Source organism: Aquarana catesbeiana, linkage group LG12, assembly GCF_042186555.1.
Source record: "Aquarana catesbeiana isolate 2022-GZ linkage group LG12, ASM4218655v1, whole genome shotgun sequence".
Taxonomy (NCBI): domain Eukaryota; kingdom Metazoa; phylum Chordata; class Amphibia; order Anura; family Ranidae; genus Aquarana; species Aquarana catesbeiana.
In genome coordinates this window covers 127872388-128449103 of record NC_133335.1, presented here as the reverse complement: position 1 = coordinate 128449103, position 576716 = coordinate 127872388, and the positions used below count along the sequence as shown (strand labels likewise).

Below are 576716 nucleotides of genomic sequence, written 5' to 3'. Positions count from 1 at the left end.
CTTGTAGCTTATTTAGCTGCCTACGATAGTGATAGGATCAGGAAAACACCACCAACCTTCTACAGGTAGTTTTAGCTGAACAGTGTGCAGAGCTCGCCAAAAAAAACCTGCAGCTTATTTAGCTGCTTGTGGTAGTGATAGGATCAGGAAAACACCACCAACCTTCTACAGGTAGCTTTACGTGAACACGGTGCAGAGCTCGCAAAAAACTAACTTTTAGCTTATTTAGCTGCCTGCGGTAGTGATAGGATCAGTAAAACACCTCCAACCTTCTACAGGTAGCTTTAGGTAAACACTGTGCAGAGCTCGCAAAAAGCTAACTTGTAGCTTATTTAGCTGCCTGCGGTAGTGATAGGATCAGGAAAACACCACCAACCTTCTACAGGTAGCTTTAGCTGAACAGTGTGCAGAGCTCGCAAAAAAATAACTTGCAGCTTATTCAGCTGCTTGCGGTAGTGATAGGATCAGGAAAACACCACCAACCTTCTACAGGTAGATTTAGGTGAACACTGTGCAGAGCTTGCAAAAAACTAACCTGTAGCTTATTTAGCTGCCTGCGTTAACGATAGGATCAGGAAACACCACCAACCTTCTACAGTTAGCTTTAGGTGAACACTGTGCAGAGCTTCCAAAAAACTAACTTGTAGCTTATTTAGCTGTCTGCGGTAGTGATAGGATCAGGAAAACAGCACCAACCTTCTACAGGTAGCTTTAGGTGAACACTGTGCAGAGCTTGCAAAAAATAACTTGTAGCTTATTTAGCTGCCTGCGGTAGTGATAGGAACAGGAAAACACCACCAACCTTCTACAGGTAGCTTTAGGTGAACACTGTGCAGAGCTCGCAAAAAAATAACTTGTAGCTTATTTAGCTGCCTGCGGTAGTGATAGGATCAGGAAAACACCACCAACCTTCTACAGGTAGCTTTAGCTTAACAGTGTGCAGAGCTCGCAAAAAAATAACTTGCAGCTTATTTAGCTGCTTGCGGTAGTGATAGAATCAGGAAAACACCACCAAACTTCTACAGGTAGATTTAGGTGAACACTGTGAAGAGCTCGCAAAAAACTAACTTGTATCTTATTTAGCTGCCTGCGGTAGTGATAGGATCAGGAAAACACCACCAACCATCTACAGGTAGCTTTAGGTGAACACTGTGCTGAGCTCGCAAAAAACTTACTTGTAGCTTATTTAGCTGCCTGCGGTAGTGATAGGATCAGGAAAACACCACCAACCTTCTACAGGTAGCTTTAGCTGAACAGTGTGCAGAGCTCGCAAAAAAATAACTTGCAGCTTATTTAGCTGCTTGCGGTAGTGATAGGATCAGGAAAACACCACCAACCTTCTACAGGTAGATTTAGGTGAACACTGTGCAGAGCTCGCAAAAAACTAACCTGTAGCTTATTTAGCTGCCTGCGTTAACGATAGGATCAGGAAAAAACCACCAACCTTCTACAGTTAGCTTTAGGTGAACACTGTGCAGAGCTTGCTAAAAACTAACTTGTAGCTTATTTAGCTGCCTGCGGTAGTGATAGGATCAGGAAAACACCACCAACCTTCTACAGGTAGCTTTAGGTGAACACTGTGCAGAGCTTGCAAAAAATAAATTGTAGCTTATTTAGCTGCCTGCGGTAGTGATAGGAAAAGGAAAACACCACCAACCTTCTACAGGTAGCTTTAGGTGAACACTGTGCAGAGCTCGCAAAAAAATAACTTGTAGCTTATTTAGCTGCCTGCGGTAGTGATAGGATCAGGAAAACACCACCAACCGTCTACAGGTAGCTTTAGCTGAACACTGTCCAGAGCTTGCACTACACTAACTTGTAGTTTTAGCTGAACACTGTGCAGAGCTCGTAAAAAACTAACTTGTACCTTATTTAGCTGCCTGCCCTTACTGATAGGATAAGGAAAACACCACCAAACTTCTACAGGTAGCTTTAGGTGAACACTGTGCAGAGCTCGCAAAAAGCTAACTTGTAGCTTATTTAGCTGCCTGCGGTAGTGATAGGATCAGGAAAACACCACCAACCTTCTACAGGTAGCTTTAGCTTAACAGTGTGCAGAGCTCGCAAAAAAATAACTTGCAGCTTATTTAGCTGCTTGCGGTAGTGATAGGATCAGGAAAACACCACCAAACTTCTACAGGTAGATTTAGGTGAACACTGTGCAGAGCTCGCAAAAAACTAACCTGTAGCTTATTTAGCTGCCTGCGGTAACGATAGGATCAGGAAAACACCACCAACCTTCTACAGGTAGCTTTAGGTGAACACTGTGCAGAGCTTGCAAAAAACTAACTTGTAGCTTATTTAGCTGCCTACGATAGTGATAGGATCAGGAAAACACCACCAACCTTCTACAGGTAGTTTTAGCTGAACAGTGTGCAGAGCTCGCAAAAAAAAACCTGCAGCTTATTTAGCTGCTTGCGGTAGTGATAGGATCAGGAAAACACCACCAACCTTCTACAGGTAGCTTTACGTGAACACGGTGCAGAGCTCGCAAAAAACTAACTTTTAGCTTATTTAGCTGCCTGCGGTAGTGATAGGATCAGTAAAACACCTCCAACCTTCTACAGGTAGCTTTAGGTAAACACTGTGCAGAGCTCGCAAAAAGCTAACTTGTAGCTTATTTAGCTGCCTGCGGTAGTGATAGGATCAGGAAAACACCACCAACCTTCTACAGGTAGCTTTAGCTGAACAGTGTGCAGAGCTCGCAAAAAAATAACTTGCAGCTTATTCAGCTGCTTGCGGTAGTGATAGGATCAGGAAAACACCACCAACCTTCTACAGGTAGATTTAGGTGAACACTGTGCAGAGCTCGCAAAAAACTAACCTGTAGCTTATTTAGCTGCCTGCGTTAACGATAGGATCAGGAAACACCACCAACCTTCTACAGTTAGCTTTAGGTAAACACTGTGCAGAGCTTCCAAAAAACTAACTTGTAGCTTATTTAGCTGTCTGCGGTAGTGATAGGATCAGGAAAACAGCACCAACCTTCTACAGGTAGCTTTAGGTGAACACTGTGCAGAGCTTGCAAAAAATAACTTGTAGCTTATTTAGCTGCCTGCGGTAGTGATAGGAACAGGAAAACACCACCAACCTTCTACAGGTAGCTTTAGGTGAACACTGTGCAGAGCTCGCAAAAAAATAACTTGTAGCTTATTTAGCTGCCTGCGGTAGTGATAGGATCAGGAAAACACCACCAACCATCTACAGGTAGCTTTAGCTGAACACTGTCCAGAGCTTGCACTACACTAACTTGTAGTTTTAGCTGAACACTGTGCAGAGCTTGTAAAAAACTAACTTGTACCTTATTTAGCTGCCTGCCCTTCCTGATAGGATCAGGAAAACACCACCAAACTTCTACAGGTAGCTTTAGGTGAACACTGTGCAGAGCTCGCAAAAAGCTAACTTGTAGCTTATTTAGCTGCCTGCGGTAGTGATAGGATCAGGAAAACACCACCAACCTTCTACAGGTAGCTTTAGCTTAACAGTGTGCAGAGCTCGCAAAAAAATAACTTGCAGCTTATTTAGCTGCTTGCGGTAGTGATAGAATCAGGAAAACACCACCAAACTTCTACAGGTAGATTTAGGTGAACACTGTGAAGAGCTCGCAAAAAACTAACTTGTATCTTATTTAGCTGCCTGCGGTAGTGATAAGAGCAGGAAAACACCACCAACCATCTACAGGTAGCTTTAGCTGAACACTGTCCAGAGCTTGCACTACACTAACTTGTAGTTTTAGCTGAACACTGTGCAGAGCTTGTAAAAAACTAACTTGTACCTTATTTAGCTGCCTGCCCTTCCTGATAGGATCAGGAAAACACCACCAAACTTCTACAGGTAGCTTTAGGTGAACACTGTGCAGAGCTCGCAAAAAGCTAACTTGTAGCTTACTTAGCTGCCTGCGGTAGTGATAGGGTCAGGAAAACAACACCAACCTTCTACAGGTAGCTTTAGCTTAACAGTGTGCAGAGCTCGCAAAAAATATAACTTGCAGCTTATTTAGCTGCTTGTGGTAGTGATAGGATCAGGAAAACACCACCAAACTTCTACAGGTAGATTTAGGTGAACACTGTGCAGAGCTCGCAAAAAACTAACCTGTAGCTTATTTAGCTGCCTGCGGTAAGGATAGGATCAGGAAAATACCACCAACCTTCTACAGGTAGCTTTAGGTGAACACTGTGCAGAGCTTGCAAAAAACTAACTTGTAGCTTATTTAGCTGCCTACGATAGTGATAGGATCAGGAAAACACCACCAACCTTCTACAGGTAGTTTTAGCTAAACAGTGTGCAGAGCTCGCAAAAAAATAACATGCAGCTTATTTAGCTGCTTGCGGCAGTGATAGGATCAGGAAAACACCACCAACCTTCTACAGGTAGCTTTAGGTGAACACTGTGCAGAGCTCGCAAAAAACTAACTTTTAGCTTATTTAGCTGCCTGCGGTAGTGATAGGATCAGTAAAACACCTCCAACCTTCTACAGGTAGCTTTAGCTGAACACTGTCCAGAGCTTGCACTACACTAACTTGTAGTTTTAGCTGAACACTGTGCAGAGCTCGTAAAAAACTAACTTGTACCTTATTTAGCTGCCTGCCCTTACTAATAGGATCAGGAAAACACCACCAAACTTCTACAGGTAGCTTTAGGTGAACACTGTGCTGAGCTCGCAAAAAACTTACTTGTAGCTTATTTAGCTGCCTGCGGTAGTGATAGGATCAGGAAAACATCACCAACCTTCTACAGGTAGCTTTAGCTGAACAGTGTGCAGAGCTCGCAAAAAAATAACTTGCAGCTTATTTAGCTGCTTGCGGTAGTGATAGGATCAGGAAAACACCACCAACCTTCTACAGGTAGATTTAGGTGAACACTGTGCAGAGCTCGCAAAAAACTAACCTGTAGCTTATTTAGCTGCCTGCGTTAACGATAGGATCAGGAAAAAACCACCAACCTTCTACAGTTAGCTTTAGGTGAACACTGTGCAGAGCTTGCTAAAAACTAACTTGTAGCTTATTTAGCTGCCTGCGGTAGTGATAGGATCAGGAAAACACCACCAACCTTCTACAGGTAGCTTTAGGTGAACACTGTGCAGAGCTTGCAAAAAATAAATTGTAGCTTATTTAGCTGCCTGCGGTAGTGATAGGAAAAGGAAAACACCACCAACCTTCTACAGGTAGCTTTAGGTGAACACTGTGCAGAGCTCGCAAAAAAATAACTTGTAGCTTATTTAGCTGCCTGCGGTAGTGATAGGATCAGGAAAACACCACCAACCGTCTACAGGTAGCTTTAGCTGAACACTGTCCAGAGCTTGCACTACACTAACTTGTAGTTTTAGCTGAACACTGTGCAGAGCTCGTAAAAAACTAACTTGTACCTTATTTAGCTGCCTGCCCTTACTGATAGGATAAGGAAAACACCACCAAACTTCTACAGGTAGCTTTAGGTGAACACTGTGCAGAGCTCGCAAAAAGCTAACTTGTAGCTTATTTAGCTGCCTGCGGTAGTGATAGGATCAGGAAAACACCACCAACCTTCTACAGGTAGCTTTAGCTTAACAGTGTGCAGAGCTCGCAAAAAAATAACTTGCAGCTTATTTAGCTGCTTGCGGTAGTGATAGGATCTGGAAAACACCACCAAACTTCTACAGGTAGATTTAGGTGAACACTGTGCAGAGCTTGCAAAAAACTAACCTGTAGCTTATTTAGCTGCCTGCGGTAACGATAGGATCAGGAAAACACCACCAACCTTCTACAGGTAGCTTTAGGTGAACACTGTGCAGAGCTTGCAAAAAACTAACTTGTAGCTTATTTAGCTGCCTACGATAGTGATAGGATCAGGAAAACACCACCAACCTTCTACAGGTAGTTTTAGCTGAACAGTGTGCAGAGCTCGCAAAAAAAAACCTGCAGCTTATTTAGCTGCTTGCGGTAGTGATAGGATCAGGAAAACACCACCAACCTTCTACAGGTAGCTTTACGTGAACACGGTGCAGAGCTCGCAAAAAACTAACTTTTAGCTTATTTAGCTGCCTGCGGTAGTGATAGGATCAGTAAAACACCTCCAACCTTCTACAGGTAGCTTTAGGTAAACACTGTGCAGAGCTCGCAAAAAGCTAACTTGTAGCTTATTTAGCTGCCTGCGGTAGTGATAGGATCAGGAAAACACCACCAACCTTCTACAGGTAGCTTTAGCTTAACAGTGTGCAGAGCTCGCAAAAAAATAACTTGCAGCTTATTTAGCTGCTTGCGGTAGTGAAAGGATCAGGAAAACACCACCAACTTTCTACAGGTAGCTTTAGCTGAACACTGTGCAGAGCTCGCACTACACTAACTTGTAGTTTTAGCTGACCACTGTGTAGAGTTCGCAAAAAACTAACTTGTAGTTTATTTAGCTGCCTGCGGTAATGATAGGATCAGGAAAACACCACCAACCTTCTACAGGTAGCTTTAGGTGAACTCTGTGCAGAGCTCACAAAAAACGAACTTGTAGCTTACTTAGCTGCCTGCGGTAGTGATAGGATCAGGAAAACACCACCAACCTTCTACAAGTAGCTTTAGCTGAACACTGTGCAGAGCTTGCAAAAAAATAACTTGCAGCTTATTTAGCTGCTTGCGGTAGTGATAGGATCAGGAAAACACCACCAACCTTCTACAGGTAGCTTTAGGTGAACACTGTGTAGAGCTGGCAAAAAAATAACTTGTAGCTTATTTAGCTGCCTGCGGTACTGATAGGATCACGAAAACACCACCAACCTTCTACAGGTAGCTTTAGCTGAACACTCTGCAGAGCTCGCAAAAAACTAACCTGTAGCTTATTTAGCTGCCTGCAGTAGTGATAGGAACAAGAAAACACTACCAACTTTCTACAGGTAGCTTTAGGTGAACACTGCAGAGCTCGCAAAAAAATAACTTGTAGCTTATTTAGCTGCCTGCGGTACTGATAGGATCACGAAAACACCACCAACCTTCTACAGGTAGCTTTAGCTGAACACTGTGCAGCGCTTGCAAAAAACTAACCTGTAGCTTATTTAGCTGCCTGCAGTAGTGATAGGATCAGGAAAACACCACCAACCTTCTACAGGTAGCTTTAGGTGAACACTGTGCAGAGCTCGGAAAAAACTAACCTGTAGCTTATTTAGCTGCCTGCAGTAGTGATAGGATCAGGAAAACACCACCAACCTTCTACAGGTAGCTTTAGATGAACACTGTGCAGAGCTTGCAAAAAATAACTTGTAGCTTATTTAGCTGCCTGCGGTAGTGATAGGATCAGGAAAACACCACCAACCTTCTACAGGTATCTTTAGATGAACACTGTGCTGAGCTCGCACTACACTAGCTTGTAGTTTTAGCTAAATACTGTGCAGAGCTTGCAAAAAACTAACTTGTAGTTTATTTAGCTGCCTGCGGTACTGATAGGATCAGGAAAACACCACCAACCTTCTACAGGTAGCTTTAGGTGAACACTGTGCAGAGCTCGCAAAAAACTAACTTGTAGCTTATTTAGCTGCCTGCGGTAGTGATAGGATCAGGAAAACACCACCAACCTTCTACAGGTAGCTTTAGCTGAGCACTGTGCAGAGCTCGCAAAAAAATACCTTGCAGCTTATTTAGCTGCTTGCGGTAGTGATAGGATCAGGAAAACACCTCCAACCTTCTACAGGTAGCTTTAGCTGAACACTGTCCAGAGCTTGCACTACACTAACTTGTAGTTTTAGCTGAACACTGTGCAGAGCTCGTAAAAAACTAACTTGTACCTTATTTAGCTGCCTGCCCTTACTGATAGGATCAGGAAAACAACACCAAACTTCTACAGGTAGCTTTAGGTGAACACTGTGCTGAGCTCGCAAAAAACTAACTTGTAGCTTATTTAGCTGCCTGCGGTAGTGATAGGATCAGGAAAACACCACCAACCTTCTACAGGTAGCTTTAGCTGAACAGTGTGCATAGCTCGCAAAAAAATAACTTGCAGCTTATTTAGCTGCTTGCGGTAGTGATAGGATCAGGAAAACACCACCAACCTTCTACAGGTAGATTTAGGTGAACACTGTGCAGAGCTCGCAAAAAACTAACCTGTAGCTTATTTAGCTGCCTGCGTTAACGATATGATCAGGAAAACACCACCAACCTTCTACAGTTAGCTTTAGGTGAACACTGTGCAGAGCTTGCAAAAAACTAACTTGTAGCTTATTTTGCTGCCTGCGGTAGTGATAGGATCAGGAAAACACCACCAACCTTCTACAGGTAGCTTTAGGTGAACACTGTGCAGAGCTTGCGAAAAATAACTTGTAGCTTATTTAGCTGCCTGCGGTAGTGATAGGAACAGGAAAACACCTCCAACATTCTACAGGTAGATTTAGGTGAACACTGTGCAGAGCTCGCAAAAAAATAACTTGTAGCTTATTTAGCTGCCTGCGGTAGTGATAGGATCAGGAAAACACCACCAGCCGTCTACAGGTAGCTTTAGCTGAACACTGTCCAGAGCTTGCACTACACTAACTTGTAGTTTTAGCTGAACACTGTGCAGAGCTCGCAAAAAAATAACTTGTACCTTATTTAGCTGCCTGCGGTACTGATAGGATCAGGAAAACACCACCAACCTTCCACAGGTAGCTCAGGTGAAAACTGTGCAGAGCTCGCAAAAAACTAACTTGTAGCTTATTTAGCTGCCTGCGGTAGTGATAGGATCAGGAAAACACCACCAACCTTCTACAGGTAGCTTTAGCTGAACAGTGTGCAGAGCTCGCAATAAACTAACTTGTAGCTTATTTAGCTGCCTGCGGTAGTGATAGGATCAGGAAAACACCACTAACCTTCTACAGGTAGCTTTAGGTGAACACTGTGCAGAGCTCCCAAAAAACTAACTTGCAGCTTATTTAGCTGCCTGCGCTACTGAAAGGATCTGGAAAACACCACCAACCTTCTACAAGTAGCTTTAACTGAACACTGTGCAGAGCTCGCACTACACTAACTTGTATTTTTAGCTGAACACTGTGCAGAGCTCGAAAAAACTTACTTGATGCTTATTTAGCTGCCTGCGGTAGTGATAGGATCAGGAAAACACCACCAACCTTCTACAGGTAGCTTTAGGTGAACACTGTGCAGAGCTCGCAAAAAAATTACTTGCAGCTTATTTAGCTGCCTGCGGTAGTGATAGGATCAGGAAGACACCACCAACCTTCTACAGGTAGCTTTAGGTGAACACTGTGCAGAGCTCCCAAAAAATTAACTTATAGCTTATTTAGCTGCCTGCAGTAGTGATAGGATCAGGAAAACACCACCAACCTTCTACAGGTAGCTTTAGCTGAACACTGTGCAGAGCTCGCACTACACTAACTTGTAGTTTTAGCTGAACACTGTGAAGAGCTCGCAAAAAACGAACTAGTAGCTTATTTAGCTGCCTGCGGTAGTGATAGAATCAGGAAAACACCACCAACCTTCTACAGGTAGCTTTAGCTGAACACTGTGCCAAGCTCGCAAAAAAATAGCTTACAGCTTATTTAGCTGCCTGCGGTAGTGATAGGATCAGGAAAACACCACCAACCTTCTACAGGTAACTTTAGGTGAACACTGTGCCGAGCTCGCAAAAAAATAACTTGCAGCTTATTTAGCTGCCTGCGGTAGTGATAGGATCAGGAAAACACCACCAACCTTCTACAGGTAGCTTTAGGTGAACACTGTGCAGAGCTCCCAAAAAACTAACTTGTAGCTTATTTAGCTGCCTGCGGTAGTAATAAGATCAGGAAAACACCACCAACCTTCTACAGGTAGCTTTAGCTGAACACTGTGCAGATCTCGCACTACACTAACTTGTAATTTTAGCTGAACACTGTGCAGAGCTCGCAAAAAACTAACTAGTAGCTTATTTAGCTGCCTGCGGTAGTGATAGGATCAGGAAAACACCACCAACCTTCTACAGGTATCTTTAGGTGAACACTGTGCAGAGCTCACAAAAATCTAACTTGTAGCTTATTTAGCTGCCTGCGGTAGTGATAGGATCAGGAAAACACCACCAACCTTCTACAGGTAGCTTTAGGTGAACACTGTGCAGAGCTCCCAAAAAATTAACTTGTAGCTTATTTAGCTGCCTGCGGTAGTGATAGGATCAGGAAAACACCACCAACCTTCTACAGGTAGCTTTAGCTGAACAATGTGCAGAGCTCGCACTACACTAATTTGTAGTTTTAGCTGAACACTGTGCAGAGCTCGCAAAAAACTAACTAGTAGCTTATTTAGCTGCCTGCGGTAGTGATAGGATCAGGAAAACACCACCAACCTTCTACAGGTAGCTTTAGGTGAACACTGTGCAGAGCTCGCAAAAAAATAACTTGCAGCTTATTTAGCTGCCTGCGGTAGTGATGGGATCAGGAAAACACCACCAACCTTCTACAGGTAGCTTTAGGTGAACACTGTGCAGAGCTCCCAAAAAACTAACTTGCAGCTTATTTAGCTGCCTGCGCTACTGAAAGGATCTGGAAAACACCACCAACCTTCTACAGGTAGCTTTAACTGAACACTGTGCAGAGCTCGCACTACACTAACTTGTAGTTTTAGCTGAACACTGTGCAGAGCTCGAAAAAACTTACTTGATGCTTATTTAGCTGCCTGCGGTAGTGATAGGATCAGGAAAACACCACCAACCTTCTACAGGTAGCTTTAGGTGAACACTGTGCAGAGCTCGCAAAAAAATTACTTGCAGCTTATTTAGCTGCCTGCGGTAGTGATAGGATCAGGAAGACACCACCAACCTTCTACAGGTAGCTTTAGGTGAACACTGTGCAGAGCTCCCAAAAAATTAACTTATAGCTTATTTAGCTGCCTGCAGTAGTGATAGGATCAGGAAAACACCACCAACCTTCTACAGGTAGCTTTAGCTGAACACTGTGCAGAGCTCGCACTACACTAACTTGTAGTTTTAGCTGAACACTGTGAAGAGCTCGCAAAAAACGAACTAGTAGCTTATTTAGCTGCCTGCGGTAGTGATAGAATCAGGAAAACACCACCAACCTTCTACAGGTAGCTTTAGCTGAACACTGTGCCAAGCTCGCAAAAAAATAGCTTACAGCTTATTTAGCTGCCTGCGGTAGTGATAGGATCAGGAAAACACCACCAACCTTCTACAGGTAGCTTTAGGTGAACACTGTGCCGAGCTCGCAAAAAAATAACTTGCAGCTTATTTAGCTGCCTGCGGTAGTGATAGGATCAGGAAAACACCACCAACCTTCTACAGGTAGCTTTAGGTGAACACTGTGCAGAGCTCCCAAAAAACTAACTTGTAGCTTATTTAGCTGCCTGCGGTAGTAATAAGATCAGGAAAACACCACCAACCTTCTACAGGTAGCTTTAGCTGAACACTGTGCAGATCTCGCACTACACTAACTTGTAATTTTAGCTGAACACTGTGCAGAGCTCGCAAAAAACTAACTAGTAGCTTATTTAGCTGCCTGCGGTAGTGATAGGATCAGGAAAACACCACCAACCTTCTACAGGTATCTTTAGGTGAACACTGTGCAGAGCTCACAAAAATCTAACTTGTAGCTTATTTAGCTGCCTGCGGTAGTGATAGGATCAGGAAAACACCACCAACCTTCTACAGGTAGCTTTAGGTGAACACTGTGCAGAGCTCCCAAAAAATTAACTTGTAGCTTATTTAGCTGCCTGCGGTAGTGATAGGATCAGGAAAACACCACCAACCTTCTACAGGTAGCTTTAGCTGAACAATGTGCAGAGCTCGCACTACACTAATTTGTAGTTTTAGCTGAACACTGTGCAGAGCTCGCAAAAAACTAACTAGTAGCTTATTTAGCTGCCTGCGGTAGTGATAGGATCAGGAAAACACCACCAACCTTCTACAGGTAGCTTTAGGTGAACACTGTGCAGAGCTCGCAAAAAAATAACTTGCAGCTTATTTAGCTGCCTGCGGTAGTGATGGGATCAGGAAAACACCACCAACCTTCTACAGGTAGCTTTAGGTGAACACTGTGCAGAGCTCCCAAAAAACTAACTTGCAGCTTATTTAGCTGCCTGCGCTACTGAAAGGATCTGGAAAACACCACCAACCTTCTACAGGTAGCTTTAACTGAACACTGTGCAGAGCTCGCACTACACTAACTTGTAGTTTTAGCTGAACACTGTGCAGAGCTCGAAAAAACTTACTTGATGCTTATTTAGCTGCCTGCGGTAGTGATAGGATCAGGAAAACACCACCAACCTTCTACAGGTAGCTTTAGGTGAACACTGTGCAGAGCTCGCAAAAAAATTACTTGCAGCTTATTTAGCTGCCTGCGGTAGTGATAGGATCAGGAAGACACCACCAACCTTCTACAGGTAGCTTTAGGTGAACACTGTGCAGAGCTCCCAAAAAATTAACTTATAGCTTATTTAGCTGCCTGCAGTAGTGATAGGATCAGGAAAACACCACCAACCTTCTACAGGTAGCTTTAGCTGAACACTGTGCAGAGCTCGCACTACACTAACTTGTAGTTTTAGCTGAACACTGTGAAGAGCTCGCAAAAAACGAACTAGTAGCTTATTTAGCTGCCTGCGGTAGTGATAGAATCAGGAAAACACCACCAACCTTCTACAGGTAGCTTTAGCTGAACACTGTGCCAAGCTCGCAAAAAAATAGCTTACAGCTTATTTAGCTGCCTGCGGTAGTGATAGGATCAGGAAAACACCACCAACCTTCTACAGGTAGCTTTAGGTGAACACTGTGCCGAGCTCGCAAAAAAATAACTTGCAGCTTATTTAGCTGCCTGCGGTAGTGATAGGATCAGGAAAACACCACCAACCTTCTACAGGTAGCTTTAGGTGAACACTGTGCAGAGCTCCCAAAAAACTAACTTGTAGCTTATTTAGCTGCCTGCGGTAGTAATAAGATCAGGAAAACACCACCAACCTTCTACAGGTAGCTTTAGCTGAACACTGTGCAGATCTCGCACTACACTAACTTGTAATTTTAGCTGAACACTGTGCAGAGCTCGCAAAAAACTAACTAGTAGCTTATTTAGCTGCCTGCGGTAGTGATAGGATCAGGAAAACACCACCAACCTTCTACAGGTATCTTTAGGTGAACACTGTGCAGAGCTCACAAAAATCTAACTTGTAGCTTATTTAGCTGCCTGCGGTAGTGATAGGATCAGGAAAACACCACCAACCTTCTACAGGTAGCTTTAGGTGAACACTGTGCAGAGCTCCCAAAAAATTAACTTGTAGCTTATTTAGCTGCCTGCGGTAGTGATAGGATCAGGAAAACACCACCAACCTTCTACAGGTAGCTTTAGCTGAACAATGTGCAGAGCTCGCACTACACTAATTTGTAGTTTTAGCTGAACACTGTGCAGAGCTCGCAAAAAACTAACTAGTAGCTTATTTAGCTGCCTGCGGTAGTGATAGGATCAGGAAAACACCACCAACCTTCTACAGGTAGCTTTAGGTGAACACTGTGCAGAGCTCGCAAAAAAATAACTTGCAGCTTATTTAGCTGCCTGCGGTAGTGATGGGATCAGGAAAACACCACCAACCTTCTACAGGTAGCTTTAGGTGAACACTGTGCAGAGCTCCCAAAAAACTAACTTGCAGCTTATTTAGCTGCCTGCGGTAGTGATAGGATCAGGAAAACACCACCAACCTTCTACAGGTAGCTTTAGCTGAACACTGTGCAGAGCTCGCACTACACTAACTTTTAGTTTTAGCTGAACACTGTGCAGAGCTCGCAAAAAACTAACTAGTAGCTTATTTAGCAGCCTGCGGTAGTGATAGGATCAGGAAAACACCACCAACCTTCTACAGGTAGCTTTAGGTGAACACTGTGCAGAGTTCCCAAAAAACTAACTTGCAGCTTATTTAGCTGCCTGCTTTAGTGACAGGATTAGGAAAACACCACCAACCTTCTACAGGTAGCTTTAGCTGAACAATGTGCAGAGCTCGCACTACACTAATTTGTAGTTTTAGCTGAACACTGTGCAGAGCTCGCAAAAAACTAACTAGTAGCTTATTTAGCTGCCTGCGGTAGTGATAGGATCAGGAAAACACCACCAACCTTCTACAGGTAGCTTTAGGTGAACACTATGCAGAGCTCGCAAAAAAATAACTTGCAGCTTATTTAGCTGCCTGCGGTAGTGATGGGATCAGGAAAACACCACCAACCTTCTACAGGTAGCTTTAGGTGAACACTGTGCAGAGCTCCCAAAAAACTAACTTGCAGCTTATTTAGCTGCCTGCGGTAGTGATAGGATCAGGAAAACACCACCAACCTTCTACAGGTAGCTTTAGCTGAACACTGTGCAGAGCTCGCACTACACTAACTTTTAGTTTTAGCTGAACACTGTGCAGAGCTCGCAAAAAACCAACTAGTAGCTTATTTAGCAGCCTGCGGTAGTGATAGGATCAGGAAAACACCACCAACCTTCTACAGATAGCTTTAGGTGAACACTGTGCAGAGCTCCCAAAAAACGAACTTGCAGCTTATTTAGCTGCCTGCGGTAGTGAAAGGATCAGGAAAACACCACCAACCTTCTACAGCTAGCTTTAACTGAACACTGTGCAGAGCTCGCACTACACTAACTTGTAGTTTTAGCTGAACACTGTGCAGAGCTCGCAAAGAACTTACTTGTAGCTTATTTAGCTGCCTGCGGTAGTGATAGGATCAGGAAAACACCACCAACCTTCTACAGGTAGCTTTAGGTGAACACTGTGCCGAGCTCGCAAAAAAATAACTTGCAGCTTATTTAGCTGCCTGCGGTAGTGATAGGATGAGGAAAACACCACCAACCTTCTACAGGTAGCTTTAGCTGAACACTGTGCAGATCTCGCACTACACTAACTTTTAGTTTTAGCTGAACACTGTGCAGAGCTCGCAAAAAACGAACTAGTAGCTTATTTAGCAGCCTGCGGTAGTGATAGGATCAGGAAAACACCACCAACCTTCTACAGGTAGCTGTAGGTGAACACTGTGCAGAGCTCCCAAAAAACTAACTTGCAGCTTATTTAGCTGCCTGCGGTAGTGAAAGGATCAGGAAAACACCACCAACCTTGTACAGGTAGCTTTAACTGAACACTGTGCAGAGCTCGCACTACACTAACTTGTAGTTTTAGCTGAACACTGTGCAGAGCTCGCAAAAAACTTACTTGTAGCTTATTTAGCTGCCTGCGGTAGTGATAGGATCAGGAAAACACCACCAACCTTCTACAGGTAGCTTTAGGTGAACACTGTGCCGAGCTCGCAAAAAAATAACTTGCAGCTTATTTAGCTGCCTGCGGTAGTGATAGGATATGAGGAAAACACCACCAACCTTCTACAGGTAGCTTTAGCTGACCACTGTGCAGATCTCGCACTACACTAACTTGTAGTTTTAGCTGAACACTGTGCAGAGCTCGCAAAGAACTTACTTGTAGCTTATTTAGCTGCCTGCGGTAGTGATAGGATCAGGAAAACACCACCAACCTTCTACAGGTAGCTTTAGGTGAACACTGTGCCGAGCTCGCAAAAAAATAACTTGCAGCTTATTTAGCTGCCTGCGGTAGTGATAGGATGAGGAAAACACCACCAACCTTCTACAGGTAGCTTTAGCTGAACACTGTGCAGATCTCGCACTACACTAACTTTTAGTTTTAGCTGAACACTGTGCAGAGCTCGCAAAAAACGAACTAGTAGCTTATTTAGCAGCCTGCGGTAGTGATAGGATCAGGAAAACACCACCAACCTTCTACAGGTAGCTGTAGGTGAACACTGTGCAGAGCTCCCAAAAAACTAACTTGCAGCTTATTTAGCTGCCTGCGGTAGTGAAAGGATCAGGAAAACACCACCAACCTTGTACAGGTAGCTTTAACTGAACACTGTGCAGAGCTCGCACTACACTAACTTGTAGTTTTAGCTGAACACTGTGCAGAGCTCGCAAAAAACTTACTTGTAGCTTATTTAGCTGCCTGCGGTAGTGATAGGATCAGGAAAACACCACCAACCTTCTACAGGTAGCTTTAGGTGAACACTGTGCCGAGCTCGCAAAAAAATAACTTGCAGCTTATTTAGCTGCCTGCGGTAGTGATAGGATATGAGGAAAACACCACCAACCTTCTACAGGTAGCTTTAGCTGACCACTGTGCAGATCTCGCACTACACTAACTTGTAGTTTTAGCTGAACACTGTGCAGAGCTCGCAAAAAACTAACTTGTAGCTTATTTAGCTGCCTGCAGTAGTGATAGGATAAGGAAAACACCACCAACCTTTTACAGGTAGCTTTAGCTGAACAGTGTGCAGAGCTCGCAAAAAAATAACTTGCAGCTTATTTAGCTGCTTGCGGTAGTGATAGGATCAGGAAAACACCACCAACCTTCTACAGGTAGCTTTAGGTGAACACTGTGCAGAGCTCGCAAAAAACTAACTTGTAGCTTATTTAGCTTCCTGCAGTCGTGATAGGATCATGAAAACACCACCAACCTTCTACAGGTAGCTTTAGCTGAACACTGTGCAGAGCTTGCACTACACTAACTTGTAGTTTTAGCTGAACACTGTGAAGAGCTTGCAAAAAAGAACTAGTAGCTTATTTAGCTGCCTGCGGTAGTGATAGAATCAGGAAAACACCACCAACTTTCTACAGGTAGCTTTAGCTGAACACTGTGCCGAGCTCGCAAAAAAATAACTTGCAGCTTATTTAGCTGCCTGCGGTATTGATAGGATCAGGAAAACACCACCAACCTTCTACAGATAGCTTTAGGTGAACACTGTGCCGAGCTCGCAAAAAAATAACTTGCAGATTATTTAGCTGCCTGCGGTAGTGATAGGATCAGGAAAACACCACCAACCTTCTACAGGTAGCTTTAGGTGAACACTGTGAAGAGCTCCCAAAAAACTAACTTGTAGCTTATTTAGCTGCCTGCGGTAGTGATAGGATCAGGAAAACACCACCAACCTTCTACAGGTAGCTTTAGCTGAACACTGTGAAGATCTCGCACTACACTAACTTGTAGTTTTAGCTTAACACTGTGCAGAGCTCGCAAAAAACTAACTAGTAGCTTATTTAGCTGCCTGCGGTAGTGATAGGATCAGGAAAACACCACCAACCATCCATAGGTATCTTTTGGTGAACACTGTGCAGAGCTCGCAAAAAACTAACTTGTAGCTTATTTAGCTGCCTGCGGTAGTGATAGGATCAGGAAAACACCACCAACCTTCTACACGTAGCTTTAGCTGAACACTGTGAGGAACTCGCACTACACTAACTTGTAGTTTTAGCTGAACACTGTGCAGAGCTCGCAAAAAACTAACTTGTACCTTATTTAGCTGCCTGCGGTACTGATAGGATCAGGAAAACACCACCAAGCTTCTACAGGTAGCTTTAGGTGAACACTGTGCAGAGCTTGCAAAAAAACTAACTTGTAGCTTATTTAGCTGCCTGCGGTAGTGATAGGATCAGGAAAACACCACCAACCTTTTACAGGTAGCTTTAGCTGAACAGTGTGCAGAGCTCGCAAAAAAATAACTTGCAGCTTATTTTGCTGCTTGCGGTAGTGATAGGATCAGGAAAACACCACCAACCTTCTACAGGTAGCTTTAGCTGAACACTGTGCAGAGCTTGCACTACACTAACTTGTAGTTTTAGCTGAACACTGTGCATAGCTCGCAAAAAACTAACTTGTAGCTTATTTAGCTGCCTGCGGTAGTGATAGGATCACGAAAACACCACCAACCTTCTACAGGTAGCTTTAGCTGAACACTGTGCAGCGTTAGCAAAAAACTAACTTGTAGTTTTAGCTAAACACTGTGAGGAGGACGCCAGAGGCGGCTCTTTAATTAGGCAAATTAGGCGATCGCTTAAGGCCTTGCGCTTACAGGGGCCTCGCGACTGCCTAATTTGCCTTCTGAAGGAAGGGGAGCACTAGCGTAATGTGGGCGGTGGACCCGCGCTGTCCCTGGGTCCGATGCCACAGCCAGCTGCGGGAGTCCGGAAACTACTGGCAGATGTTGCCTGCCTGCACTGAACAGTGAGGGGGATCGCTGCAGCAGGGAATAATTACAGGAACCGTGCCCTGCTGTATCTGTGTCCGTCCAGCAGCTGTAAGCTCTAAGACCCGCCCCCCCTGCCCGTTGGACGCTGGTCGGAGACAGATACAAGGCACCATGGTTCCTGAATTGCTCCCCGGCAGCCTCGTCTTGTGTCCGGCGGAGTTTTCTTCTCTGCCCGACACATCACATCAAGTGCTGTTGATAAAGAGAACAAGACCTGCAGGCTGGGGTAGCAGGACTCTGGAGCCCTGGAAGAAGTACACGCACGGTGAGTAGAGGGCTGTGTGTGATAGAGGCTGGGCGGGACTACGGAACTACAATCTAGAGCAATGTCTATGGAGGAGGAGCACCTATTTGTTAGGCTGGAGGTGAAAGTATGGTATATGAGTCCCACTTGCAGTGTAGGTGAGATCACATGTGTCTGGATGGCAGGAGGAGGAGCTCAGAACACCCTGATATTTATCTGCAATTAGTGGTGGCTGGTGTTTTCTTTGGGGGGGTGGTGGCAAACAATCCACCCCCGCCAGCCTCCCGTCAGTCAGGTTAGTCAGTTAGGGCCAGCACTTACCCCATCTAGCAAGCATCTCATCACTCTGTTCCCCAGTGTCTCCTCCCTCCTCCTCCTGGCGGCCAATCGGATCTCATCTCTGTTCGGCCAATTGAGTGATGGGTCTCATATCCTGCTTCCTGATTGGCCGGGAGGAGGATCAGTGTGAGAATAGTGAATATTCATTCACTATTCTCACACAACTGGGTGGGCTTGGAGCGCAATGCTCTGCTCCCCAAGACCACCTTTTCTTGAAGCCTATTAGAGCCTCCAGCTCTAATCGTGCTTCAAAAAAAACACCCCCCATTGGAATTCATGCATTCAGCTCCCTGTATGTAGATCATGGGGCCGGGCACATAGTTGGGGGGGCGGCGCCCGTGAGCCCCTAATGGACGGGGCTCACGGACTGAGTGGGCTGCCACTGTCTATGATCCTTCAGTGGTACAACACTGCCCACCTATCGTAATTATCATGTCAGCCCCTCCCCTTTTCTCCTTCTACCTATACTCCCCTCTATCCCCCCTCCCTCTGCCCTCTAACCCACCTATCCCTCTCCCCCCCATATTATTTCCATCACCCCTCCCTTTCTCTTTTCTCTTCCCTCCCCCCATCCTCTCTCTCCCCCTCCCTGTCTCTATCATTCCCCCCATGTCCTCTCTCCTCCCTCCCCGTTTTCTTCCCCTCTGTCCTTTCTGCCTCCCTCCCTCTATTCACTCTCTCCTCTCCCCCTCCCTCTCTTCTCTCCCCTCTTCCTCTCTAGCTATCCCCTCCCCCCTCCCTCTGTCCACACTCTCCTCTGCCCCCCTCCATCCTCTTTCCCTTCCCTCCCTCTCTTTGTCCCCCCATTCTCTCTCTACCCTTTCTCCCTCCCTCTCTCCTTCCCCTTTGTCCTTTCTCCCCCCCTCCCTCTGTCCACTCTCTTCTCCCCCCTCTCTCTATCCTGTCCCCCCTCTATCTTCCCTCCCCCTCCCTCTCTCTGTCCTCTCTCTTTCTCTCTCTGCCCCCCCCCCATTCTCTCCCCCCTCCCTCTCTGTCCTCTCTCCCTCCCTTCTCTGCCCCCTCCCCTGCTCTCTCCCTGTCCTTTCTCCCCATTCCCTCTCTATGTTCTCTCTCCCCCTCCTTCTGTCTTCTTTTCCCTAACCATATCCTGTCTACTCCCCTTCCTCTGTCCTCTCCCCCTCCCTCCTCCTCCTCCTCCAGGGTCATGAATTGTGTAAAGACCACAGACCTTTACACCGGAAGCATGGGGTCTCATGGGCACTATGAACAGCGAGGTCCAGAGGGGTGGCCAGGATACTTGGAGTTAGTTCAGCTTTTCATTTTTTGTGAAAAGGTGAACTTACCCTTTAAGCCTTCCAAACTATCTCAGGGCATAAAAGAGGCCCTATAGGTGCTGCATTCCTCTTACCTACCTGGTAGGAACATTCAGGAGACCTAAGTCCCCAAAAACTCTATCATATACAGATCTAGGCCAGCCAGAGGAAGTGGTAAGGCTCCAATGGTTGTTATTGGCTTATACTTGTAAAAGTGATTCCGCACTACAGTGTATTAAAAAAAAATATATTCACTCAGTAAAGTAAATTAATAAAATGTCAAACTCATTAAATAATTGAAAACAGTGTAAACAGGTGTACACAATAAAAAATTCTCATATATTCATAAAAAACCCAGGGCAAATGATTTAAAATATTATTAGTCTCCTAATCACATTATCCAAAAAGAAATTGTCCATAAGGGGGTTAAAACTTGTAAAGAAGGAGCTCCAATATACGATTCGATGGACAAGGAGGAGTTAAAAATACCATAAAATATGCTCACAGAGCCATCACCTTCATAAACTGTTTATAACAGCATATAATGATGATCTGAGGTCCGTTGCCTGACGTTGTTCAAACTTCTACCACCAGGGGGTCCTCCGTGCCATCATATGTGAGATTGCAATTATCTGAAGTATCAGCATATAGCCATAAATACAAGTAATATCCGCTATAATGATCTCCACCACCAGGGGGTCCTTTTCTTCATCCACCCGATCTTCCAGATATCCCTGCACATCAATGCCTTCTTATAACCTTGTATCCTCCGCCAAATGGGGGGGCGGAGGATGGAAGTGAACAAGGGTGGGAGAGAGAGAGAAAAAGCCCCAATAGTGTAGTAGGTTAAAGTACACAATTTTTATTAAAAAAGGTTAAAAAATGGACTCTTACAATGGTAAATAAAAGGCAAGCATATAGAATTGCTAAGGCGTCTGAACGCCGCTCTCACATCACTTCCTGGTATCGCTCAGTCTCCGGCTAATCCCTACGCGTTACGTCCTCATGTGACTTCTTCTTGTTATTGGCTTATAACTTTGACGGATGGCCTCCTTTACCAGTAGGTTGGAGAGGGCAGGCCCAAGCATTCTACAACAGTGGCTGGTAAAGATTTGCATAATGAAGCGCCCAAGGTTTAGGGGTTCAGAGGTATGTGACCTTAAAAACCGCCAACAACAGATGGGACATGGGAACCTGTGGGTGATGTCACCGCTCCAGGCTTTACCATCCATTGCCAAGCGCTCTCTCCTCTCCCCTGCAGCCACCGATGACTGACACAGGGGATCATGTGTCCAGACCAGAGCTAAAAGTCCACGGGTTAGGGGGGGCGCAAATTACTTGCCTTGCCCCAGGCGCTGACAACCCATGCTATGCCACTGGTGGGGAGAGCCCAGCATCGGGAAGAAGGATGGCGCTGCCACCTTGAGCTGTCAATGTTATCTCTTTGTGCCGCTCACAAATGGCGATCTGCTGACAAGACACACCCAGCGGACAGCAGAGCACAGCCTGGGAAAGAGAGGGACGGTCTGGATGAGCTCGCTGGTGTGATATGATCCAATACCATACTGGAATCCTTGAGGAATGGCCATGGATGGATTGCCATCAGTTTTTTTTATACTGTACATTGCAATGTAGTATTACATTTTTATTGCTTTAATTATTCTTCCCATTATGGGCATGAGAGGGCCTCATGTCTAATTTTTGCCTAAGGCCTCACAAAGCCTAGAGCCGCCTCTGGAGGACGCACTACCCTAACTTGTAGCTTTAGCTGAACACTGTTCAGAGGACGCACTACACTAACTTGTAGCTTTAGCTGAACACTGTGCAGAGGTCGCACTACACTAACTTGTAGTTTTAGCTGAACACTGTGAGGAGGACGCACTACACTAACTTGTAGCTTTAGCTGAACACTGTGAGGAGGACGCACTACCCTAACTTGTAGCTTTAGCTGAACACTGTGCAGAGGTCACACTAAACTAACTTGTAGCTTTAGCTGAACACTGTGAGGAGGACGCACTACACTAACTTGTAGCTTTAGCTGAACACTGTGCAGAGGTTGCACTATACTAACTTGTAGTTTTAGCTGAACACTGTGAAGAGGACGCACTACACTAACTTGTAGCTTTAGCTGAACACTGTGCAGAGGTCGCACTACACTAACTTGTAGTTTTAGCTGAACACTGTTTAGAGGACGCACTACACTAACTTGTAGCTTTAGCTGAACACTGTGCAGAGGTCGCACTACACTAACTTGTAGTTTTAGCTGAACACTGTTCAGAGGATGTACTACACTAACTTGTAGCTTTAGCTGAACATTGTGCAGAGGTCGCACTACACTAACTTGTAGTTTTAGCTGAACACTGTTCAGAAGACGCACTTCACTAACTTGTAGCTTTAGTTGAACACTGTGCAGAGGTCTCACTACACTAACTTGTAGCTTTAGCTGAACACTGTGAGGAGGAAAGCACTACCCTAACTTGTAGCTTTAGCTGAACACTGTGCAGAGGTCACACTAAACTAACTTGTAGCTTTAGCTAAACACTGTGAGGAGGACGCACTATACTAACTTGTAGTTTTAGCTGAACACTGCGCAGAGGTCACACTAAACTAACTTGTAGCTTTAACTGAACACTGTGAGGAGGACGCACTACACTAACTGTAAATAGTCTAGCTGCCTGACTGTTGTACTAATAGGATCAAAAGAACACCAGCAATTTTCTTCAGGTAGCTGTAAATACTGTAACAAGACAAGCCTGCCTGTCAGTAGGAAGATAACAGGAACAGATCTAGCTAAACTGAATACAGTGTATATATATATATATATATATATATATATATATATATATATACAACACCTGGGATGCATATATATACACAATACACTGCAAGTGCAGCTAACTCACTGACTGTCCTGCCTAATCTAGCTAACTCAAATGAAATGACACTGTCTCTCTCTCTCTCTAAGCACGCAGGAACACACTACTCAGGGCCACCATGCAGGCGGCCTTATATAGTGTGGAGCGTGTTCTAAACCCCCTGAGCCATAATTGGCCAAAGCCACCCTGGCTTTGGCCAATTACAGCTCTCTCTACTGACGGCGGTGTGATTGGCCAAGCATGCGGGTCATAGTGCATGCTTGGCCAATCATCAACCAGCAATGCACTGCGATGCCGCAATGAATTATGGCCCATGACACGCCACACGAATTTGGTTTTGATTTTGATTTACTGCTTGTGTTTCTTTTAGCTGTCTCCTAGGTTCTCCTAGTGCACTTGTAGTGCCAAGTGGTTTTTCCATTATTAAATAACCCCCATTGTCACTGTAAACACCAACTTAATATAAAAACTGGTATTAAGCATTGAAAGTAGAAGCCACACATTGTTGAGTATAAAACCTTTTACTCTGTGCACATGCATTTTGGGTAAAAAAAACAACATCTTGGTTTTAGAAAGTTTTACCTTAAAATTTTTTTTTTAGTACATAAACAGGCATGTTTCAAAACATAACATACACAACTCAGGAACTTACAAAGTTCAACATTGAAAAACTGAAGGCAATATCAGACATTATAGTGTCAAAAATGTGTTGATCTTGCCTTCATCAGATGGGGTGTTGTCACCCGTGTAAAAGCCAAATTTTGAAGATGCACACAAATTGGAAATCAAACTGGGGATTTCCCTCCTGATCCCATGCCTAATGTCAAAGTATGCTATCTCCCATCATGGGGGATCAATGGACTTGTTTTGGGGGTGCAACCACTTCCTCTAACCTACTTGAGTTGCGAGGAAGGGGTTGCACCCACAAAACGCGTACATTGATATCCCCTGATGGCAGATAGCACATGTTGACACACTGTGTGCATCTTCAAAATTTGGCTTTTAAAATGCGACCAAAATTTTTCAAAATTGGTCCAAAATAATCTAAAATGGTGGCATTTTGTTGTTATTTAGATTCTCCCTAAGATATCAATCATGTTCTTCAGTTTTTGTTCAACCTCATTGGTTTTTTGCTTTATGGTGTCTAAATCCCGACTACACACCATTATCTTCTGGAGCTTGTTCTTCCACAACATGCACATCACCTAAAAGAAAAAATACACACCATGTATTATAAATATGCAGGCATACCTCTATTACATGAATCTGTGGTGTCAGACACTGACCTGTTGTGGTGACAATTTCAACCACGTCATCCACCTCTCCTCCCTCCACATCCTGAGGTTGTGGTGTCCTCTGTTCCCCTACTTTATGAGCTGGGGGGTCCCTGGTGTCCTCAGACGTCCTGAGTCTTTTCTCCCCTATGAGAATGAAACAAAAGGTATACTTAGCACACAAATATTTGAGGCCAGAAATAGGAATATGAAACATTACTTGGAAGTGGGGTACAATTATCTGTTTTGGCAGAGTTCCAAGCTGAAGACATGATTTTTTCCTTTACCAAAGCTGGAATACTTACCTTTTTTGGGCAAGTTTCACACATTGAGACACCCCAAGTATCCACTGGAGTACCTGTGTGGGACACCCTAAAAAGTTTGTTCTGGTGTCCCACACTAGTGCTCCTGAGTCCAGATGTGTAAACAGCTGCTGAGTGTCCTCTCCTTACATTACACTGAATCAAGTTTGCAATTCATTCTAGTTTCAAACACATCTAGACAACAATGTCCTAAACTTCTTTTAATAAAAATTAGCATTACCAAATGTAGTTAACCCTGTATCTGCCAAAAACATTGTATTTAGTTGGCAAACTAACAATGTTTACTGCAACCGATTACTGTGCCCACGAACATGAAAGTAGCCATTTAAAACGGTACAACAGTAAAGAAAAGCACATGGGAGCAGCATGCAAGTAATAATAATAATAGTAATAGTAACAGTAATAATAGTGACACACGACAAATACTTACTTTTTAGAAGCAGTTTCTTGATCCTTCTGTACTGATCCTGCTCCCTCAATTTCAGGTCTGACCAGTGTTTCCTCAATTGCTCCTTGGATCATCGTACCCCAAAATTCCTGTGAAGACTTCTCACTACTTTAGTCATGATCTTGGCCTTTCTCACATTTGGGTTTAGGTAAGGTCCATACTTCCCATCATAGTTGGCCCTCTTCAAGATGTCCACTATCTTCACCATCTCTACAAAGGCCATATTTGAAGCCTTAAATCTCCTGCGGGATCATGATGTTTCTGGCTCTGGGCTTTCCTCCTCGTTACTGCTATTACGCACCTGCTGTGTCTCCACCATGTTCCTCTCCCACTGCGACGAAAGAGAAGGGGCGGGGAATATTCAAGAAAGAAGATCAGGGGCGGGAAACGCAGGTGGAGTTTCACACATGCGCAGTGTATATAAAGCTAACACGCATATGTCGTCCCCCCCGCGTGAAATGGTAAGGGGGTACAAAAGTGCCCCTACCATCTCACTAAAAAACTGTCAAAAATGTTAAAAATGACAAGAGACAGTTTTTGACAATTCCTTTATTTAAATACTTCTTCTTTCTTCTATCTTCCTTCATCTTCTGGTTCTTCTGGTTCTTCTGGCTCTTCTGGTTCTTCCTCCGGCGTTCTCGTCCAGCATCTCCTCCGCGGCATCTTCTATCTTCTTCTCTTCGGGCCGCTCCGCACCCATGGCATGGGGGGAGGCTCCCGCTCTTCTCTTCTTCATCTTCTTTTCTTCTTCTCTTCTTCTTTTCTTCTCTTCTTCATTTTCTTCTCCGGGCCGCTCCGCACCCATGCTGGCATGGAGGGAGGCTCCCGCTGTGTGACGGCGCTCCTCGTCTGACAGTTCTTAAATAACAGGGGGCGGGGCCACCCGGTGACCCCGCCCCCCTCTGACGCACGGTGACTTGACGGGACTTCCTTGTGACGTCACGGGGAATGCCACAGGGAAGTCCCGTCATGTCCCGTGCGTCAGAGGGGGGCGGGGTCACCGGGTGGCCCCGCCCCCCGTTATTTAAGAACTGTCAGACGAGGAGCGCCGTCACACAGCTGGAGCCTCCCTCCATGCCAGCATGGGTGCGGAGCGGCCTGGAGAAGAAAATGAAGAAGAGAAGAAGAGAAGAAAAGAAGAAGAGAAGAAGATGAAGAAGATGAAGAGAAGAGCGGGAGCCTCCCCCCCATGCCATGGGTGCGGAGCGGCCCGAGGAGAAGAAGATAGAAGACGCCGCGGAGGAGATGCTGGACGAGAACGCCGGAGGAAGAACCAGAAGAACCAGAAGATGAAGGAAGATAGAAGAAAGAAGAAGTATTTAAATAAAGGAATTGTCAAAAACTGTCTCTTGTCATTTTTAACATTTTTGACAGTTTTTTAGTGAAATGGTAACCCCCTTACCATTTCACACAGGGGGGGGCCGGGATCTGGGGGTCCCCTTGTTAAAGGGGGCTTCCAGATTCCGATAAGCCCCCCGCCCGCAGACCCCCACAACCACCGGCCAGGGTTGTGGGGATGAGGCCCTTGTCCTCATCAACATGGGGACAAGGTGTTTTGGGGGGCTACCCCAAAGCATCCTCCCAATGTTGAGGGCATGTGGCCTGGTACGGTTCAGGAGGGGGGGGCCGCACTCTCGTCCCCCCCTCTTTTCCTGCGGCCTGCCAGGTTGCGTGCTCGGATAAGGGTCTGGTATGGATTTTTGGGGGGACCCCACGCCGTTTTTTTTTTTTTTTTGGCGCGGGGTTCCCCTTAAAATCCATACCAGACCTGAAGGGTCTGGTATGGAATTTAGGGGGAACCCCACGTCATTTTTTTTTTTTTATTTTGGCCGGGGTTCCCCTTAATATCCATACCAGACCTGAAGGGCCTGGTATGGAATTTAGGGGGACTCCCACGTCATTTTTTTTTTAATTTTGGTTTGGGGTTCCCCTTTGGGGAATTCCCATGCCGTTTTTATCAATGAACTTCTATGTGTATTGTCGGCAATGCAATAGCCGCGGGTAGTTTTAAATGAGTTTTTTCCTTCAAAATGTCATTTTGCTGTCAGACTGTTCTAAACACAGGAAACATGCGCCCCTTTACAGGCATACTATAGACACCCCCCAGGTACGAAATTTAAAGGGATATTACACTTTTATTGTTTGACTTTAAGCATTATTAAAATCACTGCTCCTGAAAAAATGGCCGTTTTTAAAACTTTTTTTTGCATTGATCCATGTCCCCTGGGGCAGGACCCAGGTCCCCAAACACTTTTTATGACAATAACTTGCATATTAGCCTTTAAAATTAGCACTTTTGATTATTCATGTTCGTGTCCCATAGACTTTAACGGTGTTCGCGTGTTCGAACGAACTTTTTTCCTGTTCCCATGTTCTGGTGCGAACCGAACAGGGGGGTGTTCGGCTCATCCCTAGTTATGAGAAATTTGTGGGAGGTGAAAAACCCCTTATATCGAAAGAAAACAGCTAGGAACGCATCGCTGGAGAAATTTTCTTAGTTTGTGGATAAGAAAATTGGTAGCTTGAGAAACACGTATAGGAAGGAGCTTAATAAGGTCCAGAATTCCATGAAATCAGGAGCAGCAGCAAAGGATGTGTATGTACCCAGTCTGTGGTACTACAACAGGATGGAAGACCAGTTTGAAGCCAGGGAATCACTTTCTACACTTCCGGCCCCCCTTCCAGCCACCCTTCCCTCAACCCCGGCTGAGACTTCTGAGGACCAACCTGGGCCTTCCATCCTAGAAGAAGTTGAGGAGCCCAGCTGGAGCCAGGTATAGTATTTTTTAACATATTTATTGTCCAAAAATTATTGTTGTTAACTAAATGTTATTATTGATAACAAATAAATGATTTTACATATCAATAGACAGTAGGAGCCAAAAATGATTGTGACAAGAATTAAAAATGCTGGGCTCAGAATGATAGTCTTTTCTATTTATAAACATTCAATTTGCAACTGTCATGAGCTGAAAAATTGTGAGTGATTGATGAACCAAAAACTAAAACTATGTCCCTTTTTCATACACAGGAAGACCTCAGCCAGGACGAGGCTCTGGAATGTGGCAGACAGGAGGGAGGCGGGGGAAAGTGTCAGCCAGGAGGTGCGGGTAAGTGTCAGCCAGGAGGTGGCCAGGCCCAGTAGCCTCACCCAATCCCAGGTCCCTTTCTTCCGCCTTACAACAAAAAGGGCCAGGAAGGGGAGTAACATGGAGGAGGCAGCACTGGGTCTCATTAAGGAGGCTTTCGGCCCTGAAAACACCCCCACGCTGAAGAGGCCTATGGCTGCTATGTAGCTGCAAAATTGCAGCAAATGGAGGAGGGCCAACACCTCATCTGTGAGAAGATTATTTTTCAGGCCCTTCATAAGGGGTTGAGGGGCCAAATGACTGATATGTGCGTTCGTCCTCCTGCCACAAGTCCACCTCCAGAGCCACAACCTCCAAGGAAGGCTGCAGGGAAGGCTGCAGGGAAGACATGAAAGTGATGGCTTAGGTTCAGTCTGGTCTGACAGAAGATGCAGGCTGTGGTAGTACCACAGCCTGGGGACATATATATCATCTGCTGCTGTTCCTGATCTATGGAAGTCCTGGATCAGATTGTGCTCCCTATTATATGGACTTCTCAGGCTACCAATTTTTATTTACAAAGAGTTGATGTGTGCCCTGGGGTACAAAGGCTTTGCAAATTCAAGCAGTTTCTCCAGTGTTGCCTTCCTCTTTATTTTGTTATGAGCCAGAATAAATGGAGATTTGTTTATATGAAAATACTTGCCTATGTGTTTTTCTTCAAATAGGACAGTTTGTTTGTGAGTAGGCAGGTACATTTCAAAAATACAATGTCAAATTAACAAAGGACACCAACCAACCTCCTTGAGCTTTAAAAATACATGATAATAATGTTGTTGTGGAAACTTGACACACAAAAATAAAAAAATTATGGAGATCACTAGAAATTTTTTTTAAAATAATCAAAAAAAGGGAGATCTTGATTTAAAAAAAAAAAAGATGACTATAAAAAATAATTCTAAACATTATTATGGAGATCTGGCCTTAAAAACAGATACGTTTATTCAGGAGATCACGAGAAATAATAAAGAAATATGTTTGTCAGAACTCTCTGTGAATATCAGCAGCAAAACAACTTCATTCTTCTAGCATTATAAAGAACAAAAGAATGTGCTGCATTAAAAGATCCAAAAATTTACAGCGTGATGAATGTGCTATCTCCATTACATACTCTAGTTTTACCAGACCGAGCGGTTCCGTCTCATACTTGATTCTGAGCATGGGTCGTTTTTTGCGCGTCGAAATTGCATACAAACGGATGGAATACCCGATGGGAAAATAGAGAACCTGCTCTCAATCCTTTGCTGGCAAGAATTCCACCAGCAAAAGTACAATGGAGCATACACACGGTCGGAATTTCCGACCAAAACCTCACATCCGACTTTTGCTGTCGGAATTTCTGATCCTGTGTACAGGGCATTAGGCTTACCATACATAACCAGTTGGTTGAGTGAAAAAAGTTTGATGCACTGATAGCCAATGCATACGCTGAGGCAATGATTGATAAAGATATCTATGAGGCCCTTAAGGTTCCCCGCCCTAGAATCCCATCATTTTATGCATTGCCCAAAACCCACAAAAATATAGTTAAGCCACTCGGTAGACATATCATCTCGGGGATTGGAGCAAAAACTGAGAAAGCTAGTCATTTGGTGGATGCATTTTTGCGTCCCCATGTCCAAGGTCTTCCTTCCTATATCCAGAACACCTTGGATCTACTTAGGAAATTGGACAATATTACAATACCATCTGATTGTCTTTTGGTATCTATTGATGTAGAGGCTTTGTACTGTAGTATCCCCCATGATTTGGGGGTTGCTATAGTTTTGAAATTTTTGGATGAGAGAGAGACAGCTGCACAGCCCTTTAATGTGTTTATTTTGAAATTGTTCAAGCATATTTTGAGCAAGTATGTTTTTATTTTTGACACCTCCCACTACCTCCTGCCTAAAGGTGCAGGGGGTGGCAATGGCAATCATCGCGCCGCGGGAGGCTTACACAGATCTCGCAGATGAACATCAGGGAGAAATGGGCATATCAGAGCTCCCCCTGTCCCCCACACAAGGCACAGAGACAGATCCCCTTACTAATAGCCCAGCCAAGGCCCATATGAGGATGGATGCACCGCTCCCACAGCAGCCCCAAGCAGTAACTACAGCCAAGGCCTTCAATCCGCTTCAGTCTAACCAGACCCTGCACAGCTCCATGGCTTCCTTCCCCACCTCAGGGCAGCCAGTTATGGATACTACTCTGAAAGACATGCTCATGTCCCTGCAAACATCTTTGATGACAGATCTCTTCTCTCTGTTTCATAAAATCAATACGGATATGAGTGTGATAGATCAGAGGGTTACTACCATAGAAAAGGGCATGGCAGAATGTACAACCACTGTAAATGATCTGATTGACACAAATGAGGAGATGAAGGATGAGCAGGAATGGGTCCGGCCCAAGTTGGCCGATTTAGAGGACCGCTCCAGACGTAACAACGTGAAGCTAAGGGGGGTCCCTGAGAATATACCACCAGCAGACCTGCCAAAATACGTCAGAGATCTTTTACACACCATTCTACCAGATGCTTCGCCCAGAGACATTACCATTGACAGGATTCACAGAATAGCGAAGCCCTCCCACTTAGCGGCAATAGTGCCACGGGACGTACTCATGCGAGTACACTTCTTTCACATAAAAGAGAGATTGATGTATGAAGCAAGGAATACATTGCCGTTGCCCTGCCCATATGATGGAGTTCAGATATTCCCAGACCTCTCCAAGTACAGGCTTCAGCTCAGGAGGAATCTGAATCCTATTACCAAGGGCCTCCACAATCACAAAATCTTGAACAAGTGGCGATATCCTGTGAACCTCCTCATCACGAAAAATGGTGCCACTCACATTGTCAGTGATCTGCAGAAAGGAATGCATCTATTACACGAATGTGGCATAATCCTAGAACCCCCGGCCAATACAGCACCTCCTCTATCACAGCGCAAGACGCCGCAACCTCGTCGCTACCAATGAACCAAAGGATATCAGTCCCGGATTACTACCTGATCATGACAGGCTGACATCACCAATGATAAATCTCCCTCACTGCTCACTGTTCACTGTTGAACACCTAGTTCTTTTAACTTACTAACTGTTTCCTCCTACAGCGGCCTAGCTGATTTCAGCTTGTTTATAGGTTCACTCACGCCGCATCTATTCCTGTACTGTCCAAGTTACGCCTAACAGGAAAGTTTTCAGTGGTACACCTGTTTTCTCTTTTTTTTTTTTCTGTTTTTGCAGCAATTCTGACCTTTTGTCTTTTTATCAGTTCCTGCTCTAAGCTCGCATCACTATAGATCACTATAGATACCCCCACTTCGTGGGATCAACATCTCTGTATAAGTGAAATCTCTCTACAGCTCGCCTACCACCACCTAACTGTAAATGTGTTTACCATTTCATTTCCCACTTCACAAACCACTGAAATCCAGTAATGCCACTTAACATTCTGTCACTCAACGCAAAGGGACTTAATCATCCAGCTAAAAGGCATTCCCTATGGCTCACTGCGGAAAAACTCCATAGTGACATTATCTGTGTCCAAGAGACACACTTACTGCCCAAATCAACATCCCTCTGTTCTAATAAAAAATACTCCAATATCTACCATTCTACATACACGTAGAAGAAAAGAGGAGTCCTCATAGCTATTAAAAACAACATAGACTTCCACTTGACACAGGAGATTTCTGACCCCCAAGGTAGATTCTTAATTTTGCTCTGCACAATCAACAATGTCAAATATACTTTGTTAAATGTATATGCTCCCAACACCCAACAGATGTCATTTATATGGAAGACCATGCGCAGAGCACAAGAAGCTAAACAAGGCCACCTACTTATATGCGGTGACTTTAACCTGGTAGTTGTTATACATATGGACACTACTTCTGCAGCAAAAAAGGAGAGCCTCCTCCCTGAAGCAATTCCTCACATCACAAGATTTATTTGTTGTCTGGAGATGCCATCACGAGTCTGAAAAAGACTACACATACTTCTCTCCACACCACAAATCTTATTCGAGAATAGATATGTTTCTTATGGATAAATGGCTATTACAAAAAATCAGTGCATCTGTAATCCACACCATGACGTGGTCGCACCACGCTCCCATAACAATCTCTGACAATGTCCGCCAGCGGAATACATTTCTCTGGCGTGCTAACAATTACGTATTGCAACATCCAACCTACTCCTGTGACATTAAAGAGCTTTTAAAAGAATACTTTGAACTTAACAGCGGATCGTTGGGGGACACCAACATGGTGTGGAAAGCACATAAAGCTGTCGTTCGAGGTATCATAATGAAAATAAGCCACCTTTGTAAAAAAAAAGAGGACGCAGCTTGTTGACAATCTGACTTCTCTAATTGCCCAAGCTGAGACCCTACATAAAACTGACCCAAATCCAACAAGACTGGCTCAACTGCTGTCACTGCGACAGGAGTTGAGGATGCTACTCCTCAACTCCTTTGAACAAGTACAAAGAAAAATTAGAGCCACATTCTACTCTACCTCCAATAAAGTGGGGAAAAAATTGGCACAGCGTTTGAAAGGGAGAAGGTAACTCACATGACTCATCCGCACACTAAGCAGACACTGACTAATCCGCAAGACATAGCCAATGCGTTTAGCGACTACTATAGTGATCTTTATAATATCAACAGAGACTCATCCACTTCACAACCCTTCCATGATGATATTAACGCATTTTTACAACATATTACACTCCCCAAATTGTCGGACGCGCAATTGGCCTTTCTGAATGAACCCTTCACTAAACAGGAAATTCTAGCAATGATAAATTCGCTTCCTCCTGGGAAAGCCCCTGGACTGGATGGACTAACAGGGGAGTATTATCAGCAATACTCCAGTCAACTACTCCCATACCTAACACAATTTTGCAATAACGCTGCCTCCTCTTCTAAGCTTCCTAAGGAAACGTTGAATGCTATTATTGTAACACTCCCGAAACCAGGGAAGGAACCAACCTCCCCTCAAAACTTCCGTCCCATATCCCTTTTAAACTTGGATGTGAAAATTTATGCTAAAACTATAACTAGGCGCCTCCTAGAGATAATGCCAGAACTCATACATTTGGATCAGTCAGGTTTCACCAAAGGCAGACAGGCCCCTGTTACCACAAGACGTATGATCAATTTAATACATCATGCTGAGTCCAGCGGAATGCCTTCTCTGCTGCTTTCTATAGACTCAGAGAAGGCGTTCAACAGGGTTCATTGGTGATATCTCCAAAAAGTACTCCTCAAATTTGGATTCAAAGACCATATCTATAGGGCCATTATGGCACTTTACACCAACCCATCTGCACAAGTTTACTCCGCAGACATGCTGTCCCAACCGTTCAATATAACAAATGGTGCACGTCAAGGATGCCCCTTGTCACCACTGATATTCAACTTACTAATGGAACCCCTGGCAGAACACGTACGTTTGAACCCCCTAATCACAGGTCTGACGATAGGCAAAACCTCACATAAAATAAGTCTTTTCGTGGACGATGTCATCTTGATCCTGTCTAATCCAACAACCTCTTTAGCAGAAGCGCACAAATTACTAGATTGGTTCGGAAAGGTCTCCTATTATAAACTAAATGCATCCAAATCACACAGTTTAGATCTCAAACTTGACGCCACAACAAAAAATTTGCTACAGACTCTATACCCGTTCTCCTGGCCAGACAGATGTATCTCCTATCAGGGGATCCACCTTACTAGATCGGTCAAACACCTTTTCTCGCATATCTACAAACCTCTCCTTGCCAAACTACATTCAGACACCTAATCCATAATTAAACAGGAACTATCGTGGTCTGAGAGACTTGCAGCTTTTAAAATGCTCCATTTACCACAAATCCTCTACCTATTCAGAACCCTCCCTATCTCCATACCCAAATACTTCTTTAAATCTCCCAAACTTTATTCAATAAATGTATATGGAAAGGGTCTAAACCCAGGTGTGCACACTCTAAACTTCTGAAACATAAATCAGCGGGTGGTTCAGGAACTATAGATTTTGAGGACTATTACACTGCTTCATTGCTAGATCAACTCACTGAATGGTTCCGTCCATATCCTACTAAGTTATGGAGTAACATAGAAAATTTGTTGTTGGTCGGTCCAAATTTAAAGAGTGGTTAATGAGCATTCCCTTGGGAAATAAAATTCCTTCGGCACTACCCCCCACCATGTTAGCTTCGGCTAAAGCATGGACAACCTTGATCCATGAAAACGCCAAACACTCTACCAGGGATACCGATCCCTATAGAATCTTTTCATCATCTATCACCAGACTTACCCCTGTTACACATCCATAATCTTCTCAGAGAATCCCATGTAAAATCCTTTCAACTCCTCCAAAGAGAATTTAAACTGCCTTCCAATGATTTTTTTACTTACATCAGAGTCAAACATTACCATGAAAAGATCCAGTTACCTCTCTACACGGTCCACCTAAAAGCTTGGGAACAACTAAACAACACCTCTCACAAACCTAAAGGAATATCTCTTTTTTATAACGTACCACACCAGAAACTCCAAGTCGTCAAGTCATCTCCCCACAGTCATTGGGAGAATGACTTGGGGAAAACATACACAAACTACCAATGACAACAAGCACTACGGTCTATTTACAAAGCCACTCAATGCTCTACACTCTGGGAAATAACCCAAAAACTGTCCCTTAGATGGTATCTAACCCCATCAAAATTGGCATCGTTCAACCCAAACACTAACGACACCTGTTGGAGGTGCAACTCGGCCAAAGGTGATATATTCCACATAATGTGGGAATGCAATTCTATCCAAACATATTGGAAAACTACCTTTCAAATTCTATCGGACATATCCAATCACCACATACCCCCTACACCTGACTTAGCGATTTTAAACCTAACCATAGACTAGATACCCCAGCCTGCCAGACACGTGGTTACACACATTCTATTAGCAGCTAGATTGAGCATAACCAGACTATGGAAAACAACCAGGGCCCCAACCATAGAGAACACCTTAGACTTGGTAAACCTACACTATGGATACGAAATGACCATGGCATCTAGTGGTGACTACTTGATTAAGAATAAAATCAAGTGGACACCATGGGAAAGGTGGGCAGGAGCCACAAAATTTCTTTCATGGAGTTGTAACTCAGTTGGTTAAGGCATGATAGGATAACAAGTTAGACTTCAATTGTATACTCACTGTTGGAATGTAGGTTATATACGATTAAACCATAGCATTGCCCTCAGGCAACAAAAGAGATCCCATTGGGGGATCCTGGGGGTAATTACAATATATCTATGTGAAAACCTATATTTACTGCATAAGTCTTAATATAAAATATTCCTGTTAGCAGTTCCACTTCTATGTTCATTAATTAATATGCGATCTCTAATGATCACGTAAAATGTATACATTGTCTTTATTTGTACTTGATATAAAACAATAAATATCTATTGAATGAAAAAAAAAAGGCGTACAAAAGAGCGAAATGTCAAGACAGACGTCATCTGCTGTTTAAAAATAGGCAAGAGAAATTTATGGACATGGTCAGAATTATTACTACATTCTCAGGTCAGCGCCAATCAATTAGAAATGCCATACAAAATAATTTATTGAGAAGTGACCCTATAGTTCGGAACTAGGTTAAAGACTACCCACAAATAACTTATATGAAAGCTAGGTCACTAAAAGATCAGCTGGTTAGGAGTCACTTTGAGGAAACACCCTTAGCAACGGAATGTAGAAGAGGACATATAAATGTGGATCTTGTGATTGCGGTCAATGGATTTTGGAGGGACCATCTTTTATGCTGCCAAATGGGGTGGTACATACAGCAAGGCACCTTGTGGACTATCAGACAAGGGGTGTAATTTATATTATGTTTTGTAAATGCAGTGCCTTTTATGTCGGTAAGACAAAATGACATTTCTGGAGAAGCATCTACAATCATATTTACTATATTCGTAAAAAACGATATACTATATATACCTATAAGCAGTCATGTAGGCCTCAAACACAGCCATGATTCCACTATGATTTGCTTTACTGCACTGGAGAAGGTGTTTGAGTATTCTCGAGTGGGTGATTTTGATAAGAAGCTGTTATAAAGGGAGGCAAGATGGATATACACCCTAAAAGCCAACTTTCCTTCTTGTCTAAATGAGGCACTAAGCTTCAAGCCTTTTCTTTAATATGATTAAAGAGAAACAATTTTTCAATCTGTGCACAATAGTTAATACAATGGATGTGAACAAATGATATATGAAGGCTGCCAGCCAATTGCGCAATTCACAAAAGATGATTATGAATACAAAAAAGGGGGGAACGGCGCCAATTATAAACAAATAAAATAGTGAATGCCAGAGCTGCTCCTAAAATTTGTGAATAACTAATAAATAATGAAAAAAGATGGTACTATTTCCTTGCTCTTATATAGACCTTGGAGTCCTGGAGATTTTGGGCAATAGAACATTATATGTACTTATTCATTTTATTTTTAGCTTTATCATGGATATTTTGTGCAGTATGCATATTTTGAGCCACTTAATCCATCTGTGACACCACAATTTGATTGGTTTTAAGAGATATGTGTTTACAATGCAGTCTCCGTTTTTTTAGATACAATTCATATTTGTTTTTAGCGATTTTCACAGGCGCAGCTCATGGATGGCATGTAGAAATATTTTTAATTCGATCTGTCAAACTTTTTTGGAACAAATTCTGTGTTTTTGTGCGAATACAAGCTAAAAGTTTCACCAATAGATTTTGACCAATGGCGTTTGGCTTACCATTATTTAAGGCCCCGGTAAAATGGCATCAGCCCCACTTCCTGATGACGCGCACACCGCGTGAAATTCATAGAAGAGAGGCTTGAAACGCAAACATACAGGAGCTCCTCACTTCCGCCGGGTCGTTGAAATGCACGCCGCTAGTCAGACAGTGGTAAGGGATTGGTTTCACAGACCCCAGAGCTGCTAATGTGCCGAACTTTTATCACATTGTACACATGTAAGTTCAGCTATTTTTTTTTTAATAAAAACAATATTACACTTTTACCTGCTTTCTGTAGCTCATTTCATGGAGCCAATTTCACAGAGCCTTTGATGGGAAAAGGAGACAGGAACCGACTATTGTGGAGGATTTATACCTATTTGGGGAGTTTGAGTTACAAACTCACACTTCCTGGTTATTTGCCGGCCTTATTCATCCATATATCATAAGAGGAGAAGAGGCAGATGGTGAATATGGTGGCGATTGACCCAGGAATGGATTGAAGTTGTATTTATATTATTCAAGCTTTATGGTCACTTGTTGGCCGGATCTATCTGGTGAGAGCAATTCATATCTCACTTTGGGTGGAGCACTGTTGTATTTAGATTATTGGAGCACCTTTATTCACAGGATCACGGTGTTGGAGAATTAATCAATTGTGCACATTATATTATATCATATTATATTATATATAGATTTTCATGAATGTATTGTTTATTATTTTGATTCACTTTTCACTCGATTGATCAGTTAGCGCCCTTTTGATCTTTTTTCATTATTTATTAGTTATTCACTAATTTTAGGAGCAGCACTGGCATTCGCTATTGTATTAGTTTATAATTGGCGCCGTTCCCCCCTTTTTTTGTATTCATAATCATCTTTTGTGCATTGCACAATTGGGTGGCAGCCTTCATATATAATTTGATTAAAGAGATACCTTGAGCTCCATGGGGCCTTGTGCTGTCTGTCCTACTTAGTGCCCTGCTATTATCCATCATGCCGTTGGTTTGCCCCATTCAGGGGTATCCAGATATGGGCGAAGCATAAAATATATGGTTTGTTTAGTCCATTTTCCTTTTCTTTTTTGGTTTGTCTTTTTTTGTTTTTCTTTTGTTTTGATTGAGATACAAAATACAATATTTGTCAAATAGTTATCTGTGCTTGGAGATTGTAACACATCTCTTCTTTTGAGTGGATTGGCTGGGTGGCTGGTGGTGTATGTTGTGCCCTTTAGAGTGGCCATCAGACTATCATGTGTTTATTTATATTAAAGTGATGGTATGTAGGGAGCCTTTGGCCAGGGATGTTCATCTGGATGGCTGTCCCCTATTGGTTATCTTTGGCTTTGGGTTTAATTGGCTGGAGCGATTCTGATGTATGTTACGTGTCTGACCCTGTGCACTACTATGTGTGAACTCACAAAATTGCAATAACCATACAAGTGTTCTATATCATGGGGTTAGCTGCTTAACACCTATATGTGTTCCCGCATAGACCCAAATGTGAATAATAAAACAATAATGAAGTGCTAGCCCTCTAGTATTGAAAAAAATCAAATCAAAATAAGAGTGTAAAGATACTGGAAACTACTGTGACTGCAAATACACATAATACAATCCAACAATAAACCATGGTGGTGACCCCCAAATTCCAAACGATAAAATAACACTCAATAAAAAGTGCAAATAAATGACATGAAATCATAAAAATATCCAATATGTGACAATGAAATAAAAAAATAAGAACAGGGTGATGGTGATACCTCTTAGTGATAACACGCAGTGTAACAGATGCTCTGAAGACAAAATAAGTCCTCAAAATAAACACACTTCTGTGAGTGCTGTGTTCTCCATAGGTAAATGACTTGTGCCCCTCCACCATTCAAAATATGCGCTCACCTCATATGCAGACCTTGTACAAGTCCACATAAGCCTTCCCCTTAGGGGTATAACTTTTCTTCTGAGCTAGGAACATTTGCTTCTGGTGTGCAGTAATCCTCATGCAGATGGTGCTCAGAGAATAAAAAAACTTATATAGTGCTCAACTGTTTAAAATCAGTGCTTTATTCAGTGCTTTATTAAAATTCTAAAATAACACGCACTTCCTTCAGTGCACTTGGGCAAATTCCTTGACACATTAGGGGTGCATGGCCCTCCCAATTAGACATGTGTGGTTCATTTAGAACCAAATCGAATTTAGGACACATTTTCTTTCTTCGGAAATTTGGATGTATCCGAATTTTCAAAATATAATAGTACCGAATTTAAACAAATCCGAAATAATGAAAAAAAAATTTGGATGAAATTTGAATTTGAATTGTTTTCGAAAGTTTTTTAATTCAAATAATTTTCAAATTCAAGTAGCTTTCGACTTCAAATAGTTTTTGAATTCAAATAGGTTTCGAATTTCCAAAGAGAATAAAATAGACTAGAAAATAAAGGAATAGAATAGAGAAAAAAATAATAGAAAATAATATAACAGAAAATAAAAGAATAGAATATAGTAGAGAAAAACAAAACAAAATAGAATAGAAAATAAAATAAAAGAACAGAATAGACTAGAATATAATAGAAACACATAGCATACAATAGAATAACATAGAAAGAATATAACTATCTTCTGAAATTCAAATTTCAAACAGAATACATTTGAATTCGAATACATAAAGAAGGAATAGAAAAGTATAGAAAAAAAAGAAAAGAATAGAACAGACTATAGTAGAATAGAAAAGAAAAAAACAAAAAAAAACAATAGACTAGAATGGAAGGCATATAACCATTTCCCAAAATTCAAACAGAATCAATTTGAATAGAATGGAAAAGAATAGATTAGAACAGAAAATAACAGAATAGAAAGAATATAACCATCTTCTGAAATTAGAATTTCGAATAGAATCAATTTGAATAGACAAGAATAGAATAGAATAAGAATAGAATAGATTAGAAAATAGAATACAAAAGAATACAATAGAATAAACAAATAGAAAAACAATACAATTAAAACAACAATAGAATTAAAATCTTTCTGGGTCCCCCAGGGTTGTGTGCTGGGACCAATCCTATTTAATTTGTTTATAAACGACTTGGAGGATGGGGTAAACAGTTCAATCTCAGTATTTGCAGACTATACTAAGCTAAGCAGGGCAATAACTTCTCCGCAGGATGTGGAAACCTTGCAAGAAGATCTGAAAAAATTAATGGGGTGGGCAACTACATGGCAAATGAGGTTTAATGTGGAAAAATGTAAAATAATGCATTTGGGTGGCAAAAATATGAATGCAATCTACTCACTGTGGTGAGAAACTCTGGTAGAATCAAGGATGGAAAAGGACCTGGCATGCAATTACCAAGCTGCTGCTAACAAAGCAAACAGAATATTGGCATGCATTAAAAAGGGGATTAACTCAAGAGATAAAGCGATAATTCTCCGACTCTACAAGACTCAGTCCACACCTAGAGTATGCTGTCCAGTTCTGGGCACCAGTCCTCAGGAAGGATGTACTGAAAATGGAGCGAGTACAGAGAAGGGCAACAAAGCTAATAAAGGGACTGGAGGATATTAGTTATGGAGAAATGTTGCGAGCACTGAACTTATCCTCTCTGGAGAAGAGACGCTTGAGAGGGGATATGATTACAATTCACAAATACCACACTGGTGACCCCACAATAGGGATATAACTTTTCCGCGGAAGGGAGTTTTTTTTTTTTAATTGTATTTATTCAACATTTTGAGTAACACATATAGTACAACGTACACAAAACTCTCTTCCCAACGTGCGTAAAATAGAGAAAGGGATATCTTGGTTCTTTGTGCTCTACACGTCACCATCTCCTCCACCAGGCCCAGCAAACAGACGGAGACCATTAGAGGGATGGGCAGCGACAGTAGGCCTTGTATGGTACGGGTAACCCCCATCCAGAACTCCCGTATCAGCTGGCAGTGCCAGAATCTATGGTCAAAATCAGCAGGATTGGTAGTGCATCGCCAGCATTCCGCAGCAGCTGTGCCGTAAATGCTGGCTATCCTTGTTGGAGTATAGTAGACCCTGTGTAGTATTTTAAATTGGATCCGCCGATCCCCAGCTGACACTGGAACGAGTGATCCCACATATCATCCCAGTCCCCCCCCCTCCCCAAAAAAAAAAATCAGGTATCAAAGCACTCCAGGAGTCCCTACATTTGTTGAGCATTTTTGGTCTTTCCACAAATAATTCTTTATACATTTCCGACAATGGTTTTTTAAGTGATCCATTGCATATTAAGAGCTCTGACAGAGAGGATCCAAGCTCTAATGTGTCTGTGCTTAACTGTGTCATGAATGCACGCCTCAGCTGAATAAATCGGAAGAAATACCAGTTTGGCAAATTGTACTTTTCTTTAAGTTGATCAAAAGTAAGTGTTGTAATATGTTGGCCGATTTATGTATAATGTTGTATCGGAGTGCCATGTTGACCAGAAATTCAGTTGAATTGTCCTTTATCTTAGTTATGAGGAAAGGTTGCGAGCACTGAACTTATTCTCTCTGGAGAAGAGACGCTTGAGAGGGGATATGATTTCAATTTACAAATACTGTACTGGTGACCCCACAATAGGGATAAAACTTTTTCGCAGAAGAGAGTTTAATAAGACTCGTGGCCACTCATTACAATTAGAAGAAAAGAGGTTTAACCTTAAACTACGTAGAGGGTTCTTTACTGTAAGAGCGGCAAGGATGTGGAATTCCCTTCCACAGGCGGTGATCTCAGCGGGGAGCATTGATAGCTTCAAGAAACTATTAGATAATCACCTGAATGACCGCAATATACAGGGATATGTAATGTAATACTGACACATAATCACACACATAGGTTGGACTTGATGGACTTGTGTCTTTTTTCAACCTCACCTACTATGTAACTAAGTCAACTGAATTTTGACATATCAAGGGGACAGCTGAAGACTGTTTGATGTGTTGATCTTATGCAAGTCTACCTAGGTGTGTGAGGTAAGGTATGGTCTGTAAACCTAATTGAACATTTCAAAGGGTACATTGTTTAAAGGACCATAGAAGAAGTATTTATTGATGGTAATTAGACTTGAGGGGGTAACAATAAGATCAAAGAGTATTTTGGGTTGACCTAGCAGAAACTCGCTCCTAGTGGACTAGTATTTCAGAGAGGACATTCAAGCTGGCATTTAGTTTTTTGGTATAGTTTTGTCTGTGTATGACTGTGAAGACACAGACCTAGGAAAATGGGACTCTGAATTATATCTACTCTGTCGGATTTTTTTTGTCATCTGTGGACTTTGGACTTTGTTCTGTGTTGGAAGTCAATAAAGTGCATCTCTCTGCAAGAATTGGGTTGCTGCGGAAGAGTACTTACTAATTAATTATCATACCCACGATACTACTTCACATATTCTTAAATCACTACATTGGTGCCGTTCAAGTGACCAGAAGAGCATTTTCAGACTTAGTAACAGAAGTCGGTGGTGACAACAATCCTGTGAGGTGGACAGAAGTCTGATGAAGAACCAAGAGCTGTGCTGTGACTCTAATGTCTGGTTGTGACATAAGAGAGTCTGATCTACAAATTCAAACAATTTGGGAACCCCAGAATTATCCTCTGGAGACTGGAAACAACAACAAAAAAAGGACTGTGTCGTGTACCAGAAGACCTGAACTGTAAGCTAAAGGAGTAACTAATACGGTGAGTAAAATATTTCCTTTTTTAATTATTAGTAATATAGTCAAAATGCTTACTCAGTGTGAAGCTAGTGTCAGTTCTAATAAAGTAACAGATGGGTATTAAAATGTATTAAGCGCCATGGCGGTCCATATGAAATTCCAGAAAAATTTAAGCAGATGTGGACTATGATGAAGGAATTTTTAGAGAAAAATGTTTTTGATAGCAAAATTTCAGAAAGTAAAAGAAAAGGTTGTATTATACAGGGCTTATTATCTTGCTGTTTAACAATGGAAAGTTCTTTGAAGGGTAAGGTTGAGGAAATTACCCAGTTACAGAGGGCAGTTGATAATAGCAACAATGTTTGTGAGAGGTTACAAAACCAATCAGACACCGAGACAGTAAATTTAAAATTGCATGCAGTTACCATTGGGGGAGCTTTGCTTGAGAAATCTAAACGTTGTGATGAATTATCAGAGGAAAATGAGAGATTAAAATTAAGAATTATGGAATTAGAGAAGAGATCTCAAGAATGCAGATATGCATCAAATCTTGGATTCCGCAGTCTGCAGCAAAATACAGACAAAAACTTTCTATCAAATGAAACAGAACCTCATATTAAATCTGATCAATCATTACCAGCTGCCCCCACTGTGACTACCACAGGTTACAACAATAATAATAATACAGGTGAAGTTCAGCTTGTAATGAAGCCTTTGAAACCAAAAGAATTAGACGCAATTCTTAAAGAAATAGGAATGGTTCCATACCATGATTTAAACAGATTTTTAAAATGGTTTTGTGACGTGCAGCAGGTCAGAGATATGTACAATCTCAACCCATCTGACTTAGAAAGAGTTTTGCAACATTCTTTAGGAAGTGGTCTTTGGATGAGAATTAAACAGATCTGTATTTAGCCTCTGAGGACAAGGGACATATTACTAGAATTATTATGTGTTTTGTATGGTGTACGTTCTGTTGTTACTATTCATGAGAAGATCCAACAGATGCAAAATGAATCTCCCTATGAATTGTCACACAGGATAGCAACTATTATGGAATTATTGGTCGGTAATAATCTTGCATTTGAGCGTGGGGGCTTGATACATATGAGTATGTTTCTAGATGCATTGCATGAAGATATCAAACAAAATATTTTATTAGTTACCCCAAATCCTCATGATTTAAAAGACATATTGTTGAGAACAGACCATTTATGGAGAAAGTCAAATGAGCAGGCTGTCAAAATTGATTTAGCCACATTGTTTAGGACAAATACTGAACATAAATATCAGAAGATAATATCCTATGATAACACCCAGAGAGGAGACACCAAACATAGGTGATATTAATATGAAAAACAGAGCTGACCAAAATAATAATAAGAAAAGGTCCAAAACCTGGATACCGTTTTCTCCGTTAAAACAGAAATATGACCCCCTGAAGATTGAGTATGACAAGATGAGAGGGGAACGTGATAAATTATTAGAGCAGTTGAAGGGGGTACAAGATGTACATTCTCCAGATCTGTTTTTGAATGCAAATGACACTTCTCTAGCAGTGGGGGTGAATTAGCTCCAAACTGTAAACGTGTAAATAGTGTTTTGTTTTAACTTCAAACAATGTTCAAGGACCTTGCTAATTAGTTTTGTTGGAGAGATTTTTTTGTCTTTCAGATATTGACATTTAAATGACAGTGAATAGCAGAAGCACAGTCTGAAATTGCTGGCTAGTGGGGGAGAATTATGGGAGAAATGCTGAATAGACAACAAGGAATTATAAAGCATTCATGGACTCTCTCGAAATTCATCAAGCAATGGACCTTTTTTTCTTTTTTCTTCAACGCCCTAATTTTTAATTTTTCTCCCTTTTCCTGATATATTTTGCTTTTTATTTTCTTTATGTTTTATTTCTTGAACTTTATCTTAAAACCAAAAAGAAGCATTTAAACCTAAAATAATTTTCATAACATCTGTACATATTACTTATTATTGATCAATATATTTGACATCTAAGGTGAGAAGCTGCACAATGGCTTGGCATAGCATAAATTATAGTATGTTGGGTGCTTTTCCTAAATTTATAAGAGGGGAGAGTGAAATTCATCACTCTAGTCATGATTTGAAACTTTGTTGATTCAGTTGTTTATAATATACTAAAGGTGATGAGATATATGGATGAAAAAGACCTTTCTACCTTTCATGGTGAAGATACTGGCAAGAATTTCCACTGCCGCTTTGTCTGGATAGAAGATCTGATAAACACTGATGACTCTATCTGAACCATCGTGTGGGGGTATATGTATATGTTGGTATACCATTCAGGTGTAATTGTTAATTGAATGATCCAAGTAACTGCTTTATTGAAGGCAATGAGGGGTCGGCCTACAGCAAATTACAAAAGCAAATTGTGGCTGGCAATCAACAAATTCTGGTACTTGACAGGTACACAACCTATAATCATTGCTCAAATAGGAAATAAGCAGATGTGAATTGTAAAATGCTTGCAAGATGGACTCACGAATGTCAAGTGCAAGAAAATAGTTTGCAGCACAGTTTTTACTGCCGTATCCAAACCTTTTGACCTTGAAAGTGAGTGCTGGTACATTGATGGTTCTTCTTACTATAAAGATGAAAGTAGAGTGTTTGCGTAAAAGCATCTTTAAAAATGAAAAACTTGAGCCTGGAGATGAGAGAATCCTGGACTTATGTGGATTGGAGCTCCCAGATCAGAGCATACCAAGTTTACTTTCAGTGAGATGGTGAGAGATGTGAGGAAGTCAGACCGAAGAATGGACTGTGACATCAGCTTGTCTTTGTGCAATATTCAAGATCTTGATGTGATATAATAAGGCCTAACAGCTATATGGGCCACTGATGTTTACCAAATCCTTTTCCAGTCATGGTCTAAAAGTTATATTATCTAATAACTGTTTCATGGGGATATTTTAGAGGCTGGTGAAGAGAGATGTAACCAGTTTCAACTTCATATTTTATATGAGCCATTGTAAAGCATTTAGTACCTTAAATTGTAATGATATTTTTTGTTGTTTGATTTATGGGTCAGTTCTAGTAGTTAGAACCGACCCAAGTGGGGGTATATGCTGTAATATGTTGGCCGATTTATGTATAATGTTGTATTGGAGTGCCATGTTGACCAGAAATTCAGTTGACTTGTCCAAGTCAACTGAATTTTGACATATCAAGGGGACAGCTGAAGACTCTTTGATGTGTTGATCTTATGCAAGTCTACCTAGGTGTGAGACGTGAGGTATGGTCTGTAAACCTAATTGAACATTTCAAAGGGTACATTGTTTAAAGGACCATAGAAGAAGTATTTATTGATGGTAATTAGACTTGAGGGGGTAACAATAAGATCAAAGAGTATTTTGGGTTGACCTAGCAGAAACTCCCTCCTAGTGGACTAGTATTTCAGAGAGGACATTCAAGCTGGCATTTAGTTTTTTGGTATAGTTTTGTCTGTGTATGTGTTTTATCCCTATTGTGGGGTCACCAGTACAGTATTTGTAAATTGAAATCATATCCCCTCTCAAGCGTCTTATTCTCTCTGGAGAAGAGACGCTTGAGAGGGGATATGATTTCAATTTACAAATACTGTACTGGTGACCCCACAATAGGGATAAAACTTTTTCGCAGAAGAGAGTTTAATAAGACTCGTGGCCACTCATTACAATTAGAAGAAAAGAGGTTTAACCTTAAACTACGTAGAGGGTTCTTTACTGTAATGCCCCGACACACGGTCGGACTTTGTTCGGACATTCCGACAACAAAATCCTAGGATTTTTTCCGACGGATGTTGGCTCAAACTTGTTTTGCCTACACATGGTCGCACAAAGTTGTCAGAATTTCCGATCGCCAACAATGCGGTGACGTACACCACGTACGACGAGACTAGAAAAGGCCGGTTCAGAACCAAGCGCGGCACCCTTTGGGCTCCTTTTGCTAATCTCGTGTTAGTAAAAGTTTGGTGAGAGACGATTCACGCTTTTTTAGACTCGTGGCTTTCAGATCGTTTTCTGCCGTTCAGTTTGTGCTTGTGGGTTTGTATCTGCTCTTCAGTGCGTGCAAGCAAGTTCCGCGTGACTTTAAGTAGTCATTGTATTCTTGTTCGTTCGTTACTGGTTTTCAGGTCGCTCTTCACAGGCCTTGCTGTTCTTCAGCGCGTTCTGTTACTTCGTTCTGAGCAGCCGACCGTTTTCTAGCCATGTTTCGTATGCGTACTCCTCGTAGAGTTCGTGCTGTGCGGGGACTTGGTGTTGGGGTCCTGACCTTGACACAAGTCCAGTCCATGAACAGGGTGGGGAGGAGTTCATGGACCAAGAATTGGTTGCTTCAGCGTGACCAGTTCTCTCATATGCCTTTGCTCCGTGAGATCCGTGAGAATAATCCTGACGATTTCAGGAACTTTCTCAGGATGACGGACCCGTATTTCACCGTTTGTTGGCTTCGCTGACCCCCTATATCAGCAGGCAGGATACCTGCAAGAGGCAAGCCATCACTCCGGAGCAGAGGTTGGTCGCTACCTTGCGGTATTTGGCCACAGGGAGAAGTCTGCAGGACTTAAAGTTCTCGACAGGCATCTCCCCCCAGGCTCTGGGGATCATTATCCCAGAGACCTGTTCTGCCATCATACAGGTCCTGCAGAAGGAGTATATGACGGTAAGATTTTTTTCCTTTTATATCATATTTTATTGTCTTTAATGTTTGATAATATATTGTATTTCTTCCCTCATTCCCTAATTACCATGATTGTAATATGCTGTGAATGTCCCCTTTGTCCTCATGCATGCTGGATTTTTATGTAATTATTATTTTATGTCCTTCATACATATTTGCCCTTCAATAACCTCTCCAGCATGGTGTCTCCTGCCCTATATTTACCTCATGTAGTCACTTAATGTATTTTATCAGCTCTATAGTAGTGCTTTACCCCAAACACCCCCTAAAATGTTAGGAAATGTGATTTTTGATTTCAATTCAGGCAGAGTGCCAGAGGCTTTTTTTTGTGGTGTCCCCCAATTTTTTTTAACCCTCCCTCCCCTAACTGCTAAGTCAGCTGATCCCAATTCTCTATCCTCAATCATCTATCTGCTGACTTTGCCAAACCCATACACACTATACCCATCTCTTTACTGGTCAGATGTATGGATGAATTCCCCAAAGCATGTAGTGCAAGGGCCTGCCTGTATACTTTCCAATGGTACTGTTTAAAGTTTTGTTATTGTATTATTATCTTGATAGGTAATAGCAGAATGTCCAAATGTCCTCAAATGTGTACAGTGTGTATTTATATCTTTGTATTCTGACACTTCTTACCTGTCCAGTGGGCTGCCAATAGTGTAACTAAGGAGGGTCTGTTACAAGTAATACCCTGTATTTAGGCATGCATCTCTCAATGAAGTGAAGAGGGTTACCTGTCCAAGAGTTCCCCCCCCTATAATGTTAGAAAAGGCCCATGAGAGGGGGGGAGGGGGAATATGATAGGTGTACCTTATACTTTGGCCTTGTTAAATTCCCCTTAGTAAATGCTATCTGGAGGTTGCCCCATAATGTTTGTGTCTAATCTGCTTGCCATGTATCTTTGAAAAAATAGTAATGTTTATTGTTTTTTCCTCAACAGTTTCCTTCAACGCCACAGGAATGGCAGACTGTGGCCTCCCACTTTGCCCAGCGGTGGGACTTTCCTAACTGCGGAGGGGCAATTAATGGGAAACACGTCCACATCGTCCCACCACCCAACTCGGGGTCGTACTATTATAATTACAAAGGGTTTAATAGTATAGTGATGTTGGCGGTGGTGTCGGCTAATTATGAGTTCTTGTATGTGGACGTGGGGAAGAATGGCCGGATGTCCGATGGTGGAGTGATCGCCCAGACGGAGTTCTACAGGCGTCTCCAGGATGGCAGCTTGGACTTGCCACCTCCAGAGGACAATGTTGAAGGTCTCCCATTTGTGTTCGTTGCTGATGAAGCATTTGCGCTGGGGGACCACCTGATGCGGCCATTCCCGATGAGGACCCTCACCCCGGAACAGAGGGTTTTTAATTACCGGCTGGCCAGAGCCCGAAGAGTGGTGGAGAACACATTTGGAATCCTGGCCAGCCGGTTCCGATTATTTCTGACACCCATCCATATGGCGCAGTATAAACTGAACCATATAATACTTGCCTGCTGTGTTCTCCATAATTTTTTAAGAAAACATTCAGCCAACTATGCTGGCTCAGTTGGGCCTGAGGCCGGAATCCCTAATCCATCAACACTGACGGCGCTTGAAAGTGGCCGTCCTGGCTTGCCCTCCCTGAATGCCCGTGATGTCCGGTTACGCTACCTGGAGTTCTTTGCGGGTAGGGGGGCTATCAATATGTCAGACAATCTGTGACACCTTTTTCAAATAAAAAACAACCAAAAGAAATTCTTTGTGGACATTTACTGCTTGTGTTTTTTTTAGCTGACCCTGACAGAAATGTGTTGAGTGCAGAAAATGTCGTGATTGGGTAACCTTATAAAAAACAGTGTTGGCTGGTACTTCCTAAATGCCAAAACACATTTCACTACAAGTGCACTTGCAACTGCACTGAACCTGCACTTGTAGTGCAAAGTGTATTTGCCCTTAGGAAATAACCCCCATTTTTGCATAAAACAGCAATTACATCACCCCAAAAGTGTTGTAGTGTTGAGACAATAATCCACACATTCTTGAGTAAGGCACTTTTTTATACCTGCACAATCACATGTGCATTTCCCAAAGGTTTTTAAAACAAACCAACATGTTTGTTGTATAACAATGTTTGCAGTAGCATTCTCAAAAATCGAAATATCCATTTCAGATAAAACAGGCCTGTGTAATCCAACAAGAAAGCCAAAAAACTTGAACTTACAAAGTTCACATATGGTAAAACCTGAAGGCTATATCAGACATGAGTATTTAGGAACTGTGTTTGATATAGCGTTCAGATGGGGGGAAATCACCCCTGGAAAAGCCAAATTTGGAAGATGCACACCAATTTACGAATGTCAACATGTGCTATCTGCCATCAGGGGGGATCAAGGGACGTGTTTTGGGGGAGCAAGCCCTTCCTCAATGCGACTTTATAATTGAGGAAGGGGTTGCACCCCCAAAACGTGTCCATTGATCTCCCGTGATGGCAGATAGCACATGTTGGCACACTGTGTGCATCCTCCAAATTTGGCTTTTCTAAACATTGTAAAAATTTTCCTAAGATAAAACAGGTGATTTTGTGGGGTTTAAATTCGCCCCAAAACATCAATGATGTTATTATTTTTTTTAATAACATCAGTGATTTGTTGCTGGATGTTTTGCAATTGGAGATTACACCCCATGATCTCCCCGATGAGTATCTGGGCACTTTCAGATGTAAAGCGTTCTGGATCACGATCACCTAAAAAGAGATAAAGAACAAAAAAAAAGTCTCAAAAATCTGCCACCATCCATCTCTTTTACCTGAGCCTGTGGTCGCAGACACTCACCTGTTGTGGTGCCAATCTCCACCACGTCTTCTTCTTCCTCCTGCTCTTCTTCTTGGGTTGGTATTTCCCCTTCCTCCAGAGGGGGGGGGGCTCTGGTCTCCTCGGATGAGGGGTGTCCTCCGAGTCTTTTCTCCCCTATGTAAAACAAAAATGGTATACTTAGCACACAGATATTTGATGGCAGAACTAGAAATATGAAACATTGCTTGGAAGTGGGGTAAAATTGTCTATTTTAGCAGAGTTCCAAGATGTATCTTTTTTGTGTCCTTTGTCAAGCTGCAATACTTTACCTGTTTGGTACAAGCTTCACAGATGGAGACCCCCCTATAGTATACACTGGAGCACCTGTGTGCCCCCCCCTAATAAAAAGGGTGTTCTTGTGTCCCACAGTAGTGCTCCAGTGTCCAGATGTGAAAACAGCTGCTCAGTGTCCTCTCCTTACACACAATCTAGTTTGCATTTCATTCTAGTAACAAATCCATCTACACAAACAAATATTTGGCACCCAAGTAGGCCCAAAAAAATGTGTGAAAATGCATATGGCCTAAACAATGGTGTTCTAGAGGCCGAAAGAAAAATGTTTGATACGAACGAATAATGGGCCCATGAACATTAAAGTTGACCTTTTTAAACGTTACAATTAATAAAAGCATATGGAGCAGAACGAACGGAATAAAGACAGAAAGAATAGGAACACAGCACAACTACTTACTTTTTTGCAGCACTCTCCGGATCTTTAGGTACTGCTCTGGCTCTCTCAACTTCAGGTCCGACCACTGCTTCCTGAGCTGATCTTTTGATCTTCGTACCCCGAAATTCCGCTCAAGACTCCTGACCACTTTCGCCATGATCTTGGCCTTTCGGATGTTCGGGTTGGGGTAAGGCCCATATTTTCCGTCATAGTCGGACTTCTTCATGATGTCGACCATCTCCAACATCTCCCCAAACGACATATTTGTGGCCTTAAAACATCTCCTTCTGAATCGGGACGTGCCTGGATCCGGGCTTTCCTCCTCCTCCTCCTCGTTGTTAGAATTAGCACGCACCAGCTGTAACTCCGCCATGTGCTCTTCACCCACTGCGCCGAACGAAAAGGGGCGGGGAATACACTAGAAAGAACGTCAGGGGCGGGCGGAGTTACACACATGCGCAGTGTGTATAAAGCGTAACACGCGTGCGTATTACGTACGATCTGTGAGCGGAGGAAGGAGCATTGGACGCGCCGATCATAAGAACGAAGGTAAGAGACAAACTTGTGCCTATACTGCTTCTAGATTGAGGCCTATATTGTAACAAGATTAGGAGAGTTTTGTCTGACATTAGGCTTTGTCTTGTGTTGTGTCTTGCAGTGAACATGGATATCTTAATGAAAGATAATGACTTCATGTCAGTATTCATAGATATGCTAAGTGAGCTGCCCTGTCTGTGGGAGATTACCCATCCCCATTTCAAGAACCAAGCAAAGAGGAAGGCAGCACTGGAGCAATTGTGTGAAATTGTGAAGCAGGTGATCCCCACGGCAGACATCACTTAATTAAAGATATTAATTGGTGGCCTGAGGAGCACATATCTGAGGGAGCGCAAGAAAGTCCTGGATTCACAGAGATCCGGAGCAGCAGATGACATCTATGTCCCCAGGATGTTGTACTACGACAGGCTGCACTTTCTGGCAGGCCAGACTGAACCCAGGCCATCCCTCTCCAGTCTTCCTTCCACGCTTCCTTCCCCCCTGGCTGAGGCTTCTGACGCCCAACCTGGGCCTTCCAGGCCACATGTGGAGGAGCCCAGATTGAGCCAGGTATAGCATTCCTCTAAATATTTCTGCTTGTCCAATCAATGATGTTAACTAGATGTTAGTTGGGAGTACTAATTTAGGATTGTGATTGATGATGCAAAAACTAAAACTATGTCCCTTTTTCATACACAGGGAAGTCTCAGCCAGGAGGTGGCCGGGCCGAGCCGGCTGGCTGATATCAAGGTCCCTCCACCCCCCCTGAAAAGAGAAAGTGACAGTAGGACGAGTACCCTAGAGGAGGCGGCTATAGCATTCTTTTGGAGGGCTACAGAGGTCCTGGGAGCACCACACACCATGCAGGAGAACATTGCTGCCTTCATAGCATATAAAATGCAGAGGATGGAGGAGGGCCAAAAAGTCTTGTGTGAGGCCCTCATATCGGAGGCTCTGGAGAAAGGTATGAGGGGCCAAATTACACCTCACACACATCTTTGGGATGGTCCTCCTCCTCCTCCTGCAGGTCCTCCTCCTCCTCCTCCTTCTCCTCCCAGGTCCTCCCAGTCCTCCTCCAGGTCCTCCCAGTCCTCCTCCTCCTGCAGGTCCTCCTCCTCCTCCTCCAGGTCCTACTCCTCCTCCTGCCACATCTCCAACTGCACAGCCACAGCCCGGAAGGAAGCGTGGAAGGAAGACCAGACAGTGATTGCCCTGGGTTCAGTCTGGTCGGCCAAAAGATGCAGCCTCTTGTGGTACCACAGCCTGGGGACACAGATGTCATCTGCTGCTTTCCAGATCTCTGCGAATCCCGGACCAGACTGCCCTCCCTTACATATGGACTCCTCAGGCCACCAATTTTGATGTTGAAGAATTGATGTCTGCCGTGGGGGTCCCAGGCTTCGCTAATTTCTCTTGTTGATCCAGTGTTGCCTTCCTCTTTGTTTGGTTCTGATCCCTTAATAAAGGATTTTTGTTTTGAATTATACTCTCCTATGTGTTTTACTTCAAAAATGACAGTTGGTTTGTGAGGATGTGAAATGAACAAGGGACACCAACAACAAACAATCTCCTGGAGATTAAATAATAAAAGATATCAATGGTGTTGGGGTAACTTGACACACAAAACACACCCAAAAATATTCTGGAGTAAAAATAAAAATAACATTGAACAAAGATCAGCCTTGGAAAAAATCCAAACATTAAAGAAAAAAAAGGCTTAAAATCCAAAATAAAAAAAAATAAAAAAATGTAAAACTGTCAGATGTGACAACTAATAACAATATATTCAGGGAATCCCACTAAAAAAACACAAATAAAAGTTTGTGAGAAGTGTGTGTGAATATGAGCAGCAAAACGACTTAATTCTTGTCACATTATAAAGAAGAAGAGAGTGCGCTGTATTAAACCATTTTTAACATTGCAGCGTGACGAAAATGCTGTATCCATTGCGAACGCTAAGTTTACCAGAACGAGCTGTCCTGTGTCGGAATTTCTTCTGAGCATGCGTGGCACTTTGTGCGTCGGAACAGGCCACACACAGTCGGAATTGACGCGATCGGATTTTGTTATCGGAAAATTTTATCTCCTGCTCTCCAACTTTGTGTGTCGGAAAATCCGATGGAAAATGTCCGATGGAGCCCACACACGGTCGGAATTTCCGACAACACGCTCCGATCGGACAATGTCAATCGGAAAATCCGACCGTTTGTACGGGGCATAAGAGCTGCAAGGACGTGGAATTCCCTTCCACAGGCGGTGGTCTCAGCGGGGAGCATTGATAGCTTCAAGTAACTATTAGATAATCACCTGAATGACCGCAATATACAGGGATATGTAATGTAATACTGACACATAATCACACACATAGGTTGGACTTGATGGACTTGTGTCTTTTTTCAACCTCACCTACTATGTAACTATGTAACTATGACTGTGAAGACACAGACCTAGGAAAATGGGACTCTGAATTATATCTACTCTGTCGGATTTTTTTGTCATCTGTGGACTTTGGACTTTGTTCTGTGTTGGAAGTCAATAAAGTGCATCTCTCTGGAAGAATTGGGTTGCTGCGGAAGAGTACTTACTGATTAATTATCATACCCACGATACTACTATACTACTACACATATTCTTAAATCACTACATTGGTGCCATTCTTAAATCACTAAAGTAAGTAGTTTCCTTCCCCCTACAATATGTTTAAGTTGTTTAATACCTTTCCTGGCCCATATGACTGGGTCCGGTATCGCACCAAAATGGGGCAGTCTAGGGTTGAACCACAGGGGAGTGTCCGGTGACCAAACCCCATCAGCAGTTTTCATCAACACCTGTGCCCTGTCCCATGCGCAGACAGTGACGCGCATCGAGCCAGTCAGGGGCATCACTGCCTGAGGTCCCCTATACACCAAATGGTACAAGCTCTCATAGGACCCAATAAGAGCTGCCTCTAACACTGTTGCCGCATCCCCATCATCTCTCATTAGCCAGCATCTAGCAAACACTATTTGCCCCTCTATAAAGTATTTAAAAAGGTCCAGTAAAGCCAGTCTACCCTGACCTAAGGGTTCCTGTAATGTGCAAAGACTAATTCTGGGGTGTGCTGTGGACCACAGGAAGGATCCAAACAGGCTGTTCACACGCCTAAAAAAAGATCAGGGGACCAAATAGGGGAGTTCAGTAGGAAGTACAGAAAAACTGGCAGGATCTTCATTTTAAGAACACTTACTCATCCAATCAGGGAGAGTGGCAAATGTCTTTAAGCATCCAGCTGTGTTTTAACCTTGATCAAAAGTGGGAGTAGATTAAGGGACATGAAATCGCTTAAATTCAGGTACCCAAGCAATGGGAACCGTTTTGGTCGCCAGGGCCTGGGCACCTGTGTCAATGGCCATCACATTGGATTTTTCCTAGTTCACTCGTAGGCCTAAGAACCGGGCAAAATTACCTAGGATCTCAAATGCCACTTCTAATGATGGTCCGGCGTCCTGTAAAAAGAGAAGAATGTTGTCTGTGTACAATGCAATGCATTCACGTATACCACCCTCCTCTAGTGCCTTCACATCAGGTGAATTCCGCAAAGCTATAGCCAGGGGGGGAAACCGACGTGCCAATCTTAATAGCCGCCTTGGGTTCACTATAAAGCAGGGAGATCCATGTCAGAAAAACATCCCCAAACCCCATATGACGCAGCACTGTCGACATATAATTCCAGTCCATGGAATCAAAGGTCCCGGGATTAGCATGGTCAATTTGTAGGTGTGCGAACAGCCTGTGCAGGTTGGTGTCTGTAGACTTCTGGGGGATGAATCCCGTCTGATCTATGTCCACCAAGGTAGCAATTACCTTTGACAACCTTGTGGCCAGTATCTTTGTCAGAATTTTGAGGTCCTGATTCAAGAGTGCTATAGGTCTATACAAGGAACAAGACAGAGGATCCTTACCCAGTTTAGGCAAAATAATCACCTGTGCCTCTAACATAGATTCAGGGAGATATTTATGCTCTAAGCAGAACAGAAACAGGTCCCTAAGTCTTGGGACCAGGGCCTCTAGATGTAGTCTATACCATTCAATGCAAAAGCCGCTCGGGCCCAAGGATTTGTGAGGGAGGAAGGTTCTGATAGCAGTTTTCGATCTCTTTTTCTGTTATTGCAGCCTCCAGACTATCCTTATCTGTCTCAGACAGAACAGGAATATTTAGAGACAACAGTAATGTTTCTAAGACCTGTTCTCTATAGGCTGGTATAGGGACATATAATGATCTGTAGTAGTCAACGAACATGTCCATAATGTCGGTTGGGTCTGTGAGGACATCCCCCTGGGTATTTTTAATGCACGGTATATTACATTATATAAGGCTGTGCAATGGAGGTGTTCTGTCAAAACAGCCAACTCGTCGAAATCTCCAAGCACGTCACTTCCGGTTACTGAGTGCGGGTCAGCTCAGCGGACATTTGGCTTGGGCGGGGATTGCCACCTTGAGGGGTGGGGGTGGTTAGTGGGCCGCTGGTCAAGTGTGTAGTGACATCTGCTTGTGCTTGGAGCCTTTCCAGCAAATTAGAAAGCATCTGCAAGGAGGAGGAACGGGGGAGAGTAGGACCATAATAACGGGCCCCGCAATTGGAGTAAAGGGCCCCAGACTTGGGTCGGGGGGCCCTTCATTGTTTTTTGCATGGGGGCTATGAAGGTTCTACTTACCCCTCTGCAGCATAACTTTAGTTTAGAGGTGACAGGACACCTTAACGCTACTGTGCGCAGGCAGCGTTAAGAGCCCTGTCACACTCTCCTCTCATGTAACCTAAGAGTTCTGGAGCTTATTTTTCCCATTATGGGCATGAATGGGGCCTCATGTCTAAGTTTTGCCTAAGGCCTCACAAAAGCTAGAGCTGCCTCTGAACGCTGATCCAGTAGAAAAATACGACAGGACAGGTGAACAGAAGTCAATCGGTAGCCAACCACAGTGACCACACATGGATTGAAATTTGGATAGTCCCTGGTAAAACCGGCTGAATTTCGATCCATGTACAGCCAGCTTTAGAGTCTCCATGTTGCAGCATTAATAGAAATGGATAAGTTAAGGGTGTATATGCCTGGAGGTAGCTCATTTCTCCTTAATAAGAAATACCAGAAGCTCAGTACAGCGCATCTGAGGATCAGTGTGTCACCATACCATATGACATGTTTGTTTTAAAGAAAGAATGCAAAGGGGGGATAACAGTTCCTTTGGGCCCACCTCCATTGAATTGTGGTGGTCATTTTTCTTCCTGTACTTTCGTTTCCCCTTCTTTTGCATTGTAGTTCTTTCATTTTAGGATGTAATCCCTTTAAAAATTCCTGGCAGCTTACCTGGCTCATGCCTTCTATATGTACCAGTCTGGAACGTTCTTTGGCTCCCCATAAGAGGATCTTCTTGGCGGCTCTGCGTAACTTGACAACACAGAGAGACCTCCCTTGCCATAGTACTTTGTATATCACTCCTTGTTTAAAGAAGGGAAATGATTTTAAGGAATTTATGTTTTTGTTTTACTATTTATGGCCATTAATTTTTTAGTTAAGCAATGTTAAATCAATAAAGTAGTGTCGTGGCCTTTAAATTCCAAGATCGGTGTTGTGTTTTGTTTTTTTTTGATAGTTGTATTATGTTGGTTTATTTGATGCCTGCATTTCCAGCAATGTTCAAAATGATGCATTCTTGCAAATCTATCCTATTTTTGCTTTATTATATATTGTTATATATGTGCCATGGACAGATTGGACACTTTTGACACTTTTTTGGGACCAGTGACATTTATACAGCAATCAGTGCTATAAAATTGCACTGATTACTGTATAAATGACACTGGCAGGAAATGGGTTAAAATCAGGGGCAATGTTCCCTAAGGGAGGTGCTTTCTAACTGTGGGGGGAGTGGACTTACAGGGAGTAGAGAGAGATCACTGTTCCTAATCACTAGGAACAGACAATCTCATTCTAATCCCCTGACAGAACAGGATCTGTTTGTTTACACTGGCAGATCCCCGTTATGGCTCTCTGTGGGTCCCCCGCTAGCGAATGGGTGCGTGCGCCCACAGATCGAAGTGTACACGCCCGACATACAATGACATTGATTCGTGCAGGAGAACCAACCTGTCACAGTACAACTGCTGCGGCTGGTCGGGAAGTGGTTAAGGAGGCTGTGAGAAGACTATTGTAATAATTGCATTTATCACTGATTATTTTATTGTTTTTACTTTGATGTTATTGTGTGGAAGTGCACAATCTTTTTGAGTTACAGTGCGGTGATTGAGTGGTATTGTACAGAGCTCTTCCCCACAAATTCCCCCCAACAGAGCTCACCCTTCACCCACAGAGGAGCAGCTACAACTTACATACATTGTATGGAGAGTCCCGACCAGTGTAGCTGGGCACATCCCCCGCCTCCTCCTCTCCTCCCATAGAGATGTACAGGGCAGTGCAGTTTGTGCACAAGCCACCGGGAGCACTGCACTGTTGTAAACACAGTGTAGAGCTCCCGTCTTGAAGCAGAGGGCCAGCCGGAGATGATAGGTTTCAGCACAAAAAGCCCTGATACTGAGTAACAGCATAATACAATGCACCTACCCCAGGCTCCCAGGCATAATCTCCCACCCAGCAATCAATGAAGTGATTTAGCAGCAACGGATGCAGCGCCGCTGCCAAAATATGATGGAATACCACATGTGTGCTGTGTATGACCGGGCATAGTGTGTTCCGCACACACTTGCACCCTATATGATACGGTAGGGGCGTGGAGCTGCAACTCCAATAGGCCTTATGTTATTCCAGCCCTGCTGACTGGTCAGTGTACAACATAAATAATACACCAACAAGCTTTTTTTTGTATGCTCACATTGAAAAAGCAACATTTTAAGAACGCTAAGGGACCCTTCCTCAGACATGTGAAAAAAGCTTGTTGGTGTGCTGGCAACATACCTTATTCATGCCCATCTCTGACACATTTCTGGAAAGGGAAAAAACAGTTGTGGTCCACAAAAAGAATGAAAAAAGCAGTGGTTTCCTCTTCCCCAAAATGAGAGCAGCTATGAAACTCCACAATAGGCTCTGTATTAAAATTGTCATTGTAGTCTTTAGATCAGCCACCAGGAATAAAAAAAAAAGGAAGGATTCCTCTATTCACACAAGCGAGGTAGATGGAGGCATCCTCTTCACTGGGATATTGTATTCTGACACCAGCACTCTAGCAATGAGAGACAGAAAAACAATCCAGAAAAATGTATTTATAAAAAGTTATAAATTGATTTGCATTTTAATGAGTGAAATAAGTATTTGACCCCTTTGCAAAACATGACTTAGTACTTGGTGGCAAAATCCTTGTTGGCAATCACAGAGGTCAGACGTTTCTTGTAGTTGGCCACCAGGTGTGCTCACATCCCAGGAGGGATTTTGTCCCACTCCTCCTTGCAGATCCTCTCCAAGTCATTAAGGTTTCGAGGCTGATGTTTGGTGACTTGAACCTTCATCTCCCTCTACATATTTTCTATGGGATTAAATGTCTGGAGACTGGCTAGGCCACTCCAGAACCCTAATGTTCTTCTTCTTGAGCTACTACTTTGTTGCCTTGCCCGTGTGTTTTGGGTCATTGTCATCCTGGAATACCCATCCATGACCCATTTTCAGTGCCCTGGCTGAGGGGAGGAAGTTCTCACCCAAGATTTGACGGTACATGACCCTCATCCATCATCCCTTTGATGCAGTGAAGTTGTCCTGTCCCCTTAGCAGAAAAACACCCCAAAGCATAATGTTTCCACCTCCATGTTTGATGTTGGGGATAGTGATCTGGGCAGTTATAGGCAGAATTCCTCCTCCTCCAAACACGGCGAGTTGAGTTGATGCCAAAGAGCTTGGTACGGGTCTCATCAGACCACAACATTTTCACCCAGTTCTCCTCTGAATCATTCAGATGCTCATTAGCAAACTTCAGACAGGCCCGTACATATGCTTTCTTTAGCAGGGGGACCTTGCGGATGCTAGTGTGTTACCAATTGTTTTCTTGGTCACAGCTGCCTTAAAAACATTGACAAGATTCTCTTGTGTAGTTCTGGGCTGATTCCTCACCATTCTCATGATCATTGAAACTCTGACAATTGACAGTTATTTTGTGTTTCTTCCATTTGCAAATCGCACCAACTGTTGTCACCCTCTCACCAAGCTGTTTGGTGATGGTTGTGTAGCCCATTCCAGCCTTCTGTAGGCCTACAATCTTGTCCATGACATCCTTGGATAGCTCTTTGGTCTTGGCCATGGTGAAGAGATTGGAATATGAATGATTGATTGCTTCTGTGGACAGATGTCTTTTACACAGGTAACAAGCTGAGATTAGGAGCACTCCCTTTAAGAGAGTGCTCCTAATCTCAGCTTGTTACCTGTATAGAAGACACCTAGAAGCCAGGTAATCTTGCTGATTGATAGGGGATCAAATACTTATTTCAATCATTAAAATGCAAATCAATTGATAACTTTTTTGAAAAGCATTTTTCTGGATATTTTTGTTGTTATTCTGTCTCTTGCTGTTAAAATAAACCTACCATTAAAATGATGGACTGATCATTTCTTTGTCAGTGGGCAAACGTACAAAATCAGCAGGGTATCAAATACTTTTTTCCCTCACTGTATGTATATATATATATATATATATATATATATATATACATACAAGGATACATACACTCTTGTACATAAATGTGAATAAACATTTTAAAAAATATTAAAACATAGACGGTGCCAGTAGGGCACTGGACAATGTCAGTAGAGCAGTAAATGTATCAGTGGACAGTGGATGGTGTCAGTCAGTAGAACAATTGATGTGTCAGTCAATAGAGCAGTGTCCAGTGTCAGTGGGGCAGGGATTGGTGTCAGTAGTTTTTCTTTTTTTTTTAAATATTATTTTTTACAATATTAATATTTACTTTTTTTTACAATTTTTCAAGATCCCAGTTTGGGGGCTTTGATGAAATATCAGGGGTCTAAACAGACCCCTGATGTCTCACGTTTGATATAGTGACTCAGGACAGAGATTCCCCAGTCCCTTTCTCTGCAGCCTCAGCTGCAGTGGACAGTGAATGAATGGGAAGTGCCCTGTGCTGTGCAGCTTCCTGTTCATTCACAAACTGAAGCATACTAAACACAGTTTCCTATGCTTCAGTTATGAATGAACACAGTGAGCATTCAGTACCAATGTCAGGTCACCTGAGGCCAGGTGACAGATTGTCATGGTTATGCAGTAATCTTTCTCTGTCTGCTTACCTCTCCTCATGTGTTCAGACTAAGAGGCCAGCCACTCTCACCTGGCTGTTTTTATAACCTCTCCTCTAAGCATGGCTCCACCCCAGGCCCTGTCACGGAACCCTATATTAACCTGTCCACTGCAAGCCAGTGGTGCTGATCAACCATTGTGTATTCATTGTGTGTTTGGCTTCCTGTTTTCTGCTTGCCGTGTGCTCTTCGTTTGTCTCTGTTATCGACCTTGGCATGTCCCTGACTATCCCTGTTTGCCTGTGACCCTGAATTTTTGATGTGTACTCTGTTGTTCCTGTCTGCTAGTCGCCTTGACCTCTGCCTTATCCCTTTACTATCCTTGTTGTTCCAGCCTGCTGCTTCCTTCTCCTGTAGTCTACCGTGAGCATGAGCTGTGAGACCCTGGGGGCCGCGACCTAGAGCCAGACTGCAGCGCAGTCCATCCTCACCACTAGAGGCTCTGGTGAACACCTGCTGGCTCTTAGACTACGCGCCTTGGGGAATCTATGCTCTAGCTCCCACTGGAATCTGTGTTAGTGATCCAGTAGACCTGCTTCCTGAACCTCCCTGGGTAGTCAGTCCTAGGGTCCACTATCTTAGCGGTGCACTTTCGACTCCTACGGAGTGCATCTGTCACCTGGTCTCAGGCGACCTAAAACAGATGCACACCGCTCGGAGCAGGAGCGCACTGCCAAGCTTGTGGATCCTTCGGCTGAGTGCTGCGGATGGTGCTCTGCGTGGTTCAGGAAAGCAACTCCACCTGAGCACCAACACGGATTGAACAGGGAGCTAGAGCATTAATTACCCTGGGCGCAGAGTCAGCAGGTTTTCACCAGAGCCTCTGATGGTGAGGATGGACTCCGCTGCAGCTGACTCCAGCTCGCTGACCCCAGATTCACGCAGCTCACGGCAGGCTCTGGTGGATGGAGAGGAAACAGCACGGCGGCAACGAATAGTCAGAAGGACAAGCCAAGGGTCGAGGTAACAAGCAGACAGGGATGGTCAGGAGAACACGCCAAAAGTCGGGGTAACAAGCAGACAGGGATAGTCAAAAGAACATGCCAAAGGTTGGGGTAACAAGCAGACAAGGATAGTCAGGAGAACAAGCCAAAGTCGGTACACAAATTCAAACATAGAGCACACGGCAGGATACACACAGGGGTGCCTAAGCACACTACGCTCGGCAAAGCTGGCTTGCAGTGCCCAGTGTTAAATAGTGTTTCCTGTTAGAGGTTTGGGTGGAGCCATGCTGAGAGAAGATTACTTGAACATGCAGGTGTGAGAGCGTGATCCCTAAGCTGATACACAGACCAGAGGTAAGCAGACAGACAGGGCATAAAACATTACTGCAGATTCATGGCAGTACCCCCCTCCCCTCTTATGAGGCATCCTCCTCCCTCGCTTGGGCCCAGACTTTGAGGGGAACCTTAAATGAAACCTCCTCAAAAGACGAGGTGCAAAGAATTTGACTAACCTCGTACTCCTGACTATCCTCAGAGACCGGAACTGAGGTAGGGACAGGACGACAGAACTTATTGAGGACTAAAGGCTTCAGAAGGGAAACATGAGGAGTTTGAGATCTTGAGACTTTTAGGGATCGTAAGTTTAAAACAAACCAGATTTAACTTAGAAATTATAGTGTACGTTCCAATGAATCTTGGGGCAAATTTCAGAGAAGGAAACCGGAGCTTGATGTTCCTGGTGGAAAGCCAGACTTTGTCTCCAGGCTGTAGAGAAGGTGGCTTACGCCTACGACGGTCGGCAAAACCTTTACATTTATCAGCAGCTGGGGGCGTGGCCTGGACTGCAATGTGAGAGGACGTGTGAGACCGGAGCTCCGCTTGTGGTGATCCTTCTACCCTCATCCTGCACCTAAAATCGGCCTAAAAACTCACCCAAACTCTGGGAACCGGCGGCGCAGACATACCGGAACATGTCCCCTCCAAAGAGAAATACCGCTGCCTCCTCTTCCCTGGATAGATACCGGAGGACGGAGCGGGACACAGAGGAGCAAGATGGCACCGCGCCAGCAACACACGCGGTACCACCCTCAGATCCAGCAGAAGACGGAACGGCTAAGGTACTGGAAGCTATTTCATTATGTCAGTCTACCCTGACGTCTAAAATTGAAGAAGTTAAGGTGGACATATCCCTTATTAGACATGACATGACTAAACTGAGGGAGAGGGTCACTGAGGCTGAGACCAGGATAGGGCGGGCGGAGGACATATTACACCCTTTGCAGCATTCCTATGAGGACTTGCAGAGACAGATGCAGCAACTTGCACAGAAACATGATGACCTTGAGAACCGGTCTCGTAGATCCAATCTGCGCTTCATTGGACTGCCTGAGGGTGCGGAAGGTGCAGACCCTGCCACCTTCCTTGAGAAAATTCTGATAAACGCATATGGCAGAGATACCTTCTCTACTACTTTTGTGGTGGAGCGCGCTCATCGCATGCCGGCACGCCGTCCACCTGAAGGAGCACCACCCCGTACCTTTATTGCAAAACTACTGAACTTTAAAGATCGTGACGCTGTACTTCGAATGGCCAGGCTTAAGGGCAACATCCCCTTTCAATCTGGATTCATTTCAGCATTCCCGGATTTCTCTGCTGAGGTGCAGAGACAGCGTGCACGATTCACAGAGGTCAAACGTCGCCTACGTGCACACCACATTAAATATGCAATGCTGTTCCCAGCTCGCCTCTGTGTAGTTGGAGAAGATCGAGTGCACTTCTTTGAGGATCCTACTATGGCCTCGGAATGGATAGATGAACAGGATGCTGCAAAAAATCGCCCAGCATGACAGCCCTATCGCCCTAATACTGATGTAAGTGCCTTCTTTTATTCTACCAGGATGTTTTTCTACCTCACCTATTACACCCACCGTCCTTTACCATATAAGACCCGCCTATACAACACCACCGCATGACCAGGAATACTTCGAATCTGCAATGACTAAGGCCCAACATCTACATGCTACTTAGTCCCTCTGCCCAAATTTGATTTGATTTGACTTCCGCCACCACGATATTCCATTTTTCAGAACGTCTGTTAGCCCATATTCAGGGCCGCCAAGTTAACTTCAGCAGATGGATTTTGTAGCGGTCATGTCGCAATTGATGACGCCACATAATCTGGAACATGGAACTGCTCATCTCTTCCCATCTCTAAACCACCAAAGCCAGACACAGTTTTTCAAGACCACACCAGAACCCTGGACTCCTCTCCCCCTTTTTTGGTGACAATATTTTAAGGTTTGATGCCACAGCGGAGCATAGGCTCAGGTTAATGCGACATACCCACGGTAGTAGGTCGCAGAGGTTACACGTTCTCCATTGCTGGATTTCTATCCAGAATCTGTTCGCACCCAAAGGTTGCTGGTTACACCGCCACTGGCGTTGCCAAATAGGCTCCTGCTGGTGGGGGTATGTTCAAAAGTGCATTACTTTAATTTCTTGATTGCTATATGCGATTAACCTTTTGTCACTGCACTAGTTCTGGGATGCATACCCCAGTCAAGTTTGGGAGACTGAGGGTAGGGAGGGGGGTAGAGGGCAATGTTAAGTTAAGAAACATGTTTGATGTTATTTCATGTCTCAAGGCACTAATACATAATCGTTTCCCTGCAGAAAAGGGGACAGAGTTATGTCTACCACGGTGCGGAGTGTGGTGGGGTGTATGCCCTCACAACGTTTCACGTTTATCTTTCCAATACTTGCCAATAGAGCATTATGGCTAACGTAAAATTTCTCTCCTGGAACGTCCGGGGGCTCCGGGATAAAATCAAACGCACAGCGATATTTAATATTCTTAAGTCATACAGAGCGGACATTATAGTCCTCGTAGAAACGCACGCTACAGGTCAACTTCAACAAGCGTTGAAGCGCCCCTGGATTGGCTGGGCGTTCCACTCCACCCACACTCCGCACTCCCGGGGAATTTCAATTCTCATAGCTAAAACTACCCCATTTGCCATAATATCGGTACGTACAGACCCACAGGGCAGGTATATTTTCTTACACTGCACACTAAACGGAATACAGTACTTACTAATGGCATTTTATATCCCTCCTCCATATAAGTCTACCTTAATCACAGAGGGATTATTATATATGGCACAACACCCCAAGATCCAAAGTATTTGGTTAGGGGACTTCAATATGGTACTTAACCCCCGCAAAGACAGACTACAAACACATCCAAATCCCCACTCTCCCGATACCACTAGATTTGGGCGTACACTAGCAGATTTTTCACTAACTGACACTTGGAGATACAAATATCCCAACACCACGATATACTCCTGCTTTTCGGCGACACACTCCACTATGTCCCGGATTGATCTCATCCTAATATCAGACACCCTAATTCCCCTACTAACTGACTCAGGCTACCACACGAGATCTCTTTCAGACCACGCCCCATGTTGGGCCACGTTAAAGCTAGCCCCGAATAGTGGCCCCCGTACCTGGCGCCTACACCCCTTTTGGCTAACTACATTAAAGGACCAAGAGAACATTCACAGAGAATGGAAATACTACTTTAATACCAATAGGGACACAGCCCCTGTGGGTATGGTATGGGAAACATTTAAACTCCATGCACGCACTATTTTATCTTTCCGGATAAATAGAGCCAAAACCTCTTCCAAAGCTATTTTGTGTCAGGCCTCTGACAAATTGGATTTGATCACTAGGGAGTTCCAAAATGATCCTTCGCAGGAAAGGGCGTCTGCACTCAAACTCCAAACCCGCCTTGTAGACCAGTTACACTTTGAAAAAGCTAAACAAAAACTTTTCTTTGTGAAGCAACGGATTTTTGAACAAGGAGAACGCGTGGGTAAACTATTAGCATACCTTGCTCGTCAAGATATGAGTCCACCAGTAGTGGTTACACTCCTTGGTCCAAACTCTGTCACATACTCAGACCCTCCAACAGTGGCAAAAGCTTTTCAAACATACTTTATGGACCTATACTCCTCGAAGGTACAAGTCACTACACAAGAGACCCAGACCTTTCTTAAAGACATCCCCTTTCCCCAATTATCAGAATCTCAAGTTACTGAGCTTGAGGCCCCCCTTAACTTGGATGAAATAGCACTCGCCATAGCATCCCTGGCACCAGCGAAAGCTCCTGGAGGTGATGGTTTACCACTTGACTTTTATGCAGCCTACTCGGAAATTCTTATCCCCAAATTATTACTGCTCTTTAATCATATATTCGAAACCGAGGCCCTACCTGAATCCCTTCGTCAAGCAGTAATCTTAGTGATTCCCAAACCAGGCAAGGACCCCCATCACCTAGAATCCTACCACCCAATCTCGCTCCTCCAAGCGCACATTAAAATACTAGCCAAAATTTTGTCCATGCGCCTTAACCAAAATATTCTCTCTTTAATAAACTCGGATCAAACGGGGTTCATGCCTGGCATGAACACAGCCATGAACTTACGTAGGTTATACATGAACATTCAAGCTGATCATGAGAACGTGGGAGATAGGGCGGTGGTGGCGTTAGACGCCGCAAAAGCTTTTGATTCGGTGGAATGGGGGTACCTGTGGGAATGCCTTAAGGGGTTTGGATTCGGGCCCAACTTTATTAAATGGGTAAAATTACTATACTACTCCCCCTCGGCTAGAGTGGTAGTTAATGGGCACACATCCGACCCCTTCTCCCTTCCCCCTGGGACGCGGAACCAGACAGGGATGCCCGTTGTCCCCTCTACTTTATGCCCTGGCTGTGGAACCCCTGGCCATTTCACTCAGGTTAAACCCAAATGTACGAGGACTGACCAAGGGACCCCTGACAGAAAAACTGATCTTATATGCCGACGATATGTTCCTATATCTAGAGGACACTGGCCCTTCTCTTCAAAGAGTTCTTGATATCATCGGGGAATTTGGGAAGCACTCAGGGTTAAGTATGAACTGGTCCAAATCACAGATTCTCCCCCTTGACCACTCACTTCCCTCCCATCATGCGGCCTCCCTTCCGCTACAAAGAGTGGCCTCTATTAAATATCTGGGCGTGACTATTACAAGAGATCTCCGTGAATTTATAGTCAATAATATTGAACCACTCTTCCCCCTTCTAAAATCTTGCATACAATCTTGGGCTAGGCTTCCCCTAGGAGTAATGGGGAGAATTAATTTATTTAAAATGGTACTCCTGCCAAAACTTTTGTACATATTTTGGAACTCCACAGTGCTAATCCCACTAGAGATCTTTAAAAAGATGGACCAAATCATCAACTCTTTCATATGGGGGTCTAATAGACACAAACTTGCTTGGAACACGATTAAAAACCCAACCTCGTCAGGAGGAGTGGCCATACCAGATCTACACACCTACTACATAGCTGCACAGCTTTCACATTTCTATCATATTCACAAGACTGATGAACTTAGATACCAAACATTGGTATGTGAAAGACCAAATAATGATATGCAATCCCCACTACAAGTCCTATTTAGGAATGAGAGCAGGAGATGAACAAGGTACAGCACCCACTGTTACACCAGCATTGTTATATATGGGGAAAAGCGATCAAAATGTCCAGTGCTGACTTTTTCCACTCACATACACCCTTATGGCATAACCCCCTTCTGAGGGAACTACTGATCCTACAGGGGGCCAACAGGTGGGCTGCTAAGGGCATAGTGTTCCTTTTCCAGGTTATCACTATATTTGGGGTAAGACACTTCCAAACACTCTGCGAAGAGTTTGACCTTCCCTCTAACATGCAATTTAGCTATTTGCAACTGAAACACGCGCTTCAGGCACAATTTGCAAACGGCTTTCCCAATCCACAAATGCTCCCACTAGTGGACATTATCACAGGTTCTTCTCCAGAAAAACTTATATCCAACTTGTGCACCGCACTACGCACTAGAACTACTGCCAGAATAGTAGATACAGCAAAATTCAAATGGGAGGCAGACCTTGGCCAAATAGATGACACTGATTGGGAAAATATACTCGAAAATGTACGGAAAACCTCACCTAAACTATCCGAACGTCTGACTCAACTGTACATTATTCATAAGTCTTATCTTACGCCCGCCAGAATAGCCAAATTCTCTCCAAGTCAAAATCTAAATTGCCCAAGATGTCTAGGCACTCCATGTTCCTTTTTCCACTTGATCTGGTCATGCCCAGCAATAACTGAATACTGGACACAGATTATAAAATTCCTCCATGACCATATGGGTTCACCACTACAACCGTGCTTACTGGGTCTACTCCCAGACACCATGTCTAGGCCTCTGGCTATACTCCTTAGTGAAACACTGTTTAGTGCTAGAAAACTAATTGCCAAGAACTGGATGAGAACCACTTCTCCTTCTATCCAGGACTGGTTGAGAGAGGTAAATGCGTCCCTGCCATATAAAAAAGTACTCTACATACATAGGGGTTGCCCTAAAAAGTACCATAAGATATGGAGCTCATGGCTAACCAACAACAATACCTGTACTACATGATCATTAATGTATAGCTGCAAGATTATGGAGGCTACGGTTTTCATTATCCTAAAAATGTATTTTGGGGAAATGTCTAGATTAATATGAATAATACAATGTAAATGGCTAACCTAGTTACATTGTCCAAGTTATGCACATACCTACATCTTCTTAGTCCGGTGCAAACAACGATGGAGAAGTACGCTAGAATATATGTAGTGCTTATAACCTTTTATGCTGTTGACATGACACGCAATTCATTTGTATGATGTTTTTTGACAACAATAAACATGTTTTTTCTTGGAAAAAAAAAAAATGTATCAGCAGCTGCCCAGAGGGAATCATGAACATCACCCCAAATTGAATTGAATGATTGTTGAACCGTAGCCAAAGCTGGAATGTCCGGAGAACAGGTCATAGGAAGAGGGAGCTAAGGGTGTCTTCCATAAACTGAGAAAGGGTGTCTTCTGAGAACTGATGTTATTAACATGATTGTTGTGGTGAGAATTCTTGCCCACGGGAGTAGAGAGGACCAATCGTCATGATGAGCAGAGACTAAAATGCGGAGAAAGACCTCTAAATCCTGACTAACCCTCTCAGTCTGTCCATTGGATTGAGGATGGTACAAAGAGGAAAAATCCAAGATAATATTGATGGATTTGCAAAAGGCTCTCCAAAAACGAAATGTGAACTGAACACCCCTGTCAGAAACAATATGGGAAGGAACCCCATGGAGGTGGAAGATCTCTTGAACAAAAATGGGAACCAAAGCAGGAGCAGAAGGGAGACCAGGAAGAGGAACAATATGAGCCATCTTGGAGAACTGATCGATTACCATCCAAATGACCGTATTATTCTCAGACGGTGAAAGATCGGTGATAAAGTCCATTGCTATGTGAGACCAGGGCTCCTCAGGAATGAGCAAGGGCATGAGAAGACCAGCAGGAACTTGCATGGAGAATTTAGACTGTGCACACATGACAAGCCTTAACGTAGTCTTTGACATCCGAACGGAAAGTAGACCACCAGTAGTGGTGACTGAGGAGGAGGGATCGGAGGAACCCAGCATGACCTGCCACCTTGGAATCATGTCCACAATGAAGGATCTTAGCTCAGTGGGGACAAAGGTCTTGCCAGGAGGAATTTTTGACTCCATGGTGGTAGAATGGGCAAAAATTCATGAGTTATGGATGATCGGCTCCGGTTCAGGGGTAGCCTCCTCATCCTGAATGTCAAAAGACCTAGAGAGTGCATCATCCCAACTGTTGCAGGAACCAGGTTTGTACGTAATGGTGAAATTTAAACAGGAAAAGAAAAAGACTCCATCTGGCCTGTCTGGGATTCCATTGTTTGGCATTCTGTAAGTACTGCAGATTCTTATGGTCAGTGAAAATTGTTATGGAATGTGGAAACCCTCCAAGAGATGACGCCACTCCTCCAACACCAATTTAATTGCAAGAAGTTTCCGATTACCAATAGCTCAATTCCTCTCTGCCTGAGAATTTTTTTGGGAGAAAAACACACATGGTTGACGTTTTCCTCAAAGGATTGAAGAAGCACAGCCCCAACCCTGGTCGAGGAAGCATCCACTTCAATAAAAAATGGATCACCAGGGTCAGGTCACCTCAACAAAGGTCCAGAAAAAAAAGGTCTGTTTCAAATCATGAAACGCAGAGACAGCTTCAGGGGGTCACTCCTTGGCATTCGCAGCCTTCTTGGTCAAGGCAATAATAGGCACAGCAATGGAAAAGTAATTCCTAATGAACTGCCTGTAATAATTAGTGAACCCAAGAAAGCGCTGTGTGATCTTGAGGCCGGCAGGAAGAGCCCAGTTGGTAATGGCCGAGACCTTTTCAGGATCCATATGAAGACAGAGACAAAGACAAAGCATCCCAGAAACAGGACCTCAGAACATTCAAAAGAACATATCTCCAGCCTGGCGTACAGATTATTTTCTCAAAGGCGCTGAAGTACAATCCAGACATGGTTTCTGTGAACAAACCGATTTTCCAAAAAGATGAGAATGTCATCCGGAAAGATGACAACAAATTGATAAAGCAGATCCCTGAAGACTTTGTTGACGAAGTTTTGGAACCCAGCTGGGGAGTTACACAAACCAAAGGGCATAACCAAGTATTCGTAATGCCCTTTTCTAGTGTTAAACCATTCATCACCCTCCCGTATTCGGATCAGATTGTATGCACCACTCAGATCCAACTTAGTAAAAATGGAGGCACCTTTCAATCTGTCGAATAGTTCAGATATTAATGGTAACGGATAACGGTAAGGGGTATCTATTTTTGATTATCACTGGGTTTATGCCTCGACAGTCAATGCAGGGTCTTAAAGTACCATCCTTTTTGCCAACAAAAAAGAACCCTGCTCCAACAGGCGTGAGGATTTCCAGATGAATCCTTTCTCTAGATTTTCCGCAACATACTCTGACATGGCCTGGGTCTCTGGGATGGATAGGGGGTTGGTACGACCCCTGGGCAGAGTTGCTCCAGCAACAAGGTCAATGGCACAGTCAAAGGATCTGTGAGGAGGAAGCACCTCAGCTGACTTTTTAACAGAATACATCCCAGAAATTACCATATGCAACGGGAAGAGCAGAAGATACTGAGGTGATACTGAGGTGGTGGCAACAGAAAGTCTCTCCTTAGGGGCAACCTTTAGTAGGCAGGATGAGAAACAGGAGGGATCCCAAGCCAGGATCTGCCCAGAAGTCCAGTCAACATGTGGAGAGTGTTATGGAAATTTGGTTGTACGCAGAGAAAGAAATTAGACAGGCTGGAAAGCACTGGATCATTCTTCTCCCACAGAGGGACAGCCCAGGCTAAAGCCTCGCCGGGCAGGAGGAAAATAATACCTTTGCCCGATTAGACCGGAAGTTTTGGGGCTGGAATTCAAAATGAATGGTACACTGGCTAAGGAACCCGCTGCAGGCCTCGGAGTCCCCAGAGTAACAGGACGGTACTGATAAATGCAAAGGGTTAGTGGCTGCGACTGTGACTGGAACAGATATGGAAGCAGATTGCAGTTGAGGTTGTCGAACCGGGGGTCCTAAGGAGGCCTGAAGCTGTTCAAAGTGGGAAGCCAAATCCTGAAGGAATCACATCACCTGGGTCTGATCAGATTCCTGGGTTTGAGTCTGCGGACTATGCCCTGCAGCTGATCATCGGCAGGTAGCGGCACATCAGCCGGGTCCATGGCCCGAGCAAACTGCCAGGTCACCTGAGGCCAGGTGACAGATGCACACCACTGGGGTCAGGAGCACACCACTAAGCTTATGGACCCTTCGGTGGAGTGCTGCGGATGGAGCTCTGGGTGGTTCAGCAAAGAAGCTCCACCTGAGCACTGACATGGATTGAACATGGAGCTAGGCATAGATTACCCAGGGCACAGAGTCTAAGAGCCAGCAGGTTTTCACCAGAGCCTCTGATGGTGAGGATGGACTTTTCTGCAGCTGACTAGGTCGTGGCCCCCAGGGTCTTGCAGCTCACGCCCACGGCAGGCTCTGGTTAATGGAGAGGAAACAGCAGTGCAGGACAATAAGGAATAGTCAGAAGGACAAGCCAAGGGTTGGGGTAACAAGCAGACAGGGTTGGCCAGGAGAACACACCAAAGCTCGGGGGAACAAGCAGACAGGGATAGTCAGGAGAACATGCCAAAGTCGGTACATGTAATCAAACGTAGAGCACGCGGCAAGAAACACACAGAGGAGCCTAAACACACTATTGCTCGGGCAAGGCTGGCTTGCAGTGCATGGTGTTAAATAGTGTTTCCTATTAGAGGCTTGGGTGGAGCCATGCTGAGAGAAGATTACTTGAACATGCAGGTGTGAGAGTGCGGTCCCTAAGCTGATACAAAGACCAGAGATATGCAGAGAGAGGGCATGAAACATTACTGCAGATTCGTGACAACCGATCACTCACTGTGTTCATTCAGAAAAGGAAGGGGCCAGTAAATTACACATTTACCGGCCTCTTCTCTACTCTCCATCCTGAAATGATGGGGGGGGGACCAGGGGAGCACACAGGGGGACCTGGGCAGCAGAAAGAAGAGTAACAGGGACAGGAGGGGTGGCGAGAGTGGCATATATTGGTACAGATCCCCCTGCATTTTCCTCCTGTGGCAGCTGAATGTCAGTGAGAGGGAGAGGAGGAGAAGCCTACTTTCAGCTGCTGCAGGAGGAAAATACAGATTGGTTTCACTAATTTCCATACCCACTGCCCCTCCTGTCCAGTTTATCCATCACCGACCTGATAATGGGTAAATTGTGATTAATGGGTTGCCAACCCCAGAATTAGGGTGTGCCCAGGCACACCTGGCACATTTCTTGCACATGCCTATGACTGCCAGAGTACAAAGGGCTGCAGCCTCTTACTAAGGCTTTTTCAACATTTCTGTTTGTCAAAAGTTGATCTGATGATCAACTTCTGTTGAATGGGGACAGACATAAATCGATCCAAATTGAGCTGCTCCCTGCTGAACCAGCTGAATTTTGATTAATCTATTGCCAGCTTTACTGTATAGCCTACTGCGTGTGTCCAGCTTCCTTAGCATTTTGGAGAGCAAAAAAATGATGTTATCCTCTACACTACAGAATGATGACTGTGAATGCAATTTGCAGAGTCTTAGTGCTGGTTCACACTGGGGTGACCTGTCAGGCGACTTAGCCGCCTGACAAGTCACACTCCATGCAGTGCAATGGAACCGTTCTAATCTGAGCAGACTCCGGCTTAGAAAAAGGTTCCTGTACTACTTGGGGGCAACTTTGGAGTGGCTTGCATTGACTTCTTTTAACCGCTTAAGCCCTGGAAGATTTTACCCCCTTACTGACCAGAGCACTTTTTACAATTTGGCACTGCGTTGCTTTAACTGACAATTGTGCAGTTGTGCGACGCTGTACCCAAATGAAATTTGCGTCCTTTTTTCCCACAAATAGAGCTTTCTTTTGGTGGTATTTGATCACCTCTGCGTTTTTTTATTTTTTTGCACTATAAACAAAAGAACAGGGACAATTTTGAAAAAAAAACTTTTACTTCTTGCTATAATAAATATCCCACATTTTTTTTCAAAAAAAGTAATTTTTTCCTCAGTTTAGATCAAGAAAGAAGGGGGAAGGGTAGGGCGATGGCTGCAGTTGCTGCTACTGCCAGCCGGCGTCCCCACCCCCCAACGAGGGAAAGAAGGGGACTATTACGGTACTGGGTATAGGGATACAATAAGGGTGAAGAGTAAAAAACAAAGATTGGAATATTTTATAAAAATACAATTTTAATAGAGACAATGTTTATAAAAATTGCAGTGCCGTATACAATTATGATCGTAGACGACAAAAGTAACAACATTACATATGACCATAAAAAGGGGGAAGATACCACATAGTCTGAACAAGTATATTCCGCACACTTTAGATGACAGATATGTGTACAACTTAATTCCTCGACCGGTTTTGCGGTTAACACCGCTTCTTCAGGAGAACCGTATCTGTAATGTGACATAGAGTAGTTTTAGCATATACAAACAAATCATCAAGTACATAAAGGGTTATGGCAGCAGGATTGTTAACAAAAATAACTAAACATTCCATACAAAACATGAACAATAAGGACAAGCTCACCCAGTTCAGGAAAACTCTGTGGGCATGCGGAACCCCATAAAATTCCCCCTGCGGCGGACACAGGGGATGACAGACAGCCTCTGATAAATAAATATTAGATTAATCAAATATACATATATCACCATACTGTGATATCATAAAGAGGAGAGGGGTGTAAGTGCCACCGCCACGTCCTTGAGATAGCCCAGGGTAGTGATGCAGTAGAGGGACAGTGTGAAAAAAAGAACCAAAACAAGCGAATGGGGGGAAAAAAAAGGGGAAAGAAAGGGGGGAGAGAAGGGGGGGAAAAGGGTAGGGATGGGAAGGGAGGGAAAGGGGAGGGGGAGGTGTGAGCGAGGATGGGGGAAGAATAGGCAGGGGAAAGGAGGGGGTGGTGGAAAAGGGGGGGGGAGGGGAAACGGGAGAGAAAGAGGGAGAGGGGGGAAGAAGGGGAAGGGGGGGAAAAAGGAAAGGAGGGAATGGAAATGAGGACAAGGAGGGGGGGGGGGGGAGGAGGAAGGAAAGAAAGGAGAAAGGGAAAGGGGGGAAGGGAAAGGAAAAGGAGGTGGGGGGAGGGCGGAAAGAGAAGGACAAGTGAGAAAGAGGGGGAGGGGAAGAGAGGGAAAGGGAGCCCAGGGAAGGAGAAGAAAGGGGGGGGGGTGGGGGAGGAGAGAAGCAGCCCAGGAAATCCCATACCGTGCACGGAAAATAAAAAGGTGGAAAAGTTGCACACTGCCAATAATAAGGCTGGCACTCACCGCCTCAAAATTGAAATAGTATGTGACGCATGAGCTGGGATGTAAGGAAACTTCCAGTTAGCAGGACCGTAGATCAAAAAGGTCATACAGGGCCATAAGAGATGTTCGCATATCAAGCATCCCTGAAACTGGGATCATGAATACGTAACAAGGCAGTCACAATGGCTAGAAGAAAATTTAATGTAAAGAAATTTAGAGAGTTGTTTTACAAGGATGATACTAAAAGTGATGGTAAAACAGCTGAGAACCATCGTGAACAATAGGGGTTAAACAGAGTTTAGGCCGATTTGTATGAACACACGATCAGTCTCTTCTCCCCTCAGAGAACCGTAATTTACACACACAGATCCCTATTCTTGCTGTGTCACGAGCGATCGCGGGAGCCCGTCACTTAGTGTCCATTCACACTTGTGTGACTTAACCACTTGACCTCTGGAAGATTTACCCCCCCCCCCCTCATTTTTTGCGATATGGCACTGCATTATTTTAACTGACATTTGCACAGTCGTGCGACACTTTACCCAAACAAAGTTTTTGTTTGAAGTCCTTTTTTTCCCACAAATAGAGCTTTCATTTGGTGGTAATTGATCGCCATTGAAAAGAAAACAATATTTTTTACTTTCTGCTATAAAACATATCCAATAAGAAAAATTTAAAAATCTAATTTCTTCATCAATTTAGACCAATATGTATTCTGCTACATATTTTTGGTAAAAAAAATCCTAATAAGCGTATATTGATTGGTTTTCGCAAAAGTTATGTTGTCTACAAACTATAAGATATATATATATATTTTTTCAAACTAGTAATGGCGTCGATCAGCAACTTATATGACTGTGATATTGCGGTGGACAGTCGGGACACTACTTGACACTTTTTGGGTACCAGAGACATTAATACAGTGATCAGTACTAAAAAAATATTCACCGTCACTGTACTACTAATAACACTGGCTGGGAAGGGGTAAAACATCAGGGGTGATCAAAGGGTTAACTGTGTGCCTAGCCAGTGTATGTGCACTGTGTGGGATGTACTTTTACTAGGGGAAGGCATGGATCCATGTTTCTGCTTTACAGGAACACCGGATCCATGCCTTCTATACTGACAGAACAGAGATCTGTCTTGTTTACATAGGCAGATCGCCGTTCTGGCTCTCTGCCTAATAAACAGCGGGTGCCAGCGGATAATGAGCTCTGCCCACCCCCCCAAAGCACCTTGTCCCCATGTTGATGGGGACAAAGTCCTCTTCCCCACAACCCTGGCTGGTAGTTGTGGGGGTCTGCAGGCAGGGGGGGTTATCAGAATCTGGAAGCCTCCTTTAACAAGCGGGCCCCCAGATTCTGCCTCCCCATGTGAATGAGTAGGGGTACATATTCCTAAAAAGTGTAAAAGTTAAATAAAAGCACAAGTTTTTGACAATTCCTTTACTAAAAAAATCTAAAATAAAAAACTGTTCCCCCCAATGTAGATCCATGGCGCCGGCTGCCACTGCTGACCCGAAAAAAAAAGAAACCTCCGGCCGACGAAGTCATCCGCCGCCTGACAGCTCTTAAATTACGAAGGGGCCACTCAGTGACGGGGTGGGTCACGCCACCGGTGGCCCCGCCCCTTAGTTGTTTGAGAGCTATCAGACGGCGGAAGCCTTCACTGGGAACGGGGGAAGTTTTTTTTTCTTTTTTCCGGTCAGCGTTGGCAGTGGGCTTTGTGATTGACGATGGACTTTTTTTTATTCTTTAAATAAAGGAATTGTCAAAAACAGCCTACTGTGATTTTTTTACACTACACTTTTTTGATGAAGGAGTAGGGGTACTATGTACATCAACATGGTGACAAGGTGCTTTTGGGGGGGGGGGTCGTTCGCTTGAGCCCCCCATTCCTGACCTGCTGGGCTGCATGCTTGGATAAGGGTCTGGTATGGATTTTGGGGTGGAGGGCACACTTCTTTATTTTTTTTTATTTTGGCATGGGGTTCCCCCTAAAATCCATAACAGACTGGAAGGAAGCTGTTTTTTTCATTGCTGGCATTCTTTTCACAAGTCGCACACAAGTCCCATGTATATCATGCAGGTGTGACTTTCATGCAACTTTTGAGGGTTTACATTGAAGTCTATGGCCCTCAAGTCGCATGAAAGTTGGACTACAGTAGTGCAGGAACTACTTTAAGTTGCAGAGATATGAACAATACTCATTGGGAAACATGGGATGCGACTCATGATGAGTAGAAAAATTTCACAGACTCACTCAGGGCTGCTGTTAGAAATCCTGGGACCCCCTATAGCCTACCTGACAGGGCCCTCCCCCTAGTTTGGAGGCTGCCATTAAGCTGGCCATAGACGGTTCAGCAGGGACCAGCCGAGATTCGAACTATTTATGGGCAGGCTGAATGTACCCAAGATGATCGATCTCTCAACTTGGGTACAACCAGCCTGTGGGATCTTAAATGCGATTATTGCTAGTGGCTATTATAGCCTCTAGCAGTAATCACTGTATTCTCCCAGTGAAGGTGGCTTCCCCCAGCTAGGAGAACACAATGGCTCTGCGGGAGGGATTCCCCTATCAACACAGCGTGATTTTCTGTGGCTGGCTTTAGAAATTACACAATTAGAGAGACACCTGGAGCACAGCTGCAGGTCCAAATTTGAAAGGTGTGTGGGCGGAGGTATATGTCCCCAAACAGTGTGCTTTGGGGCTGCTAACTTGCACCTACACACCTGTCAAATTAGGACCTGAGGATGTGTCCCCACAGCTGCTACAATGTAATTTTTTTAACAGCCCTATGGGTTTAAACAGACCACTGATATCTCAACTTCTGAAACAGAGAAAGTGATTGAGGACACAGATTCCTCAATCCTTTTCCCCACAGCCTCAGCTGCATTGTAGAATTAATAAACTGGAAAAGCTCTGTATGTATGCTGTCTGCTGCTGTATATAGGAGCATATTCACATATTAACCACTTGCGGACCAGCCGCCGTCATTATACTCATCTCCTATAGTCAGTTCCATCCCTCACAGTTAGAACACACACATAGGGAACACAGTTAACCCCTTGATCGCCCCGTAGTGTTAACCCCTTCCCTGCCAGTGACATTTACACAGTAATCAGTGCATTTTTTATAGCACTGATCGCTGTATAAATGCCAATAATCCCAAAAAATAAGTCAAAAGTGTCCGATATGTCCGCCATAATGTCGCAGTCCAAGAAAAAAAATGGCAGATCGCCGCCATTACTAGTAAAAGAAAAAAAAATAATAAAAATGCCATAAATCTATCCCCTATTTTGTAGATGCTATAACTTTTGCGTAAACCAATCAATACACACTTTTTGCTATTTTTATTACCAAAAATATTTAGAAGAATAGATATCAGTCCAAACTGAGGAAAAAAATAGCTTATTTAAAAAAAATTGGGGCTATTTATTACAGCAAAAAGTAAAAAATATTGTGTTTTTTTCAAATTTGTCGCTCGTTTTTTATTTATAGCACAAAAAAAATAAACCGCAGAGATGATCAAATACCACCAAAAGAAAGCTTTATTTGTGGGTAAAAAAGGATGTCAATTTTGTTTGGGTACAGCATCGCACAACCTTGCCTGGCCTGGTCATTGAGCAGCCAATTCTTCTGGGGCTGAAGTGGTTAAAAGGGAAGTGTTAAAGGCCTTTGACCTCTGAATTGCAGCCAGCAGATAAAGCCAAAGGGGTCACAGAGAATTCAAGGACCTGTTGCTGTGCCAGTACAGGGCATTAAATAAATATTGATACCACCACACTACTATCTTAAGTGAAACTTCGACTGAAAGGAAATTGAATAAGAAAATTGTATAATGTATGGCTGGCGTAAGCTTTATAGTGCGAAACCAAAATATGTATAAATTGATATTTCTATGTGATGGGCTTGCTGCTAGATGCTGTTATGTGTTACCATACCCAATAAAACCTATAAATGCAAAAAACTCAAATATCATGGGGCGTTGCTAGGTCTACAAAAGATCTGGGGCTAGAGCCCACAGCAACGAAGTAAAGAAAGTCACTTGGGCGGGCATACACATGTATAGAATATATATATATATATATATATATATATATATATATGTATATATACTGTATATTACATATATCATTACATCAGGGTTCCCAGAGAGCCCCTACTTACTTCAGAGTCCCCAGAAAGCTGCTCCTTACCTCAGAGTCCCCAGAGAGCAGCACCTTACCTCAGAGTCCCCAGAGAGCAGCTCCTTACATCAGGCTTACCAGAGACAGGACATGATCTCATCTCTCTGCTGCCTGCAGCTGCACAGTGAGGGCGGAACAGCGGTGATGCAGGGCAGGTGGTGAGAGATGATGTCATCACTCTGCTTTCTCGCCCGCCCAGCTCTCCCGTGCTGCCTGCCCGCTCTCTGGTGCTGCCCGCCGCACTCACGGCCTGGCTGCAGAGAGGCCACGGCCATCTCTGAGAGACTTGGGGCTATGGGCCCCAGATTCGGGGCTATAGCCCCAAAAGCCACCCCCTAGCAATGCCCCTGATCATTAGCAAAAATGTGCTATTTAAAAAAGTCCAACTATAAGTGAAATGTCCGTATCAAATAAAGTTCTTAATTTCAATCCACACCCGTAATGTTCTTAAATTGCGACACCTCGTGAACTCTACCACCAAACATACCACGTGCTCAGTGAGGAAAGTGCTTTCGCGCTACTATGGATGAGTGCAAAAAATGTTTATAAACAATTTAAAGTGAAAGTGTATAAATAAATGCTGCAAAATCTATTAGTGTGGCATGACCACTGATCAGATAAATCAAATAATAAGGTGATTTTGCGCAAATATTAAAATACTGCCAGATTAATAAATTTGCATGTTTCAGGAGAGTATCTAAATAATTTCCATAATAAATATACCCACGTGATATATATAAAAATCTAAAAAATATATATATACACAAATATTATAACTCTAATAGAAAATATTCAATAAATAATCTATATAGCAATGATAATGTCCGTATGTGAATCCTCAGTACTAGACATAAAATAGTGTCAATATTAAACAGAAAAACATAAAAAATTCCCAATCTATGATATATATATAAATGAACTATATTGAATCTATAATTGATGAATTGTACTTTGAATGTCTCTATAACAATGGTATGGAGCAATCTAGAGAGAGTCCAACAAATATAAAAATGGGTGGAGGATAATAAAGTTTTATAAGTACCTGATTCTACACTTATAAAACTTTATTAACTTTATCGAATTTATTAATCTGGCACTATTTTAATATTTGCGCAAAATCACCTTATTATTTGACATACCACGTGCTCACCTCTCACTTTGACCTACAGTGCCTTGCAAAAGTATTCACACCCCCCCCTCCCTCCCCAGCCTGGCATTTTTTGTGTTTTGTTGCCCCACAACCTGGAATTAACGTGGATTGTTTGAGGATTTACATCATTTAGTTTTTATTGTGAAGCAAACAACAAATAGGACAAAATAAAAGAAAAAGTCAATGTGCATAACTATTCACCCCCCTAAAGTAAATACTTTGTAGAGCCACCTTTTGCGGCTATCACAGCTCCAATTCGCTTTGGATAAGTCTCTATGAGCTTGCCACATCTTACCACTAAGATTTTTGCCCATTCCTCCTTGCAAAACTGCTCCAGCTCCTTCAAGTTGGATGGTTTGCTCTTGTGAACAGCAATCCTTAAGTCTGACCACAGATTTTCTATTGTATTGAGGTCTGGGCTTTGACTAGGCCATTCCAACACATTTACATGTTTCCCCTTAAACCACTCAAGTGTTGCTTTAGCAGTGTGTTTGGGGTCATGCCTACTGCCTACTGTGATTTTTTTACACTACAATTTTTTTTTGGTGAAGGAGTAGGGGTACTAGGTACATCAACATGGGGACAAGGTGCATGGGGACAAGGTCCTTTCCTGACCTGCTGGGCTGCATGCTTGGATCAGGGTCCGGTCATTGTCCTGCTGGAAGGTGAACCTCCGTCCTAGCCTCAAATCACACACAGAGTGGTACAGGTTTTGCTCAAGAATATCCCTGTATTTAGCACCATCCATCTTTCCCTCAACTCTGACCAGTTTCCCAGTCCCGACTGCTGAAAAACATCCCCACAGCATGATGCTGCCAACACCGTGTTTCACTGTGGGGATGGTGTGATTTGGGTGATGTGATGTGTTGGGTTTGCTCCAAACATAGCGTTTTCTTTGATGCCCAAAAAGTTCAATTTTAATCTCATCAGACCAGAGCACCTACATTTTGGGAGTCTCCCATATGTCTTTTCCTAAACTCAAAGCGTGCCATTTTGTTTTTTGCTGAAAGTAATGGCTTTCTTCTGGCCACTCTGCCATAAAGCCCAACTCTATGGAGCGTACAGCTTATTGTCTTCCTATGTACAGATACTCCAGTCTCTGCTGTGGAACTCTGCAGCTCCTCCAGGGTTACCTTAAGTCTATTTGCTGCCTCTCTGATTAATGCCTCTCTGATTAATGAGTTTTGGTGTGCGGCCGTCTCTTGGCAGGTTTGCTGTTGTGCCATGTTCTTTCCATTTGGTTATGATAGATTTGATGGTGCTCCTAGGGATCATCAAAGATTTGGATATTTTTTTATAACCTAACTAGGGATGAGCCGAACACCCCCCGGTTCGGTTCGCACCAGAACCTGCGAACGGACCGAAAGTTCGCACGAACATTAGAACCCCATTGACGTCTATGGGACTCGAACGTTCGAAATCAAAAGTGCTCATTTTAAAGGCTAATTTGCATGGTATTGTCCTAAAAAGGTTTTGGGGACCCGGGTCCTACCCCAGGGGACATGTATCAATGCAAAAAAAACTTTTAAAAACGGCCGTTTTTTCGGGAGCAGTGATTTTAATGATGCTTAAAGTAAAAAAAAAAAAAGTGAAATATTCCTTTAAATATTGTACCTGGGGTGTGTCTATAGTAGGCCTGTAAAGTGGCTCGTGTTTCCCGTGTTTAGAACAGTCCCTGCACCAAATGTCATTTTTAAAGGAAAAAATCTCATTTAAAACTGCTTGCGGGTTTAATGTCATGTCGGGTCATGGCAATATGGATGAAAATCAGTGAGACAAACGGCATGGGTACTCCCCAGTCCATTACCAGGCCCTTTGGGTCTTGTATGGATATTAAGGGGAACCCCGCACCCAAATTAAAATAAGGAAAGGCCCTATATACTCTGAACAGCAGTATACAGGCGGTGCAAACAAGACAGGGACTGTAGGTTTGTTGTTAAGTAGAATCTCTTTGTAATTTTGAACGGGTAAATTTTTAAAGCGTTTAGCTCCAGCCAAAAAATCTTTTTTAAGCTTTTTGGAAAACATAGGGAAGGGTTATCACCCCTGTGACATTTGTTTTGCTGTCTTTCCTCCTCTTCAGAAGATTTCACCTCACTTTTTGTCCCAATGAAAAATGTTTTTTGAAAATTTGGGTTTTTTGTGGAACAAGGATTGGAAAGCATCAGTGGAAAGGAGAAATTGTTTTCCCATATTAACTCTTACAGGAGAGAATTTCCCTTCCTAGGGGTAGATTTCATCTCACTTCCTGTTGTCTCCTTCCGTTTGCAAGTAGGAGTCGTTTGTAAGTTAGATGTTTGAAAGTAGGGTCCTGCCCTATATACTCAGCAGAAATTTGGGCCTTAGGTGTTGCTGTGGCCACAACACTGTAAGCCCTCACAGGGCCCTGCTGTGAAATATTAGATCAAGAATTGTAATTACATGCCCCTGTTGAACAGGAGCTGAAAAATTAGGCCTTAGGCACTGGTGCTGGTGCCACAACACTGCAACCCCTCACAGACACTCTAGTTGGAACGCAGGAACGAGCCCTGCTGCAAAGTATTGCATCAAAAATTGTAATTACACGCCCCTGTTAGACAGGCGCAGAAAAATTGGGCCTTAGGCACTGGTGCTGGTGCCACAACACTGCAACCCCTCACAGACACTCTAGTTGGAATGCAGGAACGAGCCCTGCTGCAAAGTATTACATCAAAAATTGTAATTAACACGCCCCTTTTAAACAGGGGCTGAAAAATTGTGCCTTAGGCACTGGTGGTGGCGCCCAGAACCAAAAATGTTCTTACAAGCTATCAGCGTGATGATTGAGGAGGAAGAGGATAATTACTCAGGGATAGTCACTCAGCATCAGCATAGGCAGTCTTTGAAGGGATCTGAGATTTCAAAAAAAATTATTCGGTTACATCAGCATCAGGTGCTTGGTAGCTGGTGATGATCCAAGACTCATTCATTTTTATGAAGGTCAGCCGATCGACCGAGTCGGTGGACAGACGCACCCTGTGATCGGTTACCACGCCTCCAGCAGCACTGAATGTGCGTTCCGAAAGAACGCTGGATGCAGGACAGGCCAGTAGCTCAATTGCATACTGTGCAAGCTCTGGCCAGTGATCCATCCTCAAGACCCAGTAACCCAGTAGAGGATTTTCGGTGGGAAAGGTGTCCAAGTCTGATCTTGCCCCTAGGTATTCCTGCACCATGTAAAACAGACGCTGGCGATGGTTGCTGGAACCGATCATACCTTGGGGCTGCGGACCAAAAAATTGTCTGAACGCATCGGTCAGACGGCCACCTTCTCCACCGCTCCTTCTTTGACTGACCGAAGCCTCAGCAACACGTTGTCCAGAAACAGGAGTTTGTAACCTCCCAGTCTCTGGGAACGCATTACACAGACCTTTCTGCAAGGCCTCCCGAAGATGTTTCATCCTCTGCTCCCTCTGCGATGGCAAGATAAGGTCCGCAACCTTACCCTTGTAACGTGGATCAAGGAGGGTTGCCAGCCAGTATTGGTCCTTCTCCTTGATACCACGAATACGAGGATCCTTACGCAGGCTTTGCAGGATCAGGGAGGCCATGCAGCGTAGGTTTGCTGAGGCATTCGGTCCGGAGTCCTCTGGGTCACTAAGGACGACAACGTCCGCAGCCACCTCCTCCCAGCCACGTACAAGTCCATGTGTTTCTTGGGACTGATCCCTTAAAGACTGCTGCTGATGCTGAGTGCCAGGCTCCACCTCCATACTGACACAATCTTCCTCCTCCTCCTCCTCCTCCTCGTCCTCTTCCTGTGTGATCGGCGGGCACGCAGGAACACTGTCTGGATAAAGGGGGCCTTGAGAGCTAAGGAAGTCCTCCTCTTCCTGCTTCTGTTCTGCCTCAAGTGCCCTGTCCATTATTCCACGCAGCGTGTGCTCCAACAGGTGGACAAGGGGGACAGTGTCACTGATGCATGCACTGTCACTGCTCACCATCCTCGTGGCCTTCTCGAATGGTGACAGGACAGTGCATGCATCCCTGATCATGGCCCACTGGCGTGGGGAAAAAAAACCAAGCTCCCCTGACCCTGTCCTGGTGCCATAGTCGCACAGGTACTCATTGATGGCCCTCTGCTGCGTGTGCAGCCGCTGCAGCATGGCCAACGTTGAGTTCCACCTGGTGGGCATGTCACAGATTAGGCGGTTCTTGGGCAGGTTAAACTCCTTTTGGAGGTCCGTCAGCCGAGCACTGGCATTATATGACCAGCAGAAATGCACACAGACTTTCCTGGCCTGCCTCAGGACATCCTGTAAGCCTGGGTACCTGCCCAAGAACCGCTGCACCACCAAGTTAAGGACGTGAGCCAAACAGGGCACATGGGTCATTTGTCCCTGTCGGAGGGCAGAGAGGAGGTTGGTGCCATTGTCGCAAACCACCATTCCTGCCTTAAGTTGGCATGGCGTCAACCACCTCTGAACCTGCCCCTGCAGAGCTGACAGAACCTCTGCCCCAGTGTGGCTCCTGTCCCCCAAGCACACCAGCTCAAGCACCGCATGGCATCTTTTGGCCTGCGTACTTGCGTAGCCCCTTGAACGACTACGGAGCACCGCTGGTTCCGAGGAAGAGGCCATGGAGGAAGAAGAAGAGGAAGGGGTGGAGGAGAGAGGTGTGTCACAATCAGCATTTTCGAGGCGTGGTGGCGGAACAACCTCCAACACTACTGCACCTTGTCCTGCATCCTTCCCAGCTGCCAGCAGAGTCACCCAATGTGCCGTGAAACTTAGGTAACGTCCCTGTCCATGCCTGCTGGACCATGAGTCAGCGGTAATATGCACCTTACCGCTGACCGCCCTGTCCAGCGAGGCATGGACATTGCCTTCCACATGCCGGTAGAGAGCCGGAATCGCCTTCCGTGAGAAAAAGTGGCGTTTGGGTACCTGCCACTGAGGAACCGCACATTCCACAAACTCACGGAAGGGGGCAGAGTCTACCAACTGAAAAGGCAGCAGTTGAAGTGCTAGCAATTTTGCCAAGCTAGCATTCAACCGCTGGGCATGTGGATGGCTGGGAGCAAACTTCTTTCGGCGGTGCAGCAGCTGGGGCAGGGAAATTTGCCTGGTACAATCTGACGTCGGTGTACCAAAAGCAGATTGCCCACAAGTACTTGGCTGTGACACACCTAATTCTACACCTTCATTCCTCTCACTGCAGGTCTCAGAGAGGACTGGAGGTCTAGTGGGGTTGGAAATCTCAGCTGATGAGGAGCAAGGAGAGATCCTCTTTGTTCTTTGGTGTGGGTCTTTTAGATACGCTTGCCAACGAACTGCATGGCAGGTCAACATATGTCTGGTCAAGCATGTGGTACCCAAGCGGGAGATGTTTTGGCCACGTGAGATACGCTTGAGACATATGTTGCAAATAGCAGCGGTGCGATCTGATGCACTCGTCTCAAAAAAGGCCCACACCAAAGAACTTTTTGAATAACGCGCAGAGACTGCAGCGCCCTGCACATGTGGAGCTTTGGGGTGTGATGCAGTCAATGTGCTGCCCTTAGGCTGGCCCCTGGAGGGCATCCTGCCTCGTTGGTGATGTGCCGCCTCCTCCTCCTCCTCCTCCTCCTCTCTCCTATCAGGCACCCACGTTGAGTCAGTGACCTCATCATCCCCTCCCTCCTCATCACTGGAGCAAACCTGGCAGTATGCTGCAGCAGGGGGAGCATGACTGCCAGATTGCTGTCCTTCTTGGGCACCCCCTCTGTCCGTGCTCATGTTACTGCCTTCATCGAGCTCAGTATCATCATCAGAGCCTTCCAAACGCTGGGCATCCTCCTGGAGCATGTACCCAACACTGTGGTCAAACAGTTCGAGGGAATCCTCATGAGGACATGGTGGAGCTAGGGAAGGAGTCACTGATGACATTGAGCTGAGGGAAGAGGCCGCTGCTTTGCCAGACAAAGCACCCTGGGCATGGGTGAGAGAGGATGAGGAGGATGAGGACGGCTTGGTCATCCACTCGACCAAGTCTTCCGCATGTTGCGGCTCAACACGGCCAGCTGCCGAAAAAAAGGCCCAGCGTGTCCCATGGCCACGTGCTGATGAGGATGCACCGTCTCCACGACCAGCACTAGACACAGAGCCTGCTTGCCCTCTCTTATTGGCTTGTGACTGTCTGCCTCTCCTTCTTGGCCTTCCAGACATACTAATGGCCTGTAGCTGCACTAAGCTGGGATAGAACACCAGTAATTTTCTTCAGGTAGCTTTATATACTGTAACCAGACAAGCCTGCCTGTCAGTAGGAAGATAACAGGAACGGATCTAGCTGAACACTGTGAGCAGGACGCACTGTACTAAATGTAAATAGTCTAGCTGCCTGACCGTGGTACTAATAGGATCAAATAGAACACCAGTAATTTTCTTCAGGTAGCTTTATATATTGTAACCAGACAAGCCTGCCTGTCAGTAGGAAGATAACAGGAACGGATCTAGCTGAACACTGTGAGCAGGACGCACTGTACTAAATGTAAATAGTCTAGCTGCCTGACCGTGGTACTAATAGGATCAAATAGAACACCAGTAATTTTCTTCAGGTAGCTTTATATACTGTAACCAGACAAGCCTGCCTGTCAGTAGGAAGATAACAGGAACGGATCTAGCTGAACACTGTGAGCAGGACGCACTGTACTAAATGTAAATAGTCTAGCTGCCTGACCGTGGTACTAATAGGATCAAATAGAACACCAGTAATTTTCTTCAGGTAGCTTTATATACTGTAACCAGACAAGCCTGCCTGTCAGTAGGAAGATAACAGGAACGGATCTAGCTGAACACTGTGAGCAGGACGCACTGTACTAAATGTAAATAGTCTAGCTGCCTGACCGTGGTACTAATAGGATCAAATAGAACACCAGTAATTTTCTTCAGGTAGCTTTATATACTGTAACCAGACAAGCCTGCCTGTCAGTAGGAAGATAACAGGAACGGATCTAGCTGAACACTGTGAGCAGGACGCACTGTACTAAATGTAAATAGTCTAGCTGCCTGACCGTGGTACTAATAGGATCAAATAGAACACCAGTAATTTTCTTCAGGTAGCTTTATATACTGTAACCAGACAAGCCTGCCTGTCAGTAGGAAGATAACAGGAACAGATCTAGCTGAACACTGTGAGCAGGACGCACTGTACTAAATGTAAATAGTCTAGCTGCCTGACCGTGGTACTAATAGGATCAAATAGAACACCAGTAATTTTCTTCAGGTAGCTTTATATACTGTAACCAGACAAGCCTGCCTGTCAGTAGGAAGATAACAGGAACGGATCTAGCTGAACACTGTGAGCAGGACGCACTGTACTAAATGTAAATAGTCTAGCTGCCTGACCGTGGTACTAATAGGATCAAATAGAACACCAGTAATTTTCTTCAGGTAGCTTTATATACTGTAACCAGACAAGCCTGCCTGTCAGTAGGAAGATAACAGGAACGGATCTAGCTGAACACTGTGAGCAGGACGCACTGCACTAAATGTAAATAGTCTAGAAGATAACAGGAACGGATCTAGCTAAACTGAATACAGTGTATATATATATATGCAACACCTGGGATGCATATATATACACAATACACTGTAAGTGCAGCTAACTGACTGACTGTTCTGCCTAATCTATCTAACTCAAATCAAATGACACTGTCTGTCTCTCTCTCTCTCTCAATGAACGCCGGAACACACACTACACAGGGCCGCCGTGCAGGCGGCCTTATATAGTGTGGGGCGTGTACTAAATCCCCTGAGCCATAATTGGCCAAAGCCTCCTTGGCTTTGGCCAATTATGGCTCTCTGTTCAGGCGGCGCTGTGATTGGCCAAGCATGCGGGTCATAGTGCATGCTTGGCCAATCATCAGCAAGCAATGCACTGCCATGCCGCAGTGAATTATGGGCCGTGACGTGCCACACGAATTTGGCGCGAACGGCCCATATCATTCGCAATTCGGCGAACGGGCGAACAGCCGATGTTCGAGTCGAACATGGGTTCGACTCGAACACGAAGCTCATCCCTAAACCTAACCCTGACTTGTACTTCTCAACAACATTTTCCCTTACTTGTTTGGAGAGTTCCTTGGTCTTTATGGCAGTGTTTGGTTAGTGGTGCCTCTTGCTTAGGTGTTGCAGCCTCTGGAGCCTTTCAAAAAGGTGTGTATATGTAAAGACAGATCATGTGACACTTAGATTGCACACAGGTGGACATCATTTAACTTATTATGTGACTTCTGAAGGTAATTGGTTGCACCAGAGCTTTTTATGGGCTTCATAACAAAGGGGGTGAATACATGCGCACATGCCAATTATTTTTTTATTTCTGAAAAATAGTTTTATGTATATGTTTTTCTAATTTTACTTCACCAACTTAGACTATTGTGTTCTGATCCATCACATATAATTTAGATTAAAAAAACATTGAACCAAAGGCTGTAATGTAACAAAATATGTAAAAAGTCAAGGGGGGTGAATACTTTTGCAAGGCACAGTACATATAAATAAGTCCCAAAGCGTCTTTCCTCACCGAGGGTCTCCAAATTCACCAACAACTCTCCTTATTGTAACCTTCAACTATGTATCAGCAGTTTTCAATGTTCCAGGATTAGCTGCAAATATTTTACACAAGGAGAGATGCAGGGCATCGGCTTCTTTCAGTCTGAAGGAAACCGAAGGAAGGTTTCCACATGATATTTGAGTTTTTACCTTAAGGGGTGTCCACCAGCATTCATAATTGCAGTTTTAACCACTTGCCCACTCGACACTTATGGGCCCTTCCTAATCAGGCCAATTTTCAGCTTTCAGCGCTCTCACATTTTGAATGACAATTACTCAGTCATGCAACACTGTACCCATATTACATTTTTGTCCTTTTTTTCAAACAACTAGAGCTTCTTTTTGGTGGTATTTAATCACCACTGTTTTTTTTTTTTTGCACTATAAATATAAAACGACCAAAAATTTTGTAAAAAAATGAATTTTTCTTCGTTTCAATTATAAACTTTAGCAAATTAGTTATTATAAATTTATACTGTTACATATCTTTGGTAAAAATATACCAAAATCAGTGTTTATTATTTTGGTCTTTATGAAAGTTATAGAGTTTACAAGCTATGGTGCCAATCACTGAAAATCGATTACACCTGATGTACTGACGGCCTCATCTCATTTCTTGAGACACTACCAAGCCAGGACAGTACAAATACCTCCCAAATTACCCCTTTTTGTAAAGTAGACATTCTAAGGTATTTAGTAAGAGGCATAGTGAGTTTTTCAAGTTGTAATTTTTTCCCACAATTTTTTGCAAAATGAAGATTTCTTTTTTCTTTTTTTCTTTTTTTCACAAAATTATCATATTAACAGGTTATTTCTCATGTGGCATATGCATACTTGCAACTGCACCACAAAACACATTCTGCTACTCCTGAGTATGGCGATACCACATGTGTGAGACTTTTTCACAGCCTGGCCAAATACAGAGGTTCAACATGCAGGGAGCACCATCAGGTGTTCAAGGGACAAAAATTACACATTTCATTTCTTGAAAAATGACCCCATTTTGGAAAGCAAAGACCCCAACACATAATCTAGGAGGCATAATGAGTCTTTTGAACATGTCATTTTTATAAGATTTTTCTAATACATAGCATGTACATAGCAAAAAGTACACCCCAAAATACATTCTGCTACTCCTCCTCAGAATGGCGATACCACATGTGTAAGACTTTTACACAGCCTGGTCACATACAGAAGCCTAACATGCAGGGAGCACTATCAGGTGTTCTAGGACATAAATTACACAACCAATTTTTTAACTACCTATTACACTTTTGTGAGGCACTGTAGGGCACTGATGAGCACTGTAGTGGCACAGATGGGCATTGTAGTGGCACTGATGGTCACTGATGTGGCATGGAGGAGCACTGATGTGGCATGGATGAGCACTGATGTGGCATGGATGTGGCACAGATGAGCAATGATGAGACACGGATGTCCACTGATGTAGCATGGATGAGCACTGATGTGGCATGGATGAGCACTGATGTGGCATGGATGTGGCACAGATGAGCAATGATGAGACACGGATGTCCACTGATGTAGCATGGATGAGCACTGATGGGGCACGGATGAGCACTGATGTGGCATGGATGAGGCATGGATAATCACTGATGTGCCATGGATAAGCACTGATGTGGCATGATGAGGCACAGATGAGCACTGATGTGGCATGGATGTGGCACGGATGAGCACTGGCACTGATAACACACCCAAGCTCATCTCTTTACCACACACAGCCACAAAGGCAAGAGAATTCTTGTTGGGTAGTGTATTAGTGCTCGGACGAATGCACTTAGACCAAATTTTAATGGTTAAAAAAATGTCAGGCAAAATGGTCAGCTCTCACGCATGTTCACTTCATCAAATCTGGCCCTCTTTGAAAAAAGTTTGGACACCCCTGCTTTAGAAGATCCTTTTTATAGGGAGCCAGAGTTACACAGGTAACACAAAAAAAATTATTTATGTTAATCCAGTATTTGGATTTACCCAGCTCTGCTACACAGCACAACCCTGTCTGTCAGGGGAGGGAACCTGATCTGTTTTTGCTGCAATTTCACTTTCACTTACAGACCTCATCCACTTCTATAGCCTGTGGCTGAACAGTGACAAGAGAATCAGCAAACTAATGAGCTTACCTCTCACTCTGCTTTCTTTTCCTAACAACATGCTCCTAGCACTGCAACACACTTTATACTTTTGCTGCTTCTCCCTCCCAGTGTGAACTCTACTTTACGCTATGTACCAGCCCAAAAAAAGGTAAATATGCTGCCTTACATCATACCTCCCAACCTTTGAATTTCAGAATGGGGGACACTTGAGGGAGAAAGCGACCAAAGGCGCGCTACGTGCACTGCGGCAAAAGTGGCTGTGGTCAAGCTCTTAACATTGGAAGGGGCCTAATGGGCGTGGTTAAACAAAATCCAGGTTTCCTTGTACCCATAAAATATGCTTTGATTGCTGTGCCAGAAGCAAGAGTCTCAGGGACACATACAAACCCCAACACAATCACTTTAAAAAAAAGACTAAAAAGTTTCCATTACAAATGGTTACAGAGTGCAGGGTTCAGGAATGCGTTACATACAGAGTACGGGGTTCAGGAATGCATTACATACAGAGTGCAGGGTTCAGGAATGCACTATGTACAGAGTACAGGGTTCAGGAATGCGCTATGTAGAGTGCAGGGTTCAGGAATGCGCTATGTACAGAGTGCAGGGTTCAGGAATGTGCTATGTACAGAGTGCAAGGTTCTAGAGTCTGATATGCACAAGGAGCAGGTTTTATATGCATAGTGCAGGGCTCAGGAGAGCACTAGGTACAGACTGCAGGTTTCTGGAGTGCCTTTTGCACAGGGAGCAGGTTTTGGAGTGCGGTAAGCACAGCAGGCAGGTTTCTCAAGGGTGCTAGATACAGAGTGCAGGATTCTGGAATGCATTATGCACAGGGTACAGGGTTCAGGAGAGTGCGAGGTACAGAGTCCAGGGTTCAGGAGAGTGCTAGGTACAGGGCACAGGGCTATGGAATGCATTATGTACAGGCAGGTGGGTTCTGGAGTGTGCTACGTACAAAGTGCAGTGTTCTGGAGTATATTATACACAGGATGCAGGGTTCAGTGTGCGTTATGCACAGGGTGCAAGAGAGTGCTAGGCACAGAGTGCAGGGTTCTGGAATGTGTTACATACAGAGTGCAGTATGTACAGGAAGGTGGGTTCTGGGGTGCGTTATGTACTGGGTTGTGGAGTGCGTTATGTACAGGAAGGTGGGTTCTGGAGTGCGTTATGTACAGAGTTCTGGAGTGTATGATGTACAGGTAGGTGGGTTCTGGAGTGCATTACGTACTGGGTTCTGGAGGAAGGTGGGTTCCGGAGTGTGTTATGTACAGGAAGGTGGGTTCTGGAGTGCGTTATGTACAGAGTTCTGGAGTGTGTTCTGTACAGGAAGCTGGGTTCTGGAGTACGTTATGTACAGAGTTCTGGAGTGTGTTATGTACAGGAAGGTGGGTTCTGGAGTGCGTTATGTACTGGGTTCTGGAGTGTGTTATGTACAGGAAGGTGGGTTCTGGAGTGTGTTATGTACTGATTTCTGGAGTGTGTTATGTACAGGAAGGTGGGTTCTTGAGTGCGTTATGTATTGGGCTCCGGAGTGATGAATGTACAGAAAGGTGGGTCCTGGAGTGCGTTATGTACTGGGTTGTGGAGTGGGTTATGTTCAGGAAGGTGGGTTCTGAAGTGCGTTATGTACTGGGTTCTGGAGGAAGGTGGGTTCTGGAGTGCATTATGTACTGAGTTCTGGAGTGTGTTATGTACAGGAAGGTGGGTTCTGGAGTGCATTATGTACTTGGTTCTGGAGTGCGTTATGTACTGGGTTGTGGAGTGGGTTATGTTCAAGGAGGTTACATAGTTACATAGTAGGTGAGGTTGAAAAAAGACACAAGTCCATCAAGTCCAACCTATGTGTGATTATGTGTCAGTATTACATTACATATCCCTGTATATTGCGGTAATTCAGGTGATTAATAGTTTCTTGAAGCTATCAATGCTCCCCGCTGAGACCACCGCCTGTGGAAGGGAATTCCACATCCTTGCCACTCTTACAGTAAAGAACCCTCTACGTAGTTTAAGGTTAAACCTCTTTTCTTCTGGGGGGCAGGAGGCGGAGCCTAGCGGAGCAGACATGCATTGTTAGAGCTCCACACCGCTGAGGAGAGAAGAGAAGGACAAAGCGGAGCCTGCAGGCTCAAAAGGTATCCATTTGAACCTTTTTGCCCCAGGGAACAAACTGTGAAAGTTTGGGCAGGAAATATGGTACTGGGAAGAAACCGTGGCAGAAATAAAAATCACCTAACAAAGAGCTCACAGGCACTCACTGCAGCTGAAGCAGCTCCAGTCACCTCACAAGATACAGCATCAGGGCGCTCTCACAGACAGAAAATGTCACAGCAAGACTCTCCATTTGAGTCAGATACAGAACAAATCCTCTCACAAACTTCTCCACAAGCCTCCTCAGTATCCCCAGTAATATTAGTACAATTTGAAAAGATGCTTCATAAGGCTTTAAAACAAACCTCAGACCAAATAACAAACAGCCTAACCAAAGAAATAAGAGAGCTGGGAAACCGCACCGCAGCCTTAGAAATAAAAATGGATGAAATTGAAATTACAACCCAAGAAAATATAACAGAATTGGAACAATTAAAAAAAGAGAATTTAATACTTCAAACTAAGCTCGAAGATTACGAAAATAGAGCCAGACGTTCAAACTTCCGCATAAGGGGAATACCTGAAACTGTGACAGACCTGCAATCTACTATTACTGCTCTATTACAAGAACTAAAGCCAGATATCCCTATTGAACGTTTAGAACTGGACAGAGTACACAGAGCCCTCACAGCCAAAAAGAAAGATGGACCCCCACGTGATATAATCACAAAATTTCATTATTACAGAATGAAAGAACAAATACTAATTGCTGCAAGAGAAAAAAAGGAACTTAATTTTCAAGGACACAATTATCAAATTTTTGCTGACCTATCCCAACTTACTATTACTAAAAGACGATCCATGAAACCCCAACTAATGGAACTGCAACGCCACAACATTATGTATCAATGGGGCTTCCCCTTTTCAGTCAGATTTAACTACCAAGGTACAATTTACAGAAGCAGATCAGCAGATGAACTACAACAAACCCTTTTATAATTAAATCTGACAGAACCCACAAGCAGCAACACTCCCACACGCAGAAGAATGGCATCATCTTCACCTTCAGGCAGCACCCAGAAAATTTCAGAACAAAATGGGAATCATCATTCTCACAAAAGAGGCCGTTATGCCACATCATCCATGGACCAAGAAGATTCAATGGACTGACATCCTAATTCCTGATATCTCTTCATTTATTATACTAAGAGATGGTTCTCTATAAAAAAAACTATATTTGTAACTGAATGTAACTGCATTCTGATAGTCACACACTGTGTGGGATCATGTTACATTCCAGTTATATTTCTTATTACTTCTGATTCATATAGCCTTAGAATATATAAGTGAAATAAGGAAATTCTTGTTCAGTTATATATTATCAGGTAATACCAATAGATTTATTACTTTTTAGGACAAATATGTTCAATAATCCAGAAGTAATGGAAGCTTTTTCTTTCTTTTCTTAAAACAAATATATTATTACCTAACTAGTTCCTAGAATTATGTTTTTGTTTATTCTAATCTGAAGCAATACAACCTCAATTTTATGAGTTAACATATCTAAACAGTTACATATGAATAAAATATGTAATTGTTTACTCTAAAAGGGTTAAAATCCCCAAATAATTCAAACTATCTTCATCAATACCAAAGTTATTAACAGTACCTTTCTAACTGAATTATTTAGCCTAGGGCAAGACTAACCATATACAACCACCCTGGAATAAATAATTTCAACAAAAACTATATTCTGCACTCCAATTAATGAAACATCATTTTGATGTCTTTTGACATAGCACTTCTCTCCTGTAAGCGGAAGATCCGTGTACCCCCATTAGCCCTCCTCATTCTCCCAACCATATTATGTGGGAGTGTGACAAAGGCACTTATTCCCCTGAGAGAGATATTTATTCTCTTTCACGGGTAAATTGTGATTACTTGCAAAAAATAATTTATACAATGTATCATTTAATCTCATATGTTTTTTGTTTACTCTTTACTCCAGAATTCACTGGTTTCTTTTCTATCTATTCATCTCTTCAGTCCACACAGGTTGATCTGCGCAGTCAGCTCTGCATAACAAAAAGTAAGTCAAAACTATTATCTATTGCCATGGCACCACTGAATATACTTTCCCTGAATGTTCAGGGAATAAATGTCCCTCAAAAAAGGACCAAAGCCTTCCGTACTTTCCATAACAAGAAGGCTCACATAGTATGCCTCCAAGAGACACACTTCACCAAAGATTCTACTCCAAAATATATTTCTCCTTTTTATCAACAAATTTACACGGCTTCTGCCTGTACCAAGCAAAGGGGAACTCTAATTGCATTTCACCGATCCACACCATTCACCTTATCATCAGAAATTAAAGACCCAGAAGGTAGATACCTGATACTCATGGGTTATATAATGGATACAGCAATCACGGTGATTTCCTACTACGCCCCTAACAAACAACCTACACCATTCCTCTCACATATACTACAAGTGATTAATACACACAAAATAGGAACAGTGATAATGTGTGGGGATTCGAACCAGGTCCTCCTCCCATTTCTAGATAAATCACCTTTTACACCATCCAAAATAACCTCTAGATTACCTTTTTCTCAACTTCTTTCCAAATACAATCTGGTAGATTCATGGAGAGAAAGTAACCCAATGAAAAAGAAATTCACTTATTTCTCGCATCCTCATCAAACCTTCACCAGAATAGATCATATTTTTCTAACAATAGGAATGATACCAGAAATTATTGCATCAGATATAATTCCGATTCCGTGGTCTGACCATAATGCAGTATACACTACTATAGCCTCAGCCATACCAAAAGCGCATGACCCAACGTGGTACTTACCGGACATAATGCTCAAACACCCACTACATCAGATGGCCATTGAACAAGCTTTAAAGGAATACATATCAATTAATAATACAACAGACATCTCCCCAATAACACTGTGGGAAGCTCATAAGCCTGTTCTGCGTGGTACAATACAAAGACAAATGGCACTATTTAAATGGGAACGCAAAAATCTAGCAAAAAAACTAGAACTCAATTTTAATGCAGCCTACATATCATTTCAAGATAATCCATCTCAGAGTACAAAATCTCATCTGGAAAAATCTAGATTGGAATACGATCTATTTCTCACTGAGTCAGTTGATAAATCCCTCAAACGCTCCAAACACAATTTCTACATGAATACAAACAAACCAGGTACATATTTGGCTCAGGCATTAAATTCAACTAACAAATCTTTCAAACCAATACGTTTGAAATTATCAAAAAATGTTTACACTTGTAATCCAGTTAAAATAGTCCATAAATTTCACTCACATCTCGCAACTTTATACAAGACAAACAATGAATTTAATCCTACAGAGGCTGAATCCTTCTTCTCAAAAATAACCTTACCTGAGTTATCTCAGAATCAAAAAAGCAGTTTGGATAAGCCTATAACTATAGATGAAGTTGCTAACGCCATAAAAGACCTAAAACTTAACAAAAGACCAGGCCCAGACGGCTACTCGGCTTTATACTATAAAACATTCTCAGAAATACTCTCTCCCATTCTCACTGAAACTTTTAACAAACTTCTAGATGGACATTCTTTTCGGCAAGAAACACTAATGGCAATTGTTTGTATGATCCCAAAACCCCTTTCTGATGATACTTCCTGTGTGAATTATCGGCCTATCTCTCTGTTAAACCTCGATATTAAATTATTAGCAAAAATAATAGCAAAACGCCTCAATAGCATTATAGGAAAATTAATACATAGAGATCAAGTAGGCTTCATGCCAAATAGACAGGCAGGTGATAATATACGCAGGGCAGTGTTATTGGCACATATTGCTAAAAAACGGAAAATCCCTTTATGTTTTCTATCTCTCGATATTAAGAGGGCATTTGACACAGTATCCTGGCAATATATGCAATATTCATTACAAAAATGGGGTTTTGGACCCCACTTTTTAACATGGATCAAAGCATTATATAATAAACCCAAAGCCTATATAAAATATGCTGGATACAAATCTGAAGCCTTTAATATCGAAAGAGGTACCCGACAGGGTTGCCCATTATCTCCCTTATTATTTGCCCTTATACTCGAACCCATGGCCCAATACATCAGAACAAACCAAACTATAACTGGCATTGAAGTAGGAGGTATTACACACAAATTATGTATATTTGCAGACGATATATTACTTTTTCTATCATCACCACAGGTCTCTGGTCCTAACTTAATACCAGCTCTTGATGGATTTGCAGCCCTATCCAGCCTTATGATTAATCCTAAGAAATGCCTAGTGCTTAATATTTCACTCACAAACATGGAATTGATCCCGGCTAGGGCTGCACTCCCATTCACATGGGCAGAAAAATCAATCCCATATCTTGGAATTTATTTAACAGCATCTCATTCTGACTTATTCTCAACCAATTATCCTCCTGTATTAAGACAGATCACAAATCTAATAAAACAATGGTCGCAACTTCCTTTATCCTGGATGGGGAAGATTAATGCAATCAAAATGACTATTCTACCCAAATTGCTTTATCTATTCAGAGTCCTCCCTATTCCAATTCCTTCCTATTTTTTGAGAATAGTACAAAAAAGAGCAACTTCGTTTATATGGGGCTCTTCTAAACCACGTATACCTATACACACACTACATCTTCCCAAAAATAAAGGAGGCCTAGGATACCCTAATTTTACTAACTACTACAGAGCAGCACATTTGGCCAGTCTGTCCAAATACCATGCAAAACAGGAAATCCCATTATGGGTATTTATAGAGGCTTCAGAAAATGACCCTCTATTAATATCAAATTTATTATGGCTTGATCCTAAAGACCGCTTTAAAATTCATAATCCCATAACTAAACACTTCTTATCTCTCTGGGATAAACTAAAAACCAAATATCAGTTACAATCTCCACACAATCCTCTCCTTTCTTTTATCAGAAATCCGGCCTTTTATCCGGCATGGATCTACCCAAATTCTTTTAAAGCTTGGACAACATCAGGCATTCAGACACTAAATGACTTCATAGCATCTAAATCATTCCTTTCATTCCCATCGCTTAGAGAAAAATATGATCTACCAAACTCTGAGATATTTAGATATCTCCAAATCAAAAATTTCTATACACCATTCCTAAAGGGGGATACATCATTATCCCAATTATCCATTTTTGAATCAATCTGTACAAAAGATCCATTTGCTAAAGGTACAATTTCATCACTTTATAATCAATTTTCCTGTCGCATCATGGCAGCATACACTTTGGGTTGTGACTCCGCCCCCACAACCTGATAGGACTACATAGCTATAAATTGTAGAGATGGCCCCTGCCCAGTATTCTCTTATTTTTCCTCACCTGAAGGACTGAACATATCAGAAGCACCCCCTTACCGAATTCGCCCCAGCCAGGTTCTAGCCTCTCCTGGGTGGAAGTCCTTACCTGTACAGCCTCTAAACGAGCTAGATGGAAGGAGCCCCGCTCTGGTGATCTCGGGGGTATGTTGCGGCTACATTATAAGCCTTAAACAGGCTTAGTTGTTGTGCAGCGGTCTCCATGCTACTTTGCTTCACTGGTGTTTTTTCTCCTTCCTTGCTGGGCTCTGTGGTCCCTCTGTGCCTCCCTACAGGCTTCCTGAGCGTCTCGGCGCTTCCGCGCATGCGCAGTGCGCACCATCAGGGCGTCCTTTTGATTTTGCCAGCTTCCAAGATGGCGCCGGGCGCCTCGCGCCGCTACTGCGCATGCGCAGGGGGGTCGTGACCTCGGCGGCCATGGCGGCAATTTTAAAAGCCCTGTTTTTCATTTCTGAGCTCTCCTCACTTCTGGAAGACTTCTGACTGCTGTGTTTTGACTTACTGCATTCTTAAAGTACCCCCCTCCTCTGGGTAAGTGTCTAATACTTATGCACTGTCTTTTTGGGGCCTGGTTGCATGATCTTACCTTCCTATACCCTTCTCAGGTATTCATCTTCCTCTCCTATGGAGGCCGCTGCCCCAGCAGATCACCATCAGCCTAATAGGTAAGGGGGGGGGATTCTAGTCTTAAGTAGAGAAGATTGAAAAAGAGAGCAGGACCGTACTAACGCTACCTAATTGGTCAGCCCTGTCAGGTCCGCAAGATCATCCAAGTCAGGACGAAGAGAATCTTCGCACAGGAGAAGCCGCTCCGGCCATAGGCGCAGCCGCTCACGCGGAAGAAGTCGCTCAGGCCGCAAGGGGAGCGTAGACGGAGTCGATCCCATTCAAGACATAGCCGTTCCTACCACAGAAGATCCCCTGCACGAGGACACCAATCCTCTACGCACCCTTCCCGCCCAGCCGGGAACGCTTGCTGGGTATGTGGGGCCACGGCCCTCCCAGACAAACTAGCCTGCCGCAAGTGCATAGATGAAGCCACCAGGGAGAAAGAGCCGGATTCCATAGAACCCACTGGAGTCTCTACTCCCCAGGTCTCAACTCCTGATGTGGAGTTTACGACCTATAGCACCTCACCCACCATTCCCAGTGCATCAAGAGATCAAGAACTCCCGTCGGATGATGAGGAGCTGGAAGCATCAGCTGGCTTTGATTTTGCGCTCATAGAACCGTTCATCAGATCGGTTAAAGAAGCGATTAACTGGGAGGAGCTTGAGGAGATACAGCCAAAACAGAGAAAGTATTTCCCAAACCTCAAGAAGGTTCCGGAGGCTTTCCCATTCATCGACGAATTAGATGAGCTGATCAAGGAGGAGTGGCAGAATCCAGAAAAGAAGTTCAGTCTGTCCAACAGACTTACCAAACTGTACCCACTCAAGGAACCCAAAGTATCCCCTTTACTTTCTCCTCCAGTGGTGGACGCATCTTTGATGCGTCTAGCCAGGCACGTGACGCTCCCCATCGAAGATGCAGTAACGTTCAGAGACGTGCTTGACAGGAAGGTGGATACAGACCTTAAGAGAGCTTACCTGTTCGCAGGAGGTGCCTGCAGGCCAGCGGTGGCATTAGCGGCGGTTGGAAAAGCTATCTCCAGCTGGTCATCAGCTACAGCGAGACTCGTCACTGAGGGCGCAGATCAAGAGCAGATCACCAAGGCCTTACAAGAACTTAGCCTTGCGGGAGATTTCGTGGCGGAAGCTTCCGTAGATACTATCAGATCCACATCAAGGTCCATGTTAGCCTCTGTAATGGCCAGAAGGGCGCTATGGCTCAAACCTTGGTCGGCTGACCCCGCCTCGAAATCAAACTGGTGCAGGATTCCGTATGACGGGGCGAACCTCTTTGGGGCGAAGCTGGATACCGCAATCTCTAAGGTGACAGGCGGGAAGTCGGGTCTCATACCATCGGACAGAAGGCCGAAACAACAAAGGCCACCTCCCTTTAAACGTAATCTTCCGGAGAGATACAGGGATGCAAAATCCTATAGACCCGGGAAGGAATATAGAAGGAGCTGGAAGAACCCCCAGACGTCCTTCCTCAAATTCCAGAAACCCAAGACCCCTGCCTCCAATGACCAGAAGTCCTTTTGAAGGTTCGCCCGCCCAAAAAGCGGTAGTGGGTGCCAGACTCACAAAGTTCAAGTTGGTCTGGGCGGGAATGATAAAGGAACGGTGTCCACCATTCATTTCGGACACAGGTGGGCATTCAGAGGTCGTCCTCCAAGAGACCAATTCTGCTCAACCAGACTTCCTCCTTCTCAAGAGAAAAGACTATCCCTAGTCCAGTATATCCAGGAGTTGCTCCAAAAACAAGCAATAGTGGAGGTACCGCTATCTCAAAGAGGCAAAGGCTTCTATTCCCCACTTTTCTTAGTGAAAAAGAAATCAGGGGACCTTCGTCCAGTCTTGGATCTAAAAAACCTCAACCGGTCGATACAGATAGAAACATTCAAGATGGAAAGCCTTCAATCAATCCTCCAAGCAATAAACTTGGGAGATTGGATGCTGTCAATCGACCTCCAGGACGCGTACTTGCATATCCCTATCCATTCCGAGTTCCAAAAGTTTCTCCGGTTTACCCTAGACCATCGGCACTTCCAATTCCGAAGCCTCCCGTTCGGGATCTCTACCGCACCCAGGACGTTTACAAAGGTCCTATTACCTGTAATAGCCCACCTGAGAGAAGGCGGGCTGAGGGTCCACCATTATCTGGACGACATCCTACTTCTCTCAGACAGCCAGGACTCTCTCGTCCTTCACAGGGAAATCCTGGTCTCCACGTTACAGTCTCTAGGGTGGCTGATAAATTGGAAGAAGAGCAACATCCATCCCACACAGAGAATGGTCTTTCTGGGAGCCGAACTGGACACAAGGGAGAACACAGTGGAACTTCCGGGGGAAAAAATCCCTCCTCTAATTCAAAAGGTGAAAAGGGCAATCTCTGCTACAATGCTCCCGGCCAGGACATGTCTCAGTATCCTGGGCTCTCTAGCTTCCACCATTCCCATGGTCCAATGGGCACAGTGGAACTCGAGGCCTCTCCAGATCTCCTTCCTGCGTCAGTGGAAGGGCACATCAATGTCCCAACCAATCTTCATCTCCCAGGAGGTAAAGCAATCATTGAAGTGGTGGGTACGACCTCACAACTTGGGAAGATGCAGGCATATAATCACTCCCTATCAAGAAATCGTGACCTCAGATGCCAGTCTACAGGGATGGGGAGCTCACTATCAGGACCTTGCGGCTCAGGGTCGTTGGCCTTTCAGGGCACAGGATACAGTGTCGAATATTCTGGAGATGAGAGCAGCGTTCCAGGCTCTCCTGGCCTTCAGTTTTCACTTGAGGGGGAAGCACGTTCTCCTAAGGATGGACAACAAGGTGGCTGTTGCCTACATCAACAGGCAGGGGGGCACCAGAAGCAGGTCCATGTTGCAGGAGGTCCGTCCTGTTCTGGAATGGGCACAGCTGAATCTACTGGACCTAAGGGCGGTTTATGTTCCGGGAGTCCAGAACACCTTAGCCGACTCGCTGAGCAGAAATTTTCCCTCCAACAACGAATGGTCTCTGAGTCCACAAGCCTATGCTCTCATATCTCGAACCTGGGGCTCCCCAGAGATAGACCTAGCAGCAACTCCGGAGAACACAAAATGCCAGAGATTCCTATCAAGGATACCGTTTCCTTCGGCAGACTGGACGGACTGCCTCCAACACCCCTGGAACTTTCACTTGGGGTACATTTTCCCCCCGACGCCTCTCATAGCGAGATTCCTCCTGAGGCTCAAGAAGTCAACAGCATTGGTGGTAGCAGTGATCCCTTTCTGGCCGAGGAGGCCATGGTTTACTACCCTCATGCAGCTGAACATGGCAGAGCCTCTGCCTCTCCCATTGACGACAGACCTACTCTCCCAGGGGCATCTTCTTCACCCGGACCCAGGGAAGCTACACTTGATGGCCTGGAGACTGAAAGGGCTAGGTACCTAGGGCAGGGCTGTTCCCAGAAGGTGGTGGATACCTTACTCCAGGCCAGAAGGCCTACTACCAACATCACGTACAGAAGAGTTTGGGAAAAATTTGTCTCCTTCTCCCAACAGCAAGGTTGGGACTCGTCCTCCCCGTCGGTGTCTCAGATCTTGGAATTCCTTCAATTAGGCCTAGAAAAAGGCCTTAGGTCAAGCACCCTGAAGGTCCAGGTATCGGCCCTGTCCGCCTTGACAGGAGTTAAATGGGCGCAAGAGCCTCTGGTGATTCAGTTTCAGAGGGCCTGTCTGAAGCTGAGGCCCCCCAGGAAACCGTCATTCCCGGTCTGGGATCTCTCAATTGTTCTGGAGGCATTATCCAAGGAACCCTTTTTTCCAACGCAGAGCATATCCCTCTGGGATCTAACGCTGAAAGTTTCATTTTTGATAGCCATAACATCGGCGAAGCGAGTGTCAGAGATGCAAGCTCTAATGGTTAGCGAACCATATTTGGTTGTTCTTCCAGACAGGCTAGTCCTAAGACCTTCGGATCGATTCATCCCCAAGGTATCCTCATCTTTCCATTTTAACCAGGAGATTAATCTTCCAGCACTCAGCACGGATCAGGGAGATCCTCATCCACTAGATGTTAAAGGTACCGTCATGGAGTATCTCTCGGCAACAAAATCCATCAGAAAGTCGGAGAGCCTCCTAATTATCCCACATGGTTTCAGGAGAGGTCAAGCGGCATCCTCACGTACCATTGCTTCATGGCTAGTAAAGACCATCAAGAGATCTTACTCACTGGGTAATCATCAAGTACCTGAGGGCTTAAGGGCACACTCCACCAGGGCAGTGGCAACCTCCTGGGCGGCATACTGTAGAGTCTCGGCAGAGACGATTTGCAGGGCGGCTACATGGTCCTCCAGGAACACCTTCATGTCTCATTACAAGGTGGATTCCGCCTGCTTATCCACGGTGGATTTCGGAAGATCCGTTATCCAGGCCAATTCCTCTATTATTTGATTAATAAACTTAGTTTGAATTCCCACCCAGTCTTTGCGAGTTACTCCCCAAAGTGTATGCTGCCATGATGCGACAGAAAAACGGAAAATTGTATACTCACCTTTCCGTAATTTTCCTTTCCTGTCGTATCTTCATGGCAGCATACAATCTCCCACCCGTCTAAGGTGATATATATACGGAGAATACTGGGCAGGGGCCATCTCTACAATTTATAGCTATGTAGTCCTATCAGGTTGTGGGGGCGGAGTCACAACCCAAAGTGTATGCTGCCATGAAGATACGACAGGAAAGGAAAATTACGGAAAGGTGAGTATACAATTTTCCGTTATATGGAGTAGAAAATCTTAATAGACCCTCTTACGTTCAGAGGTGGGAGGAGGACCTGGGACGAACTTTAGAAGACACGGACTGGTCTAACATATGGCTCACATCTAAGTCATCTTCACCCAACATCTTAGCACTGGAGACAAATTATAAAGTCCTAACTCGCTGGTACCTTGTACCCGCTAGAGTGGCAAAATATTCACCTAATACCTCAGCTCTTTGTTTTCGAGGATGCCCAGAAATAGGCACATATTTACACATATGGTGGACGTGCCCAGTAATCCAAACCTTCTGGAAGGAAGTCTTCGTGATTGCATCTAAAATATTTAAAAAAATAATACAACCAGATCCATATTTAACTTTACTTAATCTAAAACCGGAATGGTTAACACTCTCTCAATTCAAACTTATGATCCAACTAATAACGGCTGCAAAACAAACAGTGGCCAAGGCATGGAAATCTCCTACATTGGTACTAGCAGAAACAATTCACAGAATGAATAATACAATGTCCCATGCTAAGATGGTAGCCATCGATCAAAATCAAATTCCAAAATTTGAAAAACTTTGGCATCCTTGGATAAAACAACAGTTCCTGTCAAACTTCAATGACTCTGTCCTGTTGCCATGGTAACAGATTAAATGACTTACAGAGACACCCATTCTAAGGCTTCAAAGAGAACTAAAAAGAATAATAAACTGACGAGCGGGACAACCTTGTGGACCATACCTCTACCTTTCAACCCTTTTTCTTCTTTCTCTTTCCTTTTCTCCACCTTACGATTAAAGCTTATTATCAGAATTTATTTGACCTATATACACTCTACTTGTAAACAATATGTATAGTAGGTATAAATCATTTAAATACCTACAAAAGTAACTAAGGAAATGATATATATCTTGAATTTAGGTTTACGTGAACCCAATGTTTAATATTTGAAATTTCATGATATTTACCTATATAAACCCTACTGTAAAACAATGAGCTTACTTTATAGATCCTTGTAAACTTACTTTATGTATCTTTATAACATTGTATACTCAATAAACTTCTTTTGACAAGGAAACCTCTTTTCTTCTAATTGTAATGAGTGGCCACGAGTCTTATTAAACTCTCTTCTGCGAAAAAGTTTTATCCCTATTGTGGGGTCACCAGTACAGTATTTGTAAATTTAAATCATATCCCCTCTCAAGCGTCTCTTCTCCAGAGAGAATAAGTTCAGTGCTCGCAACCTTTCCTCATAACTAAGATCCTCCAGACCCTTTATTAGCTTTGTTGCCCTTCTTTGTACTCGCTCCATTTCCAGTACGTCCCTCCTGAGGACTGGTGCCCAGAACTGGACAGCATACTCCAGGTGCGGGCGGACCAGAGTCTTGTAGAGCGGGAGAATTATCGTTTTATCTCTGCAGTTGATCCCCCTTTTAATGCGTGCCAATATTCTGTTTGCTTTATTAGCAGCAGCTTGGCATTGCATGCCATTGCTGAGCCTATCATCCACTAGGACCCCAGGGTCCTTTTCCATCCTAGATTCCCCCAGAGGTTCTCCCCCCAGTGTATAGATTGCATTCATATTTTTGCCACCCAAATGCATTATTTTACATTTTTCTACATTGAACCTCATTTGCCATGTAGTCGCCCACCCCATTAATTTGTTCAGGTCTTTTTGCAAGATTTCCACATCCTGCGGAGAAGTTATTGCCCTGCTTAGCTTAGTATCCTCTGCAAATACAGAGATTGAACTGTTTATCCCATCCTCCAGGTCGTTTATGAACAAATTAAATAGGATTGGTCCCAGCACAGAACCCTGGGGAACCCCACTACCCACCCCTGACCATTCTGAGTACTCCCCATTTATCACCACCCTCTGAACACGCCCTTGTAGCCAGTTTTCAATCCATGTACTCACCCTATGGTCCATGCCAACGCACCTTATTTTGTACAGTAAACGTTTATGGGGAACTGTGTCAAATGCTTTTGCAAAATCCAGATACACCACGTCTACGGGCCTTCCTTTATCTAGATGGCAACTCACCTCCTCATAGAAGGTTAATAGATTGGTTTGGCAAGAACGATTCTTCATGAATCCATGCTGATTACTGCTAATGATATCATTCTTATTACTAAAATCTTGTATATAGTCCCTTATCATCCCCTCCAAGAGTTTACATACTATTGATGTTAGGCTAACTGGTCTGTAATTCCCAGGGATGTTTTTTGGGCCCTTTTTAAATATTGGTGCTACATTGGCTTTTCTCCAATCAGCTGGTACCATTCCAGTCAATAGACTGTCTGTAAAAATTAGGAACAACAGTCTGGCAATCACCTGACTGAGTTCCCTAAGTACCCTCGGATGCAAGCCATCTGGTCCCGGTGATTTATTAATGTTAAGTTTCTCAAGTTTAATTTTAATTCCGTCCTCTGTTAACCATGTAGGTGCTTCCTGTGTTGTGTCATGAGGATAAACACTGCAGTTTTGGTTACTGAAGCCCCCCAATTCACTCGTGAAGACTGAGGAGAAGAATAAATTCAATACCTTTGCCATCTCCCCATCCTTTGTAACCAGATGTCCTTCCTCATTCTTTATGGGGCCAATATGGTCTGTCCTCCCTTTTTTACTGTTTACATACTTAAAGAATTTCTTGGGATTTTTTTTGCTCTCCTCCGCTATGTGTCTTTCATGTTCTATCTTAGCCATCCTAATTGCACCCTTACATTTCTTATTGCATTCTTTATAAATTCTGAATGCTGAGGATGATCCCTCAACCTTGTATTTTTTGAAGGCCTTCTCCTTTGCTTTTATATGCATTTTTACATTGGAGTTAAGCCATCCAGGATGTTTGTTCGCTCTTTTAAATTTATTACCCAATGGGATACATTGGCTAATGCCCTTATTTAATATGCTCTTAAAGCAAACCCATCTCTCCTCCGTATTCTTTGTTCCTAATATTTTATCCCAGCTTATGCCTTTTAGCAAGGTTTGTAGTTTAGGGAAGTTGGCTCTTTTGAAATTCAGTGTCTTTGTGTTCCCTTCATGTTTCCTATTTGTGTGATTTATACTGAAACTAATTGACCTGTGATCGCTGTTACCTAAATTGCCCCGTATTTCCACATCTGTTATCAGGTCTGTATTGTTGGTAATCGGTAGATCTAGTAATGTTTTATTTCTAGTTGGTGCGTCTACCATCTGACCCATAAAATTGTCCTGCAAGACACTAAGGAACTGGCGAGCCTTAAATGAATGCGCGGTTCCCTCCGCCCAGTCTATGTCTGGATAATTAAAATCCCCCATTATGATAACACTTCCCATCCTTGCTGCTAATCCAATTTGTGATGGAAGATCCGTCTCCACTTCCTCCCTCAGGTTAGGGGGCCTATAGCATACTCCCAGTATTATTTTCCCCTTAGCTTCATCCCTTTGGAGCTCTACCCATAAAGATTCCACCTCCTCCCTAGCCCCCTCAGTGATGTCATCTCTCACATTCACTTGTACATTATTCTTGATATATAGGCATACCCCTCGCCCTTTTTTACCCTCTCTATCCTTGCGGTATAGGGTATACCCTTGAATGTTTGCCAGCCAATCATGAGAGCTGTTGAACCAGGTCTCTGAAATTCCCACAAAATACAAATCCTCCTTGTACAACAGTATCTCTAGTTCACCCATCTTGTCCGCCATGCTTCTGGCATTAGTGAACATGCCACATAGTTTAGACCGGTCGCATATTGTCCTCGTATTGGGTGTTTCAAGATTGCAACTAGGACTTGCTACTATACTCACCTTGTGTTTTTGTGCTTTGGTTAACCTACCACTAATGCCCCCAATACTACCCTCTGGAATATCTTCCGCGCTGGCTATCACTGTCTCTGGACCCTCCCCCCCATCGCCTAGTTTAAAAACCCCTCTAACTTTTTGGCCATCTTCATTCCCAGCAGATCTGCACCCTCCTCATTTAGGTGCAGTCCGTCCCTTCTATAGTACCGGTTACCGACTGAGAAGTCGGCCCAGTCCTCTAGGAACCCAAACCCCTCCTTACTACACCAGCTCTTAAGCCACTTGTTTACTTCCCTAATCTCCCTCTGCCTTTCTGGTGTGGCTCGATGTACCGGTAGTATTCCTGAGAACACTACCTTGGAGGTCCTTTTCCTCAATTTAGCTCCTAAGTCCCTAAAATCGTTCTTTAGGACACTCCATCTGCCTCTGACTTTGTCATTGGTGCCAACGTGCACCATGACAGCCGGGTCTTCCCCAGCCCCTCCCAGTAATCTGTCCACAAGATCCGTGATGTTCCGAACCCGAGTGCCCGGTAGACAACATACTGTTCGGCGCTTCAGGTCTTGGTTACAGATTGCCCTCTCTGTCCTTCTAAGAATTGAGTCCCCTACCACCAGAATCTGTCTTTCCTTTCCCTTTGCTGCCCCCCCACTCTCACTGGAGGAGTTCTTCCCCTGGCAGCTAGGAGAGTCCCTCATCTCCAGCAGTGCTGGTCCCTGACTGGTTTCACCAATGTCACTCAATGGAGCGTACTTATTGGGATGCTCCAGTCCTAGATCGGCCTCTCTGGCACTTCCCCCTCTACCCCTCCTGACTGTCACCCATCTACTCTTTGCTAGTGCTTGCACCTCTTTGTCTCCACCCGCCTCTGTGCTGGCCCCTGCCGGCACCTGCCGTGTACGTTCCTGGTTCACCTTTAGTATGGAGGGACTTCTCAGTGCTGACAGTTGCTTCCCCAGATTCAGAACCTGGGCTTCCAGGGAAACAATGTGCTTACATTTTGCACAGCAGTATTCGCCCTCGATCGGATGGTTAAGGAACGCATACATGCGGCAAGATGTACAAAGAGTCGCCTCTCCACACCCGCCGGGCATCGCACCTATTAAATTTAGTGAGGATTTGGGGATTTTACCCTGTCCAAATTACCTAACAGCTAGCTTCCTGGCACTAATACTCAAGACAATACACAGGTACACAACAAGACAATACACAGGTACTCACAGACCTACGTGCACTCGCAATACACAAGTATACAGTACACACTACACAAGTACTAACGATCCACACACACTACTCAGATAACACTCAGATACTCACACTACACAGGTACTATGACCCCTGTTATAACCTCCTGTTTTAAACTCTGGTTTTTAACTCCCACTTACACCAAGCTCCACAGCTTCAGACTGAGCACGCTCAGACTGAGTCCTACAACCAGTTAAATAGGCACCTGTGAGCAATTAACCACACCCCTTAATTGATAGACTGATGAAACCAGAGAGAAAAAAAAAACTATTTAAAAAGAGACAGCAAAAGGCAAATTAAAAACTAAAAGGAAAAGCCCCAAAAATGCAACCCAGCAAACAGACAGCAAACAGACAGCAAACAGAGATGGGTTCTGAAGTGCGTTATGTACTGGATTCTGGAGTGTGTTATGTACAGGAAGGTGGATTCTGAAGTGTGTTTTGTACAGGAAGGTGGGTTCTGGAGTACGTTATGCACAGGATTCAAAGAAGCCCTAGGTACAGAGTCCATGCAATCATCTACATCTCAATACTGCACCTCTCCTCAGCTGCTACAACCTCTGCAACACACACACACACCTCTCCCCTGCCCTCATCTCCCCTCCCCCTTCAGTGCACACTCAATGTGCAGAACAGGGAGGCTGTTGAAGGAGCCTGGGAGAGCTGCTCTACTTTCACTTTCAACTACAGATGACTGAAATGTGAATGGACAATTGATCCTGACCCTTGGCACCTTTTCTCCAACCAGCAATGTATACATGTTTATAAACTGTTTCTCTGTGCACTGGTTGCTTGACAAAAGGGGTGGGTATGGGCAGTAGTCCCGCCTATCCCCAACATAACAGGTTGGATTTGACACCTGCACTCATCGTGGTTGCACAGTGCACACCTAGCTAGCTTGCTTGCCAGTCCCTGGCTGTTCTGAATGTTCACACTGCTGCAGGTCCTATTGAGCTAGATGTTAACATATAATCAACAGAATTATGCAGGAAAAAGCCCCTGTACAGCAGGACAGCGAGACAGGGGTGTATGTGGGAAAGTCCTGCCCAATCTGGGACTGTTGGGAGGTATGCTTAATGTATGAATAATCACAGAGCTGTATCGATTTGTGTATTTTATATCTTTATAGAGTTCAGCTCTAGGTCCAACAGGCCCACAGTAGCTACTGAATGTGGACTACCATCTCAGTAGATTGAGGCCCATTCAGCTGCTGCAGGAATTTCAAAGGAGTATCATCCTATCTGTGGCAGGGTTGTCAACCAAGCGTGTCATTTACTGACAAATGCCTAAAAATATATGAGCACCCTGCCGAAATGCCTGGCTAATTAAAGGGGTTGTAAACCCTCAAGGTTTTTCACCGTAATGCATTCAATGCATTAAGGTAAAAAAAAACCTCCTGTGCTGCAGCTGCCCCCCAGAGCCCCCCTTTTACGTACCTGAACCCGGTCTTATCAGTGGCAGGGGTGAGCACACCAGCTCCAGCCAGTGTCTCTGGTCCTGATTGGATAGATTAATAGCAGCGCAGCCATTTGCTCCTGTTGCTGTCAATCAAACCCAATAACGCAGGGGCCGGGGGAGGGGCCGAGTCCTGCTGTCTGTGTCAATAGATGCAGCAGCAGGGCACGGGAGTGTGCCCGCATGAGAGCTCCGAGGGAGAGCAGCACTCGAGAACAGGAGGAGCCAGGAACGCCCCTGAGGGACCCCAGAAGGGGAGGATTGGGGCCACTCTGTGCAAAACCAACTGCACAGAGAAGGTAAGTATAACATGTTTGTTTTATTTTTTTTTTTAAACTGAACCTTTAGTTACCCTTTAAATATAAATGTGTTCAAATATCCAGTGTCTCCGGTGCTGCTCCCAACTACATGTTGGAATCCCACACTGTTACCTAAGATGAATAAAAAAAAAACACATGTACAACCAATGCACATGAGTAGAAGCTTCACTAAGATGACAATACCTAAAAAAGTATAACTAGTCAACATATAAATGTGTGTAGGAAACACAAGTGAGGCCTGGAACGGAGAAAAAAGAAAGAAAGTAGTGAAGGGCCGGGCATGATAACGGAGGAAAGTGAGACAACAAGAGGTTAAAGATGGAGAGGTTGTTAAGGGCCAGGATACTGAAAGGAAAAGAGTCTGAGTGGGAGGGGTGTTATTTAAGGGGGAGGCTGGACTTCTGGGAAACAGTCGGGGGAGAAAGACAGAAGGAGGCAGTTTTACACAGTGCTCCTCTGTCATGGTGGACAACAACGTTATATTGGCGCGGTTGCGAGCGGCTGCAGCAAGTAGGGGACCGGAATGGCTTCACAGCCAATTGTCCGCCCTTATTGAGGATCAGGCAGAGGGGTCTCAGGCACAGGGTGAGGTGTCACCGCACACTCGGAGGTCCCGGCCTCCGGAGCGTTTCTGGCCCGGCCCCTCCAGTAGAGCTTTGCGCCACCCCAGGAGTCCACTAGTGAACCTACCATCCGTGTTTGCCGGGGGGTCCGGGTGGAATCCTCAACGCCGGTGGAGCTTGGGGGTGGGGTTACGGGCTGTCATGGTGCCCATTCCCCGACCACGCGTCGCAGGAACTTGGAGATAGCGATCCCCCCTCCTCGACAGTGACAGACTGGGGGGTGATCCGGCAGGGGGGGAGCAGTGTTACAGCCGTCGAGCGGTCTACAGATGTGGTTGGCGGCTCCGAGGCTCGGCGGGGCCTGAGAGAGACAAGGACTGGAGGAGGACTGAGCGGAAACCCTACCAGGAGCTCTGTAGGAGGGGACATGTGCAAAAGTGTGGCTGCGAGTGGATCCACCGCGAGGAGGAGTCCCAGCGGGCGGCAGGGATCTACGGCCTCCAGGCCTGCTTCGCCCAGGGGGCTGCTCACACCGATGGTTCTAGCGCCAGAGGTGAGGTCGGAGGGAGAATTATTGTGTTCAGAGGAGGAGGAGCCACGAGTGGTCGCGCCATCAAGGGAAGCGGATGCAGTGGGTGTGGGGGATGGTCCCAGTCAGTCCAGTAAGTCTTGCACTGTGTCACCTGTTGAATTGAATGAGGTATTGTGTCAGTTGTTAGGTGTGGGGGGTCCACAGGGATGGGGGGGCTACGCCGCAGAAGAATGCAGAATCGGTGGCTGGCCCGTGGGTAGCGGGCGGTCCACCTGTCGCCTCTGGGACAGCTGGACAGATGCAGGAGCTGTTGGGGGACTTGTGGGAGTTAGTCCAGCGGTTCGCGGATGGGCAGAGATTGCCCCACCTTGGGTTGGCGGGAGTAATGGTCCGGCGGGGGGCGAGGGAGCTCCCGCTGCCACTTCGGAGTCACCTGCCGTTACCTCAGGGGTAATGGTAGGGAGTGTTCCAGCCGGGGAAAATGGAGGGCGCAAGTGGCCTTAAGTAGGGCGGATGTAGTTAGAATTGCGGATGCAGCAAAATGCGAAGTTTATGTCTGCTTTGAGGGGCCGCTGGGGGGGCTCATTTGAAGCAGGAAGTGCGAGACAAGATTGGTAAGGGTGAGTATGTGGAGATTTTCTCTTTGCTGCCCCTGGAGAAATTTAATTTGGATAGGGTCAAGCCCGACAACTACAATAAGGAGGATGACGGAAGGCGGAGGTACCATTTAATCCCACGGACGTTTGTGAATTGGCTGCAGGCGTTTGCCATCATGGCGAGCGTCATAGATGAGAAGAACCCTGAACATTGCTCGGCTGTAATCACATGGATGTCATCGGGGAAGCTCATAGGGTCTATGGGGGTCTGCGTGGCTGCAGTACGATGAGCAGTTTAGGCAGCATAGGGCAGTGCGTCTGTCTCTTTGGTGGAATCATAAGGACATCAGCCTCTGGATGCGCCTGATGTCCTCAGCGAGGGCCCTGAATCAGTTTTTTAGGTGGGGGGGCGGGGTTTCACCCACCTCTGGACTGCCGCCTGGAAAGAAATGGGGGGTGTGCGGGCAATATAACGAGGGATTTTGGGGGGTCCTGCCATTTCAAGCACGAGTGCTCCGGGTGCGGTGGGGCACATGCCTTGTCACGGTGCTTCAAAAAAGGGTAAGCATGCCAGCGAGTTTGCTAACAAAAGGGATGACTCCGGTGAGGGGGCGAAAGGATGCAGCCTTTCCTGAATAGGTACCCAGATCGGGAAGCGCCGAGGCCGTTGGCTTCCGGTTTTTGGAGGGTTTTAGGATACCGTGTTCCATGTCAGAGGTACCGCCTTTGGCACGGAATTTGCGGTCTGCCCCCAGAATCCGGGGGTGGTTTCTGAAAAATTGGGGAAGGAGGTTGAGCTGGGGCGCATGGAGGACCATTTGCGGAGAAAAACCATTGCAGGACTTGGTAGTTTCACCACTGGGGGTGTGCCTAAGAAGGAACTGAACATGTTTTGCCTTATTCACCACCTTTCTTTTCCTAAAGGGGGTTCAGTTAACGATTCCATGGACCCGAAGCCTGCATGGTGTCTTATATGTCTATTGACGCAGCTGTTGGGTGGGTTCGGTGCTATTGAAAGGGGGCTCTCATGGCAAAATCGGACATTGAATCGGCGCTCCGATTGCTCCTAGTACATCTGGATAGTTTGCGGCTGTTGTGGTGCTGTTGGCTTTAAGGATTTTATGTGTATCAATGTCTGCCCGTGGGTTGCTCCATTTCTTGCGCTATGTTTGAAATGTTTAGCTCATTCTTGGAGTGGGTGGTTAGGGATGTGTCGGGCCTGGATTCTGTCATCCATTATTTGGATCATTTTCTCTGCATGGGGCCACCTTCCTCGAATGTGGGTGCGATTCTCCTGTTCGTGTTGCAGCACATTGCGGGTAGGTTCGGCGTTTCGTTAGCGGCGGATAACACTGGAGGCCCAACTATGGAAATTAGTTTTCTAGGCATTGTAATTGACTTAGGGGCGATGGAATGTCGTTTGCTGGTGGATAAAGTGGAGGCGCTTAGGATTGAGATTCGGCGAATGATGGGTCAGCACAAAGTTCAGCTTCGGAGGTTGCAGTCTTTGTTGGGGAACTTTAACTTTGCCTGTTGCATCAAGTTCAAGCCCCGAACCATTTTATCCGGCTTACCAGGGAACTTAGGGAAGATCTGAAGATCTGGCACTGGAGTACGAAAGCTTGGCCGGGGACCCGGGTGGAGGCTGGGTTCCTTCGTAATTTGGTATTGCTGGAATTATTTCCGGTGGTACTGGCAATGGAATTGTGGGGTGAGGCATACAGGAACTTGAAGATTAGGATGAACTGTGACAATATGGGTGTGGTACAAGTTATCAACCGCATTTCAGCGCCATTGCCACCGTTGGTGCGCATGTGCGCCGTTTGGGTTGCATTGCTTGTAGTTAAACATTTTTCTGTATGCGGTACATATCCCGGGCATTGACAACACTTTGGCCGATTCCCTGTCTCGGTTTCAGTGGGACAAGTTCAGAGAGCTGGCCCCCTCTGTGGAGCAGGAAGGGGTTCCTTGCCCAGGTTGGCTGTGGGAGATTGCCTTGTAGTCGCCGCGGAATGGATCAAGAGGTCAGTGAGTGGGGCAACATGGGAGGCGTAATCCAAGGTATGGAAGGAATGGTTCGAGTTCGTACGGCTGGCTGGAGCTGAGCTGGTTGGTTCAGAGGTCAGGTTGTTGGTGGTGTACTTCATTTCCAGGCACATGGAGGGTGGGGGGTCAGTGTCCGCCACTGAGTGGAAGCTGGCGGGTTTGGCCTTTCTGTTCAAGCCACAGGGCTTGCCGGATTTTACAAAAGATTTTTACAACAAGCGGTGAAGGGGTATCAGAAGTGTCATAAACACGTGGACGTCAGGAGACCAGTATCTTTTTCGATTCTTCTGGCCATTTGCGAAAACTTGGGGGCGGTATCTTCATCGGGTTATGAGGTATTTTTGTTTACGGCTGCCTTTTCCTTAGCGTTTTTTGGAGCATTTTGCATGAGTGAGTTGGTGAGCTCCTCCAGGTGGGTAGCTGGGGGGGTTTATGGTTTGGGACGTGAGGATCGGGGTGGACAGGGTGGTGCTTCAGTTGCACAGATCTAAGACAGACCAGGCGGGTAGGGGGTGAGTGTGCTGCTGTTCACGCTGCCTGGTTCCCGGTTCTGCCTGGTGAGGACAGTGAGGGAGTTCTTGGGAATCCGCCCTGAAGGGGAAGGGCCATTACTGGTACATGGGGATGGGTCCTATTTGTTCAAGTTCCAGTTTGTGGCAGTTTTTTCGGAAGGTCCTTTGGGCAGCGGGGTTGGATGGCACACAATTTGCCTCACATTCCTTTTTCATCGGGGGGCCACGGAGGCTGCCAGGTGCAGGTTTGACGAGGCGGCGGTAATGAGGATTGGATGGTGGGAATCCAGGAAATTCCACTCTTACATTCACCCACAACTATTAATGGATTGATTGGGGGGTAGGTTATAGAGTGGGGGGGGGCTATTACCTTGTTGTTTGGCTTGCTTTGGATATGTGTTATGTGTTATGTGTTTGGCGTGAGTGCTACCCTTGTTTGTCCTTATTTCATTCCAGGTGGAGTGCAAATACGCCTTGTCTAGATTATGGGGCACTCATATGTCTTTTGGGGGGCCAGGAGAGCAGATGTTAGACAGGATGGCAGACAGCTGGGTATTTCTCGGAGGGAGGCATGTATTCGCTGGCTGGGGATCCCTGGGATGGTGTGGAGTAGGGTAATCCCGGAGGTACAATGTTACGCTAGGCTGGATCTTCCTCCAGATGTTTTAGTTCTCCAGGTGGGAGGCAACAACTTGGGGATCAGATCAATCAGGGGTTCACCTCTCTGCTGTAGGTATCGATCTGTGGGCACTGGGTCTTCAGGATGGGATTCAGCGGGCCCTTAAGGTGTCGGTGTCTTTGGTCTTTGATGGTGGCAGAAAACATACACGATGGAAGGGGTGGGGGGGCTCATCGGTAGTATGTGCCCCTCGGATGTATTCCAGTGGAACGGTTAGCTGGAATACGGTAATGGTTGCACTGCGGGAAGGGGGTTGTCTCCGAGCTGGTGATACGGCTGGAGGCCTGGTATGGTATGGTGAAAAAGGCCCGGCAGTGTGTTGGTGGAATGTGTTAAGTTTGGGGTGCTGTCAAAGACGAACAGACTGTGATTAAAAGTTAATTTGGAAATTATTTAATATTGGTTAATAAAAGGCTGCTATGGCCATTTATACTCCAAAATCTGGTGTGGTCTCATCATTGTAATGGGGGTTAAGAAAAGGGGTTATTGGGGTGTATGAGTGGTCAAGGGCAGTAAAAGAAGGTTGGGGATATCTGGACTACCTGGTCAAGTGAGGCCTGGAAAGGAGAAACAAGAAAGAAAGTAGTGAAGGGCCAAGCATGACCAAGGGGGAAAGTTAGCAACAAGAGGTTAAAGATGGGATAGGTTGTTAAGGGGGAGGATACTGAAAGGAAAAGTGTCTGAGTGGGAGGGGTGTTATTTAAGGGGGAGGCGGGTCTTCCGGGAAACAGCCGGGGTAGAAAGACAGAAAGAGGCAGTTTTCCCACCAACCCTCCCTGTGTTGTCTTGGTGTGTGTTGTTTGCTTGTTTTATGTGTTAATGTGTTAAGTTTGGGGTGCCGTCAAAGACCAACAGACTGTGATTAAAAGTTGTTGTTACAAAATGTTATTGGTAAATTTGGAAATTATTTAATATTGGTTAACCACTTCAGCCCCAGAAGGATTTACCCCCTTCCTGACCAGAGCACTTTTTCCAATTTGGCCCTGCGTCGCTTTAACTGCTAATTGCGCGGTCATGCAATGCTGTACCCAAACGAAATTTGCGTCCTTTTCTTCCCACAAATAGAGATTTCTTTTGATGGTATTTGATCACCTCTGCCGTTTTTATTTTTTGCGCTATACACGGAAAAAGACCGAAAATTTTGAAAAAAAATGATATTTTCTACTTTTTGTTTTAAAAAAAATCCAATAAACTCAATTTTAGTCATACATTTAGGCCAAAATGTATTTGGCCACATGTCTTTGGTAAAAAAAATGTCAATAAGTGTATATTTATTGGTTTGCACAAAAGTTATAGCGCCTACAAACTAGGGTACATTTTCTGGAATTTACACAGCCTTTAATTTATGACTGCCTATGTCGTTTCTTGAGGTGCTAAAATGGCAGGGCAGTACAAAACCCCCAAAAATGACCCCATTTTGGAAAGTAGACACCCCAAGGAAATTGCTGAGAGGCATGTTGAGCCCATTGAATATTCATTTTTTTTGTCCCAAGTGATTTAATAATGACAAAAAAAAAAAAATTACAAAAAGTTGTCACTAAATGATATATTGCTCACACAGGCCATGGGCATATGTGGAATTGCACCCCAAAATACATTTAGCTGCTTCTCCTGAGTATGGGGATACCACATGTGTGGGACTTTTTGGGAGCCTAGCCGCATACGGGGCCCCGAAAACCAATCACTGCCTTCAGGATTTCTAAGGGCGTACATTTTTGATTTTACTCCTCACTACCTATCACAGTTTTGAAGGCCATAAAATGCCCAGATGGCACAAACCCCCCCAAATGACCCCATTTTGGAAAGTAGACACCCCAAGCTATTTGCTGAGAGGCATGTTGAGTCCATGGAATATTTTATATTTTGACACAAGTTGCGGGAAAGTGACAATTTATTTATTTATTTATTTATTTTTTGCACAAAGTTGTCACTAAATGATATATTGCTCACACAGGTCATGGGCATATGTGGAATTGCACCCCAAAATACATTCTGCTGCTTCTCTTGAGTACGGGGATACCACATGTGTGGGACTTTTTAGGAGCCTAGCCGCGTACGGGACCCCGAAACCCAATCACCGCCTTCAGGATTTCTAAGGGTGTACATTTTTGATTTCACTCTTCACTGCCTATCACAGTTTCTGAGGTCATGGAATGCCCAGGTGGCACAAACCCCCCCAAATGACCCCATTTTGGAAAGTAGACACCCCAAGCTATTTGCTGAGAGGCATGGTGAGTATTTTGCAGCTCTCATTTGTTTTTGAAAATGAAGAAAGACAAAAAAAAAAATTTTTTTTTTCTTTTTTTAATTTTCAAAACTTTGTGACAAAAAGTGAGGTCTGCAAAATACTCACTATACCGCTCAGCAAATAGCTTTGGGTGTCTACTTTCCAAAATGGGGTCATTGGGGGGGTTTTGTGCCACCTGGGCATTCCATGGCCTCCGAGACTGTGATAGGCAGTGAAGAGTGAAATCAAAAATTTACGCCCTTAGAAAGCCTGAAGGCGGTGCTTGGTTTTCGGGGTCCCATACGCGGCTAGGCTCCCAAAAAGTCTCACACATGTGGTATCCCCGTACTCAGGAGAAGCAACAGAATGTATTTTGGGGTGTAATTTCACATATTCCCATGGCATGTTTGAGCAATATATCATTTAGTGACAACTTTGTGCAAAAAAAAAAAAAAAAAATGTGTCTCTTTCCTGCAACTTGTGTCACAATATAAAATATTCCATGGACTCGACATGCCTCTCAGCAAATAGCTTGGGGTGTCTACTTTCCAAAATGGGGTCATTTGGGGGGGGTTTGAACTGTCCTGGCATTTTATGCACAACATTTAGAAGCTTATGTCACACATCACCCACTCTTCTAACCACTTGAAGACAAAGCCCTTTCTGACACTTTTTGATTACATGAAAAAATTATTTTTTTTGCAAGAAAATTACTTTGAACCCCCACACATTATATATTTTTTTAAAGCAAATGCCCTACAGATTAAAATGGTGGGTGTTTCATTTTTTTTTTTTCACACAGTATTTGCGCAGCGATTTTTCAAACGCATTTTTTGGGGAAAAAACACACTTTTTTACATTTTAATGCACTAAAACACACTATATTGCCCAAATGTTTGATGAAATAAAAAAGATGATCTTAGGCCGAGTACATGGATACCAAACATGACATGCTTTACAATTGCGCACAAACGTGCAGTGGCAACAAAATAAATACATTTTTAAAAGCCTTTAAAAGCCTTTACAGGTTACCACTTTAGATTTACAGAGGAGGTCTACTGCTAAAATTACTGCCCTCGATCTGACCGTCGCGGTGATACCTCACATGCATGGTGCAATTGCTGTTTACATTTGACGCCAGACCGACGCTTGCGTTCGCCTTAGCGCGAGAGCAGGGGGGGCAGGGGTGCTTTCACATATTCCCATGGCATGTTTGAGCAATATATCATTTAGTGACAACTTTGTGCAAAAAAAAAAAAAAAAAAAAGTGTCTCTTTCCCGCAACTTGTGTCACAATATAAAATATTCCATGGACTCGACATGCCTCTCAGCAAATAGCTTGGGGTGTCTACTTTCCAAAATGGGGTCATTTGGGGGGGTTTGAACTGTCCTGGCATTTTATGCACAACATTTAGAAGCTTATGTCACACATCACCCACTCTTCTAACCACTTGAAGACAAAGCCCTTTCTGACACTTTTTGATTACATGAAAAAATTATTTTTTTTTGCAAGAAAATTACTTTGAACCCCAACACATTATATATTTTTTTAAAGCAAATGCCCTACAGATTAAAATGGTGGGTGTTTCATTTTTTTTTTCACACAGTATTTGCGCAGCGATTTTTCAAACGCATTTTTTGGGGAAAAAACACACTTTTTTACATTTTAATGCACTAAAACACACTATATTGCCCAAATGTTTGATGAAATAAAAAAGATGATCTTAGGCCGAGTACATGGATACCAAACATGACATGCTTTAAAATTGAGCACAAACGTGCAGTGGCAACAAAATAAATACATTTTTAAAAGCCTTTAAAAGCCTTTACAGGTTACCACTTTAGATTTACAGAGGAGGTCTACTGCTAAAATTACTGCCCTCGATCTGACCGTCGCGGTGATACCTCACATGCATGGTGCAATTGCTGTTTACATTTGACGCCAGACCGACGCTTGCGTTCGCCTTAGCGCGAGAGCAGGGGGGGCAGGGGTGCTTTCACATATTCCCATGGCATGTTTGAGCAATATATCATTTAGTGACAACTTTGTGCAAAAAAAAAAAAAAAAAAAAGTGTCTCTTTCCCGCAACTTGTGTCACAATATAAAATATTCCATGGACTCGACATGCCTCTCAGCAAATAGCTTGGGGTGTCTACTTTCCAAAATGGGGTCATTTGGGGGGGTTTGAACTGTCCTGGCATTTTATGCACAACATTTAGAAGCTTATGTCACACATCACCCACTCTTCTAACCACTTGAAGACAAAGCCCTTTCTGACACTTTTTGATTACATGAAAAAATTATTTTTTTTTGCAAGAAAATTACTTTGAACCCCCACACATTATATATTTTTTTAAAGCAAATGCCCTACAGATTAAAATGGTGGGTGTTTCATTTTTTTTTTTCACACAGTATTTGCGCAGCGATTTTTCAAACGCATTTTTTGGGGAAAAAACACACTTTTTTACATTTTAATGCACTAAAACACACTATATTGCCCAAATGTTTGATGAAATAAAAAAGATGATCTTAGGCCGAGTACATGGATACCAAACATGACATGCTTTACAATTGCGCACAAACGTGCAGTGGCAACAAAATAAATACATTTTTAAAAGCCTTTAAAAGCCTTTACAGGTTACCACTTTAGATTTACAGAGGAGGTCTACTGCTAAAATTACTGCCCTCGATCTGACCGTCGTGGTGATACCTCACATGCATGGTGCAATTGCTGTTTACATTTGACGCCAGACCGACGCTTGCGTTCGCCTTAGCGCGAGAGCAGGGGGGGCAGGGGTGCTTTTTTTTTTTTTCTTTATTATTTTTTTGCTTTTTTATCTTATTTTAAAACTGTTCCTTTCATTTTTTTTTTTTTTTTTATCATTTTTATTGTTATCTCAGGGAATGTAAATATCCCCTATGATAGCAATAGGTAGTGACAGGTACTCTTTTTTGAAAAAATTGGGGTCTATTAGACCCTAGATTTCTCCTCTGCCCTCAAAGCATCTGACCACACCAAGATCGGTGTGATAAAATGCTTCCCCAATTTCCCAATGGCGCTATTTACATCCGGCGAAATCTAAGTCATAAAATGCTCGTAGCTTCCGGTTTCTTAGGCCATAGAGATGTTTGAAGCCACTCTGGTCTCTGATCAGCTCTATGGTCAGCTGGCTGAATCACCGGCTGCATTCTCAGGTTCCCTGTTGAGACAGGAGAGCCAGAGAAAAACAAGGAAGACGGTGGGGGGGGGGGCATTCTCTCCCACTGCTTGTAAAAGCAGTCTGGAGGCTAATTAGCCGCTAGGATTGCTTTTACATGAAAGCCGACCGCTGGCTGAAAAGAATGATACCAAGATGATACCTAAACCTGCAAGCATCATTCTGGTATAACCACTCAAAGTCGTGAATGGTGTACCTGAAGACAAAAAAATGGTTAACAATAAAGCACAGTAAACGGTAAAGTATAAAAAATTGCATACCTGAAAAGCAAACATGATAAAACATAATAACAATAAAACATTGCAGAATAGAATACAGTAAAAAAGAGCAGAACAATAGAGAGAATAGAGAGAGAGAGAATAGAGAGAGAACAATAAAACAACAACTATTATTTTTTATTTTATATTTTTGTTTGTGTTTTTTTTTTTTTTTTACACTTTTTTTGTAACTGTAACTTTTATAACTGTAACCGGTTCCAGGTTCGGGTCTCTCAAAATGCGATGGCATCTTGGGAGACCCTGTGAAAGTGTGCCTAGTCTGTGCAATGCTGTACCCTACGCTAATACTCAACTAGTGAATGGCAGCGTTCAAAACATTCACCAATGCAAAGACCAGGATTGACAGGAGGGACAATAATAGCGGGTGTCACGCCTATATCCGCGCTTGCTGCAGACACAACATCTTTTTTGGGGGGGTTCGTTGGGTAGGGGTACTCGGGAGGACATAAAAATGCCTCTCATGCAGCCGACTGCATTTGGTTGGGGATGTGAATGGGGGAAGTACGGGCGCTGCAGAAGTGGTGGGTTCCCAATTAGGATTGGCGAATGCAGCAGGAAGGGCATTATGGGCACAACGGGCCTGTGTTTGTCTTTTTGGTGGCAGCGGGACACTATTTGTGCTTGCCACCTCACCAGCTTGAACTGCACTTATGGGACTCGCCACGTCACCAAGTGTTACTGCAGTGCTGGTTTGACTACGACCGGGGTGTACTAGGCCGCTGGCGCTTGCCAGTTCACCAAAACGCTACCAAAAAAACTGTTAACGATCGCAGGGATCAGGCCTGACTCTGCGAAAGCTGCAGTTATGCGTTTAGTGTTTTGTAAGTGACAGTGATCGATCGATACTGCACTTGGGTGGGCTGGGCTGGGCCGGGCGGAGGGGCAAAACGCAGGTGCTAGCAGGTATCTGGGCTGATCCCACTAACACTGCGTTTTTGGGAACCCTAAACTGCTGGGGACGCCAGTATAGATCTGATCGGATCAGATATTGATCAGTTCAGATACTATACCACTAAGGGAGGTGTACGGTGCGTGCGTGGGTGTTAGCGCTACTGGCACTAACCTGATGCTGCCTGGGGCTGGTGCTTGCCAGTTCACCAAAACGCTACCAAAAAAACTGTTAGCGATCGCAGGGATCAGGCCTGACTCTGCGAACGCTGCAGTTATGCGTTTAGTGTTTTGTAAGTGACAGTGATCGATCGATACTGCACTTGGGTGGGCTGGGCTGGGCCGGGCGGAGGGGCAAAACGCAGGTGCTAGCAGGTATCTGGGCTGATCCCGCTAACACTGCGTTTTTGGGAACCCTAAACTGCTGGGGACGCTAGTATAGATCTGAACGGATCAGATATTGATCCGATCAGATACTATACCACTAAGGGAGGCGTATGCTGCGTGCGTGGGTGTTAGCGGTACTGGCGCTAATCTGACGCTGCCTGGGGCGACGCATATCACCGCCGGGCGATCAGGGGGCTAAACCTTTATTCGGTAATAAACGGCGGGTGCCCTGACACTATAAAAAATAAACGAACTAACCAGCGTCACCCGTAACGGTTATACGGTGATCAGTGGTGAAAGGGTTAACTAGGGGGCAATCAAGGGGTTAAAACATTTATTAGATAGTATATGGGGGTCCCTGTCGCTATAAAACGCTGACGGCGAACCTAAATATTTACGTCCCTAACTAGCGTCACCAGCGACACTAATACAGCGATCAGAAAAATGAACGCTTAGCGACACTGGTGACGGGGGGTGATCAAGGGGTTAAAACTTTATTAGGGGGGGTTAGGGGGGTATCCTAGACCTAAAGGGGGCCTAACACTCACTGCCCTAACACTGTAACTGTCACAAACTGACACCAATACAGTAATCAGAAAAAAAAAAAAAAAACCTGCTTGGTGTCAGTTTGTGACAGGGGGGGGGGGGTGATTGGGGGGGGGTCAGGGGGCGATCGGGGGGGGGGGGATCGGGGTGTTTTGTGTGCCTGGCATGTTCTACTGTGTATGTGTGTGTTGGTGCACTCACATTACAGTCTTCTCTCCTCGGCCCGGAACGGAAAATACCGAGCCGAGGAGAGATGACATCATTTCCTCTGCCTCTGTGTACAATACAGAGGCAGGGAAATGATCCCATTGGCTGGGAGCGATCGCGAGGGGGGGGCCACGAATGGATGGCCTCCCCCTCACCACCGATCGCCGAGGGAGATTTGCCGACCGCCGCAGGCACCGGGGGGGGGTCCGATCGGACCCCCCACCCACGGGCAGGCAAGGACGTACATGTAAGCCCTTTTGCCTGCCCGTGCCGCTCTGTCGACGTACATCGTCGTGCGGCGGTCGGCAACTGGTTAACAAAAGGCTGCTATGGCCATTTATACTCCAAAATCTGATGTGGTCTCATCATTGGGATGGGGGTTAAGAAAAGGGGTTATTGGGGAGTATGAGTGGTCTAGAGCAGTAAAAGAAAGTTGGGAATATATGGACTACCTGGTTAAGTGAGGCCCGGAAAGGAGAAACAAGAAACGCATACAAATATTATTACCAACATGCACATACATACAGTATAATCCACATATGTTTAGTGCAAACTTTAGTGTTTTCAATTAAATAGTTCCATATTTAGTGTCCATGCACTCACAAGTGCTCTCTCCCCTCATAAAGGAAGTATCATATCCTGTGTTCCCAAAACTGAACTGTGGTCACCGCCGTGAAATTCACACTCCATACTCACCAGATACTTGGACCCTGATAGCTATTGGTCAATACGCGCTCAATAATAAATGCCACTCAGTAGGAAATGCCACTCCTTTTGGCTCTGCAAAATACCACTCCTCCTGGCTGACCATGTCTCGTAAAAAACGCATATCTGGTTTTTATTTCCTTTCCCTATGATTGCAGGCTGGCTCCAGAGATAGCAGGATAGCATATATTTCTGCTGTATTCTCTAGTGATGGTTGTGTGTCACTTTTAAATGTGTGTTTACTTGCTGTCCTTTTTGTTGCATTGAAATTATTATTATTACTATACAGGATTAATATAGTGCCAACAGTTTGCGCAGCACTTGCCAAAATGAAGGCAGACATTACAGTTACATTACAATTTGGTACAAGAGGAATCAGAGGGCCCTGCTCGTTAGAGCTTACAATCTAGGAGGGAGGGTCAATTGATAAAAAAGGTAATAGCTGTGGGGGATGAGCTGATGAAGAAAGTAAAACAGTGTATTAGAAGCAGGATAAGCTTCTTTAAAGAGAAGGGTTTTCAGGGATCGTCCAAATATGGATAGATTAGGGGAAAGTCAGACAGATTGGGGTAGGGTGTTCGAAAAAATGGGAGAAGCTCTGTAGAAATCCTGGAGGCGAGCATGGGACAAGGACAAGGGCACTAGAGAGCAGGAGGTCTTGGGAGGACCGAAGAGAGCGGCTTGTTTGGTATTTTGAGACTAGGTTAGTGATGTAGCTGAGGGCAGAGTTGTGGATGGCTTTGTAAATTATTGTTAGTACTTTGAATTTTATTCATTGGGTGAGTGGAAGCCAGTGCAGGGATTGGCAGAGAGGGGTGGAGGACACTGAACGGTTGGTAAGGTGGATGAGTCTTGCAGCAGCATTCATTATGGACTGAAGGGGGGATAGTGTATGTAAAGAGAGGCCTGGAGCGAGAGGAGTGCAAAAGAGCTAGCAGAGGGCCGGCATGACAGGGGTGATAAGGCTACAGCAAGGGTTAAAGGAAAGTTGTTAGGAAAGGTGGTGAGTGGGGGATTGGATAGAAAGTGTGGAGAGGGGAGGGGTTTTGTTTATTTAGGGGGCAGGAGGGGTGTCCCGGCAACATTGCAGGGAGAGTTTTGGGAAGAGAAGTTTACAGCACCGAGCAGCGTGTAATGGCCGAGAGCTTGATAGCCCAGCTACAGGCGGCCGCTGCCAACCATGGCCCTGAATGGCTCCACAGCCAGGTGTCTGCGCTCCTCGGAGACCAGGCAGGAGCGGAGGTAAGGGGACAGGACCTCCCACGCGCCCGGAGGTTGCAGCTTCCGGAGCGTTTTTCACCGGGAGCCTCCCCCAAAGCATCACACCATGTCAGGTGCCCCCCTGAGCGGGACCCGTCAGGCCTACTGGCGAAACGGCACCCAGTTTCCGCCGCAGTGGGACCTGGATGGAATCCTTGTCATTGGCAGAGCTCAGTGGGTGGGGCCTCGGCGCGAGCCAGCGTCTTCCCCCCGCTCGGCAAGGTCAGCGCGCGTCCACGGACATTCCCTCGGTTGCTTCTGCAGCCAGGGGGAGGTCTCAGCGCTGGAGATTGACATTAACGGCCGCCGGGCTTACCCCATCCTTGGCCGGCGGCTCGGAGGCCCAGAGATGCACCCCTTCCAGGAGTAGTGGGCAGCCCAGCGGCCATGTGTCCAGAGCGCCAGTTCAGAAGACAGTGAAATCGTGGGGGCGGAGCCAGTGATGGGAGGCGTTCCAGCGCGGTCAGGAGACAGCAGCGTCCAGGCCCTCATCTCCGGGGATGGATGACATGGAGCCCCTGGTGGCAGAAAACATACACGATGGAAGGGGTGGGGGGGCTCATCGGTAGTATGTGCCCCTCGGATGTATTCCAGTGGAACGGTTAGCTGGAATACGGTAATGGTTGCACTGCGGAAAGGGGATTGTCTCCGAGCTGGTGATATGGCTGGAGGCCTGGTATGGTATGGTGAAAAAGGCCCTGCAGTGTGTTGGTGGAATGTGTTAAGTTTGGGGTGCCGTCAAAGACGAACAGACTGTGATTAAAAGTTAATTTGGAAATTATTTAATATTGGTTAATAAAAGGCTGCTATGGCCATTTATACTCCAAAATCTGGTGTGGTCTCATCATTGGGATGGGGGTTAAGAAAAGGGGTTATTGGGGTGTATGAGTGGTCAAGGGCAGTAAAAGAAGGTTGGGGATATCTGGACTACCTGGTCAAGTGAGGCCTGGAAAGGAGAAACAAGAAAGAAAGTAGTGAAGGGCCAAGCATGACCAAGGGGGAAAGTTAGACAACAAGAGGTTAAAGATGGGATAGGTTGTTAAGGGGGAGGATACTGAAAGGAGAAGTGTCTGAGTGGGAGGGGTGTTATTTAAGGGGGAGGCGGGTCTTCCGGGAAACAGCCGGGGTAGAAAGACAGAAAGAGGCAGTTTTCCCACCAACCCTCCCTGTGTTGTCTTGGTGTGTGTTGTTTGCTTGTTTTCTTTTCTTTCAGGAAGCGGTCTTCATAGCAGCTGTGTAACGGCGGTGTCTTTGATCTTTGATGGTGGCAGAAAACATACGTGATGGAAGGGGTGGGGGGGGCTCATTGGTAGTGTGTGCCCCTCTGGTGTATTCCAGTGGAACGGTTAGCTGGAGTACGGTAATGGTTGCACTGCGGGAAGGGGGTTGTCTCCGAGCTGGTGATACGGCTGGAGGCCTGGTATGGTATGGTGAAAAAGGTCCCGCAGTGTATTGGTGGAATTTGTAAAGTTCGGGGTGCCGTCAAAGACCAACAGACTGTGATTAAATGTTGTTGTTACAAAATGTTATTGGTAAATTTGGAAATTATTTAATATTGGTTAACAAAAGGCTGCTATGGCCATTTATACTCCAAAATCTGATGTGGTCTCATCATTGGGATGGGGGTTAAGAAAAGGGGTTATTGGGGAGTATGAGTGGTCAAGAGCAGTAAAAAAAAGTTGGGAATATATGGACTACCTGGTTAAGTGAGGCCCGGAAAGGAGAAACAAGAAACGCATACAAATATTATCACCAACATGCACATACATACAGTATAATCCACATATGTTTAGTGCAAACTTTAGTGTTTTCAATTAAATAGTTCCATATTTAGTGTCCATGCACTCACAAGTGCTCTCTCCCCTCATAAAGGAAGTATCATATCCTGCGTTCCCAAAACTGAACTGTGGTCACCGCTGTGAAATTCACACTCCATACTCACCAGATACTTAGACCCTGATAGCTATTGGTCAATACGCGCTCAATAATAAATGCCACTCAGTAGGAAATGCCACTCCTTTTGGCTCTGCAAAATACCACTCCTCCTGGCTGACCATGTCTCGTAAAAAACGCATATCTGGTTTTTATTTCCTTTCCCTATGATTGCAGGCTGGCTCCAGAGATAGCAGGATAGCATATATTTCTGCTGTATTCTCTAGTGATGGTTGTGTGTCACTTTTAAATGTGTGTTTACTTGCTGTCCTTTTTGTCGCATTGAAATTATTATTATTACTATACAGGATTAATATAGTGCCAACAGTTTGCACAGCACTTGCCAAAATGAAGGCAGACATTACAGTTACATTACAATTTGGTACAAGAGGAATCAGAGGGCCCTGCTGTATTAAAGTGTATTAAAAGCAGGATAAGCTTCTTTAAAGAGAAGGGTTTTCAGGGATCGTCCAAATATGGATAGATTAGGGGAAAGTCAGACAGATTGGGGTAGGGTGTTCGAAAAAATGGGAGAAGCTCTGTAGAAATCCTGGAGGCGAGCATGGGACAAGGACAAGGGCACTAGAGAGCAGGAGGTCTTGGGAGGACCGAAGAGAGCGGCTTGTTTTTGTATTTTGAGACTAGGTTAGTGATGTAGCTGAGGGCAGAGTTGTGGATGGCTTTGTAAATTATTGTTAGTACTTTGAATTTTATTCATTGGGTGAGTGGAAGCCAGTGCAGGGATTGGCAGAGAGGGGTGGAGGACACTGAACGGTTGGTAAGGTGGATGAGTCTTGCAGCAGCATTCATTATGGACTGAAGGTGGAATAGTGTATGTAAAGAGAGGCCTGGAGCGAGAGGAGTGCAAAAGAGCTAGCAGAGGGCCGGCATGACAGGGGTGATAAGGGTACAGCAAGGGTTAAAGGACAGTTGTTAGGAAAGGTGGTGAGCGGGGGATTGGATAGAAAGTGTGGAGAGGGGAGGGGTTTTGTTTATTTAGGGGGCAGGAGGGGTGTCCCGGCAACATTGCAGGGAGAGTTTTGGGAAGAGAAGTTTACAGCCCCGAGCAGCGTGTAATGGCCGAGAGCTTGATAGCCCAGCTACAGGCGGCCGCTGCCAACCATGGCCCTGAATGGCTCCACAGCCAGGTGTCTGTGCTCCTCGGAGACCAGGCAGGAGCGGAGGTAAGGGGACAGGACCTCAAACGCGCCCGGAGGTTGCAGCCTCCGGAGCGTTTTTCACCAGGAGCCTCCCCCAAAGCATCATGCCATGTCAGGTGCCCCCCCGAGCGGGACCCGTCAGGCCTACTGGCGAAATGGCACCCGGTTTCCGCAGCAGTGGGACCTGGACGGAATCCTTGTCATTGGCGGAGCTCAGTGGGTGGGGCCTCGGCGCGAGCCAGCGTCTTCCCCCCGCTCGGCAAGGTCAGCGTGCGTCCATGGACACTCCCTCGGTTGCTTCTGCAGCCATGGGGAGGTCTCAGCGCGGGAGATTGACATTAACAGCCGCCGGGCTTACCCCATCCTTGGCCGGCGGCTCGGAGGCCCAGAGATGCACCCCTTCCAGGAGGAGTGGGCAGCCCAGCGACCATGTGTCCAGAGCGCCAGTTCAGAAGACGGCGAAATCGTGGGGGCAGAGCCAGTGATGGGAGGCGTTCCAGCGTGGTCAGGAGACAGCATTGTCCAGGCCCTCATCTCCGGGGATGGATGACACGGAGCCCCTGCAGTTGCCCGGTGATCGGTCTGAAGGAGAGCTGAGTGGATCGGAGGCAGACGAGATGCAGGAGCGTCCGGCGCCATCGGATTCGGGGGCAGCGGCGGCAGGGACAACACCTGGTCGGCCCAGTAAGTCACCTTCTGGGTCATCTATATCTCTCACAAATGCATTGCAGGGGTTTTTGGGGGTAACTGCTTGGGTGGGTCAGGGACCGCAATGGGTGGGCTGCAGTCTCTATTGGCCACAGTAGGCGACCCCTGGCCGGCAGGCCCGGTGCCCGCCTCTGGGGGGCCCGACGCGCAATTGCAGGCATTCTTGGGGGCTTGCGGGACCTGGAACAGCGGTTTGCACCGGGCACGAGCGGGCAAGCGCCGCAAACGTTAGTGTGGGTGCCGCCAGGTGTTGTATCGCCCTCGGGTGGGGGGTTGGGGAGGCGGGGTTGGCCCCCAGGTTGTTACGGTGGTGACAGGGCCCACGGGGATGGTGCCCCTGCCAGGGTCTTCCACATCTCCTATGGTGGCGACAGCGGCGGGAGAAAAGGCGGGCACATTGCGGATGCGGCCAAATGCGAGGTATACGTCTGCTTCGAAGGGCCGCTGGGGTCACACCTGAAGTCAGAGGTCCGGGAGAAGATCGTGAAGGGTGAGTACGTAGAGATTTTTTCCCTATTGCCTTTGGAGAAGTTTAACCTGGATAGGTTGAAGCCAGATGATAGCAAAAAGGAAGATGAGGAGAAACGGTGTTACAGGCTGATCCCGCGCACGTTTTCCAACTGGCTGCAAGTGTTTGCCATTATGGCGAGCGTGATAGGTGAGAGGAACCCCGAATATTGTTCGGCGCTCTTTTGCTACATGGACGCGATAGGGGAGGCCTACAGAGTGTACGGGGGTACGGCGTGGCTCAGGTACGATGAGCAGTTCCGGCAACGCAGGGCGGTACGTCCCTCCCTGTGCTGGGACCATAAGGATATTAGCCTCTGGATGAAGCTAATGTCCTTGGCGCGGGCCCCAAACCAGTTTTTTCCAGGGGGGGCCGGTGGTCCATCTTCCCCCGGACAGCTGGCCGCCAAAAAATGGGGCGTCTGCTGGCGATATAATGACGGAACGTGTAAGTTTGGAGGTGCCTGTCGCTTCAAACACGAGTGCTCAGAATGCGGTGGATCTCATTCTGGATCCCGCTGTTTTAAAAAGGGGAAGGGTCGCCCCGGAGAGCTTGGTAACAAAAGGGAGGACACCAGTGAGGGTGGAAAGGATGCCGCCTTTCCTTAATAGGTATCCGGACCGGGCGGCCGCTCGGCTTTTGCGGGAGGGATTCTTGGAGGGTTTCAGAATCCCTAGTTCACTGGCTGTCATCCCACCGGTTGCGAAGAATTTGTGATCGGCATTGCTTCACCCGGGGTGGTGGGGGAGAAATTGGGGAAGGAAGTGGCATTGGGTCGCATGGCCGGCCGTTTCAGGAGCGGCCTATGGCGAATTTGGTGGTTTCCCCTCTAGGAGTGGTTCCCAAAAAGGAGCCGAATAAGTTTTGGCTGATACACCTGTAGCACTAACTCTCGGTGGAGCTGCTAGTTTAAAGCGGGCTGTTACCTTCACTCTTGATAACTCTGTTTCACCGGCACCGGGTCTAGGGTCCCGTTGAGTTTACCTCTGGACGATATAAGCACCAAACACTTGAGTATATTTTCCAATGCTTTATTGAACAAGTAATAAAGGAAGTAGCAGGAAAGAGGCAGAAGGAAAGTTGCAAGAAAGCTCAAATACCTTTCCTTAGTATTCTTTAGAACATTCTTTGGAATTGAACACTTGTAGTTGAATGCACTCCCCTTGTGGGATTCAATCTTTGCCCACCAGGATAGGCCTCTCTCACTTGAATAGCAGCCAGTACGCAGCACGAACAAAAGTCTCTGCCACAGACTTGTTTGGAATAAAACCCATATGATCCTCTGCCACAGGATGTATTGGTTTGCGATGAATGTCAGACACAGTACTTGAACCTTTAAGCCAACCCGGGAGTACTATGCAGTATGATTACTTCAGGATACGTCCTCCAACCGAGTCACCAGGCCCCTCTCCAGACCAGCACTCTGCATGATCCTTCCATGACGTGTCCTCCCCTGGGATCTCCTCGGTTGTCCAGCTTCTTCACTCAGGATAGACAGCTCAGGACCATTCCTCTGCTGCTGTGGTAGGCCCCAGACAGGCTTTTGGGCCCACCCACACACGCCACAGCGACGTGGGCCTCCGGAACGGAGGACCACGAGGTGGTACTCTTAACGCATACCTGTCGGCCAGGAGGGCCAGCAGGTGGCTGAAAACAAACCCCTAAACATGGCATCTGTCTCATAAATACCCTCTCCCAGAATGCAACTCGGAGGACCACCTCCACCGCGTTGTCTCCGGGACAGAGGAGCACTCATGCGCTTCAACACGTTGCCTTTCCAACACCAGCCCATGGTGACAACGACACCCACCGGCACAGTGTGGAACTACACACAACTCAGCCAAGCTGAAACAGAGGCAAATCTAACTTCACCTAACAAGTAACCCACAAGATTTACCTATCAGCGGTAGATTAAAAATCTACCAGCGCTACACACCATTTATCATTCCCAAAGGGGGGATCGGTTAATGACGCGATCGACCCAGATGCCTGCACAGTGTCATACATGTCCTTTGATGTGGCGGTGGGATGGGTGTGCACCGCTGTGGTAAGGGCTCGCTGATGGCGAAAGCGGACATCGAATCGGCCTTCCGCCTGCTCCCTGTCCATCCTGACAGTTTTTGGTTGTTGAGGTGCTGCTGGCAGGGTGAGTCCTACGTCGACCGTTGCTTGCCTATGGGCTGCTCAATCTCATGCGCATTGTTTGAAACCTTCAGCTCCTTTGTGGAGTGGGTGGTCCAGGATGTATCGGGATTGAATACTATAATTCATTACCTGGACGACTTCCTCTGCATAGGACCCCCATCATCAAATGTGTATACGGTACTGTTATCCACCTTGCAGCATATGGCAGGTACATTTGGTATCCCGCTAGCAGACGATAAGACTGAGGGATCGACTACCGCTCTTAGCTTCTTGGGTATAGTCATCGATTCAGAAGCTATGGAGTGTTGATTACCGGACGATAAGTTGGTGGCTCTTAAGGGGGAGATTCGGGTGATCCTGGGGCTGCGCAAGATTCAGCTTAGGAATCTGCAGTCATTATTGGGAAAGCTGAATTTTGCATGTCGCATCATTCCCATGGACAGGGTGTTCTGCCAACGGCTGTCGGCAGCCACCGCGGGGGTCAGGTCTCCCAATCATTTCATTCGTATCACGCGGGAACATCGGGCAGACTTGAAGGTGTGGGATACTTTCTTGTGAAACTACAATGGTAAATCGTTGTGGATGGCCGGCCCAGTGAGTAACTGTGATTTGGATCTGTTCATGGATGCAGCCGGGTCTACAGGGTACGGGGCGTTCTATCAAGGGCAATGGAGCGCGCAGCCTTGGCCCAGGGAGTGGGAGGAGGTTGGCTTCTGTAAAAATCTGGTGCTGCTGGAGCTGTTTCCAGTGGTGCTGGCAGTCGAGATATGGGGTGAGTCGTTCAGGGATTCGAAGGTCAGATTGAATTGTGACAATCTGGGAGTGGTGCAAGTCATTAACGGCATCTCAGCGTCGTCACAACCTGTCGTTCGGCTGCTGCGGCACTTGGTGCTGCGTTGCCTACAGCTGAATATCCTTTTCTATGTGGTGCATTTCCCGGGGGTGGATAACACGTTGGTTGACACCTTGTCTTGTTTCCAGTGGGACAAATTTCGGGATTTGGCTCCGACAGCAGAACGGCAGGGTGTTCCGTGTTCCCGATGGTTGTGGTCGATCGCCTTTGGAGCCCTCGCAAGATGGATAAGGGGATCGGTGAGTGGGTCCATGTGGGGGGCTTACGAGAAGGTCTGGAACGAATGGTGGGAGCTGGTCAGGCAGGTCGGAGTGGATCCAGTGGCTGCGGAGGTAAGGTTGCTAGTCATCTATTTTTTTTCCAGGAATCTGGAGCAAGGGGAGTCGGTTTCAGCGATGGACCGCAAGCTCGCAGGTCTGGCATTTTTGTTCAAATTACAGGGTGGGGCGGATTATAAAAAAGGACTTTTGTGTTCGACAAGCAATGAAAGGCTACCGTCGGTCACGAAAATGTAGGGATGTCAGGAGGCCAGCGACTTTTGGCAACCTGCGAGTGTTATCGGATCAGTTGGGTACGGTATGCACGTCGGCATACAAGGTGTCCTTATTTCGGGCAGCGTTTTCACTGGCCTTTTTTGGTGCTTTCCGGATAAGCGAGCTGGTTAGCCCTTCTAGGAGGGTTCCGGGGGGTTTGAGAGCACAGGACGTGGCGTTCACAGGGGTTAGTGTTAAGGTATTGCTGAGACGGTCCAAGACGGATCAGGGTGGCAAGGGGGTGAAGGTGCGGCTATATCAGTTGCCGGACTCTCCGGTGTGCCTGGTGAGAGCGGTGAGGGACTTCCTGGGAGTTCGCCTGATAGTGGATGTAGTGTTGTTAATCCACAATGATGGGTCACCTTTGTCAAAATTGCAGTTCGTGGCAGTTTTCAGAAAATGCTTGAAGGCTGCGGGTCTGGATTGCACGCAGTATGCTTCGCACTCCTTCCGCATTGGAGCGGCCACAGAGGCTGCTCGATGTGGGTTGGACGAAGATGCTGTTAAGCGGATCGGCCCATGGGAGTCACAGAGATTTCGTACCTATGTTCGGCCGCAATTGGTGGCTAAGTAGAGAGCGGCCCACTGATTTGGAACTTGAAGAGGAGGATTGGTGATTAAGGGGATTGCTCAAAGGTCACGGGATGGGGTGGTTAGCTGTTATGTTACCTTGGTTATCTGTGGTATTTTCTTCCTCTCTTCAGATGGAATCCAGAGGGGTCTCGTCTGGATATTGGGCCACTCTTATGTGTTTTGGGGGGCAAGGCGGGCAGACATGAGACCTAATGGGAGGCAGTTGGGGATTTCCAGGGATGAGGCATGTATCCGCTGGATGGGAAGGCCAGGAATGCAGTGGGCTAGGGTATTGCCGGAGGTGCAGTACTTTGCGTGCCTGGACAGACCGCCTGATGTGTTGGTGCTTCACGTCGGTGGTAACGACCTGGGGGGTCGTCCCATACGGGAGCTCATCAAGGATGTTAAGATTGACTTCTTACGCTTGAGAACTTCCTTCCCTAAGATAATTTGGTCCGATATTGTGGCCAGGACAACTTGGAGGTTGGCAAGGTCTGTGGACCGCTTAAACAAGGCCTGTATTAAGGTAAACAAAAGGGTGGGCCAATTTGTGATCCGGAACGGAGGTTTTGTGGTCTGCCACTGGGAGTTGGAGAAGGATGTTGGGCTTTACCTGCGAGGGGGCGGGGTTCACCTGTCCGAGGTAGGAATTGATCTCTGGTCCCTGGGGTTGGAGGAGGGGATTCAGAGGGCACTGAGAGTGTGGAGGGGCTCCCAAGGGTAAGGGGGTCACCCTTGTTAGCTGTGGCGGTGGTGGTGGTCTTTGATGGTGGTAACTAACCCATGAGATGGAAGTGTGGGGAACTCTGTGGTGGTATGGGCCCCCTTGGTGTGTACAGTTAACACGGGTTAGCTGAAGATAGTAATGGTGACACTACTGGTAACGAGTTGTCTTAGGGCTGGTGTTATCACGGCCGTAGGCCTAGTACTGTAAAAGGCCCGCAGTGTAGAAGTAGAACAGAGTTATGTTGGGAAGTGCCGTCAAAGACCACCGAGGGGAGTAACTGATATTTGAGTTTTTGTTATGGTTAAAGTGTTTTATATATATATATATATATATATATATATTTTATATTTGTTAATAAAAAGGCTGCTATGGCCAGTTTTACTCCAACAAAGTGTGGTTTCGTCATTATAGGTAAGGTTAAGTGGGAGTTAAGGTTGGAGCATAATAAATGGCGGCAGTCATTAAAAGGGGAGGTGTGCATCTTATCTACACTGGTCAAGGTAATCCAATGAGAAGTGAGTTGCAGTAGTCGAGGCGAGCGCTAACCATGTAGTGAAGCTTGGTCGTGTCATTGGTTAAAAGGGGGCGTATTATAGAGATGTTGCGGAGGCTAAGGCAGCATGATTTGGACAGGGATTGGATGTGGGCCTGAAAGGACAGTTTAGAGCAGGGATATGCAATTAGTGGACCTCCAGCTGTTGCAAAACTACAAGTCCTATCATGCCTCTGACTCTTTGTGTCATGCTTGCGGCTGTCAGAGTCTTGCTATACCTCATGGGACCTGTAGTTCTGCAACAGCTAGAGGTCCGCTAATTGCATATCCCTGGTTTAGAGTCTAGGGTTAGCCCTAGCACTCTGGCATGTTATAGTTGATAGTTGACAGAGAAGTCAGGGGAAGGGGCACATGGGGGAGGAAATATTATGAGCTCGGTTTTAGATAGCTTCAGTTTGAGGAAGTGGTGTGACATCCAGCCTTATATGTCTGTTAGTAAATCAGTGATGTGTGAGGAGACTGATGGGGTAAGCTGAGGGGTAGAGAGATATATTTGGGTGTCATCGGCATATAAATGGTAGCGGAAGCCATGGGAGGCTATCAGCTGACCCAGGGAGGATGTGTACATTGAGAATAGTAGAGGTCCAAGGACAGAACCTTGGGGGAACCCAGCGGTAAGAGCTGTTGGTGAGGTGGAAGTGGATTTGTAGGTGACACTGAAGGTGTGGTGAAAACGGTAAGATTCGAACCAATGGAGAGCCAAGCCATGGATACCAAGAAAATTGAGTTTTTTTTTTTGAGGAGTGGGTGATCAACTGTGTCAAAGGCAGCAAAGAGGCCCAAGAGTAATGCCCCGTACACATGATCGGACTTTCCGACAACAAAACCGTGGAATTTTGTTTGAAGGTTGTTGGCTCCAACTTGTCTTGCATACACACGGTCACACAAATGTTGGCCAACAATTACGAACATAGTGACGTACTAGACGTACTACATGGTTTTTCAGCTCTTTAGCGCCACCCTTTGGGCTCCTTCTGCTAATTTCGTGTTAGTAGAAGCTTGGTGAGTGTTGATTCGCGCTTTTCTTTTTGCGTTTTTCATTTAGCGATATTATTATTATTATTATTCTTGATATCACTTGAAAAAAAAAGCCTTTGAAAATTTGCTTGCAATAACTTCATCAGTATCACCAGCAAAGCAGCTTCATTGTTATCCCATTAAAGAAGAAGAGAATTGTGCGCTGCATTTGGAGATCTCCTAATTTGCCATTTCACGAATGTTAATTCTCCACTACGAACGCTAGTTTACAAGACCGGCCGCTTCTGCTTCTGAGCATGCGTGGACTTTTGTCTGACGGACTTGTGTACACGCGAACGGAAAATTTGAGAACCTGCTAGCCAAGATTGGAAAGTCCGACAACAAATGTTCGATGGAGCATACACACGGTCAGACTTTCCACAAACAAGCTTACAACTAACATTTGTTGTCGGAAAATCCAATCGTGTGTTCGGGGCATAAGGGTATGGAATAATGACCATTGGTTTTAGCTGTTAGTAAGTCGTTTGTGAGTTTTAGGAGAGCAGTTTCTGTGGAGTGCTGTGGACTAAATCCAGACTGAAGGGGATCAGGAAGGTTATTCTCAATGAGGTGGTGGCTCAGTCGGTTGTAGATTAAACGTTCAAGGAGTTTGGAGGGAAAAGGGAGTAAGGAGATGGGTCTTAGGTTGTTAAGTTTGGTGGGGTTCAGTGAGGCCTTTTTTGATATGGGAGTAACTAGTGCATGTTTCAGAGAGGTAGAGGTTGAAGCAGTGGCAGCCTCTCCATAGGGGGAGCCCGGGTGCCGCTCCCCCCCCCCCCTTCAGGCAGTCACAAAAAAAAAACAGGGCATTGAAATTTTTAGCATTGTCTCCCCACAAATAGAGCTTTCTTTTGGTGGTATTTAACCATCTCTGCGTTTTTTTTTTGCACTATAAACAAAAGAAGACCTACAAGTTTGAAAAAAAACACAATATTTTTTACTTTTTGATAAATATCCCAATTTTTTTTTTAGTTTATGCCGATATGTATTCGTCTACATATTTTGGTAAATAAGTGTATATTGATTGGTTTGCGCAAAAGTTATAGTGTCTACAATATTGGGGATAGTTTTATGGCATTTTTTTTTTTATTTACTAGTAATGGTGGCGATCTGCAATTTTTATTGTGACTGTGACATTGCAGCGGCCATATTGGACACTTTTGACACCATTTTGGGACCATTCGCATTTATACAGCGATCAGTGCAATAAAAATGCATTGATTACTGTATAAATGTCACTGGCAGGGAAGGGGTTAACACCAGGGGGCGATCAAGGGGTTAAATGTGTTACCTAGGGAGTGATTCTAACTGTAGGGAGAGGGGACTCACAAGGGGAGGAGACCGATCAGTGTTCCTCTGTACCCGGCTCTGTTACCAGGCAATCGCGGGTGCCCAGTGGACATCCCGGCTGCCGGGCACGCGCATCGGCTCCTGACAGGGACACAGGGACTCCGCTGATGGGGACACAGATGTAAGGAGAGGCTCCACTGACGGGGACACAGATGTAAGGAGGGGCTCCACTGACGGGGACACAGATGTAAGGAGGGGCTCCACTGACGGGGACACAAATGTAAGGAGGGGCTCCACTGACAGGGACACAGATGTAAGGAGGGGCTCCGCTGATGGGGACAAAGATGTAAGGAGGGACTCTGCTGATGGGGACACAGATATAAGGAGGGACTCCGCTGATGAGGACACAGATGTAAGGAGGGACTCTGCTGATGGGGACACAGATGTAAGGAGTGTCTCTGCTGATGGGGACACAGATGTAAGGAGGGACTCCGCTGATGGGGACACAGATGTAAGGAGGGACTCCGCTTATGGGGACACAGATGTAAGGAGGGACTCTGCTGACGGGGACACAGATGTAAGGAGGGACTCCGCTGATGGGGACACAGATGTAAGGAGGGACTCTGCTGGGGGCACCTGATGTAAGGAGGGACTCTGCTGGGGACACCTGATGTAAGGACGGACTCTGATGGGGGCACCTGATGTAAGGAGGGACTCTGCTGGGAGCACCTGATGTAAGGAGGGACTCTGCTGGGGGCACCTGATGTAAGGAGGGACTCTGCTGGGGGCACCTGATGTAAGGAGGGACTCTGCTGGGGGCACCTGATGTAAGTAGGTACACTGATGGGGGCACCTGATGTAAGGAGGGACTCTGCTAGGGGCACCTGATGTAAGTAGGTACTCTGATGGGGGCACCTGATGTAAGGAGGGACTCTGCTGGGGGCACCTGATGTAAGGATGGACTCTGATGGGGGCACCTGATGTAAGGACGGACTCTGCTGGGGGCACCTGATGTAAGGATGGACTCTGCTGGGGGCACCTGATGTAAGGACGGACTCCGCTGGGGAAACCTGATGGCATCTGGTGGCAGGCGACACGCTCAGGGCTCCCACTGATTCTGCATTATGGTGAGTTGAATAATTTAATTTTACATTACAATGTAATAATAGAAATAATGCACTTCAATCATCTTGACACCATAACAACCATGGTGCCGGATATCCAAACAAGAAGACTCGCTGCTCCAGGTGAGGTTTTGAAAGCCTGATGATCTGGACAGGTGTCCGCCTCAGCTCACCTCCACATAATCAAAAAAAGAAATGGCGGCACTCTGTACTCAAACAAAATTCCTTTATTCAGAACATCCCAAAGTGTTGACAGAAAGCTGGTAGATGCATTTCACACACCCCAAGTGTGCTTAATCATTACACAGGAAGAGCAGCATAGATTTCCTTATAAAGCCCCACCTAGTTGTATAACAGGTGACACTAATCATTGAATTGCATGCTTCCTGTTATATGATACACATAGAAACTAAGAAAACAGAAAAACCTACAGCAACCCATAACAACGCACACACATATAAATATGTGTCGCATCGCATATGGATTAATGTAATGTAGAACAATCGTATAATGTGAAAAGACATTACTAAAAATGTGTACATATATTAGTAAATAGAGATGAACATACTCAAGAACACACACCATAAAATCATTGTAATCACCATATTGAATTAAAACAAGTCTGTGTAACCCATCATATACCATCCCTTAACGGGAGTATGCACACGCACAACACACATACACACATATATATATATATATATATATATATATATATATATATATATATATATATATAGATAGATATAGATATAGATATGTGTAAACGCATATGCACCCACCCGTAGAATATCTCCCTCCATCATAAAAACATTAATCAACATATATCACTATATATTGTACATAACTCTAGGGAGATAATTCAAAAAATCTTTCTCCATAGCTCCCAAAGGAACAACAGAGAAAGGGTGGGCAATAGAGGGCAGAGCAAAGGGGAAAAAAACACAAAGATAAAAAAAAGAGAGACAAAGAGACAAAAAATATTGAGCAGCAAGAGATGTGAGACTACATTAAAATTATGAATGAATATGTATCAATCTATATATACTCAGTAAAAACCGACATATATCAACCTATATCTCTATAAGCTCATAAAACACCAAATATGGCAAGACACATCAAGAGGACTGTGCGGAGAGAAGGACCAGGGCAGTAAATATAAGGCCCTCCATCCACTCAATGTGTATATATATGTCTATACCTGAAGGGTATGCAAATGCACATGCCTGTGTGCATGGTGCCGGGATGATTGAAGTGCTAACACCAGGTGTTTGGAGTATGGTTATCTGCTGATTGTTAAACTTTCTAGAATACACATGTTTCTATTGTTGTGTAGGATTTGGGCCTGCTGTCCTTCCTCTCTCCTTCCCTCTCCCTCCATCCCTCCATCCCTCCATCCCTCTTTCATCTCAGACGCTAACCACACCCCCTTAGAAATATACCCTTTAAGCCACGCCCACCATTTCACTGAAACCACACCCATTTCCACCAAGTAGGAGGGGTCAAAAAAGGAAGGGCGGGGTCTGGCGCCCCCCATCCTAAAACTTTACCAGCTGCTACTGGTACTCATTATTTTTTACTTTTTGCTATAATAAATATCCCCAAAAAATATATAAAAATGTTTTTTTCCTCGGTTTAGGCCGATACGTATTCTTCTACGTATTCTTCTATTCTTCTATTTTTGGTAAAAAAATTGCAATAAGTGTTTATTGATTGGTTTGCGCAAAAGTTATAGCGTCTACAAAATAGGGTTAGTTTTTATGGCATCTTTATTCATCTTTTTTTTTTTACTAGTAAAGGCAGCGATCTGCGATTTTTATCGTGACTGCGACATTATGGTGGACATATCGGGCAATTTCGACACATTTTTGGGACCATTGTTATTTTTAAAGCGATCAGTGCTATAAAATTGCACTGATTACTGTAAAAATGACACTGGCAGTGAAGGGGTTAACCACTAGCTGGCTAGTAAGGGGTTAAGTGTGTCCTAGGGAGTGATTCTAACTGTTGCTTACATTAGCATCTCCCCGTTCTTCAGCTCTGTGAGACGATTGCGGGTATCCCCGTGGACATCGAGTCCGCAGGACCCGTGATCCTACTCACAGAGCTTGTGGCAGGGTCTCGTGCGCGCCACCGGCGGCAAATTCAAAGGGACGTACAGGTAAGCCCATTTGCGCAGCCGTGCCATTCTGCCGACGTATATGTACATGCGGCAGTCGGCAAGTGGTTAATGAGAGTTATAAATGAGGTCTGTTTGACAGCGTGGAGGCAGGAATGGTATTTTTGGAGGGCAGAATTATATTGGCTGAAATCTTGTAGTGACTTAAGCTGGCCATACACCTATAGATTATCTGCAGATTTTCTATGGTTAGATGGAAAAAGTGCAACAGATTTCTCCATGTTCGCTAAACTGTGTGGATGGAGGAATCTCCCACTTTTTCCATCTAACCATAGAAAATCTGCAGATAATCTATAGGTGTATGGCCAGCTTTAGTCACGGCTCTTTTTTTTTTTTTTTTTTTTTTTGAGGCTTCTGGGATTGTAGTAGTTGGGGCCTGATTCTGTGCATAGTGAGGGGAGCCAAGGTATCTAGGGTGGATGACAGTGAACTGTTGTAGATAGAAGTGTCCAGGTTGGGGCAGGACAAGGATGAGATTTTGGTGTAGAGACAATCTGTAGCAGAAAAAAGAAGAGAAGGGTTAAGATGGCGAAGGTTTCTATGGGTAATTGTTTGGTAGTTACATAGTTACATAGTAGGTGAGGTTGAAAAAAGACACAAGTCCATCAAGTCAAACCTATGTGTGTGATTATATGTCAGTATTACATTGTATATCCCTGTATGTTGAGGTCGTTCAGATGCTTATCTAATAGTTTTTTGAAACTATCAATGCTCCCCGATGAGACCACCGCCTGTGGAAGGGAATTCCACATCCTTGCCGCTCTTACAGTAAAGAACCGTCTACGTAGTTTAAGATTAAACCTCTTTTCTTCTAATTTTAATGAGTGGCCATGTATCTTGTTAAACTCCCTTCCGCAAAAAAGTTTTATCCCTATTGTGGTGTCACCAGTACGGTATTTATAAATTGAAATCATATCCCCTCTCAAGCATCTCTTCTCCAGAGAGAATAGGTTCAGTGCTCGCAACCTTTCCTCATAACTAATATCCTCCAGACCCTTTATTAGCTTAGTTGCCCTTCTTTGTACTCGTTCCATTTCCAGTACATCCTTCCTGAGGACTGGTGCCCAGAACTGGACAGCATACTCTAGGTGCGGCTGGACCAGAGTCTTGTAAAGCAGGAGAATTATCATTTTATCTCTGGAGTTGATACCCTTTTTTATGCATGCCATTATTCTGTTTGCTTTGTTAGCAGCAGCTTGGCATTGCATGCCATTGCTGAGCCTATCATCTACTAGGAGCCCCAGGTCCTTTTCCATCCTAGATTCCCCCAGAGGTTCTCCCCCCCCCCCCCCCCGTGTATAGATTGCATTCATATTTTTGCCACCCAAATGCATTATTTTAGATTTTTCTACATTAAACCTCATTTGCCATGTAGTTGCCCACCCCATTAATTTGTTTAGATCTTTTTGCAAGGTTTCCACATCCTGCGGAGAAGTTATTGCCCTGCTTAGCATAGTATCATCCGCAAATACAGAAATTGAACTGTTTACCCCATCCTCCAGGTTGTTTATGAACAAAATAAATAGGATTGGTCCCAGCACAGAACCCTGGGGGACCCCACTACCCACCTCTGACCATTCCGAGTACTCCCCATTTATCACCTCCTTCTGAACTCGCCCTTGTAGCCAGTTTTCAATCTATGTACACACCCTATGGTCCATGCCAATGGACCTTATTTTGTACAATAAACGTTTATGGGGAACTGTGAAATGCTTTTGCAAAATCCAGATACACCACGTCTATGGGCCTTCCTTTATCTAGATGGCAGCTCACCTCCTCATAGAAGGTTAATAGATTGGTTTGGCAAGAATGATTTTTTCATGAATCCATGATGATTACCAGTGGCGTAACTAGAACCTTCAGGGCCCCGGTGCAAGAAACCATGATGGGCCCCCTCCTTCCATCCAAGCCCCGGGCTTCCAATTTTGGGAGGGTGTCCATTTACATCGTCCCAAAACCGTGCTTCCCGCATGCCCCCTCGGAGGTGCATCCAGCGCAATCACAGTGGCCCTTTACCATGTGATGTCAGCTGATCACATGTAAACAGACTTGCCGGTTATCCACAGCCCTTTCCTCCCACGCTGTGTCTGTGTTAGGAAAGGACTGCCATTAACTGTCAAGAATGTCAGAAAATTGTTTACACTGATAATCAATGCCCCAATCATCAGTGCCCATCAATGCCGCCTATCAGTGCCCATCAATGCCGCCTATCAGTGCCCATCAATGCCGCCTACAAGTGTTACCTATCAGTGCTCATTAATGCTGCCTATTAGTGCCCATCAAATCTGCCTATCAGCACCACCTATCAGTGCTCATTAATGCTGCCTAACAGCGTCCATCCGTGCCACCTATCAGTACTCTTCAATGCTGCCCATCAACACTGCCTGAGTTCTGCTTATCAGTGTTCTTCAGTGCTTATCAGTAAATCCTATCAGTGCCTCCCATTGGTGCCCCCTATCAGCGTCCCCTATCAGCACCTTCTATCAGTGTCCCCTATCAGTGTCCCCTATCAGCGTCCCCTATCAGTGCCCCCCATCAGTGCCTTCTATCAGCGCCCCCTATAAGTGCCTTATCAGTGCCCCCTATCAGTGCCCCCTAGTGCCTTCTCAATGCCCCCTATCAGTGTCCCCTAGTGCTTTCTCAGTGCCCCCTATCAGTGCCCCCTAGTGCCATCTCAGTGCCCCCTATCAGTGCCCCCTAGTGCCTTCTCAGTGTCCCCTATCAGTGCCTCCCTTCAGTGCTCATTAGTAAATCCTATGAGTGCCTCCCATCGGTGCCCCCTATCAGCGTCCCCTATCAGCACCTTCTATCAGTGTCCACTATCAGTGTCCCCTATCACGTCCCCTATCAGCGCCCCCTATAAGTGCCTTCTATCAATGCCCCCTATCAGTGCCCATCAGTGTCTTCTATCAGTGTCTTCTATCAGTGTCCCCTATAAGTGTCCCCTATCAGTGTCTTCTATCAGTGTCTTCTATCAGTGTCTTCTATCTGTGTCCCCTATAAGTGTCCCCTATCAGTGTCTTCTATCAGTATCCCCTATAAGTGCCATCTATCAGTGCGCCCTATCAGTGCCCATCAGTGAGTGTCTTCTATCAGTGTCCCCTATAAGTGTCCCCTATCAGTATCATCTATCAGTACCCCCTATCAGTGCCCCCCATCAATTTCCCCTATCAGCATCCCCTATAAGTGCCTATCAGTGCCCCTATCAGTGCCCATAAGTGTCCTCTATCAGTGCCCCCTATCAGTGCCCGTCAGTGTCCTCTATCAGTGTCCCTATCAGTGCCTCCTATCAGTGCCCATCAGTGTCCTCTATCAGTGTCTCCTATCAGTGCCCATCAGTGTCCTCTATCAGTGTCCCTATCAGTGCCTCCTATCAGTGCCCATCAGAGTCCTCTGTCTTCTCAGGACAGCATGGCCCTGAGCGGAGAGCTTGCCTCTCAGGTAACAGCAGCGCAGAGACACCAGCATTGACAGTTTTATATTCCTCTCTCCGACGGAGACCGTCCGGTCTGTCCTCTCTGGCACGGATGACACACAGCTGATCTCTCCCCCTTCTCCCCCCTCCCCTCTCCTGTGTGCTCCGCGGAAAATGTGAGCTCCGTAGCTTCACACTTGACTGCCCGCACACTGGAGAGGGGAAGGGGAAGAGATTAGCTGTGTGTCCTGTATCATACTGTGCGAGAGAGGACAGACCGGACGGTCTCCGTTGGAGAGGGATATAAAACTGTCAATGCCGGTGTCTCTGTGCTGCTGTTACCTGAGAGACACGCTCTCCACTTATAGCCCTGTGAATAGAAACCCCACTGGGCCCCCCACAGTGACAGAATGCCAGGGCCCAGTCGCAAGTGCGACTGTTGTGACCCTGGTAATTCTGCCACTGTTAATTACTGCTAATGATACCATTGGAAGGCAAGGAGGAGGAAGATAAGGAAAGAGTGAAACTTATAGGGGGTTATCAGAGAGAGGAAAAGGAATGCTGAAGAGGTTGCACGGAGGTAGGAGGTAGGTAGGAGAATAGGAGGTCAAGGCAGTTGCCAACAAAGTGAGTAGAAGCATTTATCCATTGTTTTAGGTTAAAAGAGGAGGTTAGGCTCTGAAATTTAGAAGTAGCGGGAGTGTTAAGATTAACAGGGATGTTGAAGTCACCAAGAATGATTGTTGGAATTTCAGAAGAGAGAAAGTAGGGTAGCTAGACAGTGAAGTCATCAAGGAAGCATGATGCTGGTCCAGGAGACCAATAGATCACAGCAATTCTGGAGAAAATAGACAAAGACAGTGAGCTTCAAATGAGGAGAGGGACAGAGAAGGGGGTGGATGAATATCCTGAAAAGTGCTTTGAGGGGATAGGAGGATTCCAACAACACCTCCTTTCCGTCCACTAGGCCTGGGAGAGTGAGTCCACAGAAGGCCACTAGGCCTGGGAGAGTGAGTCCACAGGAGGCCACCATGGGAGAGGGCAGTAGGAGAAGGAAAGTCAGATTCTTGAAGCCATGTCTCCGTAATTGCAAGTAGGTTGAAGGAGTTTGTGATAAATAGGTCATAAACGGTGGTAAGTTTGTTGCAAACAGAACAGGCATTCCAAAGGGTACAGATAAAGGGGAGGCTGGTTCTAGGCAAAAGAGGAATAGAAATTTGATTGTGAGGATTGCGGCTGCTGTCAGAGGATAGGGGGTGCTGGGTATGTTGGCCAAAAGTAAAAGATCCAGGATTTTGGGAAATATCTCCAGACGTTAGGAGAAGCAGAAGGGTGAGAGAGGTGTTATAGGAGTGTGACTTATGTGGGGGGACACTTCCAAGTGTCTTGGAGGTTTAATTGGTATGTGGGTTCAGAATTAGCAGGAGCTGATGAGTGCAGTAATACTGTGAAGACAGGAGTGAGGGTGATATATATAAGCTATGGGGTGTAGAAATAGGGTGAAGGAGAGAGAGTTTAAGAAGAGAGAATGCAACTGAAAGAAGGAAAAGTAGGGAGTGCATCAGGGGCGTAGCTATAGGGGTCTCAGGGGTCTCAATTGTGACCCGGCCCCATGCTTCAGGGGGCCCGCATGGGTCCCCTGTGCCAAATTCCATAGTGCCCAGCACGGTGCGAGGGAGGATCGTAGAGGGTGGGGTGGGAGGTGTAGAGTGAGAGAGTGTGGTAGCCCGGGAGAGGAGCAGACAGCGTCCCCCCTGGACAGTGACAGCATGGGGGGAACAGGCATGACTGGTATGTTAATTGTAACCCCGTGCCATGTCCCTGAGCCTGCTTTGCCCTTCTGTCCCTAAGCCATATACCAATCAGTGGGAGGGGGAAAGAGGACCTGTCATGGGGGAGAGGGATTAGAGACTGGTAACCATACCCCCCATCGCTGAGCCTGATCTGCCCTGCTGTCCCTGAAATTTTCACTGGCCAGTGGAAGGGGTAAAGAGGACCTGTCATTAGAGAAGGGATTACAGATTGGTAACCCCACCCCCATCACTGAGCCGGCCCTGCATTCCTGTTCCTGAGCCATACACCAGTCAGTGGGAGGGAGCAGAAGACCTGTCACGGGGGAAGGGGATCCAGAGAAGGCCGAACTATGAGTCCCAGAAGAGGGGGAGGGGCAGAGGAGCCCATGAGGGTCAACAAAGTATTAATTACACCCGACCACCTACTATGACTGGCCTAGGTCTTGCTGCCCATAGATAAAACAACAAAAATAAAAACTACTGACACCAGTGGTGGAACTGCCAGGGTAGGAAAAAGGTTGCCCTTGTGACTGGGCCCTGGCGTTATGCCACCAAGACAGCAGAAAGGGGGCCCACTGCAGAACATGTGAAAGGGCCCCGCTACGGGACCGTAATAAAGGGCCCTGCAATGGAAGTAAAAGGCCTTGGGCCCAGAGGGAAGGGCCCCAGCTGGGGGTCAGTGCTTGATACAGAGTGGTGAAACTGAGAAGCAGACTGGATGAGAGATGAACAAAATTCTATGAGGAATCAGGTCACCTGTAGTCTGTTTAATGTTTTGCAGTAGTCTGTTGTAGTTTTTCGCTTTGTGCATTCGCTGAAGTGCTGAGCCGAAGTGTAATACTTAATCCATGACAAATGTAGTCCAGATGTACCCCTATGTTACATCTTACTGCTATACCATTTTACTCCGACCCCCTTTTCCTCTCCTTCTTTATTTAACGAGACCACACCATGCTATTGGAGTATAAATGGCCATAACAGCCTTTTTATTAAACAATCTGTATAAAATCTCCAATATCAACTTAAATATATAAATAACATATAACCTCAGTGAAAACAACATGTTTTAACCCCAATCTGTTGGTCAATGACGGAGCCACTCCCTTCCATCACATATAACACAAGTACACTGCGGGAACCATTTTCAACCATATAGGCCTCCAGCTGTACCGCTCGGAGACAACCCGCAGTGCAATCATACCGGTATTCCGTCAATCATTTTCGGGAATACACCAGAGGGGCCATAATATCGATGACCCCCCCACCCCTTTTTCCACATTTGTTTACCGCTACCGTCAACGACCAACAGAAAAACACAGCCAACCCCCAGCTGTCATGACGACCAACCTCATCCGTTCCTGAAAAATAAACACACACATTAATAACACCAACAACAAGCTCTAACAGGGAGGGAGGGTGGGAAAATCTGCCTCCTTGTGTCTCTTCCTCGCACACTGTCCCAGCTCCGCCCCCTCTTTTTATGTGGCCACTCCCACCAACTTTCCTGCTGACTCCTCCCACCATTAACACCAAAACTTTAACCCTATGTGTGTCACTAGACACATTGTCATGCCCGGCCCTGCACTATGCATCTCTTCAATCTGTCGTTCCAGGCCTCACTATATGAATACTTTATCCAAGATGATAGTTGCCAATGCAATCCCTGCCTGTGCTCCCCTAGAGAAGGCCTAAATATATACTGAGTAGGGTGGGGGTATTATTGACAATTAACCTGCTCAGATCCGGGCCATTGCCAAATGACGGCAACAGCGCGGATCTGAAAAACCGGGACGACGTCCATTGACGTCCTCCCCTTTCCTCATTCCCAGCGCGCTCTCGTGAGCGCGCCTCGGGGAAAATCTGTGTTGGCCGTGTCCCTTGGACACAGCCAATCACAGATCGCTGTAAACGGCCAATCACAGCGGCCGTTTACAGCGCGATCGCCGCCTCCAATGAGAGATGATCTAAAAGGTAAACAATTGAGATCATCTCTCATTGCCGGCTCTCTCTCCTCACACAGAGACAGCGTGTGTGGAGAGAGAGATTCTGTGAGTAGTAAAACAGCAAAGTGTGCCCAAAAAGTGCCCAACAGTGCCCACAGTGACACCAATATAGTGCCATCTGTGCCCACCTGTGCACATCAGTGCCCACTTGTGCCATCAGTGCATCATCAGTGCCCATCTGTGCCCATCTGTGCCCGTCTGTGCCCATCAGTGCCCATCAGTGCCCGTCTGTGCCCATCAGTGCCCGTCTGTGTCCATCAGTGCCCGTCTGTGCCCATCAGTGCCCGTCTGTGCAGTGCGCATCTGTGCAATCAGTGCGCATCTGTGCCAACTCATCAGTGCCCATCTGTGCCAACTCATCAGTGCCCATCTGTGCCATCTCCTCAGTGCCCATCTGTGCCATCTCCTCAGTGCCCATCTGTGCCACCTCATCAGTGCCCATCTGTACCAATCAGTGCCCATCTGTCGCTTCAGTGCACATCTGTGCTGCCTTATCAGTGCCCATCTGTGCTGCCTTATCAGTGCCCATCTGTGCCGCTTCATCAGTGCCCATCTGTGCCGCTTCATCAGTGCCCATCTGTGCCACCTCACCTGTGCCACATCAGTGCATATCTGTGCCCACCTGTGCCGCCTCATTAGTGTAAATCTGTGCACATCTGTGCTGCTTCCTCAGTGCTCATCTGCTGCCTCAGTGCCCATTTGTGCCGCCTCATCAGTGCCCATCAGTGCCCATCTGTGCCGCCTCATCAGTGCCTATCTGTGCGATCAGTGCCCACCTGTGCCGCCTCATCAGTGCACATCTGTGCCATCAATTAGTGCCACCTCATCAGTGCAGGCTTAGCACACAGCTGTGCAATCTCATAAACCACCAGCAGCCATGTCCAAAAAAAGCTTTTCCGCCGAGGAGGCATACCAAATTCTTTCTACGGCCGACGAGAGCAACGCGGAGCTCTCTTTTTCAGATTCCCTCTCCAATTCGGATTCTGACGTAAATTACGAGCCAGTCCTCAGTAGTGAAACACTTACAGACTCGGAGGAAGAATCTCGGCCCACCAAACGAAGGCGTTCTAGTGAGGAGGCAGTGGCATCCACCAGCACCGCAGTGGCATCCGCCAGCACCGCAGTGGCATCCGCCAGCACCGCAGTGGCATCCGCCAGCACCGCAGTGGCATCCGCCAGCATCGCAGTGGCATCCACTAGCACTGCAGTGCCATCCACTAGCACCGCAGTGCCTCGGCAAGAAAGGCCAAGTACCAGTGGGGTGTCACCCCAGCCCCAAAGGGTTAGGTCCCATGCCAGCCTTCCCTTTGCACTTCAGAACCCCTTGTGGCTTCCTCCCAATTCAGGAGAAGCTAGCGTTCCCCCTTTCACGGCCCAGCCAGGAGTCCAGGTGGATACAGGGAATTTCACCCCAATTAATTTTTTTAATTTAATTTTTACGGAGGACATGTTGGCGTCAATTGTGGCCCAGTCCAACCTGTATGCACAGCAATTTATTTTGCAAAATCCCACATCATATTATGCCCGTCCCTTTGAGTGGAGAGACCTGACAGTGGAGGAGTTCAAGGTTTTTTTGGGCCTCACATTGAATATGGGGCTCACTCAAAAAAACTAATTCCGTTCCTATTGGTCAACCCACCCCCTCCACCACATGCCGCTCTTCTCCGCGGTAATGCCCAGAACCAGGTATCTGATGATAATGAGGTTCCTACATTTCAGCGACAATACCCAGTGCCCTCCCCGAACTGATCCAAATTTTGACAGGCTTTACAAAATTCGCCCAATATTAAATTATTTTTCCGAAGTATTCCCCCAGCTGTTCACCCCGGACCAACAAATATGTGTAGATGAGTCCCTTGTGAAATTTAGCGGCAGGCTTAAAATTAAGCAATATATCCCCAGCAAAAGGGCCCGCTATGGGGTGAAGGTGTACAAACTATGTGACCGAGCCACAGGGTACACATATTCCTTCAGGGTGTACGAAGGGAAGGACACCCAGCTGCAGCCTCCTAATTGCCCGGACTACTTGGGAACCAGCGGGAAAGTTGTTTGGGACCTCATATACCCCCTACTCGACAAAGGATACCACCTGTATGTAGATAACTTCTACACTTCTCTGCCCCTGTTCCACAACCTTCATCGGAAGAAGACGCCAGCATGTGGCACCGTGAAAAAAAATCGGAAGGGCTTTCCTCAAAGTCTTGTTAATAAGAAGTTGAGAAAAGGAGAAACGGCATGTCTGCGTAACAAAGAGATTCTGGCAGTGAAGTGGAGGGACAGAAGGGATGTGTATATGTTGTCTTCCATCCACAACAACACCTATGTGGAAATCCCCAGAAGGAATGGCCCCATCCAGAAACCCACATGCATCCATCAATACAATTTGTTTATGGGGGGAGTCGACTTTAACGATCAAATGTTGGAACCATATCTTGCCTCAAGAAGGACATACCACTGGTACAAAAAAGTAGTGATTTATTTTTTTCAATTGGCCATATACAACTCCTATATCATTTACTGCAAATCCACCCAAAACCCCCAACGCTTCCTTGGCTACCTGGAGGAAATTTACACTGCCCTTATATTCCCGAACGGCCCACCAGTAAACATCCGATCAGATGTTGTTAGTCGACTCTCCGAGCGCCACTTTCCAGATAAACTCCCTCCCAGACCAACAGGCCAAAGACGCCAAAAAAGATGTAAGGTGTGTACCAGAGCAGGAGTCAGAAGAGACACATCTTATTATTGTGCAGAATGTCCTTCCGAACCAGGCCTCTGTATAGGTGAATGCTTCCGCCGTTACCATACTTCACTAAATTATTAGTGAAGTATGGTAACCGTAATCCTCAGTTCCTGCCTTCACACCCCTTATGCCACTGCCTGCTCTGTAACTGACCCTGGCTTGTTATTTGACCACGCTTCTGCCTGCCGATTTTGTACATACCGCTGCCTCATCTGGAACTGACCCTGGACTGTTTTTTCGACCATGCTTCTGCCTAACGATTCTGTACATACCTCTGCCTGATATGGAACTGACCCTGGACTGTTATTCGACCATGCTTCTGCCTAACGATTCTGTACATACCTTTGCCTGATCTGGAACTGACCTTGGACTGTTTGACCATGCCTCTTGCCTGCCTCTTGGACTGATCTTGTACCCTGCAACTGGACTAGTGGGATTCAACACAGGGGTCTCACATATGTGAGGGGCTCCAGAATAGTTTTTCTGGATGAAGAAAACAATTTTCTTTGTTTTCTCATTCCTAGATTAGGGTCTGGAGACTCGGAGGTTTCAAAGAGATTTGGGTGGGAGAAGCCTCTACCCCTGTCCCCATTCTGTCCTGAACGAGGCCCTACTTCTGCCTGCTGCCTGTAGGAGTTACTGCTGTCATGCCTCTGTTTGTCGCACTGACCACAGCACATGGACCTTGTTTCTGCCTACTACCAAGACCAATATTTTGGCACTGCTGACAATCTCTGCCTGCACTGACCCTGCACTGCACTGACCTATGGACAGTATCCCTGCCTGCTGCCTGTACTGACTATGGACAGTATTTCTGCCTGCTGCCTGAAAAATTGTGTTCGCTGTTGCTGACCAAGTCCCTGCCTGCTGCCTGGACCAGTGCTATCCTCCTGGGGACAACTATACTACTAAAACCACAGGTAATCTTTTGTTTCTCTTTGCTCAGCATAATGTATTTTGGGGTGTAATTCTTGGTATATGCATGCTATGTGTCCCTGGAACACCTGATGGTGTTCCTTGCATGTTGGATCTCTGTATGTGGCCAGGCTGTGTAAAGGTCTCACACATGTGGTATTGCCATACTCAGAAGGAGTGCCACAGTGTATTTTGGGGTGTCATTTTTGCTATGTAAATGCTATGTGTTGGAAATATCCTATAAACGGACAACTTTGTGTAAAAAAAAAATGGGTTTTCATTTTTTTTCCACATATTCCAAAAACTTCTGGAAAAAAATGAACCATTCAAAAGACTCATTATGCCTCATAGATTATATGTTGGGGTGTTAGCTTTCCAAAATGGGGTCATTTTGTGGGCGTTTCCATTGTCCTGGTGCTCCAGGGCCTTCAAAAGTGTAATAGGTGGGTGAGAAATGAGATGTGTAATTTATGCTCCTAGAACACCTGAAGGTGCTACTTCAATGTTAGGCCTCTGTATGTGGTCAGGCTGTGTAAAAGTCTCACACATGTGGTATCGTTTTACTCAGGAGGAGTAGCAGAATGTATTTCGGGGTGTTATTTTTGCTATGTAAATGCTATGTGTTGGAAATATCTTATAAACGGACAACTTTGTGTAAAAAAAAAATGCGTTTTCATTTTTTTCCACATTTTCCAAAAACTTCTGGAAAAAAATGAACCGTTCAAAAGACTCATTATGCCTCATAGATTATACGTTGGGGTGTTAACTTTCCAAAATGGGGTCATTTTGTGGGCGTTTACATTGTCCTGGTGCTCCAGGACCTTCAAAAGTGTAATAGGTAGGTGAGAATCGAGATGTGTAATTTATGCTCCTAGAACACCTGAAGGTGCTACTTCTATGTTAGGCCTCTGTATGTGGTCAGGCTGTGTAAAAGTCTCACACATGTGGTATCGTTTTACTCAGGAGGAGTAGCAGAATGTATTTCGGGGTGTTATTTTTGCTATGTAAATGCTATGTGTTGGAAATATCTTATAAACGGACAACTTTGTGTAAAAAAAAAATGCGTTTTCATTTTTTTCCACATTTTCCAAAAACTTCTGGAAAAAATGAACCGTTCAAAAGACTCATTATGCCTCATAGATTATACGTTGGGGTGTTAGCTTTCCAAAATGGGGTCATTTTGTGGGCGTTTCCTTTGTCCTGGTGCTCCAGGGCCTTCAAAAGTGTAATAGGTGGGTGAGAAATGAGATGTGTAATTTATGCTCCTAGAACACCTGAAGGTGCTACTTCAATGTTAGGCCTCTGTATGTGGTCAGGCTGTGTAAAAGTCTCACACATGTGGTATCGTTTTACTCAGGAGGAGTAGCAGAATGTATTTCGGGGTGTTATTTTTGCTATGTAAATGCTATGTGTTGGAAATATCTTATAAACGGACAACTTTGTGTAAAAAAAAAATGCGTTTTCATTTTTTTCCACATTTTCCAAAAACTTCTGGAAAAAAATGAACCGTTCAAAAGACTCATTATGCCTCATAGATTATACGTTGGGGTGTTAGCTTTCCAAAATGGGGTCATTTTGTGGGCGTTTACATTGTCCTGGTGCTCCAGGACCTTCAAAAGTGTAATAGGTAGGTGAGAATCGAGATGTGTAATTTATGCTCCTAGAACACCTGAAGGTGCTACTTCTATGTTAGGCCTCTGTATGTGGTCAGGCTGTGTAAAAGTCTCACACATGTGGTATCGTTTTACTCAGGAGGAGTAGCAGAATGTATTTCGGGGTGTTATTTTTGCTATGTAAATGCTATGTGTTGGAAATATCTTATAAACGGACAACTTTGTGTAAAAAAAAAATGCGTTTTCATTTTTTTCCACATTTTCCAAAAACTTCTGGAAAAAATGAACCGTTCAAAAGACTCATTATGCCTCATAGATTATACGTTGGGGTGTTAGCTTTCCAAAATGGGGTCATTTTGTGGGCGTTTCCTTTGTCCTGGTGCTCCAGGGCCTTCAAAAGTGTAATAGGTGGGTGAGAAATGAGATGTGTAATTTATGCTCCTAGAACACCTGAAGGTGCTACTTCAATGTTAGGCCTCTGTATGTGGTCAGGCTGTGTAAAAGTCTCACACATGTGGTATCGTTTTACTCAGGAGGAGTAGCAAAATGTATTTCGGGGTGTTATTTTTGCTATGTAAATGCTATGTGTTGGAAATATCTTATAAACGGACAACTTTGTGTAAAAAAAAAATGCGTTTTCATTTTTTTCCACATTTTCCAAAAACTTCTGGAAAAAAATGAACCGTTCAAAAGACTCATTATGCCTCATAGATTATACGTTGGGGTGTTAGCTTTCCAAAATGGGGTCATTTTGTGGGCGTTTACATTGTCCTGGTGCTCCAGGACCTTCAAAAGTGTAATAGGTGGGTGAGAATCGAGATGTGTAATTTATGCTCCTAGAACACCTGAAGGTGCTACTTCAACGTTAGGCCTCTGTATGTGGTCAGGCTGTGTAAAAGTCTCACACATGTGGTATCAATTTACTCAGAAGGAGTAGCAGAATGTATTTCGGGGTGTTATTTTTGCTATGTAAATGCTATGTGTTGGAAATATCTTATAAACGGACAACTTTGTGTAAAAAAAAAATGCGTTTTCATTTTTTTCCACATTTTCCAAAAACTTCTGGAAAAAAATGAACCATTCAAAAGACTCATTATGCCTCATAGATTATACGTTGGGGTGTTAGCTTTCCAAAATGGGGTCATTTTGTGGGCGTTTACATTGTCCTGGTGCTCCAGGACCTTCAAAAGTGTAATAGGTGGGTGAGAATCGAGATGTGTAATTTATGCTCCTAGAACACCTGAAGGTGCTACTTCAACGTTAGGCCTCTGTATGTGGTCAGGCTGTGTAAAAGTCTCACACATGTGGTATCGTTTTACTCAGGAGGAGTAGCAGAATGTATTTCGGGGTGTTATTTTTGCTATGTAAATGCTATGTGTTGGAAATATCTTATAAACGGACAACTTTGTGTAAAAAAAAAATGCGTTTTCATTTTTTTCCACATTTTCCAAAAACTTCTGGAAAAAAATGAACCGTTCAAAAGACTCATTATGCCTCATAGATTATACGTTGGGGTGTTAGCTTTCCAAAATGGGGTCATTTTGTGGGCGTTTACATTGTCCTGGTGCTCCAGGACCTTCAAAAGTGTAATAGGTAGGTGAGAATCGAGATGTGTAATTTATGCTCCTAGAACACCTGAAGGTGCTACTTCTATGTTAGGCCTCTGTATGTGGTCAGGCTGTGTAAAAGTCTCACACATGTGGTATCGTTTTACTCAGGAGGAGTAGCAGAATGTATTTCGGGGTGTTATTTTTGCTATGTAAATGCTATGTGTTGGAAATATCTTATAAACGGACAACTTTGTGTAAAAAAAAAATGCGTTTTCATTTTTTTCCACATTTTCCAAAAACTTCTGGAAAAAATGAACCGTTCAAAAGACTCATTATGCCTCATAGATTATACGTTGGGGTGTTAGCTTTCCAAAATGGGGTCATTTTGTGGGCGTTTCCTTTGTCCTGGTGCTCCAGGGCCTTCAAAAGTGTAATAGGTGGGTGAGAAATGAGATGTGTAATTTATGCTCCTAGAACACCTGAAGGTGCTACTTCAATGTTAGGCCTCTGTATGTGGTCAGGCTGTGTAAAAGTCTCACACATGTGGTATCGTTTTACTCAGGAGGAGTAGCAAAATGTATTTCGGGGTGTTATTTTTGCTATGTAAATGCTATGTGTTGGAAATATCTTATAAACGGACAACTTTGTGTAAAAAAAAAATGCGTTTTCATTTTTTTCCACATTTTCCAAAAACTTCTGGAAAAAAATGAACCGTTCAAAAGACTCATTATGCCTCATAGATTATACGTTGGGGTGTTAGCTTTCCAAAATGGGGTCATTTTGTGGGCGTTTACATTGTCCTGGTGCTCCAGGACCTTCAAAAGTGTAATAGGTGGGTGAGAATCGAGATGTGTAATTTATGCTCCTAGAACACCTGAAGGTGCTACTTCAACGTTAGGCCTCTGTATGTGGTCAGGCTGTGTAAAAGTCTCACACATGTGGTATCGTTTTACTCAGAAGGAGTAGCAGAATGTATTTCGGGGTGTTATTTTTGCTATGTAAATGCTATGTGTTGGAAATATCTTATAAACGGACAACTTTGTGTAAAAAAAAATGCGTTTTCATATTTTTCCACATTTTCCAAAAACTTCTGGAAAAAAATGAACCATTCAAAAGACTCATTATGCCTCATAGATTATACGTTGGGGTGTTAGCTTTCCAAAATGGGGTCATTTTGTGGGCGTTTCCATTGTCCTGGTGCTCTAGGGCCTTCAAAATGTAATAGGTAGTCAACAAGTTAGATGGGTAATTTATGCTCCTTGAACACCTGATGATGCTCCCTGCATGTTGGGCCTCTGTATGTGGCCAGTTAGTGAAAAAGTCCCACACATGTGGTATTGTAATACTCAGGAGGAGTAGCCGAATGTATTTTGTGGTGTCATTTGTGGTATGCACATTCCATGTGAGAGAAATAAGCTATTACAATGACAATTTTCTGAAAAAAATATAAAAAATAAAAAAAAACCTTAATTTGCAAAGAATTGTGGGAAAAAATGACAACTTCAAATAACTCACCATGCCTCTTACTAAATACCCTGGAATGTCTACTTTCCAAAAAGGGGTCATTTGGGGGGCATTTGTACTTTCCTGGCTTGTTATGGTCTCAAGAAAGGAGATGGGCCTCAGTACATCAGGTGTGATCAGATGTGATCATTTTTTTATGATTTGTACCATAGCTTGTAGACTCTATAAATTTCACACAGACCACATAATATCCACTAATTTGGGTTATTTTTACCAAAGATATGTAGCAGTATAAATTGTGGCCAACATTTATGAATAAAAATTGCTAATTTGCAAAATTTTATCACAGAAACGAAGAAAAAAGCATTTTTTTTCAAAATTTTCGGTCTTTTTTCATTTATAGCGCAAAAATTAAAAAACCCAGAGGTGATCAAATACCACCAAATGAAAGCTCTATTTGTATGAAAAAAAGGACAAAAAAATTGTTTGGGTACAGTGTTGCATGACTGAGTAATTGTCATTCAAAGTGTGAGAGCACTGAAAGCTGAAAATTGGTCTGGGCAGGAGGGGGGTTTAAGTGCCCAGTAAGCAAGTAGTTAATCAGTCAGGATTGCATAGGAGGAACACATGGCTAACGGAACTAACTTCTCACACCAAAGGCAGACTACAAGACACAAAGAGCAGAAGGGCATGGCTATAAAGATAAGAACAGCTCATAATTTAGGTGTAAACAATAAGAAAATTAGATGTGGTGCACAATGAAGGCTCTCCTTTTTGCTTTGTGGTTCTTTGCATGTAAATGCAGAGGAGTTACAGGTATTTCACCAGGTGTCACAAAGCCAGGAGGAGTGGCATTTTGCAAAGCCAGGAGGAGTGGCATTTCCTACTAAGTGCCATTTTTTATTGAGCGTATATAGACCCATAGCTCTCGGGGTCCAAGTATCTGGTGAGTGCAGTGTAAATTTCACAGCAGTGACCACAGTTCAGTTTTGGAAACACAAGATATTGCACTTCCTTTATGAGGGGAGAGAGCATTTGTGATTATATGGACACTAAATATAGAACTTTTTAATTGAAAGCACTATAGTTTGCACCAGTGGCGGCTGGTGCTCTTTTTTTTTTTCTGGGGGGGGCGGCAAAAAAACCAATCACCCGACTATTCCCCCCATCACTCTGTCGGTCTGTATTGTCACACAACTGGGTGGGCGCAGTGCTCGGTGCCCTAAGCCCACCCTTTTTTTGAAGCCTCAGGCTCTAATCGTGTGCTTCCAAAAAAAAGAAAAGCCTATTGAAATCCATGCATCTGGCACCCTGCATGTAGATTAGGGGTCGGGCGCATGGGTTAGGAGGGTGTCGCCCCTGTGCCCCTAATGGAGCAGCCGCCACTGTTTTGCACTAAACATATGTGGACTATACTGTATGTAAATGCATGTTTGTTAATAATATCTGAGTGTGTTTTTCACATGTGTTCACTACACACATTTACATATTGACTAGTTATTTAAAAATAATATTTTAGGTACAGTCATAACAGTGCAGCTTCTACTCATGTGCACTGGCTGTGCATGTGTTTTTTTTTTTTATTCATCTTAGGTAATAGTGTGGGATTCCAGCACCTAGTTGAGAGCAGCAGCGGGGACACTGGGTATTTGAACACATTTATATTTCCTAGCACTGTTTTTTCACTTTAATACCCTGCCGAAATGGCATTAGAATGCTTATAATTGTTGTTTGGATGAATTTTTAATGTGATAATGTAGTATTACTAACCACAAAACTTCAGTGCTAAGTGTATAATACAACTTACAAATATGCATAAGTGTACACCATAAACCATAAATAAATAAAATTGTAAAGAAATTGAAATGTATCAATTGCTCCAACTTGAATGGAACAAATTAATATACAAAAGATGCTCCACCCAAAACGAAACGCCAAAAACTGATGCCCAAAGAACTTAGTCCAGGAAGAAGGGATCTCCAAACTACGGCCCTACAACTGTTGCGGAACTACACTTGACATTCACAGACATTCACTTTGACATTCACAGACTTTGACATTTTGAGATTTTTTTGACATTTTGCCAAAACTTTTTTATAATTTTTTTGGGCATTTTGACAAAACTTTGACATTCACAGACAGGCATTATGGGAACTGTAGTTCCTGAACAACTAGAGGTCCATAGTTTGGAGACCCCTAAATGTAGGGAAAATGATCCACCCCACATGATTTTGTGCATACACCATTAATCAATAGCAAGACACCCCAGATCTTGTATGGTGTGTGTATCAGAGATGTACAACACCATTGGTGGGCTGGCTCACGATAAAGGAAAAAGAAGCCAGCCAACAACTACACTATTTTTAAAAATGGCGGCACAGGATTTAAAGCCCAGGCAATTAGAACCTGTAGGAAAGAAGCATGTTTCCATTGTCAAATTTACTGGTTTCCTAAGTACTGTACACTAACTTATTGTGGGCTGTTTAAAAGTGGTGAGAAGATCTTCTTTAATACTTTTTGCCTTTGTTTTTGAAATTTCACAGTTGAGAGATTATACTGTATTACATTTCACTAAAGGTAACTTTCATACTTTACTGCCCATTTAAATTTGTTTACAGGGAAATAAATCCTACCTATAAACCATGTAACTTTTGGCAATCATTTATAGATGCACTTTTACAGATATAACTCTTTGTATTTGCAAGGTATACATAAGCTTGTTTTATATTTGCATTGACTGGCGATGTCCATCTCACCTATTGCTGATAAAAGGTCAACCTATCAACATGTGAGACTGTATACAGAGAGAGTGAACTTAGTCTGTTTGCGTTTGTATACATATAAACAGCTCCCACAGTGTGATGTCTCTTTTTGTGTATATGTATACACACACGCACAAAGAGCAGGGCTGTCCTATTCAGATCAGCCAATGATAACAGAGAGCAGGATATAAGCAGCCAATGGCGGAGCTTCTCATGACATCCACCTGCTGTATAAGAATAGTCTTGGCCTGGGTGTATTCGGTCCTCCTTAACTTACTGACATCTGGCTGCTTTGGAATTTTAAAGTGAACGTCACTGCAAGTCACCATGCTGCTTTGGCATAGCCAACCTGAACACTTCTGGCCTACTCCTGCTGAACATTATCAAAGCCCACCCAATGCATTCTACAGGTAAGAATATGGAAGCATGAGACTTATGCCTCGTAAACAGGGTCGGATTTTCCGACAGAAAATGTTCGATGGGAGCTTGTTGTCGGAAATTCCGAACGCGTGTAGGCTCCATCATACATTTTTCATCGGAATTTCTGTCACACAAAATTTGAGATCCGGGTCTCAAATTTTCCGAAAACAAAATTCCGATCGTGTGTACACAATTCCGCTGAACAAAGCTCCACGCATGCTCGGAATCAAGCAGAAGAGCCGCACTGGCTATTGAACTTCATTTTTCTTGGCTCGTCGTACGTGTTGTATATCACCGCGCTCGTGACGTTCGGAATTTCCGACAAGATTTGTGTGACCGTGTGTATGCAAGATAAATTTGAGCCAACAGGTGTACAGGGCATAACAGTTAAGGCTCTGTTCACATCTATGAAATGCAAGAATGTTTGTGATATTGTATGCGTTCCACATGAAAACACTATGGGGTTGATTCACTAAAAGTGGAGAGTGCAAAATCTGGTGCACCACTGCATACAGTTTTTTTGTCAAAGCTTAACTGAACAAGATAAAGTTAGAAGCTGATTGGTTACCCTACACAACTGCACCAGATTTTGCACCAGTTTTAGTAAATTAACCCCACTACATTCTGACAGGTGCAACATGGTGCCATTCATTTTTAATTGCACCATAAATGCACTGATTGTGCCATGCTTCTTTTGTGCAATTGTCGCCTGTAGAGCACTTCATTGAAATAGATGTAAATGAAATGGCTGCACTGGAAAATAGCGGTAATGTGGCCAGTTTTCACAATGGCAATAAGATCCACCCTCCTTTTTATCTTAGTGGAAATGTAGTTGCTCAAATGTATTGTTCCTTATCCTTATGGCAAAGGTAATGGCCCCACACTCGTGCTGTAGTTTTCTGCATTTTGAACAATATTTATAGCCAGTGCTACAGTCGGAATCTCTCATGTTGCGCCTACTACAATTGGATCAGTTACATTACTAGTAAAACCTGTTTGCCGAGTCTCTGTGATATATGCTTAAAAAGTAATTAAAGCATAGCTCCCAACTGTCCCTAATTTGGAGGGACTGTCCCTCTTTTGAAACAAAGTAGCTCTTTCTTCCTCAGCTGTCCCCTTGGTCTGTTAAAAGAGGGTCGGAAGGTCTTCTTTAATACTTTTTGCCTTTGTTTTTGAAATTTCACAGTTGAGAGATTATAATGTATTATATTTCACTAAAGGTAACATTCATACTTTACTGCCCATTTAAATTTGTTTACAGGGAAATAAATCCTGATCTGTAAAAATATATGCTATTGAAATAAATAACTAATTCTTTATTTTAAACTTTTTTTTATTAACGAATTATGAAAAGTGTTTTACTATACTAAAGCTTACATCTAACTTCAAAATTATTGCATTTGTTGATTTCAAAGGGTGGTGTACTAAGGAAAAGTATTAGTAGAAAAAAAAAAAAACACACTTGTGGGTTTAAAAAAATTGTGTTTTACTTCTCCATATTACGGGGGTACAGAGGCGTAACTATAGGGGTCGCAATTGCCACGTGCTCCCATGCTTCAGGGGGCCCGTGCGGCCCCCCTGTCACATCTGTCTCTATCTGGATGAGAGGAGCAGCAGGGTAGTGCCATCTTAAGAGCATTATAGGCCCCCGGGCAATACAGTGCACTGGGGCCCTGTCTACACAATCACGCACCCCAGGATTTATGGAAGGTAATAAAACACAGTATCTCAAGACCGGTAGAAGGTAAAAAAAAGTACCCCCTGGGACATGCAGAAGGTAAAGGAGCTCACAAAGGTAATAAAAAAAACAGTACCCTAGGACCTGTGAAATATAAAAAAAAAAGAAAAAACAGTGCCCCAGGTCCAGAATAACCATACAAATTATAATCTGAGCACAATCTACTTTAGACCTACTAACAACTATAGATCTATATAGGGCATGTTTGATACAGATTGATTGGTTAGTTTTCGCAGGCCCTCATAATTACATAGTTTTGATCAATCTAAAACTGTATAAAAACAGTACAGTCGGATGTATGGAGCATCCTATCAAAGTAATAAACCAATAGTGGGGATTGGGATGGAGAAGGAGGCTGCTGTGACCAGGAAGTTGTTTGCAGGAGAAAAGCGCACTAATATTCAGGGATCCTGGAGGCTGGATTACTGGGCAGAAGAACAGAAATGTCAAGTATCAGGTTTTTTTTTTTGTAATTTACCCACTCTTGCCACTGCCACACTATTTGCCCAGTAAAACAACTCCTTTACTTCTTGATTTACCTACCGTTTCCTGTGGCAGAGGCAGGCAAAATATCTGACCGCAGTGCGGCGGCGATGGGAGTTGTAGCACGCAGTAGGCTGGCTGCGCTGTTCTCCTCAGAGTGACTGATTCCACCCCCCGGGAGCAGGGAGCTTGAGCACCCAGCTGCTGCAGACTACAACTCCCATAAGAAACAGCGGCGGCCTTCTCACGCGACGTCACCTGACAGACTGACAGTCAGTCAATAGTGAGTCATGATTCAGCGGGCGGAAACTCGGACAGCTGTGGCGCCAGCCAGTCGCCATTGTTTTGGTTATACAAACAGACATGCTTGGCTGGGGTCGCTGGGCAGGTGGGGCCGCCCAGGCAAGTGGGGCCCCTGGGCAACTGCCCAGTGTACCCATGTGAAAAGACGGCCCTGCAGCAGGGGTAGCGGCATATAACGGAACTGATGCCCTGTAATTCATGTGTTTCTTTTTTTAAAGGATGAGGTGGCAGCCCTAGGGGCGGCGAATGGCGTAATCTATGCCCTGCATTTTGCCCCTGCAGCCGCTGAATGCCTGCTTCTCCTCCTCTCACTCCCGCAGGCATTCAGCGGCTGCAGGAGCAAAATGCAGGGCATAGATTACGCCATTCGCCGCCCCTAGGGCTGCCACCTCATCCTTTAAAAAAAGAAACACATGAATTACACAGGTTCTGTGGCTTTTTAAAGTGGTTGTATACCCATTTTTTAAATTTTACCTATGATAAGGCTTACCTGTAGGTAAAGTGAATATCGCCTAAACCTGTACGGTTATAGGTAGGAGATACTGAAGGTCTGGCAGACGCTGCCAGACCTTGCCAGGAAGAAGACTCAGGAGTTACGTCATCGCGGCTAAGGCCACTCACAGCGCTGGAGCCGTGAACCCAGAAGACACGCCGAGGGCAAAATGTCAACTCCCTCGGCGTGTACCGGGATTAGATACCGACGCTCGTTCTAAGGTAAGTATTTCATAATGAGCTAGTATGCAATTCATATGTGTTCAAGTTTAAAGGGAGGAGGTGGCAACCCTGCCGCCCTTCCTATCCAGCCTGGTGCTAGGTGTGTTGTCAGTCATCAGCTGCCAGGACCATGGGCCCCCGACTCCCGATTTTGCCTCTAGGCTACTCCTGCCGGGTAAGATAAGCCCAGCTACTGAGCATACTGTGTGCCCTACTGTAACCATGTCCCCTCCTGTCACACTACCCCCCTGTCATTCTGCCAACCTCTGTCACACTACCCCGTCATCATATTGCCCTCCTCTTGTTACACTGCTCCCCTTCTTTCATACTGTCCCCTCCTGTCACACTGCTCCTATTATACTGCCCCTTTTTGCCACACTGCCCCCCTCCTTTCATAGTACCCCCTTTATCACACTCCTCAGGTACCCTTCTCTTGTCGCATTGCTTCGTCACAATACCCCTTTGTCATACTGTGCCTCTTCCTGTCACACTCCCCCATCATACTGCTTCCCCATCACAGTGCCCCCCCCCCTTATATTCACCTCCTGTCACACTGTCCCTCTCCATCCCCCTCATTTTCTGAATGGACAGTGAGTGATTGGTACTGCACTCACTTTGTCCATTCATAACTGAAGCATAGTAAACTGTTTACTATGCTTAAGTTTGTTAATAAATGGGAAGCTCTGTACAGAGCTATTCCTGTCCATTCTGCTGAGGCTGCAGAGATGGAGATTGAGGACCCCGGGCTTGGAGGAAAGAATCCCTGCTAGAGTCGAGGGGCCCTTCAAGGTTCTAGTTACGCCTCTGCGGGGGTATGACAGTGGTGTGTAGTTGCATAATTTTGCTAATTGGTATCCCTCTTTCCCATCTCAGAAAGTTGGGAGGTATGATTAAACTGTATGTAAAGGGAACGTGTATGTAAAGTTTTCACTGTGGTCTGTGTCCTATTGGGAGATTAAAATGTATCTAATTCCAAGAACAAAAAATAAATATATATCAGTTTACCAGTCCTGTGTGGTGAACACATTGGTTTATTTTTATTTTTTTCAGTGTACATATATTTTTTTGCAAGGATAGGAAAATATGTGATAACGCTATCAGAAACCTTCCTTGCCTTAAACTTCCTGTGGACTGAACGGAAACCTCAAACAATAGCTTGTACAGCTATTTTCTGTGAACTACAATGCAACTCTACACAATGAGGGGGAAGTGTCCAAAAGTCCAAATCAGGAGAATTGCCTAGGGTGACAACACTACTACTCCTTAGATACAGTGCCATGAGCATGAGTTGTCACCCTAGTACAGGAAGTGTTATTGGCAGAATCCCCATGTGATAATAAAGTAAAAAAAGCATGAAAAAACAAATGCAGTTATCACATCTAAGGACTGGTAAGCTGCAAAATATTGTTTGTTTTTGGATTTAGATACACTTTAATCCCTCTATTTGTCCTGGTGACCATTGTACCTGAGACAGAAATCAAGGGAAAACCCTACATTTTGGAGTTGAGAGGAAATATTTTGATAGGGACAAATTGTAAGTAGTGCTACCCCTGCAGGAGCCACTTGGTAGACTGAGCTCTCTGTTCTTCTGTCCTGACCCTCACAACAACCTCACCCCCACTGACACACCAGGTTAAGAAAATAAATACTACAGTGCTACTGGGACCCTACACACAAGTAAGGTTCAGTATCCTCAGAACACGACTGCAGGCTTGTAGGAGGTTGATGAGCACACCTCAGTCTCCTCATAGCAAGAAGGAAATCTCTTGGTATTTAGCTTGTGAAAATACAGCTCTTTCTTTATACCCTGCTTGCATAGGCAAGTGTAGTCTTATGGTCTATTAACTGCCAAAGTAAAATTTATTTTCCAAACCTAATTTCCCATGATTCAATGCTGCCAACTGTCAAGTCTCCTGAGCTCCTTCAGTTCATCAGCTCCCCCTAGTGGATGGAGGAAAGGTAGTGTTAACTCATTCAGCTGAAGTCCATTGGGAGACACAGAAAGCACTGCAGCACAGTCCTGAATCACTCTCTGTCTCTAGCCAAGCACCTAGCTAAAGTTATTATGAAAATGTCTAAGATGGGAATACACCTCAGTGTGGATATTTATTCTCGCTTCCTATTGCGCATCTCCAATAAGGTACAGACAGCAAAAACACCTGATATGGGTTTTAATCCCTTCAGGTATTTGTTAGGAAATTAACTGACCAGGAAAATATCTTTTATACCAGGGGTCTCCAAACTTTCTAACCAAAGGGCCAGTTTACTATCCTTCAGACTTTAGAGGGGTCGGACTGTGGCCAATGGGAGTAGAAAATGTCCTGGTGTCGATAACCATGCCTCTTCATTGGTATCCATGAGAAGAATAGCACCCCATTATTGGTGTCAGAAAGAGGAATATTGTCACATCATTGGTCTCAGTGGGAATAGTGCCCCACTGTTGTCAGTGGCAGGAATTAACGGAAGTGAGAGAAGTAGTGCCCCAAGGGCTGGATAAAGGCAAGCAAAGGGACTCAGTTTATACAATCAAGATACAAATAATCTTTCAAAACAAATTCACAAGGATAAGGATCTTTTTTTCAGCCATGTGAGTGTAATGTAATTTTTTAAAAAAAATAAGGATCCTTACAGGTACCTTGGTATGTTAAGTGGAGCTGATTGTATATCACTGGACACTTACTGCTATTTAAAAAATGAATTTGCACACAACTGCCTTTGTTTTTTGACATGTCCCAATCTTACATATTGCATATCCTAAATGCTAATGTATCACAAGTGGCCTTTTGCATTTGATCTCTTATAGCATGGATATTTTTTTATAGTCCTCAAATAAAATATGACTAGGTTGTCTATTTTGGAAAGTCTGGCTGCGGTGATTGTCTTACAGAACAAATTTTAATACACTAATACTTATACATATATATATTTAATACACTTAATACTAATACACAGCAACCGCAAACCAAGTGTTTGGCTAATGGTTGTGGTGTGGCCCTATTGACTTGAATGAGCGAGTTTGAAAGGCAGCACTGCCTGTCAACTTGACACGCTGTGTTAAATTGGCCATGGCCAAGAAGTAAATCATTGATTGCAGTTGCAACATGTGCACAACCCCTTCAGGTGTATGTTAGGTTTTAGATCGGTGTCCTGTAAAGGTGATTATAATCTCTGTTCATTTTTTGGGTAGATTTCCACCGCATTCCCTGTTACATAGCCACAACAGTAAGTGAGAGGTGGGGGGAAAGCCCTGGTCCAGACCAGGGTCACCAGAACTAGTGTCCCCTTTATTCCAAGTCTGGTAACAATTTGGGATATTTGTTTCACTTTCACTCTTGGTTATAAAGAAAGGACCGGAACACAGCATGTAATGCATAGGTGGAAGGAGTACATGACTGTGGCAGCAGTGGAGTTAACACAGAGGGGGAGTGTATATTAGTTAACCGAGGGGGAGGCACTAGGAGGGTCTTTATAAGTTCATCCCGCCCTGGGGGGAGTAACAGTTTTCCTGAAGAAAGTTCCCTGAAGACCAGCATGGCAGACCTGGAGCGCCTGATGGAGCAGATGAGAGTAGAAGCAATGGTGAGAGGGGCAGCCTGGCTCCAGGACACCTTAGAGGAAGCAGTGAGGGGAACAGAGCCTGCATCTAGCAGGGGGGTAACGAGCGACACTAGGACTCGGCGGTCGCGGCCCCCAGAGAGGTTTTCCCCTGAACAGCGGCAGCCTGGGACTCACTCCGGTCCCTCAGCGGGCCTGCCGCCAAAGAGAGTGGCAAGCGAACGGGAGGGACGGGGGAGAACCGAGGGTGGACCGAATGGCGGTCAGCGGGATGGAGCGGGAGCGGCGCAGCGGCCTAGCACAGCCAGAGTGGAGAGAAGCGTTAGCCCCGCCCCCAGAGTGAGGGAGTCGGATGTGCGCAGCGGTGCACGAGGAGAGATCCCTGGGCCTTCTGGTTCCACGGCAGGGGATCGCAGAAGAAGCGAGAGAGGACGGCCGGGTAGAGCAGCGATAGTACCTGACGGCAGGACTGTGGTTTCCAACACCGGTCCGGGCAAGGTACAGCAAAAAACGACAGGCAGATGGGATACGTGGAGGCGGGGGTGTACGGCCGTGGTTTCCACGGCAACCTTGGTGTCCAGGCCGGGTGGGCATTCATCGGCTGAGGAGGAAGAAGGAGAGTGCATTGGGGAGGATGAGCGGTCCGGGTCAGAGGAAGAGGCGGCCCCCCCCTCCAGGAGGACAACAGCGGGGGAGAACAGAAGTCCGGCTGATGAGGCTACGCCTGTGCAGCCTGGTGAGTCTAATGTCATGATTTCTGTTGCAGGTCTGCCGAGTAGTGGGGGGCTGGGGGTTGCAGGTGTGAGTGAAGCTGGCAGAGTGAATGACACAAACGGGGGGGCCTCTGGCTTAGGGGGTTTTCTTGGCAGGCATAAAAGAGCTCTTACAGCGTTTTGAAGCGGCAGAAAAGGGTCGCACGGGCCCGGCGGCGGCATGGGTTCCGCCGGGGGTTGCAGGGGCGGTAGGGGCAACAGGTGGAGCAGAAAAAAGTGTAGGGCCGGTGGTGCAGGCCGCAGTCGCATTGCCCAGCCCAGCGGTGACAGTGAGTGGGGCCGCGGAAGGGACGGAAAAATCAGCGGAGGCAGCTGGCAGGCAGGACATAACAAGGTTGGCTGACGCGGCAAAATGCGAGGTCTATGTTTGCTATGAGGGACCGTTAGGGTCGCACTTAAAACAAGAAGTGCGTGAAAAACTGTGAAAAGGTGAGTAGGTGGAAATTTTTCACTGCTACCATTGAAAAAATTTAATCTTGATAGAGTTAAGCCGGATGGCTCTAAGAAGGAGGATGAGGAGAAGAGGAGATATCGTTTGATCCCTAGAACGTTTGCTAACTGGTTGCAAGCGTTTGCGATTATGGCAAGTGTGATAGGGGAAAAACAACCCGAGCATTGTTCGGCACTGTTTTGTTATCAAGATGCTATTTGGTGAGGCGTACAGAGTTTATGGGGGAACAGCATGGTTGAGGTATGACGAACAACTCCGACAACGGAGGGCGGTCAGGCCGGCTCTGCGTTGGGATCACAAGGACATCAGCCTCTGGATGAAATTGATGACGACGGCGAGGGCCCCCAATCAGTTTTTTCAGGGGGGGGGCGGTGGACCTTCGTCCCAGGGACATTCGGTCGGAAATAGAAAAGGGGTTTGTTGGCAATACAACACCGGGACATGCAGGTTTGGAGTCGCATGTAAGTATAAACACGAGTGTTCAGGGTGCGGGGGATCTCACCCCGGGTCCAGAGGTTCCAAGCAGGGAAAAGCACGTACAGGGGAGACTGCAAACAAAAGGGAGGACCCCAGTAAAGGTGGAAAGGATGCGACCGTTTCTAGGTAGGTATCCGGACAGGGCAGCAGCTCAATTGTTGGAGGTAGGTTTTTTTTTTTCGGTTGGCTTTAAGATCCCATGCGAATTGACGGTGATTCCACCGGTTCCACGCAATTTGCGGTCAGCAATGCAACATCCGGATGTGTTTTTGGAGAAGCTAAGGAAGGAAGTTGCATTGGGGCGGATGGGTGGCCCATTTCCAGCGGCGCCGTTTGACGATCTGGTGGTCTCGCCGCTGGGGGTGGTACCAAAAAAGGAACCAGGTAAATTTAGGCTAATTCATCACCTATCTTTCCCAAAAGGGGGGTCAGTGAACGATGCTATAGATCAGGGGGCGTGCTCCGTGACCTATACTTCATTCGACGCGGCAGTGGGATGGGTCCGTCGTTACGGTTAGGGGGCCCTGATGGCGAAAGCGGATGTGGAATCTGCTTTCAGACTACTGCCGGTGCACCCGGATAGTTTTAGGCTACTAAGTTGTCATTGGAACAATGAATTCTACGTGGACAATTGCTTACCCATGGGCTGCTCAATATCGTTCGCGATATTTGAACACTTTAGCTCCTTCGTGGAATGGGTTGTGCGGGATGTGTCGGGGGTGAATTCTGTTATTCGTTACCTAGACGATTTTTCTTTGTATAGGTCCGGCGGCCTCCAGGATTTGGGTGGTGCTGTTAGCCACGCTGGAGCACATCGCAGATAGATTTGGCATTCCATTGGCTGCTGATAAGACGGAGGGACCGTGAACGGTCATCCAGTTTTTTGGGCATTGTCATAGATTCGGACGCAATGGAATGCAGGCTGCCGGACGATAAGCTGGAAGATCTGAAGAGAGAAATTGCAGGGCTTTTAGGTTTAAAGAAAGTGCAGTTAAGGACACTACAGTCAGTATTGGACAAGCTGAATTTTGCATGCCGCATATTACCGATGGGGAGGGTGTTTTAGTCGCAGGCTTGCGTCTAGCACGAGTGGAATAAAATCACCGAGACATTTCGTGCGATTAAGAGAAACGCACAGGGCAGATTTGAGAGTGTGGTATATGTTTTTGGAAGCTTTTAACGGTAGGGCACTGTGGATGTCTGGTCCAGTCAGCAACTTTGACCTGGAACTATTCACGGATGCCGCAGGTTCCACAGGTTTTGGGGCATTTTTTCAGGGACAATGGAGTGCAGGACCATGGCCCCAAGCATGGGTGGAGGCAGGATTCACGAAGACTCTGGTGCTGCTGGAGTTGTTTCCGGTAGTGCTGGCAGTGGAGCTGTGGGGAGCATCATTCAGGGATCTGAAGGTGCGTTTCCATGGGGACAATTTGGGGGTGGTGCAAGTTATCAACGGGATTACGGCATCATCCACGCCAGTGATCAGGTTATTGCAACACTTAGTATTGCGCTGTCTGCAGTTGAATGTTTTCATTCATGCGGTACACTTACCAGGGGTGGAAAATGTGATAGCTGATGCGTTGTATCACTTTCAGTGGGACAGGTTTTCGGGAGTTGGCGCCGGAGGCGGAGCAGCAAGGAGTACCTTGTCCCGAATGGCTGTGGGGGATAGCATTGGCCTCATCGCGGGATGGATAAGGAAGTCGGTGAGTGGGTCTACATGGGCAGCGTACTCTAAAGTATGGAACGAATGGATGGGGTTTGTTCAAGGAATAGGGGAGGAGCCGGTGGGGCGAGAAGTGAGGTTGTTGTTGATTTATTACATTGCCAGAAAAATGGAGGAAGGCGTGTCTGCGTCGTGGTAAATAAGACGGTTGCGGGTTTGGCTTTTCTGTTGAAATTACAAGGACAGGTGGACTTTGCTAAGGATTTTTGGGTAAGGCAGGCTATGAAGGGCTATAGGAAGTCATGATCGAGGTATTAGTCAGCCCTTCTAGGAAAGTGAAAGGGGGGCTGGGTTATCATGATGTACAGTATGGAGCGGAGGGGTTAAAGTTGTGGTTACGGAAATCTAAGACCGATCAGCTGGGAAAAGGAAGACTGGTGCAAGTTTACCCAGTGAAGGGATCACAATTATGCCCGGTAGAAGCAGTTCGGGAATTTTTAAAAGTTCGTTCAGAACGACCGGGCCCCTTTTTGGTACATTTAAGTGGTGAATTTTTATCTAGATTTCAATTTGTGGCAGTCTTTACAAAATGCATACGGGGTTTGGGCCGGGATGAGAAGGATTTCTCGTCCTATTCGTTTAGGATAGGAGCAGCTACGGAAGCAGTCAAAAACGGTATGCATGCACCGTTATGGGATCTCTGTTATGGGATCACTGTTATGGTATCTCTGTTAGGGTATCTCTGTTATGGGATCACTGTTATGGGATCTCTGTTATGGGATCACTGTTATGGTATCTCTGTTATGGGATCACTGTTATGGGATCTCTGTTATGGGATCTCTGTTATGGGATCTCTGTTATGGGATCTCTGTTATGGGATCTCTGTTATGGGATCACTGTTATGGGGATGTGGTAAAGAAGGTGGAATATAGGAGTTTTTTATTGTTCGGTTGTGTTTCTTTTCTTCTGTTTCAGATTCGTTGCCGAGGATGGTCTGGATCATGGGCCATTCTTACGTGTCCTGGGGGGCATGGAGAGGTGATGCACGTTTTTGAGGGTAGGCAATTGGGTTTCAGCAAACGGGAGGCATGTATCAAGTGGTTGGGGTTCCCCGGCATGTTGTGGGGAAGGTTGGTTGCTGAGGTTCATCGGTATGCACAACGAGATAGGCCGCCGGACGTATTAGTTATTCATTTAGGCGGCAATGACTTGTGCGTTAGGGCCATGGTAGACATTAAACGGGACATAAAGTTGGACGTTTGGCAGTTGAAGGAAGCTTTTCCTAAGATGGTGATTGTCTGGTCCGACATGGTGGCGCAGACATCATGGAGGATGGCTAGGTCGGTAGAAGGTGTGAACAGGGCACGGAGAAAAATAAACAGAGAAGTGAGCAAGTTTGTGATTAATAATGGTGGTTTAGCGGTGAGACACCTTGAACTTGAGTTTGAAACCTGGAGGTATTTAAGGTCTGATGGGGTTCACTTGAACGAAGTGGGTATAGACTTGTGGGCCTTAGGTTTACAAGATGGCATACAGCGAGCACTTCGGGTGTGGAGGGGCACACAAGAATAAGGTTTTATTCTCGTGTGCTGTGGCGGGCGTTGGTCTGGGCAAGAGAAAAAAGATGGCAAAAAGTAAGAGTTTTTTTTGGGAGTCAGCGTTGATATGGCTCATGATGGTGGTTCCCGGTTAACGGAGGTTAACCGGGAAGTGATAATGGGGCTCTGCGGTCATTGGTAGTCTCTGAGCCAGCTTGTCGGCTTGAGGCCTATGTGACAAATTTGATGGGACTGCAGGGTAAGTTTTTGTTATTGGACACTGATGATTATGAAGATATTGCTCAGACCAACGCTTGAGAAATTAGACAGGTTGTTTAACAGATGTTGTTGTTTTGCTGTTTTATGTTGGATATGTTTTATATCCATAGTGTTGATATTCTAAGATATATTTGTTTAAATAAAATAGGCTGCTACGGCCTTTTATACTCCAATATCGGTGTGGTCTGAATTATTGGGGTAAGGGTTTATAGTGGTGGCAGAAGGGCATGTTAATTACATCTGTTATCCTACAGTCAAGAAAGGACCGGAACACAGCATGTAATGCATAGGTGGAGGGAGTACATGACTGTGGCAGCAGTGGAGTTAACACAGAGGGGGAGTGTATATTAGTTAACCGAGGGGGAGGCACTAGGAGGGTCTTTATAAGTTCATCCCGCCCTGGGGGGAGTAACAGTTTTCCTGAAGAAAGTTCCCGCCCACCCTCCCTTATATTGGTAAAGTATTGTTAGGATGTAGGGTATTGTATTGTTTCTTCTACAGGTGATGGTCGCAGATATGTCGTGGCAGGGGCGGGCGTTGGTCTGGGCAAGAGAAAAAAGATGGCAAAAAGTAAGAGTTTTTTTTGGGAGTCAGCGTTGATATGGCTCATGATGGTGGTTCCCGGTTAACAGAGGTTAACCGGGAAGTGATAATGGGGCTCTGCGGTCATTGGTAGTCTCTGAGCCAGCTTGTCGGCTTGAGGCCTATGTGACAAATTTGATGGGACCGCAGGGTAAGTTTTTGTTATTGGACACTGATGATTATGAAGATATTGCTCAGACCAACGCTTGAGAAATTAGACAGGTTGTTTAACAGATGTTGTTGTTTTGCTGTTTTATGTTGGATATGTTTTATATCCATAGTGTTGATATTCTAAGATATATTTGTTTAAATAAAATAGGCTGCTACGGCCTTTTATACTCCAATATCGGTGTGGTCTGAATTATTGGGGTAAGGGTTTATAGTGGTGGCAGAAGGGCATGTTAATTACATCTGTTATCCTACAGTCATGATCTCCAGGACAAGTAAAGAAGGTCAATTTCCCTAATGGATGTTCTAATCCCTCTCAACCCTGCCCAAACTATCTAACGTAAAATTAAACTGTACAAAGAGAATACGAAGGTTGCCATTGCTGACCTCTTCATCTGAAATTGATAGTTGCCTGGCAGTCCTGCAACATCAATTCTTTACCAAGCTCAGACCTTGAACAAGTATGCATATCAGGAGCACTGACTTCATTCAGACGTTCTAATCTGGATGCTTTTTTCAGGTTAGGGACTGTACTGAAACCAGGGAAAGCAAGGCAACTAGTATTCTCAGCCATGACACCCATTTCATTTATATAGATGAGGCAGGTTTATGTTTTTGCAGCCTATGGCATGTTACGGTGTACTTATGGCAGGATGGTCCAGGCTGGAGGCACAGGAAACAGATTTTTATGAAAAGTGTTGCAGAATTTACCATAAGAAGGCCTTTAAAGTAAGGAAATGAGGGTTACAAGCAAGGATTATTAGCATGGTTTTGACACAGCAGTCTTTCCAGGAGGTTTATAATAAAATCACTGTTCTAGTTTAAATGGGCCTCTGATAGCCAGCATTTTAAAATAAGCTTTTATGGGACTGTAGGCCGCAAACCCCCCACATACAAACACCAACCTTACTAATAATAAAGGAAAACACTTCACACAGGAAATTGGAATGGAAAGGCTGCGGTATATTTATTGGTTTACCAAAATAACACAAATTTATTTCAAGCAGATTTAAATTCATATCAAATAATACAATACAGATTCCACTTCATTGCCCAGTAATCAGAACTCGAGCATGAATATATATATATATATATATATATAATTATATATATATATATATATATATATATATATATATAATTATATATATATATATATATATATATATATATATATATATATATATATATATATATATATATATATATATTTATATATATATCCCGTATATACTCGAGTATAAGTCGAATTTTTCAGCCCCTTTTTTGGGGCTGAAAGTGCCCCCCTCGACTTATACTCGAGTCACCGCTGTCTGCCTACATGATCAGCGTGTCATGCAGGCAGACGGCGGCCAGCATGTGCTACATAGCACTCGGTAGCCTCTCACTGTTCAAAAGCCGCACCTCCTCGTCTGTGATAGGCAGTCAGTGTACAGCCTATCACGGACATTCTCTCATCCTCGTCCGTGGTATGAGGATGAGAGAATGTCTGTGATAGGCTGACCGCTGACTGCTAGGAAATGGAGTTTTCTGCCTATCATGGACGAGGAGGAGGCGCGGCTTTTGAACAGTAAATGGCCACCGCACACGCTGATCGGTGCAGAGCGGCACGCGGAGGATGCACAGGACACAGGTAGGATGCACACAGACACATGTACACATGACACATGCACACATACACAGGACACAGGTACATATACACATATAAACAGGTACATGACACATGCACATATACACAGGACACAGGTACATGACACAGGTACATATACACATGATACATGCACATATACACAGGATACAGGTACATGACACATGCACATATACACAGGACACAGGTACATGACACATGCACATATACACAGGACACAGGTACATGACACATGCACATATACACAGGACACATGACACATGCACATATACACAGGACACATGACACATGACACATTCACATATACACAGGACACATGACACATGCACATATACACAGGACACATGACACATGCACAGGACACATTCACAGGACACAGGGAGGTATACAGCTGCAGCAGGGCATTGTTGACCCTCTTTTTCCACTTACATTAAGCTGCTGCATTTCTCACCCTCGTCTTATACTCGGGTCAATACGTTTTTCCCATTTTTTTTTGGTAAATTAGGGCCTCGACTTATACTCGAGTATATACGGTATATATATATATATATATATATATATATATATATATATATATATATAATATATATATATATATATATATATATATATATATATATATATATATATATATATATATATAAACAACGCCCCCCTTGGATCCAGGGTGGCAGAGACCACATAAAGTACCACGACTACCTCCTTTTGCTTGAAGGTCAAAAGAGGACCAGAACCAGATTCAGCCGCCTTAAATACCTTTGGGCCAGCATTCCATAATAATCCCAGGTGTTCCCATTGGCTTTTATAGCCCACCTGGGATACCACTGAAATTCTTAAAGGACCATACACTTACTGCAAATTAATAGGGGGGGTAGCAGCCACATTCCCATTGAGGTGTGCTCAAAGAGTTGTGCCCCCCTTAACATTCTTTGCATCCTCCCCTGTACCCTAATAGACTAAGCTCTTCAGAATCTTTTTCTCTCCCTTATACTATCATAGGGCTTCTGTATTCTACTTTTTACCCTAATCAACTGTAAACTCTTCCAGCTTCTGTATCTCTCCCTTAGGCTCCATTCACACCTGAGCATATCGATTTAGGCCTGGTTCACACAATTTTAGTGCATTTTCAGTTTTGCAGAAACACACTACAGTCCATTTAACATTGTTTCTGTTGGGTCACGTTCGCATTTGTGCATTTTTTAAGCTTTACATTTTTTTTTGCAGCTTTTTACAAGCTTTTTAGAAGTGTATTACAAGCGTTTTACAGCTTAAGGCATATTTATTTAGCCAATAGTAAGCACTAGGGGGAGGAGAGGGAGAGGAAATTAGGGTTAGAGAGCTGCTATTTGAGCATTTTACATCTGTTTTTCTGCTCAAGTCAGGTATTTCTATTGAAGTTTATGGGGTCAAAAAGGCTTGTAATCTGCCAAAAAGAAGCTCATGTACTTTTTTGAGCTTCAGGCATTTTGTTTAATGCGACAGAGTGCTCATAGGTGATCAGGGGCCATTGAAATGAAGGGGATTTTGCTTGTTGAGCGTTTTACAATATGAAAAACTCTCTTAACAAACTGTAAGTGCTTCCTGTGTCTTTATTTGTCCCTTATACTATAAAAGATTATAAGCTCTTCCCCCTTCTGTATGCTCCCATATACCTAAAAGACTGTAAGCTCTTCCATCTTCTGTATCTTTCCCTTATACATTAATAGACTGTAAGCTCTTCCACCTACTATATCTCTTATATAGTCATTGACTAAACTCTTTTAACTTCTGTATTTTTCTCTTATACTATCATAGACATAGATTTATTCTTCTCCTCAGTCTTCACGAGGGAAACGGGGGGCTTCAGTAACCAAAACTGCAGTGTTTATCCTCATGACACATCACAGGAAGCATCCTCATGGCTAACAGAGGACAATTAGAAAAAGACTTGGAAAACATTAATAAGTCACCGGGACCAGGGGGCTTGCACCCGAGGGTCCTTGGGGAACTCAGTCAAGTAATTGCCAGACCATTGTTCCTAATTTTTACTGACAGTCCACTGACTGGAATGGTACCAGCTGATTGGAGAAAAGCCAATGTAGCACCAATATTTAAAAAAGGGCCCAAATTACAGACCAGTTAGCCTAACATCAATAGTATGCAAGCTCTTGGAGGGGATAATAAGGGACTAGATACAAGATTTTAGTAATGAAAAGGTATCATTAGCAGTAATCAGCATGGATTCATGAAGAATCGTTCTTGCCAAACCAATCTATTAACCTTCTATGAGGAGGTGAGCTGTCATCTAGATAAAGGAAGGCCCGTAGATGTGGTGCACTCTCCTCATGTAGGTGCAGTCCGTCCCTTCTATAGTACTGGTGACCAACTGAGAAGTCGGCCCAGTCCTCCAGGAACCCAAACCCCTTCTTACTACACCAGCTCCTCAGCCACTTGTTTACTTCCCTAATCTCCCTCTGCCTTTCTGGTGTGGCTCGAGGTACCGGTAGTATTCCTGAGAATACTACCTTGGAGGTCCTTTTCCTCAATTTAGCTCCCAAGTCCCTTAAATCGTTCTTTGGGACACTCCATCTTTGTCATTGGTGGCAACGTGCACCATGACAGCCGTGTCTTCCCCAGCCCATCCCAGTAATCTGTCCACCAGATCCGTGATGTGCCTAACCTGAGTGCCCAGTAGACGGCATACAGTTTGGCACTTCAGGTCTTTGTCACAGATTGCCCTCTCTGTCCTTCTAAGAATTGAGTCCCCTACCACCAGAATCTGTCTATTCTTTCACTTTGCCCCCCCCCCCCACTCTTACTGGATGAGTTCTTCCCCTGGCAGCTAGGAGAGTCCCTCATCTCCAGCAGTGCTGGTCCCTGACTGGTTTCACCAATGTCATTTAATGGAGCTTACTTATTGGGATGCTCCAGGCCTGGATCGGCCTCCTTGGCACTTCCCCTTCTTTCCTTCCTGACTGTCACCCATCTACTCTTTTCTGGTACCTGCACCTCTTTGTCTCCACCCGCCTCTGTGCTGGCCCCAGCCGGCACCAGCCGGGTATGTTCCCAGCTCTCCTTTAGTATCAAGGGTCTTCTCAGTACTGACAGTTGCTTCCCTAGATTCAGAACCTAGTCCTCCAGGGAAACAATGTGCTTACATTTTTCACAGCAGTATTCGCCCTCGATCAGATAATCAAGGAACGCATACATGCCGCAAGATGTACACCGAGTTGCATCTCCACACCTGCTGGGCATCGTACCTGCCAATTTAATGAGGTTTGGAAATTATATCCTGTCCAAATTACCTAACAACTAGCTTCCTGACACTAATACACAACACAACAATGCACTAAACAGGTACTCAACAAGACAGTACACAGGTACTTGCAGACCACATGCACTCGCAGACCCACGTGCACCTGCAGACCCGCGAGCACCCACAGACCCACGTGCACTCACACTACACAAGTACTCCCAATATACAAGTACACACAATACTCAGGTACTCCCAATACTCAGGTACACATAATACTCAGGTACTCCCAACACTCAGGTACACAGAATACTCAGGTACACACAATACTCAGGTTCTCCCACTACTCAGATACTCCCACTACTCAGGTACACACAATACTCAGGTACTCTCAGGTACACAGAATACTCAGGTACACACAATACTCAGGTACTCCCACTACTCAGGTACTCCCACTACTCAGGAACACAAAATACTCAGATACTCCCACTACTCAGTTACTTCCACTACTCAGGTACACACAATACTCAGGTACATACAATACTCAAGTACTCACAATACTCAGTTACTCCCACTACTCAGGTACTCCCACTACTCAGGTACACACAATTCTCTGGTACTCACAATACTCAGGTACTCACAATACTCAGGTACTCCCAATACTCAGGTACACACAATACTCAGGTACTCCCAACACTCAGGTACACACAACACTCAGGTACTCCCAATACTCAGGTACTCAGGTGCTCACCATACTCAGGTACTCTCAATACTCAGGTACTCCCAATACTCAGGTACACAGAATACTAGGTACTCCCAACACTCAGGTACACACTAGAGCTGCACAATTAATCATTAAAAATTCGTGATCTCGATTCACCTCCCCTGACGATCTCTCCTGCAGAGGTTGCTGATTCTTTCATATAAACAAGTTGATAGACTTTATCTGCTCACTCAGCTGTCAAAAGAGGGCCTTCTGCCAAGTCTTTTAACTTGAAACATTGTAACTAAGCTTCCTTCTTAGATCAAAGGGATAGAACTTCTGTGTGAATAAATAATCAGAGCAGTCTGCCAAGTTTTCAACAACCTGTAAATGCAGAAAGTTTAACCACTTAAAGTCTAAATCTTTTTCTGACACTTCTTTCTTAAGTTAAAATAAATATTTATTTGCTACAAAATTACTTGGAACCACCAAGCATTATATATATTTTAGCAGAGACCCTAGGGAATAAAATGGCAATTGCTGCAGTATTTTATGTCACACTGTATTTGCCCAGCAGTCTTTCAAATGCAATTTTTTGGGAAAAAAATACGCTTCAATGAATAAAAAAAAAACTGAAACAGTAAAGTTAGCCCATTTTTTTGTTTTAATGTGAAAGATGTTACGCCGCGAGAATCGTGATCTATCTTCTAAGCAAAAAAATTGTGATTCTCATTTTAGCCAGAATCGCGCAGCTCTAGTACACACAATACTCAGGTACACACAATACTCAGGTATTTTATTGGCCCAAGAGTAGGGATGAGCTTCGAGTTCGAGTTGAACTCATGTTCGACTCGAACATCGGCTGTTCGCAAATTCGAATGCCGCGGAACACCCTTTAAAGTCTATGGGAGAAATTAAAAGTGCTAATTTTAAAGGCTTATATGCAAGTTATTGTCATAAAAAGTGTTTGGGGACCTGGGTTCTGCCCCAGGGGACATGGATCAATGCAAAAAAAAGTTTTAAAAACGGCCGTTTTTTCAGGAGCAGTGATTTTAATAATGCTTAAAGTGAAACAATAAAAGTGTAATATTCCTTTAAATTTCGTAGCTGGGGGGTGTCTATAGTATGTCTGTAAAGGGGCGCATGTTTCCCGTGTTTAGAACAGTCTGACAGCAAAATGACATTTCAAAGGAAAAAAAGTCATTTAAAACTACTCGCGGCTATTGCATTGCTGGTCCGACAATACACATAGAAGTTCATTGATAAAAACGGCATGGGAATTCCCCACAGGGGAACCCCGAACCAAAATTTAAAAAAAAATGACGTGGGGGGTCCCCCTAAATTCCATACCAGGCCCTTCAGGTCTGGTATGGATATTAAGGGGAACCCCGGCCAAATTTTTTTTAAAAAATGACGTGGGGGTTCCCCTAAATTCCATACCAGGCCCTTCAGGTCTGGTATGGATATTAAGAGGAACCCCGGCCAAAATGAAAAAAAAAATGACATGGGGGTCCCCTTAAATTCCATACCAGACCCTTGAGGTCTGGTATGGATTTTAAGAGGAACCCCGAACCAAAATTTAAAAAAAAAACAGCATGGGGTCCCCCCAAAAATCCATACCAGACCCTTATCCGAGCACGCAACCTGGCAGGCCGCAGGAAAAGAGGGGGCGACGAGAGAGCGCCCCCCCTCCTGAACCGTACCAGGCCACATGCCTTCAACATTGGGAGGGTGCTTTGGGGTAGCCCCAAAACACCTTGTCCCCATGTTGATGAGGACAAGGGCCTCATCCCCACAACCCTGGCCGGTGGTTGTGGGGGTCTGCGGGCGGGGGGCTTATCGGAATCTGGAAGCCCCCTTTAACAAGGGGACCCCCAGATCCCGGCCCTCCCCCCTGTGTGAAATGGTAAGGGCCTACCATTTTACTAAAAAACTGTCAAAAATGTTAAAAATGACAAGAGACAATTCCTTTATTTAAATGCTTCTTCTTTCTTCTTTCTTCTATCTTCCTTCATCTTCTTCTTCTTCTGGTTTTTCTGGCTCTTCTGGTTCTTCCTCCGGTGTTCTCGTCCAGCATCTCCTCCGCGGTGTCTTCTATCTTCTTCTCCTCGGGCCGTTCCGCACCCATGGCATGGGGGGAGGCTCCCGCTCTTCTCTTCATCTTCTTCTCTTCTTCATCTTCTTCTCTTCTTCAGCTTCTTCTCCAGGCCACTCCGCATCCATGCTGGCATGGTGGGAGGCTCCCGCTGTGTGACATGTCTCCTCTTCTGACCGTCCAGGGTTGTGGGGATAAGGCCCTTGTCCTCATCAACATGGGGACAAGGTGTTTTGGGGGGCTACCCCAAAGCACCCTCCCAATGTTGAGGGCATGTGGCCTGGTACGGTTCAGGAGGGGGGGCGCTCTCTCGTCACCCCCTCTTTTCCTGTGGCCTGCCAGGTTGCGTGCTCGGATAAGGGTCTGGTATGGATTTTTGGGGGGACCCCACGCTGTTTTTTTTTTTTAATTTTGGCGCGAGGTTCCCCTTAAAATCCATACCAGACCTGAAGGGTCTGGTATGGAATTTAGGGGGACCCCCACGTCATTTTTTTTTTTAATTTTGGCCGGGGTTCCCCTTAATATCCATACCAGACCTGAAGGGCCTGGTATGGAATTTAGGGGGACCCCCCACGTCATTTTTTTTTTTTTTATTCAGGGTTCCCCTGAGGGGAATTCCCATGCCGTTTTTATCAATGAACTTCTATGTGTATTGTCGGACCGGCAATGCAATAGCCGCGAGTAGTTTTAAATGACTTTTTTTCTTTTGAAATGTCATTTTGCTGTCAGACTGTTCTAAACACGGGAAACATGCGCCCCTTTACAGGCATACTATAGACATCCCCCAGGTACGAAATTTAAAGGGATATTACACTTTTATTGTTTGACTTTAAGCATTTTTAAATCACTGCTCCCGAAAAAATGGCCATTTTTAAAACTTTTTTTTGCATTGATCCATGTCCCCTGGAGCAGGACCCGAGTCCCCAAACACTTTCTATGACAATAACTTGCATATAAGCCTTTAAAATTAGCACTTTTGATTATTCATGTTCGTGTCCCATAGACTTTAACGGTGTTCGCGTGTTCAAACAAACTTTTTTCTTGTTCGCATGTTCTGGTGCGAACCGAACAGGGGGGTGTTCGGCTCATCCCTACCCAAGAGGGTTTGGTTCTTGACCTTACTGAAGTTAGCAGTAGAGCCCCATAGGTTTCTACCTCTACGAGGGGACCTGCTGAGTCAGGGGCCCCTTCTTCCCTATGTAGGTCATCTCAGGCTGACCGCCTGGTTACTGAGCAGCAAATCCTGAAGAGAAAGGGTTTGTCAGATGAATTTGTACTCTGCTAGATAGCAGGAAAAAGGTCACAAGGGCTATTTATTTTAAAACCTGGAAATGTTTCAACTCCTGGTGCACTTCAAAAAATTGCTCTCCACGAGGGGTCATTTCCGTCCTTGAGTTCCTCCATGATGGAATGGAGAAGGGTCTGGCAGCCAGTACCTTAAAGGTTAAGGTAGCTCAGTTGTCAGCATTTTTAGAGAGCCAGTTATCTCAGGACCCTTTGATCATTAAATTTTTTATTGCACTGGCCAGAGCTAGGCCAGTTCTGTTTAAGTTTTTTCCCAAGTGGGAGTTGTCGGTGGTTTTACAGGGTCTGACTAAAAGGCCTTTCAAACCACCAGAGGCCACAATTAAAGATTGGTCATTAAAACTAGCACTTTTAGTGGCAGTTACCTTGGCTAGAAGGATCAGCGAACTGCAGGCCTTATCTATTGAACCTTTTTTGATTGTTTTTCCAGACCAGGTAGTGCTGAGGAGAGATCCGGGTTTTTTGCCAAAGGTCTCTTCTGTTTTCCACAGATCCCAGGAGATAGTTCTACCAACTTTCTGTCCATTACCATCCTGTCCTAAAGAAAGGGAGTTTCATAGCTTGTTACACTATCTGGCGGTTACAAGAGAGTTTAGGAAGTCCAATTCTCTGTTTGTTCTGTTTTTGGGGCCGCATAAGGGTTGCAGAGCTTCTAAAAACACAATTGGAAGGTGGCTTCGGATGGCCATCAACGAGTCTTTTAGGGCCTCGGAAGTAGAATCTCCCACAGGGGTAGTGGCCTATTCAACACGTGCTGTGGCAACATCATGGGCTGAACGAGCTGGGGCTTCGTCAGGCAAAGAGGCCACGTAGACGAGTTTCTCCACCTTTGCTCGTCACTATAGGATGGACTTGCTCTTTTGGCAGGAAGGTCCTGCAGGCGGTGGTCCCACCCTAGAGTAAGTACTCGCTTATCTCCGGGTGCTGTCCTGAAAGACGAAGTAAGAAAACCTTAGTTAGACTTACTGGTAACGGTATTTCTACAAGTCTTTCAGGACAGCACCTATGACCCTCCTTTGATTGTGATTTTACTGTGGTATTGTTCTGCTTATATTTTTCAGCATGACTGGAGGTACTCTGTTAACAACTGAGGCCATGGTAGAAGTGTCCAGGCTTTAAAGTGGTGACTGCAGTGTTTCCTGGAAAATGGATGGAGCTACACTGTTCTGACTCAACTACAAGGCAATAACTTTATCTTCAGCTTCATATAGGGCTTACATGACCTGGTGATCTATTTATCCCTGGCATCAATTCAGACAGCTTAACTCAATGAATAAACTCACTGTATGGAGGAACAGACGAGGATCCTTTTGAATGTTCCGTTTAATGATGGATATTCATAGGTAGAAAAACGTTGGTGTTGTAAACTAACATGTAAAGATGTTACAGCAATGATGGTATACTGATCAATGAACCAGAGAGAGGAAGGGGAGGGGAATATACAGAACTACGGTGGGAGAGAGAGTTCAGATAGACAGAGGGAACAAATCTTAAAGACACAGAGCATAATAAATCACCTAGTGTAACACAACACTACCCATCTGAAATCTTTAGATTTCATAACCCTAAACTACATATATATATTCAATAAGTCCAATATTGTTAAATGTCCTGGAACCTTAATGAAAAACATGCAACAAGCAAGCATAAACATAAGTCCAACAGGATTGAAGAACATGTAGTCTGATGTATGACGTCTTCAAAGAATTCCAGAGTTCAGAGTAGAACCTGTAGATATCAGCAATGTACTCCCCGCTGTGCCAACAGCATGGCTAGTCCTTGCATAAGTCACTCACCTGGCAAAAGGAGTACTAACTCTGTAATTGGTCAAGTAAAGGTTTGTGTTGATCCTCCCTTGGTTACCTTGACTTCTACCTTCCAGACCTTGTTATCGTCACTGGGCATAACTTTAGTAATAAGACCCATAGGCCACTCATTATGACAAACTTTCTTGTCTTTTAGAAGGATGAGATCTCCAACCTTAAGATTAGGCTTAAATGTTTGCCATTTGTTACGATCTTGAAGGTGATGAAGATACTCCAAAACACATTGGCTAGATGCTGCACCTCCTTCCATTGATGCCTGTAGATATCATTGGGTTCAATCCCACTTGAAGATATTACAGCAGTCCAAATCTTTTGAGTAAGAAGCGAATATGGAGTAAGGATCACTGGAGCATCAGAATCTGAAGATACCGGCACTAAAGGTCTTGTGTTCACTATGGCAGACACTTCAGCGAGAAAGGTAGACAAAGTATCATGGGTGAGTGGTAAAGACTTGTGAGTCTGCAACATGGAGTCAATAGAGGGTGAGTAGGACTCCTCACACAAAAAAGCTTGGAGGTGACAGCCATAAGCTGTCCTGAAGAACAGCAGATGACACGGCTCTGGTCCCACAGTCAGCTGGGTTGAGTTCAGTGGGAACGTAATGCCATTGACTTGGTAGAGAGAATCTCTTAATACGTTCAACCCTGTTGCTGACGTACACATAAAACTGTTTTGTTTGGTTGTATATGTAACCAAGTACTACCTTACTGTCTGTATAGAAGGTGAAAGAATCAATTCTAGTGTCTAGCTTATGACTTCAGCAATTTCTATCGCTAGCACGGCTGCACAAAGTTCAAGTCTTGATATGGTATGTGCAGGTTTGGGAGTGAGTTTTGCCTTGCCTAGGACAAAACTAGTGTGATTCTCCATTCATTTCAGAGGTCTTCAGATAGGCTACTGTAGCAATAGCTTCAACTGATGCATCGGAGAAAATATGAATTTCTGTCCGGTTAACAGTTGAAATGAAACCTGGAACATAGCAATGGGAGATCTGAAGTTTTTCTAGTGAATTCAAAGAATGCCTCCACCTTTCCCACTTGTGTTGATTCTCACTAGGTAAGGGAGTATCCCAGTCTATGTTCTCAGTAGATAACTGTCTTAGCAGAATCTTACCTTGAATGTTAACTGGAGCAAGGAAACCAAGTGGGTCATAGATGCTATTCACCACCGACAGGACTCCTCTCTTAGTGAAGGGTTTGTCACAAGTTGACACTTGGAAGGTGAATGTGTCTTGTTTGATGTTCCACATCAAACCCAGACTTCGCTGTACAGGAGGCACATCTGTACCCAAATAAAGTTTTTTTAGACTAGTGGCATGTGAAAGGCATTCATAAGTTCCTGGCTGTTGGATATAATCTTGTGCAGTCTAAGGTTTGCTGTAGCCAGCATCTCCTTTGTTCTGGTGAGGAGATCAATTGCTTCTTTAGCGGTTGGAAAAGACTTGAATGCATTGTCAACATAGAAGTTTCTTTCAACAAACTGACGAGCATCAGATCCATATTCTTCTTCTCCAGTCTGAGCTGTTCTCCGTAGCCCATAAGTTGCCACTGCAGGGGAAGGACTGTTACCGAAGACATGCACCTTCATTCGATAGTCTATAACTTCCTTTTGGATGTCATTGTCTTTATGCCATAGAAACCTGAGGTAGTTTCTATGTAAGTAAAATGAGGGAAAAGGGGTAAAAACCCCAGGAAATTTTAAGGTGCTTAGATTGATGAAGTAAATAGAGTAGAAAGACATGTATATAAAAATAGAAATTTGTTTATTTATGCAATTCATAACATTACAAAAAATGATTAAAAAGTCTCCTAATATCCACATCCAACAAAATAATTGGTGGGGAGAATACCACTCAGTAAATACCACTCAACATGATTCGCTCATTTGGAGCTTCCTCAAGAGTTTAGGTATAATTTGTGGTATGCAGGCTGCCAAATGGTGAATGGGAATTGCATTGGTACAACATTGATCTCTAGTGTGTATCATCAGAGCTATAGAGGAGTCCTTCTTGAATAAAGGTTCCAGTCCGTTTTGGCGTAGGCTTCTCATCCAGGGGGGAGGTTGTCTCTCTCCCACCTTATGTCTGCTCAAATCATCCCCACAGTTGCATGTTTATGCACTCCCATCTTTTCAAGATTCTATTGATCCCTCTAAAGCTGCGGGCTCTGAATCTCCACATTATGATGATCTTAAACGTTTGTTTTTATTTGCAATGAGCCCAGTCTTGTGCCTTGCAATAGAGTGTTGATTCTACTAAAGGACTTATCAAATTTTAGTCCTTCTGCGGCCAAAACAGACGGGAACCTTTATTCACTAAGGATGCTTCTATAGCTCTGATGATACACACTAGAGATCAATGTTGTACCAATGCAATTCCCATTCACCATTTGGCAGCTTGCATACCACAAATTATACCTAAACTCCTGAGGAAGCTCCAAATGAGCGAAACATGTTGATGAGTGGTTGTCAGGTCACCTTGAGGCTAGGTGACAGATGCACACCGTTGGGATCAGGAGTGCACCGCAAAGCAGTGGACCCTATGGCTGACTGCTGCGGATGGGAGTCCTGGTATAAGGAAGGCAGGGCCGCTGGAACACCAACACGGATCCCACCGGGGTTAGAGCATAGGATTCCCTGGGGCGCGGAGTCTAAGAGCCAGCAGGTGTTCACCAGAGCCTCTTGTGGTGAGGATGGACTGGGCTGCAACCGGCTCCAGGTTGCGACCCCCAGGGCCCCTCAGCTCACACCCACAGTAGGCAACAGAAGGATAGGGATAGTAAAGGAATAAGCCAAGGTCAGGGCCACAAGCAGACAAGAACAACAGAGTACACGCCAAAGTTCAGGGCCACAGGCAAACAGGGATAGTCAGGGACACGCCAAAAGGTCAGGGTCACGAGCAGATAGGAATAGTATAGAACACGCCAAGGTCGGTAACAGAAATAAATGTAGAGCACACGGCAAGCAGGAACAGGAAGCCAAACACACAAAGGTTGATCAGCAGGGCTGACCTGCAGTGCAGAGGTTAATATAGAGTTCTCTGATAGGAGCTGGGGTGGAGCCATGCTAGAGGAGAGTTAATAAAAGCAGTCAGGTGAGAGACAGCTGGTCTTTGGAGATGAACACATGGAGACAGGTAAGCTGACAAACAAACTCTATTGCATAACCATGACAGTGGTATTCTCCCCACCAATTATTTTGTTGGATGTGTATATTAGGAGACTTTTTAATCATTTTTTGTAATGTTATGAATTTTATAAATAAATACATTTCAATTTTTATATACATGTCTTTCTACTCTATTTACTTCATCAATCTAAGCACCTTAAAAGTCCATGGGGTTTTTACCCCTTGTCCCTCCTTTTGCTTACATTGTCTCTATGGGATGTGGTGCTAAAGTTCGATTGTTCCTGCCCTCTTTATTAAAACTGAGGTAGTTTCTGTTGTCAATGAAGCAGTGAAACATTTGTTGAATGTCTACCGTTACTGCTACAGGCTCTTGTCTGAAGCGAATCAAGACTCCTATTAGACTGTTGTTCAAGTTGGGCCTTGTAAGGAGCATGTTGCTAAGAGAAACACCTTCATGCTTAGCACTGGAATCAAAGACAACTCTGATTTGGTCTGGTTTACGTGGGTGATACACGCCAAAGGATGGAAGGTACCAGCATTCTTCTCCCTCCTTTAGTGGGGGTGCAGGCTCTGCATGATCTCTGTCATATATATTTTGTATAAAGTCCACAAAGTGCCTTTGCATTTCTGGTTTCCTGCTTAAGTTTTGCTTTAAGAAGGAGAATCTACTGATGGCCTGTTGTAAGTTGTTGGGCGATCTCTCTCTTGGGAGACGAAAAGGTAGGGGTCTACCCAGTTATTGGAGTCGTCTTAAAGAACTCATTGTCCATTACCTAGATGAATTCTTTATCTTCCATCGATCGAATGAGCCAGTATGTTATCTTCACTGGTTGCATTAAACACTGTAAAGCCTAATGTCAGAAACCATGAACCAGACTGAGACAGATGTACAGTAAAATCACACTTGTTTATTAATAAAAATAAAAAGGAAGATAGAGTAAGTGTAGTCAAAGCAAAGCCAGAGTCCAGTAACCGGATCGGGTAGTCAGCCAAGCCAGAGTTTAGTAACCAGATCGGGTAATCAGCCAAGCCAGAGTTCAGTAACCAGATCGGGTAATCAGCCAGGCCAGAAGTTATGGATCCAAGTAGAGGAACAGCAAGCAGGATAAGGAGCCAGAAGGGATGTCAGCAAAGCCAGTCTTTAAACAGGAACACAGGAGATGGTTTCTGGTGATGTGACCAAGGCGAAGGCAGGAATGAAGTGAGCTGACAATCTTTAAGTAGGTGGGATTGATGAGCAGATCCACAACAGCTGGTTAACTGTGGAGAGAGATGAGAACTGGCAATTAGCTGACAGCTGAGTGGCCAGATCAGAGAAGCAAGGGCTGAGCCAGCCCTGACACCTAAGTCGTCATCGTGGCAGGAGAAAGTGCTTGTGTTACCTGAGATACCATGTTGCCATCCGTGGCTGGCTATCTTCCCTTTCACCCAGTAGTGATGTGGGCATGGATCAAAGTAAGTGTTTCGGCCATTTGGCAGAACATTTGTCTTGAATAACGAAATGTTGGTAGGTCTCTTCATTTTGCTTATACAGACATTGCCTATAATGACCCACCCTAGATCCATGCGATGAGCAAATGGTGCATCTGGGGGTCCACTGACTTGTCTGTGTACCTTGTGAACTCTTAGAATGTCTCTTTCTAACAGAAGAAGGATCTGAGCATCTTTGTCAAGCGGCGGTATCTCATTTGCTATTACCTTCAGGTGAGGGTGATGGAAAGCAGCAACTGGAGTAGGGAATTCTTCCCTGTTAGTCAGGTATCTGATTGCGCTCAACAATTGTAGGTAGGGGTAATTGCAAGTTACCTTTGAGAGAAGATACCATGAGTCCTTGAGCCCTTCTTCCAGAGACTTCTGTAGTTCAGGTACCCAATGTGTAAGGATGAGCTTTGCCTTTTATTTCAAATAGATTAAACAGTTCTGATTTTGCAAGTGATCTATTGGTCTGATCGTCCAAGTTAGCATGGGCCTTTAAAGTCTTTTCTGGTTGGTCCTTGTTGTATATGTTTACCAAGCATATTTTAGCACAGGACTTATCACAGTGGTCTTCTCCACAAACTTCAGTGCAGGATGAAGAAATTATGGTAGAATTAGGCACTTGGTCTGTATTCTCCCCGCCATGCATTAACCTGGGAGGAGAGTTAGCAGGTTGTGCAGAGCTGGGCTCAAGCGGATGGAGGGCTTGCACAAGTTCTTTAGAGCCACACTCTATGCACTTGATGGACACATTACAGTCCCTTGCAAAATGTTCTGTAGAAGCACAGCACCTGAAACATACCACAAATGTCTTTAAAAGCTCCTTACGCTCTTCAAGAGGCTTTTTCCTAAAGCTCATACATTTTTTAAGGGGGTGTGGCTTCTTGTGAATGGGACACTCTCTGTTAGGGTTTTCAATATTCCTACTCTGTCTGTCCGTGGCCACAACTGTGGTAGGAGTGGGAAGGATGTCGGTCTTTTTCACGGATACTGGGCCTCTATGGCTTCTATAGTTGCCCTGAAGACTGGTACTCTTAGGAAAGGGTGAGAAGAGACTGTCACCATAGGAAAAACTTGGATCGTTCTACGTCTCTGCAATTTTCCTGATGAATTTGCAGAAAAAAAGAGAATGGAGAGAAGGAAACCTTGTTCTCTTTTTTGTATGATGACCCTAGTGCAGACCATTTCTCTTGTAAACCATACGGGAGCTTGGAGATGATTGGGTTTACCTCTCTTGCAGTGTCAAGGTAACTGAGTCCTGGTAGTTTTGGCTCTGCCTTGGCTAGCTGAAGCTCAAGGAGAAGGTCACTCTGTCTCTGAAACTCCTTGTTGTCCTTACCAAATATCTTTGGGAAAGTTTCCAGACGCATGAACAAGGCATTTTCTATACCTTCTGGACTGCCATAACTTCGTTCTAGTCGCTCCTATGCAGCTGTGAGGCCTGCTGTAGAATTGCCCATGAAAACTGATCTTAATGGCTTAACACGTGCAGCAGATAGAGGACCAAGCCATCTAATCAGCAGTTTCAATTCTTCAGCAGCTGTAATGCCAAGATCCTTGACTGCAGTTCTGAAAGCACATTTCCAACTTCTGTAGTTCTCAGGTTGGTCATCAAAACTTGTAAAACCAGTCTTTGTGAGCTCTCTGCGAAGTATGTACCTCACAAACTCTGCTGTCTCAGTTGTCTCTGCCTTTATGTGAGATGTTGTTGGCTGAATGGTGCTGATTGCAACATTGTTGTTAAAGGAAACAGGGAAATACGGTGCAGCAGATGCGTGACAAGTGTATTCCAGATGTACCCACTTATTCACCCCTTACTGCTATACCATTTTCTCCAACCCCATTTTCCTTTATTTAAATTAACGAGACCACACCAATCTATTGGAGTATAAAATGGCCACAACAGCCTATTTATTAAACAAACCGAATAAATAACTCCAATCACCTTAAATATTTAAATAACATAACTTCAGTGCAAACATGTTATTAACTGCAATCTGTTGGTCAATGACGGAGCTACACCCTTTTACCACAATCAAACCATACATGCGGGAACCATTTCCAACTTGATAGGCCTCCAGCTGTACCGCTCGGAGACAACCCCTTGCCCGCAGTGTAACCATACCGGTATTCCATTTCTGGAATACACCGGAGGGGCCATACTATCGATGACCCCCCACCCCTTTTTACCACATTTGTTTACCGCTACCGTCACCGACCAACAGAAAACACAGCCAAACCACAGCTGTCATGACGACCACTTCCTTCGAATCTGAAAAATAAACACACACATTAAATACACTAACAACAAACCTAATAGGGAGGGAGGGTGGGAAAATCTGCCTCCTCGTGTCTCTTCCTGCTCCACTGACCCCGTCCCAGCTCCGCCCCTCCTCTTATATGGCCGCACCCCCAAAGTTTCCTGTTGTCTCCACCCCACCAAACCTGGCCAGCTTAACCCTGTGTGTGTCACTAGACACACTGTCATGCCCGGCCCTACACTATTCTCTTCTTCTTCTTTTTTCGTTCCGGGCCTCACTTGACAAGTGTATTCCAGATGTACCCACTTATTCACCCCTTACTGCTATACCATTTTCTCCAACCCCATTTTCCTTTATTTAAATTAACGAGACCACACCAATCTATTGGAGTATAAAATGGCCACAACAGCCTATTTATTAAACAAACCGAATAAATAACTCCAATCACCTTAAATATATAAATAACATAACTTCAGTGCAAACAACATGTTATTAACTGCAATCTGTTGGTCAATGACGGAGCTACACCCTTTTACCACAATCAAACCATACATGCGAGATTCCATTTCCAACTTGATAGGCCTCCAGCTGTACCGCTCGGAGACAACCCCTTGCCCGCAGTGTAACCATACCGGTATTCCATTTCTGGAATACACCGGAGGGGCCATACTATCGATGACCCCCCACCCCTTTTTACCACATTTGTTTACCGCTACCGTCACCGACCAACAGAAAAACACAGCCACAGCCCGAAAGGATGAAACCTTATCCTTAAGGGCCCCTCCACACACTCAGTGCCCTTTGGATTCCCTCTTGCAGCCCCATGGTCCACAAAACAATTCCCACGTCCGTGAGGTGAACACCATCCCTACGTAAGTAAAGGCCTACATTAATTTCCAGCTCTCTGTGCCTTATCACCATGCCCCCTTGTTTCACCAAAAACCTCCCCACTACTTTGTTAATGCGAATGCGTGCCTTGTTCAGCCGTTCCACAGACCTTGCCATCCGCCAGGTGGTGCGTGCCACCATGTCAGACCATAACAGCAGAGTATTGGGAAAAACCGTGCGGATGTATAGCAAATCCGCCTTAACGCTTGCTAGTATGTCTCTTACCGTGCGTACCCCTAAATCGTTCCCTCCTGCATGAATTACTAACACATCAGGTGGTCTGTCCAACCACACATAACGCTCCACTTCCGTGACCACTCTACCCCACATCATACCCGGTCTCCCCAGCCACCTGATGTACGCCTCTCTCCTCGATATTCCCAGCTGTCTCCCGTCTGGTCTCGCATCACCTCTCCTGGCCCCCCAACACACATAGGAGTGCCCAAGAATCCAGACGAGGCGTGTAGCACCGCCCCCTGTAATGAAAAGACCACAACCACGGTAACCTCATCCATTCATTTTTTTTTTTTTTGAAAAAAAACAAAAAACTTAACACACTTCCCACCTACATGGACCATAATACCAGCCAACCCAGTTTTTTTTATTTTTTTTTATTCTATTATCATTTGAGGTCGGACGTAGGTGCCTTCTCGATTCCCATCTGCCGATCCTCCTCACGGCTGCCTCATCCAACCCACATCTGGCAGCTTCAGTAGCCGCCCCAATGCGAAAGGAGTGTGAAGCGTAAGCCTTCCCATCCAAACCTAACTCCATCAAACATTTTCTAAACACTGCTACAAATTGAAATTTTGATAAGTAAGACCCGTCTTCATGCCGCAAAAATGGCCCTTCCCCCTTTGGCCTTACCTGTGCCAGTTCTTCGACCGCCCTTACTGGGCACACCGTGGATCCCGGCAGAGCGTACAACCATACGTTCACCCCCTTCCCCGTCTGATCGGTTTTTGACCTTCGCAGTCTCAAACACACCTTATCCCCGAGCGACCAAACGTCCTGCACCAGAATGCCACCTGCCTCCCCCCGTGCCGGGCTCACCAGTTCCCCGATCCTGAACGCCCCAAAAAACGCTAACGAAAAAGCTGCCCTAAACAGCGAACATTCATAACTGGAAGAACAAACTGACCCTAACTGCCCACCAATGGACATCAGGTTTGTAAAAGTAACAGGCCTTCTTTTATCTTTCCGTCCTTGACCTCTCTTGTACCCTTTGATGGCTTGTCTAACCCAAAAATCTTTAGTCCAATCCTCCCCTTTTTGCAGCTTGAAAAGGAATGACAAGGCCGCCATCTTCTTTTCAATAGAAGACACCGCCACCCCGTTTTCCATATTTCTGGACACAAAATACAAACCCAGCAATCTCACCTCGGTCCCATCCTTGTCCACACCAGCTTCTTGCAGTAAACCCTCCCATTCTCTCCATACCTTCATATATGCCATCCAAGTGGACTTACTCACTGACTGCTGGATCCATCCTGCGGCGACTCCAATGCCAGCTCCCAGATCCACTCCGGGCAGGGAATCCCTTCCTTTTCTGCTGTTGGGGCTAATTCCCTGAACTTGTCCCACTGAAAGTGAGACAGCGAATCAGCCAGTGTATTGTCAATCCCTGGTATGTGTACAGCATATATAAAGGTATTCAATTGCAAGCACCGCAATACCAACTGTCGCATCAGCCTAATGACAGGTTGGGAAGACGCTGACATGCGATTGACCACCTGCACAACCCCCATGTTGTCGCAGTTAATTCTCAACTTTAAATTCTGGCAGGACCGCCCCCATAACTCCATAGCCAACACCACTGGAAATAGTTCCAGCAGTACCAGGTTCCGAAGAAACCCCGCTTTCACCCATGATTGTGGCCACGGTCCCGCGCTCCATCGCCCTTGAAAATATGCCCCATAACCTGTAGAACCCGCCGCGTCCGTAACCAGTTCCACATCGAAGTTACTTACCGGACCCGACATCCACACTGATCTTCCGTTGTACTCCGACAGAAATTGATACCATACCTTCAGGTCCTCCCGATGTTCCCGCGTCAGCCTGACAAAATGAGTGGGGGCTTTTACTCCCGCCGTGGCTGCTGACAGCCTCCGACAAAACACCCTACCCATGGGTATGATCCTACAAGCGAAATTTAGCTTACCTAGCAACGACTGCAGTGTCCGCAACTGCACCTTCCGCCTTCCATGAATCTCCTGGATCTCCTTCTGTAAATCCACTAACTTTTCGTGCGGCAATCTGCATTCCATTGCTATGGAGTCAATTACTATACCCAGAAAACTAATTTCGGTTGTCGGGCCTTCCGTCTTTTCGGCTGCCAGTGGCACTCCGAACCTTCCCGCAATGTGCTGCAACGTTGACAATAAAATCGCACACACACTGGAGGAAGGAGGACCTATACACAGGAAGTCATCCAAGTAATGGATAACCGAGTCCAGTCCCGACACATCCCTAACTACCCACTCCAAAAAGGAACTGAACGCCTCAAACATGGCGCAAGAGATGGAGCAACCCATGGGCAAACATTTATCGACGTAAAACTGTTCTTGCCAGTGGCAACCCAGCAGCCTAAAGCTGTCCGGATGTACTGGAAGTAGCCGAAACGCCGCTTCTATGTCAGATTTTGCCATGAGTGCCCCCTGTCCATACCTCCTAACCCACCGCACCGCCGCGTCAAAAGAAGTATAGGACACCGCACAGGCATCAGGGTCAATGAAATCATTGACCGAGCCCCCTTTTGGAAAGGATAAATGGTGAATCAATCGGAACTTATTCACTTCTTTTTTGGGCACCACTCCCAGTGGGGACACGACCAAATCCGGTAACGGCTTATCCGCGAATGGCCCTCCCATGCGGCCTAATGACACTTCTTTTGCCAATTTTTCTCCCACCACCCTTGGGTGTTGCAACGCTGATTTTAAGTTCCGTGCCATAGGGGGAACCACCTCCAAGGCACATGGTATTTTGAACCCCTCCCGAAAACCTGCGGTAATCAGCGATGCCGCTTCCTTATCTGGATACTTACTTAGGAAAGGCAGCATCCTTTCCACCTTCACCGGCGTCATCCCTCTTGTTAGCAGACTCCCCGGTACGTTTTCCTTTTTTGAAGCATCTGGCCAGTGTGTGAGCTCCCCCACACCCTGAGCATTCGTGCTTGAATTTGCATGATCCCCCAAACTTACAGTGGCCTTCGTTGTATTGCCAACACACCCCCCATCTTTTTCCGGCCGGTAGTCCTGAGGAGTGTGCACCCCCGGCCCCCCCTTGAAAAAATTGAGGCGAGGCCCTAGCCGAGGACATAAGTCTCATCCAAAGGCTGATGTCCTTATGGTCCCAACGCAGGGCCGGACGAACCGCTCTGCGTTGCCGGAACTGCTCGTCATATCGCAGCCAAGCCGTTCCGCCATAAACTCTGTGTGCTTCCCCAATAGAATCCATATAACAAAACAATCCAGAGCAGTGCTCCGGATTCTTTTCGCCAATGACGCTGGCCATGATAGCGAACGCTTGTAACCAATTGACAAACGTCCGCGGAATCAACCTGTATCTCCTCTTCTCCTCATCTTCCTTCTTGGAGTCATCAGGCTTAACCCTGTCCAGGTTAAACTTCTCCAACGGCAACAAGGAAAATATTTCCACGTATTCCCCTTTTTGTATCTTATCCCGAACCTCCTGTCTCAGATGTGCACCCAGCGGGCCCTCAAAGCAGACATATACCTCGCATTTCGCTGCGTCTGCAATCCTGACTATATCCGACCTACCCGCCTCCCCTGTTGCCCCTTTTTCCCCCGGCTTCTCTTTTGCACCCCCCGACTCCGGGGTCTTCTCAGCAGACACCCCCGTGGAAAGTTCCACCTCCCCACCAGCCAACACACCCCCGCCAGTTCCTTGCGGAACTACGCTTGTGGCCGCCTGGGGAGGTTGTTCCCCAAAACATCCTACTAGCGCCCTCAGGCCTTCCAACAGCTCACTCAGTTGTCCCCCTGACCCCGAACTGGCGGATCCTAGCCCCGCCACTTGGCGGTCAAGGCCCTGCGACACCCGTGTTGGTCGGGCTACTGCCCCTGCCGTACCAGCGTTAACCACACCCCATATATTTTGTAAAGCATTTGTAAAATCTACATTATCACTTGACTTACCAGGCTGACCCGGAGACCTCCCGACAGCCGCTGGTCTAGTTTCCACCGTCGTATCCTGCTGTTGTGCCTCCACCTCACCGTCTTCCAGCTCCTCGTCTGCGGACCGGTCCCCTTGGGGTGGGCTTGCCGGCGTGGTGAGCCCCCCAGGCGCATCCCTCCTGGAGGCCGTATGCACCCGCGGAGACGTGACTCGTTCGACCTCTGCCCTTCTGCTTCCCGCCTGGATTCCACGCCGCCCTGGATAGGCTGATACCGGGCCGACCTGATCGGTCCTCCGTCCGCCCCTCAGGAGGTCCCTCTCCCCGCCAGGTGACCGATTGCCGCCTGCGGTGTCAGCTTCGCTTCTCCTCACCGCCCTGGGTGCTGCTGCAGCTCCTCCCGCATTGCTGTCCTCCCCCCTCGGCTCGTACGAAGCTGCTGGGGGGTTTGCGCGTTCCGCACGCCTGGATCCTACCCTCAGTGAAGCGGCGCCATCTTGACCCGTAGCCCCGCCCACCGCGCCGCGGCCGCGGTGTGTGTTCTGCCCGGGCCTGGCATCCACCATCGTCTGGCTCCTTTTTGCTGGAGGGGCTGACTGCTCCCCCCTGGGACTTCGTGCCTGGCGACCCGTACGTCCATCGGGTCCAGGCGAATACCGCGCCGGCGGCCGCGACTTCCGCGCACGGGCAGTCCCCTCACCTCCGCTCGCCGATCCGCTTGCTTCATCTTCAATTAGCCCAGCGACTTGGCTGTGGAGCCACTCCGGTCCCCTGGACGCTGCTGCCTGCCGCAAACGGGCGAGAATCAGGTCGATGTCGGCCATTGCTGTAGAGGAGCAGAGAAAATCTGCCTCCTCGTGTCTCTTCCTGCTCCACTGACCCCGTCCCAGCTCCGCCCCTCCTCTTATATGGCCGCACCCCCAAAGTTTCCTGTTGTCTCCACCCCACCAAACCTGGCCAGCTTAACCCTGTGTGTGTCACTAGACACACTGTCATGCCCGGCCCTACACTATTCTCTTCTTCTTCTTTTTTCGTTCCGGGCCTCACTTTCAAGTGAGTTGCTTGCTTGAAGTCGGTTGTTCCAATGGTACATTTATTCAATGCTGTACCGATGACAGGAAATTGATGACTTGCTTGGAGCTTGCACTGATGCTCTGTGATGTAAGAAGGAAGGTTAGGTAGGCAGGCAGGAAATGCACTGAAGTGATTTTGCATGCAGGAAATTGCTGGAACCTCTTTAACTTGAAGCTGTGAAGGAGTCTCTATGTTATCAGGCACATTGGAGACGATGGAGTGTACACTGCAGTGGCTTAGGACATAGCCTTTAGTGCGTTTGAGGGGATCTTCCATATCTGCTATGTTTAGGTTGATGCTGTCTTTCTCACTTGCACCTTCGTCTACACTAGGGATGAGCCGAACACCCCCCGGTTCGGTTCGCACCAGAACCTGCGAACGGACCCAAAGTTCGCGCAAACTTTAGAACCCCATTAAAGTCTATGAGACTCGAACGTTCGAAATCAAAAGTGCTAATGTTAAAGGCTAATATGCAAGTTATTGCCCTAAAAAAGGGTTTGGGGACCTGGGTCCTGCCCCAGAGGACATGTATCAATGCAAAAAAAAGTTTTAAAAACTGACGTTTTTTCGGGAGCAGTGATTTTAATGATGCTTAAAGTAAAAAAAAAGTGTGAAATATTCCTTTAAATATCATACCGGGGGGGGGGTGACTATAGTATGCCTGTAAAGTGGCGCGTGTTTCCTGTGCTTAGAACAGTCCCTGCACAAAATGACATTTGTAAAGGAATAAAAGTCATTTAAAACTGCTTGTGGCTTTAATGTAATGTCGGGTCCCAGCAATATGGATGAAAATCAGTGAGACAGACGACATGGGTACCCCCCAGTCCATTACCAGGCCCTTTGGGTCTTGTATGGATATTAAGGGGAACCCCGCACCCAAATTAAAAAAAGGAAAGGCGTGGGGCCCCCAGGCCCTATATACTCTGAACAGCAGTATACAGGTGGTGCAAACAAGACAGGGACCGTAGGTTTGTTGTTAAGTAGAATCTGTTTGTAATTTTGAACTGGTACATTTTTAAAGTGTAGCTCCAGCCAAAAAATCTATTTTTAAGCTTTTTGGAAAACATAGGGAAGGGTTATCACCCCTGTAACATTTGTTTTGCTGTCTGTGTACCTCTTCAGAAGATTTCACCTCACTTTCTGTCCCAATGACAAATGTTTTTTGAAAATGTGGTTGTAACGAGCCCCTGCTCGCTCAGCTCCACTCTCCCAACACTCCTCTGCGGCTATAAAATCAGATTGCAGATCGCAACATCTGATTGTTCGGTCATCCGATGCTCCGGGATTAGAACTACAGCTATGTGCCATTCTAATCCAGTTGTGTAGCTCAGAACAAACACCAGTCAGGCTGTATGTAAGTTCAACCAGGAATCTCTTTTATTGAAAAATACAGGCTCTTTTATACAGTAAAAGAGGAGGTGTATACCTCCTGCTCATATTACTCTGAACATACACCTGTGACCAGAAACCTAATTAACATGGGCTAATTAACTAATCCCTTTAGACAGCCTAGATGACTCAGACATGACCTTTAGGCCAGACTGGCCGTCTTGTAGCTCAGAAAACCCAATCAACATTATCACACTAGCAGAGTTAATTAACACAAACAACAATGGAGATCTAATGACTCTTAGATCCCATACTAGAGACTTATTTACAATACATATTCTAGCAGGCAACGGACAGACAGGTGGCTGGAATTGACATCAGCATCTCCTAACAGTATTTGTCCCAGCATTATGACTCAGCCACTATTTCTAATATGGCAAATCCAGGGTCCCCAGAGTCTGTGTGTCCTGGGGGACCAGGACCCGAATCCACAGTAATACCACTTTAAGGGTCCCCAGGCCTACAGCTCACAAAGAGCACCGTTCCCCCAAATGCCAGGGTCCACGATCGATCGGCAAGAGGCTAGCATTCAGTCCCCTCCAAAAGTCTCTCTCCCGGCTAGGTCTGTCACAGTGGGGTTTTTGGTGAAACAAGGATTGGTGATAAAGCATCAGTGGAGAGGAGACACGTTTTTCCCATATTAACTCTTACAGGAGAGAATTTCCTTTCCTAGGGGTAGATTTCATCTCACTTCCTGTTGTCTCCTTCCGTTTGCAAGTAGGAGTCGTTTGTAAGTTGGATGTTTGAAAGTAGGGGCCTGCCCTATATACTCTGCAGAAATTGGGGCCTTAGGTGTTGGTGTTGCCACAACACTGTAAGCCCTCACAGTTACTCTTGGTGGGCACAGGAACAGGCCCTGCTGTGAAATATTGGATCAAGAATTGTAATTACATGCCGTTGTTGAACAGTGGTAGAAAGATTGGGCCTTTGGTGGTGGTGGTGTTGCCACAACAATGTAAGCCCTCACAGTTACTCTTGGTGGGTGCAGGACTGGGCCCTGCTGTGAAATATTAGATCAAGAATTGTAATTACATGTCCCTGCTGAACAGGGGCAGAAAAATTGGGCCTTAGGCACTGGTGCCACAACACTGCAACCCCTCACAGATACTCTAGTTGGAGTGCAGGAATGAGCCCTACTGCAAAGTATTGCATCAAAAATTGTAATTATATGCCCCTGTTAAACAGGAGCTGAAAAAATTGGGCGCTGGTGCCACAACACTGCAACCCCTCACAGATACTCTAGTTGGAGCGCAGGAATGAGCCCTGCTGCAAAGTATTGCATCAAAAATTGTAATTACATGCCCCTGTTAAACGGGGGCAGAAAAATTGCCACAACACTGCAACCCCTCACAGATGCTATAGTTGGAGCACAGGAATGAGCCCTGCTGCAAAGTATTGAATCAAAAATTGTAATTATACGTCCCTGTTAAACAGGACCAGAAAAATTGTGCCTTGGCCACTGGTGGCGGTGTCCAGAACCAAAAATGTTCTTACAAGCTATCAGCATAAAAATTGAGGAGGAAGAGGATTGTGACTCAGCATAACAGGATAGTCACTCAGCATCAGCATAGGCAGTCTTGATTGGATCTCACATTAAAAAAAAAAATCAATCGGTTACATCAGCATCAGGTGCTTGGTAGCTGGTGATCCAAGATTGATTCATTTTTATGAAGGTCAGCCGATCGACCAATTCAGTGGACAGGCGCACCCTGTGATCGGTTACAAAGCTTCCAGCAGCACTGAATGTGCATTCCGAAAGAATGCTGTATGCAGGACAGGCCAGTAGCTTAATTGCATACTGTCCAAGCTCTGGCCAGTGATCCATCCTCAAGACCCAGTAACCAGAGGATTTTCGGTGGGAAAGGTGTCCAAGTCTGATCTTGCCCCTAGGTAATCCTGCACCATGTGAATCAGATGCTGGCGATGGTTGCTGGAACCAATCAGACCTTGCGGCTGCGGACTAAAAAATTGTCTGAACGCATCGGTCAGACGGCCACCTTCTCCACCGCTCCTTCTGTGACTGACCAAAGCCTCAGCAACACGTTATCCAGGAGGACCAGGAAATTGTAACCTCCCAGGCTCTGGAAACGCGTTGCATAAACCTTTCTACAAGGCCTCCCGAAGATGTTTCGTCCTCTGCTCCCTCTGCGACAGCAAGATAAGGTCCGCAACCTTACCCTTGTAACATGGATCAAGGAGGGTTGCCAGCCAGTAATCATCCCTCCCCTTGATACCACGAATACGAGGATCCTTCCGCAGACTTTGCAGGATCAGGGAGGCCATGCAGCGTAGGTTTGCTGAGGCATTCGGTCCAGAGTCCTCTGGGTCACTAGGGACGACATGATCTGCAGCCACCTCCTCCTAGTCATGTACAAGTCCATGGGTTTCTTCGGACTGTAAATGATCCCTTGAAGACTGCTGCTGATGCTGAGTGCCAGGCTCCACCTCCATGATGACACAATCCTCCTCCTCCTCCTCTTCCTGTGTGATCGGCGGGCATGCAGGAACACTGTCTGGATAAAGGGGGCCTTGAGAAGTAAGGAAGTCCTCCTCTTCCTCCCTCTGTTCTGCCTCAAGTACCCTGTCCATTATTCCACGCAGCGTGTGCTCCAACAGATGGACATGAGGGACAGTGTCACTGATGCATACACTGTCATTGCTCACCATCCTCATGGCCTCCGCAATTGGTGACAGGACAGTGCATGCATCCCTGATCATAGCTACTGGTGTGGGGAAAAAAAACAAGGTCCCCTGACCCTGTCCTGGTGCCATAGTCGCATAGATACTCATTGATGGCCCTCTGCTGCATGTGCAGCCGCTGCAGCATGGCCAAAGTTCCACCTGGTGGGCATGTCACAGATTAGGCGGTTCTTGGGCAGGTTAAATTCCTTTTGGAGGTCAGCCAGCCAGCCGAGCACTGGCATTATATGACCTGTGGAAATGCACACAGACTTTCCTGGTCTGCCTCAGGACATCCTGTAAGCCCGGGTACCTGCCCAAGAGCCGCTGCAGCACCAAGTTAAGGAACCAAGTTAAGGACGTGCGCCAAACAGGGCACATGGGTCAGTTCTCCCTGTCAGAGGGCGGAGAGGATGTTGGTGTCATTGTCACCATCCACCATACCTAGCTTAAGCTGGCATGGCGTCAACCACCTCTGAACCTGCCCCTGCAGAGCTGACAGAATCTCTGCCCCAGTGTGGTTCCTGTCCCCCAAGCACACCAGCTCAAGCACCGCATGGCATCTTTTTGCCTGCATGCTTGCATATCCCCTTGAACGCTTATGGAGCACCGCTGGTTCCGAGGACAAATCAGCACAGGAAGAGGCCATGGAGGAAGAAGAAGAGGAGGGGGTGGAGAAGAGAGGTGTGGCAGAATCACCACTAGTAGAATTTTGGAGGCGTGGTGGCGGAACAACCTCCAACACTACTGCACCCTGTCATGCATCCTTTCCAGCTGCCAGAAGAGTCACCCAGTGCGCGGTGAAAAATAGGTAATGTCCCTGTCCATGCCTGCTGGACCATGAGTCAGCGGTAATATGCACCTTACCGCTGACCGCCCTGTCCAGCGAGGTCAAGACATTGCCTTCCACATGCCTGTAGAGAGCCGGAATGGCCTCCTGTGAGAAAAAGTGGCATTTGGGAACCTGCCACTGAGGAACCGCACATTCCACAAACTCACGGAAGAGGGCAGTCTACCAACTGAAAAGGCAGCAGTTGAAGTGCTAGCAATTTAGCCAAGCTAGCATTCAACCGCTGGGCATGTGGATGGCTGGGAGCAAACTTTCGGCGGTGCAGCAGCTGGGGCAGGGAAATTTGCCTGGTACAATCTGACGTCGGTGTACCAATAGCAGATTGCCCGCAAGTACTTGGCTGTGACACGCCTAATTCTACTCCTTCATTCCTCTCAGTGCAGGTTTCAGAGAGGACTGAAGGTATAGTGGGGTTGGAGATCCCAGCTGATGAGGAGCAAGGAGAGGTGCACTTTGTTCTTTGGGTTGGGTCTTTTAGGTACGCTTGCCAACGAACTGCATGGCAGGTCGACATATGTCTGGTCAAGCATGTTGTGCCCAAGCGAGTGATGTTTTGGCCACGCGAGATACGCTTGAGACATATGTTGCACATATGTAGCGGTGGGATCTGATGCACTCGTCTCAAAAAAAGACCCACACCAAACAACTTTTGGAATAACGCACAGAGACAACAGCGCCCTGCACATGCGGAGCTCTGCGGTGTGATGCAGTTGGTGTACTGCCCTTAAGCTGGCCCCTGGAGGGCATCCTGCCTCATTGGAGATGTGCCGCCTCCTCCTCCTCTCTCCTATCAGGCACCCATGTTGAGTCAGTGACCTCATCATCCCTTCCCTCCTCATCACTGGAGTAAAGCTGGCAGTATGCTGCACCTGGAGGAACATGACTGCCAGATTGCTGTCCTTCTTGGGCACCCCCTCTCTCTTGGCTCACGTTACTGCATTCCTCTAGCTGGGTACCATCATCAGAGCCTTCAAAACGCTGGACATCTTCCTGGAGCATGTACCCAACACTGTGGCCAAACAGTTCGGGGTACTTCTCAGGAGGACATGGTGAAGCTAGGGAAGGAGTGACTGATGCCATTGAGCCGAGGGAAGAGGCCGCGTTGGCAGCTGCTTTGCCAGACAAAGTACCCTGAGCCTGGGTGAGAGAGGATGAGGACAGCTTGGTCATCCACTCTACCAAGTCGTCCGCATGTTGCGGCTCAACACGACCAGCTGCCGAAAAAAAGGACAAGCGTATCTCACGGTCACGTGCTGATAAGGATGCACCATCTCCATGACCAGCACTGTTGCCTCTAGACACAGAGCCTGCTTGCCCTCTTTTATTGGCTTGTGACTGTCTGCCTCTCCTTGTTGGCCTTTCAGACATACTAATGGCCTGCAGTGAGATGTAGCTGCACAAAGCTTGGATGTATATATATACTGATACTGCAGCTATCAGAATCAACTGCCTGCCTGTAGTATTATTAGTATGAGAACACCAGCAATTGTCTTCAGGTAGCTTTAACTGTAAATACTGCAGCTGCCTGCCTGTGGTATTAACCACTTCGCGCCCGCGCTATAGCCGAAAGACGGCTGCAGCCTGGATGCTATCTGCCGGGTGGCCGTCCCTGGACGTCCTAGTGTTTACTTCAGTGATGCCCACTCCTGTGGGCGCGCATCGGGGAAGTTTTGTGCTGGCCGTGTCCCTTGGACACAGCCAGTCACAGATCATGAAAACGGCCAATCATAGCGGCCGTTTTCAGCGCGATTAGAGGTGCCAATGAGAGATGATCTCAAATGTAAACATATGAGATCATCTCTCATTGCCGGCTCTCCCTCCTCACACAGAGACCGTGTGTGAGGAGGGAGAGTGACCTGTGCTTCAGCGATTTATATTGTGAGTGAAAAAACATACACAGTGCCAACACTATAACATCAGTGCCATCTGTCAGTCCCATCTGCCAGTGCCATCTGTCAGTCCCATCTGTCAGTGCCAGTGCCATCTGCCAGTGCCATCTGCCAGTGCCAGTGCCATCTGCCAGTGCCTCTGTCAGTCCCATCTGTCAGTCCCATCTGCCAGTGCCATCTGCCAGTGCCATCTGCCAGTGCCAGTCCCATCTGCCAGTGCCATCTGCCAGTGTCAGTGCCATCTGCCAGTGCCTCTGCCAGTGCCATCTGCCATCAGTGCCACCTGCCATCAGTGCCACCTGCCATCAGTTCCACCTGTCAGTGCAACCTGTCAGTACCATCTGTCATCAGTGCCACCTGCCATCAGTTCCACCTGCCATCAATTCCACCTGTCATCAGTGCCACCTGCCATCAGTGCCACCTGCCATCAGTGCTATCTGTCAGTGCAACCTGTCAGTGCAACCTGTCAGTACCATCTGTCAGTACCACCTGTCAGTGCCACGTGCCATCTGTTATCAGCGTCACCAGTGCCACGTATCAGTGTCATCAGTGTCCCGTAAGTGACACGTGTCATCAGTGCCACGTAAGAGTGCCAGCTATCATCAGTGTCACTTGTCATCAGTGCCTTCTGTCATCACCAACAATGGCTAGAAGATTATATTCAGCTGAGGAGGCGTACAATATTCTTGCGGGCGACGAGAGCAACGGGGAGTTCTCCGCTTCGGATTCCTCCTCATTTTCAGATTATGAGTCTGACGTGGACTACGAGCCTGTCCTAACCAGTGGTACACTGACAGCCTCAGAGGAGGAGGATGAGAGTCCGCCCGCCAGACGAAGGCGTACTGGTGAGGAGGCAGTGCCATCCACCAGCACCGCAGTGCCATCCACCAGCACCGCAGTGCCATCCACCAGCACCGCAGTACCTCGGCAAAGGCCACGTACCAGTGGGGTGTCACCTCAGTCCCAAAGGGTTAGGTCCCATGCCAGCCTTCCCTATTTCCTTCAAAACCCCTTGTGACTGCCTCCTAATTTAGGAGAAGCTAATGTTCCCCCTTTCACTGCCCAGCCAGGAGTCCAGGTAGACACAGAAAATTTTTCCCCGATAGACTTTTTCCACCTTATTTTTACTGAGGACATGCTTGCATCAATTGTGGCCCAGTGCAACCTATATGCCCAACAATTTATAGCAAGTATCCCAACATCCTATTATGCCCGTCCCTACGAGTGGAGAGCCCTAACAGTGGAGGAGTTTAAAATTTTTTTGGGCCTCACATTCTGTATGGGACTAAACAGAAAAAATGAATTACGTTCGTATTGGTCTACCCTCCCCATCTACCACATGCCCATCTTTTCCTCAATAATGCCCAGGACCAGATATCACATGATTATGAGATTCCTACACTATAACGACAATACCAAGTGCCCTCCCCGAAATCACCTAAATTTTGACAAGCTTTTTGAAATTCGGCCCCTAATAAATTATTTTTCTGAAATCTTCCCCCAGTTGTTTACCCCAGACCAACACATATGTGCGGATGAGTCCCTTATCAAATTTTCTGTCAGGCTGGGCTTAAAACAATTTATTCCCACCAAAAGGGACCGCTATGGGGTGAAGATGTACAAATTGTGCGATCGTGCTACAGGGTATACCTATGCCTTCATGGTATACGAAGGGAAGGACACCCAGCTACATCCCCCTAATTGCCCAGAATACATTGGATCGAGTGGGAAAGTCGTTTGGGAACTCATAAACCCACTCCTGTAGAAAGACTACCATCTGTATGTGGACAATTTTTATTATAGTTTGCCCCTGTTCCGAAACCTTCACAGAAAGAAGACTCCAGCATGCGGCACCTTAAGGATGAATCGGAAGGGCTTTCCTCAAAGCCTCGTCAACAAGTAGTTAAGAAGAGGGGAGACAGCGAGCTTACAGAATGAGGAAATTCTGGCTGTGAAGTGGAGGGACAGAAGGGACGTCTACATGCTTTCGTCGATCCACAACAATACATTTGTTGAGATCACCAGGAGGAGTGGCCCAATTCAAAAGCCAACATGTATCCATAACTACAACATGTATACGGGGGGTGTCGACTTCAACGACCAGATGCTCGAATCCTACCTTTCCACTAGAAGAACATACCAGTGGTATAAAAAAGTTTAGATTTATTTATTTAATTTGTCCATATACAACACCTATGTAATTTAGCGCAACTCCACTGACAGACCCAAACCCTTCCTTGGCTACCAGGAGGAAATCACCACTGCCCTTATATACCCGAACGGCCCACCAGAAAATATTACATCCGATTTAATTAGCAGACTCTCTGAACGCCACTTTTCCGATAAAATCCCTCCCAGACCAACAGGCCAAAAACGTCAGAAAAAATGCCGGGTGTGCTCCAAACGAGGGGTGAGAAGAGACACCACTTATCATTGTCCCCAATGTCCTTCCCAACCAGGCCTCTGCATAGCTGACTGTTTCCGCGGTTACCATACTTCACTAAATTATTAGTGAAGTATGGTAAACATAACCCTCACTTCCTGCCATTTACCTTCACACCCCTTATGCCTCTGCTTGCTCTGTAACTGACCATGGCTTGTTATTCGACCATGCTTCTGCCTACCGATTCTGTTTATACCTCCGCCTGATCTGGAACTGACCCTGGACTGTTATTCGACCATGCTTCTGCCTACCTATTCTGTACATACATCTGCCTGATCTGGAACTGACCCTGGACTGTTTGACCATGCCTCTTGCCTGCCTCTTGGACTGATCTTGTACCCTGCCAGTGGACTAGTGGGATTCAGAACACAGGGGTCTCACATATGTGAGGGGCTCCAGAATTGTTTTTCTGGATGAAGAAAATAATTTTATTTGTTTTCTCATTCCTAGATTAGGGTCTGGAGACTCTGAGGCTTCAAAGAGATTTGGGTGGGAGAAGCCTCTACCCCTGTCCCCATTCTGTCCTGAATGAGGCCCTACTTCTGCCTGCTGCCTGTAGGACCTATGCCATCATGCCTCTGCCTGTCGCATGAATTGACCACACCACATGGACCTGCCTACTACCAGGACCAATATATTGGCACTGCTGACAATCTCTGCCTGCACTGACCCTGGACTGTATATGGACAGTATCCCTGCCTGCTGCCTGTACTGACTATGGACAGTATTCCTGCCTGTTGCCTGGAAAATTGCATTTGCTTTTGCTGACCAAGTCCCTGCCTGCTGCCTGGACCAGTGCTATCCTCCGGTGTACAACTGCACTACTACAACCACAGGTAATCTTTTGTTTACTCTTTGCTCAGCATAATGTATTTTGGGGTGTAATTATTGGTATGTGAATGCTATGTGTCCCTAGAACACCTGATGGTGTTCCTTGCATGTTGGGCCTCTGTATGTGGCCAGGCTGTGTAAAAGTCTCACACATTTGGTATCTCCATACTCAGGAGGAGTAGCAGAATGTATTTTGGGGTGTCATTTGTGCTATGTACATGCTATGTGTTGGAAATATCTTATAAATGCACAACTCTGCATAAAAATAATGCGTTTTCATTTTTTTTCCACATTTTCCAAAAACTTCTGGAAAAAAATGAACCGTTCAAAAGACTCATTATGCCTCATAGATTATACGTTGGGGTGTTAGCTTTCCAAAATGGGGTCACTTTGTGGGCGTTTCCATTGTCCTGGTGCTCCAGGGCCTTCAAAAGTGTAATAGGTGGTTGAAAAATGAGATGTGTAATTTATGCTCCTAGAACGCCTGATTTTTAATGTTGGGCCAGGCTGTGTAAAAGTCTCACACATGTGGTATCACCATACTCAGGAGGAGTAGCACAATGTATTTTGGGGCATCATTTGTGGTATATACATGCCATGTGAGAGAAATAACCTATTACAATGACAATTTTGTGGAGAAAAAAAAAAACTTCATTTTGCAAAGAATTGTGGGAAAAAATGACAACATCAAAAACCTCATATTGCATCTTACTAAATACCTTGGAATGTCTACTTTCAAAAAAGGGGTCATTTGGGGGGTATTTGTACTTTCCTGGCTTGTTCGGGTCGCAAGAAATGAGATAGGTCACCAGTACATCAGGTGTGATAAATTTTTTATGATTTGCACCACAGCTTGTAAACTCTCTAACTTTCACACAGACCAAATAATATCCACTAATTTCAGTTATTTTTACCAAAGATATGCAGCAGTATAAATTGTGGCCAAAATTTCTGAAGAAAAATTAATAATTTTCAAAATTTTATCACATAAACTAAGAAAAATTAGCTTTTTTTCAAAATGTTCGGTCTTTTTTCATTTATAGCGCAAAAAATAAAAAACCCAGAGGTGATCAAATACCACCAAAAGAAAGCTCTATTTGTATGAAAAAAAGGACAAAAAATTCATTTGGGTACAGTATTACATAGCTGAGTAATTGTTATTCAAAGTGTGACAGCGCTGAAAGCTGAAAATTGGTCTGGGCAGGAGGGGGGTTTAAGTGCCCAGTTGTCAAGTGGTTAATAGGATCAGAACAACAGCAATTGTCTTCAGGTAGCTTTAGGTGCACACTGTGCAGAGGACGCACTACACTAACTGTAAATACTTCAGCTGCCTGTGGTACTAATAGGATCAGAAGAACACCACCAATTTTCTTCAGGTAGCTTTAGGTGCACACTGTGCAGAAGACGCACTACACTAACTGTAAATACTGCAGCTAATAGGACCAGTAGGAAGAAGAACACCAGCAATTTTCTTCAGGTAGCTGTAAATACTGTAAAAACACCTGCCTGCCTGTCAGTAGGAAGAGAATAACAGGAACGGATCTAGCTAAACTGAATACAGTGTATATATATATATATATATATATATATATATATACATACACACACATACACATAGGATGCATATATATACACAATACACTAAGTGCAGCTAACTGACTCACCTGCCTACTCTATCTAACTTAAATCAAATGACACTGACTCTCTGTATATCTCTCCGCCGCCGCCACAACACACTACACACACAGGCGACCTTATATAGTGTGGGGCGTGTACTAAACCCCCTGGGCCATAATTGGCCAAAGCCACCCTGGCTTTGGCCAATTATGGCTTATTGTGCAAACGGCACTGTGATTGGCCAAGCATGCACTATGACCCACATCATCAGCCAGCAATGCACCGCCGCAGTGAATTATGGGCCGTGACGCGCCACTCGAATTTGGCGCGAATGGCCCATAACGTTCGAAATTCGACGAGCGATCGAACATGCGATGTTCGAGTCGAACATGGGTTTGACTCGAACTCGAAGCTCATCCCTAGTCTACACTGATAGCTTGCTCTAGGACTCTTAACTTTGCCATAGCTGCATCATGTTTACACTGTTCGTTTAAGATTTCTATTGTTGCTCTTTGATGTGCTGACTTTGTTTCCAACTCTGCAGTTTGAACTTCCAACTTTGCTGTCTTTTCTGCATATGCGACCTGCAGCCTGCTGGCTTCCGCTTCAGTGCGGGCACTAATAAATCGCTCACTGAGTGTTGAGTATCTTGAACTATGACTTCTAGGAGACCTCTTAGAATGTCTGGTGGGAACAGATCTGTGAGATGCAGTGTCCTGTAGCAACTCTATCTTTCCTTCTGCCTTTAATTTGGTTTGCTGGATAAAACTGTCTCTTTCTAGATTAAGAGCCTTGAAATTCTTTAATTCCTCCAGTGAACCTGTTGTGTTCATATTTTGTAAGACATTAATGAACTTGTCACTGGTAAGCTGATAGAGCTCATATGAGGCAGAAAGTTGTTTAATGGCGTCCTCTAGTGTCAGTAGTGCACGTTCAACAGACACTGTATTAGATTCAGAAACCATCTTCTCCCAAAATAGTTTCAAGCTATTAAACAATTCAGTTCTTAAAGCTTCAGAATTCTCCATTACTTTCCAAGTTGGTTTAACTGAGCGTTTGGGTAACTCAGTTGGCTCAAGATCTTGTGCTGGAGTTTCTGTATATTCACATTCAGAGCTGTGGTAACTCATGGCATTGGCAGATAATGTATGAGTAATACGCAGGCAGGATCTGTGTGCTGTAATATGACACCATGCAGCCTGGACTAGTTATGAAGCTTTCACATGCTGCTGTCTCATTCTTTCTTGCAATGAGGGCAGTAAATCTTGTCTGTATCAGTACTGTCATGCAGAAATCTTGTAATTAGGCTGTGGAACTCCGTTTTTCTACTGTTCTGATTCAACTACAAGGCAATAACTTTATCTTCAGCTTCATATAGGGCTTACATGACCTGGTGATCTATTTATCCTTTGCATCAATTCAGACAGCTTAACTCAATGAATAACTCGCTGTATGGAGAAACAGACGATGATCCTTTCGAATGTTCCGTTTAATGATGGATATTCATAGGTAGAAAAACGTTGGTGTTGTAAGCCACATGTAAAGATGTTACAGCATGAGGTATACTGAGCAATGAACCAGAGAGAGGAAGAGGAGGGGAATATACAGAACAACGGTGGGAGAGAGAGTTCAGGTAGACAGAGGTAACAAATCTTTATAGACACAGAGCATAATAAATCACATAGTGTAACACAGCATACACTCTCTCTGGGTGCTGTCCTGAAAGACTCGTAGAAATACCGTTACTGGTAAGTCTAACTAAGGTTTTTTGCTGCCTCCCCTCCTGCCCTGACCCCCAGTGAGTGACTCACCACCTCTTCAATAGTGATGGCCAAATCTGCCCAGGTTTGATTCACCATAGGTTCAAAAAATCTTGTTCAATATTTTACAAACTCAACTTTAGTGAAAATCCCTCTGAAATCTATGGTGCAAATCTTGTTAAATTCTGGCCATTTTTAAAGCTAAGAGGCAAACTACTGTCATGTACCAATGCAAAATAAATAAAAAAATACATGTTTGAGGAAAGTCTTAAAACTGTACGTGGTGTTATGGAGTAATACAATTTTCTGGGACGGCATATACTGGCAGCACTTATTTGGCTGTGAAAATGAGTTTTCTTTTACTAATAGCTCAAATTACATAGAGTAGCAGCAGCACCCTAATCCATACCTCCCAACACTCCCAGATTGGGCGGCACTTTCCCGCATCTTCACCTTTGTCCCGCTGTACAGGAGGTTTGTCCCGCATCAGTTTTTCAGCCTGGGTTTGCCCTGTACTCTCAGCTTAGCACTTTCAATCATAAAAGCCTGGCTTCTGTGTTTGAAAGTGAAAGTAACAGCTCTCCCGTGGCTCCTACAACAGCCTTCCTGCTCTGCACTCGGGACAAGTGCTGGTCTGGAAGAGTGCAGCATGTTCAACAGAAGGAGGGGGGAAGGGCAGCACTTGGTGAGCTGCAGCATGATTCCCATTCTCCTACCTGGTCTTTGAAGTTCTGGGGCCAAAAACAAATGTGAATTTAGTGCACTGAAAAAGGAGATTTTTCTGCGGTGGATAGGGAGAGCCAGAAAGGTAACAATGTGGAAGATGGTGGAGCTTTGGGGAGGAGGGGGGGAAGATGAGGGCAGAGGAGAGGGGTTGTGTGGGGGGTAGTAATGAAATGTGGATGGATGGACGCTGTACCTAGTGCTCTCTTGAAAACTGCACCCTGTGCATAACGCACTCCAATACCCTGTACTTTGTGCTTGGCACTCTCTTGCACTTTGCACTTTGTACATAACTCACCCTTGAACCCCGCACCTTGTGCATAATGCACTCCAGAACCCTGCACTCAGTACATAGTGCATCCTAGAACCCTACACTCTGTACCTAGCGCTCTCTTGAATTCTACAATCTGAACGTTGCACCCTGTGCATAATTCACTCCAGAACCCTTTACTCTGTACTTATCGCTCAAGTAAACCCTGCACTCTTTGTGTAACGCACTCCATAGCCCTGCAATCTGTACGTAATGCACTCCAGAACCTTGCACCCTGTGCATAACGCATTCCAGAGCCCTGCACTTTGTACGCAGCACTCTCCTAAATCCGCACTTTGTGCGTAATGCTCTCCAGAATCGTGTACCTGAACCCTACACCCTGTGCATAACACATTCCAGAACCTTACACCCTGTGCATAATGCACTCCAAAACCTTGCATCCTAGGAATAACGCATTCCAGAACCCTACACTCTGTAACTAGCGCTCTCCTGAACCCTATGAGCTGTACGTAACACACACCAGAACTGTGAACCCTGTGCATAACGCATTCTTCTGAACCCTGCACTCTGTATCTAGCGCTCTCCTAAACCCTGCGCTCTGCGCATAACACACTCCAGAACCCTGCACTCCGTACCTAGCGCTCTCCTGAACCCTGTGATCTGTAGGTAACACACTCCAGAATCTTGAACCCTGTGCATAATGCATTCCAGAAACCTGCACTCTGTGTGTAACGCACTCCAAAACCCTGCACCCTTTTATTCATTTTTTTTAAATGATTGTGCTGGGGTTTGTATATATTCATGAGACTCTTGCTTGTGGAATAATAATCAAATCATATTTTATAGGTACAAGGAAGCCTGAGTTATGTTTAAAGGGGTTGTAAAGTCTATTTTTTTTAATCTTAATGCATTCTATGCCGCTTGCTGTGGGGCACTCAAAAGGAGGGAGGGGCCAGGAGCACAGAAAAGGCACCAGAAAAGAGGAGGATCTGGGCTGCTCTGTGCAAGTCCACTACAACAAAGCAGGTAAGTATAACCTGTTTGTTATGTTTTTTTTTTTTAAAGAGACTTTACAATCACTTTAAAGATGCCCTTAAGCTTCTCTCACTGTCAAGAGTTTGGTTACACCCACTTTTGCTGCAAAGTGCTATGCGTGCCACAGGTTACTTCCTTCCTCAAGTGTCCCTCATTCTAAAGTTCAAAAGTTGGGAGGTAAGCCAATTTGATTATTTCACTACTTTTTTCAGGTAGTTTTAGCAGCGACACATGTTTTTCCATCAAACGGTAATTGACTAGCCGATAGAAATTGGCCACTAGTTTGCTGTAGCTGTCCCTGTTCTTACTGATGCAAAACTGCCCTGCCACTGGCCAGTTTCTGTCAAGTTCTTATTAAGAATTTAGAGACAGCAGGTGATGCACCAGCAGCAGCACATTTTTTAATGAGGGAGAATTGCCTGAAATGTGCTAATGAAAAATAGTACATGTTTGTTTTTACTACATGAATTAACACTGCAGATGACGCAGCCGTGTAAAATTGGTGAAGCAGCAATTGTGTTTAGGATGCATTAAGGTGAAAAAACTTCTGTCAGTCACAGACCCCCCAGCCCCCCCGTTTTACTTACCTGAGCCCTGGAATTTCCAACGGCGAGGATGCACTGTCCCTCTGCCCGGGGTTCTTGGCAGTTGACTGGATAGATCGATAGCAGCATAGCCATTGGCTCCCACTGCTGTCAATCAAATCCAATGACACGGGCGCTGGGGGGGTGGGGCCGAGTCCAGCATTCGTGTCTAAGGATGCAAATGCTGGACTCAGGAATGCGCCCGCAAGGTAACCCCCCCGGGAGAGCGCTTCTCCTAGGGGGTTATCTGATGTGGGGAGGAGCCGCAAGAGCCACCAGGGGACCCCAGAAATCGACGATCAGGGCCACACTGTGCAAAGCGAGCTGCACAGTGGAGGTAAGTATGATATGTTTGTTATTTGAAAAAAATAAAAAACCTTTACAATCACTTTAATCTCTTCCTATGCAGCTTGTCAGCTTTCCATATGCATTTCCTACAACAGCTTCCAATTCACGGACACTATGGCTGCTTTTTTTGTTTGTTTTTCTATAAAACTAACATATTATACTTACCTGCTCTGGTGCAGTGGTTTTTCACAGAGCAGCCTGGATCCTCCTCTTCTCGGGTCCCTCTTCTGTGCTACTAGCCCCTCCCTCCTGTTGAGTGCCCCCACAGCAAGCAGCTTGCCATGGAGGCACCCAAGCTGAGCTGCAGCTCTGTGTGTCCATTAAGATGGAGATGTGGTTCGGCCCCGCCCCCTCTCTCGCCTGATTGGCTAACTGACTTTGACAGCAGAGGGAGCCAATGGTGCCGCTGTTGTCTCAACCAATCAGGAGGGAGAGTCCTGGTCAGCACTTGCTGGACAGAGATGGAGCTCAAGTAGGGATTAGGGGGCTGCTGCACAGAATGTATTAAGATAAAAAAAACTTCTGACTTTACAACCCCTTTAATCAGAACTGCGAATCTCACACCTGCAGGGTTCACCTGGAACCCATAGTAATGGTGAACCCAAACTTCATCCCTCTTCATCATGCCAATTATACTGTTTCTTTATTATCCCTCTGCTGTGTTTCACCTTGTGCAGGCTCTACCTGTAATCCTCTCTCAGCTGTTGCACACTTCCCATGTGCCTTGGTCCCTGGATCACTGCAGTTCTCCTAGAATTTTTCTTTTAGCCTAGATTCACAGCTGTGTGTTTAAATGCACATTTCGAATAGAATAAATTTGAATAGAATAGAATTAAAAAAAAAATGAATAGAAAGCATAGCCATTTCCCAACATTCAAATAGAATAGAATAGAAAGAATCAATAGAATAGAATATAACCATCTTTCCGAAATTCGAATTTCAACTAGAATAAATTTAAATAGAATAAAACAAACAATAGAAAAGAATAGAAAAGAATAGAACAGAAAAATATAACAATATAACCATTTTCCAAAATTCGAATTTTGAAAAGAATGCATTTGAATATAAAATAATAGAATAGAAAAAAAAAATAGAATATAACCACCTTCCAAAATGCAAATTTCAAATTAGATTCAAACTAATTCAATTCGACCAAATTCGGAAAATTTGAATCGAATTCAACAAACTTAACTAAACAAATTTATGTAAATAACAAAGCGAAATGTAACAAACCAAATTTTTTGTTCTGTACATTTTTATTTTTACACAAACTGTAATGATTTTTATTCTATTTGACATTCATTTCCACTTATTTTAATCAAAATGCGTGTGCATTAAAGTACATAGGTATCACTGACCAACAGGACAAAATTCTACAAATAAAAATTGCGGTTGATCAATTTTCAGAATGATAATTTTAAATTGCAGGACCTTTCTGTAATGGTTGCAATGCGGCCCCATTGACCTCAATGACTGAGTCTGACAGGTGGTGCTGTTTGTCATACTCCACAGCCTGAGTTTGGTGAGAAATACTTATTTGGCCCCACAAGCAAGACTTTTGATATTCTTCCAAATAAATGTGGCACAAATGTAAGGAAAAAATTGTTACCTTTAGAGATGGGCCGAACACCTCCCTGTTCGGTTCGCAGCAAAACTCCCGAACAGGGGAAAAGTTCTAACCCGAACAGCAAACTCCATTGAAGTCTATAGAAGCTGAAGAAGAAAAATCAAAAGTGCCCTTTTTGAAGGTTTATATGCAAGTAATTGCCCATAAAGGGGAATGGAGGGTCTGGGTACTGCCCTGGGGGACATGAATCAATGCAATTTTTTTTTTTAAAACAATTGTTTTTTCAGGAGCAGTGATTTTAATGATGCTTAACCACTTGCCGGCCGGCCGCCGTCCTTAAACGGCGGCTGTTTGAAGAGGAAAACCGTTCTTATGGCAACAGATAGCTACCATAACCCTGGTATCCTCTTCTTCAGTGGGCGGTCGGCTTTCAGTGGTCTCAGTGGCAGATTAGTCGCGAGATCACTTTTATCGGGGATGGGAGCGGGCCCCCTCCCACCACGCTCCGGTCATCTCTGCCACTTACTGGAGCCATTGGTAGCGGCAGAGACGATCGGGTCCTTTCCCCTCAACAGCCTGGAGCCAAGTGAGGGGAAGATGGCCCCCACTCGGCTCCATAGTATTGGAGGGCGGAAGGGACGTCAAACGTCAATTTTTAATTTTTTTGTAAAAAAAAAAAAATGAAATTAATTTTTTTTATTATTGCATTTTAGTGTAAATATGAGATCTGAGGGGCGTGTCCAAGATAGCGCTGTGAGCAGACGCTTTCTTCTGAGCTCCGCTGGACCCTGAGCAGCCATCCAACCCATCAACACCAGAATCCCCTATTAAACTGCTGCCGGAGGTAGCCCAGAGCACGGACGGTTCGGGGAACCCGGCGGCAGGCCTGAACTTGCTCTGAGATGGCAGTACCATCCCTTTCTCCTCCCGTCCGGCGCACACAAGGCATCCGGAGGCTCAAGCCCGGCCTGTGGTGCTGGGCTTACAGGGCACTGAAGGCTTGGAAAGAAACCCGGAGGACACCGCTCAGGATCTAAGCGGCGGCCAGACACCTCTGCCCCATCTGACCGGACTTCCTCCTCACAGACCCTGAGAGGCTGACAGGCACGAGGCACGAGGCGGCACTGCGTTCCCTGCCTGCACACCAGAGAGAGAGAGCCCTGGAACCAGCAGACCCGGGACACCACACAGCAGACTCCGCTCGGGCTACCCAACAGGCGCGGCCACCACAGCTCCTCCTGTCCCAATCTTGCCCCCACAAGGCACGCCTCAGACCCTGGGCAACAACAAGCCTTCAGAGTGGTTACAGAACAACCTGGATGAGGTGCCATCAGTCAGGTGCAACGGCCGGTAAGGGGAAAAAATACAAAATCCCTTCCCCCTCAGAGATCCCCCATCCACCACCAGACCCCCCAACAGATCCCCGGGTCACCTGCAGCACGCACAGGGCATCACAGACAGGCCCAATGTCAGCCAAGGAAGCAAGGCCCACTTGGCTGGCAGAGGTCATGGCAGCCATAGCCACGTGTCATTCCACGCTTACTGCTAAGATAGAAGCTGTGCAGATGGACGTAGGCCTCCTGAGACAGGATATGGACAAGCTCAGATCCAGGGTAGCAGAAACAGAGCAGAGGGTAAGTATCACAGAGGACCCGGTTGCTGAACACAGTGCAGCTCTTCACACACTTCAGTCTAAGGTTAAAGCCCTGGAGTATAGAGCAGAAGATGCCAAGAATAGAAACAGACGCAACAACCTGCGCATAGTCGGCATGGTGGAGGGCATAGAGGGCAACAATCCCACAGGCTATGTGGAGGACATGCTACGTAACCTTTTACCTGATGCCCGCCTGTCTCCTCACTATGTGGTGGAATGGGCACACAGGATCCCGCCTAAGCCTGGCCCCCCGGGTGCCCCCCGAACATTCATTCTAAGGCTCCTTAACTTTCGGGACAGGGATGAGATCCTCCGTGCATCCAGATCAGTGGGGGAATTGAGACACCAAAACAACAAATTAATGATATTTCCCGAATACTTGGTAGAAACGCAAAAACTGAGGAAATCATTTGATCACGTGAAGGCTGCAATGAGGACACACAACATTCGATAAAGTGTCCTATTTCCGGCTCGCCTGAGGGTCCAAGATGGAGAGACGGTTCGCTTTTTCCCCTACCCCAGGGAGGCATCTGCATGGCTAGACTCGCTGCCCCGTGAGCGACAACCAAGAGCCTGATCAGTGAGTACCCTTTATTCATGACTGCAACACACGGGGCCCCGGGAGGACACTTGTCACGATGAACTTTACACTGACAGGTTTAACCCTCGCTGTCTGATGGCGTATGTTGCACCTGTTGAGCCTGTTCACGCTAAGTGGAAAATGGTTATTCCCACGCTATCATGTGCAGGTATATGAAAGGATGGAAAGGCTGCTTGCACCGAATAGAGTCCAAGTAAGCCCTACACTAACAGCCGAATCAATATACAGTATGGTGCTGCGCTAGTCCAACAATAAAATAACAGAAATGCTAAAGGTAGCAGTATGAGTGAGAGTGCAAATGTCAGTAGTGGGAAAATACATCAGCTGATTGTGTTTCATTGAAAAATTATTTAAATGTCATGCTAGTGAACACAAATAAAGTGCAAAGTGCAACACAGTGTATAAATAATAGAGCTGACTTGGTTAGAGTGGAGAGGGAGGCTGACCTGCAGGAAGCACAATTTGTCAGATCCAGGGACCCCAGAGATTATAACGCACTTCAGTCTCTGACTGGAGAGGTTTTGCAAATTCGCACCTCTCTCACTCAGAAGTGACTATTAGCACAAAGGCAACGTATATTTGAACAAGGGGAGAGGTCTGGAAAGCTGCTGGCCTGGCTGGCACGGGAAAAAGCTGGAGGGATGTGTGTGCCCTGATGGAGACCTACTGTACGCCCCTGACAAAATAAACGACTGCTTTGCCTCCTTCTATAGTAGCCTATACACCTCTAGGGCTGTATTCACCCCTGACGAAATAACTTCCTACCTGGACCCAATCGACATCCCGGTCCTGACAGCAAAATACCAAGAGACGCTGGACGCCCCTATAACCACAGAGGAAATATTAAAAGCCCTTAAAACTCTCCAATCGGGTAAGTCCCCGGGCCGCGACGGCATACCAGTGGAATTTTATAAACAATATGCTGAAGAACTGACGGGCAAACTGCATGCCATTTATCTGAAGCACAGAAGCGGGAGGAGCTCCCAAGCTCCCCGAGTGAGGCGGTGGTTCTGGTGATCCCCAAGTCCGGCAAAGATCTGTCCCTGTGTTCCTCATACCGTCCTATTTCATTGATTAATGTTGATGCAAAACTCCTAGCTAAAGTGTTAGCCATGCAACTTACCACGATTAAAAACTGCTCTGGTGCATCCAGACCAAATGGGATTTATGCTGGGGAGGGGAACAGGCATCAACATAAGAAGGCTCTTCACGCACATGGACAGGGCACAGCTGGAGTCTGCGGGGGTTGTGGCGTCACTTGACGTTGAAAAGGCCTTAGACTCAGTGGAGTGGGAGTTCTTGTGGGGGGTACTTTTGAAGTTCGGATTCAGGCCAATACCTTTCCCTTAGGGAGGGGTACTCGTCAGGGCTGCCCTCTATCGCTGGGACTATTTGCCCTGGCGGTGGAACCTCTTGCCATTGCTTTGAGGGCGGAGACCAGGGTGAGGGGCATAGTGGTTGGGGAGATAGAAGAGAATGTATCCCTATATACCGACAACACTCTGCTTTACCTTGCGGATGCCTCACAATCGTCGCGAAAGGCACTAGAACTATTTGAAGACTTTTTTCTGGCATCCGCATAAACTGGAGCAAGTCAGTCCTGTTTCCGCTACATTCCTCACTCCCAAGAACAGACACTGGCACCCCGCTCCAGTGGGTGGAGGATTTCACATATCTGCAACACCACACACGAATACGTAGAAAAGAATGTGCAACCCCTTCTCTCCCACCTCATAGTTAAGTGCACAGCATGGCGCTCCCTCCCGCTCACACCGGTGGGCAGAGTCAATCTTCTAAAAATAGAATGGAGAGAAACTGCTGCGCCAACCCAATACATCAAGCTGCCAACACCACCAGTTAGACTAATTGTATGAGTAAATGTGAAAAGAAAAAGTGTAACGCTGTATTATACTAATAAAACATCAATGTGAACATTATGTGTGAAACACCCGTGTATATATCTATACTCGGTCCGGCTGATCACGCAGAAATATCTAAATGAAATAATTATAATAACACCATATATGCAGAAATCTGGTGGTATGGAAAATCATTTGTAACAATGTGCTATATAGTAAACATTAATACAAACTGTATATTCACAGTAAAACAATCCCAAAACCTCAAATCAAAACAAAGAGACAGAGGAGGAGGGAGAAAAAAGGCTCCACATAGTATAAAATCCGGGTAACCAGGAAGTTTTATTGCATTAATTAAAAAAATTCCAATAAAAAATCGGGTTAAAACAAAGTTCATATGAACAAAGTGGTATGTTTAGCGCAGTAATCAGATGGCTGTGGTAGCGTCACACACCCGACGCATTTCGTCTACCAAGACTTCGACTGGGGTAAAGCTAACCTCTCATCTGCTGCGCTATTTATTTAAAAGTGCTGGAAATTACATCAGGGACACCTGTGCGGTGTGACTTCCGGGGTTTGTTGTGTCATGTGAGGGTTTCCTTAGTCAGCTGACTGTCCATCGAGCCTATCTTGAGGGCGGAAATGTCAAAGGAACCAAGCCTCAGCCTGGTAATCTTATCCTACCAATGATGACCAGATATCATGGTCATGTGATTAGCGCGTCAGAGCGCAATGACGCGAGTTTAAAAACCACTCCTCCTCCATGTTAGTTGGATACTTCCTGGTTTATGCGTCATCACGTCTAAGCGCGATGACGCAGTAAGCCGATCACACCTTCTCATTATGGTTTTTAAACTCGCGTCATTGCGCTCTGGCGCTCTGACGCGCTAATCACATGACCATGATATCTGGTCATCATTGGTAGGATAAGATTACCAGGCTGAGGCTTGGTTCCTTTGACTTCCGCCCTCAGGATAGGCTCAATGGACAGTCAGCTGACTAAGGAAACCCTCACATGACACAACAAACCCCGGAAGTCACACCGCACAGGTGTCCCCGATGTAATTTCCAGCACTTTTAAATAAATAGCGCAGCAGATGAGAAGTTAGCTTTACCCCAGTTGAAGTCTTGGTAGACGAAACGCGTCGGGTGTGTGACGCTACCACAGCCATCTGATTACTGCGCTAAACATACCACTTTGTTCATATGAACTTTGTTTTAACCCGATTTTTTATTGGAATTTTTTAAATTAATGCAATAAAACTTCCTGGTTACCCGGATTTTATACTATGTGGAGCCTTTTTTCTCCCTCCTCCTCTGTCTCACTTGAATGAGATTAAGCGATCGTCAGAAGAGGAATCCATGGTACTGCTCAGGATCGGGGACCCATCTAGGACCCTCCATTACGGATCAAGGACAGCTGTAACCTTACCGTACAAACGGTGCAAGCCTATACGACTCACCGCCAACGGCCTGTGAGTCCACCACGTCTGGTAAGGGCATTTTACATTATTTTCTGCCTTGCTGAGTATTTGAAGAGTCTACTGGGGATACGAATAGATACCACTGTGAGATTTACATCAATGCTCCAGGATATATCTGTCTGGTTGAATGAACTGTTCAATACCCCAGAGACTTGCTATCTAATCTCACCCCAATTTTTATTACACATGTTTGTTTTAAATTGAGGTTTTGGGATTGTTTTACTGTGAATACACAGTTTGTATTAATGTTTACTATATAGCACATTGTTACAAATGATTTTCCATACCACCAGATTTCTGCATATATGGTGTTATTATAATTATTTCATTTAGATATTTCTGCGTGATCAGCCGGACCGAGTATAGATATATACACGGGTGTTTCACACATAATGTTCACATTGATGTTTTATTAGTATAATACAGCGCTACACTTTTTCTTTTCACATTTTCAAATCTTCTAAAAATGGTGTTCCTTCCTAAAATTTCTCTACTTCTTTTGTAACACCCCCTCCCACATTCCTAGATCCTTCTTTTAGGCACTTGAAGGGAGTGCTAATCACATTTATTTGGGCTGGGAAGCCACCCAGGGTGGCAAAAAAGATACTACATCTTCCCCTATCCGGAGGAGGTCTGGCTCTTCCAAACTTCTTACTGTACTACTGGGCAGCAGTCCTGGTCACGGTACGCTGGTGGTTCTCACAGCCCAGACAGAACCCAGTGGTGAGACTCAAGGCGGCCATCCTGGGGTCATATGCGGCCCTGACCAACCTGGTGTATAGAGTACTTAAAGCCTCCCATCACTTGACAGCCCTTATGAAGACAACCATTAAAATGTGGTGGGAGGCTAGGGCCATTTATGCTACATTGAACCATGTATCTCCACACACCCCGTTGTGGGGTAATCCCACCCTGCCCCACCTCTGGAGTATACCGGACCCCTCACAATGGGCCAAACGGGGGATCACCACCCTTAAACATGTAATAGCAAATGGTACGATTATGCCCTTTTGCCATATGAAACAACTGTATTCTTTGCCCAGGTCCTTTGAATTTAACTACTGGCAACTGAGGCATGCAATGAGGGCTCAATTCCCGGACAACTTGACTCTGGAACCGGACTCAATTGAACGACTGCTGACCTCGAGTGCAATGGGGAGACCCCTCTTCACTCTATACTTTTTACCTGATGGTAGCCCACGACGTCAAACCCACCCGCTCAATGGAAAAATGGAGGGAGGACATCCCAGCTCTGTGGGAGGTTGAATGGGAGGACCGCTTCTCCACCTACATCCCAACTATGATAGCAGCCAAGGACAGGTTCATCCAACTCAAATTCATACATAGGGCCTATTTTACCCCGCACAAACTGGCAGGAATGTATTCACATTTAGACCCAAACTGTCCCAGGTGTGGAACTGAGAAGGGAACATTCTGGCATATGGTCTGGGCCTGCCCCAGACTCAGAGCATACTGGGAGGGGGTGGCGGATGTGCTTGGTGACATGGGAGGAACCAGGGTCCCAGTGGACCCCATGGTGCTCTTACTGAGTTACTTAGGTGAAGTAGAGGGGGATAGATATACCAAACTTTGCATTACATTCTTGCTGTTCTATGCCAGGAGGGAAATAATGCTGCACTGGAAGTCAGCTGAACCTCCCACCCTTGCAACCTGGAAAAAGGTGGTGGACTCAGTGCTACCCTTATTTAAACTCACCTACGAGAGCAGGCAGTGCCCTGCTAAATTTGATAAGGTTTGGTTGGCATGGGTGGACACGTGCGGATGAGGTGCCGGGGAAGAGGGGGACCAAGTGACAGACTCCCCCCCTGCTCGGCCTGGGGGCTACCTGCCCCCTCCCTCCGCGCCGGACTCCGCTTGACCGCACAGAAGGAAGTGTGAGTTAATTTGATTATATGCAATGAATACGCTGGCCAGGTGCCAGAGAGTCTCTTACAGGGAAGTGATGGAACACCCTTTCGTATTTTCAGGGTGGGTATGGGAGGGGAACATGCTTAGACTCCACTGATTGAGAAGTGGTAGGAAGATGCCATAATGGACTTGCAAGATGTTATATCTCAAAAGAATATTCTAGACTGCAGATGTACTGAGAATCACTTGAATGTTGAATAATGAACTTACTGAAAACTTACTAAAAACTTTTCTGTTAAAAAAAAAATATGAGATCTGAGGTCTTTTTGACCCCAGATTTCACATTGAAGAGGTCCTGTCATGATTTTTTTTCTATTACAAGGGATGTTTACATGTTTACAAAAAGACAGTGTAAAAAAAAAAAAAAAATGAAGCGCCCGTCCCGCCAAGCTTGCACGCAGAACGAATATAGTTACATATAGTTACATAGTTAGTCAGGTTGAAAAAAGACAGAAGTCCAAGTTCAACCAAAAAATAAAAAAAAATACAATCCCATATACACAAACCTATACCCACAGTTGATCCAGGAAGGCAAAAAAAAGAAACAGCAAAGCATGCTCCAGTTTGCTACAGCAGGGAAAGAAAATCCTACCTGATCCCCCAAGAGGCAATCAGATTTTCCCTGGATCAACTTTACCTATAAATGTCAGTACCCAGTTATATTGTGTACATTTAGGAAAGAATCCAGGCCTTTTTAAAAACAATCGACTGAGCTTGCCAGAACCACCTCTGGAGGGAGTCTATTCCACATTTTCACAGCTCTTACTGTGAAGAAACCTTTCCGGATTCGGAGATGAAATCTCTTTTCCTCTAGACGTAAAGAGTGCCCCCTTGTCCTCTGTGATGACCTTAAAGTGAATAACACCAAGTTCACGATATGGTCTACTTATGTATTTGTACATGTTGATCATATCCCCCTTTATCTCCTCTTCGAGAGAGGGAATAGTTCCTCTAATTTTTCCTCAAAGCTGAGCTCCTCCATGCCTCTTATGACTTTGGTTGCCCTACTACAAATGCATACGTAAGCTGCGCCCGCATATGAAAAAGATGCTCAAACCACACATATGAGGTATTGCCATGATCGTTAGAGCGAGAGCAATAATTCTAGCACTAGACCTCCTCTGTAACTCAAAACTGGTAACCTGTAGAAATTTTTAAACGTGGCCTATGGAGATTTTTAAGGGTCAAAGTTTGTCGCCATTCCACAAGCGGGTGCAATTTTTAAGCATGGCATGTTGGGTATCGATTTACCTGGTGAGAGAATTATCTTTCACAATATATAAAAATAAATTATATATATATATATATATAAAATGTTTGGGGCAATTGCCGGAACCCAACCTGGTATGGAGGAGGGTGGTTTGTCCCCCCCCTTTCCCTTTACCTGACTTGCCAGGCTATATGTCGGATAAGGGTCTGGTATGAATCTTGGGGGGGGGACCCCCGCTTTTTTGTTTTGTTTTGTTTTTTACCGACAAATGTATGTTGTTTTTTTTTTAATTCAGCTGTCAGTGGGGAAGCCCATTGACAGCTGATGACTCATCGGTTGTTAAGGGTGCCTGTGCATGTCACACCCGATATTGGGACCGAATTCATGCTCAAACCAAACCGTTCAGCAAACACTAGTTACCTCCTCTCCCTAAAAATAGAGGTGTTTGCTTATTTGTTGCACTGAGATTTCTAAATATATTTGAAAACCTCTGCAGGTAACAAGAAGAATTTGTTATCGTGTAATCCTATGCTGCCTGATTGTTGTAAGATACAATGAAATCTGTCACATCCAGTGGTGGCCGCTCATTAGGGGCTGTAAATTTAAAGTTGTTGCAGACATAATACAAGTGATGGTCAGAGGTTGCAGACATGCTGCAGGAGATTGTCAAAAAGGGTGAACTCGCTATATGAGTTGTTGGAGACTGAGGATATGCTTCAGTGGACAGTCATCGACTGGAGACATACTGTATTCGATGAGTCTGCAGAGACTCTGAGGGTAGCACAAAAAGGGCAACAATAGTTTAGTTTGTTTGTTTTATAATTCATTTTGTTTGCATTGTATCTCTGAACTTCACCATCTGTTGCAGTCAGTGTTGATGTACAATATATTACTTACAGAGAGTCCATTCCACTGCCCTTCCTAAAGCAAGAGGACCAACCAATAACCACTGCACTGTGCCCAGTCTTCCAGTGTGTACTCTGTGCACCCAGCTCCCCTGCCGTGAAGTTACATGAGGAGTCACTCACCTACCTCAACCAAGGTAACCAAACCTTTCTACAATTAGCCAGTATGCAATTATTTGATCATTGGTCTATACGGGTTCATGCACACAGCCGTACAGGTTTTGTACAGTAGACATGTGCAATTAGTTTTTTGTTAAAATTCATTAATTACCAAATTTCCGAAATTCCGAATCCTGAATTTTCGAATTCTCAAAATTTCAGAAATTGGAAAATTCTAAATTTTAGAAATTGGAAATTTCGGAAATTCAAAATTTCAGAAATTTGAAATTCAGAAATTGGAAATTCGGAAATTCTAAATTTCGGATATTTGGGAGTTCGGAAATCATCCGAAATTAGGAAATTCGAAATTAGGAAAAGAATGAAAATCTGAAAATCTGAAAACCTGAAATTCGGAAATAATAACTAATAATAAATATTAAATTATAGGTCTTGGAATTTCCTTTCAAATTTGGTTGTTAGTGAACGTAACGAGTACGAATTTATCCGAAGTTACGAATTATCTGAAATAATGAATGCCGTATCTAAACGAATGGAATGTAACGCTCTAATAATAATAAATAACAATAATAATAATAAAACCTTTTTATTATATTTATTATATTATTAATTTGTTCCATTCCATTTGTTTAGATGCGGCATTCATCATTTCGGATAATTCGTAACTTCAGATAAATTTGTATTCGTTACGTTCACAAACAGCCAAATTTGAATGGAAATTCCAATACCTATAATTTAATAGTTAGTTATTATTAGTTAGTTATTATTTCAAATTTTACTGATTTTCTTTCTTTCAGATTTTCGAATTTTTGAAAAATTTGGAAATTCGGAAATTTGAAAATCTGAATTTTCGGATTTCCGAATTTCGATTTTCCGAAAAAAGCAAAAAAACGAATTAAAAGAAAAATGAAAATGAACAAATTTTTTGTCAGTGCACATGTCTACTGTACAGTGTGCAGAGCCTATGTAATGACATTCCCGGAAACTGCTGCTGCAACGTACGGCAGCCCATTGAGAAGCATTAGGCTTCGTGTACACTGGCTGCTCCTCAACATGAGTTCAGGAGCTTTTTGGATTTTTTTTTGCTAAAGCCCCTAAACTCATCTCAATAAAAGCCCTGTGTCTTTTAGCAGAGTTTAGGAGCAGCCGCGTTTAGGGGAGGTTAAACCTCCCTCTCCTGAATGCGGAAAATCACATGCAGGAGTGGAACGTTTGGCCAAAGACCCCTAAGCGCAGCATAAACGCATATAAAGGCGGTACCTTTATTGTTTTGCCACGTTTAATGTTTTTCCCCGGCTGACGTCCAGGGGAGGTTAGTGTACATGAAGCCTTAGAAGAAGCACCTGTATGCGGTTGTGCCTGAGGGTTGTATAAAGCTCCCACATGTGCATTGACATGCTCCAAATGCACAATATCTGCGCTCAGAGCATATGTCATATGCTGGTGCTTTATGCAACTCTCAGCACACAACTATGTACAGCCACCGCTTCTAACACATCTCAAGGGACAGCTGTACGCAGTGGCAGTGGTTCCCAGGAAGGTCTTTACACAGGCTCTGTGCACTGTATGGCCCATGTACTGCAAGCGATAAATGCTTGATTAGATTAGGGGAGCAGGGATAGGTATAATACATACTTTGTTCCTGCCCCTGGCTCCCTCCATTCATGTGACCTGTCCAGCCCTTTTACTTCTCTATGGTGCTGTCAGCTGCGATCGCATGTTCTACTCTTCCACATAGAATAAAGGGTTAATAGCCCTGCATTGCACATGATGACACCAAGGAACTACCCACAGCTTGGAGCTTCAGGCAAAAGCCCCTCCCTATCAAAAGAAACATAGAATACACAAGACTAAAACAGTTATGTCTGAAGATCTTCACTTTGTGTTCTACTCAGTACCACAGTCTTCTCCATGCTGCAGCCTCCAATCTATTTCCACCCTGACAGGGCACTAGGCCTGTTTAGGGGGAAATTCTCTGGGAACGTGTCTGCAAGCAGCCCCAGTGGGAAAAATGTATAACTGTCATTTTATATGTATCACCTTCTGATGCAGGTCAGTCCTATGAAATACGGATGCTAAGTAACTGGAAAGGAGCAGCTGATCTGCCTGAAGGTCGTCGCCTGCTAAAGGTATGTTTATCTACAGCAGGCTGTATTTTCACATTAATGTGTCCATAGGCACCTGGTTCAGATATTTCTTATAATAAATAGCCAGGCACCTCAAAAGCGTATCTAAACCCAAAGCCAAAAATGTAACATGTTACCTTACCAGTACACAGATGCGTTTATTTTTTAGGCTACAAATACAGAAAAATACCTATTGATCCTGATTAAAGATACATTTTGGCTTCCTCTGAACTTACAGCTGTCTAAACATACTTCAGTCAGTTGAGGACCAGGTCAACAATTAGTGGGATACTGGAAACTTCATTGTACTTACTGTAGACAAAGAGTTTTTGTATTTGAGCCATAGAAGCACAGGACCCTTTTGCTGTGTGCTTCGCAGCCACCCCAGAGATGTGTGTGTAGCGCTGGTAGATTTTTAATCTACCGCTGATAGGTAAATCTTGTGGGTTACTTGTTAGGTGAAGTTAGATTTGGCTCTGTTCCAGCTTGGCTGAGTTGCGTGTAGTTCCACACTGTGCCGGTGGGTGTCATTGTCACCATGGGCTGGTGTTGGAAAGGCAACGTGTTGAAGCGTATGAGTGCTCCTCTGTCCTGGAGACAACTCGGTGGAGGTGGTCCTCCGAGTTGCATTCTGGGAGAGGGTATTTATGGGAGGGACGCCATGTTTAGGGGTTCGTTTTCAGCCACCTGCTGGCCCTCCTGGCCGACAGGTATGCGTTAAGAGTACCACCTCGTGGTCCTCCATTCCGGAGGCCCACGTCGCTGCGGCGTGTGGGTGGGCCCAGAAGCCTGTCTGGGGCCTACCACAGCAGCAGAGGAATGGTCCTGAGCTGTCTATCCTGAGTGAAGAAGCTGGACAACCGAGAAGATACCAGGGGAGGACCCGTCATGGAAAGATCATGCGTAGTGCTGGTCTGGAGAGGGGCCTGGTGACTTGGTTGGAGGACGTATCCTGAAGTAATCATACTGCATAGTAGTGCCTGGTTGGCTTAAAGGTTCAAGTACTGTGTCTGACATTCATCGCAAACCAATACATCCTGTGGCAGAGGATCGTACGGGTTTTATTCCAAACAAGTCTGTGGCAGAGACTTTTGTTCGTGCTGCGTACTGGCTGCTAGGCAAGTGAGAGAGGCCTATCCAGGCGGGCAAAGATTGAATCCCACAAGGGGAGTGCATTCAACTACAAGTGTTCAATTCCAAAGAATGTTCTAAAGAATACTAAGGAAAGGTATTTGAGCTTCCCTGCAACTTTCCTTCTGCCTCTTTCATGCTACTTCCTTTATTACTTGTTCATTAAAGCATTGGAAAATATACTCAAGTGTCTGGTGCTTATATTGTCCAGAGGTAAACTCAACGGGACCCTAGACCCGGTGCCGGTGAAACAGAGGTATCGAGAGTGAAGGTAACAGCCCGCTTTAAACCAACAGCTCCACAGAGAGTTAGTGCTACATGTGAAATGGCTCAATTTGCATAAGTGTGAACCCAGCCTGAGTGAGTGTTGTCACCCTAGCTTAAGAAGTGTGTTACCGGCAAGATCATCAAGTGAAAGTAAAGAAAAAAAGCCTAAAAAACCTAATGAAGCCACCACATCTATAGACTGCTAAGCTGCTATATATGAAATTTGTTCTGGGGTTCAGATACTCTTTAAAGGAAACATTTTTTATGACATTGGGGAATGCAAATTAAAGATAATTTGTTTTTATGGAACAATATATGCTGAGCATTAAAGTGCACTACTGGGGATAACCATAAGTGAGCTGCCATTGCAAATACATTTTTAAAAGAATCCTGTTGGGAGAAAAACATGGAGGCTGCCACTGCTATTCTTCTAAAATGTTAGTTGCTAGAGCTGTCACACTGATGCGTAGGCTTGGGTATGCTGAGACGGTGGCTCCCTTTGTCTTTTCTGATGTGTATACTTGTTCTGTATCAATTACTAATAATGTCTGTCATTCTTATCCTTACTTCATTACTTAGTGAGCCACTGACAATTGACAGTGAAACCAGGAGCAGGATGAAGGTCTTGTAGCTGGGCACTTCCCAATTGAGTCAGCATTGGTAGTTCTGCTATTTACTGTGTCCCTCCCAGGTTCACTTTAAGCTACTCTAAAATGAAGGCCCCTTGAACCGCCTTTAGAGAAAGGGTGCCTTGACTGCTGGAAGCATGGCATCACTGTGGGTGTGAACCTAAAAGGGAAGTTAGGTAACACCCTTAGGATTGGCTACAAAGACCTGAGGTGACTCGGTGGAACCTGAACTCTAGGAAAAGGCTATGCTGAGGCACAGCCAACTGCTCTGAGGTGATTCAGCTATCACAAGAGTTTTAGGTGAGTATCCCTCCTCCCTCCTGTTCCCAGGCCCCTCACTACAAAAATCTCAGAGGTGCTCTGATCTACCATACTGACTGATCCCAAGCCCCTGCAGGGTCCCCAGTACTTCAGTCAGACCTTGGATTAGTACTGGAGCCACTGGCAATGAATTTGCTGGCTCCACTCCTATAATCCCCACTCTGCCCACAGCTCTACAGGATCATTTATATAGCCCTGACTTCTTCTATAATTCATGGACACCTTTTGCTACCCACACCAGAGTGTGTCTCTCAGCCATCACTGAAAACTGCTGCTCTAACCAGAAATCAGGCATGTACTGGCCATCGGGACTACCGGGAGTTTCCTGGTGGGCCGATGGCTCAGTGGGCCGGTTTGAGTGACAGCCTGTCAAAGTAATGGCTGCACAGCCCCCGCAGCCATTACTTTGAGCACTGCTGTACTGCAGGGGTGGACTGACCCATCGGCACTGTGGGGCCCCATGAGAGGCTTTTCAACACTAGCACCAAAAGCGGCTGCAATAGGACCTCTCGCAGCATGCTGTTCCCCGCTGGCCCCTCCTTCCCTCCCACCCCAGGTGCTTGTACATGGCATCATTCAGGACGACGGACGAGAAGAGCAGAGGGGCCCGGCAGAGAGCAGCGCGCCATGAGAGGTCTTATTGCAGGCATTGGGTGAGGCTGTAATGTATACTATCAACATCACTGGGGAGGGGGGAGCAGAGGCAGCCAGTAAAGAAGTAGGGGGCCCGGGCCCCAACAGGATCGCAGGAGGCCCCAAGATACTCTCCTGTTTCCTCCCCCATGCTGTCCCCCTCTGTCCTCCTGAAAAGCCCCAATTTTGAAAAAAACACAATATCTTTTACTTTTTGCTATAATAAATATCCCACATTTTTTTTCAAAAAAACACATTTTTTCCTCAGTTTAGGCCGATATGTTTTCTTCTACATATTTTTGGTAAAAAAAAAAAAAAAAAACATTGCAATAAGCGTATATTGATTGGTTTGTGCAAAAGTTATAGCGGATACATTTATGGCGTTTTTTTTTTTTTTTTTTTTAAACAAGTTTTTATTGAAATTTTCATGCAGAGATTAACATGTACAGAAAGAAATAGGAAATACATGAAATCACAGGTAAAAGTAACCTTGCGGACGCAGCCGCTTTAATCGCAAAATTTAGGTATTAGGTAATAAAGTCAACTATTTGCTTTTTTTTTTTTTTTTGTTATAGTAAGAAGCATAGAAATTGTTACGTACTTTTGTTACAATAACATGGGGGGTTCAAAATACGTTCCTAAAAATTTGGAATTAAGGCTTTATTGAATACATATTTCCATTTTCATGTTGGGGAGAGAAATGAGTGTAGAGTACGATGGTTAGGAATCGAACCAATGCGTAGGAGCATGTGGTTTCAGGTATCGAGGAGGAAGGATAAAAGGGGATGGTCGTAGGTGGGGGGCAGGGGATGAAAAATAGGGAGTGGGCATGTGAGTGTGGTATATCGTTGTGATAGCTGTCGATCTTACATTTTTGCTGGTAGTGATAGGTATCGTATGTGTAGCGTTGGAATGGAGATGTAGGGTTGGTTAGTAAGCGAGCTGTGTGGGGGTGTATGTGAGTAAAGTCCTGAAGAGCCTGCCACAGCCCTGTGGGAGTTATCAGACTGTATATTTTTTGTATTCAGTCGTTGTAGTGAAATGAATCCAGCAAGTCCATGTTTTGGTGAACCTAGCTTGTGTGTCGTTTGATTGATGGATAAAGTCTTCCATTACCTTTGTTTGGGCGTTTTTATTATTATTATATTTTTTTTTTACTAGAAATGATGGCGATTTTTATCGGGACTGCGATATTGCGGCAGACAAATTGGACACTTTTGACACATTTTTGGGACCATTGAATTATACAGCAATCAGTGCTATAAAAATGCACTGATTACTGTATAAATGTCACTGGCAGGGAAGGGGTTAACACTAGGGGGCGATCAAGGGGTTTACTGTGTTCCTTAGGTGTGTTTTAACTGTAGAGGGTGGGGACTGACTAGGAGGAGAGAAAGATCGGTGTTCATACTTAGTATGAACACACGATCTGTCTCTACTCGCCTGAAAGAACCAGTTTTCGCTCTGTCACGAGCGATCGCGGGTGCCCAGCAGCGCGCTCTCGCCCCTAGTGGCCAAAAGGCGAAGCGACATAAGGTAACGTTGTTTCGCCCAGCTGTGCCATTCTGCCGCAGTAAAACTGCAGTGGCTGGTTGCCAAGCAGTTAAATTCTGGGGTCAGTCTAATGCCTGTCTGGCACTGATGGTAAGGACAGGCCTCTTAGACTATGTGAGTTTATGTTTATGGGTGCCCACGGTATACTATGACTGGCATGTTTGGTAAATTCTAGGGTCAGTCTAATGCCTGTCTGGCACTGATGGTAAGGACAGGTCTCTTAGACTATGTGAGTTTATATTTATGGGTGCTCGTGATATACTGTGACTGGCCAGAGAAGAGGTCGCAGGTGCTAGGTGAGATTTGGAGAAATCGTGCCCACGTAGCCTTCCTCCAGGAGACTCATTTTAAGGCTTCCAAACCCCCAAAATTCGGGAACTTCAGGTACCCTTTTGTTTACCACAGCTGCTCCCCAGACTCTAAATCTCGGGGGGTAAGTGTTCTCATCTCTAAAAATGTGGCTTGGTCGATGTCTGCTGTCTTCAGTGACAATCTGGGACGCTACATCTTTGTGAAGGGTTCAATCTATGGGCAGGTTGTTACACTAGCCAACATCTACGCCCCCAACATAGGTCAGGTGGGCTTTATTGAGGACTGCTTGGACAAACTGACTGACTTTGCAGAGGGACAGGTGATCTTGGAGGAGACCTAAACGTAGCCTTGGACCCCCTGTTGGACACCTCCACGGGTTCCTCGCATCTGTCGTATGCGGCCCTTCGTCGGATTAAGAAAGCCTTGACAGCTGTTCACTTGGTGGACGCGTGGAGGATCACACACAGCGACACTAGGGACTATACCTTTTTTTCGTCCCCCCATAACTCTTACTCGAGACTGGATTACTTTCTAATACACCAATCGGCCCTTCCTTTAGTGTCCTCCAGCAGTATAGGGGTGAGATCCCTCTCGGATCACGCACCAATTTTACTGACACTCATGTTGGGAGGGGGCGGCCACATCAACCAGGGTCATCGCGGTTAAATGAGAGCTTGATCCAGCAGCCACCATATGCAAAAATGGTGGAGGAGGAGATTAAAGCTTATTTTGCAACCAATACAGCTTCGGTGTCCTCACCTTGCTTGTTATGGGAGGCACACAAATGTGTAGTCAGGGGAGTACTTATAAAATTGGGAGCTAAAGTGAAGAAAGACAGTCAACGAGAAGTGGACTCTCTCTTGGAGCGCATTGGGGTCCTGGAAAAGCAACATAAACTATCTCTAGCCCGAGACATTGCCGTAGATCTACAGAACTTACGTGACTCCCTTAACTCTCTCCTGATGGCTAAAGCAAAAACCAAATTCATGTACTCACGGAGACTATTCTATGAATTTGGAGGTAAACCCGGCAGACCCCTAGCCCGTGCATTACGTGAGACCACGACACGTTCCTATATCCCCTCTCTGACGTCTCCTTCGGGCCAAAAAATCTTCAAATCACAAGAGATTGCCAACTGCTTTCGCAGTTATTACGAGAAACTTTACAATTTGACCCCTACGGTAACAGAGTCTACATCGCAGACTCATAATTCGTTAATAGACGAATACGTGCTCACTTCAGGTGTTCCCACGTTGACGTCTCAGGAGAGGGAGGAAATGGAAGGCCATATTACAGAACAAGAAGTGCTCAAAGCCATCAAAGGTTTGGAAGCTCGCAAAGCACCGGGACCCGATGGTTTTCCCCTGCTTTATTATCAGACGTTTGCATCGCACTTGGTGCCGCGTTTTGTGCAGGCCTACAATGCGCTCCTGGACGGGACCCCACTCCCTAGGGACTCCTTATTTGCTCACATAGTCCTGATCCCTAAAGAGGGTAGAGATGCGACAGACTGTGCAAACTACCGCCCAATATCTTTATTGAATACGGACCTCAAGATATTTACCAAAATATTAGCTAACCGCCTGATCTCCTTTGTCCCCAAATTAATCCATTACGACCAAGTAGGTTTTGTCCCAACTAGGGAAGCCAGGGATGATACAATTAGGGCCTTGAATCTTATCCACTGATTTCAGCTGACGCAGAGAAAGCCTTCGACCGGGTCAACTGTTTTTTTATGAAACGCACGCTGAAGCACCTTGGCCTAGGGCCCCATATGTGTCAATGGATAGAGGCAATCTACTCCCAACCCTCAGCAGCAGTCCGAGCAAATGAAGCAATTTCAGCCCCCTTTCCCTTGAGCAACGGGACAAGACAGGGATGCCCACTGTCACCTTTAATATTCATATTGGTACTAGAACCCCTGCTAGCTCACATTAGGAATGACCAAAATATAAAGGGCGTTAGCACCGGCAACACACAGCATAAAGTTGTGGCTTACGCCGATGATTTATTATTTTTTGTGACAAGTCCCGTCACTTCAATCCCCAATTTACTACAGGCGCTCAAGACATACTCTGCTCTTTCTAATTATAAAATTAATGTGCACAAATCAGAGGCGCTAAACATTAATTTACCCAAGGAGACTCTCAATATTATTCAACAGAATTTCCCCTTCTCATGGGCACGCCAAAAAATGAAATATCTGGGCGTTTACCTTACACCCTCAGTGCCAGCAGTCTTCCAAGAGAATTACGTCCCCTGGCTTGCCTCTCTATGTCGAGATCTCCAGCGCTGGCACAAGAATACTTTCTCCTGGTTCGGAAGGAACAGTATTTTAAAGATGGCGGTTTTGCCAAAATTATTATATCTCCTCCAAACATTGCCAATAACGGTCCCAAATCACTTCCTTCGCTCTGTCAGAGGGGAATTTTTGAATTTCTTATGGGGCTACAAAGTAAAAAGACTGTCTCATCATATCCTGTCCTTACCAAAAGACCAGGGCGGCTTGGGGTTCCCAGACCCGTTTAAATACTACCAGGCGGTTCATCTAACTAGAGCCCTAGATTGGGCCAAGCATGCCTCAGAGAAGGAGTGGGTGGGGATGGAGCAGGCAATGACATCTCTCCCGCTCCCAACCTTGATGTGGCAGACTTCAGCCTTGCCAGTACCCCTGAAATCCCACCCTTTGATTGGGACTACGGTGTCGCTGGCAGCAAAAACGGGTTGTGTCACATTGGTCTCCCACACTCCCTCACCTTTGTCACCGGTAATTGGCGCTCAGGAGTTCCCATGTAGTCTATCAGGGAGGAGGTTTAGGGAATTTCTGATAATTAACAGATTTAGGTTTCAAGACTTTCATCATGAGGGTCGATGGCGCACCATCGAGGAAATACAAGCAATGCTATCGCCACCATTAGATAGATGGAGAGCAACGCAGATCAGACACTTCCTTACCTCCTCGAAGTTTGTGCCATCCACTAGTTATTCCACGTCTGCTTTTGAGAGGCTCTACCTGGATCCTACTCCCCTCCGTCATCTACTGTCCTTAATGTATGGGATTCTAGTCGACCCTCAGGACGGCTTTATACCTCATTATTTACGGAAATGGGAGAATGACCTGAGTCGAGCCTTCTCAGGGGAAGAGAGAGAACGAATTTTATACTTTGCACACCGCTCCTCAATTGCGAGCAGGTTCCAGGAGGTTGGGTTTAAGATAATGACTCGCTGGTATAGAGTACCCAAGCTTCTCCACAAAATCTACCCTTCAGTTCCTTCTTCCTGCTGGCGTTGCCAGCACCCTGACGGATCATTACTGCACATTTTCTGGACATGCCCCCGGGTTCGTCCCTTTTGGGAAGACATTAAGCGCATAGCTCTTAGACTGACGGACATTACATTAGCAGATGATCCGGCTCAATGCCTGCTCCACCTTACCCCGATGTCGAGACGTCGGTATAAGAAGTCCCTCTTAATACACCTTCTAAACGCCGCTAAAATATGCATTCCGCAAAAATGGAAATGCTCAGATCCCCCGTCAGTTGGACAGTGGATAGCTGTGGTGAATGAAATTAACCTGATGGAACAATTGACGGCTGCATTACAACGTAAGGAGGAAAAATTCAACAAAACCTGGTTTCACTGGCACGATTTCCGATTCTCTCAGGATTACAACACCTTTGTGACCCCCTCAGTAGAGCTACAGTGACAGAGCATGTGGGTTTTTTTTTTTTTTTTTTTTTCTTCTCGCCAACCCCCTCTCCCTCCCCTTACTGATCTTCCACCCTTTCTCTCTTTTAAACCTGCCTTATCTTATCGGTTCTTACCATGTTCATGTCTTCTTTCCTGTCTTCAGTTTTCCGTACTGTTATGTCCTCTTTATTACTTGAAAAACTTGTGTGGGTGCACCTGACTTGGGGCGAGCATATTGCCTTTTTAATGTACATTGTAGTACCTTATGGTTAAGGTGAGTGAGCTGGCGCTATTTTTGGTGCCAGACGACTTGTCACCTTCATATAGTATATTGATGCTGTGTTTTTGGTTTATGTATCGGTCTGCCCTCAATGTACAAACTGTCAATGTTGGTCTTGTTTTGCCCTACCCAGCGTACTCAATAAAAAACTCTTTAAAAAAAAAAAAAAAAATACTGTGACTGGCATTGTTTGGTACATTTGGAAAGTTATACTTTTGAAAAGTTCAATAAAGCTGTGGCCTTGCCCTAGTTCCAACTTAATCAGCTTCCGTGTCTTTTTGGGGGGTGGGGTATTGGTTTATTAGTTGGTCATAAATGAGCCTATGCTTCTCAGCAGTCATGAAGGCCCCTTGAACCACCTTTAGGGAAAGGGAGCCTGCTGGAAGCATGGCATCACTGTGGCTGTGAACCTAAAAGGGAAGTTAAGTAGCTTCCTTTAGGATTGGCTACAAAGACCTGAGGTGACTGGGTGGAGCCTGAACTCTAGGAAAAGGCTATGCTGAGGCACATCCAACTGCTCTGAGGAGATTTAACTGTCACAAGAGTTGCCTATACTTGTTCTGTATCAATTACTAATAATGTATGTCATTCTTATCCTGACTTCATTACTTAGTGGGCCACTGACAATTGGCAGTGAAACCAGGAGCAGGATGAAGGTCTTGTAGCTGGACACTTCCCAATTGAGTCAGCATTGGTAGTTCTGCTATTTACTGTGTCCCTCCCAGGTTCACTTTAAGCTGCTCTAAAATGGCATTGGTATGACAGGTACTCTTTAGCAGATTATGACTTGCCTCTTTTACAGAGTGTAGTTCGAGTGGTGTTCCATGATCGACGTCTACAGTACAGTGAGAGGCAACAGCTGGAGATCTGGCAAATGAGCCACCCTGGGGACAGAATTCTTGATATTGGTAAGTTAACAATTTTCATGAATGTATTGTTTGTTTATAACAGGAATAAACACTGTGTTATGCAGCAAATCTGTATTGATGGGATGTCTGTAATGAATGTGTGAGCCAGTGACTCAACAGCAGATCTCCAGCCAAACAGCTGAACCTAAAGGTGGAATTTATATACTATACATTACCTGTTAATTATTTGTGATGTTGTTCAGCCCTAATTATAACTAACATACCACACTAATTTGTCTGTACCCTAACGCAGCTGCTGCTCCTAAGTGTGTAATACATTTGTACAGTAAGAAAATAAAAATGGTGTAGTGCTATAAAATATCAATACGTGCAGGGATTTCTCAACGCATGATTGAAGAAGCCACTAAATGCAGAGGAGACGTGAGTGCTGGGCTCCGAAACACGCCCGTGTTCCAGCATCTGGCAATGTATCATATGCATCTGGCAGATCTCTGATGGTACTAGTAGAGTTCAAGCGATGACATTAACTGGCAAGTAGAGACGCAGAGTGGGACATGGCGCAGAAAGATCAGAAACCCCTGAACACCAATGCTGGGGGGGGGCTTCTTTATCTCAGGTAGGGGTGCACCGAATGGGTTTTTTGGTGCCGAAACCGATACCGAAAATGGAAGATACACTAGGCCGAAAACCGAACCAATACTGAAAATGAAAGTTTTTTTTTTTTTGATATATAAAGTAAAAATTCTCTAAATTGTGTTATATTCGTTATTATTCATATTCGTCTATTCAACTTATTATCATTAATTTTATGAATAAAAAAATAGTACAAAGAATCCAGTAAAGTAAATAAGTACTTTCTTTAATAAAAGTAAGTAACCCACATAATTTGGACACAGAAAATAAAATAAAATAGTACACAATTAAAGAAAGTAACTTAACTTACAGTAACGGTACACATAAGCTGCTGCTGCTGCACATTGCACAATAATTAAATTAAATTAAATTAATAATATTATAAAACAAGCCATACCAAAATAAAATATTAACAAAAAACAGGCATAATAAAATGCCATAGAGTAGACTAAGAGCCTCTATGTTTGAGTAGACGTACGGTATTTGCACTGTTTATTTTTGCAAAAATAGAAGAACCATAAAACAAGACAGAGGGTGCACGGGCTATTATACACATCATGCTACTGAGCCGTCAGTTCTGTATCAAAGCTTGTTGTTAAAGTATTGTAAAACATCAGCTTCCAGTCCACGATATATCATCATTCACATGGGAGTGGGACAACTGGAAAACCCAACAACAGGCTAAGCTGTTTCAAGGACTTGCCTCTTCCTTAGAGCCAGAGCTCCGAGGAGGCAAGGCAACTTAGGCAAGTCCTCAAAACACGTTAGCCTGTTGGGTTTTCAGTTGTCCTAGGCTCTAGGTGATGTGAAATGATGTATTGTAGACTGGAAGCTTACTTTGACAACAAGGTTGATAGAGTACACCTGTTGGTTTGTTGTATATTACTAAGTTACCATTAGGGATGAGCCGAACACCCCCCTGTTCGGTTCGCACCAGAACATGCGAACAGGCAAAAAATTTTTTGAACACGCGAACACCGTTAAAGTCTATGGGACACGAACATGAATAATCAAAAGTGCTAATTTTAAAGGCTTATATGCAAGGTATTGTCATAAAAAGTGTTTGGGGACCTGGGTCCTGCCCCAGGGGACATGGATGAATGCAAAAAAAAGTTTTAAAAACGGCCGTTTTTTCGGGAGCAGTGATTTTAATAATGCTTAAAGTGAAACAATAAAAGTGTAATATTCCTTTAAATTTCGTACCTGGGGGGTGTCTATAGTATGCCTGTAAAGGGGCGCATGTTTCCCATGTTTAGAACAGTCTGACAGCAAAATGACATTTCAAAGGAAAAAAAGTCATTTAAAACTACTCGCGGCTATTAATGAATTGCCGGTCTGACAATACACATAAAAGTTCATTGATAGAAACGGCATGGGAATTCCCCACAGGGGAACCCTGAACCAAAATTTAAAAAAAAGATGACATGGGGGTCCCCCTAAATTCCATACCAGGCCCTTCAGGTCTGGTATGGATATTAAGGGGAACCCCGGCCAAAATTTAAAAAAAAAATGGCGTGGGGTCCCCCTCAAAATCTATACCTGACCCTTATCCGAGCACGCAACCTGGCAGGCCGCAGGAAAAGAGGGGGGGACGAGAGAGCACCCCCCTCCAGAACCGTAAAAGGCCATATGCCCTCAACATTGGGAGGGTACTTTGGGGTAGCCCCCCAAGACACCTTGTCCCCATGTTGACGGGGACAAGGGCCTCATCTCCACAACCCTTGCCCGGTGGTTGTGGGGGTCTGCGTGTGAGGGGGTTATCGGAATCTGGAAGCCCCCTTTAACAAGGGGACCCCCAGATCCCAGGCCTCCCCCCTGTGTGAAATGGTAAGGGGGTAAAAAAGTACCCCTACCATTTCACAAAAAAACTGTCAAAAATGTTAAAAATGACAAGAGACAGTTTTTGATAATTCCTTTATTTAAATGCTTCTTCTTTCTTCTATCTTCTTTCTTCTATCCTCTATCTTCCTTCAGTTTCTTCCTCCATCTTCTGGTTCTTCGGGTTCTTCTGGTTCTTCCTCCGGTGTTCTCATCCGGCATCTTCCTCCGCGGCGTCTTCTTCCCTTCTTCTTCTTGGGCCGCTCCGCATCCACCATGATGGGAGGCTCCCGCTGTGTGACACTTCTCTTCTGACGGTGACCACGCCAACCTCTGACGCACGGGGACTTCCTCGAGGCTTTCCCCGTGACGTCAGAGGGGGTGGACAGGGAAGTCCCCGTGCGTCAGAGGGGCGCGGGGTCACCGGGTGGCCCCGCCCTCCATTACTTAAGAACTGTCAGAAGACGAGAAGCGTCACACAGCGGGAGCCTCCCATCATGGATGCGGAGCGGCCCGAGGAGAAGAAGGGAAGAAGACGCCGCGGAGGAAGATGCCGGACGAGAACACCGGAGGAAGAACCAGAAGAACCAGAAGAACTAAAAGAAGAAGAAGATGGAGGAAGAAACCGAAGGAAGATAGAAGAAAGAAGATAGAAGAAAGAAGAAGCATTTAAATAAAGGAATAGTCAAAAACTGTCTCTTGTCATTTTTAACATTGACACTTTTTTTGTGAAATGGTAGGGGTACTTTTGTACCCCCTTACCATTTCACACAGGGGGGAGGGCCGGGATCTGGGAGTCTCCTTAATAAAGGGGGCTTCCAGATTCCAATAAGCCCCCAGCCCGCAGACCCCCACAACCACTGGGCAAGGGTTGTGGGGATGAGGCCCTTGTCCCCATCAACATGGGGACAAGGTGTTTTGGGGGGCTACCCCAAAGCACCCTCCCAATGTTGAGGGCATGTGGCCTGGTATGGTTCAGGAGGGGGGGTGCTCTCTTGCCCCCCTCTTTTCCTGCGGCCTGCCAGGTTGCGTGCTCGGATAAGGGTCTGGTATGGATTTTTGGGGGGACCCCACGCCATTTTTCTTTTAATTTTGGCGCGGGGTCCCCCTTAAAATCCATACCAGACCTGAAGGGTCTGGTATGGATTTTGAGGGGGACCCCACACCTTTTTTTTTTTTAAATTTTGGCCGGGGTTCCCCTTAATATCCATACCAGACCTGAAGGGCCTGGTATGGAATTTAGGGGGACCCCCCATGTCATTTTTTTTAAATTTTGGTTCGCGGTTCCCCTGTGGGGAATTCCCATGCCGTTTTTATCAATTAACTTTTATGTGTATTGTCGGACCGGCAATTCAATAATAGCCAGAGTAGTTTTAAATGACTTTTTTTCCTTTGAAATGTCATTTTGCTGTCAGACTGTTCTAAACACGGGAAACATGTGCCCCTTTACAGGCATACTATAGACACCCCCCAGGTACGAAATTTAGAGGAATATTACACTTTTATTGTTTCACTTTAAGCATTATTAAAATCACTGCTCCCGAAAAAACGTCTGTTTTTAAAACTTTTTTTTTGCATTGGCCCAGGTCCCCTGGGGCAGGACCCAGGTCCCCAAACACTTTTTATGACAATACCATGCATATAAGCCTTTAAAATTAGCACTTTTGATTTCTCCCATAAACTTTTAAAGGGTGTTCCGCAGCTTTCGAATTTGCTGCGAACACCCCAAATTGTTCGCTGTTCGGTGAACTGGCGAACAGCCGATGTTCGAGTCGAGCATGAGTTTGACTCAAACTCGAAGCTCATCCCTAGTTACCATTATTAACAAAGAGAGGTCTTCCTTAATGCACTAGGCCAGGGTGCCCTCTGTCTTGTTTTATTTCGACAGTGTAAGTATATCCACTGACTTCCCTAGTCATAACTCATAAGAGAGAGTATTAAGAGGGCATCAAGGTGAGGCATGTCCAGTGAAGCCAGCAGGGAAAATGTAGGCAACGGTTAGGGGCCCACTTCCAAGCACCAGAGATTGTGGAGTTGATTTACTAAAATTGGAGAGCTGAGTACATTAGGCTAGGCAATGGGCTTTGAAATTCTTCGGCTTGTTCAAAGCTTTGACAAAAAAAACTGGAAGCCGATTGGTTAACCTAACCTGGCTTCTACGCATAGCTGCACCAGATTTTGCACTCTCCAGTTTTAGTAATAGTAAATCAAATCAACCTCTGTGTGTTTTCCTATTCAGTTTCATATCCCTTTACTTTAAATGGCAAAGTTACTGTGCAAAACAAACTGTTATAAAATTAAAGAACAATAACCATATGGCAGAAGGCCGCTATTCTGTTTCACAGTTTTTCTGTAAATAATTATATAACATATTATATGATATATATATTTTTTTTTATTTTATGTTCAACTTAAATGAGAACTAATAATTTTCCTAAGTTCTCTCCCTAAGGTGTCAGCGGCTGCATGTGCGATAAAACTGTATGTATATGTAATATGTAGCTGCGGGTTACTACATAGTCATACATACATACATACCGCCCGGTATGGGCGGAGACTTCCCGGAACAACACAGACTAGTCTACTATCACAGCAAATAATGTAGACTAGTCTGTGTTTTTGGAAGTCTCCGCCTATACCTGGAACACAGTGTGGTATACTGTATGTATGTAGCCAGCCACAGATACAGAACAGATATACATACATACATACAATTTTGCACATGCAGCGGGCTGACAGCTTAGGGAGAGAATGAGACATAGATTGGCGCAACAACAAACTATGGTGGTTATTTACTAAAGGCAAATCCACTTTGCACTACAAGTGCAAACTACAAGTGCAAAGAGCATTTGAAATTGCACTGAAAGTGCACTTGGAAGTGCAGTCGCTGTAGATCCGAGGGGGACATGCAAGGAAAATAAAAAACAGCATTTTAGCTTGCACAAGATTGGATAATAAAATCAGCAGAGCTTCCACTCATTTCAGATCTACCCCTCAGATTTACAGCGACTGCACTTCCAAGTGCACTTTCAGTGCAATTTCAAGTGCACTTTGCACTTGTACTGTAGTTTGCAATTGTAGTGCAAAGTGGATTTGCCTTTCGTAAATAACCCCCTATGTGTACAGTTGTTCAAAAGCTGGAGTTCTCTTGAATACGTTCCAAAAAAAACTGTAGAAGAACTACAATGAACAACAACCTGAACCAATGGTACAACTAGGCTTTGGAACATACATTAGTTGTTCCAAATGTGTCCAATAGCACAGTCTGACTCATACCAATTAATTTACTGTTCAACATTGTAAATGAATTGGACTGTGCTACTGATTTATTTATAAATCTATTTCAGAGTAAAAGTGGCAGATTTCGCTTTAAGAACAAAAGTTGTTCAGCTTTCTCACAGGAGAGACGGTTCCTTTTCTCATCAAGAATATGAGATGCTAGACTGAATAGTCTCTCACGCTCTGTTCTGGTGCTTGGGGCAGATAAATATCTGCATGCAATCTGTGTGCAATCTGTGAAAGCAAGGAAAAACATTGTTTGTCGATGCGCCAGTACTCAAGGGGATTGTCGCTTCTGGCGACAGGCTGTTTAGCTGAATAAATCTGCAGCTGTCAGGTAGCTGCAGTTGTTGTGGCACTGCTATGGACCGTGGTGCGTTCATGTAAAATTTCTTCCAACACATCAGATATCGAGGGAGTGTGTTCCTCTTCACTTGTATGCGACCGTTTCTTTGGTATACTTTCCTCTGTGCTACACCTCGAAACTCCTTCACCACATGCTTCCATCACGTCCATTTGTGCCTGTATCATTTCCAGTGCACGCTTCTTTTTCTCCACATTAAAAAAATAATACTCTCTAAATCGAGGATCTAGAACTGTTACAATGCAGTACAGAGGGTTGGATTTGGTGTCTTGAAACCGGTTGTTAACGGCCTCCAGTAGAGTGGTTTTAGCCGTTTTTACGCCATGGTCTGTTTCTGCCTGTTTTCCTAGCAGACGCTTCAATGCAGCAATCAAGGGAATAACTTCAGCAATGGAAGCATTAGCTGAGCGTATTTCTTTTGTTAACTGTTCAAACAGAGATAGAAGAGACAAACTATTTTCAACTAACATCCACTGATGTGAGTTCAATGTAAAAAAAAAAAATTGTTAACAGTGGGAATATTTGGCATCTATCCACTGCGCTGTCAGGCTAAGCATGCTCGTTGGACTGACATCTGAACTCCAAATGTCGGTAGTAAAATTGATTGCTATGATGTCGGTAGTCATTAGATCATGAACGTGTTTTCTAACACTGCAAAACAATTCAGGTAGACAGGTATCTGCAAAGTAGCGTCTGCTTGGTATTGTGTAACGCAGCTCAATATGTTGCATGAGCCCACAGAATCCAATGTCCTCCACAACAGAGAATGGCTGGTCATCTAATACAATAAATTCCATAATTTTTTCTGTAATGCCGCAAGCTTTGGGACTGTCGCTTGTAAGTTTTTTAACCTTTTCAAAGAATGTGGCCACAGATGGTGTTGAGCCTGGCCCTGAGGCACTTTTTGGAAGTAGTACTGATTTCCTGTATTCTGTATGCTGAACTGGATGACGTGTTTTCAGGTGGTGTATCAAACCTGTTGAAAAATGCCTTGGCACTGTACCCCCTCTTGAAATTTCTGCTGAGCAAAGACTGCAGATTGCAAATTTGGGGTCTTTATCAGAAACTTTAAAATATTTCCACACTGCAGACATGGTCCACCTTTGCTGGTAGCGTAGAAGAATAGCATAGAATGATCTACAGTGGGAGTGAAATCTGAGGGGAAAAAAAAGGACTAAAATCAATCTAAAAAACCAAACCCCAGGCAGCTAACAAAAAAAAAAAAGTAAACCACCCATCTTTTTTTTAACAGTGAGTGCACCTCTCTTGCCATGCACTGCAGTACGTCTGACTTGTACCAAAGAATAAGAATATAATATATATTGAATTTTATTGCACATTGTTAATATATTTGTGAGATATATAGGTACTATAAAGTATATTGCTTGCTGCATAGTGCAACTGCATACTGTCTGTCATGTTTAAAAAATTCATGCGCTTGTCAGTGTAGTATTAATACGAACAACTGAATGCTATCTTGATGGCTCTATATACAGTGGGGACGGAAAGTATTCAGACCCCCTTAAATTTTTCACTCTTTGTTATAGTGCAGCCATTTGCTAAAATCATTTAAGTTCATTTGTCCTCATTAATGTACACACAGCACCCCATATTGTCAGAAAAACACAGAATTGTTGACATTTATGCAGATTTATTAAAAAAGAAAAACTGAAATATCACATAGTCCTAAGTATTCAGACCCTTTGCTGTGACACTCATATATTTAACTCAGGTGCTGTCCATTTCTTCTTATCATCCTTGAGATGGTTCTACACCTTCATTTGAGTCCAGCTGTGCTTGATTATACTGATTGGACTTGATTAGGAAAGCCACACACCTGTCTATATAAGACCTTACGGCTGGGTTCACACTGGTCCGACAAACGCTCCGACATTGGGAGCTCATGTCGCATGACGTGTGAAATTTAATGTTTCCCTATGGGAGCCGTCCTAACTGGTCCGACACAAGTCGTTCCGACTTTAGAAATGCTCCCTGTACTACTTTGGTCCGACTTTGATCCTACTTCAGCCTATTGACTATCATTGAAGTCGGATCAAAGTCGGATTGCCGTCTTGCATGATCCGACTTCGGCACGCGACTTGTGCTCAGATGTTCTTGAGGGGGAACTCCGCGCCAAATTTTAAATAAAAAACCGGCATGGGTTCCCCCTCCAAGAGCATACCAGGCCCTTGAGTCTGGTATGGACCTCGAGGGGAACCCCCTACGCCGATAAAAACGGCGTGGGGGTCCCCCCCAATCCATACCAGACCCTTATCCGAGCACGCAGCCCGGCCGGACAGGAATGGGGGTGGGGACGAGCGAGCGCCCCCCCCCCCCTCCTGAACCGTACCAGGCCGCATGCCCTCAACATGGGGGGGTTGGTGCCTTGGGGGAGGGGGCGCGCTGCGGCCCCCCACCCCAAAGCACCTTGTCCCCATGTTGATGAGGACAAGGGCCTCTTCCCGACAACCCTGGCCGTTGGTTGTCGGGGTCTGCGGGCGGAGGGCTTATCGGAATCCGGGAGCCCCCTTTAATAAGGGGGCCCCCAGATCCCGGTCCCCCACCCTATGTGAATGAGTATGGGGTACATGGTACCCCTACCCATTCACCTAGGGAAGTGTCAATAAAAAAACCACAGTACACAGGTTTCAAAATTAATTTATTGGGCAGCTCCGGTATCTTCTTCCGACTTCTCCCGGTGTTCCGCCTCTTCTCCCGGGCCCCGCCGCTATCTTCTTCCAGCTCTATTGCCAGCGAGGGGCCCGGTCTGCTGCCGCTGTCTTGTCGCCGCTGTCTCGCCGCTTCTTCTCTTCATCTCTTCTTCCGATGTTGACACGACGCTCTCCCCGGCTGGAATGCTCTCTGTGCGCTCTGCTCTGACTTATATAGGCGGTTACCCCGCCCCCTTATGCCGTCACAGTCTCTGGGCATGCTGGGACTGTGACGTTTTAGGGGGCGTGGTCATCGGGTGATGACCACGCCCCCTAAAACGTCACAGTCCCAGCATGCCCAGAGACTGTGACGGCATAAGGGGGCGGGGTCACCGCCTATATAAGTCAGAGCAGAGCGCACAGAGAGCATTCCAGCCGGGGAGAGCGTCGTGTCAACATCGGAAGAAGAGATGAAGAGAAGAAGCGGCGAGACAGCGGCGACAAGACAGCGGCAGCAGACCGGGCCCCTCGCTGGCAATAGAGCTGGAAGAAGATAGCGGCGGGGCCCGGGAGAAGAGGCGGAACACCGGGAGAAGTCGGAAGAAGATACCGGAGCTGCCCAATAAATTAATTTTGAAACCTGTGTACTGTGGTTTTTTTTATTGACACTTCCCTAGGTGAATGGGTAGGGGTACCATGTACCCCATACTCATTCACATAGGGTGGGGGGCCGGGATCTGGGGGCCCCCTTATTAAAGGGGGCTCCCGGATTCCGATAAGCCCTTCGCCCGCAGACCCCGACAACCAACGGCAAGGGTTGTCGGGAAGAGGCCCTTGTCCTCATCAACATGGGGACAAGGTGCTTTGGGGTGGGGGGCCGCAGCGCGCCCCCTCCCCCAAGGCACCAACCCCCCATGTTGAGGGCATGCGGCCTGGTACGGTTCAGGAGGGGGGGGGGCGCTCGCTCGTCCCCACCCCCATTCCTGTCCGGCCGGGCTGCGTGCTCGGATAAGGGTCTGGTATGGATTGGGGGGGACCCCCACGCCGTTTTTATCGGCGTAGGGGGTTCCCCTCAAGGTCCATACCAGACCCAAGGGCCTGGTATGCCCCTGGAGGGGGAACCCATGCCGGTTTTTTATTTAAAATTTGGCGCGGAGTTCCCCCTAAAGATTCATACCAAACACAGTGCCGGGCATTGGCGGGGATCCAAGTCGGATCCCCGTTCATTGAAAGTCGGACACATGCCGGCTTCATGTCGCAGGGCAAAGTCGGATCCAAAGTAGGACGGCTGTCGTGTCGCACCAGTGTGAACCCAGCCTACAACTCACAGTGCATGTCAGAGCAAATGAGAATCATGAGGTCAAAGGAACTGCCTGAAGAGCTCAGAGACAATTGTGGCAAGGCACAGATCTGGCCAAGGTTACAAAAAAATTTCTGCTGCACTTAAGGTTCCTAAGAGCACAGTGGTCTCCATAATCCTTAAATGGAAGATGTTTGGGACAACCAGAACCCTTCCTAGAGCTGGCCAAACTAAGCTATCGGGGGAGAAGAGCCTTGGTGAGAGAGGTAAAGAAGAACCCAAAGATCACTGTGGCTGAGCTCCAGAGATGCAGTCGGGAGATGGGAGAAAGTTGTAGAAAGTCAACCATCACTGCAGCCCTCCACCAGTCGGGCTTTATGGCAGAGTGGCCTGACGGAAGCCTTTCCTCAGTGCAAGACACATGAAAGCTTGCATGGAGTTTGCTAAAAAACACCTGAAGGACTCCAAGATGGTGAGAAATAAGATTCTCTGGTCTGATGAGATCAAGATAGAACTTTTTGGCCTTAATTCTAAGTGGTATGTGTGGAGAAAACCAGGCACTGCTCATCACCTGTCCAATACAGTCTCAACAGTGAAGCATGCTGTGGGGGTGTTTTTCAGCTGCAGGGACAGGACGACTGGTTGCAATCGAGGGAAAGATGAATGCGGCCAAGTACAGAGATACCCTGGATGAAAACCTTCTCCAGAGTGCTCAGGACCTCAGACTGAGCCGAAGGTTTACCTTCCAACAAGACAATGACTCTAAGCACACAGCTAAAATAACAATGGAGTTGTTCACAACAACTCTGTGACTGTTCTTGAATGGCCTAGCCAGAGCCCTGACTTAAACCCAATTGAGCATCTCTGGAGAGACCTAAAAATGGCTGTCCATCAACGTTTACTATCTAACCTGACAGAACTGGAGAGGATCTGCAAGGAGGAATGGCAGAGGATCCCCAAATCCAGGTGTGAAAAACTTTTTGCATCTTTCCCAAAAAGACTCATGGCTGTATTAGATCAAAAGGGTGCTTTTACTAAATACTGAGCAAAGGGTCTGAATACATAGAACCATGTGATATTTCAGTTTTTCTTTTTTAATAAATCTGCAAAAATGTCAACAATTCTGTGTTTTTCTGTCAATATGGGGTGCTGTGTTTACATTAATTAGGAAAAAAAATGAACTTAAATGATTTTAGCAAATGGCTGCAATATAACAAAGAGTGAAAAATTTAAAGGGGTCTGAATACTTTCCGTCCCCACTGTAAGTAGTAAAAAGTAATACCTAAATAATATATACCTGGTATGCTAGTTTAGTAGAATATATATATTATTATTGGATTTGATTGCATGCTATTTGTATGAGATATAATATATTCAATCAGTAGGTTACTGGCAGGTAGCATATTGCTGCATACTGCAACTGCATAGTACTGTCAGTTAGTCATATATGTTTAAAAAAAAAATGAATGCGCTTGTCAGTGTAGTATTAGTATATAATATATTATATATTATATTTATAACATACGAACAACTGAATGCTATCTAAATTAATTGATGTTTGACGGCGCTATATAAGTAGTAAAGTAGTACCTAAAAAAATATATATAATTAATTATTACCTGGCTTGTTAGTTTAGTAGTAGAAGAACTAGTAGAAGTAGAACAATTAACTATAATAGTACTACAAGTACACAATCACATACATACAGCTGAATATAGCCGTTCTTAGGACCCTACCAGTCTTAACAACCTACACCCAATCTCCTTGCTCCCCTTTTCCTCTAAACTCCTTGAACGCCTGGTTTACAACCAACTGAGTGACCACCTCATTAAAAACAACCTTCTTGATCCCCTTCAATCTGGATTTCGCCCTCAACACTCCACAGAAACTGCTCTTTTAAAACTCACAAATGACCTACTAACTGCAAAAACCAATGGACACTATTCTGTACTCCTACTTCTGGATCTTTCAGCTGCCTTTGACACGGTTGACCACCCCCTCCTCCTCAAAAAACTTTACTCCCTCGGTCTCCGTGACTGTGCTCTTCAGTGGCTCTCATCCTACCTATCCCAACGCACCTTCAGTGTCACCTACAATTCTACTTCCTCCACTCCTCCTCCCTTCTCTGTCGGGGTCCCCCAAGGTTCTGTTCTTGGACCTCTTTTATTTTCAATCTACACCTCTTCCCTGGGTCAGCTGATAGCCTCTCACGGCTTTCAATATCATTTCTATGCTGATGACACACAAATCTATCTTTCCACCCCTCAACTCACTCCATCAGTCTCCTCACGCATTACTAACTTACTAACCGACATATCTGTATGGATGTCACACCACTTCCTCAAACTCAACTTGTCCAAAACCGAGCTTATAATATTTCCTCCCCCACGTTCCTCTTCCCCCGACTTCTCTGTCAAGAGCAATGGCAAAACCATCCACCCATCCCCAGATGTCAGGGTACTAGGTGTTATCCTGGATTCTGAACTCTCCTTTCAGCCCCACATCCAATCACTTTCCAAAGCTTGCCGCCTCAACCTCCGCAACATCTCTAAACTACGTCCCTTTCTAACCAATGAAACCACTAAGCTCCTGATTCACTCCCTGGTTATCTCTCGCCTTGACTACTGCAACTCACTCCTCATTGGCTTACCTTTAAACAGACTATCCCCCCTTCAGTCCATCATGAATGCTGCTGCCAGACTCATCCACCTTACAAACCGCTCAGTGTCTGCTACCCTTCTCTGCCAATCCCTCCATTGGCTACCACTAGCCCAACGAATTAAATTCAAAATACTAACAATAAGTTACAAAGCCATCCACAACTCTGCCCCCAGCTACATCACTAACCTAGTCTCAAAATACCAACCTAATCGCCATCTCCGTTCCTCCCAAGACCTCCTGCTCTCTAGCTCCCTCATCACCTCCTCCCATGTCCGCCTCCAGGACTTCTCCCGAGCCTCGCCCATCCTCTGGAATTCCCTACCCCAATCTGTCAGACTGTCTCCAACTTTATCCACTTTTAGGCGATCCCTGAAAACTTTCCTCTTCAGAGAAGCCTATCCGGCCTCCATCTAACAACTGCACTATTTTCTCCATTAGCTCATCCCCCACAGCTATTACCCTTTTGTATCACTTGACCCTCCCTCCTAGATTGTAAGCTCTAACGAGCAGGGCCCTCTGATTCCTCCTGTATTGAATTGTATTGTACTTGTACTGTCTACCCTAATGTTGTAAAACGCTGCGTAAACTGTCGGCGCTATATAAATCCTGTATAATAATAAATAATAATAATAATAATATCTCTATAGCAAAGTTTGTATTACATACTATTATATAGTTAGTACACTAGATAGATTGTTTGTCACTGTCAGTAGTTAAAGAGAATGCTCACCGGCAAATAGTAGTAAGAGTAACCATCCAGGAGGGACGGTGCCTACTTTCCAATGCAGCTCTGTATGCAGCCTCCCGAGTCACAACTGTGTCTCAACTACGAGTAACGTCCACGGGGAAAGTGCTCCCAACTCCAGCCACAGAGAACTCCAGCATCTCCACCGTGGGGATAGTGCTCACGAGTCCAGCGTCTTAGCCACAAAGAACGTCTGTGACGTCACACGTCATTGCATGCACCCGCTACTGCGCATGCGCAATTTTCGGTGGCCGATATTTCGGTGTATCCCTAATTTCAAGGACCCCAAAATTTAGACCCTAATCCTCTCACTTACACCAGCCATGGGAGAATTCTTCTCCAAATTAGACCACCAACTTTTTTTTTTTTCGGTGCAGGCGCTCAGATTAGGTCTACTTACTAGATTCTCTGTTCCACCTTGCTGCTATACCAGTCTATTCAGCGTCTTCTCTCTTATGCTCCTGCGGTCTAAAGTCCTGACATCAGCAAGACCAATACAGTGTCCATAGCATTGAATGTGATACTGCTCAGGGACAGTTCACCCACTGAAGCGCGAGGGAGCGCCATCTGCTGGGGAGCAATCTATCAGGCAAGTTAAGGTCTCCCCTAGACCAAACATGCAGTTAAAGAAGTTTGAGGGTGTTAAAAAAAAAAAAATGTACATGCCTTCCTACATGCTGCAGCATCGGTCTGATGCTGCAGCTGTCCCCTGGCACCTTTAAGACCAAGAACTTGGCGATCACATGAGCACTAATTTTTCAGCTCTTAACAGAGAATAGTGACTGATAGTCACCGCTCCCTGCTCTGTCCCCCCAGCTCTCACTGGAGCACTGGGCTGGAGAGGGGGCAGAAGCAGCTGGCTGAGCCAATGGCCAATCATGCATTTGGATTGATCCCAACCAATATGGTCAGGATTCTTCCAGAGCCTGGAGCCAACAGCTGACTATGGGTCACAGAGTACAAGTGCACTCCTGTGACCCACAAAAGAAATATGACCAAAAATCTTTGTCCATACAGTACGTCCCTTTTAACCCCATTGCAAAGGATCATTTTTGAATTTCCCAGACCTGGGCTTTAATATCTCAGTACCTAGGCTTCTGCTTATGTGTGATAACCACTCAATGGCCAGTCCTCAGCACATGCGTTAATCCTTCATGCTCAGAGCATGTGTGTTAACCCATTAGCAGCTAGTGCCCAGTGCATGTGCAAAGATTGCTATTTTTTTCAGTGGGTCATGCAAAACATCAATCTTCTCTCCACTGATGCTAATCCAAAAGTGATTTCAGCTCTACTGGCCTATCTTCTGCATAAACATTCCCCATTAACAAAGCCATGCCTTCTCTCCCACATCCTGAATGCTACATCCACAGTTCTTGCACTAAAATATGACAATGGGCTTGTTCACACTTGTGCCCCTTCTGAAAAGTGATCAGCAGTGGATGGCTTTTCAATGGACGGGAGAGCAATGACTGTAAAGCATTCAAGAGGCAATCTTTTGCATGTAAACCACACCACAACTGCAAGCCAAGTGGCTTTAACTTGAATAGGTCATGATAGTGGCAGTAATGCCCGTGGAAAACAGCAGGGGGCATAATTGTTACTGTGGCTGTGAAGCACAGTGTAGCTGGTTGCGGTATGTGTACAACCCTGAGAGTATGCATGCCATCTCATTTGTTTGGATGGAAATATCGCCCCTGCCAGCACATTTTGTGATAGCCTCCTGGCTGAATGGAAAAAAATGGTATGATCAGCTTTACTTTATCCAAAATGGTGGGGGGGGGTTGGCTTTAGCTCTACTTATGACACAGTCCCTGCTAATAATATGATCAGTTTTATTGCCTCATTTTCAACCTACATTGCCCTTATATTTACTGATTAAGGATGAGCTCAGGCATGTTCGCAACTCCCCACCAGGAAGCTGACATTCCGCATTGCTAGTCGCAGGTAGACATTTCCCGATCTGTGCAGCCGCGGATCGGGAAATGTCTCACTGCCTGTGATTAGCGCTGTGGAGTGTCAGCTTCCTGGCGGGCGCGGGCACGTGGAGTTGCGATCACGCCTGAGCTCATCCTTATTAGTGATATACTCCTGACATACTCAGGATATTTAGGCTGCATTCACACTGACTTACAGTAAGGGCGAAATCACACATGTACCACAGAGTAGCCAAAGCGATTCCGGCTGGCTAGGGGGCAGTGTGATGCACAATTTTTTTTTGTACAAGCTTTATATGAAGTGCACAAAACGTACACTTGTTCATTCACTGCAATGTTGGGCGGGGCGGTGCGATGCGCTGCCTGACATTGCAGTGTGGTTTGGGCCGGTACGCTGTGATAAAATGCAGCATATCTGCATTTTAGCACATTGCTAGGCTATGGTGCAGTGCGAATGGGAGACATAGGAAACAATTGTTTCCTGTGTGTCCCTGCGGTGACATTTTACCAATGCGGTAAAACATCTGTCAGAGCATATAATGCGAATTGGCCCTAAAATGCAGGGAAAATTGATGTACATTTCTGTACATTTTAATGTGCGTTGATCTGCATTTTAGCTCACTTGTAAAATGCAGGTCAACGCATAGACACAATCGTTTTTTATGTGTCCTGTTCATACTACAACACTGTTTCCTGTGTTGTGATAAAGGCATGTAGCATTTTAACGCAGCGCACCACAGGTCAAAGCACGATTGTAATGTGAACAAGACACATAAAAAAAAATAGTTTTTTTATGTGTCTATGCGTTCACCTGCATTTTACAAGTGCGCTAAAGCACAGATCAGCGCAAGACAAGATGTGTTAAAACGCACATAAGATGGATGGAAATTTACTTCCATTTCCCCTACATTTTACTGCAAGCCAGTGTGAATCAGCCTTACTGACATACTCCTACGGTTTCAGTATTCTCCACACCATCTTCACAGTCCACGTACACCTGCCACACTCCCCTCCCCCTCCACTGTGCCAGAATTACCTGCTTCTGTTTTAGCTGTTTACTTCTTTTGACCTCTATTCCTACTTCTGTGTGACACAAGTTCAACCAATAGAAAAAAGAAAAAAATAGAAAATCTCCATATACTAAGTCCTGTATTCACAGTAGATCCAGTGGAAGGCAAAAAAAAGCAACAAAACATGGAAATATGGTCCAATTTGCTACAGTGGGGGAAACAAATTCCTTCTTGATCCCCAGGAAGCAATCCAATATTCCCTGGATCAACAATCTCTGGTGTTATTTACCCATACCTCCCAACTTTTAAGCTTCAGAACTAGGGACAATTGAGGAAGGAAGTAACCTTGCATAGGGCGCTACTGCAAATGTGGGTGTGGTAAAACTCTTGACAGTGGGAGGTGCTTAAGGGGCGTCATTAAACAAAACTTAGGTTTTCTTGTACCTATAAAATATGCTTTTATTATTGTTCCACAAGCAAGAGTCTTAGGGTGCGGAGTTTTTGAGTGCATTACGTACAGGGAGCAGGGTTCTGGGGAGAGCTCTGCATAAAGAGTGCAGGGTTCTGGGATGAACTGCATAAAAAGTGTTTCTGGGGTAAGCTGCGTAGAGTGCAGGATTCTGGAATGAGCTACATACAGAGTGCAGGATTCTGAGATGACCTATGAACAGGGTGCAGGGTTCTGGAATGAGCTACGTACAGGGTTCTGGGATGAGCTACGTACAGGGTGCAGGGTTCTGGGATGAGCTATATACAGGGTGCAGGGTTCTGGGATGAGCTATGTACATGGTGCAGGGTTCTGGGATGAGCTATATACAGGGTGCAGGGTTCTGGGATGAGCTATGTATGTGGTCCAGGGTTGACTGGGGGGGCAGGCAGAGTGACTGGGGGGCGGCAGAAGGACATGTGGAGTGGACACACTATTCTCGCTCATATGCAGGACACTGTGTGTTATGCTAGCACCAGCCCTGACTCCTGATCATCACATACAAAACAGAGGTGATATTAAAGAATCTTAAGAATTCCCCCCTCCCCCCCCCCCTCCCTCCTCAGGTCAATGTTTTTCTTACCCAGCCAAGTACTTTGGATTAGGGATGAGCTTCGAGCTCGAGTCGAACCCATGTTCAACTCGAGCATCGCCTGTTCGACCGTTCATCGAATTGCGAACGATATGGGCAGTTCGCGCCAAATTCGAGTGGCGCGTCATGGCCCATAATTCACTGCGGCATCGCAGTGCATTACTGGCTGATGATTGGCCAAGCATGCACTATGACCCGCTTGCTTGGCCAATCACAGCGCTGTGTGTACAGAGAGCTGTAATTGGCCAAAGCCAGGGTGGCTTTGTCCAATTATGGCTCAGGGGGTTTAGTACACGTCCTACACTATATAAGGCCGCTTGCGTGGCGGCCTTGTGTAGTGTGTTGCGGTGGCGGAGAGAGATAGATAGACAGAGAGACAGTATCATTTGATTTAAGTTGGATAGAGTAGGCAGGTCGAGTCAGTTAGCTGCACTTACAGTGTATTGTGTATATATATATGCATCCCAGGTGTGGTGTATATATATATAGTGTACGGTGTACCCTGCACAGTTACACCTACAGTATAGCTACCTGAAGACAAGTGCTTGTGTTCTTCTTCCGATCCTATTAATAGCACAGGCAGGCTCTTGAAGTATTTACAGATAGTGTACTGTGTACCCTGCACAGTTGCACCTACAGTATAGCTACCTGAAGACAAGTGCTTGTGTTCTTTTTCTGATCCTATTAATAGCACAGGCAGGCTCTTAAAGCGGGGGTTCACCTACACCGCCAAAAAAAAAATTAAAAGCCAGCAGCTACAAATACTGCAGCTGCTGACTTTTAATACATGGCCACTTACCTGTCCCAGGGTCCAGCGATGTTGGCAGGGGACGCCGAGAACCCGCTCGGTTCTCGGCAGCTGCTGCCGCCATCCTAGGTGAGGGAATCAGGAAGTGAAGCGTTGCGGCTTCACTTCCCGGTTCCCTACTGCGCATGCGCGAGTCGCGCTGCGCGTCCCAAGTGGTCCCCGCTCTCTCCTGGGAGCTGTGTGTTCCCAGGAGACAGCGCGGTGGGGACGGGAAGAGGCGTAGACTCCCATGGGAGTCTATGCCGAAAGTGGGTGCAAATACCTGTCTTAGACAGGTATCTGCACCCCCCCTCCCCCCTGAAAGGTGCCAAATGTGACACTGGAGGGGGGGAGGGTTCCGAAAAGCGGAAGTTCCATTTTTGTGTGGAACTCCGCTTTAATGTATTTACAGTTAGTGTACTGTGTACCCTGCACAGTTGCACCTATAGCTACCTGAAGACAAGTGCTTGTGTGCTTCTTCTGATCCTATTAATACCACAGGCAGGCAGCTTGAAGTATTTACAGTTAGTGTACTGTGTACCCTGCATAGTTGCACCTATAGCTACCTGAACACAAGTGCTGGTGTGCTTCTTCTGATCCTATTAATACCACAGGCAGGCATTCTGCTAGCTGCTGTATAATCAGTATATATATATACATCCCAGTTTTGTGCAGCTACATCTCACTGCAGTGCAGGCCATTAGTATGTCTGGAAGGCCAACAAGGAGAGGCAGACAGTCACAAGCCAATAAAAGAGGGCAAGCAGGCTCTGTTTCTAGAGGCAACAGTGCTGGTCATGGACACGGTGCATCCTCATCAGCACGTGGCCGTGGGACACGCTTGTCCTTTTTTTTGGCAGCTGGCCGTGTTGAGCCGCAACATGCAGAAGACTTGGTAGAGTGGATGACCAAGCCGTCCTCATCCTCCTCATCCTCTCTCACCAAGGCTCAGGGTACATTGTCTGGCAAAGAAGCTGCCAACGCGGCCTCTTCCCTTGGCTCTATGGCATCAGTCACTCCTTCCCTAGCCCCACCATGTCCTCCTAAGGAGTCCCCCGAACTGTTTGACCACAGTGTTGGGTACATGCTCCAGGAGGATGCCCAATGTTTTGAAGGCTCCGATGATGGTACTCAGCTAGAGGAAGGCAGTAACGTGAGCCCAGACAGAGGGGTTGCCCAAGAAGGACAGCAATATAGCATTCATGTTCCCCCAGCTGCAGCATACTGCCAGCTTTGCTCCAGTGATGAGGAGGGAGGGGATGATGAGGTCACTGACTCCACATGGGGGGCCTGATAGGAGGGAGGAGGAGGAGTAGGCAGATCACCAACGAGGCAGGATGCCCTCCAGGGGCCAACTTAAGGGCAGCACACTGACTGCATCACACCACAGAGCTCCGCATGTGCAGGGCGCTGCTGTCTCTGTGCGTTATTCCAAAAGTTCTTTGGTGTGGGCCTTTTTTGAGACGAGTACATCAGATCCCACCGCTGCTATTTGCAACATATGTCTCAAGCGTATCTCGCGTGGCCAAAACATCACCTGCTTGGGCACCACATGCTTGACCAGACATATGTTGACCTGCCATGCAGTTCGTTGGCAAGTGTACCTAAAAGACCCACACCAAAGAACAAAGAGGACCTCTCCTTGCTCCTCATCAGCTGGGATCTCCAACCCCATTATACCTTCAGTCCTCTCTGAGACCTGCACTGAGAGGAATTAAGGTGTAAAATTAGGTGTGTCACAGCCAAGTACTTGCGGGCAATCTGCTATCGGTACACCGACGTCAGATTGTACCAAGCAAATTTCCCTGCCCCAGCTGCTGCACCGCCGAAAGTTTGCTCCCAGCCATCCACATGCCCAGCGGTTGAATGCTAGCTTGGCTAAATTTCTAGCACTTCAACTGCTGCCTTTTCAGTTGGTAGACTCTGCCCCCTTCTGTGAGTTTGTGGAATGTGCGGTTCCTCAGTGGCAGGTTCCGAAACGCCACTTTTTCTCACGGAAGGCGATTCTGGCTCTCTGCCGGCATGTGGAAGGCAATGTCTTGGCCTCGCTGGACAGGGCAGTCAGCGGTAAGGTGCATATTACTGCTGACTCATGGTCCAGCAGGCATGGACAGGGATGTTACCTATCTTTCACGGCGCATTGGGTGACTCTTCTGGCAGCTGGGAAGGATGCAGGACAAGGTGTAATAGTGTTGGAGGTTGTTCAGCTACCACGCCTCCAAAATGCTACTACTCGTGATTCTGACAAACCTCTCTCCTCCACCCCCTCCTCCTCTTCTTCCTCCATGGCCTCTTACTGTGCTTTGTCCTCGGAACCAGTGGTGCTCCGTAGGCGTACAAGGGGCTATGCAAGTACGCAGGCCAAAAGATGCCATGCGGTGCTTGAGCTGGTGTGCTTGGGGGACAGGAGCCACACTGGGGCAGAGATTCTGTCAGCTCTGCAGGGGCAGGCTCAGAGGTGGTTGACGTCATGCCAGCTTCAGCCAGGAATGGTGGTTTGCGACAATGGCACCAACCTCCTCTCCACCCTCCGACAGGGACAACTGACCCATGTGCCCTGTTTGGCTCAGGTCCTTAACTTGGTGGTGCAGCGGTTCTTGGGCAGGTACCCGGGCTTACAGAATGTCCTGAGGCAGGCCAGGAAAGTCTGTGTGCATTTCCACCGGTCATATAATGCCAGTGCTCGGCTGGCTGACCTCCAAAAGGAATTTAACCTGCCCAAGAACCGCCTAATCTGTGACACGCCCACCAGGTGGAACTCAACGTTGGCCATGCTGCAGCGGCTGCACATGCAGCAGAGAGCCATCAATGAGTACCTGTGCGACTATGGCACCAGGACAGGGTCAGGGGAGCTTGTTTTTTTTTCCCCACACCAGTGGGCCATGATCAGGGATGCATACACTGTCCTGTCACCATTTGAGGAGGCCACAAGGATGGTGAGCAGTGACAGTGCATGCATCAGTGACACTGTCCCCCTTGTCCACCTGTTGGAGCACACGCTGCGTGGAATAATGGACAGGGCACTTGAGGCAGAACAGAGGCAGGAAGAGGAGGACTTCCTTACCTCTCAAGGCCCCCTTTATCCAGACAGTGTTCCTGCGTGCCCGCCGATCACACAGAAAGAGAACGAGGAGGAGGAGGATTGTTTCAGCATGGAGGTGGAGCCTGGCACTTAGCATCAGCAGCAGTCTTCAAGGGATCATTTACAGTCCCAAGAAACCCATGGACTTGTACGTGGCTGAAGGGAGTGGCTGCGGATCATGTCGTCCTTAGTGACCCAGAGGACCTCGGACAGAATGCCTCAGCAAACCTACTCTGCATGGCCTCCCTGATCCTGCAAAGCCTGCAGAAGGATCCTCGTATTTGTGGTATTAAGGCGAGGGATCGTTACTGGCTGACAACCCTCCTTGATCCATGTTACAAGGGTAAGGTTGCGGACCTTATCTTGCCGTCGCAGAGGGAGCAGAGGATGAAACATCTTTGGGAGGCCTTGCAGAAAGGTCTGTGCAACGCGTTCCCAGAGACTGGGAGGTTACACACTCCTGTTCCTGGACAACGTGTTGCTGAGGCTTCGGTCAGTCAAAGAAGGAGCGGTGGAGAAGGTGGCCGTCTGACCGATGCGTTCAGACAATTTTTTAGTCCGCAGCCCCAAGGTATGATCGGTTCCAGTAACCATCATATGGCCTACGGAGCACCACTGGTTCCGAGGGGCAAGATCTGACTTGGACACCTTTCCCACCGAAAATCCTTTGGGTTACTGGGTCTTGAGGATGGATCACTGGCCAGAGCTTTCACAGTATGCAATTGAGCTACTGGCCTGTCCTGCATCCAGCTTTCTTTCGGAACGCACATTCAGTGTTGCTGGAGGCTTTGTAACCGATCACAGAGTGCGCCTGTCCACCGACTCGGTCGATCGACTGACCTTCATAAAAATAATTCAGTCTTGGATCACCACCAGCTACCAAGCACCTGATGCTGATGTAACCGAATAATTTTTTTTGAAATGTCAGATCCCTTCAAGACTGCCTATGCTGATGCTGAGTGACTATCCTGTTATGCTGAGTGACTATCCTCTTCCTCCTCAATGATCATGCTGATAGCTTGTAAGAATATTTTTGGTTCTGGGCGCCGCCACCAGTGGCTAAGGTCCAATTTTTCAGCCCCTGTTTAACAGGGGCGTGTAATTACAATTTTTGATGCAATACTTTGCAGCAGGGCTCGTTCCTGCACTCCAACTAGAGTATCTTTGAGGGGTTGCAGTGTTGTGGCACCAGCACCAGTGCCTAAGGCCCAATTTTTCAGCCCCTGTTTAACAGGGGTGTGAAATTACAATTTTTGATGCAATATTTTGCAGGAGGGCTCATTCCTGCGCTCCAACTAGAGTATCTGTGAGGGGTTGCAATGTTGTGGCACCAGTGCTTAAGGCCCAATTTTTCTGCCCATGTTCGACAGGGACATGTAATTACAATTCTTGATCTAATATTTCACAGCAGGTCCCGTTTCTGCACCCACCAAGAGTAACTGAGGACTTACAGTGTTGTGGCACTAGCACCACCACCACCAAAGGCCCAATTTTTCTGCCCCTGTTCAACAGGTGCATGTAATTACAATTCTTGATCTAATATTTCACAGCAGGGCCCGTTCCAGCACCCACCAAGAGTAACAATGAGGACTTACAGTGTTGTGGCAACACCAAAACCTAAGGCCCCAATTTCTGCAGAGTATATATGGCAGGCCCCTACTTTCAAACATCCAACTTACAAACAACTCCTACTTGCAAACGGAAGGAGACAACAGGAAGTGAGATGAAATCTACCCCTAGGAAGGGAAATTCTCTTCTGTAAGAGTTAATATGGGAATAACGTGTCTCCTCTCCACTGATGTTTTATCAACAATCCTTGTTTCACTAAAAACCCCAAATTGTCAAAAAACATTTGTCACTGGGACAGAAAGTGAGGTGAAATCTTCTGAAGAGGTGCACAGACAGCAAAACAAATGTCACAGGGGTGATAACCCTTCCCTATGTTTTCCAAAAAGCTTAAAATAGATTTTTTGGCTGGAGCTACACTTTAAAAATGCACCAGTTCAAAATTACAAACAGATTCTACTTAAAGCGGGGGTCCACCTATCTATCGTTTTTTTTTTTTTTTTTAGTTCATTCACAAACTTTTCTTCTCAGCATTACATACTCACATATTGTGTGTAATATGTCCGCCTGTGGCAGATTTCGTCGGAAAGAATAACTTATATTATTCACTGCAGGCGGTTTCCATCTTCATTGTGGGCATTTGAAGCCCACAAGCATTTATTTCCTGGATGTGGTGAATACTGTGCTCCCAGCATTCACCGCTCGTTCCCGCACATGCTCAGTGGCATCCTGGGAAGCCTGAGACTAGCTCCCAGGAGTCTGGGAGAGGCTAGAAACACGCCTACTCCCACGGGAGGAGAACCAGGAAGTGCAAAGAAGAATAGAAAAATAAAAGGTAATTACGGCGATTTAAATTTTTTTAAACAGCATGTCAGCATCTAGGCAAGGAAGAGAATACATACAGATATTGTTCAAAATTTGGGTGGAACCCCGCTTTAACAACAAACCTACAGTCCCTGTCTTGTTTGCACCACCTGTATACTGCTGTTCAGAGTATATAGGCCTGGGGGCCCCACGCCTTTTCTTTATTTAATTTGGGTGCGAAAGGGCCTGGTAATGGACTGGGGGGGGGGCACCCATGCCGTTTGTCTCACTGATTTTCATCCATATTGCCGGGACACGACATTACATTAAAGCCGCAAGCAATTTTAAATTACTTTTATTCCTTTAAAAAAGTCATTTTGTGCAGGAACTGTTCTAAGCACAGGAAACACGCGCATACTATAGACACCCCCAAGGTACGATATTTAAAGGAATATTTCACTTTTTTTTTTTTCACTTTAAGCATCATTAAAATCACTGCTCCCAAAAAAACTGTCGTTTTTAAAACTTATTTTTGCATTGATACATGTGCCCTGGGGCAGGACCCGGGTCCCCAAACCCTTTTTAGGACAATACCATGCAAATTAGCCTTTAAAATTAGCACTTTTGATTTTCAAAGTTCGAGTCCCATAGACTTCAATGGGGTTCTAAAGTTTACGCAAATTTTCAGTCCGTTCGCAGATTCTGGTGCGAACTGAACCGGGGGGGGTGTTCGGCTCATCCCTACTGTGGATGTAGCAGCTGGTCTCCTGCGCGGTCTGTTCCTGGTCAGCTGTCTGTGTGATAAATGACATGCTGATCAGCCGATCATGGAGCTCCCACCCTCGATCCAGCGCGCTGTCCTCCAATTCTCCACTGACAGCCGAACACTGACAGGGTGCTGGCCAGAGCGGACTGCCAGCCAGACTTTTTCTTCTTTAGTGGTCTCTTCCTTTCTGTAAAGTTGTCCAGGGTTTGTGTGCCCTTAGTGTCTGCTGGGCACCTCTTCTCCTCTTGTAGGATCCTGTCCATTTGTGGGACATACCTCCTTTACAGTGGGATAGCGGGACAAAGATGCAGATGCGGGAATGTCCCGTCCAATCCGGAACTGTTGGGAGGTATGATTTACCTATAAATGTTAGTAGTCTCGTTATATTTTGTGCATTTAGGAATGCATCCAGCAACTTTTTTTAAATAATCTGAGCTGACCAGAGCTTCTTTTTGAGGGAGCCTATTTCTCATTTTCACAGCTCTTGAGCTCAAAAATGCTCCTTTTACAGGCAATTGAGCTTTTTTTTCTCTACCTCTGAACACCTCCCCATGTTAGCCCATGTGTTTGTGCACACTACAGTGGAACCTCAGATTGCGAGTAACACAGTTCCTGCGCATTTTGCAATACAAGCTATTTTTTTTAAGAAAATCCTGACTCGCCTTGCGTGAATTGTCTCGCAAGATGATCAGGATTCAAGCCGCTGGGGTGTGCAGTACAGCATTTGGCCAGAGGTGCGGGGGCACCGGTGACGCTCAGAGACACTCCATTCTCTGGTGCCCCTGCACCTCTGGCCACATCCAGTACTGCATAGACCAGCAGTGGCTGTGGAACAGATTATCTGAGTTTGCATTATTTCCTATGGGGAAACTCGCTTTGAGATTCTGGAACAAATTATGCTCGTAATCTGAGGTATTACTGTATAGGCATTTACAGAAATTTAGAGGCAGGGACATTGAGGCAGAAAAATAAACACCAAAGTTGCATTCAGGGGAGAAACTTTTGAGCATAAAAAACTAATAGAAAAAGGTTACCATCCAGCTAGATCATGTATGTTGCCAACATCCCTAGATTGATAGGGGAAAAAAATACCCCCAAATAAGGTTATGGGACTTTAACGGCAACAGCGTAATGTAAAAACAATTTTATTCCATAAAAAAATTTATATATGTATACAAAACATTGGCATAGTTAATAAACTTAACACAGTGAACACAATAAAAAGCTGAAACACAGCTGTACTGATGTGCATTGTATAAAGATGCTTGTAATGTCTTCCATGAAGGCCTACGCGTTTCGGGACTGAAACTGACCGTCCCTTCGTCAAGGGCGACTCGTGGGACAAGATCTTACTGTATGGTGAAATACAAGATTGGAAAAAATATAAATAAATACAACATTTTCTATCGCATAATATTGTCATAGCATTGCATAGAGAACATGAAGTCTATGAAACCAAAACAAGAGAAACAGCCTACCCAAACATGACAGTGTTGGAGCACCCATTGCCCAAATCATGGTGGCGGATATGTCAAAACCACCCACGGATCCAAAAACCGGAGCCTGGGTGTGTGTGGTTGGCCCCACTCTGCCCACACTGATCCACCCCCAAAAAAGAGACACCGAATCATGGAGCCCATCCAAGAGGGTACTGTGTCTGGAAGGCACAGACCCAAGTGGATGTCTGAAAGGGATAATAAAAAAAAAATATGGTATTCAATTAAAGATTATCTAAGTCAAAAATGTCAGTCCAAGGGTCATAGTCGGCTCAGTAAATAGTATCATACCTGAGAGCTAGAAAGTATACAGTGGTGAATCTAGGGCGAGTAGAAAAAAGGGGATTATATGAAGGGAGTGTGTGAGCATAAAAAACATCTGACGTGCCTAAAAGCTTGTAAATCCATCTAAATGCGCCTAAGCGATAGGCGCGTTTATAACGTTTCTGCCAATGGAATAAATGCCCAAATGTTAAATGCATCTAAATGTGGCTAAACACATTTGCAAAAACGTGGCTTAGGCGTGTTTTTGAAGCTGCTTCTCTTCTGCCAGGAGAAAAGCATTTATAAAAGCCCCAATGTGCATGAAGCCTTACTGTGAAAAAGCCTTTCTGTACATGAAGGTTAAATCTCTTTTCCTCCAGATATAAAGAGTGCCCCTTTGTCCTTTGTAATGACCTGAAAGTGAATAATGGGACACCAAGTTTACTATATGGACCACTTATGTATTTATACATGGTGACCATACTCCCCCCCCCCCACACTTAGGGCTCATGCAGAGGCGTAACTAGAATCTTCATGGCCCCCGGTGCAAAAAACCATGAAGGGCCCCCACCAGGGGCATTGCTGCGTCTAAAAAAGATCTCTGGCTAGAGCCCATAGCAGCGAAGTAAAGAAAGTCATACACTCGGGTGGGCATATATATATATATATATATATATATATATATATATATATATATATATATATATATATATATACACAGTGGGGACGGAAAGTATTCAGACCCCCTTAAATTTTTCACTCTTTGTTATATTGCAGCCATTTGCTAAAATCATTTCTGTTCAGTTTTTCTTTTTTAATAGATCTGTAAAAATGGCAACAATTCTGTGTTTTTCTGTCAATATGGGTTGCTGTGCTATGTGCACATTAATGAGGAAAAAAATGAACTTAAATGATTTTAGCAAATATATATATATTATCGTTGCATATCTGAGTGCGGATCCTCCACGTACATCAGGGTCCCCAGAGATCCCCCACTTACATCAGGGTCCCCAGAGTGCCCCCTCATTACATCAGGGTCCCCAGAGAGCCTCCACCTACATCAGGGTCCCCAGAGAGCCTCCCTACTTACATCAGGGTCCCCAGAGAGCCTCCCTACTTACATCAGGGTCCCCAGAGAGCCTCCCCTTACATCAGTGTCCTCAGAGAGCCTCCCTACTTACATCAGGGTCTCCAGAGAGCCTCCCCTTACATCAATGTCCCCAGAGAGCCTCTCCTTACATCAGTGTCCCCAGAGAGCCCCCCTTACATCAGTGTCCCCAGAGAGCCTCCCTTACATCAGTGTCCCCAGAGAGCCCCCCTTACATCAGTGTCCCCAGAGAGCCTCCCTTACATCAGTGTCCTCAGAGAGCCCCCCTTACATCAGTGTCCCCAGAGAGCCTCCACTTACATCAGTGTCCCCAGAGAGCCCCCCCTTCCATCAGTGTCCCCAGAGAGCCCCCCTTACCCCAGTGTCCCCAGAGAGCCTTCCCTTACATCAGGGTCCCCAGAGAGCCTCCCTACTTACATTAGGGCCCCCAGAGATCCTCCCCTTACATCAGGGTCCCTAGAGAACCTCCCCTTACATCAGGGTCCCCAGAGAGCCTCCTTACTTACATCAGGGTCCCCAGAGAGCCTCCCTACTTACATCAGGGTCCCCAAAGAGCCTCCCTTACATCAGTGTCCTCAGAGAGCCCCCCTTACATCTGTGTCCCCAGAGAGCCTCCCCTTACATCAGGGTCCCCAGAGAGCTTTCCCTTACATCAGTGTCCCCAGAGAGCCCCCCCTTACATCAGTGTCCTCAGAGAGCCCCCCCTTACATCAGTGTCCCCAGAGAGCCCCCCCTTACATCAGTGTGCCCAGAGAGCCCCCCACCCTTACATCAGTGTCCACGAGAGTCCCCCACCCTTACATCAGTGTCCCCAGAGAACCCCTCCCTTGCATCAGGGTCCCCAGAGGGCCCCCCTTCCAGAGGTTTCCCTGTACCTGGCTGGTCTCTGCTGTCTGTGCACCTCCAACCCTCAGCATATCTCATCTCTGTACCCCCACCTGTGGGGAGATGGGAGGCGGCGATCGGCAGCTCTATGGTGTCCACGGGTGGTGGGATCTCCCTGGGGCTTGTAGTTCTCTTCCCCAGTGTATGCAGTGGAGAGGGGAGGGGCCTCTGACCCGAGCATGTATCAGTAAGGCTACTTTCACACTGAGGCGATTTACCGGCGCTACAGCGATAAAAATATCACCTGTGTAGCGCCTGTAAAGAGCCTCTCTTGTGTCTCCAGTGTGAAAGCCAGGGGGCTTTCACACTGGAGCGGTGCGCTTGCAGGACGGTCAAAAAAGTCCTGTATTCACCGCTCCTAAAGCGCCCCCTCCCATTGAAAACAATGGGGCAGCCCAGCTAAACCGCCGGCAGTTTTAAGCCTTTTTTGGCTGCTAGCGGGGGGTTAAAATTGGGAAGCCACAGTCTGCCACTCCTGTGGCGTTGAAGGAAACTGAAAAAAAAATAGTAATTTTGCATATAACATTGCAAGCAGATTAGACACAAACATTCTTGGCCAACATCAGTATACCATTTATTTTAAGGAGTATTTAAAGACAAAAGTATAAGGTCCACTTATCAGAGTCCTCACCCCCTCTGATGGCCCATTGTAAAAATTTTAGGAGGGGGAGATGTTTTGGACAGATAACCCTTTCTACTTCATTGAGAGCTGAATGCATAAATAATGTCTGTTACTTTGGCCAGCTAACTTACACTATTGGCAGCCCACTGGACAGGTAATAAGAAGTGTCATAATAAAATAAAAATAATACACACTGTCCAAATTTAAGCACTTTTTGACATTCTGCAATTACCTATCAAGATAATAGGAGAACAAAACTGTAAAAGGTCCCATTTGAAAGTATTCAGGCAGGCCCTTTCACTACATGCTTTGGTGAATTCATCCATAAATATGACCACAAAAGAGGTAGGTATAGTGTGTATGGGTTTGGCAAAGTCAGCAGATAGAGGATTGGTATCGGTTGACTTAGCGGTTGGGGGGGAGAGAGGGTTCCAAATGATTTTGGGACCCCCCAAAAAAAACATCTGGCATTCTGCATGAATTTAAGCACGCAAATAACATTTAAACACATTTTAGGGGGTGTTTAGGGTAAAGCAGTACTATGGAGCTGAAAAAAATACATTGTTAAGTGACTAGGCTAGGTGTGTATGGGCCCAGGATAGCATGCTGGGGAGGTTAGTGAAGGCAAATATGCTTGAAGGACAAAAAAGGAACTTTAAAAACTTCCAGCATGCATGAGGATAAAGAGGACATTCACAGCATATTACAATCATGGTAATTAGGGAATGATGAAAGAAGTATAATACATTAGCAAACATTTAAATACATAGAATGTGATGTTAAAGGAGAAATCTTACCTTAATATAGTCCTTCTGCAGGGTCTGAATGATGGCAGAACAGGTCTCTGGAATAATGATCCCCATTATTGACTGTCGAGAACTTGATGTCCTGCAGACTTCTCCCTGTTGCCAAGTCCTGCAACGTGGCGACTAGCCTCTGTTCGGGAGTGATGGCTTGCCGCATGTAGGTGTCCTGCTTGGTAATATAAGGGGACAGCAAAGTCAACAGACGGTGAAAAATGGGGTCCGTCATACGGAGATAATTCCTGAAATCATCAGGATTATTCTCACGGATCTCCCGTAACAAAGGCATATGCAAAAAATGATCACGCTGGAGTAACCAATTCTTGGTTCATAAGCTCCACCCCACCCTGTTCATGGACTGGCCTTGGGTCATAGTAATAAGAACCCCAACACCAAGCCCCTGCATAGCACGAACTCTACGAGGAGTACGTGACCGCAACATGGCTTCAAAATGGTCGGCTGGTCAGAACGAACTAACAGTATGCACTGAAAAACAGAAAGGCCAGAGAAGAGCGAGCTGAAAATCAGAAACGAGTGGACAAGAACGCACTGCAAAATCAAATACGTACTATAAAATACGCACTGAAAAACAAATGCGAACTGACTACACGCACTGAAAACCAGATACGAACCCACAAGCACAAACTGAAGAGCAGTAGCGATCAGAGAAGCACGAGACTGAAAAGCGCAAATTGTCTATCACCAAACTTCTACTAACACGAGATTAGCAGAAGGAGCCCAAAGGGTGGCGCACTGGCTATTGAACTTCACTTTTCTAGTGCCATTGTACGTGTTGCACGTCACCGCGTTCTTGGTGTTCAGATTTTTCCGACAAGATTTGTGTGACCATGTGTATGCAAAACAAGTTTGAGCCAACATCCGTCGGGAAAAAAACATGAATTTTGTTGTCGGAATGTGCGATCGTGTGTACGCGGCATTAGTGTACAACTAATTTGATTAATATTAATATAGTAATTACTTCAACCTTTCACCATGTAGTATCAACAACAGTCCATGCAACCACAAAAACTGCATATAAAGAAAAAAGGAAGAAAAAGGCCTTCCAGAAGGGTCGCAGTAATTGAACACTACGGTTGAGTTGATTTACTTTTATTTAGAAGAAACACACCATAATATCAAATATGACAAAATACCAAAGATAAACGGTCTGAGTATAACCTTCCAAGATATTAAAAAGACAATGTTGTCATTAAAAAGAGGGATCGCAGCTGCACGCACATCCACACAATCAGACATACACATAGCTCACAGGATGAGAATTGATTGAAGTATTGTTGATCAATGTATATGCATATACTACCATCCTCCTTCCTAATTAGGCAGTGGATTGTGATCATCCCAAACAGGATATGTAACAGTGAGCTGATCGAGATGTAGAGGCACATATTCAAACAAGTAGGTATATCATGGGCCGTACTAAGTCATTAGTCCAAATTGACAGTCCAGAGTTTATCTGTGGCACTTAGGACTAGGGGCTCTCATTTACCTACTAGAGGCACAAGTGGCTGAATAGTACAGGCTACAGTGTCCAGTAAGTAAGGCTGCGGGGGTAAAACTTCTTAAGTGTAATACTTATTTAGAAGTTCACTGATCCATCACATGTAGGTTGGGGAGGGAGGAAAACAGCAGGGGGAGTTTAGCATTGTCAGTCCACAGCTAGTCAGCAAGTTCAACTGAACAATTGGAGCCCAATTGTGGCGCACTTGGTATTGAACTTTCCTGTTCTGGTGCCGTCTTGCGTGTTGTACGTCACCGCGTTCTGGACGTTCGGAATTTCCGACAAGATTTGTGTGACCTTGTGTATACAAGACAAATTTGAGCCAACATCCGTCAGAAAAAATCCCTGGATTTTGTTGTCGGAATGTTCGATCGTGTGTATGTGGCATAAGAGTGTACAAGCAGAGTGACTCACTTGTAGGGATGAGCTTCGAGTTCGAGTCGAACTCATGTTCGACTCGAACATCGGCTGTTCGCCACTTCGCGGAACAGCAAACAATTTGGGGTGTTCGCGGCAAATTCGAAAGCCGCAGAACAAGTCTATGGGAGAAATCAAAAGTGCTAATTTTAAAGGCTTATATGCATGGTATTGTCATAAAAAGTGTTTGGGGACCTGGGTCCTGCCCCAGGGGACATGGATCAATGCAAAAAAAAGTTTTAAAAATGGCCGTTTTTTCGGGAGTAGTGATTTCAATAATGCTTAAAGTGAAACAATAAAAGTGTAAAACTACTTGCGGCTATTAATGAATTGCCGGTCCGACAATACACATAAAAGTTAATTGATAAAAACGGCATGGGAATTCCCCACAGGGGAACCCTGAACCAAAATTTAAAAAAAAATGAGGTGGTGGGTCCCCCTAAGTTCCATACCAGGCCCTTCAGGTCTGGTATGGATACTAAGGGGAACCCCGGCCAAAATGTAAAAAAAAAATGTTGTGGAGTCCCCCTTAAAATCTATACCAGACCCTTCAGGTCTAGTATGGATTTTAAGGGGAACCCCGCACCAAAATTTTTAAAAAAATTGGCGTGAGGTCCCCCCAAAAATCCATACCAGACCCTTATCTGAGCACGCAACCTGGCAGGCCGCAGGAAAAGAGGGGGGGACGAGAGAGCGCCCCCCCTCCTGAACCACACCAGGCCACATGCCCTCAACATTGGGAGGGTGTTTTGGGGTAGCCCCCCAAAACACCTTGTCCCCATGTTGATGGGGACAAGGGCCTCATCCCCACAACCCTTGCCCGGTGGTTGTGGGGGTCTGCGGGCAGGGGGGCTTATCGGAATCTGGAAGCCCTATTTAACAAGGGGACCCCCAGATCCCGGCCCTCCCCCTGTGTGAAATGGTAAGGGGGTACAAAAGTATCCCTACCATTTCACAAAAAAACTGTCAAAAATATTAAAAATGACAAGAGACAGTTTTTGACAATTCCTTCATTTAAATGCTTCTTCTTAGGTATCCTATATGCTAACGCCCTTTACACGGAGAACACCTCCACCGCGCCACTGACACCCGAATTGAACCTCAAGATTGCTAAATAAATGCAAAACAAAACAAAAATATTAATAATAAAATTGGTGAACAACAAATAGTGTCGAGCTGCCCCCTTTAAATAAAATTGTGGATAAACTAATAATTTAATCCTAAATGTCGGTTATGAGCCAAAAAATGGTAGACCGACACGTAGGTTAAATAGGAGGCGCTCAAAGACAGTAGAATTGTGCCTAACAGTATACAATAGTGGTGATACCCTCTATTGATAAACTAAAACATCTAAGTGTAGCACACTAGTTAAAGTGAACCAAAAAGCATAAACCGGTGACAGTGAATATAAATATATATATCTATATAACGACATATATATATTTATGGTTGGAGCCCTATGTCCGATATGGACATAGATAACATTTATAGTTAACATAAGACTTACCATCAGAAATAGACCTGGAAGTGTGGACTTACCATATGAAATGGACCTGAAAGTGTGCCTTGGTCTAATGGCCGGTATGCCAAAATAAGGGGGCATACCCTGGTTTAAGAAATGATTATTCTGTAAAGAGAAATGAATAGTTGAGAAATGCTGTGAAATGGGGAAGGGAGGGTGGGTATCGCGCACAGGAAACCGACAAGCACTACAGGTGAGTGGGCTGGTTAAATACCCCCCGGGCTCCTCCCATAAATTCAGGCCACCATACTGGCCTTCCTACTTATGGTTGGAGCCCTATGTCCGATATGGACATAGATAACATTTATAGTTAACATAAGACTTACCATCAGAAATAGACCTGGAAGTGTGGACTTACCATATGAAATGGACCTGAAAGTGTGCTTTGGTCTAATGGCCGGTATGCCAAAATAAGGGGGCAAAAACATTCAGGTAGGGGTATAATATTTATTGGTTTTCAGTTATTCATTGAGCCAATTTTGAAAATGCCTGTGCCATCTCTACTTGAGGATTGGGGATATACCAGGCGAAGCAGGCTGATTTCCACCTGCCTAATCTTTTGATGACGTCGTCTGGGACCCCATGGCGGGATGCTGCGGAGGCTGCTCCGATACGAAAGGAGTGTCCGGAATACTGACTGGGGTTAAGGTGAAGATTGCGGAGAAGTATCCTTATGTGTTTCACAAACTGACAGGCACTTAAAGGTTTAACTGGGAATGGTAGAAGAGGACAGGTGTCCGGTTGTTCAGGCAGGAGTGACAGGAGACGGTTAAGTACGGTGACTGGACACCAGCTGTTATTAGTTTTGTAGAGGTGAATGTCTACTCCAGAGCCTGTTTGCTGGGTTTTAGAAACCTCGAGGTGAAGGATAAAATGGTCTTGGTAGCGAAGCAAGTGCCGTCTGCATAGTACTTGGTCTGTGGGGTTGTTACAGGTGAACTCGCCAGGTCGCAAGAACCCATAGTAAGCCAAATATATGGCTGCTTGTAGGACTGTGCTGGGGAGCAGACCAAATGGAGAAGTAGCCAGAATAGTCGACATCTCCCTGAAGATGGGCCCCGTGATGGGTAAGTGCTTGATGCTGATCACTTGTTGTTGTTTCTGAATGCCCCTAAGGATGGCTCGTATAGCGTGTGATGAGAACAGTGAAGATTTTGTGGGGTCTTCAAGAGTCAAGAAATGTTGTATGCCGGCTAGATATAGCCGAATGGTATTGTAAGATAAGGCCAGCTGAGTATGGCAGTATGAAGTGAAGGCCAGTACCTGTTTGACATCTGTTGGTCCTTTACAGCAGGATGTGAGGAATTTATTGAATGCCCTCCAAGCTGTCTAGAAGGCTTTGAGTGTGTTATGAGAGAGTGAGTGATTGATGAGCTGCGTTGCTCCTTGTAAATGTTGAGCTAGTCCAGGGTCAGCTGTGACCAGACGGGGATAGGGGCCGACACTGGATCGGCTGCGGGAACCTGTTTGAAAAAGGAGGTGTAGTTAAAACGTGACAGTGCATCAGCAGCTAAATTGTATCTGCCTGGAATAAATGCACAGTGAATGTTAAACTGATGCTGTAAGGACAGTTGTACCAATCTGCGCAGGAAAGACATGACTGCTAGGGACTTGGACCTGCCTTTGTTGATGATGTCTGCCGTGGCCTGATTGTCAGTGGTGAAGACCACGGTTTGCCCTGTCCAATGGTGACCCCAGAGTTGTGCAGCTGCCACTATGGGATAGAGTTCGAAGAGGGAAGATGTTCGGGTAAAGCCGGGTATCAACAGTATCTGTTGAGGCCAGGGTCCTGAAAACCATTGGTGGCCAAAAATTGCCGCGAAACCTGTGGAAGCTGCAGCGTCTGTCACCACCTGAGGTGAAAGGGCCGACACCATGGGTATAAATAGGGATATGCCATTCCAGGCGGACAGGAATTCCTCCCACATAGATAGGTCCGCTATTGCTTCGGAGTCTAGATTCAGGATCTGATCGGGGTCTTGTGTTTCTGACTGGAATCTCAGCAGACGTGACACGAAGGTGCGGCCTTGTGGAATAATTCGCATGGCGAAATTAAGCATTCCCAGGAGAGATTGCAACTGCTTTTTGGTACACCCTTTGGTGTGGGTGAATTTGTGAAGGACCGCCCTGATGCTGGTTAGTTTGTCGAGGGGGAGACTGGCTTGCATAGTGCAGGTGTCTAAGTTGACTCCGAGAAAGGTGATGTTGTGTGCTGGGCCGTCGACTTTGTGCTCGGCGATGGGAACATTGAGATTCCCGAATACCACTCTGAGTTTGTCGAGGTCTCCTGGGGGCTTGCTGGGAGGTTCTATTAGTAGGAAGTCGTCCAGGTAATGGATGACTTCTTGGCACTGAGCCTTGTGTACCAGTATCCAAGCGAGGGATTGAGCGAATGTGTCGAAGAGCCAAGGGCTACTCTTCGAACCAAACGTTAGTTTTGTGGCAAAATAATATGCCTCCTTCCACTTGATGCCGTGCCAGCACCAAAGGGATGGGTGTATAGGCAGGAGCTTGAAGGCATCCGAGATGTCGGCTTTGGAAAGCCAGGCACCTGTACCTGCTTTGATGACTGCTTGGATTGCCATGTCCACGGAGGAATATTTTAGGGAGAATTCTTCGGAGGGGATCAGGGAATTGAGACTAGGGATGTGGGAAGAATGAGGCGCAGACAGGTCGTACACCAAACGTAATTTATTTGTGAATTTGCCCTTGACAAGCCCAATAGGGCTGACTCTCCAAGTGCTGAAAGGGGGCTGAGTGAAGGGGCCTATGACGTACTCTCGGTCTACTTCTGCTTGTAAGAGCCGATCTATGGCTTGTTCGTCATAGGCCGCTGAACGAAGATTCCCACATTCGTAAGTACTGTGGGGTAGTGAAATGAGGCCGGTGTGAAAGCCTACTGTGAAGCCCTGGATAAGGTAGGTGGCCAGGGAGGTGATGGGATGTGAGGTGAGGTAGAGTCCTAGCCATAAGATGTTGATCCGGCTTAGTCATGCCCTCTTCTGTTGTTTGACTTCGCACAGGTTTCTTGGGTGCGCTCTTTGGCATAAGGTGCAGATGTGGAGTAGGCGGCACTGACTGAAGTTGCAGGACCCATAATTGTAATTATTGCAGATGGCTGCCCCTCCCACGGTTCGGACTGGGCGTCCGAATTTGTCCACCTGAGGCGTTTGTTCAGGGGCCGACTGACCCTGAAGTGCACCGGAGGTAGAGGGAAATTAGAAGGGACGTCTGGTTGTTGCATTGGCGCACCAGGTGGCAGTGTGGGTGGAGGACTGGCAAATCGCACACAGGGGTGAGCGTAAGCCGGCAAAATGGCGGCAGAACAGCTCTGTGTCCATGAGACTCCAATTTGTTGTTGTTTGGAACTGTGTGAGTCTGGCAGCAGCCTTTGCGGAAAAGGAACGGTGGTAGTCGTAAAAGGAAAATCCTCCATACTTGTAGCCCAAGTCTACTACCGTGTGGAGGTATAAGTCCAGCTCTTCCCTTCTGCTGGGGGCGGCTGAGCATAGGACGTCTCTCAGCATGCCAAAGGCCAGGGTGAATTCTGGGACGGATAACTTGCGGTTCAGTCTGGGGTCTTTGGCTTTAAGGACCACTGATATGTCACCCCAGGAGTAGGCCTTATTTTCTGCCAGATCGTGCACAGAAATAAGGAGAGAGGCTAGGTTGACGTCCCTGCCGTCCAAAATGTCCTTCCTGATGCTGGTTGGAACCAAATGGGAGGGGTAGACAATGGGGCTCCAGCCTGAGGTACCTGCAGGAAGGGGTGTTAAGGTTTGGGTTGCGGTTGGGTCGGGGATAGCCGCGGCCGGTCGGGCCTCCAGTAGTGCCACCCTGGTTTGTACGTCTGTAACCGAGGTAGACAGGGACGACACCATCGTGTGAAGTTGTGAGATGGCTGAAGATATTGACTGGAGGGATGCCTGCTGGGTACTGGGTCCTGCTGCTGGTGGGGGAAAGAGGAGTTTGAACAGCTCGCCTTTCCTCGCTGTGGCGGGGAAGGGCACACCTCTGCGTCTTAGCTCTGCCGTCAGTTTGGGGATAGTCCATCCCCTGAGGGACTGCACGCTGCCGCTCTCTGAGACCAGGGAAGGTGACAGAGGGGCCGTGAAGTCTTCGCTGCCGGCCTGTGACATGGTTGATCTGGTGAGAATATCCTGTCTTTGAGCTCTTATTTTTGGTTGACTGTAACCTATTGGGGGTGACATAAATTTCAAGTTTTTTCTTTGATTCCCTGAGTCATACTTACCCGACTTATTTTCTCCCACTTTTTTTTTTTTTACCTGGGGGGATATCGTCCAACCTGGTGCAGGGTGGACCTACTGAACTTTGACTGACCTGGAGGAAAATGAAAGGTGATAGTTCGTGAAGGGTTTGCTGACTAACTTGAAGCAATGACTTATATGGTGCTTACAATCTTGTGACAATGAAATGATTTGAAATGTTTGCCTTGATTATGAAATGAGTGAACTCCATGACAGAGGTCCGGCTTGGTCGTGTCGTGACTGATCCGACCGTGAACCGGGCTCTGGAGCATGTACTGAAATGAGGCAACTGAAAAACATTGGTGCACACCGGAACGAATCGGTGCATGTTTGATGCATCTGGATTCGAATCGGAGCGCAGTAAGAAACGAAATGAGAGAAATGTTTACCTTGACCGAGGCTCGAATTGGTTGTGCTGCTTTTGCGACTGGCAACGCACCGAGCTCTGGTATAGGTATGGATATGGCCGAAACAACTGAGGCATTCCGTGACGAATCGGTGCATCTCGGATGCGACTGGTTTCGAAACGGTGATGCGCTGTGGGAGTGAAATGATAGCAATTCCATGACAGAGGTGCGGATCGGTCGCCCGATATCTGCGACTAGCTATGATCCAGACTCTGGAGCATGTTTCAGAAATGAGGCCGAGCCCTGGGGCACGCCATAACGAATCGGTGCATGTTGGATGCGACTGGATTCGAAGCGGAGCGCGGTAAGTGCAGGTGTAACATATTGTTTGCCATGACAGAGGCGCGAATCGGTCGTGCTGCTGTAGCAACTGACTACGAATCGGACTCTGGAGCATGTACTGAAATGTGGCTAATACCTGGGGCACGCCAAGACGAATCGGTGCATTTCCATGCGACTGAATTCGTATCGGAGCGTGATACGTGAAAATGAAATGATAACCATGACAGAGGTACGAATCGATGAGTCATAACGACTGATAATGACGGGACTCTGGAGCATGTACTGAAATGAGGCCGTAACTACTGGGGCACACCGGAGCGAATCGGTGCATCTTTTAGGTGCGACTGGATTCGGATCGGAGCGCGGTACGTGACTGAAATGAGAAATGATTTGAAATGGTTTGAAATGTTAGAAATGTATTTAGAAATGTTTCAGAAATGAGAAATGATTGGTATCGAACTGACGTGGTTCGAAAAGATTTATGCATTTACGAATCGCTGGCTGTCTACTGACACGTGTTTAACAATTAAGACCTGTCTGAAATGAAGCGACGCTTGCGTCGCTGTGGTTTCCTCAGATAACGCGAAATGGTAACATGACGACAGTGCGAGTAATACACATGCGGTTACGTTCGTGAAATTTGCGAGTGATTCGTAATTCTGATATCACGGTTTAGTGACATGACATAACGTACGTAAAAACAAAAATCCGAGGGGACCCTACCTGCGACAGCCCAGCCAGACGCATGGTGCGAACGAATCGGTAAACGCGGACTTCAAAACTCTCGGGCACGGAGATCACGAATGCGGGAACTTGCGAGCCAAGTATTTGCGAACGCTGAAATCGGAATAGTCGGCCTAGTGACATATATCGCGCACAGGAAACCGACAAGCACCACAGGTGAGCGGGCTGGTTAAATACCCCCCGGGCTCCTCCCATAAATTCAGGCCACCATACTGGCCTTCCTACATATGACAAAAAATAGTGAAAAATAAGATGTGTAAGTGTTTCACTCCATGCTATAAAATAAACACTCCACATAAAATACATAAACTATAAGACAGCCTCCAACCTAGCTGTATGTGATACACAAGTTGGTGACGGATTAAAGATCAAGTGTCCCAAACAAATGTCTTCTCAGTGATAGATGTCCACTGATGAGTGACTCCGTGCGTCTTCCACCTCACCACCGTGTCAGTGAATCACACCCTCCAGACATACACTCACCGATTTAAAATGCCAGCATTCTCATGCAAGGCAAAACACGCTTTCTTTACCACACTCCAGGGTAAATAAAACATACGATGTCCACGGTGATGGTATTCAATGGATCCACATAAAAGAAAATAAATGCTCCAATAGTGTAAATCAGCAATCACAATTTATTAAAATCACTGCAATCCTCACACACAGCACTCACATTGTTTAAAAGTTAAAACAGCAGAAATCGTGCAATAAACAGCAAGCTTCAACTCTGTGGATAAAATCATATAACCAGTGGCCACAGCGGACCCGAGGTGTGCAGATGCTGGGTAGTATTCTCACCCCTCCCTCGGTAAACCTCCGTTCCTCCGTGAGCTCGTAATCCTATCTTCCTGTGTGGCTGACAGCGTTCACGTCACAACTCACAGCCACGCCCCCGACATGTTTCGTCATAGGTAGACTTATTCATGGGATTGGCTGTGTTCGCTGCCACTCAACCCTTATATTTGCTCCTACACTCACGCCCATTCGGTCACGTACTGCGCATGCGCACACCTCGCGTCCCCGTACTATGGATTCACTGATGTCTAGTAAAGCAAAATAAGCTGGAATCGGGCATAGAGATAAACTGTACACTAAACTACAAAGTATACTATAATATTGATGAACCTTAATTCTCTTCCTAAATAATATGCTTATGTAGGTAAGCCGTAATTAACTGGATATATCAGGATTACTATTTCAATCATCCCCAGTGATTACAGCGATCTTCCCCAGGGTTCAGCCGCTGCGTAGCCAGGGAAATGATTCATATCCATACAGCAAACCCACTACATGGTGCAAAAGCTGAAGCAATTTGTACATGGTATACAACCCCCTCATTTCATGGTCATAATTAAAACAAGTATAAGCTAATATAAAGCTAATTCAACCTGTATAACACATTTAAACAATCCATTCAGGATACATCTAATACTGAACTCAAACTCATTAAATTGTCTGAAAAATGTTGCTGCTCAAATTAAAATATAAATTTAAAAATCAATGCTAAAAAAATATATATATATAATATTAATAATATATATGGATACCAATCTTCTAAATGTAAAACTGATCGAGTTATCTATAAAAATATAGACCCCCCAGGTGAGTGTTGAGCAATGATCCACAACCTCTCCTCTGTAAACATTTACTACATGGTGTTTTACAAGGGTAATATCACAAATATATTCCCCTCTCTCCCCTCCTCTTTGGAGCTAATACCTTTCCAAAATCTAGTAGGATATCAATATAGTGGGGTTCAATCTACGACAAAACTTCCGCTGTTCCCCAACTCTCCTCAAAGTTAAGGGACCCACTCAGAAAACATGCAGTACATTTATATGTGGGGAGGTATATGCAGATTCTTACCCCCTACAAAGTCCCTAAAGGTCAGCAAACAAAGATCACAAAAATCAAAAAACTCAAAAGATCAGAATAACAGTCACATTCCCCCACGCTCCACCAACTGTATTAAGTATTGTCTAGAGCTGAGGTGTCCTACTCTAAAAGTTATTGATGAAACAATTCAGATCTAATTCTATGTTTAACCCTCTAGGGGTTAAACTTTTCAATAAATAGATCCATCTGGTTTCCCGTTGGGATAAATCCCTGACCCTATTGGACCCTCTCCAGGATGGATACACAATGTCAATCCCACAGAATTGTAATAGTGAGGGGTCTTGCTGATGTTTTTCTTTAAAATGTAGGGAGACACTATGATATTTATACCCATTTCTAATGTTGGTTAAATGTTCCGAAATCCTGATCCTCAGCAGTCTCTTCGTCCTCCCTACATACAGGAGGCCACACGGACACCACATTAGATAGACAACATGTGATGAGTTGCACGTGCTAAATTCCTTAATTTCAAAGGATTCCCCATCCCTATTGGTTACACTTGTCACTCCTCTATGGTTGACTCTTACAGTCCTGCAACAAATGCATCTCCTACAACTGTAGAAGCCTCTGAAATCAAATCTCAACAAATTCCTTCCTGGTGGATCCAATATTCTCTTAACCACATGGTCACCGAAGCTCGGGGCTCTCCTATATATGAATATTGGCTGGTTCGGTAACACCTCCCCCAGATGCCTATCTTTACACAAAATATGCCAGTATTTTCTGAAAATGCTTTCAATGTCTTTATACTGGCAATGAAATCCAGAAATAAAACCAAATTGATGCTTATTATCATTAGGTATGTTCTCAGATTTCTTCAGGCATTGTTCCCTGGGTACTAATGCGACCTCCTGCGTGATCTTATTCAGTTCATCCTCCCGATAACCTCTTTGCAAAAATTTATTTTTTAGGACCTCTGCTTGTTCATAAAAGTCTTCCAACTCTGTACAATTTCGGCATACACGTAGTATCTGCCCCTTTGGGATATTTCTTATCCAAGCCGGATGATGGCCACTTCTTATTGATAAGAAACTATTTCGATCAGTCGGCTTGAAATATACTTTTGTTCTTAATGAGTCCCCTTGTCTCTCAATAGTGACATCCAAGAAATTGACCGATATGTTGCTAATTTGATGCTCCAATCTAATATTGTTTGAATTATTATTGAGCTCTTGCAAAAAATCAATGGCTGATTCCTCTGTCCCCTCCCAAATGAACAGGAGGTCATCAATGAACCGCCGATAAAATAGCAGTTGAGGCCTTCTCTGGCTGAACACTTTTCTATCCTCCCACTCGGCCATAAACAAGTTGGCGAGGCTGGGAGCATATTTCGCTCCCATCGCCACGCCAACCTGTTGGGAGTAGAAATGACCGTCACACCAGAAATAATTATGGGACATACAAAATTCCAGTACCTGTCCCAAAAATCTTTTCTGTACAGATGGGATGTCGTCTCTTTTACTCAATGCCCAATTAAGGGCCAGAGACGCATCCTCGTGTTGTGTAATTGTGTATAGGGAGGCCACATCAGCCGTTACCAAATACACTATCGATGAGGTCTCCAGTTTGACATCATTAAGCAATGTCAAGAGGTCACTAGTATCTTTCAAGTATGCCCTAGTGGCCTTAACACTTGGTTGGAGGAACTTATCTAAAAATTCCCCCAATATCGCCGTTACAGAGCCGATCCCATTAACAATCAGCCGAGGTGGTGGCCACTGCGTATTCTTGTGTACCTTGGGTAAGGTGTATATATCTGGGATTCTGCACGCACTGGGGATTAGATACCTCTTTTCTTTAGCATTTAGTGCATCTATCCTAAAGCCCCATTCTACTAGAGCTGATAACTGTGCTTTATACGCATCCATCGGGTCAGCTGATAGTATGCTATACGTAGTTCTATCTCCTACTAGTTCCAACAGCTGGTTCAGGTAAAATGATTTATCTAGCAGTACCACCCCCCCCTTATCAGCGGGACGCACTATCAGATTCTTCTTATCTTCTAGAGATCTGATCCCTTCCCTAATGTAATGAGGGTTGACCCCCTTGCGTGGGACAAGCCTTTCAATATCACTCAGTACCAAGCTCTTACTCATACTCATATATAGGAGAGCCCCGAGCTTCGGTGACCATGTGGTTAAGAGAATATTGGATCCACCAGGAAGGAATTTGTTGAGATTTGATTTCAGAGGCTTCTACAGTTGTAGGAGATGCATTTGTTGCAGGACTGTAAGAGTCAACCATAGAGGAGTGACAAGTGTAACCAATAGGGATGGGGAATCCTTTGAAATTAAGGAATTTAGCACGTGCAACTCATCACATGTTGTCTATCTAATGTGGTGTCCGTGTGGCCTCCTGTATGTAGGGAGGACGAAGAGACTGCTGAGGATCAGGATTTCGGAACATTTAACCAACATTAGAAATGGGTATAAATATCATAGTGTCTCCCTACATTTTAAAGAAAAACATCAGCAAGACCCCTCACTATTACAATTCTGTGGGATTGACATTGTGTATCCATCCTGGAGAGGGTCCAATAGGGTCAGGGATTTATCCCAACGGGAAACCAGATGGATCTATTTATTGAAAAGTTTAACCCCTAGAGGGTTAAACATAGAATTAGATCTGAATTGTTTCATCAATAACTTTTAGAGTAGGACACCTCAGCTCTAGACAATACTTAATACAGTTGGTGGAGCGTGGGGGAATGTGACTGTTATTCTGATCTTTTGAGTTTTTTGATTTTTGTGATCTTTGTTTGCTGACCTTTAGGGACTTTGTAGGGGGTAAGAATCTGCATATACCTCCCCCACATATAAATGTACTGCAGGTTTTCTGAGTGGGTCCCTTAACTTTGAGGAGAGTTGGGGAACAGTGGAAGTTTTGTCGTAGATTGAACCCCACTATATTGATATCCTACTAGATTTTGGAAAGGTATTAGCTCCAAAGAGGAGGGGAGAGAGGGGAATATATTTATGATATTACCCTTGTAAAACACCATGTAGTAAATGTTTACAGAGGAGAGGTTGTGGATCATTGCTCAACACTCACCTGGGGGGTCTATATTTTTATAGATAACTCGATCAGTTTTACATTTAGAAGATTGGTATCCATATATATTATTAATATTATAAGGAGAAGGAGAAGGAGGGGGTGCAGGGCAGGATGATCCAAGAAATCCAAGGAAACGACCGAGAGATGCATAAATACAGGGATATATAACCTAAGCAGTGTGGAACTCAATCATAAAGAGCTCAACATTTTGAATCTGGGTTTAAAATGCGCCCCAAAAAAGGAAATGAATGAATTTGATGTTTATATTGATGCACATAAATTTATTAGAACTATGAATATCAAGAAGTATCCGGTGGAATCCTCTGTAAAAATCTAGGGTACCACCAAATAAGGTAGATACGGGGTTAAAGAACAAATCTATCTTCAATCCCCAGAACCCAAGCAACCACTTCATAGAGGTGTTTAAGAGCTTGGTACTGAGTGATATTGAAAGGCTTGTCCCACGCAAGGGGGTCAACCCTCATTACATTAGGGAAGGGATCAGATCTCTAGAAGATAAGAAGAATCTGCTGATAAGGGGGGGTGGTACTGCTAGATAAATCATTTTACCTGAACCAGCTGTTGGAACTAGTAGGAGATAGAACTACGTATAGAATACTATCAGCTGACCCGACGGATGCGTATAAAGCACAGTTATCAGCTCTAGTAGAATGGGGCTTTAGGATAGATGCACTAAATGCTAAAGAAAAGAGGTATCTAATCCCCAGTGCGTGCAGAATCCCAGTTATATACACCTTACCCAAGGTACACAAGAATACGCAATGCCCACCACCTCGGCCGATTGTTAATGGGATCGGCTCTGTAACGGCGAGATTGGGGGAGTTTTTAGATAAGTTCCTCCAACCAAGCGTTAAGGCCACTAGGGCATACTTGAAAGTGACCTCTTGACATTGCTTAATGATGTCAAACTGGAGACCTCATCGATAGTGTATTTGGTAACGGCTGATGTGGCCTCCCTATACACAATTATACAACACGAGGATGCATCTCTGGCCCTAAATTGGGCATTGAGTAAAAGAGACGACATCCCATCTGTACAGAAAAGATTTTTGGGACAGGTACTGGAATTTTGTATGTCCCATAATTATTTCTGGTGTGACAGTCATTTCTACTCCCAACAGGTTGGCGTGGCGATGGGAGCAAAATATGCTCCCAGCTTCGCCAACTTGTTTATGGCTGAGTGGGAGGATAGAAAAGTGTTCAGCCAGAGAAGGCCTCAACTGCTATTTTATCAGCGGTTCATTGATGACCTCCTGTTCATTTGGGAGGGGACAGAGGGATCAGCCATTGATTTTTTGCAAGAGCTCAAAAATAATTCAAACAATATTAGATTGGAGCATCAAATTAGCAACATATCGGTCAATTTCTTGGATGTCACTATTGAGAGACAAGGGGACTCATTAAGAACAAAAGTATATTTCAAGCCGACTGATCGAAATAGTTTCTTATCAATAAGAAGTGGCCATCATCCGGCTTGGATAAGAAATATCCCAAAGGGGCAGATACTACGTGTACGCCGAAATTGTACAGAGTTGGAAGACTTTTATGAACAAGCAGAGGTCCTAAAAAATAAATTTTTGCAAAGAGGTTATTGGGAGGATGAACTGAATAAGATCACGCAGGAGGTCGCATTAGTACCCAGGGAACAATGCCTGAAGAAATCTGAGAACATACCTAATGATAATAAGCATCAATTTGGTTTTATTTCTGGATTTCATTGCCAGTATAAAGACATTGAAAGCATTTTCAGAAAATACTAGCATATTTTGTGTAAAGATAGGCATCTGGGGGAGGTGTTACCGAACCAGCCAATATTCATATATAGGAGAGCCCCGAGCTTCGGTGACCATGTGGTTAAGAGAATATTGGATCCACCAGGAAGGAATTTGTTGAGATTTGATTTCAGAGGCTTCTACAGTTGTAGGAGATGCATTTGTTGCAGGACTGTAAGAGTCAACCATAGAGGAGTGACAAGTGTAACCAATAGGGATGGGGAATCCTTTGAAATTATGGAATTTAGCACGTGCAACTCATCACATGTTGTCTATCTAATGTGGTGTCCGTGTGGCCTCCTGTATGTAGGGAGGACGAAGAGACTGCTGAGGATCAGGATTTCGGAACATTTAACCAACATTAGAAATGGGTATAAATATCATAGTGTCTCCCTACATTTTAAAGAAAAACATCAGCAAGACCCCTCACTATTACAATTCTGTGGGATTGACATTGTGTATCCATCCTGGAGAGGGTCCAATAGGGTCAGGGATTTATCCCAACGGGAAACCAGATGGATCTATTTATTGAAAAGTTTAACCCCTAGAGGGTTAAACATAGAATTAGATCTGAATTGTTTCATCAATAACTTTTAGAGTAGGACACCTCAGCTCTAGACAATACTTAATACAGTTGGTGGAGCGTGGGGGAATGTGACTGTTATTCTGATCTTTTGAGTTTTTTGATTTTTGTGATCTTTGTTTGCTGACCTTTAGGGACTTTGTAGGGGGTAAGAATCTGCATATACCTCCCCACATATAAATGTACTGCAGGTTTTCTGAGTGGGTCCCTTAACTTTGAGGAGAGTTGGGGAACAGCGGAAGTTTTGTCGTAGATTGAACCCCACTATATTGATATCCTACTAGATTTTGGAAAGGTATTAGCTCCAAAGAGGAGGGGAGAGAGGGGAATATATTTATGATATTACCCTTGTAAAACACCATGTAGTAAATGTTTACAGAGGAGAGGTTGTGGATCATTGCTCAACACTCACCTGGGGGGTCTATATTTTTATAGATAACTCGATCAGTTTTACATTTAGAAGATAGGTATCCATATATATTATTAATATTATATATATATATTTTTTTAGCATTGATTTTTAAATTTATATTTTAATTTGAGCAGCAACATTTTTCAGACAATTTAATGAGTTTGAGTTCAGTATTAGATGTATCCTGACTGGATTGTTTAAATGTGTTATACAGGTTGAATTAGCTTTATATTAGCTTATACTTGTTTTAATTATGACCATGAAATGAGGGGGTTGTATACCATGTACAAATTGCTTCAGCTTTTGCACCATGTAGTGGGTTTGCTGTATGGATATGAATCATTTCCCTGGCTACGCAGCGGCTGAACCCTGGGGAAGATCGCTGTAATCACTGGGGATGATTGAAATAGTAATCCTGATATATCCAGTTAATTACGGCTTACCTACATAAGCATATTATTTAGGAAGAGAATTAAGGTTCATCAATATTATAGTATACTTTGTAGTTTAGTGTACAGTTTATCTCTATGCCCGATTCCAGCTTATTTTGCTTTACTAGACATCAGTGAATCCATAGTACGGGGACGCGAGGTGTGCGCATGCGCAGTACGTGACCGAATGGGCGTGAGTGTAGGAGCAAATATAAGGGTTGAGTGGCAGCGAACACAGCCAATCCCATGAATAAGTCTACCTATGACGAAACATGTCGGGGGCGTGGCTGTGAGTTGTGACGTGAACGCTGTCAGCCACACAGGAAGATAGGATTACGAGCTCACGGAGGAACGGAGGTTTACCGAGGGAGGGGTGAGAATACTACCCAGCATCTGCACACCTCGGGTCCGCTGTGGCCACTGGTTATATGATTTTATCCACAGAGTTGAAGCTTGCTGTTTATTGCACGATTTCTGCTGTTTTAACTTTTAAACAATGTGAGTGCTGTGTGTGAGGATTGCAGTGATTTTAATAAATTGTGATTGCTGATTTACACTATTGGAGCATTTATTTTCTTTTATGTGGATCCATTGAATACCATCACCGTGGACATCGTATGTTTTATTTACCCTGGAGTGTGGTAAAGAAAGCGTGTTTTGCCTTGCATGAGAATGCTGGCATTTTAAATCGGTGAGTGTATGTCTGGAGGGTGTGATTCACTGACACGGTGGTGAGGTGGAAGACGCACGGAGTCACTCATCAGTGGACATCTATCACTGAGAAGACATTTGTTTGGGACACTTGATCTTTAATCCGTCACCAACTTGTGTATCACATACAGCTAGGTTGGAGGCTGTCTTATAGTTTATGTATTTTATGTGGAGTGTTTATTTTATAGCATGGAGTGAAACACTTACACATCTTATTTTTCACTATTTTTTGTCATATATATATGTTGTTATATAGATATATATATTTATATTCACTGTCACCGGTTTATGCTTTTTGGTTCACTTTAACTAGTGTGCTACACTTAGATGTTTTAGTTTATCAATAGAGGGTATCACCACTATTGTATACTGTTAGGCACAATTCTACTGTCTTTGAGCGCCTCCTATTTAACCTACGTGTCGGTCTACCATTTTTTGGCTCATAACCGACATTTAGGATTAAATTATTAGTTTATTCTTCTTTCTCCTATCTTCTATCTTCCTTCAGTTTCTTCCTCCATCTTCTGGTTCTTCTGGTTCTTCTTTTTCTTTCTCCGATGTTCTTGTCTGGCATCTCCTCCGCGGCGTCTTCTTCTCTTCATCTTCTTCTCCGGGCCACTCCTCATCCATCATGGCATGGAGGGAGGCTCCCGCTGTGTGACGCTTCTCCTCTTCTGACAGTTCTTAAATAATGGAGGGCGGGGCCACCCGGTGACCCCGCCCCCTCTGACATCACGGGGAATGCCACAGGGAAGTCCCCGTCAAGTCCCCATGCATCAGAGGGGGGCGGGGTCCCTGGGTGGCCCCGCCCTCCGTTATTTAAGAACCGCCAGAAGAGGAGAAGCGTCACACAGCGAGAGCCTCCCTCCATGCCATCATGGATGCGGAGCGGCCCGGAAAAGAAGATGAAGAGAAGAAGACGCTGCGGAGGAGATGCCGGACGAGAACATCGGAGGAAGAACCAGAAGAACCAGAAGAAGAAGAAGATGGAGGAAGAAACCGAAGGAAGATAGAATATAGAAGAAAGAAGAAGCATTTAAAGAAAGGAATTGTCAAAAACTGTCTCTTGTCATTTTTAACATTTTTGACAGTTTTTTGTGAAATGGTAGGGGTACTCTTGTACCCCCTTACCATTTCACACAGGGGGGAGGGCCGGGATCTGGGGGTCCCCTTGTTAAGCCCCCCACCCGCAGACCCCCACAACCACCGGGCAAGGGTTGTGGGGATGAGGCCTTTGTCCCCATCAACATGGGGACAAGGTGTTTTGGGGGGCAACCCCAAAGCACCCTCCCAATGTTGAGGGCATGTGGCCTGGTACGGTTCAGGAGGGGGGGCGCTCTCTCGCCCCCCCCTCTTTTCCTGCAGCCTGCCAGGTTGCATGTTCGGATAAGGGTCTGGTATGGATTTTTGGGGGGACCCCACGCCAATTTTTTTAAAATTTTGGCGTGTGGTTCCCCTTAAAATCCATACCAGACCTGAAGGGTCTAGTATAGATTTTGAGGGGGACCCCACGCCATTTTTAAAAAAAATTTTGGCCGGGCTTCCCCTTAATATCCATACCAGACCTGAAGGGCCTGGTATGGAATTTAGGGGGGACCCCCCACGTCATTTTTGTTTTTAAATTTTGGTTCGGGGTTCCCCTGTGGGGAATTCCCATGCCGTTTTTATCAATGTGTATTGTCGGACTGGCAATTCATTAATAGCCGCGAGTAGTTTTAAATTACTTTTTTCCTTTAAAATGTAATTTTGCTGTCAGACTGTTGGAAACATGCGCCCCTTTACAGGCATACTATGGACAACCCCCCAGGTACGAAATTTAAAGGAATATTACACTTTTATTGTTTCACTTTAAGCATTATTAAAATCATTGCTCCCGAAAAAACGGCCGTTTTTAAAATCTTTTTTTGCATTGATCCATGTCCCCTGGGGCAGGACCCAGGTCCCCAAACACTTTTTATGACAATAACTTGCATATAAGCCTTTAAAATGAGCACTTTTGATTACTCATGTTCGTGTCCCATAGACTTTAACGGTGTTCGCGTGTTCGAGCAAATTTTTTGCCTGTTCGCAAGTTCTGGTGTAAACCGAACAGGGGGGTGTTTGGCTCATCCCTACTCACTTGTACACTGAAGAGTGAAACTGATACCTGCCTGAATCAGAGGCCCCTCTCCTCTCCACTGCACACACTCAGGAAGAGAACTACAAGCCCCAGGGAGATCCCACTGTCCATGGACACCATAGAGCTGCCAATCGCCACCTCCCCCCACTGCATTCTAAAACGGATAGACAGAGGTGCAGGACATGCTGTGTCTTGGGCCCCCCCACCACAGCGGCACAACAGCAGGCCCAGTCACAAGTGCGACTGCTGCAACCATGATAGTTCCGCCACTGGGCTCATGCACACAGGCAATAAAAAATTCAATTTTTACAGGCATTTCATGCTTTTTTTTTTTTAATTTTCTGCCTGTAAAAACACCTCTATGCTAACCACATATCCATGCACACATAGGTGTTTAAAAGCATATTAGAAGATGAGCATTTACAGGCAGAAAAGAAACCCATCACCAAGGCGCTCGGAGCTTTTGGGCAGAAAACGCGATTGAAGCGCCTAAATGCTATAACTGTTTAGTTATAGCATTTAGGCGCTGTTCATTCATTCCAATAGCCAGAATAATTTAATATTCTAGGCAATAAAAGCTAGTAAAAAACACTCTAATGCTTGAAGTGCCTGAAAACGTGCAAAATGTGTATGTGTGTTTTTAAGCATCTTTTTTTCACCTGCGAGGAGAAAAGTTGTGTGGGGGTTGCTGAGCAAACACTCAGTGTGCATGAGGCCTAAATTGCTTCTTCTCAAGATAATATATTAACTCTAGGTTCACACCTATGCATTTTTTTGTGCATTTTGCAGGTTGCAGAAATGCACTACAGTCCATTTAACATTGTTCTCCATTGTACATGTTCACATCTATGCGTTTTTCAGCCAGTGCTTTTTTTGAAAAGGGTTAGACTTTTTTTTCCGTAGCAGATTGCATTTTGCAATGGACCCGCAGCAAAAACGCAAGTATTGCGTTTTTACAAGCGGTTTGCATTTTGTGGTTTTTTTCCTCTTAGCACACTGTATATACACTAGCTGGTTGGTAAGGAGCAGACCGGGAAGCCGGCTGCCGCATCCTTAGCAACCGATGAGTCTCAGCTGAATGTAAAAAAAGAGATGCCGTTATTTAAAAAAAAAACAAAAAAAAACTGTGAGCCCCCCAAAATCCATACTAGACCCTTATTCGACATGCAGCCCAACAGGTCAGCAAAGGGAAGAGACGAGTGAACGGGGGCAGGGGGAGCTCTGATATGTTGATGGGGACAAGGGCCTCTTCCCCACAACCCTGGCCAGTGGTTGTGTGGTCTGCAGGCAGGGGGTTTATAGGAATCTTGAAGCACCCTTTAACAAGGGGCCCCCAGATCCCACTCCCCATGTGAAGGGGTATGGAGTACATAGTACCCCTACCCATTCACCAAAAAGGTGTAAAGTGAATAAAGGCACTACAAGAGCTTTTGACCAGCCCTTTATTAACCAGTTGCCGACCGCCCTATAGCACTTTTATTGCTACAGGGCAGCCGCGCTGTGCAGGCGTGTAGATATACATAATCCCCGCCCCCTCTGTGTTCCCAAACCAGGGGCGTGCATGCGCTAGCCTGGGGGTGCTGTCAATCGATCCAGCATAGATCACCGTTCCAGGCCAATGATTTTTGGATCAGCAAACAGCATGTGCCTGTGTTTACAAACGCAGGCACAGGAAATGATGTAATCTCCTCTCCTAGAGCCCTTTTTGGTTCCAGCGTGAGAAGAGAGAACGTTGCGTAAAAGCACTACACTGACACCAGATCACATAGTTAGGCACATTTAACCCCCTGACCCCCCCCCATTAACACTTTCACTCCCCTGTCAGTGTCAGATCTTTTGCTGATCACTGTATTAGTGTCACTGGTGACGCTAGATAGCGTTAGTAGATAGAAAAACCCTTATGTGTCGTTCTTTTAAAGGCAACAGGCAAACTTGCACAATGAATTGTGACTTAAAATAAATTCTTAAAATTATTCAAAGTTTTTATTGTTATTATAAAATTACAAATATAAAAAATACATTACATTTATAATATTAAAATGGTTATTACAGAATTACTTGGTATTTTACAGTATACTCAAATTTCCATTTGAAATCACCAAACAAGAAATTCAGATGGTGAACACCCAATGCGTTTAGAAATGTACTTTCCTGACGCATCATGGCAGCAAACACATTGGGTTGTGACTCCGCCTCCACAACCCGATAGGACTGGTTAGCTATAAGTTTTGAAGAGGAGTCCACCGCCGTATTCTCCTTTTTTTCCTCACCTGTATGGATGGACCGGTTAAAAGCTTGGAATCCCCCTTACCGCTTCGCCCCAGCTAGGTTCAGCCTCTCCTAGTTGAAAGCCCTGACTGTACAGTCTCTAAATGAGCTTTTTGCAGGGAACCCCACTCTGATGGTCTCAGGGGTATGTAAAATCATCTATACCTTACAAGCCTTAAATAGTTTTTTTTTACATTTGCAGCAGTCTCCACAGCTTACCTTTTGTGTTGTCTATCGCATGGTTTCCTGCTTAAGCTCCTCTGTATGCATATTAGCCTTTATCTATGTTTATTTTCATTCTCTGGCTTGCTGGGCACTGTAGTTGCCCGGCGTTGCCATTCCCATCATGGCGGCTGGGTCAGGACTTACTGGCACACAGGAACTGACACAGGCGGCGTCCTCTCTTGCCAGTCTCCAAGATAGCGGCGGACGCCGCAAATGGCTACAGCGCATGCGCGGACGTGACGTCAGAGCCGCCGCAACGGCGGCTTATTTAAAAAATGAATTTTTCTGTCTATCATCCCCTCTGGAGGTAGAAGCTTACCTACCACCCTACCACGCCGGTTCTGGACCTCACATTGCTGCCTTGTTGCCCTAGCTCTATTTCCGATATTGGTAAGTCATTATATCACTCTTCCCCTTTCCAGCACTGTCTGCCTATCCTTTGCACCTCTTGCTTAAAGACTTTTTCCTTTCAAGCACACTCTCCTTCCATGGAGGCCACTGCTCCAGCAGACCATCCATGAACTAGAAGGTAAGGGGCGTACATTGGGTAAGTAGTGAAGAGGAGAAAAGAGAGCCTTGCCACTAATGCTATCTTATCCTGGTAGCTCTGGCAGGTCATCAAGGTCATCACACTCTAAACGCAAGGAGCGCTCACCTTCAAGACACTCTCATTCCCGAAGAAGCCGATCGAGAACCTCCTCCCATCACCACAGAGATTCGGCTTCATCCCACCAGCCTCGCAATGACCAACGTACCCGTCCTACGGCCAATGCCTGCTGGGTCACTAGATCTGCCTAGTAAATTAGTCTGCCAAACCTGCTTGGATGAAGCAACTCGTGATAAAGAATCGGATGCAAGGGAAGCATCCAACATAATAAGAGAGTCAGTAAAAGAATCTATCCTGCAAGTGGCAGCATACAAACTGATTAGACAACCCACAGTGGCCTCAACTTCTTATATTCCCCAAGATCAAGAGGACTCTCCAGAGGAAGACGAAATTCTAATGCCCACTTCATTTGATTTCACACATAGATCCTTTTGCAAAATCCGTAAAAGAGGCAATCGGTTGGGATGAGGAGAAGAATGCCCCACGCAAATTAAGGAAATACTTTCCTAACCTGAAAAAGGATCCTGAAACTTTCCCATTTATTGAAGAACTTGAGGAGTTAATAAAGGATGAATGGCAGAAACCAGATAAAAAATCCAGTACAAACAGGATAGCCAAGCTTTATCCACTAAAAGAACCAACGGTAAACCCTCTAATCTCGGCTCCAGTGGTAGATTCCTCATTAATGCGCTTGGGGCGACATGTAACTCTGCCGATTGAGGATGCCGTGACCTTCAGGGATGTAATGGATCAGAAAATAGATCTCAATCTTAGGAAAGCCTACTCGGCGGGAGGAGCATGCAGACCAGCAATCACTCTGGCAGCGGTTGGCAGAGTGATCACCAGCTGGACATCCAACATTGAAAAATTGTTGCTCGGAAGCAGAGGACCAAGAAAAAATCATATCTGCTCTGCAAGAGACTTCATGGCAGAAGCAACGGTTGATATAATAAGATCCTCAGCAAGGGTGATGTTGGCCTCAGTAATATCCAGGAGAGCGCTGTGGTTAAAGCCCTGGGTCGCAGATGCGACTTCCAAATCCACTTGGTGTAGAATCCCCTACGACAGCACCAACTTGTTTGTTCCTAAGCTTGATACAGCAATCTCAAAGGTTACGGGAGGTAAATCGGGTCTCATCCCTTCCGATAGAAGACCCAAACAACAACAAAAAAAAACACCTTTTAGACGTCATCTGCCGCAAAGATACTGAGAGGCAAGATCTTACAGACCTGGGAAGGAATTCAAACGAAACTGGCCAAATTCCCAACTGTCCTTTGTGAGGGTGCAAAAACCTGAAGCCTCCAATTCAGGAGATCAACAGAAGTCATTTTGATGGCACGCACGCCCAGCCCGCAATAGTAGGAGCGAGGTTGAGGCTATTAGCTGATGTATGGTCAGATCAGATAAAAGACCCCTGGACGCTGTCCACCATCCAAGAGGGTCACAGATGGACATTCAAACACAAAACTCCCAAGGATCACTACAGAGCTACCAGACTACCATCTTCTCTCCCAAAACGAAAGACCCTAGTCAGATATATCCTGGAACTGTTACAGAAACAAGCAATTATAGAGGTTCCACAAGAACAGAGGGGCATAGGATTCTATTCTCCACTTTTTCTAGTAGCAAAGAAGACGGGAGACTTGAGTCTGGTGCTAGATTTAAAAAACCTAAACTAAACGATTATAGTCGAATCCTTCAAAATGGAGAGCCTCCAATCCATATTACTAGCAGTAGGAACAAAGGACTGGATGCTCTCGGTCGATTTATCCGACGCCTATCTGCATATTCCTGTGCACCAAACCTTCCAGAAATACCTACGCTTTGCAATAGGTCACCAACACTTTCACTTCCAGTGCCTCCCGTTTGGGATATCTAGGACCTTTACAAAGGTCTTGCTACCAGTAATAGTGCATCTGAGAGAAAAAAGACTGAGAGTCCCTCACTATCTCGACGACATTATCCTCCTAGCGGACAGCCAACAAACTCTCCTTCAACATCTAGCAATTCTAATTTCCACACTTCAACAGTTCGGCTGGATAATAAACTGGAAAAAGAGCAGCCTGGCCCCAACACAAAAATGATTTTCTTAGGCGCTGAATTGGACACCAGCTCCAATACGGTCAGACTTCCCCAAGAGAAGATAGGACCGTTGGTTCACAAAATAAAGAATAAATAATGATATTTGAAGCGCTTCACAATGTGCATGAAAATGAATATATAAGAATAAATATAAATAGTCAAATAAATCCAGCGGTGAGTAAAAATTCCTATAAAATCCAGCAATCAAAATAGTGTAAAATTATAAAAAATTAGTGACACCAAATGTGTAAAAAATTCACATAAAAATCCACATAAAAATAAATATATAGGGATGTATTCAGAAGGTTCAATTATACAGGTGTAGAATCCTGATTGGTATAGAGCTTTTGATCACTAGCAAAGCTGTTTAAAAACACTTGCTTAATTAAGGTGCTCATTGATGGTACCAATGTGTTTTTTGCTTCTATTCACAACCAATGTGAGAATCATAAACAGGCAGATAAGAGAAAAAACAATCATTGTGCAATAGTTAGGATACCAAGGTACACAGGCAAACTTCAATCCACTCACGTGTGCCTTATAATGATAAGGCATATGCAGGTTTTACTATAGCAGTCAGCCGCCTTAGACAGGAGCAGATTCAGTGCAGTACACTGTGTGATACTGCTGATCTGCACAAAGCGTCCTTGGCTCCTCCCACGCATTACATCAAAGTCACGTGACTTTTTCAAGGATAATACAAGCTCTGACGGACTCAGCTTTATAGCACAACAGCAGAGTGGTTGCCATGGCTACAGCATGAGTTTGTCATCATTCTGCTTCCTGCATAAACTTCAATTCTGTTAAAACCTACTTTTATTAGACATGTAATTCATATGAATATCGTTGGTTTATCAAAACCACGATTCAATGTGTAAAAAACGCAGTGTGTAAAAAGTAAAAAATATATATATTGATATCTCTAATCACGTTTAATTCTTCAACTCCCTCCAGTGGTCACAATTGGTATAACATCTCACAGAGGGAGTGTATGGCAAAGCATTGTCTCTAATGGTTTTGATAATTGACCAGTGCCCCATGATATCACAAAAATGGGGTATCCACATGCTCTGCTCATAAAATGTATGGAAAACGGAGTAAACAAGATGACATGATATATAAATATACATATATAAAATTAAAATAAGATATGATATAAGAAATAGGGAAATAATATTAAAATATAAAATTAAAATCTAAAAGTTCCATGATAGAATATTGCAAAAATGGATGATGGCCATTATTTATATGCTAGAACTGAACCAAATATTGCCACAAAAACTGGTATTGGACAAATAATGAGAATATTGGACCAAAAAATAAATAAAAATAAAAAATATAAAATAAAAAATATTAAAATAAAATATATACCATAAAAATATATATATATATATATATATATAAATCTGAAAAACCTCTAAAAATCAGAAATAAAACAATTCAGGTCGAATTCAATGTTCAAACCATGGTGTTCTAATGTACCCATCTGGAATATCCATTTGGATTCATTCTTGCTGAGTTCCCTCACTTTATGGGAACCCCTCCAATGAGCCTTATACTTTTGAATAGCCCAGAATTGGAGACCCCTAGGGTCTCTATTATGATACCTATCAAAATGTTTTGAAACACTGTGTTTTGGATAGCCTTTTCTAATGTTCTGGATATGCTCTCTTATTCTCTTCCACATTGGTCGCTTCGTTCTGCCAATGTATTGGAGGGAGCAGGAGCACTGTAAAGCATATACCACCCCCTCAGTCCTGCAAGATATAAAATCCTTTATTTCAAATTCTTGTCCAGTATTTGTTGAAGAAAATTTCTGACATCTGTATCCATTTTGATTAGTATTTATGCAGGCATAACACCTTTTACAGGGATAGAATCCTTTACCCTGAAAAAAGGTTAAATCAGTTATTCTCTTGGGTGGGTTGGGTACATTTTTAGCTATGATGTCCCTTAGAGTTGGAGCTCGTCTATAAATGAATCTCGGTTTTTCTGGGAGTATATTTGCCAAAGTAGTATCAGTTTTTAAAATAGACCAATGTCTTTTTATAATCCTCTCCATCCTCCTGTGTTGTATACTGAAGTCCATTATCAGAGGTATGTCATCTGTTTTGTCATTTACCTTGATTTTATCTTGGATCAGCGCTTCTCTTGAGGTTTGATTGACTTCTGTTATTTTTTCTTCTATAAAACATTTATTGTACCCTTTTTCTTCAAACCTCTTACCTATCCACTGAGCTTGTTTAAGATAGTCATTATTTTCTGAACAATTTCTCCATAAGCGAATAAACTGGCCCTTCGGAATGTTGATTAACCATGGCTCATAGTGGCAACTCGTTACTGGTATATAGCTGTTCCTTTCCACCGGTTTGAAGAAAGTTTTTGTGCTGATGATATTGGCTGTTAGTTCTATTTCAAGATCAAGGAACTGGATTTTAGTCTCACTAATTTGATGTTCAAGTTTAATATTTTTTTGGTTCATATTCAAACGTTGGAAAAAGGATCTTAAACTCAGTTCATCACCCTTCCAAATAAAAATACAATCGTCTATGAATCTTTTATATAGAACCAGTTCCTTTGGAGTATTTAAAAAGATGGCATCCTCCTCCCATTTTGCCATGAATATGTTGGCTACACTTGGGGCATATTTAGCTCCCATCCCAATACCCGTTAGTTGTTGAAAATAATTATCATTATACCAGAAGTAGTTATGTTGAATACCAAAGGCCAGGCTTCTAAGAAGAAATCTTTTCTGTTTAGAAATGAGATGGCTGAATGAATCCATAGCCCATTTAGATGCTTCTATTGCATCGCTATGTTCAATTATTGTGTACAGTGAAGCAACATCCGCAGTTGCTAACAGATATCTTCCATTAGGGTCCAGGGTCAGAGATTTTAATATTTGTAATAAATGTTTGGTATCACGTAGATAAGCTTTAGTGTTAGGTACTAGGGGTTGCAAGAATTTGTCCACATATTCCCCTAGTCTTGCATTGATCGATTGAATCCCATTAATGATGGGTCTTCCTGGTGGTGCCTCAGCATTCTTATGGATCTTCGGGATGGTGTAAATGATTGGAACTCTACATGTATCCGGTACTAAATATCTAGATTCTTTTTTGGATAGAATATTTTTGTTGATTCCTTTTTGAATCAAAGAGGACAGATCTCGTTTGTATTCTCTAGTAGGATTGTTACTGAGTTTCAGATATGTGTTATTATCGTTAAGTTGTCCCATCAGTTCCTGGTGGTAGTATTCCTTTGTTAGTACTACAATGGCGCCCCCTTTGTCGGCCGGTCTAATTATAATATCTTTATTTGCTTCCAATTGTTTTATACCTTGTTGTATATGCTGGGATTCCGAGATTCTACTGAACTTGAGTTGTTCCAGGTCTTTGATCACCATTTTTTTAAACACCTCAATATGTTCATTATTTGTAGAGGGTGGATTGAATAGTGACTTATTTCTTAAATCACTATGCTGTACTCCTCTGCCAAATTCCACTCCTTTGTTCAATGTAGATGGTGGTCTGGATAATAAGTATTTCTTGATATTCAATTTCCTGGTGTATTTTTGTATGTCAATATACATCTGGAATTTGTCCAGATTCTTTTTTGGTGCATATTTAAGGCCTTTGTCCAGTGTGATTAATTCCGCTCGTGTGAGCTCTTTGCTGCTGAGGTTGTAGATGCCTTCCCCTAGTACTCTCTTTTTCTTTTGGGTTTGCCATCCTGCTCTGCATCCCCTTTTATGGTGTTTGGACTTCTTTCTCGGTTTGTATATTCCTGTAGGAGTGGGGGATCTTTGTTTCTGCGGAAATCTAAAAAAGATCTTGACTGTTCTTCCTCTATGTAATTTCTAAGAGGCTCGTATCTATTGGTGGTAGGCAATGGGCTCCTCCTATCAGGATATCTGTATTGGTCGTATTCTCTGGTCCCATTCCTATTACCATTGGACTGGTGGTCTCGAGATTCACCATTGCTCTGTTGATAGTCCCTATGATCTCTCCTATCCTGATCATACCGATAATCCCTTGGCTGATCCCTATGAGGTTGTTGGTAGGAGTTTCTGGGGTCATTTCTGGAATTATATTGATTTCCTCTTGGTTCAGTTCTAGTTGAATGTTGATAGTATCCTTGTTCCCCATACCTGGGGTACCTGCCATTTTCCACCTGATCATATTGCGATTCATTACCTGATTGGTGCGATCTTGATTGATTGTAGGGTGGATAGTGGGGTTTGTTTGGTCTTTTATTGACATTATTTTTCCAGTAGGGTCTTCTTGGTGATTTATTTTTTGTTTTGTTCCTCCACCAAGGTTTTGGTGTTCTTGATCCATTGTCATGTGTGTTACTTTGTTCCCATTGTTTCTGTTGGTTATATCTTGGGGTTTCTGGTGTCCTGGATCTCCTTTCTGGAGTCCTATAATATGTATTTCTCCTGGGGCTCACTATCCTCACCTCTCTATCTGGTGATGAGGCTATAGACCCAGTTTTACCTTGTTTGGCATTGATTTGCCAATTGAAAACCTGTTCTAACTGATAATCATTGGTATCTCTGAGGTATTTTCTCTTTTTCCTTTGTTTCAATTCAACATCTTTCTGTTTTAACACTTTATTCAGTTGTTGAGTTAGTGATGAAAAAGGTGCTGTCTCTTTAAAAGGGTCCAGTATGGTTTTGCATTCAGCAATTTGCTGGTTAATCATGTTTAATTTCCTTTGTTTCCTTTTTAAGGCAAAATGTACTAGATCCAGACCTTTATCGTTAAAAAATTTATACCACTCATTAGTTGCGTCTTGATCTGTCAAACCATCACAGATAGGTACATCCCATCTCAATCTTCTCGGGACAATTTTATCTTTAATGTATTGTTCATGAGCAGCTATGTCCCACCATAGGCTCACCTTTTTTTCCATTAGGTGGCCGAATTTCCTAAAATTGGTGTCTAAATCACCCTTATCGGTGCTAGGTGCAGTGGAAAAAACATTTTCCAAATTAATTGTGCGTTTTTCAATAAAATCAAAAATATCCATCACTGCAGCTATATGTGAAAAAACTGAAAAATAAGTGGAAAAAATATATATAAAACACAAAGCGCTGTGATGCTAAATAGCTGATAATTACACATAAAACCAAGTGAGGCTGCTATCAAAAGAGAGTGTTTTCAGAGTCACTTAAAAAGAATAAATAATGATATTTGAAGCGCTTCACAATGTGCATGAAAATGAATATATAAGAATAAATATAAATAGTCAAATAAATCCAGCGGTGAGTAAAAATTCCTATAAAATCCAGCAATCAAAATAGTGTAAAATTATAAAAAATTAGTGACACCAAATGTGTAAAAAATTCACATAAAAAATCCACATAAAAATAAATATATAGGGATGTATTCAGAAGGTTCAATTATACAGGTGTAGAATCCTGATTGGTATAGAGCTTTTGATCACTAGCAAAGCTGTTTAAAAACACTTGCTTAATTAAGGTGCTCATTGATGGTACCAATGTGTTTTTTGCTTCTATTCACAACCAATGTGAGAATCATAAACAGGCAGATAAGAGAAAAAAACAATCATTGTGCAATAGTTAGGATACCAAGGTACACAGGCAAACTTCAATCCACTCACGTGTGCCTTATAATGATAAGGCATATGCAGGTTTTACTATAGCAGTCAGCCGCCTTAGACAGGAGCAGATTCAGTGCAGTACACTGTGTGATACTGCTGATCTGCACAGAGCGTCCTTGGCTCCTCCCACGCGTGACATCACAGTCACGTGACTTTTTCAAGGATAATACAAGCTCTGACGGACTCAGCTTTATAGCACAACAGCAGAGTGGTTGCCATGGCTACAGCATGAGTTTGTCATCATTCTGCTTCCTGCATAAACTTCAATCCTGTTAAAACCTACTTTTATTAGACATGTAATTCATATGAATATCGTTGGTTTATCAAAACCACGATTCGATGTGTAAAAAACGCAGTGTGTAAAAGGTGTTTAAAAAAATGGTGATCAAAGACCTGGAACAACTCAAGTTCAGTAGAATCTCGGAATCCCAGCATATACAACAAGGTATAAAACAATTGGAAGCAAATAAAGATATTATAATTAGACCGGCCGACAAAGGGGGCGCCATTGTAGTACTAACAAAGGAATACTACCACCAGGAACTGATGGGACAACTTAACGATAATAACACATATCTGAAACTCAGTAACAATCCTACTAGAGAATACAAACGAGATCTGTCCTCTTTGATTCAAAAAGGAATCAACAAAAATATTCTATCCAAAAAAGAATCTAGATATTTAGTACCGGATACATGTAGAGTTCCAATCATTTACACCATCCCGAAGATCCATAAGAATGCTGAGGCACCACCAGGAAGACCCATCATTAATGGGATTCAATCGATCAATGCAAGACTAGGGGAATATGTGGACAAATTCTTGCAACCCCAAGTACCTAACACTAAAGCTTATCTACGTGATACCAAACATTTATTACAAATATTAAAATCTCTGACCCTGGACCCTAATGGAAGATATCTGTTAGCAACTGCGGATGTTGCTTCACTGTACACAATAATTGAACATAGCGATGCAATAGAAACATCTAAATGGGCTATGGATTCATTCAGCCATCTCATTTCTAAACAGAAAAGATTTCTTCTTAGAAGCCTGGCCTTTGGTATTCAACATAACTACTTCTGGTATAATGATAATTATTTTCGACAACTAACGGGTATTGGGATGGGAGCTAAATATGCCCCAAGTGTAGCCAACATATTCATGGCAAAATGGGAGGAGGATGCCATCTTTTTAAATACTCCAAAGGAACTGGTTCTATATAAAAGATTCATAGACGATTGTATTTTTATTTGGAAGGGTGATGAACTGAGTTTAAGATCCTTTTTCCAACGTTTGAATATGAACCAAAAAAATATTAAACTTGAACATCAAATTAGTGAGACTAAAATCCAGTTCCTTGATCTTGAAATAGAACTAACAGCCAATATCATCAGCACAAAAACTTTCTTCAAACCGGTGGAAAGGAACAGCTATATACCAGTAACGAGTTGCCACTATGAGCCATGGTTAATCAACATTCCGAAGGGCCAGTTTATTCGCTTATGGAGAAATTGTTCAGAAAATAATGACTATCTTAAACAAGCTCAGTGGATAGGTAAGAGGTTTGAAGAAAAAGGGTACAATAAATGTTTTATAGAAGAAAAAATAACAGAAGTCAATCAAACCTCAAGAGAAGCGCTGATCCAAGATAAAATCAAGGTAAATGACAAAACAGATGACATACCTCTGATAATGGACTTCAGTATACAACACAGGAGGATGGAGAGGATTATAAAAAGACATTGGTCTATTTTAAAAACTGATACTACTTTGGCAAATATACTCCCAGAAAAACCGAGATTCATTTATAGACGAGCTCCAACTCTAAGGGACATCATAGCTAAAAATGTACCCAACCCACCCAAGAGAATAACTGATTTAACCTTTTTTCAGGGTAAAGGATTCTATCCCTGTAAAAGGTGTTATGCCTGCATAAATACTAATCAAAATGGATACAGATGTCAGAAATTTTCTTCAACAAATACTGGACAAGAATTTGAAATAAAGGATTTTATATCTTGCAGGACTGAGGGGGTGGTATATGCTTTACAGTGCTCCTGCTCCCTCCAATACATTGGCAGAACGAAGCGACCAATGTGGAAGAGAATAAGAGAGCATATCCAGAACATTAGAAAAGGCTATCCAAAACACAGTGTTTCAAAACATTTTAATAGGTATCATAATAGAGACCCTAGGGGTCTCCAATTCTGGGCTATTCAAAAGTATAAGGCTCATTGGAGGGGTTCCCATAAAGTGAGGGAACTCAGCAAGAATGAATCCAAATGGATATTCCAGATGGGTACATTAGAACACCATGGTTTGAACATTGAATTCGACCTGAATTGTTTTATTTCTGATTTTTAGAGGTTTTTCAGATTTATATATATATATATATATATATATTTTTATGGTATATATTTTATTTTAATATTTTTTATTTTATACTTTTTATTTTTATTTATTTTTTGGTCCAATATTCTCATTATTTGTCCAATACCAGTTTTTGTGGCAATATTTGGTTCAGTTCTAGCATATAAATAATGGCCATCATCCATTTTTGCAATATTCTATCATGGAACTTTTAGATTTTAATTTTATATTTTAATATTATTTCCCTATTTCTTATATCATATCTTATTTTAATTCTATATATGTATATTTATATATCATGTCATCTTGTTTACTCCGTTTTCCATACATTTTATGAGCAGAGCATGTGGATACCCCATTTTTGTGATATCATGGGGCACTGGTCAATTATCAAAACCATTAGAGACAATGCTTTGCCATACACTCCCTCTGTGAGATGTTATACCAATTGTGACCACTGGAGGGAGTTGAAGAATTAAACGTGATTAGAGATATCAATATATATATTTTTTACTTTTTACACACTGCGTTTTTTACACATTGAATCGTGGTTTTGATAAACCAACGATATTCATATGAATTACATGTCTAATAAAAGTAGGTTTTAACAGGATTGAAGTTTATGCAGGAAGCAGAATGATGACAAACTCATGCTGTAGCCATGGCAACCACTCTGATGTTGTGCTATAAAGCTGAGTCCGTCAGAGCTTGTATTATCCTTGAAAAATTCACGTGACTGTGATGTAACGCGTGGGAGGAGCCAAGGACGCTCTGTGCAGATCAGCAGTACCACACAGTGTACTGCACTGAATCTGCTCCTGTCTAAGGCGGCTGACTGCTATAGTAAAACCTGTATATGCCTTATCATTATAAGGCACACGTGAGTGGATTGAAGTTTGCCTGTGTTCCTTGGTATCCTAACTATTGCACAATGATTGTTTTTTTCTCTTATCTGCCTGTTTATGATTCTCACATTGGTTGTGAATAGAAGCAAAAAACACATTGGTACCATCAATGAGCACCTTAATTAAGCAAGTGTTTTTAAACAGCTTTGCTAGTGATCAAAAGCTCTATACCAATCAGGATTCTACACCTGTATAATTGAACCTTCTGAATACATCCCTATATATTTATTTTTATGTGGATTTTTTATGTGAATTTTTTACACATTTGGTGTCACTAATTTTTTATAATTTTACACTATTTTGATTGCTGGATTTTATAGGAATTTTTACTCACCGCTGGATTTATTTGACTATTTATATTTATTCTTATATATTCATTTTCATGCACATTGTGAAGCGCTTCAAATATCATTATTTATTCTTTTTAAGTGACTCTGAAAACACTCTCTTTTGATAGCAGCCTCACTTGGTTTTATGTGTAATTATCAGCTATTTAGCATCACAGCCCTTTGTGTTTTATATATATATATTTTTTTCACAAAATAAAGAACCTCTTGGCGGCAGAGCACCTTCCTGCCAGAATGTGTATAAGCATCCTGGGCTCAATGTCTTTCACCCTCCTAATGGTCCAGCGGTCCCAGTGGAACTCAAGAATCTTGCAAAGCTTATTCCTAACACAATGGAACGGGTCATCAATGAACCAGCGGATAGTCATCAACCAGGCAGTGAAGAAATCTGCATGGTAGTGGACACGAGTCAGCAGCCTAACACGCTGTCGCCCCATAGTCCCCACATTACCAGAAATGATCACGACATGCCAGCCTTCAGGGGTGGGGAGCACATTACCAACAAGGAGCACAGGGATGTTGGCCCTTTCACCCACACGGCATAGTCTCAAACATACTGGAGCTCAGGGCCGCCTGGCAGGCCCTCCTAATATTCGGGCCATCCCTCACAGGAAGGACCTTTCTCTTGCGTATGGACAACACTGTGGCGGTGAACTACATCCACAGACAAGGAGGCACCAGGAGTAGGACGCTCATGGAAGAAGTTTGACCCAAATGGGCTCAAGTTCACCTGGCGGACTTGAAGGCAATCTATGTTCTGGCAATACAGAACCAACTAGCGGACGACTTGAGCAGAATGGGGAATTCCCGATATAGATCTGGCAGCAACTCCAGAGAACAACAAATGTCCCGATTTCTAGCGAGAGCCGACTATCCAACAGCAGCAGTGATCGACTGTCTTCACCACCCATGGAAATTTCACCTGGGTTATAATTTTCCTTCGATTCCCCTAATAGCCAGATTTCTGGCCAGACTGAGGAACTCGACATCCACAGTCATAGCAGTGTTGCCGTTCTGGCCGAGGAGGCCATGGTTCACGACCGTCTTACAGTTGAACACAGAAGAACCTCTCCCGCTCCCAGTGAGCCCGGATTTGCTCTCGCAGGGTCGATTCCTACACCCATCACCAGAACGTTTACACCTAACGGCCTGGAGGTTGAAAGGGAAAGGCTGCTGGATCAAGGATATTCACTTAGAGTAGTGACCACACTACAACAGGCCAGGAAAAGGTCAACAAACAGCACATATAACAGAATCTGGGAGAGCATGAAGGGTTGCTAAATCTCATCACAGGATGGACTGTGGAGATTTCATATATAGGGCAGTGCCAACGTCCTAAACTGCAAGATGCTAAATGGGTACACCCAAAAGGAGTGGAAGACATGGACTTTGTAGGCACCAGTCATAAAATTAAATATGGATTTTTATTTATACATAGGATACAAAAAAAACACACAAACATAAACATTTTTTTTAAATCGCAATACATTGCAAAAATGGTGATAAATACTACCACATAGATACAATGAAAATAGACCGGGGGGTATCCCTTGTAAGGGGGATCTAGCCCCTCTATTTCCACTAAAAAGCCTCAAACTGATATAGCTCAGTGTAGCTCTACATGTTTCGCAATTGAATGCTACTTTAGGAGCTTGTTTGAGTTACCTATAATAGGAAAAAATGCAAACAAGACATACACCAAAACAAGGAATAGAATATTAATATCGTTTTTTTATATATAGAACCTTTACAGTACTGCGTCTCAATCAAAAGCTTTGAGTACCATGAGGAAACGAACCCAAGGACCCAACAATCAACACGCATAAGGTGACATGCAATCACATGCGGAGACGTGTCTGATAGAGGGATCATAGCACTAATAAAGTCCAGAGGGGTAGTGAACTGGAGAATCCCAGCTGTCCGAAAAAAGGATAATGAAACGCTAAATAAGTATAATGAGAGCAGAGCTGCATCTGGTGTGTGTGTGGGGGGGGGGGGGGGGAACCGACAGGGAAGGGGGGAGAGAAAACAGAAAAGGGAAAAGATAAGGGGAGGAAGGGAGTGGGGAAAAAAGGGGGGGGGGGAAGGGGGGAAAAAAGAAAGAAAAAAGAAAAAAGAAAAGAGAAAAGGGGGGGAGAGAGGAGAGGGAAAGTGGGGGGAACAGGTGAAATAGAAAATGATAATGATATACCAGCTAGAGCAATTGGATCAGTCTTCAAGCCAGGTGAGGGCTGCGAGTAGTTGAGAGGTATATGCTCAAAGATTTCGCCTTCAATGGCCAAGGTGTATAAGATAATCTAAAGTCTCTGATCAAAAAGTGTAAATAGTGTCAGGTCAGCCAGTATTTGTACCAGCTCCATATAAATATGTCATAACACTAGTAAGCCTAATGGCAAAATAGATCCTTTGATAGAAGACTATTCACAATCACCAATAGAGCAGGGTAACTACATATCAAGCAGTTCCTACCTTATAAGATAATGCAAGCTCAACGGATCCTGTGACCAGCATAGGTCAGCTAATTCATTGTAAGTCTAGCGTCAAACAGGGTTCAGCTAGCAGGGCTGTAATGGAGCTCTAACCATGCCCAAACAGGCAGCTATTTAATGAAATACAAAAAGCGCCATCTGAAGAAAAAGCAGAGAAGGCATCATAAGATCAATCTACCCACACAGGCAAGGTGCTGCAAGGAGCTGGTACAAATACTGGCTGACCTGACACTATTTTTACACTTTTTGATCAGAGACTTTAGATTATCTTATACACCTTGGCCATTGAAGGCGAAATCTTTGAGCATATACCTCTCAACTACTCACAGCCCTCACCTGGCTTGAAGACTGATCCAATTGCTCTAGCTGGTATATCATTATCATTTTCTATTTCACCTGTTCCCCCCACTTTCCCTCTCCTCTCTCCCCCCCTTTTCTCTTTTCTTTTTTCTTTCTTTTTTCCCCCCTTCCCCCCCCTCCCCCTTTTTTCCCCACTCCCTTCCTCCCCTTATCTTTTCCCTTTTCTGTTTTCTCTCCCCCTTTCCCAGTCGGTTCCCCCCCCCCACACACACACACACACCAGATGCAGCTCTGCTCTCATTATACTTATTTAGCATTTCATTATCCTTTTTTCGGACAGCTGGGATTCTCCAGTTCACTACCCCTCTGGACTTTATTAGTGCTATGATCCCTCTATCAGACACGTCCCCACATGTGATTGCATGTCACCTTATGCGTGTTGATTGTTGGGTCCTTGGGTTCGTTTCCTCATGGTACTCAATGCTTTTGATTGAGACACAGTACTGTAAAGGTTCTATATATAAAAAACGATATTAATATTCTATTCCTTGTTTTGGTGTATGTCTTGTTTTCATTTTTTCCTATTATAGGTAACTCAAACAAGCTCCTGAAGAAACATTCAATTGCGAAACATGTAGAGCTACACTGAGCTATATCAGTTTGAGGCTTTTTAGTGGAAATAGAGGGGCTAGATCCCCCCTTGCAAGGGATACCCCCCAGTCTATTTTCAGTGTATCTATGTGGTAGTATTTATCACCATTTTTGCAATGTATTGCGATTTTAAAAATTTTTTAAAAAATGTTTATGTTTGTGTGTTTTTTTTGTATCCTATGTATAAATAAAAATTCATATTTAATTTTATGACTGGTGCCTACAAAGTCCATGTCTTCCACTCCTTTTGGGTGTACCCATTTAGAATCCGGGAGAGATTTACCGCATTTGCTCAGCAACAGGCATGCCTGAAGATAAGGCCACCCAGGAAACCAATCATTCAGACCTGGGACTTATCCATTGTTCTAGAAGCTCTGTCAAGAGAACCATTCTTTCCTTTTGAATCAATATCCTTATGGGATCTAACGCTCAAACTATTGTTTCTGATCGCAATAATGTCTGCCAAGAGAGTTTCAGAGCTGCAAGCTCTATTAATTAAAGAGCCGCATCTAGTCTTTTTTCTGGATAGAGTCGTCCTCAGACCCTCGGAACAGTTTATACCCAAGGTGGCATCTACCTTCCACTTTAACTCAGAGATCAATCTTCCAGTCTTCCTCACTAATGAAGGGGATCCACATCCCTTGGACATTAAATCTGTTATTTCTTCCTACCTAGAAGCTACTAGACCATTCAGGAAGACTGAAAACCTGCTAGTTATTCCGCATGGCCCAAAAAGAGGTCAAGCAGCCTCTTCAAGAACAATAGCTGCTTGGCTAATTAAAACCATCAAAATAACATACCTTATACAATCACTCCCAATACCTGGTGGACTGAAGTCCCACTCGACCAGGGCAGTGGCGACCTCCTGGGCAGCATACTGTAGAGTGTCATCAGAAACCATTTGCAAGGCAGCAACTTGGTCTTCCAGAACCACATTCATATAACACTACAGAGTAGATCCGGCTCAATTAACTACGGTTGAGTTTGGGAGATCAATCATTTAAACAAATTCTTCTATACCCTGTACCTGAGTAAATAAAATCTTCTGAAAGCACCCACCCATGTAGCGAGTTATTTCCCAATGTGTATGCTGCCATGATGCGTCAGAAAAACAGAAAATTGTATACTTACCTTCCGTAATTTTCCTTTCCTGATGGATCCTATGGAAGCACACAGAATCCCACCCTTCTAAGGTGATAGTTACTAAGAATACAGCGGTGCACTCCTCTTTAAAACTTATAGCTAACCAGTCCTATCAGGTTGTGGAGGCGGAGTCACAACCCAATGTGTGTGCTGCCATGGGATGCATCAGGAAAGGAAAATTACAGAAGGTAAGTATACAATTATCCGTTTAATATTTTTCAGGGGTGCATAGACATTAGGAAAATGAGTTACATTCTTTGTAGAAATAGTTAAGCATTAGATGAATAACCAAAGTTAAAAGTAAAAAGCATCACTGCATATCATCCTCCAAGCATTACCAAGGGACAGCGGGGCTGGCGTCCGACCTGTGAATCACTGGGGTTGGGTAGATCACAGCAAGGGAGAATTGTGTATTTGCTCATACAATGCCAAACAACTTTTAAGTATCTTCCATTTCACAGTCACCAAGGATTTAAATGGAGTAAATGTTACACCGTCTGTTTTGTTTGATTCACTTATTTAAATGCAGCAGGTTTAACATAGGTTTGAGTTGTCCAAAATGATCATAGTGGATGGATGAAAGAGGTAAATGGAAGAGAATCTTCCTAAGTGCAAAGCTTCCACTATCAGATGGTGCATACAGGTTACTGCATGGTCACAGGACAAATGGGGAGATAGCATCAGTTTGCCCGCCACATATACCCAAATAAATTTCAACCCCTGATTGTCCCCCAGTTAATTCTTTCATTGCCCTTTCAGTGTCATTAGTACAGTGTACAGATTTTTTTTTTCTGATCACTGTATTAGTGTCATAGGCGATGCGTTAGCATCAGCATCAATCCCAGATAGCGTCATTTTTCCGCCACATATTCACTAATACATTTTAACCCTTTGATTGCCAGTAGCACACACACACTAACTATACACCTCCATTAATAGTATAGTCTGAACACATCATTATCTTTGATCAGATCAGAACTATACTAGGGTCCCCAATAGTATAGTTTTCCCAAAAATGCCCCGACACCTGCCAGCACCTGCGTTTAGCCCCTTCGCCCCCCCCCCGTGCAGTGTCAGTAGATCACTGTCACTTCTGACACAACACACCTGCAGCATTAGCAAGATCAGGCCTGATCTCTGCTAGCATTTTTATTTATTTTTTGTAGCAGTTCAAGCAGTCCCTGACACTAGGTACCTGTAAATTTAGTGGCCAAAATGTCAAAAGAAAAGTGCGCTAGTGATATATATATATATATATATATATATATATATATATATATATATATATATATATATATATATATATATATATATATACACACATATACACAGTGGGGACGGAAAGTATTCAGACCCCTTTAAATTTTTCACTCTTTGTTATGTTGCAGCCATTTGCTAAAATTATTTAAGTTCATTTTTTTTCCTCATTAATGTACACACAGCACCCCATATTGACAGAAATACACAGAATTGTTGACATTTTTGCAGATTTATTAAAAAAAAAACTGAACTATCACATGGTCTTAAGTATTCAGACCCTTTGCTCAGTATTTAGTAGAAGCACCCTTTTGATCTAATACAGCCATGAGTCTTTTGGGGAAAGGTGCAATAAGTTTTTCACACCTGGATTTGGGGATCCTCTGTCATTCCTCCTTGCAGATCCTCTCCAGTTCTGTCAGATTGGATGGTAAACGTTGGTGGACAGCCATTTTTAGGTCTCTCCAGAGATGCTCAATTGGGTTTAAGTCAGGGCTCTGGCTGGGCCATTCAAGAACAGTCACGGAGTTGTTGTGAAGCCACTCCTTCGTTATTTTAGTTGTGTGCTTAGGGTCATTGTCTTGTTGGAAGGTAAACCTTTGGCCCAGTCTGAGGTCCTGAGCACTCTGGAGAAGGTTTTTTGTCCAGGATATCCCTGTACTTATCCGCATTCATCTTTCCCTCGATTGCAACCAGTCATCCTGTCCCTGCAGCTGAAAAACACCCCCACAGCATGATGCTGCCATCACCATGCTTCACTGTTGGGACTGTATTGGACAGGGGATGAGCAGTGCCTGGTTTTCTCCACACATACCGCTTAGAATTAAGGCCAAAAAGTTCTATCTTGGTCTCATAAGACCAAAGAATCTTATTTCTCACCATCTCGGAGTCCTTCAGGTGTTTTTTTTAGCAAACTCCATGCAGGCTTTTATGTGTCTTGCACTGAGGAGAGGCTTCCATCGGGCCACTCTGCCATAAAGCCCCGACTGGTGGAGTGCTGCAGTGATGGTTGACTTTCTACAACTTTCTTCCATCTCCCAACTGCATCTCTGGAGCTCAGCCACAGTGATCTTTGGGTTCTTCTTTACCTCTCTCACGAAGGCTCTTCTCCCCCGATAGCTCAGTTTGGCCCGGGCAGCCAGCTCTAGGAATGGTTCTGGTCATCCAAAACATCTTCCATTTAAGGATTATAGAGGCCACTGTTGTCTTAGGAACCTTAAGTGCAGCAGAATTTTTTTGTAACCTTGACCAGATCTGTGCCTTGCCACAATTCTGTCTCTGAGCTCTTCAGGCAGTTCCTTTGAACTCATGATTCTCATTTGCTCTGACATGCACTGTGAGCTGTAAGGTCTTACATAGACAGGTGTGTGGCTTTCCTAATAAAGTTCAATCAGTATAATCAAACACAGCTGGACTCAAATGAAGGTGTAGAACCATCTCAAGGATGATCAGAAGAAATGGACAGCGCCTGAGTTAAATATATGAGTGTCAGAGCAAAGGGTCTGAATACTTAGGACCATGTGATATTTCAGGTTTTTTTTAATAAATCTGCAAAAATGTCAACAATTCTGTGTTTTTCTGTCAATATGGGGTGCTGTGTGTACATTAATGAGGAAAAAAAAATTAACTTAAATGATTTTAACAAATGGCCGCAATATAACAAAGAGTGAAAAATTTAAGGGGGTCTGAATACTTTCCGTCCCCACTGTATATACCATAGTTTGTAGATGCTATAACTTTTGTGCAAACCAATCAATATACGTTTATTGGTATTTATATCGCAAAAAAAAAAAACAGTGGTGATCAAATACCACCAAAAAGCTCTATTTGTGTGAAAAAAAGAGCATCAATTTTGTTTAGGTACAGCGGTGCATGACCGCGTAATTACCAGTTAAAGCTGAATCACAAATTAGGCCTGGTCAGGAAGGGGGTAAAACCTTCAGGAGGTCAAGTGGTTAAAAAATTAAATAAAACACGTCCCCCCGATGTAGATCCATTGTCCATTACGACCCCTGCTGCACTGCAAGACCTGAAAAAATAAAAAATAAATCTCTGCACCCATCGTCTGCCTGCTCCTCTGTCCACCGCCTCCATCAACTGGTGCATGCTGGGGTGCTAATGTCACAGGGGCGGTGCCAACAGGTGACGTCATCGGGTGGCCCTGCCCTTTACCTATTTAAGAATTGTCAGACAGAGAGGCGGGAGCGGAGGTTTTTTTTTTTTTTCTCTTCGGCGGTGTGGTGGACGTCGTGATTGACAATGGATCTACATCGGGTGACATTGTTGTTTTTTATTTATTTATTTATTTTTAACAAAGGACTTGTCAAACTCTTGTTTCTTTTTTCACTTTTTACACTTTTTTGGGTGAATAGGTAGGGGTACTATGTGGTTAACAACCAACTATACAGTTTTTTAAAGAGAAAAAAACCCCCGCAAAATGCATGAAAGCTGCATGCAAAAACACGGGTTTAAAAACGCAAACACAGCGCAAAATGCGCCTGAAACCCACATCAACCGCATAGATGCTAATCTGGCAATGGCTGCTCCATGTCTTATCAGTTTGATTGCCTTTCTCTGCACTTTCTCTAGTTTTCCAATATCCTTTTTGTGAACTGGTGACCAAAACTGAACTGCAAATTCCAGATGAGGTCTTAGGCTCGATGCACATCTATGCATGTTACATAGTTACATAGTTACATAGTAGGTGAGGTTGAAAAAAGACACAAGTCCATCAAGTCCAACCTATGTGTGTGATTATGTGTCAGTATTACATTACATATCCCTGTATATTGCGGTCATTCAAGTGATTATCTAATAGTTTCTTGAAGCTATCAATGCTCCCCGCTGAGACCACCGCCTGTGGAAGGGAATTCCACATCCTTGCCGCTCTTACAGTAAAGAACCCTCTACATAGTTTAAGGTTAAACCTCTTTTCTTCTAATTGTAATGAGTGGCCACGAGTCTTATTAAACTCTCTTCTGCGAAAAAGTTTTATCCCTATTGTGGGGTCACCAGTACAGTATTTGTAAATTGAAATCATATCCCCTCTCAAGCGTCTCTTCTCCAGAGAGAATAAGTTCAGTGCTCGCAACCTTTCCTCATAACTAAGATCCTCCAGACCCTTTATTAGCTTTGTTGCCCTTCTTTGTACTCGCTCCATTTCCAGTACGTCCCTCCTGAGGACTGGTGCCCAGAACTGGACAGCATACTCCAGGTGCGGGCGGACCAGAGTCTTGTAGAGCGGGAGAATTATCGTTTTATCTCTGCAGTTGATCCCCCTTTTAATGCCTGCCAATATTCTGTTTGCTTTATTAGCAGCAGCTTGGCATTGCATGCCATTGCTGAGCCTATCATCCACTAGGACCCCCAGGTCCTTTTCCATCCTAGATTCCCCCAGAGGTTCTCCCCCCAGTGTATAGATTGCATTCATATTTTTGCCACCCAAATGCATTATTTTACATTTTTCTACATTGAACCTCATTTGCCATGTAGTCGCCCACCCCATTAATTTGTTCAGGTCTTTTTGCAAGATTTCCACATCCTGCGGAGAAGTTATTGCCCTGCTTAGCTTAGTATCGTCTGCAAATACAGAGATTGAACTGTTTATCCCATCCTCCAGGTCGTTTATGAACAAATTAAATAGGATTGGTCCCAGCACAGAACCCTGGGGAACCCCACTACCCACCCCTGACCATTCTGAGTACTCCCCATTTATCACCACCCTCTGAACACGCCCTTGTAGCCAGTTTTCAATCCATGTACTCACCCTATGGTCCATGCCAACGCACCTTATTTTGTACAGTAAATGTTTATGGGGAACTGTGTCAAATGCTTTTGCAAAATCCAGATACACCACGTCTACGGGCCTTCCTTTATCTAGATGGCAACTCACCTCCTCATAGAAGGTTAATAGATTGGTTTGGCAAGAATGATTCTTCATGAATCCATGCTGATTACTGCTAATGATATCATTCTTATTACTAAAATCTTGTATATAGTCCCTTATCATCCCCTCCAAGAGTTTACATACTATTGATGTTAGGCTAACTGGTCTGAAATTCCCAGGGATGTTTTTTGGGCCCTTTTTAAATATTGGTGCTACATTGGCTTTTCTCCAATCAGCTGGTACCATTCCAGTCAATAGACTGTCTGTAAAAATTAGGAACAACGGTCTGGCAATCACCTGACTGAGTTCCCTAAGTACCCTCGGATGCAAACCATCTGGTCCCGGTGATTTATTAATGTTAAGTTTCTCAAGTCTAATTTTAATTCCGTCCTCTGTTAACCATGTAGGTGCTTCCTGTGTTGTGTCATGAGGATAAACACTGCAGTTTTGGTTACTGAAGCCCCCCAATTCACTCGTGAAGACTGAGGAGAAGAATAAATTCAATACCTTTGCCATCTCCCCATCCTTTGTAACCAGATGTCCTTCCTCATTCTTTATGGGGCCAATATGGTCTGTCCTCCCTTTTTTACTGTTTACATACTTAAAGAATTTCTTGGGATTTTTTTTGCTCTCCTCCGCTATGTGTCTTTCATGTTCTATCTTAGCCAACCTAATTGCACCCTTACATTTCTTATTGCATTCTTTATAAATTCTGAATGCTGTGGATGATCCCTCAACCTTGTATTTTTTGAAGGCCTTCTCCTTTGCTTTTATATGCATTTTTACATTGGAGTTAAGCCATCCAGGATGTTTGTTCGCTCTTTTAAATTTATTACCCAATGGGATACATTGGCTAATGCCCTTATTTAATATGCTCTTAAAGCAAACCCATCTCTCCTCCGTATTCTTTGTTCCTAATATTTTATCCCAATTTATGCCTTTTAGCAAGGTTTGTAGTTTAGGGAAGTTGGCTCTTTTGAAATTCAGTGTCTTTGTGTTCCCTTCATGTCTCCTATTTGTGTGATTTATACTGAAACTAATTGACCTGTGATCGCTGTTACCTAAATTGCTCCGTATTTCCACATCTGTTATCAGGTCTGTATTGTTGGTAATCAGTAGATCTAGTAATGTTTTATTTCTAGTTGGTGCGTCTACCATCTGACCCATAAAATTGTCCTGCAAGACACTAAGGAACTGGCGAGCCTTAAATGAATGCGCGGTTCCCTCCGCCCAGTCTATGTCTGGATAATTAAAATCCCCCATTATGATAACACTTCCCATCCTTGCTGCTAATCCAATTTGTGATAGGAGATCCGTCTCCACTTCCTGCTTGCCCAGTGTAAGGCAGAACTCCACATTGCTCAACTGCAGGAGACCAGATCTCACAGATCCACATCAATCAAGTACACTGCACGTTCTTCTAGATCCTCTCGCTCCAGAAGTTCAGCATTAAGCGATAAGATAATAGAAGCCTGCGCTGATGCGGAATCAAAAAGAGTGCAAAGCTCCTTTACCAGAAAGGAAGCAGAAGTAGAAACACAAAAGGCAGCTCGCTATGCAAAGATGTTAACTGACCAAGCAGAGATGGAAGCTCACCATGCAGGGATGAAAGCTCAACAAGCAGAGATGAAAGCTCACCATGCAGGGATGAAAGCTCAACAAGCAGAGATGGAAGCTCAACAAGCAGAGATGGAAGCTCAACAAGCAGAGGCAGATTCTGCAAATGGAAAAAGAAGAAGCAGCTGCCCTAGCAAGGCTGAGAGTTTTCGAACAAGCGATGGGAGAAATTGCTAACTCAGACTGGTCTATCCCAGCTGAACTACAAGACCAAGTTGAATGCACCAGTGAATATGTACTAAAGCATAATACTTGCAATGATACAGAGTTATCTGTCTTACTAACAACACTGTTCTGACTCTCAACACAGAGACCTCTCAGCTCCAAATGCCTGAGCCTCTTCAAGTCTACAACATAAGTGCATCTATGCAACAAACCGCATCACCTCTTGCTGACAAGGTGACTTCCAGGGACAAGCCGCAGCTCAAGCCACAGCCAGCACAAGCCTTAGGGATTACACCACAGTTAAACGCTCCTGCAACATCATTTCATCCTGGTAAACCTTACCCTACTTCACCAGAGAACTTTCACACCCGAGGGGTTCCACAAGTTACTTTGGCACCGAAGAGTGAGTGAGGGTGCTGTGTGTACATTAATGAGGAAAAAAAAATTAACTTAAATGATTTTAACAAATGGCCGCAATATAACAAAGAGTGAAAAATTTAAGGGGGTCTGAATACTTTCCGTCCCCACTGTATATACCATAGTTTGTAGATGCTATAACTTTTGTGCAAACCAATCAATATACGTTTATTGGTATTTATATCGCAAAAAAAAAACAGTGGTGATCAAATACCACCAAAAAGCTCTATTTGTGTGAAAAAAAGAGCATCAATTTTGTTTAGGTACAGCGGTGCATGACCGCGTAATTACCAGTTAAAGCTGAATCACAAATTAGGCCTGGTCAGGAAGGGGGTAAAACCTTCAGGAGGTCAAGTGGTTAAAAAATTAAATAAAACACGTCCCCCCGATGTAGATCCATTGTCCATTACGACCCCTGCTGCACTGCAAGACCTGAAAAAATAAAAAATAAATCTCTGCACCCATCGTCTGCCTGCTCCTCTGTCCACCGCCTCCATCAACTGGTGCATGCTGGGGTGCTAATGTCACAGGGGCGGTGCCAACAGGTGACGTCATCGGGTGGCCCTGCCCTTTACCTATTTAAGAATTGTCAGACAGAGAGGCGGGAGCGGAGGTTTTTTTTTTTTTTCTCTTCGGCGGTGTGGTGGACGTCGTGATTGACAATGGATCTACATCGGGTGACATTGTTGTTTTTTATTTATTTATTTATTTTTAACAAAGGACTTGTCAAACTCTTGTTTCTTTTTTCACTTTTTACACTTTTTTGGGTGAATAGGTAGGGGTACTATGTGGTTAACAACCAACTATACAGTTTTTTAAAGAGAAAAAAACCCCCGCAAAATGCATGAAAGCTGCATGCAAAAACACGGGTTTAAAAACGCAAACACAGCGCAAAATGCGCCTGAAACCCACATCAACCGCATAGATGCTAATCTGGCAATGGCTGCTCCATGTCTTATCAGTTTGATTGCCTTTCTCTGCACTTTCTCTAGTTTTCCAATATCCTTTTTGTGAACTGGTGACCAAAACTGAACTGCAAATTCCAGATGAGGTCTTAGGCTCGATGCACATCTATGCATGTTACATAGTTACATAGTTACATAGTAGGTGAGGTTGAAAAAAGACACAAGTCCATCAAGTCCAACCTATGTGTGTGATTATGTGTCAGTATTACATTACATATCCCTGTATATTGCGGTCATTCAAGTGATTATCTAATAGTTTCTTGAAGCTATCAATGCTCCCCGCTGAGACCACCGCCTGTGGAAGGGAATTCCACATCCTTGCCGCTCTTACAGTAAAGAACCCTCTACATAGTTTAAGGTTAAACCTCTTTTCTTCTAATTGTAATGAGTGGCCACGAGTCTTATTAAACTCTCTTCTGCGAAAAAGTTTTATCCCTATTGTGGGGTCACCAGTACAGTATTTGTAAATTGAAATCATATCCCCTCTCAAGCGTCTCTTCTCCAGAGAGAATAAGTTCAGTGCTCGCAACCTTTCCTCATAACTAAGATCCTCCAGACCCTTTATTAGCTTTGTTGCCCTTCTTTGTACTCGCTCCATTTCCAGTACGTCCCTCCTGAGGACTGGTGCCCAGAACTGGACAGCATACTCCAGGTGCGGGCGGACCAGAGTCTTGTAGAGCGGGAGAATTATCGTTTTATCTCTGCAGTGGATCCCCCTTTTAATGCCTGCCAATATTCTGTTTGCTTTATTAGCAGCAGCTTGGCATTGCATGCCATTGCTGAGCCTATCATCCACTAGGACCCCCAGGTCCTTTTCCATCCTAGATTCCCCCAGAGGTTCTCCCCCCAGTGTATAGATTGCATTCATATTTTTGCCACCCAAATGCATTATTTTACATTTTTCTACATTGAACCTCATTTGCCATGTAGTCGCCCACCCCATTAATTTGTTCAGGTCTTTTTGCAAGATTTCCACATCCTGCGGAGAAGTTATTGCCCTGCTTAGCTTAGTATCGTCTGCAAATACAGAGATTGAACTGTTTATCCCATCCTCCAGGTCGTTTATGAACAAATTAAATAGGATTGGTCCCAGCACAGAACCCTGGGGAACCCCACTACCCACCCCTGACCATTCTGAGTACTCCCCATTTATCACCACCCTCTGAACACGCCCTTGTAGCCAGTTTTCAATCCATGTACTCACCCTATGGTCCATGCCAACGCACCTTATTTTGTACAGTAAATGTTTATGGGGAACTGTGTCAAATGCTTTTGCAAAATCCAGATACACCACGTCTACGGGCCTTCCTTTATCTAGATGGCAACTCACCTCCTCATAGAAGGTTAATAGATTGGTTTGGCAAGAATGATTCTTCATGAATCCATGCTGATTACTGCTAATGATATCATTCTTATTACTAAAATCTTGTATATAGTCCCTTATCATCCCCTCCAAGAGTTTACATACTATTGATGTTAGGCTAACTGGTCTGAAATTCCCAGGGATGTTTTTTGGGCCCTTTTTAAATATTGGTGCTACATTGGCTTTTCTCCAATCAGCTGGTACCATTCCAGTCAATAGACTGTCTGTAAAAATTAGGAACAACGGTCTGGCAATCACCTGACTGAGTTCCCTAAGTACCCTCGGATGCAAACCATCTGGTCCCGGTGATTTATTAATGTTAAGTTTCTCAAGTCTAATTTTAATTCCGTCCTCTGTTAACCATGTAGGTGCTTCCTGTGTTGTGTCATGAGGATAAACACTGCAGTTTTGGTTACTGAAGCCCCCCAATTCACTCGTGAAGACTGAGGAGAAGAATAAATTCAATACCTTTGCCATCTCCCCATCCTTTGTAACCAGATGTCCTTCCTCATTCTTTATGGGGCCAATATGGTCTGTCCTCCCTTTTTTACTGTTTACATACTTAAAGAATTTCTTGGGATTTTTTTTGCTCTCCTCCGCTATGTGTCTTTCATGTTCTATCTTAGCCAACCTAATTGCACCCTTACATTTCTTATTGCATTCTTTATAAATTCTGAATGCTGTGGATGATCCCTCAACCTTGTATTTTTTGAAGGCCTTCTCCTTTGCTTTTATATGCATTTTTACATTGGAGTTAAGCCATCCAGGATGTTTGTTCGCTCTTTTAAATTTATTACCCAATGGGATACATTGGCTAATGCCCTTATTTAATATGCTCTTAAAGCAAACCCATCTCTCCTCCGTATTCTTTGTTCCTAATATTTTATCCCAATTTATGCCTTTTAGCAAGGTTTGTAGTTTAGGGAAGTTGGCTCTTTTGAAATTCAGTGTCTTTGTGTTCCCTTCATGTCTCCTATTTGTGTGATTTATACTGAAACTAATTGACCTGTGATCGCTGTTACCTAAATTGCTCCGTATTTCCACATCTGTTATCAGGTCTGTATTGTTGGTAATCAGTAGATCTAGTAATGTTTTATTTCTAGTTGGTGCGTCTACCATCTGACCCATAAAATTGTCCTGCAAGACACTAAGGAACTGGCGAGCCTTAAATGAATGCGCGGTTCCCTCCGCCCAGTCTATGTCTGGATAATTAAAATCCCCCATTATGATAACACTTCCCATCCTTGCTGCTAATCCAATTTGTGATAGGAGATCCGTCTCCACTTCCTCCCTCAGGTTAGGGGGCCTATAGCATACTCCCAGTATTATTTTCCCCTTAGCTTCATCTCTTTGGAGCTCTACCCATAAAGATTCCACCTCCTCCCTAGCCCCCTCAGTGATGTCATCTCTCACATTCACTTGTACATTATTCTTGATATATAGGCATACCCCTCCCCCTTTTTTACCCTCTCTGTCCTTGCGGTATAGGGTATACCCTTGAATGTTTGCCAGCCAATCATGAGAGCTGTTGAACCAGGCCTCTGAAATTCCCACAAAATCCAAATCCTCCTTGTACAACAGTATCTCTAGTTCACCCATCTTGTCCGCCAGGCTCCTGGCATTGGTGAACATGCCACATAGTTTAGACCGGTCGCATATTGTCCTCGTATTGGGTGTTTCAAGATTGCAACTTGGACTTGCTACTATACTCACCTTGTGTTTTTGTGCTTTGGTTAACCTACCACTAATGCCCCCAATACTACCCTCTGGAATATCTTCCGCGCTGGCTATCACTGTCTCTGGACCCTCCCCCCCATCGCCTAGTTTAAAAACCGCTCTAACTTTTTGGCCATCTTCATTCCCAGCAGATCTGCACCCTCCTCATTTAGGTGCAGTCCGTCCCTCCTATAGTACCGGTTACCGACTGAGAAGTCGGCCCAGTCCTCCAGGAACCCAAACCCCTCCTTACTACACCAGCTGTTCAGCCACTTGTTTACTTCCCTAATCTCCCTCTGCCTCTCTGGTGTGGCTCGATGTACCGGTAGTATTCCTGAGAACACTACCTTGGAGGTCCTTTTCCTCAATTTAGCTCCTAAGTCCTTAAAATCGTTCTTTAGGACACTCCATCTGCCTCTGACTTTGTCATTGGTGCCAACGTGCACCATGACAGCCGGGTCTTCCCCAGCCCCTCCCAGTAATCTGTCCACAAGATCCGTGATGTGCCAAACCCGAGCGCCCGGTAGACAACATACTGTTCGGCGCTTCAGGTCTTGGTTACAGATTGCCCTCTCTGTCCTTCTAAGAATTGAGTCCCCTACCACCAGAATCTGTCTTTCCTTTCCCTTTGCTGATGTTGCTTTTGAGAGTTTCTGCAGTGCTTTTTGCAATGCTTGCCGCGTTTTTGGACACACGTTTTACTGCGATTTTCGTTTCTTTTTTTTTTACACTGTATATAGCTGGTTGCTAAGGAGGGGGCCGGGAAGCCAGCCGCCGCATCCTTAACAACAGATGATTCATCAGTTGTCAGCGGGCTTCCCACTGAATGTAAAAAAAAAAGAATTGCTGGCAAAAAAAAAAACAGAGAGAAAAAACAGCGTGGGGTCCCCCCCCAGGTCCATACCAGGCCCTTGGGTCTAGTATGGATTTGGAGGGGACCTTCACATACCAAAATTTAAAAAAAAATGGCGTGGGGTCCCCCCAAAATCCACACCAGACCCTTATCCGAGCATGAAGCCCGGCAGGTCAGGAAAGGAAGAGGACGAGCGAGCCCCCCCTACCAGGCTGCATGCCCTCAACATGAGGGGATGGGTGCTTTGGGGTGGGGGGCTCTGTGCCCCCCCCACCCCAAAGCACCTCCCCCCATGTTGATGGGGACAAGGGCATCTTCCCGACAACCCTTGCCCGGTGGTTGTCGGGGTCTGAGGGCGGGAGGCTTATCGGAATCTGGAAGCCCCCTTTAACAAGGGGGCCCCCAGATCCTGCCCCCCCTATGTGAATGAGTATGGGGTACATTGTACCCCTACCCATTCACAAAAAAAGTAGTGTAGTGTTAAAAAACACAGTAGACAGTTTTTGACAAGTTTTTTATTAAAAATCTTCTCCTACATCTTCATCCTCCAGTCTTCTCCTTCTCCCCCTGCTTCTTCTTCCGCTCTTCTTCTGTCTTTATCGAGTGTTCTTCTTCCTCTATCGCCGCTCCAGCCGATGACCCTCCTCCGATTTTGCGTCCCGCTGATCTGTCTGCACCGATGTCCTGCATTTCTTAAATAACGATGGGGGTGTGGCAATTGGATTACGACATTCGGAGGCCACGCCCCCTTGTGACGCCACAAGGGGCGGGTGATGACGTCACAAGGGGCGTGGCCTCCAGGTGACGTAATCCGATTGCCACGCCCCATCGTTAAGAAATGCAGGACATCGGCGTCAACAGATCAGCAGGACGCAGGACACTCTCCAGAAATTATTAGCAATGAAACTATAGTTATTAAGAGCCAGTTTAACCCGGGCCCACCCAGAGCACTGTCCCTGCACCATGTTTAAAACACACTGCCTTTGCGATCTGCTGCAGGTGCCAGTTGATTGTTAATGGCACCCCGAACACAGATCACAAATGCAGTCCATTTGCCTGCACCAGATCATATGGTACCACAGTATCATGCAATTTGGTGTACTGTGTTTTTGAAAAGTAGTGCATGCACTATTTCTGGTTGTGCTGCCCTAACAGGGCATAGAACTTATATAGATTGTTTCCCTGAACCCTTTTTCTATGGATGTTTATATTTAGTTCATATGCTGCCATCTAGTGACCTTTTATGGTAATGCACCTGTTTTACATGTCCTTTCTTTGAAATATGAAGTATGACACACTTCCATTGTAAGTAATGCTCCACCCTTCTTCCTGTGTTTTGTACTTCCTGTGTCACCAATGCATCTACAAGCCACATGTAGCAGGGCACATGTATTCTACATTGTAAGCTACAGACAATATCATCTTTTGACCGCATAAATACTATACTACATAAATACTACATCTTGTGGATGGAATCGGTATTTGGTGAGTTCAAACTATCTGATGAGGATTGTCCTCAGTGATTATATCTTATACAGCCCAGGCATAGAGGTCTCACAAGGGATAGTCACTTCACAACAATCGGAGTCAGAACTGTCAAAAGATGTATTCCCTGCTGTGTATATGTGTGCACCTGATCTGAAATCAAGCTCAGTGCCACCCGCCAACCTGTGTAGCACATGGTCACATGAGTTTACTGCACCTCACGTGAATGTTAAAAACTGTTTCTCTACATTGAACTGCGTTACCCCATCTGTCTAAGCTGCTGTTCGTCTTCTTAAAGAGACAGTACCATTTCTTGCAAAAACGTGAAAAATGTCTAGACAAGATTCTGAGCACCCTTTTGTAGCTGAACCAACGCAGATTCATCATGCCTCTGAACCTGCAGATGTACAGCGAGAAGATTCTGCAGATATTGCCGAACAGAGTGTAAGACCCAAACGTACAATAAAACCTACGCAGAAACTCAGAGAAAACTATGAAACCACTAGAGATGAGTTCTCCAGCAATCTGACAGACTTATGGGACAGAACTTCACACTGCATGTCAGTTTTGTCACACTTTAATGATCGACCAGCTGAACTAAGAGATTCTATAGATCGATTATCTGCCGCGTACCAACGCTACCAGCAGCTGTTTGCAAAATACACAGCTTTCTTGCAGGACTGTAATATGGAGGACTCCTCAGCAGAACTGACCAGAGCTGATGCACTAAACCAACAAAGCCCAGTGTAAGGCAGAACTCCACATTGCTCAACTGCAGGAGACCAGATCTCACAGATCCACATCAATCAAGTACACTGCACGTTCTTCTAGATCCTCTCGCTCCAGAAGTTCAGCATTAAGCGATAAGATAATAGAAGCCTGCGCTGATGCGGAATCAAAAAGAGTGCAAAGCTCCTTTACCAGAAAGGAAGCAGAAGTAGAAACACAAAAGGCAGCTCGCTATGCAAAGATGTTAACTGACCAAGCAGAGATGGAAGCTCACCATGCAGGGATGAAAGCTCAACAAGCAGAGATGAAAGCTCACCATGCAGGGATGAAAGCTCAACAAGCAGAGATGGAAGCTCAACAAGCAGAGATGGAAGCTCAACAAGCAGAGGCAGATTCTGCAAATGGAAAAAGAAGAAGCAGCTGCCCTAGCAAGGCTGAGAGTTTTCGAACAAGCGATGGGAGAAATTGCTAACTCAGACTGGTCTATCCCAGCTGAACTACAAGACCAAGTTGAATGCACCAGTGAATATGTACTAAAGCATAATACTTGCAATGATACAGAGTTATCTGTCTTACTAACAACACTGTTCTGACTCTCAACACAGAGACCTCTCAGCTCCAAATGCCTGAGCCTCTTCAAGTCTACAACATAAGTGCATCTATGCAACAAACCGCATCACCTCTTGCTGACAAGGTGACTTCCAGGGACAAGCCGCAGCTCAAGCCACAGCCAGCACAAGCCTTAGGGATTACACCACAGTTAAACGCTCCTGCAACATCATTTCATCCTGGTAAACCTTACCCTACTTCACCAGAGAACTTTCACACCCGAGGGGTTCCACAAGTTACTTTGGCACCGAAGAGTGAGAGACCAGACTTGAATGACTTTGCCAGATATATGGTACGCCGCAAGCTCATTAACACTACCCTCTCAAGATTTGACCAGAGAGCTACAGGGCCTGGAGATCAACCTTCAAAGCTGCCATTGCTGATCTCAACCTTACTACCAAGGAGGAACTTAATTTGCTCATTAAGTGACTGGGGCCAGAATCTGTAGATCGTGTTAAAAGACTGAGAACAGTGCACGTTGACCACCCAGATGCAGGTCTTGTTGCTGCATGGGCAAGACTTGAGCAAGCCTATGGTAGCTCTGAAGCAATACAGAGCGCTCTATTCAAGAGACTGCAAAACTTCCCAAAAATAGGGAACAAAGACTATCACAAGCTCCAAGATCTGAGTGATCTTCTCATGGAGCTGGAGTTGGCAAAGACAGACCCACGTCTACCTGAACTAAGCTTCCTGGACACTGCTCATGGTGTCTATCCAGTGGTGTCTAAACTGCCATACGGCATGCAAGAGAAATGGGCACAACAGGGCTCAAAGTACAAAAGAGACTATAATGTATCTTTTCCTCCATTCGCATATTTTTGCAGGTTCATCAATGCTCAAGCCTGGACAAGAAACGATCCCAGCTTCAGCTTCATTGAACCCAACTTGCCTGCTTCATCATCATCTTCATCAAGGTATGATAACATAGCAGCTAAACACAGAGACTTTAATAAAGCAATATCTGTTAAAAGGACAGACATCTCACCACCCGTATCCTCTCCTACTCACCAGAGCGATTCGGGTGACAGAGATAAAGACCCTAACCATTAGTGCCCTAGTCACAAAAAGCCTCACCCCCTAAAGAAATGTCGTGGACTTAGGTCAAAGACGTTACAAGAGCGCAGGGAGATTCTTCAGAAACTTGGAATATGCTACAGGTGCTGTGCTTGTTATGGACATTTTGTTAAAGACTGTAAAGTTGTCATTAAGTGCACAGAATGCAGTAGCGACAGACATGTTACTACTATGCATCCAGGCCCAGACTCATACAATTCACAGCAGCCTCCTACCTCCAGTCCTGCCTCAAGTTATGGCAGGGAGCAACAAGGTCATGCTCTAGCTATAGCTAACGTTTCTTCTTCATGCACAGAAGTATGTGGAGAAGGCTTAGATCACAAATGCTGCGCTAAGATATGCATAGTCAAGATATACCCAAAGGGTCAACCTGAGGAAGCTATTAGGATGTATGCCATAATAGATGAACAGAGCAACAGATCCCTGGTTAAGCCTAAATTCTTTGAGATCTTTGAGATTCTTTGGGATAGAGGGACACGCATCACTGTATACTCTCAGAACCTGTTCTGGTCGTGAAGAGACCTGCGGTAGAAGGGCCAATGGGTTCATGGTCTCTCATATCAATAAGGGAGAGGGCATACCCCTACTAGGGATGAGCCGAACACCCCACCGGTTCGGTTCGCACCAGAACCTGCGAACGAACCGAAAGTTCGCACGAACGTTAGAACCCCATTGACGTCAATGGGACTCGAACGTTCGAAATCAAAAGTGCTCATTTTAAAGGCTAATTTGCATGGTATTGTCCTAAAAAGGGTTTGGGGACCCGGGTCCTACCCCAGGGGACATGTATCAATGCAAAAAAAACTTTTAAAAACGGCCGTTTTTTCGGGAGCAGTGATTTTAATGATGCTTAAAGTAAAAAAAAAAAAAAGTGAAATATTCCTTTAAATATCGTACCTGAGGGGTTTCTATAGTATGCCTGTAAAGTGACTCGTGTTTCCCATGTTTAGAACAGTCCCTGCACCAAATGTCATTTTTAAAGGAAAAAATCTCATTTAAAACTGCTTGCGGGTTTAATGTAATGTCGGGTCCTGGCAATATGGATGAAAATCAGTGAGACAAACGGCATGGGTACCCCCCAGTCCATTACCAGGCCCTTTGGGTCTTGTATGGATATTAAGGGGAACCCCGCACCCAAATTAAAATAAGGAAAGGTGTGGGGCCACCAGGCCCTATATACTCTGAACAGCAGTATACAGGCTGTAGGTTTGTTGTTAAGTAGTTTGTAATTTTGAACGGGTACATTTTTAACGTGTTTAGCTCCAGCCAAAAAATCTTTTTTAAGCTTTTTGGAAAACATAGGGAAGGGTTATCACCCCTGTGACATTTGTTTTGCTGTCTTTCCTCCTCTTCAGAAGTTTTCACCTCACTTTTTGTCCCAATGGATTGGAAAGCATCAGTGGAAAGGAGAAATGTTTTTCCCATATTAACTCTTACAGGAGAGAATTTCCCTTCCTAGGGGTAGATTTATTCTCACTTCCTGTTGTCTCCTTCCGTTTGCAAGTAGGAGTCGTTTGTAAGTTAGTTGTTTGAAAGTAGGGTCCTGCCCTATATACTCAGCAGAATTTTTGGGCCTTAGGTGTTGCTGTGGCCACAACACTGTAAGCCCTCACAGGGCTCTGCTGTGAAATATTAGATCAAGAATTGTAATTACATGCCCCTGTTGAACAGGAGCTGAAAAATTAGGCCTTAGGCACTGGTGCTGGTGCCACAACACTGCAACCCCTCACAGACACTCTAGTTGGAATGCAGGAACGAGCCCTGCTGCAAAGTATTGCATCAAAAATTGTAATTACACGCCCCTGTTAAACAAGGGCTGAAAAATTGGGCCTTAGGCACTGGTGCTGGTGCCACAACACTGCAACCCCTCACAGACACTCTAGTTGGAATGCAGGAACGAGCCCTGCTGCAAAGTATTACATCAAAAATCGTAATTACACGCCCCTGTTAAACAGGGGCTGAAAAATTGTGCCTTAGGCACTGGTGGTGGCACCCAGAACCAAAAATGTTCTTACAAGCTATCAGCGTGATGATTGAGGAGGAAGAGGATAATTACTCAGGGATAGTCACTCAGCATCAGCATAGGCAGTCTTTGAAGGGATCTGAGATTTCAAAAAAAATTATTCGGTTACATCAGCATCAGGTGCTTGGTAGCTGGTGGTGATCCAAGACTCATTCATTTTTATGAAGGTCAGTCGATCGACCGAGTCAGTGGACAGACGCACCCTGTGATCGGTTACCACGCCTCCAGCAGCACTGAATGTGCGTTCCGAAAGAACGCTGGATGCAGGACAAGCCAGTAGCTCAATTGCATACTGTGCAAGCTCTGGCCAGTGATCCATCCTCAAGACCCAGTAACCCAGAGGATTTTCGGTGGGAAAGGTGTCCAAGTCTGATCTTGCCCCTAGGTATTCCTGCACCATGTAAAACAGACGCTGGCGATGGTTGCTGGAACCGATCATACCTTGGGGCTGCGGACCAAAAAATTGTCTGAACGCATCGGTCAGACGGCCACCTTCTCCACCGCTCCTTCTTTGACTGACCGAAGCCTCAGCAACACGTTGTCCAGAAACAGGAGTTTGTAACCTCCCAGTCTCTGGGAACGCATTGCACAGACCTTTCTGCAAGGCCTCCCGAAGATGTTTCATCCTCTGCTCCCTCTGCGATGGCAAGATAAGGTCCGCAACCTTACCCTTGTAACGTGGATCAAGGAGGGTTGCCAGCCAGTATTGGCCCTTCTCCTTGATACCACGAATACGAGGATCCTTACGCAGGCTTTGCAGGATCAGGGAGGCCATGCAGCATAGGTTTGCTGAGGCATTCGGTCCGGAGTCCTCTGGGTCACTAAGGACGACAACGTCCGCAGCCACCTCCTCCCAGCCACGTACAAGTCCATGTGTTTCTTGGGACTGATCCCTTAAAGACTGCTGCTGATGCTGAGTGCCAGGCTCCACCTCCATACTGACACAATCTTCCTCCTCCTCCTCTTCCTCCTCGTCCTCTTCCTGTGTGATCGGCGGGCACGCAGGAACACTGTCTGGATAAAGGGGGCCTTGAGAGCTAAGGAAGTCCTCCTCTTCCTGCCTCTGTTCTGCCTCAAGTGCCCTGTCCATTATTCCACGCAGCGTGTGCTCCAACAGGTGGACAAGGGGGACAGTGTCACTGATGCATGCACTGTCACTGCTCACCATCCTCGTGGCCTCCTCAAATGGTGACAGGACAGTGCATGCATCCCTGATCATGGCCCACTGGCGTGGGGAAAAAAAACCAAGCTCCCCTGACCCTGTCCTGGTGCCATAGTCGCACAGGTACTCATTGATGGCCCTCTGCTGCGTGTGCAGCCGCTGCAGCATGGCCAACGTTGAGTTCCACCTGGTGGGCATGTCACAGATTAGGCGGTTCTTGGGCAGGTTAAACTCCTTTTGGAGGTCCGTCAGCCGAGCACTGGCATTATATGACCGGCGGAAATGCACACAGACTTTCCTGGCCTGCCTCAGGACATCCTGTAAGCCCGGGTACCTGCCCAAGAACCGCTGCACCACCAAGTTAAGGACGTGAGCCAAACAGGGCACATGGGTCATTTGTCCCTGTCGGAGGGCAGAGAGGAGGTTGGTGCCATTGTCGCAAACCACCATTCCTGCCTTAAGTTGGTGTGGCGTCAACCACCTCTGAACCTGCCCCTGCAGAGCTGACAGAACCTCTGCCCCAGTGTGGCTCCTGTCCCCCAAGCACACCAGCTTAAGCACCGCATGGCATCTTTTGGCCTGCGTACTTGCGTAGCCCCTTGAACGACTACGGAGCACCGCTGGTTCCGAGGAAGAGGCCATGGAGGAAGAAGAAGAGGAGGGGGTGGAGGAGAGAGGTGTGTCACAATCATTAGCATTTTGGAGGCGTGGTGGCGGAACAACCTCCAACACTACTGCACCTTGTCCTGCATCCTTCCCAGCTGCCAGCAGAGTCACCCAATGCGCCGTGAAACTTAGGTAACGTCCCTGTCCATGCCTGCTGGACCATGAGTCAGCTGTAATATGCACCAGCGAGGCATGGACATTGCCTTCCACATGCTGGTAGAGAGCCGGAATCGCCTTCTGTGAGAAAAAGTGGCGTTTGGGTACCTGCCACTGAGGAACCGCACATTCCACAAACTCACGGAAGGGGGCAGAGTCTACCAACTGAAAAGGCAGCAGTTGAAGTGCTAGCAATTTTGCCAAGCTAGCATTCAACCGTTGGGCATGTGGATGGCTGGGAGCAAACTTCTTTCGGCGGTGCAGCAGCTGGGGCAGGGAAATTTGCCTGGTACAATCTGACGTCGGTGTACCAAAATCAGATTGCCCACAAGTACGTGGCTGTGACACACCTAATTCTACACCTTCATTCCTCTCAGTGCAGGTCTCAGAGAGGACTGAAGGTCTAGTGGGGTTGGAAATCTCAGCTGATGAGGAGCAAGCAGAGGTCCTCTTTGTTCTTTGGTGTGGGTCTTTTAGATACGCTTGCCAACGAACTGCATGCCAGGTCAACATATGTCTGGTCAAGCATGTGGTACCCAAGCGGGAGATGTTTTGGCCACGCGAGATACGCTTGAGACATATGTTGCAAATAGCAGCGGTGCGATCTGATGCACTCGTCTCAAAAAAGGCCCACACCAAAGAACTTTTTGAATAACGCGCAGAGACTGCAGCGCCCTGCACATGTGGAGCTTTGGGGTGTGATGCAGTCAATGTGCTGCCCTTAGGCTGGCCCCTGGAGGGCATCCTGCCTCGTTGGTGATGTGCCGCCTCCTCCTCCTCCTCCTCCTCCTCACTCCTATCAGGCACCCACGTTGAGTCAGTGACCTCATCATCCCCTCCCTCCTCATCACTGGAGCAAACCTGGCAGTATGCTGCAGCAGGGGGAGCATGACTGCCAGATTGCTGTCCTTCTTGGGCACCCCCTCTGTCCGTGCTCGTGTTACTGCCTTCATCGAGCTCAGTATCATCATCAGAGCCTTCCAAACGCTGGGCATCCTCCTGGAGCATGTACCCAACACTGTGGTCAAACAGTTCGAGGGACTCCTCAGGAGGACATGGTGGGGCTAGGGAAGGAGTCACTGATGACATTGAGCTGAGGGAAGAGGCCGCTGCTTTGCCAGACAAAGTACCCTGGGCATGGGTGAGAGAGGATGAGGAGGATGAGGACGGCTTGGTCATCCACTCGACCAAGTCTTCCGCATGTTGCGGCTCAACATGGCCAGCTGCCGAAAAAAAGGCCAAGCGTGTCCCATGGCCACGTGCTGATGAGGATGCACCGTCTCCACGACCAGCACTAGACACAGAGCCTGCTTGCCCTCTCTTATTGGCTTGTGACTGTCTGCCTCTCCTTCTTGGCCTTCCAGACATACTAATGGCCTGTAGCTGCACTAAGCTGGGATATATATATATATATATATATATATATATATATATATATATATATATGTACTGATACTGCAGCTAGCAAAATCAACTGCCTGCCTGTAGTATGAGAACACCACCAACCTTCTACAGGTAGCTTTAGCTGAACACTGTAAGGTGGACGCACCCCACTAACTTGTAGGTTTAGCAGAACACTGTGAGCAGGACGCACTGCACTAACTGTAAATAGTCTAGCTGCCTGACTGTGGTACTAATAGGATCAAAAGAACACCAGCAATTTTCTTCAGGTAACTGTATTTACTGTAACAAGACAAGCCTGCCTGTCAGTAAGAAGATAACAGAAACGGATCTAGCTGAACACTGTGAGCAGGACGCACCCCACTAGCTTGTAGGTTTAGCTGAACACTGTGAGGTGGACGCACCCCACTAACTTGTATGTTTAGCTGAACACTGTGAGCAGGACACACCCCACTAACTTGTAGGTTTAGCAGAACACTGTGAGCAGGACGCACTGCACTAACTGTAAATAGTCTAGCTGTCTGACTGTGGTACTAATAGGATCAAAAGAACATCAGTAATTTTCTTTAAAATACTGTAACAAGACAAGCCTGCCTGTCAGTAAGAAGATAACAGGAACGGATCTAGCTGAACACTGTGAGCAGGACGCACCCCACTAGCTTGTAGGTTTAGCTGAACACTGTGAGGTGGACGCACCCCACTAACTTGTAGGTTTAGCTGAACACTGTGAGCAGGACGCACCCCACTAACTTGTAGGTTTAGCAGAACACTGTGAGCAGGACGCACTGCACTAACTATAAATAGTCTAGCTGCCTGACTGTGGTACTAATAGGATCAAAAGAACACCAGCAATTTTCTTTAAAATACTGTAACAAGACAAGCCTGCCTGTCAGTAAGTAGATAACAGGAACGGATCTAGCTGAACACTGTGAGCAGGACGCACCCCACTAGCTTGTAGGTTTAGCTGAACACTGTGAGGTGGACGCACCCCACTAACTTGTAGGTTTAGCTGAACACTGTGAGCAGGACGCACCCCACTAACTTGTAGGTTTAGCAGAACACTGTGAGCAGGACGCACTGCACTAACTGTAAATAGTCTAGCTGCCTGACTGTGGTACTAATAGGATCAAAAGAACACCAGCAATTTTCTTCAGGTAGCTGTATTTACTGTAACAAGACAAGCCTGCCTGTCAGTAAGAAGATAACAGGAACGGATCTAGCTGAACACTGTGAGCAGGACGCACCCCACTAGCTTGTAGGTTTAGCTGAACACTGTGAGGTGGACGCACCCCACTAACTTGTAGGTTTAGCTAAACACTGTGAGCAGGATGCACCCCACTAACTTGTAGGTTTAGCAGAACACTGTGAGCAGGACGCACTGCACTAACTGTAAATAGTCTAGCTGCCTGACTGTGGTACTAATAGGATCAAAAGAACACCAGCAATTTTCTTCAGGTAGCTGTATTTACTGTAACAAGACAAGCCTGCCTGTCAGTAAGAAGATAACAGAAATGGATCTAGCTGAACACTGTGAGCAGGACGCACCCCACTAGCTTGTAGGTTTAGCTGAACACTGTGAGGTGGACGCACCCCACTAACTTGTAGGTTTAGCTGAACACTGTGAGCAGGACGCACCCCACTAACTTGTAGGTTTAGCAGAACACTGTGAGCAGGACGCACTGCACTAACTGTAAATAGTCTAGCTGCCTGACTGTGGTACTAATAGGATCAAAAGAACACCAGCAATTTTCTTCAGGTAGCTGTATTTACTGTAACAAGACAAGCCTGCCTGTCAGTAAGAAGATAACAGAAACGGATCTAGCTGAACACTGTGAGCAGGACGCACCCCACTAGCTTGTAGGTTTAGCTGAACACTGTGAGGTGGACGCACCCCACTAACTTGTAGGTTTAGCTGAACACTGTGAGCAGGACGCACCCCACTTACTTGTAGGTTTAGCAGAACACTGTGGGCAGGACGCACTGCACTAACTGTAAATAGTCTAGCTGCCTGACTGTGGTACTAATAGGATCAAAAGAACACCAGTAATTTTCTTTAAAATACTGTAACAAGACAAGCCTGCCTGTCAGTAAGAAGATAACAGGAACGGATCTAGCTGAACACTGTGAGCAGGACGCACTGCACTAAATGTAAATAGTCTAGCTGCCTGACTGTGGTACTAATAGGATCAAAAGAACACCAGTAATTTTCTTCAAAATACTGTAACAAGACAAGCCTGCCTGTCAGTAGGAATATAACAGGAACGGATCTAGCTGAACACTGTGAGCAGGACGCACTGCACTAAATGTAAATAGTCTAGAAGATAACAGGAACGGATCTAGCTAAACTGAATACAGTGTGTATATATATATATATATATATATATATATATATATGCAACACCTGGGATGCATATATATACACAATACACTTTAAGTGCAGCTAACTGACTGACTGTCCTGCCTAATCTAGCTAACTCAAATGAAATGACACTGTCTCTCTCTCTCTCTAAGCACACCGGAACACACTGCACAGGGCCGCCGTGCAGGCGGCCTTATATAGTGTGGGGCGTGTACTAAATCCCCTGAGCCATAATTGGCCAAAGCCTCCTTGGCTTTGGCCAATTATGGCTCTCTGTTAAGGCGACGCTGTGATTGGCCAAGCATGCGGGTCATAGTGCATGCTTGGCCAATCATCAGCAAGCAATGCACTGCGATGCCGCAGTGAATTATGGGCCGTGACGCGCCACACGAATTTGGCGCGAACGGCCCATATCGTTCGCAATTCGGCGAACGATCGAACAGCCGATGTTCGAGTCGAACATGGGTTCGACTCGAACACGAAGCTCATCCCTAACCCCTACCAACATTAGCTGAGTGTGACCAGATACCAGACGAAAGGGAAGAAATTCCTACTCCAGAGGCTGCATATCATCATCCTCACTTGAGGCACCTTGGTAATGAAATTCCTGCAATGGACATGAATGCTGAAATCTTGATCTTGCTAGAAAGAGACATTCTCAGAGTATACAAAGTACACAAGCAGTGCAATGGACCTAATGATGCCCCTTACGCACAAAAACTCGATCTAGGCTAGGTAATCGTGGGCAATGCATGCTTGGATAGAATGCATACCTCATCCGAGATCCACTCCTTCAAAACTTACATGTTAGGAAACGGACGTGCATCCCACTTCAAACAGTGCCCTCGCCATTATGAAGTAAAAGAGAAGCCTCTTGACATCATCCAAGTACCTGATGTCACTCCTAACCTTTGTGATGACAACCTAGGTACCACAGTGTTTTGTACTACAAGCGATGACAACAAAAATAGCCTTGTCAGTCAAAGACAGAGAGTTCATCAAAATAATGGACAAAGAATTCTTCCAGGATGAGTCTAACAGCTGGGTTGCACCATTACCTCTTCGTGCTGCAAGGGTTAAAAACTCCCAACCAATCGTGAACAGGCTCTATCCAGATTCAGCTCACTTCAACGAACACTAAAGAACAGGCCTGAAATGAAGGACCATTTCATCGCCTTTATGAAAAGGATCTTTGACAATGATCACACCGAACCAACTCCACTACCAATAGACCAGCTTTCAAAGTGCGAGTCCTGGAAAAAAATCTCTACATGCCTTAGATGGAATCCGTATACCACGCTGTTACACTTCTGCCTCCTTTACCACAAGTCAGAGGAAAGAGCTTTACATCTTCTCAGATGCATCTACTGAGGACATAGCAGCTGTCGCTTACCTCAAGGTAAGAGATTCTTCTAATCAAGCCCACATAAGGTTTCTGTTTGGGAAAGCTAAGTTAGCAACTAAGCCTCAACACACGATTCCCAGGCTTGAACTTTGTGGGACTGTGCTAGCTGTAGAAATAGCAGATTTCATACTGCGTGAGATAGACATTCAGATAGATGATGTCAGATTCTACACAGACAGCAAAGTTGTTCTAGGCTACATATACAACCAGACTAAACGTTTCTATGTCTATGTCAGCAACCGTGTAGAGAGAATCAGGTAATCATCTAAACCCGAACAATGGCATTATGTTCCATCTGAAATTAACCCTGCAGATCATGCCACCAGGCCAGTGTCTGCAAGTGTCTTTGCAAATTCTTCTTGGTAAACAGGTCCTGAATTCCTGCTGGATTATCCAGAAGAAACCACAGCTGATGTCTTCAGTCTTCTAGAACCTGACAATGATCCAGAGATTTGTCCTGAAGTTAAAACCCTCATCACCAGAACTGAACTAAGACTCGCCTTGGGCTGTCAGCGCTTTGAACGTTTCTCCAAGTGGAGAAGGCTTGTACGCACCATCGCAAGGTTAGTTCATATTGCAGATTGCTTCCAAACAAAGCCTACAGATGCTCACTGTCAAGGTTGGCAGGTTTGCCAAAAGCTTCTTTCTGCAAAAGACATTGCTGAAGGTGAATCTGCCATAATCAATTCAAGACCACTTGTTCCAGTGCCCAAAGATCCAGAGACCCCAACTATCCTTACCCCAGCTACTCTTCTTACCCAGAAGCTTGGGTCTGTTTCTGTTCCACCTGGAAAATTTAAAGCAGGAAATTTGTGCTATGACCAGTGGAAACAAGTACAACACCTTGCCAACTGCTTCTGTAATCGTTGGAAGATGGAGTATCTTTCCACTCTGCAAGGTCGCAGGAAATGGCAACGGCTGAACCCTAACATACAAGTTGGGGATCTTGTTCTGCTTAAGGACCAGCAAGCCGAAAGAATTGAATGGCCCATGGGACTTATTGTAAAGAGCATTCTTAGTGATGACGGTAAGGTGGAGGTGAAGGTTTCAAGACAAGGGACTGTAAAGACTTTCATCAGACCTATCACGGAACTTATTCTGCTCTTGCCCTTTGGAGAATGAACTTGTTTGCCTACACTGCTGGATCCCACCTATGATTTCAGGAAGACAGTGTCTTGAACTTTAATTGACATAACTTGAAGCTTTAAATTGGAGGTTATTGTTGTTGCATTATATGCATGTTCTTTTTATGTCTTTCAGGTCTTTAAGACATCTATCAAATTACACTGTTATTTGCAGTTGCATAACTACCATTCTGATATATACATGTAGCAATAACTCACGGTGGAGCTGCTGGTTTATAGCGGGCTGTTACCGTCACCTTCGTTACCTCTATTTCACCAGAACCGGGTCTAGGGTCCCGTTAAGTTTAACACCAAACAATGTAGGCACCGGACACTTGAGTATCTTTTCCAATGCTTTAATAAACGTAGATTGAAGGAAGTAGCAGGAAAGAGTTGGAAGGAGAGTTGCAGGGAAGCTCAAATACCTTTTCTTAGTGTAGTATTAAGAATTGAAACTTGTAGATGAATATACTTTCTCTGTAGAGTTGAATCTTTGCCCACCTGGATAGGTTTCTCTCACTAACCTAGCAGCCAGTACGCAGCATGAACAAAAGTCTCTGCCACAGACTTGATTGGAACAAAACCCGTACGATCCTCTGCCACAGGATGTAATGGTTTACAATGAATAGCAAACACAGTACTAGAACCTTTAAGGATGCGTCCTCCAACTGAGTCACCAGGCCCCTCTCCAGACCAGCACTCTGCATGATCCTTCCATGACGGGTCCTCCCCTGGGATCTTCTCAGTTGTCCAGCTTCTTCCCGTAGGACAGACAGACCAGGATCATTCCTCTGCCGCTGTGGTAGGCCCCAGACAGGCTTCTGCGCCCACCTACATGCTGCAGCAATGTGGGCCTCCCGATCGGAGGACCACGAGGTAGTACTCCTAGCACATACCTGTCGGCCAGGAGGGCCAGCAGGTGGAACGAAACGAACCCTAAAACATGGCGTCTGTCCCATAAATACCCTCTCCCAGAATGCAACTCGGAGGACCACCTCTACCGAGTTATCTCCGGGACAGAGGAGCACTCATACGCTTCAACGTGTTGCCTTTCCAACACCGACTCATGGTGACAACGACACCCACAGGCACAGTGTGAAACTACATGCAACTCAGCCAAGCTGGAACAGAGGCAAATCTGACTATGTATAAACAGATAACCCACTAAATTTACCTATAAGCAGTAGATTGAAAATCTACCAGCGCTACATACATACAGTATACAGTGACATTTTCCATGCCAGACGGGTAGTGTGCTGCCCCAACAGGGCATAGAATTGATATAGATTGTTTCCCTGAACCCTTTTTCTATGGATGTTTATATTTCATATGCTGCCATCTAGTGACCTTTTCTGGTAATGCACCTGTTTTGCATGTCTTTTCTTTGATGTATGACTCACTTCATTTGAATGTAATGCTCCACCCTTCTTCCTGTGTTTTGTACTTCCTGAGTCATCAACGCATCTACAAGCCACATGTAGCAGGGCACATGTATTCTGCATTGTAAGCTACAGACAATATCATCTTTTGACCGCATAAATACTACAACCTATTCATCTGTTTGTATCCTGTCATCTGCTGTAACCTGATGTTCAGAATAAAAGCATCTTGTGGATGGAATCGGTATTTGGAGAGTTCAAACTATGTGATGAGGATTGTCAGAATACTGGTGCGATCTGATGCGATTCAAATAAATGGGCTGCAATCGCACCACACTGAATTGCACAGGAATGCAGACTATGTTCCTATGTGAACTGGCCCTAAATGATATTACCTTTTTATAGTCCACTTTAAACATTCGAGTTAGACATCCAAGATGCATCAAACTGTAAGATGTATACGCAAGAGGATAAAAGTATATCTAAAGCCAAATGGGGAGGGTTCAAACTACTGTCATTTTTTTACCATCTGTGTCCCATTTGGAAGATTTCCTTTCACTTCCTGTCCTGTAGACTGAACTGGAGGTGAGATAATATTTCTCCCATGTTAGGAAGGTCCCCTATTAGACAGTTGGGACGGGAACAAGCATCCCCATTGTAAGATTTTGGTGATTTTCCTCTCTATTCCTGTTCTGGTGGCAACTCAATTTTGTATTTATCCCTCAGTTTTAATCTAATGACATTAGTGATCAAGAAAATTAGAGAGGGCAAATCTCCCTAATGGGTAAGACAGACCGCAGTAAAAACCAGACAGTGGTTCTAAACCCTCACCACGCAATCTCAGTCCAAATCTTCTCTTTGTGCTCTGACTTTTGGATACCATCCCTATACTGGTTTGGGTAAATTGAAGCTGATGTAAGTTCTTTCCCTCTTATGTAAAACCTGACCTAGAGTTCTAGTTTTCAGTTAGAATGCACATTGAACTGTTTTTCTAATATGTTGCAGATGTCCCAGTTTCTGTGGGTGTGATAGACCCTGTTGCACATCCCGGCACTTTGAACATCATTGAATTCCTGTGGGACCCCAGTAAGAGAACATCTGTTTTTATACAGGTAAGAAAAAATACTATTTGGCCATGATGATGTCTTGAAGGTCTGCTGGGCTTTGTTGGTTTTCATGAAACTGAAACGTAATGTGAGATAAAGCCTTGTGTCCTTTTTCAGGTACATTGTATCAGTACAGAATTTACTCAGAGAAAGAATGGAGGAGAAAAGGGTGCCCCGTTTCGAATTCAGGTGGATACGTACAAACCAGACTCTCATGGAAGTTTTACAGAACATCTCTACTCATGTAGTTGTCAAGTCAAAGTGTTCAAGGTGCTTATATTCAGGGCTGTATTTTTCTTAGATACTTGATGGCCAGTGCCTAGAGCAGCAGGGCCAGAGAGAAAACATTGGGCTTTTTCCACAAAAAGGGATAGTTGGCAGTTTAAATCTATTGTACCTTCTGATTACAGCTACCTGCTCTTAAAACGAGCACTAAATAAAAAAATAAAAAGAGATCTAAGTACAGCAGAATATGGTAAACATTCACTTGGAATTGTTTTAACCACTTCAGCCCTGGAAGAGTTGGCTGCTCAACGATCAGGCCATTTTTTGCGATTCAGCACTGCGTCTTTTTTACTGACAATTGCGCAGTCATGCGACGCTGTACCCAAACAAAATTTATGTCCTTTTTTTCCACACAAATAGAACTTTCTTTTGGTGGTATTTGATAATCTCTGCGGTTTTTATTTTTTGCGCTATAAACAAAAAAAGCGTCAATTTTGAAAAAACACAATATTTTGTACTTTTTACTATAATAAATATCCCCAATTTAAAAAAAAAAAAACTAAATTTTTCCTCAGTTTAGGCGGATATGCATTCTTCTACATATTTTTGGTAATAAAAATCACAATAAGTATATTGATTGGTTTGCGCAAAAGTTATAGCGTCTACAAAATAGGGGATAGATTTATGGCATTTTTATTATTATTAATGTTTTTACTAGTAATGGCGGCGATCTGCTATTTTTATCAGGACTGCGACATTATGGCGGACACATCGGAAACTTTTGACACATTTTTGAAACCATTGACAATTATACAGCAATCAGTGCTATAAAAATGCACAGATTACTGTGTAAATGTCACTGGCAGAGAAGGGTTTAACACTAGGGGGCGGTTGAGGGGTTAACTGTGTTCCCTGACTGTGTGTTCTAACTGTGGGGGGGGAGGGGACTGACTATAGGAGATGACAGATCATGGTTCATAGCTATTAGGAATTTACGATCTGCCTCTCATCTCCACATAGAACAGGGATTTGTGTGTTTACACACACATGTCCCTGTTCTGCCTCTCATGCCCGCGATCATGCGACCACCGGCCATGAGCATCGGCACCCCCGCAATGCAGCACACGCGCCTGCTATCCCGCTTAAAGGAGCCGATGGACAGCTACTACGGTTTGTGGGATCGTGCCGACCTGCTGCATTAAAATGACAGCAGCTGGTCAGCAAGTGGTTAAATGAATGTAAGAAAAAAGACTGCGCTGTATACAAACTTAATAACTCTAGCTGCAACTCAAAGTGAAATACACACAAGTAAAGATAAATAAAAAAAGGGAGCTGCACTCTCAAAGTGACATATTAACTAAATATGAATACAAACAAATATAAATAAATAAATGAATGAAAATGATAACAAGTCCTAATAAGTGAATCAAATGACATATATAAAGTCCTCCAGTGGACAGTAGGGATGAGCTTCGTGTTCAAGTCGAACCCATGTTCGACTCGAACATCGTATGTTCGCCCGTTCATCTAATTACTAACGATATGGGCCGTTCACGCCAAATTCGAGTGACGCCTCACGGCCCATAATTTACTGCAGCATCGCAGTGCATTGCTGGCTGATGATTGGCCAAGAATGCATTATGATCTGCATGCTTGGCCAATCACAGCGCCGTCTGTACAGAGAGCCATAATTGGCCAAAGCCAGGGTTGCTTTGGCCATTTATGGCTCAGGGGGTTTAGTACATGCTCCACACAATATAAGGCCGCCTGCACGGCGGCCCTGTGTAGTGTGTTCCGGCGTTGCGAGAGAGATAGACAGATAGACAGAGAGACAGTGTCATTTGATTTAAGTTAGATAGAGTAGGCAGGCGAGTCAGTTAGCTGCACTTACAATGTATTGTATATATATAGATATATATACACATCCTAGGTGTTGTATATATATCTATATATATCTATATATATATATATAGATATATATAGATATATATCTATATATATATATATATACACTGTATTAAGTTTAGCTAGATCCGTTCCTGTTATTCTCTTCCTACTGACAGGCAAGCAGGTGTTTTTACAGCTACCTGAAGAAAATAGCTGGTGTTCCTCTGATCCTATTAGTCCGATTAGCTGCAGTATTTACAGTTAGTGTAGTGCATCCTCTGCAGTGTGCACCTAAAGCTACCTGAAGAAAATTAGTGGTGTTCTTCTGATCTTATTAGTACAGTACCGTAGGCAGCTGCAGTATTTACAAGTTAGTGTAGTGCGTCCTCTGCACAGTGTGCGCCTAAAGCTACCTGAAGAAAATTAGTGGTGTTCTTCTGATCCTATTAGTACAGTACCGCAGGCAGCTGCAGTATTTACAAATTAGTGTAGCGTGTCCTCTGCAGTGTGCACCTAAAGATACCTGAAGAAAATTGGTGGTGCTCTTCTGATCCTATTAGTACAGTACCGCAGACAGCTGCAATATTTACAAGTTAGTGTAGTGCGTCCTCTGCACAGTGTGCACCTAAAGCTACCTGAAGAAAATTAGTGGTGTTCTTCTGATCCTATTAGTACAGTACCACAGGCAGCTGCAGTATTTACAAATTAGTGTAGTGCGTCCTCTGTACAGTGTGCACCTAAAGCTACCTGGAAAAAATGAGTGGTGTTCTTCTGATCCTTTTAGGTACAGTACCGCAGGCAGCTGCAGTATTTACAAATTAGTGTAGTGTGTCCTCTGCACAGTGTGCACCTAAAGCTACCTGAAGAAAATTGGTGGTGTTTTTCTGATCCTATATTATTACCACAGGCAGGCAGCTACAGTATTTACAGTTAGTATAGTGCGTCCTCTGCACAGTGTGCACCTAAAGCTACCTGAATAAAATTGGTGGGGTTCTGATCCTATATTAATACCACAGGCAAGCAGCTACAGTATTTACAGTTAGTGTACTGTGTCCTCTGCACAGTGTGCACCTAAAGCTACCTGAATAAAATTGGTGGTGTTCCTCTGATCCTAATATTATCACAGGCAGGCAGCTACAGTATTTACAAGTTAGCGTAGTGCATCCTCTGCACAGTGTGCACCTAAAGTTACCTGAAGACAATTGCTGGTGTTCTCATACTAAAAATACTAGAGGCAGGCAGTTGATTCTTTATATACACACATACACACACACACATTATATATATATATATATATATATATATATATATATATATATATATATATATATATATATATATATATATACACATCCCAGCTTTGTGCAGCTACATCTCACTGCAGGCCATTAGTATGTCTGGAAGGCCAACAAGGAGAGGCAGACAGTCACAAGCCAATAAAAGAGGGCAAGCAGGCTCTGTGTCTAGAGGCAACAGTGCTGGTCATGGAGACGGTACATCCTCATCAGCACGTGGCCGTGGGACACACTTGTCCTTTTTTTCATGGATGACCAAGCCATCCTCATCCTCCTCATCCTCTCTCACCCAGGCTCAGGGTACTTTTTCTGGCAAAGCAGCTGCCAGCGCGGCCTCTTCCCTCAGCTTCATGGCATCAGTCACTCCTTCCCTGATTTGTCTTCGGAACCAGCAGTGCCCCGTAGGCGTTCAAGGGGCTACGCAAGCACGTAAGCCAAAAGATGCCATGCGGTGCTTGAGCTGGTGTGCTCCTGTGTTTCTGCGTGCCCACCGATCACACAGGAAGAGGACGAGGAGGAGGAGGAAGAGGAGGATTGTGTCAGCATCAGCAGCAGTCTTTAAGGGATCATTTACAGTCCCAAGAAACCCATGGACTTGTACGTGGCTGGGGGGAGGTGGCTGCGGATCATGTCGTCCTTAGTGACCCAGAGGACTCCAGACCGAATGCCTCAGCAAACCTACACTGCATGGCCTCCCTGATCCTGCAAAGCCTGCAGAAAGAACTTCGTATTCGTGGTATCAAGGAGAGGGATCAGTACTGGCTGGCAACCCTCCTTGATCCACGTTACAAGGGTAAGGTTGTGGACATTATCTTGCCGTCGCAGATGGAGCAGAGGATAAAACATCTTCGGGAGGCCTTACAGAAAGGTCTGCGCCCTGTGTTCCCAGAGACTGAGAGGTTACAAACTCCTGTTCCTGAACAACGTGTTGCTGAGGCTTCGGTCAGTCAAAGAAGGAGCGATGGAGAAGGTGGTCGTCTGACCGATGCGTTCAGATAATTTTTTAGTCCGAAACCCCAAGGTATGATCGGTTCCAGCAACCATCGCCAGCATCTGTTTTACATGGTGCAGGAATACCTAGGGGCAAGATCTGACTTGGACACCTTTCTCACCGAAAATCCTCTGGGTTACTGGATCTTGAGGATGGATCACTGTCCAGAGCTTGCACAGTATGCAATTGAGCTACTGGCCTGTCCTGCATCCAGCTTTCCTTCGGAACACACATTTAGTGCTGCTGGAGGCTTTGTAACAGATCACAGGATGCGCCTGTCCACCGAGTCGGTCGATCAACTGACCTTCATAAAAATGAATCAGTCTTGGATCACCACCAGCTACCAAGTACCTGATGCTGATGTAACCGAATAATTTTTTTTGAAATGTCAGATCCCTTCAAGACTGCCTATGCTGATGCTGAGTGACTATCCTGTTATGCTGAGTGACTATCCTCTTCCTCCTCAGTGATCATGCTGATAGCTTGTAAGAATATTTTTGGTTCTGGGTGCCGCCACCAGTGGATAAGGCCCAATTTTTTAGCCCCTGTTTAACAGGGGCGTGTAATTACAATTTTTGATGCAATATTTTGCAGGAGGGCTCATTCCTGCGCTCCAACTAGAGTATCTATGAGGTTGCAGTGTTGTGGCACCAGTGCCTAAGGCCCAATTTTTCTGCCCCTGTTCAACAGGGACATGTAATTACAATTCTTGATCTAATATTTCACAGCAGGGCCTGTTTCTGCGCCCACCAAGAGTAACTGTGAGGACTTACAGTGTTGTGGCACAAGCACCACCAGCACCACCACCAAAGGCCCAATTTTTCTGCCCCTGTTCAATAGGGGCATGTAATTACAATTCTTGATCTAATATTTCACAGCAGAGCCCGCTCCTGTGCCCACCAAGAGTAACTGTGAGGGCTTACAGTGTTGTGGCAACACCAACACCTAAGGCCGCAATTTCTGCAGAGTTTATAGGGCAGGCCCCTACTTTCAAACATCCAACTTACAAACGACTCCTACTTGCAAACGGAAGGAGACAACAGGAAGTGAGATGAAATCTACCCCTAGGAAAGGAAATTCTCTCCTGTAAGAGTTAATATGGGAAAAACGTGTCTCCTCTCCACTGATGCTTTATCACCAATCCTTGTTTCACTAAAAACCCCAAATTGTCAAAAAACATTTGTCATTGGGACAGAAAGTGAGGTGAAATCTTCTGAAGAGGTGCACAGACAGCAAAACAAATGTCACAGGGACAACCCTTCCCTATGTTTTCCAAAAAGGTTAAAAATAGATTTTTTGGCTGGAGCTACACTTTAAAAATGTACCAGTTCAAAATTACAAACAGATTCTACTTAACAACAAACCTACAGTCCCTGTCTTGTTTTCACCGCCTGTATTCTGCTGTTCAGAGTATATAGGGCCTGGGGGCCCCATGCCTTTCCTTTTTTAAATTTGGGTGCGGGGTCCCCCTTAATATCCATACAAGACCCAAAGGGCCTGGTAATGGACTGGAGGGGGGTACCCACGCCGTTTGTCTAACTGATTTTCATCCATATTGCCAGGACCCGACATTACATTAAAGCCGCAAGCAGTTTTAAATCACTTTTATTCCTTTAAAAATGCCATTAAGCACGGGAAACACACGCCACTTTACAGGCATACTATAGACACCCCCCAGGTATGATATTTAAAGGAATATTTCACGTTTTTTTCACTTTAAGCATCATTAAAATCACTGCTCCCGAAAAAACAGCCGTTTTCAAAACTTTTTTTTGCATTGATACATGTCCCCTGGGGCAGGACCCGGGTCCCCAAACCCTTTTTAGGACAATACCATGCAAAATAGCCTTTACATTTAGCACTTTTGATTTTGAACGTTCGAGTCCCATAGACTTCAATGGGGTTCTAAAGTTCCCGCAAATTTTCAGTCCGATCGCCGGTTCTGGTGCGAACCAAACCGGGGGGTGTTCAGCTCATCCCTAGTGGACAGTGAAACCTTGAAAATTCCTCCAATGGAAAATAAACAAACAGCAAAAATTGGTGAAAATCCTGTGAATTTTAAGGATGGACAAAGTGAATCCACCACCACAAATAGTGCACGCTGCACACGCTTTAACACTTGTGGCTAAAACCCAGCCAGGGCCTTTTCCTCCACGGACTTCAGATGTCTGGTTGAGCCATATGACGCAGTAGACTGTTAATCCTGAAGGTGGTCAGAGGCACGGCTTGCAGACCCACACGTGATGTAAAAGGTAATGTTAGCCCAGAAAAAAAGTAGGGAAAGTCACCATAGGTTCACAAAAATGTTAGAGCTTGTGCAGCTGGTAAGCGGGCACTCTTTGTGGTGGTGGATTCACTTTATCCGTCTTTTAGCCTGGTTTCACACATGTGCGGTGCGAATTGAAGCTCAGGTTTCACTGGGGAGATAACAATCTCCTGTTCAACGGATTCATTGCGTTTTTGCTCAGGATTAGAGAGCAGGGAGAGGGGGAGGGAGGGGGGGGGGAGAGGGGGAGGTGTAGTGAGGAGAAAGAGAAAATCCTTGTTCAGAACGCAATGCATCTGCGAATCAGATGCGTTCCCATAGGAGATAATAGGCTTGTAGTTCGCACCGCAATGCCCAAAAAACGCACACGTTTTTTGTGCAATGCGCAGTGCGAATGCAACGCACATATGTGAACCAGATACATTCATATGAATGTATTTTAAAATGTCCTGCGAATTAGATGCGGTGTAAGCCGCATCTAATTCGCATAGGTGTGAACCCGGGCTAAAAGTCACAGGATTTTCACCAACGTTTGCTTTTTGTTTATTTTCCATTGGAGGAATTTTTAAGGTTTTACTGTCCACTTGAGGACTTTATATATGTCACATGATTCCCTTATTGGGATGCCTGCAAAGTTTCAGGGATATAACCACTTGGCAGAGTCAAGATTCTGAACATCACTGTAAGAGGCACATTGTTTCCCAAAGACTATATAATATAGCCATTGGTCAACCCCTGGACACAGCAGGGAGCATTCAGGGTCAGCATTTCTGTGGAGTTCTGACTGTCCAGCAACAACATTTAGCTGCCTCTGAACTCAGCAACCTATGCACCCCTGGCTGCCTGTGTGAATGTAGCCTTAATAACACAGTGATATTATAAAGGGAAATAATGCATGTACTGGCCTGCAATGAATTAAAATTAAAATTTCCAGGCAAGCAAAAAAATAAATAAAATGATAATTTATTATTTTATATCCAGGTCAACCAAGACACCTGAAAGCTTTAATGTTTCAATCTTTTTATTCAATTTTCAGAATTGCAGTAAAATATTATAATGTAATACAAAAGAGTGCAAAATGCTCTGTTGACAGTAAACAAGAAATCATCAATGATAGCATGTTTTAAGTGTAGCAAGGTCCCGCACCTCCAAAGGCCCAATGGTGACCTCCAGAGTCAGGGACAGCTGACATCCGCCTTTGTAGAGGGGTTTACAAGGCATGGTGGGTGTGATGCAAGATGGAGTGATGGGCACCAGACACTTTTTGAATGCAGAAGAAATTTATTGTCTCTTAACAGAACTGTGGGAGAGAGGGTTAGGGCCAGGACACCCTTAAGTCGATGCAATGCTAATTGGCAGACTCAGAGACTTCTATAGGCAGACAGCTATACAAGGGAAGGCTTCCAGCCCGACACCACTTCTGTAGGAGCACTGTCTCCTATGAGAAACATATTCGTTTATAGTCCACTACCGGGCCAAACAGCCTGTGGGCCTTACATCAGGCCAACTTTGTACCTTCGGCAGAGGGGTCAAGCAGGACAGCACCCACCCACCCAACCACCGAGGCAAGCTATAGACATAGAAATAGAATTATGACAAACATAGTGACCATTGTGTCATCCAACACTAGACGTATTTATCCTACCCCAAAAAAAAAAAAAAAACAAGCAGGACCACACCTGTCCAGGAGTCCAACCCAGCACTGATACCATATCAATCCCAAGTGTTCGGCACCTGCAGGTAAGAAAGCCGAGGGGTCCACACTTTTTCAAAGAGGGGCCATTTGTCCCGTAAGACGCTGACCAGTTTTTCATAGATCATGATCCAGGTTAGTTTTCACTTCATTAAAGCTAAATCAATCACTGGTCTTTTCCAAGCAGTAATGATGGATGTTATGGCCGCCAAGAACATATAATAAATTAGAGTCTGTGTGTGGACCTTGGGATATTCTCAACAGGTTCGTTAAGCAAGGCTATGCAAGAGTTTTTAGTAATGTTAACCATAGTAACCAAATTAATTAAGGAATGAACCCTTATCCAGAAACAATGGACCTCAGGGCAAGTCCACCATCTATGAAGGGCTGAGCGCACCTTACCACAGCCCCTAAAGCAGGAGGGAGGCGAGTCCAGATACATTTTGGAGAGGCATTCAGGCACAAGGTACCATCGCTCAATCACATTATACCCTGCTTCAATCAAGACAACATTCATTATACCCTTATGAATGTGTTCAGTCGAGGATTGCCACTCCTCCACCTCAAGGGCAATGCTCAGATCCCTCTCCCAAGCTATTTTATAAGGAAGTTTGGACCAGGGGGGAAACAAAGGATTTGTACAACATGGAGATACAACCCCTCTGAAAATTCTCCTATATGCATCTGTTTTTGTACTGTGTTCGCACTGTAAGATCAGAGCCAGTCTTTTGTAAAGAACCTAAGAAATGTATTTGTTGTAGGCGGAAATTCTCAGAGGGGGGCATCTGCAGATCCTGCACAAAATACGAAGAGGGCCATATACCTCTATGGTCAAGATAATGTCCTATGCAATAGAGTTCCTTGTTCCTCCACCAGCGAAAGAGGGCAGGCGTCATACCTGGTGGAAATTAAGGATTATTAAAGAGGGGTGCCACAGGGGAGTGAGGGGAGCATAGGGGACATCGTCTGCAATTCGAGTCCCATAAGCTAACAGAATGGGAAAGTATAGGGCATAAGATGCCTTTCTATGGTCTGAACCTATACAGAGCACCAAGTCTATTGGCATTTGAGAACAGGCTGGGGCCTTTATAGACACACAATCCGGGTCTATAATGATTGTAATGTAATTGGGCTGCAATGTAGTATTTCTGGAAATCTGGAACCTCAGGCCACCTAGGTCCTTAGTCACAAACATTGTGGTCCGAGCCAGCCTGCTGCCCTTAGTGCCCCAGATAAAATTGAAGATTTTAATCTGGAACTGCCGTAATGCCTCTATTGGTACCGGGATAGGTAGGGGTTCTAAAGTAATATAGTATTTTAGGCAATACCGTCATCTTCACGGATGCAATTTTGCCAATCCAGGATAGGGTAGCATCAGACCAAGTTCAAACGTCCTCCAAGAATTTGTGAAACCACGCCGGGTAGTTTGCTTTATAGAGCGACAAGATTTGGGGGGCAAACTTAATCCCGAGTAGGGATGAGCCGAACACCCCCCTGTTCGGTTCGCACCAGAACATGCGAACAGGAAAAAAGTTTGTTCGAACACGCGAACACCGTTAAAGTCTATGGGACACGAACATGAATAATCAAAAGTGCTAATTTTAAAGGCTTATATGCAAGTTATTGTCATAAAAAGTGTTTGGGGACCTGGGTCCTGCCCCAGGGGACATGGATCAATGCAAAAAAAAGTTTTAAAAACGGCAGTTTTTTCAGGAGCAGTGATTTTAATAATGCTTAAAGTCAAACAATAAAAGTGTAATATCCCTTTAAATTTCGTAGCTGGGGGGTGTCTATAGTATGCTGTAAAGGGGCGCATGTTTCCTGTGTTTAGAACAGTCTGACAGCAAAATGACATTTCGAAGGAAAAAACCCATTTAAAACTACTCGCGGCTATTGCATTGCCGACAATACACATAGAAGTTCATTGATAAAAACGGCATGGGAATTCCCCACAGGGGAACCCCGAACCAAAATTAAAAAAAAAAAAAAATGACGTGGGAGTCCCCCTAAATTCCATACCAGGCCCTTCAGGTCTGGTATGGATATTAAGGGGAACCCCGGCCAAAATAAAAAAAAAAAACGGCGTGGGGTCCCCCCAAAAATCCATACCAGACCCTTATCCGAGCACACAACCTGGCAGGCCACAGGAAAAGAGGGGGGGGACGAGAGTGCGCCCCCCCCTCCTGAACCGTACCAGGCCACATGCCCTCAACATTGGGAGGGTGCTTTGGGGTAGACGCCGTCACACAGCGGGAGCCTCCCTCCATGCCAGCATGGATGCGGAGCGGCCCAGAGAAGAAAATGAAGAAGAGAAGAAGAGAAGAAGAGAAGAAGGAAGAAGAGAAGAAGATGAAGAAGAAGATGAAGAGAAGAGCGGGAGCCTCCCCCCATGCCATGGGTGCGGATCGGCCCGAGGAGAAGAAGATAGAAGACGCCGCGGAGGAGATGCTGGACGAGAACGCCGGAGGAAGAACCAGAAGAGCCAGAAGAACCAGAAGAAGAAGATGAAGGAAGATAGAAGAAAGAAGAAGCATTTAAATAAAGGAATTGTCACAAACTGTCTCTTGTCATTTTTAACATTTTTGACAGTTTTTTAGTGAAATGGTAGGGGTAAGTACCCCCTTACCATTTCACACGGGGGGGCCGGGATCTGGGGGTCCCCTTGTTAAAGGGGGCTTCCAGATTCCGATAAGCCCCCGGCCCGCAGACCCCCACAACCACCGGCCAGGGTTGTGGGGATGAGGCCCTTGTCCTCATCAACATGGGGACAAGGTGTTTTGGGGGGCTACCCCAAAGCACCCTCCCAATGTTGAGGGCATGTGGCCTGGTATGGTTCAGGAGGGGGGGGCCGCACTCTCGTCCCCCCTCTTTTCCTGCGGCCTGCCAGGTTGCGTGCTCGGATAAGGGTCTGGTATGGATTTTTGGGGGGACCCCACGCCGTTTTTTTTTTGGTTTTTTTGCGCGGGGTTCCCCTTAAAATCCATACCAGACCTGAAGGGTCTGGTATGGAATTTAGAGGGAACCCCACGTCATTTTTTTTTAAAATTTTGGCCAGGGTTCCCCTTAATGTCCATACCAGACCTGAAGGGCCTGGTATGGAATTTAGGGGGACTCCCACGTCATTTATTTTTTTTAAATTTTGGTTCGGGGTTCCCCTGTGGGGAATTCCCATGCCGTTTTTATCAATGAACTTCTATGTGTATTGTCGGCAATGCAATAGCCGCGAGTAGTTTTAAATGGGTTTTTTCCTTCGAAATGTTATTTTGCTGTCAGACTGTTCTAAACACAGGAAACATGCACCCCTTTACAGGCATACTATAGACACCCCCCAGCTACGAAATTTAAAGGGATATTACACTTTTATTGTTTGACTTTAAGCATTATTAAAATCACTGCTCCTGAAAAAACGGCCATTTTTAAAACTTTTTTTTGCATTGATCCATGTCCCCTGGGGCAGGACCCAGGTCCCCAAACACGTTTTATGACAATAACTTGCATATAAGCCTTTAAAATGAGCACTTTTGATTTCTCCCATAGACTTTTAAAGGGTGTTCCGCGGCATTCGAATTTGCAGCGAACACCCCAAATTGTTCGCTGTTCGGCGAACTTGCGAACAGCCAATGTTCGAGTCGAACATGAGTTTGACTCGAACTCGAAGCTCATCCCTAATCCCGAGGTAAGAAAGCGATGCAGTCTGCCACAGAAAGGGGTACTGGGCCTGAAAGCTTCTTTGCACTGCATTTGGTAATGCTCATGGCCTCTGATTTGGTGCAGTTGACCAATAGGCCTGAATTCCGACCGAATCTGTCCAGTAGAGAGAATAAATTCTGCAGGGTGGTATGTGGGGAGGTAATAAATAACAAATCGTCCGCAAAAACATACATTTGTGGTTGCGGTCTCCACTCATGACCCCAAGATATCACAGTCCTGATGAATAGCTATGGCCAATGTCTCCATGGCTATTATGAATAGTAAGGGGGGAGAGCGGGCATCCCTGGTGAGTCCCGAAGAAGATAGTAAAAGGATCTGACCTGTGGCCCTCACATGATATCTGTGACGTAGGGTTGAATTGAGGCGAAAAAATTTGGGACCAAAGTTCCATCTTTCCAGCATCCTACAAAGATAGGGCCACGAGAGGGAGTCAAAAGCCTTACGTATATCAAGGGATAGAAGCATCCCATGTCTAACCTCACCCCTGTCCCAGGAAGATTGTAGTATTGAAATAAGATCTATTGCCCAACACACTTGGTCCACTGCTTGCCTATGAGGTAGGAATCCTACCTGGAGTGTACATATTAGTCAAGTCAGTAATTGATTTTCATACATTTTTGTAAAGAGCTTCAGGTCGTTATGGATTAAAGAAATTGGCCTATATTTAGCCACGTCGCTCGGATCTTTATGAGGCCTTGGGATAAAGTGATATATGCTCTTTTAGCATCAAGGTCTATGGAACCCCCTTTTGGATGGCCTGAAAGTAATGTTTCAAAAGAGGTAGCCAATAAGGGGGCAAATTTTTTGTAATATAATGCGCTGAAGCCATCAGGACCAGGTGCCCTACCCAACGGGGCCTGTTTAATAGCCGACAGGACTTTGTCGGCTGTGATATCCTTTTCCATAAGCTCCCTATGTTCCTCCAGCAAAACAGGGATGGGGAGATAGTTACATAGTTGGTGAGGTTGAAAAAAGACCAGTCCATTAAGTTCAACCTATGATGTGTGTGTTTATGTCAATACATCATATACCCCTGTATGTTGTGGTCGTTGAGGTGCCCATCTAATAGTTTTTTGAAACTATTGACACTCCCTGCTGATACCACTGCTTGTGGAAGAGAGTTCCACATCCTTACCGCTCTGACAGTAAAGAACCCTCTACGAAGTTTAAGGTTAAACCGCTTCTCTTGCTACTTTAGTGAATGGCCGCATGTCTCTTTAAATTCCCTTTCACTAAATAGTTTTTTTCCTTATGCTAGGGTGGCCAGTACAGTATTTGTATATTGATATCATATCCACTCTCAAACGTCTCCTCTTAAGAGAGAGCTATGTTAGCTATGACGAAACACGTCTGAGGAGGTACGTGCTGATGTCACCACACTGTCTTGTTGAGGAGGACGGGACTTGTTTGCTTATGGCGGCCGGCTTCACAATTCTATGCAAATTTTTATTGTTCGTTTGTAAGTGCATTTCTCTTATTTTTAATAAATTAGTGTTGATGATATCACGCCATTGGTCTATTATATATTTTTTGGGTTATCATCTACTCTCAACCATGTCAACCATGACTCCGTGAACCATTTCCTTATCTGCTGAGCTACTGATCCACCTACCATACAAGCCGTTCCCTGGATCGAGCTTTTCCCATAGAGATATTTGCTCAGATTGATCTGACGTCTGGTAAGGATGCCCTCTGTGTGGTGACGGTTCCATTTTATCCGATTTATCCACTGGGTGGACGTTTGCTTTCTTATAGACTATACCCTTCATGCCTTTTTGGTAATTATATCTGGTAAGAAGACCCTCTGTCTGGTGACGGCACACTTAATGTCATTTTACTCACTGGGTGGTTATTTATATATTTTTTGCTCACGTCTGGTTGCTCATATTGTGAGTGGCACTAGATTTTTTGTACACATATAATTTATTATTTTGACGGTATCACGCTATGTACATTTTTATTGTCTTATACACAACTAACACTTCTGGAATTGATGCTAGCCCATGCTGAGGAGTTTGCAAGGTCTACACTTCATGCTGTATAACTAGTAGCCCAGGCTGGGGTATTAGCGACCTGCTTACTTGGCTTACATTCTGGTAAGCATGCGTTTCTTATGATCTTCATGTGATGAATACCCAGTTCTTCTCGATTGGTCAATTATTTGGAATTTTTCACACATGTTTTTATTAATTTGGACTTTAATAGCGCGATTTTTTCTTGTTTATTTGATTTGTGTTTATCCCACATTTACTGCAGCTCAGGGTTTTGTCCACCCTATTGGTTTATCGGATTAGCGCAGTTTTTTTCTTTTTTTTTTCTTTTTTAATAAGTTTAATGCCTGTAGTCTTTCCCCACAACTAAGGTCCTCCATTCCTTTAATTAGCTAAAAAATTATATTAGGGCTGCAACTAACGATTATTTTCATAATCGATTAGTTGGCTGATTGTTTTGATTTAATCGATTAATCAGATAAAAACCTAAAAAAAAAGGGTGGTGTAAAATTTATTGATTTTTTTTAGTTTAAAAAACAATTTATTCTTGAATATCTATATGCAGCTGTAAATCTAAATAACCAGCTATAGGGTTAGAGAACAAAATATCTCATCCACTCTGAGACTAACAGACAGAAGATATGTACTGTATATACTATTAAAGTTTGAATCTGTTACATATCATCAGATTCCAAGATCAAAATGTTTATTTAGCCTGGGTTCACACTAGAACACGCAGCGTCCGCTGCGTCTCCATTCAGTTTCAGGTCCAATTTCAGCCCTAATTTTGGGCTGAATTCGGATCTGAGACGGACCAAAAGACGCACAGGGCTCCTGTGCAATTCACACCAGAGCTGCTGCGAAGATGTGTGAACCGGCTCCATAGAGAGCCGGTCACAATCTCCCGCTATGCGAATTGGATGCGGAGAAATTTGCATAAGTGTGTACCCAGCCTTAAAGAAATGTTTTTTTAAAAAGACCTAAAAACGCTGTTTCGCTGATTTTCAGACAGGATTGTAATATAATATTATGCATAACAGACTCCCTTGTCCTAGGCAGGTAGCTTGATACATGCTATCTGCGATTGCTGGCCATACACAAACAAACACATTTTTCCATTGAAAATTTTCGTTTAAGAAGATTCGTTTGATTTTCTAATTATTAGTCGGGGTCCAATCGACATTCGTTTTCGAGAACAGTGACAGGAAAAATTTGAAGGAGCAAAAAACTTTTCTTGAACGAATTTTGGGACAATGTATGTGAATTGAATTTTAAAAGCAAGTGAAATTTTCGAATGACATTCATCCATTCACTGAATATACAAAAATTTTCGTTTAAAAATTTGTACTAATATTCTCGTTCACAAATTGATACCTATATTGCCAGTATAAGGCATTTAATAGCAGCTGCACGATTTTTTTTTTTTTTTTATCACTTGTCATGATGGGGTTAGAAAAATAAAATGTAAACCTTTTTATAGTACAAAAACAGCAGATAATCACTACTATATGGGGTTTATTGAGGCTGTGAAACAGTGAAAGTAATATTATATACTTATAACACACATTTTATATATATATATATATATATATATATATATATATATATATATATATATATATATATATATATATATATATATATATATATATATATATCACTTACCCCCGAAGGAGCTGCTGGTAATTGATTGGGCCTGTACTCTGCTTTGCCACCCCCAATAAATTGCTCGACCCGCTTGACGCTGCTGTGTAACAATGTTGGTGTGAAACCCAATAGCAACAACAACCCAACAATAAGGTCAAATATTGTATCTTTACCGTTACCTGGGTATCCTCCCGCTATAAAGATGGAAAACAGTCTCACACCAATGGTATTTTAACCATACAGTAACTTTACTGGAACTGGGTTTGAAGACGTGTAAATACAATAATGACTGTGGTTATACAGAGTTAGAACATACAATAAACAAAGGGTATTCAAATACTGAGGCTTGATAATAATGTAATGACTATCACATGCAGGTGGGTCTCCAAGTGGGACTGAGGCTCAGTGCGGTAAGGCCTTGACACTGGGCACCTTCCCACTTCCAGCACAGCCACACTAATACATACACAGCCTGCAATATATTACACAGCACTGAATATTGGTATATTATAGTATGTACACTCAAAGGCTCCCCCTAGATTGCAGTATCTCCCCGTGTGCACACTGCAGGATGAAAGGCCTTGTAATAGAAAATAAGTCTCTGGTCTTCGGCTAGCACATTTAACTGCAGTATTTGTAATCCGTTAAGTGAAAGGAGGAGTATGGGAGTGGATGAGGCAAATGGTTTCTGGAATTTTGGGAGGTGGCGGGTTGGTGTGGGGTAGGAGGTTGTATATATGGACTTTTTATGTTTTTACCTTTTGATAGTTTAAGCCACGTATGATGTACAGAACACGTCTCAGTGGAGGTTCCAAGTGCTAAGTTTAAGCTGGGTTTCGTGATTCAGTCTGAGTGGAAAAAAAAAAAATTACACTTTGCTACAATGTAAAGTAGTGAGTGTACAGCATGTATAACAGTGTAAATTTGCTGTCCCCTCAAAATAACTCAACACACTCAGCCATTAATATCTAAACCACTGGCAACAAAAGTGAGTACACCCCTAAGTGAAAATGTCAAAATTGGGCCCAATTAGCCATTTTCCATCCCTGGTGTCATGTGACTCGTTAGTGTTACAAGGTCTCAGGTGTGAGTGGGGAGCAGGTGTGTTAAATTATGGTGTTATCGCTCTCACTCTCTCATACTGGTCACTGGAAGTTCAATATGGCAAAGAACTCTCTGAGGATCTGAAAAAAAATATGTTGCTCTACATAAAGATGGCCTAGGCTATAAGAAGATTGCCAAAACCCTGAAACTGAGCTGCAACATGGTGGCCAAGACCATACAGCAGTTTAACAGGACAGGTTCCACTCACAACAGACCTCGCCATGGTCGACCAAAGAAGTTGAGTGCACATGCTTAGCGTCATATCCAGAGGTTGTCTTTGGGAAATATACGTATGAGTGCTGCCAGCATTGCTGCAGAGGTTGAAGGGGTGGGAGGTCAGCCTGTCAGTGCTCAGACCATACACTGCACACTGAATCAAATTGTTCTGCAGTTTGCTGAAGACAAGCAGACTAAGGACATGGATTACTGGAATCATGTCCTGTGGTCTGATGAGACCAAGATAAATGTATTTGTGTGGCGGCAACCATTTGAGGAGTACAAAGACAAGTGTGTCCTGCCTACAGTCAAGTACAGTTTATTGAGGGAACCATTAATGCCAACATTTACTGTGACATACTGAAGCACAGCATGATCTCCTCCCTTTGGAGACTAGGCTGCAGGGCAGTATTACAACTTAATGACCCCAAACACACCTCCAAGACGACCACTGCCTTGGTAAAGAAGCTGAAGGTAAAGATGATGGACTGGCCAAACATGTCTCTGGGACTTAAACCCTATTGAGCATATGTGGGGCAACCTCAAATGGATAGTAGAGGAGTGCAAGGTCTCTAACATCCACCAGCTCCATGATGTCGGAGTGGAAGAGGACTCCAGTGGCAACCTGTGAAGCTCTGGTGAACTCCATGCCCAAGAGGGTTAAGGCAGTGCTGGAAAATAATGGTGGCCACTAGGGATGAGCTTCGAGTTCGAGTCGAACTCATGTTCGACTCGAACATTAGCTGTTCGCAAGTTCGCCGAACACCGAACAATTTGGGGTGTTCGCGGCAAATTCGAATGCCGCGGAACACCCTTTAAAAGTCTATGGGAGAAATCAAAAGTGCTAATTTTAAAGGCTTATATGCAAGTTATTGTCATAAAAAGTGTTTGGGGACCCGGGTCCTGCCCCAGGGGACATGTATCAATGCAAAAAAAAGTTTTAAAAACGGACGTTTTTTCAGGAGCAGTGATTTTAATAATGCTTAAAGTCAAACAATAAAAGTGTAATATCCCTTTAAATTTCGTACCTGGGGGGTGTCTATAGTATGCCTGTAAAGGGGCGCATGTTTCCCGTGTTTAGAACAGTCTGACAGCAAAATGACATTTGGAAGGAAAAAACACATTTAAAACTACCCGCGGCTATTGCATTGCCGACAATACACATAGAAGTTCATTGATAAAAACGGCATGGGAATTCCCCCCAGGGAAACCCCGAACCAAAATTAAAAAAAAAAAAAATGACGTGGGGGGGTCCCCCTAAATTCCATACCAGGCCCTTCAGGTCTGGTATGGATATTAAGGGGAACCCCGGCCAAAATTTAAAAAAAAAAATGACGTGGGGTTCCCCCTAAATTCCATACCAGACCCTTCAGGTCTGGTATGGATTTTAAGGGGAACCCCGCGCCAAAAAAAAAAAAAAAAAACGGCGTGGGGTTCCCCCAAAAATCCATACCAGACCCTTATCCGAGCACGCAACCTGGCAGGCCGCAGGAAAAGAGGGGGGGACGAGAGTGCGGCCCCCCCCCCCTCCTGAACCGTACCAGGCCACATGCCCTCAACATTGGGAGGGTGCTTTGGGGTAGCCCCCCAAAACACCTTGTCCCCATGTTGATGAGGACAAGGGCCTCATCCCCACAACCGTGGCCGGTGGTTGTGGGGGTCTGCGGGCGGGGGGCTTATCGGAATCTGGAAGCCCCCTTTAACAAGGGGACCCCCAGATCCCGGCCCCCCCCCTGTGTGAAATGGTAAGGGGGTACTTACCCCTACCATTTCACTAAAAAACTGTCAAAATAGTTAAAAATGACAAGAGACAGTTTTTGACAATTCCTTTATTTAAATGCTTCTTCTATCTTCCTTCATCTTCTTCTGGTTCTTCTGGTTCTTCCTCCGGCGTTCTCGTCCAGCATCTTCTCCGCGGCGTCTTCTATCTTCTTCTCCTCGGGCCGCTCCGCACCCATGGCATGAGGGGAGGCTCCCGCTCTTCTCTTCATCTTCTTCTTCATCCTCTTCTCTTCTTCATCTTCTTCATCTTCATCTTCTCTTCTTTTCTTCTGCGGGCCGCTCCGCATCCATGCATGGAGGGAGGCTCCCGCTGTGTGACGGCGTCTCCTCGTCTGACGGTTCTTAAATAACGGGGGGCGGGGCCACCCGGTGACCCCGCCCCCCTCTGACGCACGGGACATGACGGGACTTCCCTGTGGCATTCCCCGTGACGTCACAGGGAAGTCCCGTCAAGTCACCGTGCGTCAGAGGGGGGCGGGGTCACCGGGTGGCCCCGCCCCCCGTTATTTAAGAACCGTCAGACGAGGAGACGCCGTCACACAGCGGGAGCCTCCCTCCATGCATGGATGCGGAGCGGCCCGCAGAAGAAAAGAAGAGAAGATGAAGATGAAGAAGATGAAGAAGAGAAGAGGATGAAGAAGAAGATGAAGAGAAGAGCGGGAGCCTCCCCTCATGCCATGGGTGCGGAGCGGCCCGAGGAGAAGAAGATAGAAGACGCCGCGGAGAAGATGCTGGACGAGAACGCCGGAGGAAGAACCAGAAGAGTCAGAAGAACCAGAAGAAGAAGAAGATGAAGGAAGATAGAAGAAGCATTTAAATAAAGGAATTGTCAAAAACTGTCTCTTGTCATTTTTAACTATTTTGACAGTTTTTTAGTGAAATGGTAGGGGTAAGTACCCCCTTACCATTTCACACAGGGGGGGGGCCGGGATCTGGGGGTCCCCTTGTTAAAGGGGGCTTCCAGATTCCGATAAGCCCCCCGCCCGCAGACCCCCACAACCACCGGCCACGGTTGTGGGGATGAGGCCCTTGTCCTCATCAACATGGGGACAAGGTGTTTTGGGGGGCTACCCCAAAGCACCCTCCCAATGTTGAGGGCATGTGGCCTGGTACGGTTCAGGAGGGGGGGGGCCGCACTCTCGTCCCCCCCTCTTTTCCTGCGGCCTGCCAGGTTGCGTGCTCGGATAAGGGTCTGGTATGGATTTTTGGGGGAACCCCACGCCGTTTTTTTTTTTTTTTTTTGGCGCGGGGTTCCCCTTAAAATCCATACCAGACCTGAAGGGTCTGGTATGGAATTTAGGGGAAACCCCACGTCATTTTTTTTTTAAATTTTGGCCGGGGTTCCCCTTAATATCCATACCAGACCTGAAGGGCCTGGTATGGAATTTAGGGGGACCCCCCCACGTCATTTTTTTTTTTTTTAATTTTGGTTCGGGGTTTCCCTGGGGGGAATTCCCATGCCGTTTTTATCAATGAACTTCTATGTGTATTGTCGGCAATGCAATAGCCGCGGGTAGTTTTAAATGTGTTTTTTCCTTCCAAATGTCATTTTGCTGTCAGACTGTTCTAAACACAGGAAACATGCGCCCCTTTACAGGCATACTATAGACACCCCCCAGGTACGAAATTTAAAGGGATATTACACTTTTATTGTTTGACTTTAAGCATTATTAAAATCACTGCTCCTGAAAAAACGGCCGTTTTTAAAACTTTTTTTTGCATTGATCCATGTCCCCTGGGGCAGGACCCAGGTCCCCAAACACTTTTTATGACAATAACTTGCATATAAGCCTTTAAAATTAGCACTTTTGATTATTCATGTTCGTGTCCCATAGACTTTAACGGTGTTCGCGTGTTCGAGCGAACTTTTTTCCTGTTCACATGTTCTGGTGCGAACCGAACAGGGGGGTGTTCGGCTCATCCCTAGTGGCCACACAAAATATTGACATTTTTGGCCCAATTTGGACATTTTCACTTAGGGGTATACTCACTTTTGCCAGCAGTTTAGACATGATGGCTGTGTGAGTTATTTTGAGGGGACAGGAAATTTACACTGTTATACAAGCTGTACGCTCACTACTTTACATTGTAGCTTGTAAATGACAAGTGTCATTTCTTCAGTGTTGTCACATGAAAAGATATAATAAAATATTTACAAAAATGTGAGGGGTGTACTCACTTTTGTGAGATACTGTATATATATATATATATATATATATATATATATATATATATATGCACAGTACTGGTGAACGTTTACTTTAAATGTAATTGTGATGCCTTCTATTACCTCCAGTCTGATAGCCTCCAGCTTCTCTGGGTTCAGATGCTGATCTTCCATGCACAGAACCTGTACCACTTATAGCGATTGTAGCAATTGTTAACGTTGTATTATTAAAATTTTTTCAAACAAGAAACTTGTCATACTTACGTGCTCTGTGCAATGATTTTGCACAGAGCAGCCTTGATTCTCCTCTTCTGGGGTCCTCCACCAGTGCTTCTGGCTCCTCATGCCTTCAAAGTGCCCCTATAGCAAGCCACAAAGTATAGTATAGAGTGACCCTATACCAAGGTAAAAAAAAACTTCTGCCTTTTAGAATTACTCACTTCCTTCTCATGCTCAAGACTACATGATCCACAAGGCATTGCTCCTCACACATTCACAAGTTCTCAGGCACTTAGTGACATGTACCATGTACTGAGCTGTATGGGTGCTACACTGTGTATACTGACATATATGGACAGTGTACTGAGCTGTATGTGTGCTGCTCTGTGTTTTCTGATACATAAACAAATAACGCATTTTGTATGCAGGTCAACTAATCGTCTGATCAAATCGATTATGAAAATATTTGACAACTATTTTCATAATCTATTATGTCGATTAGTTGTTTCAGCCCTAAATTGTATTATGTCATCAGCCATGTTAAACTAAAAAGTTAGGAAGGTGTTATTGTGCAATCAAGGGTACTTTCCTGCAAGAATAATGCCTCGTACACACGAGCGGACTTTCCAGCAGACTTGGTCCGACGGTCTTTCCGCCGGACTTTCCGCCGGACTACCTGAACGGACTGACTTGCCTACACACAACCGGACTTTCCGGCAGGCTAAGTCCACCTGTCTTTCCGACGGACTTTCGCCGGAGTTACGGCGGACTTTCAGAATGAACAGACTTGCTCACACACGGACAAGTCCGTTCATTTTGAACGTGACTCGGGTACGACGGGACTAGAAAAGGAAGTAAATCTCGCCGCTTTTATCGGCGAGATTAACACCTTGCAAGCCCAGTCGCGAGGCATACCAGGCCCTTAAGTCTGGTATGGATTATAAAGGGAACCCCCTACGCCGAAAAAATGGCGTGGGGTCCCCCCTAAAATCCATGCCAGACCCCGATCCGAGCATGCAGCCCAGCCGGTCAGGAAAGGGGGTGGGGACGAGCGAGCGCCCCCCTCCTGAACCATACCAGGCCGCATGCCCTCAACATGGGGGGTGGGTGCTTTGGGGGAGGGGGGGCGCCCCCCACCCCAAAGCACCTTGTCCCCATGTTGATGAGGACAAGGGCCTCTTCCCAACAACCCTGGCCATTGGTTGCCGGGGTCTGCGGGCGGGGGGCTTATCGGAATCTGGGAGCCCCCTATAATAAGAGGGCTCCCAGATCCTGGCCCCCCCACCCTATGTGAATGAGTAGGGGGTACATGATACCCCTACCCATTTACCTAGGGAAAAAGTGTCAATAATAAAACACACTACACAGGTTTTTAAAATAATTTATTAGACAGCTCTGGGGGGGTCTTCCTCCAGCTTCGGGGGTCCCTCCGGTTCCTCTTCTCCCGGCGTCCAGTTGGTTCTTCTCCACTCTCTCTGGCCTCTTCTCCCGGTGTTCCAGTTCTTCTGCCGGCTCCTCCGCTGTCTTCATGCCGCTCTTTTGCCAGCGGAGGCCCGGACTTCTGTCTTCTTGTCTTCTTGACTTCTTCCCTCTTCTCTTCTCCAGATGTTCCTGACTGGCCGGGCTGCGTGCTCGGATTGGGGTCTGGTATGGATTTTAGGGAGGACCTCACGCCTTTTCGGCGTAGGGGGTTCCCTTTAAAATCCATACCAGACCTAAGGCCCTGGTATGCCCCACGCTCGCCGCAATAGGAAAATTTGTTTTTCCTATTGCAGCGAATGCGAGATGCAATACCCTGCCCTTGCGTCATATCTGGTCCGTCGGACCAGCATACAGACGAGCGGGCTTTCCGTTGGACCAGCATACAGACAAACGGACTTTCCGTCAGGAACTGAGTCCGATGGAAAAATTTAAAACATGTTTCAAATCTAGGTACGGCGGACTTTTGGGGTAAAAAAGTCCGCCGAAGCCTACACACGATCGGATTGTCCGGCGGACTCTGGTCCGCCGGACCAAGTATGCCGGAAAGTCCGCTCGTGTGTACGCGGCATAACTTTTAAATTCTGATATATTTCTGAAACATTTTCCTTGTCAAAAGAAGTTTATTGAGTATACAATGTTATAAAGATACATAAAGTAAGTTTACAAGGATCTATAAAGTAAGCTCATTGTTTTACAGTAGGGTTTATATAGGTAAATATCATGAAATTTCAAATATTAAACATTGGGTTCACGTAAACCTAAATTAAAGATATATATCATTTCCTTAGTTACTTTTGTAGGTATTTAAATGATTTATACCTACTATACATATTGTTTACAAGTAGAGTGTATATAGGTCAAATAAATTCTGATAATGAGCTTTAATCGTAAGGTGGAGAAAAGGAAAGAGAAAGAAGAAAAAGGGTTGAAAGGTAGAGGTATGGTCCACAAGGTTGTCCCGCTCGTCAGTTTATTATTCTTTTTAGTTCTCTTTGAAGCCTTAGAATGGGTGTCTCTGTAAGTCATTTAATCTGTTACCATGGCAACAGGACAGAGTCATTGAAGTTTGACAGGAACTGTTGTTTTATCCAAGGATGCCAAAGTTTTTCAAATTTTGGAATTTGATTTTGATCGATGGCAACCATCTTAGCATGGGACATTGTATTATTCATTCTGTGAATTGTTTCTGCTAGTACCAATGTAGGAGATTTCCATGCCTTGGCCACTGTTTGTTTTGCAGCCGTTATTAGTTGGATCATAAGTTTGAATTGAGAGAGTGTTAACTATTCCGGTTTTAGATTAAGTAAAGTTAAATATGGATCTGGTTGTATTATTTTTTTAAATATTTTAGATGCAATCACGAAGACTTCCTTCCAGAAGGTTTGGATTACTGGGCACGTCCACCATATGTGTAAATATGTGCCTATTTCTGGGCATCCTCGAAAACAAAGAGCTGAGGTATTAGGTGAATATTTTGCCACTCTAACGGGTACAAGGTACCAGTGAGTTAGGACTTTATAATTTGTCTCCAGTGCTAAGATGTTGGGTGAAGATGACTTAGATGTGAGCCATATGTTAGACCAGTCCGTTTCTTCTAAAGTTCGTCCGAGGTCCTCCTCCCACCTCTGAACGTAAGAGGGTCTATTAAGATTTGCTACTCCATATAATTGATTATAAAGTGATGAAATTGTACCTTTAGCAAATGGATCTTTTGTACAGATTGATTCAAAAATGGATGATTGGGATAATGGTGTATCCCCCTTTAGGAATGGTGTATAGAAATTTTTGATTTGGAGATATCTAAATATCTCAGAGTTTGGTAGATCATATTTTTCTCTAAGCAATGGGAATGAAAGGAATGATTTAGATGCTATGAAGTCATTTAGTGTCTGAATGCCTGATGTTGTCCAAGCTTTAAAAGAATTTGGGTAGATCCATGCCGGATAAAAGGCCGGATTTCTGATAAAAGAAAGGAGAGGATTGTGTGGAGATTGTAACTGATATTTGGTTTTTAGTTTATCCCAGAGAGATAAGAAGTGTTTAGTTATGGGATTATGAATTTTAAAGCGGTCTTTATGATCAAGCCATAATAAATTTGATATTAATAGAGGGTCATTTTCTGAAGCCTCTATAAATACCCATAATGGGATTTCCTGTTTTGCATGGTATTTGGACAGACTGGCCAAATGTGCTGCTCTGTTGTAGTTAGTAAAATTAGGGTATCCTAGGCCTCCTTTATTTTTGGGAAGATGTAGTGTGTGTATAGGTATACGTGGTTTAGAAGAGCCCCATATAAACGAAGTTGCTCTTTTTTGTACTATTCTCAAAAAATAGGAAGGAATTGGAATAGGGAGGACTCTGAATAGATAAAGCAATTTGGGTAGAATAGTCATTTTGATTGCATTAATCTTCCCTATCCAGGATAAAGGAAGTTGCGACCATTGTTTTATTAGATTTGTGATCTGTCTTAATACAGGAGGATAATTGGTTGAGAATAAGTCAGAATGAGATGCTGTTAAATGAATTCCAAGATATGGGATTGATTTTTCTGCCCATGTGAATGGGAGTGCAGCCCTAGCCGGGATCAATTCCATGTTTGTGAGTGAAATATTAAGCACTAGGCATTTCTTAGGATTAATCATAAGGCCGGATAGGGCTGCAAATCCATCAAGAGCTGGTATTAAGTTAGGACCAGAGACCTGTGGTGATGATAGAAAAAGTAATATATCGTCTGCAAATATACATAATTTGTGTGTAATACCTCCTACTTCAATGCCAGTTATAGTTTGGTTTGTTCTGATGTATTGGGCCATGGGTTCGAGTATAAGGGCAAATAATAAGGGAGATAATGGGCAACCCTGTCGGGTACCTCTTTCGATATTAAAGGCTTCAGATTTGTATCCAGCATATTTTATATAGGCTTTGGATTTATTATATAATGCTTTGATCCATGTTAAAAAGTGGGGTCCAAAACCCCATTTTTGTAATGAATATTGCATATATTGCCAGGATACTGTGTCAAATGCCCTCTTAATATCGAGAGATAGAAAACATAAAGGGATTTTCCGTTTTTTAGCAATATGTGCCAATAACACTGCCCTGCGTATATTATCGCCTGCCTGTCTATTTGGCATGAAGCCTACTTGATCTCTGTATTAATTTACCTATAATGCTATTGAGACGTTTTGCTATTATTTTTGCTAATAATTTAATATCGAGGTTTAACAGAGAGATAGGCCGATAATTCACACAGGAAGTATCATCAGAAAGGGGTTTTGGGATCATACAAACAATTGCCATTAGTGTTTCTTGCCGAAAAGAATGTCCATCTAGAAGTTTGTTAAAAGTTTCAGTGAGAATGGGAGAGAGTATTTCTGAGAATGTTTTATAGTATAAAGCCGAGTAGCCGTCTGGGCCTGGTCTTTTGTTAAGTTTTAGGTCTTTTATGGCGTTAGCAACTTCATCTATAGTTATAGGCTCATCCAAACTGCTTTTTTGATTCTGAGATAACTCAGGTAAGGTTATTTTTGAGAAGAAGGATTCAGCCTCTGTAGGATTAAATTCATTGTTTGTCTTGTATAAAGTTGAGAGATGTGAGTGAAATTTATGGACTATTTTAACTGGATTACAAGTGTAAACATTTTTTGATAATTTCAAACGTATTGGTTTGAAAGATTTGTTAGTTGAATTTAATGCCCGAGCCAAATATGTACCTGGTTTGTTTGTATTCATGTAGAAATTGTGTTTGGAGCGTTTGAGGGATTTATCAACTGACTCAGTGAGAAATAGATCGTATTCCAATCTAGATTTTTCCAGATGAGATTTTGTACTCTGAGATGGATTATCTTGAAATGATATGTAGGCTGCATTAAAATTGAGTTCTAGTTTTTTTGCTAGATTTTTGCGTTCCCGTTTAAATAGTGCCATTTGTCTTTGTATTGTACCACGCAAGACAGGCTTATGAGCTTCCCACAGTGTTATTGGGGAGATGTCTGTTGTATTATTAATTGATATGTATTCCTTTAAAGCTTGTTCAATGGCCATCTGATGTAGTGGGTGTTTGAGCATTATGTCCGGTAAGTACCACGTTGGGTCATGCGCTTTTGGTATGGCTGAGGCTATAGTAGTGTATACTGCATTATGGTCAGACCACGGAATCGGAATTATATCTGATGCAATAATTTCTGGTATCATTCCTATTGTTAGAAAAATATGATCTATTCTGGTGAAGGTTTGATGAGGGTGCGAGAAATAAGTGAATTTCTTTTTCATTGGGTTACTTTCTCTCCACGAATCTACCAGATTGTATTTGGAAAGAAGTTGAGAAAAAGGTAATCTAGAGGTTATTTTGGATAGTGTAAAAGGTGATTTATCTAGAAATGGGAGGAGGACCTGGTTCAAATCCCCACACATTATCACTGTTCCTATTTTGTGTGTATTAATCACTTGTAATATATGTGAGAGGAATGGTGTAGGTTGTTTGTTAGGAGCGTAGTAGGAAATCACTGTGATTGCTGTATCCATTATATAACCCATGAGTATCAGGTATCTACCTTCTGGGTCTTTAATTTCTGATGATAAGGTGAATGGTGTGGATCGGTGAAATGCAATTAGAGTTCCCCTTTGCTTGGTACAGGCAGAAGCCGTGTAAATTTGTTGATAAAAAGGAGAAATATATTTTGGAGTAGAATCTTTGGTGAAGTGTGTTTCTTGGAGGCATACTATGTGAGCCTTCTTGTTATGGAAAGTACGGAAGGCTTTGGTCCTTTTTTGAGGGACATTTATTCCCTGAACATTCAGGGAAAGTATATTCAGTGGTGCCATGGCAACAGATCAAATAGTTTTGACTTACTTTTTGTTCTGCAGAGCTGACTGCGCAGATCAACCTGTGTGGACTGAAGAGATGAATAGATAGAAAAGAAACCAGTGAATTCTGGAGTAAAGAGTAAACAAAAAACATATGAGATTAGATGATACATTGTATAAATTATTTTTTGCAAGTAATCACAATTTACCCGTGAAAGAGAATAAATATCTCTCTCAGGGGAATAAGTGCCTTCGTCACACTCCCACATAATATGGTTAGGAGAATGAGGAGGGCTAATGGGGGTACACGGATCTTCCGCTTACAGGAGAGAAGTGCTATGTCAAAAGACATCAAAATGATGTTTCATTAATTGGAGTGCAGAATATAGTTTTTGTTGAAATTATTTATTCCAGGGTGGTTGTATATGGTTAGTCTTGCCCTAGGCTAAATAATTCAGTTAGAAAGGACTGTTAATAACTTTGGTATTGATGAAGATAGTTTGAATTATTTTGGGATTTTAACCCTTTTAGAGTAAACAATTACATATTTTATTCATATGTAACTGTTTAGATATGTTAACTCATAAAATTGAGGTTGTATTGCTTCAGATTAGAATAAACAAAAACATAATTCTAGGAACTAGTTAGGTAATAATATATTTGTTTTAAGAAAAGAAAGAAAAAGCTTCCATTACTTCTGGGTTATTGAACATATTTGTCTTAAAAAGTAATAAATCTATTGTTATTACCTGATAATATATAACTGAACAAGAATTTCCTTATTTCACTTATATATTCTAAGGCTATATGAATCAGAAGTAATAAGAAATATAACTGGAATGTAACATGATCCCACACAGTGTGTGACTATCAGAATGCAGTTACATTCAGTTATAAATATAGGTTTTTTATAGAGAACCATCTCTTAGTATAATAAATGAAGAGATATCAGGAATTAGGATGTCAGTCCATTGAATCTTCTTGGTCCATGGATGATGTGGCATAACGGCCTTTTTTGTGAGAATGATGCTTCCCATTTTGTTCTGAAATTTTCTGGGTGCTGCCTGAAGGTGAAGATGATGCCATTCTTCTGCGTGTGGGACTGTTGCTGCTTGTGGGTTCTGTCAGATTTAATTTTAAAAGGGTTTGTTGTAGTTCATCTGCTGATCTGCTTCTGCAAATTGTACCTTGGTAGTTAAATCTGACTGAAAAGGGGAAGCCCCATTGATACATAATGTTGTGGCGTTGCAGTTCCATTAGTTGGGGTTTCATGGATCGTCTTTTAGTAATAGTAAGTTGGGATAGGTCAGCAAAAATTTGATAATTGTGTCCTTGAAAATTAAGTTCCTTTTTTTCTCTTGCAGCAATTAGTATTTGTTCTTTCGTTCTGTAATAATGAAATTTTGTGATTATATCACGTGGGGGTCCATCTTTCTTTTTGGCTGTGAGGGCTCTGTGTACTCTGTCCAGTTCTAAACGTTCAATAGGGATATCTGGCTTTAGTTCTTGTAATAGAGCAGTAATAGTAGATTGCAGGTCTGTCACAGTTTCAGGTATTCCCCTTATGCGCAAGTTTGAACGTCTGGCTCTATTTTCGTAATCTTCAAGCTTAGTTTGAAGTATTAAATTCTCTTTTTTTAATTGTTCCAATTCTGTTATATTTTCTTGGGTTGTAATTTCAATTTCATCCATTTTTATTTCTAAGGCTGCGGTGCGGTTTCCCAGCTCTCTTATTTCTTGGGTTAGGCTTTTTGTTATTTGGTCTGAGGTTTGTTTTAAAGCCTTATGAAGCATCTTTTCAAATTGTAATAATATTATTGGGGATGCTGAGGAGTCTTGTGGAGAAGTTTGTGAGAGGATTTGTTCTGTATCTGACTCAAATGGAGAGTCTTGCTGTGACATTTTCTGTCTGTGAGAGCGCCCTGATGCTGTATCTTGTGAGGTGACTGGAGCTGCTTCAGCTGCAGTGAGTGCCTGTGAGCTCTTTGTGAGGTGATTTTTATTTCTGCCACGGTTTCCTCCCAGTACCATATTTCCTGCCCAAACTTTCACAGTTTGTTCCCTGGGGCAAAAAGGTTCAAATGGATACCTTTTGAGCCTGCAGGCTCCGCTTTGTCCTTCTCTTCTCTCCTCAGCGGTGTGGAGCTCTAACAATGCATGTCTGCTCTGCTAGGCTCCGCCTCCTGCCCCCTTCCTGAAACATTTTCAACTGCATTCATAAAAGTTATTCATACCTGCAATAAGCCACACAAGCCATCTGTGATTTTAAATGAATTAAAACACTATTAATCTCTGCCATTTACTTTTTGGTCATTGTTTTGTCTCCATACTTAGCCTAAAGGAGCTGATCGCAAGCAGAAAACAGATCGTGAGAAGGTGGAGAAACGCACAACCCTAGAGCGGGAGAAGTACCAGGCAGCGTGTGAAAATACTGTTCTGACGGAGGTACTGACATTTCAGGCGTCTTGTCTTTAAAGTGACACTAACCCCCCCCCAAAAAAAAAAAACAAATATATATTCAAGTATATATTCTTAACTTAAACAAGTCCCTTCTGTTGCTCCCAGCCTCCTCCAGATCTCTCTTTTTTTGTGCTCTTGCAATCTAATTTACTGTTAGAGGGTGGCTGTTTGTCCACCATGGTCTCACTGTATGTATGAATGTAGTCACCCTCTCTTGCCCACTCTTGAGATTAGGGACTATGGACTATGGCCATTAGTAAGGTGCAAAGAGCAGTGCACATGACCGCAATTAACCACTTGCCGCACGCCGATGTACGTCCAAACTTTGGCGGCGGATATCGGTATCCCCGTTTTCGTGCGGCGGTCGGCTTTCAGATAAAAGTGGTCTCTGCGGCGGATTCGCCGTGAGATCACTTTTATCGGTGGCGGGAGAAGGCCCCCCTCCCGCCGCGCTCCGGTGCCCTCCGCCGCTTACCAAAGCCATCGGTAGCGGCAGAGGCGATCGCGTCTGTCTCCCTTCTGTGCCTGGAGACGAGTGAGGCTAAGATGGCGCCCACTCGTCTCCATGACAATGCTGGGCGGAAGCGACGTCAAAACGTCACTTCTGCCTATACGTCTTAAAGGCACATTTTTTTCAATGTCATTTTTTTAAATGACTTTTTTTTTAATTGCATTTTAGTGTAAATATGATATCTGAGGTCTTTTTGACCCCAGATCTCATATTTAAGAGGTCCTGTCATGCTTTTTTTTCTATTACAAGGGATGTTTACATTCCTTGTAATAGGAATAAAAGTGACTTTTTAAAAAAAAACAGTGTAAAAATAAATAAAATCATTTAAAATAAATAATAAAAATACATTTTTTTTTTAAAAACCCCCGTCCCGACTAGCTCACATGCAGAAGTGAACGCATACGTGAGTAGCGCCCGCATATGAAAAGGCTGGTCAAACCACACATGTGAGGTATTGCCGCAACCGGTAGAGTGAGAGCAATAATTCTAGCCCTAAACCTCCTCTGTAACACAAAACATGCAACCTGTAGAATTTTTTAAACGTCGCCTATGGAGATTTTTGAGGGTAAAAGTTTGACGTCATTCCACGAGCGGGCGCAATTTTGAAGCGTGACATGTTGGGTATCAATTTACTTGGCGTAACATTATATTTCACAATATAAAAAAAAAATTGGGTTAACTTTACTGTTGTCTTATTTTTTTATTCAAAAAAGTGAACTTTTTCCAAAAAAAAGACTGCTGCGCAAATACGGTGCAAAAAAAAGTATTGCATTGACTGCCATTTTATTCTCTAGGGTGTTAGAAAAAAACAATATATAATGTTTGGGGGTTCTAAGTAATTTTCTAGCAAAAAAAAAAACCTGTTTTAAACATGTAAACACCTAAAATCCAAAACGAGGCTGGTCAGTAAAGTGGTTAACGTGCACTGCTCATTCCAAACAAACAGAAGTGAGGGGGGGAGGGGGGGGGAAGCTTCGGGAGCTCATTGAGGACATTACAAGGGGGCAGAAAAACACAGTAAGAAACCATTTCACGACAAAATGGATTACAGGGCCATTAAGTAGTGGGTGTGTATTGATTATTTTTGAGTAATAAGGATATTGTTTAATGTCACTTTAAGTAAGACAACAAAAAGAGAGCCCTAGCAACCAATCAAATAGTAGTCAGGACAGCAGTTAAAAAATGAATTCTTAATGGTCACAATGCATTCTTGCACTTTGTATTAGGAGTTAAACCATATTCAAAATGCTTTTCTCTTCTTTTTAACATTTGGTACTTTGATATTTGATAAATCTAAGTGGCGTTAAGGAGGAGCTCCAGTCTCCCCCCAAAACATTTAGTCAGCAGCTACAAATACTGTATCTGCTGACTTCTTTTGTAAGGACGCTTACCTGTCCAGGGATGTAGCGCTGCCCTAACCCACACCAATTTTTCAGTCAGGTCCAGGTACCAGCACCTTAACTAAGGGAAAACAGCAGTGAAACCTTGTGGCTTTACAGTGGCTTCCCACTGTGCATGCGGGAGCCGCGATGCGCTTTGTGAATGGTCCGGCAATCTTCTGGGACCTGTGATGTGTCCCAGAAGGCTTTGGGGGAAGGAGGAGGGTGAACATCCGCTTGGATCGACACAGCGATCCGACTGGACTGGGTATACACTCCAACCCTGCCCCCGTACCCCCCCCCCGAGTGCCAAATGCTAAACGGGGGGTGATGTAAGCAAGCGGAACTTCCTCTTTTGGGTGAAGTTCCACTTTAATAAGGGAGGCAAGACAAAATTAAGCCTAAGTAGTGGATATGATGAATCCTGAAGCTAATTTTAAACATTTTTTTTTTTTGGCAAAGACCAAAATAATACTTGTGCTGCAAAGTCAGTTTCAACAAAATCACTCTGCTTATCGCCATTTTTAATCTCATGAATACATCAGTTGGTGGTAGAGGACTAGGTTTTGCAACAGTTGCAATATTAACTCTCACTCAGTAAAAGATTAAAGCAGAGCTTAATATTAGGACACTTACCTGTCCGAGAATCCACCAATATCAGCACCCCAAGCCGATGTTTCCCAGCCGCTGCCATTCGTAGTAAGGGAACCTGGCAGGGAAGCCTTTCAGTTTCACAGCTGGTTCCCTACTGTGCATGCACTTGCATCTTCTGAATGGCCTGGCGGCGGGGGAAGGAGAAGGGGTGATGGCACAGGAAGTTCCCCCTCCGATGCCAAATATGGCACCAGAGGGAGGGGGGGGGGGACTGATAAGCTCCGCTTATCAGTTTTCAAATCATTTGAAAAAATTAAATAAACTCAATTTTAGTCATACATTTAGGCCAAAATGTATTCAGCCACATGTCTTTGGTAAAAAAAAGTCAGTAAGCGTATATTGGTTTGCGCAAAAGTTATAGCGTCTACAAACTAGGGTACATTTTCTGGAATTTATGCAGATTTTAGTTTATGACTGCCCATCTCATTTCTTGAGGTGCTAAAATGGCAGGGTAGTACAACCCCCCCAAATGGCCCCATTTTAGAAAGGAAATTGCTGAGAGGCATCTTGAGCCCATTGAATATTTTATTTTTTTGTCACAAGTGGTTGAAAAATGACAAAAAAAATAAAAATTACACATGGCATGTTGAGTATTTTGCAGATCTCCATTTTTGTCACAAAGTTTTAAAAAATTGAAAAAATAAAACATTTTTCTTTTCTTTCTTCATTTTCAAAAAATAAATGAGAGCTGCAAAATACTCATCATGTCTCATAGCAAATAACTTGGGGTATCTACTTTCCAAAATGGGGTCATTTGGGGGAGTTGTGTGCCATCTTGACATTTCAGGGCCTACGAAACCGTGATAGGTAGTGAGGAAGTGAAATCACCATTTTACGCCCTTAGGCGGTGATTGGTTTTCGGGGTCCTGTACACAGCTAGGCTCCCAAAAAGTCTCACACATGTGGTATCCCCGTACTCAAGAGAAGCAGCAGAATGTATTTTGGGGTGTAATTTCACATATGCCCATGGCACGTTGAAGCAATATATCATTTAGTGACAACTTTTTTTTTTTTTTGCACAAAGTTTGTAATATTTCCGCAACTTGTGGCAAAATATAAAATATTCCATGGACTCAACATGCCTATCAGCAAATAGCTTGGGGTATCTACTTTCCAAAAAGGGGTCATTTGGGGGGGGGTTGAACTGTCCTGGCATTTTATGCACAAGATTTGAAGCTTATGTCACACGTCACCCACTCTTCTAACCACTTGAAGACAAAGCCCTTTCTGACACGGTTTACATGGTTTACATGAAAAAAAACATTTTTCTTTGAACCCCCAAACATTATATATATATATATATATATATATATATATATATATATATATATATATATATATATATATATTTTTTTTTTTTTTTTTTAAAGCAAAGGCCCTACAGATTAAAATGGTGGGTGTTGCAACAGTCTTTGCGCAGCGTTTTTTCAAATGCAATTTTTTGGGAAAAAAAAACACTTTTTTAAATTTGAATGCACTAAAACACACTATATTGCCCAAATGTTTGATGAAATAAAAAAGATGATCTTATGCCGAGTACATGACTACCAAATAAGACATGCTTTAAAATTGCGCACAAACGTGCAGCGGCGACAAACTACATACATTTTTACTTTAGATTTATAGAGGGGGTCTACTGCTAAAATTAATGCCCTTGATCTGACCTTCGCGGTGATACCTCACATGCATGGTGCAATTGCTGTTTACATATGACCCCAAACCGACGCTTGTGTTCGCCTTTGCGCGTGAGCACGGGGGGACAGGAGTGCTTTTTTTCTATCTATTTATTTATTTTTAATTATCTATTTTGCTTTTTTGTTTTGTTTGTAAACTGTTCCTTTCATTTATTTTTTTTAGCATTTTTATTGTTATCTCAGGGAATGTAAATATCCCCTATGATAGCAATAGGTAGTGACAGGTATTCTTTTTTGAAAAAATTGGGTTTATTAGACCCTAGATCTTTCCTCTGCCCTCAAAGCATCTGACAACACTAAGATCGGTGTGCACAAATGAAAAAGAACGGGAAAAGGGGAGGGTTTGAAAACAAAGCTCGCCCGGGACTTTTAAGGTGCTTCAAAATATTAGGTGAAAAAAAAAATCGAAAAACATATACACTATAGTTATAAAAAATACATGATTTTTATTGAAAGTTTAACTCTAAAAACATGTGTCCCTAAGGAGTGATACACCATCCTAAAACAGTAATGCATTAATCACAATACTTAAACCCTTTATGGGCACATAAAGACAGAGCCAACTTAATTCCATAACAATCTGCCGCTCGACATGTTTCGCTCTAATACGAGCTTCTTCAGGAGTTTGTGGCAAGGATTGTAGCGGGCTCTAAATAGTAGAGAAAAATGATATATACATGAGATATTTAATACGAACAGTAATAAGGAAAGCCTAGCCTAATTGAAGGTTTGGCAAAGTAGTATGTTAAATATCAATGTACATTTGTAATCATACATGTATGAGGTAGTGATAAATATGTTTTCCAAAAAGTACTAAATATTCAGGAGAAATACAATATTTTGTGTTTCATAATCTTACCAAGCTGTCTTTTTCAAAGTAAAGTATTGAGATTGGATAAAACGAATTGCTGCAATGCTTTCAATGTATCATGGTATGGATTCTCTGTCATTGTAACTTCTGTAGATTTATACTAGCGGCACGAAGCTTATTGCTTCCAAATGGTCGCCTATTAAGACTATTAAGACCTAATTTTGCAGTAACCTGCCAATCAATAGGTATCGTGTACATCATGCAATGCATCATGCAATGTGAATGCCAGATGTTTTACATTGGCAAGACTAAACGACCGTTTTACTGTCGGATAAGGGATCATGTTTCCTTAATACAAAAAAAAACGAATGGAAACCCCCATTAGCCGCCATGTTGGCCTATAACACAACTTTGACAGTAATTGTCTACATTTTTTTGCCCTAGAACACATCCCCCTTGGAGACAGGGGAGGAGACTATGACAAATTACTCCTCCAAAAGGAGGCACGGTGGATACACGCACTGTTAGCCTTAAAATATCCAGGCATGAATGATGCATTCAGTAACCTTTTGTAAATTAATTTTTTTTTTTCTCTATACACCATTTTTTGTAAACATTTTCTAGATTTTCTGTATGTATTTATGGCTTCTTTTGTATTTACTCCCCACTGAATTGATGTCTTAACCTTACAGGCTGTCCTTACTTTACATTAATAAACAAGTTCGTTTTTCAAATTTACAAATTCACAAATAATGCTTTACTGTAGATGAGGTCTCTCATGTATGGATGCTCTCTGTCCATTTAGGTCCACATGGACACCCGGGGCACCCAATGTGACAAGTGAATAATTAATCGCTTGCCCATCGGGAGCCCTGGAGATTTTAATCCCCTTGTCTGCAACCTACTTTGGAGCGGCACGTAGAGATGTTAGTTTTTCTTTAATTCAATTAAAAAGAATAAACCCTGTAACCTTTTTTTTTTTCCTTTTTGTTATATTGCTTTGTATATATATATATATTTTTTTAAATTAATCGTGGGCGGATCAGTGCCTCTGCATATCCCTTTCATGACTAAGCCTATTTTTGAAATTTGGTGTTTACAAGTTAAAATCCGTATTTTTTTGCTAGAAAATGACTTAGAACCCCCAAACATTATATATATTTTTTTAGCAGAGAATCTAGAGAATAAAATGGCGATTGTTGCAATATTTTTTATCACACGGTATTTGTGCAGCGGTGTTTTAAACGCAAATTTTTGGAAAAGTGACACTTTCATGAATTTTAAAAAATCCAAACAGTAAAGTTACCCCAATTTTTTTATATAATGTGAAAGATGATGTTACGCCGAGTAAATAGATACCAAACATGTCACCCTTTATAATTGCACGCACTCGTGGAATGGCGACGAACTACGGTACCTATGAATTTCCATAGGCGACGCTTTAAAATTTTTTTACGGTTACCAGGTTTGAGCTACAGAGGAGGTCTAGGGCTAGAATTATTGCTCTCACTCTGACGATCGCGGCGATACCTCACATGTGTGGTTTGAACACTGTTTACATATGCGGGCGCGACTTCCGTATGCGTTTTCTTCGCTGCGCGAGCTCGCGGGGACAGGGGCACTTTAAAAAAAATTTTTTTTTTTTATTTATTTTATTTATTTTGTACTTTATAAATTGTGTTTAAAAAAATTTTTTTTTTTTTTACTTTTATTGCTGTCACAAGCAATGTAAACATCCCTTGTGACAGTAATAAGTGGTGACAGGTACTCTTTATGGAGGGATCGGGGGTCTAAAAGACCTCCAATCCCTCCTTTACACTTCAAAGTATTCAGATCGCTGAAAACGGCGATTCTGAATACTGTGTACTTTTTTAAATTCGGCGCCATTGGCAGCCGAGTAAACGGGAAGTGACGTCATGACGTCGCTTCCGCGTTTACAACGAGAAGGCTGGAACGAAGCCGCTCGCAGCTTCGTTCCAGCCCGCCCCCAGCCGCCGAAGGCAGCCGAATGGACACCGGGCCTCCCGATCGCACGGGAGGCCCGGTAACAGCGGCGGGAGGCGGCGGGAGGGGGGGATGTCCCCTCCCGCTCCTCCGGTATAACAGCCGAGCGGCTTTTAGCCGCATCGGTTGTTATACATGGGTAGCCGATCGCCCGCTGTAAACAACGGTACCGGGATGATGCCTGCAGCTGCGGGCATCATCCCGGTATAACCCCGGAAAGCCGAGTACGCATATCTGCGTACGGTCGGCGGGAAGGGGTTAATGATATTCCTCGTTTGTAGACTGTTATACTCTATGACTAGGGATGAGCCGAACACCCCCATGTTCGGTTCGCACCAGAACATGAGAACAGGAAAAAAGTTTGTTCAAACACGCGAACACCGTTAAAGTCTATGGGACACGAACATGAATAATCAAAAGTGCTAATTTTAAAGGCTTATATGCAAGTTATTGTCATAAAAAGCATTTGGGGACCTGGGTCCTGCCCCAGGGGACATGGATCAATGCAAAAAAAAAAGTTTTAAAAACGAACGTTTTTTCAGGAGCAGTGATTTTAATAATGCTTAAAGTCAAACAATAAAAGTGTAATATCCCTTTAAATTTCATAGCTGGGGGGTGTCTATAGTATGCCTGTAAATGGACGCATGTTTCCCATGTTTAGAACAGTCTGACAGCAAAATGACATTTCAAAGGAAAAAAGTCATTTAAAACTACTCGCGGCTATTGCATTGCCGGTCCGACAATACACATAAAAGTTCATTGATAAAAACGGCATGGGAATTCCCCACAGGGGAACCCCGAACCAAAATTAAAAAAAAAAAAATGATGTGGGGGTCCCCCTAAATTCCATACCAGGTCCTTCAGGTCTGGTATGGATATTAAGGGAAACCCCGGCCAAAATTAAAAAAAAAAAAATGATGTGGGGGTCCCCCTAAATTCCATACCAGACCCTTCAGGTTTGGTATGGATTTTAAGGGGAACCCCGCGCCAAAATTTAAAAAAATAAACGGCGTGGAGTCTCTCCAAAAATCCATATCAGACCCTTATCCGAGCACGCAACCTGGCAGGCCGCAGGAAAAAGGGGGGGACGAGAGAGCGCCCCCCTCCGGAACCGTACCAGGCCACATGCCCTCAACATTGGGAGGGTGCTTTGGGGTAGCCCCCCAAAACACCTTGTCCCCATGTTGATGAGGACAAGGGCCTCATCTCCACAACCCTGGCCGGTGGTTGTGGGGGTCTGCGGGCGGGGGGCTTATCGGAATCTGGAAGCCCCCTTTAACAAGGGGACCCCCAGATCCCGGCCCCCCCCATGTGAAATGGTAAGGGGGTACATAAGTACCCCTACCATTTCACTAAAAAACTGTCAAAAATGTTAAAAATGACAAGAGACAGTTTTTGACAACTCCTTTATTTAAATGCTTCTTCTTTCTTCTATCTTCCTTCATCTTCTTCTTCTGGCTCTTCTGGTTCTTCCGCCGGTGTTCTCGTCCAGCATCTCCTCCGCGGCGTCTTCTATCTTCTTCTCCTCGGGCCGCTCCGCACCCATGGCATCTTCTTCTTCATCTTCTTCTCTTCTTCTCTTCTTCATCTTCTCTTCTTCATCTTCTTCTCTTCTTCTCCGGGCTGCTCCGCATCCATGCTGGCATGGAGGGAGGCTCCCGCTGTGTGACGCGTCTCCTCTTCTGACGGTTCTTAAATAACGGGGGGCGGGGCCACCTGGTGACCCCGCTCCCTCTGACACACGGTGACTTGACGGGACTTCCCTGTGACGTCACGGGGAATGCCACAGGGAAGTCCCATCATGTCCCGTGCGTCAGAGGGGGCAGGGTCGCCGGGTGGCCCCGCCCCCCGTTATTTAAGAACCGTCAGAAGAGGAGACGTGTCACACAGCGGGAGCCTCCCTCCATGCCATGGGTGCAAAGCGGCCAGAGGAGAAGAAGATAGAAGACGCCGTGGAGGAGATGCTGGACGAGAACACCGGAGGAAGAACAAGAAGAACAAGAAGAACAAGAAGAACAAGAAGAACAAGAAGATGAAGGAAGAAAGAAGAAGGACTTAAATAAAGGAATTGTCAAAAACTGTCTCTTGTCATTTTTAACATTTTTGACAGGTTTTTAGTGAAATGGTAGGGGTACTCTTGTACCCCCTTACCATTTCACACAGGGGGGGCAGGATCTGGGCGTCTCCTTGTTAAAGGGGGCTTCCAGATTCCGATAAGCCCCCTGCCCGCAGACCCCCACAACCACCGGCCAGGGTTGTGGGGATGAGGCCCTTGTCCTCATCAACATGGGGACAAGGTGTTTTGGGGGGCTACCCCAAAGCACCTTCCCAATGTTGAGGGCATGTGGCCTGGTACGGTTCAGGAGGGGGGGCGCGCTCTCGTCCCCCCCTCTTTTCCTGCGGCCTGCCAGGTTGCGTGCTCGGATAAGGGTCTGGTATGGATTTTTGGGGGGACCCCACGCCGTTTTTTTTTTTTTATTTTGGCGCAGGGTTCCCCTTAAAATCCATACCAGACCTGAAAAAACGTCCGTTTTTAAAACTTTTTTTTTGCATTGATCCATGTCCCCTGGGGCAGGACCCAGGTCCCCAAACACTTTTTATGACAATACCATGCATATAAGCCTTTAAAATTAGCACTTTTGATTTCTCCCATAGACTTTTAAAGGGTGTTCCGCGGCATTCGAATTTGCCGCGAACACCCCAAATTGTTCGCTGTTCGGCGAACTTGCGAACAGCCGATGTTCAAGTCGAACATGAGTTCGACTCGAACTCGAAGCTCATCCCTATCTATGACCTATTGATACTCAGTAAATTCTTGTCATTTCCCCTGGTCCATTATTGACATCGCTGTGTTTGTTATCCTTTTGCCCCTCTTCTAAGATGGCGCCATTGGCCTCACTAGCTCCACCACTGTATTGCCGATTCGCGCATGCGCACTACTCATGAGCGCACGCAGCGAGCGTCAATCAGTGATGTCGCTACATTCGTCGTTCAGTTGCAGCTGGGGCATTCTCAATATACGTCTGCATCCCGGCGGTGATGGAGAGCTTATAAAGGCGGTGAGATACCGCACATCCTCTGTCATTGGCACCTTATCACAGGGAGCATATGGATCGCTCCTTCATTTACCCGCCTACTGTTTTTCTCAGTAAGTATCTCTAGCTGCAGCCATGTTCAATTTTGACAGGAATTGCACCTGATGGATCTGTTTAACCTGTGCAATTGTTTCATCTTGATTTAGAATCTGCTGCATGGGAATGTTCTTTCCCAATTTGATTCCTCAATCCCCGATTAGGGCTCCTCCTTATTGTGCCGGTTTACTGCTGTTACTACCTTCATTTTATGCTAGGAGGTATCTATTCACTTTGAGCAACATAATCCTTGATTCTATTTAAGGTAAAAAATGTCTTTTTAAACTTTAAGCCAATTGGGGGTGCCCTGCATCATTTTATTTTATTAATTTTTGTTAATTTCATTTAAAGATATACAAAACTTTATATCCCTCTTTTGGCCATCCCAGGACAGAGAATCCATACTATGAGAGCCCATACATTGAAAGCATTGCAGCAATTTGTTTTATCCAATCTCAATACTTTACTTTGAAAACGACAGCTTGGTAAGATTATGAAACACAAAATATTGTATTTCTCTTGTATATTTAGTACTTTTTGGAAAATATATTTATCACTACCTCATACATGTATGATTACAAATGTACATTGATATTTAACATACATTTAAACATTTTTTTTTTAACTGTAGTGGTGAAATCACCTCCTACAGTGCTGGAGTCACTGATTCATGTATCGTAAGAGCACGCGGTGTTGCTGTCAAGATAAATACATCGGTGCTGCAGCTGAATAGAGTACCTGAAAATAAAATAATGGTTAACAATAAAATGCAGTAAACTGTAAATTATAAAAGAATTACATACCTGAAAAGCAAACATGATAAAACATAGTAACAATAAAACATTGCAGTTAAAAAATACAGTAAAACAGAGCAGAATAGAGAGAACAATTGAGAAAGAATAAAACAGCTATTTTTTGCTTTTTTATTTTATCATTTTTTTCAACTTTTTTTTTTGTAACTGTAACGGTTATAACGGTTGTAGTGTTTGTAACGGTTGTAACAGTTCGGTTCCAGGTTTGGGTCTCTAAAAATGCAATGGCATCTTTGGAGACCCCGTGTAAGTGTGTCCTAGTCTGTGCAGTGCTGTACCCTATGCTAATACTCCACTAGTGTGTGGTAGCGTTCAAAACATTCACCAATGCAAAGACCAGGATGGTCAGGACTGGAGGGACAATAATAGCGGGTGTCACGCCTACATAATTGCTATAGACACAACATCTTCTTTGGGGTGATTGATTGGTAGGGATACCAGGGAGGACATACGGAAAATGCCTCCCATGCAGCCAGCTCACTGCATTTACATTTGGAAGTTGGGCCACAGCCCTGTCTGGAAACAGAAGGGTTGTGATGATCTCTCCTTGGAATTTAAGGAAGGATCCAGTTCGTCCTGAAGCTTTGTATAGCACAAAAGCGTTCAGAGCCAATTGGAATAAATATACAGACACTTTTTTGTACCAGCGTCTGGCCTTATGGGCAATTATGTACGGTGCCAACAACTGGTCGTTGAGGTCCACCCCTCCCATATTAAGATTATAATCGTAGACACAGAGGGGTTTCTCCACAACACCAGTCGCCATAGGAATTTGGACCATCGTGTCTGCGTGAAGGTAGGACAGAACTAATACATTCTTATTATCCCTCCACTTCACAGCGAGCAAATTATTACACTTCAAGCAGGCTCTCTCCCCCAGCCTAAGACGAGAATCTACAAGCCGCTGGGGTAGGCCCCGGCAATTAGATTGCATGATGCCACATTCGCCAATTCCATAATTAAACAAGTGACTAAAAAGTGGCACGCTCATGTAATAATTGTCCACATACAAGTCGTACCCCTTTCCGAATAAGGGTGACACCAAGTCCCACACATTCTTACCAGCGCTCCCTATGTAGTCTGGGCAGTTCTCCAGCTCTACGTAACTATCTCTTCCCTTGTAAACCATAAAACTATATGTATAGCCTGTTGCCCTGTCACAGAGCTTATACATCTTGACCCCATATCTGGCACGCTTGCTGGGAAGATACTGTTTGAATGACAAGCGGCCAGAAAACGTAATCAGGGACACATCAAAGCAGATATGGAGTAAACAAGGCTGCAAACTGATGGTTGAAGTGGTTTATGAGGGGCCGATTTTTGTAGAGCTGATCGTATTCAGGGTCACCCCGAGGAGGACAGAGTTCATTGTCATTGAAATGCATGAACCGCAAGATCTGCTCATATCGTGTCCTGGTCATGGAGGCAAAGAACACGGGCATATGATGAATTGGGTCAGTGCACCAATATGACCGCAACTCAACCTTTTTAGTAATGCCCATGAGGAGGGATAGGCCCAGGAAGGTCTTAAATATGGAAACCGTAATAGGTTTCCAATCTCTGACAAGGGTCAACTGGGGATTAGCGGCGATGAATTGACCAGCATACAAATTGCTTTGGTCCACAATAGATCTATAACTAATTTCCACCTGAATTCCGGGTTGGCCAGTAAATGGGGGAAGTACGGGTGCTGCAGAAGTGGTGGGCTCCCAATTCAGATTGGCAAATGCAGCAGGAAGGGCACTATGTGCTTGATGGGATTGTCTTTGTCTTCTTGGTGGCTGCGGAACACTAGTTGTGCTAGCCACCTCACCAGCTTGAACTGCAATTATGGTACTCACCACGTCACCATGTGATACTGCAGTGCTGGATGTACGACCAGGATGTACTAGGCGCTGGAGCTTGCCAGTTCACCAGGCCCTGTCAAAGGGCAAAGGAGAACAAAAAAAAAAAACGATTAAATCCAGAAGGGCTTTTTTACCACCACTATTCCTTTATATTGGCTTTTTAAAATGTACAAATGCAACAATTTAGAAATTGAATGAAAGGTTTAGCACTGGGAAACACTTTTTGAAATATAAAAAGTGCATTTTATATACAACTACATAGATCAGACCAAAATGAGGGACAAATGAGGGGGAAAGAGGGACAGAGGGACATTGCTCCAAATCAGGGACAGTCCCTCGAAATCAGGGACAGTTGGGAGCTATGATATTGGGTAAATTATTAGAGGGGGTGATTAGAGACTATATCCAAAGATTTACAGAGGAACAGAATATCATTAGCGGTAATCAGCATGGGTTTACGAAAGGTCGTTTCTGCCAGACCAGTCTGCTAACATTCGACGAGGAAGTGAGCTGCCATCTAGATAAGGGGAGGCCTGTGGACTTGGTATATCTGGATTTTGCAAAAGCATGATTTAGTCCCCCATAAACGCTTAACCACTTAAGGACCGGGCCTATTTTTCAAACTTGTTTACAAGTTAAAATAATTTTTTTTTGCTAGAAAATTACTTAGAACCCCAAAACATTATGGAATAGTGGTGGAAAAAAAAAAATGTTGCTTGAAGAGCTATGGGTGGAAGTGACGTTTAGACGTCGCTTCCGTCCTCCTGGGGATATCGGCATTGGGGAAATGGAACTACTGAGTAACTTTGGAGTCAACCCGCTTGGGATCTCCTCCAGTGTTAGTCTCCTGCCGTAAGGGTAGATGTGTGACAGGAGTCACTTTGGATAGGGTACCCGAGAACTCCATTCTGATCTGTACTGGTCGGACTCTCTTTACAGCCACACTGGAACATTGTACACGTGTATATATTGTGTGTTGTCTCATGCTGTTGGACTCTTGAGATCGTTTGGGGTGTGGTAGTATTCCATTGTTTTATTGTCTCTGTCTGCCCTGGCTGTGGGGGGGATTCCTCCAACAGCTATCCTGGCTGATTGGACAATTTACCCAGCCCTGAATTACAAAGGAGGGGGGTGATGGTCCCGAGTTGGATTTCTGTCGTGTACATGTGTGATAATAAATCAGTTTGATGCTGTTGTTCACCCTACACTGTGTTACGGCTGGTGACTGGGTGGGCTAAAAGATCTTGAATCTTGTGGTACCAAAAAGAGAAAGCATTTACGGTGGACATAGCCGTGTTGAGGACAAGGGTTCATCACAACTGGTTGGCAGCAGTGGGATGAGAGTGCTCAAGATGGCTGATGAAAGTCTGCACACTAGGAGCACTGAGGCCCCAGAGTATCACCATTGGACATCAAGCAGTCTCCAAGAAAGAGCCAGAATGTTGGGTCTCAACCACAGGGGACTGAATAAGGACCAGCTGGTCCAGTTGCTGGAGGAAAACAGCCAGCAGGAGGAGTCAACCACAGATGGGGGTCATACACTTCCCAGCGCAGACACAGCAGAGCCTCCCAGCCCAGGCAGTAGGAGCCCTTGGGTTGTTTGGTACGAGGATAAGATGGCCCTTCTGGGGAAGGATGTCACCACCGAAAGAAAGCTTGCAGCCATTGAAAAGGCACAAAAAAAACAAAAGGAACGGGAGACTGCAAAAAACAGCCACCACCCCTGTGTCTCTCCCTGCCTTATGGAAGACCCAAAGAATTTCCAGGAAGGACTTTAAGCCCTACCAAGACAATACAGAGGATGTGGATGGGTTATTTCAGAACCTTGAACATCAATGCGAACTACTGGGGGTCCCGCCCGCAGACTGGACCAGCCATGTAGTAGGACTGTTGGAAGGAGGGGCTGCTGAGGCTTATCGGATGATGGATCCTCTCAAGAAACGTAGCTATGAGGACCTAAAACTGGCAGTACTGGACTATTACGCTGTATCGCCAGAGGTGTATCGGGCCCAGTTCCGGACAACCCCTCGGATCCCTGAGACCTCCTTCAAAATGTTTGCCCACAAGCTGTCCGTAGCATCTTGATCAACACACAATGGCGGAAGCCTCCCGCCGAGGCACCCTGAGTTCCCAAGGTGTCCAGTCCCACCTCTGGGCCCTACATGCCTCCCCATCATCAGGTGAACCCCCAGGCAGCACCCAGGCAGACCCTCGGGTCCCACTACCACACCATCCAATTTCCCCACAGCGGACCGCAAGACCCATCTTGGAAAGGCGCTATTTTGTCTGTGGGCAGCCTAGTCACTATCAGGCCAGCTGCCCTGCCAGAACCAAAACTCTCAGACCTAGCCCTGGCATGCCAGTACATTATGTGGATCTGTACCAGGCTCCCGAGGACATGCCGCCACCCCCACCAGACTGGTGTTCCTCTTCTGTCGACTGGGACACCCTTTCAGGAGTCTTTGGCCTACAACCTGCTGAGGCCCCTACATCGCTTCTCTAAGGTAAGCACCTACAAGAGGTCACCGTGGATGGTCAAAAGGTGGTGGGATTCCGAGATTCGTGTGCGTTCATCACTATTGTGGACCCACGAGTTGTGAGCCCTGGTGCTGTCCAGCCCAGCCCAGGAATAGTGATCCGATTGGCAGGCGGCACCAAACGCTTCATTCCCCTCGCTACTGTCACCCTGGACTATGAACTGGGGCCCAAGCGCTGTGATGTTGAAGTAATGGGAAGATTACCTGCAGATGTGCTTCTTGGGAATGGCCGAGGTCCAACACTTGGGACACCAGGTGGGGTGAGGCAGACTGCGCCCAGAACCAGCTAAAATCGAAGCCATTAGAGACTGGCCCACTCCTCAGAATAAAAAACAGGTTATGGCCTTTTTGGGCACTCCAAACTATTATCGCAAATTTGTTCCCCATTTCAGCACAATTGCCAAGCCACTGACGGACCTGACCAAGAAGACCATGTCAAGGATGGTGACGTGGACCCCGGCCTGCCAGACTGCCTTTGATCAGCTAAAAGAAGCCCTCTCCCATGACCCCGTCCTGGCAGCCCCAAACTACAAGCGAAGGTTCATTGTACAGACATATGCCTCCACATATGGGCTGGGGGTTGCACTGAGCCAGTAGCAGAAAGTTGCTGGACAGAGAGGTGGCCTATGCCACCATCGAAAAGGAGTGCCTGGCTATAGTATGGGCCTTGAAAAAACTGCAACCCTATTTGTACGGCAGGGAGTTCACCATTCTCATGGACCACAACCCCCTCATCTGGCTGAATCGGATCTCAGGGGATAACGGCCACCTGCTAAAGTGTAGTTTGGCCTTACAACCGTATAACTTCACTATTCAGTACCGAAGGGGGAGCCGACACCAAAATGCAGATGGGCTCTCCATTCCCAGTAAAGCCCAGTCACCCTGTCTTCTCTCCAGTGGCTGAAAGGGCTCCCAGAAGAAGGACCAGTCTACGCTCTCCCCAGTGGCAGGCATGTTCTCTGAGAGAGGCAGAGGTTGGCTGGGTAAGTAATGCTATGTTTGGGACAATTTTATTTGGGGTACTCTGGGCATACCGGCATTGAGGAAATGGAACTACTGACTAACTTTGGAGTCAACCTGCTTGGGGTCTCCTCCAGTGTTAGTCTCCTGCCGTAAGGGTAGATGTGTGACAGGAGTCACTTTGGGTAGGGTGCCCGAGAACTCCATTCTGATCTATACTAGTCGGACTCTCTTTACAGCCACATTGGAACATTGTACATATGTATATATTGTGTGTTGTCTCATGCTGTTGGACTCTTTTGCTGAGATCGTTTGGGGTGTGGTTGTATTCCATTGTTTTATTGTCTCTATCTGCCCTGGCTGTGGGGGGGGGGGGGATTCCTCCAACAGCTCTCCTTGCTGATTGGACAGTTTACCCCGCCCTGAATTACAAAGGGGGGGGTGATGGTCCCGAGTTGGATATCTGTTGTGTACATGTGTGATAATAAATCAGTTTGATGCTGTTGTTCATCCTACACTGTGTTACAGCTGGTGACTGGGTGGGCTAAAATATCTTGGATCGTGTGGTACCAGACAGAGAAAGCATTTACGGTGGACATAGTCCTGTTGAGGACAAGGGTTTGTCACACCTGTATTGGTATGGAGCCGGGTGGGGGCCATCTTCCCCTTACTCAGCTCCATACCACAGAGGACACAGGATACCGACGGCTCCGGTAAGCGACGGAGGGAGGGGAGGGAGCCCCCTCCCGCCACCGATAAAAGTGATCTTGTGGCGAATCCGCCACAGAGATTAGTTTTATCTTAAAGCAGACCACCCGTTTAAGAAGAGGATACCGGGGTTATGGCAGCTATCTGCTGCCATAACAACGATACTCCTCTTCAATTGCAGACGTATAACTACGGCGGGCAGTCCGTAAGTGGTTAATAGAGATCTGCAGGCATGGACCATAAGGTTTGTTCTTGGGTAAAAAACTGGTTACAGGGTCGTATCCAAAGGGTGGTGATAAATAACATGTATTCAGACTGGTCTGGAGTGATGAGTTGGGTACCCCAAGGTTGGGACCAATTCTATTCAATTTATTTATAAATGATCTGGAGAACGGGATAAATAGCTCAGTCTCAGTTTTTGCAGATGACGCAAAAATAAGTAGAGCAATAAACTCACATGAGGACATAGAAATTTTGCAGAATCACCTGAATAAAATAATGGAGTGGGCAAACAAATGGCAAATGAGGTTTAATGTGGAGAAATGGAAAGTAATGCACTTGGGGGCAAAAAACATTAATTGCCCCCAAGTGCAGATTATTCACTAGGTGGAAAACCTCTGGGAGAATCAAGGATGGAGAAGGATCTAGGTGTCCTAATAGATGACAGATTGAGTAATAGCATGCAATGTCAAGCTGCAACTATCAAACCAGGAAGAATTTTAGCATGCATTACAAAGAGATATACTCCAGGAACAAAACTATAATCCTAACACTTTATAAAACCCTGGTTAGGCCAAATCTGCAGTATTCTGCTGCAAACATTAAATGTATTCTCGCTGGAGATACGACGCTTGAGGGGTGACATGATAGCGATCTACAAATACCTTAATGGGGATCCCAGCATAGGAAAAAAACGATTCAGTCAAAGGGCGTGTATGAGGACACGGGGCCACACAATGAGATTGGAGGAGAAACGGTTTAACCATAAACTGCGCAGGGGGTTCTTCACTATCAGCTCAATAAGGATGTGGAACTCTCTCCCACAATTGGTTGTGTCTGCAGGGAGTATAGATATTTTTAAAAGACTCTTGGATGTATATCTTAAAAAACACAATATACAGGGATATAGGAAATTATTATAGACCCTGACACACGTATACCTACACAGGTTGAACTGGATGGAATATTGTCTTTTTTCAGCCTTACCTACAATGTAACTATGTAAGTTTATTTAATAACCGAAGACTCCTACAATTTTAATCAAATGCCATGCAGTTAGGTTATCATTATTTATTAGTGACTTAAAGAATATATAAACCCAACATTTCATATTCCTATTATGTGTCTGCTGTACCATGTACTTGTATAGAAAAGGTATCCAGTTCTCTTTGTATTGCTTCCTTCATGTGAAGTTCCTGGTGTTCTTACCAGCACCTCTGCTTTCCTATCAAAAACTGTCATAAGAGCACAGTGTGGTCAGTTCTCTAGCTGTGCCGACTCTCCTCCATTGATCAGACTTGTTTGATATTTGAGGAGCTTAGTCATAATCTACTTACAATAAATATCTTTTCAGTGCACCCCTTGGCCAGACACTGATATACCCCGAACTCCAATCAGCATCCCCAGTATGTGCTCACCAAGAATATACAAAGTACCCTCACTCGAGAGGTAAGTGGAATTGCCTTTGTAACATACTGTTCTACAAAGACTGCCAGGAAGGGCGCAGTTAATGCAACCTGTCTTTAATGCAGATAACTAAATTTTAAAAATCTGTATGAATTCATTTCTGATATGTAATATCTCCAAATCAAGCTCCCCTGAGAACTGTCACTGCAGGCATACTTAACGGCGAACAGTGGAGGAAGATTAGAGAATGGTGACAGCAAGTCTTTAAAGTGGGACTGTGAGGACATAGGGGAACTGCTGTTCTCCAATATCATCGGTTTATACTGAACACAGTTCACAGTTTTTGCTGGTTAAGGTGGTTGTGGTGCGTCCCCTTTCAGTTGAATAGGTTGAGTTTGGTGGTCACATTAAGTGGTCGTGGTGGGGGATTATTTTTGCCACGCTGCAGTGCAAAGCATTGTGGCTGCAGTATATGTACACCTCCTGTCCGCTGCCTTTGCCGCTTGTGTAAATATAGCCTTAATTTGCTCATCTGGGCATTGTACGGCCATTTGAATGAGGACATTCCAGCATGTGTTGAAGGCAGCCACTTCTTGTGCCTCCTGGCCTGTTTCCCCCATCTCCTGGCCACTTTCTGCTGGGCCTGCCTCCCAGGAGTGGAAGAACTGCTCTCAAGCCTCACACTGGGCTCCATTCACAGAACCAGACTGCATGCGGTATTTAGGTGTTTTCCCAAATACCGCATGCGATCCTAAAAATGTAAATTCACTACTGCTTTATGCGGTATTTACCGCATAAAGCAAAAGCGCTCGGTAGATACTGCATGAAACAGGAGTGAAAGTCAATTCACAAAAAAAAAAAAAAAAAAAAAAAAAATTGCATGTCGTAAATAAGTAGTGGTCCTGGCACACAACATTTAACCACTTGCCGAATGATGGCTACAGCGCGGCCGGATAGTTCTGGGAGGCCTTCGGTGATCCAGAGGACACTGCTGATCACAGACTGAGATTAATAAGCCAATCAGCAGATGTAAATAGAAGCTGGTTATTGGTACTTCTTTCCTCATGCTGACAGCAAGGAGAAGAGAGCCGATAACCGGCTTCTCTAAAAGGAACATATACACTGATAATCAGAGCACTGATTATCAGTGCAGTCCCAACTGTGCCCACCAGCCTCCTTCCCCACAATACAAAAAAGGTGTCCACTGCCCCCACCTATAACTGGCCATTGCAGCATGGAAGGCAACATATGATATAAACAAGGCCAAGGATAAATCCAAGGAAAGATCCAAGCTTACTCACCGACCAGCCCAATGACAACCGAATCAACCTAACAGTATGCGTTAAAACAGGGGTTTTGCAAATACATGTGTAAGCCACAGAGCCTGTCAGCGGGCTGGTCGGTGAGTAAGCTTGGATCTTTCCTTGGATTTATCGTTGGCCTTGTTTATAAAACCTCTTCCCCACAACCCTGGTTGGTGGTTGTGGGGGTCTGCTTCCCTACTCATTCACCCAAAAAAGTGCAGTGTAAAAAAAAGACAGTTTTTGACAAGTCCGCCCGCTCCTTAACCATGTTTAGTGGTTTAGGACGTGAGTGGACGCCCACTCCTTAATACCGCTTATTTTTAATGTGAATAAATATGCCGACTACCGCCAGGCGTTAAATTACCCTAAGTGTTCACTACTTAAATACCGCATGACTTCATAAAATAACCCATGCAGTATTTTAGTAGGGTGTAGGGTTTTTTAGACACACAATAAACCTGGCGCTGGAGGACTAATGGGCTAAAAAACACTGGGAAAATGTCCATAAAATTTCATAAAAAGGCCAAGCAATTTACATGTGGGTGGTGAACACTGAACACTTGCGGCAGCACCCTTAAGAGCGAAGCAGGCTCTGTAAAAACAAGTAGAAAATGGAAGGGGTGCCAGACTAAGTGCAGTGGTTGAATAATGGGTTTGATAAGACATAAGACACAGTAAAAATTATCAACTCACATTTGAGTAAATAAAAACAAGCATGTAGGTAGATTGCATAGCTGGGATCAAGGGTGTCCCCTGGGATGCTGGTATCGGTATCTTGTGGCGAGGTGGTGAAGTAGCCTGGACCAGAGGGGAAGCCGCCTGCTGCACCAATACTGAAACTGACGTCAGAGGGGAACGTGATGCCGTAGATGGACGGTAACGCGCTTCGAAACCTCCTGTTTCTTCTTCAGACCTGATCGGATGGATTACTAGACAATCTAAAATAGGCAAAAAAGCCAAGGTGGGTTTAGATGCAACCAATTGGCTCTGGCGTCACCGTTATCCAGGCAACCTGACAACCTGGACTACAGAGATCAGCAGTGGACAAATTTAAATGCTGAAGCATAGCTGAAGGTGGCTACTGACAATGTAATTGCGAACACAAATAACAATAAATGCGCTAGAATATAAAATATTGTAATTATATATATATATATATATATATATATATATATATATATATATATATATATACACACATACATACACAGATACAGTGTGTGTGTGTGTGTGTGTGTGTGTGTGTATGTATGTATGTGTGTGTATATATTGTGGGAAGATTAGCTCGTGGGGATCACCTTTTCTGAAGGACAGTCAGCAAACGGGCACTTTCTTAAAAATCTAGCGGATGCCAGGTTTACAGTATTTACAAGGTGGTTTGCAAAATAAAAAAATAAATAATAATTAAATCCTTGCCATTCAGCGCTAACTAAACAAAGTCTCCTCTCTAACCAGTGCGGGACTGGTCCCCGTCACCCACAAAACATGCAGTAAAGCAAACCTTATAGTCCAATAGTTTGTAGCAAGAGATATACAAATAAACCGCCCCTGAATCTCTCTTACTCCACTGTGCCAAAGAAAAGTGCAAAGCTGTATAGAATATGTGTAAATGAATACAAAATGTGTGTACATACACAGTGTACAGTGAAAAAAGCTGCCACTTAAATAAATACGTAAATTGATCAGAATCCCAAAACTATACCTCTCACATGTGTACAGATAGACGTGTACATTTGAAGAAGTCTTTTCGACGAAACATGTCAATTGGGCACGGTTACACAGCATTCCATCGCACTGACATTAGATGCCGCTGTCTGAGGAGGACTACACCAATCAGATAGCTGGGCCTTAGAAGGTTGGGTGAGAGTTAAGGGCCGTACACACGATCGGACTTTTTGACAACAAACATGCAAATTAGCTGTTTTGGAACAACATCCGACCGTGTGTACGCTCCATCGGACAAACTTTTTCAGTTTCCATCGGACTTTTGTTGGCTGTGCGAACGAACAAACTTTCCGGCAACAAAAGTCCAATGGAGCAAAGTCCGATTGTGTGTACACAAAGCCATCGGACTTTTGTACAAACTACAGTACGCAGCCGCGAGAATGTTTCCCTGCGGCAGGGTACTGTACATCTCGCGCTTGCTGCAATAGGAAAAACACATTTTCTTACTGCGGCGGGCACGAGAGGGAATTCCCCTCTGGGGAATACCAAGCCCTTTGGTCTGATATGGATTTTAAGGGGAACCCCCTACGCCGAAAAAACGGCATGGGGGTCCCCCCAAAATCCATACCAGACCCTTATCCGAGCACGCAGCCCGGCCGGTCAGGAAAGGGAGTGGGGACGAGCGAGCGACCCCCCCTCCTGAGCCGTACCAGGCCGCATGCCCTCAACATGGGGGGTGGGTGCTTTGGGGGAAGGGGACGCCCTGCGGGCCCCCCACCCCAAAGCACCTTGTCCCCATGTTGATGAGGACAAGGGCCTCTTCCCGACAACCCTGGCCGTTGGTTGTCGGGGTCTGCGGGTGTGGGGCTTGATGACATGACCACGCCCCCTTATGACCTCACAGTCCCAGCATGCCCCGGGACTGTGATGTCATAGGGGGGCGGGGTCACCGCCTATATAAGTCCGTTGCGGAGTGCACAGAGACCTTTCCGGCTGGAGAGAGCGTCGTGTCAACATCTCTGGAAGAGAAGAGGGAAGAAGACAATCCAGAAGTCCGAACCACCGCTGGCAAAAGAGCGCCAGAAGATAGCGGTGGAGCCGGCAGAAGATGCAGACACTGGAAGAAGACGCCGGAGAGACCCCAGAAGTCAGAAGAGGACCCCCGAAGTCGGAAGAAGACACCCGAAGTCGGAAGAAGACCCCGGAGCTGCCTAATAAATTACTTTAAAAACCTGTGTACTGTGTTTTTTATTGACACTTTTCCCTAGGTGAATGGGTAGGGTTACGATGTACCCCATACTCATTCACATAGGGTGGGGGGCTGGAATCTGGGGGCCCCCTTATTAAAGGGGGGCTCCCGGATTCCGATAAGCCCCCTGCCCGCAGACCCCGACAACCAACGGCCAGGGTTGTCGGGAAGAGGCCCTTGTCCTCATCAACATTGGGACAAGGTGCTTTGGGGTGGGGGGCCCGCAGGGCGCCCCCTTCCCCCAAAGCACCCACCCCCATGTTGAGGGCATGCGGCCTGGTATGGCTCAGGAGGGGGGGGCGCTCGCTCGTCCCCACTCCCCTTCCTGACCGGCCAGGCTGCGTGCTCGGATAAGGGTCTGGTATGGACTTGAGGGGGACCCCCACGCCGTTTTTTTTCGGCGTAGGGGGTTCCTCTTAATATCCATACCAGACCTAAGGGCCTGGTATGCCCCTGGAGGGGAACCCATGCCAGTTTTTTATTTAAAATTTGGCGTGGAGTTCCCCCTCAAGATTTATACCAAACACAGTGCCTGGCATTGGCGGGGATCCAAGTCGGATCCCGCACCAGTGTCAACCGGGCTCACATGGTGTCAATCTCGCCAAAAAAAAAGTGGCGAGATTGACACAATATCAGACAACAATACACAAGTTGACCAAAGGGTGGTGGTAAAGAGCTGAAAAACCACGTGATATGGTGAAAGTTGGCTGGAAAAGTCCTGTCGTCTGTATGCAAGACAAACTTTTGGGCAACACCCTTTGTACAAAAATCCAAGGGAAAGTTTGTACAAAGTCCTATCGTGTGTATGGGGCTATACACCAGTTTACACTTCAGATCCGCTGTGACCGCGGTGCACCGTTGGATCATTGATCCTGTTGCTTGCTGTGCTTGCTGTGATTATTTTAAAGGCTTTTATGTTTCAGTTTAAAAGTGAGTGTAACCATTGAAGTGGGTTTGAAGTGATTTTAATAAATCTGTCAAAATGGTATCACGCTATGTGGAGCACTTTATTAATTTTTTCACATATGGAGCTGGCTTGATTGGATTCACGGTTCATCACATGCAACCCAGGTGTGGTTTAATTGCTGTTTTGCCGAACACGAGAGTGGGAGGCTATACAATCTGGTGAGTGCGCTCTTCAGAGGGAGTGGTGTCACTATCACGGTGGTGTGGTGGAAGAGTAGAAGATTTTTCACACAAGAAGATTGAAAAACAACTGTTGAGCTTGATCATTCATTTCTTGTAATTTATTATTTATAGTGACACTTTTCACTGGGTGTTAAAGAAATTTTTCTCATGATAAAAATAATTTTTTTTCATGACACTATTATTATTTTTATGTATAAGTAGAGGGTCATAGACATTATGCTGCTCTGACCCATTATTTTACACAATTTATATTAGCGCCGCTATCTCTATCTGTACACATGTGAGAGGTATAGTTTTGGGATTCTGATCACTTATAGTCCAATAGCCAGAGCTCCTCTCACTCAGGTTCCTTCCTGAGTCTCAAAACCAGAGCCCTGTTGAGCTCTCTTCCTGGTTATTTAAAGACCACCTGAGTGTGGGCTCAAGTGGACCAGAACACCCAGACCGGAACCTAGCCTGCCACAGAGGCTGGAAAAACTTGGGCCGGATTGCGGTTCAGTCCCTTACAACAGAACAAATGCGAGGTGAAATGTAGCGATTATCCACTATATCACCTCGCATACCGTCACATATCCTCCCCCTCTACTCAAGCCCCTGCAGCTGTGCAATTGACCCAAGCATACATTGCATGCGGGAGAGGGCATCTGCATAGTTTTGGAGCTTGCCTGGCCTATGCTCTACTGTAAACTTAAAGGGCTGTAGAGCCAGGAACCATCTTGTCACGCGGGCATTTTTCTCCCTGTTGTCACACATCCACTTTAGGGGAACATGGTCGGTGACCAGCTTCAATGACCTACTTAACAAGTAATACTTCAGGGACTCCAAGGCCCATTTAATAGTGAGACACTCCTTGGACAATAGCATAGTTTTTTCATGCTTATTCAGTTTTCGGCTCAGGTATACAACCGGGTGCTCCTCACCATCTCTGTTCTGGGATAGCACAGCACCTAGGCCCACCTCAGAAGTCTGTCTGTACCACAAACCCCTTTGTGAAGTCCGGGGTAACCAGCACCGGTAGTACACAAAGGGCCTGTTTTAACTTCTGAAACGCCTCCTAAGCTTCAGGATTCATTTTGACCATGACCGACCCTCTACCCTTTGCCAGGTCGGTCAGAGGGATGGCAATGGTGGCAAAGTCGGGTATAAACCGTCGGTAATACCCCATAAATGCCTCGGAAGGCCCGAACTTGTTTCTGGTTTACTGGATGGGGCCACTTTTGAATTGCCTCAATCTTATTGGTCTGAGGCTTGACAAGTCCCCGGCCAATAACGTACCCAAGGTACTTGGCTTCCTCCAGGCCTATGGCACACTTTTTTGCATTGGCCGTGAGACCCGCTTCCCTAAGTGAATCTACCACTGCTTGTACCCGGGGCAGGGTTGTGGATGACCACATTGTCCAAATAAGTAGCTGCATACGGGCGATGTGGTCTCAAAGTTTTGTCCATCATTCGTTGGAACGATGCAGGGGCCCCGTGCAGACCAAAAGGCATCTGCTTGTACTGAAACGAGCCCTCAGGAGTGGAAAAGGCAGTCTTCTCCTTGGCCGATTCAGTTAGCGGTATTTGCCAATAGCCTTTCGTTAGGTCTAGGGTTGTTATGTAGCGAACCTGTCCCAACCTATTCACAAGTTCGTCGACCTGAGGCATCGGGTATGCATCGAACTTAGACACACTGCTGAGTTTCCTAAAGTCATTACAAAACCTGATAGTGCCATCAGGTTTTTGGGACCAGCACTTTGGGGCTCGACTACTCACTGTGGGACTCTTCAATCACATCCAGCACTAACATATTTTTGATTTCTTTTGCGACTGCCTCTCGCCTGGCCTCTGGGATTCTATATGGCTTTACATTTACCCAAACCCCTGGTTCCATCACTATGTCATGTTGGATCACCTTGGTCAGTCCGGATAAGGGGGAGAAAAAGTCTGTTTTTGTGCACAAACGCCCTAACGTCACTTTGTTGTGCCACGGACAGGGAATCCGTTATGGGGACGTCCGGTGTCACCGGTTTTAAGAGATTCACATGATAAATTTGGTGTGGTTTCCTTTTCCCTGGCTGGTAGACTTTGCAGTTTACCTCCTCCATCTTTTCGACAACCTCAAAAGGGACCCTGCCACTTGGCTAGGAACTTGCTTTCCACCGTGTGAACCAGTACCAACACTCTGTCCCCGGGGCTGAAAGTACGGACCTTGGTACCCTCATCATAGACCCTCCTCTGGGCCTCCTGGGCTTGCTCCATATCTTCTCGTACCAGGGGCAGGACAGCTGCGATTCGATCCTGCATCAAGGAGACATGCTCTATGATGCTTCTATATGGGGTGGCCTCTCCTTCCCACATTTCTTTGGCGACATCTAGCAACCCCCTGGGATGTCTACCATACAAAAGCTCAAAGGGGGAATAGCCTGTGGATGCCTGCGGAACCTCACATATGGCAAACATGAGATATGGTAGTAAAAAATCCCAGTTTCTCCCATCTTTGTCAACCACCTTTTTCAGCATACTTTTCAAAGTTTTATTAAATCTTTCGACCAGACCAATCCTTTTTGGGGTGGTAGACAGAGGTACGGAGATGGGAGATTTTGTATAATCTACACAGTTCCTTGGTAACCCTGGACATAAATGGGGTACCCTGATCGGTTAAGTTCCCTTTTGGGATCCCCACTCGAATAAACACCTGGACCAACACCTTGGCGATAGCCTTTGCGGAGGTGTTGCGCAAGGTTATGGCCTCGAGATAGCGCGTCGCATAATCCAGGATCACCAGAATATGCTGGTGACCCCAGGCAGATTTCACAACCGGCCCCACGAGGTCCATGCCAATCCTCTCAAAGGGGACCTCGATTATTGGTAGAGGGACAAGGGGGCTGCGAAAATGGGGTGAGAGCGCCAACATTTGGCACTCGGGGCACGATTCGCAGTACTCCTTGACATCTGCATACACCCCAGGCCAGAAAAATCTCTGGGCGATTCTCTCCCTAGTTTTTTCAATACTGAGATTCCCCCCATTACATGACCATGGGCCAGGTCTAGCACCACCCTGCGGAAGGGTTTGGGAACCAGTAGCTGGTCTATCTCGTCCTCTTCACGTTTTTCCACTTGATACAATAAATTGTTTTTAATGGCCATGTAGGGTAAAGACACCCCCAGTTAGGATCTACGGGTTCCCCATCCAACATCTTAACGTTTTCCCTGGCTCTCATGAGGGTGGCATCTCGCAGTTGCTCGGTACAGAAGTCCTCTCTCCTGACCTCTAAGTCGGGTACAACATTCTGGCTACTCTCATTGTCAGGGTCAGAGGTGTTTTCCTGTTCGTTACCCTCGGGCTGGGAGCTAACTTCCAGGTCCTCCGGCTCCCCAGCCATGACAGGGAAAGGAAGAGTATCTCCGGCTTCCTCGATCCCACCAACAACATCCCCTTCCCTTTGGCAAAAAGGGTCTGGTGGGAGTTCGTGTGCTTCCTCAGCAGGGGGAGCTCTATCTCCCAGGCTCCCTTTGCTCTCCCATAACCTCCAAAAATGTGGAAAATCTCTCCCCACTAAAGCCTCATGAAGCAGTGAAGGTACCACCCCCACTGAATGTGTTACACTGCCCCAGGGGGTATTAACCTAAACCACTGCTGTTTGGTAGTCCCGAGTGTCCCCATTGATGCAAATTACCCCAATAGTACTGGGGTTTAGTTTTGTGGGGTTCACTCAATCATTCCTGACTAGGGTCACCACACTACCAGAGTCTAGCAAGGCTGTGAGTGGCTTTCCATCCACTGAAATAACACACATCTGTTTTTAAATGCGACTCGGACATGATGCAGTACATGCGACCTGTGCAAACAGAGAAATGCGTCTTTTCATAAAAGCATAATCACACATTGCATAGGTTCATCATCTATAGGACAGTTTGCAGCAATATGCCCTAATGCATGGCAACGAAAACACCATATGTGGCCTACCCCCAGTCCTCTTAACGGCCCCAAAGACCTTCCTGGCTTCTTTGACCAGTCTCCAGGTCTTGGACCCACAGTCTCATCAGCTGTAACGACAGTCTTATCCACCTTCCCCATGCTCTTGAACCCCGGTCTTACCAGAGCCGCTGGGCGATCTTGCACCTCTAGAGACAAAGTGGGGCGTAGATGGATTCACCAAGTCCTCAGTGGCAGTGTACCTCTCCACTAGGTCCACCAACTGGGTTGCAGTTTGGAGTCCCCCTGTCCGACCCACTTCCTCAGGGCAGCAGGGAGCGCACGCAGGTACCAGTCCATTACCACACGCTCCACGATCTGAAGGCTTGTCAAGGTCTCTAACTGAAACCACTTCCTGGTGAGGTGAACAAGGTCAAACATTTGTGAATGGGGTGGGTTGTTGATGGAGTAGGACCACTGATGCACGCGCTGGGCCCGGACTGCCATGGTGACACCCAAGTGTGCGAGTATCTCTGTCTTAAGAGTCTCATAGTCCTGGGCCTTATCTGGTTCTAAATCAGAATAGGCCTTTTGGGGTTCTCCTGTTAGAAATGGGGCCAACAGACCCACCCACTGCTCTTTTGGCCATCCCTCACGGACAGCGACTCTCTTGAAAGTCGCAATGAATGCACGTATCAACTTTGGTTCCCCTTGGCACAGGAGCTGCGGACCCCTTTTTCAGTTCCACCAGAGCCTCTGCAAACTGCTGGTTCATTTCCTGCTGGGCCGCCTGTTGTGCTGCAGCGGCCTCTGCGACTTGGCGGTATATTTCCTGCTGTGCTACAGTGGCCTCTGCGACTTGGCAGTTGGTTTCCCTCTGAGCTGCAGTGGCCTGTAGCAAGGCTTTTAACATTTCCTCCATCTTCAGAAAAGTGCCCGCTGAATCCACCACGTGTGGGAAGATTAACTCGTGGAAATCACCTTTTCTGAAGGACAGTCAGCAAACGCGCACTTTCTTAAAAATCTGGCGGATGCCAGGTTTATTTACAAGGAGGTTTGCAAAATAAAAAACAAACAAAACAGTAAAGTAAATCCTTGCCGTCCGGCGCTAACTAAACAAACAGTCTCCTCTCTAGACAGTGCGGGGCTGGTCCCCGTCACCCAAAACCAGAGCCCTGTTGAGCTCTCTTCCTGGTTATTTAAAGTCCACCTGAGTGTGGGTTCAAGTAGACCAGAACATCCGGACCATAACCTAGCCTGCCACAGAGGCTGGAAAAACCCAGGCCGGATTCCGGTTCAATCCCTTACAACAGAACGAATGCGAGGTGAAATGTAGCGATTATCCACTATATCACCTCGCATACCGTCACAATATATGATATATATATCTATATACACAGTATCTCACAAAAGTGAGTACACCCCTCACATTTTTTAAAATATTTTATTATAAGTTTTTTAATGTAACAACACTGAAGAAATGATACTTTGCTACAATGTAAAGTAGTGAGTGTACAGCTTTTATAACAGTGTAAATTTGCTGTCCCCTCAAAATAACTCAACACACAGCCATTAATGTCTAAACTGCTGGCAACAAAAGTGAGTACACCCCTAAGTGAAAGAGTCCAAATTGGGCCAAATTAGCCATTTTCCCTCCTTGATGTCATGTGACTCCTTAGTGTTACAAGGTCTCAGGTGTGAATGAGCACACCCCTAAGTGAAAATGTCTAAATTGGGCACAAAGTGTCAATATTTTGTGCAGCCACCATTATTTTCCAACTGCCTTAACCCTCCTGGGCATGGAGTTCACCAGAGCTTCACAGGTTGCCACTGGGGTCTTCTTCCACTCCTTCATGACGACATCACAGAGCTGGTGGATGTTAGAGACCTTGCGCTCCTCCACCTTCCATTTGAGAATGCCCCACAGATGCTCAATCGGGCTTAGGTCTGGAGACATGCTTGGCCAGTCCATCACCTTTACCCTTAGCTTCTTTAGCAAGGCAGTGGTCATCTTGGAGGTGTGTTTGGGGTCATTATCGTTGGAATACTGCCCTGCGGCCCAGTCTCTGAAGGGAGGGGGATCATGCTCTGCTTCACTATGTCACAGTACATGTTGGCATTCATGGTTCCCTCAATGAACTGTAGCTCCCTTGTGTCAGCAGCACTCATGCAGCCCCAGACCATAAAACTCTAACTACCATGCTTGACTGTAGGTAAAACACACTTGTCTTTGTACTCCTCACCTGGTTGCCGCCTGTCAGAGAGGATCTCGGTACAGGACGGTTGCTGGGCACTCTGGAGTGCGCCGCTTCGCGCCGGCCCGCATTGGCGCGCCCGGGCTGGCTGTTGTGCGGACGCGCGCCTGGGCGCATCAGCGCGCGCACGCGATGTTTGGCGCCAATCGCTCTATTTAGGGTGCTGGGATTCTGTGCTCGGTGCTGTCCGATCGTCAGCTTCCTGTTCCTGTTATACAAGCTGTAAATTCACTACTTTACATTGTAGCAAAGTGTCATTTCTTCAGTGTTGTCACATGAAAAGATATAATAAAATATTTACAAAAATGTGAGGGGTGTACTCACTTTTGTGAGATACTGTGTGTATGTGTATATATATATATATTTATTTAATAATATAGTACCTTGCAAAAGTATTCACCCCCTTGGCTTTTTACCTATTTTGTTACATTACAGCCTTTAGTTCAATGTTTTTTTAATCTGAATTATATGTGATGGATCAGAACACAATAGTCTAAGTTGGTGAAGTAAAATTAGAAAAATATATACTTAAAACTATTTTTCAGAAATTAAAAACTGATAATTGGCATGTGCGTATGTATTCACCCCCTTTGTTATGAAGCCCATAAAAAGCACTGGTGCAACCAATTACCTTCAGAAGTCACATAATTAGGGAAATGATGTACACCTGTGTGCAATCTAAGTGTCACATGATCTGTCATTACATATACACACCTTTTTGAAAGGCCCCAGAGGCAGCAACACCTAAGCAAGAGGCACCACTAACCAAACACTGCCATGAAGTCTGAGGGACTCTCCAAACAAGTAAGGGACAATGTTGTTGAGAAGTACAAGTCAGGGTTAGGTTATAAAAAAATATCCAAATCTTTGATGATCCTTAGGAGCACCATCAAATCTATCATAACCAAATGGAAAGAACATGGCAAAACAGCAAACCTGCCAAGAGACAGCCACACACCAAAACTTACAGACCGGGCAAGGAGGGCATTAATCAGAGAGGCAGACCTAAGGTAACCCTGGAGGAGCTGCAGAGTTCCACAGCAGAGACTGGAGTATCTGTACATAGGACGACAATTAGCTGTACGCTCCATAGAGTTGGGCTTCATGGCAGAGTGGCCAGAACAAAGCCATTACTTTCAGCAAAAAACAAAAAAGGCACGTTTTGAGTTTGTGAAAAGGCATGTGGGAGACTCCCAAAATGTATGGAGGAAGGTGCTCTGGCCTGATGAGACTAAAGATTAACTTTTTGACCATCAAAGAAAATGCTATGTCTGGCGCAAACCCAACACATCACATCACCCATATAACACCATCCCCACAGTGAAACATGGTGGTGGCAGCATCATGCTGTGGGGATGTTTTTCAGCAGTCGGGTCTGGGAAACTCGTCAGAGTTGAGGGAAAGGTGGATGGTGCTAAATACAGGGATATTCTTGAGCAAAACCTGTACCACTCAAAGCCCAGATCTCAATCCAATAGAAAATCTGTGGTCGGACTTAAAGATTGCTGTTTACAAGCGCAAACCATCCAACTTGAAGGAGCTGGAACAGTTTTGCAAGGAAGAATGGGCAAAAATCCTAGTGGTAAGATGTGACAAGCTCATAGAAACTTATCCAAAGCGACTTGGAGCTGTGATAGCTGCAAAAGGTGGCTCTACAAAGTATTGACTTTATGGGGTGAATTTTGTCCTATTTTTTTGCTTCACAATAAAAAAAAAACAAAAACATCCTCAAAGTTGTGGGTGTGTTCTGTAAATTAAATGATGCAAATCCTCAAGCAATCCATGTTAATTCCAGGTTGTGAGGCAAAACACGAAAAATGCCAAGGGGGGTGAATACTTTTGCAAGGCACTGTATCTATCTATCTATCTATCTATCTATCTATCTATCTATCTATCTATCTATCTATCTATCTATCTATCTATCTATCTATCTATCTATCTATCTATCTATCTATCTATCTATCTATCTATCTATCTATCTATCTATCTATCTATCTATCTATACAATCTCTATATATCTCTCTCTATATATCTATCTATCTATATATCTCTCTCTCTATATATATATCTCTCTATATATCTATCTATCTATATATCTCGCTCTCTCTCTCTCTCTATATATATATATATCTATATATATATATAAATAGATATATATATATATATCTATTTATATATTATATATACATACTCTTCACATTTTCGTATTTTTCTTTCGCATTTATTTAATGACTGTTTGAATTTTCAGATAAAAAGTTTTTAACCATGCACATTATGCATCGCGATGCATCGCAGAATCGTGGACAGGATAATCGCAATCGAATCGTGAGACCAGTGAAGATGCGCACCCCTAATATATATATATATATATATATATATATATATATATATATATATATATATTACACACATACATACATATACACACACACACACACACACACACTGTATATATGTGTGTGTATTTGGTGAGTTGGTTAGCTACCTTTGGCAATCTTATAGAGGTGCCACCGGTGCCATTTTTTTTTTTTCACATTTTTGGCAACCTGTGAAACTCTGGTGAACGCCATGCCCAAGAGGGTTAAGGCAGTGCTGGAAAATAATGGTGACCACACAAAATATTGACACTTTGGGCCCAATTTGGACACTTTCACTTAGGGGTGTCCTCACTTTTGTTGCCAGCGGTTTAGACATTAATGGCCGTGTGTTGAGTTATTTTGCAGGGACAGCAAATTTATACTGTTATACAAGCTGTACACTCGCTACTTTACATTGTAGCAAAGTGTAATTTCTTCAGTGTTGTCACATGAAAAGATATAATAAAATATTTACAGAAATGTGAGGGGTGTACTCACTTTTGTGGGATACTGTACATGAAGTGACCCCAGCAAAGGCCCTGAACCATCAGGAAATACAGCATAAATTTTAGTAAACGTAAAGTGAAGGGGCGACCTTGTCGGAACACCCAGCAATAACAAGATCAGCATTACAAAATGCTCAAAATAGGAGTTGAGGGATCGCCCCTAAACTGGATCAAACTGACCGCCATGTCAGCGCTGCAGCAGCTTCCATTATTAAAGATAAAAAAGCCCTCGCGCTACTAAGATGTGTTCAAAATGATCCCCTAATTAATTTACAGAGGGCAACCCTCATAAATTAAGAAATAAACAAAGTGCGTGCCGTGCAATAAAGTGCAATCAAATACAGTGAAAAAGCTTTCTGCAGCAGGATCTAACAGTGTTCACATTCCACTCATAAATACATGAAATCATATAGTGATTCTGCGCTACAGCAATAATAAAGTGCAAAAGTGCCTAGTAAATAGGATAAATAAACAGTGTACAAATGGTGCCCAATAAGTTGGGATAATAATAAAGTGTAAAGGTGATTAATCCATAAACTGGTGTAACAATCCAGGGGCATTAGATTTAATGTGGTAATTGTCTCTTAATCCAGCATTTTTCAATAAATGTCCAAAAAAGAAGTTTCTTCAAAAATGCGTTAGAAGAACCACACAGCAATAAGGCGAAAGGTGTACAATCACATAAATGAGCTCACAGAACCCTCACCTTGATAACTTAAAATATCCGCATAAGATAATGTACAGGAATCTGTTCCGCTATTCCAAGATCCACCACCAGAGGGTCCTCCGTTCCACTTAGTGTTAAACCTGAATGGACACTTCACATCCATGTCCTCATACAGTCTCGTACTCCCAGAAAGGGAGGTAGGGGGGAAGTGGGAAGGGATGGGAGAGATAGAGAACTCCAATAGTGTAGTATGTTTATAGTTAAAATATAATTTTATTAATAAAATAGGCTGGACTCTTACATCAATGTATTAAAAAACAAGCATAAAACAAATCGTATGGCGTTTGGACGCCGTTCTCACGTCACTTCCGGTATTATTCAACCTCCGGCCACTCCCTACGCATTACGTCATCACGTAACTTCATCAGGGGATCCGGATTGGTTGTGGGAGCTGTATTTATATTTAGTAAAACCGGAAATATAATCGCGGCCATTTTCCTGTGGTCCACTGTGAAAAACAACAGTGGCCATTTTCCTATAGTCGGTATTATATCCTAGCAGCGGCCATTTTGTGGAAAATACCACCTCTGGTGACACTTCCATTATTATTGGGATTCTACATGATTCTGGTATCAAATATTTGGATTCTTTTTTGTTTAATATCTCCTTGTTTATTCCTAAATTAACTACTGATTGCAATTGTTTCTTAAATTCTCTCGTAGGGTTACTTGACAGTTAAATATAGGTCTCCTCATCCTGCAGTTGTCGATCTAATTCTTGTAGATACTGTTCCTTAGAATGCAGTGTTCGCCTTATTTCCGGTATATAACAAATATTTACCTCTTAGTCTGAGTTTATCTACTCTATTGAGATATATTTTTGGTTTTTATTTTTGTTTCCTTTAGAATTTTTTATATATTATATTTTTATATATGGTTTATAACCATATCTACTCTACTGATATAATTTTGATTTTCATTTTTGCTTTTTTGCTCCCCTTAGAATTTTTTATATATTACATTTTTATATATGGTTGATTACATATTTAGCGAGAACTATAGGATTTAATCCAAGTCCAGCCTTATTAGTTTCTTTTTTTTTTTTTTTTTTTTAATTTATTTATTTTTTTTGTTTTTTTACTTTTTTTTATTATTTATCAATTATTATTTTTTATTTTTATTTCTATTTTTATTTTCATTTTTATTTTTTCATTTTTCTTTATATTTATTTTTCTTATTTTTATCTCCATTTTATTTTACTTATTTCTTTCATTTTGTATATTTTATATTATTTTTTTATACTTTATTTTATTTTAATTTATTTTATTTTTTATTTTCATTTTTATTTTATTTTTATATATTTTTTTCTATTTCTATCTTTATCTTCATTTACTTATTTTGCTATCTATCGATTTACTTGAATCCATTGGACCATTTAGCGTTAATTTTAATCTGAGACCATCTTTTTATTTTCTGGGAATGCACTTTTTGTCCGTTTTATTAAATCTCCAACAAGCGGAAGTTACGGGTTTGTTTAGGAAGGAGCCACAAGATGTCAATAAATAAAACTCAGCGTTAATCCTTAGCTTCAGTTAATATGTAAGATCTCCGCTCTGGAAGTGTCACCAGAGGTGATATTTTCCACAAAATGGCCGCTGCTAGGATATAATACCGACTATAGGAAAATGGCCGCGGTTGTTTTTCACAGCTGACCACAGGAAAATGGCCGCGATTATATTTCCGGTTTTACTAAATATAAATACAGCTCCCACAACCAATCCGGATTCCCTGATGAAATCACGTGATGACGTAACGCGTAGGGAGGTTGAATAATACCGGAAGTGACGTGAGAACGGCGTCCAAATGCCATACGATTTGTTTTATGCTTGTTTTTTAATACATTGATGTAAGAGTCCAGCCTATTTTATTAATAAAATTATATTTTAACTATAAACATACTACACTATTGGAGTTCTCTATCTCTCCCATCCCTTCCCACTTCCCCCTCCCTCCCTCTCTGGGAGTACGAGACTGTATGAGGACGTGGATGTGAAGTGTCCATTCAGGTTTAACACTAAGTGGAACGGAGGACCCTTTGGTGGTGGATCATGGAATAGCGGAACAGATTCCTGTACATTATCTTATGCGGATATTTCAAGTTATCAAGGTGAGGGTTCTGTGAGCTCATTTATGTGATTGTACACCTTTCGCCTTATTGCTGTGTGGTTCATCTAAACGCATGTTTGAAGAAAAATTTTGAAATTTTGAAAAATGCTGGATTGACAATTACCACATTAAATCTAATGCCCTTGGATTGTTACACCAGTTTATGGATTAATCACCTTTACACTTTATTATTATCCCAACTTATTGGGCACCATTTGTACACTGTTAGCTTCCATTATTACCCTTCTTGATTCCAGGTTTGCGGGCTCTGGGTCTGTGACTGGCTGGAGCTGCGATGACGACATGCGTGTGGGAGCCGCCATTCAGGGCACAGGGCTCGGAAGGAATGGCACCTGTGGCACCTCTATAAGATTGCCAAAGGTAGCTAACCAACTCGCCATATACACACACATACACATATACAGTGTGTGTGTGTATATATATATATATATATATATATATATATATATATATATATATATATATATATATCTCTATCTATATCTATACACACACACATACACACAGAGGGGTGGTGGTATCAGAGGCAGATGGATGGTGGTATCAGAGGCAGATGGATGGTGGGATCAGAGGCAGAAGGATGGTGGGATCAGAGGCAGATGGATGGTGGGATCAGAGGCAGAGGGATCAGGCAGACAGATGGTGGGATCAGAGGCAGAGGGATGGTGGGATCAGGGGCAGACGGATGGTGGGATCAGAGGCAGATGGATGGTGGGATCAGAGGCAGATGGATGGTGGTATCAGAGGCAGATGGATGGTGGTATCAGAGGCAGAGGGATCAGGCAGACAGATGGTGGGATCAGAGGCAGAGGGATGGTGGGATCAGGGGCAGATGGATGGTGGGATCAGAGGCAGACGGGTGGTGGGATCAGAGGCAGATGGATGGGGGGATCAGATTCAGACGGATGGTGGTATCAGAGGCAGAGGGGTGGTGGGATCGCAGGATGGTGGGATCGGAGGATGATGGATGGTGGTATCAGAGGCAGAGGGATCAGGCAGGTGGATGGTGGGATCAGAGGCAGATAGATAGTGGGATCAGAGGCAGATGGATGGTGGCTTCAGAGGCAGAGGGATCAGGCAGATGGATGGTGGGATCAGAGTCAGATGGATGGTTGTATCAGGGGCAGAGAGATCAGGCAGATGGATGGTGGGATCGGAGGCAGATGGATGGTGGGATCGGAGGCAGATGGATGGTGGGATCGGAGGCAGATGGATGGTGGGATCAGAGGCAGACAGATGGTGGGATCAGAAGCAGACAGATGGTGGGATCAGAGGCAGATGGATGGTGGGATCAGAGGCAGACGAATGGTGGGATCAGAGGCAGAGGGATAGATGGCATCAGGCAGACGGATAGTGGGATCAGTGACACTGGCACTCAGGGTACAGGCATTCACATAGTAGAAAAACACACTGCTGCCGGGAGGACAGAAGTGATGGAATCTGCTGCTGACAAACCGATCTGTGAAGTTCACTGTATTCTCTCAGTGTTGAGAGTTCAGCTCTTCCCTGTTGCACATTCCAGCACACTAGGAGTTAACGTAGTGGAATTTTTGAATATGGAAGACGGAGCTGAACTCTCCCACGGGGTCAGTACAAGTTGTAAGCATAAGCAGAGTACACTTATATGTGCTGTGCTTACTCCTTTTAAACCAACTGTGCCTTATCGAATTCCCTCTAATGCCCCGTACACACGATCGGATTTTCTGCCATAAAATGTGCGATCGAAGCTTGTTGTTGGAAATTCCGACCGTGTGTAGGCTCCATCGGACAGTTTCCATCGGAAAAATCAATTTTTACGCTTTTTGGAAAACATAGGGAAGGGTTATAACCCCTGTAACATTAAATTTTTTAATAAAATAGGCTGGACTCTTACATCAATGTATTAAAAAACAAGCATAAAACAAATCGTATGGCGTTTGGACGCCGTTCTCACGTCACTTCCGGTATTATTCAACCTCCGGCCACTCCCTACGCATTACGTCATCACGTAACTTCATCAGGGGATCCGGATTGGTTGTGGGAGCTGTATTTATATTTAGTAAAACCGGAAATATAATCGCGGCCATTTTCCTGTGGTCCACTGTGAAAAACAACAGTGGCCATTTTCCTATAGTCGGTATTATATCCTAGCAGCGGCCATTTTGTGGAAAATACCACCTCTGGTGACACTTCCATTATTATTGGGATTCTACATGATTCTGGTATCAAATATTTGGATTCTTTTTTGTTTAATATCTCCTTGTTTATTCCTAAATTAACTACTGATTGCAATTGTTTCTTAAATTCTCTCGTAGGGTTACTTGACAGTTAAATATAGGTCTCCTCATCCTGCAGTTGTCGATCTAATTCTTGTAGATACTGTTCCTTAGAATGCAGTGTTCGCCTTATTTCCGGTATATAACAAATATTTACCTCTTAGTCTGAGTTTATCTACTCTATTGAGATATATTTTTGGTTTTTATTTTTGTTTCCTTTAGAATTTTTTATATATTATATTTTTATATATGGTTTATAACCATATCTACTCTACTGATATAATTTTGATTTTCATTTTTGCTTTTTTGCTCCCCTTAGAATTTTTTATATATTACATTTTTATATATGGTTGATTACATATTTAGCGAGAACTATAGGATTTAATCCAAGTCCAGCCTTATTAGTTTCTTTTTTTTTTTTTTTTTTTTAATTTATTTATTTTTTTTGTTTTTTTACTTTTTTTTATTATTTATCAATTATTATTTTTTATTTTTATTTCTATTTTTATTTTCATTTTTATTTTTTCATTTTTCTTTATATTTATTTTTCTTATTTTTATCTCCATTTTATTTTACTTATTTCTTTCATTTTGTATATTTTATATTATTTTTTTATACTTTATTTTATTTTAATTTATTTTATTTTTTATTTTCATTTTTATTTTATTTTTATATATTTTTTTCTATTTCTATCTTTATCTTCATTTACTTATTTTGCTATCTATCGATTTACTTGAATCCATTGGACCATTTAGCGTTAATTTTAATCTGAGACCATCTTTTTATTTTCTGGGAATGCACTTTTTGTCCGTTTTATTAAATCTCCAACAAGCGGAAGTTACGGGTTTGTTTAGGAAGGAGCCACAAGATGTCAATAAATAAAACTCAGCGTTAATCCTTAGCTTCAGTTAATATGTAAGATCTCCGCTCTGGAAGTGTCACCAGAGGTGATATTTTCCACAAAATGGCCGCTGCTAGGATATAATACCGACTATAGGAAAATGGCCGCGGTTGTTTTTCACAGCTGACCACAGGAAAATGGCCGCGATTATATTTCCGGTTTTACTAAATATAAATACAGCTCCCACAACCAATCCGGATTCCCTGATGAAATCACGTGATGACGTAACGCGTAGGGAGGTTGAATAATACTGGAAGTGACGTGAGAACGGCGTCCAAATGCCATACGATTTGTTTTATGCTTGTTTTTTAATACATTGATGTAAGAGTCCAGCCTATTTTATTAATAAAATTATATTTTAACTATAAACATACTACACTATTGGAGTTCTCTATCTCTCCCATCCCTTCCCACTTCCCCCTCCCTCCCTCTCTGGGAGTACGAGACTGTATGAGGACGTGGATGTGAAGTGTCCATTCAGGTTTAACACTAAGTGGAACGGAGGACCCTTTGGTGGTGGATCATGGAATAGCGGAACAGATTCCTGTACATTATCTTATGCGGATATTTCAAGTTATCAAGGTGAGGGTTCTGTGAGCTCATTTATGTGATTGTACACCTTTCGCCTTATTGCTGTGTGGTTCATCTAAACGCATGTTTGAAGAAAAATTTTGAAATTTTGAAAAATGCTGGATTGACAATTACCACATTAAATCTAATGCCCTTGGATTGTTACACCAGTTTATGGATTAATCACCTTTACACTTTATTATTATCCCAACTTATTGGGCACCATTTGTACACTGTTAGCTTCCATTATTACCCTTCTTGATTCCAGGTTTGCGGGCTCTGGGTCTGTGACTGGCTGGAGCTGCGATGACGACATGCGTGTGGGAGCCGCCATTCAGGGCACAGGGCTCGGAAGGAATGGCACCTGTGGCACCTCTATAAGATTGCCAAAGGTAGCTAACCAACTCGCCATATACACACACATACACATATACAGTGTGTGTGTGTATATATATATATATATATATATATATATATATATATATATATATATATATATATATATATCTATCTATATCTATACACACACACATACACACAGAGGGGTGGTGGTATCAGAGGCAGATGGATGGTGGGATCAGAGGCAGATGGATGGTGGGATCAGAGGCAGAAGGATGGTGGGATCAGAGGCAGATGGATGGTGGGATCAGAGGCAGAGGGATCAGGCAGACAGATGGTGGGATCAGAGGCAGAGGGATGGTGGGATCAGGGGCAGACGGATGGTGGGATCAGAGGCAGATGGATGGTGGGATCAGAGGCAGATGGATGGTGGTATCAGAGGCAGATGGATGGTGGTATCAGAGGCAGAGGGATCAGGCAGACAGATGGTGGGATCAGAGGCAGAGGGATGGTGGGATCAGGGGCAGATGGATGGTGGGATCAGAGGCAGACGGGTGGTGGGATCAGAGGCAGATGGATGGGGGGATCAGATTCAGACGGATGGTGGTATCAGAGGCAGAGGGGTGGTGGGATCGCAGGATGGTGGGATCGGAGGATGATGGATGGTGGTATCAGAGGCAGAGGGATCAGGCAGGTGGATGGTGGGATCAGAGGCAGATAGATAGTGGGATCAGAGGCAGATGGATGGTGGCTTCAGAGGCAGAGGGATCAGGCAGATGGATGGTGGGATCAGAGTCAGATGGATGGTTGTATCAGGGGCAGAGAGATCAGGCAGATGGATGGTGGGATCGGAGGCAGATGGATGGTGGGATCGGAGGCAGATGGATGGTGGGATCGGAGGCAGATGGATGGTGGGATCAGAGGCAGACAGATGGTGGGATCAGAAGCAGACAGATGGTGGGATCAGAGGCAGATGGATGGTGGGATCAGAGGCAGACGAATGGTGGGATCAGAGGCAGAGGGATAGATGGCATCAGGCAGACGGATAGTGGGATCAGTGACACTGGCACTCAGGGTACAGGCATTCACATAGTAGAAAAACACACTGCTGCCGGGAGGACAGAAGTGATGGAATCTGCTGCTGACAAACCGATCTGTGAAGTTCACTGTATTCTCTCAGTGTTGAGAGTTCAGCTCTTCCCTGTTGCACATTCCAGCACACTAGGAGTTAACGTAGTGGAATTTTTGAATATGGAAGACGGAGCTGAACTCTCCCACGGGGTCAGTACAAGTTGTAAGCATAAGCAGAGTACACTTATATGTGCTGTGCTTACTCCTTTTAAACCAACTGTGCCTTATCGAATTCCCTCTAATGCCCCGTACACACGATCGGATTTTCTGCCATAAAATGTGCGATCGAAGCTTGTTGTTGGAAATTCCGACCGTGTGTAGGCTCCATCGGACAGTTTCCATCGGAATTTCCGCCGCACAAAATTTGAGATCTGGTTCTCAAATTTTCCGACAACAAAATCCGTTTGCGCGAATTCCGATCATGTGTACACAATTCCGACGTACAAAGTGCCACGCATGCTCAGAATAAATTAAAAGATGGAAGCGCTCGGTCTGGTAAAACTACTGTTCGTAATGGACATAGCACATTCGTCACGCTGCAAATTAAAGAAATCTTTTAATGCAGCGCATTCTCTTCTTCTTTATAATGCTAGAAGAATAAAGTTGTTTTGCTGCTCATATTCACACAAACTATATTTTTACTTTTTATGATTTCTTTTATTATTTCTCGTGATTTCATGAATATAATTTTTTTTTCGTCACATCTCCAAAAGTTTTATTTTTTTATAGCGCTTTATGTTTTTTTGGTCGTTTTATTTTAATCAAGATATCCTGTTTTATTTATTTATTTTTTTGGTGATTTTTGTGTGGGTTTTGTGTGTCAAGTTACCACAACACCATTATTATCTTGTATTTTTTAACCTCAAGGAGGTTGGTTGGTGTCCCTTGTTAATTTGACTTTGTATTTATGAAATGTACCTGCCTACCCACCAACAAACTATCCTTTTTGAAGGAAAACACATAGGCAAGTATTTGTGAAAAATAAATATCCCTTTATTAGGGGTCATAGCCAAATAAAGAGGAAGGCAATGCTGGAGAAATTGGTTAAAATTTCGAAGCCTTTGTACCCCAGGGCAGACATCAACTATTTGCCAGCCAAAATTGGTGGCCTGAAGAGTCCTTATAATAGTGATCACAATCTGGTCCCAGACTACAAGGGATCAGGAACAGCAGCAGATGACATATATGTCCCCAGACTGTGGCCATACAACAGCCTCATCTTCTGTCAGACCAGACTGAACCCAGGCCATCACTTTCTTGTCTTCCTTACACTCTTCCTTCCATTCTTACATCCATGGGTTTTGTTGGTCATTTCGCCCCTCAAACCCTTATTTAGTGTGAGGTACATGATTTCCTCACACAAGAGGCATTGTCCCTCCTCCATTTCCTGCAGTTTGCATGCAGCCATGGAGGCAAAGGCCTCTTGAAGAGTGGGGGTGGTTCTGAGGGCCACAGAAGCCTCCCCAATCAGCCTGAGCGCTGACTCCTCCATGTTCCTCCCTCTCCTGGACCTTTTTGTTGGAAGGCGGAGGGGAGGGACCTGAGATTCTGTCAGGCTACTGGGCGCAGCCACCTCCTGGCTGCCACTAACCCCTGCCACCTCCTGGCTGCCACATTCCAGGCCCTCCTCCTGGCTGAGGCTTTCCTGTGTATGAAAAAGGAACATAGTTTTAGTTTTTTGGTCATCAATCACACACAATTTTCAGCTCATGACTGTTGGAAATTGAATGTTAACAAATAGAAAAGACTATCATTCTGACCCCAGCATTTTTCATTCTTGTCCCAATCATTTTTGGCCACTACTGTCTATTGATATATAAAACACTTTATTAAATCAGCAATTTGTGATCAATAATAACATCTAGTTAACATCATTAATTTTTTGACAAGATGATGTGTAGATATGTAGAACAATGCTATACCTGACTCATGCTGGGCTCCTCCACTTCTTCCTGGCTGGAAGGCCCAGGGTGGGCGTCGAAAGCCTCAGCTGAGGTGGAAGGAAGAGTGGAGAGTGATGGTCTGACTTCAGTCTGGTCTGACAGAAAATTCAGTCTCTCATAGTACCACAGCCTGGGGACATAAATGTCATCTGCTGCTGCTCCGGATCTCATGGAATCCTGCACCCTCTTGCGCTCCCTAAGATATGTGCTCCTCAGGCCACCAATTTTTGTTTTTAAATAGGGGATGTTTGCCGTGGGGACGTGCGGCTTCACCAACTCCAGCAGTTTCTCCATCGCTGCCTGCCTCTTTATTTTGTTGTTATATTGTGGATGTTTCACTTGCCACAGACAGGGCAGCTCCCTGTACTTGTCTATGAAGATTAGTAGAAAGCTGTGGTCTTTGAACCCATCCATATCCTCTGCAAGACACAACACAAGACAAACCCTAATGTCAGGCTAAACTCTCCTAATCTTGACCCAATATAGGCCTCAATCTATAAGCAGTATAGGGCCAGTGATGCACCAAATTAAAATTGTACCTTTGTTAGAACGATCGTCGCTTCCGTTACTCCATCCTCCGCTTACAGATCGTACTTATGACACAAGCGTGTTACTCTTTATATACACTGCGCATGCGTGAAACTCTGCCTGCTCCTGACGTTCTTTCTAGTCTAATCCCCGTCCCTTGTCTTTTGGCGCAGTGGGGAGAGAACATGGCAGAGACACAGCAGGTGCATGCAAACAGCAGCAGCAACGAGGAAAGCCCGGAGCCACGAACGTCCCAATCCCGGAAGAGATTGAAGGCCTCAAATATGTTCTTTGTAGACATGGTGGAGATGGTGGACATCTTGAAGAGGGCTGACTATGATGGGAAGTATGGACTGTACCTAAACCCAAATGTCAGAAAGGCCAAGATCATGACTAAAGTTGTTAAGAGTCTGCAAAAGAATTTTGGGGTACACTGGTCAGACCTCAAATTGAGGGAGCACGATCAGTTACAGAAGAATCAAGAGAGTGCTGAAAAAAAGTAAGTAGTTGTCGCGTGTTCCTATTATTATTATTACTTGCATGCTTCTCCATGTGCTTTTCTTTACAGTTGTATAGGGATGAGCCGAACACCCCCCGGTTCGGACCAAAACCTGCGAACGGACCGAAAGTTTGCACGAACTTTAGAACCCCGTTAAAGTCTATGGGACTCGAACGTTCAAAATCAAAAGTGCTAATTTTAAAGGCTAATATGCAAGTTATTGTCCTAAAAAGAATTTGGGGACCCGGGTCCTGCCCCAGGGGACATGTATCAATGCAAAAAAACGGCTATTTTTCCGGGAGCAGTGATTTTAATAATGAATAAAGTGAAAAAAAAAGTGAAATAATATGCCTGCAAAGTGGCGCGTGTTTCCTGTGCTTAGAACAGTCCCTGCACAAAATTACATTTGTAAAGGAGTAAAAGTCATTTAAAACTGTTTGCGGCTGTAATGTCGGGTCCCGGCAACAGGATGAAAATCAGTGAGACAAAACGGCATGGGTGCCCCCCCCAGTCCATTACCAGGCCCTTAGGGTCTTGTATGGATATTAAGGGGAACCCCGCACCCAAATTAAAAAAAGGAAAGGTGTGGGGCCCCCAGGCCCTATATACTGTGAACAGCAGTATACAGGCGGTGCAAACAAAACAGTGACTGTAGATTTGTTGTTAAGTAGAATCTGTTTGTAATTTTGAACTGGTACATTTTTAAAGTGTAGCTCCAGCCAAAAAATCAATTTTTACGCTTTTTGGAAAACATAGGGAAGGGTTATAACCCCTGTAACATTTGTTTTGCTGTCTGTGCACCTCTTCAGAAGATTTCAACTCACTTTCTGTCCCAATTACAAATGTTTTTTGAAAGTTTGGGGTTTTTAGTGAAACAAGGATTGGTGATAAAGCATCAGTGAAGAGGAGACACGTTTTTCCCATATTAACTCTTACAGGAGAGAATTTCCCTTTCTAGGGGTAGATGTCTCCTTCCGTTTGCAAGTAGAAGTCGTTTGTAAGTTGGATGTTTGAAAGTAGGGGCCTGCCCTATATACTCTGCAGAAATTGGGACCTTAGGTGTTGGTGCTGCCACAACACTGTAAGCCCTCACAGTTACTCTTGGTGGGTGCAGGAACGGGCCTTGTTGTGAAATATTAGATCAAGAATTGTAATTACATGCCATTGTTGAACAGTGGTAGAAAAATTGGGCCTTTGGTGATGGTGGTGCTGGTGCCATAACACTGTAATTCCTCACAGTTACTCTTGGTGGGCGCTGGAACGGGCCCTGCTGTGAAATATTAGATCAAGAATTGTAATTACATGCACCTGTTGAACAGGGGCGGAAAAATTGAGCCTTTGGTGGTGGTGGTGTTGCAACAACACTGTAAGCCCTCACAGTTACTCTTGGTGGGTGCAGGAATGGGCCCTGCTGTGAAATATTAGATCAAGAATTGTAATTACATGTCCCTGTTGAACAGGGGCAGAAAAATTGGGCCTTAGGCACTGGTGCCACAACACTGCAACCCCTTACAGGTGCTATAGTTGGAGCGCAGGAATGAGCCCTGTTGCAAAGTATTGCATCAAAAATTGTAATTATATGTCCCTGTTAAACAGAGGCTGAAAAATTGGGCCTTGGGCACTGGTGCCACAACACTGCAACCCCTCACAGATACTGTAGTTGGAGTGCAGGAATAAGCCCTGCTGCAAAGTATTGCATCAAGAATTGTAATTACACGCCCCTGTTAAACAGGGGCAAAAAAATTGGGCCTTAGCCACTGGTGGCGGTGCCCAGAACCAAAAATGTTCTTACAAGCTATCAGCATGAAAATTGAGGAGGAAGAGGATTGTCACTCAGCATAACAGGATAGCCACTCAGCATCAGCATTGGCAGTCTTGAAGGGATCTCACATAAAAAAAAAAAATCGGTTAACCACTTCAGCCCCGGAAGAATTTACCCCCTTCCTGACCAGAGCACTTTTTGTGATTCGGCACTGCGTCGCTTTAACTGACAATTGCGCGGTCATGCGACGTGGCTCCCAAACAAAATTGACGTCCTTTTTTTCCCACAAATAGAACTTTCTTTTGGTGGTATTTGATCGCCTCTGCGGTTTTTATTTTTTGTGCTATAAACAAACATAGAGCGACAATTTTGAAAACTTTACTTTTTGCTATAATAAATATCCCCCAAAAATATATAAAAAAACAATTTTTTTCCTCAGTTTAGGCCGATACGTATTCTTCTACATATTTTTGGTAAAAAAAGAAAAAAAAAATCGCAATAAGCGATTATTGATCGGTTTGCGCAAAAGTTATAGAGTTTACAAAAGGGGATAGTTTTATGGCATTTTTATTAATAATTTTTTTTTTTTAATGGCGGTGATCAGCGTTTTTTATCATGACTGAGACATTATGGCGGACACATCGGACATTTTTGGGACCATTGTCATTTATACAGCAACCAGTGCAATAAAAATGCACGGATTACTGTGTAAATGACACTGGCAGTGAAGGGGTTAACCACTAGGTGGCAGTGTAGGAGTTAAGTGTGTCCTAGGGGCGTGTTTCTAACTGTCAGGGAGATGGGCTGTGTGTGACGTCACTGATCTCTGCTCCGATGACAGGGAGCAGAGATCGAGTGACACTGTTACTAGGCAGAACGGGGAGATGCTGTTTACATCAGCATCTCCCCGTTCTTCCTCCCCGTGAGGCGATCGCAGGTATCCCCGTGGCGATCGAGTCCGCGCGACCCGGCTCTTAAAGGGCAACATACAGGTACGTGGTTTTGCCTGTACGAGCCCTTCTGCCGCAGTATATCTACGTGAGGCGGTCGGCAAGCGGTTAAACTAGCATCAGGTGCTTGGTAGCTGGTGATCCAAGACTGATTCATTTTTATGAAGGTCAGCTGATCGACCGATTCAGTGGACAGGCGCACCCTGTGATCGGTTACAAAGCCTCCAGCAGCACTGAATGTGCATTCCGAAAGAACGCTGGATGCAGGACAGGCCAGTAGCTCAATTGCACAATTGCATACTGTGCAAGCTCTGGCCAGTGATCCATCCTCAAGACCCAGTAATCCAGAGAATTTTCGTTTGGAAAGGTGTCCAAGTTTGATCTTGCCCCTAGGTATTCCTGCACCATGTGAATCAGACGCTGGTGATGGTTGCTGGAACCGATCATACCTTGAGGCTGCGGACTAAAAAATTGTCTGAACGCATCGGTCAGACGGCCACCTTCTCCACCGCTCCTTCTGTGACTGACCGAAGCCTTAGCAACACGTTGTCCAGGAGGACCAGGAAATTGTAACCTCCACAAACCTTTCTGCAAGGCCTCCCGAAGATGTTTCATCCTCTGCTCCTTTCTGCGATGGCAAGATAAGGTCCGCAACCTTATCCTTGTAACATGGATCAAGGAGGGTTGCCAGCCAGTAATCATCCCTCCCCTTGATACCACGAATACGAGGATCCTTCCGCAGGCTTTGCAGGATGAGGGAGGCCATGCAGCGTAGGTTTGCTGAGGCATTCGGTCCAGAGTCCTCTGGGTCACTAAGGACGACATGATCCACAGCCACCTCCTCCCAGCCACGTACCAGTCCATGGGTTTCTTTGGACTGTAAATGATCCATTGAAGACTGCTGCTGATGCTGAGTGCCAGGCTCCACCTCCATGCTGACACAATCCTCCTCCTCCTCATCCTCTTACTGTGTGATAGGCGGGCACGCAGGAACACTGTCTAGGTAAAGGGGGGCTTGAGAGGTAAGGAAGTCCTCCTCTTCCTCCCTCTGTTCTGCCTCAAGTGCCCTGTCCATTATTCCACGCAACGTGTGCTCCAACAGGTGGACAAGAGGGACTGTGTCACTGATGCATGCACTGTCACTGCTCACCATCCTCGTGGCCTCCTCAAATGGTGACAGGACAGTGCATGCATCCCTGATCATAGCCCCCTGTCCTGGTGCCATAGTCACATAGGTACTCATTGGTAGCCCTCTGATGCATGTGCAGCCGCTGCAGCATGGCCAACGTTGAGTTCCACCTGGTGGGCATGTCACAGATTAGGCGGTTCTTGAGCAGGGCACCACCAAGTTAAGGACGTGAGCCAAACAGGGCACATGGGTCAGTTGTCCCTGTCGGAGGGTGGAGAGGAGGTTGGTGCCATTGTCCCAAACCACCATTCCTGGCTTAAGTTGGTGTGGCATCAACCACCTCTGAACCTGCCCCTGCAGAGCTGACAGGATCTCTGCCCCAGTGTGGCTCCTGTCCCCCATGCACCCCAGCTCAAGCACCGCATGGCATCTTTTTGCCTGCGTGCTTGCGTAGCCCATTGAATGCATACAGAGCACCGCTGGTTTCGAGGACAAATCAGCACAGGAAGAGGCCATGGAGGAGGAAGAAGAGGAGGGGGTGGAGGAGAGAGGTGTGGCAGAATCACCACAAGTAGAATTTTGGAGGCATGGTGGTGGAACAACCTCCAACACTACTTCACCCTGTCCTGCATCCTTCCCAGCTGCCAGAAGAGTCACACAGTGCGCGGTGAAAGATAGGTAACATCTCTGTCCATGCCTGCTGGACCTGACCGCCCTGTCTAGCGAGGCCAAGACATTGCCTTCCACATGCCGGTAGAGAGCCGGAATCACCTTCCGTGAGAAAAAGTGGCGTTTGGGAACCTGCCACTGAGGAACCGCACATTCCACAAACTCTGGGAGATGGTTGGGAGCAAACTTCTTTCGGCGGTGCAGCAGCTGGGGCAGGGAAATTTGCCTGCTACAATCTGACGTCGGTGTACCGATAGCAGATTGCCCGCAAGTACTTGGCTGTGACACACCTAATTCTACACCTTTATTCCTCTCAGTGCAGGTTTCAGAGAGGACTGAAGGTATAGTAGGTTGGAGATCCCAGCTGATGAGGAGCAAGGAGAGGTCCGCTTTGTTCTTTGGTGTGGGTCTTTTAGGTACGCTTGCCAACAAACTGCATGGCAGGTCGACATATGTCTGGTCAAGCATGTGGTGCCCAACCGGGTGATGTTTTGGCCACACGAGATACGCTTGAGACATATGTTACAAACAGCAGCGGTGCGATCTGATGCACTCATCTCAAAAAAGGCCCACACCAAAGAACTTTTGGAATAACGCACAGAGACAGCAGTGCCCTGCACATGCGGAGCTCTGCGGTGTGATGTAGTTGGTGTGCTGCCCTTAAGCTGGCCCCTGGAGGGCATCCTGCCACGTTGGAGATGTGCCTCTTCCTCCTCCTCCTCTCTCTTATCAGGCACCCACGTGGCTTCAGTGAATTCCTCATCATCCCCTCCCTCCTCATCACTGGAGCAAAGCTGGCAGTATGCTGCAGCTGGGGGAACATGACTGCCAGATTGCTGTCTTTCTTGGGCACCCCCTCTGGGCTCACATTACTGCCTTCCTCAAGCTGTGTACCATTATCGGAGCCTTCAAAACGCTGGGCATCCTCCTGGAGCATGTACCCAACACTGTGGTCAAACAGTTTGGGGGACTCCTCAGGAGGACATGGTGGGGCTAGTGAAGGAGTGACTGATGCCATTGAGCCGAGGGAAGAGGCCGCGTTGGCAGCTGCTTTGCCAGACAAAGCACCCTGAGCCTGGGTGAGAGAGGATGAGGAGGATGAGGACGGCTTGGTCATCCACTCTACCAAGTCTTCGGCATGTTGCAGCTCAACACGGCCAGCTGCCGAAAAAAAGGACAAGCGTGTCCCACGGCAATGTGCTGATGAAGATGCACCGTGTCCACGACCAGCACTGTTGCATCTAGACACAGAGCCTGCTTGCCCTCTTTTATTGGCTTGTGACTGTCTGCCTCTCCTTGTTGGCCTTCCAGACATACTAATGGCCTGCAGTGAGATGTAGCTGCACAAAGCAGGGATGTATATATATACTGATTATACTGCAGCTAGCAGAATCAACTGCCTGCCTGTAGTATTAAGAAGATCAGAACACCAGCAATTGTCTTCAGGTAGCTTTAAGTGCACACTGTGCAGAGGACACAGTACACTAACTGTAAATACTGCAGCTGCCTGCCTGTGGTATTAATAGGATCAGAAGAACACCAGCAATTTTCTTCAGGTAGCTTTAGGTGCACACTGTGCAAAGGACACAGTGCACTAACTGTAAATACTGTAAAAACACCTTCCTGCCAGTATATTAGGAAAAGAATAACAGGAACGGATCTAGCTAAACTGAATACAGTATATATATATATATATATATATATATATATATATATATATATATATATATACACATATACACATATACATACACACACACACACACACACCACCTAGGAGAGATTATAATATATATATATATATATATATATATATATATATATATATATATATATGCATACACACACAATACACTGTAAGTGCAGCTAACTGACTCGCCTGCCTATTCTATCCAACTTAAATCAAATGACACTGTCTCTCTGTCTAGCTCTCTCGGCCACCGTAACACACTACACAAGGCCGCCACGTAGGCGGCCTTATATAGTGTGGGGCGTGTACTAAACCCCCTGAGCCATAATTGGCCAAAGCCACCCTGGTGTTGGCCAATTACGGCTCTCTGTACAGACAGCGCTGCAATGCCGCAGTGAATTATGGGCCGCGACGCGCCACTTGAATTTGGCACGAACGGCCCATAACGTTCGCAATTCGACGAACAATCGAACAGGCGATGTTCGAGTGGAACATGGGTTCGACTCGAACTCGAAGCTCAATCCCCAACTGTTGTACAGTTTAAAATGGCAACTTTCATGGTCATGGGCACTATAATCGTTTGTAGGAAACATTGTTCGTTCGCCCACTAAAATACAATGTTTTGGGAACATGCAGGTTAACTACATTTGTTCAGGCCTATTTGTATTAAAAGACGTTTGTTGTCTAGATGGGTTTGTAACTAGAATGAAATGCAAACTTGATTTAGTGTAAAGGAGAGGTCACTCAGCAGCTGTTTACACATCTGGACTCAGGAGCACTAGTGTGGGACACCAGAACAAACTTTTTAGTGTTTCCCACAGAGGTGCTCCAATGGATACTTGGGGTGTTTCCATGTGTGAAACTTGTCCAAAAAAGGGAAGTCTTCCAGCATTGGAAATGATATAAAAATGTCTTCAGCTTGGAACTCTGCCAAAACATACAATTGGCAATTGGCAAGCAATGTTTCATCTTAGTATTTCTACCCTCCAATATCTGTGTGCTAAGTATTTTTTTTTTCACATAGGGGAGAAAAGACTCGGGACATCTGAGGACACCAGGGACCCCCCCATCTCCTGAAGAAGGGGAAGTCACCAAAAACCAAGCAGAGGATGAGGAGGGAGACAATGTGGATTTTAGGTGATGTGGATGTTGTGGAAGAAGAAACTCCTTTCACCAGTGAAAGTGCCCAGATCCTCATCGGGGAGATAATGGGGAGCAATCGCGATTTAGAAAATCTTAAGCAAAACATCAATGATGTTCAACAAAAAATGAAGAATGATGTTTTAGGGAGAATCTAAACCACACCAAAATTTTACACATTTTTATTGTGTATTTTTGCTTTTACACAATATTTTAAAAGTATTTGAAAAGCCAAATTTTGAAGATGCCCACAGTGTGTCAACATGTTCTATCTGCCATCACAGGGGATCAAGGTACGTGTTTTGTGGGTGCATCCCCTTCCTCACTACTAAAGTAGCTGAGAGGAAGGGGTTGCACCCCCAAAACACGTCCATTGATCCCTCATGATGGGGGCTAGCACATGTTGACATTAAGCATGGGATCAGGGGGGAAATCCCCATTTTGACTCTCAATTTGTGTGCATCTTCAAAATTTGGCTTTTACAGCAGTGACATCACCCCATCTGATGAAGGCAATATCAACACATTTTGGACATACTAAATGTCTGATATTCCCTTCATTTTATCAAAGTTGATCTTTTTAAGTTCCTGAGTTGTGTATGTTATGCTTTGAAACATGCCTGTTTAACCAAAAATGGCTATTTAATGTGCAAAAAAATAATGTTATACAAGAAAGATGTTGGTTTGTTAAAAAACTCTTTTATAAACGCACATGTGAATGTGCTTTGAGTAAAAAGTTTTATACTCAACAATGTGTGGCTTCTTCTTTCCATGCTCAAAAGCATTTTTTGGACTAAGTTGGTGTACAGTGACAATGAGTTTTTTTTTTACTAAAGGCAAATCCACTTTGCACTACAAGTGCACTTTCAGTGCAGTTTTAAGTGCACTTGTAGTGCAAAGTGGATTTTCCTTTAGTAACTAGCACCCACAGTGCTTTATAATTTCCTACAATCACGTCATTTTCGTGACTTCCAAAAATTTAATGTTGCTTACAATTATGAATATTTGTATCATTAATGCATTGAGCTCCTCCCTGCCCTGTTCATGGACTGGGCTTGGGTCAAAGTAAGAACCCCAACACCAAGCCCCTGCACAGCACGAACTCTACAATGAGTACGTACCCGCAACATGGCTTCAAAACGGTCGGCTGGTCAGAACGAACAGAACGCACTAAAAAACAGCAAGGCCTGAGAAGAGCAAGGTGAAAATCAGATACGAGTGGACAAGAACGCACTGAAAAAACAGATACGAACTGACTACACGCACTGAAAACCAGATACAAACCCACAAGCACAAACTGAAGAACAGTAATAACGATCTGAAAAGCACGAGTCTGAAAAGCGCAAATCGTCTCTCACCAAACTTCTACTAACACGAGATAAACACGAGATTAGCAGAAGGGCCTAAAGGGTGGTGCGCTGGCTATTGCCCTTCCCTTTTCTAGTCCCGTCATACTTGTTGTACGTCACCTCGTTCTTTACGCTCGGAAATTCCATCAACTTTGTGTGACCATGTGTATGCAAGACAAGTTTGAGCCAACATCCGTCGGAAAAAAAATCATGGATTTTGTTGTCGGAATGTCCGATCAATGTTCGATCGTGTGTACGGGGCAATTTTGTACATTGGGTGCCCCACTGTAAATGCCTTTTTAAAAATATGTAGCTATATACTGCATATTTCAGACTGTTCCTCGGCTCACATGTTACTCAAACCCGGCTGGCCACTTGCTGCTTTCTTCTCTATTCTCGGCTGACATCAGCAGAGGATTCTCAGCCCCATCCGGTGTAGCTGTTAGATGGAGAGAGGAGAGCTGTGCACCGGGTAGTCACATGAGTGCCGACGAACAGTCTGAAATATGCTGTATATCTCTACATATTTTTTGAAAGGCATGTACACTTGACCAGTGGGGCACTTAATGTATTATAAGAGGGGATTCGTTAAGACACAGTTATTTGTAGAGTATGATGGGGCGCTCTCCCAGGAGGGGCGGGGCAAGTCGGGATGACGTCACCCATCAGTCGATTATGCCGGTCATAGCATCGATGCCGCATCGTGGACACCCAAATTGCAATGCATCAATGCTACGATTATTTTCAACACCCCTAATATATATGTATATGTAGATAGATAAATAGAAAATTCCAAGGGTAAGGTGCACGTCAGTCATAGAAGTATGTGCAAATGCAATCAGGCCTTCCCAAGAGCCACAATATAGAAAAAGGAGGTGTGATTTCTTCACAAAAATTACTTTAATAAAGAAATAGAAAATACATGGTATTCATGGTAACAGTTTCGGGCTAACACAGGTAACGCCCTGCTTCAAAACCAAATATCTACAAATGACAACATACTTGATGTAATATATAGCTCATTAGCATAGTTAAATAGTTACATAGTAGGTGAGGTTGAAAAAAGACACAAGTCCATCAAGTCCAAACTATGTGTGTGGTTATATGTCAGTATTACATTGTATATCCCTGTATGGTGTGGTCGTTCAGGTGCTTATCTAATCGTTTTTTTAAACTATTAATGCTACCCGCTGAGACCACCACCTGTGGAAGGGAATTCCACATCCTGGCCGCTCTTACAGCAAAGAATCCTCTACGTAGTTTGACCACTTCAGCCCCGGAAGATATGGCTGCTCAATGACTAGGCCATTTTTTGCAATATGGCACTACGTCGCTTTAACTGACAATTGTGATGCTGTACCCAAACAAAATTGACGTCCTCTTTTTCCCACAAATAGAGCTTTCTTTTGGTGGTATTTGATCATCTCTGCGTTTTTTATTTTTTGCGCTAAAAACAAAAAAAGAGCAACAATCTTGAAAAAAAACACAATATTTTAATAAAACATTTTTTCCTCAGTTTAGGCGATATATATTCTTCTACATATTTTTGGTAATAAAATTTTGCAATAAGCGTATATTGATTGGTTTGTGCAAAAGTTATAGTGTCTACAAAATAGGGGATAGTTTTATGGCATTTTTATTATTATTTTTTACTAGTAATGGGGGCGATCTGCGCTATAAACAAAAAAAGACCGACAATTTTGAAAAAAAAAAAAAACCACAATATATTGTACTTTTTGCTATAATGAATATCCCCAACTTTTTTTTAAAAGAGCAAATTTTTTCCTCAGTTTAGGCTGATATGTATTCTTCTATGTATTTTTGGTAATAAAAATCGCAATAAACATATATTGATTGATTTGCGCAAAAGTTTTTGACACATTTTTGGGACAATTGACAATTATACAGTGATCAGTGCTATACATACACTGATTACTGTGTAAATATCACTGGCAGAGAAGGGGTTAACTGAGTTCCCTAGTATGTGTTCTAACTGTGGGGGGAAGGGACTGACTGTAGGAGATGACAGATCATGGTTCCTAGCTAGTAGGAACTCACGATCTGCCTCTCCTCTCCTCACAAAACAGGGATGTGTGCGTTTGCACACACACACGTCCCTGTTCTGCCTCTCGTGCCCACGATTGCGCGTAGCCTGCAGTCATCGCGACCGCCGGCCACGAGCATCGGCACCTATCCCGCTTAAAAGAACCAACGTACAGCTATGACAGCTCGCGGTATCGTGCCGACCTGCCGCAGTATAATGACGGCAGCTGGTTGGCAAGCGGTTAAGGTTAAACCTCTTTTCTTCTAATTTTAATGAGTGGCCACATGTCTTTTTAAACTCCCTTCCGCGAAAAGTTTTATCCCTATTGTGGGGTCACCAGTAGGGATGGGCGAACGGTTCTCAGGCCAAACTTTCGTTGTTCGGACGTGACATTCGACCATTTGTTCGCCCCCTCCCGAACTGACCACAATGCATTGTGGTGTTGAACAGTGCATTGCAAGCCCTGATTGGCTGAAGCAGTGAAAGCTTCAGCCAATCAGGGCACAGAGCACTGACAGAGTCATGATTGGACATTGTCATTATGACTTCATCCAATCATGGCTGATTTCCGCCCCACAGTATAAAAGTATTCTTTCAATGGCAGCCATTTTCAGTGTGATTTTGGTGTGGAGAGAGATAGAACAGGGCTCTGTTCAGTGCTATTAGTTAGTGTGCTATACTGTGCTATTTTTCTTCAATTGTCAGTGTAGAATATTAGTTTAGTGTCAGTCTAGGGATAGTGTGAGTGTAGTGAGGAGGACCATCATTCAGCTTTTCATAGTGTGCAGCTAGAGTAGGGACAGCCCAGATAGTTGCAGTGTAGTGTAGTGAGACCGTGTCAGTAATCTTGACAAGAGTATATAGCTAGAGTAGGGACAGTTCAGATAGCTTCAGTGTAGTGACGGTTGAACACCGTCTATTTGATTGCGTTACTGCCAGTTTAACGCCATATCATATTGCGTGCGTTACTGCCAGTTTAACACCATATTGTTTTGTGTGCGTTACTGCCAGTTTAACGCCATATAGTTCTGTGTGCGTTACTACAAGTTTAACGCCAAATAGTTCTGTGCATCACTTTATATTATATTGCAGTATATTATATTGTATCCGTGGAGTGTGTCTGTGTAGTGTGAGTACTCAAATTAAAGGGCACCAAACACCTCTTTACATTGCTTAAAGTGCATCTGCATACAGATTTCAACTTCTCCTTTACATTTGCTTATAAGCACCGTCCCCTCCCTCCCATAATGTCTGGGAGAACAACAAGGAGAGGCAGACGTTCCCTTGGCACTGTAAGGGGGCCAGCAACAAATGTGTCCACAAGCAAAGGTGGACGTGGTGGTCAGTCCTCAGGCAGGGCATCATTTCCTCTGTTTAGTGAGTTTGCCCGTGCTATCCAGCCACAGCATGCAGAGGAGGTGGTGGACTGGCTTACTAAACCTTCCTCATCCTCCTCATCCTCTGTCATACAAGCAGAGACAAGTGTACAGTCCCCTGCAGTTGCCAGAGTGGATAAACCTGCCTCCTTGTCCACATCTATTCCGGCCATAACCCTAACATCAGCCATTGAGGAGTCAGCTGAGTTATTTGACCACAGCGTCAGCCACTTGCCCCTTGATGATGCCCAGCCATTACTGGATTCAGATGTTGGTTCTGAGGTGGAGGATGACAGGAACATGAGCCTAGAGAGAGGGAGGAACACTGGTAGACAAATTGGCATTCATGTTCCCCAAGCCGCAGCGTATTTCCAAGTTGTCTCCAGTGGTAATGATGAAGGTGGAGGAGATGGAGATGATGATGAGGTCATGGATGCGACTTGGGTGCCAGATAGAGCAGACGAGGAAACTGAAGGTGAGGCGGCACAACCCCAAGGAGGTCGGCATCAAGAAAGAGTAGAGAGCAGCCACCCTATTCCATCACATTCTGCAGCTGTTATCTCCAGGCCCACTCCCCACAGGAACCACCGACACCCAAAGGCCAATTTTTCTGCACCTGTTTGACAGGTGCATATCATTGCAATTTTTTACAGCAAGGCAAATTCTTGCTTACATCAAGAGTACCTCTATAGGGTTATGGTGGGAAGGCACCACCGACACCCAAAGACCAATTTTTCTGCACCTGTTGCTTCTATCCAAAGTCAAAGTGACGCCAGAATGTATCCAAAAAATCTCTAATCTTGTTCCCAATGCACTACATTGTGGCCTCATCGTACACACTGGCTCCCCAGCTGTTGCTGAGCGAAATAAAGGCAGCATGCAGGAAAAATGTCATTTTTTTTTGGCTTTATAAATTCAATCATTGCTGCAGCAGATTCTAGACACGGTACAGATCTGCCACTTTACAGTTAGACTAAGGGGACCCCCCTGGCACCATATTGGAAGGAATTTTTCATTTTTAGGCTTTCACTTTAAAAATAAAAAAAAAATTACTGCTCATTTAAAAGTGATGTTTTTCACAAACTTTTTTTTTTATTGATCCATGTCCCCCAGGACCCCGACCTCTATAACCATTGTATGCCTAATTACTTGCGTTTAAGCCTTCAAAATGGGCACTTTTGATATTTAACGTTCAGGTCCCATTGACTTTAATGGGGTTCAGTGTTCAGGTCCAAATCAAACAGGGGTCCGTTCGGCCCATCCCTAGTCACCAGTAGGGATGAGCTTCGAGTTCGAGTCGAATTCATGTTCGACTCGAACATTGGCTGTTCGCAAGTTCGCCGAACAGCGAACAATTTGGGGTGTTCGCGGCAAATTCGAATGCCGCGGAACACCCTTTAAAAGTCTATGGGAGAAATCAAAAGTGCTAATTTTAAAGGCTAATATGCAAGTTATTGTCATAAAAAGTGTTTGGGGACCCAGGTCCTGCCCCAGGGGACATGGATCAATGCAAAAAAAAGTTTTAAAAACGGCCGTTTTTTCAGGAGCAGTGATTTTAATAATGCTTAAAGTCAAACAATAAAAGTGTAATATCCCTTTAAATTTCGTACCTGGGGGGTGTCTATAGTATGCCTGTAAAGGGGCGCATGTTTCCTGTGTTTAGAACAGTCTGACAGCAAAATGACATTTTGAAGGAAAAAACTCATTTAAAACTACCCGCGGCTATTGCATTGCCGACAATACACATAGAAGTTCATTGATAAAAACGGCATGGGAATTCCCCAAAGGGGAACCCCGAACCAAAATTAAAAAAAAAAAATGACGTGGGAGTCCCCCTAAATTCCATACCAGGCCCTTCAGGTCTGATATGGATATTAAGGGGAACCCCGGCCAAAATTTAAAAAAAAAAATGACGTGGGGTTCCCCCTAAATTCCATACCAGACCCAGGTCTGGTATGGATTTTAAGGGGAACCCCGCGCCAAAAAAAAAAAAAAAAACGGCGTGGGGTCCCCCCAAAAACCCATACCAGACCCTTATCCGAGCACGCAACCTGGCAGGCCGCAGGAAAAGAGGGGGGGACGAGAGTGCAGCCCCCCCCTCCTGAACCGTACCAGGCCACGTGCCCTCAACATTGGGAGGGTGCTTTGGGGTAGCCCCCCAAAACACCTTGTCCCCATGTTGATGAGGACAAGGGCCTCATCCCCACAACCCTGGCCGGTGGTTGTGGGGGTCTGCGGGCGGGGGGCTTATCGGAATCTGGAAGCCCCCTTTAACAAGGGGACCCCCAGATCCCGGCCCCCCCTTGTGTGAAATGGTAAGGGGGTACAAAAGTACCCCTACCATTTCACTAAAAAACTGTCAAAAATGTTAAAAATGACAAGAGACAGTTTTTGACAATTCCTTTATTTAAATACTTCTTCTTTCTTCTATCTTCCTTCATCTTCTGGTTCTTCTGGTTCTTCTGGCTCTTCTGGTTCTTCCTCCGGCGTTCTCGTCCAGCATCTCCTCCGCGGCGTCTTCTATCTTCTCCTCGGGCCGCTCCGCACCCATGGCATGGGGGGAGGCTCCCGCTCTTCTCTTCTTCTTCATCTTCTTCTCTTCTTCTCTTCTTCTTTTCTTCTCTTCTTCATTTTCTTCTCCGGGCTGCTCCGCACCCATGCTGGCATGGAGGGAGGCTCCCGCTGTGTGACGGCGCTCCTCGTCTGACAGTTCTTAAATAACGGGGGGCGGGGCCACCCGGTGACCCCGCCCCCCTCTGACGCACGGTGACTTGACGGGACTTCCCTGTGATGTCACGGGGAATGCCACAGGGAAGTCCCGTCATGTCCCGCCCCCCGTTATTTAAGAACTGTCAGACGAGGAGCGCCGTCACACAGCGGGAGACTCCCTCCATGCCAGCATGGGTGCGGAGCGGCCCAGAGAAGAAAATGAAGATGAGAAGAAGAGAAGAAAAGAAGAAGAGAAGAAGATGAAGAAGATGAAGAGAAGAGCGGGAGCCTCCCCCCAAGCCATGGGTGCGGAGCGGCCCGAGGAGAAGAAGATAGAAGACGCCGCGGAGGAGATGCTGGACGAGAACGCCGGAGGAAGAACCAGAAGAGCCAGAAGAACCAGAAGATGAAGGAAGATAGAAGAAAGAAGAAGTATTTAAATAAAGGAATTGTCAAAAACTGTCTCTTGTCATTTTTAACATTTTTGACAGTTTTTTAGTGAAATGGTAGGGGTAAGTACCCCCTTACCATTTCACACAGGGCGGGGCCGGGATCTGGGGGTCCCCTTGTTAAAGGGGGCTTCCAGATTCCGATAAGCCCCCCGCCCGCAGACCCCCACAACCACCGGCCACGGTTGTGGGGATGAGGCCCTTGTCCTCATCAACATGGGGACAAGGTGTTTTGGGGGGCTACCCCAAAGCACCCTCCCAATGTTGAGGGCATGTGGTCTGGTACGGTTCAGGAGGGGGGGGGGGCGCACTCTCATCCCCCCCTCTTTTCCTGCAGCCTGCCAGGTTGCGTGCTCGGGTAAGGGTCTGGTATGGATTTTTGGGGGGACCCCACGCCTTTTTTTTTTTTTTTGGCGCGGGGTTCCCCTTAAAATCCATACCAGACCTGAAGGGTCTGGTATGGAATTTAGGGGGAACCCCGCGTCATTTTTTTTTTTATTTTGGCCGGGGTTCCCCTTAATATCCATACCAGACCGGAAGGGCCTGGTATGGAATTTAGGGGGACTCCCACGTCATTTTTTTTTTTTAATTTTGGTTCGGGGTTCCCCTTTGGGGAATTCCCATGCCGTTTTTATCAATGAACTTCTGTGTGTATTGTCTGCAATGCAATAGCCGCGGGTAGTTTTAAATGAGTTTTTTCCTTCAAAATGTCATTTTGCTGTCAGACTGTTCTAAACACAGGAAACATGCGCCCCTTTACAGGCATACTATAGACACCTCCCAGGTACGAAATTTAAAGGGATATTACACTTTTATTGTTTGACTTTAAGCATTATTAAAATCACTGCTCCTGAAAAAACGTCTGTTTTTAAAACTTTTTTTGCATTGATCCATGTCCCCTGGGGCAGGACCCAGGTCCCCAAACACTTTTTATGACAATAACTTGCATATTAGCCTTTAAAATTAGCACTTTTGATTATTCATGTTCGTGTCCCATAGACTTTAACGGTGTTCGCGTGTTCGAACGAACTTTTTTCCTGTTCGCATGTTCTGGTGCGAACCGAACAGGGGGGTGTTCGGCTCATCCCTAGTCACCAGTATGGTATTTGTAAATTGAAATCATATCCCCTCTCAAGCGTCTCTTCTCCAGAGAGAATAAGTTCAGTGCTCAAAACCTTTCTGTCCTCCAGACCCTTTATTAGCTTTGTTGCCCTTATTTGTACTCGCTCCATTTCCAGTACATCCAGTTGCGGCCGGACCAGAGTCTTGTAGAGTAGGAGAATTATCGCTTTATCCCTGGAGTTAATCCCTTTTTTAATGCATGCCAATATTCTGTTTGCTTTGTTAGCAGCAGCTTGGCATTGCATGCCATTGCTGAGCCTATAATCTACTAGGACCGCCAGGTCCTTTTCCATCCTAGATTTCCCCAGAGGTTCTCCCCCTAGTGTATAGATTGCATTCATTCATTACCCAAATGCATTATTTTAAATTTTTCTACATTAAACCTCATTTGCCATGTAGTTGCCCACCCCATCAATTTGTTCAGATTTTCTTGCAAGGTTTCCACATCCTGCGGAGAAGTTATTGCCCTACTTATCTTAGTATCATCCACAAATACAGAGATTTAACTGTTTACCCCATCTTCCAGGTCGTTTATGAACAAATTAACCACTTGACGACCGCCGCACGACGATATACGTCGGCAGAGCGGCACGGGCAGGAAAAAGGGCGTACATTTACGTCCTTTCCTTCCCGCGGGTGGGGGGTCCGATCGGACCCCCCCCCGGTGCCAGCGGCGGTTGCCTTTGGTCTGGCAGCGATCAGAGATGAGGGGGAGGCCATCCATTCGTGGCCCCCCCCTCACGATCGCTCTCAGCCAATGAGGATCTTCCCCTGCCTCTGTGTAGTACACAGAGGCAGAGGAAGTGATGTCATCTCTCCTCGGCTCGGCAGTTTCCGTTCCGGCGCCGAGGAGAGAAGACATCCGAGTTAGTTACACAAAAACACACAGTAGAACATGCCAGGCATACTTTACACCCCCCTTTACCCCCTGATCCCCCCCCCGATCACCCCCCCCCCGTCACTCTGACACCAAGCAGTTTTTTTTTTTTTTTCTGATTACTGCATGGTGTCAGTTTGTGACAGTTACTGTGTTAGGGCAGTTAGTATTAGACTCCTGTAGGTCTAAGGTACCCCCCTAACCCCCCCAATAAAGTTTTAACCCCTTGATCACCCCCTGTCGCCAGTGTCGCTAAGCGATCATTTTTCTGATCGCTGTATTAGTGTCGCTGGTGACGCTAGTTAGGGACGTAAATATTTAGGTTCGCCGTCAGCATTTTATAGCGACAGGGACCCCCATATACTACCTAATAAAGGTTTTAACCCCTTGATTGCCCCCTGGTTAACCCTTTCACCACTGATCACCGTATAACTGTTACGGGTGACGCTGGTTAGTTCGTTTATTTTTTATAGTGTCAGGGCACCCGGCGTTTATTACCGAATAAAGGTTTAGCCGCCTGATCGCCTGGCAGTGATATGCGTCACCCCAGGCAGCATCAGATTAGCGCCAGTACCGCTAACACCCACGCACGCAGCATACGCCTCCCTTAGTGGTATAGTATCTGAACGGATCAATATCTTATCTGATCAGATCTATACTAGCATCCCCAGCAGTTTAGGGTTCCCAAAAACGCAGTGTTAGCGGGATCAGCCCAGATATCTGCTAGCACCTGTGTTTTGCCCCTCCACCCGGCCCAGCCCACCCAAGTGCAGTATCGATCGATCACTGTCACTTACAAAACACTAAACGCATAACTGCAGCATTCGCAGAGTCAGGCCTGATCCCTGCGATCGCTAACAGTTTTTTTGGTAGCGTTTTGGTGAACTGGCAAGCACCAGTGGCCTAGTACACCCCGGTCGTAGTCAAACCAGCACTGCAGTAACACTTGGTGATGTGGCAAGTCCCATAAGTGCAGTTCAAGCTGGTGAGGTGGCAAGCACAAGTAGTGTCCCGCTGCCACCAAGAAGAAGACAAACAGGCCCGTCGTGCCCATAGTGCCCTTCCTGCTGCATTTGCCAATCCTAATTGGGAACCCACCACTTCTGCAGCGCCCGTACTTCCCCCATTCATATCCCCAACCAAATGCAATCGGCTGCATGAGAGGCATTTTCTTTATGTCCTCCCGAGTACCCCTACCCAACGAACCCCCCCAAAAAAGATGTTGTGTCTGCAGCAAGCGCGGATATAGGCGTGACACCCGCTATTATTGTCCCTCCTGTCCTGACAATCCTGGTCTTTGCATTGGTAAATGTTTTGAACGCTATCATTCACTAGTTGAGTATTAGCGTAGGGTACAGCATTGCACAGACTAGGCACACTTTCACAGGGTTTCCCAAGATGCCATCGCATTTTGAGAGACCCGAACCTGGAACCGGTTACAGTTATAAAAGTTAGTTACAAAAAAAAGTGTAAAAAAAAAAAAATATATATATATATATATATATATATATATAAAAAAAAAAAAAATAGTTGTTGTTTTATTGTTCTCTCTCTCTCTCTCTATTCTCTCTCTATTGTTCTGCTCTTTTTTACTGTATTCTATTCTGCAATGTTTTATTGTTATTATGTTTTATCATGTTTGCTTTTCAGGTATGCAATTTTTTATACTTTACCGTTTACTGTGTTTTATTGTTAACCATTTTTTTGTCTTCAGGTACGCCATTCACGACTTTGAGTGGTTATACCAGAATGATGCCTGCAGGTTTAGGTATCATCTTGGTATCATTCTTTTCAGCCAGCGGTCGGCTTTCATGTAAAAGCAATCCTAGCGGCTAATTAGCCACTAGACTGCTTTTACAAGCAGTGGGAGGGAATGCCCCCCCACCGTCTTCCGTGTTTTTCTCTGGCTCTCCTGTCTCAACAGGGAACCTGAGAATGCAGCCGGTGATTCAGCCAGCTGACCATAGAGCTGATCAGAGACCAGAGTGGCTCCAAACATCTCTATGGCCTAAGAAACCGGAAGCTACGAGCATTTCATGACTTAGATTTCGCCGGATGTAAACAGCGCCATTGGGAAATTGGGAAAGCATTTTATCACACCGATCTTGGTGTGGTCAGATGCTTTAAGGGCAGAGGAGAGATCTAGGGTCTAATAGACCCCAATTTTTTCAAAAAAGAGTACCTGTCACTACCTATTGCTATCATAGGGGATATTTACATTCCCTGAGATAACAATAAAAATCATTTTTAAAAAAATGAAAGGAACAGTTTAAAAATAATATAAAAAAGCAAAAAAATAATAAAGAAAAAAAAAAAAAAAAAAAAAGCACCCCTGTCCCCCCCTGCTCTCGCGCACAGGCGAACGCAAGCGTCGGTCTGGCGTCAAATGTAAACAGCAACTGCACCATGCATGTGAGGTGTCACCGCGAACGTCAGATCGAGGGCAGTAATTTTAGCAGTAGACCTCCTCTGTAAATCTAAAGTGGTAACCTGTAAAGGCTTTTAAAGGCTTTTAAAAATGTATTTAGTTTGTCGCCACTGCACGTTTGTGCGCAATTTTAAAGCATGTCATGTTTGGTATCCATGTACTCGGCCTAAGATCATCTTTTTTATTTCATCAAACATTTGGGCAATATAGTGTGTTTTAGTGCATTCAAATTTTAAAAAGTGTGTTTTTTCCCCAAAAAATGCGTTTGAAAAATCGCTGCGCAAATACTGTGTGAAAAAAAAATGAAACACCCACCATTTTAATCTGTAGGGCATTTGCTTTAAAAAAATATATAATGTTTAGGGGTTCAAAGTAATTTTCTTGCAAAAAAAAATAATTTTTTCATGTAAACAAAAAGTGTCAGAAAGGGCTTTGTCTTCAAGTGGTTAGAAGAGTGGGTGATGTGTGACATAAGCTTCTAAATGTTGTGCATAAAATGCCAGGACAGTTCAAAACCCCCCCAAATGACCCCATTTTGGAAAGTAGACACCCCAAGCTATTTGCTGAGAGTCATGTCGAGTCCATGGAATATTTTATATCGTGACACAAGTTGCGGGAAAGAGACAATTTTTTTTTTTTTTTTTTGCACAAAGTTGTCACTAAATTATATATTGCTCAAACATGCCATGGGAATATGTGAAATTACACCCCAAAATACATTCTGTTGCTTCTCCCGAGTATGGGGATACCACATGTGTGAGACTTTTTGGGAGCCTAGCCGCGTACGGGACCCCGAAAACCAAGCACCGCCTTCAGGCTTTCTAAGGGCGTAAATTTTTGATTTCACTCTTCACTGCCTATCACAGTTTCGGAGATCATGAAATGCCCAGGTGGCACAAACCCCCCCCAAATGACCCCATTTTGGAAATTAGACACCCCAAGCTATTTGCTGAGAGGTATAGTGAGTATTTTGCAGACCTCACTTTTTGTCACAAAGTTTTGAAAATTGAAAAAAGAAAAAAAAAAAGTTTTTTCTTGTCTTTCTTCATTTTCAAAAACAAATGAGAGCTGCAAAATACTCACCATGCCTCTCAGCAAATAGCTTGGGGTGTCTACTTTCCAAAATGGGGTCATTTGGGGGGGGTTTTGTGCCACCTGGGCATTCCATGGCCTCCGAAACTGTGATAGGCAGTGAAGAGTGCGGAAGAAGGCGGTGATTGGTTTTCGGGGCCCCGTACGCAGCTAGGCTCCCAAAAAGTCCCACACATGTGGTATTCCCATACTCAGGAGAAGCAGCTAAATGTATTTTGGGGTGCAATTCCACATATGCCCATGGCCTGTGTGAGCAATATATCATTTAGTGACAACTTTGTGCAAAAAAAAAAATTGTCACTTTCCCGCAACTTGTGTCAAAATATAAAATATTCCATGGACTCAACATGCCTCTCAGCAAATAGCTTGGGGTGTCTACTTTCCAAAATGGGGTCATTTGGGGGGGTTTGTGCCATCTGGGCATTTTATGGCCTTCAAAACTGTGATAGGTAGTGAGGAGTGAAATCAAAAATTTACGCCCTTAGAAATCCTGAAGGCGGTGATTGGTTTTCGGGGCCCCGTACACGGCTAGGCTCCCAAAAAGTCCCACACATGTGGTATCCCCGTACTCAGGAGAAGCAGCTGAATTTATTTTTGGGTGCAATTCCACATAGGCCCATGGCCCATGGTCATTTAGTGACAACTTTTTGTAAATATTTTTTTTTTTTTTTTGTCATTATTCAATCACTTGGGACAAAAAAAATAAATATTCAATGGGTTCAACATGCCTCTCAGCAATTTCCTTGGGGTGTCTACTTTCCAAAATGGGGTCATTTGGGGGGGTTTGTACTGCCCTGCCATTTTAGCACCTCAAGAAATGACATAGGCAGTCATAAACTAAAAGCTGTGTAAATTCCAGAAAATGTACCCTAGTTTGTAGACGCTATAACTTTTGCGCAAACCAATAAATATACGCTTATTGACATTTTTTTTACCAAAGACATGTGGCCGAATACATTTTGGCCTAAATGTATGACTAAAATTGAGTTTATTGGATTTTTTTTATAACAAACAGTAGAAAAAATCATTTTTTTTCAAAATGTTCAGTATTTTTCCGTTTATAGCGCAAAAAATAAATATAAAATATTCCATGGACTCAACATGCCTCTCAGCAAATAGCTTGGGGTGTCTGCTTTCCAAAATGGGGTCATTTGGGGGGGGGGGGGTTTGTGCCATCTGGGCATTTTATGGCCTTCAAAACTGTGATAGGTAGTGAGGAGTGAAATCAAAAATTTACACCCTTAGAAATCCTGAAGGCGGTGATTGCTTTTCAGGGCCCCGTACGCGGCTAGGCTCCCAAAAAGTCCCACACATGTGGTATCCCCGTACTCAGGAGAAGCAGCTGAATGTATTTTGGGGTGCAATTCCACATAGGCCCATGGCTTGTGTGAGCAATATATCATTTAGTGACAACTTTTTGTAAAATTTTTTTTTGTCATTATTCAATCACTTGGGACAAAAAAAATAAATATTCAATGGGTTCAACATGCCTCTCAGAAATTTCCTTGGGGTGTCTACTTTCCAAAATGGGGTCATTTGGAGGGGTTTTGTACTGCCCTGCCATTTTAGCACCTCAAGAAATGACATAGGCAGTCATAAACTAAAAGCTGTGTAAATTCCAGGAAATGTACCCTAGTTTGTAGACGCTATAACTTTTGCGCAAACCAATAAATATACGCTTATTGACATATTTTTACCAAAGACATGTGGCCGAATACATTTTGGCCTAAATGTATGACTAAAATTGAGTTTATTGGATTTTTTTATAACAAACAGTAGAAAATATTATTTTTTTTTTAAATTTTCGGTCTTTTTCCGTTTATAGCGCAAAAAATAAAAACGGCAGAGGTGATCAAATACCATCAAAAGAAAGCTCTATTTGTGGGAAGAAAAGGACGCAAATTTTGTTTGGGTACAGCATTGCATGACCGCGCAATTAGCCGTTAAAGCGACGCAGTGCCAAATTGGAAAAAGTCCTCTGGTCCTTAGGCAGCATAATGGTCCGGGGCTGAAGTGGTTAAATAGGATTGGTCCCAGCACAGAACCCTGTGGGACCCCACTATCCACCCCTGACCAAAAATTATCAAATGATTAAACAATCAAACAATCTGGAATGAATTACTGAGTGATTAAGTGAAATTCATTATCCATGCATGATACAACACAATATTGGAGTGAAACAGTTAACAGGTATATCAAATTTCCCACACCACAAAGATATTGTCAGTCAGGAACCCTGTATTAGGGAAAACAAAAATATATATGCAAACACATCTAATAAATATTTACAGTATTATATAGAAAACAAATTAATAATAACAATAACAACAAAACCACCAAATAAAAAATAAGAATATATAGGGATGAATGAAAAAAATGTAAAAATATAATACCGTAAATATATTTTAGATGTATTTGTACATATATTTTTATAGATTTTTTGTTTTTCCTAATACAGGGTTCCTGACAGACAATATCTTTGTGGTGTGGGAAATTTGATATACCTGTTAACTGTTTCGCTCCAATATTGTGTTGTATCATGCATTGATAATTTCACATAATCACTCAGTAAATAATTGATTCCAGATTGTTTAACCACTTCACCCCCGGAAAATTTGGCTGCTTAATGACCTGGTCATTTTTTTTCATAAGGCACTGCTTTTTAACTGACAATTGCGTGGTCGTGTGACGTTGTACTCAAACAAAATTGAAGGAGCTTTCATTTGGTGGTATTTGCTCATCTCTGCGGTTTATTTTTTGTGCTATAAACAAAAAAAGGCGACAATTTTGAAAAAAACCCACAATATTTTGTACTTTTTGCTATAATAAATATCCCCAATTTTTTTTTAAAAAAGCTAATTTTTTTCTGAGTTTAGGCAGATATGTATTCTTCTACATATTTTTGGTAATAAAAAATCACAATAAGAGTATATTGATTGTAGACGCTATAACTTTTGCGCAAACCAAACTATGGGAAAGATTTATGGCATTTTTATTATTATTATATTTTTACTAGTAATGGTGGTGAGCTGCGATTTTTATTGGGACTGCGACATTATGGCGGACAGATCGGACACTTTTGACACATTTTTGGGACCATTGACATTTATACAGTGATCAGTCCTATAAAAATGCACTGATTACTGTGTAAATGTCACTGGCAGGGAAGAGGTTAACACTAGGGGGCGATCAAGGGGTTACATGTGTTCCCTCGCGTGTGTTCTAACTGTAGGGGGATGGAACTGACTAGAGGAGATGACAGATCGTTGTTCCTAGCTAGTAGGAGCAGACGATCTGTCTCTCCTCTCCTTGCAGAACAGGGATTTGTGTGCGCAGTCCACACGCATTGACCCCTGCAGTGCAGCGGGCGTGCGCCTGGTATCCCCACTTAAAGGGCCAACGTACAGCTACGACGCCTCACGGGAACATGCCGACCTGCCGCAGTATAATGGCGGAGGCTGGTCAGCAAGCGGTTAATTGTTTAATCATTTGATGCTAATGAGCTATATATTCCATCATGTATGTGGTCATTTGTAGGTATTTGGTTTTGAAGAAGGGCGTTCTCTGTGTTAGCCCAAAACTGTTACCATGAATACCATGTATTTTCTATTTCTTAAAGTAATTTTTGTGCAGCAATCCCACCTCCTTTTTCTATTCTATCTATCTACACACACACACACACACACACACACACACAATGTATGCATACATGTACAATAATGAGCACATGTATGGTGAATGTGCATGCAAACATGCTGAACATATAACATGTTTGTACTAGATTTTAAATTCTATTTATAGTCGGGGTGGTATTAAGCTACTCGGTAAAACCTAGGTACTGATGGCAAGAAAATACTGTTGATAACAAATATCAGTCAATTGGTATTGAACGGATCAGATTATCAGATTGAGCTCAATCTCCTCGTTCAAACCTTTTGGAGCAAGGGTGTTCAAAGTGAAAATCCAATAGGTTTCCTGGCAGCACAGCCGTTGGAAATGTTCGGCCAGTGGTAGGGTATCAGGTATGGATTTAATCACCCCTACTCTGAGGTTTTTAGAAGCATGTTCCTGGTGGAGAAATGGCGAGGAACACTGTTTTGTGGCACCTTGGTCTACAAATCTGCGATGCTCATCAAACCTCTTTCGAACAGTTCTAAGGGTACGGACGACAAAGTCGGCCGCACGGATAGAAGAGACCATAAACTACATACATAAACAGTTGTGGAAGGCATTGAAATGATACATTTTACCATTTGTGGTAAAGGATTTTAGACCATGTTGGATATGCCCACACATCAAGCATAATGTTTTTTTGCAACGGAACATACCCACCAATGGAATAAGGGTGAGTTGTTTCTGTATGGTGGGTTTTCATAAGGGTTTAATTTTACTAGAAGCTATCTTGCGCTTAACGCTAGGTGCCTTCCTATAGACAAACTTGGGGGCAGAGGAGATAGACAATGACAGATGGGGCTCCTGATGTAAAATAGACCAGTGTTTTTTAAAAATACTCTCCATTCTATGAGGTTTAGCATAGTATTGTGTAACAAATGGAGAGTATTTTTTAAAAACACTAGTCTATTTTACATCAGGACCCCCATTGTCTATCTCCTCTGCCCCCAAGTTTGCCTATAGGAAGGCACCTAGCATTAAGGGCAAGATGGCTCCTAGTAAAAATAAACCCTCACGGGAACCCACCATGCAGAAACGACTCACCCTTATCCCATTGGTGGGCATGCTCCATTGCAAAAAAACCATTATGCTTGACGTGTGTTCCTATCCAACGTGGTCAAAAATCCTTTACCACAAATGGTAGTGTATCATATTAACACCTTCCACGACTGTTTATCTATGTATGTAGTTTGTCTCTCCTGCCCATGTGGCCTACTTTATGTCAACTGCACAATTAGAACTGTTCGAAAGAGGTTTGGAACACATTGCAGATTTGTAGAGCAAGGTGCCACAAAACCTATTGTTCCCCACCATTTCTCTGAGTACCAGGAACAGTCTTCCAAAAACCTCAGTGTATGGGTGATTGAATCTACACCCGGTATCCTACCACTGGCCAAGCGTTTCCGATGGCTGTGCCACCAGGAATCTTATTGGATTTTCACTTTGAACACCCTTGCTCAAAAAGGTATGAACACTGAGATTGAGATCAATACGATTGTCTGGTCACCTGAGACCAGGTGACAGATGCACTCTGTAGGAGTCAGGAGTGCATCGCTAAGGTAGTGGACCCTAGGACTGACTGCTGCGGATTGAACTCTGGGAGGTTCAAGAAGCAGGTCTACTGGGAGCACCAACACAGATCCCACTGGGAGCTAGAGCATAGATTCCCCAGGGCGTGAAGTCTAAGAGCCAGCAGGTGTTCACCAGAGCCTCTAGTGGTAAGGATGGACTGCGCTGCAGTCTGGCTCCAGGTCACGGCCCCCAGGGTCTCACAGCTTACGGTCACGGTAGACCATAACCAAATGGAAAGAACATGGCAAAAAAGCAAACCTGCCAAGAGATGGCTGCACACCAAAACTGACCGGGCAAGGAGGACATTAATCAGAGAGGCGGCACAGAGACCTACGGTAACCTTGGAGGAGCTGCAGAGTTCCACAGAAGAGACTGGAGTATCTGTACATAGGACGACAATAAGCCATACGCTCCATAGAGTTGGGCTTTATGGCAGAGTGGCCAGAAGAAAGCCATTACTTTCAGCAAAAAAACAAAATGACACGTTTTGAGTTTGCAAAAACCATGTGGGAAACTCCCAAAATGTATGGAGGAAGTTGCTCTGGTCTGATGAGATTAAAATTTAATTTTGTGGCCAAAGAAAACGCTATGTCTGGTGCAAACCCAACAAATCACATCACCCAAAGAACACCATCCCCGCAGTGAAACATGGTGATGGCAGCACCATGCTGTGGGGATGTTTTTCAGCAGCCAGGACTGGGAAACTGGTCAGAGTTGAGGGAAAGATGGATGGTGCTAAATGCAGGGATATTCTTGAGCAAAACCTGTACCACTCTGTGTGTGATTTGAGGCTAGGATGGAGGTTCTCCTTCCAGCAGGACAATGACCCCAAACACACTACTAAAGCAACACTTGAGTGGTTTGAGGGGAAACATGTAAATGTGTTGGAATTGCCTAGTCAAAGCCCAGACTCAATCCAATAGAAAATCTGTGGTCAGACTTAAAGATTGCTGTTCACAAGCGCAAATCTTCCAACTTGAAGGAGCTGGAGCAGTTTTGCAAGGAGGAATGGGCAAAAATCCCAGTGGTAAGATGTGGCTAGCTCATAGAGACTTATCCAAAGCAACTTGGAGCTGTGATAGCCGCAAAAGGTGGCTCTACAAAGTATTGACTTTAGGGGGGTGAATAGTTATGCACATTGACTTCTGTTATTTTGTCCTATTTGTTGTTTGCTATACAATAAAAATCTTAGAATTAAAAAAATCTTCAAAGTTGTGGGCATGTTCTGTAAATTAAATGATGCAAATCCTCAAATTATCCATGTTAGTTCCAGGTTGTGAGGCAACAAAACATGAAAAATGCCAAGGGGGTGAATACTTTTGCAAGGCACTGTACGTGTGTATGTATAATATATATTCTAGCGCTTTTTATTATTATTTGTGTCTGCAATGAACATTGTCAGTAGCCACCGTCAGCTATGCAACAGCATTTAAATTTGCTGATCTCTGCAGTTCTGGTTGTCAGGTTGCCTGGATACCAGTGATGCCAGAGCCAATTAGTTGCATCTAAACCCGCCCTGGCTTTTTGCTTATATTAGACTGTCTAGTATCCATCCAATCAGGTCTTAAGAAGAAGCAGGAGGTTTCAAAACGCGTTACCGCCCATCCACGGCATCACGTTCCCTTCTGACGTCAGCTTCAGTATCGGCGCAGCTGGCGACTTCCCCTTTGGTCCAGGCTACTTCACCACCTCGCCACAAGATACCGATGGCAGCATCCCGGGGACACCCTTGATCCCAGCCGTGCGATCTACCTACATGCTTATTTTTATCTACTCCAAATGAGTTGCTAATTTTTACTGTGTCCTATTAAATCCATTATCTAACCACTGCACTTAGTCTGGCACCCCTTACGTTTTCTACTAGTAAGGTTTTTATAGTGCATGCTAAAAAATACGTTTTGAAAAACACTGTGCGGTATCTTACCGCATACTGGAATGTGGTAAGATACCACTTTGTGAATGAAGTCTATTGTCTCCATCAGTCAGCCCAACCACCATCTTTCTCATGGAAACATCTTGTCCTCTCTCAAGCCTGCTATGCCACCTCTAATAGCGGAAACCCTGCTTTAGATTGTCCATAAGTAATTGATCATCCACTATCCATGGCAACACAGCACAAGCACAGAAGCTTTGATGACTAGATTACAGATTACATATGAAACTAAATTTACTATAAAATTCCTGCTTTCTGGAAAGTCAGCTTTACCTATTGCCATATTTTATGGTTTTAATGGTTCACATTTATTAAAATACTAGAATTCATTGTCAATGCAAACAAGTATTTTGTGAACCAATTCAGGAGCTATCATTGGGAATGGAGAAGTATTCTGACAGCATTATGTGAGATTTGTTAGGGTTTTCTGGTTTGGTGTCAGTATTGGTTTTATTATACTATTCCAACAAGCAGCCACCTATCAATAGTTCACCTATTAAACCTTTTGTCATTATTTCTGCTCCTAGAATCTGCACATCTCCAGTCTGTACATCAGACAGCTCTACAGAGTGTTTTGAGGTGAGTTAAAGACTAGATTTTTGTAACCATGATTACTAATTATGCATTTTTATTAATTAACATTATGTGTTATAAATGAGCTTACAAACATAGTAATAATACACACATCTAGCTCCCATTTAACCGCGTATGGTGGTAAACCCAGTGACTTGAGAGTAGATAGTAGCGTATATATCTTAGATATAGTGTGTGCTGGTGGATCCAAAGATAAACATAACTGCTCAAAATCTGTAAGCGGTCGATGAATAGAATGTTTCGGGGTAAGAGAAGAATAAAAGCTTTGCAGTTGTAAGTAAACAAACCATATACCTTTCTTCTGATCGTGTAAAGTTTGGAAGTTTATGAATGGCATAAAGATACCCTCCAGAATCGTATGTCTAATCTGGGGCCAATAAGATTTGTCCCAGCTTAAGATAGCATTTCAATGCATGCCAATAGGAAGAGAGGGATTATCTATTAAAGGAGTGGAGATGGGATAGAAGACAGAGGAAATATTTTTAAATGATGCCAGCACTCCAAAACGGTATAGGTAAGAAAAGGCCAAGAGGAACGTGGACCTATATCCTTAGTACAAAGCCATAAAGCAGCTTTAGGATTCAATGGAGAGGAACCTATTTCTAATTGAACCCATTGTTTATCAACGGAATGATGGAACCAATCCAAAACACGAGAAAATATCACTGCTTTATAGTAGCACTCAAAATCTGGCAAACCTGCTCCTCCACGATCTTTGGATCGACAGAGTGTCTTCAGGTTAATTCGAGGTTTATTATTCCTCCAAATAAATTGCAATAATAATTTATTCAGTTTTTTTAAAAATGTTTTAGGAAGTTTAATAGGTAAGGTTTGGAATAAATATAAATATTTTGGAAGAATATCCATCTTAATGGAGTTAATACGTCCAAACCACGATAGAGAGAGCTTCGTCCATGACATCAATTCAGCTTGTGTTCGAATCAGAAGTGGAAAGAAGTTTAGATCGTAAACAAGAGTCTGATCTGTTGGGATCTTAACTCCTAGATATTCCACTGCAACTTCTTGCAGATGAAAAGGAAATAACGCTGCCAGTGAAGAAACCTCATCTCTGGGCAATTAAATATTCAATAACTCAGATTTAGTTAAATTTACCTTGAAATTACTCAAATATCCAAATAAATTAATTTCTTTTAAAACAGAAGGAATACTAATCTTGGGTGATGTTATATAAAGTAAGACATCTGCATACACTGCAGTTTTATAATCTATTTAATAGTTATACCATGTATAGAGGGATTTTTACGTATAGCTATTGCTAAATGTTCTATAGTGATAAAGGGCACCTTTGACGGGTACCATTGTTAATCTCAAATGTATTAGAAAGAATACCATTTGTTCGAACTTGAGCGGAAGGACTTCTATATAGCGCCATGATTTTATTTATCAGATTATCCCCCAGACCAATCTGGCAAAGGGAGTGAAACAGAAATCTCCAATTTAATCGATCGAAAGCCTTTTCGGCATCTATTGTTAACAAGCAAGCCGGAATTTGTCATTTCTGGGCCAGGGAGATCAATGAAAGAGTCTTGCTAGTATTGTCTCGAGCCTCTCTGGCCTTCACAAAGCCGGCTTGGTCTGTATGGATCATCTGAGGCAATAGTGGTTGAAGTCTATTAGCGAAAAGTTTAGCATAAAACTTTATATCTTGATTCAACAATGAAATAGGATGATAGCTATTTGGATTTGTTTCGTCTTTACCCGGTTTCAAAATAATAGAGATGTAAGCCTTCAGTGTTTCCGGGGGGAAAGTCTGAGAGCTTGAAATTGAATTAAATGCGTACAAAAAGGATTGGAGACAGATCTGCCGCAAAGGTTTTGTAAAACCAGCTGGAGAATCCGTCTGGTCCTGGTGATTTACCAATCTTAGTAGTCTTAATAACATTTAACAGTTCTTCTAAAGTAAAAGGATCCTCTAAAGAAGAGCTAGTGGCCGGATCAAGACTAGGCAGAGCTGTTTGTTCAATGTATGAGATCATTTTTTTTTCCATCTCTATGAGAGAATGGTCAATTTTAGGATTACTTTGTGAGATATTATATAATGAGGAATAATAATTACGGAAAGTCTCTACAATATCAGAGTTAGTATACACCAATCCTTTACCGGGTGCAGATATTTTTAAAACAGATGATGATGAAGTTTTAGAATGAAGAGAGTGCGCCAAAAAGGAGCCATTCTTATTACTATATTCATAGGAAATTCTAAGTGCTTTATCCCGAGCTCTTAAAAATTGCTGGTCAAGTAAATACAAGAGTTGACTTCTAGTATTAGAAAGTTCAATTCTAATTTCTTCGCTATTACTCTTTTTATGACTAGATTCTAAGATTTTCTCTAATAAGGCAGAGTATTCTTTGGTTCTAATTTTTTTCATTCTAGATCCATGTGATATAAATATTCCCCTCAAAACACATTTTAAAGCTTCCCATTTAATTCGTTGTGCAGTGTCATCCAATTTATGATCTTCTACAAAGTGTGCTATTGTTTTCTTGATATCAGTTACACACAATGGGTCTGCTAATAAATTATCATTTAATTGCCAAAGTCTGTTTCTGGTGCATAATTCTGCTAAATTAAGATGACAAAAAATAGGTGAGTGGTCTGACCATATTTTAGATTTAATGCTAATTGTCGGAGTGGCATCTAGTAATGTTTGTGATATAAAAATATAGTCCAACCTACTATGTGAACTGGAGAGAAAAAAAGTATAATCTCTCTCAGAGGGGTGTAAAATTTTCCATAGATCAAACAATTTCATTGAGGATAATTTCTGCTTTAATCTACGAAGAGCTGAATATGAAATATGAGTTTTCCCCGAAGATGAGTCCATTCGGAGATCAAAAACTAGATTGAAATCACCTCCAAGAATAATATCTCCCTCTACAAAACTTTCAAGAATACATATATATTTAAGGCCTTCAGAAATTTGAGAAGTGTTTGGGAAATATACATTGGCTATAGTATATACTTTATTCTCATTTTTAATTTTTAAGAACAAGTATCTGCCTTGAGGGTTTGATTTAGAATCTAAGATTTGACACCTCGCATTTTTATGCATAGCAATTGAAACTCCTTTTGATTTTGCATATGGATTTGTACTATGAAACCAAGTAGTATAATATTTATTTTTACATGTTGGAATTCCATCTGTCCGAAAATGGGTTTCTTGAAAGAATACTATATCAATCTTTTCTTTGTTTAAATATTGAAGAATTTGTAAGCGTTTATTCGGGTGGTTAAGACTCTTCACGTTAAAGGAGCATATTGAAAATGACATAAAGAATTAATGTTTTTTTAATCATTCCTATGTATTCACTACGTGAGAGCAATTCCAAAAATAAATAAAAAAAGAAAAAAAGAAAAAGAAGAAAAAAAGAAGAAAAAAAAAAAAAACAGTTTAAAATTAGACACATCGCAGTCTCAAGACATGCATTGTGTCTTAGATGTCTCTGAATATTATCAGAGTACAAAAAAATCTAACAGGCAATATAGCCAGTTCCCAAAACAAAAATTAGGGAGCCTACTGTAGGGCATAGGCAAACTAGGCGGGAGAAGAGCTACTCTACCAATGGACAAACAGGTCGGCATAAACCGAGGGAAGGTGGGACAGGAGAAAAGGGGAGAGAGAAAAAAAAAAAGAGAAGGAGAGAGGAGGGGCTTTCAGCCCACAATTGGCACTTCTATTTATACCAACATATATGTCAAAACCTTTAATTCTAAAACCTTAACTTAAAGTACTGTTTATATCTTCTCTTAAATAGTTAATAGAAGAGAAAAAAAAAAAGAGGGATAAGGGTGGAGGAAAATCCATCTTCCCCCCGTTTACTGTCATCATTTTATCTTAAATTCTGAGTGCCATTGACATTTACTTTAGATGGCAAATTATCTAAGAAAAAATATATAGAAGGACATGTAAGGACATGTAAGTTAAAGCAAATATCAAACCTAAAGCTTGTTTCTACTGCAACTTTCCTTACTCAAGGGGGGGCGTACACATACATAGTTACATAGTTACATAGTAGGTGAGGTTGAAAAAAGACACAAGTCCATCAAGGCCATACATTTTCTATATATATATATATACACATACACATATACACATATATATATATATATATATATATATATATATATATATATATATATATATATATATATATATACATATACATATACATACATACATACACACACATATACACACACACGTCTGTACATATGCACAATTACATGTATACACACATACATGCAGAAAAAAAAAATATAGGGACTCAATTCCATTCCTTCCACTCCCTCCCTCCCCTTCCCCTTTCCCTTCCTCTCCCTTCTTCACCCTCCTTTTATTAATTTATTAACTTCCACCTCACCCATCTCTTACATATTATATTTATTTCCTTTCTATAATATATAACCAAGTCAACTCTTGGGACACAGCATAATAATTCTTATTAATCAAAAACACCTAAATTTTTTACTTTGAAATATATCCATACTGCTTTTGTCCTTAGGGTTCATGTTAGTTCAATTCAAGTGTAAGAAACTTTCTCCCAGTTTTCTTTTAAAACGGAATTGGGTAGTAAAGATTTGAAAGGCCAATCTGGTAGCTGTACCTGGGTGTTTAAACACCAATGTTTTCCCATCTTTTGAAACAATCAATTTAAAACGGAAATCCCCATCTATAATGAACTGCTTTAGCATTTAGTAATTCCAAAAGAGGTTTTAATGATCTCCTCAATTGTAATGTGCGTTTAGAAAGATCAGCCAAGAGCATTATAGGGAAACCTTCATACTGAACATCTTTAGATTTCCTGGCAGCTGACATAATAGCTTCTTTTACCGCAAAAAAGTGGATGCGGCAAATTATGTCTCTTGTTTTCCCTGGTTCTAAGTTTCTCGCACCTGCAATTCTAGGCGCTCTATCAATTTCAATGACCGTTGCTGAGTCTTTATTTAATATGTTGTTGAACATTCGTTGGAGAACAGATACCAGATTTTTATGTTCTATAGTCTCTGGTAATCCTCGAACTCTTATATTGTTTCGTATTGTTCTATTATCTTGATCATCTAATTGCAGAATCATCTCCTGTATTTCTAATGTATGTTCATTTAAAAACGTCATGATGCTTATCTATGCGTTCATTAGATGAGCTGGCTGCAATTTCTATATCATTCACTCGAGATCCAATATGAGAGGATTCAGTTTTAACCACTTGCCGACCGCCTCACGCCTATATACGTGAGCAGAATGGCACAGGCAGGCAAAATCACGTACCTGGTACGTGATTGCCTTCCCGCGGGCGGGGGGTCCAATCGGACCCCCCCCCATGCCAGCGGCGGTCGGCTTTTGTCTGGCAGCGATCAGAGATGAGGGGGAGGCCATCCGATCGTGGCCCCCCTCGCGATCACTCCCAGCCAATGAGAAACATCCTCTGCCTCTGTATAGTACACAGAGGCAGAGGATGTGATGTCATCTCTCCTCGGCTCGGCAGTTTCCGTTCCGGCGCCGAGGAGAGAAGACATGTGAGTGCACAACACATACACACACACACAGTAGAACATGCCAGGCACACTTTACACCCCCGATCGCCCCCCGATCCCCCCCAATCACCCCTCCCCCCTGTCAAACTGACACCAAGCAGTGTTTTTTTTTTTTTTTCTGATTACTGCATGGTGTCAGTTTGTGACAGTTAGAAGTGGTAGGACAGTTACTGTTAGCCCCCTGTAGGTCTAGGATACCCCCCTAACCCCCCCTAATAAAGTTTTAACCCCTTGATCACCCCCTGTCGCCAGTGTCCCTAAGCGATCATTTTTCTGATCGCTGTATTAGTGTCGCTGGTGACGCTAGTTAGGGACGTAAATATTTAGGTTTGCCGTCTGTGTTTTATAGGGACAGGGACCCCCATATACTATCTAATAAATGTTTTAACCCCTTGATTGCCCCTAGTTAACCCTTTCACCACTGATCACCGTATAACCGTTACGGGTGACGCTGGTTAGTTCGTTTATTTTTTATAGTGTCAGGGCACCCACCGTTTATTACCGAATAAAGGTTTAGCCCCTGATCGGCCGGCGGTGATATGCGTCGCCCCAGGCAGCGTCAGATTAGCACCAGTACCGCTAACACCCACGCATGCAGCATACGCCTCCCTTAGTGGTATAGTATCTGAACGGATCAATATCTGATCCGATCAGATCTATACTAGCGTCCCCAGCAGTTTAGGGTTCCCAAAAATGCAGTGTTAGCGGGATCAGCCCAGATACCTGCTAGCACCTGCGTTTTGCCCCTTCGCCCGGCCCAGCCCAGCCCACCCAAGTGCAGTATCAATCGATCACTGTCACTTACAAAACACTAAAAGCATAACTGCAGCGTTCGCAGAGTCAGGCCTGATCCCTGTGATCGCTAACAGTTTTTTTGGTAGCGTTTTGATGAACTGGCAAGCACCAGCCCCAGGCAGCGTCAGATTAGCGCCAGTACCGCTAACACCCATGGCACGCACCGTACACCTCCCTTAGTGGTATAGTATCTGAACGGATCAATATCTGATCCGATCAGATCTATACTAGCGTCCCCAGCAGTTTAGGGTTCCCAAAAACGCAGTGTTAGCGGGATCAGCCCAGGTACCTGCTAGCACCTGCGTTTTGCCCCTCCGCACGGCCCAGTCCACCCAAGTGCAGTATCGATCGATCACTGTCACTTACAAAACACTAAACGCATAACTGCAGCATTCGCAGAGTCAGGCCTGATCCCTGCGATCGCTAACAGTTTTTTTGGTAGCGTTTTGGTGAACTGGCAAGCACCAGCCCCAGGCAGCATCAGGTTAGCGCCAGTATCGCTAACACCCACGCACGCAGCATACGCCTCCCTTAGTGGTATAGTATCTGAATGGATCAATATCTGATCCGATCAGACCTATACTAGTGTCCCCAGCAGTTTAGGGTTCCCAAAAACGCAGTGTTAGCGGGATTAGCCCAGATACCTGCTAGCACCTGCATTTTGCCCCTCCGCCCGGCCCAGCCCACCCAAGTGCAGTATCGATCGATCACTGTCACTTACAAAACACTAAACGCATAACTGCAGCATTCACAGAGTCAGGCCTGATCCCTGCGATCGCTAACAGATTTTTTGGTAGCGTTTTGGTGAACTGGCAAGCACCAGCGGCCTAGTACACCCTGGTCGTAGTCAAACCAGCACTGCAGTAACACTTGGTGACGTGGCGAGTTCCATAAGTGCAGTTCAAGCTGGTGAGGTGGCAAGCACAAGTTGTGTCCCGCTGCCACCAAGAAGACCAACAAAGGCCTGTCGTGCCCATAGTGCCCTTCCTGCTGCATTCGCCAATCCTAATTGGGAACCCACCACTTCTGCAGCGCCCGTAATTCCCCCATTCACATCCCCAACCAAATGCAGTCAGCTGCATGAAAGGCATTTTCTTTATGTCCTCCTGAGTACCCCTACCCAACGAACCCCCCCAAAAAAGATGTCGTGTCTGCAGCAAGCGCGGATATATGCGTGACACCCGCTATTTTTGTCCCTCCTGTCCTGACAATCCTGGTCTTTGCATTGGTGAATGTTTTGAACGCTACCATTCATTAGTTGCGTATTAGCGTAGGGTACAGCATTCCACAGACTAGGCACACATTCACAGGGTCTCCCAAGATGCCATCGCATTTTGAGAGACCCGAACCTGGAACCGGTTACAGTTATAAAAGTTAGTTACAAAACAAAGTGTAAAAAAAAAAAAAAAAACACAAACAAAAATAAAAAAAAATAGTTGTCGTTTTATTGTTCTCTCTCTCTCTATTCTCTCTCTATTGTTCTGCTCTTTTTTACTGTATTCTATTCTGCAATGTTTTATTGTTATTATGTTTTATCATGTTTGCTTTTCAGGTATGCAATTTTTTATACTTTACCGTTTACTGTGCTTTATTGTTAACCATTTTTTGGTCTTCAGGTACGCCATTCACGACTTTGAGTGGTTATACCAGAATGATGCCTGCAGGTTTAGGTATCATCTTGATATCATTCTTTTCAGCCAGCGGTCAGCTTTCATGTAAAAGCAATCCTAGCGGCTAATTAGCCACTAGACTGCTTTTACAAGCAGTGGGAGGGAATGCCCCCCCCACCGTCTTCCGTGTTTTTCTCTGGCTCTCCTGTCTCAACAGGGAACCTGAGAATGCAGCCGGTGATTCAGCCAGCTGACCATAAAGCTGATCAGAGACCAGAGTGGCTCCAAACATCTCTATGGCCTAAGAAACTGGAAGCTACGAGCATTTTATGACTTAGATTTCGCCGGATGTAAACAGCGCCATTGGGAAATTGGGAAAGCATTTTATCACACCGATCTTGGTGTGGTCAGATGCTTTGAGGGCAGAGGAGAAATCTAGGGTCTAATAGACCCCAATTTTTTCCAAAAAGAGTACCTGTCACTACCTATTGCTATCATAGGGGATATTTACATTCCCTGAGATAACAATAAAAATGATTAAAAAAAAAATGAAAGGAACAGTTTAAAAATAAGATAAAAAAGCAAAAAAATAATAGAAAAAAAAAAAAAAGCACCCCTGTCCCTCCTGCTCTCACGCTAAGGCGAACGCAAGCGTCGGTCTGGCGTCAAATGTAAACAGCAATTGCACCATGCATGTGAGGTATCACCGCGAAGGTCAGATCGAGGGCAGTAATTTTAGCAGTAGACCTCCTCTGTAAATCTAAAGTGGTAACCTGTAAAGGCTTTTAAAGGCTTTTAAAAATGTATTCAGTTTGTCGCTACTGCACGTTTGTGTGCAATTTTAAAGCATGTCATGTTTGGTATCCATGTACTCGGCCTAAGATCATCTTTTTTACTTCATCAAACATTTGGGCAATATAGTGTGTTTTAGTGCATTAAAATTTAAAAAAAGTGTGTTTTTTCCCCAAAAAATGCGTTTGAAAAATCGCTGTGCAAATACTGTGTGAAAAAAAAAATGAAACACCCACCATTTAAATCTGTAGGGCATTTGCTTTAAAAAATATATAATGTTTGGGGGTTCAAAGTAATTTTCTTGCAAAAAAAAATAATTTTTTCATGTAATCAAAAAGTGTCAGAAAGGGCTTTGTCTTCAAGTGGTTAGAATGACATAAGCTTCTAAATGTTGTGCATAAAATGCCAGGACAGTTCAAACCCCCCCCCAAATGACCCCATTTTAGAAAGTAGACACCCCAAACTATTTGCTGAGAGGCATGTCGAGTCCATGGAATATTTTATATTGTGACACAAGTTGCAGGAAAGAGACAATTTTTTTTTTTTGCACAAAGTTGTCACTAAATGATATATTGCTCAAACATGCCATGGAAATATGTGAAATTACACCCCAAAATACATTCTGTTGCTTCTCCTGAGTATGGGGATACCACATGTGTGGGACTTTTTGGGAGCCTAGCCGCGTACGGGACCCCGAAAACCAAGCACCGCCTTCAGGCTTTCTAAGGGCGTAAATTTTTGACTTCACTCTTCACTGCCTATCACAGTTTCGGAGGCAATGGAATGCCCAGGTGGCAAAAAAAAAACCCAACTGACCCCATTTTGGAAAGTAGACACCCCAAGCTATTTGCTGAGTGGTATAGTGAGTATTTTGCAGACTTCACTTTTTGTCACAAAGTTTTGAAAATTGAAAAAAGAAAAAACAAATTTTTTTTCTTGTCTTTCTTCATTTTCAAAAACAAATGAGAGCTGCAAAATACTCACCATGCCTCTCAGCAAATAGCTTGGGGTGTCTACTTTCCAAAATGGGGTCATTTGGGGGGGGGTTTGGGCATTCCATGGCCTCCGAAACTGTGATAGGCAGTGAAGAGTGAAATCAAAAATTTACACCCTTAGAAATCCTGAAGGCGGTGATTGGATTTCGGGGCCCCGTACGCGGCTAGGCTCCTAAAAAGTCCCACACATGTGGTATCCCCATACTCAGGAGAAGCAGCTAAATGTATTTTGGGGTGCAATTCCACATATTCCCATGGCCTGTGTGAGCAATATATCATTTAGTGACAACTTTGTGCAAAAAAAAAAAATAAAAAAAAAATTTGTCACTTTCCCGCAACTTGTGTCAAAATATAAAATATTCCATGGACTCAACATGCCTCAAAGCAAATAGCTTGGGGTGTCTACTTTCCAAAATGGAGTCATTTGGGGGGGTTTTATGCCATCTGGGCATTTTATGGCCTTCAAAACTGTGATAGGTAGTGAGGAGTGAAATCAAAAATTTACGCCCTTAGAAATCCTGAAGGCAGTGATTGGTTTTTGGGGCCCCGTACGCGACTAGGCTCCTAAAAAGTCCCACACATGTGGTATCCCCATACTCAGGAGAAGCAGCTAAATGTATTTTGGGGTGCAATTCCACATATGCCCATGGCCTGTGTGAGCAATATATCATTTAGTGACAACTTTTTGTAATTTTTTTTTTTGTCATTATTCAATCACTTGGGACAAAAAAAATGAATATTCAATGGGCTCAACATGCCTCTCAGCAATTTTCTTGGGGTGTCTACTTTCCAAAATGGGGTCACTTGTGGGGGTTTTGTACTGCCCTGCCATTTTAGCACCTCAAGAAACAACATAGGCAGTCATAAATTAAAGGCTGTGTAAATTCCAGAAAATGTACCCTAGTTTGTAGGTGCTATAACTTTTGCGCAAACCAATAAATATACACTTATTGACATTTTTTTTACCAAAGACATGTGGCCGAATACATTTTGGCCTAAATGTATGACTAAAATTGAGTTTATTGGATTTTTTTTAGAACAAAAAGTAGAAAATATCATTTTTTTTCAAAATTTTCGGTCTTTTTCCGTGTATAGCGCAAAAAATAAAAACGGCAGAGGTGATCAAATACCATCAAAAGAAAGCTCTATTTGTGGGAAGAAAAGGACGCAAATTTCGTTTGGGTACTGCATTGCATGACCGCGCAATTAGCAGTTAAAGCGACGCAGTGCCAAATTGTAAAAAGTGCTCTGGTCAGGAAGGGGGTAAATCCTTCCGGGGCTGAAGTGGTTAAGAACCGAGATCTCGGTTTTACACATTGCTGCAAGTCGAGAAACATAATTTTCCATATCTGTTCTCGTTGGTAGTGAACGAATATAAGATGAAAGATCTATATCCTCCCTTGACAATTCAGACACAGGATCTGGCAAAGGATTCCTCAACCTTAAGCTCTTGTTTTTTTTTATTTTAAGTTAGTGTTAGTGTTTGGCACCTCTGAACCTGACAGTATATCAAACATTTTATCGATTTTATCGTTTTTGTTGAACAATGTATCAGACAATGTATCCAGTGATATATCACAGGAAGCAGAGAGAGTGCTAGATTCATCAAAAACAAGAAGAGCTGGGATTGCTGGTTCAGCAGGAATATTACCTGACAAAGGCTTAGAGATATATGCGACCTTAGTAGTGCATCCTCCCGTACTTTTAGTGTTTAATAGAGTATCCTGTTGATCCTGAGAAATCGATCGAGTTCCAATAGTGTTAACATCAGCTTCAGAAGCAGCCCTTTGTGTTAGTCTTTGCTCACCCATAGTAAAATTTTGTTTAATCGGCGTGGTATAGCCGGGAGCAGAGAATGGACCTGGAACAGTACAATAATAATTAGTAACAGTATCAGTATTGGCAGTTGTATTAACACTAGTAATGTCTTTGGCTGACATCGGAGAATTCAGTGGATTCAAAGGATTCATACGGGGACCAGATCTTAATTGTCAAGTTAAATCTTGAGTATGCGAATCTAGCATAATATCTGATTTCTGTTTTGAATCCTGTTTTTGATGTCGCTTGTTCACCATATTTAGTCTAGGCTATAGTTAAACTGAGACTGTAGGTCTCAAAGTGCAACAATTTATCAAAACACCGAACAAAAAAAAAACAAAAAAAAAAAAACCCGGAGGGGCAGGCAAAAAAAAACTTAGTAACTTAATAGTAACTTAATGGCTTAATACCGATATAGCATTTAAAAAAGATATAAAGCTGTGATGCCAGAAAGCAGGTAGGTAGATAGCATTATGCAGCGTTATTCAGCGTCTTATGCAGTTCTGCCTGAGAATCCAACTACTAAGCAAAAAAGTAACAAGTGGGTAGATAATAAGTAGATCAGTAGGATGGATTATAATACAGTGTTTTTTAGCATTTGTACAGCACTTTTATACAGTTATATTGTTATATAGCTATATAGTTATACTGATCTGCTCGAGAGTGCTGCTACCAGGAACCAGCCGGGAGCCGAGAGCTAGGAGCCGAGATGCTGAGAGCCGCTGAGTTTAGAAGTCGCTTAGCTTGCGAGCTGTAGATAGCAGTATAGACTATCCTTAGTGCTCTTGGTGCTCCGTGCTCAGTATTTTGAACAGGCTCCCATGATTCAGAGAAGAGCGTGTAGAGTGATGAAGCTCAAGAGATCCCGGATCAGGGGATCGAAAATCAGACCGCTAAGAGGTGAAAACAAGCTTCTTCTGCCAATCTGTTCGCCAAGGTAGAAAGCTCAGGTGAGACACGTCTCACATCATTCCTGTCCTTGCTTGACTGCCCCATGGCTGGCGGCACATTTGCTATTATTGTTGACTTGTTTTTGACAAGTAAATCTTTTTGCAAATGTTTCTTTCGATGCAATATCAGAAAATATTGTGCAAGAGGAGCTATACATGAATCAGTGATTTTTTTGTTTTGTTTTTTCTGGATTTTATGGCATTGCCTGTATTTGTTTAGCAGCACTTGAGCCCAGCTTGTTTAAAGTACACTCCAAAAAACTGAATGAATAAATGCACATTTAGTGCACTATTTAGTGCACTAATCCAATACTTTCCCATCTTTTTTTGTTTATGTAGCACCCTCTACCCTAGGTAGGTGCTAGATGTAGTTTTTTTCTAGAGCAGGTAAATTTAAACAGGCCTAGCTGGAAGCTACAAAACAGATTACAGCGCACACATACAAAAATGACATTTATCCTGCAAGGCTAGTTAAAAACACCTGAACATATTCAAAAATACGGGGGTTTGGTCACACTATATGGTCATATAGTGCTAAGCCCACTTACTGCGACAAAATACCCCGAATTAGTGGGTCCTACCCTAGTAATAGAATGAAAGAACCTGTGTCTCAACCGTGGGAGATAAACTCCTCTATGTGGGGGAACTGAAGGGATTCCTCCTATGCACTGCTGGCCACTAATAAGAAGAGGTAATGAAGAGGGGGAGGGGTGCTCCAGCATAAGAGACCTGGTTAGGGTCCATAGAATATACAAAAACATACTTGGGGGGCACACCCTAAAATGCTTTACATTCAAGATGGTGCTGCTATAAGACCAAAAATAGTACAAAACAGATTACAGTGCACACATACAAAAATGACATTTATCCTGCAAGGCTAGTTAAAAACACCTGAATATATTCAAAAATACGGGAAGCTAGGCCTGTTTGTTTTGATCTTTGGGCTGGGAGTGGCCTAGAATAGGCTGGTGACTCACAGCTAGCTTAATCTTTCTGGTTACTTCCCTTCTGCTTCTAAACGCTTCTAGAAGGAAGGAGTGGAAGAAAGGTGGAGCTGTCTGGGGTGTTCTAGGGAGCCCTGACCAATCCCCAACTTGGATTGGCAGGGGGCAGGTCTCCTTAATCACTCCAATACCCAGCCATAGTCAAATGACGCCCACAGATGGGATCTCCCATCCTGGGTGGCCGTCATATGACGTACTGCGGCGATCTGGGATCCGGCGTGTCCCTCAGGACACAGCCGTTCCCCGATGGGAGTAATGGAGTGGCGGCGCTTCAGAAGCAGCGTGACCGGCTGTGATTGGTCGCTATGTAGAGCTGCTTGTGTAGCGGCGTGCACGGTGCACGCGCATGCCCCTGGGGGTGCGCATCGCGGCGATCGGGGGTGAGGCTTTTCCCTTGGATACAGCCCAGCCCTGATCAGGGTAAAGAGCCAATGAAATTGGCTCTTTACCACGTGACTGGCTGTGTCCAATCACAGCCGGTCACTAAATGTAAACAAAACAGTGTGTAACCGCTGTTGCTGGGTTCTCCTCTTCACACACCGATCCAGTGAGAGGAGGAGATCAGCTAACAGTGAGTTACATATTACAGTACCCTATATATGAACTACTGTGCCCAGATTGCCCCCCTAAATAAAGAGGACCTGTCATCTAGTACCTGTCATCTAGTACCTGTCATCAGGAGTACCTGTCATCTAGTACTTGTCCATCAGGAGTACCTGTCCATCAGGAGTACCCGCTACCTCAGAGTATCCGCCACCTCACCAGAGTACCCGCCACCTCACCATAGTACCCGCCACCAGAGTACCCGCCCCCAGAGTACCTGCCATCTCACCAGAGTACCTGCCACCAGACCAGAGTACCCGCCACCAGAGTACCCGCCACCAGACCAGAGTACCCGCCACCTCACCACCTGCCACCAGAGTACCCGCCACCAGAGTACCCGCCACTATGTCCAGAAAGGTGTACATCCCAGAAGAGGCATACCAAATACTCAGTCTGACCAATGAGAGCAACGGGGAGCTCTCACCGCTCAGTTCTGATTCCGATTCTGGTTCGGAATATGAGCCCCCCGAAGGCAGCACATCAGGATCCGAATCAGAGGAGGAAGCAGTCCATCCAAAAAGAAGACAGTCTGAACACCAGGCAGCTACCAGCAGTGCCAACGGCGGTAGACCATAGGAGGAGAGGCCCAGTATAAGCGCTCTTAGACCCCAGGAAGAAAGGTCCAGTACAAGTGCACGCCAAAGAATTAGGGCCCAAACCCAGCTTCCAGATGCCTTGGCAAACCCATTGTGGCTGCCTTCTACCACAGGGTCAGCCACGATCCCCATTTTTACAGCACAGCCAGATGTGCAGGTCAACACTGTGGGTTTTTCCCAAATGGATTTTTTAAATTTATTTTTCCCTGACGAATTAGTTCAAGGCATCGTAGAACAAACCAATCTTTTTGCCCAACAATTCATTGCAACCAACTCCAGCTCCAGCTATGCCCGCCCTTTTGAAAAGAGACCCCTAACAGTGGTGGAGCTTAAATTGTTTTTAGGCCTAACGCTCAACATGAGGATTACAAAAAAAAATGAAATGCATAAGTAATGGTCGACCAAACCCATCCACCATATGCCAATTTTTTCATCGGCCATGTCCAGGTCCCGATACGAAATTATAATGCGCTTCTTGCATTTCAGTGACAACTCACAGTGCCCCCCCCCCGAAATCACCCAAACTTTGATAAACTATATATAATTCACCCCCTAATTAATCTTTTTTCCAAGAAGTTTGCCGAACTTTATGTCCCTGACAAAAACATATCTGTGGCTGAATCCCTGGTGCATTTCACAGGCCGGCTAGGAATCAAGCAATATATCCCCAGTATGAGGGCGAGGTACGGCTTGAAGCTCAACAAGTTCTGTGAAAGTGCCACCGGTTATGTGCACTCATTCCGTCTGTATGAAGGCAAAGATTCCCAGCTCCAGCCCCCTGAGTGTCCATCGTACATGGGAATAAGTGGAAAAATTGTTTGGGAGTTGGCATTTCCACTCCTCCAAAAGGAGTATCATATTTACATGGACAACTATTACACCAGTTTGCCCCTTCTCCGCCACCTATACCTAAAAAAAAAAAAAAAACAACTTTGGCCTGTGGTACAACAAGGAAAAACCGAAAGAGCTTCCCACAGTGTCTTGTCACCACAAACATTCAAAGGGGGGAATCGACAAGCTTGAGGAACGAGGAAGTGTTGGCTGTGAAGTGGAGGGATAGGAAAGATGTGTACATCATGTCCACCATCCACGATGACACCTCGGTGGAACTTCGCAGAAGACGCGGTCTCGTTCGCAAGCCTTCCTGTATCAACAAGTACAATAAATTCATGGGGAGGTAGATTTAAATGATCAAATGTTGCAGTCCCTCTTCTGGTACAAAAAAGTCACAATGTACTTTTTTCATTTGGCCCTTTTAAATTCTTTCATCATCTACCAAAAATCAACGGAAACACCCACCACCTTCATAAAGTTTATTGAAGACATTGTCATTGCCCTGATCTACTAACAAGTATCCCCCCCAGAAAGCATTTGCTCCGATTGTGTCAGCAGACTACATGAGCGCCATTTTCCGGACCATATTCCACCAACAGGATCTGGAAGACGACGCCAAAAAAAAATGTTGGTTGTGCACCAAAAGAGGAATTAGGAAAGTCACCAGCTTCCATTGTCCCGACTGTCCCTCCCAACCTGGCCTTTGCATCGGAGAATGCTTGAAGCAATATCACTCTCGAAAACTATTAGCCCATAATTATAATACTGCCATTTCCCTGTTTTCAATTTCTGTCCTAAATATTTCCCTGCCTCAACCAACCATATCATTGTCTTCTCGACTATGCCTCTGCCTACCGCCTGCATTGTTTATCTGCGAAAAAGTTTTATTCCTATTGTGGGATCACCAGTACGGTATTTGCATATTGAAATCATATCCTCTCTCAAGCATCTCTTCTCCAGAGAGAATAAGTTCAGTGCTCACAAACCTTTCCTTATAACTAATATCCTCCAGACCCTTTATTAGCTTTGTTGCCCTTCTTTGTACACGCTCCAATTCCAGTACATCCTTCCTGAGGACTGGTGCCCAGAACTGGACAGTATACTTTAGGTACGGCTGGACCAGAGTCTTGTAGAGCGGGAGAATTATCATTTTATCTCTGGAGTTGATCCCCACATTAATGCATGGCAATATTCTGTTTGCTTTGTTAGCAGCAGCTTGGCATTGCATGCTTTTGCTGAGCCTATCATCTACTAGGACCCCCAGGTCCTTTTCCATCCTAGATTCCCCCAGAGGTTCTCCCCCCAGTGTATAGATTGCATTAATATTTTTGCCACCCAAATGCATTATTTTACATTGAACCTCATTTGCCATGTAGTTGCCCACCCCATTAATTTGTTCAGATCTTTTTGCAAGGTTTCCACATCCTGCGGAGAAGTTATTGACCTGCTTAGCTTAGTATCGTCTGCAAATACAGATATTTACAAAATACAGAGAATAAAGAGAATATTGGTGCTACATTGGCTTTTCTCCAACCAGCTGGTACCATTCCAGTCAGTAGACTGTCTGTAAAAATTAGGAACAACGGTCTGGCAATCACTTGACTGAGTTTCCTAAGTACCCTCGGGTGCAAGCCATCTGGTCCCGGTGATTTATTGATGTTAAGTTTCTCAAGTCTAATTTTAATTCTGTCCTCTGTTAACCATGGAGGTGCTTCCTGTGATGTGTCATGAGGATAAACACTGCAGTTTTGTTTACTGAAGCCCCCCGATTCCCTCGTGAAGACTGAGGAGAAGAATAAATTCAATACCTTCGCCATCTCCCCATCCTTTGTAACCAGATGTCCTTCCTCATTCTTTATGGGGCCAATATGGTCCGTCTTACTTTTTTACTGTTTACATATTTAAAGAATTTCTTGGGATTTTTTTTGCTCTCCTCTGCTATGTGTCTTTCATGTTCTATCTTAGCCATCCTTATTGCACCCTTACATTTCTTGTTGCATTCTTTATAAAGTCTGAATGCTGATGATGATCCCTCAACCTTGTATTTTTTGAAGGCCTTCTCCTTTGCTTTTATATGCATTTTTACATTGTAGTTAAGCCATCCAGGACTTTTGTTCGCTCTTTTAAATTTATTACCCAATGGGGTGCATTGGCTAATGCCCTTATTTAATATGCTCTTAAAGCAAACCCATCTCTCCTCCGTGTTCTTTGTTCCTAAGATTTGATCCCAATTTATGCCTTCCAGCAAGGTTCATAGTTTAGGGAAATTGGCTCTTTTGAAATTCAGTGTCTTTGTATTCCCTTTATGTTTCCTATTTGTGTGATTTATACTGAAATTAACTGACCTGTGATCGCTGTTACCTAAATTGCCTTGTAATTCCACATCCGTGATCAGGTCTGTATTGTTGGTAATCAATAGGTCCAGTAATGCTTTATTTCTAGTTAGTGAGTCTACCATCTGACCCATAAAATTGTCCTGCAAGACATTAAAGGAACTGGCAAGCCTTAGATGAATGCGTGGTTCCCTCCGCCTAGTCTATGTCTGGATAATTAAAATCCCCCATTATGATAACACTTCCCATCCTTGCTGCTAATCCAAATTGTGATAGGAGATCTGTCTCCACTTCCTCCCTCAGGTTAGGGGCCTATAGCATACTCCCAGTATTATTTTCCCCTTTGCTTCATCCCTTTGGAGCTCTACCCAAAGGGATTCCACGTCCTCCCTAGCTGCCTTAGTGATGTCATCTCTCACATTCATTTGTACATTATTCTTGATATATAGGCATACCCCTCCCCCTTTTTTCCCCTGTCTATCCTTGCGATAAAGGGTATACCCTTGAACTAGGACTTGCTACTATACTTACCTTGGGTTTTTGTGCTTTGGTCAACCTACTACTAATGACCCTAATACTGCCCTCTGGAATATGTTCCACGCTCACTATCTCTACCTCTGGACCCTCTTCCATCACCTAGTTTAATAACCCCTCTAACTTTTTAGCCATCTTCATTCCCAGCTGATGTGCACCCTCCTCATTTAGGTGCAGTCCATCCCTTCTATAGTACCGGTTATCGACTGAGAAGTCTGCCCAGTCCTCCAGGAACCCAAACCCCTCCTTACTACACCAGCTCTTCAGCCACTTGTTTACTTCCCTAATCTCCCTCTGCCTTTCTGGTGTGGCTCGATGTACTGGTAGTATTCCTGAGAATACTACCTTGGAGGTCCTTTTCCTCAATTTAGCTCCTAAGTCCCTAAAATCGTTCTTTAGGACACTCCATCTGCCTCTGACTTTGTCATTTGTGCCAACATGCACCATGACAGCTGGGTCTTCCCCAGCCCCTCCCAGTAATCTATCCACCAGATCCGTGATGTGCCGAACCCGAGCGCCCGGGAGACAACAAACTGTTCGGCGCTTCAGGTCTTTGTTACAGATTGGCCTCTCTGTCCTTCTAAGAATTGAGTCCCCTACCACCAGAATCTGTCTTTCCTTTCCCTTCGCTTCCCCCCCACTCTCACTGGAGGAGTTATTCCCCTGGCAGCTAGGAGAGTCCTTCAGCTCCAGCAGTGCTGGTCCCTGACTGGTTTCACCAATGTCACTCAATGGAGCGTACTTATTGGGATGCTCCAGCCCTGTATTGGCCTCCCTGACACTTCCCGCTCTACCCGTATTGACTGTCACCCATCTACTCTTTGCTAGTGCCTGCATCTCTTTGTCTCCACCCGCCTCTGTGCTGGCCCCTGCCATGTACGTTCCTGGCTCTCCTTTAGTATAGAAGGACTTCTCAGTGCTGACAGTTGCTTCCCCAGATTCAGAACCAGGGCTTCCAGGGAAACAATGCGCTTACATTTTGCACAGCAGTATTCACCCACGATCGGATGATTAAGGAACGCATACATGCCGCAAGATGTACAAAGAGTTGCCTCTCCACACCCGCCGGGCATCATACCTATTAAATTTAATGAGGATTGGGGATTATATCTTGTCCAAATTACCTAACAACTAGCTTCCTGATGCTAATACTCAAGACAATACACAGGTACTTGCAGACCTACGCGCACTCGCAGACCTACGCGCACTCGCAGACCACTCACAGACCTACGCGCACTCACAGACCTACGTGCACTCACAGACCTATGCGCAGACCTACGTGCACTCATAGACTACTCACAGACCACTCACAGACCTACGTGCACTCACAGGCCACTCGCAGACCACTTGCAGACCTACGCGCACTCGCAGACCTACACGCACTTACAGGCCACTCGCAGACCTATGCGCACTCGCAGACCTATGCGCACTCACAGACCACTCGCAGACCTATGTGCACTCGCAGACCACTCGCAGACCACTCACAGACCTACGCGCACTCGCAGACCACTCGCCGTCCACTCGCAGACCTACGTGCACTCGCAATACACAAGTATACAGTACACAATACACAAATGCTAACAATCCACACACACTACTCAGACAACACTCAGGTACTCCCACTACACAGTTACTATGACCCATGTTATAACCTCCTATTTTAAACTCTGGTTTTAACTCACCACTTAGACCAATTCAACTTGGACAGAGTTCCAGCAGACTCACAAATGAGTAGGCTCAATATGAGTTCTACACAAGGATATATAGGCCTCAAGCACCTGTGAGCAATTAACCACTCCCCTTAATTAGTAGGCTGAAGGAAGCAAAGAAAAAAAAAATAGCTGTTTAAAAAGTGTCAGAAAAAGGTGTTAAAAAGCTACAAGGAAAAGCCCCAAAAAGAACCTAAAAATGCAACCCAGCAATCAAAAAGCAAGACTTGTTCACTCTCCACTCAAGGTACCCCACTCTGGTTTTAACTCACCACTTAGACCAGTTCCACTTGGACAGTTACATTCTTTTCTGGCCGATGCCCTAAGCTTGATGGTCCTGCCTGCTCCCTGGACAAATACTCTGGCTGTGCTGACCATACCTCTGCCTGCTGCATGTACTAACTATGGACAGTATTCCTGCCTGCTGCATGGACGATCCTTTGATCCTTTTGCTGCTGCTGACCACATCCCTGCCTGCTATCTGGACCAATGCTTTGGCTGTGCTGACAACATCTCTACCTGTACTGACTATTCCTGTCTGCTGCCTGTTTTGCTGTCGCTGTCCACGTTCCTGCCTGCTGCCTGGACCGATGCTCTCCTCTGTGGACCACTGCACTACTAAAACCGCAGATCATCTTTTCTTTACCCTTTGCTCAGCAGAATGTATTTTAGTTTGTAATTGGTATATACAGTACATGCTATGTGTTAGAAATATGAAGGGCCTTCAACAATGTGATAGGTTGGCAGGAATTTATGTGTGTAATTTATAGTCCTAGAACACCTAACAGTGCTACTTGGATGTTGGGCCTCTGTACGTGGCCAGGCTGTATAAAAGTCTCACACATGTGGTATCGCCATACTCGGGAGGAGTAGCAGAATGTATTTTGGGGTGTTAGTTTTGCTATGTATATGCTATGTGTTGGTAATATCTTATAGGTGGACAACTTTGTATAAAAAAAATGCGTTTTCATTTTTTTCCCACATATTCCAAAAACTTCTGGAAAAAATGAACCATTCAAAAGACTCATTATGCCTCAGATTACACATTGGATTGTTAGCTTTCCAAAATGGGGTTATTTTGTGGGCGTTTCCATTGTCCCGGTGCTCCAGGGTCTTCAAAACTGTGATAGGTAGTTGAGAAATAAGATGTGTAATTTATGCATGTAGAACGCCTGACAGTGCTACTTCAATGTTGGGCCTCTGTATGTGGCCAGGTTGTGTAAAAGTCTCACACATGTGGTATCGCCATACTAGGAAGGAGTAGCAGAATGTATTTTGGGGTGTCAGTTTTGCTATGTACATGCTATGTGTTGGAAATATCTTATAAATAGACAACTTTGTATAAAAAAACAAAAAACAAAAAAAAACGCGTTTTCATTTTTCTCCCACATATTCCAAAACTTCTGGAAAAAAATGAACCGTTCAAAAGACTCATTAGGCCTCATAGATTATACGTTGGGGTGTTAGCTTTCCAAAATGGATTCATTTTGTGGGCGTTTCCATTGACATGGTGCTCCAGGGCCTTCAAAAGTTCAAAATTCAAAAGGTTGTCATCAAATGAGATGTGCAATTTATGCTCGTAGAACGCCTGATGGTGCTACTTTGATGTTAGACCTCTGTATGTGGCCAAGCTGTGTAAAAGTCTCATGTGGTATCGCTATACTCATGAGGAGTAGCAGAATGTATTTTGGGGTGTCATTGTAAGTATGCATGTGCTGTGCGAGAGAAATAAAATTGTTGTTATGACAATTTTTTGCAAAAAAAAAAAAAATTTCCCAAGAATTGTGGGAAAAAATTACTTCAAAAAAACTCACCATGCCTCTTACTAAATACCTTGGAATGTCTGCTTTCCGAAAAGGGGTAATTTGGGGGGGGTATTTGTACTTTTCTGGCTTGTTAGGGTCTCAAGAAATGACATAGGCCTTCAGTACATCGGGTGTGATCAGATGTGATCATTTTTCAATGATTTGCACCATAGCTTGTAGACTCTATAACTTTCATAATATACACTCATTTGAGTTATTTTTACTAAAGAGATGTAGCAGTATACATTTTGGCCCAAATTTTTTAAGAAAAATAACTTATTTGCAAAATTTTACAATAGAAACCAAAAAATTTCCCTTTTTTCACTCATATTGCAAAAAATAAAAAACACAGCAGTGATTAAATACCACCAAAAGAAAGCTCTGTTTGTAAGAAAAAAATTATAAAAATTTGGTTTGGGTACAGTGTAGCTGTACTGAGTAATTGTCAGTGCTGAAAGCTAAAAATTGGTCTGGGAAGGAAGGGTGTATAAAAGCCCTGTATTGAAGTGGTTAAATACCTTGAGTCAGCCCAGTTGGGGAGGAGTTGTTCAGGTGGAAGAACTGGAGATGGAGTGTTAGGCTGTCGGGGCCTTGGAGGGAGCCCCCCAGTCTGGGGGGGGTGTGACCTTGGGCCAGGGGCTCCGAGCTGCACAGGAACCCCATACAGCCCAAGGGGTGTCCTGAACAGGGGCAGGAGAGGACAGCAGGGAATACTGCCAGGTAAATCTCCAGGAGGGATCCACCAGGTGTCGATGAGTGACAGGCACAGTCGGGAGAGCTGGGAGAGGCATACCGGTGCGGGCAGGGAGGTAGTCTGAGATGGATGTAGAGCCAGTGGAAGAGACTGATGTTACTGGCAGTGAAGTCAGGCTGCTACAGCCAAGAGGGCTGTCAGGGTCTGCAAAGGGCTGACTGGGATCAGTAGTCTAACAAAGAGGGCAGCTAGCACTAGAACTTTCTTTGCTACACCATAGGGGCGCGCAGTCTCTGCCTGTAATAAGGCACTTCTGCTAAGACCTGGCTGAGACCAGTGTCATGCCTAACCATGTGCTAGCCAGTCCTGAAGAATTGTGCTGAAGGGAGAAGGAGAGATATTCTGCAACAAGTGTTGTGCAGGAGGAGAGTATCTAAATTGTCCCAAGGCAAGCAATAATCTTTTCTGGGCATCCCATGGATTCTTTAACCCCATCCAAGTTCTAATCCCTCAATAAAATACAAAAACAAATCTGATGGACTTATTCATTGTCTTGGAGTGTCTGGAAGTGAATGCCGGGCTGGGCAGGGTGACGGGTGGGCCATATCACTCAGCAGCCCCTACGGGGTACCGCTACATTTAAAAGTTTAAATCTGTATTTTTTGCTAGAAAATTACTTAACACCCAAACATGATATATATTTTAACAGAGACCCTGGGGAATGTCAATCCTTGCAAATTTTTATGTCACACACGGTATTTGTGCAGAGGTTTTTTAAACAGAATTTTTTGGGAAAAAATACATTTTAATGAATTACAAAAACAAAAAAAAACCCAAAAAAACAAAAACACAACATATACCCCAATCATATAATATGAAAGATGATGTTATGCCAAGTGAATAGATACCCAACATGTCATGCTTTAAAATTGTGCACACTTGTGAAAAGGCGACAATAGACTGTACTTAAAAATCTCCATAGATGATGCTTTAAGCGCCTTTACAGGTTACCTGTTTAGAATTACAGAGGAGGTTTAACACTAGAATTATTGCGGTCGCTTGATCATTCGCGACGATACCTCACCATTTACATATGTGTGCTTGACTTATGTATGCGTTCGCTTCTGCGAGTGAGCAGGGAGGGAAGGGGAGAGGTTGCTTTACATATTTATTTATTTTAATTTATTTTATTTTTTTTACACTGTCCCTTTAATAATTTTTAAAAACTTTTTTTTAAATCATTTTTAATCCTATTACAAAGGGATGTAAACATCCTCGTTATAGAATTAAAGATGACAGGTCATGTTTATGAAGAGATCTGAAATTTCTTGTTTACCTTTAAAAGCAAAAGATAAAAAAAAAAAATAGTTTGAACTCTTGCTTTAAAAAAAAAAAAATAGTTTACTTCCATCCTGGACTAGAAGTGTTGGACATCGCTCCAGTCCTCCAAGGCCATAGAGGTGATCAAAGACTATCTACTCTTTGATCTCCTCTGGGACCTGCCAGCGGTAACCGTCAGATAATTTCTCGGGCAAGCCAGCGGAAGGGGAGGGACGTTCCCTCTCACCGCTTTTGAGAGAATTCAAGTGGCTCATGAGCTGCTTGGAAAGCTTTTAAGAGAAAGCCAGTCACCGGCTGAAAAAAATAATTCAGGGGTTATGGCTGATATCTTCAGCCATCAACCACTTGCAAACCACGTGTGTGTGTGTGTGTATATGTGTATGTATGTATGTATGTATGTATGTATGTATGTATACTGTGCATGTCAGTAGAAAGCCTGCCTGTCAGCCTCAATATGTAATTGACATGCATTGGTTCCTTGGTGACATTAGGGGAGCTGATCTCAGGCACTTCTGAGATCTCTACCATTGGTCATTTATACTATTCTATATATATTTCCTCACCTTAGTGTGTTTTATTCCCCCTACAGGGTCTTAGTCCTTCTGCATCTATCAGTGACACTCAGCAGTGGCTTTTGAGAAACCGGTTCTCCAATTACTGTCGAACATTTTCTAACTTCACAGGTAAAATGATGAAGTTGCTTTTATTGGATTTGTTCTTTTTAGGACTAATGAGTGCCCAGTTTTCCCTTGAGTACTCGAAGTGCAACATCCCTGTACCAGTTATGAGGAACTTAGCTGTTGCTCCCCTTTGGATCAAATCAAACAGCAATGACTAATGAAGACAGTTGTCAGTGATCAAAAAAGTCCAATTATAAGCCAACCAGCAGTACTAACCATACTTATAAAGTTTACCAACTTTGTTGCAGATTACTACTTGTTTCTGCTCTGAAGAAAAAGCCGTTTCCTCTTCTATGCATTTTGGATACTGCTATTGTCTGGGAGTGAGTTTTCCATTATTAATCAGCTGATGCACTTTCAGTGTTCTAATAAGGAGTGGCAGGTGTCTGCATTCCCGTAGAAGTGACTATTAGAAGCATCTCACCAAAACTGAAATTTGTATTGCAGGGAATGCCTAAAGATTGACTTTATTTTAGTGCAGACAGGAAATTAAATTTCTGGGGGCATTCCGGCTAACTGTGTACAGAACATCTCCAGGTTGCCATATTGCATTGAGTTTTACAAATAATTACCGTGCTGCAGATTCAAAAAGGAAGATATGGGTGGACCCTGTTCTGATCCTGGGCTGCTTCCTTTAATAGTGCCAGTAGGAAGCACTAGCCAGATAGTAGATTATTCAATGTGTATGGAGGAACGCCTTGTACAAGAGTTCATCACACTTGAAGGACTTTTTGAAACATTTAATGATCATTATTATTATTATTTAAATAATTAAAGCATCTAATACAGCCAACGTGTTTCAGGGGAAAAATCCTCCCGCTTTTTCAGTGCTTGAAATGTTAATGAAAAAACACAACAGAATGCACAAAGTGGCTTGTGTTAAGGCTTGAAGATGCAGAATAGGTGGAAACTGATCTAGCATCTCTTGATGGCACTGTAGGCAGCCAGTACACTGATGCATACTGTCACACCTAAATTCGGTCATCAGTAAATATTATGATTTGGTTATGCAGGAATGTACACAGCACAGGCCTCAGGGACTGCACGCTGAGCAAACTGTACCACTGGTGGATTAGAGAGAACTAAACTTTCTAACTTTAGCACAGTTTGCTGGTTAACATTAATAACTCAGATTGCTTTGAGTGGTTGCCTGGATTTGCTGTTTAATAACAATATTGGTAACTCAATCCTTAGGGGCAGATCTCTTGAAGTTATCTCGCAGGGACCTCACTCAAATATGTGGAGTAGCTGATGGCATCCGTCTGTCCCATGCACTGACAGCAAGGTGGGTACTACTGGAGCTGTACAAGACTGCAGACAGAAAGCAATGTGATGTTAAAGTGGTAGTAAAGCCCGCTTTGTTATGTTTACCTACAGGTAAGCCTATAATAAGGCTTACCTGTAGGTAAAATTAATATTTCCTAAACATGCACTGCCTAGGAGATATTTACCCTGCATGCAAACATCACTCTGAAGGTTCGGCACAGTATGCTCCTTGCCGAAACCGAGGCTTCCGTGCGCATGCGTGGGGAGTGACGTCATCGCGGCTCCGGCCACTCACAGCGCCAGAGTCTGCAAACCAAGAAGAAAGGCTGGGGGAAGATGTCAACCCTCTCAGCAGTGACTGTGCACCGCAGGAAGGCCTTCATTATAAGGTAAGTATTTCATTTTTTTATTTTTTTTTTTTATTCTTTAGCGGTTTTCTACCACTTTAAAGAAAATGTATTCTCTGAGAAATGTTTAGACTTTTGTTATTGCCTTTCTCAAATTGCTGCTGTCTGACTGTCCATTGTTTCAACACTTTCTGATACTTTGACATACAGTAGAACAAGTATGCAGATACACAAGAGTATACAAGAGCAGGTGTCAGAACATGCTTTGTATACTTGTTTTGATTTATGACTCAAAGTATTGAAGCCATTGGAGTCGAATGATAACCAGGCAAGTACTATGTTCAAATAGCACGTTCCAATGTAAAGTCAACATATTCATAGATATCGGTACAAGGTTTCTTATTCATGCCAAATAGCAGCTTCTGGAGCAGTCTTCTGAAATACAGGGGTTGTTAAATGTTCGTTTTTTTTTTAAAAAAACAAACATGTCATACTTTCCTCCTCTGTGCAAGGGTTTTGCACAGAGTGGCCCAGATTCTCCTCTTCTGGGGTCCCTCAGGGGCGCTCCTGGCTCCTCCTCTTCTTAAGTGCCCCCACAGAGAGCTGCTTTCCATGGGGGCACTCGTGAGTGACACGTTGACACAGACCACAGGACTCGGCTCCACCCCTGACTGCGGTGTCACTGGATTTGATTGACAGCAGCGGGAGTCAATGGCTCCTGCTGCTGTCAATCTATCCAATGAGGACCCAGGAACAGTCGACACTTTTGATAAATGCTTGTGACAGGTGAAGAGAAAGAATTGCTGAGAAAGGCCAATAAATAGAAAAATAAAATTGGATCCTGTGTACTTGTGATCACGAAGTGTTGAGACCATCCAGATGCTTCTAGGGAGATTGAGGCATCAGGCTTCCTTCCTTTGAAATTATAACAAACCTTTTTTGTTAGAAGGGAGAGTAGGAACACCTGTCAGGTTTTTTTGCTGTCTCTGCCCCTATTACGGAGATTCGTCCTCTCTATTTGACCTGTTTACCATTACTACTGAGAGTGAAAGTAAAATCAGAGGGACAGCAGCCATATTGGTAAAGCCAGCAACCATGACGCAAGGTGGTAGACCCTGCATCATGTAGGAAATCCAGTTGATCTGCTAGAGTCCAAAGGTGTCTACCAGAAATTTGGTAAGACTAGAGAACCACATCTCCAGACCAATTTGGAACTATGAGGATCACCAGAATGGCATCCATCTGGAGGTTGATGTATGCCACTGCAGTGGCATTATCCAACTGGCTCTTGATGACTCTGTTAGGGGTGTCCAGCTGTCTAAGCAATTTGGCTTTCCCTACGGATTCTAGAATGTTAATCAGGAGATAGGATTCCTCTGTGTACCAAGTCCCTGCAATGACAAAGTATCTAGGACTCCTTCCTACCTCTTCAGGCTGGCATGTATTGTCAGGATTTTCCAAAACAGTTGCAAGAAGAATTTCTCTGACTCAAGAGCTGGATTCCTTAGCCAGCAGGCCAGAGATGTCCTTGGTGTCAGGCAAGTTGATTTTGTCTAGGCTGTAGATGAGGACTTTTCTCTGACTTACATTAACTGTATATTTGTTTGAGGTCAGTATTGAAGCCAGTGTATCAGGATAATCAGGCAACTAGCAGCATTTACAAATTGGTCAGCAATGGCAGGCCCTATATTTTTCTTTTGAGAGGTTTGACATAGGAAAGTCAATTTCATTGGGTGAAATGTCAGTTTCCATAAGTGTAGTATTTTGGATTTTCCTCAAACAATGCAAGAACAGACACATCTGATATTTGCTGTTACCATTTTTACCAACAGGTCTGTGCGGCCACGTCTTACATTATACATCAGTTCAGAATCTCTGGGAAAGAACCAGAATGAGGCAGATTCAAACCAGACAGGTAGGCTCAGCAAAGAAAATGCCAAACCGGTCATAATTGTGGGCAAAGTATAAGTTGATTTTTAACCATCTTAAACCTACCTAAGAATATAACATCAGTTAAAGCAACCTTAGAGGTCCACTCACAACAGTGTGATGCATGTTTAAGCCCATTACCAGGACCATACTCCTTAGGTTGTAAAAGGCTGTGTATCCCCACCAACATTTATAGGGAACTCTCAAAAGGTCTGTGTGGAGACTAAAGCCCCGTGCACACAGGCCGAATGTCAGCTGACATTCGGCCTGTGTGTACAGGTCCATGTCCAACAGAAGCCAATCTCACGACTGGCTTCTGTCAAACGAGCATGCTGGAAAACCAGCCGCCAATTGGTATCCGATTAGCGCTTGCAGCCAATGGCTGCGCGCACTGACCAGTGTGTTCGTCCCCCAGTCAGAACACAATAGCACAGCAGGGAGATTGCTGTACTAACATTGCATAGTTAGTACAACAAGTTCCTCAGGTTTTTTTTGTTCAGCCTGCTGGGTTGAATGAAAAAAATCTTACCGTGTGTACCAGGCATAATACTCAGCTATGTCTCTCCTAAAGGCTTTCTTTTTTCGAGGGTTTCTACAGAGTACACAGTGTGGTATATTCTATAACAGCAACAGTCTCTCAGCTACAATTCAATAGCTGTGCAAAATTATGGTAGGTTTGCACTATGAACTTGTAAACTCTAACTGCATGGCATTTGGTTTGCTAAACCCCTGTCTATTATAAACAAGTTTATTAATTGTTTTAATCATTTTTAATACTTTGTTGCATCTTGATCATCTGCAGCCACTTTCTACTTGCATGAATGCACTCAAGCAATGGATGCTTGACATTTTTCAAAGCAAGCTTCCTGATGATGACAACAGTGGACCATGCCTGTGTAATTTGTTTAACCGGTTCAATACAGGGCATTTTCACCCCCTTCCTTCCCTGGCCAATTTTTAGTTTTCAGCGCTGTCGCAATTTAAACGACAATTGCGCGGTCGTGCAACGTTGTACCCATAAAAAATTGACGTCCTTTTTTTCCCCACAAATAGAGCTTTATTTTGGTGGTATTTGATCGCCTCTGCGGTTTTTATTTTTTGCGCTATAAACAAAAGAAGAGCGACAATTTTGAAAAAAAACACAATATTTTTTACTTTTTGCTATAATAAATATCCCAATTTTTTTTTTTAAAAACAAATTTTTTCCTCAGTTTCGGACAATACGTATTCTTCTACATATTTTTGGTAAAAAAAAAATCGCAATAAGCGTATATTGATTGGTTTGCGCAAAAGTTATAGCGTCTACAAAATATGGGATAGATTTATGGCATTTTTTAAAAAAAAATATTTATTTATTTTTTTAGCGGCGATCACGATTTTTTTTCGTGACTGCGACATTATGGCGGACACATCGGACACTTTTGACACATTTTTGGGACCATTCACATTTATACAGCGATAAATGCTATAAAATTGCATTGATTACTGTGTAAATGTGACAGGCAGTGAAGGGGTTAACCACTAGGGGGCGAGGAGGGGTTAATATGTTTCCTAGGGAATGATTCTAACTGTAGGGGGAGGGGACGTACAAGGGGAGGAGACCGATCAGTGTTCCTCCATTCTGGGAACACAGATCGCTCTCCTCTCACCTGACAGGCTGTGGATCTGTGTGTTTACAAACACACAGATCCACGGTCCGGCCCGGTTAAGGGGGCAATCACGTGTGCCCGGCGGACATCGCGGCCGCCGGGCACACGCACCGGGTCCCGAGCAACGCGGCGGGTGCGTGCGCGCGCCCCCGGCAGCGCGCGCGCGCTCCCTAGACGGCCGGTAATCCCAGGATGTCATATGACGTCCACCCAGGATGGGAGTTAACATCCCAGGATGTCATATGACTATATATGGGTAGGGAAGTGGTTAAAAATTGCCACACAAAGTCTCCATCAGAATCAAACGTGATAGAATGACAATGCGAGAGCACAGTTAGGAGACACAAAGACAATATTGTCATTCTATAACAGAAAGTGCCTGAACAATTACTTTTATTGCAGGATTACCAGGAATTATTTTAATAAAGCTGCAGATTTCAAATATTAAAGCTGAAGTTTGGGTTTGGCAATTTTTACACAGCTACATTGGTCCAACTTGAAGGAAGTATGTATGTGTCATAAATAAAAAGTGTAGCGCTAAAGTGAAAATAAAGAAGAGGAGGTTTTGAAGTAAGGGGAGGTGAAGCCACAATCTCGAGTGGCTTGTAACCCCAACCTAGTCAAAAACCAAATATATGTGTACACAAACAACGTGATATTATCACAGGAATACAAACAAATTGCAGTGCTCTTTTTTTTTGAAAAAAAGTGTGAATGGATGAAGCCACTCGAGATTGTGGCTTCACCTCCCCTTACTTCAAAACCTCCTCTTCTTTATTTTCACTTTAGCGCTACACTTTTTATTTATATTTTCTACACAGTCCCAGTCGTTCTGTAGTGTTGGCAGCTGTTTCCACTTATTAGATAGGCGCGGTATTTTACTAATCTATATGTATGTGTCATACCTGTGGAAGCTCAAAATCACGGTAGTAGGCCCCACTACTAGAGTTATCTCCACTAGCTTCCGAGTCCCATGCCAAGCAGCTGCCCTGCTGTATTGTGAACCCAGGGGGTTGCTTGGTAAGGGCACCATTAGGGAAACACTTTGCAAATTTCTGAATGGCAATCATGCCAAACAAGTGACCTACTGTGTTCAATAAGCAGCAGTTCAGCTGCTCAACCTGGGACCCAGAAGCTAGTGGCAATCACTTGTAGTGGTGCCTACTATAGTAATTGTCAACTTCCACAGCTATCCCACAGGTATGCCACATGCTTAGGTCCAAGCTGGACCAATGTAACTGTAAATGTAAACTTTGCTATACCTAAACGTCAGCTTTAAGAATTATTTTTGAAATGGCAATAACATGCTAAAGCTTATATGAGATCATATATATATAGTTACATAGTTAGTCAGGTTGAAAAAAGACACAAGTCCATCCAGTTCAACCATATAAAAAAAAAAAAATATATATATATATATATATATATATATATATATATATATATGCGGTAACATACACTTTAAACTTCATTTAACATGCTGTGTACATGCTGAGTGATCGTGGTCGTGGTCTCCTACTACTACTGGGCATGATATAAAACTAGGTACTAAACCAAAATAATGCAAATATGTTTTAAAAAAAAATGCATTCAAGTGAGATTATAACACCTTATCTTTACCCCTGACAGCATTGTATCAGGAGATTTATCTGGAAAATGCAACTGTAGCAGAGTTGACGAATAAGCTGGCTGACCTTTTCAGTGTGCCCGCCAATCACATACTGCGCATCTCTAGAACTGGCCCCCATGGGATCCATATTCTGCTTAGTGACACAGTAAGTAATTGCTGTAGATGATAGGTGCATATTGGGGCATTAATTAAAACTAAGGGATAATGGCAGTGACTCTAACTAATACAGTACTAGGTAATCAAAGAAAAGGGGAGAAAGTAAAATGAAGACTTGTATCTGTACTGTTATACCCTACCATAATTATGTTATTGATGTGCAAAACTGAAGAATCAATACTACATTGGACATGAAAATGTCCACTTGAAGCTGCCCCACAATATTTCCTTTTTGCATGACTGATGTCTAGTTTAATCATTCTGTTGGCATTGTATATTCCTATTAGAATTTCTAGCTCCACCCAAGGAAAACATTTTGGTGGTGGTGGTTAGGGATGAGCTTCGAGTTCGAGTCGAACTCATGTTCGACTCGAACATTGGCTGTTCGCCAGTTCGCCGAACAACGAACAATTTGGGGTGTTCGCGGCAAATTTGAAAGCCGCAGAACACCCTTTAAAAGTCTATGGGAGAAATCAAAAGTGCTCATTTTAAAGACTTATATGCATGGTATTGTCATAAAAAGTGTTTGGGGACCTGGGTCCTGCCCCAGGGGACATGGATCAATGTAAAAAAAGTTTTAAAAACGGCCGTTTTTTCGGGAGCAGTGATTTTAATAATGCATAAAGTGAAACAATAAAAGTGTAATATTCCTTTAAATTTTGTACCTGGGGGGTGTCTATAGTATGCCTGTAAAGGGGCGCATGTTTCCCATGTTTAGAACAGTCTGACAGCAATATGACATTTCAAAGGAAAAAAAGTCATTTAAAACTACTCGCGGCTATTAATGAATTGCCGGTCCGACAATACACATAAAAGTTCATTGATAAAAAACAGCATGGGAATTCCCCACAGGGGAACCCCAAACCAAAATTAAAAAAAAAAAATGCCGTGGGGGTCCCCCTAAATTCCATACCAGGCCCTTCAGGTCTGGCATGGATATTAAGGGTAACCCCGGCCAAAATGTAAACAAAAATGGCGTGGGGTCCCCCTCAAAATCTATACCAGACCCTTCAGGTGATAGATGAATTTGCCATAATATAAAAACAAATATATAACGGATTAGCCTAGATGTGAGAGAGACACCATTGCTGTCACTAGATGTGTAACTCTCTCATACTCCAATCTCCAAGAGATATGAGCTGTCAGTAAGTGATACCAACTCAACTTTAAAACCTACATTTTATATTAGGCTAACCTTTTAAACCTATGTAGGCTCGACTCTTATGACTGCCCTTATATTTGTTACAGGTGTCATGTATTGCCTACTCTTGTAAATTTACTCCATAATGCATACGTATTAACCCACAGGAAAAGGAAATGTTCTGGTTTTATTTTTGTTGCCTTTAAATGGAATTAAAACTGATTACACAAACTTAAAAATTAAGATGAAATTATCTTCCCTCAAAGTAAATTGTGTCTATATCTTCAGTAAAATATTCTATATTGTGGTATCTGTGGCCTTTTATAACTGTTAAATGTTCTCTGTGTCTGAGGAAAACACAACTCTAAAACAAAGCCATTATTTATCTGCATGTTAAAACCAGTGAAGACTGCAAGGGCATACATTCTATCAAAAGTGTCCCATGTTTCATCAGTCTGTAGATTACAGTAAACCTTGAAAATTTCCTATTGTGGTCCAAATATTCATGGCCTACCAATATGTCTGCCTTCCCTGCAGATAGTCAGAAATATGCCAGATGAATCCTGCTTTACTGCTTCACTTCAAAAATGTAAGTATTTATTCCATGTGGGATGAAGATTATGAGACAGAGACTTAGTGATTTGTTTCCATTTTATAGGGCTAATCAATAAGACAGTGCCCAGAACAGTGAGTGAGCTAACTCCAGCAAACTATTGAAACCAATGTCATGTTATAAAATTAGGTGCAGCAAACTGAAATCTGGCTGCATTGTACATTGCTTCACTGAAAAAGTCTGTATGTGTTATTTGGAAAGCTTTTACCTTACACCTACTGAAACGTAATGACTACAAAGCTTAACCACTTCCCGACCAGCTGGCGCAGTTTTACTGCAGCGGAATGGCACGGGTGGGAGAAGCAACGTTATGTTACGTCGGGCGCGCCCCCCCTAGGCGGCTGCGACGATTGGATTCATTTCAGAACCGATCAGTCTCCAGACCCAGGCCAATGATTTCTAGCCTGGACCTGCTGATCAGTCCTGACGAATGAAATTCTCCCCTGTCTGTGTTTTCACCTCTCCTTGTGGGGAGAGAGAGGAGAGAGGACATCATAACGTGAGTTGCACCAACACTACACTGACACAGTACACATAGGCACAAATTTCACCTCCTGATCCCCCTCCAGTTAACCCCTTCACTCCCTGTCACTATGTCACCCAGTGCAGTGTTCATATTTTTCTTTGATCACTTCACTGATGTCATTTGTGACACTAATCAGCATTAGGGTACTTAGTAGTAGCCCCAGATAGATCTAGGGAACCCCCCTAACCCCCCCAATAAAGGTTTAACCAGTGATCACCGTATTAGTGTCACAGTGATGCTGGTCAGTTAGTTATTTTTTTATAGTGTCAGCGTACCCAAAGTATATTGCCTAATAAAAGGTTTAAACCCCTGATCACCCAGCATATGATATCAGTTAAGTTTTAGCATCAGTTAGGGTCTGCATTGCCCCAGCCAGCGTCAGATTAGTGCCAGTAGTGCTAACACCCACACATGCACCATACACCTCCCTTAGTAGTATAGTGTCTGAACGGATCAATATCTGATCTGATCAGATCTTTACTAGCGTCCCCAGTAGTTTAGGGTTGCCAAAAACGCAGTGTTAGCGTGATCAGCCCAGATACCTGCTAGCACCTGCGTTTAGACCCTCCACCCAGCCCACCCAAGTGCAGTCGATCACTGTCACTTACAAAACACTTAACACTTAACTGCAGCATTTGCAGAGTCAGGCCTGATGTTCGCTCTCTATTGTCCACTCTATTGTTCGCTCTCTATTCTATATCTATAGTTCTCTCTCTAGTGTTACTGTATTTTAGAACTGTAATGTTTTATTTTTACTATGCTTTATTGTATTTGCTTTGCAGGTATGGTATGTTTTACTGTTATACTGTAATGTTACTTTGTGTTATTGTTAACCACTATGGATGAGCTTCGAGTCGAACTCATGTTCGACTCGAACATCGGCTGTTCGCCAGTTCGCCGAACAGCGAACAATTCGGGTTGTTTGCGGCAAATTCGAAAGCCGCGGAACACCTTTTAAAAGTCTATGGGAGAAATCAAAAGTGCTAATTTTAAAGGCTTATATGCATGGTATTGTCATAAAAAGTGTTTGGGGACCTGGGTCCTGCCCGAGGGGACATGGATCAATGCAAAAAACGTTTTAAAAACTGCCGTTTTTTCAGGAGCAGTGATTTTAATAATGCTTAAAGTGAAACACAGGGGGAAGAAGGGAAGAAGACGCCGCGGAGGAAGATGCCGGACAAGAACATCGGAGGAAGAACCAGAAGAAGAAGATGGAGAAAGAAACCGAAGGAAGATAGAAGATGACTTTAAATAAAGGAATTGTCTAAAACTGTTTAACATTTTTGAAGGGTCTGGTATAGATTTTGAGGGGGACCCTCCACGCCATTTTTTTTTAAATTTTGGTTTGGGGTTCCCCTGTGGGGAATTCCCATGCCGTTTTTATCAATTAACTTTTATGTGTTTTGTCGGACCGACAATTCATTAATAGTAGTTTTAAATGACTTTTTTTCCTTTGAAATGTCATTTTGCTGTCAGTCTGTTCTAAACACGGGAAACATGCGCCCCTTTACAGGCATACTATAGACACATCCCACCATTTAAAGGAATATTACACTTTTATTGTTTCACTTTAAGCATTATTAAAATCACTGCTCCCAAAAACCGTTTTTAAAACTTTTTTTTGCATTGATCCATGTCCCCTGGGGCAGGACCCAGGTCCCCAAACACTTTTTATGACAATAACTTGCATATAAGCCTTTAAAATTAGCACTTTTGATTGTTAATGTTCAAGTCCCATAGACTTCAACGGTGTTCAAATACATTTTTAGCCTGTTCGCATGTTCTGGTGCGAACCGAACAGGGGGGTGTACGGCTCATCCCTATTAACCACCATTTGCTTAGCAGTTACGCAATTCTGCTGCAGCACAGGTTTATTTATTATATATATATATTATTTAGGTTTATTTATTCTGACAGCAACAGTGTTTGCTCCCACGATACGTAAACCTGTGACTCTAGCACTGTAGGAGGTGGTTTCACCACCACATTTAAAAAAGAGCATTTATGCTGAAGCAGGGGTGGAGGCAAGCGATTTACTCCTAACATTAGGGGCGGATTGCCCCCATGCTTTGGCATATATTTTTTAGACATAGATTGCGTTAAAAAAATCAAGTTGTTTTATTGAGTTAATGTTTTATCGGTACCATTGTTTGCTTTTGAGGTACGCCATTCAGCTGCAGCACTGATTTATTTATCTTGACAGCGACAGCATTTGCTCTCGCAATACGAAAATCAGCAACTCCAGCACTTTATGAGGTGATTTTACCACTACAGTTAAAAAGAAAATGGTGCATGTATGCCCTTCATTAGAAGTGGGTGAATGAAGAGCGGTTTTCTAATGGTGGGCATACCCACCGATCAATCTCTTTTTCGTTCAGCCCACAGGCTGCATGAAAAAAAGAACATTACAATATATGCCCAACAAGGACCAGCAACGTACTGGTATTTTGCTGGAATTTGAGTGGTTATACCAGAATGATGCCTGCAGGTTTAGGTATCATCTTTTTATCATTCTTTTCAGCCAGCGGTCGGCTTTCATGTAAAAGCAATCCTAGCGGCCAATTAGCCTCTAGACTGCTTTTACAAGCAGTGGGAGGCAATGTCCCCCCCACCGTCTTCCATGGTTTTCTTGGGCTCTCCTGTCCCAACAGGGAACCCGAGAATGCAGCCGGTGGTTCAGCCAGCTGACCATAGAGCTGATCAGAGACCAGAATTGCTCCAATCATCTCTATGGCCCAAGAAACCGGAAGCTACGAGCTTGACTCATGACTTAGGTTTCGCCAGATATAAACAGCGCCATTGGGAAATTGGAAAAGCATTTTATCACACCGATCTTGGTGTGGTCAGATGCTTTGAGGGCAGAGGAGAGATCCAGAGTCTAATAAAAGACTACCTATTGCTATCATAGGGGATATTTACATTCCCTGAGATAACAATAAAAATGATTAAAAAAAAAATAAAAGAACAGTTTAAAAAAACAAAAAAGCACCCCTGTCCCCCCGTGCTCACGTGCAAAGGCGAACGCAAGCGTCGGTCTGGTGTAAACAGCAATTGCACCATGCATGTGAGGTATCACTGCGAAGGTCAGATCGAGGGTAGTAATTTTAGCAGTAGATCTCCTCTGTAAATCTAAAGTGGTAACCTGTAAAGGATTTTAAAGGCTTTTAAAAAGGTATGTAGTTTGTCGCCGCTGCATGTTTGTGAGCAATTTTAAAGCATGTCGTGTTTGGTATCCGTTTACGGAGCATAAGATCATCTTTTTTATTTCATCAAACATTTGGGCAATATAGTGTGTTTTAGTGCATTAAAATTTAAAAAAAGTTTGTTTGTTTTTTTACAAAAAATTGTGTTTGAAAAAAAATAGCTGCGCAAATACTGTGTGAAAAAAAAAAAGTTGCAACACCATTTTTATCTGTAGGGTCTTTGCTTTAAAAAATATATAATATTTGGAGGTTCAAAGTAATTTTCTAGCAAAAAATAAAAGGTTTTCATTTAAACAAAAAGTGTCAGAAAGGGCTTTGTCTTCAAGTGGTTAGAAGAGTGGGTGATGTGTGACATAAGCTTTTAATGATGTACATAAAATGCCAGGACAGTTCAACCCCCCCCCCCCCCCAAAATGACCCATTTTTGGAAAGTAGACACCCCAAGCTGTTTTGCTGATAGGCATGTTGAGTCCATAGAATATTTTATATTTTGCCACAAGTTTCGGGAAAATTCCAATTTTTTTTTTTTGGTGCACTAAATAATATATTGCTCACATGTGCCATGGTCATATGTGGAATTACACCCCAAAATACATTCTGCTGCTTCTCCTGTGTATGGGGATACCTCATGTGTGAGACTTTTTGGGAGCCTAGCCATGTACAGGACACCGAAACCAAGCACTGCCTTCTAAGGGCTTCCTAAGGGCGTACATTTTTGATTTAGCAGAATGTATTTTGGGGTGTAATTTCACATATAACCATGCCATGTTTGAACAATATATCATTTAGTGACAACTTGTGTAAAAAAATAAAAACAAAAATTTAATTTTCCTGAAAATTGTGGCAAAATATCAAATATTCCATGGACACAACATGCCCCTCAGCAAATAGGTTGAAGTGTCTTCTTTCCAAAATGGGGTCAGTTGGGGGGGGGGGGGGGGTTGTGCTATCTTGGCATTTTATGGCTTTCAAAACTGATAGATAGTGAGGAGTGAAATCAAAAATTTACGCCCTTAGAAATCCTGAAGGCGGTGCTTCGGGTTCCTGTACACGGCTAGGCTCCCAAAAAGTCCCACACGTGGTATCCCCATACTCAGGAGAAGCAGCAGAATGTATTTTGGGGTGTAATAACCATGGCATGTGGGAGCAATATATCATTTAGTGACAACTTTGTGTAGTTTTTTTTTTGTCATTTTTCAATCACTTGTGACACAAACAGAAATACAAATGCTTTTCTTTAGTGAAGGAGAGCAAGCCTTGCCCCTGTCAGATTTTCATAAGGACTTTGTCCCTGTTGCAGATTTTATTTTTATCACTTCCTGTCTGGTGATATCTGGGCTCCATCACTATCATCATTTATTGGTGTATCTTATGAATACTGCACATGAAATATTTCATACTATTAATTTACCATCTTCGTCTCTTTTCTACACAGTGCAAAATCCTGATGGATACCACTGCATCCTGAAGTAATCCTAAAGTGAAACATCACTTCTACACTGGATATTTCCAAATGATGCTGCTACAAAGCAGACATGTGAAGCATTGGTGTGGAATAACACAGCAAGGAATACCCCTCAAGCATGTTGCTAAAACATTCCTGGACTCTAATTCCTTCACTCTAATTTATTTAAAGGATGCTCAGACATTTACGGCTCCATGCAAACTATAGCACTGGTGCTATGTGGTGGATGGCCCTGCCTTGCGGACTTAGGGATAACCTATTCCAAACCTAGGCAATCCAAACTGAGCATAGAATGATAAAAATGCTCAGGTAGATGTTGCTTATAATTTTGACATGTGGTTCTCACAAAAGGTATGGGCATATTCACCCTTGATCGTTTTCCTTCAGCAAAGCATAACATTTACATGAAATATACTGTAAGAAAATGCATTCCAAGTAGAAATCTCATTCTTTCCTGTGTGGCTGGTTCACATCTTTTATGTCCCGCAGTTTAGTGTGTTTTCAAGGGGGAAACGTATAAGCCCAGTTATCTCTCTTCGTGCATAACCACACGTGAAAGTGTGAATGGGCCTCAAATCTAGAGATATAGACAGCTGAACTGCATCAGATCTTTTCTCCTTATGTAAAAGCTGATTTTGACCCATCTCTCCCAATCTTCCCTATTGATCCCGTGATGTGAGTGGGTGTCCTGACTTACACAAAAAGAAAAAGTTGAGTTTGGCCAATCTCTCCCAATCCTCCCCATTGGTCTCTTAATTTAATTTAACACATATGCCAAGCTCTACATAATAACTTCGGCTGACTATATTTGGACTCAGCGCTATTTTGTTCATTTTTAACTGAAGCTAGCCTCTGCCTATTTTTTTTCATCATGTTTAGTTTGAACTGCACAGATTCCAGAAGATTTTCCTAAATTAAAGTGAAACTCATTGATTTGCATTGCTGAATGCAGAAATCAGCCTTTCAGTTTTTTTGTAACTCTATAAATATTTCAAATAAAATATTATTACAAATGTATCAGAACAGTTCTGTGTGAAGTTTAATATGCAATTATCATGATCCCACTTAAGGTGGATGTTGTACAGGATCACTATGCAGGACATACTATCCCTTTTACATAAAACAATATTTTCTCTTCTGCGCATAGCTATCTAGTCGCTGGTGAGTTGTCACTTTCGCAAGAGTGACATGGGCCTAAGAGTTCCAGCCACAATAAAGTATAACATATGCTACAGGATTGCGGTTTACCATTGGCTGCTGATTGTATAATACAATCCACACCACACATAATCCATGTTTAATTTTAACATTCCTTTCAAGCCATCTAAAACCAAAAATCACAATGTAGCTGCTTTGAAGTCACAGCGATAGTATCCTTAGCCACAAGGTATTTCATATGCTGAAAAGCAGGGCAGATCCTAGGCTCAGATGCCTGGATGTAGAAATATTTCTGGTGCTCCTACATGGGTGTTGTCATCTTACTAACTCCTCCACTAAGGAGTCTTTGTTACTCTGGGATCCTTAACAATAAACAAAATACAGTAAGAAAAGCAGAGTACTCTAATCAGCCTCACCCGCACCCATCAGCTCAGCCTCACCAGCGCCCATCAGCTCAGCCTCACCAGCGCCCATCAGCTCAGCCTCACCAGGGCCCATCAGCTCAGCCTCCATCGGCGCAGCCTCACTAGCGTCCATCAGCTTAGCCTGATCAGCGCAGCCTCACCAGCGCCCCTCAGCGCAGCCTCACCAGCGCCCATCAGTGCAGCCTGATCAGCACCCCTCAGCTCAGCCTCACCAGCGCCCCTCAGCTCAGCCTCACCAGCGCCCCTCAGCTCAGCCTCACCAGCAGCCCACCAGCTCAGACTCACCAGTGCCAACAGCACAGACTCCATCGGCGCAGCCTCACTAGCGCCCATCAGCTTAGCCTCACCAGTGCCCATCAGCTCAGCCTGATCAGTGCAGCCTCATCAGCGCCCATCAGCTCAGCTTCATTACTGCCCATCAATGCAGTCTGATCAGTGCCCATGAATGCAGCCTCACCAGTGCCCATCACAACAGCCTGATCAGTTCCATCAATGCAGCCTCACCAGTGCCCATCAATGCAGCCTGATCAGTGCCCATCAATGAAGCCTCACCATCGCCCATCAGTGCAGCCCAATCAGTGCCCATCAATGCAGCCTCACCAGTGCCCATCAATGCAGTCTGATCTGTGCCCATCAGCTCAGCCTCATCACTGCCCATCAGCTCAGCCTCACCAGAGCCCATCAGCTCAACCTTACCAGAGCCCATCAGCTCAGCCTCAGAGCCCATCAGCTCAGCCTCACCAGAGCCCATCAGCTCAGCCTCACCAGTGCCCATCAATGCAGCCTGATCAGTGCATGGGGATTAGAGAGAGGAGAGCCTCCAGATCACACAGAGCAGGGATCTACTGTTGTGGCATGGATTTTAATTACCTGGCAGCCGCTGTTGTATGAAGTCCAGCCTCCCGGACCAGCTCCTTTGATAGACGTCACACATCCTGGCATTGGACCACTGTGCTGTCCATCATAGGAGTCAGTCCAGGAGGTGGGACAGCGGCCGCCAGGTAATTAATTCAAATCCATCCTGTGTCACCGTGGGAGATTCCCACTCTGTGTGACTTGGCGGCACTCATCCCCTCCGAGGCACCCCCACACTCAGGCTGCGGCTGCCCCTGCCCTGCGGGTCCCCCCATGGCAGGGCTGGCCCTGGTGCCCTCTCTCTGCCTCAGCTCACGGCGACTGGGCGTGGAACACTCTGTGTACCTGCCCAGAATTGGCCCTGCTGAAAAGTACATACACTTCTGCAACAGCTTTTAGTGCTAAAATGTTACTTCCATGACAGTCTCCCTTTTAGCCCTGCCATGGCTGGGAAAGTCTCCCTGCTGTAGATCCTTCATTCAGAGCATGCTTGTATGATTCTGATGGTCACAAAATCACCACCACCCATCTCTCCTGCAATGCAGTGGAAAATAGGTCCCACTGTTAGAAGAAGTAAATGAAAAATAGCAGCACACAGTCTTGTGTATTTTGGCCAGAGGCATGGTCAATTCATGAAAGTCCACAAAGCATGCAGAGATGGAGAGAGGGTAAGGAAACAGCCATGCGGCTCCTAATAATCAGGGAGATCCAGCACTGAAACATAGAACAAAAAACTCTTACACATATATGCAAATTTGATGCGTTTTTAACCGCATCTAGATCACATAACATGAGAATCGGACCGGCGTTCAATAGAGCTGGTTCACACATGTGCGGGTGGCCCCAATTTTTGGGGTCCTGTGCGATTTTGGGTCCGGTTCAGGTGAGATTTCAGGTAAAAATTTGCACCTGAACCGGTGAACAGAACCTCACTGGACTGCTATAATGAAACCGCGGCTGCATATGTGTGAACCCAGCTTAAAGATTCAGTGAATTTCTTGTGTTTCAATGTAAAGTGATATGGGACTCCATGAGCAAGACTGCCATGTTCAATGAGCCTCTGATGCTCATCAAAGCAGCGTAATGGGACAGGTGAGACCATAGATAATGAGTCCTGGCCCCTGATGAGGTCACCAGTGACATAACATGTTGAGTGGCGCTTAGGAGCTGACATCATCAAACTCACTTCCTCATTAATACTGGGTGGCCTATAACACACTCCAATAATTACCTTTGAAGTATCCACATCCATATGCAGCTCCACCCATAGTACTTCAGCATCATCACACTCTCCATCAACAAGGTCCTTTTTCACACTTGCTTTGAGATCACTTCTCACATAAAAAGACAGACACTGCCACCTTTTCGTTTTACCCGGTTTCTACGAAAGGGAGTGTAGCCTAATTTTGACGAATGAAGCCAAGATTCAGCAACACCAATGAAATTATAGTTCTCTTCATGCACCAACGGTTCCAACTCTATTTTGCTTGGCCAACTTCTAGACTTGGCGAACAAACATTTTTTTCATTCTTGCATTTTTTGTAGTTCAACCACTTGCCATCCAGAAGATTTACTCCCCTTCATGACCAGGCCATTTTTTTCTTGTTGGCACTTCGTTACTTTAACTGACAATTGCCTGATTATGTGATGCTGTATCCAAATGAATTTATATCATATGTTTTCACACAAATAGAGCTTTATTTTGGTGGTATTTGATCAACACTGTTTTTTTAATTTTTTTGCCCTATAAACAGATAAAAACCGAAAAAAAAAAAAAAAAAATCAAATTTCTTCATAAATTTAGGCAAATATGTATTCTGCTACATATTTTTTGTAAAAAAAATCCCAATAAGTGTATATTGATTGTAGATGCTATAACCTTCACGCAAATCAAAGTATGGTACATATACTGGAATTTTTATTTATTTTTTTATACTAGTAATGGTGGTGATCAGAGACTTGTAGCGAGATGTGATAGTATAGTGGGCAATCTGACACTGTGGGAAACACTAATACAGTGATCAGTGCTAAAAATATGCACTGTCACTGTACTAATGACACTGGCTGGGAATGGGTTAACATCTAGGGCGATAAAGGGGTTAAATGTGAGCCTAATGCCCTGTACACACGGTCAGACTTTTTGACGGAATACGTGCGATTGGAGCTTGTTGTCGGAAATTCCGTGTGTGGGCTCCATCTGACTTTTTTCATCGGAATTTCTGACACACAAAGTTTGAGAACAGGCTATAAAATTTTCCGACAACAAAATCTGATCCTTTAAATTCCGAATCGCGTGTAGAGAAATCCGACGGACAAAGTGCCACGCATGCTCAAAATAAATTAAGAGACGAAAGCTATTGGCTATTGCCCCATTTATAGTCCCGACGTACGTGTTTTACATCACCGCGTTCGGAATGATCGGATTTTACGACAACTTTGTGCAACTTTGTGCAACTTTTTGATTAGGCCCTGCCCAATGCTGTATCCCAGATGTCGGGCCTCTTCTAACCCTATGGCACACTTCTTTGGGTTTGCAGTTAAGCCAGCGTTTCTAATGGAATTTATGACAGCCTGCACGTTGGGTAGGTGACTTTCCCAGTCTGTACTCCAAATAAGCACATCTAGATAATCTGCTGAATAGCGTTGATGTGGGCTAAGAATCTCATCCATCATCCGCTGGAATGTAGTGGGAGCTCCATTTAGGGACATACTGATATCTGGATATACTGCCACAAGCCCTCTGGAGTTGCAAAAGCTGTTTTTCTTTTGATTCCTCTGTCAGGGGAACCTGCAAATACCCTCTAGTGAGGTCAAGGGTGGTTATGTACCTGGCGGGGCCCACTAACTCATCAACCCGTGGCATGGGATAGGTGTCAAACATTGACACTTCGTTCAGTTTTCGGTAGTCATTGCAAAATCTTAAGGACCCATCTGGTCTGAGAACCAATACTATAGGACAGGGATATGCAATTAGCAGACCTCCAGCTGTTGCAAAACTACAAGTCCCATCATGCCTCTGCCTCTGGGTGTCATGCTTGTGGCTGTCAGAGTCTTGCTATGCCTCAATGGACTTGAAGTTCTGCAACAGCTGGAGGTCCGCTAGTTGCATATCCCTGCTATAGGACTACACCACTCACTTTTGGACTTCTCTATCACCCCGCGGTCAAACATCCTCTGTACTTCTTTGGCTACTGCCTGTCTATGGGCCTCTGGAATTCGTTTTTTTAAAGAATTATACTTATAGAAAATGTGAGAAACTGCGCTTAGAGGATGGATATAGCTTCTGGCACTTCACTAGACATAAAATAGTGCACAATCAATTATATACAGTGGGGCAAAAAAGTATTTAGTCAGCCACCAATTGTGCAAGTTCTCCCACTTAAAAAGATGAGAGACGCCTGTAATTGTCATCATAGGTATACCTCAACTATGAGAGAAAAAATGTGGAAACAAATTCAGACAATCACATTGTCTGATTTTTGAAAAAATGTATTTGCAAATTATGGTGGAAAATAAGGTAACTATAATTTGGTCACCTACAAACAAGCAAGATTTCTGGCTCTCACAGACCTGTATCGTCTTCTTTAAGAGGCTCCTCTGTCCTCCACTCATTACCTGTATTAATGGCACCTGTTTGAACTTGTTATCAGTATAAAAGACACCTGTCCACAACCTCAAACAGTCACACTTCAAACTTCACTATGGTGAAGACCAAAGAGCTGTCGAAAGACACCAGAAACAAAATTGTAGACCTGCACCAGGCTGGGAAGACTGAATCTGCAATAGGCAAGCAGCTTGGTGTGAAGAAATCAATTGTGGGAGCAATAATTAGAAAATGGAAGACATACAAGACCACTGATAATCTCCCTCGATCTGGGGCTCCATGCAAGATCTCACCCAGTGGGGTCAAAATGATCACAAGAACGCTGAGTAAAAATCCCAGAACCACACGGGGGACCTAGTGAATGACCCGCAGAGAGCTGGGACCAACATAACAAAGGCTACCATCAGTAACACACTACGCCGCCAGGGACTCAGATCCTGCAGTGCCAGACGTATCCCCCTGCCTAAGCCAGTACATGTCCGGGCCCGTCTGAGGTTTGCTAGAGAGTAGGGATTAGCTTCGTGTTCGAGTCGAACCCATGTTCGACTCGAACATCGGCTGTTCGATCGTTCGTCGAATTGCGAACGATATGGGCCGTTCGCGCCAAATTCGTGTGGCGCGTCACGGCCCATAATTCACTGCGGCATCGCAGTGCATTGCTGGCTGATGATTGGCCAAGCATGCACTATGACCCGCATGCTTGGCCAACTTACAGCGCCGCCTGAACAGAGAGCCGTAATTGGCCAAAGCCAAGGAGGCTTTGGCCAATTATGGCTCAGGGGATTTAGTACACGCCTCACACTATATAAGGCCGCCTGCACGGCGGCCCTGTGTAGTGTGTGTTCCGGCGTTCATTGAGAGAGAGAGAGAGACAGACAGTGACATTTGATTTGAGTTAGATAGATTAGGCAGAACAGTCAGTCAGTTAGCTGCACTTACAGTGTATTGTGTATATATATGCATCCCAGGTGTTGCATATATATATATATACACTGTATTCAGTTTAGCTAGATCCGTTCTTGTTATCTTCCTACTGACAGGCAGGCTTGTCTTGTTACAGTATTTACAGCTACCTGAAGAAAATTACTGGTGTTCCTTTGATCCTATTAGTACCACAGTCAGGCAGCTAGACTATTTACAGTTAGTGCAGTGCGTCCTGCTCACAGTGTTCAGCTAGATCCGTTCCTGTTATCTTCTTACTGACAGGCAGGCTTGTCTTGTTACAGTATATACAGCTACCTGAAGAAAATTACTGGTGTTCTTTTGACCCTATTAGTACCACAGTCAGGCAGCTAGACTATTTACAGTTAGTGCAGTGCGTCCTGCTCACAGTGTTCAGCTAAACCTACAAGTTAGTGTGGTGCGTCCACCTCACAGCGTTCAGCTAGATCCGTTCCTGTTATCTTCTTACTGACAGGCAGGCTTGTCTTGTTACAGTATATACAGCTACCTGAAGAAAATTACTGGTGTTCTTTTGATCCTATTAGTACCACAGTCAGGCAGCTAGACTATTTACAGTTAGTGCAGTGCGTCCTGCTCACAGTGTTCAGCTAAACCTACAAGTTAGTGCAGTGCGTCCTGCTCACAGTGTTCAGCTAGATCCGTTCCTGTTATCTTCTTACTGACAGGCAGGCTTGTCTTGTTACAGTATATACAGCTACCTGAAGAAAATTACTGGTGTTCTTTTGATCCTATTAGTACCACAGTCAGGCAGCTAGACTATTTACAGTTAGTGCAGTGCATCCTGCTCACAGTGTTCAGCTAAACCTACAAGTTAGTGGGGTGCGTCCTGCTCACAGTGTTCAGCTAAACCTACAAGTTAGTGTGGTGCATCCACCTCACAGTGTTCAGCTAAACCTACAAGTTAGTGCAGTGCGTCCTGCTCACAGTGTTCAGCTAGATCCGTTCCTGTTATCTTCCTACTGACAGGCAGGCTTGTCTTGTTACAGTATATACAGCTACCTGAAGAAAATTACTGGTGTTCTTTTGATCCTATTAGTACCACAGTCAGGCAGCTAGACTATTTACAGTTAGTGCAGTGCGTCCTGCTCACAGTGTTCAGCTAAACCTACAAGTTAGTGGGGTGCGTCCTGCTCACAGTGTTCAGCTAAACCTACAAGTTAGTGTGGTGCGTCCACCTCACAGTGTTCAGCTAAACCTACAAGTTAGTGCAGTGCATCCTGCTCACAGTGTTCAGCTAGATCCGTTCCTGTTATCTTCTTACTGACAGGCAGGCTTGTCTTGTTACAGTATATACAGCTACCTGAAGAAAATTAATGGTGTTCTTTTGATCCTATTAGTACCACAGTCAGGCAGCTAGACTATTTACAGTTAGTGCAGTGCATCCTGCTCACAGTGTTCAGCTAAACCTACAAGTTAGTGGGGTGCATCCTGCTCACAGTGTTCAGCTAAACCTACAAGTTAGTGGGGTGCGTCCTGCTCACAGTGTTCAGCTAAACCTACAAGTTAGTGTGGTGCGTCCACCTCACAGTGTTCAGCTAAACCTACAAGTTAGTGTGGTGCATCCACCTCACAGTGTTCAGCTAAACCTACAAGTTAGTGGGGTGCGTCCTGCTCACAGTGTTCAGCTAAACCTACAAGTTAGTGGGGTGCGTCCACCTCACAGTGTTCAGCTAAAGCTACCTGTAGAAGGTTGGTGGTGTTCTCATACTACAGGCAGGCAGTTGATTTTGCTAGCTGCAGTATCAGTACATATATATATATATATATATATATATATATATATATATATATATATCCCAGCTTAGTGCAGCTACAGGCCATTAGTATGTCTGGAAGGCCAAGAAGGAGAGGCAGACAGTCACAAGCCAATAAGAGAGGGCAAGCAGGCTCTGTGTCTAGTGCTGGTCATGGAGACGGTGCATCCTCATCAGCATGTGGCCGTGGGACACGCTTGGGCTTTTTTTCGGCAGCTGGCCGTGTTGAGCCACAACATGCGGAAGACTTGGTCGAGTGGATGACCAAGCCGTCCTCATCCTCCTCATCCTCTCTCACCCATGCCCAGGGTACTTTGTCTGGCAAAGCAGCAGCCTCTTCCCTCGGCTCAATGTCATCAGTGACTCCTTCCCTAGCCCCACCATGTCCTCCTGAGGAGTCCCTCGAACTGTTTGACCACAGTGTTGGGCACATGCTCCAGGAGGATGCCCAGCGTTTGGAAGGCTCTGATGATGATACTGAGCTCGATGAAGGCAGTAACATGAGCGCAGACAGAGGGGGTGCCCAAGAAGGACAGCAATCTGGCAGTCATGCTCCCCCTGCTGCAGCATACTGCCAGGTTTGCTCCAGTGATGAGGAGGGAGGGGATGATGAGGTCACTGACTCAACGTGGGTGCCTGATAGGAGAGAGGAGGAGGAGGAGGAGGCGGCACATCACCAACGAGGCAGAATGGCCTCCAGGGGCCAGCCTAAGGGCAGCACATTGACTGCATCACACCCCAAAGCTCCACATGTGCAGGGCGCTGCAGTCTCTGCGCGTTATTCAAAAAGTTCTTTGGTGTGGGCCTTTTTTGAGACGAGTGCATCAGATCGCACCGCTGCTATTTGCAACATATGTCTCAAGCGTATCTCGCGTGGCCAAAACATCTCCCGCTTGGGTACCACATGCTTGACCAGACATATGTTGACCTGCCATGCAGTTCGTTGACAAGCGTATCTAAAAGACCCACACCAAAGAACAAAGAGGACCTCTCCTTGCTCCTCATCAGCTGAGATCTCCAACCCCACTATACCTTCAGTCCTCTCTGAGACCTGCACTGAGAGGAATGAAGGTGTAGAATTAGGTGTGTCACAGCCAAGTACTTGTGGGCAATCTGCTTTTGGTACACCGATGTCAGATTGTACCAGGCAAATTTCCCTGCCCCAGCTGCTGCACCGCCGAAAGAAGTTTTCTCCCAGCCATCCACATGCGCAGCGGTTGAATGCTAGCTTGGCAAAATTGCTAGCACTTCAACTGCTGCCTTTTCAGTTGGTAGACTCTGCCCCCTTCCGTGAGTTTGTGGAATGTGCGGTTCCTCAGTGGCAGGTACCTAAATGCCACTTTTTCTCACGGAAGGCGATTCCGGCTCTCTACTGGCATGTGGAAGGCGATGTCCATGCCTCGCTGGACAGGGCGGTCAGCGGTAAGGTGCATATTACCGCTGACTCATGGTCCAGCAGGCATGGACAGGGACGTTACTTAAGTTTCACGGCGCATTGGGTGACTCTGCTGGCAGCTGGGAAGGATGCAGGACAAGGTGCAGTAGTGTTGGAGGTTGTTCCGCCACCACGCCTCCAAAATGCTAATGATTGTGACACACCTCTCTCCTCCACCCCCTCCTCTTCTTCTTCCTGTGCTTTGTCCTCGGAACCAGCGGTGCTCCGTAGCCATTCAAGGGGCTACGCAAGTACGCAGGCCAAAAGATGCCATGCGGTGCTTGAGCTGGTGTGCTTGGGGGACAGGAGCCACACTGGGGCAGAGGTTCTGTCAGTTTTGTAGGGGCAGGTTCAGAGGTGGTTGACGCCACGCCAACTTAAGGCAGGAATGGTGGTTTGCGACAATGGCACCAACCTCCTCTCTGCCCTCTGACAGGGACAAATGACCCATGTGCCCTGTTTGGCTCACGTCCTTAACTTGGTGGTGCAGCGGTTCTTGGGCAGGTACCCGGGCTTACAGGATGTCCTGAGGCAGGCCAGGAAAGTCTGTGTGCATTTCCGCCAGTCATATAATGCCAGTGCTCAACTGATGGATCTCCAAAAAGAGTTTAACCTGCCCAAGAACCGCCTAATCTGTGACATGCCCACCAGGTGGAACTCAACGTTGGCCATGCTGCAGCGGCTGCACACGCAGCAGAGGGCCATCAATGAGTACCTGTGCGACTATGGCACCAGGACAGGGTCAGGGGAGCTTGGTTTTTTTTCCCCACGCCAGTTGGCCATGATCAGGGATGCATGCACTGTCCTGTCACCATTTGAGGAGGCCACGAGGATGGTGAGCAGTGACAGTGCATGCATCAGTGACACTGTCCCCCTTGTTCACCTGTTGGAGCACACGCTGCGTGGAATAATGGACAGGGCACTTGAGGCAGAACAGAGGCAGGAAGAGGAGGACTTCCTTAGCTCTCAAGGCCCCCTTTATCCAGACAGTGTCCCTGCGTGCCCACCGATCACACAGGAAGAGGACGAGGAGGAGGAGGAGGAAGATTGTGTCAGTATGGAGGTGGAGCCTGGCACTCAGCATCAGCAGCAGTCTTTAAGGGATCAGTCCCAAGAAACACATGGACTTGTACGTGGCTGGGAGGAGGTGGCTGCGGACCATGTCGTCCTTAGTGACCCAGAGGACTCCGGACCGAATGCCTCAGCAAACCTACGCTGCATGGCCTCCCTGATCCTGCAAAGCCTGCGTAAGGATCCTCGTATTCGTGGTATCAAGGAGAAGGACCAATACTGGCTGGCAACCCTCCTTGATCCACGTTACAAGGGTAAGGTTGCGGACCTTATCTTGCCATCGCTGAGGGAGCAGAGGATGAAACATCTTCGGGAGGCCTTGCAGAAAGGTCTGTGCAACGCGTTCCCAGAGACTGGGAGGTTACATAGTACATAGTTACATAGTAGGTGAGGTTGAAAAAAGACACAAGTCCATCAAGTCCAACCTATGTGTGTGATTATGTGTCAGTATTACATTACATATCCCTGTATATTGCGGTCATTCAGGTGATTATCTAATAGTTTCTTGAAGCTATCGATGCTCCCCGCTGAGACCACCGCCTGTGGAAGGGAATTCCACATCCTTGCCGCTCTTACAGTAAAGAACCCTCTACGTAGTTTAAGGTTAAACCTCTTTTCTTCTAATTGTAATGAGTGGCCACGAGTCTTATTAAACTCTCTTCTGCGAAAAAGTTTTATTCCTATTGTGGGGTCACCAGTACAGTATTTGTAAATTGAAATCATATCCCCTCTCAAGCGTCTCTTCTCCAGAGAGAACAAGTTCAGTGCTCGCAACCTTTCCTCATAACTAAGATCCTCTAGACGCTTTATTAGCTTTGTTGCCCTTCTTTGTACTCGCTCCATTTCCAGTACGTCCCTCTTGAGGACTGGTGCCCAGAACTGGACAGCATACTCCAGGTGCGGCCGGACCAGAGTCTTGTAGAGCGGGAGAATTATCCTTTTATCTCTGGAGTTGATCCCCCTTTTAATGCATGCCAATATTCTGTTTGCTTTATTAGTAGCAGCTTGGCATTGCATGCCATTGCTGAGCCTATCATCCACTAGGACCCCCAGGTCCTTTTCCATCCTAGATTCCCCCAGAGGTTCTCCCCCCAGTGTATAGATTGCATTCATATTTTTGCCACCCAAATGCATTATTTTACATTTTTCTACATTGAACCTCATTTGCCATGTAGTCGCCCACCCCATTAATTTGTTCAGGTCTTTTTGCAAGATTTCCACATCCTGCGGAGAAGTTATTGCCCTGCTTAGCTTAGTATCGTCTGTAAATACAGAGATTGAACTGTTTATCCCATCCTCCAGGTCGTTTATGAACAAATTAAATAGGATTGGTCCCAGCACAGAACCCTGGGGAACCCCACTACCCACCCCTGACCATTCTGAGTACTCCCCATTTATCACCACCCTCTGAACACACCCTTGTAGCCAGTTTTCAATCCATGTACTCACCCTATGGTCCATGCCAACGCACCTTATTTTGTACAGTAAACGTTTATGGGGAACTGTGTCAAATGTTTTTGCAAAATCCAGATACACCACGTCTACGGGCCTTCCTTTATCTAGATGGCAACTCACCTCCTCATAGAAGGTTAATAGATTGGTTTGGCAAGAACGATTCTTCATGAATCCATGCTGATTACTGCTAATGATATCATTCTTATTACTAAAATCTTGTATATAGTCCCTTATCATCCCCTCCAAGAGTTTACATACTATTGATGTTAGGCTAACTGGTCTGTAATTCCCAGGGATGTTTTTTGGGCCCTTTTTAAATATTGGTGCTACATTGGCTTTTCTCCAATCAGCTGGTACCATTCCAGTCAATAGACTGTCTGTAAAAATTAGGAACAACGGTCTGGCAATCACCTGACTGAGTTCCCTAAGTACCCTCGGATGCAAGCCATCTGGTCCCGGTGATTTATTAATGTTAAATTTCTCAAGTCTAATTTTAATTCCGTCCTCTGTTAACCATGTAGGTGCTTCCTGTGTTGTGTCATGAGTAGGGATGAGCCGAACACCCCCCTGTTCGGTTCGCACCAGAACATGCGAACAGGAAAAAAGTTCGTTCGAACATGCGAACACCGTTAAAGTCTATGGGACACGAACATGAATAATCAAAAGTGCTAATTTTCAAGGCTTATATGCAAGTTATTGTCATAAAAAGTGTTTGGGGACCTGGGTCCTGCCCCAGGGGACATGGATCAATGCAAAAAAAAGTTTTAAAAACGGCCGTTTTTTCAGGAGCAGTGATTTTAATAATGCTTAAAGTCAAACAATAAAAGTGTAATATCCCTTTAAATTTCGTACCTGGGGGGTGTCTATAGTGTGCCTGTAAAGGGGCGCATGTTTCCTGTGTTTAGAACAGTCTGACAGCAAAATGACATTTTGAAGGAAAAAACTCATTTAAAACTACCCGCGGCTATTGCATTGCCGACAATACACATATAAGTTCATTGATAAAAACGGCATGGGAATTCCCCAAAGGGGAACCCCGAACCAAAATTAAAAAAAAAAAATGACGTGGGGGTCCCCCTAAATTCCATACCAGGCCCTTCAGGTCTGGTATGGATATTAAGGGGAACCCCGGCCAAAATTTAAAAAAAAAAAATGACGTGGGGTTCCCCCTAAATTCCATACCAGACCCTTCAGGTCTGGTATGGATTTTAAGGGGAACCCCGCGCCAAAAAAAAAAAAAAAAAACGGCGTGGGGTCCCCCCAAATATTCCATACCAGACCCTTATCCGAGCACGCAACCTGGCAGGCCGCAGGAAAAGAGGGGGGGACAAGAGTGCGGCCCCCCCTCCCTCCTGAACCGTACCAGGCCACATGCCCTCAACATTGGGAGGGTGCTTTGGGGTAGCCCCCCAAAACACCTTGTCCCCATGTTGATGAGGACAAGGGCCTCATCCCCACAACCCTGGCCGGTGGTTGTGGGGGTCTGCGGGCGGGGGGCTTATCGGAATCTGGAAGCCCCCTTTAACAAGGTGACCCCCAGATCCCGGCCCCCCCCCTGTGTGAAATGGTAAGGGGGTACATAAGTACCCCTACCATTTCACGAAAAAAGTGTCAAAAATGTTAAAAATGACAAGAGACAGTTTTTGACAATTCCTTTATTTAAATGCTTCTTCTTTCTTCTATCTTGCTTCATCTTCTGGTTCTTCTGGCTCTTCTGGTTCTTCTGGTTCTTCCTCCGGCGTTCTCGTCCAGCATCTCCTCCGCGGCGTCTTCTGTCTTCTTCTCCTCGGGCCGCTCCGCACCCATGGCATGGGGGGGAGGCTCCCGCTCTTCTCTTCTTCTCTTCTTCTTTTCTTCTTTTCTTCTTTTCTTCTCTTCTTCTCTTCTTCTTCATTTTCTTCTCCGGGCCGCTCCGCAATCCATGCTGGCATGGAGGGAGGCTCCCGCTGTGTGACGGCGCTCCTCGTCTGACAGTTCTTAAATAACGGGGGGGGCGGGGCCACCCGGTGACCCCGCCCCCCTCTGACGCACGGTGAATTGACGGGACTTCCCTGTGGCATTCCCCGTGACGTCACAGGGAAGTCCCGTCAATTCACCGTGCGTCAGAGGGGGGCGGGGTCACCGGGTGGCCCCGCCCCCCCGTTATTTAAGAACTGTCAGACGAGGAGCGCCGTCACACAGCGGGAGCCTCCCTCCATGTCAGCATGGATTGCGGAGCGGCCCGGAGAAGAAAATGATGAAGAAGAGAAGAAGAGAAGAAAAGAAGAAAAGAAGAAAAGAAGAAGAGAAGAAGAGAAGAGCGGGAGCCTCCCCCCCATGCCATGGGTGCGGAGCGGCCCGAGGAGAAGAAGACAGAAGACGCCGCGGAGGAGATGCTGGACGAGAACGCCGGAGGAAGAACCAGAAGAGCCAGAAGAACCAGAAGAACCAGAAGATGAAGCAAGATAGAAGAAAGAAGAAGCATTTAAATAAAGGAATTGTCAAAAACTGTCTCTTGTCATTTTTAACATTTTTGACACTTTTTTCGTGAAATGGTAGGGGTACTTATGTACCCCCTTACCATTTCACACAGGGGGGGGGCCGGGATCTGGGGGTCACCTTGTTAAAGGGGGCTTCCAGATTCCGATAAGCCCCCCGCCCGCAGACCCCCACAACCACCGGCCAGGGTTGTGGGGATGAGGCCCTTGTCCTCATCAACATGGGGACAAGGTGTTTTGGGGGGCTACCCCAAAGCACCCTCCCAATGTTGAGGGCATGTGGCCTGGTACGGTTCAGGAGGGAGGGGGGGCCGCACTCTTGTCCCCCCCTCTTTTCCTGCGGCCTGCCAGGTTGCGTGCTCGGATAAGGGTCTGGTATGGATTTTTGGGGGGACCCCACGCCGTTTTTTTTTTTTTTTTGGCGCGGGGTTCCCCTTAAAATCCATACTAGACCTGAAGGGTCTGGTATGGAATTTAGGGGGAACCCCACGTCATTTTTTTTTTTAAATTTTGGCCGGGGTTCCCCTTAATATCCATACCAGACCTGAAGGGCCTGGTATGGAATTTAGGGGGACCCCCACGTCATTTTTTTTTTTTAATTTTGGTTCGGGGTTCCCCTTTGGGGAATTCCCATGCCGTTTTTATCAATGAACTTCTATGTGTATTGTCGGCAATGCAATAGCCGCGGGTAGTTTTAAATGAGTTTTTTCCTTCAAAATGTCATTTTGCTGTCAGACTGTTCTAAACACAGGAAACATGCGCCCCTTTACAGGCACACTATAGACACCCCCCAGGTACGAAATTTAAAGGGATATTACACTTTTATTGATTGACTTTAAGTATTATTAAAATCACTGCTCCTGAAAAAACGGCCGTTTTTAAAACTTTTTTTTGCATTGATCCATGTCCCCTGGGGCAGGACCCAGGTCCCCAAACACTTTTTATGACAATAACTTGCATATTAGCCTTTAAAATTAGCACTTTTGATTTCTCCCATAGACTTTTAAAGGGTGTTCCGCGGCATTCGAATTTGCCGCGAACACCCCAAATTGTTCGCTGTTCGGTGAACTTGCGAACAGCCAATGTTCGAGTCGAACATGAGTTCGACTCGAACTCGAAGCTCATCCCTAGTCATGAGGATAAACACTGCAGTTTTGGTTACTGAAGCCCCCCGATTCACTCGTGAAGACTGAGGAGAAGAATAAATTCAATACCTTTGCCATCTCCCCATCCTTTGTAACCAGATGTCCTTCCTCATTCATTATGGGGCCAATATGGTCTGTCCTCCCTTTTTTACTGTTTACATACTTAAAGAATTTCTTGGGATTTTTTTTGCTCTCCTCCGCTATGTGTCTTTCATGTTCTATCTTAGCCATCCTAATTGCACCCTTACATTTCTTATTACATTCTTTATAAATTCTGAATGCTGAGGATGATCCCTCAACCTTGTATTTTTTGAAGGCCTTCTCCTTTGCTTTTATATGCATTTTTACATTGGAGTTAAGCCATCCAGGATGTTTGTTTGCTCTTTTAAATTTATTACCCAATGGGATACATTGGCTAATGCCCTTATTTAATATGCTCTTAAAGCAAACCCATCTCTCCTCCGTATTCTTTGTTCCTAATATTTTATCCCAATTTATGCCTTTTAGCAAGGTTTGTAGTTTAGGGAAGTTGGCTCTTTTGAAATTCAGTGTCTTTGTGTTCCCTTCATGTTTCCTATTTGTGTGATTTATACTGAAACTAATTGACCTGTGATCGCTGTTACCTAAATTGCCCCGTATTTCCACATCTGTTATCAGGTCTGTATTGTTGGTAATCAGTAGATCTAATAATGTTTTATTTCTAGTTGGTGTGTCTACCATCTGACCCATAAAATTGTCCTGCAAGACACTAAGGAACTGGCGAGCCTTAAATGAATGCGCGGTTCCCTCCGCCCAGTCTATGTCTGGATAATTAAAATCCCCCATTATGATAACACTTCCCATCCTTGCTGCTAATCCAATTTGTGATAGGAGATCCGTCTCCACTTCCTCCCTCAGGTTAGGGGGCCTATAGCATACTCCCAGTATTATTTTCCCCTTAGCTTCATCCCTTTGGAGCTCTACCCATAAAGATTCCACCTCCTCCCTAGCCCCCTCAGTGATGTCATCTCTCACACTCACTTGTACATTATTCTTGATATATAGGCATACCCCTCCCCCTTTTTTACCCTCTCTATCCTTGCGTTATAGGGTATACCCTTGAATGTTTGCCAGCCAATCATGAGAGCTGTTGAACCAGGTCTCTGAAATTCCCACAAAATCCAAATCCTCCTTGTACAACAGTATCTCTAGTTCACCCATCTTGTCTGCCATGCTCCTGGCATTGGTGAACATGCCACATAGTTTAGACTGGTCGCATATTGTCCTCATATTGGGTGTTTCAAGATTGCAACTAGGACTTGCTACTATACTCACCTTGTGTTTTTGTGCTTTGGTTAACCTACCACTAATGCCCCCAATACTACCCTCTGGATTATCTTCCGTGCTGGCTATCACTGTCTCTGGACCCTCCCCCTCATCGCCTAGTTTAAAAACCCCTCTAACTTTTTGGCCATCTTCATTCCCAGCAGATCTGCACCCTCCTCATTTAGGTGCAGTCCGTCCCTTCTATAGTACCTGTTACCGACTGAGAAGTCGGCCCAGTCCTCCAGGAACCCAAACCCCTCCTTACTACACCAGCTCATCAGCCACTTGTTTACTTCCCTAATCTCCCTCTGCCTTTCTGGTGTGGCTCGATGTACCGGTAGTATTCCTGAGAACACTACCTTAGAGGTCCTTTTCCTCAATTTAGCTCCTAAGTCCCTAAAATCGTTCTTTAGGACACTCCATCTGCCTCTGACTTTGTCATTGGTGCCAACGTGCACCATGACAGCCGGGTCTTCCCCAGCCTCTTCCAGTAATCTGTCCACAAGATCCGTGATGTGCCGAACCCGAGCGCCCGGGAGACAACATACTGTTCGGCGCTTCAGGTCTTGGTTACAGATTGCCCTCTCTGTCCTTCTAAGAATTGAGTCCCCTACCACCAGAATCTGTCTTTCCTTTCCCTTTGCTGCCCCCCCACTCTCACTGGAGGAGTTCTTCCCCTGGCAGCTAGGAGAGTCCCTCATCTCCAGCAGTGCTGGTCCCTGACTGGTTACACCAATGTCACTCAATGGAGCGTACTTATTGGGATGCTGCAGTCCTGGAATGGCCTCTCTGGCACTTCCCCCTCTACCCCTCCTGACTGTCACCCATCTACTCTTTGCTAGTGCCTGCACCTCTTTGTCTCCACCCGCCTCTGTGCTGGCCCCTGCCGGCACCTGCCATGTACGTTCCTGGCTCACCTTTAGTATGGATGGACTTCTCAGTGCTGACAGTTGCTTACCCAGATTCAGAACCTGGGCTTCCAGGGAAACAATGTGCTTACATTTTGCACAGCAGTATTCGCCCTCGATCAGATGATCAAGGAACGCATACACGGCAAGATGTACAAAGAGTCGCCTCTCCACACCCGCCGGGCATCGTACCTATTAAATTTAGTGAGGATTTGGGGATTTTACCCTGTCCAAATTACCTAACAGTTACAAACTCCTGTTTCTGGACAATGTGTTGCTGAGGCTTTGGTCAGTCAAAGAAGGAGCGGTGGAGAAGGTGGCCGTCTGACCGATGCGTTCAGACAATTTTTTGGTCCGCAGCCCCAAGGTATGATCGGTTCCAGCAACCATCGCCAGCGTCTGTTTTACATGGTGCAGGTGCATTTTTTTTAAAATCTCAGATCCCTTCAAAGACTGCCTATGCTGATGCTGAGTGACTATCCCTGAGTAATTATCCTCTTCCTCCTCAATCATCACGCTGATAGCTTGAAAGAACATTTTTGGTTCTGGGCGCCACCACCAATGCCTAAGGCACAATTTTTCAGCCCCTGTTTAACATGGGCGTGTGATTACAATTTTTGATGCAATACTTTGCAGCAGGGGTCGTTCCTGCGTTCCAACCAGAGTGTCTGTGAGGGGTTGCAGTGTTGTGGCACCAGCACCAGTGCCTAAGGCCCAATTTTTCTGCCCCTGTTTAACAGGGGCGTGTAATTACAATTTTTGATGCAATACTTTGCAGCAGGGCTCGTTCCTGCGTTCCAACTAGAGTGTCTGTGAGGGGTTGCAGTGTTGTAGCACCAGTGCCTAAGGCCCAATTTTTCTGCCCCTGTTTAACAGGGGCGTGTAATTACAATTTTTGATGCAATACTTTGCAGCAGGGCTCGTTCCTGCGTTCCAACTAGAGTGTCTGTGAGGGGTTGCAGTGTTGTAGCACCAGCACCAGTGCCTAAGGCCCAATTTTTCTGCCCCTGTTTAACAGGGGCGTGTAATTACAATTTTTGATGCAATACTTTGCAGCAGGGCTCGTTCCTGCGTTCCAACTAGAGTGTCTGTGAGGGGTTGCAGTGTTGTAGCACCAGTGCCTAAGGCCCAATTTTTCTGCCCCTGTTTAACAGGGGCGTGTAATTACAATTTTTGATGCAATACTTTGCAGCAGGGCTCGTTCCTGCGTTCCAACTAGAATGTCTGTGAGGGGTTGCAGTGTTGTGGCACCAGCACCACCACCACCACCACCAAAGGCCCAATTTTTCTGCCTCTGTTCAACAGGGGCATGTAATTACAATTCTTGATCTAATATTTCACAGCAGGGCCCATTTCTGCACCCACCAAGAGCGAGTGAGGACTTACAGTGTTGTGGCACCAGCACCACCACCACCACCACCAAAGGCCCAGTTTTTCTGCCCCTGTTCAACAGGGGCATGTAATTACAATTCTTGATCTAATATTTCACAGCAGGGCCCTGTGAGGGCTTACGTTGTTGTGGCCACAACAACACCTAAGGGCCAAATTTATGCTGAGTATATAGGGCAGGCCCCTACTTTCAAACATCTAACTTACAAACGACTCCTACTTGCAAACGGAAGTAGACAACAGGAAGTGAAATGAAATCTACCCCTAGGAAGGGAAATTCTCTCCTGTAAGAGTTAATATGGGAAAAACATTTCTCCTTTCCACTGATGCTTTCCAATCCTTGTTCCACAAAAAACCCAAATTTTCAAAAAACATTTGTCATTGGGACAAAAAGTGAGGTGAAATCTTCTAAAGAGGAGGAAAGACAGCAAAACAAATGTCACAGGGGTGATAACCCTTCCCTATGTTTTCCAAAAAGCTTAAAAAAGATTTTTTGGCTGGAGCTAAACACGTTAAAAATGTACCCGTTCAAAATGACAAACAGATTCTACTTAACAACAAACCTACAGTCCCTGTCTTGTTTGCACTGATTGTATACTACTGTTCAGAGTATATAGAGCCTTGTGGCCCCACACCTTTCCTTATTTTAATTTGGGTGCAGGGTTCCCCTTAATATCCATACAAGACCCAAAGGGCCTGGTAATGGACTGGGGGGTACCCATGCCGTTTGTCTCACTGATTTTCATCCATATTGCCAGGACCCGACATTACATTAAACCCGCAAGCAGTTTTAAATGAGATTTTTTCCTTTAAAAATGACATTTGGTGCAGGGACTGTTCTAAACACGGGAAACACGTGCCACTTTACAGGCATACTATAGACACCCCCCAGGTACGATATTTAAAGGAATATTTCACTTTTTTTTTTTTTTTACTTTAACCATCATTAAAATCACTGCTCCCAAAAAAACGGCCGTTTTTAAAAGTTTTTTTTGCATTGATACATGTCCCCTGGGGTAGGACCCGGGTCCCCAAATCCTTTTTAGGACAATACCATGCAAATTAACCTTTAAAATTAGCACTTTTGATTTTGACGTTCGAGTCCCATAGACGTCAATGGGGTTCTAACGTTCGTGCGAATTTTCGGTCCGTTCGCAGGTTCTGGTGCGAACCGAACCGGAGGGTGTTCGGCTCATCCCTACTAGAGAGCATTTGGATGATCCAGAAGAGGACTGGGAGAATGTTGTATGGTCAGATAAAACCAAAGTAGAACTGTTTGGTAGAAACACAACTTGTCATGTTTGGAGGAGAAAGAATGCTGAGTTGCAACCAAAGAACATGCTTTGGGGCTGTTTCTCTGCAAAGGGAACAGGACTACTGATCCATGTACATAAAAGAATGAATGGGGTCATGTATCATGAGATTTTGAGTGCAAACCTCCTCCCATCAGCAAGGGCATTGAAGATGAAACGTGGCTGGGTCTTTCAGCATGACAATGGTCCCAAACACACCGCCTGGGAAACGAAGGAGTGGCTTCGTAAGAAGCATTTCAAGGTCCTTGAGTGGCCTAGCCAGACTCCAGATTTCAACCCCATAGAAAACCTTTGGAGGGAGTAGAAAGTCTGTGTTGCCCAGCGACAGGCCCAAAACATCACTGCTCTAGAGGAGATCTGCATGGAGGAATGGGCCAACATACCAGCAACAGTGTGTGACAACCTTGTGAAGACTTACAGAAAACGTTTGACCTCTGTCATTGCCAACAAAGGATATATAACAAAGTATTGAGATGAACTTTTGATATTGACCAAATACTTATTTTCCACCATAATTTGCAAATAAATTCTTTCAAAAATCAGACAATGTGATTGTCTGTATCTGTTTCCACATTTTGTCTCTCATAGTTGAGGTATACCTATGATGACAATTACAGGCCTCTCATCTTTTTAAGTGGGAGAACTTGCACAATTGGTGGCTGACGAAATACTTTTTTGCCCCACTGTACATTATAGTGCAGCGCTAAAAGCAAAGTGAATAAACACCCAAAATAATACAATAATGTCAGTCAGAGATATGAACTCTGAAATTAACGCAAAAAAAGGTTTTTTGCATATATGGAAATAAAGTGAGGCACAATTTTATATAAAGTCCTGCAAATGATGAAAACACAAAATCAGTAACCCGATGGACAGAAGGATCACTATGAAGAGTAAGTCCGCAAAAAATTGTGGCCAGATTCCCGTGTGAAGAAATAACAAATCCAAAAGATTCAACGATCCATCTGTGATCCACCACCAAAAGATTTAGCCAACTTGCTTATCAAAAAGTGTGGAATGAGTCAAAAAGGCTGTTGAAAGATCTCCATCTTTTCACTAAGGCTCAGTCGCACTGTATGAGGTGTTGCAGGTCTCCCAATTCTCCAGATCCAGATAGGGGTTCAGATGTAAAGGAATAAGAATAGAATGGAAATACCACCAACCCGCACAAATGGAACAATGTGATTGGTTAAATAAATATGGTTATATTATGATTATATTATGATTATATCATAAAGGAGCAGCATGTTGTATAAATTTAAATAAATGATAAATTAACAAATTAATTAAAACCGCGCTCTACTAAAAAGTGAAAGTGCAAAATTGTTCAATTGCTTGATACACAAATTAATATATTACCAATAAGAGTGAAAGTGCAAATTGGTCAATTGATTTGCACACAGCCAATAAAACTGATATTAAACATTGACAAAAAGTCCAGTCATAAAAACACCATAACGAGTGTTTAGTGAGTAGAGATGAGCCGAACCCCCCCCCACCGGTTCGGTTCGCAGGTTCCTGAACCTGTGAACGGACCGAGAATTTGCGCAAACTTTAGAACCCCATTGAAGTCTATGGGACTCGAACGTTCAAAATCAAAAGTGCTAATTTTAAAGGCTAATTTGCATGGTACTGTCCTAAAAAGGGTTTGGGGACCCGGGTCCTGCCCCAGGGGACATGTATCAATGCAAAAAAAAGTTTTAAAAACTGCCATTTTTTCAGGAGCAGTGATTTTAATGATTCTTAAAGTGAAAAAAAAAAGTGAAACATTCGTTTAAATATCGTACCTGGGGGGTGTCTATAGTGTGCCTGTAAAGTGGCGCATGTTTCCCGTGCTTAGAATAGTCCCTGCACAAAATAACATTTTCAAAGGAATAAAAGTCATTTAAAAACTGCTTGCGGCTTTAATGTAATGTCGGGTCCCGGCAATATGGATGAAAATCAGTGAGACAAAACGGCATGGGTAGCCCCCCCCAGTCCATTACCAGGCCCTTTGGGTCTTATATGGATATTAAGGGGAACCCCGTACCCAAATTAAAAAAAAGGAAAGACTTGGGGCCCCCAGGCCCTATATATTCTGAACAGCAGTATACAGGCGGTGCAAACAAGACAGGGACTGTAGGTTTGTTGTTAAGTAGAATTTGTTTGTAATTTTGAACTGGTACATTTTAAAAGTGTAGCTCCAGCCAAAAAATCTATTTTAAGCTTTTTGGAAAACATAGGGAAGGGGTATCACCCCTGTGACATTTGTTTTGCCTTCTGTGCACCTCAGAAGATTTCACCTCACTTTCTGTCCCAATGACAAATGTTTTTTGACAATTTGGGGGTTTTAGTGAAACAAGGATTGTTGATAAAGCATCAGTGGAGAGGAGACACATTTTTCCCATATTAACCCTTACAGGAGGGAATTTCCCTTCCTAGGGGTAGATTTCATCTCACTTCCTGTTGTCTCCTTCCGTTTGCAAGTCGTTTGTAAGTTAGATGTTTGAAAGTAGGGGCCTTCCCTATATACGCTGCAGAAATTGGGGCCTTAGGTGTTGGTGTTGTCACAACACTAAGTCCTCACAGTTACTCTTGGTGGGCGCAGGAACGGGCCCTGCTGTGAAATATTAGATCAAGAATTGTAATTACATGTCCCTGTTGAACAGGGGCTGAAAAATTGGGCCTTTGGTGGTGGTGCTGGTGCCACAACACTAAGTCCTCACAGTTGCACAGTAACCCAGAGGATTTTCGGTGGGAAAGGTATCCAAAGTCATATCTTGCCCCTAGGTATTCCTGCACCATGTAAAACAAACGCTGGCGATGGTTGCTGGAACCGATCATACCTTGGGGCTGCGGACTAAAAAATTGTCTGAATGCATCGGTCAGACGGCCACCTTCTCCACTGCTCCTTCTTTGACTGACCGAAGCCTCAGCAACACGTTGTCCAGGAACAGGAGTTTGTAACCTCCCAGTCTCTTGGAATGCGTTGCACAGACCTTTCTGCAAGGCCTCCCGAAGATGTTTCATCCTCTGTGATGGCAAGATAAGGTCCGCAACCTTACCCTTGTAACGTGGATCAAGGAGGGTTGCCAGCCAGTAACGATCCCTCTCCTTGATACCACGAATACGAGGATTCTTCCGCAGGCATTGCAGGATCAGGGAGGCCATGCAGCGTAGGTTTGCTGAGGCATTCGGTCCAGAGTCCTCTGGGTCACTAAGGACGACATGATCCGCAGCCACCTCCTCCCAGCCACGTACAAGTTGATGGGTTTCTTGGGACTGTAAATGATCCCTTGAAGACTGCTGCTGAGTGCCAGGCTCCACCTCCATGCTGACATAACCCTCCTCCTCCTCTTCCTGCGTGATCGGCAGGCACGCAGGAACACTGTCTGGATAAAGGGGGCCTTGAGAGCTAAGGAAGTCCTCCTCTTCCTGCCTCTGTTCTGCCTCAAGTGCCCTGTCCATTATTCCACGCAGTGTGTGCTCCAACAGGTGGACAAGGGGGACAGTGTCACTGATGCATGCACTGCCACTGCTCACCCTCCTTGTGGCCTCCTCAAATGGTGACAGGACAGTGCATGCATCCCTGATCATGGCCCACTGGCGTGGGGAAAAAAAAAACAAGCTCCCCTGACCCTGTCCTGGTGCCATAGTCACACAGGTACTCATTGAAGGCCCTCTGCTGTGTGTGCAGCCGCTGCAGCATGGCCAACGTTGAGTTCCACCTGGTGGGCATGTCACAGATTAGGCGGTTCTTGGGCAGGTTAAATTCCTTTTGGAGGTCAGCCAGCCGAGCGCTGAGCCTGCCCCTGCAGAGCTGACAGAATCTCTGGCCCTGTGTGGCTCCTGTTCCCCAAGCACACCAGCTCAAGCACCACATGGCATCTTTTGGCCTGCGTACTTGCGTAGCCCCTTGAACGCCTACGGAGCACCGCTGGTTCCGAGGACAAAGCACAGGAAGAGGCCATGGAGGAAGAAGAAGAAGAGGGAGTGGAGAAGAGAGGTGTGTCTGAATCACCAGTAGTAGCATTTTGGAGGTGTGGTGGCGGAACAACCTCCAACACTACTGCACCTTGTCCTGCATCCATCCCAGCTGCCAGAAGAGTCACCCAATGCGCTGTGAAAGATAGGCAACGTCCCTGTCCATGCCTGCTGGACCATGAGTCAGTGGTAATATGCACCTTACCGCTGACCGCCCTGTCCAGCGAGGCCAAGACATTGCCTTCCACATGCCGGTAGAGAGCCGGAATCGCTTTCCGTGAGAAAAAGTGGCATTTGGGAACCTGCCACTGAAGAACTGCACATTCCACAAACTCACGGAAGGGGGCAGAGTCTACCAACTAAAAAGGCATCAGTTGAAGTGCTAGCAATTTAGCCAAGCTAGCATTCAACCACTGGGCATGTGGATGGCTGGGAAGCAAACTTCTTTCGGCAGTGCAGCAGCTGGGGCAGGGAAATTTGCCTGCTACAATCTGACGTCGGTGTACCGATAGCAGATTGCCCGCAAGTACTTGGCTGTGACACACCTAATTCTACACCTTCATTCCTCTCAGTGCAGGTTTCAATGGGGTTGGAGATCCCAGCTGATGAGGAGCAAGGAGAGGTCCTCTTTGTTCTTTGGTGTGGGTCTTTTAGGTACACTTGCCAACGAACTACATGGCAGGGCAACATATGTCTGGTCAAGCATGTGATGCCCAAGTGGGTGATGTTTTAGCCACGTGAGATACGCTTGAGACATATGTTGCAAATAGCAACGGTGGGATCTGATGCACTCGTCTCAAAAAAGGCCCACACCAAAGAACTTTTGGAATAACGCGCAGAGACAGCAGTGCCCTGCACATGCGGAGCTCTGCGGTGTGATGCAGTTGGTGTGCTGCTCTTAAGCTGGCCCCTGGAGGGCATCCTGTCTCATTGGTGATGTGCCTCCTCCTCCTCTCAGGCATCCATGGGGAGTCATCATCCCTTCCCTTCTCATCACTGGAGCAAAGCTGGCAGTATGCTGCAGCTGGGGGAACATGACTGCCAGATTGCTGTCCTTCTTGGGCACCCCCTCTGTCTGGGCTCACGTTACTGCCTTCCTCTAGCTGAGTACCATCATTGGAGCCTTCAAAATGCTGGGCATCCTCCTGGAGCATGTACCCAACACTGTGGTCAAACAGTTCGGGGGACTCCTCAGGAGATCATGGTGGGGCTAGGGAAGGAGTGACTGATGCCATTGAGCCGAAGGAAGAGGCCACGTTGGCAGCTGCTTTGCCAGGCAACATACCCTGAGCCTGGGTGAGAGAGGATGAGGACGGCTTGGTCATCCACTCTACCAAGTCTTCCGCATGTTGCGGCTCAACACGGACAGCCGCCGAATAAAAGGACAAGCGTGTCCCAGGCCACGTGCTGATGAGGAAGCACTGTGTCCACAACCAGCACTGTTGCCTCTAGACACAGAGCCTGCTTGCCCTCTTTTATTGGCTTGTGACTGTCTGCCTCTCCTTGTTGGCCTTCCAGACATACTAATGGCCTGCACTGCAGTGAGATGTAGCTGCACAAAACTGGGATGCATATATACACACTGATTATATAGCAGCTAGCAGAATGCCTGTCTGTGCTATTAATAGGATCAGAAGAAGCACACAAGCACTTGTTTTCAGGTAGCTATAGGTGCAACTGTGCAGGGTACACAGTACACTAAATGTAAATACTTCAAGAGCCTGCCTGTGCTATTAATAGGATCAGAAAAAGAACACAAGCACTTGTCTTCAGGTAGCTATACTGTAGGTGCAAATGTGCAGGGTACACAGTACACTAACTGAAAATACTGTAACACATGCCTGCCAGTATATTAGGAAGAGAATAACAGGAACGGATCTAGCTAAACTGAATACAGTATAATATTCATTATATATATATATATATATATATATATATATATATATACACACACACACACATACATATACATACACACACACGCACAACACCTGGGATGCATAATATATATATATACTTCTATCTATCTATCTATCTATCTATCTATCTATCTATCTATCTATCTATCTACATATACACACACACACACAATACACTGCCACTCGAATTTGGCGCGAACGGCCCATATCGTTCACAATTCGAGGAATGGTCAAACAGGCGATGTTTGAGTCTAACTTGGGTTCGACTCGAACTCAAAGCTCATCTCTATTAGTGAGGAATGTGCAAAAAAGTGCATACAAAAAGTGTTCATTAATCAAATTTTGGAAAACTTCTGGATAGAATCCTCTTAAGCAGTGATCAGAGGGGTAAAACTTCCACCACCATCACCGGTCACACAGTCTACTCACCAAAAAATAGTGACTCCCACTACAGCAGTCAAAAACGCTTATGCCAGATGGAATCACGGCTTGATCCGGATGATGTGGGACTGGAAATGCTGTAACTCGACCGGACACTGGATGGACTTAATTGTGGAACCCTCAGTGCGGGATAAGGTTATAAAGACAGTTATTGCCATAGATTTGGGAAAAATGATATAAATATTCCCATGGTAAAGTATGTCAAAAAGAAGGTTTATGAGATTGTGAAAAAAAATTCACCGATCTTCATGCTGACAGCTGCAATCGTGGCTTTGTTGACATCCGGGATCCCGGGCGTGACGTCATAACGTAGCGCCCGGGCCTCCGACGGTCATAGAGATGACTAGTGAACATCTGGTCACCGGAAATCTCTATTGTCGTCATCCGGCGCCGGCCGATTCTTTCCCTGGGCCCCCAATAGCGCGGGAGAGCCCGGGGAAGCACCAGATGGCGGCGGGAGGGGGGCGTCCCCTCCCGTTGCCTATAACTGCGATCAAGCGGAGGAACTGCCACTATGATCCTTCTTATCGTGCACAGAATCACCGGCTGAAAGGAATGAGCTACAGGCATCATTCAGAAATCCCCCCCCAAAGTGAGAACTTTTTTTACTATGGCCCGGTTTTGAAGTGGTTTTAAAAAACATTAAAAGCAGAAGTAAAACCGCTTGCATTACATTAAAGTTTGTGCAAACACAAACAAACGCTGCTATGGAGACAGCTGCGTGGTAAGGGCTGAAGTGATGTGTCATGCTCGGTATACCCTCCTGGTTTCGTAAGTACGCTCTGACGTCATCAGGGGTCATAGGGGCGGACACGTCGCCTCCATCTAAATACAACCGCCAATAAAGGATATGCAATCCAGTGCCACCATTGGTAATTGAAAAGAAAATTGTAATTGGGATTAGCTGGATGGATGTAAACTATGAAGATCTAGCATAATTTGATGGTATTGGTCACTTAGAAAAAGATTTAATATAATTTGATTGTATTGGTCACATAAAAATACCATCAGTGTGGACTGCCATCATGTGGCCAAAAAGCCGAACTACATAATATCAAAATTATTAAATAAACTGACATCTAGGTTGCCATCTTGTGGCTGAAAACAAAACTGCATTTAACAAAAGAAATTTAATGTAACATAGAGCCATCTTGTGGTTAAAAGGGAGAATAGATGGCAGTTATGATGAAAATACTACCTACTAGTGGCCAAATTGGATATCAAAAATTATCAAATTGGGAAAAAAAAATTATTTAAATTTAAAAATTGTCAAAATGGGACTGGAATGACTTAACCTTTCACAATGTCAATGTCAACAGTTGGACAGATAACAATTCAGATCAATATCAACATTGATACCTGCCGGAGTGAGTATTTAATTTGTATATCCATTCCGTTTCATTTTTTGACATTCTCTGGACCATATTCCCTCTCCTCCAATCAGCATCTATTCTATCTACACCGAAAAATTTGGCCAGGCTAGGGTTCCTATTGATGTGAATTCTGAAATGGTTAGAGAGGCTATGTTTTAAAAACCCATATTTTATGTTGGCGAGATGTTTATTAATACGTGTGCACAGATTTCTTTTAGTACAACCCACATACTGTAACCCACAGGGGCAGACAATTAAATAGGTTACATGGGTGGATTTGCATGTAATAAACTTATCAATCTTATACTCTTTGCCTGTACTGAATGACATTAACTTTTCTCACATTATTCCTGGTCAACCTGCAGGCCTTACACTTCTTACAATGGAAAAAACCTTTCAGATCCAAAAAAGTACCTAATATCTTAGGAGGGTTAAGTACATTGGTGGCCAGTTTCTCAAATTGGGTGCAAGCCTGTAAATGAATTTGGGGCATTCAGGTAATAGTTTGGACAAAGTTTTGTCTCTCAATAGAACTGGGTAGGTCCAAGCTAATACAATTATTGTTACGATTGATGTTGAATCCCTTTACATCAGTCTTGTACAAAAGGATGTTCTTAGTACTACTAGAAGGGCTCTTGACTTAAAATCTAGTTTCAAGACAGAACAAAAAGATTTGACTTAGATTTTAGAGCTAGCCATGTCAAACAATTACTTTTGGCACGAAGGATCTTGTTACAGGCAAGTCAAAGGGGTGGCTATTGGAGCCAAGTATGCTCCCAGTGTGGCAAACATACTCTTGGGTCAATGGGAGGACTATAGTATATTGGGAGCCCAAATCCCCAAGATATCCCTGTACAAGAGGTATATCGACGACATTGTGATTTTGTGGAATGGCACAGTGGAGGCACTGGAAACATTCTTAACCAACATCAACCATAACCATTATGGGCTAAAATTTACAGGAAATTGGAGCCTGAGCGAGATTAGTTTTCTCGATTTGGTTCTGTTCAAGAATAGTGGGCAAGTTCAGACCAAAACCCACTTCAAGGGTACTGATAGAAATAGTTATATACCCATGGCTAGTTGTCATCACCTTAGTTGGTTAAGAGGTATGCTCAAGGGCCAAATGATGAGGATCAGGCGTAATTGTCATAATACATCAGATTACTTGGTTCAATCAAATCTAGTGGCTGAAAAATTTAAAGAAAAGGGGTATCGGGAACATGATCTTAGGGCTACTCAATCATTCATTTTGAAAATGGATAGAAATACACTTCTGGAACTCAAAACCAAAAAGATGTGCGAGTTGGATTATGTACCTTTTTGACTAATTTTAACAGGGACTACAAAAGCGTAGAAAAAAAAATTTCTTGAAACACTGGCCAGTTCTATTGAGAGACAAAACTTTGTCCAAACTATTGCCCGAACGCCCCAAATTTACATGCTTGCACGCAATTTGAGAAACAAACTGGCCCCCAATGTACTCAACCCTCCTGAGAAATTGAGTACTTTTTTGGATCTGAAAGGTTTTTTCCATTGTAAGAAGTGTAAGGCCTGCAGGTTGACCAGGCATAATGTGAGAAAAGTGGAAAGGTTCACGTCATTCAGTACAGGCAAAGAGTATAAGATTGATAAGTTTATTACATGCAAATCCACCCATGTAACCTATTTAATTGTATGCCCCTGTGGGTTACACTACGTGGGTCATACTAAAAGAAATCTGTGCTCATGTATTAATGAACATCTCACCAGCATAAAAAATGGGCCTCTCTTAACCATTTCAGAATTCACCACAATAGGGACCCTAGCCTGGCCAAATTTTTTGGTATAGATAGAATAGATGCTGATTGAAGGGGAGGGAATATGGTCCAGAGAATATCAAAAAATGAAACGGAATGGATATACAAATTAAATACACTCACTCTGGCAGGTATCAATGTTGATATTGATCTGAATTGTTATCTGTCCAACTATTGATATTGACATTGTGAAAGGTTAATTCATTCCAGTCTCATTTTGACAATTTTTAAAATCTAAATCATTTTTTTTCCCAATTTGATAATTTTTTATATCTAATTTGGCCACTGGTAGGTTGTATTGCCATCTAATCTCCCTTTTCACCTCAAGATGGCTCTATATTACATTACATTTCTTTTGTTAAATGCAGTTTTGTGTTTAGCCACAAGATGGCAACCTAGATGTCAGTTTATTTAATAACTTTGATATTATGTAGTTCGGCTTTCTGGCCACATGATGGCAGTCTACACTGATGGTATTTTTATGTGACCAATACAATCAAATTATATTAAATCTTTTTCTAAGTGACCAATACCATCAAATTATACTAGATCTTCATAGTTTACATCCATCCAGCTAATCCCAATTACAATTTTCTTTTCAATTACCAATGATGGCACTGGATTGGATATCCTTAATTGGCGGTTGTATTTAGATGGAGGTGACATATCAGCCTCTATGACCCCTGATGACGTCAGAGCGTACTGACAAGACCGGTAGGGTATACTGAGCGTGACACGTCAATTTCGCCCTTGCAACGCAGCTGTCTCCATGGCGGCGTTTGTTTTTGCACAAATTTTAATGCAATGCAAGCAGTTTTACTTCTGCTTTTAATTTTTTTAAATAAACCTTCTTTTTGACATACTTCACCATGGGAATATTTATATAATTTTTCCCAAATCTATGGCAATAACGGTCTTTATGACCTTATCCCGCACTGAGGGTTCCACAACTAAGCCCATGCAGTGTCCGGTCAAGTTACAGCATTTCCAGTCCCACAGCATTCAGATCAAGCCATGATTCCATCTGGCATAAGCGTTTTTGACTCACTATTTTCTGGTGAGTAGACTGTGTGACCAGTGATGATGGTGGAAGTTTTACCCCTCTGATGATTGCTGCTTAAGAGGATTCTATCCAGAAGTTTTCCAGAATTTGCTTAATATTGAACACTTTGTTTACACTTTTTTGCACATTCCTCACTAAACACTCGTTATGGTGTTTTTATGATTGGACATTTTGTCAATGTTTAAAATCTGTTTTATTGGCTATGTGCCAATTAATTGACCAATTTGCACTCTCACTGTTATTGGTAATATATTAATTTGTGTATCAAGCAATTGAACAATTTAAAGGAATACCGAGCATCCGCACATAGTGTAAAACCTATAAAATCCTTTATTTAAAAAGTACTAAACACTTACAAGAATCCACTTGAAAACAGTGCTGTATACAGACATCAATCCTTGAGGCAATAAAATGTAGACCATGGATCAAAAATGCAATGACATCATGGACACGAGCTCCACCTAATGCGTTCCATCTCATTAGACATCGTCTGGGGTTTGAGGATTATGTCGAGTCATTGCATTTATATAACTTTAGGGTCCAATGGAAATTGTCAATACTGGCAATAATTTGTTAGTGTGTATCGGTGCTCGTTTCTTAAAATGGCGCCGGCATGCATTCCAAGCCTCGCTTTTGACCCTCAATAGAATTGATAGTAACCAAAGATGGTGCGGGCATACGTTTCAAGTCTCATTTCCATCCATAGTCACCACGAGTTGCAGCGAGAACCATGCACGCCGGAAATGTATACCAAGCCTTGCTCTCGGCTCCCATCAGAAGAGACAAAGCAATATGGAGCATTGGGCGGAAGTCTAAAAATGTCAATCCAATCTGTGGTTTGCCCTGGTCACATTAAATCTCTATATACAAACAAGTAATGGACCTACCGTATTTAATTGGCGTATAACACACACTTTTTTCCCCTGAAAACAGAGGGTAAATTGTGCCTGCGTGTTATACGCCAATATTTTTTTTTTTTTACCAATGGGGGGGGGCGGGGATCGGGCGGCCCGCCTCATTGGGAGGGTGTCAGGCCAGCTGCCCCACCCTTCCTGGTCCTGGGACAGCGCTGCCATACTTCAAAAACTTCAGAAGATAACACTGCCAGCCCCTCCCACACACCGCCCCCCCCCCCCGTGTCACCCCCAATGCAAACAGGAGCCTGTACCTCAAGCAACGCCGATCGTTCTGGCCGCTCTCCTCCTCCCTCCTCCTTGATTGTAGCTTTTGATTGGAGGAGGAGAGTGGTCATGTGACCATCAATGAAACAGCAGAGGAGAGTCACATGACCGGGTCCACGAGAGAGCAGCATCAATTGAGGCACACAGAAGCCCCTATCCACAACAAGCGTGACACAGGAGGAGCGGCACACGAGAAATGGCTGTCAGCAACACCTTCTTAACCCCTAAAGGTATGCTGGCAGCGCTGTCCCAGGAGGCTTTATAATGAAAAGGAGTCCTTGTACTGTGCAGGGATGCTGTGCAGGGGGTCTGTGTGCTGTGCAGGGGGTCAGTGTGTTGTGCAGGGGGCTGTGGAAATTTTTTTTCCTGAAACTTCCCTCTTAAAATCAGAATATAAAATGAGTCCGCGCAGTGGATATGGGTACAGATGGAATATAGAACTGCTGCCTTTACAGGTACAATTCCACCTGGGTGGAGTGTACTAGAATATATATATATATATATAGAACAAATGTAGATGTGGCGCTGTTCTAGTGGAGTAAATATTTGATGGTAAAACCACTGTATTATACCTTGTGTAGTCTCCTAGACTAGGTATAGTTTTTAAATTGTATATACTATAAATTGGTGGCAAGTGCCTCAAACCTTGTGTGTGCACATATATCACGGTGTGGTGCTACAAACTTATGGTGTCCATTAGCAATTGGACTAATTCAAACAAAAAATGGGTGAATGAATAAAAACTAAAATAAAAGAAATAACGTGTGTTACAGCCTCTGTCACCCAGTTTGCAGTGGATTTTGGATTGTGTTACAACCTCTGGCAGCTGCTTGGCAGTGTAGTTTCAATGGCCATAGGATGTGCTTCAGTGTGTATTGTTTACCAAAAGGTGGTGTGGGTTACACTCCGTGAATGTTAATCACAAATATATGCTATTTTGCAAATATAAAATTGGAATTACATTAAATATATACCCAATGTTATATCACATACAATTGCATTAATGAATTTTTTAGTAAAAGTGCAAAAAGTGCTTTGTGATCAAAAATGTGTGCTAGTTTAGCAGCTATTAATTAGCAAAGTGACTAGTGCTCAAAAGGTTAATTAACAAAGTGACTTGTGCTCCAAAGGAAAACCAGTGCTTGCTGGAAAAACAATTTTGTTTTAAAAGGTCTTCTTATATGGCAAAGTGACTTGTGCTCCAAAAGAGGGAGTCCTTATTGAAAGACAATATTATTTAAAGATCTTCTTATCCAGGTGCTGGCTTGGTGATAGTGCTTCTTAATCGTGCTCCTAATGTGCATACACTCACCGAATAGCTTCACCCCTGCAGGGGTATTAAGCGGTCACAGTATCTGCCACTGTGTAGAAACCCTGGATAGTTCTGGTCCGTGCTTTAAATGTTGTCTAGCGACTTTAAATGTGTTCAGCATGAAAAAGAAGGGATGCCCAAAGCATAAAACCGTTTTAAAAGCTTTATTTTAACATAAGCAAAGATCGTACTTACATTTTAAAAGATTAGTATAAGCATGGAAGGATAAGAACCGTCAAAAATAGCCTGTGTTCGTCTGACTGGAGGTGACGCAAGACGTTTGTAAACCCCGCCGGGAAGTGCAGTCACTGTAGATCTGAGGGGAAGATCTGAAATGAGGGAAGCTCTGCTGATTTCTATCATCCAATCATGTACAAGCAAAAATACTGTTTTTTTATTTTTCTTGCATGTCCCCCTCAAAATCTACAGCAACTGCATTTCCAAGTGCACTTGCAGTGCACTTGTAGTGCAAAGTGGATGTGCCTTTAGTAAATAATCCCCTATGTTCCTTATGTCCCTTTTTGATGTTATAAATATGCTAGTTTACGCTGGTAGACAAGGTACAAGTAGTTCTTCCTACATAATATAATTACTGCAAGAACAGGTGCACTTGGTCGCACAGGTGACAAAGTGTTTGATAGGAGTAAGAGCGTCCAGTGACATTGGAAGTGAATATTTACGTTTTCGTTTTGCCAGATATATTGTGAAAACGCCCATTACATTTTTTACATAGATAGTAGCCCACCATAACGTGAAATAAAATGTGGATTTGGAAGGAGGATCAATTATATTTGGAGCCCCCTTCATTTGTAAGGGTGGGGCTCCCCTATATATGACCCTAGCTTTCTTAGGGAGGATGGGGCCTATTATACAACCATTTTTGAGAATACCCCAATGCTTATTGAAAATATTTTAAATTTGTCTATGTTGAACAGAAAAGGAAGTGAAAAAAGACCATTTGAAATCTTTATTGTGGGTATTAGCTTTTTTTTTCCCCCGGAACAAACCACTCCTATCCAAATTATGTACTTATAGCCCTTCTCTAAAAATGTTTGCTTTATAGTTTTTGATTGTCTATCAAAATCTTGAACATTGGTACAGATCGGACGTAGCCTAATGAATTAGCTGCGTGGTACTAAGCGCAGCCATGTCTGATGATGGCAGGTATCCACCGGCATAAACAAATTCAGGTCAATAAATTTAAAATGGATACTAGCGACCAATTTATTATTTTCCACTCTGATTTCAAGGTCTAAAAAGTGTATCTTAGCAGGGCTAGCTTCGAATGACAGGAAAATACCCCTAAAATTATCATTAACGCTCCCATTCCATAGGAGGAGGATGTCGTCTATATATTTAGCCCACAAGACCAATTTAGACGACATCCTTTTCCCATTTGGCCATGAATAAGTTGGTCAAACTTGTTCATGGAATCTAGCGCAGAAGGCCACCCTTTTCTTTTGGACGTTCCCATCTCTGACTGATATTGTATAATTTTGGGTGTTTATTCACTTTGTCTTCAGCGCTGCACTATAAGAATTATACTTACCAAGGTGGATGCAGCATCGGTCGGGTGCTGCATCTGTCCCTCGCCAGGTCTAAGGCTGAGAACCGAGGAATCCAACCCTGCCAATCGCTTGGTTCTCTCAGCTCCGAGCAGAGAGCTGGTGACTGTCAGTGTATGCAACGCTGTCCTCCTATAGGGGCCAGGCACCACGAGTTGTTCCATAATCTCACCCCAAAATTTGTCAACCTGATACAACATGTCATGATTAAACGCCATATAAAGAAACACATTCTACAGCTCTGTGGCTACCGGGGTCCCATTGTTTACCTTCACATTTTTCTGGGCTTGTTCAAGAGTAGAATCCTGTAACTGGGTGGGCCTGAAGTTGTCCGGAGAGACCTCTAGCTCTGGCACACCGGGCAACTCTAGGGTCTCAGGCGTCACCTCCAGCTCACCAGCACAGACTGCTAGGGGAAAAGATACATTTTAATCAGGGGCTACCAGCATTTTCATCAACCTTTGGTTCAAAGGGGTTGGGTTCCCCCCTGCAGTCCCACTAGGAAGTCCAGGCTCAGGACTCTTATCCTTCCTACTACAGAGTTCCTGGAACAGAGGAAAATCCCTCCCCTGTATTACACTGTGCAACAGGATGAGGAGACACAGCCACGCTGTACCACTCCTCCGGATGGCTGAGATGCATGAAACTTCCAGATGTCCTGGCACTGCACACCGATCCGCTTGAAAAGCTGGCAGGGCTGTACTCTGAAGCCCCTCAGAGGCTGGCGATCCCGCTCCATGCCGCGTGGGCCGCAGTCTTTTGTTCCCACACACAGATCTCTGCTGGTTGTTGAATGGCCGCGCTGCTCCTTTTATCTCTTTACTCAGCAGGCTGTTCTGTGACTTGGCATTGTGGGTCTGTGACTTGGCATTGTGGGTACAGTAGTTCCCAAATTGAGTTAACATCATGAATCACTTCCTCATTAGACTGCATATCCCACAATGCATAACTGCTTGTACTCTTAAAGAAAGGGTCCTGACAAAGTTTTAGCGGTCATTAGAGGGAGCCAAACTCTGCTTAAGAAACAATACATTACTTAGCATGATAACTTTGGTAGCAAACCCCTGCGCTACATTTACAACAGGGCTCGGCATGTCCGGAACCGCGACTAGGCCCAGGCAAGAAAACAGGGACATGCGTCGGACAACGTCACACTCCATAGGCTCAGGTTTCAAGGAAAACTTGGCAGCGATGTGATCCCACTTACTGCACCAACACTGGGGATGTCCATGGGTTCCTCTGGGGCTTCCCAGGTGGGGTCTTTCAACAGGGAGTGACCCTCCGACCACTCTTGCTGGCCTCTCAGGACTTCCCCCTTTTGGGCTTTACCAGCTGTGACAATGAGGTTGGAAAGGTGGCCACAGGAGGGGGTCTTTTGACAGTTAGGGATCTTGAAACTGCAGATCCAGCATCCAAGTCCTCTGCCGCAATGTAGAGTTCCACCAGCTCAACCAGAAAGTCCTTCAAATTTAGATCAGCTTGCCTCACCCACCTCTGCAACTCAGGAGGTAGAGCTCTCAGGAACCGGTCCATCACAACCCTCTCCGCTATTTGGTGCCCTTTAAGTATTTCAGGCTTCAGCCACCGTTTGACCAGGTTGATTAGGTCATACATTTGGGGCAGGGGGATCCATCTGCCATGAAACTCCAGCTACGTACTTGCTGGGCTCTCAGTGCAGTTGTTAACCCCAGCTGCCGCAAGATCTCAGCTTTTAGTTTGTCATGATCTCGGGCATTCTCAGCAGACAAGTCGAAGTATGCCTTTTGGGATTCCCCCATTAACAATGGTGCCACAAGAGCAGCCCAGCAGTCTTTATGTCAGGCCTGTCCCTCAACAGTTCTCTCAAAGGCCTCCACATCATCCTGGGATGTCATCTTTTGTAGAAGGTGACTCTTGGTGCCTGGTAGGGTGTCACCAGGGCACCCTGTGGTGACACTTGCAGTCTGGGCTGGCATCCGCTGTAGCACTTCTGCTAAGGCCTGTCGGTCTTCCTCAGCTGCCTGAGCCAAAGCAGTCACTTGAGCTTTCATGGTCACCATCTGGGCAGCCAGCATTTTATTGGTTTGTTGCTGTGCAGCATTACTTGGGAGCAAAGCCCTTATCAAGTCCTCCATGTTGCAAATTCACAGCTATGCCCCGTACACACGGTCGGACATTGATCGGACATTCCGACAACAAAATCCTAGGATTTTTTCAGACGGATGTTGGCTCAAACTTGTTTTGCGTACACACTGTCGCACAAAGTTGTCGGAATTTCCGATCGCCAAGAACGCGGTGATGTCAACCACGTACGACGAGACTAGAAAAGGCCAGTTCAGAACCAAGCGCGGCACCCTTTGGGCTCCTTTTGCTAATCTCGTGTTAGTAAAAGTTTGGTGAGAGACGATTCGCGCTTTTTCAGACTCGTGGTTTTCAGATCGTTTTCTGCTGTTCAGTTTGTGCTTGTGGGTTTGTATCTGCTCTTCAGTGCGTGCAAGCAAGCTACGAGTGACTTATTTGAGTCATTGTGTTCTTGTTTGTTCCTGTTTTTCAGGTCGCTCTTCACAGGCCTTGCTGTTCTTCAGTGCGTTCTGTTTCTTCGTTCTGAGCAGCCGACCGTTTTCTAGCCATGTTGCGTATATGTACTCCTCGTAGAGTTCTTGCTGTGCGGGGGCTTGGTGTTGGGGTCCTGACCTTGGCACAAGTCCAGTCCATGAACAGGGTGGGGAGGAGTTCATGGACCAAGAATTGGTTGCTTCAGCGTGACCAGTTCTGTCATATGCCTTTGCTCCGTGAGATCCGTGAGAATAATCCTGATGATTTCAGGAACTTTCTCTGGATGACGGACCCTGTATTTCACCGTTTGTTGGCTTTGCTGACCCCCTATATTAGCAGGCAGGATACCTGCATGAGGCCCTGCGGTACTTGGCGACAGGGAGAAGCCTGCAGGACTTGAAGTTCTCAACAGGCATCTCCCCCCAGGCTCTGGGTATCATTATCCCAGAGACCTGTTCTGCCATCATCCAGGTCCTACAGAAGGAGTATATGAAGGTAAGATTTTAATATCATATTTTAGTGTATTTAATGTTTGATAATATATTGTATTTCTTTCCTCATTCCCTAATTACCATGACTGGAATATGCTGTGAATGTCCCCTTTGTCCTCATGCATTTAAATGTATTTTGTCAGCTCCATAGTAGTGCTTTACCCCAAACACCCCCTAAAATGTTTTAAAATGTGATTGGTGCTTTAAATTCAGGCAGAGTGCCAGAGGCTTTTTTTTGGGGGGTCCCCAAATCATTTTTAACCCTCCCTCACCCCAACTGCTAAGTCAGCTGATAACAATTCTCTGTCTATCCTCAATCATCTATCTGCTGACTTTGGCAAACCCATACACACTATACCCATCTCTTTTGTGGTCAGATTTATGGATGAATTCCCCAAAGCATGTAGTGCAAGGGCCTGCCTGTATACTTTCAAATGGTACTGTTTAAAGTTTTTGCATCCTATTATTATCTTGATAGGTAATAGCAGAATGTCCAAATGTGCTCAAATGTGTACAATGTGTATTTATATCTTTCTATTATGACACTTCTTACCTGTCCAGTGGGCTGCCAATAGTGTAACTAAGGAGGGGCTGTTCAAAGTAATACCCATTATTTAGGCATTCATCTCTTAATGAAGTGGAGAGGGTTACCTGTCCAAGAGCTTCCCTCCCCCTATAATGTGTGAAATGGCCCATGAGAGGGGGTGGGGGAGGGGGAATCTGATAGGTGTACCTTATACTTTGGTGTTTAAAAATTCCCATTACTAAATGTTATCTTGATGTTGGCCAAGAATGTTTGTGTCTAATCTGCTTTCCGTGTTTTAATGTGCAAAAAGACTAATTTTTTTTTCCTCCACAGTTTCCTTCCACGCCACAGGAATGGCAGACTGTGGCCTCCCACTTTGCCCAGCGGTGGGACTTTCCTAACTGCGGAGGGGCAATTGATGGGAAACACGTCCACATCATCCCACCACCCAACTCGGGGTCATACTATTATAATTATAAAGGGTTCAATAGTATTGTGATGTTGGCGGTGGTGTCGGCTAATTATGAGTTCCTGTATGTGGACGTGGGGAAGAATGACCGGATGTCCAATGGTGGAGTCATCGCCCAGACGGAGTTTTACAGGAGTCTCCAGAATGGCAGCTTGGAATTGCCACCTCCAGAAGACAATGTGAAAGGACTCCCATTCGTCTTCGTTGCGTATGAAGCCTTTGCGCTGGGGGACCACCTTATGCGGCCATTCCCGATGAGGACCCTCACCCCGAACCAGAGGGTTTTTAATTACCGGCTGGCCAGAGCCAGAAGAGTGGTGGAGAACACATTTGGAATCATGGCCAGCCGGTTCCGCCTGTTTCTTACACCCATCCATATGGCGGAGTATAAACTGAATCATATAATCCTGGCGTGCTGTGTTCTACATAACTTTTTACGGCAACATTCTGCCAACTATGCTGGCTCAGGTGGGCCTGAGGCCGGAATTATAAATTAAACAGCCCTGACGGCTCTTGAAAGTGGCCGTCCTGGCTTGCCCTCCCTGAGTGCCCGTGATATCCGGCTAAGATACCTTGAGTTCTTTGCGGGTAGGGGGGCCATCAATATGCCAGACAATTTGTGAAACCTTGATCAAATAAAAAAAAATTAAGCAAATCTTTGGTGACATTTACTGCTTGTGTTTGTTTTAGCTGACCCTGACCGAAATGTGGTGAGTCCTGAAAATGGCGTGATTGTGTAACCTTATACAAAGCACTGTTGGGTGTTATTTACTAAAGGCAAATACACTTTGCACTACAAGTGCACTTGAAAATGCACTGAAACTGCACTTGTAGTGCAAAGTGTATTTGCCCTTATGAAATAACACCCATTGTCACAGAAAGCAGCAATTACATCACCACAAAAGTGTTGTAACGTTGAGACAATAATCCACACTTTCTTGATTAACAATCTTTTTAATACCTGCACAATCACATGTGCATTTAGAAAAGGTTTTTTTTAAAACAAACCAACATGTTTGTTGTATAACAATTTTTGTGGTGGCATTATCAAAAATAGAAATGTCCATTTAAGATAAAACAGGCATGTTTCAAAACAACAAGAAAGACACAAATCTTGAACTTACAAAGTTCACATTAGGTAAAACTTGAAGGCAATATCAGACATGAGTATTTAGGAACTGTGTTTGATATTGCGTTCAGATGGGGTGAAGTCACCCCAGGAAAAGCCAAATTTTGAAGATGCACACCAATTTACGAATGTCAACATGTGCTAGCTGCCATCACGGGGGATCAAGGGACGTGTTTTGGGGAGCAAAAGCTCTCAGCTACTTTATTATTGAGGAAGGGGTTGCACCCCCAAAACGCGTCCATGGATATCCCGTAATGGCAGATAGCACATGTTGACACACTGTGTGCATCTTCAAAATTTGGCTTTTCTAAAAATCGCTAAAACATTTTTAACATTGTAGCAAACAAAAAACAAAAGGGATTTGGAGGGGTTTTAAACTCTCCCCAAAACATCAATGATGTTATTTTTTTGAACAACATCATTGATGTTTTTCTTGAGGTTTTCCAATGCTAAATTACACCCCATGATCTCCCCAATAAGGATCTGTGCACTTTCCGAAGTGAAATGCCCTGGATCCACAACATCACCTAAAAAGAGAGAAACAAAAAAAAAACAGGTATTATAAATATGCCGGCATCCATCTCTTATCTGAGCCTGTGGTCGCAGACACTCACCTGTTGTGGTGCCTATTTCCACCACGTCTTCTTCCTCCTCCTGCTCTGCTTGTGTTGGGGGTATTTCCCCTTCTTCCCGAGGTGGGGGGTCTGTGGTCTCCTCGGATGAGGGGTGTCCTCCGAGTCTTTTCTCCCCTATGTAAAACAAAAATGGTATACTTAGCACACAGATATTTGATGGCAGAACTATAAAGATGAAACATTGCTTGGAAGTGGTGTACAATTGTCTATTTTTGCAGAGTTCCAAGATGTAGAATTTTTAGTGTCCTTTGTCAAGCTTCTATACTTTACCTGTTTTGTACAAGCTTCACAGATGGAGACCCCCCTATAGTATCCACTGGAGCACCTGTGTGGGCCCCCTAATAAAAAGGGTGTTCTTGTGTCCCACACTAGTGCTCCAGCGTCCAGATGTGAAAACAGCTGCTGAGTGTCCTCTCCTTACACAGAATCTAGTTTGCATTTCATTCTAGTAACAAACCCATCTACACAACCAAATATTTTTCATACAAGTAGGCCCTAAAAAATGTGGGCAAATGCATATGGCCTAAACAATGGTGTTTTATAGGCCGAAAGAAAAATGTTTGATACGAACGAATAATGTGCCCATGAACATGAAAGTTGCCATTTTAAACTGTACGACACTTAAGAAAAGCACATGGAACAGCACGAACGTAATAAAGACAAAAAGAATAGGAACACAGCACAACTACTTACTTTTTTGCAGCACTCTCCGGATCTTTCTGTACTGCTCATGTTCTCGTAATTTCAGGTCCGACCACCACTTCCTGAGCTGATCTTTCGATCGTCGTACCCCGAAATTCCGGTGCAGACTTTTGACCACTTTCGCCATGATCTTGGCATTTCTGATATTGGGGTTTGGGTAAGGGCCATACTTTCCGTCATAGTCGGCCTTCTTCAGGATGTCGACCATCTCCAACATCTCACCAAAGGACATATTTGAGACCTTAAATTGTCTCCTTCTGGATCGGGACGTTTCCGGATCTGGGCTTTCCTCCTCCTCCTCCTCGTTGCTATAATTAGCACGCACCTGCTCTGATTCCGCCATGTGCTCTTCACCCACTGCGCTGAACGAAAAGGGGCGGGGAATAGACTAGAAAGAACGTCAGGGGCGGGCGGAGTTACACGCATGCGCAGTGTGTATAAAGCATAACACGCGTGCGTAGTACGTACGATCTGTGAGCGGAGGAAGGAGTCTCGGAGGTGCCGATCGTGATAACGAAGGTAAGAGCCAAACTTGGGCCTATACTGCTTCTAGATTGAGGCCTATATTGTAACTAGATTAGGAGAGTTTTGCCTGACATTAGGGTTTGTCTTGTGTTGTGTCTTGCAGTGAAAATGGATATCTTGAAAGATACCGACTTTATGGCAATCTTCATAGATATGTTCAGGGAGCTGCCTTGTCTTTGGGAGATAAACCACCCACATTATAAGAACCAAACAAAGAGGAAGGCAGCACTGGATCAATTGCTGGAATTTGTGAAGACGGTGATCCCCACGGCAGACATCACCTATTTGAAGATCCTAATTGGTGGTATGAGGAGCACAAGAAGGTCCAGGTTTCCCAGAGATCCGGAGCAGCAGATGACATCTATGTCCCCAGGATGTGGTACTATGACAGGCTGCATTTTCTGGCAGGCCAGACTGAACCCAGGTCATCACTCTCCAGTAGGGATGAGCCGAACACCCCCCTGTTCGGTTCGCACCGGAACATGCGAACAGGAAAAAAGTTCGTTCGAACACGCGAACACCGTTAAAGTCTATGGGACACGAACATTAATAATCAAAAGTGCTAATTTTAAAGGCTTATATGCAAGTTATTGTCATAAAAAGTGTTTGGGGACCCCCCGTTATTTAAGAACCGTCAGACGAGGAGACGCCGTCACACAGCGGGAGCCTCCCTCCATGCCAGCATGGGTGCGAAGCGGCCCGGAGAAGAAAATGAAGAAGAGAAGAAGAGAAGAAGAGAAGAAGAGAAGAAGAGAAGAAGATGAAGAAGATGAAGAGAAGAGCGGGAGCCTCCCCCCATGCCATGGGTGCGGAGCGGCCCGAGGAGAAGAAAGAAGACGCCGCGGAGGAGATGCTGGACGAGAATGCCGGAGGAAGAACCAGAAGAACCAGAAGATGAAGGAAGATAGAAGAAAGAAGAAGCATTTAAATAAAGGAATTGTCAAAAACTGTCTCTTGTCATTTTTAACATTTTTGACAGTTTTTTAGTGAAATGGTAGGGGTAAGTACCCCCTTACCATTTCACACAGGGGGGGCTGGGATCTGGGGGTCCCCTTGTTATAGGGGGCTTCCAGATTCCGATAAGCCCCCCGCCCACAGACCCCCACAACCACCGGCCATGGTTGTGAGGATGAGGCCCTTGTCCTCATCAACATGGGACAAGGTGTTTTGGGGGGCTACCCCAAAGCACCCTCCCAATGTTGAGGGCATGTGGCCTGGTACGGTTCAGGAGGGGGGGGCGCACTCTCGTCCCCCCCTCTTTTCCTGCGGCCTGCCAGGTTGCATGCTCGGATAAGGGTCTGGTATGGATTTTTGGGGGGACCCCACGCCGTTTTTTTTTTTTGGCGCGGGGTTCCCCTTAAAATCCATACCAGACCTAAAGGGTCTGGTATGGAATTTAGGGGGAACCCCACGTCATTTTTTTTTTAAATTTTGGCCAGGGTTCCCCTTAATATCCATACCAGACCTGAAGGGCCTGGTATGGAATTTAGGGGGACTCCCACATCATTTTTTTTTTTAATTTTGGTTCGGGGTTCCCCTGTGGGGAATTCCCATGCCGTTTTTATCAATGAACTTCTATGTGTATTGTCGGCAATGCAATAGCCGCGAGTAGTTTTAAATGGGTTTTTTCCTTCGAAATGTCATTTTGCTGTCAGACTGTTCTAAACACAGGAAACATGCGCCCCTTTACAGGCATACTATAGACACCCCCCAGCTATGAAATTTAAAGGGATATTACACTTTTATTGTTTGACTTTAAGCATTATTAAAATCACTGCTCCTGAAAAAACGGACGTTTTTAAAACTTTTTTTTGCATTGATCCATGTCCCCTGGGGCAGGACCCGGGTCCCCAAACACTTTTTATGACAATAACTTGCATATAAGCCTTTAAAATTAGCACTTTTGATTTCTCCCATAGACTTTTAAAGGGTCTTCCGCGGCATTCGAATTTGCCACGAACACCCCAAATTGTTCGCTGTTCGGCGAACTTGCGAACAGCCAATGTTCGAGTCGAACATGAGTTCGACTCGAACTCGAAGCCTATCCCTACTGGTGATCCAAGACTGATTCATTTTTATGAATGTGAGCTGATCAACAGAGTCTGTGGACAGGCGCACTCTAATCGGTTACAAAGCCTCCAGCAGTGAGAATGTTTCCAGAAACAGATAGAGGTCTCCAAATCCCTGGTAATGGATAAAAATAAAATTTGGAGGAAGACGGTGCTTCCTCTAAGAAATTGGGATCTTTACTAGAGACATCAATGTCTGTTATTAAGGTAAACACGCAATTGATGAAATAAAGTTTAAGAAGGTATTACATTTATTATTGCATAATAGCATAAAAATTAATAATTAACATTACACATAAACCATAGGTGATACTGGATATAGGAAATAGCAAGATGCTTGGATAGCAGGAGGGCCGACATGTTTCGCAGATTCCTGCTTCTTCAAAGGCACCGCATGCATCTACAATTTCACTGAATTACATAAAACATACCATTAATGACTTAATTTTAAGAATCATAGGTGATGATCACTTAATTGCTTAAATGTGCGTGCTTACCCAATTTGAGATTACAGATGCTTACACGGACGATCGTGGCATAATGCCATGGTCAGGACTTGGCTAGAGAGGCCAGCCAACTAGAACAGCTACCCGGTGGAATCCAGATCCGCCAGGGTTGGATTGTAGGGGGTATCGAATCACGCAATTGCCAGGGTATCGGATAATGCAAATAATCTGAAGAAGTTTATGAGAGATTGCCTTTAGGCGATTCACATAAACTGGTAAGTAATTAATATAAGTGATAAAATACAGGACCAACATATCATAAGATATGCGTTCCACACTCAGATGCTAATGAAATGGAGCGTAATGGTCAGTGTTGCAAAAAAAGATTCCATAGTTAACCCAGAGTGAGACACTAAATAGAAAAACATGGCAAGTCTATAAATAGTATAAGGCGTGTAAATATGGAAAAAGGAAGAGGGGACTAGAAAGTCTATTTTAGATGGGTATATCATAATAGTCAGCATAGTAATTCAGTAGGGGCAGCAGCCAGAATAATTAAGAAAGAGATAAATAACGTGTGGCTGCAGTCAAAATATGAAACAGCAGAGATGTCAAATATTCAATACAATTATTTTGCACATTGAGCAATTAGTTGCAGGTATACAGCTCCCTCATATCCCATAACTAAGGCATTATAGTCCCAGTCAGAGGGGGAGAGGGAAGGGGGGGAGGGGGGAAGGGGGAGAAGCTGAACCATATGTTCACTATAGTATGGTCACTAAGCAAGGCCGGCCCTACCATGGGACCCATGGTTCCAGGCAGCACATTCAAGAGGGTGGCAAATTGCCGCCCACTAACCAGTCTGTTCCACCCGCTCCGCTGCGGATCCCACTGTGAGGATCCACCGAGAAAGGTCCCTCATCAGAAACTGTCCGCCCTGTACTGCGCAGGCGCAGCTCTTGCGCAGTACGGAGGACAAAGGAGACGCCGAAAGTCTCCGAACAAGAACAGCTTTTCATGAGCTCTACACGGCGCCTGCGCTTCAGAGTACATTGTGCCAAACGCTCCCGCTGTTGATGTTCGTAGACTTTCGGCATCTCCTTTGTCCTCCGTACTACGCGTACAGGGCGGACACTATCCGATGGGGGACCTCTTTCAGCAGAACACTGGGCTCCTCACAGTGGGATCAGCAGCAGTGGCAAGCGTCAATCTGGTAAGTGTCAATCCGGTACGTGTGCCAGGTGACGTGGCAAGCTTCAATCCGGTACGTGTGGCAAGTGACAATCCGCAATGTGTGGCAGGTGGAGTCGTGGCAAGTGACAATCCGCAATATGTGGCAGGTGGAGTCGTGGCAATCCGCAATGTGTGGCGGGTGGCCTTGTGGCAAGTGACAATCTGCATCTGAAGGCAGGTGACGTTGGCAAGTGACACGCTCAGAGCTCCCGCTGATTCTGCATTATGGTGAGTTGAACTATTTTATTTTATATAACAATGTAATAGAAATATTGCACTTCAATCATTTTTTTGCGATACGGCACTGCATTGCTTTGACAATTGCGACGTTGCACCCAAAAACATTTTTTTTTCCCACAAAGCTTTCTTTTGGTGGTATTAGATCACCTCCGCGATTTGTATTTTTACAGGTCCTCTTTATACTCCTTTACATGTATAGAGCCATGACAGGTCCACTTTAGTTACCATGATATAAAATAATGGATGTGGGGCATTTTGGTCGGCGTGATTTTTTTTTTTTTTTTTTTTTGGGGGGGGGGGGGGGGGCAGCATTTCATTCTTGGGACCAGGCAGCACAATGTCTTGGGCGGGCACTGTCAATAAGACTGCAAGCCATATCAAACTGACAACAAATAATATAAAACAGTATTAAGAAAGGAAGAAGGTTATTAATTACCTGTTTAGCGCCGTCAGTATTAACAAGTCCCGGATCATCCACCATGCAGTACATTAGATAACAACCTAAGGCATGCAACGATGAAAACGCCGTCATCTTAAAATGTGCGCGATCCCACCTGAAGCAAAGGGTCAAACATAACCCCTGACTTATGCAACAAAATGTAGATATATGGGAATCCTGCCTATATTCAAAAATTGTAGCACTCACTGCTAAAATAGCGGGGGGGTATATAATCAAAAACAGCTAACAAGGGACAAAGAAAATAAAAAACAGAGTGATAAAAACACACACCCTAAAGAGTTATACTACAAAAATGTTTATTCGCTAAAAAAGAGCAAAAATACAAACACCAATACTATAATCCCTATATCCCTAAAGAGTCCCTATAAACAGGGGAAACTCCTAATACAAACAATTCCCCAAAGATAAAAGGGTCATAAAAAAAAAAAAAAAAAAACCTCCAAAAAGGTATTGAAAGGGATAAATGCAGTGGGTATATCCCTCCCTCCCCCAATATAAAACACCCCCTATAAGCACTAACAGAACCCCAAGCCACCTGGGGCGAGGAAATAGGCTGGATAATACCTGAAGGGAACAGTGTGATTCCATAAACACAGAAATGTGTCACACTGTTACATTCCAGAAATGATACAGTCTAAGCGACCAATGATGAGGTGTAAAGTCATACCACAGTCAGTCACACAGTCAGTCAAAGATAGACTAATCATAGATGGGGACACACTGAGAAAATGGATACTCCAAAAATTGAAGACAATTAGGGGAGAAAAAAAAAAAAAATCTCCTCACAAAGAAAGAAAGGTTATTATTGTATCCTTGAATGTATGGAAAGTCCTGCTGTATGATCTTGATATGTAAAAAACATGTGGTTAAATGATGGCAGACACTGATTACTAGGGATGAGCTGAACACCCCCCGGTTCGGTTCGCACCAGAACCTGCGAACGGACCAAAAATTCGCACGAACGTTAGAACCCCATTGACGTCTATGGGACTCGAACGTTCAAAATCAAAAGTGCTCATTTTAAATGCTAATTTGCATGGTATTGTCTTAAAAAGTGTTTGGGGACCCGGGTCCTGCCCCAGGGGACATGTATCAATGCATAAAAAACTTTTAAAAACTGCCGTTTTCTCAGGAGCAGTGATTTTAATGATGCTTAAAGTAAAAAAAAAAAAAAGTGAAATATTCCTTTAAATATCGTACCTGGGGGGTGTCTATCGTATGCCTGTAAAGTGGCGCGTGTTTCCCGTGTTTAGAACAGTCCCTGCACAAAATGTCATTTTTAAAGGAAAAAATCTCATTTAAAATTGCTTGCGGGTTTAATGTAATGTCGGGTCCTGGCAATATGGATGAAAATCAGTGAGACAAACGGCATGGGTACCCCCCAGTCCATTACCAGGCCCTTTGGGTCTTGTATGGATATTAAGGGGACCCCGCACCCAAATTAAAATAAGGAAAGGTGTGGGGCCACCAGGCCCTATATACTCTGAACAGCAGTATACAGGTGGTGCAAACAAGACAGGGACTGTAGGTTTGTTGTTAAGTAGAATCTGTTGGTAATTTTGAACGGGTACATTTTTAACGTGTTTAGCTCCAGCCAAAAAATCTTTTTTAAGCTTTTTGGAAAACATAGGGAAGGGTTATCACCCCTGTGACATTTGTTTTGCTGTCTGTCCTCCTCCTCAGAAGATTTCACCTCACTTTTTGTCCCAATGACAAATGTTTTTTGAAAATTTGGGTTTTTTTGTGGAACAAGGATTTTAAAGCATCAGTGGAAAGGAGAAATGTTTTTCCCATATTAACTCTTACAGGAGAGAATTTCCCTTCCTAGGGGTAGATTTAATCTCACTTCCTGTTGTCTCCTTCCTTTTGCAAGTAGGAGTCGTTTGTAAGTTAGATGTTTGAAAGTAGGGGCCTGCCCTATATACTCAGCAGAAATTTGGGCCTTAGGTGTTGTTGTGGCCACAACACTGTAAGCCCTCACAGGGCCCTGCTGTGAAATATTAGATTAAGAATTGTAATTACATGCGCCTGTTGACCAGGGGCAGAAAAATTGGGCCTTTGGTGGTGGTGGTGGTGCTGGTTCCACAACACTGTAAGTCCTCACTCGCTCTTGGTGGGCACAGAAATGGGCCCTGCTGTGAAATATTAGATCAAGAACTGTAATTACATGCCCCTGTTGAACAAGGGCAGAAAAATTGGGCCTTTGGTGGTGGTGGTGCTGGTGCTGGTGTCACAACACTGTAAGTCCTCACAGACACTCTAGTTGGAATGCAGGAACGAGCCCTGCTGCAAAGTATTGCATCAAAAATTGTAATTACACGCCCCTGTTAAACAGGGGCTGAAAAATTGGGCCTTAGGCATTGGTGGTGGCGCCCAGAACCAAAAATGTTCTTACAAGCTATCAGCGTGATGATTGAGGAGGAAGAGGATAATTACTCAGGGATAGTCACTCAGCATCAGCATAGGAAGTCTTTGAAGGGATCTGACATTTCAAAAAAAATTATTCGGTTACATCAGCATCAGGTGCTTGGTAGCTGGTGGTGATCCAAGACTGAATCATTTTTATGAAGGTCAGTCGATCGACCGAGTCGGTGGACAGACGCACCCTGTGATCGGTTACAAAGCCTCAAGCAGCACTGAATGTGCGTTCCGAAAGAACGCTGGATGCAGGACAGGCCAGTAGCTCAATTGCATACTGTGCAAGCTCTGGCCAGTGATCCATCCTCAAGACCCAGTAACCCAGAGGATTTTCGGTGGGAAAGGTGTCCAAGTCTGATCTTGCCCCTAGGTATTCCTGCACCATGTAAAACAGACGCTGGCGATGGTTGCTGGAACCGATCATACCTTGGGGCTGCGGACCATAAAATTGTCTGAACGCATCGGTCAGACGGCCACCTTCTCCACCGCTCCTTCTTTGACTGACCGAAGCCTCAGCAACACATTGTCCAGAAACAGGAGTTTGTAACCTCCCAGTCTCTGGGAACGCATTGCACAGACCTTTCTGCAAGGCCTCCTGAAGATGTTTCATCCTCTGCTCCCTCTGCGACGGCAAGATAAGGTCCGCAACCTTACCCTTGTAACGTGGATCAAGGAGGGTTGCCAGCCAGTATTGGTCCTTCTCCTTGATACCACGAATACGAGGATCCTTACGCAGGCTTTGCAGGATCAGGGAGGCCATGCAGCGTAGGTTTGCTGAGGCATTCGGTCCAGAGCCCTCTGGGTCACTAAGGACGACATGGTCCGCAGCCACCTCCTCTCAGCCACATACAAGTCCATGTGTTTCTTGGGACTGATCCCTTAAAGACTGCTGCTGATGCTGAGTGCCAGGCTCCACCTCCATACTGACACAATCTTCCTCCTCCTCCTCCTCCTCCTCATCCTCTTCCTGTGTGATCGGCGGGCAAGCAGGAACACTGTCTGGATAAAAGGGGCCTTGAGAGCTAAGGAAGTCCTCCTCTTCCTGTCTCTGTTCTGCCTCAAGTGCCCTGTCCATTATTGCACGCAGCGTGTGCTCCAACAGGTGGACAAGGGGGACAGTGTCACTGATGCATGCACTGTCACTGATCACCATCCTCGTGGCCTCCTCAAATGGTGACAGGACAGTGCATGCATCCCTGATCATGGCCCACTGGCGTGGGGAAAAAAAAACAAGCTCCCCTGACCCTGTCCTGTCCTAGTCGCACAGGTACTCATTGATGGCCCTCTGCTGCGTGTGCAGCCACTGCAGCATGGCCAATGTTGAGTTCCATGTCACAGATTAGGCGGTTCTTGGGCAGGTTAAACTCCTTTTGGAGGTCCGCCAGCCGAGCACTGGCATTATATGACCGGCGGAAATGCACACAGACTTTCCTGGCCTGCCTCAGGACATCCTGTAAGTCCGGGTACCTGCCCAAGAACCGCTGCATCACCAAGTTAAGGATGTGAGCCAAACAGGGCACATGGGTCATTTGTCCCTGTCGGAGGGCAGAGAGGAGGTTGGTGCCATTGTCGCAAACCCCCATTCCTGTCTTAAGTTGGCGTGGCGTCAACCACCTCTGAACCTGCCCCTGCAGAGCTGACAGAACCTCTGCCCCAGTGTGGCTCCTGTCCCCCAAGCACACCAGCTCAAGCATGGCATCTTTTGGAATGCGTACTTGCGTAGCCCCTTGAAAGGCTACGGAGCACCGCTGGTTCCAAGGAAAAAGCAAAGGAAGAGGCCATGGAGGAAGAAGAAGAGGAGGGGGTGGAGGAGAGAGGTGTGTCACAATCATTAGTAGTGGCATTTTGGAGGCGTGGTGGCGGAACAACCTCCAACACTACTGCACCTTGTCCTGCATCCTTCCCAGCTGCCAGCAGAGTCACCTAATGCGCCGTGAAACTTAGGTAACGTCCCTGTCCATGCCTGCTGGACCATGAGTCAGCGGTAATATGCACCTTACCGCTGACCGCCCTGTCCAGCGAGGCATGGACATTGCCTTCCACATGCCGGTAGAGAGCCGGAATCGCCTTCCGTGAGAAAAAGTGGCGTTTCGGAACCTGCCACTGAGGAACCGCACATTCCACAAACTCACGGAAGGGGCCAGAGTCTACCAACTGAAAAGGCAGCAGTTGAAGTGCTAGCAATTTTTTTTTTTTTTTCCAATAAAAGTTTTTATTTAGCAAAATATTATTGCAACATAACATGAGCTGTGTGTGATATAATCTCACATAACATTCACATGGTATCTTATTACAGTGTTGTTAAGATCATATCTTGGATCTAGCTGTATTGATTCCATTGGCGAACTTTAGGTATTGTTTGTGAGCATCTGGAATCACCTTAAAATTATAATAATACTGTACATTAAACAATAGCATAAATAAAGAGAGGTAAGAAAGAAGAGAAGGTAAGAAGGAAGGAAAAGAAAAAGGTGTGTGGATAGTGTGTAGTCTAGCGCCGTGCTTGTGGAGATGACTTAGGATGAGAGGACCTTAATTCTCCTAAATCTGCTGTGATGCCATCTCTACCTTGTGTTTAGAAAGTGTAAGTAACAGGAAAATCAGCCCATTAGCCGTTCTGCATCTTAGCGAAATCATCTGAATATTTGAAAATGAACCAAGCTCTCCATAAGTTATGAAATTTGTCTGTCCTTTCTGTTGTCATAGCCACTGTTTCTTCCATTCTGTATATTGAGTCCACCTCTAAGAGCCATTCTGCTAGAGTTGGTGGGTGTGTTGTTTTCCAATGTCTTGGGATAATGGTTTTTGCAGCATTCAACATGTGACGCACCACTGACTTTTTGTATCTACTTAACGAATAGTTTGAGATGTGTAACAGGCAACATTCTGGGGAAAAAATTATGTCAGTTTCTGTTATTGCCTGTATCCTTGAGCAAACCCCATCCCAGAAGGCACGTATTAGTGGGCAGTTCCACCATATGTGTAACATGTCACCTTTTTCAGAGCCGCATCTCCAACAATTCTCGGAGGTCTCTGGGTACCATGAGTGCAGTCTGGCCGGGGTGAAGTACCAATTTTTCAGGATTTTGTATGAGGTTTCCTGATTACTTGTGCTAATTGAGCATTTGTGAGCTAGGATACAAGCATTATTCCATTGTATTTCAGTGAAAGATTTTTGAAGCGCGGTTTCCCACTCTTTTTTATGTTTACTCTGTTGTTTGTCCTGACTGGGCCGTAACCAACTATAGATTAGAGAGGTGGCTTTGCGTACCTGCTCTCCTGCGATGCAAACCTGTTCAAAATTTGTCTGTTCCCTCAGAAATTGTTCTCTATTCGTGGAGCAGAGGATATAGTTATGTAGCTGTCTGTACTGCCAGTGTGTGAAGTGTTTGGCCTGTAGTTCAGTCTGTAGTTTGGCAAAAGTTTTTAGTCTGCCATTCTCTAGGCAATGTGCTACTGTCATTGGTGTTTTGTCATCCTTATGAGGGAAGGACACTGTTGTGTGGCCTAAAGCAAACTCTTTATTCTTAATCAGTGGGGTTAGAGGGCCCGGGGAGGATGCCAGGTTGTAAAGCTGTGATACTGTCTGAAAAACCCTTAATGTTGGCCCAATTGTGGGATGTCTATCTAGGTCAGGCGAGCGAGCCTCTTTATTCACCCATGGTAAAAATCTCAGTGGTATTTCTGTGTGTAAGCTTTCTAGGTTGACCCACGCTTTTGAGGGAGCGTGACAGTTCCAGTCAAGAATGCGGGTCAAATGTGTTGCATAATAATAGTGTTTAAAATGTGGTAAGTTAATACCTCCCTCTGCCTTCGTCCCCATCAATGTTTGCGTACTGATTCGCGATTTCTTCCCCGCCCAGATGAAATCTCTGAGGGTCGCCTGTAATGAGGAAAAGAACTGTTTAGGTAATGAAATAGGCAATGTGTGGAACAGGTATAGAGCCCTGGGGAGAACCGTAATTTTTATCGCCGCCGCTCTCCCAAACCAAGACAGCGGCTTAAGATTCCACTGCTGGAGGTCCCGTTGCAGATTGTTTATGAATGGGAGGAAATTTTGTATATAAATGTTATTTAGGTCAGTGGTGAGCCATATCCCCAGGTACTTGAGTTTGGAGGTAACCCATTTGAAGGGGCAATTCGACTTAGTTTCTAAAAACTGTTGTGGGGTTAAGGAAATATTAAGTGCTTCAGATTTTTCATAGTTGATTTTAAAGTTGGATATGTATCCAAATAGACGGAATTCTTTTATCAAATTGGGAAGCGACGTGTGTGGTTGTGTGACCACAAACAACAGATCGTCTGCATATGCCGTGATTTTATGGCAAGTCTGGCCTAAGTACAGACCTTTTATAGATGCATTCCCGTTCATTGTGCGTATATAGGGTTCTAGTGTTAAAATAAATAAGATTGGGGACAGGGAGCACCCCTGCCTCGTGCCATTATAGATTTGTACTGGCTCCGAGAGGGATCCATTAATTTTTAATCTCACCGTTGGGTTTTGATAGAGCGCCGAAATCCATTGTAGCATATTTGTCTGGAGGCCAATATGTTTGCACACTGCAAACATATAATCCCACGCCACTCTATCGAAGGCCTTCTCCGCATCCGTAGATAGGAGAAGGCCTCCTGTCTTAGTCCCTCTAAGCGAGTGGATAAGATTTAGTGCAGTTATCACATTATCACGCGTCTCCCTCCCCGGCATGAATCCCGCTTGATCAGGGCCAACTATATTTGCCAATATTGTACTAATTCTCGTTGCAATAATTTTAGATAGTAGTTTCATATCTAGGTTGAGTAAAGAAATTGGTCTATAGCTTGAGCAGAGGTTGGGGTCCTTGCCGGGTTTGCGGATGACTGTTATGTGTGCTGTATTAAATGAGGGCGGTAGGTTTTGAGTGGCCATGAGAGAATTTAAAGCCTGTAATAAGGGTTTTGTCAGGAGGTAAGCAAAAGTCTTATAATATATGGCTGTGTAGCCATCTGGGCCCGGGCTTTTCCCTGTTTTTAAAGATCTCATCGCTTGCATGAGTTCCATTTGCTCTATTGATCTATCCATTTCCATTGCTTCATTCTCTGCAATGTTTGGCAGACCACTTTGTGTTAGGTATTGTGCTATAATCTGTTTTCTCGAGCCCTCCATTGCCTCCGGCCTATGTGAGGGTGGAAGGTTGTATAACTTCGAGTAGAACTCGTGAAACTCTGCTGCGATCCTATCTGTGTTATGTATCAATTTGTCCTCCCTATTCTTTATACTCGTAATGGTATTGGTTGAGCGTACAGTATATCTCTCAGGGCTCTCGCCAAAAACTTGCCACTTTTGTTACCGTGTTCATAGAAAAAACCCTTGCGAAAAAATAATATTCGTTTTGCTTGTAACTCTAATTTTTCTTGGACCTCTTTACGAGCTATTAAAAGCTCCTCGGCCGTATTCACAGCCAATGATCTTTTATGCTGAGTTTCCAATTTTTGCACTTTGTCTAGGGCTACTTTTAATTCTTTCTCTTTGTTCCTTTTTTTCAATGAGGCTAGACTGATGAGTTTGCCTCTTAATACACACTTATGTGCCTCCCAGATCATCAAATTCTGTAAGCACATCGATCAATTTTTGACAAAAAGTCACATGAGCTGTGTTCGGAAAGTACACATTTGCAAGCGTGACTGGACGCTTCCCAATTGACCCTTTAAGGAGAAGAAACCGGCCTCCTGGGCCTGCTAATTGTTTTGGATAACTCAAAACCTGAGTCTTTTCCAATTAAGATGGAGACGCCTTTTGTTTTGGATTCTATGTTAGCAGCGTGGAATGCTTTAGTAAAGTACCTGTCAGTTAGTTTAGGTATAGCATTAGCTTTGAAATGGGTCTCCTGAAAAAACACAAAGGCCGGTCTCTTCTTCCCCAGGTGTCGCAATAATTGTGTGCGTTTTTGTGGTGTGTTGAGTCCTCTGACATTATGTGATATTACTGTTGGGCTTTTGCCCAATGCTGAGTAGACCATGATGGCAGAGATTGACTCCGGTGACACAACGAGCTAGAACTGAAAATTCAAATAAGGGGAAAATAAATAGTAATAATAAACTCAATCAGAATGATATGGCTTGTAAGGTTCACGAAAGTTAGAGAAGAGAGAAGGTTAGGAAAAAGGGAAAGGGTGAAAGAGAGATTTGATTTCACTCCTGACAGTAGGAGAGTGAGATCTGTTTCAGTTGTAATTATCCTCTAAGTATACCTCTAGAGGGGTGTAATCAAATTGGGGCCTTGAGCAGGCACACCGGTGAGACCCCACCTAGATAGATAGGGCGTCACCAGTATGTCCGCTGTTTGACACCCACTGTGGGGGAGGTGGAGGGTACGACTAGAGTAATATCCGTTAATACTGTTGTAGACTCACTTAAAACTCAATGAGAGTATTCCACTAAATTTAGATAACTCCTCCCACCCTCGGACTCCTATGTAATTTCAAAAGAAAAATCGTAACTTTTATAAACGACAATCGACATCTCTAGGAGATGTAAACCATTAACTGAGAGAGTATTAAGTCTATTGGGTTGGCTTCAAACTTAAATGCAAAAATGCTTATTTTTCAGCGTCCAGCATGAAATGGGGAACTCCCCATACCAGTCTGGAAATTCCATGAGTGGTATCTGTAAGTCCCGACAGAAATCTGGTAGCTCCATGGGTGTGCGTAGAAACAATTGTTTGCCTTGGTAGGTTGCATTTAGTGCAAAAGGAAATTTCCATCTGTATGGAATGCCTTGTCTACGCAATGCCTCCAGCAGGGGGCATAGAGCTCTCCTGTTATTTAAAGTGATAGGAGATAAGTCCTGATAAATGGAAATTTCAGTGTCATTGAAAGTGATGTGGTCATTGCGTCTAGCTTTGGTCATAATGTCCTCCTTCAATTTAAAGTTGGGCAAACAACATATTATGTCTCGTGGAGGCGCGGTGTCAGCCAGTCTAGCTCTTAACGCCCTGTGCGCTCTGTCAAAATCAATTGGTGTGTCTGTTTGACGCTCTAGTAGTTCATTGAACACATATTGTAAAGCAGAGGTGATGTTGCCTGGCTCAACCGATTCGGGTACCCCTCTCACCCGAATGTTGTGTCTTCTCCCCCTGTTGTCAAGATCTTCCAGCTGACGATTCATCTCAATGAGTCGTGCTGAATGGGTGTTAGTGATTGTGTCTAGGCGCGTAATCGCTTTGTCTCTCCTCTGGCCCACCATCTCAACCCCTCCATTTTCCCTGATAGGGACAGCACATCAGCTTTAAGCTCTGTTATGGCGGAGAATAGAGTGCCCTTAATGTCCGCTGTGATTTTCCGCATGGCAGTGAGTGTAAGAGGTAACTCTGGGTTCAGGGTGTCTCTTACTTCGTCTTCCTCAGCATACTGCGAGTCCTCGCTGAACTCCTCTTCTCCACGAGGCTGCGCCATCTTGGACTGGGCCTTGAGTCTCCGGGGTTGTGTTTTGAAGATGTCCGGGATGTTTCTCGAGCCAGGTAGTGGGGCTGAGCGGCGGGGGTGATTGCCGGAGTTATGGCGTCTTAGTCTGCTCATCTTCGCTGCTGGCGTCGGTGTCGTTAATGCTGCAGGAGCTGAGGGTTTAACGGAGCCTCTCTAGTCTGCTGCCTTCCTCATCGCGCGCCAAGCCACGCCCCTTGAAGTGCTAGCAATTTTGCCAAGCTAGCATTCAACCGCTGCGCATGTGGATGGCTGGGAGCAAACTTCTTTCGGCGGTGCAGCAGCTGGGGCAGGGAAATTTGCCTGGTACAATCTGACGTCGGTGTACCAAAAGCAGATTGCCCACAAGTACTTGGCTGTGACACACCTAATTCTACACCTTCATTCCTCTCAGTGCAGGTCTCAGAGAGGACTGAAGGTATAGTGGGGTTGGAGATCTCAGCTGATGAGGAGCAAGGAGAGGTCCTCTTTGTTCTTTGGTGTGGGTCTTTTAGATACGCTTGCCAACGAACTACATGGCAGGTCAACATATGTCTGGTCAAGCATGTGGTACCCAAGCGGGAGATGTTTTGGCCACGCGAGATACGCTTGAGACATATGTTGCAAATAGCAGCGGTGCGATCTGATGCACTCTTCTCAAAAAAGGCCCACACCAAAGAACTTTTTGAATAACGCGCAGAGACTGCAGCGCCCTGCACATGTGGAGCTTTGGGGTGTGATGCAGTCAATGTGCTGCCCTTAGGCTGGCCCCTGGAGGGCATCCTGCCTCGTTGGTGATGTGCCGCCTCCTCCTCCTCCTCCTCTCTCCTATCAGACACCCACGTTGAGTCAGTGACCTCATCATCCCCTCCCTCCTCATCACTGGAGCAAACCTGGCAGTATGCTGCAGCAGGGGGAGCATGACTGCCATATTGCTGTCCTTCTTGGGCTCCCCCTCTGTCCGTGCTCATGTTACTGCCTTCATCAAGCTCAGTATCATCATCAGAGCCTTCCAAACGCTGGGCATCCTCCTGGAGCATGTACCCAACACTGTGATCAACAGTTCGAGGGACTCCTCAGGAGGACATGGTGGGGCTAGGGAAGGAGTCACTGATGACATTGAGCCGAGGGAAGAGGCCGCTGCTTTGCCAGACAAAGTACCCTGAGCATGGGTGAGAGAGGATGAGGAGGATGAGGACGGCTTGGTCATCCACTCGACCAAGTCTTACGCATGTTGCGGCTCAACACGGCCAGCTGCCGAAAAAAAGGCCAAGCGTGTCCCACGGGCACGTGCTGATGAGGATGCACCGTCTCCACGACCAGCACTAGACACAGAGCCTGCTTGCCCTCTCTTATTGGCTTGTGACTGTCTGCCTCTCCTTCTTGGCCTTCCAGACATACTAATGGCCTGTAGCTGCACTAAGCTGGGATATATATATATATATATATATATATATATATATATATATATATATATATATATATATATATATATATGTACTGATACTGCAGCCAGCAAAATCAACTGCCTGCCTGTAGTATGAGAACACCACCAACCTTCTACAGGTAGCTTTAGCTGAACACTGTGCAGACCTCGCAAAAAAATAACTTGTAGCTTTTTTAGCTGCCTGCGGTAGTGATAGGATCAGGAAAACACCACCAACCTTCTACAGGTAGCTTTAGCTGAACACTGTGCAGAGCTCGCAAAAAAATAACTTGTAGGTTTAGCTGAACACTGTGAGGAGGACGCACCACACTAACTTGTAGTTTTAGCTAAACACTGTGAGCAGGACGCACTACACTAACTTGTAGTTTTAGCTGAACACTGTGCAGAGGTCTCACTACACTAACTTGTAGTTTTAGCTGAACACTGTGAGCAGGACGCACTACACTAACTTGTAGTTTTAGCTGAACACTGTGAGGAGGACGCACCACACTAACTTGTAGTTTTAGCTGAATACTGTGAGCAGGACGCACTGCACTAACTTGTAGCTTTAGACGAACACTGTGCAGAGGTCTCACTACACTAACTTGTAGTTTTAGCTGAACACTGTGAGCAGGACGCACTGCACTAACTTGTAGCTTTAGATGAACCATGTGAGCAGGACGCACTGCACTAACTGTAAATAGTCTAGCTGCCTGACTGTGGTACTAATAGGTTTAAAAGAACACCAGCAATTTTCTTCAGGTAGCTGTAAATACTGTAACAAGACAAACCTGCCTGTCAGTAAGAAGATAACAGGAACGGATCTAGCTAAACTGAATACAGTGTATATATATATATATATATATATATATATATATATATATATATACAACACCTGGGATGCATATATATTACACAATACACTGTAAGTGCAGCTAACTCACTGATTGTCCTGCCTAATCTATCTAACTCAAATGAAATGACACTGTCTCTCTGTCTATCTATCTCTCTTTCAACGCCGGAACACACACTACACAGGGCCGCCGTGCAGGCGGCCTTATATAGTGTGGGGCGTGTTCTAAACCCCCTGAGCCATAATTGCCCATAATTGGCTTTGGCCAATTACAGCTCTCTCTGCCGACGGCGCTGTGATTGGCCAAGCATGCGGGTCATAGTGCATGCTTGGCCAATCATCAGCCAGCAATGCACTGCGATGCCGCAGTGAATTATGGGCCGTGACGTGCCACACAAATTTGGCGCGAACGGCCCATAACGTTCGGAATTCGGTGAATGACCGAACAGCCAATGTTCAAGTCGAACATGGGTTCGACTCGAACACGAAGCTCATCCCTACTGATTACAGATGGATGAATCACTAAGCATTTCAATCCCGACCTTGTCAGGTATATAACATAAGCAGGAACGATCACATAGCTACCGTCAGTGTAACCAAGAGCCAGGGTTCCCACAGCATGTAGGTATAACATCCAAGCAATTGTAATAATACATTTACATGGTGGTTACTCACTGATACCGGATCACACAGAGAACTCTCCAATGTGAAATGAGATTCAATCTGTTGGTCTGTATGTAATAGCCATAGATCTCCAGTTGACGATCGTTCATCTGTAATAAAGATAGTGATTTCTGATTTCTCATCCAAGATAGACTGATCAATATGTGTCAGGCTATTCAAAAAGCCGATAGAATAATAAAATCCATAGTCACAGTGTCTGTTATCTATGATAGAAGATCAATCAGTCTCCATGTTGAGGTCAATCATGCTGATAAATTCAGAATAGATGTATCATTAGGTTCATCAAAATCATCAGGTTCCAGCTCAGTCCTTCAAGCCCATCATAGGGTGTTAGCTAGGGGTAGGGGGGCAAATAACGGGGGTGTCCAGAAAAAACAAGTTGCAAGTATCTATCTATTAAGTTGAGACAAAGAACACATGTAGCAGTGCTAGTCTGTGTACATAGGGAGATACAAAGTTTAAAGTATTGGTTTATGCTAAATCAGTGAGCAGACTCCCCAGAGTCAATCCAATGGGGGCTAAAGGGTTAACATGTAAAGCTGAAGTAGGTCGGTAGATGTATGAGAGCCCTAGAAAGCCGATCCTATTGTGGAGTGAGGACAGATACAGAGTCAGATGAAACGAACTCCAGAGCATACAAGTGATACACAAACACATGTCAGTCACCTCGCATTCATCCACATAGGCTCAAACATAAATGCATCCAGATTAATAAGGACATACCTCCACTACAGTGAGTGCACGGCCATCCAGCATTCCAACCCCACATAGTTCTGCATCCAGCCCCAGCATGCTAGTCAGGTCATGTCAAATAAGACATATACAGGGGCAGCACCAGCAGGGTCCGCTCACACATCTCCATGCATTCCCTGGTAAGAGATCCCATGCCACCAATCGATACCTGTGATGTAAGTGTCAATAGGATAGTAAGTTTAATCCAAATATATAGTAAGCCTCCCACATGACACTGCAGTGAAAACAAATGTATGGTGGGCAGCAGGAGAATTCCCACCAGGGGCACTGCTGAGTCAAAAAACTATCGCATACACATACCGATCCCATCCAGATTGGATGCTATACGCTAACATGGGGGAGGCTATAATAATACATATTTGTTAAGGGTCAGCAGAGAAAAGTGACATGGGTAGTGTGGGTTGTCTCACAATCATCTGTAATGTGTATTAATATCGCATATCCCTGCCAATATGTCTACCAGATCTTGATCCGTTGCAGTGCATGGATCGGGGATGCCTTATTGGTTTGACAAGTACACACTGGGGGTTATTTACTAAAGGAAAATCCACTTTGCACTGTAAGTGCACTTGAAAGTGCACTGAAAGTTCACTTGGAAGTAAAGTCACTGTAGATCTGAGGGGGACATGCAAGGAAACTAAAAAACAGCATTTTAGCTTGCACATGATTGGATGATAAAATCAGCAGAGCTTCCACTAATTTCAGATCTACCCCTTAGATTTAGAGCCACTGCACTTCCAAGTGCACTGCAAGTGCACTTTCAAGTGCACTTGCAGTGCAAAGATACATACATATAGTTACATAGTAGGTGAGGTTGAAAAAAGACACAAGTCCTTAAAGTCCAACCTATTAAGTGAATTTGCCTTTCGTAAATAACCCCCACTGTTTCCACCACCATAAGATATAAATTAGAACTAGGCTATTATAAATTACTGTGGCTTTAGGAACAGTAAAAGAGCAAAAAAACAAACTTTAAAAAAAAAAAAAATCGCCAAAGGAAAACTAAATAATAATTAAATGGTATCTAAACATTAGCGCTCCACCCTTATATCCATGTTGAAAACAGTGTGCACAACTATTATATTAGATCCATAGGATATTTAAACAGCCCACATTATCCCATTATCTACACTAGAGACCAAAGGATGCAAGAATATATGTAGTGGCTTCTCAAAGGAAGCACATGCCAGTATTTAACCCTTTAGGAGCAATAGAGTCCAAATAAAAAATCCATTTAGCTTCTTTCTGTAATAATATCCTGTCCCAATCACCTCTCCTATTGAACATTTCAAGTTTATGAATAATCATACATTGTAGGCTTTGGGTTTTGCCCCATGATTGTCTCTGAAATGAATTGCTACTGGTGATGTATCATCTTTTGTAACTATACTAGAGATGTGCTCATCCTGTCTTTTACGAAATTCTCTAATTGTCTTACCCACATATATTTTCCCACAAGGGCAAACAATCTGGTAGACAACGTTGTTACAGAAATAAATCACCGTCAGACCGTCCTCGGAATCAATATAATATTTATTGCATATGCAAAAGAAATGAATTGCATTACATGTTCATGCAGTCATCATCATTTCTGAAGAGACTACTGTGGTACATTTTTTTTATAGGCCCTGGACACCCCCCTTTCCTGTTTTAAAAATGCCAAGTCTTATGTATTTCAACTTTATTCTGAACACAACAGGAAAGGTGGAAGTATCTGTTTACAGACTTTCTTATCTACATTCACAATGGTTACAGGATACTGACTTGGAAAACTCCCCAAGCCAACACAAAAATACAGGATGTATTCAAATAATGCAAGTCTAAGCATCTTATCAGTAAGCTAAATAATGCTGAGTCTAAGCATATTATCACTAATCTATAGCTAAGTTATAAATTATATCTAGGCCATGATAAACAAAATGGCATTTTCACAACTGACATTTAAAATATAATTTCTCTAACATCTCCCCCTTTTATACTCATAATGTCAATTAATTCAAATATCCAGGTTCTTTTATTTTACCAGGTATTATCATTTAGACAGATGAGTCCTTAGCGAGAGTTGTAAATTCATCATCAGGTTCCGAGTATAGTTCCGTGTCGCGCTGGAGGAGCACAGTTTTTGTTAAAGATGTGTCAATCAGTCTTTGAAGAATTCCTCTAATACAGGGAATGCAGAAACATCCACACAATGTAACAACTGCGGCTGCCATGACAATAGAGATAAGCAAACTTTTTGCAAGGTCACCCCATTTACTAAACCATTTTTCGAAGAGTCCTGTCAGGGAGTTCTCAGCTAATTCTTCGGATAGCATTTGTAGGCCTTTTAAGGCCTTGGTGATACTTCCATCGGGTGCCGTATTGTTTGGAATAAAAGTGCAGCAGAAGGTGCCAAACATTTTGCATAACCAGCCCCTTTCTGCCAGCAACATATCCAATGCTATACGGTTCTGCCACGCTGTCAAAGAGGTGGCGTCCAATTGTGCTGCTATACCTTTGATAGCATCTCTGGTGTACTTCACAAACCTATGCTGGTTGTAGTAGATGTAGTTTATCCAGTCAACGTTCTTATTGGGCTGGACTCATATGAAGAGTGAGGTGAGTCCTGCTGTTATTTGATTCTGCGCTTTAAATTCACCTGGAACTCCTTGTGGAACACCTATTTCGTCTATATAAACTCGGTTGTCAAATGATCCTTGTGGTGTTTCTTGCTTAATTCGCTTAAAAAAGTATTTACCTGGTAGTTTCATTGATTTGTTACCCATAGGAACTATATAAAAGGGAAGCAGCAATCGGGTAAGGATACAACTACCCTCCCATCTAGGTGGTAGTCTGGGCCTTAGTCTCCTGTCTCCACACAGCCACCAAACATCAGCCAATTGCTGTTTTTGTTCCTGAAACCATTTTAGTTCGTACTTAATGTCTTTAGTAAGGATTGTAGTTGCACAGTATTCAGGAGATAGGGTGCCAACATTTGTACCGTTCCTGTCATTGTCAGAAAAAAAAAATTCCTGGTAATGCTTGTACTGATGGGGGTATACTTTGCATTTTAGTCTTAGGGTAGCTCTTTTTCTCATTTACACATTCTAATCCAGTAATATTTTATGAAAGCATTCTTATTATACAAGTCAAGTCTATTTCCTCTTCAGGGAGAGGAACGGTGGCTAGTTGTGGAATATAATAAGGTTTACCATACAGTGTTAGTCCTTTAGCAGTAGAGGTAATTCTTGTACTCAACAATGCCATTGTCAAACACTGAACCCAGTTCTTTCCTGTTTCCTCTATCAATTTTCTTAGTTTACTCTTTAAGGTACCATTGTGTCTCTCCACTGTGCCCGCAGATTGTGGGTGGTAGACACAATGGTTTTTTAGGTCAATATTGTACCATTTACCAATTTGTTGTATTGTTCGGTTTACAAAATGGGAGCCGTTGTCACTGTAAATCACAGAGGGGATTCCTTGACGTGGAATCACCTCTTTGATTAGTACTTTGGCTACTGACAGCCCATCTGGGTGTGTCATAGGAAAAGCTTCCACCCATTTTATAAACATGACAACCATAATCAGACAGAACTTTTTATTCTCACATTTGTTCAATTCAATAAAATCCATGCATATCGTGTGAAAGGGATAAGGAGGTTGTGGGAAATGGCCCCTTAAGGGTCTTAGAGCACCTTGAGCATGGTATCTGTTACAAAGCGGACATGTGAGGCAAAAATTTCTAGAATAGTTTGTAAACCAATATGTTGTGAACACCTTGTTGATCACCTGTACCATCCTTCCTTTTGAGATATGGGCTTGCCCATGGCTCAAGAACGCAGCATATCTAAACAGTGATGTAGGTAAGATGGGTTTACCTTCTGTACTTGTGTATATACCATTGACCAGCGTTTCCCCTTTAGATAACCACTTTGGTTTTTCACCTGCCGGTGATGTTTTCTGCATTTCTGATAACAATGTTTTATCAATAGCTTTCTGTATCTCATCATTTTCTTGGGGACCTGTATAGTATATATGTTATTTGCTGTCCTGTAGCAGCTTCCCTTGCGGTCTTGTCTGCTAGAGTAATTGGATCTGTTCCCTTTCTGTGTGCTGTACATTTACAAATAGCCACTTGTGTTGGTTTTTGTACATTTTCTAGAAGGGCAAGGATAAGATCTCTATGTGAGATTGGTTTACCTGTGGACGTAATCATACCCCTATTTTTCCATTGCTGGGCAAATATGTGTATAGTAGAGAAAGCGTATTGGCTGTCTGTGTAAATATTTATTTTCTTCCATTCCCCTAGACTACAGGCCCTGGATAGGGCAATAATTTCAGCTTGTTGTGCAGAGTAGGAACTGGGAAGGGGTCTGGCTTCAATGACCTGGTCATGTGTTACTATAGCGTATGCCGTTTAATTTACCCCTTTATCGTCCTTTTTACAAGATCCATCAACACAAAAGGTAATGTCAGCATCTAGAAAGGGAACATCAGTGAGATCCTTCCTTACAATCTACAGTCTGATAAAAGGTTTTACTGTAATTGGGAAGGCCAAGCACAGAGGAACCCACAATGAGGTGCTTTACCTTCGTAAATGCATCCTCTGCTTGCACATTCCACTGAATGGAATCTTTTGCAGACATTAGTGAACCATAGATGAGATCAGAAAGAGGCACCACCTCTGTAGAATAATTTGCTATCCATGCTCTACAGAAATTTGCCATGCCAAGAAATTACATCATTTCTTTTTTGGTACGTGGTTTGGGGACTTGAAGGATGGCCTCTTTTCGGATCTCATCCAAAAGTCTGCCTTCTTGAGATAAAATATAACCCAGGTATTTCACCTTTTCTTTCCACAGTTGTAATTTGTCTTTGCTGACCTTTTGACCTTGATCTGGAGGAAAATGCATCAGAGCCAAGGTCATTTTACATTGTCGCTCCGAAGGAGCCACTACCGGAATGTTATCCACATACAAGAGAATTTAGCTCCCACTGGGAGGTACAAACTGAGACAAATTATTGGACATTTCTTGTGAGAAGATAGTTGGACTTTCACAATATCCCTGGGATAACCTAGTGTATGTGTACTTTTTTTTTTTTTGTACATAAATGCAAACCAGAACTGACTGTTTTTGTGTAAGGGAATCGAAAAGAAGCATTACTGATATTGATGACAGAAAATATGTTCTCTGGGTAGACCTCGTTCAGGAGGACATGCGTGTCTGGGACCACTGGGGCCCTCGGTAATATGGCCCTATTGACTGCCTGTAAATCCTTCACAGGCCTCCACCCATCTTTCCCTCCCTTATGCTTCCTATGCCTCTGAATCCCTTGGGATTTTAGCTTCTCATCTGTCAGTTGGACCCAGTCCGTGATAAGTTCTCCTAGCTCATGCCATGATAACTTGGGGTTCCGAGTGACCGAAACACAAGGTACAGTATCCTGCCTGTATATTTGCAGAATAGGCTGTGGTAGGAGACAAGTAGCCACGCTATTTCCTTCCTTATCACAGTCCAGGCTTTTTAAGAACACTTCAGTGTTAGTGAGACTCATTAACTGTTTCTCATAGGACTTATTGGACCCAGAGGTCTCTCTGTAGTACATGGTGCAATAAAGGTTTGTCTGGACCTTATACCTTTTCCTCACAGGCTCTACGTCAATTATTTCTGCCAGGATTTTGGGTATATTTAATCCCTCAGTTTGCAAATTACAGGCTGTACCAGTATCAGGGCTCATTATCCAAGGCTGTGATTTGTTTTTCACACAGCCGATGGGCTTTGAGACCTCCCTCCACTGGTACGACAGAAATATCCAGAGCGTGTAACATGTTTCCACCTAACAAATTAACAGGACATTTAGTCAAAATTACAATTTTACACTGAGCCTTTTTACCTGTCTGTGGATCTTCCACAGTAAGGCCTTCAGACATGACCTCCTGGTGCATCAACCCATTTTGCAGATTTTACATATACTACACCTTTTTTCTTTTACCCCTGGAGGCATATCCAGCAGATGTATTAGGGTCCTACAAGCCCCAGTATCACAGAGAAATGTTAGCCATCTACCCTTCACAACCAAGGTTATTTCTGACTTGACTTCAGCATGCAAACAAGTTTCAACAGTGCACACATCCAAAATTTCAGATTCCTTATCATCATTTTCTTCTGTATCTCTCTCTCTGCAGACATACCAACATCTTCTAGTCATGCTTCTTCCTCTGTTTGACCTGCATTCTTTTGCCAAATGCCCTCTTTTACCTCACAGGAAACACTCCCCTCTCTTCTTTTTCCCCTCATAGTCCTGAATGCAGGGCCTTGTTCAGGTGTTTCCCATCCTTCTGTTCTCCTTCTCAGTGACATACACATCATTACCTTCACCTACCATAAGCACTTTCCCTTTCTTTACTTTCTTTTTTGATTGGAAGTGGCGTTCAGCATGCCTCGCATACTCAATCAGCTCCTGAAGGCTGCAGATCCTATGGTTGATCATATGTTTGGTAACAAACTTGATATAGGGGCAAGCAGCCCCCTCAAGATTGCATTCTTTAGCTGTTGCTCATACGGGCTGTCGTTTACTTGATTTACTGGGACGTCTATTCCAGAGTGATTATTGAAAATCTCCCTCATCCTAACAATGAAATTGTCCACTGTTTCCTCTTCTCCCTGCACACACTGATTTATAATGGACCAGTCAGCTCGACATATCCATCTATTCTCTATCCTTGCTAAAAGAGCATTTCTCCTGTTTTCTAGTGCTGCATCATCATGAGGCAACACCACTCCCTGGTTGTTTAATCCACTCCAATCTCCCACTACATGATGCCAGTCGGGACCCAAGATCTGTCTGATGACCTGCTCTATTTCCCTCCCATTAAGATGATAGCTAGCAATCATTCCCATGATACCCTCCCTGAATTGAGCTATGTTGGCCTTGGGATGTGGTATCCCTTCAATAGCTTTTTTAACATCCTCGGGGGTCCAGGGGCAATATACCATCATAGTGTTGGGGACTACTATACCACCTACATTTTGTCCTGCCCTAGGGTTGGGAACTTCAATTAGTGGAAACTCTTCCTCTCCACATTCTGTTTGTTCCCCAGCTGAGGGGGATATCAATTTGTTCACCAGGTCCCCGAAAAATTTTGTAACCGTTTCTGTAAAGGGGGTCCCTTGTGGACTCCTCTGGACAGCAAGAGTCATCTTGAGAGGGGGTTTAGCTGCAGCCATAGGAGAATCAGTTGCATCTGTGGGTGACCCAGGGGGAACAACAAACAGTGGAGAGTCAGGTTGCATGGTAAAAGGGTTATTTGTCGATAGTCAGGGGGTCAGTGGGGGTGGCTTATTCCTCTGTCCCCACTCTGGGTGGGTGGGACTGCAGATCTGCGATAGGATATAGGGAATTGGGAGCGGGTGTTGAAGTCAGAGGGGGAGCAGCGACTGTTGGTAGGGTTGGAGAGTTCTCCAAAGTATGTGCGGGGGCTGTCAGGTGCATTTGGTTTGTTGCGTTTTGTTCAGCCAATACTTGCTGAACTAAACTTCAGAGACGGTCATATTATTGTCCTCCTCTTTGTTCAAAAACATAGTCTTTTTATGGTTTTCTGAATTTAACCTATGGTTAGCCTCCTCAAGCCATTTTTTTGCCTGGGGAAGGCCTAATTTCTTCTGTTTTCTTATTTTCGTGCCGGCATCATTTTTAAGCTTTCTGCACAGTATTACACAACAATCCTTATTTAAAAATGCATCAAATTCATACTTTGTTTTCCACATCTTAAGAAATTTCACATTCTCTTTGTCTAGACTACACATATACTTAGCATCTTCATTCATACCAACAGATTTTCCATAGATCATACCCATTTTGTTTATCGTGCACACAGAGCTTTTTTTTTGTTAATGTCTTCTCACAATGACACAACACACGCACACAGTATCTTATCACTTGCAGTGACTCACACACTTTCTAGCCGTGATATATCACTTCTAGATTACTGATCTTGTGTATTGCTAAAACACTGGTGTCTTAGTACTTTAATACTTCACTAACTTGTAGAGAGCATTTACAGAATTACGAGGAGACTGAGTTCTCCCGACTGTTCTTTCATAGTATCAATACATTTAATATTGATCCAAGGGTATTTATGTGCCTGCTCAGGGTTTATACAACATATGAGGCTGGCATGAACTCTGCTGGTCCACCAAATGTCCTCTGTTACCTGGAAATCTATCAGGCCACACCCTTGTATCAACAGGGGATTCTTTAGGTTTTGATCTAGGAGTATTTATGTGTCGCCACGGGAATTTTCTGCAGCTTACAAGGCTGTCAGGATCTAAAATCTAATCGACAAATTTCCTTTATCTGCACCCGGATATTAGCATGGGACCATACCCCTATATCAAATGACAATTAACCAGGAGAAACAAACAAGAACACACAAGAGAGAACACCCGCAGTGCTCGACTGCCGCCAGGTCGCCCTGAGCGCATCTTCCCAAAACGCGGGCTAGTCACTAGGTCTGCCCATCCAGGATCTATATGGGGAATATCTGACCACTTATTTCCCCTCAACAAGAGTAAAGCAGATAGGACAGAAACAGATAAACATTCGATCAATCTCTATATTGTATGTATGTATTCAAATCCCTTATTCATTAAATTCCTAATCAAGTCTAACTCAAAAGGTTAATAATACATTAAAAAATAAAAATCTAACCTTGTCCCGAGAGCGGTCTCTTGTGCTGATCCGGTAAGTCACTGCCCGGGAGGCACTAGTTCAGTGGACCGGCCTCTCTTTAACGTCTAATTTGAGATGGAGGACTTACAGTTTTGCCGTACGGTCATCGGTCACTGAGTTGATCCAGTGCGTCTCGGGAACTTGGACTTCCGGCTCTTCGAAGGACCAAATTGTTACGGAAATAAATTACCTTCTCAGACCGTCCTCCGGAATCAAGATAATATTTATTGCATATGCATGAGAAATGAATTGCATTACGTGTTCATGCAGTCATTGTGATTTCTGAAGAGAATACTGTGGTACATATTTTTTTATAGGCCCTGGACTCCCCCCTTTCCTGTTTTAAAAATGCCCAGTCTTATGTATTTCAACTTTATTCTGAGGTGGAAAGGTGGAAGTATCCATTTACAGACTTTCTTATCTACATTCACAATGGTTACAGAATACTGACTTGGAAAACGCCCCAAGCCAACACAAAAATACAGGATGTATTCAAATAATGCAAGTCTAAGCATCTTATCACTAAGCTAAATAATGCTGAGTCTAAGCATATTATCATGAATCTATAGCTAAGTTATAAATTATATCTAGGCCATGATAAACAAAATGGCGTTTTCATAACTGATATTTAAAGTATAATTTCTCTAACAAACGTGGGTTGTGGAACAGTTTACAAAAGGCTTGATCCTGTATGTTTGACTGCCACTAGAGTCCTTAAAAGTACTTGTTTTGATGACAAATTTACAAATAGATCAATGTCCCCAAGGATGCATACCCTCAATATGTGGGGCAAAGGATAGGGAGGAGGTCATTTTCAATCCTTTTTTGGGTATATTCGCTATGAACCAAAGCGTACCTCAATGTAAGTGCACGTTTTGCTATCATATTAGGGCGAGGTCATAGAATTTGTTTAAGTCTTTTATCCAACATGAGTAAGTGCCAGTGTTTATCTAAAATACTTTTAAGGCAATCCCAGTGGGTACCATAGGGGGTTAACAGTCCTATCTTGTCTGCATTCTCCTTATTTTCTTTTCCTCATCCTGTTCAAGTCCCAAAATGATTTCCCTCCGTTTTCTCTGGGCTTTTTGTTTAGCCTGTCTGATATCGGAGTTGGGATATCCCCTACTACGAAATCTTTGGGTCAGTTCATTACTTTCTTTCTGAAAATCCCGTAATTTCAAACAATTGCGGCAAATTTGCAAAAATTGTTCCACAGGGATACCCCTAATAAGTGGCCATGGATGATGGCTGGTGGCGTGGAGGAGGCTGTTCCCTGCTGTGGGTTTCCTGAATGTACTGGTCACAATTTTACCATCCTCTTTACGAATCATTAGATCTTAAAACTCTATTTGATGTTTATCCACCTTGTATGTAACAAAGATGTTTCTCCTATTTTTATTAAGTTCTCCTATGAATGATTCAAATTGTGACACAGTCCCCCTCCACACCATCAGGACATCATCAATGAATCGTACCCAGAGAACTACATGTACCAGGAACGCAGGATGGTTATATACTTCTTTTCTTTCCCACTATCCTAAGTGTAAACATGCATATGATGGGGCACATGGTGCCCCCATGGCAACACCCCGTTTTTTTGCGTAATATTTATTATCAAAGACAAAATAGTTATTGTTCAGAACCAATTCCAATAATTCTACCAGGAATTCATTGTGGGGGCCTGTCAGGGGGTGTCTGATGTCCAACCACTGGGATACTGCGTCTATTCCTACTGCATGAGGGATTGATGAGTAAAGGGATTCCACATCAATCCCTGCTAATATACAATCCTCCGGTATCTCCAAGTTGTTCAATTTGCGCAGTATATCTGCAGAATCCTGAACATATGATGGCAGTTCCTGGACAAGATGTTTAATTCTTTTGTATATGTATTTGCCTATTCTTTCAAGGGGACCCCCACCCCTGATACAATAGGTCTCTTGGGTTTTTTTTTCTGATTTTTATGTACTTTGGGTGTTACATAGAACGTCGGTATGTTGTAGTTAGTAATATTAAGAAATAGAAATTCTGACAGAGTAGGCCAACTTCAAAGGCTTTTACTAGTTGGTAATTAATTTCCTTAAAACATTCATAGAACAGTCCATCAAGACCAGCGAAATCTTGAGTAATATAAATATCAGATCAATAGAGCATCAAATTGATAACTCTCAGGTCAAATGACAATCCTACAGGTTACATTGCCATGTTGATCTTAAAACTAAACCCGATTTCTCTATTAGATAGTCTAATGCAGTGGTCTCAAAGTACCGGCCAGCGGGCCATTTGCGGCCCGCGGACTGGTTATAAATGGCCCGCCGAGCCTGGATGGGTTTGCTTGAGGGGGAGGCGCCGAAGAGCTTTGTCTCCGTCTCCGGAGAGAGAACAGAGCAGAGGAAGGATCCGCCCATCGCCCCACCCACCTAGGCACTGGTTATCGATCAGACCCCCCGGATCCAGGGTCCTGCTGCCACCTCAGGGCGGGAGATTGTGTCCTTCTCTGGGTGCCCTGTGTTGAAGCCAGGAGCTGACTTGAGGAGAGGTGAGTGAGCCATCACACTGAGGCAAGTCCTTAGTGGGGTGACTGGGGTAGAAATTTTTGTGTGGGGGGTATTTTTATGGAGTGTGAGGGGTATTTGTGGGGGTATTTATGGAGTGTGGGGGGTATTTGTGGGGGTATTTATGGAGTGTGGGGGGGGATTTGTGGGGGTATTTGTACAGTGTGGGGGGTATTTATGCAGTGTGGGGATATTTATGGAGTGTGGGGGGTAATGTTGGGTTAATAATGCGTTTGCTGACACCAGTGCTGCGTTTAATAATGCGTTTGCTGACAGTGCTGGGTATTAATAATGCGTTTGCTGACAGTGCTGGGGATTAATAATGCGTTTGCTGACATCAGTGCTGGGGATTAATAATGCGTTTTGCTGACACCAGTGCTGCGTTTAATAATGTGTTTGCTGACACCAGTGCTCGGTTAATAATGCGTTTGCTGACACCAGTGCTGCGTTTAATAATGCGTTTGCTGACATCAGTGCTGGGGATTAATAATGCGTTTGCTGACACCAGTGTTGGGTTAATAATGCGTTTGCTGACACCAGTGTTGGGTTAATAATGCGTTTGCTGACAGCAGTGTTGGGGGTTAATAATGCGTTTGCTGACACCAGTGCTGGGGATTAATAATGCGTTTGCTGACACCAGTGCTGGGGATTAATAATGCGTTTGCTGACACCAGTGCTGAGTTTAATAATGTGTTTGCTGACACCAGTGTTGGGTTAATAATGCGTTTGCTGACACAAGTGCTGCGTTTAATAATGTGTTTGCTGACAGTGCTGGGGATTAATAATGCGTTTGCTGACATCAGTGCTGCCTTTAATAATGTGTTTGCTGACACCAGTGCTGGGGGTTAATAATGCGTTTGCTGACACCAGTGCTGCGTTTAATAATGCGTTTGCTGACACCAGTGCTGGGGATTAATAATGCGTTTTGCTGACACCAGTGCTGAGTTTAATAATGTGTTTGCTGACACCAGTGTTGGGTTAATAATGCGTTTGCTGACACCAGTGTTGGGTTAATAATGCGTTTGCTGACACCAGTGTTGGGTTAATAATGCGTTTGCTGACACCAGTGTTGGGTTAATAATGCGTTTGCTGACACCAGTGCTGGGGGTTAATAATGCGTTTGCTGACACCAGTGTTGGGTTAATAATGCGTTTGCTGACATCATTGCTGGGTATAGTATATTATTGCTGGTATACTTTATTGTTTTTGAAGTTTTGAAAGTTTGCATGCGGCCCCCATGGGATATGAAAACTTGTCATGTGGCCCTCTGGCAATTTGAGTTTGAGACCCCTGGTCTAATGTCATATTACAAAGGGAGCATAGAACAAAATGACAGGAAAAAAAAAAGAAAGAAAAAACAAGTTGCAAGTATCTATCTATTAAGTTGAGACAAAGAACACATGTAGCAGTGCTAGTCTGTGTACATAGGGAGATACAAAGTTTAAAGTATTGGTTTATGCTAAATCAGTGAGCAGACTCCCCAGAGTCAATCCAATGGGGGCTAAAGGGTTAACATGTAAAGTTGAAGTAGGTCTGTAGATGTATGAGAGCCCTAGAAAGCCGATCCTATTGTGGAGTGAGGACAGATGCAGAGTCAGATGAAACGAACTCCAGAGCATACAAGTGATACACAAACACATGCATAGGCGTGCGCACAGGGTGTGCCAGGTGTGCCTGGGCACACCCTAATCGCCTTGTGTGGTGCATATTCCCCCTGTTTAGACCACTGATATTTCATCCAAAAAAAATGTTACAAAATAAAATAATTTTAAAAGAATAAAAATACAACTACTGACACTGTCCACTGCCCTACTGACACCATCAGTACATATATACATGCATATGTATTTGAGCTTTGGGGTGCACACTCTAATGCCATAGGCTGCGCACACCTATGATCAAGATGGATAGATATCTCGATATCTAGATATCAATATCAAAAAATCTTTGGATCTCTCTCTCTCTATATATCTATAACTAAATATAAATCTTCAATCTCAAACAAAATCTAAATCTAAAAATAGATATTAATTTAATTAAAAAACATACATACATACATACATACATACATACATGTCTATGTGTATATATAGAGAGAGATATATATGTATATATTATATATAGATATGTAACGATGTTTATTAAAAGATCGTTTCAAACGATGCAAACAATCGTATAGGAATGAAAAGCACATGGAGCGGTATACGAGGTAATCAACAAAAGATGAAAACACAGGTACTTACTTTTTTGCAGCACTTTACGGATCCGTCTGAACTGATCCGGCTCCCTGAGTTTCAGGTCAGACCATCTTTTTCTAAGTTGATCCCTGGAGCGCTGTACCCCAAAAGAAGCCTGTAAAGTGTCCACCACCTTCGCCATTATTTTGGCCTTGCGCAAATTTGGCCGGGCGTACGGCCCATACTTCCCATCATAGTCCTTTTTTTGAAGAATGGCCACCATCTCCACCATCTCTTCAAAACTCATATTGGAGGCCTTAAATCTAGGCCTCACAGATCTTGTTGACGTTCCAGCCTCCGGGCTTTTTTCGCTACCTGAGGTAGTTAACATGTCATGTGTCTCCGCCATTATTCACCCCACTACGCGCCGTAACTAAAAATGGGCGGAGAACATGAGTTAAAATCGAACGTCAGGGGCGGGCGACGCAGGCGGAGTTTCACACATGCGTAGTGTATAAAGAGGGGCCTTGCGCACGTGTCGTACGTACGTTCTGTGCGTAGAATTAAGGGGCGGAGAACATGAGTTAAAATCGAACGTCAGGGGCGGGCGACGCAGGCGGAGTTTCACACATGCGTAGTGTATAAAGAGGGGCCTTGCGCACGTGTCGTACGTACGTTCTGTGCGTAGAATTAAGGGGCGGAGAACATGAGTTAAAATCGAACGTCAGGGGCGGGCGACGCAGGCGGAGTTTCACACATGCGTAGTGTATAAAGAGGGGCCTTGCGCACGTGTCGTACGTACGTTCTGTGCGTAGAATTAAGGGGCGGAGAACATGAGTTAAAATCGAACGTCAGGGGCGGGCGACGCAGGCGGAGTTTCACACATGCGTAGTGTATAAAGAGGGGCCTTGCGCACATGTCGTACGTACGTTCTGTGCGTAGGTGATAGTGGACCGGAACGCTACTAAACGAAGGTAATTTAAAATTTATACTTTTGGTCAAGACTTTGTAGCAAGCGGCCTATATGGCTTGACAGATTGATGAGGCCTACATAGGGATAAGATGATGAGGGTTTAGCAGAAACCTAATAAGTGTTTTTTGTCTTGTGACTTTATCTTTTATACAGACATTATGAATCCCCTGTTTAAGGATCCAGAGTTCCTTACTGCTTTTATTTCTAAATATAGAGAGATGAGGAATTTGTGGGAGGTGAAACACCCACAGTATTATGCAAAGCATGTGAGGAAGTCAACGCTGGAGAGACTTCTGTCCTTTGTCCAGGCGACCATCCCGGAAGCAACAATGGAGACATTGCTCAAGAAAATTGGGGTCTTGAGGAACATGTATAAGAGGGAACATAAGAAGATCCAGGAATCAATGAGATCAGGAGCATCAGCAGATGATGTTTATGTACCCAGGCTGTGGTACTACAATCAACTCCGTTTTCTTGATGACCAGACTGAAGCCAGGGCATCACTTTCAACCCTTCCCTCCACCCTTCCCTCCACCCTTCCCTCCACCCCAGCAGAGGCTGATGAGGAGCAAGCTGGGTCTTCCATCCTGGATGAACCGGATATGACCATCTGGAGTCAGGTAAATTATTTTAACAAATATTTACTGTACTAATATTAATGATGTTAACTGGATGTTATAATTGTCTAAAATAATTTTGCCCTCAAAATTGTGTATACATATAAATTGACAGTAGTGGCTAAATATGTTTGGCACCTGCTTGAAATAATTAGGGTGTCTGATTAGACTCTTTTATTAAAGAGATGTATTCACATTGAATTTGCTAGTCATGAGAAGCAAACTGTGTGTCATTGATGAACCCAAAAAAATATACTAAAACTATTGTCCTTTTTTTATACACAGGATGAGTCCATCCAGGAGGAATGTGGGGAAAGTGGCAGGCAGGAGGAGACCGGGCCCATGGACAGCCTGGAGGAGGCCGGATTCACCATCATCCTGGAGGAGGCTGGGCCCAGTGTCAGGCAGGAGGTGGCTGCTCCCAGTGAGGTGGCTGCTCCCAGTGAGGTGGCTGGGCCAAGTGAGGTGGCTGGGCCAAGTGAGGTGGCTGGGCAAAGTGAGGTGGCTGGGCCCAGTAGGAGCCTGACCGAATCCCAAGTGCCTCCCCTCAACCTTCCCAAAAAAAGGGCCAGGAAGGGGCCGGTCACACAGGAGGCATCCCTGCGCCTCATGCAAGAGGCCACCCGTTTTTTAAAGAGCCCCCCCGAAGCGGAAGAGTCCTATGGCTGCTACTTAGCCAGCAGGCTTCTTCAAATGGATTGGGAGCAGCTCCTCATTTGTGAGCGACTATTTGGGGAAACAATCCAGAAGGGGCTGCAGGGCACGCTAACACGAAACACCCAACTACATGAGGCAGCCCCCCTCCTCCTCCTCCTCCTCCTCCTCCTGCCACAACTGAAACACCAGAGCCACAGCCTCGAAAGAAGGCTACAGGGAAGGCTGCAGGGAAGGCTGCAGGGCAGCGTGGAGGAAAGGCTGCAGGGAAGAGAAGAAAGTGATGACTTGGGTTCAGTCTGGTCTGACAGAAGACGCAGGCTGTTGTAGTACCACAGTCTGGGGACATCTATATCATCTGCTGGTGCTGTTGATCTCTGGGATTCTTGGACCAGATTGTGCTCCCTCTTATATGGACTCCTCAAGATCCCCATTTTCTTGTACACATACTTTTTCCAGCGTTGACTTCCTCTTTATTTTATTTAGACCATAAATAAATGGATCTTTTTTGAGTTTAGGTTTTTTATTTTAAATCATAGATTTTAGACACAATGTTTTAAATTAACAAGGGACAACAATCTCATTGATTTTGCAAAAACACAACAAAAATAGATTAAAATAATGTTAATAATGTTTGAGTGGTAAGTATTTAAAAAAAAAAAGATACATAACCAAAAACGGTTCTTTGGGTTAACTTTATATTAAAAAAATAACAAATCACTATAAAAACAAAAATTATAAAGGGTTCTTTGTGGTAACTTTACAAACATTAAAAAAAATTAAAAAAATATATATAAAAATGGGTTCCCTGTGGTAACTTTACAAAAAAATTTAGAGATAAACAGAAAAAAAGTTCCACAACAATCATAAAATAAATATCTGGATAAAAATTACAAGAAAAGATGACTCCACCAAAAAAAAAAAAAAGTTTAAAAAGTATTATTAGTATGGAAACATTGTTTTGAAAAAGCATACCATGTCATTCATGAGATCAAAGAGAAAAAGAATCCAGAAATCTGTTTGGGAGAACTCTGTCTGAATATGAACAGCAAAACATCTTCGTTCTTTATAGCATTCGTAAAGAAGACATTAAATGCGCTGCATTTAACGATCACAGATTTTGCAGCGTGAGGAATGTGCTACCTACAATACGAACACTAGTTTTACTAGACCGAGTGCTTCCGTTTAGTTTTTGCTTATGAGCATGCGTCGTTTTTTTGTCCGTCGGACTAGCATACAGACGAGCGGACTTCGGGGTCCGTCGTAGTTACGACGTAAAGATTTGAAGCATGTTTCAAATCTAAAGTCCGTCGGATTTGAGGCTAAAAAAGTCAGTTGAAAGTCCGGAGAAGCCCACACACGATCGGATTACCAGCCAGCTTTAGTCCGTCAGCGTCCGTTGGACTTTTGTAGACGAAAAGTCCGACCGTGTGTACGCGGCATTAGTGGTACTTCTAGTGGTGAAATATTCAGATTACGTATGGTACATCTTGTATTCATTTTCCTCAATACACATGATACATAGGGTATTAGCAGAGGTATGTAAGTGTAAGGTCTTGGCTGAGCAAAGGTGGTCTCGTTAACCTAGGGTTTCCGAAGGCTGCAACCACCCGTCCCAGATTTTGACATACTTGGATGGGCAGCCCCTATGCGTATAAATGAGCTTTTTGTACTTTAAGCTATTGTTCACTTCCCTTAGCCATGCACTGAACTAGGGTGGGGTGACCCTCATCCACTGCTTTGCTATGACTTTTCTTGCAGGGAAAAGTGTTTCATTCAGAAATATTTTGGTGAATTTGTTCATATCTGGTTCTGGGTATATTCCCAAAAGACACGGCTTGGAGTGCAAGGTAAGGGGAGAACCCATAGTGTCATGGAGGAACTGTACAATCTGTGTCCAAAAGCCATGAATCCTGGGGCAATCCCAGAGTAGGTGATAAAACGTTCCCGTTGCCTGGTTGCACATTGCGCAGTTGGCAGATTGGTCACGCTTATATCGAGATACTCTAAGTGGAGTAAGGTATGGATTAGGTAAATCTGCGTAAGGCGGTCAGAAAGTTTGGGAGATAATAATTTGCAGTTGTCAAGAGCATTACTCCTTTCCTCATTTTCCATTGCCCTCACATCCTCCTCCCAGACCCTGGAGAATACAATGGCGGTCATTGTAACTTTTTATCTCGTATAGGATTTGCGCAGCAATTTTTCAAACGTGTTTTTTATGGAAAAAAACAGTTTCATGCTTTAAAAAAAAAAATACAGTAAAGTTAGCCCAATTTTTTTGCACAATGTGAAAGATGAAGTTACGCCGAGTAAACAGATACCTAACATGGGAGCTTCAAAATTGCACACGCTTGTGGAATGGCGACAAACTTCGGTACTTAACCACTTAAGCCCCGGACCATTTTGCTGGCCAAAGAGCAGAGCACTTTTTGCGATTCGGCACTGCGTCGTTTTAACTGACAATTGCGCAGTTATGTGACGTGGCTCCCAAACAAAATTGTCGTCTTTTTTTTTGCACAAATAGAGCTTTCTTTTGGTGGTATTTGATCACCTCTGCGCTTTTTATTTTTTGCGCTATAAAAAAAAAAAGTGACAATTTTGAAAAAAAGCATTATTTTTTGCTTTTTGCTATAATAAATATCCCCAAAAATATATAAAAAAAAAATGTTTTTCCTCAGTTTTGGCCGATACGTATTCTTCTACATATTTTTGGTAAAAAAAATCACAATAAGCGTTTACTGATTGGTTTGCGCAAAAGTTATAGCGTCTACAAAATAAGGGATAGTTTTTATGGCATTTTTATAAATTTTTTTTTTTTTACTAGTAATGGCGGCGATCAGCGATTTTTATGGTGACTGCGACATTATGGCGGACACGTCGGACAATTTTGGTGTGATTTTGGGACCATTCACATTTATACAGCGATCGGTGCGATTAAAATTGCATTGATTACTTTGTAAATGTGACTGGCAGTGAAGGGGTTAACACTAGGTGGCGCTGTAGGGGTTAAATGTGTCCTAGGGATGTGTTCTAACTGTAGGGGGGATGGGCTAGCTGTGACACATCACTGATCAGAGCTTCCGATCACAGGGAGCTATGATCAGTGACACTGTCACTAGGCAGAACGAGGAGATGCTTGTTTACATTAGCATCTCCCCGTTCTTCCTCTCTGTGAGATGATCGTTGGTATCCCTGTGGACAGCGAGTCTGCGGGACCCGCAACCTGACTCATGGAGCTCCCAATCGGCGCGTGCATGTGATGGCATGGCAGGAAATTCAAAGGAACTTACAGGCACGCCCATTTGCCCAGCCGTGCCATTCTGCGTGCACCGGTCGGGAACCGGTTAAAAATCCCCATAGGCGACACTTTAAATTTTTTTACTGGTCACATATTTAGAGTTACAGAGGAGGTCTAGGGCTAGAATTATTGCTCTCGCTCTACCGTTTGCGGCAACACCTGACATGTGTGGTTTGAACACCGTTTTCATATGTGGGTGGGACTCGCATATGCGTTCGCTTCTGCGTGCGAGCACGCGGGGACAGGAGCACTTTAAATTTTTTTTTTTTTTATTGTTAAATTTACTTTAACTTTTTTAGTTTGACACTTTAAAAAAAAATTTGATCACTTTTATTCCTATTACAAGGAATGTAAACATCCCTTGTAATAGGAATATGGCATGATCAGTCCTCTCTACAGTGAGATGTGGGGTCAATAAGACCCCACATTTCACCTCTAGGCTGGGACAGCTGGAATTAAAAAAAAAAAGCTTCCCAGCCGAGGCGGTGCCATTTCTTTGAATGCAGAGGCCGGGCGTGACGTCATAAAATCGCGCCCAGGCTCCGAATGCTCATAGAGACTCCGGCGACCATCTGGTCCACTGGAAATCTCTATGGTAAACATCCGGGGCCAGCGGATACATTCTCCAACTCACCGATGGCAGCGGTGAGTCGGTAGAAGCACCGGAGTGTGGCAGGAGGGAGGTCCTCCCCTCTTGCCACCCGTAAGAACGATCAAGAGGCTGACCAGCCACTATGATCATTCTTATGGTGTAGGGAATCGCCGGCTGAAAAAGACAATATCTGAATGATGCCTGTAGCTGCAGGCATCATTCAGATATACCCCCACAAAGTCAAGGACATCATATAACGGCCAGCGGTGGGTAAGTGGATAAGCCGACCTAGAAGATGAGGGCAGTAGCAGCATGCATGTGACCACCTGGGATATAAGAAGGTCAAGAATCTAGCCCTGTCAGTTTTGTCTATATGAAACAGCTGTGGCAATTGTGCTGCTTTGTAGTACATGTTGAGGCCAGGTAGAGCCGTCCCTCCCAAGTCTGTGGGGTTCTTCAATTTGCCCCATGGAAGTTTGTGTCTACTCTTGCCCCAGATGAATGTTTTGAGTATGACTTCTATAGCTTTGAAATGCTGAAATTTGTGAAATTTGTGAAATGCCTGTGTTGTCGTGCTGGGTCTGAAGGTTGATAAATAGCCTCCTCAGTTTGAAGGAGGTATTTCTACCTGGCATAAAGCCGATTGGTCCCTGTGTATTAGGGATAAAATAACGGTATTAAGGCGAGTAGCAAGGATCTTAGCCAAGATCTTGACATTGACTTGTAGTAAAGATATGGGACGGTAAGATTCTGGAAGATGCGGAACTTTACCCAGTTTGGGAATCAATACTATCAAGGCCTTTTGCATAGAAGCAGGTAGCGAGGAGGTCTCAAAAATATGATTGTAAAGCTTGTGAAGTTTAGGAACCAAGAATTTAGAATATATGGAGAGCTTTATGGTCGGGTCGAACATGAGTTCGACTTGAACATTGGGTGTTCACCCGTTCGTCTAAAAACGAACATTATGGGGCGTTTGTGGAAAATTTGAGCGCCGCATAATGCCCCATAATGCACTGCAAGGTCGCAGTGCATTGCTGTATGCACCATGACCTGCATGCGTTGGCCAATCCCAGCGCCCTCAGCTAATAGAGCCATAATTGGCCAAAGGCAGGGTGTCTTTGGCCAATTGTGGCTCAGGGGTCTAAGTCCACACCCCACACTATATAAGGCTGCCTGCACGTCGGCCCTGTGTAGTGTGTTGGCGTGGACGGAGAGATGGAGAGAGAGTGTGATTTAGATTGAGCATGCAGGCAGGTTATTCAGTTAGTTGCAGTGTATGTGTTATATATATATATATATATATATATATATATATATATATACACACAGTCAGTCTCATATACACACATTATATATATATATATATATATATATATATATATATATATATATACTGCATCCAGTGTAGCCAAGCCTATATCTGACTGCAGGCTATTCCTGGTGTAATTTTTCTAATATATGTTAGGTGAGTGTACAGCTTGTAAAACAGTGTAAATTTGCTGTCCCCTCAAAACAACTTAACACACAGCCATTAATGTCTAAACTGCTGGCAACAAAAGTGAGCACACCCCTAAGTGAAAATGTCCAAATTGGGCCCAATTAGCCATTTTCCCTCCCCCGTGTCATGTGACTCATTAGTGTTGCAAGGTCTCAGGTGTGAATGGGAAGCAGGTGTGTTAAATGTGGTGTTATCGCTCTCGCTCTCTCATACTGGTCACTGGAAGGTCAACATGACACCTCATGGGAAAGAACTCTCTGAGGATCTGAAAAAAAGAATTGTTGCTCTACATAAAGATGGCCTAGGCTATAAGAAGATTGCCAAGACCCTGAGCTGCAGCATGGTGGCCAAGACCATACAGCATTTTAACAGGAGAGGTTCCACTCAGAACAGGCCTCGCCATATCTGACCAAAGTAGTTGAGTGCACGTGCTCAACGTCATATCTAGAAGTTGTCTTTGGGAAACAGACGTATGAGTGCTGCCAGCATTGCTGCAGAGGTTGAAGGGGTGAGGGGTCAGTCTGTCAGTGCTCAGACCATATGCCGCACACTGCATCAAATTGGTCTGCATGGCTGTCGTCCCAGAAGGAAGCCTCTTCTAAAGATGATGCACAAGAAAGCCCGAAAACAGTTTGCTGAAGACAAGAAGGATAAGGACATAGATTACTGGAACCATGTCCTGTGGTCTGTTGAGACCAAGATAAACGTATTTGGTTCAGATGGTGTCAGGCGTTTGTGGCTGCAACCAGGTGAAGAGTACAAAGACAAGTGTCTTGCTTACAGTAAAGCATGGTGGTGGGAGTGTCATGGTCTGGGGCTGCATGGGTGTTGCCAGCACTGGGGAGTTACAGTTCATTGAGGGTTTAGGTCTCCAGACCTAAACCCTATGCTCAATAGGGTTTAAGTTTGGAGAAATGCTTGGCCAGTCCATCACCTTTACCCTCAGCTTCTTTAGCAAGGCAGTGGTTGTCTTGGAGGTGTGTTTGGGGTTGTTATCATGTTGGAATACTGCCCTGCGGCCTAGTCTCTGAAGGGAAGGGATCATGCTCTGCTTCAGTATGTCACAGTACATGTTGGCATTCATGGTTCCCTCAAGGAGCTGTAGCTCCCCAGTGCCGGCAGCACTCATGCAGCCCCAGACCATGACACTCCCACCACCATGCTTGACTGTAGGCAAGGCACACTTGTCTTTGTACTCCTCACCTGATTGCCACCACATATGCTTGACACCATCTGAACTAAATAAGTTTATCTTGGTCTCATAAGACCACAGAACATGGTTCCAATAATCAATGTCTTTAGTCTGCTTGTCTTCAGCAAAGTGTTTGTGGGCTTTCTCGTGCACCTTCTTTAGAAGAGGCTTCCTTCTGGGACAGCAGCCATGCAGGCTAATTTGATGCAGTGTGCGGCGTATGGTCTGAGCACTGACAGGCTGACCCCCCCCACCCCTTCAACCTCTGCAGCAATGCTGGCAGAACTCATACATCTATTTCCCAAAGACAACTTCTGGAGATGAAGCTGAGCACATGCACTCAACTTCTTAGTTCGACCATGGCAAGGCCTATTCTGAATGGAACCTGAACCTGCTGTTTGGTCTTGGCCACGGTGCTTCAGCTCAATTTCAGGGTCTTGGCAATCTTCTTATAGCCTAAAAAGAAATTGTATACCTCAAACTGGGATTTTAAGGGCAATGTAATGATTGAGAAATTATTTAATAAAAAAAAAAGAATTTATTAATGCAAAAGACAAATAGAATACAAATAAACGTGCAAATCAATATGTGTATGTTTAAGAATACAGAATAATTGTAAAAAACATCAGATACATGAGAATAAATGATGCGTCCTGCTGCTAAATACAAGTACCACCAAAATTGATGCAATGGCGTCCTGATAGCAGATTCCAACGCCTTTCAACTTTTAATATCAAAATGAAGTCTTCCTCAGGGAAGGACTGCATCACATTCTAGAATTTCAAATAACAACATGATTACTAATATATATACATATACATGTCGCCTATATCTAAGACAATCGCATTTCAGCTAGAGAGATTATATAACATATGCGACTTACATTGAGGCATGTAGCTATGAAAAGTGCTTTCCCAGTGCTGACAGGGGCCCTAATCACCCATTGTCTGTACCGCTCAAAAATCCTCTACGGGGCGGCCTGGTGTATTTTTGAAAAAAACAATATTTGGCAGCCAAAAAAGCATAGAAGGCTGAAATGACATAAACAATAGGGGAAGTATTGAATAAAAGATTTTTTTAAAGAATCAAAAATGATAATGATGGTATTTCTTGGGGAACCAAATTACCCAGAGCCACCAGAAGAAAGGAAAAAATTCAATACCTTAAGCTGGTCGTATGTGATGTTAGGAAGAAATTCCAGGTTGTCAGTAACAGAGAGCTCGGGTCCTAGAGTACCTCTCTGTGGAGAAGCCAGTTATAGAATGCTGCCTACGGCCGTCCCTGGCGTCCTAATATAGGGGGTGTGGGCGTGGTTATGTAGTGGGTGTAGTATACATCTAAGTATAGTCTCTCAATCATTGGTGGTACAGTGAGAGGGGCGCGGCCTCAATTGGCCGCCGTCATTATTAAATAACATCCTTTTAGGTGTTTTGAAGGGAAGCGTCACCTGGCTTCCTGTTGTCTAGACAATGGACGCCTAACTCCCTCCCTCTCTCCTCCCCGGCCGTGACGTCAGGTAGGAAACCTTCCACTTCTCCCATGGAGTGTGGGCGCGGCCGGAGGCGGGGAGAGAGGTGCGTCGGATCACCGAGGCAACATCTCATGTGGAGAATATTAGACGTATGTGACGTCGGAGTCACGTGGCTCCGACGTCCATTCACTAAAAGAAAGGGGCGCTGTATGATCTATACAGCGCCATTGGTTGCTTTGTCTGTGATGCACAAGGCGTCAAAGCACAGTGACTCCGCTGCCTGTCTATAGGACATCTGAGGATGTAAACACCGCTGATATATGCAATGTTGTGGGGGTCACTGTGGAGATGGCGTTTCTATATTCCTTAATGAGTGAATTAAAAAAGAAAGGAGTAAAGAAGAGTGTGTGTTAAGAAAGGCTCTTTTAGTTGCATTCAATCTAGAAAGTAATGGATTATATTTCTTTGTTGGATGAAATGGGAACTTAGATGCATTATTGATTTATTTATTGAACTTAGCCCAACCCCCTATAATACGGCTTAACTGGCACTCGCCCCGAATGGCAGAAAACCGATATTAGGGCTTATAACCACCGGCACAGTGGAAAACCCCCCTGACACCACATTGAGATTGGCGTCTTCGGGGTATTTGGGCCATGATCAACCATCATGGCCCCCCCTGTGCCGGGTAGGGATAAAGAAGAGCGGGGAAGACAGTGGTAGCCCAGACCCAATTTTGGCAGGACTGAGAAGCAAGATCATAGAACGTGGCTACATGCAAAAATGCTTCTATAGTGATAACAGCGATCAAAATATTATACATGATAAATATACAGTTTAGATTGAAAAATATAATGAGATACAAAAAATGAGTAAAATTAAGGTAAGAAAAACTCTTCTATATTTTTTAACGGGGTGGGTTGTAGAGTTAAAATCCTGGCAATTTAGAACACATGACAGTTGGCAAAGAGATCCCTTCTGGAGATCATTAGCCTATTCTGTTGTTAATGGAACCCTTTTTGTCTTAATATGTGGGTAACCCAAAGGCTTTAAGTGGAGATGGTAATCATTACAGAAAATAGCCCCCATTTACAGAAGGACAAAAGAAGATATAATGGATTGTTTGTTAGTCCGTTTTCCCCGAACTGAAACCCTCCAAGAAAGGTCTGAAACTTTCGGTTTCATTCAAACCTGGGGAGGTGGTGGCCCTAAGGTACCTTATCCCGCTGGAGGAGGACCTTGTTCCAGTCACCCCCCCTGATTGGCAGATGAATCCTGTCAAGAACTGTAAAGTTCACAGAAGGTAGTCGATAATTATGATATCTGGCAACATGCCTTCCCAAAGGTAAGTATAAATTGCCGATATACATACTCTGCATGTGCTTATCGACCCGTTTTCCAAATTCTTGTCTGGTTTTACCTACGTAGAAGGCACCACACTGGCACTGCATGAGGTAGACCACACCCTGCGTTCTGCAGTTAGCAAAATGGTGCAGGGAGAAGCTCTCCCCATTAGGCAGTGCCAGTGTGGTCCTCCTACCAATAACTTTGCATTGGGCACAGGATCCACATGGGTAGGTGCCCCAAGTTTTACAAGGATCCTTTCTTGCCGTGCTCTTGTATTCACTTTGAACAAGTGCATTTCCTATTGAGACAGATTTTCTGTAGGTAATTTGGGGTTTGGGACCAACTAGTCCATTCAAAGTTGGATCATCTGTAAGAATAGACCAATACTTGGAGATTATTTTATTGATTTTAAGATGCTCATTAGAGTATCTTACAATGATCCTTGTGGAAGTATCCTCTTTAGTGGATTTTTTTGAGAAAATCAAATCCCTTCTGTTGGTTAGTTTGACTCGGTTGAACGCCTTCTTCAAAGATGATTTGGTGTAACCTCTATCCATGAGCCTGCTGGTAAGTTTGTCCGCTTCACAGTGAAAGTCTCCGTCATTGCTGCAGTTTCTTTTGAGGCGAAGAAACTGGCTGTATAGAATAGATTTTTTCAAGGGTTCCGGGTGGAAACTATCTGCGTGCAACAAAGTGTTGCCCGCGGTCTCCTTTCTAAAGAGTTTGCTGGACAATCCACCATCAGGATTTTTAAAAATGGTAACATCCAGGAAATTTATTTCATGGATGTCAGATGTCATCGTGAAGAAAAGGTTATAGTCATTGTTGTTCATCAATTTGAGACAGTCCCTCAATTGTTCAGGAGGACCGTCCCAGATGATGAAGAGATCGTCTATGTACCTCTGCCACATGCAGATGTGGCGAGTGTACATAGACGCTGCCTCCCCCTGTAGGAAGTCTTTCTCCCACTCCCCCAGGTACAGGTTGGCATAGGAGGGTGCGCAGCACATCCCCATGGCCACACCCTGCACCTGGAGGTAGTGGGAGCCCTTGAACAGGAAAGTGTTATGTCTGAGGATATACTCCAGCATGGTTAAGACAAATGCGTTAAATTTCCAGTCAGTTGTTGCCCTCTGTTGTAAAACACGTTCAATGGCTGTTATACCTAGGTCATGTGGAATGCTATTATAGAGAGACTCCACATCCACTGTAACAAGTAAGGCTGAATTAGGAATAGATATTCCATCAAGGATTTGCAGCAGGTGTATGGTATCCCTTGTGTACGATGGTAAATCCATTACATGGGGTCTCAGATATTGATCTATTATTTGGCTAATTCCCTCTGTGATGGAGCCATTCCCAGAGATTATGGGTCTTCCTGGTGGGTCATTTAGTTTTTTATGCACTTTCGGTAGTGCATAAAAGGTGGGTTGACGTGGATGTCTGGTACGTATAAAATCCCACATATCTCTATCTATTACCCCTTCGTTTAGGGATTCATCCACCAGGGAGAAAAATTCTTGATTGAATTTGTCCACTATGGCTGGAGAGATCTTTTTATAGCATTTAGTGTTGTTCAATATATTAACCACTTGAGCCCCGGACCATTATGCTGCCTAAGGACCAGAGGTCTTTTTCCAATTTGGCACTGCGTCGCTTTAACTGCTAATTGCGCGGTCATGCAATGCTGTACCCAAACGAAATTTGCGTCCTTTTCTTCCCACAAATAGAGCTTTCTTTTGATGGTATTTGATCACCTCTGCGGTTTTTATTTTTTGCGCTATAAACGGAAAAAGACCGAAAATTTTGAAAAAAAATGATATTTTCTACTTTTTGTTATAAAAAAAATCCAATAAACTAAATTTTAGTCATACATTTAGGCCAAAATGTATTCGGCCACATGTCTTTGGTAAAAAAAATGTCAATAAGCGTATATTTATTGGTTTGCGCAAAAGTTATAGCGTCTACAAACTAGGGTACATTTTCTGGAATTTACACAGCTTTTAGTTTATGACTGCCTATGTCATTTCTTGAGGTGCTAAAATGGCAGGGCAGTACAAAACCCCCCCCAAATGACCCCATTTTGGAAAGTAGACACCCCAAGGAAATTGCTGAGAGGCATGTTGAACCCATTGAATATTTATTTTTTTTGTCCCAAGTGATTGAAAAATGACAAAAAAAAAAAAAAAAAAAAAATATTTACAAAAAGTCGTCACTAAATGATATATTGCTCACACAGGCCATGGGCCTATGTGGAATTGCACCCCAAAATACATTTAGCTGCTTCTAATGAGTATGGGGATACCACATGTGTGGGACTTTTTGGGAGCCTAGCCGCGTACGGGGCCCCGAAAACCAATCACCGCCTTCAGGATTTCTAAGGGTGTAAATTTTTGCTTTCACTCTTCACTGCCTATCACAGTTTCGGAGGCCATGGAATGCCCAGGTGGCACAAAACCCCCCAAAATGACCCCATTTTGGAAAGTAGACACCCCAAGCTATTTGCTGAGAGGCATATTGAGTCCATGGAATATTTTATATTTTGACACAAGTTGCGGGAAAGTGACACTTTTTTTTTTTTTTTTTTTTTTTTTCATAAAGTTGTCACTAAATGATATATTGCTCACACAGGCCATGGGCATATGTGGAATTGCACCCCAAAATACATTTAGCTGCTTCTCCTGAGTATGGGGATACCACATGTGTGGGACTTTTTGGGAGCCTAGCCGCGTACTGGACCCCGAAAACCAATCACTGCCTTCAGGATTTCTAAGGGTGAAAATTTTTGATTTCACTCTTTACTGCCTATCACAGTTTCGGAGGCCATGGAATGCCCAGGTGGCACAAAACCCCCCCAAATGACCCCATTTTGGAAAGTAGACACCCCAAGCTATTTGCTGAAAGGCATGGTGAGTATTTTGCAGCTCTCATTTGTTTTTGAAAATGAAGAAAGACAAGAAAAAACATTTTTTTTTTTTCTTTTTTCAATTTTCAAAACTTTGTGACAAAAAGTGAGGTCTGCAAAATACTCACTATACCTCTCAGCAAATAGCTTGGGGTGTCTACTTTCCAAAATGGGGTCATTTGGGGGGGTTTTGTGCCACCTGGGCATTCCATGGCCTTCGAAACTGTGATAGGCAGTGAAGAGTGAAATCAAAAATTCACGCCCTTAGAAAGCCTGAAGGCGGTGCTTGGTTTTCGGGGTCCCGTACGCGGCTAGGCTCCCAAAAAGTCTCACACATGTGGTATCCCCGTACTCAGGAGAAGCAGCAGAATGTATTTTGGGGTGTAATTTCACATATTTCCATGGCATGTTTGAGCAATATATCATTTAGTGACAACTTTGTGCAAAAAAAAAAAAAAAAATTTGTCTCTTTCCCGCAACTTGTGTCGCAATATAAAATATTCCATGGACTCGACATGCCTCTCAGCAAATAGCTTGGGGTGTCTACTTTCCAAAATGGGGTCATTTGGGGGGGTTTTGAACTGTCCTGGCATTTTATGCACAACATTTAGAAGCTTATGTCACACATCACCCACTCTTCTAACCACTTGAAGACAAAGCCCTTTCTGACACTTATTGTTTACATGAAAAAGTTTTTTTTTTTTTGCAAAAAAATTACTTTGAACCCCCAAACATTATATATTTTTTTAAAGCAAATGCCCTACAGATTAAAATGGTGGGTGTTTCATTTTTTTTTTTTCACACAGTAATTGCGCAGCGATTTTTCAAACGCATTTTTTGGGGAAAAAACACACTTTTTTTAATTTTAATGCACTAAAACACGCTATATTGCCCAAATGTTTGATGAAATAAAAAAGATGATCTTAGGCCGAGTACATGGATACCAAACATGACATGCTTTAAAATTGCGCACAAACGTGCAGTGGCAACAAAATAAATACATGTTTAAAAGCCTTCAAAAGCCTTTACAGGTTACCACTTTAGATTTACAGAGGAGGTCTACTGGAAAAATTACTGCACTCGATCTGGCCTTCGCGGTGATACCTCACATGCATGGTGCAATTGCTGTTTATGTTTGACGACAGACCGCCGCTTGCGTTCGCCTTAGCGCGAGAGCAGGGGGCGACAGGGGTGTTTTTTTTTTTTTTTTTTTTTTTTCTTTATTATTTTTTTGCTTTTTTAATCTTACTTTTAAACTGTTCCTTTCATATTTTTTTTTTTAATCATTTTTATTGTTATCTCGGGGAATGTAAATATCCCCTATGATAGCAATAGGTAGTGACAGGTACTCTTTTTTGAAAAAATTGTGGTCTATTAGACCCTAGATCTCTCCTCTGCCCTCAAAGCATCTGACCACACCAAGATCGGTGTGATAAAATGCTTCCCCAATTTCCCAATGGCGCTATTTACATCCGGCGAAATCTAAGTCATGAAATACTCGTAGCTTCCGGTTTCTTAGGCCATAGAGATGTTTGGAGCCACTCTGGTCTCTGATCAGCTCTATGGTCAGCTGGCTGAATCACCGGCTGCATTCTCAGGTTCCCTGTTGAGACAGGAGAGCCAGAGAAAAACACGGAAGACGGTGGGGGGGGGGGCATTCCCTCCCACGGCTTGTAAAAGCAGTCTAGAGGCTAATTAGCCGCTAGGATTGCTTTTACATGAAAGCCGACCGCTGGCTGAAAAGAATGATACCAAGATGATACCTAAACCTGCAGGCATCATTCTGGTATAACCACTCAAAGTCGTGAATGGCGTACCTGAAGACAAAAAAATGGTTAACAATGGTTAACAATAAAGCACAGTAAAGTGTAAATAATTACATACCTGAAAAACAAACATGATAAAACATAATAACAATAACAATAACAATAAAACATTGCAGAATAGAATACAGTAAAAAAGAGCAGAACAATAGAGAGAGAGAATAGAGAGAGAGAGAACAATAAAACAACTATTTTTTTTTATTTCATATTTTTTTTTTTTTTTTACACTTTTTTTGTAACTAACTTTTATAACGGTAACCGGTTCCAGGTTCGGGTCTCTCAAAATGCGATGGCATCTTGGGAGACCCTGTGAAAGTGTGCCTAGTCTGTGCAATGCTGTACCCTACGCTAATACTCAACTAGTGAATGGTAGCGTTCAAAACATTCACCAATGCAAAGACCAGGATTGTCAGGACAGGAGGGACAATAATAGCGGGTGTCACGCCTATATCCGCGCTTGCTGCAGACACGACATCTTTTTTGGGGGGTTCGTTGGGTAGGGGTACTCGGGAGGACATAAAAATGCCTCTCATGCAGCCGACTGCATTTGGTTGGGGATGTGAATGGGGGAAGTACGGGCGCTGCAGAAGCGGTGGGTTCCCAATTAGGATTGGCGAATGCAGCAGGAAGGGCACTATGGGCACGATGGGCCTGTGTTTGTCTTCTTGGTGGCAGCGGGACACTACTTGTGCTTGCCACCTCACCAGCTTCAACTGCACTTATGGGACTCGCCACGTCACCACGTGTTACTGCAGTGCTGGTTTGACTACGACCGGGGTGTACTAGGCCGCTGGCGCTTGCCAGTTCACCAAAACGCTACCAAAAAACGTTAGCGATCGCAGGGATCAGGCCTGACTCTGCGAACGCTGCAGTTATGCGTTTAGTGTTTTGTAAGTGTCAGTGATCGATCGATACTGCACTTGGGTGGGCTGGGCCGGGCCGGGCGGAGGGGCAAAACGCAGGTGCTAGCAGGTATCTGGGCTGATCCCGCTAACACTGCGTTTTTGGGAACCCTAAACTGCTGGTGACGCTAGTATAGATCTGATCGGATCAGATATTGATCCGTTCAGATACTATACCACTAAGGGAGGTGTACGGTGCGTGCGTGGGTGTTAGCGGTACTGGCGCTAATCTGACGCTGCCTGGGGCTGGTGCTTGCCAGTTCACCAAAACGCTACAAAAAAAACTGTTAGCGATCGCAGGGATCAGGCCTGACTCTGCGAACGCTGCAGTTATGCGTTTAGTGTTTTGTAAGTGACAGTGATCGATCGATACTGCACTTAGGTGGGCTGGGCGGAGGCACAAAACGCAGGTGCTAGCAGGTATCTGGGCTGATCCCGCTAACACTGCGTTTTTGGGAACCCTAAATTGCTGGGGACGCTAGTATAGATCTGATCGGATCAGATATTGATCCGATCAGATACTATACCACTAAGGGAGGCGTATGCTGCATGCGTGGGTGTTAGCGGTACTGGCGCTAATCTGACGCTGCCTGGGGCGACGCATATCACCGTCGGGCGATCAGGGGGCTAAACCTTTATTTGGTAATAAACGGCGGGTGCCCTGACACTATAAAAAATAAACGAACTAACCAGCGTCATCCGTAACGGTTATACGGTGATCAGTGGTGAAAGGGTTAACTAGGGGGCAATCAAGGGGTTAAAACATTTATTAGGTAGTATATGGGGGTCCCTGACGCTATAAAACGCTGACGGCGAACCTAAATATTTACCTCACTAACTAGCGTCACCAGCGACACTAATACAGCGATCAGAAAAATGATCGCTTAGTGACACTGGTGACAGGGGGTGATCAAGGGGTTAAAACTTTATTAGGGGGGGTTAGGGGGGTACCCTAGACCTAAAGGGGGTTAATACTCACTGTCCCAACACTGTAACTGTCACAAACTGACACTATGCAGTAATCAGAAAAAAAAAAAAAAAAACTGCTGGTGTCAGTTTGTGACAGGGGGGGGGGGGTGATTGGGGGGGGATCGGGGGGCGATCGGGGGGGGGATCGGGGTGTTTTGTATGCCTGGCATGTTCTACTGTGTGTGTGTGTGTGTGTTGGTGCACTCACATAGATGTCTTCTCTCCTCGGGCCGGAACGGAAAATACCGACCCGAGGGGAGATGACATCACTTCCTTTGCTGCTGTTTAGCATACAGCAGCAAAGGAGTGTTTTCATTGGCCGGCGGCGATCGCGAGGGGGGGGCCACGAACGGATGGTCTCCCCCTCATCACCGATCGCCGCTGGACAAAAGACGACCGCCTCGGGCACCGGGGGGGGGTCCGATCGGACCCCCCACCCGCGGAAGGCAAATCACGTACCCTGTACGTGATTTTGCCTGTCCGTGCCACTTTGCCGACGTACATCGGCGTGAGGCGGTCGTCAGGTGGTTAAAGCACATTTTTTCATACTTGGCATTGTCCATAAGGACAATGTTTCCTCCCTTGTCCGATGCTTTGATTGTAATTTCTGTGTTGTTTTTAAGGGAGTTAAGTGCCTGTTGCTGTTCCCGATTCAAATTGCTTATTTTGTTGTGTTTTTCCATCTTATCAATCTCTTTGGTGACCTGTCCTACAAATAGGGCTATAGCTGGATTTTGGTTCAATGGTGGAAATCTATGTGATTTCCTTTTGTATTTTCGCATAGTTTGAGCTTGGCTGGAGTCCTCTTGTTCTTCCTCACTGCTTTCACTGTCAAGGTCCCTTTCCCAGAAGTCTTCTGAGGGGCCGCTTTCTTGTAACAGTAGATTGAGATCTCTGAGAGCTCTGAAATCTGCTGCTTTGAGATTGGGTGCCACTTCAGGTGTGGCTGTAATTTTTTTAGTATATAGACTTTTAAGTAAAAGTTTCCTAGCAAACAGGTTTATATCTTTAATAGTTTCAAAGCTATCCAAACTGCGATTTGGACAGAAGGAGAGGCCCAAGGATAGTACTTCCTGTTCTATTGTTGTGAGTTTGTGAGATGAGAGGTTAATGACATTTAGTTTTCCTTCACAAGTGGGGTTGTCATGGATATCATTGAAAGTTGTGTCGGGGGAAGTGATAACAGAGTTGGAGGAGGTTGGGATTGTGTATTGCCCTTGTCTAAAAAATTATCTATTTGGGTCTGCTGGGTTTTTGGAATAGTACCCTGTTCTTTGTAGCTTTTCCCAGGGTTTAGGGAGGGTGAACCTTTTGGATTCCCCGGTATCATCCCCCTAACTCTACCCATTCCACCTCCTCTTCCACCTCGTACGATCTCGTTAGATTGGATATCAGTGGTCCTTTTCTTACTTGTTTGTTGGATCTCTCCCTCTGTCTCTGGATGTTTGGGAAAGGGACCCTTTCTTTTGCCTCGGAATCTACCTGCCTGGGATGAGACAGAGGAGGAGGAGTTGTGGGAGGGTGTTTCCGAGAGATAGTCATTAGTCTGGTTGTTGTTGTTTTGTTTCGGAAATCTTGAGTTTTTTCTTGTTTTTGAGTCAGTATTCCACTTGTACGCCCTGCCTATTTTTTGTATCTCATTATATTTTTCAATCTAAACTGTATATTTATCATGTATAATATTTTGATCGCTGTTATCACTATAGAAGCATTTTTGCATGTAGCCACATTCTATGATCTTGCTTCTCAGTCCTGACAAAATTGGGTCTGGGTCTGGGTCTGACACAACTTTCACTGTCTTCCCCGCTCTTCTTTATCCCTACCCGGCACAGGGGGGGCCATGATGGTTGATCATGGCCCAAATACCCCGAAGACGCCAATCTCAATGTGGTGTCAGGGGGGTTTTCCACTGTGCCGGTGGTTATAAGCCCTAATATCGGTTTTCTGCCATTCGGGGCGAGTGCCAGTTAAGCCGTATTATAGGGGGTTGGGCTAAGTTCAATAAATAAATCAATAATGCATCTAAGTTCCCATTTCATCCAACAAAGAAATATAATCCATTACTTTCTAGATTGAATGCAACTAAAAGAGCCTTTCTTAACACACACTCTTCTTTACTCCTTTCTTTTTTAATTCACTCATTAAGGAATATAGAAACGCCATCTCCACAGTGACCCCCACAACATTGCATATATCAGCGGTGTTTACATCCTCAGATGTCCTATAGACAGGCAGCGGAGTCACTGTGCTTTGACGCCTTGTGCGTCACAGACAAAGCAACCAATGGCGCTGTATAGATCATACAGCGCCCCTTTCTTTCAGTGAATGGACGTTGGAGCCACGTGACTCCGACGTCACATACGTCTAATATTCCCCACATGAGATGTTGCCTCGGTGATCCGACGCACCTCTCTCCCCGCCTCCGGCCGCGCCCACACTCCATGGGAGAAGTGGAAGGTTTCCTACCTGACGTCACGGCCGGGGAGGAGAGAGGGAGGGAGTTAGGCGTCCATCGCCTAGACAACAGGAAGCCATGTGACGCTTCCCTTCAAAACACCTAAAAGGATGTTATTTAATAATGACGGCGGCCAATTGAGGCCGCGCCCCTCTCACTGTACCACCAATGATTGAGAGACTATACTTAGATGTATACTACGCCCACTACATAACCACGCCCACACCCCCTATATTAGGACGCCAGGGACGGCCGTAGGCAGCATTCTATAACTGGCTTCTCCACAGAGAGGTACTCTAGGACCTGAGCTCTCTGTTACTGACAACCTGGAATTTCTTCCTAACATCACATACGACCAGCTTAAGGTATTGAATTTTTTCCTTTCTTCTGGTGGCTCTGGGTAATTTGGTTCCCCAAGAAATACCATCATTATCATTTTTGATTCTTTAAAAAAATCTTTTATTCAATACTTCCCCTATTGTTTATGTCATTTCAGCCTTCTATGCTTTTTTGGCTGCCAAATATTGTTTTTTTCAAAAATACACCAGGCCGCCCCGTAGAGGATTTTTGAGCGGTACAGACAATGGGTGATTAGGGCCCCTGCCAGCACTGGGAAAGCACTTTTCATAGCTACATGCCTCAATGTAAGTCGCATATGTTATATAATCTCTCTAGCTGAAATGCGATTGTCTTAGATATAGGCGACATGTATATGTATATATATTAGTAATCATGTTGTTATTTGAAATTCTAGAATGTGATGCAGTCCTTCCCTGAGGAAGACTTCATTTTGATATTAAAAGTTGAAACGCGTTGGAATCTGCTATCAGGACGCCATCGCATCAATTTTGGTGGTACTTGTATTTAGCAGCAGGACGCATCATTTATTCTCATGTATCTGATGTTTTTTACAATTATTCTGTATTCTTAAATATACACATATTGATTTGCACATTTATTTGTATTCTATTTGTCTTTTGCATTAATAAATTCTTTTTTTTATTAAATAATTTCTCAATCATTACATTGCCCTTAAAATGCCAGTTTGAGGTATACAATTTCTTTTTAGTTGCAAGGGATGATGGCAATGACACACCCAACCATCTGAGTCATATATTTGTATCTATATCTTCTTATAGCCTAGGCCATCTTTATGTAGAGCAACAATTCTTTTTTTCAGATCCTCAGAGAGTTCTTTGCCATGAGGTGCCATGTTGAACTTCCAGTGACCAGTATAGGAGAGTGAGAGCGATAACATCAAATTTAACACACCTTCTCCCCATTCACACCTGAGACCTTGTAACACTAATGAGTGACATGACATTGGGGAGGGAAAATGGCTAATTGGGCCCAATTTGGACATTTTCACTTAGTGGTGTACTCACTTTTGTTGCCAGCGGTTTAGACATTAATGGCTGTGTGCTGAGTTATTTTGAGGGGACAGCAAATTTACACTGTTATACAAGCTGTACACTCACTACTTTACATTGTAGTAAAATGTAATTTCTCCAGTGTGTGTCACATGAAAAGATATAATAAAATATTTACAAAAATGTGAGGGGTGTACTCACTTTTGTGAGATACTGTATATACAGTCAGTCTCGTATATGTATATATATATATATATATATATATATATATATATATATATATATATATATATATATATACACACTGCATCCAGTGTAGCCAACCCTATATCTGACTGCAGGCCAATCTTGGTGTACTTTTTATAATATACTTCAGGCAGTGTACACAGTACCGTGCACCCATAGTGCAGTTGCTATTAGACTTCTGGTGGTGTACACAGTACCAAGCACCCATAGTGCAGTTGCTACTATTTTTCCTGGTGGTGTACACAATACAGTGCACCCATAGTTGCTATAATCTTCTTGTGGTGTACACAGTACCATGCACCCATAGTGCAGTTGCTACTACTTTTCTGGCGGTGTACACAGTACACAATACAGTGCACCCATAGTTGCTATTACACTTCTGGTGGTGTACAGAGTACCGTGCACCCATAGTGCAGTTGCTACTACTTCTCTGGTGGTGTACATAGTACACAATACAGTGCACTCATAGTTATTACACTTCTGGTGGTGTACACAGTACACAATACAGTGCACCCATAGTTGTTATTACACTTTTGGTGGTGTACACAGTACCGTGCACCCCTAGTGCAGTTGCTACTACTTTTCTGGTGGTGTACACAATACAGTGCACCCATAGTTGCTATTAGACTTATGGTGGTGTACACAGTGCCGTGCACCCATAGTGTAGTTGCTACTACTTTTCTGGTGGTGTACACAATACAGTGCACCCATAGTTGCTATTACACTTCTCGTGGTGTACACAGTACCGTGCGCCCCTAGTGCAGTTGCTACTACTTTTCTGGTGGTATACACAGTACACAATACAGTGTAGTGTGGTTTTGCTAAACAAAATTTACAGCATGTCCGGAAGCCCACCAAGGAGAGGCAGACGCTTACAGGCTACTAAAAGAGGGCAAGCAGGCTCTGTGTCTACAGTCAACAGTGCTGGTCATGGACACGGTGCATCCTCAGCACGTGGCCGTGGGGCACGCTTGTCCTTTTTTTCAGCAGCTGGCCGTGTTATTGAGCCACAACATGCAAAAGAGTTGGTGGAATGGATAATAAAGCCGTCCTCATCTTCCTCATCCTCTGTCACCCAGGCTCAGAGTAGTTTGCCTGCCAATGCAGCTGCCAAAGCGGCCTATTCCATCGGCTCCATGTCAACAGTCACTCCTTCCTTAGCCCCACCATCATGCACGGAGGAGTCCCCCGAACTTATCGACCACAGTGTCGGGTACGTGCTGCAGGAGGATGCACAGCGATTTGAAGGCTCCGATGATGGTACCCAGGTTGAGAAACGGAGTAACGTGAGCCTAGAGGGAGGGGGTGCCCAAGAAGGACAAGAAACTGGCAGCCATGTTTCCCCAGCAGCAGCATACTGCCAAGTTTGCTCTAGTGACGAGGAGGGAGGGGATGATGAGGTCACTGACTCTACTTTGGTGCCTGATAGAAGAGAGGAGGAGGCACATCTCCAACGAGGCAGGATGTCCTCCAGGGGGCAGCTTAAGGGCAGCCACCCTATTGCATCACACCGCAGGGCTAAGCAGGTGCAGGACGCTGGTGACTCCCCGCATATTTTGAAAAGTTCCTTGGTGTGGGCCTTTTTTGACACACGTACAGCAGATAGCACCGTTGCTGTTTGCAACATATGTCTGAAGCGTATCAAGCGTGGCCAAAACAGCAGCCGCTTGGGCACCACATGCTTGACCAGACATATGACGACCTTCCATGCAGTCCGTTGGCAACAGCACTTAAAAGACCCACATCAAAAAACTAAGTGGACCTCTCCTTGCTCCTCATCAGCTGGGATCTCCAACCCCACTATACCTCCAGTCCTCTCAGAAACCTGTACTGAGAGGAATAAAGGTATAGAAATAGGTGTCCCAAGTACTGGCGGCTAATCTGCTAGCGGTACACCAACATCCGATTTTAGTAGGCAAATTTCCCTACCCCAGTTGCTAAACCGTCGAAAGAAATTCAGTCCCAGGCATCCACATGCTGAGCATCTGAATGCTAGCTTGGCCAAATTGCTAGCACTGCAACTGCTGCCTTTTCAGCTGGTAGACTCTGCCCCTTTTTGTGAAGGCAATGTCTTGGCCTTGTTGGACAGGGCGGTCAGCAGTAGGGATGAGCCGAACACCCCTCGGTTCGGTTCGCAGCAGAACATGCGAACAGGCAAACAATTTGTTCGAACACACGAACAACGTTAAAGTCTATGGGACACAAACATGAATAATCAAACGTATTAATTTTAAAGGCTTGTATGCATGGTATTGTCATAAAAAGTGTTTTGGGACCTGGGTCCTGCCCCGGGGACATGTATCAATGCAAAAAAAGTTTTAAACACGGTTGTTTTTTCGGGAACAGTGATTTTAATAATGCCTAAAGTGAAACAATAAAAGTGAAATATTCCTTTAAATTTCATACCTGGGGGGTGTCTATAGTATGCCTGTAAAGTAGCGCATGTTCCCGTGTTTAGAACAGTCCGAGAGCAAAATGACATTTCTAAAGGAAAAAAGTCATTTAAAAGTACTCGCGGCTATAATGAATTGTCTATGGGAGAAATCAAAAGTGCTAATTTTAAAGGCTTATATGCATGGTATTGTCATAAAAAGTGTTTGAGGACCTGGGTCCTTCCCCAGGGGACATGTATCAATGCAAAAAAAGTTTTAAAAACGGCCGTTTTTTCGGGAGCAGTGATTTTAATAATTTTAAAATTTAAAAGTACTCGCGGCTATATGAATATTCGGTCCCGGCAATACACATAAAAATCAGTGAAAAAAATGGCATGGGATTCCCCCACAGTCCATTACCAGGCCCTTTGGGTCTGGTATGAATATTAAGGGGAACCCCAAACCAAAACTGAAAAAAAAATTGCATGGGGGTCCCCCAAATTCCATACCAGGCCCTTCAGGTCTGGTATGGATATTAAGGGGAACCCCACACCAAAATTTAAAAAAATGGCGTAGGGGAACCCCGCGCCAAAATTTTTTAGCCCCCCAAAGCACCTTGTCCCCATGTTGATGGGGACAAGGGCCTCATCCCCACAACCCTTGCCCGGTGGTTGTGGGGGTCTGCAGGCGGGGGGCTTATCGGAATCTGGAAGCCCCCTTTAACAAGGGGACCCCCAGATTCTGCCCCCCCATGTGAATTAGTAATGGGGTACAAATGTACCCCTACCATTTCACAAAAAAGTGTATAACTGAGGGTGGGGCCACCCGGTGACCCCGCCCCCCTCTGGCGCACGGGGACATCCCTATGGCTTCCCCCGTGGTGTCAGAGGGGGGCTAGGTTACCCATTTACGTAACGGGTGACTCCGCCCCCCCGGCACCACACAGGGAAAGCCATAGGGAAGTCCCCGTGTGTTATATAAGAGCTGTCACAAGAACAGAAGCATCACACAGCGGGAGCCTCCCATTGAGGCAGATCGTCCGGAGGTCGAAGCAGGGAAGAAGCTGGAGAAAGATGCCAGAGGAGAAGACCGGAGGAAGAAGCAGAGGAAGATAGGGGAAGAAGCGGGGGAAGAACAAGATGGAGGAATTAGAAGAAAACCAAAGGAAGACCAGAAGAAGATGGAAGAAGAAGCGGGGAAAGAAGAAGACATTAATAAAGGAATTGTCATTTGGTACATTTGTACCCCATTACAAATTCACACAGGGGGGGGATCTGGGGTCTGCTCTCTCATCCCCCCTCTTTTCCTGGGGCCTGCCAGGTTGCGTGCTCAGATAAGGGTCTGGTATGGATTTTTAGGGGGACCCCCACGACATATTTTTTAAATTTTGGCACGGGGTTCCCCTTAAAATCCATACCAAACCTGAAGGGCCTGGTATGGAATTTGGGGGGACCCCCACGCAGTTTTTTTTATTTCGGTTTGGGGTTCCCCTTAATATTCATACCAGACCCAAAGGGCCTGGTAATGGACTATGGGGGAATCCCATGCCGTTTTTTTCAATGACTTTTATGTGTATTGCAGAGACCTGACAAATCATTAATAGCTGAGAGTACTTTTAAATGACTTTTTTGCCTTTAGAAATGTAATTTTGGGGGGCGTGGCTGGAATTTGATCGCGGCAGGACGTGTTTATCCAGAGCTCCTGCTATCCTCCAGCAGTTCTCCTGATAACGGCCGATTGTTCGACTTTGACGGATACCGACAGTGCCCCTGAGTCAGCGGCAGCTCCCGGGCAGTTTAATATGCCATCTTCAGCGTCGAAACAACATAAGAACTCACGTTTCCAGCCGCCGAGGGATCAGAGAAATCTCCGCTCACAAGGCAGCATGGCAACTAGCCCCGCCCACCCCTCCTCCGTTTAGGCTCCTGTGACTACAACACTGCGTGCCAAAGCAGCTAAGGTAAAGATGGCACAGCAAGGTACAGCCTCGGTACAGCGATCGGAGGACACTTCTCCCTTACCACAAGAGATTGAGGTGGACACTGAAGCTATAACAGGTCCGATCATAGAGGCCATAGCGGCATCCAAATCAGAGCTTATGGGGCGCATTGATCTCTTGGCATCTGAGTGCAATCTCATTCGCCATGATTTGGACAAGATTAGAGGCAGATTAACCACTGTGGAGGATCGCATCTCAGAAGTGGAGGACACCTCTCATATACATGATTCACAACTAGTGGAATTGAAGGAGATGGTAGGTGCATTGCAACGCAGAGCAGATGATGCCGAAGAACCCCAGTGAAGGAATAACGTGCGGGTGGTGGGGCTACCGGAAGGCACGGAGGGCACCAACACAACCACTTTTGCAGAACAGTTTTTTTAAGTCACTGCTGTCTCTTGGTGATCTCCCTCCCACATATGTGGCTGAAAGAGCACACAGGGTCCCTACGGGAGCCAGACCCTCAGGTGCCCCACCAAGACCATTCCTGGTCCGGTTCCTTAATTATAGAGACCGGATATGTTGCTAGCAGAGGCTAGGAAACACAAAGAGCTAAAATTTGAAAATGCCCGCATTATGCTGTTCCCAGATTTTTCGGCTGAAACGCAGAAAAGACGTCGTTCCTTTACTGATGTGAAGAGGAGGCTCAGGGAGAGGGAGCTAAAATACAGCATGCTCTACCCCAGTCGTCTACGTGTGCAAGATAAAGGTACTGTAAAATTCTTTGAAACCCCGCAAGATGCTAGCGACTGGCTGGATCATAATTTGTGAAGTCACTGTTACTCGCTGGAGAGGGGGCACCCCTGTTTTTTTTGTTTTCTTCTTTTTTCCTATTTTTTTGCCCCACAGTTCCCGGATCTACATCCCGTCATTGTTTTGATTCCCTATTAAAATGCCGGACTATTTTTTTTTCCCCTTGTTGTTTGGGGGGAGGAGCCGAAGAAAGGAAAAAGGGGGCAAAGGTTTGTGCAGATCTGTTGCTGCTCTGAGTCATGATGGCCCGCTTCCTGTTGGGTTGTCTCCAGCACATGAGGTAATATTCTCTAGGCAAGAACTGGCTGCAGTTGGAAACAGAGGGGCCTACATAGAGCTGTATGCATAACGCCACAAGTATCTGCCACTGTCAATGTATAACATCTAATGCTGAAAAGTTCAATTGTCTGTTCTTTTATATACTTGGAGTAAGCAAGGAGTCTCAGGAAGCAGACACGAACCAAATCTATTTTTCTTTTTTTTATGCCGAACTATTGACACTTTTGGTTGAACTCTTTTGGAATTTTTTGTTACAGGGTCAAAGCTGCCTACTGGACCTTTTTTAGTTTGTTTTGTTTTTTTGTTAGTCTTTCAGTTTCTGGTATAACAGCAGGGGGAGGAGGGATTGACCGCAGTCATACGTATTGTGAATATGGTGCATCTGATGTACCTTTAATGTCATACGCTCAGAATTATTTTGCTTAATGATAATTGTGTTATCATCAGGGAAGATCTGTAAAATAGATATGTTACCTAGAGATAATAGATAGCAGGATAAAGATTTTGTCCTGGAATGTTAGAGGATTGAATAATAAATTCAAGAGGGCTGCAGTATTCCAATATCTTAAACAGGTGAAGCCACATGTCGTTCTCCTCCAGGAAACTCATCTGGAGGGAAATAAGATTCTTTCTTTACGCAAACCCTGGATACAGAGGTCTTTTCACTCCTCTTATGCCCCGTACACACGGTCGGATTTTCCGATGGAAAATGTCCGATCGGAGCGTGTTGTCGGACATTCCGACCGTGTGTAGGCTCCATTGGACATTTTCCATCGGATTTTCCGACACACAAAGTTTGAAAGCAGGCTATAAAATTTTCCAACAACGAAATCCAATCGCGTCAATTACGACCGTGTGTGGCCAGTTCCGACGCACAAAGTGCCACGCATGCTCAGAAGAAATTCCGAGACGGAACAGCTCGGTCTGGTAAAATTAGCGTTCGCAATGGATACAGCACTTTCGTCACACTGCAATGTAAAAAATGGTTTAATACAGCGCACTCGCTTCTTCTTTATAATGTGAGAAGAATGAAGTAGTTTTGCTGCTCATATTCACACAGACTTCTCTCAAACGTCTTTCTTTATTATTTATCGGGATTCCCTCAATATATTTTGATTTGTCACATCTGACAAAATTATTTTTGGTTTGTTTTTTTTTTTTGTTTTTTTAAAGGCTGTTTTTTTTTGGGGGGGGGGGGGGGTTTGTATTTTTTTCAAGGCTGATCTTTGTTTTATTTTTTGGTTAGTTTTACTCCCTAATATTTTTGTTTGTGTT

At 44.3% G+C, this 576716-nt stretch overlaps 1 protein-coding gene across 5 annotated transcripts; it reads left to right on the top strand.

Moving 5' to 3' along the window:
- The first annotated feature begins 158232 nt into the window (after nucleotides 1-158232).
- Nucleotides 158233-474396, top strand: LOC141114560 (transcription factor CP2-like protein 1). Of its 5 annotated transcripts, XM_073608326.1 has the most exons (15): nucleotides 158249-158418; nucleotides 222547-222689; nucleotides 224722-224798; nucleotides 234415-234520; nucleotides 332133-332239; nucleotides 332351-332503; nucleotides 362050-362160; nucleotides 380797-380891; nucleotides 434741-434792; nucleotides 459364-459457; nucleotides 460649-460739; nucleotides 462900-462982; nucleotides 466275-466420; nucleotides 468110-468161; nucleotides 473350-474396. In XM_073608326.1, the coding sequence occupies exons 1-15, from the start codon at nucleotides 158336-158338 to the stop codon at nucleotides 473385-473387; spliced, it is 1431 nt and encodes a 476-aa protein (XP_073464427.1). In that variant the 5' UTR covers nucleotides 158249-158335; the 3' UTR covers nucleotides 473388-474396. The 5 variants fall into 5 exon arrangements, with proteins under 5 accessions (XP_073464429.1, XP_073464426.1, XP_073464427.1 ...); XM_073608327.1 differs by lacking the exon at nucleotides 468110-468161; XM_073608325.1 differs by lacking the exons at nucleotides 434741-434792; nucleotides 459364-459457; nucleotides 460649-460739; ... (2 more) ...; nucleotides 468110-468161; nucleotides 473350-474396 and adding an exon at nucleotides 398322-399946 and having other exon boundaries at nucleotides 158242-158418.
- Nucleotides 474397-576716: the final 102320 nt, after the last annotated feature.

What these genes read in the sequence shown, in the direction of transcription:
- LOC141114560 (XM_073608325.1), top strand. Translation starts at nt 158,336, where the DNA reads ATGCTGCTTTGGCATAGCCAACCTGAACACTTCTGGCCTACTCCTGCT. An exon ending in ACTCACCTACCTCAACCAAG is followed by an intron (nt 222,690 to 224,721) that starts GTAACCAAACCT and finishes CTTCTGATGCAG; the next exon opens with GTCAGTCCTATGAAATACGG. An exon ending in AAGGTCGTCGCCTGCTAAAG is followed by an intron (nt 224,799 to 234,414) that starts GTATGTTTATCT and finishes CCTCTTTTACAG; the next exon opens with AGTGTAGTTCGAGTGGTGTT.